Genomic DNA, 422008 nt, shown 5'->3' on the forward strand with positions numbered 1-422008 from the left:
ACAAAAACTAATTTTCCACATTTTCCTTGTGGAAATAAATATTAAATTCAATTCAATTCAAAATATAATATTATTACAGATCTAAGAGATTGCAGTACTCACATATTATATTACGAAAAGAAAAAGTTTCTGAAAAATTACTCCTTTATTGAAACCGACATACTTACAAACATCAAACAGAGTAACTTTGATGTAGGTTAAATGATATGATGTGTGGCAGTGTAGTAATTGTACGCAATGCCACGCACTTGAAACGTTAGCGAATATGTGTGTGCGATGTGTTCGCCTATATTGTTATGTTGTAGGATATGTTTGGCAAAATATGTATCTTCTATTTAGATCTTTCATTCTCTGTTGATTGAATTAGATGCTGTTCCCACAAAAGAAAATTGTCTAATTTTACCCCCTAGTCGTTATGCTGGAGTTTTTGAATTCGCCAGACTTTAATTAGCTTGTCCATTTGATATTTTTATGAATTAAACAGCAAGTGAACAAAGTCATATTTCAGTGAATATTGAGGAGAGATATTGCCGCTACTGCCAACCAAGACAGCAACGCACATTATTTTCATGTAATGGGTTAAAAACCGAAAAAGTTCCTGAAAACCACCTGTTTTTCCTCCAGATGTACTATTGCTGTCTTGATCCATATGCTCACATCGACTCGATGTATTTTTCAATCTAATTTACTTAAATGAAAAAACTTGTTAATTATGTGAAAACACTGGTGACGATAATCTAGTTCGCCTATATAATTCAATTAATATTTGATCATAGTACGTAAATCATTCTGTTAAAAACGTGTTTTATCCATACTTGAGTCTTCTCTAATTGGAATCCGGAACTCATGAAAAGCCAAAAGGTTATGGGCCTAGGAACGCAAGAAAATAGACAACGAAAAGATTCTCGTTTCTTCTGTTGGAATCGGATTCTGTTCAATTTCTGTTTTTAATGAAAAATGTATGTTTGTTCTAGCCATTGATAATGCGATCCGCGAAATATTTGGTGAATAAATAATTCTAATCGAAGCTGAGCTACATCGACTTTTCTTATTGGAAAGTAACAGAAAACTGGAAAAATTCAACAGCTCATTGGGTGATTACTAACTCATTCAAGAAAAAACACGAAGAAAACATTAACAATCACTTACTGAAGTTCGAAAAAGCTGTTCGTCAGTTGAAGGCTGTTGGAGTGAAACCGGAAGAGATGGATTTAATCTGCCAATTGTTGGTTACTTTACCGAGTTCGTTTGATCCATTGGTCACAGCATTGGAGACGAACACATTGAAATTAATTGCGGCTTGCAAACTTTCGGTGCCCTGTACTTTTAATTCTAGATTCTAGATTTTTAGAAATTTATTTGGAGGCATTCCTCGACTATTTAAGTATATTAATTTGAATGTATTAAACCCTGCAACGCTGACGATGGATTTTGTGAAAAGACGATTGATCGATGAATATAACAAAAGGCAGTGCAAGAATACGAAATCATTTGGAAATTCGAATTCACAAGATCAAGTAGCAATGAGCACCATCCAATGTTACAACTGCAGGAAAAATGGTCACAAACGATACAACTGCCCCAATACTACAAGGTACCGAAATGAACGGCAAGTAAATATTGCAGAAGAAGAAAAAGACGATGAAGAAAACGGAAGCAGAACAAGTTTATAAGATCCTAATGTAATACGGCAATGAATATGGCATGAACACGGACAAGATTATAGTAATTGTGATCAAAGGAATTTAAATCGGATATTAGATCTGGAAGTGAGATCGGGGATTAGATCTGGAAGTGAGATCGGGGACTAGATCTGGAAGTGAGATCGGAGATTAGATCTGGAAGTGAGATCGGGGAGTAGATCTGGAAATGAGATCACACCTTTGATTGTTGAGCTATGAATTAATGGAATTAAGGGGGTGTGTTAGATTATGTGAAAACACTGGTGACGATAATCTAGTTCGCCTATATAATTCAATTAATATTTGTTCATAGTACGTAAATCATTCTGTTAAAAACGTGTTTTATCCATACTTGAGTCTTCTCTAATTGGAATCCGGAAATCTTGAAAAGCCAAAACGAAGGACCTAGATTAACTATTTTTCTGTTGATATTGGTTTTGTCGCAGCGATATCTTTCAGTGAAATATTCAATTGTTATCTATCGGTAGAGTTGACATAGAATTGAGAAAGAGACTGATGTAGTAACCCCTTTCCTGAGCTTCAGAGCTTCTTCGTGAATTTTTGAGGTTTTCGTGATCTATTTCATTCACGAAAATCGTAAAATTTCGTGAATATTTGAGAAACAAACACAATTATTATAATCAATTTTTTGATTACAGGATCTGTTCGTATTGCGTCGCTCAGCTATGTGTAAAATGTGAGTTATGTTTTTTCACTTTCATAAAATGGACTACACTCCTCAACAAAATATTTTTATTTTCATTTAAAAAAAAAGCTTTGGGTTTCCGATGAAACAATACCCTACAAAGTTCGGTTACACTTTAACATATGATACTAATGAGCAACTTAATAAATGGTCTTCTGCAAAAATGTATTTTCCCAGGCCATTGAAAATGTACGAGTTCATTGCATTTTGCAAATAAATAAAAATAAAAAACCAAGTTCAGCTGGATCCATTCACAAGTGCTTTTTGTTATGCAAATAAAAGATTACGCAAAAAATTTTTATTCCATTTATTGAACTCCGGCAACAAAAATCGAATTGTAACGTTAATACTCGCATATATGATCGAATCATCACAAGGAAACTCTGTCCACAATAATAAAACTTTTATTATGTTAATCAGCCAATCAAATTGTGAATAAATTATTTGATTTGTCTATGCGATTCTCATGAATTAATTAAGTTAAAAGTTGGAATTCATATTATGTTATATCGTGTCTCTTGCCCGGTCTTATCATTCTCATTCCGCATTTCAAACAGACAGAAATTAGTTTCCTGTTGATATTAATGACAATAAGTCTGTGATTTTCATTAATTCTTTACATTTAGAGGAAATGGAAAAATACAAAAGAATTTTTTGAAAAAACTTCCTTTCGGAGTTTTTGTTTTTTTATTTTTATTTTTTATCTCTTCAAAGACAACAAACAAAAGACTAGTTTATTAATTCGATATTAAAAAAATATTATTCAATGTTACAGATGAACCACTTTGATATGCCATGCCACTTAAATTATATATACACATCCGATAACTCAATCCGTTCCTCATGACGACAGTGCATTCAAGGAAGACATAACGTCATCATCAAATTATAAAGAAGTCATTATACGGATAACGAGAAAATCTGTAGGCTTCTGCACATCAAACTATAATGTCAGTTGCTGGAGAATTTTATCGTTTCAGCATGAAAACAGTTTCAATTAGAACGGGGATTTACGCGCTTTAATCAGTATAAAGTGAGGAATGAAGAATTGATTTTGTTACATTAAAACAATCACAGCGCGGTACTGGTTTTTACTAATGAGGAAATTCGTGAACAGGTAACAGGTTCTCGTTACATTATTTAGATAAGATACTTGCTTCTGTTAGAAAGCGTGCTTTTGTTCACTGAACTATGCAAAACCGAAATTGTTTCGATTAGTCCTTTTTGGGGAACTTTACACCGTTTTACACACACCATTATGGTCATTATTTCACCTAATCAGAAGCGCCAAAGGAACCCCACATTGAGTTTTAACTTTTTATAGTTTACTTTGGATTAGATTTACTCGTTCCATATTTGTGTAAAATATGTGTAAAAGTTTGATTATTTTGATGGCGAAGTTCTGGCGGTTCCTGAGCATCTCAGAAGCCACAAAAACACCGTTTCCCCTAATAGCTAATTGTCTTAATCTAATGGCACCAAACATGCATGGGTGTTGTATCGATGCTATTTCCGACGTTCCGACTAATGACGATGTCTTCCAGTTTTCGCTATAAGTTAATCAATACGATCGAAATCTTAATCTCAAAATAATAAAGAAAAAATCGCTAAGCAGTGTTCGGTTCGCTCGATATGATAAACCGTAAATTGCATATTCTACATAATACAATCAGTGTACGTATACATGGGAAACAATTAAAAGTAATAACTAATAACATAATGTTTCGGTATAATTTTATATCTTTTAAACACCATCTGGTACAGGGCGTTAAATGCATACATTAATATACAATCTAAAATAGTGTCAATTTATGCCAAAATACCAGTGACATTATCTTTCATACGACCCCAAATTATACGATTATATATTTATAATAACAAGGGGGTGCTAAAACAACATTGTACTACGTACAAAGCGTGCACCATATATGGCTGTAGTTGGATGAGTTGGATGTGTATACCGCACGCATTTGTACGTTAGTATAGTATAGAGTTTCAATATGTTACAAAATTTTGCTAAGGATTCTGATTTTGTGTATATATATGTTCCGCATATGAAATAACAAAATGATATGTAATACAATCACCCTAAAAACGAGAGAAAGAGAATTGTGTGTATCATTGAAAACAATAACTAATCCCATCGCATAATGTTATCTGAGTTATCTTATGTTTGCAAGGCTAGTGTAATAAACTTGAATGATTTTTTTTTAAATTTTATTACAGTGGATTGCGTTTAAACATTTAAAGATTTTGATTTGTTTTCTTTTCCTTATGTTTTTTATTATAGCATCAAAAATACACTTTGTGTTTATAAATCATTTACGAAACAAAACGATGCGCGGTGTCTTTTGGTAGTATTATATAGCGAGGGAAAGGTACTTTCTTGAGTACTCTGCTGATCATCTGTAGATGTCTATCTGATTTAAGAATTTTATGTCGATTTTCCGTCGTAATTTTAATCGCATACATATAGAAAAATTACAACAAGCAATTGAAAGTTTGGTTGGAGGTGGTGGGAAATGGATACCCATTTCAATTGGACCAGTCAGGGCCAATTTGTTGGGAAATAATTTTATTAAATTTGCCTAAATTTCCCAAAATTTGACAACAAAAACTTGGGCAAACATTTGAAAAGTTTAGAAAATTTTAGCATTTTAAGGAAATTTATTTCCCAAAAAAGCCCTGTTACCAACAAGCCATTTCAAGGATATTTATGGGTTCTCACATAGATCAACTGAAACATAGAATCAATCCGAAAATATAGTTGAAAAGTAGTAGAAAGTACGTTTTAAATGTACAATTTACCGATGAGTAAGCCATTGGTCTTATCGTGTTTTTGGGAGTTTTATCCGTACATCGATGTACACTTGATGCGTACACTGCTGTACGATTAATCCGTACTTATCAGGTGACAGTTGTGATTTCTATATTTGACACGTGAGACGCCTACGACACTGTATATCCTCAAACAAGGTTATTTTGATGTGGTTAGCCAATGCTTAGATTTGTTAAGCAAAAACTAATTGCTGGCAGAAGACTGCCAAAACGATTCATAGTGTCATGTCAGTTTACAGTATAAACGTTCCTTTTTATAGATTTGGCCGACCTCGATCGGTAATTATATGTTTGATTAGTTGGGAAAAATTCAATTGCAGAATAAAATTTTAATAAAATTTAAAAAAAATCGGCAAACATTTTGATAATTAGAAACTGAAACTTAAAAAACACAACCATGTTACTGGTTCAATCAATGGTTCAACCGTACTTTGCTTTTCAACCGTATAAGCTGTTCGAAATTACATTCACTCTTCTCAGCAGCCCATCAGTTCAGCTATTACGTCTGAGCCTGGCAAGTAAGAGGTACCGAGTTCAAATCCAGTGCAAATTTTTTTATTTTTTTTATTTTTGCTTGTTTTCCCGTCAAAAGCCATAAAAGCAGATGATGTGATATGATTGTATCATTACGAGTCATCAAGATCGTCAATTAAGTTGCATTTATTCTTAAACTAGCACTGTAACCCGGGCTTCGCCCGGGATATACTGACAATCTTAACCACACTGACATACTAAATTCAAGTGACACTCCAAGTACACTGACATTCCTGAGACCATGCTGAGCCTCAAAACATCACTGACACTCTTAACCATACTGACATTCCCAACCACAATGCTTTCAGCATACTAAAACTCCCACTCTTTAACATATAACCACAATGACAAGACAGTCCTAGTCACACTGCACTCCTAACACCTTACTAAAACTATCAACCACACTAACGCTCCCAATAACACTGGCATTCCCAACCTAACTAAAACTACACTGACACTCCTAACCACGCAGAACCTCTTAATCCCACATTGACAAAATGTTCTATCACTTTTATTTAATTTTAGTAATTCTTTAGAAATCATAATTCCGAATGAATCTTAGTTCCGGGTAATTCCTGGGGAATCTGAATTTCTATTTAAAGTTAACATAGGTGAACTTAAGTAAAGCTAGGTGAATCTGAGTGAAGCTAGGTGAGTCTAAGAAAGCTAGGTCAATCTAAGTGATCGCCAAGAACCCAGTTTCAATATCAATATAATGAGTTCTAATTATGCTTATCCTTATTTTTACACCCATTATCACACCAACACCCCTTATCACATTCATATCTCCAATGACACTGACACAACTCATCATACTGTTACCATTTTGCAACTCAAACCCTTAATCTAACTGACATCGCTGGTCTATTTTTGAAGAATGGTGTTTTTACTCACCGGCTAAGATCACAGTTCACGGATTTTATCGACTGGAATCGGTATACGTTTATCTAAGTTTTCAATTTCATGAGTAAACGTTTCTCAATTAAATGATCCTTTGGTGATTTTACAAAAAAAAAAGATTCAGTTGAGCAGACGCACCCAAAACAGACCAGAAAGTAATTAACAGGCTTCTGTCATTAGAAAACACATTAGCCAACTGCCTTCTCTCCGTTTTTCAGGGTAAACTTTCCAAGCAAGATGAAAACGTTGTTACACAATTTTCTCAGGTTAATCTTGAATATAGATGGAGCTATTGGTGTGAGAGACATTGAATATGTGTTTTTCTAGCATATTTAGTCTTAAACAAGATTTACAACCACGAATCACAACTTCTCATGAAATATGATTGTGGGTAGCCAAACGCTCCTTAAAGAAGATAACCCAGTGACCGTAAGACGCTGTACACACAGATCCACACGGATCTCCTCGGTCGAAAGTTAAGGTACGTGACAATTGGACTGTGTATAGCTAATCAGATCATACTCTAAGTGGCCTAGCCAAACCTTCGTTACAGAGGTCAATCGAATGGCCTTTGCAGGGGGTAGCCGAACGCTCGTCCTAGATGTTAGCCCAGTGGCCGTTGGACTGTGGGTAGAAAAGCCCTCGTTCTAGAGGTCAGCGAGCAGCTGTTACACGGGGGGTAGCCAAACCCTCGTCCTAGATCTTAACCCAGTGGCCGTTGGACGGTGGGTAGCCAAACCCTCGTCCTAGAGGTTAGCCGAGCAGCCGTTCGACGGTGGATAGCCAAACCCTCGTCCTAGAGGTCAGCCGAGCAGCCGTTATACGGGGGGTAGCCAAACCTTCGTCTTAGAAGTTAGCCCGGTGGCCGTTGGACGGTGGGTAGCCAAACCATTGTCCTAGAGGTCAGCCGAGCAACCGTTAGACGGCGGGTAGACAAACAATCGTCGTAGATGTTAGCCCAGTGGCCGTTGGACGGTGGGTAGCCAAACGCTCGTTCTAGAGGTCAGCCGAGCACCCGTTGGACGGCGGGTAGACAAACCATCGTCCTAGAGGTCAGCCTTGTGAGCGTTGGACGAAGGGGTAGCCAGGTGAAGCCAGGTGAAGCTAGGTGAAGCTAGGTGAAGCTAGGTGAAGCTAGGTGAAGCTAGGTGAAGCTAGGTGAAGCTAGGTGAAGCTAGGTGAAGCTAGGTGAAGCTAGGTGAAGCTAGGTGAAGCTAGGTGAAGCTAGGTGAACCAAGGTGTAACGACTCTTCGGTTTTATTATATAGATAAACATTTAAACGTCATTGCCTGTCTGACATTTTAACGTTTTAAATGTACATAGTGTACGGATAAGTAAACCATTGGTATTATCATGTTTTTGGGCGATTGAAACGTAGAACTTTTTTTGGGTGTTATTTAACAGATACACAGTTAAAATGACTGCAACACGCGAGCTCTACGGCTTAAGTGTAGTAATATTTTCTTCTCAAAAACATGAGTTGGTTTTATATTTACTTGACGACAGCCGCTGTCGGACAGCGAAACTTTACATCAAGCCTTTGAGTAAAATATCGCAGTTGTCAATGGTGGAAATCGATTCCTCTCTGTCTACTGATCTTGTCTTCGTCTCTGATCGGTAAACTTCACACATGAAATGCATTTATCATTCCCAAAATTCCCACGCTAAAAATATCTTAAAATTAGAAAGAAAATTTTGATAAACTTACTTGTGATATTTGCAGACAAAAAGCACATTTCGCAAAATAAATCTACAGACGATTATCAAAAAAAAAAATCCTTCTGCATGTCATTCATTTCATGCATGGGATATAGACAATCGCCTATAATATAGGTCCTACAAAAATGACGACAACATTTATTTTGTTTTCATTTTAAAAATAATGCACACGTTTCAGTGTAAATATGAACGAATCTTCATTCAATAATTTCAATTGCTAATATTTACCAATGCAATCAAAACGAGACAATCCAACCACAATAAATGCAACACCGAAAAATCCATAAATTATGAAAAACTTTACACACAATGCCACATAATAATGTTTTTGCCCGAAAAAGGTAGTGCAAAAGATAAATTACGCAAAAACAAACATAAACATTATTGTCTCTTCCTTTTGTGTCCTGAATCTATTTGATCAATGAAGTAAATGTATAACTTTTGGTGATTCAAAACGCCCCTCTTTGTTCTCCTTTTATATGTTTTTTTTTGTCACATATCATTTCATATGAAATATATTCGGAGTATAGTTCAGACGAACACAACAACAAAAAAGTTACTTTACACGCTATAGTTCAGATTTATATTATCATTCAAAATTGTTTATTTTGTCATTTCTCGGCAATTTATATTATGTATTTTGCCACCCCATGTGCTGCGATGAAGTTTATTTTTATAGAGTTTTTACCGATTTTTCAACAAAAAAAAAACTTTTGCTACGAAATATTTTTGTTTTTTGTGTTTATATGCGAAAAATGCGAGATTACACTTTTAATACGCGAAAATGGTTAGCTGTTCCCTATTAACTATGTTCCATTCTTTGTCAGACTATTTTTTCCACTAAATTGAATTTACAGCTTAATAACGGCAATCACATATGCATATTTCTCACTCATATCGACCTTCAGAAAGCCAGACAGGATACCATAAAATTCTATATTTTATTTGTTCACAGGTACCGATTTATTGGAAGCTTATGACTTTGATTTGATTTTCAGAATAATTTACAAAGTTCAATCGGAGAATTGTCGTCATTAACATGTTTAGATGCGTTCATCGAAGAACTAACGCATCTCACATTAATGTCTGGTGATGTTCTTTATTGAAATTAATTTTTCTTCACTTGAAATTTGCATAGATGTTTACCGATTATATATTCATTAATTGATTTGTACCTGATCCCAAGTTAAATAGATTCTCTTGAAACCGACATAATCACTACGTTTTCTTAGAACAGTTTGCTCTGCAAAAAACCGGGTTTTCAAACTGAAGATTGCAAATTAAATAGGATGGAGGAAATGTGTCTGCCACAATCGATTCCAATAATAATCTCCAACCCCATGAAACCTCCTTCCAGTCGTTTACCACAAGAAAAATGCTACATTTCATACGTAGAACATAATCTGCGAATAAGTCCAACATTTAATCTTGTCGTTCTTAATTGAGTCATCTAATAATTAAATTGTTATAGTTTTTGGAATAAATCCTCGGTTTTGTTCAAAATTACTTTATTAACCAAATATTTCGGTCACGTTTTTAGTGACCATTATCAATGGCATTCCTAATGAGTTTGCTGCATTACAAATACATTGTCAATGAATGAACGTAAAAATTTGCGTAAGTACACATGGCGGTAAAAATTCTACCTCGTCAACCTGAGTTCTTACAACAGTAAAATATCACCATCTCGGCAATATCACAGACCGTCTTTAAATTAATTACACACCAACAGAACACTTGCAAATTAAACGATCAAACAATCATTCTCGTCAATAACATTGGATCACCATCACCAATGTTCGCTCGGCTAATAATTAAATCATCGATGCAATAAGACACCGAAATTTTTGGAAACTGGTCAGTTTTCAAACATTGAGACCTTTATTGCTTATTGATACTACAATCAGCATTGTTAAATTTAAGTTGAAAAAATACGGCTCTCGCTACTCTAACTCAACATGTATGGCAAATTGTGTCTCAACCTTTGAAAAAGTACTAACCATTACATGTTAGTTTGCCCCTTGCGAAAATGATCCATTTATAAAAAGTTGATAATCAACGTTCGCATGGGGTAGATATGAACTCGAATACATTGAATGCTGCTACGTAATTTATTAATTCGGAAACAACCTTGTGATACTCGCAAACTCACTCTAGTCCTTTTGAGCAACTTGCTTCAGTACCTGTCTTTTCAGCTCTTCGGCTCGGATATCTACACTTGTAGAAAAGACAGATCGGATAGAGTAGAGACCTTCAATATTATTAATTCGGTCAGTAAGTAAACCATATTTTTAAAGTTAAAAATCTGAGACACACAAGTTCTTAATAGACAATGTTTTAAAGCGAAGTACAGATATTAACTGAACGACGAATGATATTTTCATGCAAATTTATTGCCTGACACAGTTTATTCTCAGTCTTAAGTAGCAAATTATATTACCTGTGGCAGCCAGTGGTGTCTTGGTTGTCCCTTCCTTTTTCCCAACCTGACAGAGTTTTCGTTGAAATAAATCTTTTCATCAACAAACCATGTCCACATCGATAATTACGAAAGATTTTTTTATTTCTACCACAATAGGAAACCATATAAAAGATGAATAATCGATTTTTATCAAATTAACCGCATTAAAACACTCTTATGTGCAATTGGATTGGGTTATTGATATTGACCCTTCTCATCTATTTCCTATAAAAGCTCCACTTTACCATTTATGTCGCAGTTCACTCGTTAGAATGTTACTTAAAGGTGTTCCAATAACAGCGCTGTTATTATTCGTGTCAATTGGCAGAGGTGACGATGGATTCAAAGCTGAGACGAGGCAGTTTCCTTTTTCTGCACTCATCGTTGCAAATTACAACAATTCAATAATAAATAATCTCGGTGAATGGGATTGCAGCGGCGCTATAATCAGCGATAAATTTGTGATCACAGCTGGACTTTGTGTTGAAGGAATTCAAAAGTTTAGAATCAAACTTGGTGAGAAAGGCGAAGTACGTGACAATGAAGATGAATATATCTACGACCACATCATTCATACAAAACCAATTTACTCCATAAATCATATAGTGGCCCTGATCGCGTTGAATCCAATATGCAATTTCACTCCCGCAATTCAACCAGTACGCATACCAGTCAATCCAGCTAACGTAAATAATTGGTTGATTGTAGCCGGATGGAATGCAAATAATGAAAACGATTTAGAGCTTCAATGGTTGCCTATGCGAGTCATAAGCGATGCAGACTGTAAGGCTGTATACCCTGCGATCGATATGAGTACTGTGATATGTGCTCGAACGGACGAGGTCAATGGTAAACATCGCAGTTTATGTGGGTCTCTCGGTTCTGTTCTCGTAGCTGAGAATAATACGCTACTAGGAATTTCCATCTGGCAGATTTTCTCACCTTGTCAAGATGGACCACAAATATTTGCGAGAATTAAATGGTTTAATCCTTGGATTAGCGCAGCCTTTGAAATAACCCGCGGTTAGTCAACTAGATTATAGTCTGTTTTTGACCGTTTGAGAAATCAAAAAATAGAAAATTTGGACAATATAGTAAAATCGAAGAACTCACGAAGTGGGCGAAAAGGTGAATGAAATAATAATTCAGGAATAGATGCAATTAATCACGGCAGAGTAAAATAAACCAGGCAGGAGCGGTTCATTTTCGAAACGTCAAATAAGGGACCTAATATGACTGTATGAAAATGAACTCAAATGAACACTGACATAAATTTAAAAAAATTATTCGCAAAAAATATAGGGCTACTAGATTATTCAGGTCTCTAGTCAAATCAGCGCTCCTGCCTGGTTAACTTTACTCTGTCGTGAATTAATCAGTCACTCGATGAATCTAATAAGTCAATTATTGTCTAAATGTAAAATTGTTTTTAAAAAAATGTCGGATGAAAAGCTTAATCGGAAATTGTTGATCTAATAGACCATAAATTCGAAAATGCTCATTGGAGCAGGAACGTAAAGATTTTTCGTTTAACTGTTTCCCACATCCTACTCCCTTTGTATTTTTTTTCTCCGGAAGACATTTTGAACAATTTTAATTGGCGATGACAAGCATGTAAGTTCGGTCGAATATTTCCCAAACCATTAATAAACAGAAAATGATGTTGCGATTACATTTTTGGCTTCAAATATCACCCGAGTCATAGCACTCTCAAGCGCCTAAGCTGACTTTGACGTAACTCAAATGCTTGACAGTGCTATGTCTGAGTTAAATGAAAATCTTTTACTTCATTAGTTCTGACTTATGTTTTGTCGTCGGTCTATAGCAGTTAACTAGATTTTATTTCAACACCACTTTGTTGAAATTCTTCTAGCAGTCAAAGTCAAAAGTAAAACATTTGGAACCAAAAAAGAAAATTCGATATTTTAACTAACTGAGAAACTGATCACAGTCAGTTATGTCTCACGAAAAAAAAAAAAAATCACAGTCAGTTGGGCAGATGCTCCCAACGACATATACAGCAAATTGCTACCATTGTAAAACCTTCTGTGGCTGTCTAAAACTAGTCTTTTCCTTGGGACAGCGCCAGTGACCAGGTTATTTACGTATATGGGTAACGCTTTCAGATGTCAGATGTCTAGGAAATACAGAGGCTACGAAAACAAGAAAAAAGGTTTTTGTTTATGAATCGTGAATCACCGAAAACATTTTAGAAGATGGGAAAGTCGTGGGACGCCTGAAATACCCTCAAAAGTGCCGTTCCCATTCTACTGATTCATAAATTACATGCAATTGTAATCCCATTGTAATTCTCGACGAGAATAAAATTAGACAAATTTCCGAAACTTGAAGGTTTCCATCAAAATTTCCATTGGCCTAATACACTTCGATGTGCGTATATAACGGGAAATGATCTCCAAGAACAGCATGTACCCGTTTGTTTCCTTTATGCCAACGTCATGATTTGATTTGTATCAAGTCATTGCGGAAACGGAATGAATTTGCTAAATTAACAAAAGCGAGGACGTGATGAGTAAACTTTTTTCTTCAAATAATTCTGTTGTTCAAAACAATTAGCAATGATTCGATCCTACCTGTAGAACTGTTATACACGCTCAGAGCTTTTTTTTTCGTACAAAAAACGATAATGCAGTTTTGCTCTGCATGCCGATATGAGATACGAAACATACGAAATGTCATCTGTTTTCATATCAAAGGGGAATTAAATTGATGAATTCAATAATTTCGTGCGAATTATAACGTGACATAAGCGAATAAACTCAATTTATGATGGAAATGGAATGAACGACGACCGTAATCGAATTCGAAGCGGAATTTTGAGCATAGAGTTCTGCTTTGTAGTGGGATTCGCAGTTTGTTGACAGTAGTTGACACATGGACTTGGATTCTGTTTGCTAACAACTAACAAACCAAACTAAGTCCGCGGTATACAAATAACAGAAAATTGTATTTTCCCAACATTTCGTGTGTCCGGGTAATTGACCAGGGAAAATATTTGTAAGAAAATGGCTGCAACAAGAGAACGGCGTGGAAATGCCGGCAGTAAAATGTCCAAACTATTGGACGAAGAGGAAGAAGATGATTTCTACAAAACATCGTACGGTGGTTTTGAGGAAACGGAAAACGATCGCGACTACATGTAATTTGTGAAATGTTTGGCTGAGTCTAGCAGTGCCGATCTAACCAGTAATTTTCGATAATATTTCAGACAGAAGAACGACGACGAGGACGATATAGTGGACTCCGATTTCAGCATTGACGAAAATGATGAGCCGGTGTCCGACAACGAAGAAGAAACAAATAAACGGCGGAAAACAACTAATAAGCGAGCGTACAAGGAACCACCTCCGAAAAAGCCAAACCAGACCAAGGACCCGAAAGCAAAAGTGAAAGTGAAGAAGAGCATCACAAAGCGACTGAAAAGCAAGCGGTCAACATACACCGTTCTGGATTCCGGCAAAATATCACTAAGAAAATCGACAGCACTTAAATCGGCCGCCACAGAACATCGAATCAAAGCGAGAACAGAGGCTGCCAAAAAGAAACCGAAATCAAGCAAGTCCGACGACTGGATTCCGACACAAGAGGAACTGTTAGAGGAGGCGCTAATCACAGAAGAAGAGAATCTGGCATCGTTGGAGAAGTTTAAGCAAATGGAAATCGAGAAGAAGAAAACCCGTCCAACGAAACGAATATTTACAGGACCGACAATTCGGTACCACTCGTTGTCCATGCCTTTGATCGAAGTATTACCGAAACGTACACGAGAAAGTAATCGGGCGGTCGCTGCCGCTTCTACTGAAGAGTCGACTACAAAGACTGAGGATAATGAGTAATTTGGCTGGTCCACAAAATTGAACGTTGAATTGAATTCGAGTTTTCTTTTCTGTGAATTTCAGAGGACCCAGGAAGTCAATAGCTGTTTCGACTGGACCTCGATGTGAACGCACCTTTATCACATTCGAAAATGACATCAACGAAAGTGCATTCAATTCCATATTCACTCCGGCCAAGAAGCGTCGTAATGGCAACTACATTTGCTCCATAACCAAACTGCCAGCTCGGTATTTAGATCCAATAACTCGGCTTCCGTACAGAAACAAGGAAGCATTTAAGGTCATTCGTGAAGCATATTATCAGTATCTAGAGGCGTGGGCCGATCCAAAACTCGTCGATCTGGATAAATGGCTGGCTTTTCGAGCGAAGGTACGTCATATTAACGGCAAACAATTTCGAAAATTTATTTTAATTTTTGGTCTTGGAATTTGCAGATTAAAGAACAGCGACTCAAATCGAAGAAATTGAACCATGCGCAGAGTGTCTGATTTTTTATTAAATTTTAATTTTATTAAAATCCGAAGAATCACGAGCGTCTTTGATTTTTCTTGATTTTACAGACGGCATTGACGGCATGCAAATGGCTGCAGTGAAACTCGGGGTAAAGTAGCAATCTTCTAACCATATTATACTTATGTACTTAGAGCCTTTGCTAACCCAAGGTTTTGGCTGACTCCACTTATTTTCTTTTACTCCACATGTTCCTGGAATTAGTGTGTTTTCCAGGTAAAATAAAGTTTTGTACCTTCGGAATATTGAATGTAAGACTTTTCCAATTAGCGGCCCCCAATCAACAAATATCTTCGACTAACCAGTCTATCCATCACTTTTGTGGCCGTCTTTTCGTTCTACGTCCTTCAAATTTCCTAGCAAAAATTCGTAAGACATGCAAACAATTACAGTGCCTTTCAGTCAGAGGACTTCGAAGGAAAAAATTTCTATTTAATCCATTTGCTAAGTTTAGAAAAGGAAAACTGGAAGAGCTCACATTGAGTAACTGTTCGCTTGGTAGTGATATTCACTTCTTTGATAAGTACAGTACCTTGAAGGTTTTAAATATGTTCGGATGCTATGGCATTAGTTCCATTGCCATTGAACGTTGCTTCAAAAATATTCAAGGAATTACAAGTTTTACTTGCAATGACAACCTCTTTACTTTACTTGCTTTTCTTGCCCAATTTAGAGAGACTAAGTCTTACTTATGAAAGCGGACACGAGAGATTTAATATGTTGTCAAAATTGCCGTCACTGCGTTGTTTGACAATGTGTTGTGATGAAGACAATATAAACGATGTGCTGGTCGACATTGGTAAGAGTAATCGATTGGAAGAACTGGATCTGCGCGGTATTGACATAGATGAAGAAACGTTCCCTCTAATCAAGTCACTTCCAAATTTAAAAATATTGTCTGTAATCTCGGCAAGTGCAGATACTACATTTCCAGAGTCTAAGGATTTTCCGTCTAATCTCAAGACACTCACATTGGAAGGCTTTCAGATCGCTAACGGTAATATAGCGTCACTAGTGAAAAGTCTTAGGCATCTCGAAAATTTGTTTCTAAGGAGTTGCGAGCTGCTGCATCACGATTTGTGGCTCAGCGATTTTGATTTGATGACTAATGTAATAATTGAGGTTCTAACTGAAGGCAACCTTACATGTCGAAGTTTAAATGTGACGATAGAGGCTGAATATGCAGATGCACCAAACGTAAGCAATTTTAAACAAGGAGGAAAAAATAAAAGTTTTCTAAACTGAAATCATTTATCTTATTTACAGACAACTAAATCAATCGGAAGTATACGGATCACCAACGATGTGCAAGATACAAGTTTGTTCAAAATAACATATCCTGGAATGTACTGCGGGTTACCTGAATGTGAGGTTCGCTGTGGATCATTTAGTGATTAAAGTATTTTACTTTACTAGTGAGGTAATGTGGCCTTTCCCTCACTAGTGAAGACCCTTTCCCTCGCTCGTAAAGTAAAACGCCATACTTTACACGTGAAATAATTTGATATCTCGTGTCACGATGAGTAAAAGTACCTCGGGCTGAAGCCCTCGGATACTTTTACTCATCTGGATACGAGATATCAAATTACTTCACTGGTATAGTAATGTACTATAATTACACAGCACCCCACGGAAACGATTCGTTACTTGATGACATATGCGACTATATTTTTGTTTCCGCTGGGCTTCGCGAGTGAACGCTCCAGTGATTGTTTGGACACTATTGTTTTTACTGGTTGGTCTAATAAAAATGTCCCACCAAGAACCTAATCTATAGTTCTTCATTGAATATTATTTGTAACTTCGTATGTGAGAATTTAGCGAAAAAATTAAAACAAAATCTTTAGTTGAATGATTGAACAGTGTTCCTTTATTGTGTTGAAATGAAAAAGGTTATAAGAGTCTTCAACAATTTGTGAGACTGAAAAATAAGGATTTAGTTCCCGAACAAGACAGAGAACTAAAGAAACCAAAAAAGAAAAACAAGAAATTCTTACAAGCGAAGTTTCAGTGTCGAATGTTCAAGATTGTGAATCACCTTCTTGAGATTGTCGCACTGTTTATACTGTGGTCTCCTTTGACTGTGAAATTTCAAGAAAAAAATTTCTGGATTTTAACGATTTTTCGAATTTTTGAGAAATTCGAATTCGAATTGATCCATCCGCGTTAATAATTCGAAGTCGGAAAAACGTACATCGTGGCCACCGAGAAAAACGGATTATCAAAAGCGGATGAACTCCCAACCGAATTTTCGAGTTTGAATTTCGAACAGCTCTAAAAGATGGATGCCGCGGGCACGCAGCTGACACAGACAAAACGAAATCTTTTCTTGGAGTAATTGACACGTGCCCGCGGCATTCATTTTTCAAAGCTGTTCGAAATTCGAACTGAATACTCTATACAGCCGGCGACTTCGGACCCCGGAGAATCTGGGGACCACCATTCTTTTAAAAAATGAGAGTATGTTCAACAAAGCGTTTTAATATTCATTATAGAAAACTTAAAATTTACTAAAAAAATGCCTCAACCAATCAACAAGTACACTTCTTCAGTTTATCCAACATTGTTTTTCGGTACCGTCTAAAATCCTGATGCGTTTCAATGTACCGTTTACATTCTTCCATCAGTCTCAACAAATACTCGACCAACACATCATCATCTTTCGCTTCTATGGCATCATCTAAACGCTTCTCCCAAATGTACGCTGGCATCAATTCTTTCAGCTCGTCATAGCTGTCCTCTGTTCGGCTGTCTTTGTCGTTTAGCTGCTTATCAGCTAGTTCGTAGCATTTTAGTGTCTGTAGGGCTAACGATGCTTTGTTCGTTTCGAGGAAGTGACGAAATATCTCTTTCGCCTTTTCATTGCTGACTAGTGTGGATACGTTGATGAATCTGACGGAAGTAAACATTTTTCGGTTATTTTCAATCCGTTATGTGAATACGTTTGAAATGAACATACCGTTTGACTTCATCTTCGGTGACGTTGTAACGACCCGAGAAACATCGTAGTATTCGATTCGTTGGGCATTTTGGTGATGATGGACGTTTCTGTTGACAAAAGAGAGCGTAACTATAAACAAAATGGTAAAATTGGATTGTTTTTAGATTTTATACTTACTTCAGCTTCAGCCATATTCTGAGTGGCGCTAAAAAGCAAATTCTAATTGAATCTGGAATTAAAAACAAAGATTTCCATTAGCTTTTCGATTTTTTAAAGTGGAACATTACTGGAGGTTCAAATTTCTCTCAATAGATGGGACAACTACTTAACAATAAGTGGAAAGACCATCCTAAAACTGTTTGTTCTTTTGATGTCGAGTCAACAAGTGCAAAATTTTATTTACTTTCATGGTCTCAAAATAGACTCTGTATTTCTTTCGTACAGACAGGAATCATGTTTCCTTTGTGTGAGTTAAAATTAATACACAACCCATGAAAGGGTAAACTCATACGTATGAATAAATTTGGATGTTTTTCGATGTCAATACCAAGAAGAGTTACGGTATAACGGGAAAAGTGTTGAGTAGAAACTTTCGGTAAAGGATTTTTTTTCGAAAGGAGTGAACTCTGCTGTTTCGGTTTAAAAAAACAGTAGAATAGTCCTGTCTAGCTGACTCACTTAAAAATGCTGTTCCATACCTGACATTATATTTCGCGAAAATGTGAGAAGATCTCTTTCGAATCTGATAATAAAGGCTAGGACACTGATGTTAATCAACAAATCATACTAATTTGACTAATGTTTGATGAATGTACCAATAAAACATCTTAAAATAGAACTTATAGCCACAATTCATGGAGGGATTCTTTTGAATTTCAACTGACCGAAATCGGCGCTATTTATTCCGAGACTTATTTATATATGCCTAGTTAGTGCCTATGCCCCAAAACCAGTCTCACATATTTTTGATCTTCCATACCTGACTGGTTGTAAGTGGCCAAAAGTCGAAAAATTAGGTTTCGTAGTCCGGATTTCATTTTCTTAAGGTGGTGAGGACACGGGCGTGTATGGGTTCGTTGGAAATCTGAGGTCGAATACTTCTGGGGCAAATATTACCTTCATAAAATTTGGTGATAAACGGCAGAAAATATGACTTCCGGAAAATTTCTCAAAATCGATGTAACCTCGGTGAACTTTGATGAGTGCTGTGACCTCACTAATGCAATTAGTTGATTAAATTATTACTTGTTATAAATGTGGAGGACCTCAGCCTTACAGCGATACGCATATTTAGTAGTTTGGCAGAGTGAAACACACAGTTTTCATCTGTTACGTAGTGACGTGCCAAACTACTAAATATGGGTATCGGTGGAAAGCTGAGGTACTCCACATTCATAATAAGTAATCATTTAATCAAATAATTGCATTAGTGAAGTTAATCATCAGCTTTCCAACGAATCCACACACTCCCGTGTCCTCGCCACATTACGGAAATGAAATCCGGACTATGAAATTCCATTTTTCGACATTTGGCCACTTACTACCAGCCAGGTATGGAAGATCAAAAATATCTGAGCCTAACTAGGCACCAAGGCCTTACTAGACATACATATAAAAGTCCCGAAATTCAAAAGAATCCCTCATGATGAATTGTAAACAGATGGCGTCTTAAGGATTTTTCAGCTTGTGGAACAATAGTATGTACAATAGCTAGGATAAAAAGAAGGAAAATAGAATTTTCGTGTGAATTTTGTTGATACTAGGCGAAGTCGAGGTTAACAAACGCACGAAAACAAGACGTAATTGATTTTACATGCTGAGGGCTTCGAAAGAAGTGTTTGAAACAAGAAAAGTACGGTTTTCGTCGTATATAGCCCGTAAAAGTCGAACTTCAAGCACTACTAAATTAATTAGTAGTAAAAGTCTCGTTTTCGTTTTCGACTACTCCTCGGACCAACAAAATTCACACAAAAACTCTACTTTTCATCTTTTTATCCGTAGTCATGTAGATTACTAGTTTTCAATTATTTTTCAGGCCTTTTTCATGTACTGTGTACTCACCATAAACAATAATCGAAAGGTTGTATTGTATCTGAAAGGCATACCGACCATCACTAGATTTATGCAAATATGCATCATCTGGGTCTTAAGCTATGTAACCACTGTGTATTCTATGAATAAATCTACCATACTTGACGATACAGAATCAATTTGTCGATTTTATTGTTTTCCCATTTTCAATTTCATGCGTCTGGCATCCCTAATACTGTATTTGGAGGTCAAAAATGTAAAAAAAGGTTCTCTGTTTTCCGTATTGGAATGGTGTTTGTATTGGTGTTTATTCCCTTCGACAGAGATTTATCCTGTGATTGTATATGATCGAGTATATGTTTTATGTTATATATAAATGCATATAGTGTGCTCTATGTGCCTTAACACTAAATTGACGATGTAGAACGTTTTTGGTTTTGAAAAGGAAAACATCTGCATCAGCAAACAAAGAATTAAAGTGCTCGTTTGAGTTTAAAAAAATTTATAGTTTTGTGAACAATTTCGAATCAAAGTGGAAGCTGCTCTAATAAGTGAAAATACTCGCTAAAGTATTTAGTGTCTACTCAAGTTACATTGATATCAATCAATTTCGAAAGAATTCAATCAATTTCTCAAGATCGTGAAATCCAAACAACATTCAAAATGGTTGACTCGTCTTGTTGTGGATGCATATCATTGAAGCGCGGTTCCATTATCATTGGAACGTTTACTGCTCTACTCTCCGCTGCCCTATTCATTGTTGGCCTAATATTATGGTTCGGTTATAACGGCAAAAGAACTGTATTGGGAGACGATCAACTTATGCAATTCATGCTGTGCATTTCCCTGACTGTGACTATTGCGTCAATATTCTTGCTATGTGGAATCCGCTACGACAAGATAAAATTCATCAAAGCGTGGCTAATTGCTGATGGTGGCCTAATCTTCTATGCTATTGAACGAGCCTTTCACCTATCGGAACTCGAGAACCTTTCATTCCTGGCATTCATTGGAGCATTTCTGGCATTGTCGTGCTTGTGTTACATTTGGACCGTAGTCGATGCGTACTATGTGGCATTGATCAAAAAACAATTCAACAAAGATGCTGAAGATTCTGAAGTTACAACACCAGTCGTCGATACACCAGTATGTAAAGACAACTTGTACACCGAACTAACAACCAAATGAAGCGCATAAAAAACATCGAAATGAAAATACCGGGAAATGCACTACACCCTTGACTACAACACCACTACATCTACAGCCGTTTGTAATTATGTAATACGACAACCATACAGATTTTGTGACACATTTTGCTTCGTTCATTTTATTAAAAGAAATTTAACTGACTTTGGCTGTTTATTTATTTTGATCTACAAAATAGTTGGTTCTGCAGAATAATTTTGGTATTTTGTTCGCGGAAGTGTGAAGGAAGTTCTTGTTCTTCATAGAAAGGATTTCTATTTGGTAGGTTACAACATTTGTACTGGCAGTACCAGTCACTACATTTTCATTTAAACTGGAGTCTGAGTTTTCCAACGATTTTTGGCGGAAACATTATGGGGCGGTAGGTGTATGAAAAGTAGTAAAAGATGTCAAAGTTGAAATATGAATTTTTGGCCACCAGGCGGAATTCAATCAGATTTTCATCAGAGAGCGAATTTTGGCTTGGGTCTGAAATCGCTTTATTATTGCGTTGATCACATTTGCAGACATATTTAAGAGGGAAACAAAATTCTGTTGGGAAATATCATTTACTTAGCGAGCATAGATCTAAAGAATTTGATCTGTAGTTTCAATAAATTCATTGAAGACGTCTTTTTGTAAAGTGAAACATTATCAGAAATAATATGTCAGACGGTCTTACGAAGAGCTAAGTTTGATCGCTTGTTTCTTTAATTCACATTTTCACAGCCCGAAAATAATGACACAAAATCGAGTATTAATTTTGGGATTCGTTTAAACAAACCTACCTTTTCGTTCTGACCTAACGATATTTACTTTTACGAAGAATTACGGTAATTCAATTAACCGAAAAAATTCTTTTCGCATCGAGATTAAACTCCAAATATTATAATTACATCAATTACAACCATTCTCTATTTTATGTTGTCTGTAGGTATAATGCGAATCCACAGATCTTAAATCATAAATCATTAGAGGTTTTTTTTACGTTCGCGTTACTTAAAGTCATCATCGAAACAAAGGGTCATAAGCGAAAAACATTTTTTTAAATTGAAAATGGTGCTGGTTACGAACAATCCATTAACCGAACGAAAATAACTGAACAATAAACAGTCGCTGAAATAAATGGTACATACCTTGAAACGATTTATTATTCGATCTGAAACATTATTTCGGTAAGTTTGAATTTTAATACGAAAAAAAAAGTCTCAAGATTATGCCTAACAGTCAGACCAATTCAAAAACCGGAATTATTTTTGTGTGTTTGCTCTGCAACATAATTTGGTTACGACTTTTCTATAAATTAATTATTTGAATAGTTTTTTCTGTGTGTGTTCAATTCACTTTTTTTTTAATTTAGCGCTCTACTTCGATGAACCATTGCTTTGTATCGGTATTTTACGCTTGAGTAGAGTTCCTTTCGATGGCAAGAAATTACAGCCAAGACTCTAAGGTAAATATTGGTGTGGATATTATGACAGGATTTTATTGACCATGATTCGCATGACTACACAAACCGTCTTTTTTTCCTTCAATGAATTTAGTCGTACAATGAATAAATAATTTTCGAGAGTATAATTATGGGCTATTACAACTAGGCCTCTAGAAAAATTGTGTTAATACAAAAGGTAGGTAAGTCACACGTTTTTGTGTATCGTCTTCATTTTATGTGATGCTATTGTTGGCAGGCTAACAACGAATGTCGGCACAATTAAACATGCGATCGAAATCGCATTCCTTCAATCATATCAATCAAATGGTAAATATATTGTTTCGGCAATGTTTTCATTATTAAGAAATAGAGAATTTACATTACGGCTTTTTTTCTTCGTATTTTTGCCCTACCTAGAATACAGTTGAAGGCATCCAAACAACTGTTTTAGTCGCTCTCAATCAGCTGGTTTTTAATTTGTGTGCACGAACGATTTTGCACGGTTGTCAGGAATCATACAACGAAAGAGGACATTTTACAATGAGGTCAATCTAAATGTAGAATCAAATTGTCGTGTAATTCAATTTAATCTCTACAAAACCAAAGAAAGGATCGCTGGCATACAATGAGCGCGATGAGCACAAAACAGTGTCTGCATATTGTAGCTTTTCTGGTATATGGTACTGGAACATCTAAAAGTGCTTAGTGTCAAATTTAAAACATTTCCGTCCTAAACATGTAGGCTCACCTACGATACACTTTCTGAGATTTACGAAGAGATATGAAAGAATGGTGAAACATTTATCATGTACAGTACATTCCCTTCATGATAGCTCGATGGAGATTCTCTTCTTCCTGGTTTTAGTTTTCTAAAGCGCCAGACAGCCTAAGATGAAGTGCACGTGCAAATAACTTTATAGGTGGAAAATGCTACAGTGAAGGACTGTGCACTTGCATTGCGAAGTAAATTCAGCCTTCAAGTGGTAAAGGAATCAGAAACTATAATTAGCAAACGCCTTGGAACATACCGTTGAAAACGTTCAGAAAATGTAAATGGAAAGGCGAATGACTAAATGTTCTTAACTGACAAATTTATCTCCGATTACATCTTTGCTTCGTAAGTGCGTTGCTATTTCTCTTACTCATCGAAACTACCTCATTTTTAAAATACACAATTTGAATTGTGCTGTCTAATGTGCCGAATGTATGAATGGCACATTGAGACAGAATAAAAATAATGTTTTTCCTCCTGAATTCTGTGCTTGTATAATTATTGGTTTGATGTTCGTCGAAGATACAACACCTTGCCATTCTGTTACAAACATTTTAGAGGTTTGTTCATAGCTAATTGAATCTCCATACATATGACCATTGAATTGTTATTAAAATAAAAGTACACACAAAAATGCGTGTTTAAGTGTTCGATAAGCAATCCATGGTATGTAAAACACACCGACAAGTAATTGCTCGTTTTTAGTTTTATAAATGGTCTAGACAAAAAATGATGTTTCGATTCCAAATGAAACGAAATAGTTCCGGACTGTCCATCAAAAATGAGCTGAAACTGGCGAAAGTGAAACTTTATATATTTTCAAGGACTCTTCGAATTATATGATCACTAACTTCAGATAAGTCTTATAGAAGATTCAGGACATGTACTGCCAGAGGTCAGAGAATGGGTTTAATGAAATTGATCTTAAACGAATTCGATGAGGTATAATCGGGAGAACCCACCTGACACAAAAAAGATGTCTTACTTATCCAAAAATCTTATTAATCCAAGAATGGAAATAAATATTCCGGACCCTACGAACTGAAAAAGTTTTGAGATTCTAATCGGGATCGACCTAGCATATGAAATACAAAATAGATAATGAATTGACCTTTAACTAGTCAAATCAACCTCATAGAGAAAGAGAGAGAACAATTCGTTTTTGATATAAGCCAATGTTTCACAAGAAAATTTTCAGGAGCTATTTACCCCTCGCCCACATATACACGTACTGCACAGTTTTTGTACAGTGTACTGATTTAGTGAGAGGAACTGATTACGCAAATGTATGACATTTTCGGTGATTTACTTACTTGTTTACTAGCTTTTGATTAATTTGTTCGTAGATAAGAAGAACTTCACATGCGGCGACTATGGTTATATCCATTCCAACAATTAAACAATTACTATAAACAGCAGCCCACACCTGGCTATGATTTACCGGATGAAACCGTTTTTGTTTTAGATTATATTCGTGGAAAGCGATAGTTTAAATTTAGCTGAATTTCAACTGTTCAAATACGAATTATTTTCCTTAGTCATTCAACGACTAAAAATATTGTCATCGCACTGCACATTATTCGAATAACTAGTTGTCACACGCTTTGATAACGAAAAATCGATTTTCGTCGAAGAAACCAAGCAAAACACCTCGTTTTGTGCATTCACTAGAATTTTGATAAATTTCACTGACAATGTAAGTTACGTCACTCCCGAACAATGGTTCATGTAAAAATGCTCAAAAAAAATGTTAATTTTTTTATGTTTCCGTGAATAACAAGCGACTCTTGTCTTGGCATGTAAACGTACGAATAATACTCATCGAAAAACTATAGTGAATTACACACAATTCGCTTGTTAAGAAGGGAAGGTATACGATCGTTATGTTCGTATTCCAAATGGCTTTTGTTGCTATTATATTATGATGATAGGCACATGTATTCTTGATTTCGAATATAAAAATGTTTTAATGCGAAGAAGAAGAGTTGCGTTATTTTGGAATTGAATTCAGACAAGGCAGCAGATGTATTGTTACACTCTTAGTTTTCTTTAACACACGGTAATTAAATGGTCGGTTTTTTTGTAGAGTATATATGAAACACACACAATCCGTGAAGGCACCACCGCGGTGAACGTAATGTAATATTTTGATGAAAACTTAGATTTGAGAATATTAATTTGTACGGAGACGCACACTCAGTGCGGTTATTTTTGATTTTGTTTCAATCATTTTTCTTTTTTGTCGTATTTTGGAAAGTGTTATTTTTAGCAAACGTGAAATATGTTCTATTCTCCTCAGTCTTTCTTCGTGATATTACCGTTACAGAGCGCGCATGCCCTTCCATTCATCATCGATATAAATATCGCATTTTGTGTGCGACATATATGCAAACCAATGAGAGTGAATGGAGTATAAAGCTACCCGCAATAATTCACTTTCACTTACACCACTTTATGCGACACACCGGGCAAAATAATAAACAAATACAACCATTGCAATGTGTTGTGTTATCATTGAATGAAAGACAATTAAACGTTTTCTGTGTATTGATTGATAAGAAATTGCATTTGAGTGCCCATTATTATACTAAGGCAGTTAATCATTTGTTAACTTTGAAATTTATGACACTCATGCAAAGAAGTCTTCGAGTTACTGATATATTTCTGCTTTTAGACTTTTTTATATGAACTGGAAGAGCTTTTTTCTAGTTTTTTTAGGGGTTGTCATCAAGGGCGGACTGTCTCAAAAAGCCCTTCACTGACTACATACTAAACATTTGAAAAATTCGCAAAATCTAAGAATTTTCAAACAAAATTCCAAAAGTTCCTCAGGGAATCGACCGAATTTACAGTGTAACTAGTCCAGGCCGTCATCTACGCTACAAAATAGGAATAAAAGATAATCAAATGGAACATTATTTATGGGCACTGAATATGAAGAAATGGTACATTATTGTCTCGCAGGGACATTTTTGGCAGAAATGCAGTATACGGAAGCAGCTAGGATCGGCGATTTTTTGATTGGGAATGGTAGGTGGAGGTTTCCTGCAGTATACGGAAGCAGCTAGGATCGGCGATTTTTTGATTGGGAATAGTTTGTGGAGGTCCACTGACACCATTTCAGGCAAAATTTGGGCGCGGAAAGCAATTTTATTTTTTTCATTTTCCTTGTACAAAAATAATTTTCTTTGAGTCAAATAGATTTTCCTTATACAAAATGACAAAATTAAAATTGCTTTCCGCGCCCAAATTTCGCCTGAAATGGTGCCAGGAAACCTCCACCAATCATTCCCAATCCAAAAATCGCCGATCCTAGCTGCTTCCGTATACTGCATTTTAGCCATTTATTCTACTTCCTATACAGATGAACTGAACACTCTCAATGTGGATGAATGTAAAATATTGGCAAAGATTAGAATTCAAAAGTATAGACCAGAAAATTAAATTATTTTGTGCTAATTACGTATCAGTTGTATGCTTTAAATAATAAAAAAAAAATGCCAACGACACGCGGTGTTCCCAAGCGGTCACCCATCTAAGTACTAACCGCGCCCAATGATGCTTAACTTCAGTGATCGGACGAGAACTGGTGTATTCATCATGGTATGGCCGTTGCCGAATGAATATGTACGGTTTGTTGAAGCATTGGTGTTTCGCTTACTATACACACAATTTTATAAATAGCAGACAAACACATACGATGAATGTTTTACAATGACTTTCAATTGGCAAGGGTTTTGTTGAAAAATAAATAATTAAATTAAGTGGAAAGTAGTAGAGATAATACCTGTGAAATTGCACCGAATTATGTTTATTATGACGACTGATGACTGTATTATGTTTCGGTAACATTTTACTCATTTTCAATAACTAGTTTACCATAAAACTATATTAATACGCACCTTCCTCAACTTAGTACTAATTTTGTTTGGTAGAGACTCGTTCGATCGTTTCCACACACTGTCCGTGTAAAAAAATCCAGAAAATAGTATCAACTGTGAGGTCAACTAAAATAAGCAAATAAGTCAACTCTGCATGTTTTTAACCATTTTCCTTGATGACTGAAAAGGCTCTGGTATGAAAAGTAGAATCGTGCTGACTGGAAAAGCTCTGGTTTCAAAAGTAGAGTCTTCCGAGCCGGTAGAAGTGGACTCAGTGAATTCTAGATAAATGTATCGTACTAGGTGTCTTGCGCCACTTCACATGACCAATTTTCGTTTTACAACCCTTATTTTAGTGCGTCGATGACCTGTCGATAGATCTCAACCGGTGCAAGAAAATCCTTACGAATTCTTCGTCTTTAGTGTTGGGGGCAGGGCCTAATATTGAGAAATATTTCGCTTAATTTCACCAAACGTCACTAAAAAGTTCACAAAATTTAGTAGATTGTTTAGTGAAATTTGGTGAAATATATTCTCAATATTAGGCCCTGCTTGAGGAGGGCATCGACTGTAACACATATTGAAATTTATCTGCACCAGTCAATTCCTCATCCTCATGAATTGTCAACAAAACGATTATTTTTTGATAATTTGAAACGACGCGTCGCAACACCAACCACTAATTGATGTTCCTCGTTTCTTAAATTAAATACGTTCTCGTCTATTTTCATTTAGGTATAAGTTAACTCGGTTCTGATGCATCTTCTCCTTGCATAAGCTCTAATCAGTAATGCTCTCGACCGACAATATTTCATTTTTTTGGACTGATCGACCTCTTGTACCTTGTTCTGTAAGTCCGTCAATCTTTCATATATTGTCTTTAGTTTGACAATGTTGAAGTTGATGTTGATGTTTTCTTCAATCCATATTACTTTCGCTTCGTTTATTGCTCGTGTAATCAATCCACGACTTTTTCGCTTTCATGGGTCATGAATGTGAATAAAAACATTGCAAAGACAAAGCTGTTACGGCTATGTGTTAACTTTATTTTATAAACATTGCTCCTAAAACGTATAATATATTTCTATCAGTCTAACACTTCCTTAAATAACATGAACAGAGACTCGTCTGTGTTAAAATTATTCCTTCCATTCTGTTCATTCCATTTCCAGTTTAACTCTTTGTTTTGTTTCTTGTTTCTTCGTACAGAATCGAATTTATTTCTAATGCCAATGAAAAGTAAACGCTAGGACATTTACGATTTTTATAGGCCACTCATATAACATCAACGTGCGGTGTAAATTTCTTCAATTTTTTTTTTTTAAATATAATCCTAAAACAATCGCAAATTTATTACCATTTTGTCTGGCCTCTCGAATTCAAAGTATTTTGAAGCTTTACTGCTACCTACAACATACGCCTAGAGAATGTTTTTCTTATTAAAAATTTTCTTTGTTGACATCAAATTTCACTACCTAGAACACGCTTTGCATATACTAATTTTCTAAGTTCTTCCTACACTGTTTGCTCAATTTTTGTTTCTTTGGCTTTTCGCATTTTCTTTAAGCTACTTTCAAATTAAGGTGTCCTCATCCTGCGCTTCGAATAACATTATCAATGAATGCTGCGATGACGATCGAGCTAACGGAGCTGTGCCAGACAATGATCCGTCCGGAGACAGAAGACTGGTTTGAAAGCTGTAATTGTCGCGATAGCCACTGGTTGATGATGTTTGCGAAACCGAATCCCATGACACATCGGTCAGCAAAGGTGGTTTGGCCACTGGAATCTCTTGTGAATTATCAGTTGAATGAGACAGTGTCTGTAATGTAATCAATTTGGCTTAGAACTAACACTCAAAAACGATAGTTTTGGTCGATTCAACTCACCTCGCCATGATTTTGACGTCCACGTCGAATCCGGAATGTTTTTCGGCTCTGGGCCTTCGATCGCTGTAATCTGGATGGTCGTTGAGCTTCACTGGAACTGTCATCAACCGGACTCTCTGGTGATAGGGGAGTCGTGGATGTTTCACCGGATGAATGACGCACTTCGACGGATCTGAATTCGACGGATGACACAAATCGAAGTCGTGGCTGTTGAATTTTCCAATTTTGTTGCTGCAATGAAGTTGAATGACTCAAGAATTGTGATTGATTCAAGCTTTGATTTGACGATCCACCGGCTACAATTGTCGATGAGCCGGTTTGTTGCAGACTTTGTGTCGGTGTCGGACACTCGCCACTGTGACTATCACTGGGCTCTTTGTTTGTAGTTGTCGAACTGCTGGACAACGATTCACCGCGTGGTGGATGTAGAGCTTGTTGAGATAGTGTATCACTGGGCGTGCCGATTAACGTTCCCGATCGCGAGTCCAACTGAATCGAAGACGCATGAGATGAAGGCTGTTGTTGTGCGCCAGCTCCGGTAAATAGTGATATTAGTGATGGGCGTTGCTGATGTTTGGGAATTTCTGCAGCAGGAAGAGTTACTTGAGACACTTCCCTTTTAGTAGGCTCTGGGACTTCTTTTTCTGTAAAAAAAAAACATTTCGAGTTAAATTAAGTACGGTCGATGTTAACTCCCTACAACTTCTTAACATACCATAGCGTCTCTCCTCTAATTCATCTCTGAGATCACGTAGTTCTCTCGCTAATTCTAAAAGTAATGCTCCTCGAGATTTGATGCTATTCGGAGCCGGCATGCCTCGCATACGTTCACGAATAAGGAATTGCATATGTCGTTCGTGATCGCCGATCGGTGGTTGAGAGATCTGTTTTGATATGACAGTATAACAGTGATAACGGAACGGATTGGAAAGTATTGTAGTCTTACCTTGTGAAGAATGAATGGCATCAGTACGATGTACAACGGAGTGCGATGTGTCACAGTAAATTCGAGAAAACTCCATAGCTCGGGAGCAGCTTCATTGCGACGTCCTAAATCTCTCATTATTCGGACAATTCTGGGCCATTCCTTTGCCATGCGTGTTTCGAAACAAATGCACAATATTCTCAGCGCTGGAAATGATGAAATCATAAACATTTGTGAAAAAAACGATCCATGGTCACTACTCACATAAAAATGTTGCTTGGTAAAGAGAACCAGAAATTCTTGCTGGTCGCTTGGCATCTCGACTTCCTGTAAATGTTAGACTTCCTGCTCGAAGATCGCCACCGGTGCGATTGACCTGTGTGCCTGTCTGACCAGTTCTACCCGCTATGGGACTCATTGCATTCAAAGTTGCAGACACCAAGAATCCAATATCCGCTTGCTTCAACTCACCCATATCAGCAACTAAATTGACGGGAAAATCATATCACCGAATGTATCCACGTTACGTATCAAAAGTGAACACTTACCACCCTTACCGCTGCACACTTTCAAACACAACGGAATCAGTAAATGCATTAGAAATCCTTCAGCTTTTTCTTGTGACGGAAATTCAGAGCTTCCACCACAAATGTGTTCCAACGAAAACGATTCCACGGTACTAACCACTTGCAATGCCACCAAACGTACGACAGTCGAACAGAAAAAGGCCGGAGGATTCTGAGACATTAACGCGTTGGCGGCACTAGAAACACCTTCCGGAGTGGAACCCGGCTCATTGACAATGAGATTTTGTGCCGTGCTGATCAGTGTTTTAATTTGTGTCCAATGTAGTACATACGGATGACGAATGATGGTTTCATGGATGCCTTTAAGTAGGCCTCCGGCTGCTTCCCAATCTGTGTTACGCTGTGAAAAATGTCGTCGTTTCAGTAAAATGTTTCACACACAAAATGGAATTCAATTGCTCTTACTCGTATCGACGGCTTCTTGGATATTTTCAAGAAAACTTTGTCGAGTCGTCGAAGAATTGTCACTAGTGCAGCACGTAGAGCATCGTCTGCCCACTCAGCACGTGGAAGAATACATTGCATATATCTTTGCAGACCTCTGCATGCCATCGACTCCGGATCGTATGGTGAGACTTTTAACAACGAGTGAGCAATATCGGCCAATCGTACGTGACACTTTACGTCCAATAATTCGACACTTTTCGCATCGCCTGGATACTTTTTAGCCAATTCACCCAGTCGAGTCGATGCTCGACTAATAAATTCACCAACAACAGATAACAATACGTCTCGCGGTCGACGATATTCGGCCCTGATCATCTGAAATTTGGAAGAAAATGTTTAGCTTTGAACTTCCACTTATCAAGTGAGTGAACTAACTTCTGAATCTTCTGCATTATCCATCATGGTTTTGTTGCGTCCCATGTCGCTAACATAACGAGAGTGTGAGTCATCTTCAAAGTCTAGGCCAGGCGAGCACGGTGGCCCACGGCTGCAATTTCTCTGGCTAGATCCTTTGTGTTCTGGACTATTTCGATACGGTCCGTTATAGCTCCTACAGTAACAGCAGATGATTAACATACATCCTCCGAATACCAACTAATATGATCTTACTTGGACAGTCCCTCCGAGTTGTGAACCATGGTTCTAACAGCGACAGCCAATTGCAAAATAATTTCACGTTCCGACTTGCTTTCGCACTGAATGTACGTGGGCAATTGAATTTGTTGCATATAACAGGGTAGTATCGCCTCCAAAATAATCAACATCTGATATCCTCGAGTACTTTCAGCCGAGTAAGACACAACCATCACGCACAGCGTTATACAATCGAGGACAGTGACCATTTCGTCTTCGTCGTGATAGCAAAAATCGATTGCCTTCAATGGTTTCGGTTCTTTGACCAATTCGGCAATATTTAACGGATCGGGGGATGGTGTTTCTAAGCTGAGCAACAAATTGAACAAGCAACTGGACTGAACCTGAACGTAAAACGAAAAATTGTCATTTGCTTTAATATTTGAGGTTTGAAGTGAAATGACGGTCTGCTGTACCTTATGCGCTTCGCCATAAGTGCCTTCTTCGTCCGTGTCAAGAATGGCAGACACACTTCCAAACATTTGCATGATGAACGGCTTTCGATTCATCAAATAGAATTGCTTGACCGCATACTCGATAGTCGTTGTGACCAATTTATTGGTTTGATGCAGCGAATAGACTTGAAGGAGTGTCGGCATTATCATGAAGTATCTAGGTTTGTTCAGAAATGTAACATCAGCGCGTACTCGAATATATGCTGGGTTAAAGAACTTACCCGTTGGTAGAGAAAATATTTTTGAAATTAAATGCTGCATTGATGAACGTCGCCATCACGTATCTCATAATGCATGCGTCTGATTTTGAAATTGGAGAAAAATAACCCTACAGAAACGGGAAAGTGGAAAAAATTACTCCAACGACTTACCTGTTGAATGTAAAATAGCCGCTCCAGACAGCACATTCAAAAACAATTGAATATCCGCCGAGTAGGCGAAATTTCCAGCCATCGCTTCGAACATCCGAGCTATTAAACGCACCCACATAAATTTATGCAGCACATCCAACCCAAGGATCTCCTTCCCGAATTCTCCTCCTTTGCACAGATCCAAATCCGCCTCCAACGCTTTCCGCGGAAACGATGGCAATTTCATCAGTTCTTCGTGCAAGAACACAACACGCTGTACGACCATGTCAACATTTTTTAGAATAGCCCATGTCAGATGCACTTTGCCGATTTCGACGAATTTCTTGATCAGTTCCTGTTTCTGCAGAGCGTTGAACGCTTCGTCGGTACGCATTTCGATGAGTCGCAATTGCGGATATTGGGAACGTTTGAAGAAATACAGATCGCGAACGTACCAATTTGGGTTGAGGATTTTCTCTGTAAAATGGTGAAATGATATCAGTTCAGGGATGGGACATCGAGTTGTAGTTTATTGAATATTTGATGGAATTTGCGGCATAAAATATCTCCTCGTGTCAAAATGAAATTATTAACGTTCCCGTTTCATTGTACAATACAAATAGACATGTTCAATTGAATGCACCTCTTCATTATACACCACTGCACGCTAATTTCATTGGACAGTTAGGCATAAAAGTATGGCAAGTTGTACCAACTAAGCTTTTATTTGGAACGAATTGCTCAAGTTTCAAATGAGATTTAATATGAAATGTGGTATGGGAAAGGTAACTTACGACTTTTGTAGTCGACAAGGAAGTGTTGGCTGTGAAACTTTTCTTCGATTCCGAAAAAGTCCAACGATTCGCGAAGTAGTTGACAGAATTGAGTGTCCTCTTGGACGGGAAACTGTGATGGGATTCCGCCTTCATCTGGAAACGAAAATTGTGCTTTGATGGAAAGTTCCTTAAATGATTGAATCACATTTACCTTCCGGTCCATGAACGATAATCTTCTTAGCCGATGGAACATTGGCCGTAAGAAGTATCGATGCATCACATTGTTCCTTGCGCAAAATCTGCTTCAAATCCTTGAACATAATTCCGTGTACGCTGTGAACGACCATCCATAGGACGCTTAAAGCAGCTCCAACCAACTGATTGTAAGAGTTGCAGTAAGTGGAAATTTTGCTGCATTGCAAATCAAAAACGTTTTACCTGTTGACTGCATTCATGTGACGATCGAACGTAGAACATCACATATCCAATGATGTAATTGTAGAGAGCAAACGCTGCCTGCTGTGGCAATCTTGGCACGAAACGTATTAAATGTCTCAGCAACTTAAACATTTGATCCTGACGATCTCTAGTCAGACGCTCTAAAACGTAGCGCAAGAATAGAGCAGAATCCTCTACCAAGCACACCCAAATAACCTACCGAGATACATTACAGTCAATTGGGACATAATGTTGAGTCTGAGACCTGTACCTGATAAGCAATTTCATAAACCGCACATCCATCCGAACTAACAGCAGCATCGTCCAAACAGGCAACAATTTGCATCACCGAGTAGCACAGTACCGATGGAAACAGTGAATGAGCCGCATGTAAATGTGGCTGAGCAGTTCGTCCGCCATCATTTTCTTCCTCCTCGGCATGATCTTCGCCGGGAACATGATCGAGTCCCGGTTCGTGAGACGCTTGCTGTGTTATCGGTATGGTCGTCAAAAGAAAACTCTGTCGCTCAGCGCGCTGTTTGTCCTCCTGTTGCTGTATAGCATGTCGAATAGCCTCGGTTTGTTGTTTTTTACGCGTTTTAGTCGCCGTAACCAAAGACCTCTGAAACGTTTTGGGTTTCTATCGTAAAAAATAGCCAGAGAGAGGAAGAAAAACGTTTTCGTTTGAAAAGTATTTTAAGCATTAGCGGTTTAATTGGTGATTCTGGTCGTGCAGAAAACTAAATGCAGTGCTGCTAAAGCTATAGACGGGGACTGTTCGGAAACGATTTTTTTTTTTACAAAATTTATCTGAGAAAAATCATGAAAATATTTCCAGAAAAGTCACCGCGTCAATTGAAATTTGGACCCATACAATTTGCAATTCGTCTCATTTGTTGCAAGAGATTCAAATTAAGTCAACATTTTACCTCGCATTTTTGTCAATGACTTTATATGAATGGAAAATGAAATTCGCTGGTAAATCTACAATGACGTACACAAAATGTTGCGCATCATACCGTCTTTCAATACGAAAATCATTGTTCAAACTCACTGTCACTGCGCGGTGTATAGGTTCAATACAATCAAATATAACACACAACAATGAAATCATTCCGATTGTTTTTGTTTACTAGTGAACGGTGTTTACTTACATGTCTTTCCTGATTCAAAGTGACTTCCATGTCTTTGGTTTTCTGTCTGGGACACCATGGTGGATCCACAACCGGTAAACTTTCGATACCAATTTTTGGCGATGGCAATGTGAATTCAATGCCCGGCGGAGGCACTTTAAACGAAACGTGAGCACCTTCTTCCATTCGGGGCCAAACTTGAAAGCGACACTTCCACAGTACTTGGTACCGTAAAATTGCACCGATCCGAACGTCTGGGTCTTTATGCTTCAATGCTCTCTGCATAATATCCGAAGCGAAATTCGGAGCCCGTACCGATGCTATGACAAATAAAGCGGCCGAGTTGGCTGCTGTTTCCTACATCGATACGAGGTGAACACAGTTTAGCATTTCATCGAAAATGGATTCATTGATTGGGCAAGCTTACCTGATCAGTTTCCAGTAACAATTCCCAGGCAATCGGAATCACTTCGGTGAAAAATTCTTCGTTCAATGTCGCAGCACCTTTAATCAATGCTGCCATCGGAATGTGAAACATATTCCGTACATGATTTTTGATGTACTTATACACTGCCGTGTTTTCCTTTTTCGACGATGGAGTCGACATTCCATGGTTCGGCAAGCCCAGATCAGGTTCGTCATGTAAAATTCTGTCCATACAACGAATACCGATTCAATGTTGCGCCCAAAACTTTCAAGGTGATTTTTGTTTACCTTTCTTTTTTCGCCAAACTTTCCTTTCGTTTCGGAGACGTTTGTATGGAACTCTGGTCGGACACCTTACGGCTTCGAGATCGGTCTCTTCGTCTATCACCTCGATTATTGCCAGCCAGTCCATCCTGATTTGCAATAACTCCAAATTCTTCACCGTACACCTTTAGCGAAATGTTTCGATTTTAAAATACGATTGCACCGTAAACAACACATGACAGATTGTGATAGAGTCTTTCGCAACATTAATATGCAAACAAAAGTTTGAATTTGAACTGTTTAAGTGCTCGGTGTGTTCTTCTGAACCATTTCTTCACTTGTAGTTTTAATAAAAAAAAGTGCCTCCTGTGAGGATTGAACTCACGACCCCTGGTTTACGAGACCAGTGCTCTACCACTGAGCTAAAGAGGCTGACTGCTAACGTGCTGCAAAAAGCCATGTAGGTATGTCAACCATTCTTTTGCTTTGTTTTTGTAATAATATTGAATGCGTTAAATAACGCAATGACATCCAGACCGCATATAGGGTAGATTGTACAGTCGTTGGAATGTGACGGTATTATTGAATATTGTGTCGATGTTTGCATTTTTATTCAAAGATTTTCCGTTTCTTCGAATGATTAAATAAATTCAGACAAGGGGATGGCTTGTCACGGTCATGTTGTAGGGGATGTGGGTGAACGTTGTTTCTTACATTAAATTTTGTTCAATTATTTAGGACGATTAATGTAACACAATTTTCTCGACAGAATTTTTTGTTTGTTAGCCGACCAACTTTCTTGTTCGTGTTTTAAGGGTGGTTGTAAGTAACCAATAAAGTGTAGCAAAAACTGTCTACTACAATGTATTTGAAATAGTCACTTAGTTGCGCTAAATGTTGAAATTTTGTTAACCATGTTGCTTCCCGAGTCAAAAAACAATAAATTTCTTTAAATTGCAGGCCAACTTTACGAGGATTTTCTCCGGAACATACACTGCGAAAGTGAATTTTGATTACATCACAGTGCAATGGCTAAATGAAGAGGATGCTTCTCTGGTAACTTTATTATATGTCCGTAGACGGATGTGACAGAATAGGTTCTCATCATTAATGAAAAAACGGTTGCCTAGAGTACATGTGGTACATCATCTTAAATTCTTCCTTGCAAACATTTGAGCCTAGTTGTTTTTGGTGGTCAGCAAGTGTTTCAAAGAAGTTAAAATTGAATTCATATCAACCAGACTGCGAACTAAGCTAAGTTAAACTGTTACCCAATGCACGGAATGGAATAAAACTTTGACATTTAAGTGATTTGAGTGCTTAAGATGTTCTTAAATGTAAAAGGAATCGACTTGGAATGGGAGTATTTTTACACAATGAACGAAAAACAAACTCAAGTCGCACACCGACACAACAAAAGTGGTAACAAGTGGTCACAGACAATTGAAAAATTCATCTCACCTTTCGAACAGCTTTTATAAGTCTTGTGGATGCCCTCATGTGACGTCGATAACAGTACGGATGGCAAAAATTCTGGTGTGTGCAATAATAGTTGAACGAATTCATTAGTTGGAGAACGGGGCGCATCCATGGCAGATTTTTTCCCGTGTCATCGGTTTCATTTGAATCGCTAGGTGATTCGGGCGGTTGCTCGTCGCTGTTAAAAATTGGTCGTTACACTGGTAAAATATGTAAGTTAAGCCAAATTACACGACTACCTTAAAATTCCAGGAGATTCTTCTCCACCACTAGCTGCACCCGGTTCAGACGTATCACTTCGATCGGAAAGGGATGACACTTTTCTTCTCGATTGAATGGAATCAGTTCTGCGTACTAGATTAATATAAACAATCAATGGAAACTGGGAACAAGGAAAAACGTTTAGCGTTATAATTTACAGTCGGCCTCGATATCCTTCCCATCCTTCGTTCCACGTCTTAGTTTTAATGAGCGACGTTTGAATGACCCGCCAGTCGGAGCTCCCGATGTACCACGTCTCAGAAGAAATGGACGAACAGGTACAACAGGTCTACGTTGTTGAATTCCTAAAGTTTTTTCTAGGATTTTAAAATTTTACGTTTTATTATCGATGCGGAAAACATCAGAAAGTAATCTACCAGAAGTTGGAGTATTATTTTCCTCTCCTGGTACGGTTAGCGTCGTGTTGCTGCTACCTTCCGACTCATTATCCGGCTCATGTAAAACAAACGAAATTTTTCGTTCCGTTTGTCCTTGATTGTAAGAAAGAAAAATTATTATTTTTAACACATCAATTGACTCGGAAAACAATAAAAAAAAACAATTACCCGCATCACCACCGGCGATCGACTGTAGGCTCTGAGCAGAGGTCTGAGAATGTCCCATCGAACTCAAAGCCATGCTCCATCTGCGATTTGCTTCGCTATAAAAATTTCTGGTAATATTACATAATTCCAGCGTTAGAACATCAAAAGCTCCACATAAACGAAAAACGTAGCGAATTCTAGCCAACAATTAACTTACCGATAGACTTTCTCCCACGGTGCCGGTTTCTCTTTGGTGGATAATTTAGATGCCTTTGGCAGTGTCTGATAAGTTTCTCTTAAAAAGGCCGTTATTTCAAATAAAAGTACGCATGCAACTAGTTTCAAGGCCGGTGGACAATCATTTCCGTGTGGATTCACGCAGGCTGTGATGTGTGTTTATTGTGTAAGTGAAAATAATCGGTTTAGTGTCGAAATGTATCGAAATCAAATGAATTGATGGTATGTACAGTTTGAGAATCGGTTAATTTTTCAGAGTCTTGACCGAAGAATGAAAACGAAATAAATTTTTAACAAAATCGCTTTGAAATAAATGCAAAACAGGTGACGAGCCAATTATTACTCCAACTCCAGACACACATATTCCAATTATACAATTTTGTGGTGGAGTCTCCAGAGAAACGTTTTTTTTAATTAATCATGACGAAGAATCATCAAAAAGAATTTTTAGACAAAAAAAGGCCATCCACAATTTCGCACTCTTACCTTCGTCCAGAAAATCTTCCTCTTCATCTTGAGATAAAAGTTCCTTTTGCCTTTCGCCGTCCGATAATGTGTTGTTGACTTGATCGAACATGATCTTTTCAGCTGCTATCATTTCATCTAAACGAGCACCGATAACCTCTGCCCACTGTACGGTAAGTAAAAAAAGAATTAAAACAAAATCAGCTACAACACCTATTTTTCAACTATAGAAACCAATGAAAATCACTAGTTTTGCCTTGCTCAAAGGTTCATGTCATTATGCCTTCAGTTACCAATTTTTTTTTTAGAAAGTTGAGTTTGGATTGTTTTTAGAAATCCATACAATACAGAGAATTGTTGTTGAGAAAGGGGTTCATGAATTCAATGACAGAGAGAGAATTATAAATCTTTTAAAATATAAACGAAATTATTACCTTGATGCATAGTGAGAATCTCGTTAAGGTTGAAGATAGTTTATTTCTATTAAGTAAAAAAGCAGGACCAGAATTTTATGAATTGCTAGTGTTGCATTACATTAAATGAGATCTTAATTCCGAATGAATCGTGTTTCAGTAGTTGAGTATGTATTTTAACTGTCTTAAAACTGATAAATTATAGAACGAAGGTACACATGACTAATACTTCAATGTTCTCCAAGTTACTGGAATTAGGTAAACAACTACAGAAAATCCTCATTTTGTGACCGAAAAACGAAAGTGGCTGACCATATCATTATTTAAAATGTTATTCTGTAACATTGGAATAATTTATGACAAAGCACACACTTTATGCTCAGTGGTGATTGTACTGCGAAAAAGTTTAAGGTAGGGCAATATAGAGTGAAATAGCATTGTGTCCTCATTATGTTCTTTAGCTACTGATGATAGCGTCAAATTGATGTCGAAATTGATTTGGCGATAATAAATTCATCAAACTGAGCGAATCCGAGTTTTCATAAAAACAAAGAAATTTGCAACTAATTTTCGTCAGAAAAATCTAGACAAATTTTATTAGTTTTTTGAGGGTTGGGAAAGAAATCTGAAAATCGATTTAAAACCCAGAATACCATTTGTGCTCGAAAAACTTAACAAAAATTGAAAATTCTTAGAAAATTGAATCTGGACCAAGGTTTATATTAGCCGTTTATAAAATGTTAGAATGTGAAATAATTAGGAGAGGGATTATTTTATCAAACTTAAAAATAAACAACTTCATTTGCAAGAATTGGTATCAATTAGGATTCGTTTGTTGAACATTATCTTTGAAAATATTCATATTGGCTCTATCGCTGTTTCACTATCAGCGCCCCCTATGACACAGAAGCACTGGATGTTTTCAAACATAATTTTCATATAATGATTAATGGAAATCTGAACTCTATTCAGTAAGTTGGAACACTTGAAATGATTTTTTTTTTGAACTTTTCCCTGTTGTTTCCTATGCAAATGGAGAACGGGTTATTTTTGGATGAATCTGTTCGAAAAGTCTGCTGAAAATTTAAAAAATCTTCAGACGGTCTAGAAATCGTTAAAATTCTAAACTTCAACAGACATCATTTGCAGATTGTCACAATATGTCTTTTATTGAAAAACCTAATTGCTTTCCGAACGTGTCTTATTCTTTCTTTAGAATTAAAAATTAGATTCTCTTCAAAAGATAATTGCAACTTGCCACTGACACTACATAAATGGATCACTTATTCAATCTCTTTATCTTCCATACTCTTCGATGGATATTTTATTCACTGATTTAAACATCTAATATAAACGGAGAGTACGACACTGTCAACGTTACCCTATGTAGAATTTCGTATGTCAAGTTCACTCACACATGTAATTCCCATGGCAAATTATTTTCGTCATTTTCCATCTGTATTTTAATTACGTGAATTTTTAAATGTTTGCAATCAAACAATATTTAAACAATGTACCATTGCGGTCTGTATTAAATTAATAAAATTGAAAATTCGCATGACTACCCTCAACAACATGAAAATTTTTCGACAGAACAACGCGTACGATTGGGGTTGAATGATTTCAATATCGACGATGAAATCAGGTGAACGAGGTGATAAGATTGGTTTCACGACTGGCATTACAATAATACTTGATACTGATAATAGGAAAGGTAGTTATTAGACCATTTACCTCGGTAAAAGAATGAAATAAAAAAAAATTAACCGACGAGGATGGGATTCGAACCCACGCGTGCATAGCACATTGGATTAGCAGTCCAACGCCTTAGACCACTCGGCCACCTCGTCATGTCATATTGCATGTTGTATCGACAGCAAATGCAGAAAGATTTTACGAAACTTTCACTGAGTTTCATGACATTGGGTTTTATAAGTACGCCAAATAGCTTTCCATGTTGTTTGTATAATATACGTATTGTAAACAAATTAGTTTTTCCTTCCTTGTGAGGTTGAACATGGTATGTTAAACGACAATTTTTTTATATTTCTATTGTGGAAACACATTATTAAGCGAATGCGTACGACCCATTAGCGATTTGATTTATTTGGAAAGCCCAGAACTGAGGCCAAACATTTACGAACTTTTCTCTCAGTTTAAGTATTTTAGTCTTTGTTGAGTATTGCACTCTACGTTGAGTATTTTCCGCTTTACAATACATTTAAATGGTGTGTATGGCATGAAATACGCTCGAAACAACAGTATACGTAGCCGAGTGGAGTATTGTGCTGGATTGCGAATCAAATGTGTTATGCATGCGTGGGTTCAAACCCCATCCTGGTCAGGAGATTTTTTTTGTTTGTTTTTGTAAATGAAATTTGTACCTGATAGAACATTTTACCGGCTGCTCGTTGTAGGTTGTGACTGCGACGGGCACCGGATGCCAGAGGAACTCTGGAACCGATATGAACACCAGACGGACGAAATGGTGGAATATTTTGCTTCATCCAGCTTGGCCATTGACCGCGATTGCATTGATGTACGAAGTGGGCACATTCGAGTAGTAAGGCTGCTCTTGCTACAAGAGGTGCTTGAGGCTGTGTGGAGTGGGAAAGTTTCATTAGTACGACAAAAGGATTGTTGGAATAACATAGCGATTCATACTGGTCAAAACATTTTAACCTAGAGATCTTAGAAAATTAATTACTTTAGCTACAATGGTTCTTAAATCCTAGATTTTGGATTGATATACTAAGTTTCCCAGAAAGAGCATCCAAACGATTCACAATTTGAGCAACACCATATTGTGTAGTCGGTTGTGTGTGTGACAAACGGAAGACACAAGCCTCTTTAGCTCAGTGGCAGAGCACTGGTCTTGTAAACCAGGGGTCGTGAGTTCAATCCTCACAGGAGGCAGTCACTTTTTTTTAAAGGAATTATTGGTCAAGCGAGCATCATCAATTTACAAAAAAACAAAAACAAATAAATATTAGCAGTGGTCTCAGATGAGTTGTATCTCATCAATAAAAGTTCTCGTCCATATTAAAATAATATGTGTGCGCGCAGAAGTTTATCATTTATTGATCACCGTAAAATGTAGATGATAATACGATTCTTTTTCTTCTACGTTTGATATAAAGTTCCATTGCTAAAAAAAAAACATTGAAAATGCCACATAGACCACTACACGTACTATGGTAAAAGAGAGAGATTGAAAATGATGATTGTGAATGACGTCAACAAATACGTAAGAAAATTCACAATTCAGTGGATTTAGTGTGTAGTCGGTTGGGTGTGTAACGAACGGAAGAAACAAGCCTCTTTAGCTCAGTGGCAGAGCACTGGTCTTGTAAACCAGGGGTCGTGAGTTCAATCCTCACAGGAGGCAGTCACTTTTTTTTTTTTTTGCTTTATCTTGTTTTCAATTATTTTCTTCAGTAGATGAACGGTGTAAGTTAGTAAACGATTGAGATTCTTTAAGACTTTGATGTGATTGTGATACATTAGTGGAGGAGATGGTTGATGTAAATAATGTGTAATATTGGATTCATTGACTTCATTACTCTTTTTCGGTTCGAGGTTAATGCAGGTTCTGGAGGCATTTGTCAGGTTTTTCGTCTCTTTAAAATCTTTTAATTTTAATTTTATTTTTTGCTACTTTACGTATTTCTTATCTTAAGTTTATGATCTTGTGTCTGTTTAGTGTCTTATGTGATAGCCAAGATTGTTGATGTTCGCATAAAATAAATGAAATGTGAGAATATCATAGGGCACATTGAAATAATTAAACAATGGAGCAAACCGAAGGACAGAGATTTGCTTCAATCTGGGTTAGAAATAATGTTTTTAATCTTGGTGTGAACTTGCACACTGTAACCTACGATATTTTAGCGTGACAATATGTGAGGACTTAGTAAGACAAAATACGAACCAAATCCAAAATAGCAGCAACGAGTTGAGCATCCGGAACAGTACCAGGATTACATACTTCCAGCAAGAAAGAAAATCGATGCATGCCTTCACGGACCGGTTTCAGCGGAACCAATCTCCTTTCCTTCAACACAACAACTTCAGACTCTCTTGGTCCCTCACCATAATCGTATGAACTTCGCCGACTGAAGTCTAGAATTGAAATTAATTTTTGCAGAGCTCTTCACACACAAAAAATTAAAAGAATAGACATACAACTTCCAGCCACCTCTTCAGTGCCAGTAACTTTCTTCTTCCCCTTTCCGATTCCAATTCTACCAAGTCGTCTTTCGACACGCCTTCTAGCTCTCAATAACGACCTTCCCAGCCCTTCGCCGGCTCTTCGTCCTTGAATCTTTAACGATCCATGCCGTATAAACGATGCAGCTAACTCAGGACCAACGCCCGATTCTAGATCAATGGAACAACGCTCTTTAGACGATCCCTTAAACCATCGTACGATTCCGCTTAAACGTCCAACCGAATTTCGTTCGGAACTCGATGTGGAATCGGACAGTAGGGCCCGTTCACTGTGACGCGGTGTCAACGTTGGCCGAATAGTGGCACCTTTCCGACGAAGATTACTTAACGGACTCTGGCTCACTCGATACTGATCTTCGATACCTTCTGCTTCCAATAAACTCTGGTTGAACATAGAACACTGGGTCAGTTTGGCTCTACGACATAGAATTGAAATCGATCACTTACGGCACAAGTGGAGGAAGTGCTGCGTTTCTTAAAAAATAATTTTCGTTGACTTCTGGTTTCTTCCTGGTTATAGCTGGTCGTTTCGTAATTAGTTTGAACATGTCTAGGAGAACGTCACAATGTCACTTTGAAATCGAAAATCAAAATTGTGATTCTTAGTACCTGATTACTCGGGTTGTTTGCATGTTGGCCGCCTTTTTATGAGGTCTTGGTGTAACTGCCATAATGCCACTGAGACAAGTCAAACGAAATGGTCCACCATGGGCTCCTTTTACATAAGTAACCAGCTGTCGAACGTCACAATACAATGCGATATTCTCTTGGCTTTTCAACTCTTTAAACGATTCAACAAATCGACTAATCAACGTCTTAAACACAGCAGCGATAACTTGACTTTCTGCTCCACTGTTCACTCCGACACCAAAGTTGGTTGAATAAATTTTCGTATATTTAAATGCTTCTGAATGGGAAGGACAATGTTGAATTAAAATCGACGACAAACAATGAATATTAAGGAAGCAACTCACTCAATGGCGACAGCAATGAACTCGGATCAACACAAAATCCAACAAATGCATGGAAAAATTCAATTAGTTCATGCAGTTGCGTTGTTTTAACCATAGTTCGAAGATACTTCCGCGACGCTGACGATGCTTGACGAAGCATTCGTGAAAGAATAGTCTGTACTTGGGTTCGTAGAAACTCAGCGGGTGGACCACGGATTCCTAAACGAGATTTGATGAATATGACCGATTGACATTTGTGATGATTTTAGAGGTAAAAACTACCATCGTTGCATCCGTGTGGACATCCTAAATGTAACAGCGTCCTCTTTAGAGTACCCATACAGAGATTATGGGCATGTTCGCCCAATTTCATTACACCCAAATCCATCAACAATTCACAGATATTCAATCCAGTTTCCAACACTCTCAACGAACAAATATTGGAATCTCGCTTGAACACCGTGTACACAGCCAATAGCACAATTTCGAAATCGATTCCACCCTCACGTGTTATATAAAACGATGACCCAGGCGCTTCACTTTCATCAGCTCCACTGTAATCGATGTGTGAATCTGTTTGTGATCTCAGCATTTGACTACGAAAGCAGATACCACTGCCCGTATTGCTAAGTGCATCCAATTGTGAATCGTACGATCCCTATCATGGAAAACAAATTCCAGTCAATGGAGAGAGTAAAGAATTGGGATCTAATTCAAATATTTACTTGTCGACGCATATATTCCGGTGACGGAGTTGGTGTATGCTCAGTCACGGTTATAATCGGATTTCGAGCGTAGAACGTCGTTTTCGGTTCAGATGATTGCGATTCACGAATGACTCGTGGAGGTTCCACATACCTGCAAAATCTTGAATATGTTGAACAGATTCCAATTAATACAACAATGACACAGATGTGCATACACATTATGATACAGGTGACGGGATACACAACACACACAATTACTGGTGATGTTTGTTTTTTGTTTTGGTTGCAGGGTTTAACGCCACTTAAAATATTAAAAATTCTCCGGGTTGATGTTCCCAACGAAAAAGAAAATATTAAAAAAAAATGTGATGGCAGTACCAACGAAAAACCAACAATAGAAATCTTTCATTGATATTGTACAGCGAAGCGTATACATTGTGTCGATGTGCTATTGGTGCTGTTTAGTGAAATATGTGCGCTACTGATAAAAATTCGATTTTCGTGATAACGTGAATTTCAAATGAAAACAAATAATTTTGGGTGACAGGTGAGAGATGATACATTTTTACATGTCAACTAGGAACGTTTTTGTAACTAGCTAAATAAATGGCATAATTCACAACGAAAATTAAAATTAATTACGGAGAACGGAAATCATTTCAAAATATTTTAAAGCTGAAAAAAGCTGTTGGGAGTACCAGGCTTATTATGAGAAACAAACTATTCAGCATAATGAAAACTGTAATTTAAACTTCTGAGAACTCTATGGCTTTGTCCTTTGGGACTCACTCTCTATGAACTATACTTTCTGAGAAGCGGGTGAAGCATTACACTCAATTTAAATAATTATCTACCTAGCTACGTAATAGTAGATTGCATACTTGATCCGACATTTTTGATTTGACGAGTTGGAGATTCGTAGCCAGAGTCGAAAACGAGTTATATTAATCAGTCAAGACATAGCACTGTCAAGCACTGAAGCTGACTTTGACATCACTCGGCCGAACACACATCTGTTGACCACTTAAAAAAAATGTTTGATAGCCATTGCATAAAAAAGAATAGCCAACTTTGATCAGTTCAGTCCGCTATTTGAGTGACGTCGAAGTCAGCTTCGCCTTCGTTGCTAGACAGTTCGTTGGTCAGGTCAGGTATTTTACGTGTGACAGCAATGCAAATGTAGCTTTCATAATATGAAATATGAATTTACATTGCTTCATCATGTAAGGTACAGTGGGTACGTGCTTCCAAATTTTTATGTTGACGACAGAGAGATGCTAATATGACGACTGGGTCGTTTCGACGGATAGAGGGAATATGTAGAATGACAGTTGGGTTTTTGAGAGAGAATTCAATACATTTTCTCTCAACCCATTTCAAAATCATTCGACATATAGGTTTGTTTCAAGGTCATTTCGAAATGTCAAATTTCATCCACAGAAGGCCACTTAACCTCAACTTTCAGGTTGACGAAAATTTAAACGAAAAATGTACAAAGAAATTTGTTGACGTTTAGGTTATGTTCATCTCTGTGGATGAAATCGTCGTCGTTCGTGTTGGCAAAGTTCGGGTTCACAGTTATTTGGAGCAAACCTATTCCCTCTATCCGTTGAAAGGACCCAGCATCTCTCTGGTTGACGAACCATTTTAAAACTGCCAAATACGATCCGCTGTTGTAGTACGAACCCTCTATTGTCTTTTCTTTTGTTCAAATTCAGAAGGGGCTCAATTTTGGTAATTTTACCCTATCACTCGCGAATCCACATGAAATGAAAATTTTGGCAAATGTCGAATATCATATGAATCACTTCAATAACTGCAGGAATTGGGTCACTTCTAAAAAATGGTTTGACCATTGATTGCCTACCAATTAATTTATTGAACAATGAAGTTACGACTGAAAATCAATTATATCTTATGGAGAAGCTTTTGGTTTCAGTATTGAGATTTTATAACGTTCAATTATAACGTGCCGGGGCGTGATGCGTAGGTAAATAATAGTATTGTGTTTCACAGGGTAATCATGCGAGAAATAGTAAGTTACAATGGATGCTGCGAAAGTTACTCATTAAGTGAGGTATTTAACAATTTTGTGATAAAAGCAAACTAGTGAGTCTCTGAACAACAAGCTACGGTGACTGTATTTTTGACAAGTGTAGAGTTTGTATATCCGAGCCGAGTGCTCAAAAACACACGGCTGAGTTTGTGAGTATCATACAATTATTTCTGAATTAATGAGTACCGTAATTATCTAATGTATTCTGGTTTACTGCCTACCCGTATCGAAAGTTGACTATTACAAATAAATTCACGAATGATGAAACGAAAATATCCATCATTTAATGGATCATTTTCACACGGTGCAAATTGCTATGTAATCGTCTACTTTCGTATAGGACATGCAGTAAAATATATGTTGCATGTACGAGACATACATGAGCACTCAAAACAGGACAAAATGTTAAAACCGAAATCGGTATCGATTTTTGATTGGATAGCGTCTGCTTACCACTTACAGTGATTGAATCAGCTGGCAAAACAGAAGCAAACCTGGACGCATATTCGGTTGACCTTACTATAATTTTAAAATTGATTGGAGATCGACTTCCGATTCCGATTTATCAAATATTTGTCCAGCTTTACGCTCTTACTAATTAAGAAAGCAGACGTTTTCACATTGTTAAAATGTATTAAATAGGCAGGGTGGCAATGTGCAATGCCTTCATTCACTCATTGACTGAATGGAATACAATTTTGAAATTAATAAGCATCGGAAGCATATAGCAGAGAAGAGAGAGAGAGGGAGACATAATAGAATGAATGTTGATAGTTACTTACCCGCTATCAAGAAGACAGCTGGTTTTGAGGAGTAAAAATATAGTTGAAATAAAAAGTATTTGTATGAGATGTAGATAGGGAACGGTAATACGAACATTTAAGTAATTTTAGAAAAAAAAACGACCGTAGAAATCGTCAAACAATTAGTGCCAAACATTATTCGAAAACAGTCAAGGAATCAACAAAATTCATCTGTTTTTTAAAGTTCAGGCTCACCTCAGGCTTGGCATACTTTTTCCTTTCACCAAATTCGATTTTGGTTCTCTTGATAACAGTGTCAGTGGTACCTCCCCAGTATCCAGACTTCGATGGCTCTCCTAATTAATTAAAATGTGACAAAAGTGTTGACCATATTCACGTCACCATATCAATCATACCGAATTTTCCAGCGGCTTGCAGTGTGTAACAGGCTCATGTTCCATGCCAATTTTTTCCAGTGTTCTTTCCGATTTGGAAAACATTCTCGTTTCAATTAAGTTCCTCAGATCAGCCATTTTAACACGACGTTTTTTCTCGCTCGCTCGCCTTCCCGTCGATACACTGTCATCGCTACGGGGTTGGCAAAATGGAAGGTCGGCTGGCGTTTCTGTTGGTATGAAAATATCAGCAACTACTGATTCCATTACAGTTTTACGTTCGTTTTTATTTACCTGTTACCAACGCCGAAACCGGTTGATCGGGTATTTCAATAAAATCTTTAGTTATTGAACTGCCAGTGGGACTGTCCCGACTGTTCGTGCCTGGACCTTGATATACTGATATCTCAATGTGTGGTATGGGTAATGAATTTGAACGGCGCCTCGGCTGTGGCTGTGCTGGTATAGCTTCTTCGCTCATTTCGCGCAGTCTGAAAACATTCATTGATTTGATAGATTTGTGAGAAAAAACGTTGACAAATAATGTTTCTCTACCGGCTGTACAGGTAATGCAGGCACCAATACACGCCATCTTCTTGCCAATGCGATATAAAGAGACACCGAAGAACGGCAACATCCAGAAATGTTGCAGCACAGACGTCATATTTGCTGTGAGGTTGCGATTTGTAACTTTCATCCATGGAATCCTTTTCGGTGGATGTGCTAATTTTTGGCGTTGTATCTTTAGTTTTGTGCGCTGCTTTTGATTCCGGATCAATGTGATCGAAATTGAATTTGTTAGTCGTATTGTTTATTGACTTTTCGTGAATATCTTTGATGTTGAACGGTTTCTGTCCGCTAGATTGTTGAAGCAGACTGGCATCGGCCTGCGGAAATGACAATTAATGTTCTTAAAACTCTTTCAGTTTAATTGCATACAATACTAACCGTGTAAAATGACGAGTACGACGATGTCGGCAATCGAAATATGACGACGCGTTCTTCTTCCACACTTGACACTTCTTCGGGAATAGTTTCCGGAAACACGCAATCTTTTGGCGATGAGACCCATGAACCCTGTTTGAAATACGATTCGTTTTTGCAATGGAAAAGTAGTAAGTCAAATTTCATTAGCTTACATCGTCATCATGTTTCATAGCTTCTGATAGCGACGTGCTTTGCGGAGAGTCGTTGCTAAGCGGCGTATTTTCTGATTGTTTTCCTAAGGGATTAATATAGTCTGTTTCGACAAGAAATTCGTTGGCTTGATTAATGTGTAAAACAGAAATTTCGAAAATAATGAACAAAAGTGTCAGATCAATTGTAGAAAACGGTAACCTAATTCCAACTATTCTTTCTCTCCAATCCTGAAGTAAATTATTTCCTTAAATTTTCAACCTTTTTTCCTAATTATTCATAGAAAATGTCAATTAGGGACATTAAATCTAGCGAAATAATTTACTTCAAAATAGGTTCTCTAACTCCATCAAGCCAAACTTCTCATTTGAAAATTTTTACAAATAAAAACGTGATCGTTGCCTTACGTGTATTGTTACTAAAAACTTCGATCGAGCCCCGTGGACTTGTCGGACTGAGTAACTGACGAGCTTTCGGCTTAACTGGTGCCGTGAAGCACGGAGCTCCCGGAGCTTTATACTCCCACATTCCTTGCCACAAACGAATACCATTCTCCAAGCGATAGTTTTGAAAGTCTGACTCTTTTAGGTGATGTGCTATCGGAGCAAATAAATAGACGAACAACTGTTGATCCAGAGAAAATATAGAGATAAATGCTCGGAGGCTGGTTAGCGTTGGTAAATGGTTTGTAAATTTTACCGAAATCGTAGGTATTGAAAATAAGTAAGGCGCACGTTTGTCATTGTTTCGCTTGATATTGTCCATATCTTCATCGGCACATTCCTCGGCTGCAAACAACAAAATCCAGTGAAGTGTGTATAGTAGTTTCGTTTCTGCCGCACCCAGTGTTTGCAGATCTTTCACACTAGAGAGTAAATGTTTTTTTTGTTGGTCAAATATTAGGCTCGGTTTGCACAGCAATGCAAAGCACAAGTAATGCGAAAAATCCAAGATTTTATATGAGGAGGTTACACCGATCGCCATTTTTCCACTGGGCTCGTATCGCAAAGAAAAAACAAGGCGGCTATCGGTAACTCTAATTGCATTTCCGTAATGTAAATTGCGTACAATTTTTTAGGAAAATTACAGCAATGTTCAGTGGATTTCTGCGATCACAGTCCTAGGTATCGGCGTAACCTTAACCTCCTCATATAAAACCTTGGAAAAATCTACATAAGATACGAAAAACTGCCGTACCGATTGTGAAGTAAAGCTGCTGCACAATGCATCACATGCGGTAATGCCGCTTGTACTAATCGCCAGCGTCCTATTGACTCCAATGCCGATGTGAATGGAATAGATAAGCCGAAATGGATGTTCTGGACCAGGACTTTTTCGAACGATTTGCATGCCTCCTTGAGTTCCTAGGTTATTAAAATAACTCATTGTAATTTGAACGGTTGTTATTCTCACGCATGTAACGCCAAAGCGTTCTTCTTTCATTGATAAGAAAAATACGGTCACAGCTGGGAAAAATCAAAAAAATAAATAATTTGCCCTAGGGTCGAAAGTGGCTTATTACACACCTAGGTAAAACAAGAAATTTGGTTTAGGTTTCAAAAGCATGTAAAATCCATTACATAACTCGGGATAAAAGTAGACAAGTTTCGTTTTAGCGTGTTTATTGACCTCAGCTTCGCCTCGGATCAACAAAATTCACACGAAAACTCTACTTTTCATCTTTTTATCCCTAGTTATGTTATAGTATTTTACATGACTGGGGATAAAAAGATGAAAAGTAGAGTTTTCGTGTGAATTTTGTTGATCCGAGGCGAAGCCGAGGTAAATAAACACACGAAAACGAGACTTTTCACTTTTTATACCAAGTTATGTAATGGATTTTACATGCTAAGGGCGTCGAAAGAAGTGCTTGAAACATGAAAAGTACGGTTTTCGACGCATGTAGCATGTAATAGTACATTACTATACCAGTGAAGTAATCTGATATCTCGTATCCAGATGAGTAAAAGTATCCGAGGGCTTCAGCCCGGATAGAGTGAATATGTCGAATGATTTTGAATTTGGTTCAGAGAAAAACTATTGAATTCTCTCTCAAAAAACCATCTGTGATTCGGCATATCCTCCCTCTACCAGCTGTTATTCGACATATTCCCTCTATCAGTCGAAACGACGTCCCAGTCGTCATATTAGCATATCCCTGCGAATAATATGAAATCTTCGTTCAACGTGGTACTCCTTCTTTTGTTACCAACTCTGAGTTGTAACCTTGAAAATTGTTTATTAAGTAAAAGATCTTAGCAAATCGATGGATAATTTTGAGTAACAGTTTTTAAGCTATTCAAATTTAAAACGTAACTTTTGAAGTGTTTCAATAAATTTATAAACACAGGAAAATGATATAACGGGTGGCGCTGCGCTGATCCCTAATTAGTTTGTTGTTGGTTTGTGTAAAATACTTTCAAAATCGGTTATGCCTCTACGATCGTGATCACTTTGTATTGATCTTCGAGCACAAAGTTTGTTGTGTTACTATCGATGTGTTGTGTATCCTATCGCACTATAATGTATCAAAGATTAAGTATCGGCTTGCGGCTACTTCGTAAGTCTTCAAAATATTCAAATGCAGTTCTGTGCTAAATAAATGATGGAATTTGTTTATGTACTGTCCGTTTGACAAGAGGATCGCCACGGTTCAGCAGGGGGTTTTGAACATTTGTTTTTTACACGTTGGCACACGTGCTCTTGTCAGATTCAAGATTCTTTTTACGAAGGTTACGCTGATTATACTTTGTGAAAAAGGCCAATACCTTGCAAATATGTCAAATCTTGGACAGAATTTGACACTGCAATATCTGCAACATGAAAAAACTAAATGTTCGAAACCCCCTGAAACCCCGTGCTTCCACCTACGTAATATACACAAACTAGGTGAGCCAATCTTAATTTATTTTAAAAAAATCCTGATTTTGTTGATTCATTTTTGTGGATTTTGAAGAGCAATCCGAAGACAAATTCTACTATTGGCTTTTTAAGTGCTTTGATTCTTAATTGTAATATGTATACTCCAAGCGTGCCGTTGTTGGTTCTCTTTTGTTCTTCTCGTATTTTACATAGGAACTGAAGCTCAAGTGTAATAGATTTTCTATAAAACTTCACGGCTATGGCATTTCATGGATATTTTACCAGAGTGAAGTTGTATCAACTGAAAATAGAGCGCAAAAATGAAGTACTGAAAAAGTTACGGCACCTCCACAGGGCAATCGAGGTTTCCTAAAAATGTAACAGAAGATGTAAGATTTTTAGTGAGGCCGAGATGAGGTTTCCTCGTCACACAACATTAGATTCGTTTTTGTGACAAAGTATTTCGGGAAATTAATTTTTGGGTTTGTTACAGGAACTTTGGAACAGCAAATATCATAGAGTATAACTCCATGGCAAATATAGTGTTAAAGGTAATATGTTCCTTATTTTTAGTGCAGTGTGTATAGGGAAATGCTGTTTCGAAACAAAAGCTTAAATGGAATAGATTTTTGTATACTTCTATTACATGTGTGGTTAGTATATTATGTACATTACGTCATAAAATTACAGATAAATGATAACAGGTGGCGCAGCACTGATCCCACAGGGGTAAAATTACTAATCTATCTTCCTGTGAACCTGTGAACCAACTTCTCTGCCTTGACATTTTATGGATATTTATGTACAAGATTTTACTGATTAAAGTTACTTTGATCGATGGATGTACTAGACCCGATAATAATGCTGGTCATATGCTAGCTGTCTGTAACAGGTTACGAAAAATGTTTTTAAACAATGGGAGCCATATTGCTTTGTGTAATTGTATTTTTCGATCAACTACACCAATAATGGACAAACTCTTTCACTTTCTCAGCCATACTTCATTTCGATACAAAAACTGAAGACAATCTCCCACTACCTGCTCATAATACCTATGAATGGAACTCAGTTCAAAGAGTGCCGGTTTAATATTTCATCGTTATATTAGAATCGGCTTCCTCTTGTACACTAGCTTCTTGTAGTGTTGAAACTATATTTATATTTCTGTTTTCTATTTATACCCTTGAAATTTACGTAAACGTGTTGCATTGCGAAAAAAGAGTCTGAGCTCGTGTTCTATTTATAATCGAATTCGGTGGAAATGTTTTATTATTCCGAAATTTTACGTATTATTCCTCGACAACATACAGAACAGAATAATGTCGATTGAGTATTAGACTGCATCCCGTACAACGGATCAAGAATACTTTATATTAATCTCAGGAAATCATATATAAAATTGTCAGAACTTTAAATTAACGATTTATTTTGACTCACTAAAATATAATGTAAAATATTGAAAGCAAAATACTCACATGATGGCCAGGTGCATGTTGGCAAAACTATTATCGCATTGTATTGGGTAAAGCATAATAAATTAGACAAATACATCACATTTATTGACGGGAAGTAATTTATATACAAAAAACAAAAATGTTAGAAAATCAAAAGAAAATTGAAAACTTTTCGGTTTTCTGCTTTAATGTCACGTTAATTTTCTGTGTGTCTGATTTGAAAAATAAGGAAACATCTACTACGTTAATCGATGTGTTGAACAAATAAAGGCTTTGTTATTTACAGCATTTTATTGTTTAGTTGATTAATTGGACATGACAAAGCATTTTTTGTTTCTTGCTACTCTTTAATAACACATAGCTATATACCAAGTACCATTCCTTTCTTCAATGTTCATTCGACGTGTATGACTTTTGTGGACCGAGCGAAGCCTGCCCAAAGCTTTGTAAAGCATAAAAAAGTCAAAGGTTGAGAAGTCTTATTTGACTAGAAACTTGTGTTTTCCGAATAACGTTCGAATTTCTCAAAGATGTTTTGCTCAATGAACAACAGTGTTTTTGGTATGGAAGCGCAGAATATCATTCTCAATGTAGTGCGTAGTTAGGATAGGGTATCGTTGTTTTCGTACACTGTACATTGTGCAGAATAGAGGTTTTTAAGGTTCGCGGCAGAGATGAAGACAAAATTTTCTAAAGATTAAGTAAATCTGATTACTGGTGTCTAGTGCGAACAAACGTTTTATATCTTTCGAGGTACACGTAACGTGTTTTCACTTGGAAGTATTGCCTGTAGAACGTGACAATATATAATACGAAGACATTTTGAATAAAAACTAAATGAGAGCTGGTCGATATTTATTATAAACTCGAAAGTTCCGTGACCAATCCGAACCCTTACATCCTCGAAAATATTTTAGGCTTGATTTTAAAGTCTCTTAAACTTTAGTTGTAGCCGAGTAGTTAAGTGAACGGCAAAGGTATCTCTCATTCGAAATTTGAGGTTCGATTTAATTTTAAACTGTTCTAATCCTTGACCTTTTTTCTACAAAAACTTGAAGTTAATTTCTTAGAGAAAAAATTAGTTACTATCGCTACTAGCCAAGGCAGCCTTGTACCAGCACTTTCAAGCTGAAATCTATTTAAAAATTCTATAGATTCAATTTGATGGATTTTTTTTGAATCGAGCCCACCCTAGAAGTGAGGTTATTACCTTTCAGTAAATTCTTTAGTTTTTAAACATTTCATATATTTCATCCTGCAAGCTGCACCTCATAATGTCAACTCTTCAAAATTACTGGTACGCATCAACGTAGTATTTTCTTCCTACTTATTTTGACCGATTACGATCGACATAATAATAAGAATTTAATTTTTTTTTGTCGATGAAAATCACCGGTTAAGACGTTTCAACTACTTTTAACTGATTCAACAGATGGCTCTTGAGATATGGCATCACAGTCTTCTACATCTAACGGATCCTTAAATTGAACAAACATACAGTAACTGCACTATGTACTGCTTTTAAAATTGGATTCAAATACACCGATGAAATTGTAGTTCCTCTTCTCCACTTAGGGATGAAAATTTGTTTCTCTGTGTGAATATTTATGGAATTGTACTTTCCATAAATTGTAAAAGTTTTGAAAATGCAAAAAGTAATTGCCCTTCTTCGGAATCGAATCAACGCATGTATTGATAACGTTTTACAAATTCTTTTGCATGAAAAAGCTATTGGAAACTGGACTGAATTGGTAACAATGCTCATCTTGCTATTCATCTAAAAACAGGCTTCTTGCCTCAAAGACTACATATTCTCAATTTATTTTCTGTTCATAGCCCCTTGTTTATCTGCGCTCAACGATCAATGTAAGAAGAACTTTTATTTTTAAAGAAAAAATTGTTGTGCTATTTTGATGGTTTGTATAGCATGTGTCATTATAGAATAGTTTCACGAAAATTACGTCGACTTTTGTATTAATATTTTTCTGTTATTTTTAAACGATCAAATAATAAATATCAAACTGAGGATACGTACCATACATGTTGCCTCGTGAAGTTTCCCTAATTTAGGTCGTATGAACGGTGCTATTTGACCCCATAGGAATGTCTGCACCGGAACGGGCAGTCCCAGATCTTGAAGGCCATCATCGAGTGGTCCCAAATCAATCGAACCTAGCTGGTTTAGTACCATAATTCAAACCGCAGTCACATTAATGACAATGGAACATTCGATTCGCGTATCTGCGGAAAGCAATGAATGAAGAACTTTACTTCTTGCTTTGTTGTTGTAATAGGTACTAGATAACGTTCATTCAAACAACACACTCATCAAAACAGAAAAGGTAAGTATAGCAGCTGAGCTGAACACTTTGATTAAAAATCCGATTTCTGCTTAATAAGCAGTGCTTATATTGCTATCTTGCTATTAAGTTTTCTAAACAATTTTTGAATTGTTAAGCTGACGTACCATAACAACGGAATCACAGATATGTTAGATGGTTTTGAAGTAACTTGGTCAGTCTTTGTGGCCAAAATTAAATTAGAAAAAATTGAAGTCTAAACACATCACAATTCGTTTATTGAATTCCAGTAACCAAATCAATATTTCCAGATAGCTTAGGACCTTAAAACTGACTTCCTGATCCATACATTTTCCTGTGATTCGTTTGAGAAAGGTCCCATTTCCCTGCAACCAAGTTCCCTGCTCCTTCCAGAGCCCTCAATAAATGACATTTACGGTTTTCAAGACTTCCCGTCAACGATTTTCATATACCACAAATATGTTGTGTCGCCTTCCCTCTTAAAGTTGTCGTCATTAGTGGACGGTGAATTACGTAAATAATAGTTATGGAAGACGGAATTAGATGTATTCCCTTATCGCATTTAATTGATTTTTATATGAATTTCACATGCACAGCGAAGCACAAAACATAAATGAATATACGACAATCGTCCCTCGCAGAAACTGGATTTATTTACTAAGCAGAATTCCATTAAAACTTTCTCCTACTACGACCGAATTTTAAATTTCTGATTCAATACTTTCTTCGAACACATTTTCCAAGATTTTTCTTAATTTAAAAAAATGGAAAAGTGCAGGAAAGTTTCGGAAAATTCGGAAATGGCTTTCGTTGAAATAGTTCCTGCCGAATGACTTCAATTTAACGGATAATATCAACTAACGATCGAATCAACAAATTTTCATCTGTGCGGCGTGAATAACCTTATTTTCTCCACTCAAATGCGCGAGAAAATGGCGTTTTGTTGACGCTCTTCCTGATGACAGTCCAGGTGTAAAATTTTTGATTTTCACCTCTTATCTCTTGTCTTCTTTGCAACATGGTGATGTGTTTGTTTCGAGTATAAAACGGTTATTCACGCCACGCACAAACGACAAATTATGTATTCACCTCGGGGATAAATAAGAAATCCCAAATCGAGCGAACTTTTGCTCTTGTTAACAAATACCATTTCAAAGGTGGTTTCGTTGGGCTAGAGTCTACAATAAAAGTGATGCATGGAAGGTGCCGGCCTCTGAACATCCATACATCATTTCGACCTACAACTTTTAAGTCTATGTTTGAAGCGCATTTTGATTCGTTAGTTATTAGCTCGCTTCTCTGAGGATATTTAGCCAAAAACCATACGATTTGGCTTTGATTTGTATATTTTCATTGCTATCAATCTCTGCACACTTCATATTAAAAAATATGGTTGGAACAATATAGCAATGAGTCGGTTACTCTGCTCAATAAGAAATTGTTTATCAAAACTGCGAGTAATAAATTATTTTCACAATCATATCACAGCACAATCAATCAATACAGAAAATAACGAGGTAGTACTGATAAGAGTAGAGTACCAAAACAACTTTGTTTATTGAAAGTACATGAGATAAAGGACTGACTACATTAAGAACTGTGATTTGGCAAAAAGCAGTGAAAATTGGGCCAAAAATAAATGGAACGTGGAAGTGGCATTCACCCTACTAACATAATATTTATAAACAAAAATGTTGTGTTGTTACTTGAACGGCACATTTATGTATATATTGACATGTCGCGCCTATCAAACCCTTCCAATGTTTAGATCCGCTAAAAGCGTTCTCTCCTATCAAAATGACCTAAATCGAAATAAATGTTGGAAATAGTATCGATGAAATGTCATGTGAAAATAAACGACTAATTGGAAATGGTATATATGTACACATGGTGTACACTGTCGGATCTTATCAGCTGTCCACCACAGCTGTAGACCCAGCATAATTCCTAGCAATATTATGAATTTTGTGTTAAACGACACATTATCATGAAGAAATTCTAAGGAACGTCCAAATAAGCACAGGAAGTTTTATTTGAAAATTCGGGCTCGAATCTTTCCCAACATATTATTATGAACGTGTTCCCGAACACAACATACAAAAAAAATCTCTATATAACAATATATCGACCAACGCCCTCCATCTTTTAAAGATGAAAATCTCGTTTTTCGTTCTTTCAATGAACATATTCATTTCACATCCATCAAAATTCCACCACTTTCTTGTCCACACAAATTAATTCTAGAAACACTCTGCAAATTGACCGATTAAATATGATTTTACCCTTTTTCTTTCAATTATATTGACCGTTTATAATTTACTTTCTATTTTTGTATTTAATTTTCCGCGATTTTTATCGACACGCAAACATTCCCCCGTCATATAATGACTAGCTAGGTGGATGATGGCGACTGAATGGAAACGATTCTCGAATGAGCAAAAGTGTGTTGAAGATTTTCCACAATCGTTTCGCATAGAGTGGATATATATGGTTTATACGTAGAGCAAAATGGGGAAAAAAGTACGTTGTATATCGGTACTGGGGGATGATGTTGAGAAATAATCGATTTTCGGGGAGATTTTTCTCGAATTCAGACGATTCGGAATGATGGTGTACGGAGACTGCGTCAAATTGGTAACATATGATAAACACGTGCTGTTTTTGGGGTTTTATAAAATTGGAGCAATGTGCGTTCATTCAGTTTTAGGGTGAGCACGTGCTTCAGTTGCTAACGATTTTTTTACTGATTCGCGAATTGAGAGATAACAGTGATGGAGAGTTACTTCGTGTATTTTGTAATTTTACCTGTTGCTATGTCTCGAACTGGATTTTAATTGTTAACTTTCAAATACAATTATTTGCGGGGTAATTGTTCGAGGGTAAAAAAAAGATTTTGCAAAGTTTTTTTCTATTTCAATTACACAGATGTCCGAGCTAAGATTTAAATCTTTTTCGGAGTTAAAAAAAAGGGGCTGAACATTTCCCGAGTTTAATTGAAATCCTCTCAGAAATTGTTCGTAATTCAATTTTCATTCATGGATTTAAAATCGGAAGTCCCGCTATGAGTAAGCTTCACCAAATGAGTTCAGACAATCTTCCGGAGCATATTCAGCCGAAAGTATTGGAAAGGAAATACTCAGATTTGGTCAACAATATTTTTGGCGACATAGGATACCTTTGACGATAGGCTTAAGGATATGAACAGTTCCAACTGAATAGTTATAGTTACAGAGAGAACTGAATTTTGATTTTTAATTTCTCTACCGATGAATTATTGAATTGGTTTCCGTTACATTAGCTCATTAGCCAGGGACTATTTTTGAGAAAACATTTTCTTAAATTTTCACACATTTTTCATAAAATATTAGATTCTTTTTCAAAAATAGTCACTGTAACCTGTAATACATTCGTTGGGCATTTCAATAATTACGTTAGCATTATAGCCGAGTCTATTACATCTTTCAGTCGAAATATTTTCGAAAGATTGAAACAAAATCTGTTGCTTCATTAGATTTAACATACATTTTACTATAAAAGACAGCAATAGCCTGAGCTTCTGGCATATTTTTTGTCGTCGTTTTCGTTAACAAATGCACATGCCAATTGTTGAAATATGTGAAAACACAGATTGATCAAGCATAGATTATCAAGTTTCCAAGTAAAGGTCACATGGTCTGACTCTGACCAACGTATTCATATAATTGAATAAATGATTTGAGTGCAAGAGCCGTGCAAGCCCTAAAATATTTTAGCCATCTTCACCAGATTTACCCTATTCCCTATTCACATTAGCCATCCTCATTGTTCAATCAAGCATTGACTCGTTTTCGTCAATTCTATTAGGCATGTTCGATAATTCATTCGATTGATAAAATATCAATTATTTCCCAAAAATTGATTGTCGATATTTTCAAAAAGTCAATATCAATCGAATATTTTATCTATAATCGATATATATCGACTGAAAATCGATAAATGTCGACTGACAATTCGATAAATAGCGACTGATATCGACATTCGATTGATATTGTACTGATTATTTGGAAATTTTATCATCGATTGACGATATTTTTCAGTGAACCTGCCTAAATGCAATGAATTCTACGCACTTAAAGTCCTACTAAACGTTTCCTATTGTTTTCATGTTAATTCTGGAAATGTGGTAAACTAGTGTCTAATCCGGTTGCTCCCTGCAAGAATACTCACCCAATTGGCCTGTCCATTCAAAGTATAGTTATTTTTGAGACAATCGTATGATGTATAAGACAATATCGATAGACAAAACCATACCAATAATATGCGTCAACAGTTCTGGTATTTAGTTCACGCCGACATAAATATCAACATGATTTCGGATTTTCGGAATGACGACGGTGTGCTTTTTTTTAGGATCATCAAAGTGAATGACAGTTTGTCATCAAATTGAACGCATTAATTTTTATCGATTTTAGATTTAATTGCCGATTCTGATGCCAAGAAAAGAAAACAGTTTTCGTTCAGAATGAAATCGTTTCATTGGGATAATCATCGGTGTGGTTTACTGACGGTATTGTCATAATAATTCCAATCACAAGGCCAAAACACTGCCACATGAAACTCGAATATTCATTTAAAAAAAAAAGTTTTTGCAAATTCGGCCAAGTTTATTTGTTTTATTATCAAATTACATTTCATAAATATTTATATCACCTTCATCCCTAGTCTATTCTACCTTCTCAACATTACGTTACACACAAATTAAAACAACATGATAAATAACGTTATTTTTAGAGTCTCTATTGCATGGGTTATACACAGAAATGTGTAAGAGGAATTCAAAAATATAAAAAAAATTTAAAGAAAAAAAAATTATCTACACAAATTTGCGGCGGTTATGTGTTGGCTCAGACATACACATCGATATGAAACATTGATCAAGAAGACTTTCCTGTAAGATAAACTTGTAAGGAATTCGAATCTGTGTCATGTGTAAAAATAGCCACTAGCTTATTGTTAACAATCGTTTCACTCCAGAGTTAGTCAAAATTCGCTGAGAAAATCTTCGTATGTGTCAGTTTGGTGGAACTGGTGGGAATATTTTCAACAGGCCTGTACTCAGTTAATAAACGATAACATGCAGATGAACATTGCTTGCATTTATCTTTTCATGTCCCTTGACCATTGGCTGTCTTATAGACCTTGTCACATTTCCATCAAGCAAATATCGACATGATATTAAGTAAATTTTACACTGAGGAAAACCAACGAAAGAGGAAACAACATTTCACAATTTAACACAATTCACAATCTTCAAGCTATTATATTGAAGCTTGTGGATGATTTAAGACTTCTCAATTAAACGTAATCGATACGTTAGCAGTTAGTACTTCTCGATTGTTTTGGTAGCATTTTTAGGGCTACAATCTATATGGATTTATGACTGCAAACTACAAATTACGGAAAATTACTGTGATCGCAGATTGAGGTGTTGTAACTGTTTCTGATTTATTGCTCCAGTAACTAAATGTATTGAATTGAATCAGTAGACCACGACAAAAATAAGCAAACAGATTTTTCTAGAGTTGTTATTAATTGTTCAACTATTGAAGTAAAAGATTTTACTTTAAACATGATAACACGAACTAACCAAAGACATACCAGATTTGTGAGTGGATGTCGTTATTGGATTCACAGTAATGTCTCGGCGGTATGAGAGAAACCAAACCAACTAAAAAGTCGTCAAATCTCAACATTCTAGAAATTTGAGAAAAATGTTAAAAATAAAACTGGCCCAGAACTGTGAATTTAAAAATAAAAAATTTTCAAACGGAAAACAAAACACCGATTCGTGCCTGCTTATTCGATATATATATCGTTTAGGGTAAACAGAATTTTCATTTCTACTTTTTCGATTCAACAATTGTATTCAGTTGAGTTCATTGCTGTCCACCAGATCACTATAATCATAAAAATGGTGAGTGGAGCTAAAAAAAATTAATTTTTTTTTTCTGTGAAAAGTGTTTTTGAAAATTTTCTTTTTCAACTTAAATACAAATGATGGAAAATATCGAAAGTTGTGAACAATTTTACAAAGTGAATTTAAATTCACACAACGAATTAAACGATACTAAGTGCACAGAATTTTTGTGATTTTTGTGATATCTGGAAAATTAGAAGATCTCCAGATTATCCTTTTCGATTGATCTGACGTAATGGAATTGTTACTGTGATGTAATTGCTGATGATATTTCTTTGGAGATTTATGTTCTCAATTGTTCACCACTTCAATTTCGATTATTTAATCGACGATGGAAATCCTGTGGTTTTTAATTATTTTTTTCGGTTGGATATTCTAAAAATCGAAACGAAACTTTACATGTACGAGCATTAGAATGTTCGGTTTTCCGAAAGAAGGACCGTCTTGTGAACCATATTATAAAAGGAATATTTTTGGACGTAAATTTATTGAAAGGAAACTCAAATCATTCTTTTGATGTGGATCATTGGTGAATAAAATGGAAATTTACTCCGAATGCTAAAGTTGTGATTTTGTTAACCGACGTGATTCCATCTGAAAATTCTTTCAAAAACATATCCTTATCCAAAAAAAAAAGAAACGCTAACAAAAATTTGAATTTTTCAGGCCGGAGATTTAAGTAGAAGCGATATTGAAAGTAAGTAAAAGAAATGGTGACAAAAAAACTAATAAAAAATTCCAATCCTTCCAAATAATTACATAAAAAAAACACCTCAACACAAAAACATAAGGAAAAAGTTCCATTCACACAAGAAAATTCGTAAAATATTTCTGAAAATAGTTCGCATTAGATCGCGTCAAATAAGGCGAACTTGGCCACCCATCAAATGTTCGGTTAATTCTAATTTAAGACACCGTTTCCCACATACATAATCGAAATTCGTGTGTGCTGCTACAAAAATAGATTTTTCGGTGGATCACATTTCAAACATTAATATGTACAATCAGTAGAGTCTTGTACATATTATGTGGCATGTGTGTGTATATATTTGGATGCCTGTATACAATGTATTTAATTGCAGTGATGTGTTTTCAACGAGCATTTACGCGATAATTTCAATATTGAGAAAATGTTCCGGAACAACGATGTTTACATTGTGTTCCAGGTAATACAGCAAATAAATTGTGATTTATAATTTATACAAGGAGTCTGTTTAACGTCTGAGGGAACAAACATTGAGCACATTATGGACGATGAGTTTGTTTCTTTTTTTATGTTTTAGTTTCACCATTTAAATGCAATCGCGCTTTTTCATATGATGGAAATTAGCCACAAAACTGTGAAGACTAAACAGAGTGATTAAAATTAGTTGTTGATACAACAGGAGCCAGAAAACAATATAAAAGTTTATTGGTTTTTGATCTTGACATCAAAAGGATAGTGTTATGGCACACAATTGTTGAGATAAATGATGTAGTGAGTTCACATCGTTCAAAATTAAAAATAGGATTTTAAAGACTCGATTTTCGCGTCCTTTTAGTTGTTAAACTAGAGAGTGAGTGAGTGGCTTACAGATGCTCTTTTTAAAATCATCTGTTATCAACACAGTCACATGAATTAAGGGATAAACTCTGCCACAAGCTATTATTTATAACAAAATGTTTACTTGAACCGATGAAGTAAACGATTCTTCTCAAAACATCAAATTATTAAACAACAGAAGTAACAGATTTGATGATTGTGTCAGTATAAGCTTGTAGCTTGTAACGATTAATGATTAACAAAGAATCGCCGCCGTCGGTTTAATGTATATTTTTGCGGTATTTTCGTATACATTACCTACATTGTGGATGGAACATTTTTTTTTTAATTCTACATGTGTTCCCACGCGTAGAATTTGCAGAGACCTTCTATTAATACAACCACAAATTTTAATCACGCTAAAACAAAGTCAATCCATTCTCACGGTTTTCTTTAAAATTATTTTTAGAGGCTGAATTCGCCTTCAGCGTTTACGATCATGATGGCAGCGGCAAAATCGATGCTCAGGATATCGGTGATGTTCTCCGTGCCCTCAACACAAACCCAACCTTAGCACTTATCGAGAAAATGGGTGGCAAGAAGAAGCGTGGTGAACAATTGTTGAGCCTCGAAGAATTCCTTCCCATTTACGGTCAAGTGAAAAAGGAAAAGGAACAAGGTTGCTACGAAGATTTCCTTGAATGTTTGAAATTGTACGACAAGAATGAAGATGGCACCATGTTGTTGGCTGAATTGCACCATACACTTTTGGCTTTGGGTAAGTGGGGGATTGCATTTTTTTTTGTTTTATACATTTCGGACTGTCATTTAAATCGAATTTTTGTTTGGAAATACAGGTGAAGTTTTGACAGAAGAACAAGTCGTTGAAGTATTCAAAGACTGTATGGGTGCTGAAGACGAAGATGGTAACATCAAATATGCACGTAAGTACCTGTTGTGTTATTTATATCACATGAGTAAGTTCTCGTCGTCTTTTAAAAAAATATGTTGAAAAAAAAATGTCAAAGAAAATAAACCGAGAGGTAAACGACCGGAGAAAATTATGTTACCCTATGGGAATTCACAAGGCAGTCAGTTCCATGCACAAAATCAAACAAAAAATTATCGTGAACTGACAAAAAAGTTTCGAAAAACTCACCTGTCGCAGGTAACTTCATCTACAGGTAATCTACATTATCTGCCGCAGCTGCATTTTTTGTATGGGGCGCTACAGCTGTGGCAGCTATTGTAGATTACCTGGATACAAAGTTACCTGCAACAGCTGAGTTTTTCGAAACTTTTTTGTCAGTGTGTCACAACTGTTTTGGAAGTCGTTTACCCCTTGAGTTTCTACTCCAAGTAGCACACTGAACAAGTTTCATTCATAATTAAAAAGTATTTCAATTCAAATTAAAGTAAATTTAGGCTTACACTTGTAATTATCAAATGAATTAAAACATTTGCCCACAATGAAAAACATATTTTTTTTCTGTTGAACAAATTATTTTTGCTAAAAACCATTTTTATAAAAGTATAAATTCCCAACAAAAAAAATTGACGTTACAGTATCTAACATTCTTGTTTCACTTTGTTTTCATATTCGGAAAAAAAATTATCTATGTGTGTGTGTCCAACCCTTGTTGTAATACACAAAAACTATTTGTACCCAACATCCGTTAACCAAAAAACCAGCATTCCTCCAACAAATGATGGTCATGGCACCTTTGTTACCTCAATAAACATCTTCTTCATTTATCACAATTTCAAAGTGATAGCAAATTATGTAAGTACATCTGGAAATTTTGATTCATTAAACGGCTTAGTTGAAAAACGCCTCGCTCGCCTTTACGACAACTTTTGAATGCTTAATCGAATGCAACGCTTCGTTCACTTTTTTTCTTAAAGAAATCACTTAATGTCATATTTTTGGTCGACACATTCGTTAAACCGATCTTTTACCACGAAACCATGATGGCTCATTTTTGTGCAAATGTACAAGAATGAAGATTTTGAGTTATCATGGCTTAATGGTAAAAATATGTCGCTAAATTCTATCAGCAAATAATCAGCCATCTTCTATCTAATACCTATTTCCTTACTGTTTTGCAGATTGTGATTTTTTGAGGAGCTCAATTTTATCATCTAATTTCATGATAACTCATTGAATCGAGGAAAATTTAATAGAAACCGAATCGAAATATAAGAGATAATTGAAATGGAGCTCCACGGAATACCCTATTTATATTTTACTTGAAATATAACCTAACTTTCTCAGACTTTACGTCACTAGCAGGGGAACAAACACTCACGAGAGTGAGTTTTCCTTCTGAGCTGAATGAAAACAATTTATAATCATGCGTACATCATTTTACATATCTTTCATGAAATCTGCCTCATTTTCCTTCCTTGGACTAAAATACAAGCAAGTCAATCAATTCATTCATTTATCGAATCTGTATTCCAAACTTTTTTATTTGTCCCCAATTCTCATTTCCACCTATGTTGAGTTTTCAATGTAAAACAATGATGTATTTTTGTGTTAGTCGTATTTATGTGCTATGCTAAATTATTTTTATGTTTAAATATGAATTGAAATAAATTAAATGAAACATTATTTACTTGCAGCATATCTCGAAAAAATGTGTGGAGTGGAACCAGTGACTTAAAATCTATATAAAAAACTTTCTTTTCAAAACAAAAAAAAAACTTCATAATTTTGACTACTTAATTTTCAAACAAAGAACGAAAGGACAACAGCTACTTACCATCCAGCCATTCGCACACATTTCATAATTACATCAACTTTTTTTTACCATCAGAAAAAACGAGAAATTTTTTATTTTGATTTGCGATCAACTTCAACAGAATTTTATGATTTTATTAATTAATTTATAATGTCACTCAGACGGCCATTTTTTTGGTTGAAAGTGAAGAGGCAAGAAAATCGCTCCACTCAAAATAATAAAATGTTGTTGTGTCTAGAACATCATTCGCAATAATAAAAAATGTACATTTCATTAATAATTATAATTATAATTGAATATAATTGTAAAAGAACAATAAAAAAATGTAAAAAAATGTATTGTCAATTTTACTGTTCAGAATCCTTACCATTATATCTGACGATGAAATTTTAGTAATGGAAGTGGAAGCCAAGCTCACTTTTTCATTAATAATTTCTATTGGCGGACCATTAATATTAAACAATCGGCGACGCCTCGGATCAATAAAATTCACACGCAGGCGGCATAAGTTAGAAATATCATCACTGAATTGCATTAAAAACTTAAAAAAGATATGCAAGTTTTTAAGAGGGTAAGTATGTCATGTATGTATAGGCTGTGTTTTCGTAGTCAGTTTTCAGGTACAGTAATAAAACGGATTAGGATGAGAAATTGCAAAATTAGGGTAAAATTGTGAGTTTCTGGTGTTCTTGTTTGTTTTCTTTACTACAGTATTAAAAAATCTTAAGTTTTAACTGAAATGGTGAACATGTGGTGCTCGCAAATATTGTTTGTACATCAATTTCAAGGCTTGGAATTTTCCATATCCCATTAAAAAAAAACAGCAAACAAATTAGTCTTTCTTCAAATATATAAGTATGTTGACCCCTTTTCTTAACATGTATTAATGGCTGACCTTAACAATATCATACGTCAGTACAAAAGTCTTCGAAAAGTCATTAAATAGTCAAAAGTTCTTCTAACAAAGGCAGTAAGCAATTATCTGACTACTGTGCGAAATGGAAGACTAGACCGGTAATCACACCAGAGCCTCGTTTTTTTAAATTAAAGGACCTGAAAGGTATTATCGAACTGGAAATAAATCTGTTAAAAGAGACCTTACTGTTCAACAGTAACTGTCCCTTAGATACCTTTACCACTGAATAGGAGATCATAACAAATAGAAACAAATGCTTCAGAGAGTAGAAACATCAGTTTCCTGCCAGTTTTTTAATTCTTTCTTTCTATCATTTTCAACGTTCAGAATGGAACTAGTTGAATGACTCAAAGACTTTAAAATTTTACTCATCAATCGTCCTATCAGTGATCCTGTGTACTGTCTAGCGTGAGATATTTCGTTTTGTCGTCGTTAACATTCAGTCCAATTGGTTTCGATTCCATCTCAATTTCGACAAACATTTCTTCGACCGCAACGGTTGCCCTTCCTATTAGATCCATCTGGAGAAGAAGTTTAGTTGGAAGAGGAATTACGCAGACTGTTTATCTCCACTTTTACTTCCTAAAAATTAGCCAACCCGTTAGATAGTATGTTTCCAAGACAACCAGGTTGAATATATATTTCCGTTCAAGATCAAAATAGTGGTCATGTTTACAATGTTCATACAATTTATTGGATAAATTTAAGATACATTCATAAATCGTCATCGATTCGAAGAAAATTTGTTATTACAGTAAATTATAAAAAGCCTTACATGTCTAGACACTTATATCTACTTGAATCGATTCGAAATAAAATTGAAAATGAGTTGAAGTTATCAAAATGCAAAAAAGATCTTAAACCAGTCTGGTATAATTTAAGTAGAACTGTCTAATGATCGAATCAGTCTATAGAAATTACATTTCTCAATATATTACTTACGTATCAATTTAATTAAAGGGCATTTTGAAAGTATGAAGCTTAATGTTACAGGTGATTCCAGTTGTATAGCTTCCCATCCGTCACCACAGCAATTTTTGATGTCGACATCAGAGGTTGAGCAATGAAAGGTGAAGCTCTTAAGTGTTCCAATATCCAGCATGTAGTTCATAACATAATCGATGGGAAAGTGGACAAAATCATCCATTACAATCTCCTTCAACGATGTCAACGATTTCAACGATTTAGATTTGCTCAAAAAACCGTTTTCTAGGTCTCTCAACACTGTGCTTAAGCTATTAACAAACTTTAACTTTTCTATTGATTTATGCCGTTTGAAGAAGTTGTAGTAATTGTTGATACATAAGCCATCAAAATATTCAAATGTCACCGTTTTGAGTTCATCGAACTTAAATGGAACCTTTCTAGGACTCGGTATGTCGGATCCGAAATCCTGAATCGTGAAATCTTCAACGTTTGGCAAATAAATTGTTTCCATTTGATGATAAACTGAGCGTGGAGCGCGAACTTTCAAACATCGAATTTGTTTATTCATTTGGATGATACTTCTGAAAAATGGTGCATCTGAGCACCATGACTGGTCCAAAGTAATTTCCAAATTTTGTAAATGAGGATAACGTTCACATATATTATTTGCATATGAATTGTACCATTCTAAGCTTAAACTTTGCATTTTCGGGAAAAGTTGATTCAACGAAAGCATATCAAGATGACCCATATGTAGTTTGACAGTTTCAGCTTTGGAAAAAGGCTTAGAACACAACTTATCAAATTCCTCGTTGAATGGCAAAATCGTTACTTTTTTCACAGTATCAGCACAATAACGATTTAAATACGAGATGACCTTTGCGTAGAATGGGTTGAATCGGTTAATATCGTCTGTGAACCACTGATACTCAAAAAACTAGATCAGAGATGCTTTCTCCAAAACACCGTAATACTTGAAGGATTGTTTTCGATGTTGTCAATATGATCTCATTGTCATTTTTATCGTAATCATTTATCGATCCTGCATATCTGCAACCACTGCGTAAAATTTTAATCGTATTCTTCGAATATTTACGGATGAACACGTACTTGGCAGCTTCTCTAAATTGATCATTGACATGTGCAGCGCTGAGAAGATCTTTCAACTCGAGATGGTCAAACGCATGCACCAAACAGTCGTGGCCAATGCGAGTAATTTTATCTGAAGACCGCAAACGACGCTTCGCTTGTTGGATTCCATGTGTCGAACGTTTCCGTTTCTTGTTTAGTTCCATTTATTCGGCAGAAAATAAATATCGGAAGAAATAACACTTACTAATTTACAAAGTTTATGAAGTGTAGGTAAAATGTCTCTATCAAGTACCTTACAGTAGCACGACAAATAAACTAATGACTTTTGTCAAAAAAAAAATGGCAGATCGAATTGAAGTAAGCAAACAATATGGCCGCCACTCTATTGGAAAATTACAAGAACGAATCGTTAAGTTGGGAGGTTGTTCCTTTCTTGTAAACCGCCGGTGTCGTAGCAACTGCAACCAAGCAGTAGAACAGATTTTCTAAGAAAGACCTACGTATGCAACCCTACTATGTTGGCATTATAAAAAATGATGGTTGCCGGTGTACTATATTTCGGACGCACATGCTTTAGTCGTTGACAGTATTTTGGTTTCGATAATTAAATGTTTCATCGATTTGGTTATTGACAAATTTTCATTAAAGAATAATATTTGACAATTTTTTGTGCGAATTTCTATAGGGCGTTCCATTTCGGAGATAGTTCACTTTTATGCCGTGGGAAATCATACAAAAAATGAGTTACGTGTTCACTTTCGGTATTTTTTATATGAAGATGCCGTGGGACAAACTTGAACCATCTCCGAAATGGAACACTCTATAAATCTGTTTGAAACGTCCTACTTATCTACATTTTCAATTTTTGCCACATTAGAGGCTCTCATTAAATTTATACTTGTGGAAGTTCGAAAAATGTTGTTTATTTTGTGGCATATCATCTTAGAGAGGCTAAATATCCGTTGAAAAAATCTGTTCTGGTGCTTGGTTCAGTGCTATGCCGATGTACAAGATTTTTAAACACATTAATATGGCCGTAGTTGTATGTTTTGTTATTTTGCACTCTGAAGTTAATGGCGATCCGTCAGTTTTTCTCGGTCCTAACGATGTGATGTAACAGTAGATAACAGCAGACCGAGCAGACTCTATTTAGGCGTATGCGATTCGAAGGCAATAGTATTTTACAAGACATAAAAACATGAAAAGTAAATTTTTCGTGTGAATTTTATTGATCCGAGGCGTCGCCGATTGTTTAATATTAATTGAATATAATTGTAAAAGAACAATAAAAAATGTAAAAAAATGTATTGTCAATTTTACTGTTCAGAATCCTTACCATTATATCTGACGATGAAATTTTAGTAATGGAAGTGGAAGCCAAGCTCACTTTTTCATTAATAATTTCTATTGGCGGACCATTAATATTAAACAATCGGCGACGCCTCGGATCAATAAAATTCACACGAAAAATTTACTTTTCATGTTTTTATGTCTTGTAAAATACTATTGCCTTCGAATCGCATACGCCTAAATAGAGTCTGCTCGGTCTGCTGTTATCTACTGTTACATCACATCGTTAGGACCGAGAAAAACTGACGGATCGCCATTAACTTCAGAGTGCAAAATAACAAAACATACAACTACGGCCATATTAATGTGTTTAAAAATCTTGTACATCGGCATAGCACTGAACCAAGCACCAGAACAGATTTTTTCAACGGATATTTAGCCTCTCTAAGATGATATGCCACAAAATAAACAACATTTTTCGAACTTCCACAAGTATAAATTTAATGAGAGCCTCTAATGTGGCAAAAATTGAAAATGTAGATAAGTAGGACGTTTCAAACAGATTTATAGAGTGTTCCATTTCGGAGATGGTTCAAGTTTGTCCCACGGCATCTTCATATAAAAAATACCGAAAGTGAACACGTAACTCATTTTTTGTATGATTTCCCACGGCATAAAAGTGAACTATCTCCGAAATGGAACGCCCTATAAAAATTCGCACAAAAAATTGTCAAATATTATTCTTTAATGAAAATTTGTCAATAACCAAATCGATGAAACATTTAATTATCGAAACCAAAATACTGTCAACGACTAAAGCATGTGCGTCCGAAATATAGTACACCGGCAACCATCATTTTTTATAATGCCAACATAGTAGGGTTGCATACGTAGGTCTTTCTTAGAAAATCTGTTCTACTGCTTGGTTGCAGTTGCTACGACACCGGCGGTTTACAAGAAAGGAACAACATCCCAACCTAACGATTCGTTCTTGTAATTTTCCAATAGAGTGGCGGCCATATTGTTTGCTTACTTCAATTCGATCTGCCATTTTTTTTTTGACAAAAGTCATTAGTTTATTTGTCGTGCTACTGTAAGGTACTTGATAGAGACATTTTACCTACACTTCATAAACTTTGTAAATTAGTAAGTGTTATTTCTTCCGATATTTATTTTCTGCCGAATAAATGGAACTAAACAAGAAACGGAAACGTTCGACACATGGAATCCAACAAGCGAAGCGTCGTTTGCGGTCTTCAGATAAAATTACTCGCATTGGCCACGACTGTTTGGTGCATGCGTTTGACCATCTCGAGTTGAAAGATCTTCTCAGCGCTGCACATGTCAATGATCAATTTAGAGAAGCTGCCAAGTACGTGTTCATCCGTAAATATTCGAAGAATACGATTAAAATTTTACGCAATGGTTGCAGATTTGGAGGATCGATAAATGATTACGATAAAAATGACAATGAGATCATATTGACAACATCGAAAACAATCCTTCAAGTATTACGGTGTTTTGGAGAAAGCATCTCTGATCTAGTTTTTGAGTATCAGTGGTTCACAGACGATATTAACCGATTCAACCCATTCTACGCAAAGGTCATCTCGTATTTAAATCGTTATTGTGCTGATACTGTGAAAAAAGTAACGATTTTGCCATTCAACGAGGAATTTGATAAGTTGTGTTCTAAGCCTTTTTCCAAAGCTGAAACTGTCAAACTACATATGGGTCATCTTGATATGCTTTCGTTGAATCAACTTTTCCCGAAAATGCAAAGTTTAAGCTTAGAATGGTACAATTCATATGCAAATAATATATGTGAACGTTATCCTCATTTACAAAATTTGGAAATTACTTTGGACCAGTCATGGTGCTCAGATGCACCATTTTTCAGAAGTATCATCCAAATGAATAAACAAATTCGATGTTTGAAAGTTCGCGCTCCACGCTCAGTTTATCATCAAATGGAAACAATTTATTTGCCAAACGTTGAAGATTTCACGATTCAGGATTTCGGATCCGACATACCGAGTCCTAGAAAGGTTCCATTTAAGTTCGATGAACTCAAAACGGTGACATTTGAATATTTTGATGGCTTATGTATCAACAATTACTACAACTTCTTCAAACGGCATAAATCAATAGAAAAGTTAAAGTTTGTTAATAGCTTAAGCACAGTGTTGAGAGACCTAGAAAACGGTTTTTTGAGCAAATCTAAATCGTTGAAATCGTTGACATCGTTGAAGGAGATTGTAATGGATGATTTTGTCCACTTTCCCATCGATTATGTTATGAACTACATGCTGGATATTGGAACACTTAAGAGCTTCACCTTTCATTGCTCAACCTCTGATGTCGACATCAAAAATTGCTGTGGTGACGGATGGGAAGCTATACAACTGGAATCACCTGTAACATTAAGCTTCATACTTTCAAAATGCCCTTTAATTAAATTGATACGTAAGTAATATATTGAGAAATGTAATTTCTATAGACTGATTCGATCATTAGACAGTTCTACTTAAATTATACCAGACTGGTTTAAGATCTTTTTTGCATTTTGATAACTTCAACTCATTTTCAATTTTATTTCGAATCGATTCAAGTAGATATAAGTGTCTAGACATGTAAGGCTTTTTATAATTTACTGTAATAACAAATTTTCTTATAACTATAAGCGAATCGATGACGATTTATGAATGTATCTTAAATTTATCCAATAAATTGTATGAACATTGTAAACATGACCACTATTTTGATCTTGAACGGAAATATATATTCAACCTGGTTGTCTTGGAAACATACTATCTAACGGGTTGGCTAATTTTTAGGAAGTAAAAGTGGAGATAAACAGTCTGCGTAATTCCTCTTCCAACTAAACTTCTTCTCCAGATGGATCTAATAGGAAGGGCAACCGTTGCGGTCGAAGAAATGTTTGTCGAAATTGAGATGGAATGAAAACCAATTGGACTGAATGTTAACGACGACAAAACGAAATATCTCACGCTAGACAGTACACAGGATCACTGATAGGACGATTGATGAGTAAAATTTTAAAGTCTTTGAGTCATTCAACTAGTTCCATTCTGAACGTTGAAAATGATAGAAAGAAAGAATTAAAAAACTGGCAGGAAACTGATGTTTCTACTCTCTGAAGCATTTGTTTCTATTTGTTATGATCTCCTATTCAGTGGTAAAGGTATCTAAGGGACAGTTAATGTTGAACAGTAAGGTCTCTTTTAACAGATTTATTTCCAGTTCGATAATACCTTTCAGGTCCTTTAATTAAAAAAAACGAGGCTCTGGTGTGATTACCGGTCTAGTCTTCCATTTCGCACAGTAGTCAGATAATTGCTTACTGCCTTTGTTAGAAGAACTTTTGACTATTTAATGACTTTTCGAAGACTTTTGTACTGACGTATGATATTGTTAAGGTCAGACATTAATACATGGTAAGAAAAGGGGTCAACATACTTATATATTTGAAGAAAGACTAATTTGTTTGCTGTTTTTTTTTTAATGGGATATGGAAAATTCCAAGCCTTGAAATTGATGTACAAACAATATTTGCGAGCACCACATGTTCACCATTTCAGTTAAAACTTAAGATTTTTTAATACTGTAGTAAAGAAAACAAACAAGAACACCAGAAACTCACAATTTTACCCTAATTTTGCAATTTCTCATCCTAATCCGTTTTATTACTGTACCTGAAAATTGACTACTACCCTAATTTTGCAATTTCTCATCCTAATCCGTTTTATTACTGTACCTGAAAATTGACTACGAAAACACAGCCTATACATGACATACCCTCTTAAAAACTTGCATATCTTTTTTAAGTTTTTAATGCAATTCAGTGATGATATTTCTAACTTATGCCGCCTGCGTGCAATGTCGTATGAACGTATTTTATCGCACTAGTGCGATAAATGACTTGCAAGGGGTTTTATCGCACTAGTGAAATAAAAGCCACGTGTTACTGAAGTCACAATAAGATTATCTTCGGTATTTATGCGATTTCCTTCATTGCATAAAACGTTGTATGTAACACGAATCGTATGCTGGTATATTATCGCACACGGTGTCTTGCCAACCTCGTCTTCGTCTCGGATTGGCAATCTGACATCTAATGCGATAATATACCTCCATACGGTTCTTGTTACATAAATAACTATTATGTGTTTAATCCTTTTGTATAAACCCGGCATGCAATTTTTTGATGCACTGGAGAGTTTATTTTCTCTGCCGTGGTTCTTCACTGAAATTGCTGTCAGAAAATGAAGACATTAAAATTGAATCCATTCAAAAACTTACGAGCTGCAGGCTGTAAAGTTAAGATTTTTTCGGTGACCGAACTGGAAAGCGTGACCATCGAACAACTCAAGTCTTTTTAAGCAGTATTTTCACAGATGCCGTTCTCTCAACATACAATGTTTTGCTCACATAGCCATGAAACACACCCCGTTGAGTGTGTTTTACTATTCTTATTTGGTTTGACTCTTAGCTAAACTTTTTATCGTTGCCACAATTTGAATGCGCATGTCGGTACATTTTGTGTTCATTTTTTCTCTATTGTATAGCAAACTAGAGAACCGATTCAGTTGTATATCAATCTTCTGACGGGCGTTATCTTGTATTTTGCTGAGCGATCTAGAGTGCTCAAAATTGTGTGATAAAGAAATAAAATTTAAAATTACTTTAAATATCCGAATCGGTTGTGCAGTCGAATTAATTAATGGTTGAGAGATACATTTGTGCGTATCATCAATAGTTGAAATAGGAAAGAAAATTCGAACTTAATTGCATAATAAAAGTTAAGATTAATTGAGATATTGTCCTTAGGACAGATTGTTGTTCGATTGAATTGAGAAGGTGTTGCATTGTTAAATTAAGAGGAAATTACATTTAATATCGTCGCAAGACGTAAAAAAACGTTTGGTATTTCTCACTGAAATACTTCTGTACACCGACAAATTAAAAATAAATTTCCTGTGCTTTGCAAAAAGCTCGTCGAGAAAAAATGGATAACATCATGTCGGAGATGTCGTCGGAAAATGTAACTGAGAAAAATTTGGTCGAGTCGGCTTCTTTACAACAGATTAGTAATACAGGTATGCCGCAAATTTGCATATTTTTTCCTATTCGATAACATTTTTCGATGGAATATGAAATTATTGAGTTGGCTGTTTGTTAAAAAAAAGAAAAACAAAAGAATAGTTGAGAGGGTAATATAAATATTTGCACATTTGGTTCCTTGTAATAGGAAGCTGCGCGTGAGAGAAAGCTTTCGAAGTCAATGAACAAAAAAATCTCGATTATAGTTTTCCGTGCGGTAGGGTTATTGACCGGTTTTCACTTTGAATACACTTTTTTAATTGTAGCCGTAAATGAGGTAAAATTCGTGCGTGTAAAAAGTTCACATCCGATATTAAAATGGAATTATAGATGAGACAAGAACATCTTTCGATAAAAAGAACTTTTTTATGCGTTTCCTGAGAGCTTTCGAGAGTATCGTTTAGAAATTTTGTTGATGATTTACGTTCATGTATTTACGACTTCAAGGTTTTCTTGGCTACTCATCAAAAGTAGGCATCAATGTTTAAGGTTTAATTTAACGATAGAACTCCTGAATAAATATTAGGACGCGTCAAACTTAACAGAAAACTAAAACTAATTATTCACTCATTTGCTGAAAATGCTGGTTCAAGCATTTGGTAACACCAAAATTAAAATTATTGAAGTAGAAAATGTTTAACTGAAAAATTACTTCAAACTTTGGGAAAGCAACGTATTTCGTGCAGTACTACAGCACAGCTGTAGAATCTAACCATCAAAAATCTTTCATTTCAATTAGGCGCCCCTTACGACTGGTAGGATAATATTCTTTACACGTAATTGCATCAGAATTTATTCTGTAACAGGACTCATTACTCGTTCGAATTAGTACTCCGTTTGCTGTTATGTGAAGGTAGTTATCGGAATCATCAGATGAAGCTCTGTTCATTAGTGACGTTGCCTGGTCTTGTCCTGTTTGGCTTACAATTCAAAGTCGAACAATACTTTTGTAGAATCAATTGTTCATTGGATAAGTAAGGTCTAGTAGATAGCTAGAGCTTTCTTTCAAAGGCAATCATTGTGTGAGTATTTTGTGTGTGTGTGTTACTTTGACTTGGGCATCTTTACCATTTCTGAAGACACTAATCTGGTGTTTATTCTTAAATTATTATCGTTAATTAAATGTTTATTTACTTTCGTCATTAAACATCATCAAATGTAGATAAGAACATAATTCAATTTTACTGTTCTTCTGTAGGATGAATGAAATCGTTTTTCTCCGAAAAAATGTCGTTTCTCAATTAGCCATTTTCGCACTTTTATTGAATTCGTTTCGCTTTAAATTTGAAATTATAGTGGCAGTAATAGACCGATGACCACTTACTGTAGCTTAAATGAAAGTGTCACGAAAAAATTAATAAATTTTCATTTCATTTTTGTGTATGAACCAAAAAACTTTTTTTTAAGACTTTATTAAAAATGGCCAATTTTAGCTGAAACCATTTCATTCCAATTGAGAATGTGATTTACCCAATTAATTGAAACAATCGAATGAAGTCACCTTCTCATTTTGTGGATGTGGTTAATAAATAGATATATGATCCAGATAGATATACGTTTCTTGCACCAGATGGTATGCTGTGTGATGTAATTGTATACATATCAATTTATTTGCATTATTACTTTACGGTTGATCGTTAATCGCTAATTTGAGTGACAAGGGATTTCAACTTCAACTATTCATTACTGAAATTTTTTAATTTTTTACAAAGGATGGACTAAGGATTTTCTACGTTTGTCCGTCATTGCTCATAAAACTAGGTATAGAACAGCTGAGATTTTGACCATCGTGAATTAACGCAAAATACCAACACATTTCTATGAGACAAATATGGAGTGGGCTTTTTGAATGATTATTCAAGTTAATAATCATACAGAAATTCAAGTCGGATCAACAAATTTCATCATTTGTCCCATATAATGCACTCCCGCTAGTTCCATCAAATAAATTGTCTGTAAGTACTTCCGAATTATTTTAGTGGGTTTAAAGTCAGATTACCATCGAATCGGGTTACAACCACGTCAAAACAAATACCTCATAATCAGGTACACAATCTACTATTTCCATCTGTTCCATCAATTCAAAGTTTTTTTTTTTTTTTAACGAAAGTATCGATTCAATTCAATTAGACAATTGATTCCTGCGCTGCGTAATGATTCTCACTGTAGCAACTGCATAATATCCATCAAGTTAATGGCGAACATGTGGAATCAAGTTGTAAATCTCATTTTTCTGATGTTTTTAAAGTATAATAAATAAACAAATTTTCTTAAAAACCACTGACTGGCATATCAAAACAAACATAATATTATTATGTCAAGTCAACCTCAGTGAGATATAGAGATGTACTCTCTGCACACACGTTACTTTATACATATTATATTTGTTATGTATTATTATGTCGATTACACTTTGTGTGTGCCGGTACACGTAATAATTCGCTGCTGTGGAAATGAGTATGACCTTTGGTGTTTATTTTTAAGTCCACTCTCATTTCAACGTATAATGTGGTGAACGATATAAATGATAAAAATAGATTAAAACAAAATATATCGCTCATTTATATGTGTGACAATTTTAATTGCCTTGCCCCAAAAATTGTAGAATTTTCACTTTTTTTCATGCACTAGATTTGAAAGTCTCCATACGTATTGAAGCAGAGAGCTGTTACCTTTGTCAAGGAACAAACAGAGAAAAATTAAAAACTTTTTCGCTTATATTGCACGGTCTACCGGTCTACACACAGTTTGTTGCGAAAAATTCAACAAAAAAATATTAAAATTTCAATGAGTAAAATAAAATGAACGAGGACACAGTTCTCTGTCGCTGTTTTGTTCTATTAAATAAAATGTAAGAAAAATTCCTTCGTTGTGCTACGTTCTAGAGATAAGAGACTTTAACGTTTGCCTAGCCTATAATCGAAATTTTAAAGAAAATTGCTTCCTTTGAATGTTTCGTCGATGTGCAGATTATTTTCTGCCGGCGTAGACAGTGTTCTGTTGAAACACAAATCTATCGGCACTAGACAAGTTAATCTAATCAGACATATTGCTCTTTTATTGACGAGAAAGCATTATTTTTACTTCCTTTTAGGCGAGTGAATGATTTGTACTTTTGAATGTGGACGATTTAGATATGTGAGTGAGTGCTGATGACATTTTACATTGAATCAATATTCTTTATCGTCGGTCGATATTTATCAAGCATTGAAACTGGATAAATATCGCGTTAATCAATGATTCACCCAAACAGACACGAAATTGGATAAACAATACAACCAAAGTTGGTCGATTTGAATAGAACCAAAATAGAATCAAAACGATGCCTTCATGTAGGTATTTAGTTCTCGAGAATTTAAATGAGCATAATTCGGAAAACCCCTTTTTTTGAAATTTAAATTGTTAGATTTGCTAAAAAAAAAACAAAATCAAATAAATTTTGTAAAAATAAGCCCTGCGGAAAAGCCCCCTAAATATGAACCATCAGAACGGTTCACACAGAGCAAAGTACAATTTATAAAATTTTTCAATTTTATTTAATATCAAACTCAACTTGTTTACCTTTGTAAAGCCAATTACAAATGAGGCTATCTTTCATACATTGTGTGAATGTCATTAATTGGGAACAAATTTATGCATCACAATCATTCATACCACGATCAACGAATATTAATTTTTCTCAAGAAAAGCACACAGCGCTGTTTGAATTCGAATATTTTAGACGAGTAACATCACCGCGCGACGTAATCTATATGGGAGTGTATGTTTTATGTCGATGTGTAAATCTACATCATTCGTCACTGGTACTCTTGATAAATTAATCGATCGGTGGACTTTGCAACATTTGCTAAGACGTCATTAGTTTTTCGAATGTGATTGTATGCCAAAATCAATATTTTTCCTTATTATTGGAAACACCCAAATTCCTAATATTTCACCAAGATCAAAACTAAGAACCTCAAAAACACACGCAGCTAACATACAGACACCGATAGTATTTTACCTGTGAAGCAATAAATTGTAACACAACAACGCAATAGCAGTGCGAATTTGCTCGCCATAACAGAATTTAATTTCAATCTGTTGTTATTGTTGTTCAACTGATAAAATGTTGTAGCCTTAATGAGTAACACGTTATCAAGCAGGTATCTTGAAAGAGTTTATCAGTTTGTTGTTAAATAGATACAATTAGCAGGTTTCCTTTGAAATGCAAATGAGTGCCTCAAGTGGAAGTACACTGTCCTAAGTATGGTCTGTATGTTTGGCCCTTTAACGTTACAATTTAGAATAAAATGCTAAGACGAAGAAAAAGATTTTCTTCATACGAAAATAGCTCTCGACCTTAAACGCAAAACATTTCCGAAAATATTAATTTCTGATATAGGTAAAGTAAAAGTTCGGTGGAAGCAACGTGAACAATTTAACAAAATACTATGTCAAGCTCAAAACAAATTTAATTAAAAGTTTTTAACGTTTTCCTTCCTCGTATATGCAAAGTTATTGCATGTCTGAACAATATTTTTTGCAAAATATCGAAAAAGATATCTTGTAAATTATAAACTGGGAATTTTTTTAGTTCTATACGCGAAGACTAGGTAGTGCGGTCTATTCAATTATCTACTCTCACGAACAATTTAGATAAGCTTTTGCGTTCGCAAAAACACCGAGAAGTGTCCGACTAGACTGTACAATTTTGAAAGGACTGCCCTTTGTGATGAAACTGGAAGTTGAGAATTCAAGATAAGTCAGGTTCAAGGTTCTTTACGCGACCTCTATCCTTATAGTATTATGGGATGTGGAATGTGAGTAAAAACGAGGTAGAAAAGTTATGAGACTCAGGTCCAAGGCAGGGAGAATTTTCTGAAAATTTTCTAAAGAATATGTAGATCCATGTGCCATCATGGCTTCGCGGTTAAAAATTGATTTTAAAAATGTGTAGTCCAAAAGCTGTCATTTAAGTGGTATTCTTTTCGGAATATTAGCTGAATTTTTCGGTAGATACAACTGCAACTTTTTGTCGGTTTTTCTACTGTATTTTAGTACACATTTTCAACAGAAGTACAATTTTGTCATTACATTCGTAGAATTCTAAAAAATTTCAATCAGAGATATTCGTTTGTTCGCTCTTCTAAAATTCTTTGGAATTTCGTAGCGATCTTAAAAATCTGTAAGTGCCGTTCTCCAGATGTTCAAAATGAAACTTTTGTAAAAGAGGCATCAAGATCTATTCCAACAGTTCAAGTTCAAAATATAAGTGACTAGCTAAGAGAAAAGAAAATAAGGGATCTGATTGGCTCGGTTGGTTTTCCAGCTTTACAATACAAGAAAATAAATATTTAAAGTTTTTTAATTAAAATGCTTGGTTTATGATAATTAATAAAATTTTATTCCAGCTAAAACTGCAATATTTAGTCAAACAAAAATACGATAAACTTCATTCTTCACTGACATGTTGCACGCAATTTAGTAAGATATTTTGAATGCCATGCATTTTTCACCCATTTCTTTGCCCGTTACTAATTTTTCGTCTATGGTAATAAATACAAAACAAAAATTCATCCATCGATCAAACTGTTTGCGTTTTGTAAATGGACGAGAGAGTGTAATAAGAAAAAAAAACCCGCAACACTGGATCTCCCATTTATTTGGATAAAAACATTTGTCCAAAAATCTAGCCAATCTTTTACATTATACGTCGCGTTTTTTCTTCGTCTTTATCCATTCATGTTTAAGCAAATGTGCGATCGATTTTATGATTTTATTATGTGTTACATTGTTACATTAAAAATAGGTTTATAAGCGAATTTTGATTGAAATGGTACGAAAAATCGGATATAAAACTTTGCCACACATAAACTATAAATGTTATACAATTTGTAAGAAAAATAGCACGGTAAAATTTGTGTATATATCGATGATATCATCATCATCGATTAAATTACCCCTATTTATTGTGAAATTTGGGTTGGGTTGTCTGTCACGTTTGTCACGCCGGGTTACCATTGTTTGAATTTATTTTGTTTTTGTTTTTTCCTTCTTTGAAGGTTATTTTCCGAATTCATAGGAAAATAATTCACAAAGACTTGACCGAGGACCGATCATTAGCCTCAGCATAGCAATTGAACAAGTTCATTTTGAAGAAGCCTGAAGCCACTCGCTAAGAGACAGTTTAAAGACTGATTTGGGTGAACTAAGAGAAAGAATAATTTATTCCAGGGCCATACCAAAATTAAAAAGACGGGTGCGTACGTAGACCTTGAAGACAACATAGGCATTTCCTTAAATTAGTTATCTCATACCCTTCTACACATACTTCGTACTGTTACCTTGTCTTACATGATATGCATTCTCTAGAGCTTTCTTCGTCGAAGGTCGGATGATTCTAAATTTGTCTTCGGGCAAAGAGCAGTATAAATACGAAGTTTAACATGAATTTGCTGAATTGTCAAGGATTTCCTTCAATTTTTAAGGATTTTCTTTTAAAGTTTTGTGGGTTTTCGTGGAATGTAAAGGATTTTTCTATAATTGACAGAGGATTTTCTAAATTTTTCACCACTCGTTCGATATATTTAAATTCTCCCCAGTTTTTGATTGCTTAAGGTCCAATAACATCAAGTCAGATGGATCATGATCATAAGTGCAAAATTTTATGCATAACAATTATTGGTGGTTCTGCAAATTCTTCGACATTTTCATTCAAAGAACCGTCGTTAGATTTACCACTGACTGGAAAATTTTGTTTAGCAAACAATTAATTCGCTTAGACGCAGTTTAATACCCCTTATTAATTTTGATGTCCATTTTAAATCATCGGTGAGTTCTATGTCACTGGGTGAATTTTCACCAAACAGAGAGTTTAATCTCTTAGAAGAGTTCCAACTTATTAAGGTTTCAAAAATTACTTTATACACTCATCATCGATTCATCGATATAATATAGTGTAGATGCAGAATATTATATCGATGCAACTCATATGCCCATTTTAAATCATCGGAGAGTTCTACGTCACTGGTGAATTTTCACCAAACAGAGAGTTTAATCTCTTAGAAGAGTTCCAGCTTATTAAGGTTTCAAAAATTACTTTATACACTCATCATCGATTTATCGATATAAAATAGTGTAGATGCAGTATATTATATCGATGCAACTCATATGTGTTGGTTTTCTAGTTGTAATTGTAATAATCTAGTAACCGGAGATTCGTTTTAGTATGCGCTGAGTTTTAGTTTTGTTCAGTCTAATTACTTATTCTATTGGAATGGACGCTTTCAACAAAGTCTACTATATTTTGTATTCCACTGGTTTATTTGCTACTCCCTGGAACATGGAAATCTAACAGGTTATGGGCCCAGAAGACGCATTGTAGGACAGCGAGGAATTTGTTCGGAATCGAAAATTATTGAAAATCAAAATTACGGAAGTGGTTGGTGGTGACATGATACTGATCAGGACCGGACAATCGGAAGTAGTACAATTAGAAGTGGTCCAATTGGAAGTGGTACAACTTATATTAACACATTCGCAACGGCACACGATTATAAATCAGAATTGGCTGGAAATTGTGCACGATTTGGACATAATGAATCGTGGAAATCGAAAACGGAATGTGAATGCAGTGAATGTCAGTGGTGTTGGGAGTGGTGCAAGCCATAGTCCAGCTGATATGCGTGCAGAAACGGGAATTTTATGAATGCGTGAAAGCTGTGTGGTAGAAGGAATTGACCACCTGGAGATGAAAAGTTGCGGTAGAAGGAATTGACCGCGGGGAATGGAAGAATGCGGTAGAAGGAATTGACCGCGGGGAATAGAAGGATGCGGTAGCAGGAATTGACCGCGGGGATTGGATATAATTTATACTGACACAAATTTGTATTGGAATTTGGTACTGCTAACGAGGAAAACGATTGGAATCTGATTGGTGGAATAATAGCAATTAATAACAGCGATAATGGCCTTGAATTTGGAAAATGGCAATAGTGGTATCAGAACATGCTAAAGGAGGTGTTGATGATTTTGATATCGTTGATACGAAGAAGGCTCTAGATTATTACAATTAAGGAGGTGTGTTGGTTTTCTAGTTGTAATTGAAATAATCTAGTAACCGGAGATTCGTTTTAGTATGCGCTGAGTTTTAGTTTTGTTCAGTCTAATTACTTATTCTATTGGAATGGACGCTTTCAATAAAGTCTACTATATTTTGTATTCCACTGGTTTATTTGCTACTCCCTGGAACATGGAAATCTAACAATATGCCCATCGAGAAACTAGAAATTGTCTGTCCGTGTTTCTACATTCTTCCTATAATTAAATTAAAAGTGATGTGACAATGTTAATCAGTCTTCGCATTCGACTTAGTATTATTAAGTAACCACCATTCCCGCAGTATTAATGCAGTGTGCATAAAATGTACGATACACTTTCTGGAATTTCTTTTATTCAATAAACTAAAGACCTGCTTCAATTATGTATAGCAAAAAAAAAGTCGCCTGCAACATTTTCATTAACAAGCAAATATGGAATAAACTTCTTTCACATTTTATTTATACAAAAGTATGTAATCACAGGTTGTACGTTATAATATGGATGTGACAAGTATTTATACAGTTTGGCTTCACTTATACACTTATTTACTTATTTCAATGAGCTGTTATTTATGGTAATAATGAAGTAAAAGTCTCAATTTTGAATTATAGATTTTTATTTAAATCGATTACCAGTAAATGTGTACATCGTGTTTGATATTTAAAGGTTAGATAGATGAATCCACATATTGACTGACTTGCCATGCATGTTTAGACAAAATGTGTTTAGCATTAAAAAGAGCAATCAACTCACCTTTTTTGAAAAAACATTTTTTTGTGCTGAAGATCTGTAATTTTATCTACAATCAGCCCCCAAAATGGTCTAATTCCAGAAAGAAAATTATTCAGAAAATTACTAACGCTCACACATCAGTTCATTGTTACAGTTTCTTCAACACATGAAGTTAAAGGTGACATGCGAAGCAAACATAACTTTTGTCCGCTGCCGGTGGGTAAAGTGAAATCTAATTTATGCTTTTGGATCAAACTATACCTTAATATTTTATAAAACCGAAAATATGTGATATTTGTATAACCAGATTTATATTAATTGAGGCTAAGGGTGGGAGAGCTTTCTTTTCGAATAAATGGTTTAATAAGCTAAAGTGTAATGTGGAACAGTTATGATCGATAAGGGTAAAACGTAGTTTAATAGCTGAACACACTGAAATAGAAATGGAAATGAACGACGGGTCAACCACCCCTTAAAGTGAGTTTCATGGCTGTGAGTCCATGTAGTAACAGCAGATGTTTCACACTTTTAAGAAAGTCATCACAAATAGAGTGAATTTGTTCTCGCATTTCGTTCGTCAAGCGAACCAGTGGGTTTCGACTTTTATTTTAATAAGCTTACACACTTGGTTTGGTTTATTTTATACCCTCTGAAACCCCGTGTTTCCAGCTAAATTAAATGTCCAGAATTGAACACAATCTAAGGGAGCTAAAGCCTTAATCTATGGTAATCTAAATTTTCAATTGTTAAAGGCAAGCAAGAGTTACGCTGATCATGATGAATAGTGATTTTAATTAGGACGCGGAATAAATAAAATGGTTCCAACTTTCTGAAATACAGTACTAGAATTCAAAAATTGTGCCAAAATTGCACAACTTAATTTCCAGCTGTTTAATGTACAGTTTGATGATAATAGATTATGATTGGATCGTTTGGTATGTGATTGTACCGAACCCAGTACGTAGGGAGCACGGGTCTTCTGCTCGCAATCTGTAACTAATTATTGAATCTTTTACTACGTTCGTTTTATTTATTCGTTTGTTTTCACATAAGATATCATCCCTTGCGTTGTGCTCGCCCAAATACATTATTTTACTGATAATTAAAGATGTTAATAATCCACAACTTATTCACAAATGACGTCACGTTGTACTGTATCGAAGTAATGAATCATCTTCAATATATGTCGTGTTCTAAAATTAAACGAGGAAAGAAATAGAAACTTTGAACTCGATACACTGTTCATCCTCTTATCCCCAATCCCCATACAAAAAATCAAGAAAATAAATACGGACGGCCCAGGATATTTCCGAAAATACTACTACCACTACTACTACCATGTTCTTCTGTCTGTTATCTGGGTTGTTCAATATTCTCATTAAAAATGCACACATTGTGCTTGAAGTTTGAACTAGTAAAACGGACTGTCGGATTTTTTTTTTTTTTTTTTCACAAAACACATAACACAAACCAACTGACGAACTTAAACACGTTTCACGCAAGACTTAGTCTGTCCTAAATCGAGTAAGTTTTACTTACGATTGCCATGTGGCCCATTGATCTTCAAAAATAAAATTACCATTTTTCAGTTGTAAAAAGAGTTGTAAATATGACAAAAAATTAAGTCACCTGGCAAACTGGTACAAATATACAAACGTATATATTCCACGCGCTTACTTATAAATTGTAATAAAATCAAAGATGCAAAGGTATAACGGAAAGGAACATGAACGTCGAAGCTATGATTAGCGTTGCGTGAATGAATATTTCATAAATAATTAGCTAATAAATGATGGGCGCGTTGCTCCTATTTTCAAATAATATACAAAATTCAACGTAAATTTGGGCAGGTTAACAACAATCAGAAATAATTTGTAAAAAAATATGAATAATACAAAAGGTATTAAAAGTTCAACGTGTAATTGTTTGTAACGGCAAAACGACATTAAAAGTAAGAATTTGGAAATAACTTTTGAATAACGTAGTATCGTCTACCGACATTGACTATTATTTTGTATCCACACAAAATTTTATTCACAGTTCAGTTTACCTTATCGTTTATCAGAAAGTGCATACGACGGTTATTAGCCATAGATGACAAAAATTTCTGTCAATCGCTTTGTTTTAACAATCAACAGGTTATGGGCATAATATTTGAAAATTTTAAAACTAATGAAATTCGTTGAATTCGAGCTGGTATCACAACAATGGTTTCAGATTACCTCTCAGGTGTACCACGGGCACGCACGAGTCTAACAAACAATCGTTTAGTAATTATGATTTGTCAATAACAAACGACGGTTCATATTTATTTTGAGGTAACGTGTTTGAATGTAAATCAATAGACTATTGACATTTGACATGACGTCAAGAAAAATTAAAACAATCGGTTCGAAAAGGCGCAAGTCGAATATTATTTTTGAATTTTCATAGGAATCGTTTTACTTCAAAAATTTGATTAGTTTCATCTACAATTGTTCTTCTTCTTCTGTGTTTTTAGGAGGTTAGGAGCCATTGAAATGGCTGGTAACGAAATTGTCAATTGTTTAACTATTTTAAATGGCAAGCCATCTGTTATCGATAACTACAGCAACAAATGACTGATGAACTTTCTCAGATATTCTCAGAACCCATGTTGAAACTATTGAAGTAAAAGATTTTGCATTAATCACTGCTATGAGATAGTTCAAACATCTAAAGTAGCAGATTTTATGAAGATAATGACGGATTTGTTGTTTGTTAAAAGTCATGGGGATATGAACATGAGGTATGTACCAAAGAAATACAAAATGCCCCCGCACGGCTTCGGTTCAACATATTTAATTTAAATTCCTGTTGGATCACAAAAGTTCCAATGAATTCCCTTTTAAGAATTTAAGAGGATTTCCGACAATTTTTCAGTATTTCGATTCAGATTTGATGTCAAATATTCAGCGAATCAGAATCACCAAATTTAGTGATTATATCCCAATACGCTTGAAGGGGGGTTGCTCACTTTGACTAACTCAGTAATTAGTTAAATCTTGTTAACCTGTCACAGACAGCAAGCATATTAACAGTTTTACAGTTTTTAACACACACTCAAAACACCCTCACCCGTTCTATTAAATAGAATAGCAAAATACTCTCTCTTTGAATTCGTACGAGTCGTACAATTCGTTTATGACTTCGATTTTTATTTCACTATTATCGACGGAACAAAGAAACAAACAAACTATGTTGACCTTAAAACACTTCACACCATAATAGTATTCGTTATTTCGTCAGGCATATCGGATGGTAAGACACTCCATAAAATATCGTCTTTCTCATCCCACATTTATACCTTTTTATTTACTGATTATAAAAGCAATGGCTAAGTTTATAAAAATATATCGCAACTACACTCAACATAACAATCCGTTTATTTGATAAATTAAAACGATGTTTGCTTTGCGGTTAACCCAGAAATCAAGTAGAAGTAATCAAAAACCCAAATGTGTTGTTTAAGTAAAAATTTATTCATTCGTTCGCGTTACTCTGTCTGATTGTGGCTGTGGGCTTATGGCCTAGCTTGAATCCAATAGATATCATTTAAACGTTCAGAAATTGCATATTGAAAGTTCAACAAAAGGTTATCATACGTGCGAGAATGTGGTGCTATTTTGCAAGGCACCAAAAATTATGCCAAAAATTTCTTTAGAAAAATCAGAGGTAAGCCGACTAACAAAGAAAACACGTTAACGAAAAAGAAAAACATCTGAGTCACGATAGAAAATGCAAGTAAAAATCGATATTCTGCGTTTACTTCTTTTCACTCATTCGTTCTAATTCATCTCTACGTGCTTAATAATAAGTTTACAAAATGATATCACGACACTCGCAATTCTGGAGCATGCTCATTCACCATAAAATCAACACCAAAAAAGCTCGGCTTTGCTTTAATGTTGTTGGCGACCACTTTTAGTTTTTCACTTAGGGATTTCATTGTTAAACTTAACATCAACCGATTATCCTATTAATTTTTTAACACAGAAGTGTGCTTTACATTCTTTTGTGTTTTTCAGCTCAAATCGTTCGACTATGTTTCATAAAATTAAAGCATTTTAAATGTAGTCTTTCGTCCAAAACCATGATTTGAAATTTTACACACATTAAACCTCCCCCTTCTCTGAATTTCATATTAATTTAGGTTTTAGAAGAGAAAGGTTGAAGTATTTGATAAAAGCTTTTACTCATTGAAAGAAATATATCAGTCAATGACATCTATGATCACAGCCAACGTACTAAACAAATTTCTTTTCTTTTCAGGTTCGTATCATGACTAGCGTGTAATTGATGAATGGTAACAAAGGTAAATCGATAGAGGTCGATACACAGTTTGCACAGAACTAGGTTTGATGGCATTTTATGATTAGTGGAAATATTTTTGTATTTATAAGCGATCTATAAGCAAACACCAATTAAAAGTGTTTTTCAAAACTACATTCCAAAAGTCTCGAAAAACAAGAATGCATCATCGACACTGACGGTTGATTTTCCAAACATTAGACATTTGTTATTTCCTATGTGCTTACTGAAGCTTTCCATTGGAAAGCTCAACATCGAGAAAAAACCTTTCTGAAGCTTAATGAACACCTGACTGACTGTTATGTTTGTACAAAAAAGTTGCATTAGTTTTACTCATTTTGAACTTTCATTTTGAACTTTAATTTCGTCTTTTTTCAAGAACTAACTTATTGTCATAATTTTAACTCAGCCTAAACCTAACCTCCGATTAAACGAAATGTTGATTGTACTGAATGGTTCTAACTCTAATCAGAATATGATTAGCCAAATCGAGTCTCACGACTTTAAAAAAACGAACTCCAGGTCTACTCGACCTGTGCAAATATCTGCTGGTCTAGTCAACTGGCTGTTGCTAATCATTTCTCTTTCAGATGGACCATTGAGTACATCCAGTCAGTCAAATTAAACAACGCAAACGAACTTAACAGTCGCCGCTGTACTCCTCAACCACGTTATAAGCATATCGTCATTATTAATGAATTTATTTAAATTATTTTAATTGTTTATGCCTATGCCATTGATGAAATAAATAAATAACACATAAACTTATAACAAAACATATAGTCCACATGTAACACGATTGTAAAATGGCATAATTTCGTGACTATAAACTCAACGTTTAGTTACAACATTTCGTCAGTTTAATCAGTAGTGCTTATGTAGACATTTTGCAGGACGAATTATAATAATTTCATAATTCATCGAGATTCTATGAGAGTCTTTTAATTTGTATTTTATGAAGATAGTGAAACTGGACAGTGATAGTACTTTTCGCTAACGATTCAACATACAGTGCAGTCGCAAGTTAGGTTACTATTTACAAAGAACCCTACCGTTTGTATAATAATAATAAACAATAAACCTGAAACCCGATTTGGGTTCCGTATACCCGATACATGCAACATTTATATAATAATCAACTATGATGAGTAAATGTAGAGTGTTTGTGGGGTTGTAAAAAAATATCAGTTCTTGTAGCATAAAAAACTATTATTTTTCATAAAACAGACGGTTAAAGTTAAAGTATAACTAGAGTATCAACTATTCTGCCAATCTCTGATAATTTCGAACGTTTTCATTTTTCTTCACCTTTTCTTCTGATTATTATTTCATTTATTTCCAAAAAATGTAACACCGCCTCCCATACGCTGAATGAATTCTAGGCGGTTGAAATTGTTAAGAAATGGAAGAGAATGGTGCTTTATACCATTCACACAACAGAATACAAGCTTACACACCGACTGTTTGTAAAGTTTACCGAGAGTACCGAAGGAAATTCTTTCCCAAACAGCAAATCGGTAGAGTACCGAACGGGCAACTTATGTGCTGCCTTCAATGTGCTCTTTTGCAACACTTGGAGCTCATCAAAAAGCGACTTACGGGCTGATCACCGAATCCCAATACAGTAAGTCAAATGACAGTACACAGTGGGAAGATAGATAAGATGAGTCTCAAGACTTCTTCGGAAGAAAACGCAGCGAATGGCAAGCGTAACGCCCCATTATAATCGAATCTATTACTTTTTTCGTTGAAGGCATCGCGCAGTGCTTCATGCAAAATTTTCTCATTCATTGGTTGAACATTTTTAAATTTACCTAAGTCAAAATTCAAAACGACAAATCTTAATCGGTAACGAGCAACGTTAGATTAATTCCATTCACGGCATTTTGATATCATAGAGCTTTAAAACTTAACTTTCATTTCATTTTTTCATCTATCTACTTGCAGTCCACTTCGTTATCTATAATCTATACTGGATACTAGCAGAGTATGTACCCCCGCTTTGCTTTAGATTTCAGTAATGACAAAATCAAAATCAAAATGTCATAATAATAGAAAATACTCAATTCCTCTCAAAATTAAATTTTCGCTACAAAGTTTGAGCGTGTCTTTACGAACTTTGCCTCAGACCCGCCTGCAAACGTATATGCAAAATTCGTAAAGGAAAAACATCTTTTGCAACTACAACAAAATGTTTTTCCTCAGTAATCGGTATTCCAAGTTTCAAGTCTCTTGTACTACATATGTGCGCCGGTAAATTTTTGCTCATCGGCTCGGCGTAAACACGGCGGAAAAGGGTATCGATGGCTTGATTCCCAGATCAGTTCAGTCCATTTTATTGATTTTGATTGTTTGCGGAGCAAAATAACGTCATTAAGTATTAAGTTATATTTTTGTCGGCGCCAGTGACCACTCATATATTTCTAGGACATTTCGTCTGGGCTTTCATAGACAAACAAACGAAATATATATGAACGAACGCGGATAAACCCGAAAATTCTCTGTCCACCTAAATAATCGTAATACTCCTCGGAAAACTAATACTTAAAAATCCAGTAAAATTATTAAAACTTAAATAATCGGTGTATGAAAATCTTTGAAAACTTTCTCAAAATTATGAAGAATCCTCCGAGGGTTTCATTTTTAAATGTTTGCCGAAATTTACAAATATCCGACCTCCGGAGTCCGAATATTAATTCATCCAGAATTCTGGACTTTTTATTAGAGTAAATTGAGTGGATTGAAAAAAATTCTACAAAGCAAGCGATGACCTAAAAAAAATGGTTATTAAATTAGTGTTCAATAGCATCACCAAAAAAAGAAACAACTGCCGCTCACTTGGTTTTCATCTCATAAAGTATTAAACAATCGAGCGTTCAGAAACTTTCACTATAAGCGCAAACAATTGGAAGAGCAGAGCATCTGCTGAGAAATTTTACACCGAAATATCATCCACTATAGGAGAGTAGTAACCACTACCACTGTTAGCAGGAATATTATATTTTATAAACAAAAGAAAAGCGCAAACTCAAAGCATGCGCTACCATTTAGGTGGACGAACTCATCATCGAATTGACATCAGTCTAGTTACCTGCTTTAAAGGTACAACTTGCGTTTAGTTTTTGATCTGACACAGATTTGTATCAACCCAACAGGTAAAAAGGCACAAACTCTTAATTGCACTGGATTTAAAATCAAACTCAATTTTGATTAAATCCACACAAGCTGAGGCCATTTGTTAGCTTTGTTTTGCTTTTTAGAAATTGTGGCAATTCGTAAACGAGCTATTGTTTTCACAAGTGTTTATGAATGGTTGCCTATCTTCCGCTGAAAATAATTTCGTAAAAGTTGTTTTGACTAACAACAAAAGTTGCACCTTCTTTTCGGTGGATTATTTCCCACTTAGTTACAAAAACGGAAAGCATTGGTTCATTTTGAGTGTATTGATTTTCCGTTAACATTATCATTCTTTTAAAATATTCAGTTTTCGATTTGGAGTTTTCAAATCGTATAACAAATCATTACAACCAACTGAGTGGAATATTTGTATTATAAAATCTACCATTCGAAAGATAGATGGAAAAGAAAGCATTTCATTCGTCGCTTTTAATGTTCGAAAAATCGATGTATTTTATACGTAACTACAAAATATAAAATAAAACGAAAATGCCAAGTTATCTAATAAAACGAAAAAAATATCATGAAGTGAAATTTAATGAAAAAAAAAGTTATTTGCAGTAAAATGACAAGCAAATTATTAAATTTGAGATTGATGTGAAGTAGGATATTCGATATTGTTAAATGTTGTTGAAGACAGTGATTATTTCGAGAGAAAAAAAAAATTGTGAAACGATTCGGTGCCAAAAACAACAACAGTTATATCTTTTTCGAAGGAGCATTGTTAGCTTAAGTATATTCATCGGTTCAAGTTTTCTATCAAGGAAATTCAATTACCGCTATGTATTTTTCTTGTCAGCATATTAAGCGTGATGAATTTCATGTTTTCTCTGATGTATATACGTAATACCATGCACGTGCTTTTATGGATATATGGATATATAGGAACGTATTCCGCTATCTGTAAAAACCTATGAAAGAATATTTTGCAAAAGGAGTGAGTATGCAGGTTCTGTATGTATGCGGAAGATATAAGTTGCAAGGCAGACGTTACAAGCAATTATGAAAAACACGCAAATTAGGTAAATAATGTTAAGTGCAATTTAAAAGTTGGCATAACTTTCAAGTAAATATTTAATTTCAATTAAAGTAAAATTGTTTAACATAGAGTCAGTACTGTTTGGTTTGGGAAACCTCAATGTTTGAGTTAAATTTCATTGATTTCGATGGAAGAGAATGCGTTTTGGATGATTTGATGCGCTACTTTATTGGCAAAAAAGATACCAGATTATTCTTTCGCTGCAAAGCTTGGCGTTAAAATATTGTTTGTTGCCCATGATTCTATTAGGGAAAATGAAATCTAGAAAAATGCTGACGAAATCCTTATGCTCTAGCTGTTCTACACATTTCCAAGACAAAACTTTTACTAAAGAATTTTCCGCATCTTATCTATCAATCTGTTAGTAACGAGCACTGTAATGTTGGCTTTGTGAAATCACCAATTGTCATTACAAACTTTTGGAAACGGCCGGCCGTTTCTTCCTGAAAACGACCACGTTTAGCTAGTGGCCTCTTATATTTAGCCGATTACATGCTAAATCAAATGAAGTAATAGACTAGATAATAGTTAATCAAAAATGGGTAACGCATTTAATAGGCATGTCAACTACATTTAGACTAGAGTCTACATTTGGGCGTTTCGTATTTTATTTTTGCTGATATCTTTTTATCAGAATACTTTTCTTAAAATGTAAGATGACAATAATCATTACAAATGTGCTAGATTTGTTTGTGGCTTTTATTGTCACCTTACATTTTTCAAAAACGATTTTTGTATAAAGATATCAGCAAAAATACAGTAAGCTTTTTAACAAAGCATCCATTCGTCGTAATGAATTTTACTACAATATACTTACTTCCTCTTGTAAAGTCAACACGCTATCAGTGTCACACTGATTTGGAACATTGTTTCACCAATTGCAAGAATCATTTTCGTTTTTTCCAATCAATGTTATTCATATTGTCAATTGTAAATAACATACGAAAGCTATGGTAAATCTAATAGAATACTTAACACAAATCGACTAAACACTAAAACCTGTACCCTAAATTTGTGAGAAAAAATAATATATTTTCGATGAAAAATTCGTATCCGCATCCGTTCTGGAAAAAGTGGGACCGTTGTTTTGTGACAAGAAGTGTTGGCTTTGAGTAAGAATGTTAAATGTTTGTGGTGATGTAGCCTACTACAAGAACACTCAGTATTTATGACTATTATCATGAATGTTCTGTTTTCTCGTAGTAAGTTATACTTAATCCAGAAAGGACACCAATAGAAAGTTATCATCGAAAATATATTATTTTTACGCATAAATTTAGGCTACAAATTAACATTGTGTCAATTAATCTTAAGAGCAATATTCACATGGCAAATTTGTAGCCTACATTTGGGCACAAAAATGTTACATTTTTGACGATAATTTTGCCCTCGCATCTTTTTTGGAAAAAGTCAAAGCAATACAACACTTTGTCAAGGAAAAAGTAAAAACATCGTTTGGTGTTGAAATGTGTTAGCTTTGATGTGTTAGTGGTGATGTAACATAAGTCCGAGGAAACTCAAAATTTGTGTCAATTTTCGTGAACTATAGAGTTTTCTCTTACTTAGGTTACATCATCACAAACCTTTCAATTTTTTATTAAAACCTAACGCATGTCAACACCAAACGATGCTTTTACTTTTTTCAAAAAGGACGCGAGGACAAAATTATCGTCAAAAATGTAACATTTTTGTGCCCAAATGTAGGTCACAAATTTGCCAAGTGAAGATTGCTCTTAAAAGGCATCGGTGCTTTGCTGAAAAGCATACATTTGGGCGTTTTTTACATACTGGATTTTAGTTTACTTTTGATGATATCTTTCCACCACAATCCTTTTAAAAAAATATAGTACCGCAATAACGACCACGAATGTGTGCTTTCAACATAAAAGAGATTTGACTGTAGCAGTTTGAACAGCTCTGAAAAAACTGAACAGTTTATGAAAATTTTGTTATGAGGTTCCGAGCGTACGCTGAAATTGTAGCCTACATTTGTGCGTTTCGAAATTTTTGATTGCTGATATCTTTTTACGAGAGACCTTTTTAAAAAATGTACGACCACATTTTCGAGTAAAAATATGTCAGCTTTGAATAAAAAATAAAATTGTCTGTGAAAGTTTCATGTGCTTTGAGAAAACTGTACCGATGCCCCAAATTTGCATCAAAGGTACTTTTTTCTCAAAGCACATGAAACTTTCACAGACAATTTTATTTTTTATTCAAAGCTGACATATTTTTACTCGAAAATGTGGTCGTACATTTTTCAAAAAGGGCTCTCGTAAAAAGATATCAGCGACCAAAAATTTCGAAACGCACAAATGTAGGCTACAATTTCAGCGTACGCTCGGAAGCTCTTAAACTACTCACTTTTCTCAGAGCTGGTCAAACGATTACAACCAAAACTAATTTTTATTTAAAGCTAAGGCATTCTTTGTCGTTATTGAGGTCGTCTATCCCACAAATGTAGGCAACAATTTTAGCTAAGTACCGATGCCTCTTAAAGTAATTTCTTTAAAATTAACGAAAAATGAGCTACACTAAATTTTTTAATTCAATATTAAAGTAGTTGAAAAAATATCTTTTGTAAATTGAAGTAGTTGCAAACGTTGTTATTACAAAAGTCACGAAACAAAGTGGTTTGTTAAATTTTTTGCTTTATTAAAATGTTTTATAGATGAAAGAACAACAAATCTACTACATTTTATGTTTAAAGGATCGGTCTGAGTTTCAATATAAAATCTCTTACTTCATTTCTTGTAGCATTCATTTTACTATTTAAAAGACAACACCAGTGATAGACCACTGCTTATTTCTGTTGTCGTTAGGGAGATGACTATTGTTTTATAGTAGAGCATTAACCCCACTCTAAACATGCCTCATTTACTATCATATATTTCCTTGTAGACGACTCATTTTGATGTAAAAGATTATTAAGCATGTTCGTTTCGGTTCATTTTAATTTTACACTAAAAATGTCTAACGATCATAACTCTATCATAAACGCATCACGAATTATTTATCAATATTTTTTTATTAATAGAACTCTGCAGGTGTCTATTACCGAATGAGGTTTATTGGTAATTTGTATATTCCATTTAGACCGGTTCGCTTCTGCTTACCTCAACTTTTATGTATACACATTCGGCTAATCATTAAATGATTAACGACCCTTACGCTTATTAAAGCCTATTTTTATAATAAAAAAAACGAGAAATTAATCACTTGATGGACTTTATACAGGGCGTAATAGAAGTTTTATATCGATTTTATACTGACCACAACATCATAAAAATTACGATGCACCGCAGTGTCATTTCATGGGATTTGCCCACTCGAATAAAGATCGATAAACGATAGAACTGAAAAAAAACGACCATTAATTTCATTAAAAGACAGTATTGAAACGCAAAAAAACAGCAACAACAACAATAAAAATTGATTTCTAGCACCGCACATACCATAGTACAATCAATTTCACTTGGTAATGAAAGGCGAAATCATAATGTTCTATAGAGGGATAAACTTCACAAAAGAAAACTAATGATTTCCTTTGTAGTGTTCGTTTGCAGGTTCTTATGCAAATTCAAGACACCATCAATTTATGATAAATAAATTTAACTTAACGTTGTATTAGGTGATAGAAGGTAGTTATGAAATTGATTATAACGATCGAAAATTGTTCAGGCCTTTAACAGAGTTTTAAGGGGTTTTCAGTCAGAAACTTTTCTTATGACTTTAAATGGAAAATCGAAAAACGGTTTAAGCGCTTCGTTGTAGTTTTCATTTTTTTTGCATTTCTTTATTAATTCTATCCGACGACGATGATATACATTGTTTATTCGGCATTTTCATGTTTTATAAAAATTTGTATATTTGTCTACAAAATATTATGCAAATAGGTTTTCTAGGTTTTCGTCTCTTCGTTAGGGGTGAAAGACTATTTTTGGAAAATGTTGCATGTCTACCTCTTATAGACATTTATTTCTCCTGAATGTGTATATATTTTCTCTGTATATATCCAAACATTAATTGCGTTTTGGATTTTTTTTTATTATATTTGTTCTATTGATGTGCGTTTTTTGATCGTTTATGGGTTGTATGTGAAATCTATAAAGTCGTATAAAACATGCATATCTAGCGAAAAAATGGAGGCAAAATCAAAAAAAAATAATATCAAAACGAAAATTTCCTTTTCGAATTATAAATAAATTCATGTTAAGTAGGTTAACCAGGAACCAAGTTTTGAACGTTCCATTGATTTAGGTCAATACGTTTTAGCGGATGTCTACTAAATACTAGGTAGACGAACTCAAATATATTACTTGAAGTCATAAAATTCAATAAAGTTACACTACAAACGTAGGGTGAGTGAGCTGAAACATATAAATCGCTTTAACTTGGAATGGGCAGAATCCTGAGATTTTCCTAGACCACAAATGTCAGCCCTTCCAAGTGAATAAGATGAACAAACTTGAGCAATGCAGTCAACTGTTATCAACAACAAAGACAGAACTTAGCTGTTACATCCGATTAGTGTGTTTTAAACAGGCAAATGTTTGGTTTAATAATGAACTGAGAGACTTTGTAGTAAAAGAAATAGTAGATTCCAAGGTTCTGAAAGAACCGATTACATAACTCACGTTGACGGCTCGTACCGAGATTCAGTACTCGGTTCAGTGGATTCTTTCCTCATCAACACACAAAATGTTATCTTTTAAGTGTGATTTACATTAAGGTCATAGGTTCGAAAACTCTCTTAAAACTCAAGCTTATTGAAAACGGACTTGAAGAAGAATAAACTGAGACTTTGAGATACAGAATCTTTATCCCTCAGATCGTTCATTTCTTCCGATAATTTAATTGATTTTCATCAAAAATTCTATGGGACATACTATTGATATCAGCAATGTATATCACGTCTGCACGCCAAAAAAGACAAAATTAAAATGATTTTTCGTGAAAAATATTTTGTGTTTTACACGTGTATTCAATGTGTTCTTTCCTGTTGACTGCTGACTATTGAAGATTGACATGCAAGCTGTTCATACCAAAACATCTTACAACCTTGAAGACTGATAAACTTTAAACTAACTTATTTTACAATAATAATTTCCAGCGAATAACTTGACAAAACAACTTTCGAAAACAATCGTTAGGCATTACGACACCATGCCGTAGTGAGGATAATTGAAATTCGGTTGCGAATCACATGAAATGACTTTGAAAATTGTTTCTAAGGTGACAAATTTCAAATTACATGAATTTTAAGAATAGATTGAATTCAATGAAAGAAAAAAAAAGTTTTTCGTGAAAATACACTGCACGGCGCATAAGTGGTAAATCGAAATTCACGCCTGGCTAAAATATTTTTCGATTAGGTGAATTGTTTTGTACTTTCACCAAATTAGCATAAGCATAAGTTATTAACAACATTTTTCCTGAACGACTGTGGAAATACGCGACGAGGTCGCGATATTTCAACACTAGTTAGGAAAAGAATTATCTTAGTCAGCAAAGACTTTCGCTTGGCATGAATTTATAATGCCCCTGATGTTATGTGTTATGTGAAAATGTGTGTAACTATTTAGTTTCGCTTCTGACGACGAATGAAATGCTAAGTAAAGACAAAGACAAAAAGCGCGAAATATTTTTACGTTAAAACTAATCTACACAATGCTAAATTGTGGCCTAAATTTGTGCGCAAAAATATAGTACATTTCGTACCTAGGACTAAAAGTCTTTTTTAGCGTGTGAGAAGTTCCCAGCAAGAGCCGAAGGCAAGGTCTGGAATCGACTTTTAGTCCGTGGTACGAATAGTATTTTTCATATTGGCCTTCATCACACTTTTCGGGTCCTAGGTATGAAAATATATTTTCAATCGAGTGGTGAATCACTTCCATTTAATCCATAAAATCCATTAAATTCATTTAATCCATTTAATCCAATTTTTATTCCATTTAATCCATTCAATACCATTTAATACATTTAATCCATTTAATCTAAAAGTGACTCACCCCTCGTTTTCAATGAAAACTTCGTTTCCGCGTCCTTTCTGGAAAAAGTGTTGGTTTTGAGTAAAAATAATAAATGTTTGGGGTGGTGTAACCTATTACGAGAAAACTCAATAGTTCAATAAAATTGCCACAAATTCTGAGTTTTCTCTGCGCTAAATCACCACAAACATTAATTTATCATTGATACCCAAAGCCAACACTTATTCAGACAAATTGTCCGACTTTTTCCAGAAAGGACGAGCATACAAAGTTGTCAACGCACAAATTTAGGCTACAATTTAGCGTTGCGTCGAATATGTACAACACCGGTATCGACTACAAAGTTCCCACTCGTCAAAATAAAAATGTCTGATCAAATACGTCATCTACGTATAACTAGTAACGTTTGAACGAATTACCCACCACCAGATGACAATTGACTTTTCATGAAAAAAAAATCGAGTTTTTTAAGATACTTAAATATCAAAAACTAAAATCTTGAGCATATCTCGAGTTTATTCATATTATCCATTTACTGATCAGAACAATCTTCGGAAGTTCGATTTTCATTTTTTTTTATTCCTTCCGTACAAATTATTACCGAATCCCGCAACTCCCTCAGGCAAAAATACAATTTTAGATTCGGTGAATCCCGAAGGGACTTTTGTGTATAAAAATTTACACTTCTTGCACTTCTTGAACTTCATGGATCAAATGAACTGAATGAAGAAGTGCGTCATACCTCCCCTCGATAAATGACTTACTTTTAGAACAACAATCTATCGTAGAAGGGGAAACAATCCAAAAAAATATTTACTAAAACAATCCGCTTTTAAGAAAAATTAGCGACACACTACAAAACACTAACTAGTGCGCATAATTACACTGCTGTCAGCTTGCCTGCAATAACTTTTTGTGTAAAATCTTTTCTCATAACCCAAATCAATTATTATAGGAGGAGACTTCGATTTTTTTTTGCAATTAAAAAGAAATACTGAAAAGCTCCACCAATCAAGTAAAACAACGAAAACTTTTGACTAAAGTGTAATTATGGAGTCTGATACGGTAAGCTTTTCTTTTTCTTGCTGGTGAAATAGTATAGCCTTGTAATGAAGTGTATGCGAGGTATGTGAACAAAAGTTTTATTGCATTAAAAGCAAAATAAATACCACGACCAAACTATCAAAACAAAAACCAAAATATTATTAACCCATCATTCATTTACGAAATAACCGAATACCTTTCCATTTCTTATGTTTTCAAATTATTATTTTTTATTTGCACATTTTACTAGAATCATAATCGGCCTGACGATACTGATTTCGGTTGATACGTGCACGACATGTGCACATAAAAAGAAGATACTTGTACCGACATGTGAAAAGGAAAAATAAAATTAGACCCTAAACGAGAACCATATAGATGATAAGTGGGAAATGGTTTTATACGGAAAATCGAATACAGTTCTAACATTGATTTGATTGAGGAGTGGAGAATTTATTCTTCGTCGAAGGATTGACAAACAAAAAAGAAGTTGACAGATTGTTTAACATAAATAATAAAAACATATGAAACAATCGAGCATAGGTTGCCATTGCTATGACTACAGAGTAAACAATTCAATTAAAACTTTGATCTGATTTCGGTTAAACGAGCATGTATTCCAATGACGAATATACCCCGAGGTTCTTTTACATATTATGTTCTTTTGAACTCAATTCCTTAAATTTAAATCTAACGTATTTCGGAATATCTTCATTTTCTAATGTCATATGAAGTTACAGTTGTTTGTTCTTCTTCTGTAACTTACAATAGCTTCCATGTCTACATGCAATTTGTATGGTTCAATATTATGGGATGATTGCATTTTTGTTGATAATCCATTGACAAAAAATGTGTACAAATGCAAAACAAATCGCTATAAGTAAATAATGTAAACGACAGTCCCAGCGACTTGAACATACTTTCACCATTTATCATAAATGTAGATGGTTAACGTAGGTAATAAATGATGATATCAATTTGATAGATACGAAATCCAGCTCCCCGACCACAATTACCACAACAACAACCTCAGCCAGGAATCGTGCAACGACCGCTTGGCGTTATTAACAATGCAAATACTAATCCTAATCCACCTCCTCCAATACGGCCACTTCCACCGAATGGTCAACAACAAAATATAGTTCGTGGGCCACCGCCTCCACAGTTACAGAGAACTGACAGTCGACAGTTTATGCCATCACAGCCTCAAGTTCAACAGCAACGTTTTCCTCCACCAACCCAACAAGGCGCAGCTCCTAATCAAATGAACCCACAAGTGGGACAACCACCACAACAGCAACGACCCCAAGGACCAACAAACCCGCAACAATTTCAACAGCAACGACCACAAAACCCAATCCCGAATCCGAATATGGCAAATCGTGGTCCGGCTCCACAACAAATACAAAGTCAACAACAGCCACAAATGCCACAAAACAGACCCCCCATTCCCAATACTCAACCACAATCACAACCATATCAACCGAATCAGCAACCTATTCCGCAGTCGAATCCCATACAGGCGAATTCTCAGCAACCGGTTCAACGGCCTCCTTTTATTCGTCCGCAGCAGGCTCCCACTAACTTCAGCACACAACAAAATAATCAACCACTACCGCCGAATAACCAACCGCAGTCACAAAACATGCAACCACAACAACCTGTTAACATTCAACCAAATATGCCTTACCGTCAACCTTTGCCTCAAGCAGTACCACAACAACGTCCTGTTGGTCCGAACATAACTCCTGCACGGCCACCATATGGACAGCCGCAAACTCAAAATCAGCCTCAGTCACAGCAGCAGCAGCAGCAACCACCACCACCGAATCAATTGCGATCACAAAATTCTCTTGAAAGAATCCAAAGACCGCCTGATGCATCGGAAATCGTGTCGGCACGAAACGAGCCATCACGTCCGAACAGTGTTTTATCGAATAAATCTGACGAGGAGTATCGATCCTCAGCACCAAAACCTTCTGTACCATCAGTTCCCAGCTCATATCAACAACATCCACCACTACAAAGAAATGACAGTCGCAATTCCATTCCATCACGACCACAGTCTTCACTGGAACATCAATCAAAATCGCCTTCACCCGACTATTTAGTAAAACCGGTGGACGCCAAGCCAGGTGAAAATAACTTACCAAAGATTCCTGAAAATGTTAATCGAAATGCATATGAATCCCAAAACGTCCGGGATACTGGCCGGGAAATTCGAGATTCTGTTAATGTTCCAAGACCACCATCGGTCACATTCAAAGAGGACATAAAGAAATATCCGATTGAAAGTAGGACAAACGAGCCAATCAAATCACCGATTTCGTTAAATTCCATTATAAGTTCGGATGGTGCCGTTTCACCGGGTTACAAAGCAAGGGATACGGAGAGAACCACAACACCAACATCGGAAAAATTTCGGGCAATGCCTGGCTTATCTCAGGAACGTCCTATGGGATATGTGAATGGAAGCGATACCATGAGATTGAAATCGTCATTGAAATATAGTAAGAGATTGAATTTTCCATTTTTTTTTCTTTTGAAACAAATAAAAAAAATGCCAAGATCACTTACACCATGAAAATATCGATTTACCTTAGTTACAGATTTTTTTGATAATTAACTGAGCTTTACTAAGTGTCTTTTTCCATTTTAGAAGGAGATAATGACAGTGGAGTTGATGAAACAACACAAGGAAATGTAAGTACTTTAGTTTTAATCTTTAAGTAAAATTTCATATTGTTTGGAATGCAATTTCAAGCTAAATCAAGCGTAATCAATGTTTTCAATAATTCAATAACTTCGATATTGATTTGACGTGTTGTACCAACGCACTTCAAGCTAAAAGTGGTCCTCTTAATAGGTACTGAAACTTGACAGTGCTCCATACAAAATTTCACACTGTAAAAAGAGTGGGTATAAAATTTCATACAAAATTCATTCAGTACTCTATTTGTCAGTTGTCAATCGAAGCACTTTTGCTTGCAGTGCGTTCGTTGTGCTAAAGTAAGAATCTAACATAACCCTTATACACACGACAGGAATATATTCTAAACATTTTTACGAGTTTCATACAAAATCGGTCGATTTGACAGGGACCCAATTACATAAGTAGGAATTTGATTTTGGTGCAAAACGCTAATTAATCCAAATGCATGAAACGAATACGTAAACTATTGTAACGAGATTTACGTCCCTCTTTTGAATGTGCTCCTGCCTAGTTTACTTTACTCCACCGTGATTTGCATCCATATCAAAATATTGGAGAAAACAAAATTACGAGGAATGAGCGTTGAACTATCGATAATCACCTCAGACTCCAAAACTGGTTAAAACTCATCTGTTATCGAGAGAAACCTAAACAATGAATGACGACCTCCGTGGTCGAGATTTAATATGTTCTTAAACGAATGAAGTAAAAGATTTTGTATCAAACATTAGACAATACTTCTAGCAAAAGAAGTAATAGATTTAGTCATCATATTACACGCTTGTCATTTCTAAATGTTAAACTTGTAGAAACTGCGAGTCTACGTTGATATAGTTACTATTACTATCTTCCATTTTCTACATAGTTCGGAGATTTTCATTTTTTTTGTCGAGTTGTGATATTTCACTGTGATCTGGGAGAGTCAAAAAGTAATTTCTCTGAATCATTCAGTTTCAACTCAAATTGTTTGTTGGCTAAAAATTATGTTGCCTTGTAATGGGAATAAACATGGCCAAAAATTGTTGGTCGAAATATCTCAAAGTAAGCGAGAGACACTTGACATAAACTTTTCATTTGTCAAGGAATTTCATATCATCGGCATCATGACTATGCGAAGTTTCAGTAAGATTTATGTGTAAGCGAAATGTTCTTCAATTTTGCTGAAAATGTCAGTTCAATACAGTTTACCATGTTGAAAGTTTTAATTCGCAGGTGTGAAAATTTCCACCGTAATGTTCGTTATTTTCACCTCCGGTCAGAGACCATCGGTTATTGTCGTTGTAGTCAATAGTAGCATTTATATAAGGTTAAATTGTGACAATAACCGGGAAATTGTAAAACTTCTATATTCCGTCGAGTGTCAATGAACCACATGCATTTTTAAAATGTCCTTTTCGAAAAGTTTGTCCTTTTAAATAATGAACCGCTAATGGTGCTCTCGTCATTATTAAGTTTCGTTTTTTGGTACGTGTATTTTTAATAAGCTGATCGAAATAACTTGCAATATACATGACGAAAACATCAACCAATATTTCATGCTACATCTGCTCAATAGCTCATTTTTCAACTTTTCTATCTAATGTCTTTCTCCTAATTTAAAATAAAAACGAACAACCTCTAAACACCAGATTAAAAATTCTCGCCTGTCTTTTGTCAATTAATCATTCAAATATCACACAAACTTATTTAGGTACGCTAAATGTCGCAAATCTATAACCATATTCAGCCGTTTCAATAAAGAAACATATAAATATAAAATGCCTTCCAACACAATAAAAAGAAGCAAACATCTCTCGGTACATATTATAGAGAAGTGTATAAACATCATCAACTAGTTTTTTTTTTCTTCGTATAATGCGAAAAACTATCAAGGAAACAAAATCGATTCAAATTTATCTTTTAATATTTCACGGTAGAAGAAACATTGTCTGATTTTATGTATTTCTTTCGGAGGAATTAGTATCAAATTGGCATTTGGAATACGAACAGTACAATCGGCGGAAAATAAGTAGCAAAAAACAAAAGGAAATAAGTTAGAAATAGGCTTTGTGGTTGTGCGTTATGAAATCATAATTTAAAATAAAAAGTTTATGACGATGATGAGCTCATACGAATAAGTACAATCGAAAGTAAAGTGAACAAAAAACCGGATTGATTAACGTAAAAAAACATTTGATTTGTTTTGGTTTGTTTTAGGAGAGAAACGAACCGGGATCATTAAATTCTCCATCAAAAATACCAGAATTATCACGTCCAGCTAGTGCTACACCCTCTTCAAAGGGACAAGGAAAAACTACTCGCAGTGGTTCCCGATCGAGAATATTAAAGACACCTGAATCGCCACTCGAACCAGTGAAGAAAGGTGAGCATTAATTAAAATTTCGTACACGAGTGTGAACCGATGTTAACAAAAAAAAACTGTTTTGTCGTGATTACAGTACCAATGAATAAAATTCAAGTGGGAAATGCGCCATCGCCAAACCTTAAGCAGGTTCGATCAAAAATCGGCTCACTGGAGAATGCATCACACAAGCCCGGTGGTGGAAATATTAAAATAGAAACGAAGAAGCTCGAATTCAAGGTGACACCCAGAATTGAAGCGAAGAACGAGAAATATATACCGAAGGGTGGTGAGAAGAAGGTAAGTTATCAAGGCTTTAGATTAAACGAATAAGTGAGTGAAACAAGCCGTTATTGTTGGGAATTTGTTGAAATTACGGAAAATTGCCGAAATTTACCGAAGATCTATTTCGGAAAATTTCGGTACACTTTCCGTCAATTTCGGTAAGCTTTTGGTAAATTTCAGCAACTTTCAGTAAGTTCAGTAAATAAAATTCCCAATAATTGGCCCTGAGTGAAACGGCTTTTAGCCACTGTTGTGAGAGATTGATAAAAAAGCTCATTATTCGGAACTAAAGTTCTTTTTCGTCAATTATTTCATTCCGATTATCACTAGAAAGCGCACAACACTTTGGCATTTATCTCAAAATTCGTGGACAGTAGTTCATTCCATTGTTAGACGCTTAAAATGTTATTCCGCTCAATTCGATTCATTGTTCCATTTAATTTAGCTGCACAGTAAATTTCACTGTTATGATTATTTAACATCCTCAATTAGCCTAGACATACGAAAAAAAAATTAATATGAAATAAGCAATGTGATAATCACCGTAGCACTAGAGACGACCGACATACTATAATATGATGTCACTGTCAATATAATGTTTCGTAAATTGATTATCAAAACTGTTTATCGAACAACGAAACTGATTTTTATTTTGATGATGAGATTTTACATTGTTCTCAGTACAACTGATATAATACCCATCATTTGAGAACTGATGAACACTTAAAATATAGAATGTAAATGGAGCGGTTTCAAATGCATAGATATATGTTATATAGACAACATGAACCATCGAACTATGAAATGAGGTATTATGTTTGCCAGTTAAATTATTAAATGTCGCAATAAATTATTTATTTTTATTTCGGTTTAAGCAGCGAGTCACCACAGTATAATATTATGTGTAGTGTTCATGTAACGTATGGTATGTACATACGTAACGGGGGAGTGTAGTGTAATAAGAGAAGAGCCAATGAACAAACGCAATCGATCGCAAAGACATTTTCAAAGGAATAGAAAAAAAATATGTTTTTTAGTCAACCGAAATATTGAATATGCTGAGATTGAGGCATAATATGCTTAATTTATACACACAATGTGTATAACCTTAGGCATGCATATGTATAGGCAGATGTACATAAATTGGCTAAATATAGAAAAGAAGAAGTTTTTGTATTGATATAACACTGCTCACATTTAATTCGATTTGCAAAGCAGAGGCTATAGCATAGGATCATTTTTGCCGTGAACGATTCAGCGAAACGAATGGTAACGGAGCCAAAATACTGTCAAAATTGTTGGGGTTTCAGAAGATGTTTTGTCTTGCATCTTATTGCAACATTTTTTTTGCATTTCTTAAATGTGTCTCAAATCTCGATACAACTTACGATTCAGGTAAGTATTCACACTTTGACTGGTGACTGATGTCATACCAGAAAATGATGTCTTACTGGAAACAATGTTACTGGAAAACATTGAGTAAAGACATTTCTCTAATCTTTCTCTTTTACGTGCCCACTTCACTTACCCCACTCAGTCTCTCAGTTAAAAGTTTGTTAAAACCCACCCCTTACTTCTCGTAACGTTTTACCTGAATTCAGAGACCATCTGTTGCTTTGCTTTTCTATGTACAGATTACTGAACTCTAAAAATTTATTCCGACCATCGTCTCTAAGCTTTCGATTTCATTCTTGAGAAAGGTACTGCACGAACCTGATGTTCATTGCACCTAATTTATCAAAACATGTAATGTGGAAAGCCTTAACCTCGGCCACAGGATTTATTCCGCCACCACCCTTCTTAAACGTACTGTACATCCCCAACTACAGTTCGTACAACGTTTTGAATATTATTCGAAATCCATAAAATATTCATACTAAAACCGGCATAGATACAAACAAACAAATAAAAAAGAAAATCGTTTTCAGATTACACACACGAAACTCCAATGGAATGCAAAGTCAAAGATAGGCTCACTGGAAAATGCCAACCACAAGCCAGGCGGTGGCGATAAGAAAATCGAATCGGTGAAAACGGAATTTAAGGATAAAGCAAAACCGAAAGTGGGGTCAAAGGATAATGTTAAACACGTTCCTGGCGGCGGTGACGTTAAGGTAATGAATTTCATTTCAAACATTTTCCGATTGATTTCATACGTTTAAAGCTAGGGATGCGAATTTAATTTTGTCATGACATACAGTACGGCTTTACTTAAAAAGAAAAACTTAACCGTTGGGCTGTTGACTTTGATTATTTATTTATTTTTAATCTCTAAGCATACGCATGAGGTAATATTTAGTTAATTGGAATGACAATGGAATGGGAATGAAATATTTTATTATATTAACAAAAATTAACATTTGAGCTAATTTGATTGATATTCGATTCATTGAACGTTTACATCTCTGTGGTGGGTCGCATCCTGTCATACAACATTTAAATGTCTTTACATCATTTTTGAGTAAATTAAATTTATTTTCGTTGTTTTAATTTCCTCCTCTGCATTATCCATTTAAACGAATTCATGTTTATGTTTTAAATCGTTTCTTTATTTCTATTTGAATCAAATTTAAGTCATCATTTGATGAGGAATCGCTATATCAAACACCAAGAGTAAGTATAATGGCGGTGTGTTTCGTTACTATGTTGAACAAAAACCTAAATCACACCATTCAAACAAGAGCATTTATATAATTAGTATATGTACTGGCACCTAGGCAGTCCACAGTGACGTTTATATTATTGACACTTTATATACATATCACTTGGCTTGTACTTATTGTAAATAATGCATTCAAGCCGGAAATTGGAAGAATTGTGATTTTAGCAGAGAATTCTGTGTCGATTTGGAAACGAGTGGTTTTTTAAAAAAATTGAAAATTATGGGGAAACAACTAACTAAAATTACATGTTTCTACGTCGACATAAAGTTTTACTTCAAAAGCTCAACCTCTAGAGGTCATATTTCGTATTTCGTAAACTTTTAACATTTAACATAAGTTTGGACTGAATATGAAAAGTTTAAGAAATGGACATACGAACTTTACGGAGCATTATGGTGTCCCCTGTTATAATGAATAAATTTGGAATTTCAATGTTTGCTATGACCAAGGGAAAACTATCAGGACTACCACTGTCATTGTCATTGTGTTAATTTTAGTTTACGGACTGAGCAACATTGCAATTACCATCCAATTAATTCATTCCACATGCATTACCAACGACATGTAAGTATGTATTGTATATGAACTATAATGTGAATATCACATGTGGAATGAACAATGTCAATTGGATTGTAATCGTAATCGTTGAAAATGTTACTCGTTTATTTTCCTTCAATTGTAGTTGAAACAATTGTAATACAAAAGTGGATCACATACCTAGAATCTTGTTCCTTACTTGTCCCTTACCTCGAATTTTGCTCATATCATACGTTCTCAACTTCTACTTCACCTCAGGATGACTAACGCATTAGAATAGCTATTTTCCTGCATAAAATTAGATTTTAATGGACCAATTTTGTAAAGTTGTTTGTGGAATCTTATGTCTTTGGGGCAGATTTAAGGAGAGGATTTACAATACAGAAGTTTTTACTATCTCTCGGTGTTTTGTCGTCGTCAATCCGCCGTTATCATTTTCAACGGGGAGAATACAACAATCTTCAAATCTAAATTTCTTTTCAGTAAAAGTTAGAATAGGTCATTCAACAGAATTGCGACAAATGGTTTGTTGCAAACCAAAGGAATATCAAAACGTTGTAAATGTCTATCAAGCTTTAATTGTCCACGAGAGCACAACAACCAAGCATCTTAGGTGCATTACAATAATTGAGCACTTGTATGTTTGTTTGTATTCTATACTGACTTCAGTGCCGTGTTTATAATCTTTAAATATTTCAGCTATCCTAGCTATCTTAGGCGAACTTTATTTGAAAACACGAGAAAATATATTTTGTGAAATATACGCAACTTCATATTACTAATACCAACGCTCGTTTTCTCAATTTTTTTTTTAGATCCAAACTCAAAAGCTTGAAATAAAGGCTTCAAGTAAAATTGGTTCTTTGGATAATGTCAAGCATAAGCCAGGTGGTGGTGATAAAAAAATCTTTGACGACAAAGACTACTTGAAAAATGTTGAACATCCGATTCCACCATTGCAGCCGTCTCAGGTAATGATTGATTGAACATAATATTATTATTCTCGATTCTATCCCGACTCACCTAAAATAAATATTTATACAAAAAATACTTCCAACAAAATTATTTCGAAATTTATTAGTAAAAAAAAAAGAAAATTTCAAAAGACAATCAACCTATTATTCCTTTATTTTGCGAATTAATAATGCTTCAGAGAGTATTGACATGATAGACCAAAGATTACACACGCTTATTCAATTGCTGATTAAATCGATTCACTTGAATGAAAGAGCTTTGTTTTGATTCAGCTTTTTTTGGAAGCAGTTTAGTGATCAATTTAATTAGACAGACACGTAAAAGTAAAATAACAACAACCACACCAACAACAATAATATTATAACGTTTGACCTTTGATTTGTTTTAGGAGTACGTTTACACATTTTACTAAGATTGTTTCATTTGAGACAACAAAAGTTGAAAATATTTCGCTGAAGCACATTTAATTTTTCTTTTTAATTTCAAGAATCGTAAGTTCACAACTGTTTGGATTTTGTGTAAAACAAGCGGGAATCTAACGTTTTTTTTTGTTTCTCTTAATTTTTGATTTGATAAGTTTTGGTTTTCATTTTTGTTATTAACGTTGGAGTTAATTGATATTAACATTGTCCCAAATAATTACTATTTCTGCCTATTCGATCTGTTCAAACACTTATAAGTGACAAATCGGTCAAATTCTATGACTCATAGGTTTGCTAAACCATTAAGAAGACCGGCTGATTTTAAAACAAATCTTTTCGCAGACGATAATCTATTACTTCTTTTGATCGAAATATTTTCACCGGATTGATATAAAATATTTTACTTCGTTAGTTTGAGCATGTAAATTTCTATATAAAGACGAAATAAGCCAGATATCCTTCCTTATTTTTGTCGACTGTTGATGACAGATGAAATAGCCGTCTTGAAAGGTGTTAACTCTCATACTCAAATTTAGTGAGAACAATGATGTAACGGAGAATACTCGACATGCATGTACATGAAAAATTATTTCTTTTTCAAAAAAGTATGCCTTAAGTACATTGTACAAACTGACCTACACAATCACAGTTTGAAAGGTTTTCCAATACCAAATGATTCGTTTCGACTGCCATAACGTGAATGAATGAAGGCAGCGATCCCAAATGACAAACAGATTGAAAGACCAATCGAAAATTTAAATTGTGTGCTACAATGGTCTATTCAATAAATATTGCTTTCTTTATATATCTCACTCCAATCAATGGCTTAATCCACGAATTTCTCCCCTTCGTTTCGTGAGGAGGCTCTATAATGATCAACAGATCCAATTGTTGCCTTCCTAATGCTCTAAACAGAAACTCACACAACAAATGTATTTCGTGTCGGATGGTCTAATAATAAAGTATAGATTTCAGAACCAGGAGAGGGATTACGACATCAGTTTTCTTTTTTCTAATCAATCAAAACTCTACCGATAGAGAACGATTCACTATCTCATTGAAAGATGTCGCTGCAACAAAACCAATGTCATCAGAAAAATAATTAATTTTTTACTCGACGGATTTTAGTCATGTGCTACACGATGGCATTTTACATCTTGTAGCACATGACCTCAGGACTCTGGAACAGCAATTATTTTTTAAATCGGTCCTATATCGGCTTGGCGATAAGAGTTTTAAAACAATATGTGATGAAACGGCAGCAAACGTTTTTTCAAACCCTTATCCCCAAGTCGATATAGGGCCGATTGAAAAACTGATTACTGCACCGGAGTCCTGAGATCATGTGATACACGATGGAATTTTATTTGACTAAAATCCGTCGCCATTCGTTTTGTTGCAGCGACATCTTTCAATGAGATAATGAATCGTTCTCTATCGGTAGAGTTTTGATTGAATAGAGAAAAGAGACCTGATGTCGTAATCCCTCTCCAGGGTTTCAGTTAAGATAACTGAATTTTAAAGATCAAGGTGTAGCGCATTTGGTCGTGTTATTTAACGGTCGATTCTAACACATACCACACGATCAAGTTGAAAATTTGTCGAATAATACTCTAATTTAAATTTCCAATTATTCTTGATGATAATTGTAAAAAAACAAGTAGATTATCTCATGTCTTACCTTCCGTTTGAACTTACCCCACTATTGGTAAATTTGTTTCTTTTTTTATCGAATTGTTTGTAAATATTTCCATTCGCAAAATAATCACTTACGCGAAGATAGTATCTTACGACGGTCCCTTTCCATGCGTGCTTGCTGCATGTTTCTTGGCACATATGGCATAATAATGTCTCATGCAAATTAATCATCTAATTAATTATATCTATACAATTTATGAAAACAACAACGATTGTTTAAGTATTGTACGAAAAATGATATCGAAAAAGTAGCTTTAATAGCGAATTAACAATCCCTTCGTGATTGAGCATCATCAGTAAAATGAATAAATTGTAAGAATTTCTTGATGAATATAATTCCATCAAATTATCACCTAATGAGCAATGAAAAAGGTTTACTGTTTTACGGTATCAAGGTTCATCCAAATTAACTATGGAAACAGAAGAGAAGACAGAAGCGACGTTCCTAATAAAGGGAAGGATATCTTTCAGTGAAAATGTTTTTATAAAAACTAGATTAACGCAGCGATTGAGTTGATGTGAATTCTTTTCATTATTTCTTATTTTATTACTTTCGCTTAATTGTATTAATAAATTAATTCCACAGAGCCCAATTCCGGAAACCGGAGCCGATGAAAACTTGAATCAACAATGTTAAATATACATTTTTCCCCCATACCTCTACTTTTATAATCATTGAATGATGTATTCACACACACCTTTGAATATAAATATATTTAAAAAAAAATTGTGAAAGCATCTAGCAAATATATATAATGACTAGTGCTTTCCCTGTAACAAAAATTTGAAGTATAAAAGAAAAATCCACCATTAGATTAATATAGGCTCTTAAAAAAAACCGGTGTTGCTAATCAAAAAGAAGAAGTTTTGAACTTTTATGCTGGATGATTATTATTATCTATACAAATAGAGGAAGAGAGAATTCTTGTGATCATAACTTTAAACGAGGCTAACGCTGTTACACGAACCGATGACTAAAATGCTACAATGTAACTTTATGTTAAACACTCAACATTGACCTCAACCAGTTCCATTAAAAAAACAAACAAACCAAATCAACTAAAGTAGTGACGTCGTTTAAAGATATGTTCATTCGATTTATATTTTTCGTAAAAATTAAAAAATTTCAGAAATCTTTTCGACGAGAAAATAAAATTAACAAAATTCCATTTGAATTTATTGGTGAGACTATTAGAGAGACGCGTTTAAGCGGATGACTATTAAGAACGTGAATAAAGTTAGAATCGTAGAAATTAACTAAATTTAAATCAAAAAAGATTTTTTTTTACAAATTTGACACTTTTGTACCGTTGGTGTGTTTTAGGAAGTAACAGTAAGTGTAGGGAGTAAATAGGATTTTATAGGTCAGATACAGACAAACTGAATTTCTAGCAGGAAGCCAATTTTCTTATGTCTTAGCAATGTCTTATATCGGTCAGTTTTTCATAAAGAAAATTCCCATCTTTAGACATTAATAGTGGACGATTTTGCATAGTTTTCAATTCATATATTGCCACAGTTACGATTTAAATGATCGCAGTAGTACTTTCCTCATTAAACTCGTTTTCCGAAAATGTTTGGAAATTTCTTTCGACCTAATTTTCGAACTTCAAAATTTGTGGGTCACACAGCCCTGATATTTTTTGATAGAATTACAAAGATTAAAACTAAAGTCATCTTTGCAAACTATAGAGGAATAAAATAATAAATCCTAACAACATGTATACATCATACGATGAGCAATTTTAATGTCTAACGAGAACATTGACAATGATTGAGATTTAAACTGATATTATTTCGATGATCAAGTGATTGACAGAAATTATTGGATTTGAAAGGACCATGCCAAAAGAAAAAGGAATCTAAATCCATTAAACGTTTACGTATCAAATGGTTGAAGCATAGTGATTGTTCATTCGCTGATCGTCTCTTCAGATTGGAACAGAAACAAGCATGAATGTGAATTACAATTGCAGCAGAGTCATAGACTCAAATCTTTCTAATACGAAAATAGTTTCATCTCATAACATTTTATAAACGGCAAGCATATTGTCACATAATCATTAATAATATGTTCCTTCGTTTGATTTAATCTTTTACTTCGGAAGCTGAAGCATCCATTATGCTATAAAACAGAACAGCCCGTAAAGAGAATCGCTCGTTCTTGTCATTTTTGTCGATAGCAGATGACTAGCGGTTAATAAATGGTTCTTCTAAATTTTCTTAAAATTTACATTTATCGACAATTTTATTGATAAAAATTAAACTTGTGAATGAAGTCATATTGATGCAATAAAAATTAAAATGCTTCATATCAAAGTTGGATGCATTCCTTTCTCTTAAAAAATCTGATTGGATGATATCAATCTGATCGCTAAATTCACATTGATACTGAACGAAATGTCAGAAGTCTAACAAATCAAAATTATCTGATTGGACAAATGAACTTGGACCTGGTATTCGCACTATTATTAACAATTTTTTAACCTAAAAAATATACATTTTTTAATTCATCCAGCATAGATGAATCGAAAAGGCTCTATGCAACCGAATCGACATATAAATAATAAAAAAATGAACATTCCAACTAAATGGAGAAAAGAAAGTTCTAAAACTATAATACAAGAATATCTAATATTGTATAATATCTTACTCCATTATTATATGATAATATTAATGCAAACTATGAAAACCTAGTCACTAAATTTTTTTCTTTTGATAATAACATGCATGATTCCCCAGATTTATTTGGAACATTCATTTACAGCTGGTGTCAGTCATTTTTGTGTCGAAGTTTATTTAAGCCTGGCCTGCTCAGCTGGTACGTTTTCATGTGCATGCTAAGACAAGTCACTGAACGGTCTTATAACTACCAACAACATATGAATATGTACCAGCTGATGCATGCACAAAATTGAATGTCATCGACTGTACAAAGAAATGATTTCTTTTTCTAAAGATTTTTTTTTATTATTTAGTTTAAGCATGAGTTTACATTTGGGTTGAATATAAAAACATAAAAATATTTCTATGAATTTTGCAATTTATTTTTAAATTAAAAATTTCTTTTTTTCTCTCTCACCTTTATTATCATTTGTAGAGATTCACTGTTGCAGTACAGTAAGCTTCACGTAAAAAAATTAATGATTTTAATCGTAAAATATTTACTAAAAAACAAAAAAAAATATTTTTAAAAAAATCACCAAATTCAAGTATAAATTTGAAGTAAAAAAAATAATTGAAAATTGTCATCTATATTGATTGTTACACATTTTAATCATTTATTGTACTTGATCATTGAAACAAAAGAAGTAAATTGAAAATGTACGGCTTTTTAGAGATAATATCACGTATTTTTGAGTATAGAATTAATCAAGAAAAATCTTTAAAAAAATAATTTGAGAAAAAAAAAAACCAACCAACCAATGAGAACAAACATAAAAGAGCACGTAAAAATCTATTTTGTAGGGAATGTTTTATCAACAGCAAAATATTAATGGTAGAGTAAGGTTATCATGTTGACAACAAAAAAACAAATTTCAAAAAACCAAAAAATAAGCAGAAATTATCTTTAAAAAAAATAATTTTCCTTTGACATTCATTTTGACAGAGTTAATTTCTATGCATGTGTGTACAAAGGCAGATTTGTGAAGGGTATTATCTAAAAAGAAAAGGAATTTGTGTTTGGAACGGTCAATAATTTGTAATTCGTATTATCATCGTATGCGAGGGGTGGAAAAACAGAAAAGAAAAACAGCTTAGATGTGAGAGAAACGATAACCTAATATAATCACTACAAAACATCTTGAATTTGCGTTTATCCACTCCTCGGTCGTATGTATTTGTACATCCAGTCACGCAAAAGTATGCATTAATTATACAATAATATTTACCATTAATAAAGTAATTTGTTTTGTAATTGTAAAATTATTTACTTTTATTTACTCTTGTTTTCGCATCAGCTTCAGGTAAAAAAGACCAACACGTCTGAAGTCACGTAATTTTAGGACATTTTTGCACACTTCACCGTTTCAGCTTGAAGGAACTTTTTTTTATAAACGAGATATTGATATTGATACTCTTATCTGTACAGATTGATCCGACGCGTGCAAATAGGGTAAACTCTCACCTTAGATATTATTTTCATTTACGTAAACATAAGTCACGGTGTGCATGAACCAAATTTAATCAAAAAATGTTGCAAATCTGATTCCTCTTCGTATTACACTTTTTTTGGTCATAACAAACAACTTTTGCTCGAAGGTTAGAGTGGCGCAGCGGGCGCTTTTCGAAATAATGTAAAAAATTAGTGTTTCATTGATTTCCATACATTTATAAGAGGTTCCTCATATATGGAATCTGTTGAATGAATATTGTTTGTTTGCTTTTGGCTCATGCAATAACTCCCCAAGTGTCTAAATAAACATGTGGACAGAGGTGAATAATCTACTATTTATTTGTGTCCACAAACAATATTCAATTAACAGATTGCATACATGAGGAGATTTAATTTCCCCTCGTAAAAATGTATGGAAATCGGTGAAACACACCTAATTTTTTTACATCATTTCGAAGAGCGCCCGCTGCGCCACTCTACTCTTCGAACAAAAGTTGTTTGTTGTGACCCAAAAAAGTAAAATACGAAGAGAAATCAAAGGTGCAAAAGTCTTTGATTAAATTTGATTCAAGCACACCGTGAAGTGTGTGGTTCAAAAACAGAAATAATTTGCAGATACGTTAGTTACTATAATTAAAATATGAAATCATTGCATTTCATCTTATAAATTCGCTGTTTGCATTAAAGCAATTTACCTATTAGATACGACTTAACCTTCCCGGGGCGATGTTCCAACCGTTTGAGCCAACAACGCATTTTTCCTTTTCAATTTTTTTGTAGAGTCACATTTGTCGATCTATATAGTAATTATCAGGGGTCCAAAGTCTCAGAAATTGATAATTTTAAAGCGGTCTCTTTCTAAAAATAATTCTATGGTCGAAATAGAACGTTTAAAAATAAAATAAAAATATTTCTTTCAAATGATTGCAGCCAGAACGACGCAAGGTTCGTATTTTCGATCGAGCTAAAATCTCCTATTTCTCCCAGAGTTGAGCACAACGTTTTTCATGCGTGCATGTTGTGTTTTGCATTTTTCTCCACGAAACGAAAATATCGATTGGCTGCTATACCATTTTCGGAAACACAAACAAAGTGACATTTCGAATCAGAAAAGTTCTATTTTCTCCCCCAAGTGAGAAAAGTGCTGCACTTTTGTCACTAGAAATGTCATTCGACCAGTCATAAAAGTCGTCATGATTTATTGAGGGGAGAAAATAAGGCAAAACACAACGCGCGCATGAAAACTAACTCGCCCTCCGTATGCATATGACAATAAAGGAAAATCAAGAAGTGCTAGATTTCGTCAGATTCGTCCTCATTATGAAAGTACGTAATCTATAATTAGTCACAAATAAATGTCTCGTTGATCTCTAGTTATAGTCAATTTTTACTGTGTTTGCATAGGCAAAGTTGGGAAAATAGAGATTAGAAATGTGATTGGTCACAAAAAATGTCAGACTGATAGCAAATAGGAGTCGAGAAGTTATTAATGCGAGCAGTAAAGTGCAAACAAATGTCAAAGAATGAAACGATTCTGTTGGAGTCCGAATCCACTATCTGTTTGTAGCTGAACGGGCGACAATTAGATATTATGTTTTTTGTGCTATTGTAAATGAGTTTAAAATTCAAAAATAACCATTTAAAGCTCAAAGCTTAAAAACATCCAAACGCGTTACAATTGAACTATAAGTTCTTCGAACTTGTAGCTCATTTAAGACTCAACACCAACACTTTCATAATATTTTTGTTCTTAAGCATATAGCGTAAGCTTTCTAATCTCCGTTTTATTTTAAATCTTTCTTTCTATTTTAGCGTTTAATTTGATTCATCTTCACCATCATATCACTAAAAAAACCATTTCCATATTCATTTTCACCCTTTTCGTCATCTCAGTTCAACAACACGTATTTTGGTTACAAATTGGTAATGAAATCGGCTAAACATTAAAGCAAATTGGCGCCAAAACAAAAGTTAACTACAGAACACCAGCACGACTTAAATGAATCTAACAAAAACAATTACAATTTTACTTCAGCCTAAAAACAAAATATTTTAATTTAATTTTGTGCCCGCCCAATTGTTTGGAAAAGTAGTAAAAAAAATGCATTAAATTTTAAAAAGCAAAAAAAATAAGTTTTGTTCTTGTGGACACTTAAACTGCAATAAACTGCAATAACTGTAAGTCAACATTTGATTTTAATTAAATTTTTATTTGCAAACAAAATGCAAGATTTTAATTTATATAATTCATTTCAAGTAAAATCCATGATAAAACAATGGACCATCAGCCATTTTCATTCACTCGATGAATCTTAGTGATTTTTTCATAAATAAAAAAAATTTCTTTCTCTTTCCACCATACTATTTTCGCAGCAACAATGGCCATTTTCATCGTCATTAACGTCGTCCATGTCTCTACCAGCTGAATGCATTGTGTTGTCCGTTACGTCTGCATCGCCCAGACGTAAAGTGCGACGACTTAGCTCTGGTTCTACCAAAAATGGAAGGGCATGGCATCCACGACCGTTTAAATTATATTAAGAACATCAATTTCTCCATAGAATTCATTTTTTAGCACAAATAAACCCATTGAAGTGTAGAACAATTTGTCACCAAATTTAAAATTATTTAAGGAAAAAAGGAAGAAAAAAAATGAAAAACAAGTCACTAATACGCTAGTGTATGTACTATATTGTCATATTTATCCATTAGTGGCTGCACGATTTGTCAATCGATCAAAACATAATGAAAAATATAGTTCCTGTAATTATGATCAAAAAATCAAATAAAAACCACAAATCGGTAGAAATGTGGTTAATTTAGGAAATGTTCTTTGTTTTATAAATTAAAATTGGGTAAACGAACAGTTTAAAATGTGGTACGTATGATGCAACCTTCTAATGGACACGTTAATAAAATTACCCGCAGTTTTGTCTATTCGGTATCGATAAATCATCTAATAAAACCATTAGCTATTCGTCACCCCTGAGGGAAAAGAGTCATTACTTCAATAGTAAAGTAATAGTTACATTACGTCCGAGGTTTCAAAATTTTATTTTGACGAGTGGGGACGTTATGGCCCGACCCGAAGCGGACGGCTGTATTCCCACATGTCAAATTGTAAATTTGGAACCTCGTACGTACAGTGCTTTACGTGCTTCTGGTCGGTAAATGCGAAAAATGTACTCAAAAAATTTCATTTACCGACAAATGTACCAAGAATGTACGCAATCTACTATCTTTCCCATCAGGCATTAACGGCACCTGTGCTCGACAACAAAAGAAAACGCTGAGTTCTGATGTTTTCTGATATAGTAAAATGTATGTCACAATTAATGACGTAATAGATTATGTATTGAACATCTGATGACGTTTCAAATAAGTGAATTAATTTTCGTCGAAGAAATATTTGGGATCGATGAACGTCGACTCTGTGTTTTTTCTTCTTCTTTATTGCGATAGTCTAAAACGACAATAGTTTTTAGCTACGCATTTGAAAATCTTTTGAAGTACCCAATCTTCATTTATTTCGAACTTGCCCGTTGTGAATGGTTTTGTTATTTCTCCAAAATGCGATAAAGATTTATTAAAATAAGGTCAATGACCTGATTTACCGATTTCTTGTAACAGACATCAGCTAATTTTATTAACCTGCTCAAAAGTATCGTACATTCGTACCCAAATAACGTCATACCACGAAGTTAGCAGAGATACAAATGAAACGTTAGCAAAAGTTAAAACTCTTGCAGAATCGGACTCGTTCCGGAACGGTCACAATTTAAGGAGTGAAACGGAAAATACATACAATTTGCACCTCTATTCATAGAAATATTTGCATTCCACAAAAATTCGTTTCGTTCCACAAAAAGTCATTGATTGACCGGTATTTACAATTTTCCACAATTGTATGTGCTTTTGAAAGAGTTCTGCACTTGATTTGATATCATTTCTTTAAATGTTTGATAGAATGAGACAAATTAATAAAATATTATTTGCTAGATTATTGTGATTTCTCTGGTTTGACAATGCTGACAGTCAATTCAGCATGTGATAACATCGATGTTACCGAACGCATGCATGTTATAAACGTTAATTCTCAAGTGGAATTGGATAATTAGAAGTTATAATTCTTTCATGTTCATAATAACATTAGAAAAGTTCTTTAAATATTGAACCTGTAGATAAGTAGATGGCGGCGTCAGGAAAATAAAGTTTTTCTGTAAAACGTTTTGATCTACAAAAATGTTACGAAATGAATGAATTCTGTGTCTACAAAACGCTCGGTCGCCAGAACTTCCCCAGGAATTCATAAAGATATTTTTGTAATAATTTTATCAGGACTGTAAAGAGCATATTTCTTATTAAAAATTTGAATTTGAATTGAATCATTCAATATTGGAGTAGTGAAAACATTTTTTCCTTTGTAGCATTACGTAAAATAAGTGTATTTATTTGAAGCTTTCAGAATTCTTGTATTATGATTACAATTCCTGTATGAATGTACAAAACTATAACCATTGCACTGTAATTTGATTATAAATAAAAACTTCAATGTGAAAAAAAAACAAGTTTTCTTCTTCAAATGAAATCAAATGACGAATCAGAGCTGTCTAATATTAGAAATCTAAATTAGTCAGCCTCTGGAGGATCTGTGGAGAAACTTCGAACCAAGAAAGCCCCGAAATGCAAGATTGGGGGAGGTAAGGTAACTTTGTTTGACACTCACTTCTTATAGCATAGACTGTGCAACTATTTTCTTGGTAGTAAAAAAATTAAAATAAAATTAGGAAAAGTATTTCATTGAATTTGTTGATCGAGGTGTTACATTAAGATATCAGGTTCAAATTATCTTTATCCATTACACCGACTAGATTAGATGTTATGGAAGGTTCCTCAAAAGAGAATCAGCAAACCCACATCAAAGATCATTTGTATCCAGCTTCCTGTCCTCGCTTTTATTGTCGGGAAAATTTTCCAATTTTCACTAGGACATCATTAAAGCGTTTTCTATCTACAGATGACATATCAACATCTTGGAGTTCATAATACCGAATGCCGGTGAGCGGACAGTCCTACCGCAAGAACAGATCGATGACTGGTGCTCTCAGATTCTGTATCATGTTGGATTTTGTTTCTCTGTCGTGTGTTAAATGGTTTGTTTTGATTTTTGGTTGTATGCGGCAACAGTTATGCTAAAATTTATCGACGTTTCACTGTTGCCGCATACAACCAAAAATCAAAACAAACCACGATCCTGTATCAAACCATGGTGATACTTTAAAAAACAGAAGTGATGTTAGTAAACAGATCCTATTTTATGAGAAAATAATTTCGAAAGTTTTAATACTGATTTTCAAACATTTCCTTGAAGTTATTTGAATTCCATTAACCCAAGAACTCGCAAGAAAATTTGTAAATTATTTCAATTTCGATAAACGCTGGTTGAAACGTATAGATATTGATGGTAAATTTCTCGAATCTCCTTCCGCTTATCCCATCACAGTCATTGCAATTAAATAGTTATTTACATCTTCTTCTTCTTTTTTTGCCTGTTGGATGTAGGCCTCTCCAACTTCTTTCCATTTCGTACGATCCATTGCCATTTGCTGCCAGTTTGTACCTGCAATATTCTTAATTCCGTTTGTCCATCTCTCTGGTGGTCTACCTATAGCTCGTCTTTTATATGATCGCCAGTTCATGATCTTTTTGGTCCAACGTTCGTCTGTCCTTCTTGCAATATGTCCCGCCCAGCTCCATTTCAGAGATTCTATTCTTTCAATGACATCAACGACCCTGGTTTGTTGTCGAATCCATTGATTCGTCATTCTGTCTGTGAGTGCTATTCCAAGCATACTCCGTTCCATGGCTCTTTGCATCACTTGGATTAAACCACGAAATTATTCTCGTGGTATACAAATTCACACATATACTGTGATTGAGTGGTCTGTGATGCACACAATTTTACACTCGTCATACCATGAAATACACAAACAACAAAACCAAATATAATACACACCGTTCAAGGTTGAACTTGAATGAAAAGAACAAGAATGAGAATAAAAACGAAACCGAAAATACGCGATATAAAGCCGAACGAGTTGATCGTTCGATGTGCATCACACTACTCGTTGATACGGAGAGTAAGCTTCGCCTTCGTATCGAATTTCTCTCTTTGACGAATAACACAAACAAACACCACCATTAAGTAAAACATCGCCTGGATCCCCAGACCTGTTTGCAAGGTCTGCCGCGAGAGAACTAAAAAAGTGTGGTTTTCGATAACTTTTGACGCGTGATATTCAGTGTTTTCATGGTTTGGTGAGTGTAAAATTTTATGTGTGGGCCCGTTGGTTGGACGTCCTATAGTTTTATTTGTTCCACATCTAATCGTTCCAGATCGTTAACAAAAAAAAACGTAAAGACAATCGCTTTTAACGACTTTGGGAATGAGAAAAAGTAAAGAGAGTCTTCATGTCTCCAGACTCCTGTCATGTAAAACGGTGAACTGCGATTCCAGCTTGGAATGAATGGAACGAACAAAACGTATGAAGAAGAGCAAAAATTTAGGTTTTGGACCATCTCAATCTCAGTCACATTTTCGATTCTGTATGTCTGAAAATTTAATTAAACAAGCTTGCCTGAATATCGACTAACAGTTTTTCAGTTTGTTATCTCTTCTTCGGTTCAGTAAAAAAAGTTCTCTCGTTATAATTGTTTTAATAACATCGGAAATGGAAAGGGATATTTGCAATCTTTTAATTTATATCAAAACAACACCGCACGTTTAGTACGCCAAAAAAAATTATTTATTTAAAATACAGTTTTTGTTTGTTAATTTCTAACAATTTAAAATGGAACTGTTAATTTTTGTCATTTACTCAAAACGAAAATGCTTAAAAATAGAAAAGAAAATTTAAAAAAAACTCGTCCATCCTATTGTCGATACATTTTTATCAAAATCATGGAATAATACAAAATTAAATTAATTCGAAAGAAAAAATTCATTATCTGACTAGATTAACCTAAAAAATATAATTGTTAGTCGTTGAGAATTAATAAAAAAAAAATCTAAAAAAAAACTTTTTTTTTGCTGTGCATACTCGAAATAGAAAGAACTTAAAAAAACAGTTGAACTCGATGGATTCATATACGTTAAATCGTGATATCTTCATCTTAATTAATATCAATTCTTTTACATTGAAGTGGATTTTCACTTAAAAATGCTTTCTAAAATACTTATGTACATTACAACAGAACTAATGAAATTATAATATAGCACAAAAAGCACATCACTGGGCATCGGTGTATTCTATCTCAGTCCATCTAAGCCAACTGTCGCTGTGAGTGTTTGAACTAAAATCTGGTATCGAACGATACAGTTTTACAATTTTATTACAAAAAGTCGCCGCCAACACATCATTATAAGCAAGTGCATATATACGACCCATTAGGGTTTTGTTTTGTTTGGAAAACCTAGGACTACAAACGCATCGAAATGGTATGGAGTTCTTGAAAGAGACGCAGATAATAATCTCATTTTGAGAATGTGATCTATTTGAACCACTAAACTAGTTGTTTAAGGTTGAAATAACTTGTCTGTGTCGGGGTCTGTGTTTATTGGTAAAACTCAGTACCTTTAGACCGTCAGTCCACGGTTTTCCCACCCAGCTATTGGGCTCTTAATTCCTGTTAGTCATTTCTTAAATTTAACTCTGCACATCTTTCTCTACATGCAACGTAATCTATATCAACAAAAACTGGCCTGTTTCAATTTTAACACCTTCGTAGCAATTAATTTTCTGATAAAAAAGATTTATGGATAGTGCCACTATCACAGTGGATACGAACAATGACACAGAGTGGGTGTGTAGCATAAAATTCTCATGTACACGACGTTTCGTTGGCATCTAAGTCTCAAATATAGGTTTTATATCGCCACGGACAAAAGTTTAGTCACAAAACTGAAGAATGTAGCATTTTGATTAGGTAACTGATGGTCAACGAGTCATTGACAAGTTGTTGACCATTATTGACCTTCCTCACATCGTTGTTAGTGGCTAAATAATGTAGAAAATAATGTCTTCCATACACTGCCATCATTGGTTCTTTTGACCATACAGATATAATTTTGATATGACACGATTAATGTAAATAGAATCAGAAATAGCCAATTACTGACTGCTATGGTTAACATTCCATTTCCCATCCTTATGACATACATTTTCGGAACTCAATAGAATTCGTTCGGTCCTATCAGACAGGACAAACTTTCCACTTGCATATTTACACAAGGGTCTTTTTAAGCTTTTCTACGGCAAAAGTGTTTGTTACATGAAATCAGGAATGTCATCCCCCTACACGAATGCAATATAAAATTGGTCCATCAAATTGTTTTTTCAGTCTACTGATTTGAGAGAAACTTTTGTTTTGATTTTGTTTAGCTTAACAAGACAACAAAGAATGTTGTCGAATATAGTGGAGTGGCTAATTTAGTTATTCTACAATTTACCTATCCTATCACATTCTATGCAATGTGTTGCGAAACAGGTGAAGTAAAGCGAAAGAACTTCTTCTCGAATAAAATCTTTTTTAAGCAACGAAAAATGTCGTTTCTCCATAGCTACTCAAATGTTATTTCAATGGGAAGTAACAATGAATTTGAAATGTTTTCAATTATCTTTGTCTATGAATGAATTCCATGCGTTTACTTCGGTTGCCATTGACGTGTGGGTATATTATATAACCGGTAAATTCAACGAGGAATATACGTTTCATTAGATCGAGATGACTATGCAATTAAGTTGTTTGCGGTTTGCAATTTAAAACGAATTGAAAATAAGTCTAAAGTTTATAGATCTGATGAAACCGAACACGAATGCGACGCTATAATATTGATCAGAACCAGATTGGAAAATTAATAGGAAAACGTAACAAGTAGTCTGAGTGAACTGGTCGCTGTTTGTACGGGTTACCCCGGATATCGAGCAGTAAGAGGTGTAAAATAGGTGGACAAAATAATGATCACATTCGCTGTTTTAAAATCAAGTTTCTCTATAAAAGAAATAAATGCGGACCACCTCGAAATGCGCTTATTAACAATGCGACTAATTTTGTTATTCTTGGGCCAAGTCCAATATAAATTATATTGACTTTTCAAGGTCAAACAGCCTTAATAATCAGAATAAGGAATTAAGGAGTTTACACCGGTAAGTGATTTTTTTAAATAAACTTCAGTTGATGAATCGTTGGAAGATATAAGCCTTTTGGAAACGGCTGATCATCTATTATCGACAACAACGACAAAAAAGTCTCACGGTTAATGCAGTCTAATATAATAAAATGTACATTAGAACGAATGAAGTAAAAGATTTTGTATTAGTCGCTAGTAACTGAAGCAAATGAAGTAATAGATTTAATGATATTATCGTGACATGCCGTATCTAAATGAGTTTTCAAAAAAAAAACCGGTGATGAATGACGATGTACGACAGACTGTCTTTTTTGTTCGCGTGTGTTTGAAAAGAATGTAAATGCATCGAACAATCTCATGCTCTTTGAATTCTGTGTACAGTTTTTACAATTAAAAAATCATGACCAATCCGATGCATCAAAATATCAGCATGAAAATGATTTTTAATTTTTGTAAATTTGTTCTCAGTCCCCATCCTATATTTTATCAGTTCAACCGTTAAATGTAAATTTCGGTTTAACTTGACTTTTTTTTGTGTAAATTGCAAGATATTGAGAAAAAGATAAAAAGAAGAGATTGCGTAAAATATATACTATAGAGAGAGAGAGAGAGCAGGTCATTTGGGGGTGGTGGGGATAAATTGACACGTTTCTTAGTTTTTGTTTTTATCAAAATTATCTAAATCTAAATTTTTGTTAGTTCGTTCCATTTTCGAAAGATCATTTTAAAATAACTTGATGGCACCTTAACATTTTTAATGGATGAGCATGTGGATTCCTCTCTTTTTTTTACTTTTTCGAATTGACTGTTTAAGGTGAGAAATTGGAGAATAACAAACCGATGTCACATCGGCGATGTGGATTCCCATATGAGCGGTGCAGAACTAAGAGACCTCACGCCATCCGGGTCAAGTAAGTCTTACTATGATTTAGGCTTCGTTCGGATTTTACGTTTGTCAAATATAACAATTGAGCCGATGTAGGCTCTCTCATAAATTAAAGGCAAAAACGTTCTTCTGTTCATAAGATATGATGATATGAAACTACACAAAACACATACATTACAAGTCGTTGTTATGTGCAGCGCAAATGACTTGAAATGTTGGTACTCTGTTACCATGGCTAAAGCTTCAATAAAAAATTTCAAAATGGAAAGGTTGATGCATTGAACATCAACAAGAGATATCTCGGTAAAATAGTGCAACCAGTTATATAGGACGAAGCCGGAAAATTACTCATTTCACTCTACAGAAATTCTTTGGGAATTGTAATTACGAAAAATTCTAAAAACTCCGACAAATGTTGAAGCTGCGAAAAAATCTAATTTTTTTTCAGATTTTTTCGGAGAATATTTCTGAATTTTCAGAATTTTTCGGAAATTAAATTTCCAAAAGAAACCATGGAATGAGTTTCTTTTGGAAATTTAATTTAATGACCAAATATTTCATCACATATGTCTTACGTTTTATGGATGTAGATGTAGTGAACTTCTAGCAATCTACATTTATTGTAAAGATTGCAATTTAAGCTGAGCACTGTTTTATATGAGAGTAAGTTATTGATAAAACTAAAATCCCTGGTCATCGAAATGAGCGTATTGTTTTTGACACGAGTTGACAATTCGGTTGGTATGTTCTCAAAGTTCGCTCACCTTAAACACTCTCAAAGCACGGTGATATTGTTTAAATTGAAGAACTTCGACTTCTAACAAGAATTTCTAACAGAAAATAGTAAAAAATCGAAAAACAAAGAGATAGTTGATTTCTCGTCTCTGTTTATAATCAAGCTGAAGCAGTCAATTCTTGTGAGCAGTGAAATTCTTTGGTATAATTTTCTTTAACATATAAAAATGATGTACGATGCCTTATTGGTTATGATACTTAATTGAGAAAAAAAACTTAATGAGAGACGAACCAAAAAAAAAAAAATTGTAGAAAAATATAAAAAACGACCAAAAACAAAAAATTATTTTCGGTTATTTCATGTTTTTTTGTTGTTTGGTTTCTTCTTTTTGTTGTCATCATTTTGAGTATAAAAAAGTGGTTTCGTTATTTTGGTGTTACGCGACAAAAATACAATTTTGCCCATTTTGTCACTATTATAAGTCTTGATTATAACTCTTTCTGTTCTTTTCCCATTGCGTTCATAATTTTTCTTTTTTCATTTTGTTTTTTTTGTTTTGTTTTGTTTTGTTAGAATAACCACAGTATATCTTTTATAGTTAGAACTGACCTTATTGTTTAAATACAAATTTCTATTTAGAACCGAGATGTATAAATTGTTGATCGATTACATTACGATACACTTTCGCTGTCGTCGTTTCAGGGGTTCCGGCCTAAGTACGGCTCTGACTGCTTCATCGAAAACCTATTTTTTCATTATTAATTGAAAGGATTAGACAAACAATTTCAGATTTTCAGAGCATGCACTAACCTGTTTAAGGCCACGTTGTGTTAACGCAGAACATTCCATGTATTTAACGGCCCTAATTTTGTTAGCTTCGTTTTTTTTATGATAAAGAAAAAAGATGATTTCGGTTACAATTACGACGACTTTGTGTTATGATAAGAAATTTTTGTCTTACCTAATTTCTGTCCTTGTTCTCTTTTTAATGCCAATAAACCTTGCTCGGCTAACGCACTCAATGTTTCACGATCATCACGCAAATCAATTTTAGTGCCTGAAACGGTGAAGAATATTTATTTTGAATCCAAATGTTGTGAGTTTTCCAGTAGTGCTATGAATACCAAGTAAGAATGGAATAGGACGGGGACGTGGGTCAGAAATCTTGCAAGTGTTCTCCAAACAAATTTAATGTACTCCCTTGCAAATTGACATAAAATTGGTTCCCAACTTTACGACAATAATTTAGTGTTCTCCAAATATTGCAAAATTCAAAATGTTCTGCTAGCATTGCTAGGCAGGCTCCTATGTAAAATTTCTTACTCATCAACAGGGACATTGATTTGGCCGGAAACTTTTCTCTGGTGCCAGACAATCAAAAGCTTAGAAGCGAATGTTTGTGTAAAGCTATGTGTAAATAGCTCGACCGCGGTCAAATATCAGTATTATCTCTGGTCAGGTAAATTTCGAACTCAAAACTGCCCTGAACTGAACTCAGTTTAAATCATACCTTTGAGAGGTCAGGCTTCACGTAGCCTGTATTTTTCATACAAATTTTCCGGCCATCTGTCAGGTGTCAAATCAGGTCAGGTCAAAGTTGATTGATTCAGGTTCAGATCAAAATAGGTTCAGGTAAATCTGATCCGTCCCGAAACCTACCTTTATGAAGACCATTCCGATAAATTTGTCTCCTTAATAAAGGTTTTGATGAGGCGAGGCGGTACGAATCGCTTTATCTCACCAAAGTGAAAATGTAAAGGCGAAATGACGAAAATTATATGTGCCGACGAATAGCTTCATACTGAGTAAATGCACGATTTCATTGTAAACTTGAAATCGACGTTGACATCGAAACGCTATTCTACAAAATACATTAACCGACTGCGACTTTGAAATTTCTTAACCGGTAATTCCGAATATCAACGACGACAAACGTCGAAACAAAAACGAGACGGACAATGGAAAAAGTTTTCTCTGATGGCTAAGTTTAGTTGTGCCAGGCATTTGCTGACGACAATATTTTTCGAAGACTCGTTGAAAACATTTTTATTCGAGGCGGAGATTATACACAAAGTTGTGCCGGAAACAGCCGGCATATTTTTTAACATCAAGTCTGCGACTTTGACATAAGGAACGTATTTCGTTTAAGCTTTTTTTGAACTAGTCCACTCATATAAAGAAAACTGATCTTACATTCTTACATGGTTTTACTACTATGAGTGAACCAGCTGAAACGAAATGCGTCACTTATTTCAAAGTCAATGGCTGTAAGTGTTTGATGCTAGTGGAAAGTGAAGACACTTGCTTCTACATTTTCTGAGAAATTTCTTGACGTTCTACGTTGTGCTCCAAAAAAACTGTTTTGAAAATTCTTGTTTTAGTGCGAAATGAGCATTCTTGAACTCACCCGCTGGTGCACAAACATACACTGCAACAGAATATAACATAGCAAAGACACAGTGTGTTACTTCTCTGTGATTTGTTTTGAGAAAATTCGACTCTGTAATTCAACAGTCGTTACAGGCGCAGTATATAACGATAAATGTCTTGTTAATCAAAGTCCAATGGAAGATTGCTTGATGAATTACGGATATCGTTGAATCATTTCCGATGAATAAGCGAAAAAATGATCTGAAAATGATTCGAATCGCACGAATTGTATCGAGCAAAAAAATCCGGACACGGGTAAAGACGGGACAGAACCATCACTTGGAAGATTAAAATTCATTATATTGACAAAATAGATTCTTCTTCAATTCTTCTTTCCCTCATCACGATATGTGCACCAGAGTATTCGTCGCTTATAAACACAAAAAATATTTTTCGACCAAAAACTAAATTTTTGGTTGTTTCCAGGATCGTTCAATGTTAAGTTTTACTTTACTTTACTCACCGACTAGAATAATTGGTGCATCAGGGCAATGATGTTTTATTTCAGGATACCATTTCGATGTAACGTTTTCGAATGAGGAAGGGCTGAAATGGAAATGCGAAATTAGTCAGTCAGTTTAGTCAAAGACATCCTACACGAATTGCGTTACCCACCTTGCTACACTAAAACATATAAGGAAGACATCCGTTTGTGGATATGACAATGGTCTAAGTCTATCATAATCTTCTTGACCAGCAGTATCCCATAGACCTAATGAGACTTGAATACCGTCCACCACCATTGGTGCTGAATAATTGTCGAATCTACGAAAATGGAATATTTCAATCGAATTGTCAATTTCTCTAGCGTTTAATAGTTTGCTTACACCGTCGGCACATATTCACCCGGAAAACTGTCTGTTGTGTATGATATCAGCATACAAGTTTTTCCGACCGTTCCGTCACCAACTACAACGCATTTAATAGGCCGGCCAGAAGACATCTAAAAGAGTATTTATTTCAATTAAAAATAAAGAAATCGTAAAGCAGTCATTATGTCTTCGCAGCCCGTCTCTCAGATATTACTTTTGTGTGTATCGTCTTTGTCGGTGTCGATTTACAATTACACACTTTCGGCAATTACAAAAATAAACCGACCGACCGCTCACTTAATATAATGTGTGCGATGTATAAGCAGCACTAATAAATTCGTGTCTGTGGGATTCGAATTGACACACAAAGCACTACGCACCGTTTCTTCAACAAAATAATATCAAAGCCGTCAATTACGAATCAGAATTCATTTTTAGTTAAATGTATCAGGAAAACTACAATCATTAGTCACACTACACAAGAATACCAGATAGATCGGCGGTCGAGGTTGCAATTAAAATCAATTAAAGGAAAAAAAATGTAATTTCTGTCATAACTTCGAAGAAAAGATATCTCGTCACAACACCGAAATTTAAGTGGAAAACTATTTTTGTTAAAATTTGTCATTCCAAACTGCGACACCAACAACACACAGGGAAAAAGAGGATTTCCGAGTGCACCAATGTATTAAAAACGAAAATTTTTACGACAACGCCTGTGAATTAAATACCTTCTTTTTTTGTGTTTGTTCCCTCAATCGTTCAAAACAATGAAATAAATTTCGAAAATTTTACCTTTAATTAAATGAATTTACTGCTTTAAATCGCTTGCACAATGAAAATAAAACTACACTCAGCGGTTTGTTACACAGATTGGTTGAGCATTAATTAAATATTTTGGTAAATTTATCGGCTTTAATAGCAGACCGAATAGTTTTGTGTTTTCTGTAATGCTGAGCCGCCTTTCGTTGACATTTTGTCAAACGAATTGTGGTATTACCAGATGAATGGGTTACAGTTCATTGGCTTGATTTTGTGGAAATGTTTCAGCGCGAATATTTGAAATTTATTGGGTTTCGTATTCGATAAGAAAATAGTAACTATTTGAGGCCATTCAGCGTATCTCAGAATGTGTGATTAGTATTTCAAGGTATCAGTGATTATGCATGACATTATGAACTTAGCCTAACTGGCGCAGCCCGTAATGCGATTATTTCCTTGTCCACTGTCAACGACAACAATCCCCCATTCGTTGGTAATTCTGGATTATATATTGGTAATTCTGTCGTATCATCATTATATAAACAGATTAGATTAGAACATGTGGGTGGAGCCAGAGACTCCTGTATCTCCTACCGCCGATGGGTCTGAATTATTGAAAATTGTTGTTACTAATTTTGTCAGTAATTCATTACCAATAATAGGCACTGCCTTGGGTGGATATTTTTCATATGTTCATTACTTACTTAAGAATTTATGCGTCAGATGATAAGCTCTGGTCTAAATGTTATTGAAGCAGGGCACTTGGAATAAGATATGTTCAGATGTTTCAACCTCAGCACATTGATTGCAACGAGGAATCCTGTAATATGCACATAACTACGTCGTTTTTTCCAACCGTTTAGCAAACAGAGCTACACAATAGTTAGAACAGGGACTGATTAGAATTGTCATTTATTGAAATTCTGTTTTACAGAATAAGAGGGTATATCAGAGAAGTCAACGGGATGGTAAATTGATAGTACATTAGTTATTAGAAGCTATTCCTACTCGTTAAAATAAAAATTTGGAAGCTCGTACGTATTGTGCTTTATGTGATTAAGAGGTTCCGAGCGTACGCTGAAATTGTAGCCTACATTTCTGCGTTTCGAAATTTTTGATCGCTGATATCTTTTAACGGGAGCCCTTTTTGAAAAATGTACGACCACATTTTCGAGTAAAAATATGTCAGCTTTGAATAAAAAATAAAATTGTCTGTGAAAGTTTCATGTGCTTTGAGAAAACTGTACCGATGCCCCAAATTTGCATCAAAGGTACACTTTACTCGAAAATGTGGTCGTACATTTTTCAAAAAGGGCTCCCGTTAAAAGATATCAGCGATCAAAAATTTCGAAACGCAGAAATGTAGGCTACAATTTCAGCGTACGCTCGGAAGCTCTTAAGCAATGTAAATGCATATTTCATGCATGAGGAAAGCGATATATCTACAAAACAAACAGAACTCTCGAACTGTGTATTTGTATATGAAATATTGACAATGGCACGAGAATGGATACAGTTTTCATTTTGACTATATAAAATCAAAGTCAAAGAACGACCAATAGTGTGTTTGTGTTGTAATAAAGTTAACCTTTTAGAAACGCGTTTAAGTCTTTCATTCTTCATTACTTCTTCTCTTTTTCTTGTGTTTAAACTTTAAAGGGTGGTTTAAAGAAATATTTTACTCTATTCATTTTTGCATAAGACCAACATCAACCAGGGGTCATCGCTCCTTTTTTTGTTGCTAAATGAGAGCAGATCACTAGTCGTTTATGAAGGGTTTAGAAAACAATCGTTGCATAATTTATGAATGACCCCTGAGGAAACCGACACAAAATGTTTTTTTTTTTTTTTAAATATCAGGCTTATTTTAACGGAGGTACTCTATCCCTTTGTTTATATAGGCAGCATAGTATAGCAACTGCAGTTTTATTATAATATTGTACATTGCGTAGAGAGTACAGAGTTAAATGGTAACATAAAAATAAGAAAAATCTACCTAGTCAATTGTAGACAAAATTAATTTTCAATTTTTCTGACAAAAACGACTTCAATATTAACAGCCTTGAAAATATCTCTGCTAAACAATTACAACATTTAATTCGCAAACGTTCCAACGATTATTCCGCATTATAATGAAAATCCCTAACGTTATTTCGTTAAACTCATTTAATTGTTGAGATTCGTAGACAGATCGACCAATTAAATGAAATTTATGGTTCCAGACTGAGTTATGGACATGTAATAGGATCGGGATATGGTCAGTAGACACATGTTGTTTTCTCACCTAAATTCTTTTGAACATTTTTATAGTCGTGAAAGACTTTCTACAAATTAAAAGGAAAAACAAAATCTGTCGAAAGAGAAGAAAAAAAAAACTCACGATGGACCATGGATTTCACTGCTGTGTTGCATAGTATATCTCTAGTAGTATTATCAAGTGAAATAATTCATTTGAATTGAATGTGGTTCATTAATGCACTGAAATGTTAGGGAAAGTAAAAATGTGTTCATCCTGTATGTAACCATAATTCAATTCTTATATGTAGCGCATTATATATAAAGTGAAGATAAATAACAAAATGAAATACGTGCATACCCATATCAGTCGTACGGAGAGCGGTTTCAAATTTCAGCGAAGGTCCTGTTACTAATCGATTTTGCGGAATTAATTAGCCATGATCAGTGACAATTTTTACAATATTTTCGTTTTCAACAAACGGTTGGAGAGACGACATTTCTACACGATCAATATAATCAGGAACGATATTATCGTTCAAACAATTAAAATATCGTTGCTCGACAGAACTTTTCGTACCTTTAATGTCTGTCAAACCTTAAATGTGTCGTTTATATAATATAAAACCACCACACAAATGTAGAACATGGCCGCAAGAAATTGAGGAGTCTGCTCGTTAAAGGTGTTCATAATAGCCTATTTTAAGAATGCATGTTGGGAAAAAATAAAATTAAATGTGATTAAGAGCGCTTACCCTTTGGCAAATTTTTAGCCTACATTTGTGCGCAAAAATATTCGTTTTTTGATGATTTCTCAAAACTAATATCTAACTAATATCAAAACATTGCAAAATGTGTAATTTACACATTTTGCAATGTTTCTCCAAGTGGGATAAGTTATCAACCACAAACCAATTGTTCCTTTAAAAGTAACACATTTTTGCATGCTTTAATGGTTTTACCTTTTCAAAAAAAAAGAAATTAGTTTTGAGAAATCATCAAAAAACGAATATTTTTGCGCACAAATGTCAGCTAAAAATTTGCCAAGGGGTGAGCGCTCTTAAGAGTAACGAGAGAAGAAAAAAGTGTTAAAAGAAGGAAAAATTATTGAACAAAAAGTTCATGGGACAGCATCCCTAATCAGAATGTTCCAACGTTAAAAAGCCTCTTTTGAATTTAGTTCCAGTCTGCAATCAACTACTGAACGTTACAGGTGAGATTATTTAATTGAAATTGAATACTTTATCGTCAACGTTAGTGAGATATTTCAGATAATTTGCAGAATCATAGCAAATCATAGAAATTTTCACCGAAAATTATAGTCACCAAATTATCTAACCACAATTTGGTGACTCATACGTGAAAGAAAATTATAGTTCTGAGCAGTTGAAATCATCTAGAATATCTAGTCATTAGACAATGCAACGAAACTATACGTTATGTGTGTACAAACAAACGAAACTATATGTTGTCAGCTTGTCAGTTTTTACATTTTTCTCAGTAATTAATTTCTAATTTTTTTTCGATTATTTGAATGACTTGCAAGAAAAAAAAAGCTGTGGGGAAAGGCGTACACTATCAAATCGGATGAACATACAATTTACTGCAATATGTAAAATATTTTTTCAGATTTTTTTTTTATATAAAAGCTGTTGCTAATGAAAAACATTTTCAATTTAGAATCTGTCTGACTAAGGTGCTTTTGTGTCAGTGGAAAAACTATGATTTTCGTTTTAATTTTACTCGGTTTCCTAACGCGTACGATCTCTACGCACAAAACTGATACGGTAACGATAACACGAAAATATTCTTCTTTTTTTCTCAAGTGAATGAACTTTTTCTCTATTAATTTCCCCAGTTTCCCCCCATGAATAAAGTTAGGAAACACTACGACATCGATCGCATTGCGAAAGTATGCTACGAAAAAAGCGGTGTGGATAAGAGTGAATTACATCAATTTGAAGTGACTAAAGATCTGCAACACATTCCGAATAGTCAAGCACTCAAAGTATACCTTCGTTGTTTCGCAGAACTTAGTGAGGCTGTGGCTCCAGATTCTAATAAAGTGCTTCTTCCAAAATTTATGAAATATTTCGATGATTTGACGCCAGCAGAGCAACTCATTTACGTGAATATGGGTAAGGGGTGTCTCAACCGTGTAGCTAAAATTACGGATCCACTGGAATATTCGTACAAAATTGCGATTTGTGGAAAGCGAAATGACAATGAGGTAAAATCGGAAATCGAACAGTTTGAGTGATTTCTATAAATTGTTTTTGATCTTTGTTTCAGCATTTTCATATATTCTATTGATCGTGAGTGGCGTCACCTACAAGCCGTATTTTATATTGTTTCGATTGAATGTATATTCACGTACTTTTGTTGTGTTATATTTTTATATTATTGAACAAGTAAATATTTGAACATGTTTTGAAGTGCTGAATTTTCAGAAATGGGACTCTAGATTATCCTTTAGCAGATTGACGGCTTGTAGCCATTGGCTACCTAATGTTTGTTACAGCCGGATATCTCTGTATTTTATACAAAATGTGTGTTAAGACTAGTTATGACCCACAAGAATTGAGTAAATTGTGTGTTTTCTACGAATTTCATGCCGCAGTTGGATAAATTTCTGTGAAGTACGACTCAATTCTATGGCTATGTCTAGTTAGTGAAGCTGCATTGGAAGCTTATTGGTGCTAGCTTTCTGACGAAAACTTGAAAGTGAAAAATATCTGGGTGTTAATTCTAAATAATTATGATTTGATTTCATTATAGTTGAAAAACCTCTATAAGTTGACCACCTTCACAGACTAGCGGTGTAATGGGGATATTAGGACTACAAAGCCTAATATAATATTTTCATGTTTGGAAGTCATTATGAAAATTTCCTTGTCTCCATGGATTCCCTGAACAAAATACTTTCAAATTACTAATTTCACGTGGTCAACTTACAGATTTCAATATCAATTCTCTATCTGGTAGCTTTAATTTTGAACTTCTTGTCAAATCCGTCATGTTCTACGTGATTTATAGTTATTTAATGCGTAGATTTAGAGCTTTGTTCAGTTAACGTGTGTGTAAGTGGAGTAGGGCCTATTCACGAAAAATAGTTGCGTCACTTTCTGCAATTTTTTTAAATTCAATTTCTAATGAAGATGAAGACTCAATAGCTGCGTTAAGGTGGTGAGGTACCTAATATAATGCCGATCAATCAGAACATTTTAGGAAGAATATTCTGACTTTAGGGTTGAAAAAATATTACGGGCATACGGGCGTAGGATTCTAATTAAAAGCTCGTAAACTACATCAAGAATTTGCTCGTTTCTTAACAAGACTTAAACAAAGAAATTCTTTTACATGTTTTTGATTTCCCTAGTTATTTTTTCATGATTGAGAGTAAGGTTTGTAAGTAGCCCGAGCCGAAGGCAAGGTCTATAATCTTTCATGGCAAAATAACAATCTCCAAACAGTTACGTAAGATATTTTACTTGCGAAGTCCTGTGAAAATGAAAATTATCGCAAGTGTCAACGATGTGTCGCAGGGTGCTGCAAGTAAAATCCATTACGAAACTCGGGATGAAAACGAAAATTCGGTTTTCATATGTTCATTGACCTCGGCGTCTGGACTTATTAACTTTGAACCTTGTCATTTCCATCTTCTCTCAGTTAACATCTAAAGGTTGAATCGCACTTAAGCCTTTTCATTTTTTGCCTGGTAATAAACGTTGAAAAAGCGTAGGTGGCGCTGTCCGCTTTACATTTTGACATTACTTCAACTTGTCACGGATATATCGACGGCGCACATTAATATTCCAATATGTTATCAGTCGTTAGTATAATATAATCGGTTTATCAAAAAAATAAAACTTTTTGTTTGAAAAAAAAATTTCTTTACCTAAGCGATAACAGCTGAAACATTTACTTACATTTTCAACGAAATAATTTCATTTCCGCATTCAATTTACTAATGAAATGCCAAAAATTTTTATATTTACCAGCATCTCTACGTCTGGCTTTGTGCACATTTACACATACACGTATAAATGTACGTACGTATATTATACACGGTTATTTTCACAACTTTGTATAATCTTAATTTATTAGAAATTTCTCCCAAATGAAATAGAATTGTTTAAATATTGACGCCCTGTACATGACGAAAACGAGCTGGAACTCTAAATTCTGAAAGAGTTTGAATTTTTAAAATGTTGAAAGTTTAGAATTTTGCGATGCATCAGCATTTCCAAAAGAAAAAAAATTCAAATTTCTGTTGATAAGGAAATTTTTTGGGAGAAAAACAGTACATTTTCCTCTGTTTGGGAAGAAGTTTGAAACATACTTAATTCATGACAGCTTATTGATATATAGCATCGATGGTGGTGCATATATAAATGTGTCTTCAACACAATTGTTGATTATGTATACACAACGTTTTGGATAACTATGTACGGAATTTTACCATATATACACACGTATAACCCATACACATGGAATGTAACTAGGTAAAGCAAATAAAAGTTTGAGCTTGCAAAAATTGAAAAGCAAATGAATCACTTTATCAAGCAGAAAATTTATTATACAAGAAAAGTTTGTCTAAAAACTTAGATCTATAGAAGATATTTAGAAATAAATTACTGAAATGGAGTTTTCTAATAAATTTTCAATATTCTTAAGGTGACTGAGTGTATGGAAACTGTAATTTCGATATCTTTATTTCAGTTTTTCCTTCTCCCGGAATCGTCCAAAAACTTTCCCGCAAAACGATGCTCTTTTAGTTTTTCCATTTTTCTGATTTACCATTTTTCTGCTAGCAGGTTTGTTCGCATAACTTTTATTTCATTTTCATTTTTGGCCATTAGGTATAAATGGATAGAATTTTATGCCATTGAGATTAAGATACTGTATGATTGATTGACCATTCATGGAAGATGAGGGATTCTATACAAAATTCCACATGCTTAGCTTATCTACACGTATCTAAATTAGGGTAAATTCGTATGTATTTGTTGATTTGTTTAGCAATATATGGTTCGCACCGAACGAATCTTACCGAATAATACACACTCTGCGAGAAGAGGAAAGACAATTTCTATTTTGTATTAGAATTTAGACGATTGTCGCTTTAAAATCTAACTAGACGACACTACAAAAGTGATTCAGTAGTTGTGTGCGTTCCTCATTCAAAATTAAACAAATTCGAATAAAAATAATACCAAAAAATTAATTTCATCACAAACAACCTTGACGGTGTGACTGCTCGCACATTTCGTTTTTTATTTTCAATAAGCTGACGAATTTCAGGAAGAAAATTGGTTCTGCGACATGCTGAATGTATCGTAGACCCCAATGTATACTTCGCACCGGACGAAAAATATTTTCCTTTACTAGGGAGGAAAAATGGACTTTCCGTCCCTAGGAAAAAGTCTTTCCCTCCTTCGTAAAGGAAAATGTCATACTACACTGCAGTAAAAGTGTCCGAGGGCTTTAGCCCGAAATCAAATTCCTGGCCTTTGCAAGTAATAGCAAATTTCGTACCTAGGACTAAAAGTCTTTCTTAGTGTGTGAGAAGTTCTGGATTCGAATACTCTAAAAAAGACTTTTAGTAAGTGGTACGAATAATATTTTCATATCCGACGGAGAAAAAGTGCGACGAAGTCCTAGGTCCTCGGTCCTAGATATGAAAAAAAAACCTTACGTAATTGTTTGGAGATTGTTACTTTGCCACGAGGGATTATAGCGCTTGCCTTCGGCTCGGGCTGCAAACCTCCCACTTGGCAAAGTAAAAATCTTCAAACAAGGACGTGATGTACTATTCAATGCACAGTGATGTAATAAGCCATTTTCGACCCTAGGGAAATCAAAAGCTCTTTGTATTTAAAACTCATTCATTCGTGGACCACAAAAGTTAACCAAGACGACCATACCGACAACCGACTTCGGAAGTTTGCGTCTGGCCAGTGAGGCTATCGAAGTGATCCGAACAACGGACTTGAATGAGTATATGCAGAACAAACTTACCACTTTCGAAATTAGACAGCCACCATTCCCACCTTTTCGCCGGAAAATTCTATATAAATGTTCGTCTGAATCAGTTTCCATTTACGTCTAATGATACGGAATTGAGTGGTACGATATGGAATATTACCGTCACAAAGAAAGATGATCAGTTAAGTGTGTATTTGAACTACAAAATATGCTCGCGACAACCCGAATTGGTCATGGAACATGAAATGTTCGATAAAACTACTTTCATTTAATGCAAACGTCGACCCAATCATCAAGACGATTGAAAAGAAATTCATTTTGGGACTGAGTCATTGGGAATTTACCAATTTCATAACTTGGGATTCACTGGTAAATCCGGTAACCGATTACGTACAATCGGATCATGCCTACACGTTAGTAAGCAGGCGTGACGCAAGTCCACACTACAAAAAATGTAATACAATATGCATGGAAATTGATTTAGAAGTCGAACCGCCGACACCGCTTTGGGACATAAGAGCCACCCATTCGACGAACATGTTGTGTTCCATTTGTTTGCAAGACATGCAGTCGCCGGCGGCAACAATATGCGGTCACATATTTTGTATGGTTTGCATCAGGAAATCAGTCGAACAAAACAAAAAATGTCCATGCTGCAACGAAGCTGCAGATTCAGAAGAAATTCGTCAGATTTTCTCTTAACTGGACTTTTAACTGCCATGAAAATTGTCGTTAACAACGATTAAATGTGAAAAATTGTGAAACAAAATAAAATTTTGATGCAAAATAATCCCTGGCTTCTTGAGACAACATTTATTACGAGATACGAAGTTAGAGAGAGCGAATTTTGCCTAAGTCTTGTCTGGCGCGTTGATCTAATTGAAAATTTATTCAGAAATTCGTGTAAACATTTTCTTCGTGGAATAACTTACAACGGTAATTATGCCTTCGGCTAGGGTTGCAACACAACAAACCAACCAAAATCATTTTCCCCGAGTTACGTAAATAACTATTATTGAGTCCTGTAAAATGACACGGGTCGAATGAGCACCATAAATCACGTTTAATCAATTCAATAACAAAGATCATTAATATGCACAGTTTAGGCTTATTGTTCTATAATCTGAAAAGTTTCTTAGTTCGGGCACAAACAGGTCCTGATATGTGGGAACTAACTGATTTCATCAACGACCGGTTTGAATTTGCGTCTTCTTTCGAAAGATATCTTTCCATCAGAATCAGAACACAAATGAAAATAGTTGAAAAGGAAAGGGTGATTCACATTTTACACCTTTAGAAGTATTCGATGCTACAAGTTATTTATTTTAAGACAGTCGCAATTGCTCAATGGTAGAATATACTTTCTAGACGTTTAAAGTAGTTTTCAACTTAACCTGAGTAATTCTTATTATTTCTAAAAGTGGTAACCTTTGCAGTGAACGTATTATTAGAAGAGTACGGCCGTATTGAACATTTCCATATACTTAAAACACGGTGAAATCAAGTAGTCCTTAAATTTTCGATGATGACGCTACCTCTTCTCAGAAAAGTTGTAGTCATATTTGAATGATACGGCCATACCCTTCTAATGAACGTTCACTTTATATTAGAACATCTACGAAGACAATAGTATTTTACATGCTACATGTGTTGAAACCCACACTTTTTATGTTTCAAGCACTTCTTTCGAAGCCCTCATGTAAAATCGTTACATAACTCGGGATAAAAATGAAAAGTCTCGTTTTCGTGTGTTTATGGCTTCGCTTCGGGTCAGCAAAATTCAAACGAAAATTCTACTTTTCATCTTTTATCCAAAATCATGTAAAATGTCTTTTCATGCGCGCATTGGGTTTTGCCCGTTTTGCCCCTCAATAGGCGACAAGAAAATGGCGTTTTCCTGACGACTGGTCGAATGACATTTCTAGTGAGAAAATTACAGCACTTTCTCTCCCGTGTGGAGAAAATTGAACTTTGCTCACTCGAACTGTTCCTTTGTCAATGTTTTCGAAAATAGCATAAGCAAATCGATGTTTTCGTTCCGTGAAGAAAAACAGCAAAACACAACATGCACGCGTGAAACACTTTGTGTTAACCTCTAGTGAAAACATGAAATTCCTAATGAAGCGAAATTTCTCCACTGGGTAACAAATAACTATTTAACAATATGTTTCTTTATCTAACGAAGTGAGATAGTTCAGGTGCAGCGGTGTTTTTAACAGGATTATATCAAGCAAAGTAACAGTAAAAGTGCTTTCCGTCTGGTGGTACTGATAAAATTCGAAAATTAACTTAAAACTGAATCACCAATAATTTTCCAACCGCTCATTCGACTGATATCTGAGTTTTTTTTAAGTTCAAAAACATCCTATTATTAACCTCGACGAGTCTAAAAACGTTGAATCGTTTAGTCACCGATGTCTCTTTGTATCGTTATCAATTAGTATTCGTTAACGACTTATTAGTAACTGCTTCATTAATTAGATTCTAGACGATGTGAGTATAATTGTTTATTTGATTGATATTATGGTGGTTCTTTTTTTGTACAAACGACACGATGCAATGGTTATTCACGTAGCACTTGTGAGGAATATTAATATCCTTCGGCTTCCGAAAAATCCGAAAAAATGACTAAATACAACGCACTTCAAGAATGAATGGTTTCATAGCACTGATCCTAGCATGAACATTGAATTGACAAGTGTCAAATTTGTAGGCTTTAGTGATGAGAGCTACCGCTTAGGATTGTTTGTATGCCTCTGAATAGTTTTTATTTTCTTTCTTGGATCAGTACTGTGGTAGTACTCTAAAAACTGAAACATGACAGAGTGTCACACAACTTTTTGAAACACTGTGAAAAACCATTTCATACAAAAAAGTACTCTATTTTGCATTCGAAGAGAAAGACGCTTTAACATAAATTAAACGGTAGGTAGATGGCAATAGTGGATTTAGTGGATAGAACAATTTGAATCAGTCGGTCATTTTTTAAATTCACTTTCCCAAACACAAATTCACAAAAGAAATTTTCGCTTCAGAGAATAAGAGACCAGAGAATCTTTGAGAATGACTTTCTCCGATTTCGTAGAATTTCGTGAAATTATTGTTTGTTTTCCCGTATAACGTTTCACTAAATAATTGACTGCTATTTGATGAAAACCATTAAATGCAAACAACAATTCAAAAATTCACAGCCCACGCCCACACTTTACATTGCAGTCGTTGTGTTGACTGTTCTCATATAACGAAATGAGTGCAATAAAATCTCGTATTGCCTTACTCATGTTTCCCTGTCATCCGATTAACTTTTATTACAAACATTATTCCCAAAAATAAAATTAGAATTATTCAAACCGAGGTGATTTGAACCCGGTACCTTAAGCATACCAGTCACATATTCTACAGACTCAACTGTTCAATCATATTTCTTATCACATTCAATTTTGAAGCGTGCATACTCACAACGCGTATATTTTTTTTGTGCGTATATACATTCAACGTATGCCTGTTTGTGTGTTGACTATTTCGATAATATTTTTTTTTTTAAAGACGTAGAATTTCTATATTTTCAATGTTCTTGCCTAACAAAATGCTAATTTCTCACAATTTGTTGGTGGTAAAATGTTTGCTGTGAAAGTAGTGGATAAATGGCCGTTCTGGGCACCAGATGTGAACATCCCAGTTACGAGCCGAAGGCGAAGGTGGTATGCTGTCAGCAGTCAGCCTCTTTAGCTCAGTGGTAGAGCACTGGTCTCGTAAACCAGGGGTCGTGAGTTCAATCCTCACAGGAGGCAGTTTTTTTTTTATTTAATACTCAGGCGGGGGATTCGTCCGTAATCAGCTAAAATTAATGTAACATGACCGTTTGAAGTAAAAACAAGACTTGATAATGTAAATAGCAGTCGAAAATATAGTTGTCAAATAAAATTTTCTGGTGCAATCTAAATGGAATTTATTAGTTCAAGCTCAAATTCATTTTCCTATCATTAAGTTAAAAACATCAACAAAATCGACTCTTATATTGTGAAGTAAAAAGTTAAATGGTACAAACGTCACATGATTTGAAACTGGATGACTGAAGCTAATTAATATTTCATTCCTGAATAGAGTCATGGGTTTCTAACAGGATTTTTCTTCTCTGTTAAAAGTGGAAGAATTCATAGCTCAGAGAATTATTTAACTAACTTCCAAAAAAAAGTGTGAGTAGATGATGGAAAATATACACCCGTGTCCAGTGCCGCCTTTTCCATATGAACATTTTAAACAAGTGCCCATGGCGCTAGACTGAACCCGTGTTAAGAGATTACTCTACCCGTGCCACCTCAATAATTTTCTCTAATGTTCTAAAACCACTGTTATACGCTTGCGGTTACCTAAAGTACATCATAACAATCAGCTTCTACATTCATTCATCTGCAATACACCCACCAATAGTAATTTACGAGTCCAGTTTGTGTGTGAATTTTGGGGATACGAGGAAAAGTTCGTGACTCTTCATTTTTACTTTAATTTAATATGCTGAAGGCATAAGAGCAAGAAATTTACGGACAGTGCAGTTTTCGAAGTCTCAATCATCAGTATAGAATTGTATAGCTTCGATATTTACTGTTGGACGGTTGCTCTTTTTTTGATTTCGGACGGTTTTAGAATAATAACCTCCGTCAATGTAAAATCGAATATTTCAACTCAATCCATTTTATATAAATAAAATGAATGCAAAATAATGCTAAAGAAAAAAAAATCAGTCCACATAGGTCACACATATACATCATCATACATTTGGAATATACCAAAGTCACGTGTATGGGACGGCTAATTCAAACTTTCGATTTGTTTATAAACATACAATCCAACAAAATACGCATCTAAAATGACATCGCACCGAATGAATTTCAAAATAAACGGAATGACATCATGAGAGGAGATATAATACAAAGTGAATTTGTTTATAAAAATTTTTTTGCACTCAACTGCGCATTTATTTAGCGCATTCATATATATGTCGCTTACCAATCCGGTTTTTCGCTGATAAATTCAGTTGAGTACACGAAAATCATCATCTCTCTGTTTTGTGCATCTCGTTGAGAATGGAAACCTCTGGTGGAACCCGTCTATCACATCACTTTGTATTGTAGGTCATACTTTCAATTTGCTACTCTTACTTTGCAATTACTCTTATCAGTGAGTATATTGGGGAAGATATTTTATGTTTTGTGCGCATGGAATTTTAGGACAGTCTTCGTATGGTATAGTTGATTATGAAAAAAAAAAAATATTTTGCTGCTTTAAAAAAATAATTTTTGTTTGTTTTCCATGTGATTGTTCATAGAAAATTCCAAGAGAAACTCTGTTTGTAAATTTAGTGTGATTTCAGCTGGCCATCTACGAGGTCATACACCAATTTCGTTGAGGAAATGATTATATTTTCTGTTTCGAATATTTGCCTAGTCCCGATTTTTGAACTAGTTGCGACAGAATTGTTTATATTTTTTTTATAAATTTTTCTTTTTGCGTCATGACATGTTGTATAGCAATATTTAATTGATATATACATATAAAATGCTGCACTTGACGTCGTAATATATACGTACATATACGGGAGTTCAATAATAAAATACACATATACGACCGATAACCTTTTTTTCATCAATAAGACGATGAGTAAACAAGCCCTATTTTGAGATTTATTTTTATCAATTCAATAATTTTCCACATCTCACATTTATTATATTATATCATGGAAGTGTAAAAATTTCGCTAAACGAATACATTATCAGCAACAACCGACAACAACAAAATGAGTAAATAACTAAACTAAGAAAATCGCCAGAAAAATGGTACTTAAAGGTCACCACAAAATGTATACAAAATATGTCGTGACGATGATTTTTAATTAGTCCTGTCACAAATACACGATAAACATTATGGATAACCATTCTTATGACACGGGCAAAAAAACAACACGTCTTCTAAATTATCATTGCAAAATCAAAATTAATTCTTTACCACATAAAAAAGTGCATCCATCCAGCGGCCCCGAAGCATAAACGATTCGATTTGGTGGTTGAGCATGGAAAAACGGATGTGTTTTCGGGGTGGAGCGATGTAACGAAGAAATGACAACAATTTAATTCGTTTTTCAACCTCATAAGACGGTCTATTGTAGGAGGGAATTCTTATCAAATATTTGATAAAAATTTTCTCTCTTATTGTGATGTTTTCGATGGTTTTTTTTTTTTTTTCTTTTGCTTTTTCTCGTATCCTTGAATGATTTTGAACAAAATTACTATAATTATACTGGCAGTCAATATCCAATCCAGTTATCGACCTATCTATCTGCTACATTTCTTTAGTTTCATTACTAAACATTTAATAAATTTGTCAACACGCAACTATCTAAGCACGAAATATTAGAGGGAATAATGCGATGGAAATTTTTTGTTGACATAAATAAAATTGTCTTATCAAACATGCTGTTTGTATCAATTAGATTTGCATAAAAATAACTTGTCGTCTGCAAACTGCCTTGTCTGTAATTACAGGAAGACAGAAGAAAACCTAAACGGAATGTGGTTTGGATGGATATAATATACGTCTGGCCTAAAAAGTGTCATTGCTGTTTAAATTATTTATCAAGAATATCATTTGTTTTGGTATGGAATCTATTACTTCATTTGATTTACGTATTTTCAATGGATTGATTTCAAATCTTTTACTTCATTTTTATGAACATTCGTTTTGCTATATTACACCGTTTTGGTTATGTTGGTTATTACTCAATTCGATATCGATTATCGATAACAGATGATAGCAGGTTATAATAAAAAAAATTGTGTAATATGATCTATCAAATGTCCTCAAGTTTGATTGTTTTGAATGATTTTATAACATCTGATTACGTCACAGATTCATAGTATTGAAATTCAACCAACAAACACCAGCTGTGGAGTGGAGCTGCCGAGCTGCCGAAAGAGTTTATTTTTCATGGTTTTAAGTGTATTCCACGATCTCATTGCAAGCCGTAGACTCAGCCAATTCAAAAAAAAATTATTTTGGTTCACTTTATCTACTAAAACATTCGATAGAGTTGACAGCGTTAAGTAGGAAATCGCTAAAAAATCTTCCACCAAATAATCTTCGAGTACCTCGAACCACTTTCCAAAAAAAATCCAATGTCATGTTTTGAGGATATTCAATTAAGATTTATTTCAATTTAAAATTTACATTCACAATTTTATTAACGCGAGCCAATATATGAAGATAAAATAAAGTTTTATCTTATCCATACAATTCCTTATCAGTCGAATGAACATGCAAAAATAGATTATTTCTAATGTGCTCGACTTCATATCACACTGTAATAAGATATTTATTTTTAGTTTGCAAATATCTCAGAGAAATTGTTCTGTGATATATAAATGTGAAATATTTTGCCTTACAAATTTACATTCAACTCAGGCAATGAGACATAGGTGGCGGACGTTAGTTATCCTATCCACACAAAGTGCATAAGCATACAATGCACTACCAGTCCAGCGATAACAGTGCCTTCGGGTGGATTCAAATGAAACTCTTTCTTCTTTCAATATTCCACTTATGCGATTTCATGCGTTCGTTCAGTGCGGTGCGGAGCTTTATATTCACCACTCTCTATTAACCTCAGTTCCTTGCATTATCACCACAATTATTAGTATATTTCAACATACCCCAATACACACACGAGGTGTGTGCACGCGCGGGCGAAGCCCAAGCGAAAACACACATCGAGTGTGTATTGGGGTATTTTGAAAGATATTTTTCTGTAATAGTGAGAGTGTGTTGGTGCATTCCTTCCCAACCGTTACTTTCCTTCTCGACCGTTTACTTTCCCTACCGACCGATTCATATCATAGCTCACCAATACACTCTCACGTATACAGAAAAATCATTTTTCTGCTTGAAGACTGAAATTCGACGGATTTCGACACGCATTCTACGATCGAAAAGTTCAATTTTTCTGTACTTCTCAGAGAGAGGTATTTGCGGCCAAGAAAGTCCTTTCTCGGACGCTCTCTCCGGCCCAATTTTCATATATATTTTACATTCTACATGCGTCGAAAACCGTACTTTTCATATTTCAAGCACTTCTTTCGATGCCCTTCGATGCCATTCGACGCATGTAAAATCCATTACAAAACTCGGGATAAAAATTGAAAAGTCTCGTTTTCGTGTGTTTATTGACCTCGGTTTCGCCTCGGATCAACAGAATTCACACGGAAACTCTACTTTTCATCTTTTTATCCCTAGTCATGTAATAGTACATTACTATGCAAGGGAAGTAAAGTGATATCTCGTATCCAGATGAGAAAAAGTATCCGAGGGCGGCAGCCCGAGGTACTTTTACTCATCGTGATACGAGATATCACTTTATTTTCCGTGTGTAGTATATACATGTAATAGCCTTATTACATGCACCAGCATAGTAAAATACTCTTTCCGGCCGCGATCAAGTTTGCATGCTTTGTTGTTGAAATGGTTGTAGAGAGATTTCTATGTTAATGGTGTTGTAGTTTCGTCTCATTTCAGTTTTGAGCACAAAAATCGTCATTTGTGACTCATGATGAAAGCTGAATTTTTCAAACAAAAATTCAATTTTTCATCACACGTAACAAAATGTACTATTAGATGATTCATTTAAGGGTTACGAAATCGAAATCTTTGTCTTCGTTTGAGTTTTTTTGTATTATTCTGAATTTCAGTATTTTAATTTAACATTTAATTCTACATTTCAATGCAACTATATTTCAATAAGAAAAAATTGTTGGGAATTAGAATCTAGAATGTGAAATGTTAAAGAAGAAAACTTGCAATGTAAGTAAAGGCAATTCCTAGTAATCTTTATTTTCTACACGACATTCTATACTACAGGGTTGAACGTGTAATTTGTAATTGGATGAGTCATAACATAACAAACCTAACTTTTCTCTGCAAGCTGGTCCACAAATATTAAACAATCACATCTATCGTGATGATTATCGTTTCCGTGATGATGTAATGTAGTTTCAATGCGTAAAATAATCAAAGGTAATATGCTCCCACATCCACTGAAAAAAATATGTCATCTGGAGCTGGAAGCTTCGTCTAAAAATACACTTTTACGTACGTACTTGCGTATAAAGCAAGGAGGGTCTAGTGTGTAAAGAAATCAACTAAACAACAAAAATGGATGGACCTACATCTTTTGAAAAATTGTGCGAATCGATTTCATAAACATGTAAATCGAGCTTACGATAGAAATAAATTAGAAGACATTCATGCCTTGTTAAAATTATTCAGCAAACCACTTGACATGGAAAAAAAATTCCCTTCTAGGCTTCAAGGAGCATCCTTTAGTGTTTCTGCACTATCAATTACACCAAGAAATGGAGAGTCATTGAAAATCATTGAAAGTCCCACATAAACCAGGTTAAGGCATTACACTACACATGGCTAAATATTTACATCGCCCTCACATGGAGGGGCTAACATTTGGGATTTAGAAAAATGTCAGGATTTCGCCCATTTCAAGTTAATGCAGGTTAAGACGCTATAATAAATGTTGACATTGTCATGCAAAGCGTCTTAACCTTGTCTTAAGAAAATCCTCTGGAAAATCACCTCAAACTTTATGTTAATCTTATAGAAACGGCTAGATTAAGGTGAGCTATGGCTCGAGGAGGTAATCACTCTCATATAATCCCATATAATCCTTGTCATAAAATCAGTGATTTACCCCTCGCTATGGCTATGGTTCTCTTGTTTAGCGTAGTGTGTGATAAAAATATTCTGCCATAATTTGCATAAGACCCTTAGTGAAAATTTTAAACAAAAGAATTCTTTTCACTAACGGTCTGCAAATTACTGCAGTTTGGAAGTGATAAATTTTGTATCGGACTTTATACCATACTTTACACAAATGAAGTAACAGATTTTGTTATTTTGTTGTGAGTGATTTTGTCGTTTCGATAAAGATTAAATCATCTCATTTTACATTTTCGCTCTGCCGTATTATTCCTTATTTAGGGAGAAATATTCAACTATGGACTGTGAAAAATTGAATCAGCGAATTTTTTTTTGCAATATGCAACACTTTGTTTCAATCAATCCTTCATTCGTTCAGATTATTCACTTGAATACCCAATACAGCGTACAACAATTACATTTATATATTTACTCAAATTTTTAAAAACGTAAAAATATGACAAAAATGTTACCAAGACTCCAATTATTGAAAGTATATAATATTGTGGAATGAGCTGAACAGATAGACAAATAAAAAAATGTGGTTGCGAATGAAACTCATTTAATGTAGTCCAACAGAACCAACGGCATACAAAATCGTAAACCCATAATCTGACATAGGTGGTCCGTCTCATTCAGAACTTGTGGCACCAGTTGGAATTTTTCGATTTTCGAAATAAAATATTGAATTGATAGAAATTCAGTTTTCTTTAATTAAAGGAGAAAAATTCTCCACTGACATCCAAATTTGCAAAAATACTATTTGAGGTAACATCTCGCAGCGCCCATTCTAAGTGACCTTAAAGTGCATAGTAGTTTATATTAAAATATTACTGCTAATAGGTTTAGAAAAGGTGTTGAGACCACTTTGAGTAAAAAAACTAAAAGACGAGGATGGGTTTCGAACCCACACGTGCAGTTATTAGATTTGGACGGTATAGAGCAGGGCCTATTTTAAGGAATTTAATTTTCAAAAATTTCCAAAATTTCACAAAAATTCTTAAAATTTCCAAATTTTGTTTTCTGTTAGATCTCATTCCGAAGTAATCAGTTAAGCTCAAAGACATGAAAAACAACTAAAAAAGGCAGTAAAAACAACATTTACGATGCAATCTGTTGTGTTTTTAGATGAAATGACGAAAAGTGAAGGAAAAATTTGAGAATTTTTGGAAATTTAATTTCTTTAAAATAGGCCCTGGTACAGGGCATACGTGGAGAAATCAGATGGTCCATCAATTCTGATGGTATGAATTCGGAGATCGAAGCACTGGATGGTGAAATTCTTGAAAGACAGTTGAAAGACAATTCGAAATGGACATGAATTGGACGAATGTTGTTATAGGTATGTACCAGCTGGTGGCTGATAACGTTGAGCTCCTATTGTATCCTATTCATGAAGCATCTGGAATTGGGGTAACTATGTTTAACATGAAATTGGTTATCATATCAACTATTTAACTTTAATGTTATAGTTAGAACTATAAGATAAGTGCTATACGATCGAATAAGCACAAAATACAATATTAAGCTCGGAGAGGAGAATAACCACTGAACTTTCTCGATATTATTTCGAAATTCGAATATGCATTAAGATTAACGAAAGAAAATTCAAAAGTTTTATTAGTTTTATTATTGTGAGGTACACAAATCGCATTTCACTGTGATTTTTACTGAAACGTTCTGTCTTGATAAAGCTTGTAAAAAATGGGACATTTATCAATAGAACATTAATTGGCTTGACAAAGAAAGAGCTTGAATCTGGTGATACATAATCACCGAATAAAATACATTATATTACTAATAAACGTGTTAAGCTGTTTGTTGTAATACAAAACTTATGTGAAACCCAGTGAGACCTAGTAATTAATACGTGAAGAAAGAGAGAAAGAGAAATATTGATGAAGATCCAATTCACGTTATTTTACGATTTCTATGAAAAGTCTTAATAAGCATTGTACAACATCCAGTGTCATGTGACGAGGTGGCCGAGTGGTCTAAGGCGTTGGACTGCTAATCCAATGTGCTATGCACGCGTGGGTTCGAATCCCATCCTCGTCGGTTAAATTTTTTTATTCAATATTTTCGGGAGGAAAATGGTATAATAACTTCCACTATTAACAGTATCAAGTATTGTTGCAATGCCACTCGTACATAATAACCACTCGTCATGCGATACAGTGCATGTTGTATCAGCAGCAAATGCGGAAAGATTTAAAAATCACTTTACAGTTGATGGTCTCAGATTTCACTAAAAAGACCTAACTTCAATCTACGTGTTAGATGAATGTATAAAGCCAGTATCCGTCTTATCATCGAATAAAACGAAAAATATAAACAAACTCTCAACAGAATTAATTATTCTTATTATACTCTTATTAGAAATCGTAAAGTTTACAACTCGAATTCACTAATATTTCTCTCTTTCTCCACGTTAGAGACTAGGTCTCACTACGTTTCATATTGCTTTTTATTAAAACAAGTATATTTACATGACAAAGTCACTTAATGGGTTAGGAAATTTACAATTAATTAATTAATTAATTGCAAAATTAATCGATATTGTCCTTTGAAGATTTCTCTTCTGAATTAATTTGAAATTTTAATGCATTGTAAACAGTAACACAAAAAAACGCATCTCATTTCCACAGCTGGTTAGGTCAGTTTTTTTCCCATTTAAAAATGAAAATATTCTACAGAAGAAAAAAAAATTAGATCTCCAGCGCAAACGTCTTATTCCCACAATTATATTGCGAGAACCTCTATATCTACTCTCGTCTTTTCAACTACAACGCATAACATCGTTCTATTCTCAACAATATTCAACCAGTGAAGAAGTAAAATTTCTTCTGATAATCTTTTTTTTTCTACTTACATTCTGTTTTATCACGTGTATTCGATTGATGCCAAAAAAGTGGGGACAACGAATCATTTTTGCTCCAAGCCAAACCCCACTTTTCTGTATAAAAGTTTTTATAACAGAGTCTCGCGTATTCGTGTGTAACATACACTTCGTTTGGAACACACACTCTGGGTATAATATTATATGCTCTCTGTTTTCATTTCGCCAAGTCGAATGTCGCCGATTCGAAATATTATCGTTTAGTTGTACGTCAACATCCGGCTCGCAAACAAGTTCAGATTGCATAAATTTGAATTATTAAATCGCCACGAGGTCGCAGCACGAAATGATTATTACTTTCGTATAGAAAGAATTTTTTTTGATGTCGTTTTCGTTATTTATTTTATTTTATTTTTTGATTTAAAATAAAAAAAAGAGGAAAAAATTCTTAAAATTTTTTTTATATTGGTGTACATAACGAAAAAAAAACTGATTATATAGATAATATAGAAGATAAATATATGTCTATCGTGTGATATACGTTCATTGTAGTGACATTGTTAAACATACTCGTTTTAATTTTTTGATTTTGTTCTTAAGTCACAAAGTGTTGTCTTAACTGAACCCCATCGAGGGTTATAGGTCTGTCTTAAGAAAAGCAAAAAAAAAAAAAATCAAAGAGGAAACAAAAAACTCTGTAACAGTGTTGTGAATTTATTTTTTGGAGAAATAAAAAAATTAAAATAAAAAAGCTAATTGTGCGCTATAAATATTACATATATATACATATTCCACATACACTTTCGAATATAATTAACATTTCTATTAGAGCAAGTTTTTTTTTATCTGTGCTACGTTTGTGTGAAGAATATAAATGGTGATTATTTATAACATACTGTAATCATCGAGCATACCGAGTATGAAAATTTCTGCGGTATGTGTTGCCAAGTTAGTCTTTTTTTTAAGAGTGTTGTTGATTACTTAAGAAATAAATTTGAATGTAGAATATAATACACATATATATAAAGAGACTTGTATGCTTCAAGCAGCAACGTATACGAGAGGTTTTTTTCTGTTGTTGTTGTAGTTGTTGTTGTAAATATTAACGCAAATATATGATAAATATTTCCAATATTGACGTTCAGTTCACGAATATTCTAAGATAAATTTTTTTCGTCTTTCTTTAAAAAAAAAACGAGAAGAAGAAGTTAAATTTGCAGAGAAAAAAAACTTCTTTTTATCCGAGAATTTGCAATAAACATCTTACGCGTAATTTTTCTTTTTATTTTGTTTTGACTACCGTAATTAAATGAGGGATCTCGGGCCGTTAATAATTTGATAATATTGTATCAACACAGAACATATAATTATCTTCACGTATAATATAATGCACCATACGATGTGTGTACCTATAAATGTGTATCAGTTCAGCAAGTAATTAATTTCGATTTTTCTTTTTTGAAAAAAAAAAAGTTCAATTAACTTTCAAGGTTAATGCATTATATATACTGCATATCCTACAAAGCCGAAAAATATCTTATCATAACTTGCCACAAAAAAAATGATATCAACGATAACATCTGAAATGTTCGAATACCTAACTCCACACTATTGTGTAACACAGACTATTCTTCTCATTTGGGATTTATAGAAAATGTTTTTTTTTTTAAATTAGGTTTTGAAATCATAATACCCGATAAATAAATATAAACTACTACACACAGCCGATGCTAATGATGCACGTAGTGATGACTGAGGTTTAAAATTTAGTCATATGTAGATTTTCGTTAGTTCTATCACAATTTTACTGAGCACATCGTATCACCATCAATGGAGTTCTAATCGTATAATACATTTGATAAACGTTACATTACAGACCACACTTGGCAAAATTAGTCGTCTAAAGTGGTGTACTTTCGCGCCAAAATTTTAACAGGAATTTCGTCTGTTCCAAATGGATATCTGTGTTTTCAACGAAAAATCAAAAATACGGTACGTTCGTGTACGAGTACTTCAACGAGACTTTTACAAACTTTGCGTGATGCAATTGTATCTGCTGAATATACATAAAGTCACGTCAAAGACTTAAATGAACCCTAATGTTCGTTCGAGCCTTAAAATTCACTTGAACGATCATAAGATGGCATAATGATGCCGATTGTTCTTAATCAGAAGCTCTAATCATTTTTTGCAAATCCGGTTTGTATATTTAATGTCGAATACTTGCAACAAATAAAATTTACGCTGCACAACAGGATCAAAGGTGAACATGTAGAGTGTCAAGTGTCAAAGTAATTCAGTTTTACGTTTCTAATTAGTATTAGATAGTGAAGACAAAAGTTCTTAGATAGAAATTTGGGTAATCATGAAGCAGTGACATGTGCATATTAGAGTGCAACATCCCAGTTTTTAGTTTTAAATTTTCTAATTTAGGATCAGTAATTTCTAGAGATTTGCCATATCAAAAGAAAAACTACATAAGGCTGAGTAAATGTCTCATTAGGGGCATTAATTTCCAATATTATTGAGAAATAAAATAAAATTTTGGAAATGGGACACATACAAAATCATTGAATCTATCATTTATGTAACTAGTCCTGGTGTTTGTTTCGAAATCTATTACTTCAATATTTTGAATTAACGAAAATTAACCCATTTAATGAAAATCGATAATCAAAACGACGGCAAAACGAATTAAATATTTTTTATCACACATTTCGCTGTATAAGAGACCGAGGGCATAGTTTTTTTGCAGTCGCTTTCGATAGCAGATGTAGGAAAAACCAAAAATTCTTGTCTAGGAAATTTACCTTTTTGTAGCTCACCAAAAGTGAAAGGTCAACGAATAAATTACAACCACAACATGTCTCCACACCAGGTTCATTACTCCTTTTGATCTAAATATTTTAAACATATTGATACATAATGTTTCACTTCACTTGTTTTAGTTTACATTTTGTAATATAAGGCTACATTGGTCAGAGCTCATAGCTTACATTTGTCGTAGCTGAGATCGTAGCTGAAGCTATAACAATGGATACAGGCGTCTATAAAGGATCACACAATTTTCTTACCGAATTCTTTCCCTGTGCTCCTGTTACGTTTGTAGAACTCTACACTTTTGTTGAACAGTTTCAATAACAAATTAGCACGTTTCAGAAACAAATAGGTGATATAGGCGACACAACTCAAGAAACAATGATAATTGATAAGATTTGCATAGAAATACTACCATTACGATTAAAATGGCAATAATGTGGACTAATTAACTAGCAAATAATCACTAAAATTCCCAAATTATTTGGAGAAAGAGTCGAAAATCTCTTCTAAACAGAACAATTTGTTGCCGAATGCCGGCAGCGGTTGCCTATGGGGTGTATTATTGACATTTAGCACTACGATGTTAGAACAAATGTTATTCCTCTTACTTTCAACTTCTCATTTAATTACTAAGTTAGAGTAAATAAAGTGGAAGCTATCGCTTCGCAAAAATTTCATTTCAAAAATCCAATTAAAATTTAGTTCGTCACTCACTTTCTTTCAATAAATATGCAAGGCTTTTTCGCAAATCATTCAGTAAACATTCGTCATAACGTGCTGTATCCTTTTCTGTACGGAACATATATATTCCGACCGAGATATTTACTCTCTGTCTGTCCGGATGTTTGAAAAATATCAATAAAATTGTTTACAATGAAAATTATCGTAATGGGACATAGCACTTTAATCAGTTCGACGCTAAGCAATATACGCTCTATGTCTCTAGCAACAGACCATTCCGCCATAGAGGTACCATTTTCCTATGTGAAGTCTTTTTATTGACACTAGGCGACAGCCTGGACTGGAAAATAAAACACTTACATCTATCGAATATCAGGATAAGACAGTTTTCTTAACTAGCGTTCCCACATTCAGGTTTGTCGGAGACCGAAGTAACATTATGTTGCCTGATGATTTTTAGGTAGATGTCTTTACTGAATTTTAAAAATTACAGAACTGGTGTTGAAAAGTCGATTTTTCGTACAAATAAGAGTTCAATGAATATACTGAAACATGATATTTCATCTGCAAAGAAACTGTGAATCCATTCTTATCAATTCAAATCTGATTATAAAAATCACAGAAAGACCAGGTCCCCAACCATAGTTTTTTCTCAATTCAGTTACAAACAGGTAACTTTTTATATGGTGATACAATTCCACTTTTGTACGAAAAACCACGGTAAAAGAATCTATCAATTTAAATCAACATCAGTGTCCCCCGTCCCGTCATCAAAGCTATATTGATCAGTCATACCATTACGTTCTACAATGCTAGACACATTTTATTGAACAAAAATGAATTGTTTACGCGTAAGTACTTATTCCGAGAAATATTCAAATACATTTTTGTTTACAAATAAAAATTTACGTCACAAGAAGTTCATGTTTTTCATTTAATAAAAAAGGTGATTTCTCTTTAACAAAAAATGTTGTACGACACATTGTATATCAGTCTCATTTTGCAATTTAATTTCATAACACGAGTATTTAAATTCGTAAACTAGTATACCTCTGGCTTACATTTACTTACCGTTTAAATGACCTATTTATAATCGATTGATTTCTTCAAATAGTAGATTACTATAACTGGGAAGTAACAAGTTATCTCGTATCCAAGTGAGTAAAAGTATCCAAGGTCGGCAGCCCGATGTACTTTTACTCACCGTGATACAAGATAACTAGTTACTTCCCAGTTATAGTATGCTGTTTTACCTTACGAGGTTGGTAAAGGCTTTGCCCTAGGGCAGAAATGGCCTTATTACTTTCCTAGTAAGGTAAACACTTTTACTGATGGCTGTGTCATCTCTTTAGAATCCAATGACAAAAATTACCGATGAGCTCTGGACAGGTGTAGTATAGAAAAATGTTGAAACTAATGAAGTAAAAGATTTGTGTATCCATCTGTAGTGTGGCTGTAGTTTTGACTGTATCAGGGTCGTCAACCCGAGGCAAAGACAAGATACAGTGGTAATAGTATATTACTTCCGAGGTTCCAAGTTGTGTATTTGATGAGTGTGGTGTTACAGCCCGACCCGAAGGGGAGGGCTGTATTCCCCACTTGTCAAATAACAACTTGGAACCTCGTAAGTACAATGCTTTACGTGATTAGGCAATGTAAATGAAAATGAAACATGCCGTAACACGTAAAATTTTTTGAAAACGCTGTCAGCAAGCAATATATTTAAAAAAAAATGAAGATGCTATGCAGTTATGCTATTTAGAATGTAAGTTAAACGTCCTTGAAACTCGTTCATCTCAACAACTACAGCCCTAAAATAGTTGTCATATTCATAACTAGTAACAACTGGTTTGGATTCAACTGGTCAACATTTTAACGTTTCTTTGATTTGTGTTTGTCGAGCTGTTCTCTTTAAACACGTGTGGGAGTGACGAGTACCAACCGATAACCGGAGATCGTGCTAATATTATATTAAAGAGGCCAGCTGTTGCTAGCTATGCATAAGAAAACTAACTCAACACTGAAAGTGAGAAATAGTTTATTGAAGTATATAGAACTAGCCTATTTAGCTCGTTTCGATTGACAGTAGACTCACAAAGCTGTGCAAATTAATATACTGAAAGTTTAATCTGCATCTAATTCACTGTTGAGAAACGAACTTAAAAGATTATGTTGTATTGGTTGAATTAATAATTTGAAAGAATGTTAAAACGTAACACACAATTTGCGTGTAAAAGGTGCGTATACGTTCTAAGAAAAAAAAAATGAAAACAAAAAATTAACCAGATATATTTTTGAGCATGAAAAATTCATTTTAATTTGCACCACGCACCATTGACAAGGCCAACTAATAGGAGCTCTCTGAACATAGTAAAAATGCTGTTTATCTACACACTTTTATTACGATGTGTGAATATGATATTTACACTGTATATTCACACACATGTGAATTAATTAAAAGAGATACCTAAAAGAAAAATCAAATAGTTGAAACAATTTGACAACCCTGGATAAAATATTCCGTTCATATAAGTCTCATTCGGTTTTTTTTTTCTTCTTCATTATTCTGTTTGTTGAATTCATGTGCATGTGTGTACTGGATGAGTTGATATAAACTGCGTTAAAGTGCGTGTGCTGAACTTCTTCAATTTTTTTTTTTTCGTACGAAAATCCACACTAACGCATTATTTTTAATAATAAATTTTTGCCGAAAACACATCCAAAGAAATTGTAGGTATATGTTACAAACATGTAACATGGAAACGAGAGAGAAATAGAGAGAATTGTAAGAGTATTATTAGCTGTATAGCCGTGTCACGTGATTATTTTTTAGTATATTTTAGTATAGTATTTCGAATACTAATGAAACTTAATCTTCCATTTATGAATTTTTAAAATACGAGATCGGGGATTTAAATCAATTAGATGGGCAGAAAGCTAACTGCGATTAATTTAAAGAGTGTGTTCGGAACAGAAAGAGGTCAACTCACTGATAATGGAAAATAACATTACTGGTCGTTTCGAATTTTTATGATTAGACTTATTCGATTATTTACATATATCAAAATGTTGTTTAGATAAGGGCCTTTTTGGTTGTACGAAGAGGCAGTTAGGCGATTTAATTTAAAACAATAAACTCAAATGAAACGAAATTTCGAAATTTTTAATGTTTGATGACAGTATCAACAATTAAAGAATTTTTCTTTTACAATAAACGTGAAACAGGGCCGCAGTTGGGTGGGAGCGAGTTCGTCACAATATTATCTGTGAAAGACGGTCCAAAAATAACCACAGACAACTTTTTTTATCATATTTTACGTTAGATTACGTTCGATCTACGTTAGAATCGATTAGACTATTTCCTTTGAATTCAGGCAATAAAACTATTTTAATAACGTTTTTTTGATTCATTTTTTTCCTGATTCTTCAACCCACAAATGTTATCCATGCAATTACCGCAAAGGTCTAAACTTAGGTCAATGTTACGCAAAATGTGCAAAATCTTTCAGAAACAGGCATGTAGATTAAACGAAATTTCAGAAACAGCTAGATATCTGTTATTAACAACTATGCGTTGAGCTCTGGTTAGAAGTCTCTATTAAGTAAAATGTGTGAAGTAAACAAATGAAGTAAAAGATTTGCATAAAAAACGTTTCGCCATACGTTTGCCGTTCTATGATTAAACGAATACGATCCTAGATCCTCCACAGTGTTAAGACGTAATAGTGAGATAAATAAAGAATCTACTTCTTGATTTGTTCGAAGTATCTTCCACAAATGAATAGTGAATTGGGATCTTATGTACTCTGCCTTAATGTGTAGGCATTCTGTAAGTTGGATTTATATTGTCTCAGATGAAAGCTACAGTTATGTGTGAAACTTCAAAGTGTCAAAATAAATTTTTTAGACAGAGTTGCATAATCTACTGTTACTTCCCAAGTTTTTACATTCTGTTATTCTGTTATAAGACAACGTTAGGTCATTACTTCGTTTTTGTCAATTTGTTTAAATCAATTTTCTTAATCGTTGTTTTAGAGGACATTAAAGCTAAGTTAAGGTTTTTCAAATTTGGCTAAACAGGTCAAATGACATGGTTTAAATTTGATTAACAGCAAAATTAAAAAGAAAAAGAAATTAAATTTGTTAACGCTAAAAAAGTAGCGCCAAACAATGTTGCACATAAAACTGCAGCGCAAACAAAAGGTAGAATCAATTCCTTTCAGAAACTTTTTTCTATTGAAAAAGTTCCGTCTACTCCAATATCTATTGCCACCACACTTTTTTTACCAAAATTGATAAACTTTTTGTTTTGCAAGGTGCAGTCTTATACGACTGTATACAGTCTACACCTTGGTGTTGGTGTCTTATTTAGGCTACAAGTCTTTGACATGTTGACTTCATAAGGGGCTCATGGTTGTTGTAGGTGCGTTGTACGGCTGAGTTATACCAAAATGTCATAAATAAATGTAACTAGCTGACCACTCTGTCATAGCCTCTTAGGTCGCGAGTAGTGGTTACCCCGTCTACTCGATCTCAGTTTTCCAATGAATCCAAGTTAACCCATACGCCTACTATATAGACAAATCCATGTTTTCGACTAATCTCAGCTCACCCTCTGCGTACGCATGGACTGACGTCCCTGACATATCAATTTATTCCTATTATATAGTAAATAAATAACAAATAATTCTGATTCTACTTATATTTATTTTTCATTTTGTAAATAAATTACGCACTAACAAAGTGCCGTTCACCGTTCAACAATTGAGCGAGGTGTAGCGTAATTCTTACGAGGTATAATGTTGAAAACCATGTTTAGGAAGAAGATTTACAAAAAAAAAAAAAAAAACGAACACTCAACTCTGTATTAATAAATAAATTTTCAGATAACCATTCAATGCCATCGACGAATAACTTCCTATTTTATTTTGAACGAACATCATTATTGTAAATTATTCACTGTTTAACCTAATTAATTTTATTTTAATTCATATTTTTTTCCCTTTTTCTTCTTCAAATAAATTCCATGATTACGATGATTAAAATAAATAAAAATTGGTTAATTGCAGATTGAATCGTTTGAAAGTATAATCCAAAAAACCGAGTCTCGAAGTGCATTTTAGTAATTCAAATGAAATCAACGTTAAGCAGCGCTAAGATAAGAAAGGAAGCCTCGCTTGTGATTTAAATAATTGTGATTTAATGTAGTTGAACCAATATCTCGTCTCAATAAAGAGATTAAACAAAAAAGAACGTAATAGTGAATAAAACATTTTCGAGCAATTTGAACGAATTCTTAAGTGCGTAACATCGACAAAAAGAGAATATAAAATAACAATAGCGTTTACAGTGTGATTTGAGAAGAGAATAAACAATCTAAAAAGACGATAAATTCAATTTAAAATAAAAAAAAAAAACAATTTGAATTGTAAAAATGGATTCATTCAACTCGCCATGGCCATCTCCACCGCGGGGGATTGATGGACTCTCGAACGATGGCCTTCAAATGGATATGGTGACTGACTTACAAGAAACATTCGAACCACAAACCAGAGCTCGATCCAATACCTGGCCGCTACCACGACCTGATAACTTTGTCGAACCAACCGATGACTCGGGTAGTACAAAATGCAGTAACCAACAGCTGGCAACATGTAAGTTACTCACCATTTAAATATCGTTTACATGCTTTCGGGTCAAAAATCGTTTTTTCTTAAATCGAATTTAATGAACTTTCGATGGCCTAACATGTGAAATCTATTACAAAACATGTTTATGACCACGGATTAGTCTGGGATCAACAAGAATCACACGAGAACTCGACTTTATCCCTTGTGTTGTATATGACGATTTAGAACGGTTATCTAAAAGACAAAAATAATAGTAGGTTACATTGGATGCTGCGAAAGTAATTCATTACATGAGATAACAAGTTTGTGATTTTGCTTTTATTGCAAAATTGTTACCTCATGTGATGAAATTCGTGGCAGCATCCAATGTGTTCTGGTTTACTACATGCCTCATACGAAAGTTGATTTCAACATAGGAAAATGAAACAAATTCAACGAAAATAGTCCACATGTAATGAATAATTTTCAGAAGAAGCAAATTGCTATGTAATGGTCAATTTTCGCATAGGGCAGGAAGTAACTGTTTTTGCATAAACCATCTCTGAAAATTACTTTTTTCTTCTCTGATCATCAGAATGTGTTCATCAACTACAGAAAAAAACTACGATCAGAGCCAAATGAAGATAAAACAAAAGTTCGACCCGACTGTCTTTAAAATTCCAAAAAACTCATGAATCTAGTTCTTTATCTGTTATCAACCAGAATATGTAATCCATAATTAACCCACAAAATAAAAGAAATTGTGTCGGTTTCCATATATCTAAAATTAAGTTGTTCAATTTCGGGTTAATGATTGTCCCCAACTCGATGAGAGTAATAATTATCTTATTGTTTCAAGAAATTTTAACTGTGAACTTTGCACTGTAAATATGAATCACGTTAGTGATTCCAGTGGTATTGTGAGAATTATTTTATTATTCAACATTTTAAGATTTCGTGCTTTTGTTGTAGGAAGAAGCAATGTGCAACTGAAACTAGAACGAATTTTATTTGAGAATGAACTTTTGCGTTTTTATAATTGTATATACTGAAATTTGACTAAGTGAGCCTGTGCAATTTTCAAAGCGGAATACTTTTTTTTAGGTTATTTCAAACTTATCTAAATTTCATGAAAATTCTTTTAAGAATTGGCTCTAATCATAGATATAATGTTTATTATCCAAATGTTGAAAAATTACTGAAATTGAGTGGTTACATCATGCATGACAAACTTCACAGATTGCTCTAGCTCACACATTTTCTGATATGATTTTTCAATCGTTTTGCACGTGTCTATTTTTCAAGGATCTTTCGCCAAATCTTTAAATTCTGATCAAAACAGAAGGGACTAGGGCTTTTTTTAGGAATTTTAATTCGGAGAAATTTGAAAATTCCGAAAAATTCTGAATTGTTTTCGTTCATTTTCGGAATTTTCATATTAAGAAATCTCAAAAATAGGTCCTGAGAACAAGAGAGTATATTTAGACATTTGACCATTAATTTGACTGTTCACGCGTTAAACAAATAGTGACTTAAACAAAGAGCTTGCGCGAAAGAAAATATCCGCCGTGTCATAACAGTCGATAAGCTTTCTTCCATTAACCGCAAATGTCTGACCACAAATTCTTTCAGCCGGTGTGCAAGCAGTTACATCGCCCGGTGTCAATTCACAAAAAAAGAACTCATCACGTCGTAATGCGTGGGGAAATTTATCGTATGCAGATTTGATTACACAAGCAATCAGTTCGGCAGTGGATAGCAGATTGACATTAAGTCAAATATACGAATGGATGGTACAAAATGTACCGTATTTTAAAGACAAGGGAGATTCAAACAGCAGTGCTGGATGGAAGGTAAGTTTTTTTTCTCTATCTCTCTCTATTTCTCTTTTTATATGATTGTATATTGAATGAACACGCAGTTAATTCTATGTCATTTACTTAATGATATATATATGAGATGGACTCTTAATTATTTAAATTTAAATATTAATTGCGCCTAATAAAAATTCAATTTCAATTTAAATAGTTCGCTTTAGGTATGAGAATTTCAATTATATTTTACACTTGTAACATAACCACTCCATTATTATTAATGTTATTATTATTATTATTTAACATACATTCGCTCCACATTATATATTATAAGTGAATCACATAATATACAACATCTGATATAGATATATTTATAGTAGTGAGTATAAGTGCGACTTGGCAAATTAACCTCATTTCCTTGAGTTGTGATTATTTATATTGGGCCACTTAGTACAACAGAAAAAAAAATTGTTCCATTGAAAATTTTAATAGATAGAAATGAGATTACTTCTTCAAAAAATTTATTTATTGAATTTTATCGGTAGGTACCTTCCATATTGTGATAATAAGAAGAAATATAAATTTTTCTCGGATTTTTTTTTTCGTCTTTCTTCTAAATACTGAGTTGAAGTAAGAGATCAACTGCATTATAATAGCCTTTTTGCATGCTAGCATAAAGGGAAAAAATGGTTTATATTGTATGCAAGCAGCAAAAATATCGTACACACAATCCCATTTCCAAACGGAATAAATGTGCGACGCTTTCCTCTACATGTAGTAGATCTTGTACTTGATTCTCTGATACCACAATAAAGCGATTCTTTTTTTCTTCTTTTTCTTTTCATTTTTTTTTTAAATCTTGCCAACTTAAGCGTACTCGATTGTACATTTATGTATGATTTATACGCCTCTTTCTAATCTGTGAAACCAGTTTATCATATCGTTGTGGTGTTAGTTGTATTATAGTTGTTTTTAAATATATACCTTGTACTTTATACGCTTTTATTAAATGATTTTTTTGTGAAAAAGAACATGAAAAGAGGAAAAAATGTAGTTGCTTGGTACTTGTATCGCGGCTTTCTTTCTTTATTTGGGACCGAGTTGTTACGTAAGATGACTAGTTTTTGTTTCAAATCTGGTATTGAAATACTTTTAGACGTATACGTATATAGTCGTTCGGTTCGATCACATTTAGATAAGGCAACCTTATACGGACAATTAATATTTAAAGCGGCATTCCCTTAGGGTTAATTATATGGCGAAGACACGCCGGAATACATTCATTTTTATTAAATGTCCTTTTGACATTGAAAAAAGAACAAAAATGCCACTAAGTAATATTAATTTGTGTCGATCAGTTTGCATAGCTAGAGCGCTTTAGATGGTGTCTGAATATTGCGTCATCGCAATAACTGCTCCGACTTGTATTGCAATTGGTAATATTGATTTGGAATAGATTTTCTTCCATTCGAAAACTACATTTAATGTGTGCAAATCGAACTAATCAGCAAATTAATCATTAAATCATAGTCTAAGACGTATCGGTGTCACTCGTACTTCAAAACGATTTAGCGTTACGAACGGCAAAGTCTAGACATGATGTGGCCTTGACATGTAAGTGGATTAGTAAATGTCTGAGCAAAATTTTTATTAATAATTTTCACATAGATTTGCTGAGAGATTTGCATAATAATTATTTTTTATGCAATTCAGAGGCGGAAATGAGCTATTTCTTGCCTCTTTTAAATACCGTATTGCGATAGTTTGTTGCATTGAAAAAATGAAAGCAAAAAAATGATTTATTTTTTCTCAATTCAGTGACGAAAAGTAAGAATTGTGTCGCCTTTACTGAGGAAAACGTTGTATGCAATTCGGTGGAAGATGACAATTACATATCTTGTGCAAAGCGAAGCATTCATCACTCTGTAGCAAAAATACATATTTCTTCAGCTCAAAGCCTTTCACTCTTGCTGTCCAGAGAGTTGATGAGAGATGGCGTTCCGCAACGCCATCTCCTATCATGTCACTGATGCATTCATATAAATTACAAATGAGTGAAGAAGGGATTTGTGTTTTGTTCAGAAGTACATTGCATATACCGTTGTGATGTCGGCTTCATCTCAGATTGACAATGCCATAAAATGTCTTTCTAAGGAATTCTTGTTACTTAAATAACTACTTCTCCAACATTATGATTCCCATTGTAAGAAATTATGAACGCACAAAACGCCGTGTGCTTCTTTGCTCTCGATATAATTAGTGTTGCTACCAATATGTGCGAGGATAATTTTTCTATGTCCATGTGAGCGCTCAAAATCCACTTTAATGATACAGTTCGAGATGTGTAACCTTCAACTAATAATTGAATTATTAGGTATTTTTACACCCATAACAATTAGAGATCATAATTATAATTTTTCACTCGGAAGCACAGTTATAGAATAATTGACAAACCTCCGTATAAGCACGTCCGCAATTCAACGAAGTTATAAATTTTTTTATTTTTGTACCGTGTTATATAATTTACTCATTCGATAGACCCGTTTCCCTTCTGGATTGAATTAATATTGAATTTAACATGGTGTGATCTAGGAACTATACCTTTGTATCGGCTTGGAGCCGTTTTCTGGTTCCTTTACATACGAGAAAAGAACGTTTTTGAGACAAGTATATGTTGCTGACAACCTCGCTGACAACAAAGAATAAAACGATTGTTCCTGGACTGCGTGATTTTATATACCGAAATCCATGTAAAATGAAACTAAGTAAAAGATTTGGCGTCAATGTCATAAAAAATGTGTTACATCAAAGGAAGTTGCAGACACGATTATTGCTTGCTGTCTGTAAGCGGTTTAAACGATCTATCTCTGAAATCTCTTAAATTCTTCTACAATAAGTCTTTTTTTTTCATTGCCTTTCATCTCCGTTTAGACTGTTCAATGTTCCCTTTCGAATACTCTCAGCGGTAAAAGATCGACAATAAGACACATCAAACAGCAATTATTTTTGGACGTACATACGTCAATAAAGCAACAAGTTTTGCACCATTTGCGAGACAATTTGATCTTTAAAGCACATTGAGGTCTATTAAACCTAATATTGAAGTCTTTTGGTTAATTTAATGCAAACTGATATGCACCATGATTGATAGTCAATTATTTTCAACATGTCGCAATCATTTTCTCATCTGTAACAACTGTGCAACTGAAAGCGTCATAGAAGAGCATCCCATACTATATGATGGAGAGTATATTAAATATAATTCTAATTTATTTATTCGAATTCAAATTTATGCACCATGTCGTTCGACGCGTACGTATATACATACATATATGTCATCGCGTACATTTTATTGAACATATCGAATAATAATTTACAATTCAAAAAGATAAAAAAAAATGTCCGACAAATTGAACGAAAATTTAATATTTAATTTGGTCGTGTGGATTTTTTGATAGGTTTTGATGACATTAGAAGCATGCAAGTCAAGGTTACGGGTTTTTCCACTTTTTTTTTCTAATTCTCACTACAGCACGTGATGAAGAATTTCTGGGATTTCTTTGCTTCATTTCATGAACTGTGAAGTGAAGCAAAGAAATCCCAGAAATTCGTCATTGCAGTTTTTTACTTGTATCTTATCGGCGAGTATGTTCCATCTTTCGTACAGATATTCCAAATTATTTCCTCAAAAGACGGACACAGTAAAAACATTTCAATGGTCTGAATGAAACTGGCGAAAGATCTGGCGCCTAACTTTCACGGATTGTCAAGATATAAGGTTGTTATAGGTTACAAGCGTTAATTGTTGCACGTTTCGTTTTTACAATATTTATTAGACAGGTTACTTCCTAACGTACCGCGGCACCAATACTGTTTAAGGACAATATTGTCTTCGTCGTTCATTCAAATCAATAAATTGCACATAACACACACTCGCTTCTCTCAATTCATAATTTTACAATTAAACCAGTAAAGCCAAAAAAACTGATTGAGTTGTAATTGGACCATTTCTTCCCCAGCATTTTGTTGGCAATTTTCGCATGAAATAGATTTCGATCCGAGAGTTACTTGCATAAAATTGTATTCAATCAATTTTTTTTTGTAAAGGAGATTTCAATCGTTTTATAAAGTCCGACACATTTTAACATCTAAGTCAATGTGAAAGTATTGCATTGACACAGTTTTACCGATTCATAATACTAAAAACCGAACCAATAACATAAAATCACTAATAAAACGGCATAAGCATCAGATTTTGAATGGAAACTCCTTGTGCAGATGGTAAAAAGTAAATGTTATGCATGAAAATATCCTATATCAGTCATATATCAATCTCAGTTTGACTTATTGCTTTTCGAAACCGGATATTGAATCAAATATAAAATATATAAAATTTGATATATACACGAGAGATGCACAAACGAACGAGAGAAAAAAAAAACTTATAAGAATCAAGTCCAAATGTCACCTTTACCATTTGTCTTCTGATGTATGTATTACCATTGAGAGTATAGAAATGGTTTATTATTTTATTTTTTTCAATATATTTTTTTGCTCGGATTATTATTAAGTTGGCATGTATTTTATATTACGTAAAGTAAATATATGTGTACTTGCCTATACATGGCGTCCTTATGTTAAATAACAGTATTGGTTTAGAAAGCATTGCCATTCTTATATGTAATACATGGTGATATTTAGGTATGAGATGTTCCGGTGAAATGTTGTCTCTTGATGATCGGCTTCGAATAGTTAATTAAAATCTGAGTTACGATCATAGCCACTGTTAAGTTTGTAATGCCAGTCAGAGATGGTGCATACTGCTTCCAGACTTGTTTATGCTTTCAGTGATTTTTATCAGTGCTTTTATCTTTAATATCTTCATCTCCATTATTCTTGCCTGATTTTACGCAAATCTTGTTTTATCATTTTTCGATACGACCCAAGTACTTCTAGAATTTCTGTCCTACTTTTGGTGACTCTGTGTACTAGTGATTAGCTGATTGTATTTTAGAATATTCTCTATTGATGACATACACGAAAGTAACGTTTACAAAGACCGAAAATCGTACTTTTCATCGACGATGTCGTTTTCACCCTGTACTCCCTGTAAAGTCGTTTTATTTCACTGGCTTAATTTTTTTTACTCTTGTATGGTTGCATCCTTCGACTTCAACTCTACTTGTTAAAATAAAACCTACTATTACACATCTCCCCAGTGGTGCAGAAGACTTTCTCAAAACGTTTGAATAAAATTGCAAAAAATTGACCGAATAATTGACAATTTTCCTTATGTCAAGACTTATTGGATACAAATGAAAAGTCACGTTTACGTGTGATCATTGACCTCGGCTTCTCATCAGATCAACAAATTTCAAACTATTACTCGATTTATCGACTTTTCTTCCCTAGTTACGTAAACATCTGTTCCTACCAATTTAAATGATTTATCTTTGTCTAAGATTTCTGTTGTAAATAACAAATTACGTCAGGCCTTCATCATCACATTACAGATTTAATAATCTGTATTCAAATCGAATCAAAAATTCATATCAAACTTGATCATCGATCTACATTTTCAAACGCGGAAATTTCCTTGACAACAGAAGTTTTCCGATTAGCAAATCCCATTTATTTCGCCTCTACACCAGATACGTTATCAAACAACGAGCTCTCGACTTAAAGAAATTTTACTTTTCCACATTGAGGCACATCTTTCGACAGAAAAAAATGCATTGCATTGCCGACACTACATTGAAAAGCCACAGCTCATTTCAAATACAAATACACGGCGACGTCGAGTATTTCTGCTGCGTAGTTGAATCGATTTGTAAATTATGTCTGTTTTGCATCTGTATCGGTATTTAAAACTTATTTTCGCTTCATACATTAAATATATATATTGTGACGCTGATAGTATACTTGACTGAATACTTACCTCGATACTGACTTGAAAGAATAATTTGAATGAAAAACGGAGAGCTAGAACGTCTGAACTAATGGATAATTCATTTGTACAGAACGAAAATTAATCTCACTCTATGCTGATCGGTTTGGAAAATTTTTAATTTCACACAAATTCAGCATTTGTGGAACATATTGCACAATGGGCTTTAATCGATAAATATTCTGAATGAACCTATGTGAGGTATTCATTGAGAATGTCTCGTAATTTGTAGCTCGTTTCACCAGCCAATAGTTTCACACTACTTTCCCACATAAAAAATTCCACTTTCGTATCAAAGATGTTATTCTACTGCTATTCCTCACCGTTTCCCTGATTTCTCTCAGTTTGTATGCTATTTCAAATAGCAAATGAGAGATCTCAGAGAAACCAATATGGGATTTTTTGCGTGTGCAAAACAGTAACTTTACGCATTTACTACAGAACATGAAATACTCTACAGTCTACAACCTTATGGTTTGAAAAAAAAAATACATGAAGATCTATTACGCGATTACACCACTGTAGCAGATGTTTAAATATCAATTTCTAACAACAGTCAGCAACTGTATTGTGGCTAATGAAATCTTATATTGGAAATGATTACGTTAAAACTAATAAAGTAAAAGAATTGGTTTCATTATGTTATACTTGAATCAATGGAAGTAAGAGATTTGATAGTTACACTTGTGATATGCTCGTTGTCTGAGAGTCTATGAAAAAGATGCTATCATCATCTCAAATCTCTCATATTTTAAGATCGTTTCGTTCACTTCTGACTGATGGATTTCAGTTACCTTCAATTTGAACCTTCAATTAATCGATAATTCAAAAAACAAAAACAAAAATTAATCGAAATTGACAATGAATCTTTCTGAAATTCGTTATTGGGATAACCGTTACTATTTATTTTGAATATTTTTATTTTTAACAAAATTTTCTAATTTAGTCAATATCAGTTTTTTTTGTCGTCATCAGCTGTACAAATCTTTCGAGCTACATATCAGACTTGTACTAATAAAAAACTGAAAGAGAAAAAAATTAATAACAAAACCCACTTGCGTATACAGAACTGTTTACAAAATGTGTTCTGTTGTTAGTGTCTGCTACCTGAAATAAGTTCAGTAACCAAGTTTGTGACATGTACAATGAACGTAGTCTGAGAAAAATTCTTTTAAACAAAAATTGTAACAAAGATAGTTTTCCGGCTTCGTTTGGTTGTTTGGTTATCAGCGACTAACGATAAAATTCAGTTAGGCTTCAGATTCAAACGAATCTAATTTCTAACAAAGATTACTTTCAGGCTTCGTTCGGTTTCCACTTTCAAATGAATAAACTCACTCAGTCTGTTAACCAATAATGAATTCCTTGTACACTTAAATTCCATTTCTATTTAGACGCATATAAATTTAAAGACAAAAAAAAATATTCCGAGCATATACATTTGTCTACATTACTCTATTCAAATTTAGACCCATCCAATCAACCCACTCCTCATCATCTGACACTGTTAAATTATGCAGAACAATTTACTTTATTTGTTGTTTCAAATATACAAAAAAAAAATCGCAAAAAATTGTATGTTCTGTGTAACTGAGAGTCAAAAAAAAAAAATCAAGCATCAAATACCATATACACATACCACTCATTCAATCACACAAATTGAAAAGACCGAGTGAAAGAACAAAATAAAAAAAAATCATATCTCCTCTTCGAAATAACCGCGATGAAGAGACACGATGCTTAAAATGCGAATTTGTCAGAGGCAACACAGAAAAAAAATTGTATTCCACACATATCCTATATATGATGGCATATGTTATGTACACAACTTTTTTTTCTCCATTCGGATATCATTTGAAAAGTCTGTACCTCTCTGTGTGTGAGAATTTTTACAATAAAAGTCACATATCAAACGAACCTAAAATAATGTGGAATGGAAGAGATATCTAAATCAACATAGCCTGGAAAACTCTCCCTTATTACACATGCCAATTCGAATATATTGTCTAGCTGTGGGCGAAATTATTCATTTTATTTTGCAGAAAATCAAAACGGTTGGAATAAAATCAAAATGGTCATAATTCAAATATATATTACATGAAAGTGGTACGCTCATATTGTGTATAATATGTTTGATTGGCAAATAACATTAATATTTAATAGATTGAGTTTGCCATGTATGCCGATTCATGTATCTCACCCAAGGTGGATATATAGAATACCTGCGGCGATCGGTAGTACACTGCTAAATGCTAGGAAGTCAACGAACGAAGAATGACTTTTTTAATTTAACTATTTCGGGGAGATTTTTTATTGGTTTAGATTTCAATTATTGTGCTTTGTATTGTCACGTTTGCCAGTGAATATGTTCATTTACGATTGCCCATCAAAATGCGGATATTATTTACATCATTTGATTGAAAACAATTCGTTGAATTCATATATGTACACTTCCCAAAGCCAGAAATAAAATCAGATTGCCGGTCCTGAAATCAGAATTTATTTTTCAGATCTCATTTGCATCACGATGCAATTTTCATCCAGTTATAGTTATTAATGCAACCGGGTGATAAATGCTTTTTTTGGCACTGCTGTGTGTGTATATAATGAGTCCGCATGCACAAAATGGACCTTTATGACATCGAGTGCAAAGTACTTTATTTGGCTCTAGATGCGTTATTATGACACGAGGCCACAGACATCTAAAGTTTGCAAATTTTGCATATTATGATGCTGAGTGGCATAAATTACTATTTCTAAATAAAGCCAACGAAATTTTTACTTTTCGTCACTGAGTTAAGAAAAAAATATTTCGGTCAATGGACCATTACGATTGACTTTTTGTAGCAATGCTACGATTTCCCCGGTGAAAAATCAGATTTTTTTGTAAGAAACACCTTTCAATGGTTCATGAATTTGGTCAATAAAATTTATTAAAAAATCAAATATTTCGTGAAAAGCAGCAGCATAGTTGCAAGGGTTATGCAGTTAAACGTTCCCATTGAACACGTTTGATTTACACGTTCCCAACGATAATGCATCTAAAAAAAAATTGTCGCACTACGATTTCAAAGTAACTGAAGATTTTTGCGTATTCGAATATTGTCACATTATTATTTTTTGTGTGGAACGCAATAAAATTCTCGTTCGTCACTTTATTTGTCTTCATTTAAAAATTCAAATTTTTCGACAAGAATTACCGAATGAAAACAATGTTTTACTGTTGAAAAATGCAAACACCTTCGAAGAATTTATTACGTCTGCGTCATTGCGGTTGAATAATATTTAGTTTTCTCACTATTAACTATAACATAGTATAAACGATTGACCTACCTCAATGTGAAGTTCGTAATAAAACAACACGTTCCACTTATAAGTACGCGGAGAATTTTTAACACTTTTTTTATCGTCCGGTTTACATTATTACATACTTAATATCATACACACATTACATTGTAATAATTCCAAAAGGTTCAACAGTTTTTTTTTTCTTCTTTTTCTTTACTATTACATTATAATGCACATAAAAACATTAAACTTGTGTGGTTTTTAGTTCAATTTTATGCTATATAAATGCAGCGACGACGTTATATGATATGATTCTGTATTGAAACTCATAAAACCTTTAATGCAACAGCTTCGACAAACAAAACAAACCGACAGCAAAATGCTGCACAATGCAAAGCTATAAAATTTGTTTTTCATTTCACTTTCGTTTACATAGTTCGTTTTAATTGAGTGTAAACAAACAAACAATCCGAGTATACCATGAGGTGTGTGTGGTGTTCATGTTGAACTTGACTCTTGAAAATGAAGTGATGTGCAGTGCAATGTGTTCTACTCACATAGCTTGCAGGAATTTTGCAATGGCACAAAGGAAATGTCTATGGTGGAGTATTAATGATTTAACTCTCACTTCTATGTTCTAATTGTCGCCGGAAAAAGAGAGTGTTACTGGTCTTCTTAATGAATGTTACATACTAATGAAAGTATTGTCCGTAATATGTTTCGGAAATGGGTCGTTTCAAACGGTTTATTAACTGTTATGGAACAGCAACGGTAAAAGTAAGCGGGTTGACCTATGAATGATATGGTCTAATGGTTCAACAGAAGAAGTAAAAGATTTTGTGTTAATCACTATACTATAATTGAAACAAAAGATGTAACAGAGTGTTTATTGACATCTGCTACGCCTAGGATCAACAAAATTCACACCAACACTCTCTTTTTTATCCCTAGTCATGTAAAATGCTATTTAATGAGCTTGACGAAATCATCTACGACCAATACTTATCACGACGCAAATTACAAATTTCTCGGACATAGATGCTCAGCTTTGCTATACGTTTTTGCATAAACTACAACAAAGTGCAGACAGGCTTACACAATCTTCACATTCATTCATGAATCAAAGCTTTAAGTTGTGCCTTAACTTTAAGCACTCTACGGAGTCCATAGAACGTTTCAAAAGTTCTGTTCGTAAAAGTCCTCCTTGTAAAAAATCTTTACAATTTTCTAGAGTTCGGTTTCGGTTTTGTACGAAAGGTTGCATCATTTCTATTGATCTCTCCGATTAAGTTTTCATTACCGTTACACACTGTCAGCTTTTGTGTTGTCTTTTTCCTAGAAACCTAATGTAAATAAAATCCCATTGTTATTAGTAGCATAGAAAAACGTATGGAGCAGTAATTTTTGAAACGAGTTTTTTTTTAAGAGCTCACCCAGCTCTGTATCTCCTTTAAATAAAAAAGAATTTAAATTGTCACCGAAAGTCATTAATATTCTTTCGGAAAATTCCACAGTTCGATCAAATTAATTCAATCAATCAATTGTTCTTAATCAATGTTGGAGCTAACTAATACTCTTTCTCTAATAGCACATTTAGCATATATATACGATGTGTTGCTTGTATTATATGTATTTTTGATATATATAGAAATGTAGTACGGTACAGTAGCCAATATCAACTGGTATCAACGAAAGATGGTACATAGAACGAAACAATGACATTAACATTTGTTGGACTTCACGCCACGACGCCCATATTCCAATAATCAAAGATTATTTTGCTTTACATTGTTAAAGCGACCACTAACTGTGTCTACGGTGTTACTGTACTTTACTGAAGTCTCGCTTGTATACACGTTTGCTACACACAGTAGACGAAAATTGGGTGTATTATACTATAGTGTGTGTATGGTGAAAGTAGACCGGTTTTTCACTAATTATTCAATTATTTTCCACTTTTTTCTAGGACGACCGATTACTTCTATTGCATTCTCCTCATTATTTTCATTAATAAGAAATTTTCGTTGCTATAAATAAGCACCCTGTGCTTTGGAATGAGTGCTATAATAAACTTACAATCACATAAACAGCTTTTACAAATTGATACTCAACCATCAAGTTGAGCAACATTAAATTTACAGTTCCGAATTAGGGAAATACCCAGATTGTTAGACCTGGAAAAATAATTCACCTTTTCAGTCACATAATTCGATGAACACATTGAAAATAATTGCGGCTTGCCAACTTTCGGCACCCTGGACTTTACTTAAATAGTCGAGGAATGTCTCCAAATAAATTTCTAAAAATCCAAAACTGAATTCTAGATTTTTAGAAATTTATTTGGAGGCATTCCACGACTATTTAAGTAAAGTCCGGGGTGCCAAAAGTTGACAAGCCACAATTATTTTGAATGTGTTAAAGTGTCTTCAACACGAGTATGTAATAACTAAATCAAACATAGTATAAACTTCTCACGTCAGCCCAATTCGGCACTGCCTTAATTCAGAATGATTCTGCTCTGCGTATATAAAAAGTTGTTCGAATTGATAGTACAATGTCGAAATTTGTAGGAAAAATCTCACCATAGCTACAGTTCGTTAAAATTAGCCTCCCCCATGATTAACAGCAGTTGAGCTATGTCACAAATTCATGTAACGTTCGACGGTATGCTTGTGCAGTTCGAGCGTGTACAAAAAAAAATCGTCTTGCAGTTCTTTTTTCAGAGGTAAATTGGTTGCTGATGATGAGCATTCGCTTTCAGAAACGTTGGGTGTTTTGAACACCTCGCGAAGCATGTGATCGATTTTGCTGGTTTGTGGTTTGTTTTAATGTGGCAGATGCTTTTGTTTGCAATGTTATGCGAGAGTTATGCTCATATAATAGACGAATGAGTTTAGTATCCTTATGTATCAGATATAAATGCGAAAATGTACCACCGATTGCAAGTTTGGAAGAGTCAATTTTCTCGCGAAATCAAAACTCTTTAGTACTCAGTGAGTTAAAAAAAAGAAGATTGCAACCTCTTCATCAGACTCAAGATGTTTAAATCTATAAAATTGAAAACGAAAGATATGCAAACCGGCAATAAAAACGCTCTCATTTCAATGGCTCATCTCTGCGAATATATGCAGAGATTGGCTTATAATTCAAACACTAATCTCACACCATCATTTCGTAAGCGTGCATTCAAAGTTAACGTTTGCAATCTACAATATGGATTAACATATTTACTGGGCATCTCTAATAGATATTAATTAGCGACTGGTGTCGTAGACACATTGAATACAGGGAGCATTTTTTTTTTGTTCGTTTCAAGCAATTCTTTTACCTACTGCTGGGATAAGCATTTCTGACATTAGTCATTTACAAAAAAAAGAGCATTTTTTCGCTTCCCTATGCAATTCACCATTGTTCGACAAGGATTTTCCATGTTGTATACATAAAACTGAACTCATATATTATTCACAACACAAATGGTTTAAGTGTATGCTTTTAATCTTTTTCGTAGTTTAGGTTCGCTCTTCGTGACTCGTTCATTTAATTTGACTTAATTAAAATTTATTTAGGAAAATGTTCTACAATTTGCTTGGTTCTTTTAATAATGATATCAATTAAAGTTGTAATTTTGTGTTTTTTTTTTCTCTTTCGTTGGATTGGTTATATTAATTGGATAATTGTTAATGTTATGAGGTTTTATTGAAGTACATGTCAGCGGGACTGTGTTGTATGAAAAAAATGTAACTGTTTAAGGTGAGAGTAATCAATATTTTTACATAAAACACACGCATAAAACATTCCATCAAACAATCGTCTAATCGAATCAAATTAAAAAAAAACACCTCAACAATGCTGAAGACAACGAATTCCAATTCAATATGAATTTTTTCGTTGAAAATTTTCCATTACAAATTTTTTTAATATTTTGTGTAATCAGTAGCAGTGAAAATTCAACTCTAGACGTTATTCAATATGATTATAAATTTCAAAATTAATGATATCATTTTATGAACGGGCACATTATATATGAAATTGTAGATCAAGTAATAGGATTTTACGTTATCTACGTCAGTTCCATCGTTATCATTTTATATTTATTTATAGTTTAGAAAATGTATACTACAGAATACACACAATTCTTATAAATAAAAATAATAATCAAGTTCTTAATTTAAACGTACTTACTAGGTCACATTCATTTCACATCACATACTAGCTAACATGGGCTCTCTTTCGTTGCATTGAATGCAATATCTCTCATTTTAAAATAACTTTTTTTTTCCTTTGATATTTCCATTTTCTTACAGCCGGTGTTGTTACAAATTCATAATATTATAATTACATTTTCCATATAAAATTTATTGAAACAACGACAACGTATTAATGACCCCCTATCAACACAGGTCTAAATTTCAAATCGAAATATATGATGAAGAATTAAAAAAAAAGAATCGTTAAACAAAATTATGTGTCGAGGTCTATGCACAGGGAGGTCAAACAAATAATGATAAAGAGTACAAATATATACATAAAGTTTATCGGTTTAAAATTTACTTTTTCAAGTTAGCTTTGGACGTTTGTAGTTGTGAACTGTTTCTATTTTTACTGAACGCTTGTTCGGCAAAGTCAACCTTCAGATGGTATTATGTGGAACTCTTAACATTAGGGACCAAGGCATCGGCAAACCGTAAAGGAAACTTATTGTTTGACGCAAATCACATGTCCTTCGGATTTGTCTCACTTTCTCCTGCTTCTTGTCAATTTAATGAATCAACTCATTGACAACTCCCATTGGCCTGGAGTAAATAAAATTAGATGGCGCGTAGTAAAGAAGTAAACAGCAATAGTTTGGTAAACATTGGTAGGAATTGTTTGTAAACATTTGTTGAAAAAACAACTCGAGGCCATAAACATCGAAATTTTGACTCAGAGAAAAACAACGATCCCTTCTCATTCAGATTAAATTCCGAAACCCTTTTCATCAACCAGTTCTGTAATAGAGTATTTAATTGCAACTGGTGACAGTGTCCCCCATGTAGAGCTTGCGTAATTTGTGAATGGTCCCTTATAAACCCACAACTAGAAATGTCCATTCGAAGTCGATACAAAATTGAATGTAGCTCACTCATCTTCTATTTATAGACAAAACCACCAAGGAACATTCACATTTCAAAGCCTATAAAAAGGGTTGTATGTTTTGACTATATTTGTTTCTAACTAAAATACTTGCACTCATTATGCGACCACGCACAATGCACTTGTATGCGTAGCGCATTCGCTGTAACGGCGTTCAACTCGAGTACAATTAAACTCACTGCATTGATAGTTTCCTAAAATGCATTCCCGTAGCACCATGTAGCAGTGGGCTTTCAACTATATTGCACGAATATTCCACGAGTTCATTTCGAAAATAAATCTCTTTCTACCCTCAACGTTTCGTTTTACAACGAAATTTTATCCACAAAATTTCTGCATAACATCCGATTATTTCTACTTTCGTCCACAACAATAAGATATCTGATATTTTAACAATTCGGCTACTGTCTCTTACCACATTAAATTAGAAAAAAACTAGAGATTTTCCTGTAAAATCCATTTCTGGTAATCCGAATTTCACGCATAACAAACAACCCCTACTTTATCTAAAATGTCTTGGCTACACGTGTACCGAACATATATATATATATATATATATTTGTATACAACATTATACATGTCAATGCAATACACCAGACAGATTTTATTATTATTATGCATGAATACAGACGGTCACTGGGAAAAGTTATTACCAATGATCAAAAGGTTTCATATTGCTACTTTCGATATTGGTAATGTTTGTACATTATCATTGGTTGTTTGATATGTGAAAAGGGTTAAAAGGGTTTTTGGTCGATGATTCTCTATATTTTTTTTCAACTCGACAATTATGTGAAAGAAGTTTGAGCGATTTACACACACATAATCCCTTTAGATGATGATGATCAATGTATATGGGACACCACATCATGATCATGATTAAGTAATTTGATTTGATTGTTGGATGTTCTCGAGATTTTTACTTTTATTCAAAGAAAATTAAAATTTTCCGACAAAATTTAATGTGTCAAAAAAAAGTGCTCAACAGAAATAATACGTCGTCATATAAATTAATGAATCGATTCATTTCACCCGTCCAAACGATTTCACAGCCACACAATTCTTAGACATATCAATTGAATCCCTTTTTTACGCCTTTTCACTTTGTATTTCATATAATTTTCCCCCCTTGTATTACGAGAATATAAGACTTGGTATCACAAGAAAATATGCACATACAACATACACATCCACATAACATACCTTCATACATACAGATATACAGATTTCACATACATTTATGCTATACGTAATCACCCACTTTGAGAGCAACAAGTGGATAAAATTGGAAAAGGATGTTTCGATGTCAAGCTGGAAAACGCTTTCGGGTGTATATGCTTTACTTTAAGGGTATGCGAAGGGTCTTATTAAAAGATTGGTGACAGAAACAATGTTGATACTTAAAGAAGAAGAAGGAGGATATCAAAGGGTGTAGAAACAAATTGTAGAACAATAAAATCATTGGAAAATGTTAGATGTTAAATAAGGATGATCGTGTTTTATCATACGGCACCTTTGATGGGTGGTGGTGATATAGGTGTTGATTTGATTTTACCACAAAGTTTTTTCTTCACCGATGACAGTGATATGGGAGTTCTGTTTTGTTTACTTTTCTGTAATTATGAAGCTAGCGGCTTTTCATAATCTACGTCCTTCTTATTTTTTCATGTGGGGTTTTCGTATTTTTGGTTACATTTAAAAAAAAGAACCCAAAGAGGTACATTAGAATTAGTAGTCCATTCGCTTTGATCATTTGTCTAGTCTTGGTAACTTGTGTTAATTTTTTTTTTTTTGGCCAAAGAGGAAGTAATGCCTTAAAAAGCATTAACTCACAGTACTCCCGAAACAAAGATCTGATTATTCCAACGGGATAGCAGATGTGCTAATGCCAAATAGCATCAGTAGACACAACCATGCTGTCATATAACGAGTTAGAAGTTATAACCAAAAAATTTTTAGGTATCACTCAAGTATTGTCAGTCGAAGTGTGCGTTTTGCATATTAATTTTCAAACAAAAGAAATCACGCCCATAAGGAACGTAGTGCATATACCTTCTTATATTTTACTGACTCATGCTCGTTATCCTAATAAGAACCACAGCTTTCTTATCTGCTCATGATGCATTTGGTTGCAATTAGTATCAGACAGGAAAAAAATATATTTCTAAATTCAGATTTGTTTGGCAGTGGTTTTGATGATAAATAGGGCGGTTGTGATGACTGATCATTGACCCAAAACTTAATTTTTTTTAAATTGAAATCTTTACATTTAACCTGTTACAGACGGCAAGTACTATGACCAGTATTATTATCGGGTATATTAATTCCATCGATCAAAGTATTTTTAATCGGTTGATTTCAAATCTTGTACTTCAATTTTTGTTTTTAATGTGCCTGTGTCGTTCTTATCAATAACAGATGACCCATTGGGACAAGTGGGTTAGCCTGTAGAGGCGTCACATTTTTTTCATAGTACTTCATTCTCTGCAGAGATACTTCACATTTGTCATTACAGAACAAATGTCGCAATATGAGGTTGGTTCACATGAAAATAAGCGCAGTGACAACAGTAATTTTATGAAAAAAATAGGTTGGGTTTTCCTTGACCGTGGAAACAATTAATAAGGGTTTGGGTTTTCCTTGATTTTCCGTCCGGTCCGGAAAATCAAGGAAAACCCAAACCCTTAGTAATTTTATGACAGAATGTACTAAAATATGGGAAAACTCTATTACATTTCTTCTTAGTTTCTTAAGATCATTCGCCCAAAGGTCGTATGTCTCAGGTTAATAATAACGGTTTCGAAAGTCAAATATTCCAAAGATTATAATCAAAACCCAAATCGAACTCTGACAATGAAATATAACATCCCAATGGTTAAAGGATTTCAATGAGAAGATCATAAAATGTCAATATGTTGGCTAATTCCATCTGTTGTCCACATTACAGTACCTTCGACTTTGTAGTATTAAAGCTCCATCAGGCATTACACATCACTTTTCATATAATACCTATGTATTGTGTCACATTAAATGTGGACAACAATTTTTATTCTTTTGCTGGAATAGGCCATATATAGAAAAAATGAATTTCCGTAGTGACAATCTTTGCAGATTTGTCTTCGTAGAATAAATTGTTTTTCACCAATAGATGAGACTTTTCTTAATACGATTACACCGCAAAGCCAATTTTTTTCTTCGTCACAAAACCAACACAGAATTTTGTATGTTTCAGAATTCAAGTTCAACCATTCCAGATTGAGAAACTAAAATGTTTCCACTAATAAAATGTAAAGACACCCACATTGATGTTACCTTGAACGAATATTACCTAAAATAACTTTAATAATCCGCTATGTATCACAGCTAATTTCGGCATCAATTCCAAATACAACAATCCCTATATAGAACTGTGATAGAAAGCATTATGAAAAGTAATATCAATTAGGCTTATTTAGTCTCTGATAATGCTCCCTATTATCTTCACTTACCGGATGAAATTAATACTCTGGCAAAATGAATGCAAAATTAAAGAAGCTGTTGCGATACATCTCGACTGGATGAACCGGTCATTCTCATTATTGAGAGATGATACTATAATTAAATATAAACGGATTTGTATAGCAAAGATCGCTGTTTGTATAGAGCTGAAAAAGTAAATTAATCTTTTTTCAATTCTAATCTCACGAGTACCCTTCAACAGTTCATGCAGTTGTCGAGTGAGTGTCTGATCGTACATCTGCATTACGTTAGGTTTTATGCTTAGAAACAATGAATTTCTAATGTTGACAATGAAACTATTTTGCCGTTTTTAGGTATTCATCCGAACATGATCCCAATACTACTTAGAGTTAGTATTGTATAACACATCACCTCATCACATCACAGAATCGAAGCGCACCTTGACCATATTCGAAGCCATTTATAAAGTTTGCTAACTGAATTCTGACTCATCTTGGAGTGAATATGAACGAAATTTGTAAAAAAAAAGTCTCAACTTTTTATCCACTCACAGGCTTTCTTAACTCAAGCCAGGCGCATTCCCCATGCAATTATAGACTTCTTAATATATACACTTTCACCCACTCACAAAGCATCGATGTGTTAAAAATTATCGTCGATGTTTCCATATTTTTCCTGTTTTCCTAATACATTTTTAGGATTGTTAAACCCCTAGCTCTAGCACCCATATTAGTTGACATTAATACATGACCATTTATGGTTACTAAAATACATGCCATTTTTATATCGCATATCTAAACAAAGGTATCAGAGAAGAAGAAAAAAAAAGTGCCGAAAGCTAGAACATATACTCGTATCTTTAAGGTTTTTATGTCAAGAGACCTATATTACATGTATATCACACCATGCCGTTCATTTTCGACAATATATGTGATATATGTACACCTTCCAATGGCAATTCTTTCTGTGGAATCTTTCCCACTTCGAAATGGATATATTAAAAAAAAATGTAATGCGACGAAAAGTGTAACATCAATATATACCTACTTAATACACACCCCAGGGGTGTAATTGATACTTTAAGGATCATTTATTTATTCTTCCTGATAATGAAGACAATGGGTAAATGATGTCGTATGAAGCATGAAGGCTGAATTGAAGTGAATTTTATTGTGTCGACTAGTTAAAGGAAATTCTATATCTAATAAGGAATAAAATATCTTGTGTACATGTGTATACGTGATACCAATGTGTACGGGAAAGTAAAAAAAAAAATGGTGTACATGGAAACATTCTATTTTATATTTGAACAAGTATTGCAACACCAAATGGTAATAAAAAGGAGAGCGACTCTGACATAAATGTTTTCTTTCTTCCATTTCGTCGAAGCTTTATAGGGGTAATATTATTCAAAAATATGTTCTTCTCTACCTAGAACCACTAATTAGAGGCAAATTAAAGTTCACTTTAAGACTTGAGATAAGACATGGCAGATTTTGTTGGAAACAGCGTAAAATCTGCCCTGCCCTTATATTCCTATAAATTATTTGCTACAACATTTTAACGGATCATTATCGGTTCCCGTGTCAGACAATTCCGCATGGAATTTATCTATAGGATAACGATTAGTTTGTGTTCATACGTCTAGCCTACATTTAGGCAAGATACCAATTAATCACCGAACTATCCTCAGCGAGTATTTTCATACTTCGAGGCGTTCCTCGAAGTCACTTGGAAGAAATGTCATTTAGCATTTAGAAAAATGTCAGGATTTGACTCATTCCAAGTTAACGTCTTGGTCGATGATCCAGACTGCAACTGTTACTGGCCGTTACAGCCGTTATTGAGGTCACTAAACGAATAAATTAATAAGAAGGGGTAAAAATTTTAGCAACCAACTTTGTCTCAATGGAATCTAGATTGTGTGCCACATTTTTGTAAGTGGCGGAACAGTTGTGGTAGACATTATAGATTACCTGGAAACAAAGTTACCTTCTACAGGTGAAATTTTATCGCAAATTGCTAAAAGCAGAAAACACCTTCTATCAGTTACTCAGTTCTATCTTGAAACATTTAATTATGTTTGCTGAGACTTTGTTTTATTTTCAAGCATCTAATCAGTATTACTTTATATACCGTGTCTTACTGACACAGTGCCTATTGTTAAAAAACTTCACCGCAAATCTGAAAGACGTCTTTTTCTTCAGAAACAATTTCAATAACATCCAACAATTACCACGAAAATTGGCAACACTTACCAATCATCCTTTTTATACGCCACCCAACAATGTATCAATGCATTTAGCTGTTGTTAACATCATTCAAGCTTAGAATCAATAGTTTATTGTTGATATAATGCACACAATGACTCTTCAAGCACACAATGCGAAAGACATATATAAATGTATAAAGTTAGAGAGGGAAACAGAGAGTGAGCGAATGGCTTGGGTATAATTGGAAATTAAACGTCGCACTTATTTTTATCAACTTTGTGTTTACAAACAAATTTTATGACTAGAGACTCTTTTCGCGAATCAAAAACGTAATATAGAAATTTTTTGGCATACATTGTATGTGTATAGTGCGTTCGAGCCTCGTGCCGCACACACTTAAATTGTACGCGCAGAGTGCTTTTCGTTCAGTCGTATATTACATATCATAGTAAATATCTACATACTTAATGATTATAACAAACAAATGAACTACTTGTAATATGTTATATATAGCTAAAAAGCTTGCGAACAATTTTTACATGAGTAGGAAAATGCACACGGGTCTTTCTGTCTGTATATACAACTGTCCGATACAGATAAAATTCCATATATACCAAAGTGAAAAAAAAACACACAAAAACTGTAGTGTGATACATAAAAATGATGGCGACTCCGACTTTATGATCATTAAATTAAAATATCTAGAGGTACTGTATACAACATAGGTTACTTTTTTCAGTAAGTGTGAGAGAACTAAATTTAGATCGTTGGTTAAGTCACTGAGTTGTATTCGTTTGTATATATAAAACGCGGAAAAATCCCACATCGATGAAGAAGAAGAGACGAAGTAGAAAAAAAACTTGTATAACAAAACGACTTCAGAATTTTTATTTAATAATATTATGTGAATTGGATGATGTGTGGAGAATGTGACTATATATTGTGCAAAACTATAACTGGTATATTATATACTTGGTAGCTAACACGTCGACCTTCCTGATTAAAATTTATAATTCTTATAACGATAGAAGCACGTAAGAAGTACTAATTGTTATGTAATTAATTCGACTGGGATATTAGATTCGTTACGACGACGATACACTATCCACAAATTCTTTCACAAGTTTTATTACAATTTTATGCCTTTTATCAAGACATGGCAAATAGGAAAGTTTTTTTTTTTTGCAATTTATTGCGGGTGTCATTGATATTTAAATAGACATCTGTATGGGTTGACAGTAGCTAAAAAGTAGTAATGAAAAAGGTATATCAAAAGATATGGTCAATGTAATGTTTTTGTAACAGAAATAGAAAATAAAACGGCAGCGTCACAGTTGGAAAATACATATTGCTCCGTCACATATTGCCGTCACATTGTATACGTACGTGTATTTCAGATTAGAGAACATTTCTAATAGAACGTAAAATATATTCAGAATTCGAATTATAAAGTCGAGTTGCTTGCAATTGAACACTTGACTGTATTAACACAAATAATTTTCCTTAAATAGGACTAACAGCTTCTACACTTAATAGACCAACGTTCCGTTTATAAAATATGTCAAGCACCGAGTGGGTGCAGAGAACTGTGACTGAATAGGACAAGAGACAAAAGGGATTATTGGCGAATTATGTAGCTCCGATACACTTCTAAACGTCGTTTCTGAGGTCATATCAATCGTTCGCTTATCGCTTGATTTTGTTTCTATTATTTGAAATAATAATTTCGGATCAGCTGTATGATACTGTGTAGACGCAAGTTCAGGCGAGAAATGAAATTGATTTTTTTTTTACTTTCCTTGATTTCCACATTTTCCACATATTTTCCTGGTAAGTGGTTCTGGCTTCTGTAACAACACGGAAAGACAACTCTTTGTGAAACAGTGAAATATTTTATGAGCGGATGCACTCACGTAACAAACACAATAGCTATTTTCATAACATGTGCCTGAATGGAAATTTCACGTAATAGATGTGGCCTGCGGCCTCGTTTCATAATTATACATTTAGAGCCTAATGAAGTGCTTTTCACTTGTCATGAACAATCACTATGTAGAACAGTGGAATCAACGTTTTATAAACGTTACTTTTACACACTAGTGTGTAAATATTTAGGAAAATCCATTTACGTACCATATCTATCTTACTACTAATGTTTTTTTCGCATATATATACCATAGTGAATGTGGAATTATGTTACAAAATTACAACATTAATTCGCTCAGTTTTAAATAGCTACAGTTTGTTCATGTCATTTTTACACAGTTTTAGATATGTCAGAGTTTTAAATGTACCCAGACAATTAAGTTCTTCTAAAATTATGAATTTTTGGCGCAAAATCTAAAATTTCTATCGCGAATTCAAATATTGCGCAATTTGGGAAGAACTTAATTGACTGGGTACATTAAAAACTCTGACATATCAACAATCTTTAGAAACTGTGTAAAAATGAAATGAACAAACTGTAAAAACAGAAGAAGAAAAAATTATAGAAAGGAGGCATGCGGCAAGAATATGGGGAAATTTTAAAAATTCAAATTGCCTGACGCCACATCGTCATCAACATAACACTAAAGAATACGGAACTGGTTTTCCACAGACTTTTTACTCTTCGCTAAATGACAGTTGGTTCGTGTTTTTGTTTGTGTTGAAGCAATAAAAATGAGAATCTTAATCAAGAAGTATAATAACACTAAAAATCTCGTACATATTATAGACAGAGACGCACTATTAAATCCGATACTTTGACTGATAAATAAAAATTATGATTGACTAAAATTGGTTATTTCCTAATAAGAACTGACCTTAATCGATTAAATTTAAATGAGTAATGGTAAACTACCTGTTTGACGATAATTCTTTGAAAACTGACAGATATTATAGTCGAATGTTTAACAAAAAAAATGTTAAAAATAGAAACACAAAAAATTCAATTTTATTTTATACACGAACACGACCAGTATTTAGTATTTAAAAAAAAAATGGTTTTATCAAACATCTGTTTCATACCAATAAAGTACCTTGGAATATTGTCATTGATATATTCTTGACTATAGGCTGTCACATTATTAGTTTATATGGTCTGAAAGAAGCGAATTTACAAAATTTATTGGCAAACCTATTGATGTCGCAATATAACCAGGCTGGTAACCAGAATCCAAATTTAAATATTTATTTAAATGTTGCTGATGAGAAAAAATTGATGTTAATATTGCATCGTGTATAGATGTAATTGGCATAACAAGTTAATAGTTATTTCTTCTTCTTCTTCTCGTATTCATCAGAATATTCCGCTCCAAATCTAATATAGGCGAGAGAATCAAAACTGTTTAAATAAATTGGTCTAAAAATAGATGGAATATTGTCTAAAATTAATATTAACTAATTCAGTTCGGTATGCCCTTGACTATAGAGTATAGAACGGAATTACAGACAGACATTTTTTTTTTAATTTCAGCTAGACAATGTGTTGATGAGAAACTGACTGATAATATTTACAATCGAATGTATAGATATGCAAGATGTGTAAATTAAATTTTAAATATTTGACTTTTTTGTCACTGAGGGTAATGTCAAATTAACAATCTAACCTAAATAAGTTTGCGAATATTTTAATATAAAGTTATCGTATCGCTAATGTTTGACACCTAGACGCTAAGTGGATGAACGTTTCTCTACAGAGCAACTTAAATCAACATCAATAAATGCCATTTGAAATAAATATTTGTCGAAAAAATGAGTCTGCGGAAAATGGAAAATTTGTATCTATGTTGTATCGTTGATGTTGTATAGGTATACATATAAATTAAACGTTACATGTGCTAGACAACCCTTTGCATTATTTTCGCACAATAAAAGAGAGTGTGTCATTCTGCAAACACTGAACCGAACGCGATCAGAATACTAAAAATACTTCGTTTGCGGATTGGACACAGAGGAAAATCCAAGGTTTACATTGACATCATTCATGACATTGTTTCATTCGTTAGTTTCATTGTTTCATTAGAACAATGTTCAATTGAGGTGCTTTCCTGGCGGAAGCAATGCATAATTGGTTTTGTCCATTGGCCAACTGGCATTCTCGATAAATGTCCTATCTAGTTTTCCGCTTCAGATAGTCAGAGTTTCCGCCCCATAATCGAGCACTAGATGACACTCAAAACTGCTTTCCCACTTTTTCTTGAATTTTCCCACATTTTCCTTAATTTTCCCAAAAATATTTTTGGGATAATTTGGACAAATGTGAGAAAAATAGGGATAAGGTTTTCCAAAAGTAGGCACTGCTTACATATTCCTATTTAAAGTGGTACTATATTAACTGAGACTTTCCAAATTCAGCCCAACCGATTCCAATTCTTTGTCTGAACTTAACTGTCTGTTACCAACTACTTCATTTCGATGAACTATGGTCTTCCAATGCAAGAAAAGGATATGACCAGAAGCTAACCCCAAAAAAATACAAATAAATGAAAACGACTTATGCCTCGCTGACTTTCCTCTGTGTACATCTTCATCACAAACCTTTTTTCCGTTCCAAACATTTCGAACGTGTGGCGATGCATACACATTTGAGTTGTACGAATCAAAAACAATAATATTAGAATAATTGCATTATAAACTTAATTACTAATCAATTATGCAAAAACATCACCAACAATAGTATGTAATTAGCGGCACTTCAACCTATAATATTTGCCATAAGTGAATGCACATTGTAAATCGTGCAGATGAATGGAAGTTTATATGTGAAAAAGCTTTTTCAATTCTATAGATATTTTATAACGTTATTGACTCTGATATATAAATATCATCACCATCTCTATGATATGAGTTGAATTTTTAATTTTTACGAAATGCAGCTAGTTCATTACAATAGGTATAATAGGCGCAAATTTATGCTAGTTAGAAGAGTTTTGAGGAAACTCCAAAATGTATATAAATTTAATGTTTAACCTTTTACAGACGATGAGTAAATCATCAGTTGTATACAGTAATTAACCAGTCCGTCTTTTCTTTCGATCTAAATATTTTCAAAATGAATCTTTTACTTCATACATCATTCCTAACTCATAGGTCTCTATGTCATGTCATGTTTTTCTCGAGCATTGTAAATGAAACTGCCGTATTGGCAATTTATATCTATGAGCTCTACGCCATGCTCTATGCAATCTACTGACACTCGGACAAAAAAGAGTTATGCATCATTATAGCATTATAGGTAACGAAAAAGCAGATGAACTGGCCAAACAAGGGGCACAAACTGCTATCGAACTTATCCCTGAACCATTAATAGGAATTCCGCCATCAATTATTAAGCGCGAAATAAACAGATACAAATACATGAAATCTACTAAGTACTGGCATGAACAAGAAGGATGCAAACAATCGAAGAATAATGTTACACTGCGTAAGAACCACTCCAAGTTTCTTCTTAACCTTAGCAGAACTAGGCTGAAAGTTTATGTAGGAGTCATGACGGGTCACTTTGATTTTAACAAGCATCTTACGAATATAGGAAAACGACTGGACTCAGGATGTGATCTATGTGGAGCACACATTGATTCAGCCGACCACTACCTATGCCAATGCCCAGCATTTATCCAGTCCAGGTACAAATGTCTTGGCAATTTTACACTTAGAATCGGTACCATTAAATCACTACACCCCAAGGATGTCCTAAGCTACATATGTAGTTCGGGAAGATTCCGGGAAAAGTACGGAGTGTGGTATTCTGGCATAATGACGATACATGGGTGGCACAATGGGTCCACAAGAGGCCTACGTGCATATCTGTTTAAGCAATTGAACAGATGCCCTGTTTAATAAATAAATAAATATGCATCATTGTATTGTCAACCGTTTGCAAAGGGTTTCGTATGTTGAGTATTAGGATAGACTTCTATGAAGGCTCTTCAAATTTCAGACATTTTAGCAGGAGTCTTCTCGAATTAATCTATTATCTGACTAAACAAACGGACTATTGCTTGGTTTTAGTCCAATAAAGAACGATTGCTACAACGAATGACCTTGATATCTCGATTTAAAAGTGAGATTTTGCGGTCAGGATCAGGAAATCTGTCCGATAACTTTGCTTTTTTTGCACATCAATCACAAACAAAGAACCTCACAAGGGACCACGACCAGGCCACCATTGTTGTCAACAATTGCTATTAAAGCAAAAAAGAAAATTAAAAGACAACGAATAATAAATTGACGATGTGAACTAATGAAAAACCGTAAGCCAGTATATTTTGCTCACAAATCACATGTTAAATAAATGTGACGGTCAATTTATCAAGAAATTACAACGTTATGATATTTACGATGCTAATAAATAATTTCGTTCGAAGAAAGAACAAAAAAAAAAGTTCAACTGAATGAACAATAGTCGAATCGTTTGCAATCACGAATTACATTAAAAATGAGAATGAGAACCCGAAAGTCTTCCTCGTTCGCATTTTTATCGGTACATTGATTTACCAATAAATAAATCAAACATGTACTACATTCCGAACACAGAATTAAATGCGATCGTCTTCCACGCCTTTACGTTTTTGTTATTATCTCTCCCTATTCTTCGTTTCATCGTTATTCAATTCCGTAAGTTACTCCTGTCTCGAGAATGTCTTCGTATCGCTGTAATACATCTTCAGATCTTCTCCCAGCTCTGTGTAACTTCATTTATAGAAAAGTAAACGTTTTCGATAGAAGAATACAAAAAAAAAACAGTTACATATAAACACAACGAGATGACTAAGATAGCAAAGATGAGCACTATTGTACAAACGATACACATACTGAGAAGAAGAAGAAAAAAAACCTAAACGAAAAGCTATTCGAAATACGGAACAATTTATTTCAATCTGGTGAGTTACAACACACGACAGTCTAACCCAATAAAATATATACTAAATTCCTTCTACTGAGCTAATTTTTTTAGATTGAATTTATTTATAGCATTGGAGTGGCATGTATATCGCTTTTGTAGGTTTTTGTGTAGAAAAACTCTGTATTACATCCAAAAGACAAGTTAGTTTTCATATGGGGTTGCATAGTTTTAATGGTTCCATGTTATTAACCTATCAACAAATTGATCAGCGAACTAAAAGTCATTTGGGAATATCTAAACGAGGAGTAGTGAACAGTGACGTAGAAATCATGGAAATGCATCGGTCAGACCATCACTATATATTCACCAGAGACGGTGATATTGAACGTTCTCTTTGGCACATATCTAACAGAATGGTCTGAATACAATCTAAATTCCACTCAAAAATTACCCATCAATCTTTAAGTTGGTCTAGCGGTTCTGACAGTCATCCATTTAGGTCATTTTGACGATTTATTTTAGAAACAGTGGTTAGAACCATACGTCCGTATAGAGCTCATTCAAAATAATATTTTAAAATATTATGACATCTCCAGACTCCTGTTCCGGAATACCTCGCACAGTGGGACTTTCGAAAAGCAAACCAATCAGAATTTTTTTTTCTTCATTTGATTTGTGTCCTCGTAAGTAATTTTGCAATGCATTCCCATTCTATATCGGAAGCAGCAATGAGTCGCGAGGTCATGTGTTGGAAACTTTATCCACTTTACTTATCTAGTCAGATGAACAATTTGTTTTTTGAGGAATCAAAGGGTTTTGAGGCTATCATCGCATCTCTCAGCACATAGAGGAACCATTCACAAAGAATCATTAATTCTAATTACACTTGATGACATTCAAGAAGCTTACTAAACTTGTTTGTAGAGAAAAGCAGCTGGTTTGTATTCGTATGTACACATTAAATAAAACTGTTATGCTGTTCTGATAGTTGTGAATAGCATATATTATTACGTATATTAAGCAGCTGGCTCAAAATGTTGTAGCAAGTTTCACAGAGTTCAGAAATATTCTTAAACTATTTTGCATTTACCGTTTTCCGGTAATTTCAAAAAGTGGATGGCCATATAATATTTTGAAATCAATATCTACTAAAACAAAAATATTGATATCGAAAGAGCCAAGAGCACTAATATACCAAAATGTATGAATGCAATTCCTCTGTGCTGGTATTTCAAACGTAAAAAATAATAATAAAACACCGAACCGATGTATACAATTCGATGGTTGACTCAGTTAACTATCACAAATAACTGCAATAGTGTATATAGTGGAGCTGTTGCCAATTTTCATGAGACAATTTATTTTTATTCATTCATATTGGATTAAGCTATTCGGCAGTGACATAAAAAAATATGTCTAATTATGTTTGGTGAAACGTAAATATTATATGCAAGTTATGCGTAATACGATAGATAAACGCTTTAAAAACACTAGCAGATGGTTTAATCAATAGGACTTAATTTACGATTTTTGTTTTCTGTTTCTGTTTCCAACGAAAACCCATTGATATATTTTATCATGACAATTGATTGAGATTTTCAAAATGGTTAATTTAGAACAAATTTATCTGACCGCGCATGGTTAAATGCGCATGGCTAAACTAATATTTCCAACGAAATAAATTCACTAACAAACTTGTTGCGTAAGAGTGTGTAAATTAATCATTTAGGTTTTACCTTTGTATTATATGCGGTTAAAGTGTGGTTGTGGCCGTATATGATATGCTTGTAATGTACTATAATACATTTACGTATGCTGTAATAGAATTATAAAAAAATTGGAAAAACTCATCATCCGATAATTATTGTCAGTCATATAACCCAGTATGTTTTAATTAATAAAAATATAATGTACCTTGGCCTCCATTAACCTTGGCGTTAAAATGAATGAGGAAATATTTGAGGAATAATTATGCGTGTGCGATTATACGTATAAAATACGATCAGTGTATATGCGGACACATCACACACGTACATAAATGTAAGATGGTAACATTCTTTAAGTTGAGAGCAATGAACAATTTTTAGAATTGCTAGCTATTGAAATAACGTGCGTTGATTAAATTACGAATGCTAGATTTTATTTTATGTAGAAGCAAATTCAACGTTCAAAATCTTGTTAGAATTGTGTGTTATGTTATTAGAATTCCTCTTCTAACAATGTAGGAAAAAGTATCAGATGGTGTCGGTTGGAGGTGCTTTCACTTACCGTCATACTGGTGATATGCGTTATTAGCTGGTGTGTCATTATGATACATTTTGTAACTATCACCCCAAACTTTGACTGGTAGCAAAATTCGGAGAATGACAAAATGACAATTTGTGATTTTCTTAACAAACGTCAATAAAAAGAATTGTTGCAAAATCTTTTACCTCATAAATGTACGAGCCTTTCCATGCAAAAACTTGGTTCCAAAAGGTTTTCACCTGCCAGAAATAGAATCTTGTCCAGTAAAAGTCTTCTATTTTTTCTCGATTGAGTTTATATTTCTCATTTAATCAATTTTTGATAGTTGCATGCAGCTAAAGATTATGTCTGTCTTTCCACAAAATTAAAACAATGATCTGGTTTGAGTTGTAGAACGATGTTCGTTGAAGCCAATAGAACACATGTAAAATGAAAATATTTTACATACAATAACGGTGCGATCGAAGGTAGTGGATTTTCATAGATATACTTATGTACTAGTACGTAAAAGTGACGTTTATAACACATTTTTGTCATACATAAAATATTGTTCCTAACTAGTGCCCTATTGCGCCTTGGGTTCACAATTTTCACATCTTTTCGGGCACATTTCAACAACTCGCTGTTTTACTCACTTGGAGCGATTTACTGATGTTCACATGCTTAATCGCATCCCGCAGGGCCTTCATAAAGTTTTACGAATTCAGACTGACTTTTATAGCGAAAGATGTTCATACTGTATAAGTATCTACCAAAACGAACTACGAAAATTCACATTGTTTTGCATTATTCCGTATTTAATATTCGAGTATTTATAACTATACAAGTGGTTGTAAAGTGCAAAAATTACATTTTTTTTTTGTTATTTATATTCGTATTTTAGTTCATCGAGGTCACCTTTGTTAAGATTACTTTTATTTGTTTTTATCTTTTTATTTAAAATCCATTTCTTTTTCATTTCAGGTAAGTTTCGTAACAATATTGCACGGAGAATTCATTTTAAGAAAAGTTCACTTGAATGTTGAATGAAAGGAGTAAGTACGTTACAAAGAACCCAATCGTTTCATTTACTGTCTTTCTAAATAAAATGAATTTGTTTACATTAATATTACTCATCACAGTATTAAGTTTATCAGTTATCGATGCAATATAGCATTGATGATTACGCAACGATTACAAATTAAAAGTCGTGTATGCATTTTGTATTTACGCAATTTGTATCCAGTAAATAGAACTACATGCAAGTAGATTAAAATTATATAGCAGATACGGAAGCCGTTTCAATCATCGCTAGCGACAAAACAGAAAACGATATTCTCTGTGAAAAATTAATTAGAAACCATTTTTAGGCTGTTCCAAAATTTACTCTACTTCAAATTCGATTTTGACGAGAGGCAATATTATTTCCACTAACCATTGCCCCGGCATATTTTTCCGGCTTTCATATCTGTTGCGAAGTTATTTTGCGCAGAATATTTAACACTTATGGCTATACATTATTTATTTTGATGATCCATATTTACGCATCGCTTAAATTTTGTTTAATTGAAATGAATTTATTTAAGGCTCGGAACAGGTCAGGTTCAGGTCAGGTCAGGTCAGGAGAAAAAATACCTGAGGGAATCAGGTCAGGTTCAGGTAATTTCCAAACCTGACCTGACCTGAACCTGACCTAATATGAATAATACCTGATCTGACCTGACCTGACCCGAATTTGATAAAAAACTAATTTGAATGTTATGGGCGTTTTCAGCTTAGATTTGAGTCAGGAAGCATTGTTTTGGAGATAATACTAAACGAACTGATTAGCCAGTTTATTGTTATTGTTTTCTTCGCGATTTATTGAAGAAATAAGTCGAACATTTTAAACGGTAGAAATCATCAAGGGCCCTCTCCATAGAACAAACTGACAAATTAAAATGAAAAATCATATATTTAAATGTGTGTGTGACAGCCTCGTGTACAGACAGTAAAAAGGGACTCTTAATGTCAAAAGTGAAGGGACCTATAATGTCAAAATAAAGCAAAGTTGACGTTTTCGTGTTAGTAGTGTGTGTGATATAATTTTCCAATGAATTTCGGGTCATAATTCCTCTAGGTAGTCTACCTCTATGGAAATCATAAAAAACAATAATTCATTATTTTCGTAAGAGGAACAAAATTTAAGGTTTGTTACCACGATTTAACGTACATAACCGTGTGTATAGTTTTGTGTGTGAGAGAGCATCTGGTGGGGTTAATAACGTCAACAGCTCCAAAGAAGACTACTTCAACAAAGACCGATCCGGACTGAACCACGAAAAAATCGCGGACCATACTCTTTAAAGAGGGAAGTGTTCCAGAATGGGCCTTCCAATACTGCCCTACAAAGCATAAAAACCTTAAGTCTTTTGTTATAACAAAAGACTGAAGGTTTTTATGCTTTGTAGGGCAGAGTAGTCCAAAACATTAATGTCCTTGTTCTCCAAGGACAATTTACATGACGTTTGTCAGAACAAAACAGTAGTCCCACAAAACAATGAAATATTGAGGCATATCATTTGACTGAAAAAATAAATGATTTGGGATTTATTGTAGTAATGGTGTAGACTTGCCTCTTAAAAGTACCCTAAATCAACATCAGGCACGTGTTTAAAATAGCCTTCATTGCTTGACTGTTTTTCAAAATGTTTTTTTTTGTTTTTAATTTATAAATACTTAGCAGGATAGAACTTTTATATAATTTCGCAATAATTTATAAAATTATCAGAAATGTAAAAAAATAAAAAAAATCAGGTCAGGTCAGGTTTTTTCAGGTCAGGTCGAAACAGGTTAAAGATCACTTCAGGTCGGGTCAGGTCAGGTAATTAAATTTCAGGTCAGGTCAGGTTAACAGATATTTCAGGTCAGGTTTCAGGTTGACCTGACCTGTTCCGAGCCTTAAATTTATTAACTGGATAATTTAGGGTACTTGCATCATAGATTGCATTTTATTGCAATGTAGTGCAATTTACGTTAGGTATAATTTAATGTGTTTACGAATAAGTGAATCTATACGCATAAAATGTAAAACGAATGTGTATTATTATGTTTGTTACAGAGTGGCTCCTTCGTTATAACATTTGATTTAATCTTGTTTAAGTCATCGCGAATATTTAGTTCAAAAGGTTTCATGAAGTGTGTGTAATTGATTTTTGGTATTTTTGGTTTTTGAAAATGTTTTATTAGCTAACATTTTTGCTTGTGGAATTTAATTAATCTCAACAAAACATTGAACTCCGATCATGGATTCAAAATTAAATTTCTATGAAATCTCACAAAATGTTCCAGAATGAGAATCTTCAGAAATTGTTATAAAAGGGTACATGGGGCACAGGCAGGTCTACATGAACCTGACCTGGAAATAGCTGAACCTGTTTTGATCTGATCATAAAATGACTCTCGGTTGACTAATTCTGAGCTATATTTTTGAATGAACTAAAAGATGTCCTAGTCCGGCGCGAGATTCATAGCAACCGTCTTCCTCCGTCTAATTTTTTTTTAAATTAGGTTTCTGATCCTATTGGAATTAATTTCTTAGTAAGAAAACTACTGAGACTTTTTAACATCGAAACTCCCAACTTCGCGTGTTTTGAGATTTGATAATCAGTTGAGTGGAATTTCAGTCCACCCGTTTTAAATTCCTTTGAGCCTTTTACATGATTGAACATTGAATGAACATTTCTGGAAGATTCTAGTTTTCTGGAAGTCATATCTACGAATTGTAGCCTCTTAATGTTTTGCAAATAATGGCAATCTAGTCAGTAAATCTGTTACTTCATTCATGTGAAGTAATTCACACAAAATCACAGAAATCGTTTCTATCGTAATGTAGTTTTTGGTGCAAAATCTTTTACTTCACTTGTATTAACATATTATAATATACCTCCTCGGCGCTGATTATTTGATCGTTGTCGTTAATAGATGACTATCGATGTTGCTGAACGGTTGTACAGCAATATTCATCATAATATACAACTAAATACTCGTTGATATTCCACTTACTGTGCATCCAGTGAATCTTTCGTCGACTGAATTGATTTGGTCGACATTTACAGGTCTTTTACAATGCATACGTTTATTGTGTGAAGGCAGTTACGTTTATTTATGGTTGTGTGGACATAAAATGTCGCTTGCAAGACGAAGCAAAAATGTAATATTCTGTTTAACCCACTCTCATTTTCATTTTTACGGTCACACCAATTTTGCGTAAAAAAATGTGTGTAAAGAAATTTGTGAACTAAATATCTTACAAATTTTCGGTTCTCATTACTGTATTTCTGCGTTTATCACTCAGCTACTCAACACTATAAAAATATTTCGAGTTGAAATCTGTTAAATATAATAATCAGATAAATCGTGCGATCGTGCCACATTTGTTCATAGTATATTTTTCATTCTAATCGTCATATACACTTTATATAGGTATGGATACCAATGTATACGTCATGACATATATGGGTTTTTGCTAGTAAAAGAAATTAGTGTAGTTTCTACATGTAAATGAAATTCATAGAAAAATATAACGCATAAGTATACATTGTTGGACTTTATCATAGAAATCAGTCTAAACCTTCTGTCCGTTCCCATCGAATACTCAAATGCTGGTACTACTCAATTATAATGGCGCGAATTGTCGTGTACGATTATTATCGCCACAATTCTTTTTTCCTTGAATGTATTTTCCACGCGATTTTTTTTATTAAATTTGTTTCATATTTCCGAAGTATATTTTTTCTGTTGATAAATGGGTTGTGGAAAAAAAAATGTTTGGAACATTGTTTGACATGATGTGTTTTGTGTGTTTGAGGAAAGGGAAGGAGATTGTGCTAACTTCTTGTGATTGTAAAATTTTTGTCATAAATATTAAAATCATTCTAATAATGAGATATAGTTTTGCCTATATGGTTTTTCAGAAGTAACGGAACAATATTGAAATAATTAGAACTCTAATTAAATTTCCGAGTAAGGTTCGTTTAAGTGGATAGGTCGAAGAACATAGAGGATTACCAAAACAATTCATTGATACAAAAATCTCGAGTAGCAAATAATCTTCAGTTGATCTTTTATAAACGACTATCCCAACGTCATGTAACCAATGAATCTGGTAAAATGTTTTCTAGTATTTTATGCAGATTCTTCTACTTCACTTGTTTAAAAATACATTTTGTTATAAAATGGTACATCAGCCAGAATGCAGATCATACTTTGGTCATAGCGGTCGATAACAGATGATTACAGTGTCTTAAGTGATGCGTACATAATGAATGGCTCCTTACTTAAATTATTGATTTTTCATCAAATTTAGGCAATTTTCAGTAATTAAAATTCCCAATAGAAAATGACAATAAGATAATGAGAAAACACCTTGCTGCAATAGCATTTGCAAATGTTCTTACTTTACCAATACCGCAGCGATTTCGGCCAATTTATAGCGATTAAATGGCAAGAATCACATAATATAATTATGGTTCAAAACCACGAATGAAAGGCGTAAATGTGGAGAAATGGTTTAAAACATCGTTCGAATGTTACTATCAAAAGTTAATCTATTGAACATTGAATGAATGATTTTCTTGTTCCACTCGGATTCGAGTCAAATTTTACTGTTTATATTGTTGTAGAACCGTCTGATACGTTAAAAGAGTACTCGGGACGAAAACATTTTGTCATGCCAAATGTACGTTCAATGAACTACGTCATTGTGATGTAGATTTTCACGTCAAAGTATTGAACTCTATTTCATTGACCAATTAAAATTGTGCCATAAAGAGCCTAAAAATTCCTCGGAATGCATAAAAAGGAATTAAAATTCCGACCTACATTATAATCATGTCGAACATAAAGATTTCAGAAGAGAAAAAATAATTATTGCTCACAATTATTACTACCAGCGAATCGCCCACCAATAAAAAGTTACGTAAAAATAATGAAAGACATGAAAGTGATTGTCGATTTTAATCCAATTAATTAACACCAATAGCATCGAATTACATTAATCGTCCGCAAACTTCCCCTTCACTTTTATTATTTCATGCCAACTTCCATTTATAATGTTTATACAATAAATTGAAGCTCTCGTATTTATTTTATACTTTTTTTTTCTTCATTTTATTTTCTCTCTTCGTGTACCAGTGACTCAAAAAAGTTATGGTATAAGATATCTAATATAAGCCCAAAATTTATGTTACCCATTCACTTTGTACATTCAATATCGAAAATGTAGAAAAATACTCGTGTGTGTGCTCCACAAAACTATACCCTTACATCCAGTTATCGAACAGTTATTACATAAAATAAATAAATACAAAATACACGACTCGTATCTCCTCTCTTTACCATAAAAATACCAGTTAGTGTATCGTTTCATCTATATAATAAGCCCATCCACATCCAAATTGCAGCGCAATCCAACTCCCCTCAACCCATTCCCAGTTTTCATATCATCAAGTTATAGGTATAAGAGACACATAGATTATGAATGTTAGAAAACTCGAAAGAAAAGCCACCCAAAAATTATTCCATGTTGTAGTTTTCTATTCACCATATTATAAGTGCTGAGGCTTCTGCCTTCTGAAAAGAAAGTAGAGAGATGGGTGAGGAAAGGAAGAAAAAAAAACTTATCTCCACAGAAAAATTTAACAATGTAATATTACGGGCTATTGATAATATTCTCATATACTTTCTTTACGACAAAAGTTTTCTTTTTGTGATGTTTCGAATGAGAGAAATGGTTTATTTAAGGAAAATCATTTTTCTTTAACTTGGCTGCTTGTAGTGTTTGTTCAGTGTATTGTATTGTCGATGGGGGCGATGGGAATGGGCATATTAGGCATATAAACTATATATTGTGAATGAAGAATTATTTTAATAGATTATTGTAGTTTTTCTTTGTCTTTTTTTTACTACTGCCACTACTACTACAACTACCACTTGTCATGAAAGAAGTAATAATAATGATTATGGAGATTCAGTTTAATTAGATAAGTCATAAGTGAGAAAGAGAGAGAGGGAGAGAGAGAGAGAGAGATCCAGTTAAGTTGATGTGTGGTAGACTGATGAAAGTGGGTATCCAAATATAAATGAATGTTGATTAAAGTGCTTTGGGAAATTTGTTTGCTCTAGGCGGAATTAACGATATTTTATGATGTGTGATTACGGAACGTTTTCATTTTTCTGATTCAATGTTTTTCTTATTCGATCCTATTTTCATAAAAATAAAAACGAAAGAAAAATGTTCTTGTTCTTCTTCTCCTTTTTTTGTTGTTGTTTTATGAACCATTGCATAGATTACGTTAGGTATAGCCGTTCTGGTAGACAGGAAATTTCGTTTATTGCAAAGTTGTCTAGTTTTTATTATTACTTTCGGGTTGCTTTTTGAGCTTCCCAAGTGATCATTGTCATTATTATGTTAATGTCGAGATTAGGTTAATGATTACGCATATGATATAGAGAGAGGAAAAGAAAAACTAAGAAAAGTCATAAAAGTTTCCCTAAAAATAATTTCAAAAAAAAATCCAATAAAATTTTCTTCTAATCTGCTCTATAAAAAAGTCGTTTTAGTTTTCTCAGAGTTAAACTATTCCACGTTATTGTGATTGTGATATCTAAATTGTGAGTCGTAAATTATTTTGGAATCGAGGGGTTGTTGAGCACATATCCCCAGTATTATTATACACAGAGCCAGAGCATTTGTGCAATTTGTAATTTTGCTTTGCGGCAAATTTCATCAGAAAATTATCTTTTAAGTTTTATTGATATTCGAATAAAAATTCGGGATAGTCGACTTAATTCGCTTTGTTTCTCTGTGATTGCTTTTAAATCAATGATTTTCGAAATATTGTCATAGATATGTACTTTGCCAAAATGGTTTTCAACCGTTTCGTAGAAGTATCCACCACAAATTTAGAGTAAATTTTTCTCGTATTATTTAATTCGGCAGCACATTAAAATTGTCAGAATGACACACCATTAAATGCGATATATCAAAATATTATACGGAAATATCAAAATTACATTGTGTATTCCAACAAAATCATATACCGATTACATTAAAGTTTTAGTTATTTTTATACATTTTATAGGAAGGTCAATAGTTTTTGATTAATTGATACTCTTATATCATCACGACTTTTTTTAAAATTTATTAGCTTGAAATAAAAAAGTATTCAGATACTCGGATTGATGCAGACCAGTACAGTAGAGAATTAAAAAAAATTGTGCTAAATTGAAATCCATTGTGGCATTTCATTCTGTGACCGAATTATTTCGGTGATTGATGTGGCATTTTTTTTTGTTTAATTATTTAACTTTTTTTATAGCGCAGATCATGCCGATTATTTTTCTCGATTTCCGGAGTTTTTCTCCTCATGCAAAAAATCGAGAAAAATTGTTGGAAATATTTCTCTGAAATTATACCGTCAATATCATACAACTATATATCTATATCTTGTATATTGTTCACGGTATCTACGAAGTTCTAACCACTGAGATAATAAATATAAATAGCCTTTCACAAACGGCCTATGTACCACTTCAATAGTTATTAAATCTGTTACTTTTATTTTTAAAACTATTTTCTAGAGTCTGATACAAAATCTTTTACTTCATTTGATTTAACATACATTTTTCCAATATAAGAAAACACCAGCCTGAGCACTTGCTTATGTCATCGTTATGTCGATGACAGATGACTTCATCCACTAGTTCGTTGTTGAAGTCTCCTACGATGTGTCGGTTCTATTTTCTTCACAAAGCAAATGAGAAAATAGTCATTTTCTCAGCTCAGATGAAACTTCGGATGCCCTTGTTGTGGAAAAGTAAATATAAAGTAAATTCAAATTAAAATGATCGATTCTGGGTGTATCATCACAATGTAGTTTTACATACCGACAATTGGAACTGTTTGTAAGGTTTTTTATCTGTAAACAATTCCAATGCACAGATAAATATTTTGAACGTTAAACAAAATGCTCGCAAGCTCGGTATTAAGTCATATACTTGTATTCCTGCCTTTAACATCAGGAAAAAAGTTGGAAATTTCACTTTCTTGTAGTTCTCGATATTCTCTGGACTCAAACAACTCTTGAAATGAAATTTCACACCTTTTCCTTAGGTTTCAAAAATATGTTCAGTCTTTTTCTAATAGGCTAGGCTAGGATCGAATGATCTTTCTAATAAGCTATGATCGTATGATTCTATGAAAAGAAGATTATGGTGGAGCCCATCCTCTTTTTTGTTGTTGTAGATTTTCCTTACTACCTACACTGTCTTACCTATCAATATGAAATTAAAAATTAAACTGAATATTTGAAAAGAAAATTGAAAATAAGTCTCACAGAAAGCAGTCAGTTCATACCACAAAACGTCTTTATTATGCGATTAACGAACCACTCGACCGAAAACATTTTCTTCACCATAATTTTGAGTAAAATGCAACTGCAGTGGTACAGCATCCACATTATTCTGTTTTAGATTTGTTTATAAATTCGAATCATTTGTTATGGTCAAAGAGGGATACAGAATAGAATAATTTCTCCATTTTATACATCCGTTTCTATACAAAATGTTTATTATAAAACATAATAATTTATTGGTTCTTTTAATTTGAATTTAACGTTTGACAGTTGTTTAGTCTACACGGAGTTAGATTTTGGTATATCTTCGAACGGAACGGAAACCTGAATTATATTGTTATCTCGAAATTGTATGATTAGACTTAAGGAAACGTATACAATAATAAGCAAGAATTATTATTCGAATGGGAAACAGTTTTTAATTAATTGCAAAATGCGTTTCGAAAGAGAAAGAGCAAGCGCATATATATTTGCTTAACGCACTCTCGGTTTTTGCTTTCGAGCCGAGATAATTTCGGCTGGTCCATTTAAATTCGCAGAGTTTTTGTTTTAGCACGTGTGTTCAATTTCAGATACGTTTTAGGGATTATAAATATCTGAATGTTAAGATGAATGGCTTTCCTAGCATCATCTCTAAATTATAAAAGAAGGACTCGACGAAATCAATTACATTTTAAATTAATTCTGAGACATCGTCTTTGGCTCAGAGCAGGTCTAATTAACTCAAACCACTTGTCAAAGTCAGTGGCTTTCCGTTAGAAATGTCTTTGTTACAGCAGGGTATTTAAAATTATAACTCTGAGCAGATGATCTCCAGATTGAACCTAAAGTTGGCAAGTTTGAAGATTTATTCTGAAATACTTTCTTTCTCTGCTGCTCATGTACAAAGAAAAGACATTAACATCAATTAAAAATTGATCTTTTTTTGTAGTTTGGACTTTTGTGTCTCATACGATGTGAACTTAGGAAAACCTTCAAACCTTCAGAAGCCGTACAACATGAATGTGACAACGGTGTTGTGATTCTTCTATAAATACGAAGTAAAATGTTATCCATATTTGTTGAAGTTGTTAGACCAAAAGATGAACTGGTCATCATTAAGTTGGTTAACATCGAATGCTAAATGCATTCATCACATTCACAAAGAATCCATGCCATTAGACAGGCAGCAATGTCGTACGAAATTAAGGTTCGTTGGACTACTGATTCGATCTATGAGAAAATTGATATAGTGTGTCAAGTACCACTGTCGCCATGGCCTGATGAGAAATGGTATTTTTGAACTGCATATTAACGCAAGATGTCGAAAGACATATTTTATTTTCTCACAGATAGAAACAGTGGTCAAACGTACCTTACTTTTTTTTGTAATAATTGGAAATCGACATAAATTCGCAGCTCTGCGAATACCTCTAGGTTTCATTGAGATACAGAGATACTATAGCAGATACGTGGGTGCATGGGGCTTGTGTTTATATTGAACAATTGTATGAACAAGTATCGTGAAAATAGAGCAGACACTATTCATAACGTCATCTCTGATCAGATGACAACTTCCATCATAGTTTGCTATTTCAATTCATTCCACTATGTAACGATTAGAATGAATGAATTGTATTGACATCGCCTATATTGTAATAATTCGCTCGATGTAGTTCATTTCAAATCAAAACACAAAATAATTGAATAATTGAATAACAAAAAAAAAACAAGGATCAAGGAACGGAATGCCACGGAAATGTTTCAAATGTATCGGTAATTGTGTTAATTTTATCAAAAACCTCTTAATGTGTGTAAATTAGTCTTGTTTTGGTCCTTAAACAAACACGAAATCCTCTTGAAGGTAATATGAATATAAAAATAAGTTTCTACCTAAAAATGAGAGATCCTTCGTCCTCGTCAACCTTACGTTCTCTTAGCCCGTAATTTTTTTTTGTGAACTCAGTCGATATTAAAAGAAAAGAAATTTTTAATGGAAAATATATATAAAGAAAATCAACAACTACCTCTACACCCATACCCAACATGTTTAATATTAAAAATTTAATACATTCCACTTCAGTATTGTGCAATGTGATTATGTGTTGAAAATATAATTTCATTAATATCCAAGTTCCCCTTCCGTTAAAGCCCTCAGAATAATTTCACGTTATAGGCAGCTTTTTAATCGCATTTGCAATAGATTAATCACTTGACCATATAGCTGGAAAAAATGCGAGATTGATAGGTGAAATTATGTGAGGCAAAAATATTTCGGTTATATGGCTTTTGCTACTATCGTGCATACACACCTATTTGCATGCCACAGATTTATCTAACTATCCATACGTAATGAATTTTAACATCACTAGACCATCAGTTTTTGCATTCAATTATCCCCTATTTAGCAGGATTTTTTTTTGAAAAAAAAAAATTTCAAATTTAATTATTACAGCCATCGGATCAATCATTTTAATATTGATTTTATATATCACCAGCCATCAACGGTTGGTGTATCGACTTTGACACAATTTTTTCTTCTTCTCTTCTACTCTCCCTTCACGTGTGCAATGATCAATTCTCAAGCGACTTAGTTTAACATTATATCCCATTCAAAATATATATTTCGAGTGAATTAGATGTGTGATTTACACTCCCATGAATAAATATAACTTTTTTTTTTGCCCTCATATACAATACAAATATATCCCAGAATTCCTTTTCAAACTGGACTTTAAGAACCTCTAAATCCTATAAATGTAAATGATTGTTTTCTATATTTATGTTATATATATAGACGTTATTTCATTACACATACGACATACGTGGTAATTGAGACAGATCGTTTTCCGTTTTGCTATGTGATGTTTTTCTTTTTGTTTAGTTTTCGCATATTTGTTGAAGTTATGTGTGTCTTTTGGAAACCTACTATTTAAGTACTCGGGTATACATATAAATATATGTACTGCACACTCCGGCTAACTTACGATATGCTTTTGAAAGTAAACCATTGTAATGGTGTAAGGAAAGTAGCGGTAACATAAGTTTATGGAAGAGATTGAGTTTTCCGACTTGCACTCTAAAATATTTCGATTTATTGCTGCACTGGGCAGATTTAACTCATGCAGTGCAATTTACCGGAAATTGTAGCACAGTCTTGACAGGACATCAGAGTCACCGATAATGGTCCGAAGATTTAAGAAAATATTTAAATCCTCAGGAACTGAAAGACCATGGAAATATCACGAAGTTTTCACCTGCTGGTGTGAAACCTTTATTGAAGCTCGTCATAATTTAGATTTCCCAGAACTCACTTATTCCCCCTCAAAGCACAAGATAATTTAAATTGCATGCCATTGTCTAGCTAAACTGGTATTACTTCCTCTCTGCTACAGTCTCTAGGCATAATAACTCTTATATCTAGACGATGCAACAGTGATGGTATCAAAGGTACTGTCCAGGTATTGTTATTATCTCAACCTAATCCATTTGGAGTCCACTTTCAATGTTCTAAGGATTTCATAAGGATTTCCTGAGTATTGGGATTTGTTAAATGTCCACAATGAGCCTGCTTACCAATGCCTATTGACAATTTGGTGAATCTTTAAGTGGAATTTAGTAAAATAGTTTCAATATTAGGCCCTGCTCTGCAAATTTGCATAAAAAACTTAGTGAAAATTTAAAAAAAAATCTTTTGTTTAAATTTTTCACTAAGTCCCTCTTCCCTCATGCAAATTACGGCAATACAGCTGACAGAAGAAATAAAGAGACCTCTAAACTCCTCGACCATGCATTGAGCAATTAAACTGATAACATAACAAGATTGAAATCGGTTGCTGAGCTGGTGTACTACGCTCAAAAATAAGCCTACCAATCTGTAATGACAATATCCTAATTGTACTCTCTACGGTAGAGACTCTATCCCTTGTGCAGCTATAAAATTGAATTTATTTGAAAACAAATGAGTCGTTGCAATCGAAAGAAAAGAAATTTTCGTTTTTTTGGCACAAAAATTAAAATCTTTTTTGAAGCTTATGTTTTAAGAAATATTTTCGGTTCGGAATAAATTTAAATAAAAATACATAATTTAACAAAGTCTTATTCAAATTTCTTCACGTATGTGCAATCATGTATAACTGAATTGTTACTCCACAAACCCAAAATGCTATACGTACACTGACACAAAGCTATAGATATAGATACCCACACACATTTAACTATTATAAGCCGATATACGTACAAATGTATAAATCGAGAAAATCGAGGGGAAGAAAAATGATCCATTAATCTAAAACCCAACGTCTAGGTTGGCGCCTACTGTCTTCGTCGAACAAAAGGGTGGAAAGGTACCAATCTCACTCTAGAATTTTTCCTTTACTCCACATTCCACGTTTCTTTCCATACAGCTCAAATGGTATATATATGAGTATCCAAAGATACGTTCTATGTAGATACATATATACATGCACCACCATCCCCAATAGACACCTCACTCCATTGCACCCACGAAAAAGTTTGACTTGGAAATCGACAAAAATTTTAGTTGAGTTGAATCGCATGTATATAAACACGCTAAGGCTATGTGTGTACACACTGTGTTGTCATATCAGCTGTTATAATATAAACGACTGGATAGAGGTTTATGAAAATGTGATGTGGTGAATCTGCCGGCGGATTTAGTTTGTTCTCTTTGGATTCGTGTGTTTGGAATTTTTTTTTATGTTGAGATATTCATTCGCTCGTTTTGTTGGACGCACACTCAAGAGGACACGATACACATATATAAATATAGGACTAGAAGTTTAGCTCCTGTATTACTACCACTTCTTTTATGATTTGCTGGAGATATTTGAATCAGATTTGGCCAAAATTATTTGCATAAAACATCTCTCGGTTCAAATCGTTTTTATAGTTTTGTTGCTGGTGTATAATCTGTATTAGGGTTAGAACTTGTCTATGGTGGAAGTATTTTTTTTTATTTGGCGTTACATCATATAATATCTGGTTCAAATTCAAAGTGTGTGACGATTTAGTAATTTATTTTTTGTTGTTGTGGGTGTATGTTCTTGCTTCACTTTAGTATAATATCGTTTGTAAGTTACTCCCGAAATTCTTAGATTTAACTTCAGTTCTGATAATATGACGTTGGGTTATTTATATTCGAATATTGAGTCGAAAATGTGAAAAGACATTTGAGAAAACGGTTATTGCTTCAAATTGTATAAATAAATAACGCATAATCGTACAAATATTATTGGATTTATATGTTGTCTAATATGAAAATTCGTCGTTCTCATATTTGATGGGGGTTTTATAATACTGAACATTCGAAAAAGAGTTGAGTTCCGAACACACTATTGCTTAGAAAACCGGAAATTCAGACCGTATAAATTTCGCATTAAGATCGTTGTTTTATGCTAATGAAAAAGCGCACAACTAACGGCATTAAGTGGAAATTTGAAAGAAATTATGTTTCAAAAATTGAAATGCCAATAACTATATAAAGTAATGATAATGTTGTTTCATTGAGGAAAAAAAAATCCGAGTAATAAAATGGGGAAAAACTTAAAACATTTTAAAGAAAAATAATGAATAAATATTTTTATTCCGATCTTTTCCGATGGAAGACAGGGAAAACTTTTCTCAAAATATAAATATTTATTTGTGGTAAACCCACAAGTGACCATTGTACAGAGAATAGAAGAAACTAGAGAAAAAAAAATCTGATTTTTTTTGCTGTTGAACCAGAATTGGCGATTTGTATAAACTTTGCAGTTTCAAAACGACCAAAAATATAACTCACACATGTACAATGTTGCTAAGTGTATCCTGTCGAGTACACTTAAAGGATAAGTATAACAGATTGTTACAAAACTTGCTTCGGTTTATACATTACAACCATTGAGATAAAGTGAACTTATGGATGTTAAAATGTTTCAAGAAAAATCCTTTTGTGAAAAGTTTTTGGAAAATTCATTTGAAATCTTGGTAATGGTTGAAATGATATTGGTGTAGAAGTCGAAGGATGTGGAAATTTTCTCTCTGATGGTCTGTGGTGAATATTATTGGCGACAAATTATTGCGTTTGATATGAAACAAATAGTTTACTTTTTCCAAACCAACAATGTAATGTTTGGCTGGCGCAAAAATTTTTCCGTCCAAAAATTTGTGATTCGCTATTGATTGTATGTTTGACTGAAAATTTGTTATTGCAATTCATTCCCAACCGAACACACACACACACACACAAAAGAAAAAAATCAGAAGACATTCGGTAATGGAATTTCTTTCGTACATTTTTTGGTAAAAGTTGTAGCGAAACGGTACTATCAGACATGAATGAAATGAGATTGCAATCACAAACAATATGAATGCTTCAGCCGTTTACAACAAACTTGTTTTTGAAGTTTGTAAGCATGAATATAGAAAAACGTTTTGCCGGTTGTTTACTAGCCGGTTTGAATATGGCATACCATTCCCAGATCGAGTCAGAAGCCTTTCGAGACGGTATAATGCACATGAATTGTGAATCTATTACAACTTTTATCGATACTAAGTCTTATCAATAGCACAACAGACTCAGTGGTACCGGTGTTCATAGTTCTTTGCTATCCAAATCACCACCGCAACCGCATATTAAATAATGTAAACATTAGTAAAGATTTGTGAATCTAACCGGTAAAAAATTTATATAAAATTTAACTGTAAACGGTACATTTACCGATAAAAATGTATGTGAAATTTACCGGTAATTCCATACAAATTTTTTACCGGTTGATATTCACTAGTGAAGATATTGGGTCTACTTACGCCTATTTTTGAGCTTCTGAATCTACCCGTATATAACAAGTTCAAAGCTTCGTGTGCGTCCGTTACTGTTTTTCAGCGTTTACAGTACAATCGAATGCGCCAATTAATCATATGTTGACAACAACGATTTAAAAGGATTGCATTACCAGCTCAAAACAAAAATGATTGAAGTCCCATTGGCATAACGCAAATGAATGTCGTCGTACATGCCAGGACTAATTTACATCCAAAAGCTGACAGATTTACGTTTGTATTCATAACTCATTTTTTTTTCAATCTCCACTGTAAACATAAACAATTTCAATGCTTGTTGTGCGGTAAAAATCAACAATTACATCTTTTTCATCTTCATCTTCATCTTCACAAAGTATTTGAGATTTTTATTTCTTTCTTTCGGGTTTTAATCCGAAACCTTCGTAACAAATGGTAACCATAACCGATTTTTAAAAAGGAAAACAAATTCTTTGACAATTTTCTTTCGTTTTTTTTTTGTTGATATTTTGTGCTCACCACCAAATCTTATCTGGCCTTAGTTGAAAATCATCTTAAGTATCCAACCCGTAACAAAAAATCATCCATTACGTTAAAACACGAAACTCACCGCACAAAACACATCACATTTAATTCTTCAATGGTAACCTTAGTGAACATTATGTGTAGACGGGAAAAAATTCCCACAAGGTGTCGTTTTACATAAGATATGGGATTTCTCTTTAAACCAATAAACCAATAAAAGTATAGAGGAAAAGGAAAAATTCGTTAGATGTACTTCATTGTTGTCTGTGTGGACAAAGAGATAAATAAATACAGAAATACAGAGCTTTTCTTTATACGGGTTTTTCGTCTTTTTATTCAGATCAGTTTTCTTTTTACCGTTATTTCGTTTGAACTTTGTCATGGTCAGTTTACTTATACAATAACGTTACCAAATGTAGTCAAAAAGATTTTTTTTCATAAATTTCTACATGAAACGTGATAAATAAACCGAATAACTTGAAGACACTGTCACACAATTGCTATCGATGGAGGTGAGGTTTGAATTGTTAACATAATTCCAAATAGGTTTTTTTTTTGAATTACTTAATGTGGCAGTAAATTTGTTGGGGTGACTAAATAAATTAAAATTGGATATCTAAACATATAGAAACCAACCGAACATATGAACAGTATAAGTACGTTGGGTACAATCTTTCAGAAATTATTCTGATGACTTAAGAAAATAAACCTCGTCATAAGGTAAAGTAAAAACCTGTTATGGTAACATACCGGAATGGCATATTTCTACGTAGCGTCAGTGTGATAATGTTACAAACCAGTGTATCATTGATTGTGGTTAATGTGTATGGTTCTGTGTAAGTAGCAATCGGTTGATTTTTCTTAACTTATAATGTATCGTCTCTTGTATCATTTAATTATCAAAAGCTATCGAGACAGTATTACTGTATGAAGTTGGCTGAATAACTAACAGGAGAAGATGCTTTGATCACATTAAGTGTAGCTTTGGGCATAGATCAAACACACTGACTTGCATATGTATAGACAGCTATGGCAACACAAATAAGCGACGACCTCTGATGTAGACTAGATGGACCATACGGTCCAGGGCGCTAGAAAAGAGTGTGATCTAAATTCATGAAAACAATTTTTTGAAAGTCCTAACTAAAGATGGTCCAAGGCGCTCAGAAAGTTACAAATGGCACAAATGGCTGTCATATATTAAATCTTATTTTAAAGTCCATCAAGAATGAAATTTATCTAGTTATTTGCAAAGGTGTTGTGACTGTGATGTGCAGTTGAGAGAGATTATGTTCAATTTGCGCAAATCAAGAATCGTCATGTCGTTATTTTAAGTCATATCTTACACTTATCTACTCATGTACCCGGACACTGTTGAATAGTCAAGGGGTATAATCTTCTACAAATGACAAGCGTTTCATCGGATAATTTGTTTTAATCTACACTTTTGGTATATGAACGCATATCAGCTAAAGATCTCTAGCGCTTTCTTTTGTCACAAAATTTCCCTTGTGTCTTCGGCCTAATTGAAAAAATTGTATGTGATAAGCATTACGTAACTCATGCAGACAGGAACTGTTCTGATGAATCTTGTGCACACTTACACATCGTTAGTATAGTACGTTAACTGAGAGTCAGTTCGTGTCGACTTGTGTTTAAAATCGGAATCTGAGTGGAATAAATTATTGAGTCAGTCACCTCGCTTGTAACTCGAAAGGTCATTTGAAGCTGTTGCTGTTTCAATAGGCGTTTTTTTTCTAGACCTCAATCATCTAACGTTATCAGGTAATGTTAACCGGAATGCAATATACCATTTTACTAAATTCAATTATTTTCAATCACTCTCTAACGTCAGCAAGCATTAACGGTTCATCTTTCAAAATGCAAGATTATGAAGAGCCAACAAAATGATATAAAACGATTATTATATTTTGGGGCGTCTTAATACGGATTCATTTTCTCTGATTAATCACAAAACAACGTAGTACAACACGACAAAAAAAGAGATGGTTTGTATATTTTCTATTAAAAGGGATCTGTTCTGTACGACGACATGCTGAAAATTAATCCTTTAATGTTTGTCTTCAAAAGTAAAAATTATTGCCAAGAAGCTTCTTTAGAGACCACTTACACAAAGATGTGTATAGACGTTCCACAATTTTATGTATAGTTCGAATATGAATCGACCAAAAAGACAATCAAATTTTCCTTTTTCCCCTAGAAGAACCAAAGAGAAAAAAAACGACGCATAATATATGTAGGCATTCTAAAACAATATTCAAAATTCAAAACTTTTAAATTAAATCATACCAAAAGCCGACTTCCCAGCCAATTTTATCTGTCTACGCTTTCATACTTTTTATACATTTTAAATGCTTAACTTCTTCATCAAAAAAGTTGATGAAATTCTTTTCCCTTTTTAGTTTCTGCGGGTGGGTTTTTATTCTTTACTAGTCCGTTTATGTATGGTAATGCATATATATACCACGTCTACCGTTTTTATATTATTATATGAGAGGGAGAAAATGTGTTTGAATCGAACAAATCAACTTTCTTTTGGTTTATTAAAAAAGTCACCAAAGATTTGAAATTTGAAATGAGACAACAGTTAAAATTGTGTGTGTGTGGTGAGTGATTTAAGATTTAAATTTTTTTTTGTAATCAAATAATTCGAAAAAGTTCTATTTTTGATGTTTGGGTATAAGCGAGAGAGAAAGAGAGAGGCTTTGTTTGAAGGGTGGTTAAGTTATTGCTCAATAAATTAAATTTATATTGAATCATTACACAGCATAAAGTTTTTCTTTGATTTGATGGTGTGAATAATTTTAAAACTTTATTCTTTGAATGTTTGAATCGAAAAAAAAGTAACCGAAAAAAATCATAATAAATTCAATCAATAAACTTTTAAATAAAATATATATATTTGTACGGGGACTGCAGACTCTAAAGCATTAATTAATACTTTGCTCAGACATTCTACAAATGAAAAATTAAAATGTCTTAATTTATTACATCAACTAGACCTACAAAAGCTAGCCGGTTAACCTTACGAATATTTGCAATTCGAACATTTCAGCGGCGCCAAATGCCCATACGTTTTAAAAAAACTTCCTGCCTTGTCTCACTTTGCCAAAACTTTTGATTTTATTTATAGGTTGTAGCTATACGTCTATATAGCTATCACAGAAATATTTCTTTTTTTTTTTATAAATGTAAAGAAGAAGAAAAAAAAAATAACGAGAGTGTATCCATCAATGTGTAAGTAGAGTTCATTAAATTAAAATTTCAAACGAATGATTGCTTTTTCGTCTGAGAAATATATGGTTTTGACTTCTCAGTTTTTGTGTGTACTGTAAATCAGAAATGACTCAGCTGTTTTATAACATCATTGTGACTGTGTACGACTTAAGAATGTATATATAATTATACAACATCAGGTGAGTGATGTTAACGCACATTCAGACATTATGTTAAAATTCTTTTGCATATAAAGAATCTGCGATATATTGAGTCAGGGCAGGCAACATAAGAATGACGAGCCTGTCTTATTGCCTCGTTCTGGTGATGTTTTTTCGTCTAACATTAACTCGACAAATATTAGTCTCCTAGAATATTATTTATGATAATTACACAGGTGTACAGATTCGGTCTTTTAAAGTGGAACAGTCTCTTATTTCTATGTGTCGTTTTCTGTGCTGAATGTCACGATGTACAATTTTAAAAAGAGATTCTAATTATTCGATCCAATCTATTTCATACCATGTGAAATGAACACAATTAATTGTAATGAAGTTGTTAGATCTTCTATTTCTTCCTTGTGGTAATTTAAAAAAAAAAATCTGTCATCTCTACGGAGTGCTTCTAATACTTTGAGAAGGACTAAAAATCTTAATCGACTTCCGAGACAATATATAGCAAGGAGCGGGCGCATGGTAAGATTCTTGTATCGTATTAAGAAATTTAAACTGCGTCTTATACAAGTGAAACGCAAATTTTTTGTTGTTGTTTCAATTGTCATTCATTTAACATTACTTTAACCTACCTTCTCAGCCACTAAAACGGACACAAGATAATATCTTATAAAATATCTCTGTAGCCAAATATAAATTTAATACGTGGACTATAATGTCCACTGGACATTCGCCGATGAAATATCATACGGTTGTAAAAACATTGAAATTATTACAGAAAAAATCATAATTACTAATTGACAATAAGCTCTTTTGACCGTAACCAGCATGGTCAATTGGTATTTAAACCGCCTCTCTTGTGTTGCATACACACATAAAAATAACATTCAATGTATAAATCAAATCGGCAGCATTTTTATGAATATATAGTCAGAAAATTAGCGATTACAATTTCAGAAATATATTTTTATAGCACGTTGTATATCAATCTTAAAAAAGTACCTTGCCGACCTTGACTACAGCTTGTTCGATATAATTATTCAGGTTTTTTTACTGGTATTAAAATTTTGTAATTTATTGTAATTAGAATTAATTTGACGTTTATTCACATAGAGTGGAAATAATGTTCGCTTTTGTATGTGGATTAAATTGAATTAGGCTTACACGATGCGCGACTTTCAATAATTGATTCTCTTGTGGCTTGTTTCGTTCGCCGGTGACAAACTTTAATATTTTATGGAATGTGCCAAATAAATCGTTTTTTTTTTCACACCGGTTTTTGGTGTCGGTTTCAATTGCTATATTATATTCGCTTTATAACTGTACGTCAGGCACATTATTTTCTCTGCGTTTTAGTTAGAGAAGAGAAGATACAAGTTACTCTTAAACGGATTCTGTTAGTGTTTTTCATACAAATTCTGACTTGGAAGAACCAGAATACTTTTACACGCTGCATCCCGAAACTGGATTTCCTTCACGAACACTTGAGATATAAATCTATTTTGGGTGGTATTCTCGAGTAAAATAAGATAAAACTACCAAATACGACCACCTCCTGTAATACGCTCATTTGGAGAAAATACAATTGAGGGCTCGTATTAAAGCAGGGGCTCGTATTTGGCTATTTTACCCTATACTACGTAATGGTTCGGAAATTTTCGTTTTGACTTATGTGTTCACATTCCTCGCCTTCGTTCTAAATGCAAACGCCACATTCGTCAAAAAACCAGTAGTAAAGTTAACTATTTCTTATGCTTTGTACAGTTCGTAATATGTCAAATACACGACGAATAATGGTTTACCACTAATGTTAAGTACAGTTTGCCTTATGTTGGTTTCGTTTCATATGTTCACTTTTACCATAAAAGTTCCACTGTTTACCTTTTATATGAACTCTTTCATGAAGATATTAGCGTTAATTATCACAAGAGATTCTCGAGTGTGTCAGTTGAGTTGAATATTTTGTTGTCAATTCATTGCTTTTGGCTTGTGTGATATCAATGATCCATGAAACTATTGACTGCTTGACACTTACACAAATGTTAGGTAAAATATTTATTAAATTAAAAAAAAGCAAGACGAGCCCGATATTGAATGAAATATTTTCTTTTTTATTGTTCAAACTATCTACTAATAATTGTCCATTTTATTTACTTTCCCTAGTTAACATTATTCGTTTAGTCTAATGAGGTAATAACGACGCATATGTATTTAAGTACGCAGAAAAGACATATTGGAAATTCATTTCATGAAGGACACAGGTCATCAGAATTCATCATTTCAATTTTTTTTCTGCTTGGCTTTTTGCTAAAAATATTAACTTAAAATGTATTTATGGACGGGTACGCTGAGATCTTTTTTTTCTGCACATTCTTCATAGTTGAAATATTTTTGAATATAACATGTGCGCGAATTTTATGCTACTCACTATGAGAGGCAAAAAAAGTAGTTTAAGTGTGGTATATTCGGTGTTATAATAAATAAGATACACGAGAATGCTATAAATCTGCATGAGAGATAAATCCATAATTTATTTATAAGCAAATCAAGTTTTACTCGTATACAACAAATGATGCAGAGAAAGTATTTTTTTTCTCCGTTTTATGGCAATTGTTAATTACGTAATTTAAGTTCATGTTTTGTGGAGTTTCGTACGCATCTAGCTAATTGGTTTTTTGGCTTGGATCCACATCAATATTATATCGACACGGTTTCTTTCAACGGTTTTACTGATCTTGTGCTAATTGATAATTATGCTTTGATTGATATAGAAAAGAATAAATTTGTACATGGAATGCATCCTTCAAAACTAAATTCTCTTTACTTTCCATAACATCGAAAATTTCTAACATCGATACCATGCGGTAGCAAGAAAATTTAATTTATCGAAAGTTTCAAGGTCTGCACATTATTACACCTTGGATTTTGAATTGAATTGAATCCAATTGAATTAATCAAAGTCCATCAACTAATTAGTTTTAACATTCTATTTGCCGTAATAAGACAACATCGATTTCATCGCATTGCTCAATTCTGTAATCGTTTTCTATCGACGACACCAAAGTCGTTTCTGAGAATTGAAACAATCCTTTCGGTACAATTATTGTGCTGTGTTATTTTTCTTACGGTGACAAATTCATTTATCTCATTAGTTTTTACTTCTTCAGCGTTCACGTTTCTCGTCTATATCAGATGACTATTGAATATCCATTTGAACCAATTAGAATTCAGAACAATAAGAATACCGATTAACAACAAAGTTATAGGCCTAATTCGTAATCGTAAATGGGAATGTAAGATTGCTATAGGATTAATTAGGTCAAAAGCAAGACAACACGAAAACTGAATTTGTTTCCAATATATATCATTACAACTCCTTTGGTTTATAAGGGCGTCTGTGGTGGTCGCAATCCCCAGATCAGAAAATTAAATTTTATTATTATTTCACCTCAAAAATGAAATTTACCGAAAAGTGCACTGGTCAGTTCTCTGCAGTGCCTATATTCGCGAAAATATTTTCACGAATTTTCTCAAATTTTCAGGAATTTCACAAATTTTCGAGAATTTTCGCAAAAAGTTTTTTGTGAAAATTTGGGAAAATCGCGAAAATTTGAGAAAATTCGTGAAAATATTTTCGCGAATATAGGCACTCTGTTCTCTGTATCCGCCACTGCTTTCTTAGTCGGTCATAAATTATTTAATTCCAATAAAAATTCTGTAATTTGAACTATTTTTAATAGTTGATGGTAGGTCTAGGACTTCATTAGTTTTAACAATAACGCATAAGACGACGCAAGCTTATTGGCCAAACCAAAATCTTGTACGTAGATCGGCGAAACATTATAGTGAACTGAGGCAACCATTATATTTGCAAAAACACATCGATCTGTTTGACAATTAATACATCGGATGATGCATCCTTCTCTTGATCCTTCTAAGTTTCTATTTCATAAACATCTCATAACTTCCTTAAATTTATCCTATGGTTCATTGAAAGAACATTTTTTTATTTCAACTCTAAAGATTATGGTAATAATACAAAAATGAAGCATTTGATTAGGATAGAATCAAAATGCAGCCATAAAATACCGTTTTTATTGCAATGTGAACGTTGTCGACTTTATATGCTTCAAATTGTCATACATTACGGAATCGTTTTTGTGTTCGATTTGTGAGGACTCGTGCATTTACTTCCTCTATTATATTTCTTTTGTTTCGTTAATTTTATTTATTGTGGAATATTCATACCAAGTAATGCATAAAATTCCCAGCTTCATCCATATTCAGTTTCCCAAGTCCTTAAATAAGTAATTAATGGTTTATGCTCGTCATGTCATATATCTGTTATACACACACTCAAAAAGCCATTTTGACATGTATATAAAAATTATATACCCATAACGTTTTTTATGGTTTCATTCTCTTCGTCAAATGAAGCATTAACGCATTGCCTCATATCGCCAAAGCCCTGAAAAGGCGCACACACAAAAAAAAACTGTACAATTTGTCATTTCTTTTGCCGGGCCTGTCAACGCTGTCTTACATTATCACGAAATAAGTGGAAAAAATCAATCGACAATTTTCTTTCATACTATGGTGTATGCTGTGTGTTGTTGCTGGTTAGTTGTTGTTGTTCTGTATTCCTTTTGCTTTTGTGGCATTTTACTACGATCATCATGTTAGCGAATGAAAGAGAGATTGTGTATAAAACCATAATTTTTGTGGGTTAATTTTATTCGTAAGTGGGTAGTAGCATTCAAACATTATAAGATGAGACATCGACTCAAGACAATGCTCATAAAAATGTCCTGACTCCTGAATTCTTATTTGGTTTAAAAATATCACTTCCTGTTTTATAGAAACTATAGCATTTTTCGCCAATACAAACCGACAATATATATTTCGTTAATCGTTATCAATAAAATTTTATTGCAGTCCCTGTAGTTCGAAATAGAATTTACATCATTTTCTTTCATATCATGTTCTTGCGATGGATGGGGAAGTGGATAAGACACACATAATAGGGATGACAGTTTTTTTTTTGCTTCTTCTCTGCTCTCTCTTTTGCCTTCGTCTTATAGTCGACGGCATCTTTAAGGGTGATAGTGTATTGAAGAGACCAATAAAATCAATTAATCTTTTCCATGAAACGATAGAATGTTAAAGTTAAAATACACTACACATTCGACGATAAAGTGAAAATGAAAAGAAAGAAGAAAAAAATGCGAGGAAAATTCAGGGAAAAAAGACCGAGAGACGTTATAAATAAAATGGTGAACGCTTATATGCAAAAAAGGGGATTTATTTTTTGTTTCTGAAAAGATGTAAGGAAAATTGGCATTGTGCATTGTGAGAAATATTGAAAAATGTGATTTTCATGTCACTTAACAGTGATATACTAATCTCAAACTTTACTTCATCCAAGCGTCGTCGCTTGATGATATTACGAGTATTACACCTAGTCTTAATCTTTTCGAAATGGCAATCGTTTCACACACAAAATTATTCCATTTGTCACTGTATCTCTTCAAAGCTTATGCAAAATCTATCGCTTCAATATTTTTCGCTATAAGAACACCATCCATAGTTCATCACTTATTCTTGTCAATGTCTTCAATAGCATATGTCTACAAGCCAGGAACTATTATTAGCCTGTTAGGAAGAGTCGTCTTGGTCGCACGTGAGCTAAGTATAGTTTGACTACAGGATATCATAGAGGGGCTAAAGTTTCCGAACAATTTTTTTTTCGTGGACTGCATAAACTGGTAAAAACCGGTTTCTCCAAGGTAGATTCAATACCTAAATACATTCCGATAAATTTATCTCATAAAAATATAAGAGCAAAACCCTTTTCAGTGATCTGATACTTTGTGACTCTTCCTAGGACTCCTAAATCTTCCTACATGCGTCCTGAACTGGAATTCTTTGAACACTCTCCTGGTCTTGAGAAGTTTTAGGTCTCTAGACGTTAGTTGCTCAAATTTCATCACTCATGAAGGTCCACCTTCTTCCCAACGTCAGAACTAGAGAATGACAAGAAATTCCTTCAGATTTTTTACCGTATTCTGGATTTAGAACAAGTTTGAGTTAGTTAAGTTAAGTTATTCAAATTCTACTACTCCTTAGGGGGTATTTCTAGAACTCTAGGACAACAATCAGTTCCATAAGTTAATTTTGGACTTCTTCTGGATTTAAGCCAAGTTCGAGGGCTTTAGATATCAGGTTATCTAAATTTTAGATTTTCTGTCTGTGTTTGCTAAAGAATTTCCTACTGTCTACTAAAGACACATAGGATCGAGTACTTAAATGATCAGTATGAATATTTTTAGAAACAAAGTTTATACGATGTATCATGTATCGTCAACTATTTAATTATTCAAATCGAAACCATCGCCAAATAGTCAACCTTCCACACTAATGCTATTCATTCACAAAACGAAAACATAAGAAAATTGAGTCAATCTAATTACGAAGTTAATTCTATTCACATTTCTGACAATAAAAAAATCTACCGAAAATTCTCGGAAAATCATTTCTACATAGAATTTATACCAGAACAAAATTCACAGATTTTAATAATTGCAGTGGTTTTGTTGTGGTGTTATACTTATAGTATTACAATACAAACCTTCGCTGTTACAGTTTTTTTTTGTAATTTTGAATGAAGGAAGTTGAGAATGATAAATGAATTCTAAAATTTTCAAAGTTTTTTTTTCAGAAAATATTACGTTGAAATGTACAGTTTTTGGCACAATTTTCGGTTATAATTAACTTTACTACAGTCGTTGCGCTATTAATGCTCCGTATAACACATTGCACAAAGTGCTATGGAATGAATTTAATTTAATTAAAATTGCTACTCATCTGACTAAACGATGTCAAATTGTCTTAGTAACTTCTCCGCATCTCACCCATAATATCTTAAATCTTGACATTTCGTCATCTAACTACATCAATGGTAAATTTTTGAAATTAATTCTAAAAAAAAAATCCACAAAACTATAAATATAATATGGCCTCATAACATAAATCAAATCACCCATTTTTTCTGCTGTGACTGAAGACATTTTACTACACATTTACACATTTATCATAAAACGTTTTTCCTTGCTGTATGCACATTAATACGAAACATATCAAAAGAGTGAAATTTATACGGCGTCACTGAAGACTGGTCACGCATAAAAATATCAACGTCAAATTTGAAATAAAAAAATATAAAAATCGAGGAAAAAAGCGGTGTGAATAAAGAATGGATGCCGTAGAGACAAAACGTCTAATAAAAATGATTATGAAATGGTTAATTTGAAGATCACTGGAATTTTCCCATTTATAGTGGCGCCTATTAATCATCCCATTTTAATTCAATCAAACCAATTTTCAATTGTTCAATTGAGATGAAATATTGGACGAACATGTTGAATCATTTGAGTGGCCGTAATATTATAATCGTTCCAATTAATCGGTTATTGGTACCACAGATTCATAACTTCGTAATGGTTGCAAGTCTTTAACTTTCGCGATCATATAAATTGTATTCGGCTGTGACGCAAAGAAGTGTAATGAAGTAAATCCTTAATTGGACGCATTTCGAACAGATGTTATCGCTAGCCGCTATAATTTTATAATAAAAAAGATCATGTTTTATCCAAGTTACGCAAACTACATTGGTCCGAGTTAAGAAGTACCATTCGTTGATTGTTCGTATAGCAAAAAATAATGATTCGAAGAAACGATACCAAATAGAAGTCAAATAGAATCGAACAAGAAATGAAATTGTACGTTTAGCACATTTAACTCGCATAACTGACGAACAGGGATTAGTGCAAGTATATACTAGGCACTCGAGTAAACGCAGGAGTTCGAAAAATATGGGAAAATTGGAAAGACGTAACTTGAAAGAATGTTTTTCCAAAAATACGCCCTGGCTTACAGCTATCGAAATCGATGAACTATGGCTGGTGTTTTGATGTGGTAAAATTATTGAAGTAATAGATTTTGCACCCAGATCGATTATGCTTAGCGGACATTCACAAAGTATGTATGCTTCTGAGAGGGGATAGGGTTAGACAAAACGTGCGCTACGCTTTTAAAAATTCCATAAATTTTTACGTGCAACTAACTTCTTGCACAATATATTTCTTTCTAATTCTGCAACGGAAGTAGTGCTAGAAAAATCGATTGACGAACAAGGCGTAATTTGCATGAGGGACTTAGTGAAAAAATGAAACAAAAGAATACTTTTGTTTTAATTTCAACTATGTCTCTTATGCAAATTACGCAGCACTATCCACTCGCCCGTATCCCATTGGACTTGCTGTAGAGTCTACAGTGTAGACTTCCGACTGAATGAAATACCAAACTTGCTAGCAGACATATCATAAACATCTCTGTCGACCCTTATCTGTCAAAGAATGTAGCCTTCCCGTCATTTACTAGATTCATCACCAATGGAGATTGTGTGACAAAAAGGCAACCGAATTTATGCTAAAAAAACACTTTCACTTATTTTGCTTGCATTTTGTAACATTATCATGAATCATCTCTCGTTTAAGGTGTTGTTAAAGACATCACTTTGAACAATCGAAAAAAAACTTTTTTTTTATCTTTTGAGTATATTATTTATCGGCGATACAGACACACATCTTATTATAATTGTGTGCTTAAAGTGATAAGTTATGGCGAACGCTTAAAATATTACCTTAAATTTCACGTTTCGGTTGCTGTATTTAAGTCGTAAAATTATGTGTTTTTTTAAACAATGTTTCCAAAATGAACGAAAATTTTCGTTTTGTTGTTGCAGAGATTATGTGAAATAATTATCCAAGCATTGAAACGAGTAAAAATAGAGAGAAAAAAATTTATAAAATTTTTAAATTCCACAATACGTGACCATATATTCCATACGTCATACCTTTGCGTATCTAAAACATTGTAAAATTTAATAATTTGCCTCTTCCGTCTTAACAAAAAAAAAAGCGAGAACAATATAAAAATATTATAAAATTTTAATTCGCAGGTGTCAAATTTATTACAGATCCACCAACTGTAAAATTACTTTTAAAAAAAATTCTTACAAAAAAAAACGATTCAATGTCAATGCTAAAAATAAACTGAATCGTGTAAATGGAATTGAGATAGGTTAGGTGTGGTTACTGGTTCCGATATATTCAGATTAACATTAGCGTGATAGATGGTTTTCGTCTACAATCGGTTTTGGCAAATTTATTTTAAATGTTCGGTGTGGTATTGAATTTTTAAAGTTGATAGTAAATTTATCACCACCTGTGGATTTGGAGGCATAATTAAGTTTTATTCATCAATTTTACAAGGATAATAATTGTTAAACAATACGGTATTGAACGATTTCCGATATGGAAACCCCATTTCATGTGTATCAATAGTTGCGAATGGTGGTTCAGATAATGATTTCCAATTGTCGGCAAATGCATCCAATAAAAAATGTTGGCCTCATATAATTACTGGTTATGATTAAATAGCTTGGAAACATGTATTTGTATGACGGTGGTAATACGGTTATCGGAGCGTGTGCAATTGACTTGTTCGTCTTATCAATTCAACGTTTCAATCGTGATTGAAAGTTCTTTTGATGACAAATGAAGAAATGGGCGAACTGCGGACCAGCAGACATTTCTCTTCTCATTGTATTAATAGTCGTACCTGCCTTCATTTTACTTTAATTTTTTTTTACTTCCTTTCCCTCCTTTATGTGCAGACTGCATCGATTGTGCACGATTACCTATTACAGCATTTCAGTTAATAAAAAATCCGAGCAATTATTCGAGCTATTTCCCTCTTGATAGTCTATCTAATCTTCAAATATGATTTCAAAGTCCGACCGAGTGGAAAAGTCGCTGCGCTTGTCATTAAACTTTTTTTGTATTCAAATTGTTAGGCTAAGTTATGTTTGGGAAGAAAGTATTTTCAAAATCGCCATTTGCGGAGGAATAGGTAAATGGAACTACGTTTTCCAATTTATTATCTCGTGCTAGAAAGCAGAATTCACTACGTACATATTCATGGTCATGACTAGTCAACACCTCAGAACCAAAATTTTAAAATTTAAATGAGTTACGTTGCCTACAGTTATTTTCCAAAAGACGACTTATAAATCAAGTTATCAATTACAAAATGAAAAAAAAAATGAAGGAAAAAAACGAAACCTTTTCGGTCATGATTAGTATGAACTTTCATGAGGTATAAACCGAACAAATTGATGAGATGCGGCACAGTATTTTTCCATTATTGAATCGCATTTTTTTTATCTTAATGCATTAAATATCTCGTCTTCATCATTATCATATTGTCTATTAATTTAATTTGATCAGTTGCTACAATTTTTTTTTTAAATATTTTAATAAGTCGACAAAATTATAACGACAAAAGAATTTTAAATAAGAAAGGTAAATGATTCGGAGAAAAAATGTGAATCACATTTACCTACCGATTCGAGGTAATTTACTTAAAATTTGCATACACTTTTGCGAAAAATAAGTAGAAATGTTTGAGGTTTTTCTTTAGTTGTAGGTTTCATATGTTTCACATGCAAATGTGTACAGACTCGACTCAGAAATTTTGAGGATTTCATCTTTTCTTGTTTCGATCTACACTCTTTTCGTGCAAATGCGTATGTAAAATGTAGGTGGAACCATAACACTTCAGTGCTCCAAGGTAGAGGTGAATGGGCCTTGGTTTATTCAAGATACAAGATACACCATGGCTATTCGTATGAAAATATTTCAAAATATAAAATACAAACCTGCTTAACCCATTAAAAACAGTCGTAATACTAGAATCGTGCATTATACCAAAGAACATTCTGTAGAGCCATTAAAAGCAACTAATTTTGGCGACAAATGTCCGGTCGTGGGCCGATTAGTTGCTAAGGTATTTTTGCAAAGGAATCGAACAAAGTGCTATGCGCTGGACTGCAAGAAAAGCTACTTCAAATTGAATAGGTCCGACGGACGTGACATCAGCGTTCGCTTTATACATTTTCGAAATTTTCATCATTGAATATTTTGGGAAAACCGCTTCCTAAATCTTTTCAAATTTTCACATGTTTTCATTCTTTTTTCTAGATTTTCCAAATAATTTTGGGAAAATTGGGAGAATTATGGAAAATTTTGTATAGAATTTGTAACATGACTGGAACAAAAATTTCCGTCAATGAATTTCAAAATTTTCCAGGAAAACGTTCAATTAAAAAAAAACGAAATTTTGGGAAAACTGGAAAAATAATGGAAAATCCATAATCGGGTTGAGGATGCGCCAAACATCCATTTAGACAAATTGAACTTTTACCCCCTACCTACAGTACATAAAAAAAAACAAGAAATCCTTCAAATGAAGCAATTACACAATTCAAACGCTCATCGTTTGCTTGTCTATACACTACGTCTATCTGGTAAATGGGTTGTAGACTGACAATCATATCGAGTTTTATTTAACTTGAATGATATAATATTTCGACTGATTCCTTCTCGGAATTAAATCATTTTCACTCTTGACATAAAATGAAATTCATCCTATTTATTATTGCAAAATAATCCAATTTGCATAACACAAAATATTGTAAAATTCAATAACACTTCATAGACACATATAATCTCCTATTCGCCTAGCCATTTATCCATCGCACAATAGAATATGATATTCGGAACAACTCATTAAATGCTATGATAATCTTCCTAAAAATGTGTGCACATAAAAATTCTGAATAAAATAAACATTTCATCTATCCAGATATATAAAGTAATAAAAATGAATGAATTACACTTCTTATACGCGAGTATATAATTCAAAATACGACGAAAAAAAAGTGTATGCCATATATGTAACGTGATAATATATTACGCGTGGGTTGGCTGACACCAAAATCTCAACTTTTATCCGAATTATATCTTCTCGTGTATTCAATTGTATCTTAATAGTTCGCATTGTCTATAACCGTCGAAAGTGCTGTTCATATTTATATATGTGTCGCCTCTATTTATAAATATAAAAATGCGAATCATATCTTCCTATATTTCTATATTTTTCTCAAGCACCACCATACCAGATATGTATATGGACATATATACACAAGACATCTATCTATATGGCGATGACTTTTTCGACGGATAGTATCATTGAATACGGCACTAAATTGTCGCGGTATATGTGACGTAACACACCGTTGTGGCGCGTCTTTTCAATGTATATACCCTTTTTTTCTTATTCTCACATTCTGCTGCACATATATACAAAATACCTCGTTCCGTATAACTGGATATACAATTGAACAGCATATAACATCTTTTAAGATTTAAGGGTTGATGAAATTTCCCAATGAAAGTGGCTCTTAATTCAATTGGATTAATTACTTTACTTAGTCGACATTAAGATCCGAATCTCCATACACACATGTAAAACAATTCCCATCCTAATAATGAATTATATTTTGTGAATCGTTCGTTTCGTTTCGCCTAAATGGAAAATTAAAATTTATCGCAACCCTATTCTAACTGAAGTGAATATATAGTCGGATACACCACCACTCATCACTTATGAAACATCCATATTATACACCAAAGTACATTTCTCTTTTTGGGGTTATGCTCGCTGTACTTTCAATATATATGTAGGAAAACACGGCGCCAATGTGTCGACAAAACGGTGAAAATGTAGCCCCCACAATCATTGCTTCGTATACATGGTACAGGAGTTACTATAAAACTCTCGTTTCTTGGGTATCAATTTTATATAACATATAAACGGATGCTGAGTATGCTGATTTAACAGAATTATTAGAAGAAAATGTTGATTGTGGAAAAATGTAAGTTTTCTATCTTAATAATATTCAATTCAATGCTGCTGTAGGAATGATATGTCTTACGTCGATTTGAGGTGAAATAAATATTATTTCGTATATATACAGTTCGGTATATTATTACGATTGTATTTATTTGGAATTGGTATGCAACATTTCTTTTCACTAATTGTATTTTCTTCTTCGCTTCAAATTTACTATAACATACTATGTTTGGTCACACTGTGTCGCTTTTTCTTTGAACATGGACCGTTTAGAAACGGCTAGTCATCCGATATCGATAACAACAACAAAAGTACCTGATGACCTTTGGCTAGTGGTTAGTAATAGTAGATGATGCGTTTCCATCAGTGCTTTAAATAAATGAATAAATATAGATTTTATGACCTACCAAAGTTAGATTCAACATTAAGGTTGCGTCATTTGAGCGCAATAACCACTAACACCACAAACACTTCAGAGACGATTTTCAATACCTTTTCTTTTTCGGATAGTAGCTGTTTCAGAGCTACATGTACGCGCGTGTCTTAAAGACCCGTCTAAAGACCATAAAGACGTATGAACATTTTTGATTGTTTGTGTGGATCAGCTGAAAAACAGCTGTAGCAAACTTATGCTGAAATTTCGCTTCCTTTGACTGTAATTCTAATTTTGTGACGCTTTGAATTGTAGATTTTTTTTAAATAAATTTCAATAACTTGATGTTCACTTCTAGTAGGTATTTTACATGATAATGCTGACGTTCTCTAATATTTAAAGTTGGCGGGTAATGCAAGTATTAGTGAATTTCGAGAGAAATTACAGCTAGTCCTTGTGAAAGTTTTGTCTTATCGATTAGTCTGGTACTTTCAGGTAGTGATTTGATGACCGGACGTTTCCAAAATAGTCTTTCAACGCTTGTGTTCCTACTAGTCTCCAGCTTATGAAGTTTGCTCTGATTAGTAGCTTCGGTTTATAGTTTCATATTCATTCAATAGATTGGTTTGTAGGGTGATAGCAGATAGCTTAACGACAGAGTTTGGTTGTTGTTTATACTTACATAGTGTAAATAGGTTTCAAGGACAAAGTTGTTAATTCTGCTCATTAGTCATTTGAAATGGCATGACTCATTTCAGATAGGTTTGTAGTATGTCTCACGCAGTACAACTTTTGCACAGGATCAGATAGATCAAATAAAACAAAATTCCAAAATAATAAAAATCCAACATATTCGTCCTTCCAAAAAAAACAACGGTTTGTGTCTATTTCTACGTTATAATAAAATTTCGCCGACCGAATATTGTTACTATCTTGTCTACAAAAAATCAGCAATTTCCAAGGACTAAGTAGTGAATAATGCATCCCAATTTTCAATAAAAAAAATTAACCAAAATATTCAACATCTTCGGGGTTTTATTACCGTCTTAAGTGTTTAAGCTTTTTATGTCCTTGCTGTGTACTTTTTTTACATAATTTATTTACAAATTTTGTTTTATTGATGCCGAAACAGAAAACATGAATGAATGCATGACCCTTACATCGTTTTGACATTCGATTACATAAGATGTGTCCAGTCAAGCATGAAGAAATCTTACCGTTTATTCAATGATACAAAAAGTGTATATCGTTGATGCTATAATACAATTCTTAAGGGCGCTTCGCTGGTTGTAAATATAAAAATATATTTATTCAGTAAAAGTGGGTGCACAGATTCCATATTCCATTGGGAGGGTGATATAATGTTTCTTGTTAATATTATAATTCGAAGCAATGTCTCCATTTGCGTTGGAAATATTTGGACTTAAGGTTATGATTTAGGAAGTTCGAATTTTGTAGCAAATTCTTTTGCAGGAGATCTTTAATAAAGAGAGTTTCGTGTGGAATGATGCGTAAAATTTAGGTTTTTTTTCTCGATCTATTGTCACAACAATAAGGATATTAGGAACCATTTCTTTTAAATCGTCATAAATACAAAAAGGTTTTGGCTCAAGATCATAACACCCGTAAAGTTATACCCTTCACGCTGTGAGTCAGAGTCTGTGACACGAAAATGGATGTTTTCATATGAATACCCATCCTTTTGAAGTACGACATACTATATGAACGACCCCTACTCAACCCTTCACAAACGACATTGTATTTCGAGATATGTTTGTTTAATCTGTTACTTTAATTTTTGAAAATATCGTACAAAATCTATTACTTCATTAGTTTTGGTATATCGTTCGCTATTAAAACAGAAGACTGACAAGAGTTCATCGCTTTCTCTCGTCGAGGTTATCAATAGCAGATTCTCGTTGTCAAGTGAGATACGTAATTTTGTCGATTTCAGTTTTGTCTCCTTCCAAAAGGACTCACTTCTCTCAATTAGGTCTGCATTTTTAGTAATTGTTTTTGTCAAATGTAAGGTTAAATCTGCAACAAGGTCGTAAAATTAACATCTCACGAACCCTGACTTTACTACTTATTGAACAACAATTGATCGTGTAAATAGCAAACGAACTCAATTAATGTTTGATTCGTATTTACACATTAATATTTTGGACAATGTCTTGTATATATACACATCGAAAATGAAATTTCCATTTATCATACGGTAGTTAAGGCATTCGGAATGCCTGCCGATTCAAATGTATAAAAAAAATCTATGTATGCGATGTATATTCCAAATGGTCACACTTTTCATAGAGAAAAATCCGATTCAATTGAGTTTTGAATTCAATGAAATGATATTAAGCGTGTCGTTATTGGTAATATGTGTATGAAATGTATCGAAGTGTTTAATTTGACCCAAATAACCATATGTACCAACTGGTTCATTTCATATTATCATACATATATATGATGAACATTGTAGCACGTTTTTTATTATTGAAATTTCGAATTGGCAATATTTTATTGATGTCTGATATCTAGAAATGCTTGTCCATTTATCCGTTATTAATTCCTTTCAGTTCAGTTTTCCAGAACATGTAATCACTTGATGGTCTAAGGCATTTTTCAAATTTTTTTGCGACGATTTTTTAAAGAGAAATATCACGACAATTACAACTCTTTATGTGAAACGTTCTTAACGTTTTGTGCTGTTATTGCTCTTCTCAGTCGCCATTAAATTATCCTTAAAAGTTGAGCTAATGCGCTTGAAATAGAGCAGAAGATAATCAATAGCTATTTCCAAGCCCGTTTTAACGATTTAAGTAATTTTGCTTGTTGTAGCCCGAACCGAGTCGGAGAGCAGGTACATTTAAAAATTTTAAAGTATAAAGGAACGAAATTATGGAAAGATTTGGCCCAAGGACACGTCAATATAGGAATTTTACATACAACATTTCGACCAGAGAACACTTCTTGTTCGCTTCGAATTCCGAAAGTATGTGTTTAATTACACTTGTACAAAACCACTTAAAAACATGTCTCGGTGTAGCATTCAGTGACACTTGAGAAATAAGGACTATAAACAAACATCGGTGGTGGTGACTATAAGCTTAAGATAAGATGCAACGAAGCAGTGAAGGAATTGATTCGACATTTTTATTTATTTTATGGTCACACGACAATGAATGTTGGAATTCGTTAGACCTGAACCGAAAAACTGTATCATGTATGTATGATTGTTCAAGAAAAGAAATAAGTTGTATAATGATAGTTGTATGCATCTAAGCTTACTATTGTATGCATTGTATGCGCTAAAACATTCACCTGCCTTGAGGATTATAACTGCGATTAATTCGAATGTCGATGTTATTCCCGCCGGATTGAAATGATTAATTTAAAATTATGGATTGTTCTTTGTTCATAGTTCTGACGAGGTCAGTATCGATGAGTTTTTTTTTACTTTAATCAAGCATCCAGTCATTTACTTCCATTAAATTAAATATTTTCAACAGATTGATATAAGATCTTTAACCATTTTCAACATACATTTGGCAGTATCATAAGTCGAAACGACTATGGCAATTTCATAATACAATCAATTCAAACATTTCACATCCGCCATTCTTCACCGAACCGGATGTACAATCATCCGAAATACTTTTGTCTTTCGTCGCCCTTTTTCCGAAATTGCCATATAATAATTCAGTTGCCGAAAAACGAATAAAATGTTCAAAACCTTCTCTCAACCATCTATGACGAAAAAGTTCTACGACCAGAAGAAGAAGGAGGAAGAAAAAAAAACATTGAAGAAGAAAATTGTGTCCCATAAAACTAGTGTACTTTATTTTTATACAAAATAATATATATAAGGGAACACTGACATCGTTTTCGGTTATAAAAGTGCGAGATGATATGCAAACGGATAAAATCCATTTCGATGAAGCATATAGCGTGGCGGTTTTTTTTCCGGGGGATTCTATAAACTTAGTACATTCGAAAATCGTTTTGAACTATAAAATTATGTATGGAATTCGTATTATTATGGGTTTGAAGATTTTAAATTTTCTCCATTTGTGATGGTCGTTTGATATGGCGTTTGAAGTGCTTTTCGGATATTTTTTTTTCTTTTTCCTTGCGTCGAATTTTATTTATAATAATAATAAAATTATACAATTTTTGACTGAGTAATACTTGGATTTACTGTAATACATTAGAATATAATTTACTACTTGCATGATATTGACTCACATTTCTCGTATATAGGAATAAATACAAGGATGTGATGTGAATGGTGGTGGATATTTTCATGTTCATTTTAAGTTGAATAAAATTTGTTAGTCAATTTTTTGATTATCCCAGATAAGTACATTCCATATTATTTGTCATAACTTCTATTTACTAAAGCAAACCACGATAAATGCGATAGTACATTGGCCGCAAACACACACCGCACCGTACTCCATTAAAGGCAATGAAAAATAAAGTATCAAAAATGATGAACAAAAACTTTTCAAATATGTGAGTTTTACAACCCACTGATAACCATAAAAATTACAAAATGAACAGAGAACTTTCTCGTCCAGAACATTGCGCATAAAATTCGGTCGACGTATTATTATACACGTCCGTCGTCACCGACAATGAAAATAATGTTGTCAAAATCGTAAAAATCATTGCGAAAAATCAAATTGAATGATTTAATTTCGTTAAGTAGAGTAATCAATTATGGTTTGAAGTTTAATTGTACATAAATTACAGATTTTCTAGTTAACGATGGGGCGAAAGGAAAGTTTATCCGTCAGGCTATGCTGTCAGACTCACTGGTTCGATCAAGCTTTCTTTGATGTTCCGATTTTCGATAATGTTTCCTCAGATTAGTTCTTTTCAAAGATTTAATAATAAGTAATTTAGTAAGGCATTGCAGGAAATAATTTCTTTCAGTGGATTCAGCAATCCGAGCATGAAGAGGGTACTAAAACTTGACAGTGTAAATCACTGTAAAGAACCATTTCATACAAAATAGTACTCTATTTGGCAGCAGTCGACTATAATCACTTTTGCTTGAAGTGCGTTGGTTTGACATATACGATTTTTCAGAAATATTTTACCACCTCAATGCCTGTAGATGTGAAATAGCTTAATTTAACAAAATAGAACTAGAAAAATTAGAGAATATAAGTAAAAAATTTGCTAAGCAAAATTGTGGGCCAAAGAAAATCGAAAAATTTCCTGTTTCAACACCTAAGCCGATTTTTTTGTTAAAAAATAAATTTAATCCTGCGCCAGACATTAGGTAACGAACTTTCGCTGCTGTGGAAAAAAATTTGCTGACTGGAACATGAGTCATTATTTTATTGGCATGAGCGATAAAACTCATTTCCCCGGACTTAGTGAGTAATAGTATGTTGTGTTACAAGTATTGTAATGAGATTTTTTCAGTACTAGTGTGCTGAAAAAATCTCATTACAATACGTGTAACACATCATGCTTTGTGCCAACCGAGAATTGAAATAGACAAGAGCACAAAAAATCACATTTTTCATTGTAAAATACTATTGTGCCACCGAGAATTGAAATACGACTCTTTTCAGCACTCATTTTAGTGTTGTAAAGTGACTTATTTCAGCACCCGTTTGATGTGATATTACAACACTCAAAGCAGTGTTGATATGGAATTTGTATGAGCTGTTACAGCATTCGTTTGAGAAAATGCAAAGCAATGTGATCGATCAAATTTGAAGAGTGATTGTTTACAATGAAAAATGTGATTTTTTGTGCTCTTGTCTATTTCAATTCTCGGTTGGCACAAAGCTCGTAAGGCAAACTTGGATCTAGTGCTGAAAAAATCAACATTACAATACTTGTAACACAACATACTATTGTTAAAAGTTACGACGCAGTAATGACCTGCTTTCGCTGGGTGCAGAAACAAATGAAAGTTATTTCCATTTTCTCTGCAAAACAATTAGATTTTTACTACATTTTTTTTGTTCTGCGGTGCATAGCTGCCGGTGTGTCTAGTATAGGCCTTACAATGTAAAACATGTAAACCGCCGTTGCTTAAATGACGCAATGTCGTCCACATACATATACATAATTTAATTGTATGAATGTGTTGCCTTATAGTTTCCGTGACATTTACATTTTCCTTACCGTGTATACAACACAGAAATCATTTCTGTAATTTGAAATCCAATCTGTTAAAAAATTGAACACATTAAGCATTAAAACGAAAAGATTTACAAATTAGATCAAACGTAATGGTATCACATTCAATATTTATAAGTACATATACGTAGACATTCATATACAAACTGCTTCATTATTAAGAAATAAAATATTCATGTTTGGATGAACTCAGAGGGTACAGCTATCATGTCTCGGGAAAATTCACTTTATTGTAATTGTATTATTATATGGCCTTAGCTTAAGTTTATTCAAATTATCATAATAGTCCTGACAAAAATCGGAACCATTTTTGTTCTGATTTTAGTTTTACCAGTGGTGATCCGTCACTCAGCTCATTAGTCGAGTTTTATTGAGTGATTGTCAATCAGATAAAAAGAGTTTAAATTAAGCAAAATTAACTTTGAAATGTGAATGGTAGAAGCTGAAGATATTCATTTGATGAAGACGTATTTCTAATGCAAGATATGCAAGATTCATATTAGTGTTTTGAGAATTGAAGCAACGCTAGGCGGAAATACACAAGGACAAGACATTATTATTTGTCACATCGGTCATATCACATTTCATTCTATCATACGAGCAATTAAGCAGGGCTACACATTAAACAATAACGATGCTGTTAAGTTTTAGATTCTTGAATTAGGGGTTAGTGGCAATCCATAAATATCGTACGCTTTTTCAGCGTTTTTAATCCCTCTTCCCCTGTCATCATACAAATCAAATAAATTTTGTGGGAACCGTACGAAATCACTGACACCTCTCCCCTAAATATCTCACGCAATTTATGGATAGCCCCTACATATCCTACTATAGCTCAATTTCAGAGCCATTTCAGCTACCAAGGGTAGATGAGTTTCATTTAAGGGGATTTTTTTTTGCACAGATATCAGATGAAATAAAAAAATCACTCAGGCTAGTCACCAGAAAGTCACTCGAAAATAGTATCAAGTACTGTTGCATGTAAAAAAAATTATTTGAGAACATTTTCTATGACTAATTTTTTGCTGGCACAAAGATCCAATTCCCCCTCCGTCCATCTGATCAAACCGGTTCTGGTGGATTCACGCTAATGGATAACATAAGCCATCATTTAGCTGCATGTTTTAAACGGAAAATCATGTTTAACAACTTGGGCAATAAATATGCAACGAAAATTTCTATGCGAATAAATTTGAAAAGTTTAATCATTTTTGACTCTAATTCATTTCCGCGTAACTGGTCAGAGCTGGAAAATAGAAATAAAAAAAAAGTTGCAAGGGAAGAAAACTAAAAGGAAAGTTTTCCAACAAAAGTGTTCCATCAAAAGGCAGCGAAAAACTTTCCGTGAAGTATTCTTTTTTGCCCTTAATTCAGAAAAAAAAAAACTGTTGTACGTTATCATTGATCCGAAAATTTATTTTCAGTTAAATTTTTGGAATGGAATCCATTAGAAAATTATACATTCAAAATAATTCAACGAATGGAGTCAGCAAAAATTGTCTTCCTCAAATAAAATAAATGTAAAAAGCTTTGCACATATTTTCACGTATTATCGGGAAAATTAGATGGTTTCGAATACGTTTTGTCTGCATCATTTAATTTAACTTTTGTCATGTGCATTTACAAACATTTAAATGGTAGATTATACACCAGAAACATAAAGAGTAGCAAGTGTGCTTCATAACTATACAAAATGAAATTTCATATGACTACCATAAACATTAGACGTATTTCCCCTCATCGAAAAAAGCTTTAAACTATTCGATGTGTGTATATACACACACAAAAAAATGAATGGAATTCCGCATTTGAATACAGAAAAGACACCCTCAAGTGTCCATTGAAACCATATAAATCACTTGACGATGGATAATAAAAACATTAAGCACCCAACTTCTTCTATTCTTTTTTCATAGGATTTTTTCCTCAGAACTTTTCTTTTTTTTTCTTTCCTTTTGGCATTTTATTCAGTTTCCATGAATCTGGATATATATGCTTTGCTCATACAATATCTATTTGTATATACGTATGACGGATATATGTATACATCTACTGACATCGTTAAGCGGAATGATGCAAAAAGATCATAAAATGGGTTATGATTTTACGTACATATAACTCAAAAAACGTTATGTTTGAATTGGATGGAATAAGAGACAGAGTAGTGTATGCAATGGGTTTTCGCTTGAATTATAATGACTTGCATATTGTATGAATATGTTTGCATCTGATTTGCTAATAAGTTCGAGCGCGAAATTTCAGTGAAAATATTTTCGTTGATAATAATTTTTAACTTTTTTTTTCATTCATTTTCAGAATTCCATACGACATAATTTGTCGCTGCATAATCGCTTTATGAGAGTACAAAATGAAGGAACAGGAAAGTCGTCATGGTGGATGCTGAATCCAGATGCAAAGCCAGGTAAGAATTTTGTATGATATTGATTGACGGCAATGATTAAAAAAAACCATTACCCTTCCACACAATGGCAAACGTTGCTCTGCTACTGCTTGCACAAAAATGCATCAGGGTACTTATAAATTTAAAACCTCCACGGCGAGCTTGAATGATTTAAAAAAAAATTGTTTTCAACATACGAACATTTGGTTCTCATGGTGTTGTCTGAACGGAGAAAGAAATTGATTTTCAAAATTTTTAAATTAAACACTATTTAATAAGAACCCCACTTTGTACGACAATCTCAATTAAATTCGTTTGAATTGTTGTAGCTTTATGGTTAACTCCAATCAGCTATCCGTAAATGATTCCGATATTGTCTTAGAATTATCGCATTATTTAAAAAAAAAATGCAATCACAAACGGAGTTATAAATATCACTACGCTTAGTGCTTCCAATTTGAATCGTTAGCAGATTGCGAGAGAGAGAGAGAGACGTCCAGAAAATGTTAGTGGTCTTTGTCTGACCAAATGAAAATTTCTTTGAATAAAATTTCTCAATAGAAGATACTCTCATCCAGGTCACGCCGTATCAGAGTGCGCTGTTTATTTCTTAATTAATTTGTGCATCCACTGAAGCGCACTTACGGCGTAAGTTCAAATTCTGATGGAATGAAACTATTAAATTTTTCCCTCGACCGGCATATCCAAATTTTCAGCTTTTTAATACCCTTACATGATTACAACTAACAAAAAATATATAAAAAAATCGGTTGCAAACAGGAAAATCAGTTCGACGTCGTGCTGCATCAATGGAAACATCCAAATATGAGAAACGACGAGGACGGGCCAAAAAACGTGTTGAAGCTTTAAGAAATGCTGGATTATCAGGTAACGTTTTATTAAATTACCGTGCTCAATCAGTACGGCAATAAGTGAATAATTTTCTACGCTTTAAATAACAAGTTTGATTACACAATGTTCCTCAAAAATTTTTTTTTTGCTTTTTCAATCCACAATAGGAATCGGCGGCATTAATGATGTTACACCGTCACCGAGCAGTAGTGTCAGTGAAGGATTAGATCTATTTCCAGACAGTCCGCTTCATAGGTATCCATCTTTTTCATCTTTACATTAATTAATTAGAATTTTTTGCAACCAGCTAGAGTAGCTTTTCCATAAAAGTATAGTTTTGTGAAAATTAAATTAGTTTTTTTTCTTCTTACTTTCGAAACGATGCTTTTCATGTTGTTTTCTTCATTAAATTTCATCCGTTGCAAGTCTACGTTACATTTTATGTTTTATTTTTAATAATTTTGTTTTTTTAATTTAATTTTAACTTACGTCAAATCAAGTGGTGGTTTTCAATTATCACCTGATTTTCGACAACGTGCTTCGTCGAATGCCAGTTCTTGTGGACGTTTAAGTCCTATACCGGCTATTGTTGGAGTTGAACCAGATTGGAGTTTTACATCCAATCAACCCGATTTTACACAAAATGATACACAATCTTCAGCCGCTTTAGATCAATTAGCTGGATCGTTAGCGGATGAGTTAACGTTACAAAATGAATATCTGCAAGGGTCAGTATTTCTGATTGTTTTCTGTTTTTATTTCTTAGTTTTTTATCATTTCGAATTTTTATTTTATTTTTTAACTTTAAAATTTTTGGTTGAGCAATTATGCAATCGCTTTAAGTGTTTCTAAATTAAGAGTGCGTTAGGATTGAGATGCATGGTATCTACAGTATTTTTTACGTTGCGTTGTAGAGTTATTTTTTCAATACGATTGCAAAGTGTGTAATTTGGTACTTTAATATATAATATTGTGGGTATTACGTAGACGGTAGTCGTACCATAAACGGTCAACTGACTGAAACTGTGAACGAGACCAAGTGATTTCAGAACAAGTAATCGGCAATTTAGTGCTCCAAGCATTAACTTTGGTTCGGCAAACGTCAAGGACCCATAGAACTTAGTGACATATTTTTGGCCGAGACAATATTCAAATCTATTTTTTACCATGAAGCCATGTTGGCTCATTTTTATATAAATGTACGTACAATAATGTAGATAATGGTGTCTTCTAATTTGTTTTTACATTTACACAAAAATGAGCCATACAACATGTAATCTATCTATACATATAAGAAAGGCAGAGGACATAAATACTAACGTATGAATAGTATAGGGAAGGAATTTGATTTTTCGTATCCAGATCGTATCGGGCTAAAGCCCTCGGACTTTTTTACTCATTGTGATACGGAATATAAAATTATTTCTCGAGTGTAGTATGACGTTTTCCTTTACGAAGGAGGGAAAGACTATTCCATAGTGACCTTCCTAGTAAAGGAAAATTTATACTTTGTCATTTGCTATGGAGAGAGACGACTAAAATAAGCAATGCACTCTTACTTTTGTCGTTTTTGTGAAAACAAATGAAGTAAAATACTTTGTATCAATCTGTAAAAATTACTTAAATTGAAAGAAGTAACAGATTCGATAAAAGTTTTTCTGTGTATAATGTATAATGACGTCAGCCATAGTATGCATAAAATGGCATCATTCAAAATATGGAGATGTAACATCTTAAACTGACGATTTATTTACAGTGTTGTTCTATCAAAATTTGGAAGTTTGAATAAGCACTAAAAATTCCCATGCTGATAATAAGAATTCATGTAAAAGATCTCCCACACCCGTTTTAACACTTTCCCCTTACACAATAAAATAATCAAAATTTCTCTTCGACCAACCGATCGTACGGATGGAGTAGATTCAGCAATGCATCCGTAATGCACAGCCAACCGCCACCGCCGTATCAACCACCACAACCCTATTCAATTCACGCAACCATTGCACAATCTTATGGGGCTCAACAGAACCATTGTCCAATTCATCGAAGGCAACCATGTACTTGTCTTCACAATGCTCGCGAGGTAACTAAATCGAACAACGAACCGCGTCTGTGTCGCGGCTATTTCATTCTATTAATCAAATTTTCAATGAATTTCTATATTAAACAGAGCATGTCGCCGGCATCGGGTACAGGTATGTCGCCATCATATCCTCACAGTGAACCATCGCCCGATCCAATGGGCAGCTACAATCCTTCATTAATAAACACATGTATTGCACAACGGCCGCAATCTGATAGTTCGCCAACTACACACAATAACAACAACAATACAAGCTTAGGTGGGCGTGATCCGTCCGTAAGCCTGGCAAAAATTTAATTTATTTAACCGATGAACATTTAAAATTCAGATTTCGATGATATGCCGAGCACCTTAATGGGACAGTTTATGGAAGCGTTGAATAATCCAACAAATTTAGAAGACTTAGGATTTAACATTGATGGCTTCCAAGGTGGTCTTGAGTGCAATGTCGATGAAGTATGAATGATTTTTCCACCGTTCGATATGGAAAACCGATTTCTTACGCAAATCTTTTCGCAGGTCATCCAACAAGAACTCAATATCGATGGATTCCTAGACATAAATATACCAATTTCAAATCAAAATAATTCCGGATCTCATTTGAATAATACGTCGCATACAACTCAAACTAGTTCCGTAGGTTCGATAGGATTATCTCAAACCCAGACCACATCGTCTTTAGCTAAAGTGCAACAATATCCTCAGTCGTCAGTACAGACACCACCGTCTTGGGTGCATTGATTTGTCGTCGATGGATAAAATGGTAAGTTCACTCATTTTATGTTTGTGTTGTAAACGAGCACGAGTCTAAGCTACTTTTCACATGATATCTGAACGAATCAGTCTACTGTTTGAAATTTACTGCATTCACCGCCTACCGTCTTGACTGTGTCCATCTCTGGTATTTTACGAAACATTTCCACTGCAGATGATTTATTAAGTGTTAAGCGGACCTGCAAGCTATTTTACCGGTAACCAACGATTTCAAAATGAATCTTCACTCATACGATTCCAACCGATCTTTTCAGCAAATGTTTGATTTTCAGTGAATAAAAAAAAACTTGGGATCTAGGATATCAGGGATTTTCTCTTCAAATTCATGTACGGTACCTACTTTCTACGATCAATTTAACGGCATAATTTGTAGCACTTAACTTGATACTCTATTGTTCTCTTGACATCGGTGGAGGTGATAGAAATTGATGACAACAAATCTTCCACAATCTTACCTTAATCTAAAATTATTAAATTCTTAATTGATATAGAAGTTATTGTACCGCACACACACACACCCATCCACACTCACACACAATAATCCCTTTGTACCAATTCATTATTAATTTATCAATAGAACTACAAAATTTATCGTAAAGAAGTAAATGAACCCTATTAACTAATATAAGAAGCTGAGAAACCGGAAATTTCACAAAATCTTGTCTAAAACCACCGACACCTTAAAACGTGTAGATACTTCAATCCAGTAAATGTTCACTCTCTCCCAAATTTCGTGCAAACAACAATGTGAATATATTCTACGAATTTGATTCTAATTATTGAAAATCATTTCATCACATGCCATTGAACTGTGTAAATCTAGACCCGAATTCCGACATATAAATTATTTTGATGTACACACATCTTCAACACTCCCAACAAAACATTTAAATCTCCTTTTATGTGTCACATCGTATTGCATATATGTTATGTGCTAGTATCCATATAAATGTTCCCAACAAAATAATAATGTAATATGGAACATATATCTACCGATTCGATTCCAAATGTGTGTCTATTCTATACGACATCTGTATGTATATATATAACTCCGTTAGCTCGTTCAGACGAAATATGCTACAAATTATGTTTCGAAGACATTCCGCCAATGTATCGAACGCTCGAATACGAAGATTTTAAATGTAACTAAGGGCAACTATTCCTACTTACGTAGTCAAACATGTTGAACTGTGAATTTCACGCAAGATATAATCACATAATTAATATTTTCACAAAATTTTCTCGTATATAGTCCAGACAACATTCCAGGGGGTAAGTTGGAAATATTTTTTTTTTGTAACTTGTCTCATTATCGGACGTAACAACAAGCATTACTGGTTCATTTCCACGTAAATTTTTTGACGCTCCTTACTCCAGTCGATCTCAATCGGTTTTTTTAAACTTTCCAGTATTTTATTTCGGCTTCTTTCAGTCGCTACAATTTTTTCCGTTTATAAACTGCATATGAGTCGAGTAACGCATATTAAGACAGTAGTAGAGTGAAGAAAGATACAGTGTTTCTGAGCTTTACATACATTGAGGTCATAGAGTGAAGTCGATGAATAATGTAGGGTTTCAATTTAAAGATGATACAGTGCTCTCTTTAGCATTAACGACTTACGTCCACAGGTTAGCTTAGGTGCTAGAGAGAGTATTGCTGATGGGTGGCTTTTGAATCAATGACTTTCTATGTAGCACATACTAAACAAGACGCAGATACCAGTCATGGTCAATTGAACAAATGCCTGAAAGGATTCAGCCTGAAAATTTTTCAAGAAAAATCGTAATCTAAACCTTGAACAAAATTTAATCCATGAAATAGCGTAAACCTCTGCTGGCCAGAACAGACTTTTGAACATTAACTAATTTAACGACAAAACAGACGTTGACTGGACTATTGATTTTCTTTATACCAGTGACTGTGATGATTTCGATTCACCGAATAAGTTGTACAGTATATAATAGTAAACGTAATGAATAAGATTTGTAATACATGTCTCTCATCTTCCAATTGTCAATATAATGTTAATAATAAGCCACATACTGATTATTGGATAAAGATTATTCTGATACCCAATTTTCAATCCTTAACTTATAATGACTGCCATCATTCGATAGCGGATTATTGAGCTTTAAACTTTAATTAATTATTAAAAGTTTTATTTCTTTTTTGTCTCCTCTTAAGTTACTCTGACTGAATAAAAATCCATTTATACACAACGTAGCGGGATGGATGGAAAATGTTTTTCACGATTTTTTTTTCTTCCCTATATATATTATGTGTCTTGCACCTTCTTACACGGCTTGTGATGTTAAATATCTTTTCCATTCGGTGGAATTATTTCTATACTAATTTTGACTAATCGTCTGTTTGCTCACTTGACTGATTTTTGTTTGAAAAAATTGCGAGAAAATCAATCAATAAATATTACACACAATTTAAACTTTGGTATTTGGAAGCTTGATGGTAAATGATTGTGGGATATTTAATTAGATATGCAAAATGTTATACAGGTTTTTAATGGAAGAGTCCAGCGAAGGGTATTATTTGTTGTACACATACATTGACAACGAATATTTAGTAGTATTGTTGAATACTTTTGATTTTAAGAAAAGTTCCCCAAGGCAGTTCGTTATATTACTAAGGTTCTGCAGTCAATCATCTGTTATCAACATCGACGACAAAACGAAGCTACGATATGTGGCTAGTGCTGTCTCTTAACAAGGCAAAAACCGTTAAGACAGAGTAAAAGATTCTGTATCACAATCATAGAACAGATACGCTTGTTCTTTGTAAAAGATTCGAAATTTGCAAACCTTCATAAGCGTGAACGTCCAATTTAGAGCCGAATTTTTTAAGCAAAGATTTGAAATTCGGTTTTTATGTGTCGTAAATGTGCCATTTTTGAAACCCTTTCAAATCACTAGGCAATAATTCGACACTTTTCGAATATGCACAGATGGTGGCAAATTACATTGGTTAGGTCTTGGTGCCCTGAGTACGAAAGATATCAATAACGTCTGTGGTTCGACTGCAGCGCAGCTGTATCACAAAAAAAAATTAAAAGTAATGGGACGGAACAGTTCTTGGTGCCACAGGAATCAAGGGTGGGTGCCGTGAGTTCAAATAACTGCTCCACAGGATATTGTACTGAGGTTGTGAATACCTTTAAGACTGTTATTATTATTTTTCTGTGGCTGTCTAATTGGCCAGATTCTAGGAGTCATCATTGTATAAACGAACTCAAAATCACTTGTTCCATGGAACCGACAAATTGTTTCAAAACAGTATTTCCCACGTGTCACAGCCTAGTGTTTTTCTTATTCCCTTGACTGAAAGTCAGGGTCTTATGAAAGAAAATACCCTTAAATGTCCGTAACGCTAAGTTCACTTTGATATTTTGAAAATGTTCTACATTGGCAAAAAACGTTAAATACAGAAAACGTCCATACACTTGTGGACTCGATAACTCGAGTAATTCTTTACCGATTTACAAAATTTTGGTTTTAATCGACGGAGAATGAAAATCTTGAGGTTAAGTTCGTAGATGGGCAATATTGGGATAATGAGATGGGAGTAATTCTCAAGAGAATTTTATTCCTTGTTACCGCGATAACTTCCCTAATTCTTATCAGATTTTCAAATTTTTTGTATTATTCGACGAAGATTGAAATTCTTGAGGTTGAGTTTGCAGATGGATAATGTTAGAACAACAAGATGGGAGAAATTCTACACAGACGCTTTTCCTTGTGGACTCGATAGCTCGAGTAATTCTTTACCGATTTGCAAAATTTTGGTTTTAATCGACGGAGAATGAAAATCATGAGGTTAAGTTCGTAGATGGGCAATATTGGAGTAATGAGATGGGAGTAATTCTCAAGAGATTTTTTGACTTGTTACCGCGATAACTTCCATAATTCTTATCCGATTTTCAAAGATTTTGTCTTAATCGACGAAGATTGAAAATCTTGAGGCTGAGTTTGCAGATGGATAATGTTCGAACAACGAGATGGGAGAAATTCTACACAGACGCTTTCTCTTGTTACCGGCGCGATAACTTGAGTAATTTTTACCCGATTTTAAAAATTTTTGTTTTAATTGACAGAGAATGATATTGGAGTAGTGAGTTTGGAGTAATTGTAAACATAACTTGTTTACCACGACATTTTTTGCAACGGATTTCCAGAAAAATTTCTTATTTGACGAGTAGTGAAATTCTGGATTTCTGGTCTAATTAAGAAGTACTTCCCAAAAGAGTTTTTGCTTGCTTGAGAAACCGATAGCTCGAGTAATTCTCAGAGGCTTCAAAAATCAATTTCGACCAGTAGCGTAATTCATGTGGTTAAACTCGAACATTGGAATTTAATTGGACTAGTAATCTGGGATATACGACAATTTTTGCGTGAAATCCGTATTCTTAAAAGATTTTTTTTCGTTCCTAAAATGTTTGAACGAGTGTGAACTTTGTGGCCAGAGCGAAGCGAGGGCCGTAATTCACACGAGTTATATTTTTTCAAGAGGTAGGCAGGAAATACGCCAAATTATACTCAGACGCTTTTCCTTGTTATCGTGATAACTTAAGTAATTTTTACCCGATTTTAAGTTCGTAGATGGATAATATTGGAGTAGTGAGGTTGGAGTATAATTGTAAACACAACTTGTTACCGGCGACATTTTTGCAACGGATTTCCAGAAAAAAAGATTATTCGACGAGTAAGTGAATCTGGATTTCTGGTCGAACAATCTAGAAGTCTAGAACAATCTTGCTTGCTTGATAACACGATAACTCGAGTAATTCTCAGAGGCTTCGAAAATCGCAGATTTGAAAATATTAAGTGTTTTCGACCAGTATCGTAATTCATGTGGTTAAATTCGAACATTGGACTTTATTGGACTGGTAATCTGCGATATACGACAATTTTTGCGTGAAATCGCGTTCTTAAAAGAAATTTTGTGATCTCAAAAACACCACCTCATTTAAAAATGGTTAGAAAACTAAGGCTGGAATTATAGAAAAAAAAACAGTCAAGGGACCTGACCCACCCAAGAGGTGGGGCCTAGTTAATTTCATTTGATTTGTTGTCTAGAACAAGTTTTTTTTTTCTTCTTCTTTGTTGATGTTTTATGAAGGGCAACGAATCCATGTATAATTAAATTTTAAACATACTTTTACTACGAGATAACGACGTAGGGACTCTAACAAAAATGAATCAAATTACTTTCGTAAAATATGTTACAAACATCTTTAGCACCGTGGGCAATTTCAATCAACATACCTTTTTCCCACGAACGAAAGTTAATGATAACAAACAATTTCGCAATTTTTAAATAGATTTACGCATAAAATTTTTCGAATGAATTTTTTTTTCTCGTTTTAATTTTAATTTTACGCTACGTTGTTTGACCGCTGGCTCAGTACACAGATTAATGGTCGGTGACGTCGTAGACTCTATTACGAAACATCCATTCACAAAGGACACCTACACGGAGCGGAGAGGGTCTCGTTAAATGTAATACCATGCTAAAAATATTCACAATATTTCAGGCGAATGGTGGGGAGTGGTCAACAATAACAATATCGTGCGACGTACCTTTTTAGATGACGTCGAAATAAAATGTCGCTTTCATCAGCCGAAAACTTGTCATTATGATCGAGAAAAGAAACTTTCTTTACCATCAGTAACGGGTAATGACGCGACATTTATGATAGCTGGATAGAAATCCACTTATCAAATGATGGATTATGAGATAGTCCCCATATTTTGGTGGTCAATATTGTCGCTGCCTTAGAGCATCGCACTCCTTGTAGTAGAATATACAGATGGCAAAATACGGATTATTTACATGGCTAGTGTTCTTGTATGTTACACGTTACAACTAGTGAAGTAAAAGATTTTGTATCGAATACTGGGCGATATTTTAAACTTAAGAGCTACATCTGCAATGATTGTATAATACGCTCGTTTGTTCTTTATTTTCGACATGGCAAATTTTCATGTTCGAAGTTTCCACTTGCGATGATGTATCATTGCACTGTGCTTTATGTGAAAGTTCACCTGCTCAACCAACTCCCCAAATCCCCAGACCGACAACAGTATCTATTAATCAATTTTCATTCAATCAATTTTTGTGTTTCATCGCAATGTACCATCGTGTTTTAATGCGGTTGTCGAGGCGGTTGTCATCGTATATCCATGTGCTGCATACATTGACTTTTACCAGCGAGTTCATTGTTCAACCGCAATCTTTATACTGAAAATGAAAATTTCAAGACGAAGTATCAGCTATTCCATCATAAATACTAATTCCTTTCCTATATAATAGAGTTCCTAACAAAAATTTAACACTTAATGTATCACGTAACGTCTCGAAAGAAAACGTTAACTCCGAGTTTAACTAACCACCCAATTTATATGGAAAAAATGTCAATCATTCACCATTTTAACCGCAGAAAATTAAATTTTAAAAATCATATTTAATGTAATTTGTTGATAGCAAAAGCACGACCCTGTTGTGTATTTGACGCCTTCAAATTTAAACAGTACTCTTCTGTGTAATATGCCGCATAAAGAAAATTGATTGTTCCCTTATTGGCATATCAACATAAGAAGTGCGATGAAGCTTTTCAAAAAAAAAACTCCGCTATGAATGTAAGATGTAAGTCAGAGGCAGCAGAGTTCATGGAGGATGAGAAGTCATTTTACCACAAAGACCCCGATACCTTAAGACATTTTTAAAGTCTTTCAATAATTTTTTTTTGTATGTTAATATATACGTGCTTTAGGGGTGTATTACAATGTATTTTACTTTTCATAAATTATATGAATATGTTCAGAAATTTCTATTCAGATTTTGTGTAGTATATGGTTAAGTGAATTTTTACCTTATCACAATGTGCGAAAGAAATTTTTTAGATGAAAAATTCTTTAGAACGTAGAGTGTGAGAGGGCTTCCAAAAAAGAAATTGAATGAATTTCACATAATAACCTTGGCTTTTAATTAGGTATATCATGCTCGATTCTATGAAACGTTTTCACTTCTAAAACTTCCTCCCTTTTTTTCTCCAAATGTATTTGAGTATTCAGTAAATTTCTATTGTATTTGCTTGTATACAATTTACAATGGCAATGGTGTGTGTATGGGAAAACGGACTAATTTTATTTTGTCGGAATCTAATATTATAACGATTGTTGTATACCCGACAGGTATGTGATTGGTATCGACGTTTTTATTTTAAATTTTAAACACATTTTTGTTTGACTCTAAACAGCTTTAATCAGTTCCAATCAAGTAGTTATTTATACGAAAAGTGTGAATAAAAAGGAGAAATGTTTTCATGTTAAAGTTGATCCAAGACGAGACCGAGATCCGGTAATCGATTGAAAACTTTTTTTTATTCTTTCTCCCGAGGCCGAGCTGTGAATAAAAGTGTCATTGGAAAGGTAATGACATGTGCTTCCGGGACAAATAGGGTCTTATTGGGTTTAAAGTTCATCAACACTGAGATATGTGCTACTGTAGCTTTCAACCGAAAAAAGACTGAAAACTCGCACTTTTCTTACAGAAATTTCTTGAACGGCTCAGGTCGTTTGGAGTGTCTTTACAAAGGTAATTTTATGTTGTTTCTGGGAAAATAGGGTCTTATTGGGGGATTGGAATACGATGAAATATGATAAGTTGAAATGTTTAAGTGTTTCGTGTACCTCGAGAAATTTCTGTAAGTAAATTGTGAGTTTTCATTCTTTTACGGTTGAAAACTTCAACTGCACATACTTCAGTTTCGATGAATTTTGAACCCAATAAAACCCCATTTGCCCGGAAGTACATGCTATTGCCTTTCTAATGACACCCCACACGACCCTGTACGGCTCGTGTAAATTTCTGTAAGAAAAGTGTATGTTTTCCGTTTTTGATCACCGCCAACCAGCCACACAAGCTTCGGGTCTGTGTAAAAAATTCTACTGGAAAATGCGTCCGATTTCGGTCGACTGTTTTTCAAAAGAATCCCTCTTATTGGCATGTCTGCCCTAATTTACATGAGAAAGTTAGTTTTTTATGCGAATTATTTGTTATAATTTTTTCTCGTTGCAGTTCTTATGAAATTTCAAAAAAAAAATCGTTTGAAAGCGTGAGACACTAAAGGTCGTTATAATTTGTCTTTACCTTAACTCTGTGTAATAGTAATTTATGCAACTAGTTGCGAAAAGTGGTAGTTTTTGTCACTAGATGTGATGTTATCAAACGAGCGAAGCGACGTTTTCTGCAACAAGCTGCGAAAGATGAACTTTTGAAATGCAAAACATAACTCTGCCTTTAACATACATTCTACTGTATCAACGAAATATTGTATGAACGATCAAGTAGACCACATTTATGTACGCTTCAAAAATTGGTTCACTGCGATTATATATCTCAATGGCCGAATGGTTAGAGGTAAGCATTGGGTTTTTGGTGTCGGTGGTTCGAAATTTGGTCAGGGCAGAATTGTTATTTACGTTTAATGGTTCAGATGTTCAGAAGGAGTCGTGAAAAGTAAATCCGTTTCACCACTAGTGACGAAAAGCACACAACTAGTGGTGAAAAGTAAAACATAGAAAACCTGAGAAAAAAAGCCCATTAAATCGCCACCCAAATCACGCATGAAAAAGTTCAGTTTTCGCAGCGCAATTGCATATTTAACTATTTCGTCAGTTACAAATTAGAATTATATTAGAAAAAAAAAATCGACACAGAATTCAGTGTCGACGAAAAGCACTGGTCGATGTCTTCTAAATTGTAGTCGAAGTAAAAGTATTCTGTTGAGAATACTTCAATCAAGAAAAGTAACAGATTTGATAAACTAGAAACGATGATATAATATGCTAAATGCTTGCTGTCTGAGTAAGGTTAACGGATATTTTCTTTCATTTATTTAGTAAAACATTTGTTGATTCAGTTACAGGCCTACGAAATCTATGAAAAAGTTCTTTTATTTTATTTTATTTCATTTCTTTTTGATTTTTTCCATCGTAACACCATAACCAATTAAAATGTTTTCTATATTACTCAAGTGTGGACAAATCCAAAATTTACGTTGAAGATAAAGGCAACATTAATTTCCTTTTATTTGTTAACATCCCTCTTTTAATTCCATATACATTATGTACATACTTCAATGTATAAATAAAGAAATAATTTTCTTATTTTATGTGAAGATCAACTTTAAAACCTCCTGACATTACTAATCTGTTCAAACTTTCAACAATAACACAATAGTTATTTACGTAACAAGGGAGACAGCGTTTTTTATTGCGCGCGCGTGTTGTCATACACCCGCGCCTACAAAACACTTTCCTTCGAGTTTCGTATGAGGTTTTATATCGAAAGAATTGTTTGAATTATTTCTTTTTTTTGAATATAGGACGAGACTCATTTATTTACATAGTCATTTTAAGACGGTGATCTTAAAATTATTATATTCATCGATTGAAACCCAATTTCTGCCATCAAAGCATCGACCAACAGAAAATCAGCTGTTCAAAGCTAGGCAGAGGCTAGTACATAAGACAAGAGATTCGGCCACTGGAAAAACTCAATATGATGTGACGTTTGACGACGTTGACAGAATTGATCGTGCTACAAAAAACGTTAAATTCATGCACGATGACTCAGACATTTTCCAATGAATAAAAAAAAAGTAAATTGAAAAAGTAAGCTGCTGCAATAAAAGCAAACTGAACATTATCATTAAAGATTAATAATTGAAACACTGGACTATTGTCCTTCTTCTTTTTCCTCGCAAAAATTAAAAGAGGAAGAAGAAGGACTATGAATGATCAACTGCGTAAACATTTTTAGTTTGTTGTTGAGCTTATACACTTGAATTTCAAACGAAAAGTTGAAGTAAATCACATCAACCAAGGGACCTGACCTACCCAAATGATCTGACACGAAAAACGTATAGAAACCGGAAGATTTTCAATCGATGTTCCCACTCCACAGATTAATTTTACGAATGTTGGTGAAGTGATAAGAAGCCACTTTGGCATTGCCGGACATTTAATTGAAATACCGCAATTTATCAACCGAATAACGACTAAAACATCAATTAGCACAACCCAATCTAGGTCAAACCACAAAAACTGCTTTCGATGGACCAATTTTCTTCCAAAGTAATTCAATTTAAAGCAATTAATCAAAAGGAAAATATAAATTTGATGAAATTGTTGCATTTAGAGATAGTAGCAACGGTCTCCATCTCGACTATGTCGTGTTCGTGTCCCTATAAAATTATCCCAATAACAACTCATAAATTTGGTTGAAGCGTTAAACTAGGCTGCCTTTTTCTTTTGTGCCACGTTAGACCTAGATGGATGGAAGACATTTTTCTCAACCATAAATTGATCGAATTATTATTTTCATAAACGTCAGCTAGCGAATATGTATGCAGTGTAGTGTGTAATAAATAACAAATAAAAAGAAAAATTTCAAAACTGTTATGAAGGAGGAAAATTCACTCGGCAAAAGACTTAAAAGACTTTTCTTCAATTTTTATTTTTATGTATACACCGAGACTTTGTCCAGACTCCCCCGACCCAATGCTGGCTGTTATTTTATTAGATCTACACATAGTATTTATTTGACTTATATATTTCTTGTCATATAAAGATAGTAGCATTTTATAAACACGGCTCAACAACCGCTTTATTCAAGGCTTTATTTAATATTCCTTCGAAAGAGGAGTAGCAATACCAACCAATTTCTTTTTCTCTGTGTCATGATTTTGAATTGCACACTCACATTTTCTGCAATGCCACAAACAATTTCCATGTATATTGCAACCGTACCGTTTGCAGAATAAATCTTACAATAAATTGTTTGCTTGTTTTCATGTACAACCACACAAAGAAGCCATCAATCGAAACATGAAATAACGACATTGCTCGGTTATTATTATGTGTATAGTTGGAACTTGAAAAGTCTACTTATCGATATGAGCATTATATATGGTATTCCTTCGTTTTTTTTTCACATTTGCTAGTCATTTTGAGAAGCAAAATCTCACAATCGATATGTATACGTTTCACCAATTTAACGTTCGTGTGTTATTAGCGTTTGCTCATTTGAAAAATATAAATTGAATTTTTAACGATGTACCACACATTGATCATCGATGCGTGTTAAATTGAATACAGTTCGCTTCTTGTTACTAATCAATCAATATGGTCTATGTTTTCGGAATGATGCAGTTCCATGATTCTTTACTATTATCCATGACAAATTTGTTGAATATATTTCTTTGAAACAGTTCTTCAACGAAAGGTTCCAGTTTCTATTTAGTGTACAAATTGCTATTCATTTGAGATTTATTAAAAATGTTCTACTTTAAAGTCGACAGAAGACATATCAGATTCGAGCCAAAATTATCCCGGTGACATAGGAAATATATTTCAGGCTAAATCTCCAAGTAGGTCAACTTTTTGATTGATTGATTGATTGCTTTATCTTGAGTCTAATCTGCCAGGATTAACCTGAAGATCACCTTTTCAGAATTGAATACGTTACATAACTGGCGTGCGGAAAGCCAACTTCAAAGTCAGTGGCATATTATTGAGCCTTGGGCAGTAAAATTTACTAACTTTAGCTAAAACATTTTTCCTGAAATTTTCAGTAAAATCTTTTTCGGTAAATTCGTGGTAAATTTCGGTAAATTTCGGTAAATTATAGGTAAATTTTGGTAAATTTTAGGTAAATTTCGGTAAATAAGTGATACATTTTGGAAAATCGAAAGTTTTCAATAATTTCAATGAATAAAATTCCCAATAATAGGTCTTGCACAAGTCGATCGAGTTAGTTTTGCATCACACAATACATACAAAAACAAGGCATCAGAACAGTCGGAGCGTTTGCTGCGACTTAGCCCCGTACAACCCGTAATCCTATTTCGTCCGCAACCATAATACGTCCGTAGCCCTAATAAGCCCGGAACCCTAATACGTCTACAACCCTCTAATGCGTCTGTTACCAAAATGCAAGTCAAGTTGGGCATTGTCAAATTTACTGAATTTGTTCATTTTTAAAATTGCGCATAGCGCAATTACGAAAGTCCGTACGAAGGACCTTTCAAATAAAACCAACAATTTACGACATTATTTTAGAAACCCAAAATTTTTTGCCAACTTTAGCAAAATCGGATGAGATTTACTCGATTTATGTGCAAAAAACACTTAGGGCCGAGTAGCGGCCTTAGTCCAAGGGCCCAAATTTGAAACTTTTTTCGTCACGTTCTTTTCGGTATTCAATTACCTTCCATAAAAAACTAAAACTAGCAAAATCGGATGAGATTTACTCGATTTATGTGCAAAAAACACTTAGGGGCGAGTAACGACCTTTGAGCCCTCCCAACAAGCCCACGTTGCATCTTACCCAATAACAATGTTCAGCAACTTGGTTCTACTCGATACCTTTCATCTGATATATCACAAGCAGCTATTGCGTGCGTATTTCGGTAGATATCGTCGAAAGACTGAAAAACACTTATAGGGCCCTAGCTCTGGAGGGGCCGACCCTGCCATGCCCATTTTCGAACTTGACCTTACTTTTGTCGATACCAATCGGGGAAAAAAAGAATTTTGAAAAAAGGTTGTGATTTACTCAAGCTAGAGGGGTCACGGACGGACGGACTTTTTTTTATTGCGGATTCGTCATCTATGAACATAACCAAATGATTTGCCCTTACTGTCTGCTTCCAATTCGACGTGTTACAAACGGCATATTAATCTTATAAGCCCCCAGTTCTTCGTACGGGGCTAAAAACGGACAAATAGAGATAAAGTGGACATTAAGAGTAACCAGACCGATTAAATCAACAGAGTTTTCAGCAGAATTGTTTATTTAATTATCTCTTTCGACATATCTAATTGGTCCTTCTCCAAGAAATCCATCTCCACTCTGTTTTGTAAGCATCCAAAATGAAACTTTAGATACATTCGAAATGCATATTCTTAGTGCTTTCAATACCATTTGGTCCACAATCAAACTCTTCTTGATGCTAAAAAAAATCGTTTTCGAAAATGCCACATCCATCTCCATCGCACATATCCGCAGCGTAAAATGTTTCGTCTAAAAATTATTCATTTTTAAAAAATCATTTAAGCGAAGTAATGGTTGTTTTATTGTGCCTACATTTTCCTGTCATCCTAATTTTAATGCCTTCGAGACATTTGAATTTTAAATAATCATCATATGATTTTTATACTATAGGGTAAAAAGGCAAAACACAACGTCGGTTGGTTTGTGAAGGGTGGGAGAGAAGAAGCAGCGAGATAAACGTGATTTTTTTAACATAAAAGATTTGAATCATTCAAACATGTAAATTTTTTCTCTCTTCTCCTTATAGTTGCTAATTCGATAACAGCTCAGGGGTATGTCTTAAATTCTAAACATTTTTTTTGGCTGTGTGTAAACGGCAAATACAATATTGTAGCATGTGACGCACCCGGACTGAATATATTAAATTGGTTAATAGAGTGAAACAATTGAAATTTTACGGATACTTAATTTAGATGTGCTTTAAGGAATATGAGTATTAAGCACAAAACGTCTTCGCCGTTCAAACATTATTTTTTTTTCTTCTGCTTCTTGTCGGCTCTTCCTTATGTGCATAATTATCTGCTCCTCTGTATAAACTGTTAAGTATCTATTCCATCTAGTCTTAGATAATAACATTATGTTGGGGGCAGAATATGCTAGAAGGTAAGTTTATTACCTTTGATCTTTCTAGATATCTCATTTTATACAATGGTGCAAGCGAACATTTCGTTACTTTGAATAATTTTTTTTTTTTGAACTAAAATATGAATGTATGAAAATTTTATTTTTCTTTATCTAATTTTTCTTTTATTTATTATTTTTTCTTCTTAAAGAAGACTGTCTCTTTTGTATCTGATATACTGTGTAGCAAACACCATGCTCTATATACATACAATGTAACATTCAACGCTACTTTATGGCCTTTGAAAATTTAATTTACTTGTTGCTTTTTGTTGTGTGTTGGTTTTAATATTTCCATTCGCCCATTCGTAATATATCGTGTGTACATGTATATATAACTTCCACTTAGCGCACAGAAGAGCATTTATAAATAATTAAGAGTTTGATACGTTTTGTAAGGTATATTTGGTACGATGTTACTCGAGGATGAGTGTAGTACATCATGTAAAAACGAAAGGAAATTAAGATTATTTTCCTTTGTACGTTGTAAAAAAGAAAATAATTCCATTGCAACGCAGACCAGCGATTTAAATTATGTATTCGAGTTTCTTTATGAACATTTTAATTGGAGTGTAACATATATACACATCTCAGTCCATCACATTTTCTCACGCACTAATAGTACAGCTAAGGCGATATACTTCAAAATCATTTATGAAAGAAACGCGCCCCAATTTTAATTTGTTAGCTCTACAACATTTTTTCGTTTATAACATTTGATTTCCTGACTCCCACATGAAGCTCAAAGCTGCGTTTCCGAATTTTTTAGGAATTGTAAGTGGGACATTTATGAGGATAAACAGAGACACATTTCAATAGTGTATGGTGCGAATTATATCTAACTTAGATCGAGTCTTATCTATTATAATTGTGTTTCGCATGAATTTTTTTTGTTGAAAATATCGAATATCAGTTTTTGGACCAAGAGGAGGATATGGTTTTTTATGTAGTTATATGTCACAAAATCCAAGGTCCAAGGTCCAAGGTCGACCTAAATTTTAGTGTTCAGCTGTTCAGATGTTCAGCATGGAATGGATATCAGTAGGTTTTATTGAAATATAAATTGGTGATTGTCGTCTGGTTGAATGAAAAACAAAATTTACTTGCCAATCTAGCAACAGCTGGTTTTGTATATTATTTTTTAAGTAAATTTATTCATTCCTTAGACTATGCCGTGCGGAATACAATATATAATCCAACGCAACCAATTAATAGTTGGACGCTCTGAAAAGTTTGTAAAAAAACTTCTGTTCAGAATAATAGTTCGCGAAAGGATAGCGTTAAGCGATATTTTTTTTTTTTTTGAAAGGCTCTGGACAGTTGTCAATGTGGCTAAAATGCTACAACAAGTAAAAAGATGTTTGAAGAAAAGTTGTCATAAAGTTGATTTTATGCGAAACTGACAAAGTTTTCTTCATAAGACTGTAAGTCTACTGGACTGCTGGAGGGACTACAGATTTATTTTGCTTTACAATTCTCAATCATAAATCTGTATCAGTTTTATCACATTCTTCAGTATAGATATGGAAAAAGCACAATAGACATTAACTTATGTGACTTTGAGTTTGCTTGGTCGAGACACATTGTAGAATTCAAGAAAATTTGGGGAAAATAGTCCCTGCTTATTATATTCTTAGAATTCTAACGACAGTAATCAGTTCATCGTAAACAATTTAAGAATAAATTTCTACGATTTTTGACGAGATTATGGAATAAATATTCCCGTTAATATAGTTCTACAATCAAATGTCACTCTATTGATTAATGTTTTTTCCTATCTAAATTTGAAGATCACTTTTAACACACAGGCCAAATGAACAAGCTATGTTTCCAATAAAAATTACTTTCATTTACAAAATATGCCCTCCTGACACCCCATTTTTTAACCGTCCATTTAGCACAATGATTCCGTTAAATTATTCGGCAAACATAGCATCTACAACACACCATCTACTTGACACGATGATGGTATGGTATATACATATAATTATATACACGAAAAACACTCGCAAGCAAAATAAAAAAAGAAAGTCATTTATTAAACAATCGCACAAAATAAATACGAATCCATAGAAAAAGGAAAATACAAGTTAATCGTACACCTTTAACATCTCTCACCTCACTATTTAACTAGCAACAAAACTCAAGGTTGAACTCTTACACATAAAATATTTCAAGCAGCCCACTGCCTCAAAATCCCCTCAGGAAAGCGCACGAGAAAGGAAAAAAAAACGATATGAAAATAGAAGGGGTTTGGGACAAACACACAATATTGTGTGCTCTCTACCACGGTTTGGTGTGTACATGTTCTATTATACGGTTCGAATGCAACAAGTGGCGGTTTGCTATTCCGTAGTAAGTTAAACTCCATAAGCTTTTTCTTCACTGTTGTTTTATTATCTGGGTACGTGAATCTATATTTTTGTGTATTTGGTGTAACGTTATATTATTATGTGTCTGTCACTGTTGTAGGGGTTTCTTTTCTCCCTACGTATCTTCGTTTGGATTTTGTTTTTTGTTATAAGTTCTTCAATTTAGTACGAGAATTCAGACTTGTTATTTCGTTGGACAACAAAATAAGAAGAATGAAACGGTCTTTATAGCGGTCAATTCACACAATCTGACGAAACTTTTTATCCCTAAATGGTGATTCCGTTCTGGAGTTTTTTGTTGTTTAAGACCCAATTGGTATGTCGTCTACTTATTTCCAAATGCGTAGCTACCTGACGGGTAGGAAGCAGTGTGTGTCTCTGGGTGGAGAGAAGAGTGATTTTAGAGAAATTGATATCGGAATACCCCAAGGTAGTGTCCTCGGTCCCTTGCTCTTCCTTATATACATAAATGACATTTTCCGTCTTCCCACCCACGGCGTAGCCGCCCTCTTTGCTGATGATACAGGTGTGTTCTGCTCAGGTGATACTGTTGAAACGAATGTTGAGCGTTTGAAAAGTGATGCGAAACTGATCAAGGACTTTCTCGACGAGAACAGGTTGTCCCTTAATGTAAAAAAGACTAAGTGTATGCACTTCCGACGCGCTGAACGCTTACTTGCAGATTCGGTGACCCTGGAAGACCAGGTCATTGAGAGAGTAAGTGTGTTTAAGTACCTGGGTGTCTTGCTGGACGACAAGTTGACTTGGAATTCCCAAGTTACGGAAATGTGTCGCAGGCTGTCGTCTGTCTGTGGTGTTTTGTGTAAGCTCAAAAGGCTGCTACCGAGGGCAGTGCTCATGAAGGTTTATTTTGCTCTTGCGCACCCTATAATTTGTTACCTGCCGGGAGCGTGGGGCACTGCGTGTAAGAAGTCTATCGAACAGCTACAAGTTCTGCAGAAGCGTTGTCTGAAGCATGTGAATAGACTTCCCTTGCGTCATCCGACTGTCGACCTGTTTCGGAGATACTGTCCGAGAGTCCTTAATGTAGACAGTATTGTTAAGTATAGCGTTTGCAGCTTTGTGTATAAGGCCATCGGTAAACAGTCCTTCTGTAACATACCCTTCCAAGGGGCCTCACATTGCTACAATACGAGAGGAAAGCACCTGCTCAGAGCATCGGCTACTAGGACGAAGAGCGGTGAAAGGGCGATTTCTGCTCTAGGGTGTAGACTGTACAATTCCTTACCGAATGAGGTTAAGTTTGCTCAGCCGAATTGCTTTCAAGCTCGCCTGAAGGGTTGGCTTCTAGAGAATCAATACTGATATTTCTGTGACATTTGACTGGGATAGTGTCGATGAGTTGATGGATCATCGGGGTTTTTTTTCATTGGATGCTGGATTTTTGGTGCGTGAAGGATGCCTCTGCCTCCTGCTCCCCCACGGCAATGCCTCCTAGGCTTACTCCAGCTTGTCTCCCCATTCCTTTCTGATTTATTATCGTATTAAATTTTTCATTTAATTCTATATTTTTGATTTCCATGCTGTATTTCAAGTAAATTTTTCCATCCTTATTTTTAGGCCAGCTATTGTAAATTGCAGGTCAAGTTTCATGCTATATTTCAAGGACAATATTTTTTTTATATAATTTTAATTGGTTACTCCTTTAAAGTGTCTCACAGTGGAGAACCGCAATGCGATTTGTTATACTAATTTCATGATGTAGAAATGTTTGAATAAAACTAAAACTAAGCTTCGATTTTCAAACACATTAAATTCAAACAACTGGTCTTGCGAAACAGTTTATCAATTAAGTCACTTTAAGTCGCCTAACATCTTATACCCTCCTTACCGAACCACGGTTTTCGTTCACAGCAATTGCTATTGTAGTTGTCTACCAAACTTTAAAAAAATTATGATTTTTTCTTTGAAAATGTCCTTTAAGTGCAGATGCAGAACATGTATGTGATACATACCACAATTCCGCTGTAACAAGGACAAACAGCAAGCGTCTTACTGCTGTCAATAGTATTTTACATAACTAGGTATGAAAAGTAGAGTTTTAGTGTGAATTTCGTTGATCCGAGGCGAAGCCGAAGGCATTAAACACACGAAAACGAGACTTTTCATTTTTATCCCGAGCTATGTAATGGATTTTACATGCTGAGGGCGTCGAAAGACGTGCTTCAAACATGAAAAGTACGTTTCTCGACGTATGTAGCGTGTAAACTACTTTACTCAATACAATGTTTCCCTAGAGTGATAAATGGGACATTTTTTCAAGCTGTCAAACTTTGGTTTACTTTGTTACTCTATAGCGTACGTATCTTTGGGAGAATGATAAAAAATGCATACGAGAGACCCTTGGACGAGGGGCACATTCACCTTCGTAATCTACCGTCTAGTATTTGATAATCTGAAAGTCTTTTACTTCATTGATTGTAACAAAAACTTTAGAATTTAACACAGACATTTTTTGCTAATTCTTGTCTTTTTCTTTGTCTTTGATCATTTATGAAGGAGTTCTAACTGGCCATTTAGATAGCGACGTTTGGGCAACGTATAATGTCAAAATTGACAGAATTCTTTTGTTCTAGTGTCAATTTTGACACTATACGTCGCTCTCTAAATGGTCGGTAAGGACACATATGTACTTATATTTAGGACGATGCAGTTTTGTAGGACTCGTGCAAATGAAATCCACTTACATTTGAAAATCATTTTCATCAATATGATCCTTTTACTTGTCTGTTCGTGGTGATTGAATACTTTTTGCAAGCAATTCGAACACATATGAGTTTCTTGTTGAAAAAAGGCAAAGCTCAGAAAGCTATAAACTCGTGTCTCGTCAATGTTCAATTAACGGAATGTGAATCCATATCAAATAAATCAATTTACATAAAACGGTACAAACATAATGTAAACATTTTTGGTTAACAAATTTCTTTTCTTTTATTTTTCAGACTCAGCTGATTATCCCGAGTCGTTTCATAAATAAATAAATTTTTTTGTAAAACTTTGAAAATTTTATTTTTTTAAATTAATTTTTCTTTTTTGTTTCGTTTAATTCTTTTTGCTAAAAGCTTATAAATGTAAACTTTTACTATAAATATAAGTAGATTGTTGTGCTAAACAAAAAATAGTTTAAAAAAAAGTTAATAAATACTAAAAAAAACATTATATGTATATCTAATTGGCAACGGTGTTTTCCCTCGAATTGTCTTTCTAAAACAAATTGTTTACATTCTAAAAAAACAATTTCAAGTACTAAAACTAAACTATATCTTGAAGTAAATTTTAAAGAAATAATTTAAAATAAAACACACACCTCAGGTTAAATACAGATTTTAAATTTTTTAATGTCGATTAGATACACTTAACGAATTTTCAACTTGATCCAACTTTGTATCAATTTTATTTTGAGTTGGTTTACACACTAAATACGCACCTTATACAGCCATAAAAAAGGATTCATTTTATAAAATTAATATCTTAATTGGACTACGAATATGTATTTCTTTCTTTCTATAACTTTTTGTTTATCTAAGTTATTACATTTTATGTCATTCAGTACTACGCTGATATGTAGTCTACATTTGGGCGTCAGTCGAAATAATCTCTTTAAAACGTACAGTTTGTTCACCTTAACACAATTTTAGATAAAAAAAGCGAACAGTTTGAACACAGTTCCTCGGTTTCCTTAGTGTCAATGTATACGACAAACGGTTACACTCTTCCTTAATAACAACATACTTTGCAAGATAATTGCGATTTTACTTTTTTTATGAAAAGGATAACTGTCTCGCGTATTAAAAATAGACTACATTCCACCGCAGTAGTGATTGCTGTTAATTTTTTATCAGGTATTATGAGCAGTGTTCAGTTCATATTAAAATATGGATCTTAGTGTAAGAAGTAAACAATCTGGCTAAATATCCATCTCAAAAATATGAAAAAACCACATAGGCGTCTCGACACCTATGCCATATTATGCCTCTACTCGACGCGAAAAACATTATTTTAATGTCTTTCATTTTGAAGATCTGGTAGATCGGATGGGTGTAGTGTATATCTCCGTCCAGACACATTGCGAAAAGTCTAAATTGATGTTTGAATGATGCCATTGGTGGTAAATGAAAAATGTCATTTTAGGATACATTTTTATTATTGAATGGACTGTAGTGTCAGACAGATCAAATTTTCATATGTTCAACCTGTCTCAAGCTACACTATTTTCAACAAAAATAATATCCTTGAAATTGTTTCATCTAGACTACAATTTAGACTTTATGCAACATCTGACGGTTGGGATGTACATTCAAAACTAAAGGCCATTGATCACATGTTTTTCGTACCAGGTAGTGTGATAATACGGCAAAGGGTTCGAACCTTGATGGCCTTATGAGATACTTATATGCACCTAGGCTTCTCGGTCTGACAATGATATTCGTTGAGTGTAACAAATTTTTGCTTTAATTTCGTAATTTATGATTTCCATCGTTTTTAGTTAAATGACGAAAACTAATTTCAATATTTTATTTTCTCAGAAATGTTGCCAAAACATTGCGTTCCACGGCGGTAATATTGTGATGAGTTATTTATCGGGGAACCATAAAACAAATTTTAATTGTAAAGAAAAATGAATTCGTATTAAAAGAGAATTGATAAGGATTGGCAAGACAATTTGTTGTTGTTGTTTATTTTACAAACAAAAAATAGTTATTTATCCTGCAAGTGTCGCATCTTCATCACACTAGATGTCAGAGTGTCGATCCGAGGCGAAGCCGAAGTTGACAGGACATCCTGTGCGATAATATACCATCGTACGACACTTTATAGATACAGCGTTTTTCGCAATTCAAGATGGAAATGGACATCTGTTTCTATGCGAAACATAAATACCGAGATTTTTATCGGAATACAATCTAAATACGATTACAATATCTATTTAAAACATGGTTCTAGTTAACACTGATTTAAGTTGTGATCAAGTCTAGCCAGAATTTAATGTTTGCTCCCTCTCTGACTGAATGACGGATTTTGTGTGTTAAAAAAATAGTTTCTCGCACATATTTCTTGGATGAAATAATAGTTATTTATGACATCAAGTGCGAAGTACTTTATTAGACTCTAGATGTGTAATTATGACACGAGACCGCAGGGCGTGCGTCATAATACACATCGTGAACCTAATAAAGTACTTCGCACCGAGATTCGTACAATGTTTTATTCAACAGATGGATTTAAAGTTCGCAGTTTTCGAACATTATGATCTTGAGTTGCATAAAATACAGGTAATGTCAACCAAATCTATGTGGGAGTTCCACATATACAGTGCTTATATTTGATTATACGTATGAAGACGTACTAGTAGTTTACTCGTATAAGTGAATCAGCTGGTAAAACAGTGGAAGCGTACACTAACTGTACAAAAAAGGTCAAAAAGAGTTCATTTCCTTCATTGAATTGCGAAAACATATTTTCTTTCTTTTTCATCATTTAGCGGTGGATAAAACTTAAAGTGAATTATTAAAAATATATTTCTAAACAAACATATAAATGAATAAAAGAAAAAAAAATATTTCCTAAGTTAAAATTAGATGAATTCAAATCTTTTTAACTTTAAAAGAAAAATCATTTTTGTAAATATTTAAACAATGAAAAGATTAATCGATGAAAATTAGAATTAATGAAAAATTAATATAATTGAAATGCTACTGTTAAGAAAAAAAAAGTAAATGTGTAAATGAAAAAAAGTAAAAAAAAAAGAAAATTTGAAAAAAAAACTGTTAGTTTCAAGAGACATTAATAATTAATATATTAAAATTCAAAATATTAAATATATTTACGTGCCATTAATAATTTGTAATAATTTGAGTTAATTTTTATTTAACAATTTTTAATTAAAATTAAATTCACTAGATAAATAATTAAAAAAAAGGATAAACAAAGTAAAATGAAATGAAATTACAATTATTTTTCACTCAGTTTTTACAGATTAAATAATAATATTAAATGCATAAGGTTAACTCTAAATCAGAAACAAAATAGTCTTAATTGATTCAATTTTGGTGCCATTATTCCATAGTGGCTGGCTAAGTCTCTGGTATAAGATCATTTTTCAGTGACCCAATATCCAAATATGGCGGGAGTTGTTCGGCTTGATTTAGTGACTACACGAAAGTTTTCCTTCTTTTCGAGAATGATATTTCGAAATGCGGTTGCTTAGTGGAAAATACACGTGATTTGTCCGACCGATGTTGTTACTTTGCTGGTCTGTTGAGCTATACATTTACAGAAACTGACACAAATGTTTGTTTTTTGAGTTAATTGTGGCTAACATATTCCACAAGCATCCATTGTGGGACAAGCTTTGATTTTTGGGTAAAATAATGAGAAACTCATAACGAGCATATGTAGGAAACATACGAACGAGTTAAATATTTCGAGTGATAGAGATAAAGTGTTTATCTCCCTTAACCAACATATTTTGAATGAATGACTGATTCCGATACACCAGTTTTTTTAAATTCTAAAATACAGTCGGCGACCTTAAAATAAGTATTTCATTTCAGCCATTTTACAGCTGATCCACTCATGCAAACAAATATGATTTGATGTCTCTAAACGGTTTTAACATTACCACGTGTAGGCGTGTACACTGTTCACCCGTATAAACAAGCATTAGCACAATTGTTTGTATGAGTGGATCAGCTGAAAAACAGTTGAAATAAAATGCATCGCCGATTTCATGGTTCCAATATTTTAATCCTACGGACCATCTAAACATCTTTTGATCTGAGTTTTTAATTGTACATGAAATCATGAAAATCAAAACTTGCTTGCAACATCTAGTTCTTCATTTGTTAAGTAAAACTTGCAATCCACAAATCTTGACCACGTATTGAATATTGTGACGATTTTCACCTTTCTTCAATTGTAACTTCAGTAATACTCGAAATGTATTCACCGTTTTACATGTTTAAAAACTAATTTAAACCCAACATTCACACAATTCCGCAACGTCGTTTTTTTTTCAATCGTCGAACATACATTCTAACTTGAAGGAGCTCATGAATAAATCAAAAGAAAATTTCAGTGCTCATTTGAATTGGATCGAATTTTTCTTGGATAGAAAACAAATGGCGCAGAGTAATCATATGACCTCATTAGGTAATTCCAATCTATTTTCAACGTGTATAACGATGTACGTTTTGCTGGTATTTTTTTCGAAATGTATACTCAAATTGCCTGAGTCACATATGTTTATGAATGAAAACCTATGTTTCCCTAAAATGCCTAATGCCATGGTACACGACCAACATTCACCCCCTCACTTTCTTAGTCACCCAACCAATACGAACAACTTCCTCTCGATGTACTGGTGTCACATTTGAACATACTCAGAAACTTAGCCAACAAATGGACTACAATTATTGTAAGTGATTGTACTACGAAATTGATTTGAAAAATATATATATAGGAACTATAGTAGAAATTAAACTATTATGAAGCAGAAGAAAAAAAAACTTAGTGATTACGTTAATAATGGTAAAACAAAAAAAAAGTTAAATGACGCGCACGTATTTGTTTTGTTAATAAGTTGGGTTGTAAAAATATTACGAAAGAAAAAAATGCATTCAATGAGAAATAAAAGAAATTGAAAAAAAAATCATTTTTCAATTACCATTCGGAAACACGACAACCTAAAGCCCGTCCATACTGTAGCTGTTCTTTACATAAAGGATAGCTTTCCGTCTGAAGTGCAATTGCGGGTTATGATTTTAGAAGCATTACTATGAATGGAAAGATGGAGAGGCAGATAATTTTCCGCCGTCAAATTGATCGTGTCTGTTTCATTTGACTTGTGATATGACTCAACTCAACTTTTCGGCATAATTCACATATTTTAATGTCGCAAATTTCCAAGCTTTGCGCTGTTACCAGCTCCTGTCGCCAATAATCACACCCATCAATAAATGAGCTCTATCTCTAGTCCTTACTCCACTCTCCACTCTACATACCCACTCATGGTAATCACTCTCGGTACTCACTCTTGGTACTCCCTCTTGGTAACCGCTCCTTGGTGATTATTTGTCACTAAACAAATCAAATAATCGTACAAAAAGAGTGGTCTACACCTCGATTAAAACAAATGATGGGAACATTTTATTTAAACTCGGCAAATTATAAACTTAACATCAAATCGCTTCACATATCCTGCTACTGGTCTAATGATATGCTTCCGCTAAAGGTTAGATCTCGCTGAATAATTTGAGTACCCAAGACAAATGTGTAAGACTACAAAAAGGAATCGGTTGTGAAATTGTTATTGAGTTCTTACGAATTTCTACATCGTGCAACACTTCAGCACTAATATGGTGAAGATAGTTTTCAGTAGAATTCCGGCAAAAGTGCTGCAATTACTTAAAATCGACTGTTAAAAGAAAAGATACTATCGAACGCATAGATTGGGATATAATACCACAGAGAGTGGATAAACATAAAAAATAATCGATATTTTTAGCCACTCTGAATTGGGAAATCATTACATCGTGCCTAATGATGTAGATTGATTGGCCTAATGTACATAAGTCCAAACCCACTGTCATGAGTTTAAATCGACAGTGTTACTTCATGAACAGTTTATAGTATAGAAGAAAATTGAGCCTAAAATAGTGATTCCAATTATACTAATTGATTACGTCATCAATGGAAACGGGATAACAAACATCAGCAAACATCAAATGTTTGAAGGAAGACTATTCGATGTTGCAGGACAATTTTAATAGCGAATAGTTATAACAATCAAGCAATAACAGATAAACACACAAGTCAGTCGTATTGGACTGAAAATAAATTTATTTGCCATGTTATTGTAAACAATTCACATTTATTCGCCCAATTATTTCTCAAATCAGACGATATTGGTCCCAATGACGTTCCGATGCAGCCGCTTCAGAAAAAAAATGTAAAATTGTAATGGGAACGGGACAGTTATTGGTGCAGCAGGTATCTAGGGTGGCGTGATTTCAAACAACCACTCCAAAGTTCTTCACTGCCTATCGTTAGTACAATATCGGAGGAAGATAAAAACTACTCATACATGTCTCCTTCGATATTGTACCAACGATGGATAGTGGATATTTGTACTCACGGCACAATAGATACCCACAGCACCAAAAACTGCACTGTTCGTATAAATTTTTAAATTTTTTGTGAAACGGCTGCAGTGGAACCACAAGCCGTCATTGGGACCAACGGATGCGTGTATTGTACTGTACTGAGTGAACTGAGACCTAAATATCACACTGTATGCGTATATTGTACTGAGTGAACAGAGACCTAAATATCACACTATACCACGATTGCACCTATTGTATACAATGCATCAGACCCAGATCGTTAACTAGTGAATCAAGACAATTCATGTAAGTTCGAAATGTCCACCGCTATAAAATCCAGTTTCGTAGAAGAATATTCCTTTTATTAAAAAAAAAACTTTCGTACAAAGAGCTTATAAAACCACTCCATAATAAAACTGGTTTAAAATGGTGATGACCTCATTATAATCATCATCCAATCAAAGACTTAAGTACACCAGTCGTTACACGTTTTAGTGGATACGCGCCAGCTACAAACCAAAAAGAAAAGCGTTAATGCTTTCCGCTTCCCTGGTCTTTTTTAATTAAAATAAAATTCTCACCTAAAATTAATTTATCTCCGTTCCAAGTGAACAGGTAACGATACTCTCTAACTGATGTCACTACATAAAGCCTTAAACAATCCACCTGTCTTGTGTCAAAAGGATCTTTAGGTTGAGGCGCTGCAAGAATATTTTTAGAATTTTAAAATGAAAACTTCACCGACGATTCACATTACTTATATCAATAAACGGTATCCTGACTCCATTTTCCACAGTTGTCAATATTTTGTGAAATTTCCTGTCTGGCGTGATAAATGATTGAAGCATCATTAAACTCGATGAATTACCTCGATCTGAGGCGCTAAATTCTTTAAGTAAAAAAATTGCTGCTGATAGAGCACAATAGTCTCGATTCAAATGTATTGATTACTCATTTCAGTGGCGCCACTGGACTCGTAATAAATACTACTCGTTCTTCCATCTTGTAGAGTGAAGCTAATGTATGGTGAATTCGAATTGTCGTGAGTCCCCTTTGCTACGGCTTTAACAAATTATTTAAATTTGAAATAATCATGAACAAGTTAATAGGATTACTTAACTGCAACAAGATCTATTTTAAGGAGTGTGGTTCCAAAAATTCTAACTACAAAAATTCTGTAACGTCACTTCCTTAAAATTGGCTCAGTTGCTCGGAGTGAGTAATCAGACAAATAAAAAAAAAATGCAATACGGATGCATCATTTGTACTGCAATCTTTTTAAAATCCGCATTCAATCTTACCCGTCAATTCACCGGGAGTGATGTAATAGATTCGGCCACTGGGAGAATAAAATGTCAGAAATGACGACTTTGCGAATTCGCCGTTCACTTCTACTTCGTTTAAAAGTTGTTCAGGTTGTTCAGCTAACTTGGTCGAATCGTCCTCGTCAACTAAAATTGATTTTGATTTACATCAAATAACGAATGCGGATCGCACTAACATTACCTCGGTCATATAATGCTTTCCCTTCGTTTGAAAATATGAAATGGACATGTTTTGTGTAGTACTTGTGTGACACAATGAACGTTATCCGAAAGTCCGAAGGTGTGGTTGGTGTGGAATCTGTAATTTTTGTTAGATTCAGTCAGGAATGGCCTCATTTGATGCGACATGTAAATCTACCCAGAATCGGAATCTCCACACCACTTTCGTTTTTATGATCGATTCGGTAAGTTTTCTCGTCAGGGCCAACGAAAGATAGGAGTTGTATGATAGGCTCAAAAATATTTACGTCTACGTCACTATTCCTTTCCACAATACGGGCCGCATATTGTGAACCATCTTGTTTAAAGTATATGTCATACACCTTACCACTGGGCTCAGTAAATGCGATGTAAGATTGATCAATTTTGTCCGATGTGTCCCGATCAATAGCTGAAGATGAAATTCAACAAATTTGTATGATACAGGGGAAGCAAGTGAGAATGTAGGACTTGAGACACCTGGATAGAATCGTAGACAGAATATTTCCGAAGTGAAAGATATAAAGTTGACTTCGTGGCTAAATAGACACTTTGAAATGAATTTTAAAAAAATCATGAAGCAAAGACAATTCCGTAGTTTCAAGTTTGCTCTATCTTTCTCTCTATCTATCTCTTGTAGGTCAAATTACGTCCATTTAGCCATGAATCATTTTACGATATATATCTTCAACTACGCTCCTGCCTCCATTTCCACTCAGGATCATACATAATAGAAATTACCTATATTTAGCTTATTTGTGATTAGATATCCTGTTCCACTAGGTGTGTTGAAGTTAGCAAATAATAAGCTCAGATCTTTTAGCTGTCCAGCATCCATTTCAGCAAGTTGAATTGAATGACCCGGTGGCATTTTAAAGGGTTCCAACGCTTAAAGTTGTGTTATTTTCAACAAATCAACTTAAAATTATGGTTCCGGACTTACTAATATCCATTGCAGTATCACCATTCTGTGAAAAAATGTATTTATGTTCCCATTTCGAGAATGGTCCCAAAGTTTTAATCCATAGGTTGTCCAGCTCTTTTTCTGGATGATCTTTAAACACGAAATGAATTTAAGTAACCAGACAGCTGACGACTTCACAAATAATTGTACCTGAATCGATGGTGATGTTAGAAGGTCCGTACGTTAACGTATAGATTTGCATATCGGGACCCACAAAGGAATGCAAACTGTGCCGAATAAAATCGGATCTATCAACGTACTGAACTTGTTTTTCAACTAAAAAAAAATCCAACCCGACGATCATAAATTGTTCGCTAATTGAATACAAAATTATTTTTTTTAAATATTTACCGATACGAGGAATGTAGAGAAGATCTTGGTGTTCGAAAAAAATATCATAAATTTTAAAGGTCACCCACACAAAACTTATGTACGGTGAGGTCACATCTGCGATTTCTTGCCCTTCTATCGATTCCGAACGTTCAAGCGCTAAAAAGTTGCATTTGTTAGTTTAAGCCAATTAGGTTAACAATAACAACTGCAGTTCCTTACATAGTTCACCACTTTCAAAATCAATCAAGTAATTTTTGCCACCAGGCGAACAGAATTTTAGAAAATTATTTGAACGCCACCATTCTTCGCCGCCATAAGTTTCATAACCGTATAAACTACCCGATGTTAATGCTGATCCACAGATTAAATAGAGAAATATTCCAGCAACGATCATCTTCGTTGCGTGTTTTTAATTAAACTGATGTTTAATGTCTTAAAATTTATTTTGTTGAATTGATCAGTGGCTTTTTGTGTATGTAGAAGAGTCGCGACTTCAAAAATATTATCAACAAAAACGAGTTTTTTGATACAAAACAGCGAAACCAATGGACTGATTAAAGCGTTATATAAATGTGTACTAGTGTGGTGTGGTGGTTGTATATTAAGAGTGATATCGCAAAAATTCAAACCGATTTTTGGGTAAATTGAATCAAAGGTTCATCGGTTCAGCAAGTGATTGTGCGTTTAAAGCATGTCAGGGTATCGGCAAAGTTGTTTTTTTTTTGTATGAAGTCGAGATAGAAGTAGTTTTTACTTTCATTCATAATTTCCGAAGGTGCAGCTTCTCCGGCTTAAAAAAAATTCTTCAATTAAGAGTTCTTACCAAAACATTACAACCTGACAATGCTTTCGCTTTTCGATTCTTCACCCCGAAAATAGACAACTAATCCAAGAAATAGAACATACCAATTTCTTAGGATTGAACGAATACCAAACGGGCGATAGCTTGCCCGGATTTTCAAGTCGGTTCAAGTTTTCGCGATATTACTCTTAAGATGACTCGATAACTGCGGGCAGATGAATGAACTTATCTCACTGCTCTAAGCTTTATACTAAGATACATTTAAAAGGTGATTTTCATGTTGCAAATGGTGCATACCTTAAGTTCCTGACATCATGCTGTACAGTGAAAGAGTACAGTCTTTTACGATTCAAAATTGCCTGTTCCAAATAGTATAGCACTACTTACATCTTTTATTATGTAAAATTATGAGAAAGAAGATCCTTGGAATCTTTTACTTCTTTTGATCAACGTATTCTATGCAGACTGATATAAAATCTGGTACTTTAATGCTAGTATCGTACAGTTTATCATAAAATACAGCAATAGTCTATCGTATATTATTATCGTCGCTGTTGATAACAGATGACTGTCTGCAGAAGAACAAAACCAAAAAATATTATTAGACTACGATGATTATTCGCATCTTAGTCTTGAAATTTTAGGGCGTGTTTTCTGAAATTATCGTAGTTTAATGTGTCAATTTAGTGAAGATTTTAAGAGGAATTGCGAGGAATCTCTTTGTTTTAGCAATTTTACAAATTCGGAAACGTCGAATTTTTTGTAATTGAAAAATCGAATTCTGCTTTTATCTAAATCAGTCAAAAACATTTAAGGTCATTGTGCATACTTCCAAGACAACTGATATTTATTTATTTATTTACACAATCGCTAAACCGAACAGGTGTACATACGTTATTTTGCACCAGCTGGTCCCATTTGGAATTGTATTGGACCAGCTGGTGCAAAATAACGTATGCACACCAGTTCGGTTTAGCGATTGTAGAACAAAAAACAGACTTTCTCAGCCCAATATCATATTAAGAGTGATATCGCGAAATCTTCGAACAATTTGTATGGAGGACAAATTCAACGTATCTGGATTTTTGTCGAGTATGGTACCCATCGAATCCTTGCTTCATTACGAGTTCAACGAGGTATATCTCGCCTCTCTCGGAATTGTCGTTTTCGTGGTAGAGTTGTTTGAAAAATCGGTGGTTTTCAGGTGGAGATGGTAATAAAGAGTCGACTTCGTTCAACTTTTTGGGGATTGTAGTGCTAGACTAGACCGATCACTTAAGCTACCAAATACGTCGGGCTGTTGGCTGTACTGGCTTCAGTGACTGTATTGAGAAAAAATTTCTCTGACTACTAACGGGTGCGCGCATCAGCAAACCTAACGGTTTAGGGTTAGAAGGCTTAGGCTCGGTACTTCCTAAAAATATAAAAACTTGTGCTGGAGGGACTACTGGCAATAGGAGATAGGACAATTTCTAAAATGTCACCTATTATTCCAAAAAAATTTCGACCGAAACGGAAAAACAATATTTTTCTTTTTAATTCTCCATTTATAGAAAAAGAAAACGAGAATTTTTGGTAAAATGTGACCATCGGGTACTTCGGTGACTCGCTCTCATGTGAATTTAGTTTTCTTGGTACAGCAAACCGTTCCATAATGTAGCCCAGTGTCCTAGGAGCATTTATCACACGCATCCAACCAACCACAAACTTGGCATGAAAAAAACCTCAGTTAACGCTTCTTGGCTCATGCCAAACCAACTTCGACTTTTAGTCTCTAAATTGAGCTTTTCATTTGACCATGCCTTTCACACTTTGTAGCAACAGATTTAAAGAAATTCTTATTATCGAAAGAACGATAAAATTGTTTCGAAGCTGCAACGTTCGTATGTATACATCAACATCAACCACACAAAAATGTTGAATTATGTGGCGAATGTGAGAAAGTTAAATCAAAATTACGCAAACTTTCGCTATAAGAAACAGCAATAATTCCTTGGTTGTATAGAAGACAGAAACACTAATATGTCAAATGCGTACGAAAAAAGAACATGCGAAAGAACATCAACATCTGATGTCAAACAATAAAAAAGAAAATGTTTTGAATTAGTGCGAAGGAAGGTTCATTTTCTTGTAATGAAATTACCTTTAAATTACCGGGCAAAGCACGGCGTTCTCTTTTCTGTACAATGAACATTCATCGGGATTTTGAAGTGGTGCGTTACGGAAGTTAATTGGGGGTATATCATTTTGTTGTTTTAAACTTCTTCTTCTTTTTAAATGAAAAGTTCCGCAGTTACCTGTGTATATACAAATGGAGTAATTTATTTTGGTGTTGTTCGCTAAAAATGAATCAAAACATTCTGTTTATTTTACACTCTAGATGAATTGCAACCGTATAATATGTGACTGTAATATTTTACGACTCAAATAGAGAATTATATGCATGAAATGGTCCTAGTACTAATCATTCTCACAAGTCAATACACTGACGGAATTTTGAAAACCATCACATTTTCTGTTTCTGTGTTTTACTTTCTAAGTTTCTGTTTTCTCCAAACAAGAGATGTGTGGGTTTTCAAAATTCCTTGAGTGTAACTGTACTTCTAAAATCAACGTTTTGACATAATCTGTTTTGCCATTTTTTCAAATTCGTCACATGCAATCAGTGAATATTTACTCTACACGCAAAAAAAGGAAATTTCGGATGTACGTTCAAGATGTACAAAATCTACATTTTAGACGTACATTCTACGTACTAGACGTAGTGATGTACGCTTAAAACGAAAAATGTACAGATAATACGTTAAATGTACTGATAACTCAACCATTGGTCTCATCGTCGAAATGTACGTTTTAGCCGTAGCATGATTTACGTTTAAGACGTAGGATGGTGTACATGTAAGACGTACAATAATATTATGTTTGGTGTTGATGTCAAAAGTTATATCTGAATTGTTTCACAAATTATTTAAAAGAACAATTCGATTTAAATATTCATTTCAATTAATTGTTGTATTGTCGTATTGCTCGTTTGGTTTCTAAGCTGTTGGATTGCTTTGAAACGACCAATGTTTTAAAAAAATTCGACGTAAAGATGTAACGCGATTTTAACGTTCATTTTAATATTACCGCGGAAAATCAATTTCTTGCCAATAGAACCATGAGAGTTCATCCAAGAAAAAGAGGTTCTTATAATGCGTAGGAAATGGAATTCTATTATTTAATTTTATCACGCGTATTTAATTTTGAACTCTGGCCTTTGATGAGACCATTATACTTTCACAAGTTTCTGATCGGATTCGGAGTTGCCATTGCCAGTCAACAAGCCCAAATCCGACATCTAAAAAAAGTGATGATTGAATTCCGACTTGACAAATGGATGCGTTGCGGCTAAAAAATCGGATCTATTTTTGATTAAAACCTTCAATCTCTTGGAGCCTAAAAAAATATAATTACTGCAACAACATCCGACCTTAACAACTCTAACTTACTCGAAAATTTCAGAACAAGAATACATATTTGGATTCGGTCTCACCAGTCATTATATTGGCTTAAAAGTACTCAGATTTTCTAGCTCAATAGGTTTGTTCCAAATAACTGTAAACGCGAACTTTGACAACCCGAACCACGACGATTTCATCCATAGACGACATAACCTTGGCTTTTCGCTGAAATTTTAAGGCCCCGTATATATAGTGACAGCTCATTTTTCATGAGCAATTGTTTAGGTTCTGTTGTCTATGGATGAAATTTGACAATTCGTATGGCCTTGGAACAGATGTATAGCTACAATTGCATAATAAAATGTACAAATCTACCGAGAATCCTATGATCATGTGTTCTAGATGAACTGTACATTATATTTTTAAAGGAACATGTGGCGAAAATTTCATAAATTATCAATAATAATTATTTTTTAAAGTTTGAAAACTCGACTTCTTTTGGGAGCCTGAAATTTAATGTTTAATCATCAGAAAATATTTGCCTGAATGTTGCTAAACTCAACTCAATTTAAGTTTGCAATTGGTTAGCATTCTACAATTTTAATTGTTCCACAGCGTTCCACATGTTGTCAACAAAAGAAGCGTAAAGAGTGTCGTTTCACTCACAAACGTGTGGAATTGAAGAAGCGTAAAGGCAAACGCTACTTCTATGTGGTGGAACACGCGTGGAACAAATAAAACGAAAGAAACAAACGAAACCCACCAAAATTGCATTCTTATGATGAGATCAGTTTACTGCGTCTAAACTACATCCTTTTTCTACTATGCTTAAAAGGAAATGACAAACAAAAGAACTCTTCAAAGTAAACTGTTCGTAACTCAACAACTAGTTAGCTCAGTGCGAAAGTCACTGACTCAAGATCGAGAGGTCCCCAGTTCAATTCACGCCAGTGACAATGTTTTTTTTTTTTTTCATTCGCGTTTGAGAAACCCAGCACTTTGTTTTATATAAAGTAATCGATCTCACATCTGTAAAGTGGGCAAAGGACGAAATATAGTAACATTATTTCTAGAAAAATTAAAAAAAAAGCGAAATTTCCAATATACGTTTTATTCGTACATTGTACTGATAACTCAACCATTGGTCTCATCGTCGAAATGTACGTTTTATCCGTACGACTTTTTTTTTGCGTGTACAGGCAATCGAATCTCTCGAATCAAATTATTTCCAATCGATTGAAACAAAATCTTCTACTTCGTTTTTTAACCATAAATTTGGCTATTCTAGAGACGACATTAGATAAAGCTATTATTACTGTCGTCGTTGTTTCTTTGATTATGTCTATGAAACAGTTGGAGGCAGTGAAATTTCAGCCCTTAAACTTAAACTGAACGCCAACAATCAAAACTGTTTATACGTCGACTGTAGGGATATACAAATTGAAATTGAAAAGTTATATTTTTGGGGAGTGGTCTCTACTGTATAGGTTTGTTTAGGGTTGCCATTTTTGAAAATTCGAAAAGAGGACATTTTGTACGAAAAAAGAGGACAAAAAGAGGACGCCCGTTAATTCGAAAAAGAGGACGAAAAGAGGACAAATATAGAGTCTTAGCTCTTTTATTATTCTATGTGGACCAATAGATATTCAAATAATTAGTGAGAAAAGTTAAAATTAAAATTTCATTTGGTTTGAGGCGAATCCGAGGTTTCAGTACCTACCATTTGTAAACATGACCTTTTTTTCCTTTTTTTATAAAAACCTTCATATTCTTCCTTATTTTCCAGAAAAGTGATTCTTTTACTTTTTTGCTAACTTTACTTGAACTGTAAGCTACAAACATGCACTTATCTCAGAAGAAATTCATAAGTTTTTTTCGATACTCCATTTTTTTTTCGAAGTAAAAATCTAAAAAATAAGAAACGTGTTTCTTAATAATTTACAAATCTAGGCCTGTTCTAGGCACATTTTCTGAAATCTGACTGTTTCTGACCAATGTAGGAAAATTTTCTAAAACCTTTCCGTTTCTCACGAATTTCCTACAATCTGCCTATTTCACACCAATTTAGTTGCATTTTTAAATTGCTGCTAGAATATGACTCGATTTCAACTTAATTTCGTTTTTTTAATACTCCTGGTTTACTCCTTATTTTATGCATATAAAAACATACAAATTCCCAATCATAATGCTAAAACTTCCTTAATTCCTAAATATGGAGTCGAATTTTTGACTGCGAGGACTAGTCAACTATATCATTCGAACGCTGTAGAAACTATGTAGCTTTAGAAATAGCTGCGCAGCGAAATTTTTTCCGTAAAATTTGACCACATCTGTTAAGTTTTGCTAAAATTTAACAATATTTTAGAAAAAAGAGGACAAAAGCATAACCTCAATAATATCTCAGTGTAAATCGCGAAGGCGACGTTGCTCTATTATGAAATATCACGTAAGCGACGTTGCTATGGATGAAATTGTCGTTGTTCGGGTTGTCAAAGTTCGTGTTTACAGTTACTTGGAACAAACCTATAGATCTCTGCGGTTTGCGAAACTGATGACAGCACAGCTCAGTGCAGTGGATTACTTTGACGATTTTGTGTGCAAACTATTCATAGCCAACCTCGCAAAAGCGGAAAATGATTATAAATTCCAGCAAATGCAGCAACAAATTTTAGACATTTTTTCGAGCAATTCAACGCTTTTATTTTCCTTGACTTCAAATATAAACATTTCACGGTTACTAAAAGTCTTTAATTCAATTTTCCATTAGCATTTTCTATGTTAACTGTTTTCTTAATTTTTTTTTCCAAAACTTCCCCTCTTTGCGAAGTTGGCTGTGTTTAGTTTGCACACAATCATACGATCGCACTGCCAGTCGTCAACCGAAGAGATCTGTAAGAAACTATTTCTTAAATCTATCGAACAGAAACTGATCAGAATAGCAAAGGTAATGAATATTGTGGCTGGACTGAATTTCTTTAAGTAGGCCATTAGCGAAAATATAAACGATCCAAGCTGTAGTTATGGCTTGAAATAGGAAACTAGGCTTCACATTATACGTGAATGTCAAAGATATTGTCTTATCGGATGTTGCCATCCATAGCGCATTGGGGTTGCTTTCGATGGCATCGTTCTTTCAGTTCTCATAGACACCCGGGTGATTTTGTAGACCTTCATTGGCAAGGCACTGGCATTGGATTTATGTACCGTTAGCGATTGGTCTGCACTTACAGCAAAACGATTGTATTCTGCTGACAAATTGCATATGGTAGTGAATTATTGTTGAAGCCAGTTGAGGATTTATGGTTAAAACCGATGGTACTGATGAGGAATGTTTTATAAATATCATTTAGTTATGGCATGTTTCAATGTATAGAGATTAAAAGTTTCGGTCCACAACAAAACAGGACACAAAACATAAATCTACACTCATCGACACTTTCTAACGAACAATGAATTTTGGCATTGCGATAACTTAAAAAATTTACTGCTATTTCTGTATTGTTGTGAGAATGAAAGAAGTATATCTCAGTTTTCATCCAAAAATTAATTCTTTAGCTCTATAATTAGATGAAATAATTCCTTTAACTGTTATGACAGTCCCTGGACTGTTAACTTGTCATCTGTTATCGACAACGACAGCAAAAATAAACAACAAGCTCTGACTGATGAGGTATTAGCAAAAAGCATGTTCAAAACAAATGAAGTAAAAGATTTCTGAAAGTCAATCTATGTAAATCTTCGATCAAATGAAGACTTCATTAGTAATAGTTTAAACAGTAAAACTGTTAATATGCTTGCCGTCTGTGACAGGCTAAAAGTGCCAGAGTGACTAACGTCAGAAAGTCTGGAAGTTGGAAGTTCACATGATCTATTTTGTGAAATGTATTAAGTGTGGGCAAAAAAAGGGAAAATACGGAAATGCCTATACCGCTTGATTGCAGGGTAACTCAGAATATTCTGAACCGATTTTCAAAATTTTTGTTCCGATCGACGAAAAATGACATTGATTATGTCGATTTCATACATTGTCTGACTAATAACAACTAATAACAAAAGGCAGATTTTATAACTCATTTAAGTCTTAACTAATGTAACTAAGCCTCACATATTGGGTGGATTTTTTGACATACAATTCAAAATTAAAAATGCGACCATTTCTTGCAATATTCTGTGGTATTATCCCATAACCTATGGCTTCGATTTCAGTTTTAGCTCATTGCAGAGTGTTTGGTCTTATTAAGTTAATTAAGTTTGAAAATAGAGTTTTAAAGTTCTAAAAGAATATCTTTTGATAACTACGCCCTATGGACTACCTGCTACAGAAGGTTTCCATTGCGATTCAACGAAGAAATTCTAGTTGCATTTTAGGGACCTTGGGACGTAATAGAATTGATGATTTTTATTTATTGTAAATATTTGTTTTTTGAAAAGATCGTTTTTTTTACCCGTTGCACTTTGCAGCCTTTTTTTCGCTTTTAAGGCAAATGACAGGACAGTTTCCCGAAAATGTATGGAAAATTTTATCACAAAAATTCACAAAAAAATTCGAAGAAACTCACCTCTAATGCTTTCTATTGTATTCGGGCATAGTCTCTTTAGGTTGCCAAGGCATATTTAAACACTAAAACACTTTTTACTCGACGGAAAAACAAAAAGTTTTTTTTTTGTTTTGTCGCGACAAAAACACAGAAAATATTTCGACACAACTGTGACACTCCGCTACTATAAGTACTAGAATGAATGTTTGCTGTAAAATATTTTCATTCAAAAAAGTGTCGGACATATTATAAAAATCATGAAACAGTTGCCAAAGGGTAGCGTATACATTTAATAATGCTCATCGACCATTTTTTAAAGCTTTACGAGAGCTCATTCTTTCAACGATGGGAGAGCATTTATTAAAAATTTACCCTCTCGTAAGACTCCGCTGAGCGTAAATAAATGTTCGTTCCTCTTTAGTAAGCTAAGAAGACTTCGCGAAGTCTAATTATGCCACCTCTTTGAATAAAAATATCGGCTGAGTTCTAATAATTCTCCGCTCAGCTCTAATAATTCTTCGCTGAGCTCTAATAATTCTCCGCTAGGCTTCAGGAAGTGTCCGTTAGGCCTAAGCAAGTTGCAGGAAGGCTTAATGGAGCGAATCGGACACTCAGCGGAGATCTACCACAGCTACGTGCAGTTTTATTAAATCATAGCGAACACTTATTAGGTATCCGCTGATGCTTATTGAGTGTTCGCTTAGCTTCATTGCCTTACTACAACGTGCTAAGGTCTGACGGACTCTTACTGAAGCCTAGCGGATTTTTATTAGAGCTCATTAGAGGTTTGCCAAAGCTCAGCGGAGAATTATTAGACCTCAGCGGAGAATTATTCGACATATTTTTATTCAAAGAGGTGGCATAATTAGACTCAGCGAAGCCTTGTTATCTTACTAAAGAAGTGGTAGAGGTTACAGTTTTAATACAAGTCTACCATCGTTGAAATGTCCGACACTTTTTTGAATGACGATATTTTACCGCTGAAGTGAACACAGCAAACATTCATTCTAGTATTTATAATAGCAGAGTGTCACAGTTGTGTCGAAATATTTTCTGTGTTTTTGTCGCGACTTTTTGTTTTTGCATCGATTTAAAAAGTGTTCAGTGTCCAAAGATGCCTTGGCGACCTAAAGTAGGGTTGCCATTCGTCCTCTTTTTAGAGGACATGTCCTCTTTTTTCGTCTAATTCTTCTTTTTTGTAAAAATTCTAAGAACATCACTTTTTTCACACAACGTCCTCTTTTGTCCTCTTTTTTCTAAAATATTGTTAAATTTTAGCAAAACATAACAGATGTGGTCAAATTTTACGGCAAAAATTTCGCTGCGCAGCTATTTCTAAAGCTACATAGTTTCTACAGCGTTCGAATGATATAGTTGACTAGTCCTCGCAGTCAAAAATTCGACTCCATATTTAGGAATTAAGGAAGTTTTAGCATTATGATTGGGAATTTGTATGTTTTTATATGCATAAAATAAGGAGTAAACCAGGAGTATTAAAAAAACGAAATTAAGTTGAAATCGAGTCATATTCTAGCAGCAATTTAAAAATGCAACTAAATTGGTGTGAAATAGGCAGATTGTAGGAAATTCGTGAGAAACGGAAAGGTTTTAGAAAATTTTCCTACATTGGTCAGAAACAGTCAGATTTCAGAAAATGTGCCTAGAACAGGCCTAGATTTGTAAATTATTAAGAAACACGTTTCTTATTTTTTAGATTTTTACTTCGAAAAAAAAATGGAGTATCGAAAAAAACTTATGAATTTCTTCTGAGATAAGTGCATGTTTGTAGCTTACAGTTCAAGTAAAGTTAGCAAAAAAGTAAAAGAATCACTTTTCTGGAAAATAAGGAAGAATATGAAGGTTTTTATAAAAAAAGGAAAAAAAGGTCATGTTTACAAATGGTAGGTACTGAAACCTCGGATTCGCCTCAAACCAAATGAAATTTTAATTTTAACTTTTCTCACTAATTATTTGAATATCTATTGGTCCACATAGAATAATAAAAGAGCTAAGACTCTATATTTGTCCTCTTTTCGTCCTCTTTTTCGAATTAAAGGGCGTCCTCTTTTTGTCCTCTTTTTTCGTACAAAATGTCCTCTTTTCGAATTTTCAAAAATGGCAACCCTACCTAAAGAGACTATGCCCGAATACAATGGAAAGCATAAGAGGTGAGTTTCTTTGAATTTTTTCGGTGAATTTTTGTGATAAAATTTTCCACACATTTTCGGAAAACTGTCCCGTCATTTTCTTATGACGGGCCTTAATAAAGAAAATTTTGATAACTTCATCAGTCAAGTGACCTGACCCAGCTATTAGAACGGGCTTATTTATATTATATAAAACAAAAATTGATCCTAACAACGATGTTAGAAAATCAGGAAACTTGTTCTAAATTATTAATTTGTTATAAATATTTAAATTTTTGTCACAAAATATTTTATATAATTTTTAATTTATTTGTCTCAAATATTAAAAAGTTGTGTGAAAAATATTTATATATTCAAACTAAATTTTCACCATTAAATTTGGTTTGAATAATTGTTTTTTTTTTCGTGCCCCATTCAGAACACCGGAAGTTGTGCTAGAAATGTTTTTCATATAAATACAAACAAATACCGCCACCTCACTCAACCATTCCTTAACACATTCAAAATAATTGCGGCTTGTCAACTTTCGGCACCCTGGACTTTACTTAAATAGTCGTCGAATACCTCCAAATAAATTTCTAAAAATCTAGAATTCAGTTTTGGATTTTTAGAAATATATTTGGAGGCATTCCTCGACTATTTAAGTCCAGGGTGCCGAAAGTTGGCAAGCAGCAATTAATTTCAATGTGTTAATACGTAGTATTAAGAAATTCGTAAGACTCGCGGATAATTCTACAATTCCAATTCATCCACCTCTGCCACTTCAAGTACAAAAGCTCATTAGGTATCTCAATGCTTTTTTCAGCTTTTTATTCTAAATACTTTCACTTGGCGTCTTTATATAGACACATAGATGGCTGCTCAAATAAATATTCTGAAACCAAGAAGTCTGTAAAAGCTTTTCTCTAAAAGCTGTCGACATACAAACACGTGTTAGATGGCGGTAAAAAACGACATAGAAATTAGCATAGCATTGAACCGAACAATTTTCTTGTCATTCATGCCCAGTATTTAGTTTCAATCTCGATGAATTGAAATCTTTATTTTATGGTTAAAGATCTTTTTATTTAAATTTTATTATTTTATGAGAAGAAAGTTTTGTCGTAGTTCGACAATTGAAGAAGTTTGTTGTTATGTTATTGATGTAAGAAGTTCTTACTAAGAATAATTCTTATCTAATCTATTACTTCATTTGACTAGAACATTTTCAGGAGATTGAACATACTTACTTCATTTTTTGGACATGTTTTTGGCATTAATCTCGTTAAGTTTATTCATGAAGTCGCTATGGATAACAGTTGTTCGTTAAAGAACGATTACGTAAAAACTAGAAACTCACAGTTGTTGTTTACCACATTGTGACAAACCGCAACTGAATTTTGTTTTGGTTACCTTTCAGGCTATATTCTTTTTCTCCGCATTATTCGTACAACTCTTTGCATCACAACCCTGTGTAAAAATACTAGAGCTTTTCCTATTTTACGAAACTACTACGAGATGGCTGCTCATCAATAATTTTTTACAGCACCCACCAATTGAAAATGATCATTCTCTGTTTCTAAGCGACTGTATATCAGAAGTTAGAGAAGTTATATTCCCAGACGAATGCTGTCCCCAATGTGTTAAAAATGAGTGGTGGGTAAATAAAAATTTGACTGCACAGCTAACGACAACAGGCTCATTCGTAAATTGAGTTAGACGTGAGTTGCATGAGTTAAGTGGATGAGATGTAGTAGGCAATTTGAAAATTCTAGGGTACTGACACACAATTTTCCAGCGCCATTACGACTAAATTTTGAAAACTTATTTTCATTTCTTCTGCAAAAAAAAATAATTTCTTGTAGAACTGTAGAGCACACCCAGAACGGTAATGGTTTTTTTTATCAACTGTTGTTCGACCAAGAAAATGTACTGTCCCTAATACATCAATAATGATCACACCAAAATTGTGAAATCTCCTACTTCATTCGTGTAATATAATTGCAAGTTTTTGACACAAAACTTCAATATTTTTATAATACATTCACCTTCGGGTCGGGCTGTAACACCCCACTTATCAAATACACAACTTGGACCTCGGAAGTAATATACTATTAATTATGGTTGTCGAGAACAGATGACTATCTGGCTAGTTCAATAAAGTCCGAAGACTAGTTATTTTTATGGAACAATTTCAGGTCAATTGTCAGCTTTCGAGTTGATCTTTCATAGTCACGCAAAAATAGGTCATTTTTGAATCAAAACCTTAGATCTTGAGGTATAACAGAAAATGACCCATTATGGCGTGACCATCGACCACTTCTTTGAAAATCTCTACAATCTTGAGTTTTTCTCTACAAAAACAATAGTTTTCTGTAAACGCTTAATTTAACTCTCAGGCAGACAATAGCCACTTTGCAGACGAAATGTACCTGATGGAGCTTTTTATCTTCTAAAATTCTTTTGTATAGATGACGCTCGTAGAAACATTTAATGTGCTACAGAACCATTGAAGCTTGTCGGTTGTTACAGCAACATCTCCACCGAAATACACGATAATTTAAATACTATATCAACGACTTTAGATCATTCACTTACATAAAATTGATAGAATAATTCTCGTAGCTCGTACACAACCACTTTCTTCGAACTACGCTACGATAAAACGAAACTTCTCAGTTTCGTTAAAAATATTAATTTACAACCATCCATCCAACCCTGTACCGAAAACGAAACGATTGTCTAAAACGATGAGTTCTCGTACCAGCCACCAGCATCTCTCGCATCGTATCATCCCCTGAATTGTTGCACGAATCGCATAACATTGCAAACAACTCAGTTGAGTTTCTCTCGCCGGGTCGGAAAGGTGTTTCTAAGGCACATTGAATTTGATTATAGAAGAAGAAAAAAAAATTGCTAGAAGAAAATCCTTTTTTTTGAAATAAAATCCAAACATAAGCACAAAACGGGAAAATAGATTTTTCTTGTTTGAATTTGTGTTTGATTACCAACTCGAAGCGAAAACCGTAAAAAAAATCAAATTAAAATTTTATTATTGTCCGTTCATTTGAAAGGTATTTACCATTAAAAAAAACTCACTTCATATATGACGAGTATTTTGTTTGTTCTTTTAAGATAAGCAAGTAAATGTTATGATATAACTAGTGCTAAAGGATATCTGCTTCAATAAATCATGATAAGTAAGTCTCTCTCTCATACATAAACGAATTATGCAAATGGGTTTTTGTGAGAAAGCTTTTCCATTTCCATTTGATTCTCGGTGTGTGCCGTGTGTGTGTGTGTTTTTCATCTGCTATTAAAAGACTATGTCAAAGTTTTTGTACACATTTAAAGTGGTGTTTAAATTCACTCAAATCTTGTCAAATATTACCAGTCATTGTGTGCCAATGCTTTGAGGCACATCTCTTATTAATGATTACAGTATATGATCCGAGTGTAACATTTAATTTGGTGTAAAGCCAAACTCAATTATACACAACGTACAGTTTACTATAAGAAATCCACTATGAGAGTGCTATGAAAAGCTTACGACTAATATAAATTTATTAAGCTGTTAGTACGCGCGATATATAAAAAAACAGCACGATATAGACACCACTCTACGAGATGTGGTGTGGCAAAGCACAACACAAGGAAGTAGAAGAAGAAGAAGACAAGAAAAAAAAATTTAAAGGAAAAACGACAATCACGACTTCAACAAGTTGACACTGTTACTGACGGTTATATTGGAAAAAGTTCATGTCTATACATACATTGGCGTATATATTACTAGATGCTTCAAGCTCTGATTTTCGTGGATGCTATTCGTTTAATACAATATCATGTGTATCATTTTGTACGTTTATATTCGATGGAGTATTACAATCGATTCAAAATTTATTGCATTCGATGATAACATGTAAGCGAAAGTAACATTAAATTTCATGTGGTTTTCTATCAATAATGCCAGATCACATTAATAGCATTCTATCCATGCTGTAACGTCGTCTTATGTGAATGTAAATTAAATCTAAAAAAGCAATTAAAATGTAATTTGATTCCGAAAACCCCGGTGATAAGGGATTTTGAAATGGAAATCAATTTTTTTTTTACTCTCGCTATCTCGCTGTCTTTATCCTTCTTTTAGCTTGACTGCCAATTATTAGCTATTAACTCGGTAGCGAAATTGGTGTGTAAATAAGATTAATTTTTTTTTGATTCAATTGGAAATTTATCATACTTTTGGTGTCCCTCTATTAATTGTACGGGGTTGGTATACATGTAAAATTGCGAATTTTGCTTCGTCTTTGTTTTGATCAATAAATATCCCGTTGTAATTAACACACAACCTCAACGCCAGTTAAATATTACCTCGGTTGTTGGCTGTTGTGAACTCACACACAACACGTGAACGGCTGTAGATTATGGTCAGTTTTTTTCCTATCTTTATGGGTATGGACAAAATGTGTAAAATGCATATATTAAACATTGATAATGGCTAATTGACCGCACTTTTGCCTTCCATGTGCTGCATAATAACGATATCGAACACCATTAAAATAGAAAATGTAAAATCGATGCTTCTATACCCCGACTATAATGTGAATATTGATATTGGAAATTTTTATCATTTTTTTACTCTCTTACTCGTAAGAATACACTTCATTGCCTCGGGGGTAGTAAAATATATATATGTTTGGCATGTAAAGCGATCAGAATTTTCCGAACGGAAATATGTTGAAGCATTCCTCGAGACTTAACATCAATTTGAGCAAATCGGTCTATATTTTGCGGCAGTGTGCAGTGTATTGATAATATTCATTTAAATGTAAGGGTTATGTCACTAGACTTGACAAGAACCTACTAATTTTTTTTAAATCAGATTCAAGTGCGTCAAAGTGAAGTCGTCCTTCTGTGATTCTTTTCCATTGCTTCGTCCTCAAAATTATTGCTGTCTTATTCCTGTATGTGGTCTTAAGATTCAATTCGCCGAAACTTCAAACAGCTTATATGGAATCGGGATTCAAGCCGACGGCGATTCAAACGAGCTATAGCTACAAACGAATCGTCGTTCCATTCTGAAAATTTCGTGGATAAACTTTTTTCTCGAAAAAGTTTTGTTTGGGCCCTTAGAAAAATTGTCGCGAAAATCATTTTTTAACAATAGCTCCCTCCAACATGTGAGTTGTGAATAAAGTCAAATTGTGTACGTTTGTGAAGGTCGATGAGGGGAATATTGTTGGCCAACAAACGCCGATGTCCGGAATTTGATGGGTTCAGATACATTGTGAAAAATCAACTTCATTTCTATCTGTGACGGTGAGTGTGGTCTTGTGGGGTGTCAATGGATAGGACGGGAAGGAAACTAAAGAAACTCCAGGTTGCAGGTTCCAATTTGCAGCAGCTCACCATTGACCTTTATAACACACACATTTTGACTTTATAACACACACATTTTGACTTTATAACATATATATATTTAATAAATTTGAAGAACGCGTCGACATCCATATATGACGTCATACTATTTCAGTGCTGCCACCAGAACCAAATCATAATTGAGTCGAAAATTATGCAAGTCTATAAATATATGTCCCCAATTTTTTCAAAATTTTCAAATCATGATTGATTGAATTCTACTGGAAACGCCGAAATAGTATGACGTCATTTCAGGGCCTATTTTTGGAATTTTTTTCTAAAATTTCCAAAAATGGCCAAAAATTTCCAAAAACTGTGAACGTCCAAAACCACCACCATTTCCACCATTTCGAACGGTTTTGGCAACTGTTGAATCAGCCTTGCGTTTTAACTGACACTCGATTATTTCTTGACACTATCAGGTTTCAAATGAAGACGATCATGATTAATTTGAAAGATGAGAGCGTCAATAATCAAACATAAATCATTGAGAGCCGGCTAAAACATAAGGCTGAGCTCCGGAGTTGCCAAAACAGTTCGAAATTATGGAAAAATTCGGTTTTTGGACGTTCGCAGTTTTTGGAAATTTTTGGCAATTTTTTTGGAAATGTTGAAAAAAATTTCCTAAAAAATTTCCCAAAAATTGGCCCTGCGACATTTATATAATCTCACTAGTACGATGTACTAGTTATGACAACATTATACAGAGTACATCGCTTAATTTTCTGATCGTATATCCAAATGCTATGACTAACGTTTTACTCTTATGTATACATGTTGTAAATCAGGTGAGTCTTATCTACTAAAATTGTCAGTAAATGAAATTCTCAATTATAGGCCAGTCGTAAATACGTCTCTAGATCAAAGCAAGTAATCGATTCGCAACTTCTCATCTGTTAAATGATATCCTCGATCATCTCATGACCTTTGACAATTAAAGGTTCCTGTTTCGCAACCAGGTGGTATAGACGATAGAGTAATATATTTGTTACAAACGACGTTACATATGTTAGATCTGAAGATACTAATGTTAGTAAGACTTATCTAGAATATCTTGCATCAATGAGTTGGAAATATCTATTTTAAATATAGAAAAGCATAATTCATCATCAAAGCTGTCATTAATTGAGGGCGTGTGTATCATGAATAAATCGTTTTAAAATGAAAAGACAATTTTCTAAGAAACTTTTAAATAATTCGATTCCAAGTCACCTTCGCATCGTTGCGTCGTTTGATATATGCTTAAAAATGAGTTTGATTATACTGAATCGTGTCGCATCATCAGTAAAATCATACTAGTAGCGATTTTAGGCTTCACTTGATTACCATATCTACCGCGAACAATGTTCAATTTGACTGTTGCTACTCCCAAAGCTTCTCACTCCATGCAGTCTCATTCAACACAAAACTAGCTCACCATTTTAACTTAATCATTGCACGTGAATGAGTAATGTGTTAAATGCGTTTATAAGCAGAAATGTTGAAGTTATTATATCTCTTAACTTTTATAACCTCATCTAAGAAAAAAGCCAACAAGAGATAGAAAATTTAATTTCGAGACTACATAATTTCATGGCGTCTATGTACAACATTCTAGAGCGACAGAGAGAGTAAGGCCACATCAATTTTATTTCTAGAAAATAATGAAAAGCCACTGATATTTTCGAATGTAATAAAACGGAATTATATCCGTCGTGTGATATATACATAAAAGCCAAGGTACGAAGACATTCATTTAATCCAACGACTGTGTCGTACTGGATGGAGGTATTGTATAGGCTCACGTACAATATACTGAAATTGTTTCCTGGAGAATTTTCCGTTTTGTTTCTTTCTATTTTTTTTGTGTGTTTCGCTAAAACGAAAAAGTCTGCAAATTATTTTCTTGGGTTTTTGTTTGTTTGCTCTCCTACTCTGAACATTTATCTAATGTAAGATAATGTTTGCTTTAACAACAGAACAAAAAATCCCCGGCACCCAGACTTATACATCCGACAGGAACCTTGTCTTAATTTTTTTTAAAGTTTATCTAAAAATCTTTGTTCTACGTTTTTCGTTCACCACTACTCAATAAATATAAACTGTAGGTAGTGGTTACAATTCAAACGAACGAAAAATCCTATAATTACTAGCAAGTCGGACTTCGGTTGTTTATGTTTTCTGTATTCGAAGTTAGTTTGTTTAAAGATTGTTTGGTTTTAAAATTAAATTAATTGGAGTACGTGAACAGAATGTACCATGAACTCGTTAAATGGGGCATAGGCAAGCTCATTAAAAGTCTCTAAAGTTCAGGAAGGTTCATCGTTGTTCCAGGTTTTTTTTAGTACAATTTATACGAATATAATAATGATTTAACGAAGAGGATCAAATTTTTCCATTTATATTAAAAAAGAATTGCAAATTGTTGTTGGCGTCGGTATCGACACTAAAATCATAATAAAAACTTCGGTAAAGTTAAGTAATTCAACTACACTATGACTGAAGAAAACTTTCTTATTGTTAGCAACGTAATGCTAAATTTCAAATATAAATGGGTTTAAAAGTTTAACATCGCATTCGATAAAAGCGACTTTTAATACAGAAATAAAATTGTTAATTAAGGTAAGCAACAGCATATTGTACGTAATGGTTGTAAAGGGTGAGAGGGTAAAGGAGTTGACTAAAAATTTGATGGAACTGGTCGAGAGGGTGAAAGAAATAGTAAATTGTGTACTAGTTTGGCGATTCTTTATTTTGACGTGTGTTTTTTCCAAAAGTTCCAAAAAATCAAAATTTCAGTGAAAAAATTTCGCAGTTTTTCCATAATTTTTCTGAATTTCCAGAATAAAAATTCCTGCCCGAGGGCGGATGATGCACAAGTCAAAAAAAAAATCTTTTTATCTCTACGTAGTATATTTTACTGGAGACGAGTAAAAGGCTACTGCCACTTTTTTGCCCACGGTCGGAAAAGTAAAGTTTTTAGGACAGTAAAGAAATTACATATTTAAGATCTTGAATGGCGAATTTTAAAAACTGTCCGCTCACCTGAAAATTACTCCGATTGGAAACTCTTTTAATGTTTTACAAACGGATGTTCCGAAATAAACGTTATGATGTGTAAAATATAGTCCAGGCCCATGTATCAAAAAAATGGCTCCGCTCGCAAAAAATGTACTGAAAAAGTCGGTTTTAAAAAAAGAATATTATTCGTTCCACAACTCTTCATCCCAATCATGTATTATGACTGAAAATCTCGAAAAACGTAAAGCGAGCGGATTGACACAATGGACCCGCCTAGTAGGCACTTTTATGGAGAAAAAGTAATAAATCCGCTGCATTCGTCACCAGTCCAATACATGGTCGAAAATTTAATATGCCCCATTCATTGTAAAGAAGATTTGAGTACATTCTGATGGAACATTATTCCTTCTAAAATAGCATTCCTATTCTAAAACATAATAACAAATTCAAAAACCATAAGTTCATTTGCTCTAATCCTAACTAAGTGCCAATGCAAGTTTAAGGTGTGTTTCACTGTGGATCAATACTACAGCATCAAGCATAAATACTACGGCTGATATGGGTATGCATTAGACTTCTACACGTTACCTTATTACGTATCGTAATATGGTGTTCTTGTTGTGGATTTGTTAACCAAAGCGGGAGGTTATTTTAATGTAAATATGCACACATTTACAGCAAGCCCGTATTTGTTCACACACACAAAAAAAAAAACTAATTCAAAAGCTCATCTTGATAACATTATTTATACGTGTTGAGCTAAAGGTACTTTTCAAAATTTTGCTACTTCATGTTGCTCACTGAACCAACCCACTTGAATGTGCGAAACCGTATGGAGTATTTTATATTACTTTCCTTTCCTTTCCATTCAAATTGACCCTCTATCCGTAGCGATGATGTTTAGTCGCCCGATTCTTTTGCACGATATGAGGCAAACCATTTTGGTACACTTCAGGCTCCGCTCTGTATGATTGTACGGCTGGGTATTTCGATTATAAATGTTCCGGGTATGTACTGCAAGTGTATGGATACACATGGCAATACTATTATTGGACGAGAATAAAATTTTGTTCGTTTTTGAAATGGGAAAAGTTTTTAACAAAAGTCTTGATTCTATGAGCGGTGTTTTACGTATCCGGTGTTCAGATATGAATACATTACGTTACTGTATGCATTGCTCAAATGGACTTGAGTCACATGTTTGTAAAGTGCGATAAAACGGATAACTGTACTTAATGTGATCGATACGAAAGTTTTATGTTTATTAAGTACACCTTCTCCCCTGAATGACCGTCGTACATTCGTACAGTGAATGTTTGAGTAAATTGAAAAGTTTTTCTTTCAACTTTTTAAAGCGAAATTACGTGGTTAAATGGTTCAGCTAGAACTTGTTTACAAATAATAAATTCTCTAGTTTCGTTTTGCTTTCCAAAAAAAAGTGTAGAATGTATGTGAGTGTAAGAACTATTCGGCTGAATTCTTAATCTTTGAGCTATACCAACCTTTCCAGTTAGATCTAACTTTTCTAGTCTTGTTACTACTCCTCCTCCTCCAAAGCTCTGACTACTTCTTTCTAATTACTTTATGGTCCTATGAAACAGCTGAACGTCTAGAGAAATCTGCAATCGGCAATATTACTCTAAAATACTGAGTTGCAAATGCAGGGACTCATCTGTTGAATTACGTTATGTTAATGCAACTGAGTCTTAGACATTTACTTGCACACATTACACATTTCACCTACCTATCCAAAATGTAACATGGGGAGGCACTCACAAAAAGGAACTGTAATCGAATCGAAAACGATAAAAATCAAGCAAGATATGAAATGAAGGTCTCGACACATACAATTCTTTTCATATGCATCGACTTCGACTATCTTTTACCTGATATGTAAGTAAGAAATGAAAGTTTTTTTCTTCTTCATTTCATGCCATGTCTGAAAGTCATATGTAGAATTGCAAGAGAAATATGTCGAAAAGGATATTGTATATTTTATGAATTTCTTTTATTGTTACAAAGATGGAAATGTATTGAGTTTCAGTAAAGGGACGTGTGTTATATAAGAATTGGTTATTGGTTTGTCGAATACAATCAAACTAAATGTTTAGTTTCTTGGGGTTTTCTGACATAGATCCAAGTTTTCCAATTATGCGATATTCGGAATGAAATATTTCATCAATTTTTTCATGGGAGAAAATTTTTTCAATACTCTCTCAACTTTACATACAAAACGAACTACGTATATCATTTCATGTTTGCCGCGAGACGAGGCGCTGCCCATCAACTTCGTGATAATAATTTACATAGATTCGTACAAAAATCGTGAAAATTCTAGTGGATTTTCCGAAACTCTGTTTCACAAAATCCAAATTTGTTTATTCAGATGAATGCGATCGATCAGCACAAAACCTCTGCATAAATTTTACGTTTTATTTCCGCTGCATATACGTAAAGCAGTGAAAATATTTTCGCTTATTGCCATTATCAAATAAAAACAGATTCCCCGTGTATTACTCGTGGAAAATGCAATCGCAAGCGCTTAAATTTGCCTATTTATGCTGACAACAGATAAAACCATATTTTAATAGTGTTCCGGTTTGTCAGTTCAAAATGGTATATATCATTTCCAACCAGTAAATTATAATGAATCGAAATAAACGTTATAAATGACAAGAACCCAGAGCTGTTATGTAATTTACTTACCTGTGTGACAATGATGATGACGTTGATGCATTGGCTTCATCATAGAAATAATACGACATTTCAATGAAAGACATTGACACACGTTGCTTCATAAAGGTATCGAATTCATGCAGGCTCGAGCTTCGAATACACTACACAGTCAATGGTAATTGATATCTTTTTTAATTATTTATTGATGTGTGTGGAGCGTCGAGTGGAATGCAACGTCAGAGGGAAACAATTCGTCAAACAGTAGATGTGGAAATGTGAATGGAAAATCTATGGAAACAGTTGGGTACTTGAGTTACTTTTGTTGATCATTAAGATGAAACTGTCGACAGATGAAGAAAATGAAGTGTGCTATTGAAGCTGCTTGAAAGTTGTGTAGATGATAAATGCAGTACGTGAGTAATCTCATAAAATTTAAAATAATTGAGAGTTGGGACAAGTTGGTTGTCGATACTTTTGTGATTCATTCAAGAAGCATTTATATACAAATGTTAAAAGTTTCCTATGTGCAGAATAAGCAACAGCTGAATATCACCAGCTGGTGTACACACAGTGCATTTCTACGTTAACGTCATCTATGCGCGCACAAAACACGTTTGATTGAAGTAAACAAATTGTTCAGAATGTGTTGAAATGCTGAAAGTTTCAACGTCTCGAAAGGGTTTTAAGGGTAAACTGCTGAAAGAGAGCAGGGAAATCTTGCAAAAGTCGAAAATTTTCTGCAGATGAAGAACATATTCAAAGTTTAGAAGTTTGATGGGTGCTTATTTTTGAAATCCATAGTCTTCACATTGAAACTTTTGAAAGAAAATTATCAGATACATTCCTTGATCAATCTCGAAATTGATTCGGTATTTCCCATTTCTAACGAAAAACTTTTCTAAATAAAGTGCTGGTATTGAATCTCTTGCCAGTCATTCCACTTTTTCTCACTTTTTCCAACTTTTTCGACGTTATGAAAAAGTGACGCACTATTTGCCTAACTTTCCACTTTTTCCAACTATTTCCGTTTTTCCTCACTTTTTTCCGAAAATTCCACCAAAATCGACGAAAAACATTATAAACGATGAAACCGAAAAGAGTTGTCATGTATCAGACTTTATCTAAGAAATGGCGTATCAACTAAACCGTGAGAAATGTAACCTAGAAAGGTCTTAACCCATATTCAAAAAATTCACATAGACAGCCTGTGCCTTCAATGGTCTAAAAATCTGCCCTGCGTGAAATGGGAATCATTGCCGATAGATACGGGTGAAGTGGTTGGCCTTTTCAGGAAAAACGCATGTATTGAACAAATTTAACTGACGTCTATTAGATTTTACGTAAAGTAGAAGGTGTCTGCGTTTCGAACTCGTTTTCGACAGTACTACAGTACCACATATGTTGCAGTAGTGACCAGATGCAGATAGATACCTTGATTTAGTGCATTTAGTCGTCAGACCATCGCTACTAGAGAACAATGAAAATGTAAACATATGAGATCCTACCGTGACAAGACACCTTCTACTTTCAAACTTAACGTTAAACCTAATAAACAATCAATAACAATCATTAGCAATGGTTTCCTCCTCATCAAAGTTGCGTCAAAATTCCTGATTTTTATATAAGTTAAAATTCTTTCAAAAGTCTTTGCCCTAAAAGTATTTGACTTTAGATTTACAATGAGACCATGGCCATGGTCACTCAAACCTAGCGGAAATGCTGTACATACGCGCAAACCCAATATATCCACAGGCGACACTTTGAGTAAAATTTTTAGAGAGTGGTTGCGAGGCATTCTAGGCACATATAATCGATGACATATACGCTTCCGATTTTCCGAAGTCGAAATCCAAAAGAATCAAGTGAAATTTTGCATTTTACAACTAAAGACGGTTGACAAAAAACATTAGTCGCTGCCAAAAACTCACTTTTTGCCAACTTTTTTTTTGTAAAAAACCAACTATTTTTAGCAAATCTAAGAAATTTAACCACAAAGATCATTGAAAACTTAAAATCTAACATTCCGACAACAACACTTTAAAGCACTAGTTCGAAAAAAACTGTATGTAAATCCTTTTTTTATCGTAAAAATTGCTCATTCATTTCACCATTGGTTTTCAATACCAATCTCTCATTTCTGTATTTTCATAGTGAAAGTATAACGAAATAGAAAATAGCGAGAATAGCGAGAGATTTTTAAGACGATGGATTATTAAGATGTTCTGCACTGTAACCGAAATTGCATACGGAAAGATGGCATTTCGATATCAAAGTACAAACAATTCTTTATCAGAGCGAACAAATATATAGCCTAACGTTTCAACGAAATGCAGATTCTGCTCTCTAAAAAAACGTTCCACATTTTTTTGATTGAAATAAAATTCTTCAAAATCTTTATGGTATGAATTCCACATTTTAATTTCACAGTCTCAAAAGAAATATAATATAAAACAGATAAATATATTTAACATTTAAAAAAAATATTTTTAATGAAATTCTTTTTTCCATCAATTCTATCAATTATGTTTTCCACTCTTTTTTATAGAAATCCGTCCGTTCATTGTGTGCAAAGCATTTTATTATTTTTTATTTTAAATCAACAAAAATTGATTTAAATTTTGAAAAATAAAATCGTTAAAATAAAATTTCCATCTAAAATCGAAAAGCAGAGCAAACCAACCGAACGAAATATGCAAGGTAAATAAATAAATAAAAAAAGAACGAACCGACTGAATGTGTTGATGATGTGTGTTTTCAGCTTTTGAAATTAAAAATGTTTAGTTTTTATTGCCTCCAAAAGAATGTACATATAAAATAGTATATCGATGTGTGTTTGCCTGTTTTGGCTTGTCCTGTGTGTGTTCGACCGTTTAGCCTTTTAAACATTCATTTGACTAGAACAATTTTATAAATTCAGATGAACTCACTTGGTGTTAATAGTGATGATGTGCACGACCCCGCCCCCGCTATATAAAAGAATAAATGAATGAGCAATTGATGAAGACAAAAAGAAATTCTAAACAACGATCCTTGATCCATTGTTGTGGATCAATTATTTCAAATATTGATACCTGACCCAATTTCTGTAACCCAAACTTAGCTTACTTCGCCTAGTTTTTACTATTAGTGGACTTTGTTTGTTTCCATCATTTTACTCGTTTACAACATGCATTCAGGCACCATTTTTCGGAAAACATTTTCCGATAATTTCCCGAATTTTCCGACATTTTTCCGCGTATTCCCAAAAAATGGGCTTTATGAAAATTAAAGAAAATATGGAAAAATCTAGGAAAGTTCATTTAAATATGGGAAATTTTTCGCCAAAAAGTATCCCTGCATGCATTCCACCATATATCAGTAGCATCCATCATTTCATTACTTCCACTCAACACGAACGAGTAAGAGAAACGACTCTCTTTATGTTTCTACTTTTCAAATCATAGAGAACGATGTGGGCCAGGCTTTTCACTCGCATGTACGTGTGGAACAGAAGAAATGGAAAAGAGCCTAGCGAGCAAATTTAATATTTGGTTTTATTAGATGAATACAATGGGTCCATTTTAACAACTGATTACGAATAGAACGCATACTAGCGGAATAACTGAGCACTAAGCATAACGACACAGAACAATAAATTCAAAACAATCTCTTTGCGACATTCCATTTATTTCATAAATACTACAGGCGACGCATTTATCCATTTTGTTCGAGGTATAATTCTGTTGTGCCCTTAAAAACATTGCTCATAAAAGTGGAAAACTCATGCTAGTGTGCATAATTGACTAGATTCTCCTTCGTTTATTCAGAATATATGTGACTATCAATTCAAATCGAAAAATTATTATTGATATTATACCCCATATATTTGCTGGTTTAACTTCAATTTATCAAAATGAATTTATAATAAAAATATATTTCTTCTCCTTTTTTGTATCTTTTTCCATGTGTCATAATAGAAAGTTTGAGCGTACAACGCAAAACTTTTTCAAATACAATTTATCATTTTGTGTATGTGGTATAAAAGGACAGAATGATAGCAAAAATTAAGTTGAACAACTAGTACACTTTATCCAATATGTAGTTACGGTGATTTGAATAAATGGAGCTATAACTTTATAGTCGTTTTAGTATCATCATCAATGCCACTTAGTTTGCTAGCGTATTATGTCGAGTGCAACATCACAAGGGAGTAACTTCTATATCTCTAGAACTACTCAACAGATTTAAAAAAAATACCTGAAAGCTCTTTGTGATTTTTTGGACCATATATAAAATCAATCCTTCGTTTCGGAAGATATGGTCACAAAACCAAAAATTTCTACGAGCTTTGAGAACACCTGATGGCCGTAACTTGAGTAGAACTAATCTTTTTCTTAACCAAAACAATCCCTGATAATATATATAACGATATTTCGTAAATAATTACATTAATCAAACATAATTACATAGGTTTTCAATTGTGGAATGTGGATATTGGTTATACAAAAAGGTTTTTCAGAAAACCTGTGTTAAGTTATCAAGCTTAACGATCAAGTTGATTTCAACTGCAACTTTATCCTTTGTCGTCACTTGACAGCGTATAAGAATTTCATGTATCTCACAAATTGTCGATAAATTCTAAACCGAAATTCTCTAATATACGGCACCGTTGTCGTTGTCATCTATAGCGAAGCGATTCATGTGTCTATATTCATGTGTCGTTAAAAAATAAATCAATATGATATCTTGTCGAACAGAATCTACTAGATAAATTGATTCGACGTACTCGTTCATATTTGAACATATGAGAAGAGAGATTATGTTAAATAAAATATAAATTGGATCATTCACGACAACAGCCAATATATAATCCAGAACCGAACACACTATCTTCATCATGTGTATTCCATCATCATAATATTTGTGTGTAAACAGTTTTTAACACTTAGCTGATGTAATACTAATTTACTGGCTTGTGAACGATTTCCTGTTAAACATTAAGTACACAAAATAAACCTGTTTAAGCCCTCGAACTCGAACCTGTGTATCCATGCTTTTAATAACGTGAATAACGTTCATTTTACCACCATTTGTGTTACAGAACACGCACTCTTGAAGCAGAAAAATGATAAATCTTATGACAGATTTTCATGTTTGAATTCAGGTCGATGTTATTTTCTGCTTGACAACTTTCCCACACATAATTTTCATCGTGTAGGATATTATTGTGACACATAGCCAGTTGGATGGTAAATGTCCGTAGTTTGATTAATTACCAACATATAGCAAAAGAATGAAATAAACAAAGCTGATCCAAATCCACTCGTAAATCTAATACATTAACTGTTTTAGTTGCATGCTTGTTTTAGTCCAATTTGCAATGAAAAATCCTTCCACATTTTCCTCTCTCTCTTTTTTTTGAAATCGAAACGAAAATTTATGACATTGTGTTGAGTAGATCGATTGATTGATTGTAATATACAATAATAAAACTATCACCGAACAGCACTTGTACGCGTATAGTCTTAAGTAAACTTCTAACAGCCAGATGAGAAGGTAGAACACGTTTCTGGAAATACTTTTCCGATATAAAATAATATAATTACTGTTGCAAGAGTACGATTTTATTGCAAATAGATAGAATTCGAACAGAATCAATTGTATGTATTGACTATTTGGATGGTGTATCTGACGGGAATTGGTAATTAGTTGTATAGTTAACGAGCATCACAAGTCGAAGGTTCTGATATCAAATGAAAATCAACCATGCACAAATGAAATGTTCCGTTCGTAAGGCTTGTCACGTAGCTTGGAGGAGGTAGAGTTCCGTGATAAGGGGGAGGCGCATTATTAACGTAGAGTAGTGTCGTTGTCGTGCCTTTTCCCACGCCGTCTGCACTCGTTATGAAGAAAATGAAGAGTGACAAGCTTCTCCACGGATTACGAAATTCACACGAAAACTGGACTGTTCAAAGTTTTCAGCGTAGTTAAGTAATAGAACTTATCAGTGGGTCGACAAGGGGTAACATTCGAAAGCCAGCCTTACTTACTGTAAGGAATTGTAATTTTTCAATTTTTATTTTGAGTTTCCCAGTGTTTAAATTGGTTCAAATTGGTTTTCTTACACACTTGCGAGCACATGTGATAAGGACTGGCCGGACTGCCGTATTCAATTATGAAACTTTGACGTTTTAAACACTGATAAATGTCAAAAAACCAAAATTTGTTTGGCGGGTTTTAGAATTTTAGTCACTGTACAGTGTACACATCTCGTGTATAGTTTACCAATCCGAAGCGAAACGGATACAAAGTCGCATTCGACTGAATTGTCAACGACTTTCTAATTTCTTTTTAGAGGATATTGTAAACATTTGGCAAGCATGATTTAAACAACGAAGGAGGGACACGTTTACATCGTCAGGTCCAATAAGTAATTTTGTAGGACAATTTATAAAAGCATGGTGAACCAAGTCTCCTCAAATCCTAAAATTTATTTAAAAATCTTCTCAACAAACAAACGTTGTTATAGCGTAGAAAGGCAGGGCTTTATGTGTAAAAATTAGATTAGTTAAATTAAAAGACAAAAAAAAATCGTCTAGAGACTAATGTCACCAATAGATCTAATTTTCGAATTTCAATTTCCCTTGAAGGTATTTGGTACAACAATAACGATAACAATAGGGACTGGGTACGAATTGCTGGTCGATAGTACCCATTATACCCTTCAAAAGGGTTAAGAACATCATTCAAGAAACCAACCACATCCCAACAGCAGCAACCTCAAAATCAAATACAACAACAAAAATCGGCAACCAGTGGTTCAACGCCATCGTCAAATAAATTGCAAGATAAGATGGTCGGAAAACGTGATATCAAACGTGGATCACTCCAGCGCACATCAGAAGGCGGTGGTGAGTATTCCATTTATTTTTTTTTTTCAATTCAATTTTCCGATATATAAACTAACAGCAAAAATTTTGGAACTGTAAGACTTAACAAAGTTGTAATTCATTGCCAATAATGGTTACATGCTTGCCCAACTGTTTCAACCATGTCTGTTCAAGGGCAACATCCAATTATATCGGGTGATTTTGTCATTTAGGTGGATAGAAGTTCGTTTGAAAGCATTTTTGTGTTCTTCGTTTGTCTTTCTGGTTTCTGCCACACCATTCGTATAATACCGCATTCAACTCCACATTAATGTAATGGATAGCTATGTTATTTTGCACCAACATGGTTGAAACCTCTTTCAATCATTCACGGCTGATCTGTAGTGTTTTTTTTTGATCATTTAAATTGACCTTTCACGCAAACCAATCGGTTGAAAGTATACTTATAAAGTCTATAGACCCTATAGGTCTGAAAGTCAGATTCGGTACTCGCTGTCTGCACAGAGAAAAAAGTCGGATTAAATGTTTAATCTACGGAAAGATTACGAATATTTTAAATACTTTGAAAGATTTCGTTTCAATCTTTTTTCAAAGATTACAAAAATTAAATCTTTCGATAGATTGCGTTTCGGGTTAAAATGGCTAAAATTGATAGTAGCAATAATATTTTCCATACGCTTATGATACTTTACAATAGTTTTGCCAGGCTCAACTTCCTTATCGTTGCTCATACAGATTTATGATAATAGTTAATTAAATAATTGGAAAAATGAAAAAAAAAAATGTTGCCTTCGATTAGGATTTGAACTCGTTTACTATGATGGTTACCTCAGTTGGTACAAAGGTTTCGTTCAGAAGATTATTTTTTAATCTTTGAAAGAGTAAAATCTCCGCAACAACGGTTCGAAAATAATCTTGCTAAGATTAAGAACCCAATAGCTCAGTGGTAAAGTACAGGACTGGAGATACGGAGATACCGAGGTGAACGAGTTCAAATCCTGATCATAGTAAGTAAAAAAAAACATTTAATTTCAATTAAACAAATAAAATTTCCAATTTCGGAATAAATACAATAAAAATAAGTCTGACTCCAATATTCAAATAAATTTTGGAAAAAAAATTTTAATTTCAAAATAAAAAAAATTGAAATCTCTTGGAAGATTTCGATCTAATCCATCGACAGATTATTTTCGAAAGATTAAATGCAAGTAATCTTTGGAAAAATTAGATTTCAATCCAAAAATAAATTTGGTCCTATATGTAATCCGAAAAAGATTTAAATCTAATCCAGGATTTTTGTCTGTGTGTGAATGGTATTTTAGAATATTCGTATAGCTTGCGAATAATTTGTAAGGTATGAGTGACGAGCGTGTCGACAATACTAGAACTATACCTACTATTCGAAGTATTTATCGCAACTCAAAGTTTAATATACTCTACTCAATACTCGGTCTAATTAAACCAACACTTCGGTAAAGCATATGCGTATGTGTTTTACAGAATAACAGTTTCACTGATATTAAATAATTTTATTGAGTGAAGCTGGAAAACAGAAACAAATGACCGACGCTGGGATCATGGAACAGTGTGAACGTTAATTTCTGTTGTTATTTCGTCTGTTTTTTCGGAAAGGATTGGTGATGGAAAATATCGACTTTGCTAATCTTGGCCCATTTTTGAAGGAAAACGATCGGGCTGAAGTTGTGCTAGTAAAAATGTATTCTTACAAGTCATATTACATAAAACGTTATGCTACCACAGTTGTGTAAAATATGTTCTGTGACTTACGACAGATTTTTGGATACTACGAATGTATGTATTCCTAACCTTGAGTTGTATGAATTTTGGTGGGATCAACATCATTCAGTACTCGTGACTATGTTCCATAACTTTAAGTGGAATGTACTTTTGGTCCGTTGAGAAAAGCTCAGCACCACTATTTCTATGCCCACACTACCAGTATACACTGTGAAAAATACTATTTATCTCTCCGATTTTTTATCAGTCATTACAAATTCTTTGATTTAAATTAAAATCTGAGGAAAATTTTTCTTTCTTTTGTTTCAATTGTCGAATTTGAAGTATCTTATAAAATCCATTATTTCTTCGATAGGCATTTTATATTTGACAATTTATACGAACAAGGAAATTCATTTTATTGCGTATTGATTCAATTTAAATATTTTTCTGATTCCTTTCCGATTCGTTCTTCTTCTATTAATATTTGATTTCAGCATATTGCGGTATTGTTCTTATTGTTTTCGTTTTGTTTTTATCCAATCAAAATAGAATTTCGATTTTTACGTTCACATTTTCAATTATTTTCCAAATTTTGTATCCGGTTTAAGTTCATAGGCTAACGTTTTGAGTAATGGGACTTACCTTAGGTGTCACTTCCTTATGCATCAACTAATTTGTAATTTCAAATTGTTTTGAAATTTCTCCACTAGAAGCACAAGATCCGTAAGTCGAAAGCGGGGTCTTTTTTGCTGCTTTCATATCGTCGTCGTAACGGTTGTAGTGCTCCAAGATGTAGGTTCCCACAGTCATTCGGCTGTTCAAATATAGAAGTCCACGACTAGAATTCTTAGGACAATAAAGAAAACAAAACGTTCTCTAAACCGTGTGTTTGGGCTTTGTAGTCGCATCGCTGACCATTCGTTTATTATACAATGTGTACATCATGATCAAGAACTATTAGAGAACTAACACGTTAGAGCGTTTATTCGTTTAAATTTCCTAGTTTTAGTTGCAATTTATGACAACTCAAAGTTAATTGATTTTTCGATTTTCGTAGTCTCAATTTTATTAAAAAATGGGAAATGTCATAGCTCTTGACATTCTGGTACGCACGTAGACTCTCGAAATGTAGCCAATCTAAAATTGCACATAAATACAATCAAACCAAGCCGAAGCGGAATTTAATCGAAACCCCGACAAAAGCCAATGATTTCTACGATCGTGCTAGTATCTCCAGAGCTATGGTGATTAGATAGAGTTTCTTTCTCAGTAATAAAAGTTAGACAAATTAAAAGTTAGACAAATGATATGTACCAATAACCCATCTCGTTAAACTGATATGATCTTTTAACATTCTAAACAAATTAGCGACTACGAAAATAATTATGTTGATCCATTTCGCTGTAACATTGGTTGATTACAAAAATAGTAGAGTGTCTGAAAGGAAACAAATAAAAAATAACTGAAACATATTCGTAAAAATTGGAAAATTTTCATTGGGACATCGGCGTGTGCTACATCATATTGTGAACCAATATTCTATTAGTCAAGGATTATAAATAGAGTATTTAACATTGATGATACGAACTGGTCGCAATAGATTACTCCATCTTATCGAAATCACAAATATTAAATTTGAAATAACAAATTACACGCCAGGCACATGGGTTGGAAACAACACTTTCCATAACTCATGTCCTAATTTTGTGATAATGCTAAAACCGTATGAAGGAGTTGTGATTGTTTGTGAGGATCAGCTGAAGAACAGCTGAAGAAAACTCATGCTGAAATTTCACTGTCCCTAACTGTATAAGTGAATAGTCTTGCTTTGGTGTGCTTATTGATCTCGATCACACCAAAACTTTACTTTTAAACTTTTTATTGTTATAGTAATGAATTTTCTTCACAAAGTCCCTGATTTCAATTTCAATTACAAAGCACCTTCATTCGGGACTGGGGCGATTTTTTTATAGGCAAACTTTTTATTTAGACAGTAGAGCCCTCTCTGTCTAAGATTAAATTAACAATAAAAATTAGGAAAATAAACTAGCGATACAATTTGCATCCAGACTCAGCGCACTAATGATAATGGTATCAGATTGAGTAGAAAAAGTTATATTATTTACATCCTCAGTACTCCCATTTATTTAGCGTATGGTTTAACACTCTTATTGCACAGTAACTTTAAAGTGAAGTCAGAAGGTATACAAACAAAAAACATTAAAAAAGTAGATTGAATCACAGATCCAGTTCGTCTAACCAACGCAAAGCTTGGTCATTCACGTCGAGAAAATCGGTTGTTGCAGGGTACTTGCAATAGCAAATGTTTCATTGTTTGTAGATGGTGACCACAACGACAGCCGGGGCTGTTGACGAGCTTCCATTTGTAGAGCATGTCATTCTCAGTACTTCTAGAAACAGTCAGTTAAATGGATGAAATCCCACAAAAAGGTTTTACGAATGCCAAACCAAGCACATCTATATAATACCCTTCTTTTGCAATAAATTTTATCACAATTGGTATTATTTATGCACTAAGTAACCAAAGTCCGTCTTTTTGTCCTCTGATAAAAATAGAATGCATTTCAGATAATCAATCATTCCTTAATGGACATTTAAACCAACTTCTTGTTTGTTATTTTACGCTAATTGTACTTAACGATGTGTACATCATTATCTTCTGCAAAGGATAAATAACTCATAATCGTCCAATGTAACAATATACCATTGTATGGAACGCTAAACGAGTTCATAATTAAGTTAATAAAAGCTAAAAACAAATTAAAAAAAAGAAAACTTCCATAATTTTTGTTTTACATTTTTTTATTAAATTTTTCCTTTTTTGTTGTTTTTATATCTTACTCACATAGTTACACTTTGTGATACGATCGTGTATATAGTTCATGCACAACAACAACAACAAAAAATGGTTCCAATAAGAAAAAGTTTATCGTAAAAAGCTATACTTTCAAAAATAAAATAGAACTTGAGACAAAAAATGGACTTACTACATTATAAAAAAATACATTAAAACTAAAAATACTTATGCTCTTTTACAGGATATATTTCTCGCTTCGATGAATTAATTTGCGAACTAAATAATCTAAATGGTGCTCTGAAACTTAAACATCAGTAATATTGTATATCAATGCTAACAACCACAAACTTCGGCCAATAGTTGTAGAATCGAAACGTGTCAAAATAACAGAGGCTAAACTACAAGACCTACAGTCATGAACACCTAAAATCGCCGCCATGTTATCAATATCTTATTTGTTTAGTCCATTTCGTTCCACAAATTCATATACACATTGTGACTCATACTTCCACACATGCGAAAGTGTGGAACAAGATGGACCAAAGAGAGATTGATGACATGGTGGCACTTTCAGGTGTTCATGGCTGTATGATAAAATGGTGTACACGAGAAGATTTTTTATCGAAAAGGTCCATCATTTTTCATTGGAGTTCTATTTTAGACATACAGTGCTTCCGACAACATAGCATGTGTTTAATGAGACAGCAAACAGTTACACCATTCAGTTATGTAGTTGCATCACTTATCGGTTAAAAATTTCAATTATTCAATTTTTAAACCCACAAATTGAAAATTTTCCTTTGTGAAAAAGATCCAGCTTTCCTACATTTTTTAAGTTGCAATAAGGCAGTGTGTATACGTACAGTTGACGTGTATTAAATACAATTTTAGAAATAATTCATCTAATGAGTCATACAATAATGACGTCCACTTGTTTTTCGATCCACCAGAAATTTCCTTGTGCCTCATTCCCTCGAATCCCCCTACCACCTAAATGCACACGTCATTATTGCACGATACATTTTCTTTTTGTTCGAAAGATAATCCAATTTTCCATACTTAAATCGGTAAAATAGTAGTGAGAGAGGTATGTTTTGTGAAGTGACTATTTAGCCTGAGAGGAAATGGAAATAGTTATTTTCTTCGGCAAATTGTCACGTAATGACAAATATCTCTTTTCCTTCCGTGTTTAAAAGAGAACTCTGTAATTGTTAGTGTTTGGGGGTGAATAACGATAATACATTGAGGTCATTTGCTTCATCTGTTTTGCTTAAAATTAGGCCGAACGAAGATAAAATTGGTTTAAAATATTAGAAACGGTAGATAGTTATCCAGAATCGAGTCATCTAAGTTTATCGTTTAAATCTATTGCTCGCATTTTCTTTGTTATTCATTCCATTCTACTTTAATCACAACTGACAAGTAAGTCGATGTAACCAGCAATAAGAAATATTTCCAGTAACACTAACGAAACGAAAACACAACATTTAAATGGTGAACTTAAAGAACCCATTCCTCGATAAGTGTCGTGCTACACTTCCTCTTTTTTACACTAAACGTAAGTGATAATTGTCTGGGAATTTGATTCAGGCGTTTTCCAGCTGCTTTACTCATACGAACAAAACTGGTTAAATACATCTTTATACGATTTAAGCACTACCACGTGCGTGCGCGTAACTATTCCACCCTTATAAAGACTTATAAGTAGTTGTATTTGTATACGTCGACCAGATGGAAAATAGCTGACCTCCACTGTAGCTAAATAAATGATTGTACCTGACAAGGCAATACTGAAGCATATGTGATAAGCTTGAAAAAGTAGTGTTAATAACATGACATTGTGGAAGTTGACGCTTCGAAACTAACGTACGAAAAGTTGAATGTATTTTCCGGTTGAAAAACGAAAAAGAAAAAAAAAACAGAAAATTGCAACCCAGATCACGTTTTTAGCACGACAAATGAGTTTTTCATCCACAGTAGTAAACACTTAATATGTACCGAATTTAGTAGGGTAGAGTCTTTATAATTTACGTGCTGATAATAGGACTATATTTCTACTGCATTTGGGTCAGTGTTTCGCTATTATTGTTTTTTTAATTTCATTTTACATTCTATTTTTATCAATTCAAAAGACAACCAGGTGTCATTTTCATAATCTATATTAGGGTGGGTCGATTTTACCAACTTTAAAATCTACATCCAGCCGCTTGTCTAGCTGAAAAATACTGAACTTGTGGAATCACTACTTTTTCGTTTGCGCACACTTTTGAGTATCCCAAGTGCATTTGAAAATCTGATTTGTCCTACGAACTTTAGTCATCCATGGGATAGGGATTCTCAAAAGTGTGCGGAAATGATGCCACACGTTTAGTTTCTTCCAGCAATTGGATGTGGATTTTTAAGTTGGAAACATCCACCCGCCCTAATCTATATCCAAGTAGTGTATCGATCTAAAGCTATATTTTATACAAAAAAAAAAACAATAACCATACATTCAGTGGACGATGCATGGCAAATGTTTACACCATAAATTTAAATTCAATTAAAATATCGATCAGCCTCATTCAAAGCTGCATCTAAAATATCGTCCCCGCATGGATTCAAATCCCAGAAGGCACCTTGACAGCCAATTCGTTCAAAGCACGCGTATCTTATGTTAATGTCTCGCCGTGTGCAACAATTCACTATGCCCCATACACAGCGCGACGGACCCAACTGGGCTACGGGTGCATCAATTTGTTGTGGCTGTTGTTGAGCGAATGCTGGTCGATTCGATTGAGTTTGACCATCGTCCGAACTCCATATGGGTGCGCCGACACTTGGGCCAACGGTGAAAGCACTGCCACCTAAAGATTTTTTTTGGGGGGAAGAGAATAATATGTACAATACCAACCAACACATAAATGTTATACCGGAATAAAATAAAAAGAAAAAAAAAATAGAAGAAAAAATATCGTTATTTATACAAGAAAGGAATTGATGGGTTTATGTGTGATATTCAATAAGGGTTTTATAGTGTTTGGATAGAAGGCTTATGTTATATTATGGTTTCATATGTTACATAAGGAAAATTAGAAAGGAAGATGATGAAAAAAGGCTAAAGTAAAAGCTTAATATCATTTACGGTTATGTATTGTTGAATTTTATAGAGTCGAGCATTTTGCTATTCTGTCTATACTGTACCCATCGCGTGGATTGGTGTTAATCGATTGACTCCTATATTTTTTTTCTCTCGCCCTGTTCATCTATATACCTAGACCTACACTACACACTTGTGTACAACAGTGTTCACAGTCGAGAGCAAATGTGTTCGCTCAAAAATATATTTATTTTCGGTTATTGTTTTTTTTTTGTTCTTCTTGTTCATCCTTTGGCGTATGGTATGTGAGATAGGGCGATGGGAGGGTTGTACATGACGGCAAGAGAGTGTTGGGATTAGAAAGAATTTTGCAATTAGCGATATTTATTGAATTAATTTAGTCGAAATAAAGATAAATTGTTACTTTTTTGTGTATTTATTGGTGGCAATTAGTAGAATGCCAAATCATTCTCCGGATAGAGTGTATAAGCGAGACGACGACGGCCCGTATATATTTCTGTATATATGTATGGGGCCATTTTTGCCAAGTTTCCAACAAAATGAATTTATTACCGTCGTGTCATTGTGTTCTCAAGAGCATTATTGGCATGTATATTAGGTTTTGAATTAGAATAACTTGTTGCTTAACATTGAATGAGAGTGCTTGTTTTTATAGGTTCGTTTATATTATATTTGCTTTTGGGTGATTGGTGGAATACGTCGACTTTTTGTTGGGGAGTTCGGTTGAAAAGTTTTTTTAGGCTATTTAGGACTTGTTGTATGTACACATGTAATTATCAGTAGCAGAGCACAATGATTAGAGACGGTCAAGGTCAATTACAGCTTTCAGAATCTATTAAAGACGGCAAGATTGTTTAACTACTTTTCTCAGATAAGCTTATCTCTGTAAAACATGGGATTGGGTACATTTCAGTAAAACGTATTTTGATTCTAAATCAATAATTGTTCTTCGCCATATCCTGACAATGTGACGATGTGATTTTAGATAATTTTCAAGCCAGTCTTTACATTAGATTATATAAATGGAAGCCTTTGACACCAGGAACAATTTTTGGGAAAACCGTTTCCTATGTTTTCTTGAATTTTTCAATATTTTGCTAGATTTTCTCATATTTTTAGGAAAAATTTGGAAAAATGTAGGAAAGTTCAGGACAACTTAGGAGAAAATGGGAAAATTTTGGGGAAATTTGAGAAAATGTTTTTCCAAAAACAGTCACTGACTGACATCCACTAACAACCCAGTCATTTACAACTACCCTTGAAAAAACTATTTATTTAATTTTCCAATACGTGATATTGACCTGTTCCGAGCCTTGAACCCTGTAGGTAGACTCTACTTTCTGAACCAGCTTCAACCTTGTAGTTGAGCTATCCGATTAGCTACGAGTCTGTAAATGTTGTCTTAAAGGCATTGACATTCTATTAGCAAAACTTTTTATTTCATCAGTCTTCCGATCCCACCACTTGATTATCGTAAATAATTTTTCACAATTGACATCGTAGTATTGGAAAACTTTACCATATCCAAACATGCAGTTTGTCCTTGTTCATCTCATTCTTCTTGTTTCTCAGACAGATTTTTGGTGCTTGTTACCTATAACCCATCACTTAATTTCACCCCCACCATTAGAGTATATAATGTGACGAAATAAATAGTTCCGAAAAAAAACTTTCAGAGACAGAAGTTACAAGAAAAAGTCTACTCGACATCGAAATACACGCTAGATACCACTTTAATGATAAAGTTTTCGTCTCATAAATTTACTGCCTATAACTTCCATTGTGTTTGCATTGGTACAAAAACTTTTGTAAACTTTCTTCCGACTCATATTACAGAACAGTACGAAGCATAAACCATTTATTAATGAAATATCAACAAGATTTACTGGAAATTAGTTTTGATAGGATGTTCAGTACTAATAATGAGCGTAACATTTATTATGATGTTCGTAAGCAAGTGCTAGTTTAGTTTGTGAACATGTAATGCTAAATATGACCGTTTTCGTCTGTTGATTAAATGATGATCTGTGTGGAATACGTTTTTAGCTATGTCCCTGGTGTAATTCAAGTTAAACATCAAACGATTATGTAATGAATTAGCTGAAAAATATAAATATGTCATACTTACCGATTAACAGATTCTCATTTGGTTTGTTAGACCGAGAGAGAAAATTCTTGAAACTTATCTAAATTTCTTTAAATCTGTCGACAAATTCGACAAATTTTATTCAATTTTTGTTTTAGTAATTTCCCGATGATCCCGCTTATAGGCTCGGTCTACAAACTTCTGACATGAATTTGATCTGAAAATACCCGAACCTTTTTGACCTGGTAATTTGACAATGAAATCAGGCCAGGTGAGATTTTTTTTAAATTTTTTGACCAGACTTGATCAGAACTTTCAAAATAAAATCATTTGAATTTCTGATCACAACACTGAAAGACAAGACTGAATCTCGTTGACAAAGAATTTTACAAATTTTCTTAGGCGTTTTTAATGGAATTTCAAAAATTTTCTTATTACGATTTGAGATTCTCTTTCTTTATGAATTTCAATTAACCTTTTTCGTTTTGTCGATTTTCTGATCAAATGATTTTCGAAAAAAAAAATCCGATTGACAAATGATTTTCCCCAAAATGTTTCGCATTCAATTCTGCTTGTGGGATATTTTTCAATTTCTAGACAGAAGCAGTACGGACCGCAATTGCGTGGACTTAAGCATTTTCTCTCTACTTGTTATTTCTACGCATTGAAGCATGATGTGAGGTACGACCCAAATATAGAGGACCTAATACTGGGGTAGATACATAACCATCTTTTCCGGCCTTGTCTTATATATACAATGTTGGGACTTATTGCGAAAAAGGATTTCAAAAAGTCTTTCACCAGCTTTCCTTTTTCCTTACCTCCTACGTCAATGTTTCAATGACTATTTTTTCTTAAATATCGTTTACACTCAGGCTACCGAGACGAATTAGAAATGCTAACTAAACAGATACACGAATCAGATATCATTCCTCTGTATAAACAAATATAAAATAGTTTCGCAATTAATTAAAGAAAATTTTAAGATAAAGGAAAGTAAATAATTTTGATCGAGTTTAAAAGAATCTAAAGTTTCAACGAAATTTAAACCTTCATTTGAACCATTTGTATAGCGTTCACAGTGTTTTATGCGAGTAAACACCTCATATGCGCGCACATAAGCGTAGACGGTTCAAATACTAATACTCGTTTTGAAAGTTTCTTCTTTTTTTCTTCTTCAAAATCGATCAAATTAATTTGATTTTCTTTTATTTCAAAAGTTTCCTATTTCATTAGCCTCTCTATAATTATGTTGTGTAGCTTCATTCGAATAAACAAATCTTTGTGAAAACTCACATCACAAAAGCGCAGTGAATATTATTGAGACAATTTCTCTGAAGCAATTATTGCACACGGGTAGAAAGTGTGAATCGCTCGTTTAGTTAAAGCTCGATTTGAATTTCTCCAATTGCCAAAATGGCATAAACAAAAGATAATAGCACACGCCAAATAATGACAATTTCACAGGACGGTAGCAGAATAATGTAGAGGGAAAAAGCGGAAAATGCTTAGATTCTACGGAAATGCAAGAACATGGATGATAATAAAACTACTGAATGGAGAGCATATCCATCCAATTTTCTCATTCATAAAACATAAGCTACTGTACATACCTTGTCGATTCGATCCTAAAGTTGGAATACGCGACGGTCGTGCAAGGTCCAATGCATTTTGTGAGTCACTGTTGTGAATCAGGCTTGGCTGTGGACGTCTAGTCGTTGCAGGTGGCGTTCCTAAAAGCGCAAAAATTCATAAATTTAACGGAATTAATTAGAGTACACGTGTTTTAACGACATTTAACTGTTTGGTAATTATGGAAATAAAGGAGTCAATTTATTCATTTAATTATCGCAAAAGGAATTCTGCGAAATTTCTCAGGAGGTTTACCGTTCCGTTCGCATAAAGTTATTTCTTGATGGGAAAAATATTTTCAAGATATTCAAATGTTTGTGCTCATACAGGAAAACAAGAAGCACCAATGAGGCTTGGAACCGTATTGTCACAAGCTAATTTATTTTAGACAATTTCATTTCAAACACCAATTATTTGTGTACATTAGGGGTGTGTATCTCGCCGTGCTGAACCCGTCAGTATTTCTATAAAGCACATACAGACAATGTCTATTAGACATATCCAGTTCTGTTGAAGTGAGTGATACTGAAATAGCAAAACACATCATGGATGGTGATATTCCAAGACTTTGATTCTTTCGGTTTTTGAAGCAAAAATTTAAATTTTTCACAAATTTTTTAATCCAAAACAAGAGGGACGAAAATAGATGTTTTTTTCTTCCTCGAACTGTCATCAGAGTTCATCATTTTCTCATGGTCTTTTGATTGGAGAAAATAATGTTAATCACACCGCACATATGAAAATGCATATCTCTCGTTTCGGTGGGCTTTTGACTCCCTCCGGTGTATTATAGTTTACCTCGACATGCACAAGGTATTTATTTACAGTGCGTACATACAAAACTATTATAATGAATTAGTTAACGGAAAAGTTTAATCGGCTTAAAACTTTTTTTAATAACACACAGCCGGCTCCAAAGAATACTAGTTTTTCTATATACAGGCCTGTAACAGTTGCAGGATTTTCAGTGTCTGGTAGTTAATTTTATGCACTACCTTAACATTTGCTTCAGTGGCTTTGCTTTCTTAATACAACAGCTTTTTGTAGCACAAAAATTTTGAACATCAGGGGTATTTTTGTCTGACTTCCGTCTTAAAGTTGACATAAAATATTCACGAAAATAAATTTTCCATTATAACGAATCAAATCAACTCATTGCCATAGAGCAGGTGCTGAGAACACATATTCGCGACGACTTACCGTTATCTTGAAAATGAGAGATGTGCGTAAAGATAAAACGGAGATAAACAAAAGTTCACAGAACAATGAGAACTTTGAATTTACTTTTAACGAAAATACAACTTATACAGAAAGCATTGTAAGTGTTTGCGTTGTTTCAATTAGGAAATTGGATTGCCAAACTTGCAAGGCAAAAAAAAAGTGTGGTAGAGCATCCCCAACGTTGTTATTTTTAGTTCTGTTTCAAACTGGAAAAAACCTGCCAAGTTTAAAACACAAATTGGCAACAAAAAATTTTGGTTCAAATTTGAATTTGACAGATGATTTTATACAACTGCACGTTTTGGATGCTGTTAAGAAGCATTGTTTACCGTTTCAAAACGTGTACTCACTTTTACCGTTTTCCTGGAATTCGAAAATCGTCAATTTGAACATTAAACATGTTAAACATTAAATTTCAAGTCCGGATTCAAATTTTATATACTTTGAGTCCAAGACATAATTTCGTAACTACGTTTTCAAATCTGAATGACGAATCCTTCGAACAGGAAGCCATATATACACTCATATCCATATCTATCGCATAGCAACGCACATTTATAGGTATATAATTATTCAATAAATGACAGCTTTGCTACAATATTATCATTCATCGGAAAACTTGAAGCAGCCAGTTTACATGCCTCTTTTGCCATACATAATGAATAACACACATCAAGCGAAATTTTAACATCTTAGTTTACCGCACACCATTATGTTATGTTCGGTAGAACCTATAAATTCCGTATAATATACACTCGAAATGTTATATAACAATATACAGACAGACCATATCATATTTCCACATTTGTGTGTAATCGATAATTTACCTTGCTGATTAGTTCCTTGAGTACTTTGAGGACGTTGAGGACGTTCAGGTCTGGGTATATCGCGTTCTTGATCACTGTTGTGTATTAAAGGAGGTGAAGGACGTTTCGTTGGTGGTTGTACTGAATTGTCTGAAACAATGATAAGATTAGATATTACGCCCAGAATATATTTTTGTTGTTGGAGAGGAATTTCGCATTTCATGTGTAACCGAAACATCCGTAAACTTTGGTGACACTTTGAAGGCGGTGGCAGCAAAATTTTCTAGTGACTCCTCCATCGACTTCGACAAAAAACGTTTTGGGGAATAAAACCGGAAAAATTCAATTAGTCGTTCACATTTTGGTGCCAGTCGCCTAAGTGATTGTCCGAACCTATTCTTTCAGAACATTGGATGAACTGCCCATGGGTCGACAGCGATCAAGGTCAATTTTTTCCTCCTTTGCTAACTCACTTAATTGTCGAATTTCTCAGGAAATATTTTGAAACAAAAGACGCGAAAAATTATGGAAACATATTTCTAAGAAATAGGTCCGCTCAATCCGCTCCACTAAAATATATTTTCGGAGTACATAGCCCCTCGTTTAATTTTTGAGATTCAATTCTATGAGCGGCTGTTTGCCGACACGATATTTTCCCCAAATCTTGAGCGTAATAAACGAATCTGCCACAATTCAACCTTTTCAAAAAAGTATTAATTCGTCAATCAAACTGTCAAACTTGCGACATTTTTGCGTATTGTGTGCATGATAACTTACAAACGCCATTCATCTGGAAAATCGCATTAATTACCGACACACCAGTTCCATTTACATGAGAGTCAGAGTCGAGATAAGATAATAAAATTTCGCATAAAATTGTATAAAACATGACGAAAAGTTGTTGCTTCCGAATGAAAATTCCTCAATATCCAAAAGCTAAATATGCTTCATTCATGCCAAACCGACAAATTAATTTATTTTGTTAATGATAATTTTGAACATTCCTCCCATCAAAACATTTATTACTCGACGCTTCCTTTCCTTTTGTCTTTATCCTTTAACAGAGTATATATGTATGCACATAGCTTGAAAGCAAAATGACAAAAAAAGTGGTACGTCTAACTTCGAGTGGAACATACATATATCCTCAAGATCTTCATTAACATGAAATATATTCAATACCATCGTCACAGAGCAAAGAACGGCAAATATTTCATTAAATTTAATGCTTATAGAATAGAAAATTTACAGAAAATATTTCACAGATGCGAAAAGACAATAGATAGGAAAAACCCCTTTTAACCGCATACATACACAAGAGTGGTTTCTGTACGTTAAAACGCGCGCCTTTGTGATTAAAATCACTGATTCTTCACATATTTTTTGCGAAAGCTTTCAATTTTATCAAATTCACGTACACATAAGTTCTGAATTAACAATTGAAGAAGGAACTTTGCCGAGTCATTCGATGGAAATAACTGGCAAAATAATTTATTGTAAGTACATGCAAAACATGCGAGCGCTGAATTTGTGCTCTAACTTGTACTGGAACAATACATCAGTCTACTGCAAATACGCGCTCCTAATTGTTCACTTTAAAATCTGATTAAAATTTCTACACTAAAGAATGTATTAACATCAGCTCAACTCGCTAAATCAAAAGCTTGACATTTTTATTGAAGGAAAATGATGGAGAGTTGACCTAATTTTGATAAACTTCAACATTTGACTTGGTTTATTTTCCGCTATTTTGACTTTTCGAGTCTAAAAAGTATGGTTCTATTGGTACACAGTTCAAGTTGTTGTTTTTTCTTCATAATTTCTTGTTCTTTTCAATTGAATTTCCACTTTTCACGATGATCTGAAACGGAAATGCATTTTCTTCCAATATAATACAAATGCAATGCAATCGAGGCGAGATTTAACTGAATTTCAAATAGGACAAGATCCGCTTTAGTGGTTTTTGTTGTTTTAAATCCATCTCTCGTTCTTCTTTTTATTGCCTCTTTATCCACTGCTGCATGTAGACTTTCTCCCATGTAATTTTACCCAATCCAATGTGTTGGCATGATTTTTCCGCGATTCGTGTAATGCCATTAGTGCATCGTTCATATGGCCTATGCACTGGTCTCGTAACTTTTCGATGTCATCTAATAATTTATTTTGCCCGTCATCTGTCATTTATGCTATGTTGTCTGTCCTGTTTGAGCGACAATATTCGTTTCATTACATCCGTGACTCTTTCTATCGGTGAATCCATTCATTTGTCAGTCCGTTTCTGGATGCTTTTCGCTTCATAAATTTTCAATTCCTTATATTTGACGCAAAAAAACGCAAAAATTTACATAATGTTATACTGTCTCAGACTGCAATAATATGAGCAGTTTTAGCAAAGGATCTACTACTTCATTTGATCTAAATTATTTTCAAGAGATTGATTTCAGATCCTTTCAATGCATTTTTCGGAAATGGTTTTTGCTACATAAGACCGCATTAGAGTCAAAGCTTGTCGTTTATTTGTGCAGCCATTGTCAATAACAGATGATTGCAAATCCTTAGTGATTTACAGACTCAATAAAGCCGTTAGTTCATTAATGTGTACACTTTTTATTGGTCCAGTTGAATTTGCCAGCGTCTTTGCTGCATTGATATCGGCTACGCGTGTGCTGGGGATTACCAGATGGACAAATGATCAAATTTAAATAAAGTTTCCGGGAGGATGCACGCAATGGGATGAAAGGGATAAATTATTGTTTATCGACATGTGATCGACATGCCACAGTAGGGCTTCAGAATGTTCTATATTTACATAAGAAAACTATCATAGATTGTCTAAAAACAACACCTCCATTTGAAGAAATCATTCTTCAACTTCATGTCAGGCAGGTGAACTGAATAATTTTGCGATTGGTACACCATCTTCAATGAAATAAGTGTAAATAAAAATAGGCCCTGGTGTATTAGCTGGTACACCGGTGTTGTGTTTCCAATTTTTCGAAAATTTTCCTTCAATTTTTAGAAAGAAAAAAAAAGATTCAAATCTCCGCAAAACGTAGAACACGTAAATTTATGACGCTTATTCATCATACTACACACACCGCAAAGTTTTCATTTTGTTCTATCACTTTAAAGCAAGCTTTCATTTTCAATATTTATGTAAGCAATTACTTTCTCACGACAGTGAATGTACCACCTGCTGTGCAAGAATTTTAATTTAATAATAGAGTAATTACATAACATTTTAGTACGCCAACAGTGATGTTCAGTTTATATTTAATAAATTTGTATTTGTACGAAATGTTGTATGTATATAATATGCCCTGCTCACTTGAGGTTCATGTTCTGTAATTTATATGGAATTAAAATTTCATTTATTCATTCTAACTGTACAATTATTTTGATCGTTTTCACAGAGTTTTAAAGTGGTTAAACTGAAGCGTTTCAATAAAATTTCAATTGTGTGGTAGTTTAGTTGTGACAATTATTTATACAGACACGAAAAAATTATTCTGCAGTTACATTATTCGTATATATACGAGTTAACGTGCATCAATTCATCGCCGGATTATAGTGTATACAATGTCTCGGAAAGGATTATATCTGAAAATTGTTTTGCTGAATGTGGAATGTACTTCGTAAAATTCTAAGAGTAACTTTTATAGCCGATAGAAAGTTGAAAAATTTTTGTAATGAGCGGTTTCGACTTTGTATGGACGCTGTTTATATTACGAAACCGCTTGTTAAAAAAGTTTGAAATTTTGTTCTGGCTGATGCATTTTTTCTGTTAGCTCTACTTTAAAACACTTAACTGTATAGTGCCAGTGATAACGTCCGATAGTTTTCAGAAACTGTGGGGAAACAGTTATTTGCTAACGTAGAGGAAAAACTTTCGAAATTTTACGTTGCGTTTACCTCGGAAAAAGGTTGGAAATTGCATTTTCTCGGGTCACTTGTGGCCCTCGCCACGCTTCGGCCAGAAACAAAACCATCGAAATGCAATTTCCATCTTTTTTTCCATCGATCAACAAATAACTATTTTACAACAGAGGTGAGCTGAGGTAAGAAAATTGCCAATTCCTGACCTACGTGGTGTAAAGTGACTTTTTGGTATCCCTTTCCAAAAAGTTTATTTTCGGTGTTATTTTACGTCTTGATACGGGTTTTGTATAAGCTTAGACACGCATAAGCTGTAACTGTAAGTGTGGGCAAACTAGTAAAGCAGCAATTCGGTTAATATTGGCTGTTGTAGAAAATTCGAGAAAACGTTAAGAATTTTCTTTCCAACTAATGTCTGTTTTGCCATGCTGTATTATCTTGATTGCACTACACTGCACACTTGTCATTGAAAACGAGTTTTTTTTCTCCTCCACAAAAACAGTGTGTGATAAAAAGCACATATTTCATTTCACCTCATTTGTCAATTAATTTCAAAAATAGGTGGGTATCGCGACATTATAAACCATTAGAAAAAACTTGATTTTTTTTTCTAAAATCCAATTTGCTCGGTTAGAGTCGATTCATATTTATTAATGTCTGATTAGTGCAAGGATTAATGGAAATTGTTTTCTGTCATTAATTTGTTTAATTTGAAGTGAGATGACAAATTAAATGAGGCAGATAAAGAGGAATGCATTGAAACGAAAATAATGTAATCAGCAAAACTGGATTTTATTGACGTCCTATCAAAGTTTCAGATTTACTGAAATGTATATAGTTGCAAGACGAGTGATATATACTTATGCATCGAGTTTACGACCACATGCTACATGTTCAATGTCAATATGCCCAAAGTATATAAACACTGTGTTTATATACTTTGAATATGCCGATTATAGTTTTCGATTTTATAATTGAAGGTGGTAGCCCGGTAGCATTTTCATCCACACGTAACATTACAATAAAATTTATTTCTTGTCAAGGGGTGCGAAAGTTGATTTACCCTCATCCTCGGTGCGAAAGTAGCTATTTTCACTGCAAGCCATGAAAAAATATCTTCAGAGAGACAACACTCATCAGATGGATACCAAAATTCGATTTATTTCATTCGCAGTAATATAAAACTTAGTGTACTCGTGTCCAAAGTCGGATATCCTGGTTACGTGGTCGGACCTCTTTAGAATACTTTACTACTTCGACATTCCAAGGAAATTCTCGGCGTCTTTCTGTCCACTGCAATACACTACCACAACAAGACATTAAATAACGATGTTATACCATCTAGCCATATATATGACTCGTTTCGTTTTTGTAATCCGAGCTATAAATTGCTTTCGAGTGTTCGGGCGACGAATAAGAATTTGTGAAAAGACTTTCTTTCTTTTTCATTTTTGATAGAAAGTAGAGACGCATCGATCGAGTCCACGGATTCACAATAGGCTTTTGCATTCGAATATTGAAATAGTTTCTCCGGGAAAATTTTTATGCATTTCTACGACTTGCATAAGTTTGAACTACCGTGAAAACTATAAATAAGAACATCGCTATGTCTAAGACACGACCAATGTTTTTTTCGACTACGAAATACTGTACTGACGTAACAACTCGTCAAATCGATTTGTTCTAATACTTGGCTATCTCTAAACTTTGTCTATTGAAAATGATTTTAGTTTCAATATCTCCACTTCGTTTACACTTCGTTTATTGTTACATTTCTTTAAAGTTTATTTTGATTTGACTGAAGTAGATTTTTATCGTCACGTCTTTTGCTCTTCGTTCTATTACGATAGTCAGTGCCGCCTCTTCCATACGGACACTTTGTGCAAGTGCCCGTCACGCTCAAATAAATTGACGCCGTGGTCTACAAAAAAAAGTTTGTTTGAGTCACTTAAGACATGAACGTTTGTGGCGCAAATTTAAAAATTGCTCATGGGGCAAAAAAAGCTAAGTGCGGTACTGTTTATATTATAGTACGCATTATCTAGAAATTTTTGACATGCGTTTGTGGAATTTTTTGATCCACGTCGTAGGCACACGATGATAATGCTTCTAGTGAATATGATAATTATAATGCGGATCCGTATACTAACATTAACATATTGTCGGTATTGATTCTTGGTGGTGCAACTGCACTGAGTAGGTCTTTTCTAAGCCGACATTCATACAATATTTCAACTTTTGAAATCATATATAATTTGGCAATTAAAGTAAAAAAAACTGTTTTTACGACCCTCTAGCATGGCTTTACTTTTGGCCTGTTTACAGCGAAAATAAAAAAAATTATCGAACAAATAAAAGATACTCGTTATCTGGAATTACACGATGATTCCAATGCACCATAGCTTTGACTTGAAAATGACAAGCTACTGACAAAAATACAGCTTTTAAAATCCAAAGTATTCTGTTTCAACGTAGTTGTTCATTGTCTCCTTACTTTGACTGTGATGAGATTCAACGATTTTCTTCAATTGAACAACAGCACATTGTTTTGCCGAAGCAAACGAGCTTCGTTTCAGAAAGCTCTTCTTTGCTCCCCCGCTTTTTATTAAAACGACTATCAATCGTCTCGTTACCAGCAACTTACTCTTCTACGGAAGTATGGTATGGGATCAGGAAATATTCTCAAGTTTTTTCTTTTCAAATACTTAGAAAGAAAAAATTTCGTAAAAGATCACAATGTTTTTAAGAAGAAAAATAAACTGAACGAAACTTTGCAATGGTATTTTCTCGTACAATTCAATACAATCCATACAATCACTGCATGAAACGGAAACCAAATGAAATCGAAATAAAAATTGCAATCGCTCTTACCTTTGCCAATATTCGAAATGCTATTCTGATTAACTTGCGGTACATCATCGACGTCCCAAACTGGTTCACCGAATCGATTATCCAAACTCACTGGACTATCGGTGGATGGTGCAGCTGGTTCCTCGGTGGCTTGTGGATTTTGCGGCGGATCGGGAATATTATGATATGGACCAGGTACAATGCTACTAAATGTCATTTCGATTTTGGAAGGATAAAAAGTTGCTCGTGAATAAATTTGCACAACAAAAAAATGGGGAAAATGCTCTTACATTGAAAAAGGTATGACCGGTCTCGGATAAGCGTATCCAGCTGACGGTGGCGGAGCAACAGGCAAATAAAAATTATTTAAATGAGGACTACCGTAAAATCTATTATTCCATGGATTATTCGGATTCAGGTCGTTATATACGGCTGTACCAAATATAAAAGGATTTATCGGCTGCTGTCGTTCCCGTGAGATGTAAAAGGTTAGCGGTGCCGTTTGATGGTGGCCTTGATCCCAAACTATATTTGTATATATATCGGTTTGATATTAAGCATAAGAAGAAATGAAAATATATTCAAATAATTTATACCACGAAATATATAATATTGAGAGAAGAAGTTGTAACATATAAAGCATGCGACACACACCGTTCGATACACAAAGCGAATGCTAAAGCTTTTCCGAATGTGACTATACAACAAAAAAAAGGAAACGTTTTATAGAGACATTAAATCCGTATAAGTTTACGGGAGCAGAGGAAAAAAAGGTGCTCGATATGGATATGACTGACGGCTTTTTCGATATAATATAAGTAACAACAAATGAAAAATCCAACAATTTCCAGAATAAGTCGATCGTATTATAAATCCGGGGAGTTAAAAAAGAAAACATAAAGTAGCGTTGGATGAAAAATCCTTTTGTATATTATATAAATAACATGTTGGGAGGGTCGACGTCGGAGAGTTATTTGTATGCAAAGAAATAAATTATAATTTCTTTGTTAATTTACCTAGAAAATTGAATTAAAAAAGTTCGTTTCTTCCTTTGATGAAAATAGAGAGCGAATGGGAAAAAAATGAGAAATTTGCTTTCGGAAAATGAATTTCCAAAGAGGGTTATGTGTACACAGAAAAAAAAACGATATTATTTATTTATCCTTCTTGCAGCCAAAACACGATCTATATAAATAATACACGCACACAATATCTATAAGACGAGGAGCGATGAAAGACGTGGAAAAATAAATAAATAAATAAAAATATAAAAACGTACCAGCGTGTCTCTTTTCATTCTGTATCAACCGTTCACTATCGTCTTTGATGTCCCTTTTATACCGATTCTTATGAATCATCGTTTCCGATAAATTCTCATTTTCCTCATCAGACAACTCATCATATCCAGTCAAATCATCGCCGTCATTTGTAGTCCCATCAAAACCAAATCGGTAATCATTGCTGTCGTCATCAGCATCAAAATCAATTTCATCTTCAGCCGGCAAATAATCGAAATATTTCTTTTCGTAAATATCATTTTTCGGTTTATCTATCGGCTTCAGTACGATTTCTTGGAGTAAATCATTGTAGTCTTGTTCTGTTATTGGTTTTTTATGTGAACGGATTTTTTTCCGAAAATCTTTAGCTGCTGCTTTTGTTATGTACGATTCGTGATAGGCGGCGAACAGTTGCGGATGGAGTTCTATATGTGTATAAAAATAGAAATAAAAATCAAAAAGTAACATGTAGACAACGAAATACATCAAATTATAATTCTTAATCCACATGAAACAATAGAAACAACCGAATTATAAATCCAATTAAAAATAATGCACACAAATCAAGGTCTGGTTAGAGGTTAGCATTTTTAATTCAACTTGTCTTTTGATCAACTGTATTCAACTTCTAATTAACTGACAAAGGAATAAAATAAATTTTTTTAAAGCATTTAAAAATCATAAATCTCAACATTCTTAGCATTTATTTTGTAATTTACCACCGGATTCACGACCTTCAAATTTATGTGCCGTATCGACGATTGTGCAATGTATATAATATAGACAAACTAAAGCAACTTAGTCGAGATGTGTGTGCAGAATCTTACTTTGTAATCAGCCATGCTCAAAGTAATGTGAATGTTCCTAAGATAATATTGTCGAAGCATTAATTAGAAATAAATAAATCATAGTCTCTCTTTATCCTCTTACAATAATTATTATTTTGGATCTATAAGTCTGACGAATAACTTATGCTTGGATGGCAATGGTATACGCGAGCAATTAATTAAAATTAATAGAAAGAAGGTTGCGCAATAGCAATAAAGGGGTCGTTCATAAGTTTCATAAGTTATACAGTATATCAGGGAGTGGGGGGGTATGAAGGATTGTAGATTTTATTTGTGGAAATTCGTGGTTGTCTTGAAAATCCATTTATTTTTGCGTTACGGCATTTATGAACCACTCCTAAGTGGAATCATTTAATTACCCCAGCAATTTCTATATTGTCTGCTAAACATTTGCGAAAAATATTTTCGAAATTTTTCGTTGCACGGAACGGAAATTAGGTCAACGGAAGAAGTGCACTTCATTATGCATTATGTATACTATCAAACAAAACTAGATTCGGCTCCGTGAATTTGTTTTCTATTATTTCTAGTCATATATAAAAAAAAACACTGAAATCAAGTCGCGTTTAAGACGATGGAAAATTATGAGACGCAAAGCTTTACTTTAATAAAGGCGGTGTATCTCCCAAGGGAGAAACAACTTTGAAAAACGCTGTACCATCAGTTTGTGATTTTGTATCAAACCGAGAGTCAATCCGAATCAATGACTTCGACTTTACATGTATTTGTATAGTTTTCCCTATATTCAATATTCAATATTGAAGGTAGAAACCAACGTGTAGTTTTGACTCTCCAACTTTTGTAAATCCAAATAGTTCGAAGGATGGAAACTAATTATTTTTGACGAGATCCAGATTGTTTTGTTCTGGAGATTAGTAATTAAAACGATTTTTTCTTAAGGTAATGAATATGTCCAATTTTCTTACTATGCTCGTTTTCATGGGGTGACTCATATTTAGATGTTTTACTACCTTATGTCTTCACATACTTTTTTCCCTATGGTCGAAGGTGGCTTATTACAACTCTAACAATAAATTTGTATTATGTTTCAAAACCATGAAAATCCATTACATAACTAGGGATAAAAGCTGAAAATTCTCGTTTTTGTGTGCATTCACATCGGCTTCTCCTCGGATCAACATACACACAAGGAATTTTGAAAACCGACACATGTTCTGTTTCAGTGCTTTACTTGAGTTTCTGATTCATCCATATAAAAATACATGCAAAAATCACAAAAAACCAGTATACCACGAAACCGAAAATGTGTCGGTTTTCAAAATTCCGCGACTGTAATTCACACGAAAACTACTTTTCAACTTTTTATCACTTGTTATGTAAAATCCATTACATAACTCGGGATAAAAATAAAAAATATTGTTTTTGTGTGTTTATAACCCCAACTTCGCTTCCGATCAAAAAAAATTGACAGGAAAACTTTCCTTTTCAACTTTTTATCCCTTGTTATGTGAATAACTATTTCAGTTCTTATAGATCACATTTAGATCACGAGAATTAAAAGATTAAATAATTATACTGATGATATGCTAGCTGTACGAGCGGCAGCTCAATATTGTAAACTGAACATTGTATTTGCTCTTCTATCGTGTTCAATACCTAGAACTCATATGAGATAGATCGTTTCATTACACTAGCCGTCTGTGAAACGTCTATGAAGAAGTGCATAATATTATCCGTCTATTTAATGCACAAGAGTGGGAACTACACCACATTTGTGTCGATTATTTATTAAAATGTGCCAATCTCATCTTTATAGTTTCCAGTCCACGATCGCACATAATCTGCCGTGAATATTCATAAACTAATTAGACGGCATAAAAATCCATCTAACAGCAAATAAAAATCCATTAATTTGTTCACATTCGGCATCAATAAAATGTATTATTCAGCACAGCCATGAATATCGAATCCACACAATGAATTTTCAAGGTAATCAAAAGTAACATTTGCAAAACAACATCCGGTTCCATTCTCATACAAATGCCTAAATCAAAATTATCCAAAGTAATCCTTAAATTTTATGATTCATATAACTTACGACTCAATTCCCATCAAAATAAACATAAAACCTTAATACATACATTCATTTATAAATCAGTAGACTAAAACCATACATATATACATATACCCAAGCCACCACATATCCTCATATTTTAACTCATGTATATAAACGAGAAAAAAAAAATGAAATAAAGAAAACAGCAGCTACATAGCACTCACATATAGATATGACAAACCCATAAAATTCTATTTACCTTCATTTTCAGCCTTTTCTGATTTCCATTCGCTATTTGAATGTTCAATGTTATGAGATGAAATCAACTGTTTCCGGAGTTCGCCTGATGCGTCCACACCGTTTCCTTTCCCATCATTTTTGCAGGAAATCAAAGGAACAGTACAGAATAAAATAAAATTTACAAATAAAATGAAATTATTTCTAAAAATAGGATGGCAACGATTTGTTGTGATGATAGTAGCGGTTGAGGCTGTCATTTTCTGTGGTGTTTTTTTTTTGTTTCGTTTTTTGTGTTGTTTTTAATTCTTTTTCCTGGTTGTGCGTTCTGTAAGGAAAACAAAAATTCAAATTAATTTCGGCAGTTCACCAGTTTTCGCTGGATTTGAATATTTTTTCCGATTTTTGTTTTCGTTATGCTATAATTGAGGACATAAATCACTTCGCTGCTATACATTTTATATGGTTTAAGTACAACAAGTTGGTGATGATGCGAAAAGGGATATAGGGGTGCAATTAGCAGAAACAGGAATAAATTAGCAGGCACTTATATACGGTTGCTTTGTCGACTCGGAAAATGACGTCAATATATACATTTGGAACGCATTTATATACGGGAGCGAGTTCAATTAAGTTAAAATTAATTAATTTGATTATTCAAATGAAAGATTGGAATTGTCAAACATCAATCCGCACAAATTGAATAATAAATGAAAGTTCTAATCAAATTGTTTCCGCACGAAAATGTAACTATATCCAATGACATAGTAGTAGTTATAGTGCGGCTCTACTCTTCACCGTACAATTGTATACCATGGTGTATATATGGTAAGAAATATGACCTTCCCAGTAACATTGGCTTTTTATGCAAATGTATTTTCACACACAAAAAAAGTCTAGACTCGTATTACACAACTGTGTTGCTCTAGCTTTGTGTTCAATTGCTCCAATGTAACTATAGTAACTGATTTCGACTTTTAAATTTTATTTTGTCGTTCCAAGGTGCAAAAATGGATATTTTCGCATCTACAAAAATCAGAAAAGGGATTTCTGATACCTTTGACAAGAAAATTTTTATGCTCAAGTCGAGTGAAAAGTTATTTTCCGTCTGTGTGATTGAATATTCCCTCACCTCCAATTTCACACATGTCATGAAATAAATTTCTCACTAGTTGCGTAAGCATCAATTCAATTTCCACTTTTATGATTTTCTCACTCAATACATTCACTCTACGACTCTATCTGACACAACAAACGATTTAGTCGTGTATTTATTAGATTCGACCTGGAATATCTGGTGGTTTATGTTGTTAGTTGGGCAGGAAATCGACAGTTGATTTTTTTTTTGTTGATATTTCATCACTCGCTTATTTACTGACAAATCAGGTGTAATGGTATATAAATGTAGAAAAGGCTATCAATCGCCATAATGATGTTACTTGCACAGAGGAGAAAATTTTGGATGGATTAGAATTGTTTTCCCATTGACTCTTAGGGGGACAAAATACAGATAAAATTTGACGACTTAAAGTTAAACTAATCAGTCTTACGAAAGCGTTTATTTCGTGATATTCCGTTATTCGCTGTATGGGGTTTGGTAAATGTTCTCAAAGGAAAATATGGAAACGATAAATCAAATTATTGTTTCATCAGCCTTTGTGCATAAGATTGAATGTATGAATCTATATGTTTGATAGTATTGACGATTTATTTTTGTTAGAATGTTACACTCAACAACCCCAAAACCCAAAAACCAATCTATTCAAACACAGTGTAGATGGTAACCTTTTATCCCATAAACTATATACCGTTGCTGTTCAAACAAACCGCAAAGTTAATAAAAATTAATTTGTCCGAAGAAACTTTTACAAATGAAAATATTTTGAGCATCAGGAAATAAACTTAGATTTGTCTATTCGCCCTAATATATATGTGTGATAACCTTGCATAACCTTGTCGTACGTTATGGATGTTATGTGACCCTACCAGTGATTCAGGCTTCAACCGAAAACTAACGTCAAAAACTGATTTTCTTCCTACTTTCGAAAACAATTGACGATGTGACTCCAGAGAAAAATTTAGTTGTTTCTCGCACTAGAGTTGAGGTTTCAATACGAGACGAAGACGAGTGTAACAACAAGCTATAGTTAAACTAAATAGACTCAACCGTACACAACGAGGATTGTGTGTACGTTTGCATTGAAGCTACTTAGTATTGCAGAAGAGTCAAGAGAGAGAACCAAGCCCAAAGACTAGAAGACAAACCAATTTTCCTGTTGAAACTTTAAATCAACAAAACATAATTTTAATTTTTCTCTCCTGCCTTCTCCTAGGTGGAGGGCTGAATTTCCACTTTAATAAAAATTGGGAAGTATGTACGTTTATCGTACAAACATCGTACAGCAATTTGCGTGATGAAGTGATGACACAATGTAACTGCGAATTTAATATGAGCGAAGCAACATTGCTGGAACACGTCAAAAATATTATTTTTAACATAAAAGACTTTTAAAGTCAACACACCTGACTCGTGATGAAAACGTAGTACTTTCTGAAACAGTTATTCATCTACCAAGCATAATATGACGGTATTTTACCGCATCTGATATCGGTTTTGCCTCAGGTTGTCAGGATGTACTGAGTAAAAATACAATCACACGACACGTTGTTGACACATCTTCATCTCTAATGCCAAAAAGTACCCAATTTTCGATACAGTTTGTTCATCTTCAAAAAACACAATTTCAGATTTATCTAAGCTTTGAAAATCATCGATGTTCCCAGTCAATTAAGTGATTCCCAGTATATGATATTTTGGCGCAAATTTTGAATTCGCTGAGTGATTTTTCAAATTTGGTGCCACAATATCATAGCCTGGAAACACTTTATTGATCGATAACTTTCAAAACTCTAAAAAATCTCAAATATGTTCCGAACAACAGCCCTGTAGCAGTGCTGTGTCCGAACTATAAAAAAATCACTGTACTCACGAAAAATACCGCTTTCGTATTTTTAAGTCTCAAAACGTTTGCTTTGGATTGTTCATTTTGAAAATTTTAAAACATTAAAAAAAATTCGTCTGTATGAACCACATCGAACATTACAATTAGGTAAACAGCTGTGCTTTGAATAAAATTTACATTTTTCATTAAATTTTATAGAAACTATCCAAATTTTTTGTATAACTTCCTCTCTGAATCTGAAAAGCAACAACAGCGAAATGAAATATGATGTCCCCATATGCAGAGATATAAATTTAAATAACAAAAAATTTGGCAAGAAAAAAAACGTACAGGTCTCACATTTAAAAATCCAATTTAACTTTCCGCCATTGGTTACCTTTAACTGCGGTGATTTTATTTATAATTTTCTTTTTCTCTCTTATTTATCTTCTGTCTTCTCTACGACTAAATCTGGTAATTTCTCGAAAGGAATTGTATTTTAATTCTACTATAATCCTGAAGCTTTCAATTTTTTGTGTCTAGTACCACCTTCCATCTCAATATGATCTGGTCTGTTCGTGATCAGCACTGGTTTCGGTGGTAAACTGGCGCACATCTCTTTCCCTTATTTAAAAACAAAATCATGACAGAAAAACGTGCTATAACTTTTTGAAAATATTTTCACGTACACGAAGTGATATTATAATATGTTGTGAATTGAATATCATATGCATATTATCGGTATAATTTTCAAGATTTCATGTCATTCACTTCCTTTCTTTCTTCAATTTTTCGCGAATAAAGAGAAAAGATTTTTCCGAGAATTTTTCACATATATATTTTCACCCTTGTTTTTTATGTATTTTTAAATTTAATTTTCAATTTAACTCAATGAATTTGTTAATATCTTTGAACAATTTGGATATAGCCAACTGGCTTTGATGTTGCCATAATGTGTTCCATAAAGATGTTGATATGTTTCAAACTACCGGTTTAAAGATTCAACATTTAATTTAAAAGAAATAATTCCACGTAGAAGCAAAGCATTTGACAAAAAAAAAGAATAAAAAATTTCATTTCGGATTACTTCAATTTATTTCGTTGGAAACGTGAAACGTATAACAGTTGTGTAATCCAACATTTACTTGTAAACATTTCAATAAAACTTTATTAATTTTTTGATGTGGGAGGACAACTCAATTTTTAGGAGCATTCACAGTTAGTTTGATTGCAATTCACAAAAAATAAGGAAAGAGAATAGTGAAAAAGTCGGAAATTTCATATCGAGGGTGTTGTTTACAAGTCACCCGAGAAAATGAAATATCCTACATTTTTCCCGATGTTAATATTTCACAACAACGAGTTGAGCTATGATCAGATGCATAAAGTACGGTCTTATGTCAGAGCACAGTACTCACTACAGGCCCTAACCGTCTTGCTTAATTATTTGGTGTTTTGATGAGTGGGAACTTCCCACTGGAAAGTAAACAAAGCCGGCTGCGAGCCTCGAGGCAAACGCTTTATAGTTATTTACGTATCGATTGAGTAGGCAGAAAGATTCACGTATTAAGTTTTGTATGCTTGCTAAGAGGACCGAAAGTAAAGCTGTCGATTCGCGGGGCGAAAGCTTTCGCTTTCGCCCCTTAAATTGACATTTGCTTACTTTCGGTCCTCTTAGCAAGCATACAAAACTTAATACGTAACTCTTTCGCCCTCCTCAATCGATACGTAATAGTTATTTATTCATGCTTCGGGGCCGAAAATGAGGGCAATTTTTCGAATTTTCTCGGGTTTCCGGCCCTCTGCATGAAAACTCACATGTGCACCTGTTTGGGACGGTTGATTTAAGGCACTTTCGCTTGTAGACCTCACTTCGTTCAGCCTACAATCCGCGAAATTGCCTTAAATCAATCGTCCAAAACAGGTACACAAATGACTATTGTATGCTTGCTAAGAGTACCGAAAGTAAAGAAATGTCAATTCAAAAAGCTTTCACTTTCGCCCCGCGAATCGACAGCTTTACTTTCGGTCCTCTAAGCAAACATACAAAAGTAATTTTTTTCGATTTAAATAGTTTAGAGACCCCACTAAGTTAGTGACACTAACAGCCCTTTTTACTGTTAATACCAAGTGCAGTCTGGACCACCGACTTAAGAAGGAAAGTGAGTTGCTAATTGATGTCTCGCCTAAATGTAGGCTAGACATATGATCACAAATTTATCGTATTTGGGTTACGTCATACGAGTCATTCAGTGTGTACAACACTGCTTTAGGACGTTATTAATGCGATATAATCGCTAGAAAAATTGCATGTCTTACACGGGAATCGAACCTAGATCATTTGGGTGGAAGGACAGTACGTAACCACCATCCCGTTAATGATGCAAGCATGAAAAAGGGGATGGACGTAATCTACTAAATATTTCTGCGTTCGTATCAAATAAAATAATGAAAATTTCACGTCAATTTCACGTATATTGAATTAACGGATGCTATGCTTTTAACAGCACCTGAAATGCACGAATAATTGCGTAAATAAAATAGCATTTTCACCTATTTTCGTTGCTGTACTTTTAGCATGTACTTTTTCCCACATTTTAATTTAATTGAAATTTGCGACAATTTTGTGGAATTTGCGATAAATACCGAAAGGGTTGATTGTAAATTCTTGGAAGTGCCGCGATAACTTGAATTTATAAACGATAAAATCATCCATAGCCTGAAACAATGTAATCTATTTCCACTTTGTGGTTTAGAGTCGGTGGAATTCTTAGAATAACTTTATCTGTTAGTCAAAAGGAACGAAATTGTATTGAGTTTCGGTCATAGAGGTAATAATTGGGCCGTTACAATTTAAATGTAAAGAAAGTTTCTTTGCGTTTGGATAGAGGAATCCCTTAAATAACAATACAATAGAATATGCCAAGTTGACTACTAAAATGAAGATATTAAATTTCTCTCAAGTGCACGTGTACAAATGCGAATGTTTTCGACATGAATAATTTGCATTCTTCAAGAAAAAATTACATAAATTTCAATTTTAACATTTCCATACAGATATCACACTCGTGAAAGTTTCGAAATTTCCATTTCAGATTTTTCTAGACAGACATATCGCCAGTATTGTTTTAAGGACATTAAAAACTAATACGCTAACCCTTCACAAAGCTCCCGAACGAAGCATTTTTCAAATTTTCTAGTGCTTTGTTCTAGGTGACTTTGATGAATGTAACTTAATTCTGATATTTGTGTAGTCGACCTTTGTGAAAACACATACGCTAAATAAATAGGTGACATGAAAGTAGCTCTTTCGAATTGTAGCTTGCTTATTAGATCTACGCAGAGTTTTCATGTATCTTAACAACCCATGTGTGAAATAAATGAAAAGAAATGAAACAATTATTTATTGCTAGTCCATGTGAAAGTTGACAATTACCTAGCGGATTGCCCCCTGCGAAATGATCCACTACATGAAAAAGATTTTCGGCTCATTTTTGGTGAATTCTTGTGATAAAAACCAGAATACATAAAATCCTGCCTCGTTAATTCGAAAACATTTTTGTAATGAAAGCATACTCATTCGTGTGATTTTTTAGCCACTTGCTGCAGTAACTGTTTTTCAATAAGTTTAGGTTTATGACTCGCCTCGCTTTCGGTTCCGACATACAAACTCTACACTTGTCTAAAAGACAGTTACCGAAGCTTGTTGCTCTAAAAAAACACGCTTGTGAGCTTTTATCACACAACTGTCATGGTATGAATTACTTTAGTAGCATCCAATGTAATCTACAATTACGTGGCTTAAGATCGAAAATTAAGTTTTTAATTAACTAAAAAACCAACGTAAATAATCCTCTAATTTTCAATCGAGCAGATGACGGAAATGATGGTTCTTGAGTGGGCTAAACTGAGGCGAAGGCGAGTTCGGTAAACGCACAAGAAATATCATATGTCCCATTCAGCAATGTGCTAATGTTTGATGTGAAACATTAATCCCCCATTAGTATGTCATAAAAAGACAACACTGTGATGAATCAGCCCGTGTGCTATCTGCACATTGTTCTGCAAAATTACTATTACTGTCTAACAAGCACAAAAACAAACAAATTTAGATATTTTTTTTAGATGGAAATAAACCTTTTAACATTTTTCATTTCAGCTTAAAAAACAAAGAGCTTGCAATTTTCCGTAAAATCTGTAAAACAATCATCTCTGTTTGAACATTTAATTTTGGGTCAGTGTTGACGTTTCTAACAAAAAGAAATGTAAGAAAGGAACGGAAAATATCATAAAGTTGATATTTTACATTATTTTTCTCCACAAAGACTAAACGAAATGCAAATCTGAGGGTAAAAAGACCAAGCGAAAAACGTATAAACAGAACATGATTATCCGACGTAAGTACATTTCAAGTGTACATATGAAAATGTTTGTAAATATTTCTCTATTTCTCAAAATATATCCACAAAACGTTTAATGTTATGCGGGATTTTAGCATTTTTTTATAGCCCCTCTAGTTCAACTATAATACATAGGAATGGATTTAGATTTTATTTAAACCCCTGAAATATAATATTTTTCACATAGAGATAGACACACACAGAGATAGAGGGAGAAAGACTACCTGCCAAATGTAATGTTAAATACACCTCAAATTTCCTTTATGTTGTTATGGATGTACCTTAATTATAAACACCCAAAAATAGCAATTCTATCAAAAATTGTTTGATAAAGCGGAACGTGATGTGGTGGTGTGTTGGTTACATTATTTACTTATATTGATCTATTTGCATAATATAGCCAATTTTCAATTTAAAATATAAACTCGCCAAAATAAACATCGACATTGATGCCACTTTTTTCGCAAAACACATTCGCTCCTAAATGTATTCGCAAATCAAAAACCCATTTTAAAGGGGTTTTATGCACGTTAATATATTACATAAATGTTATTGATATTGAGAGTGAAAATGGTACAAGTTTTATGTGTTGCCGATAAAATGTATGTTCCGGTGCAAGTTAAATGGAAAGTCATGCATTTTATGTTTAGTTATTTATTAGACTTTATGTAGATAGCCAAATGGCCATTAAGTTTCTTAGGACAATAGGCGCGAGGTAAAAAATCCCAAAAGTTGTCTAAGGAAGAAAATTCCCATAAAAGGCACCGGTACTTAGCTAAAATTGTAGCCTACATTTGTGTGCCTCATATTATCTTTCCATGAGCAGTTTAGCGAAATTTTCAAAAACTGCTCACGTTTCTCAGAGCCAGTCAAACTGCTACAACTAAATGTATTTTCTGTTGAAAGCTACCACATTCGTGGTCGGAATTGCGGTTGTACATTTTTCAAAAAGGATTCTGATGGAAAGATATCATCAAAAGTAAACTAAAAGCCAGTATTTAAAAACCGCCCTGATGTATGCTTTTCAGCACACCGATACCTCTTAATTGAGAAACACGATGACTCTCGTTTAGAAGTTCGTAAGTAGCAACTTACATTAAATAGACCTCTGTGTGTCACCTCTTATACTCTGTTATCATGCTTGCTATAATAAAACTGTTTACCGAACGGATAACAATTTTTTTTACTCCGACAAGAGCACAAGAGGAATAGTTATTTACTCAACTAGAAATAAAATTATTTTCCATGTCACGTCACATATGAAAGGGCGGATAAAAAGGGATTTTCGACGTACAAAATGAAATTTTTTCAGCCAGCCAGTGTGAGGTTTATACCAGTGTAGAACTTGTAGCTACAGCTGCAATCATACCGTTCAATAATATGTTGTTGCCTGATTTATATACATCTTTTGGTATCAAAAACATTTTTCATTCAGTCGGACCAAAAATGTCACATTCTCTCACCAGATAGAGCACCAAAACAACAACTTTTACCATATATGAATGAGAGATATATACGACATATAGAAGAAAAACATAGGCTAAAATTTTATGTGTTGGTAGTACCGAATTTGAGCTAGTTCGCTGTCGAAATTGTATGAGACGATGGTGTAGCGATGCGCTGAAGCGCTGTAGGAGCTACAAAGTCTCATACATTTTGACAGCTAACTAGCTCAAATTCGGTACTACCAACACAGGTTTTTTTGTTCCACTTACTTTGATTGATGAAGTAAGAAATATGAGTTATATCACAGTAATCACTGTGATCCGCTGTGATCGCAGTGCATAACCCAGTAAAGAAAATAGTCAATTCAAGTTTGTTGTTGTGGTTTGATTGGAATGTGACGTTTTGGTCAGCCTGAATGAAAAACAGTATATGTCACACGGAACAAAAAAGTGTTTGTTTTTGACCTTGTTTCTGGGTTAAAAACACACCTTTTTGTTCCTAGTAACATAATATAATATTTCCTCATACGTAAAAGAGTCTCTTTCGCTCCTAAGTCATGGAAAGATGTTTAATCAATTTAAACTCCGAATCAGTTAGTAAGAGAGTAACATAATGCAAACATCAGTATCTACGTACATACACAGCATGTCGATTCATTCATCTGTTTACTAGCAAACTTTATCATAAAAAACAAATATTAGTAATGACTATCATGACGTGTTACTCTATACTCATTTGAATGCTACATTTTTTTTTAATTTTGACTATCAAGATAAGGTGTTTTCTAAGTCTTGTCTCACTTAACAATTATTTGTTTTAGTTTTTTTTCCTAAGCACCTGATAAAAAATATGAATGATGTCGTATTCTATTGTAGTCGTTATAGCAATTAAGGTGAATATTTAGTCCAAGGTTGTGTGGATGCAAATTAAGGTAGAAAAAACCCGACGAAACAATTATTTTAAGTTTTGCACATTTTGCATCTAAGCCGACGACAGTTTTTTGTTGTTGTTGTTTTGTTGTGAATATTCTCTTATTTTAGATCATCGTAATTCTATTCAATCAGATCAGATAATCATACCGAGTTACAGATAATTTCAATTCAAATTTAAATGAAAATTGCCGATCTGCGGTCCAACAATTTATGATTTTCTGAATATTTTACTGTAGAAAATACCTTGCCCGTGGTACACTATGAGTTAAAAAAAATTTCTTCGAGATGCTGAAGTGCGTTTGGACATTTCTCTTTTCTCGAGCTACTGTGGGCAGTATGTCATTAAATCGTATCTAGTGGTAGATAAGCTTTTGAGTTTTCGAGCATTTGTTGAAAACCTTTGAGGTTTTCACTACTTCGATGCTCTTGTAACGTAAAGAGTGAGGTGTGCAACATGTGAAAACATGAACATTTCTTGACTGTTGCAATACCTAAATTTCTCACCAGCTTTATTACAGTGTTATCGCACCAGACATCTCACTTTCGAATCGCACTACGTGAAGCAGAGTTTGAACAAACATGCCATGGGCGATAAACAGTCAACATATCATTGGCGTTGCATTCAAAGTTCTATGCAATTCCAACATATAATCGTAATTCCAATGTCAAACATTATCCGTCCTTAAATGAATTTTCACATGATAACATGCATTCGTTTCGTATTGACTCTGATAATCGCCAAACGTTATCTGTCTATTAAAGGCTAATTTAGGCTAAAGTATCCAGACCAAGTATTACGTTTTGCGTCGAAAAGGTTGAAATGTCTGTACATAATTGCACTCGCTAGTGCCTTTTCTACGCGCCTCTAAAGTCCAACAGTATCGTTGTTGATAACTTGGTAACTTATGTTACCAACGGAAAAAAATTAGTGCGCCAACAGCAGTCTTAGCTTACCCGAGCAAAAAAAAAATCGACGAAAAAGTATTTGAAAATATATGACTATTTCCTTGTGAACGGTGAAGTACTTGGATACCCTTTTTTCGATTTTTTCCCATACAAAATCAGTATATGAAAGTATTTGAAAATTCAGTATACCGTCATACACTTTCAAATACTTATTTATCATATCACCACATTCTTGTTTATACTCATGACGCTCTGGTGACATTTGTAGGAAATGTGCTTCTAATAAAATATGACAATTTCGATTTTGATTACTCATCTTCACTTACTCACAATCTATATTGACTTTAAAGAATGAGAAAATTAATGAAACACGGTTTTTCTTATCAGTTGCACATTTCTCTGTTAATATCCGTTTTCGTCAAACAATCCCCAATACCTAACGAGACAAAGCCCTACACACATACCTAACAAGAGAAAGACCTACAGATACGCCTCACAAGAAAAACGACAACGGAATTAACAGTATAATGTGAACTGATAAGAAGATGTTTCAATAATTTTTTGAACATTGGTCTCACACGGTGGGGCTGAACCAAATTTAAATAAAAAGGTCGGATAACCTCAATTTTTTTTTCATGAAATGTTAGCGTAGATAATTGAGTGTAATATACATAAAAAATAAAAAAATTCACCGAGCCGTTTTTCAGAAAGTACTTTTCAACTGTTTGTAGACTGTCTCATGCATATGTAGAACGTTTTTTTGATATGCTAAGCTAACGTAAGTATAGCCAGTGCTCTCAGCTTTCGATTGATACCATACTTGCCATATAAGTTTGGAAAAATTAGCAGCTTCTGTCCCTACTGTGTGGTATAAAAAATGGAGAGTAAGAGACATTTTTATTTTGTACAATTGAAGAAAAACCTTATTTTTGTTATTATTTCATCTTTTTTCTGTTAAATAATTAAAAAAACGAAGAAAAACTAAAAATATAATTTTGCTCCAAAAATCACTCATTTTTTATACCACACAGTAGAGAAAAAAAAAAAAAAAAAAAAAAAAGTTGAAAAGTACTTTCTGAAAAACGGCTCGGTGATTTTTTTTACTTTTTATGTATATTATCTACACTCAACCCATGCTAACATTTCATGAAAAAAAAGTTGAGGTTATCCCACCTTTTTATTTAAATTTGGTCCAGCCCCACCGTGCTCACATGATACCTCACAAGGATGTTGCCTCGACGAGAATTCATGGCAGACTGACTTTTAGTATGCAATAATATACATAAGAGTACGAGTAAATACTGTTCGCAGTATATGAACATTTACTTTTATGTACTTGGACGGTACCAGTATATAAAAGTAAATGTTCATATACTGTAAGGGTAAGCAGTATTTAATTATACCCTTACCTGGAACAGACATTATATAAAAGTTTATGATCATATGCTTAAAAACCAGTGTATGCATATATACTTTTTGGCTTATTTTTTTTTTTTGCTCGGGGACATTTTAAATCTATCCAGAACAAGGTTCGTGCTTCTGAATTTTATCTAAATAAAAATGTTTGACTTTCACAAAAAAAAACGAGAAAGAGAACACACTTGAGGGACTATTCTCTTTTCAATTCTATTTAATTAGTTAAAAAAAAACTTCCGCTGAACCCAATGTAAAACTATACTGCAAATATTTGCTCTACGAAAACGATTGCCGAACGTTTAATGGAATTGTCGATATACTCCACTAAATGTTACCATACCAACAGATTACTCTGTGCGCACCGTTATTATTTTATATTAAATGAAATTAAATAAAAATTACGTAAATATTGTTTAAGCCCACAAACAATAAGCCTTTCATTCGAACTTGATTATAATGGCTTGAATAAGCATGGAATACGATTGGGGTTATGAGGATTGGATAATAATAATAATCAGCAGTACTCTCATTCCAACAACATTTCCACCACATCGGTGCAATGTTTTCAGAAAGTTTTGATTATTGTGTTAGATTCTTTTTTTGTTGCTCAGCAATTTATTGTATAAAATTCTCACTAGTTATTGCTCGTCCCGATTACAACAATTATACAAAATCAAAACTTTTACCCTGGTCAACATAACTTTTTCAGCGTTACATTTTTCTACGCAAACACCACACACCCACTTAACCACCCAGTCAAACCACATTTCAATAGAAATATATTTTTTTTTTTAAATGACATGAAAGAGTTAACGTGATGATGGAAATATCTCGGATTCTGTGGCAATTGAAAATAGCTCTTCTGCGATATATTTTTTGTTCGCAAGCAACTTCAAAAATGCTGCCGTGTTTTTTTTTTTGTTGATGTAATAATACACTTGACCATACTTTCAATTCTGTACAAATAGCAAAATTGGAAATTTCGAAAATTCGAAGAATATATTGGGGAAGATTGAAACAGATGAACAGGTGAGGTGTTTAAGTGACTTGACTTACTCGTTATGTTGTTGAGTAATGTAAAATTTTTAACGGTAAATTAAGTTACGGACAGGCTGATCTCACCACACTGAGAAATGGTTAGTCATCTATTTCCGATGACGATGAGAATAAGTAAGCGATGAGCTCTGGAGGGAATACATAGCAAATCGTATATTACAGGTAATCCTGACGAAAGAACCAACAAATGATACGCCTTCTCGAGAAAAATATCAAAATTAGTTTCCCAAACCAACAGAACCCTTGTATATAAGTTGTCGGTTCAACAATAAATTCAACTTCGAAAAAAAAGAAAAAAAAGTTAAACTCATTGTATAATATGCCAGTCCAATCTACGATATCAGATCGTTGTCTGAGCGAAAATTTACACTTTTATAAGTACAGTATACCTACGAAAATGTTGAATACACGCGTGTATGGTACGAGTACCACAAAATAAAGTGAATAGGTTCTCAGTCTTCAGCAAAGAAAAAAAAATTAACGAAATCGATGAACTGAAGCACCCTTGAGTGCATTCTTATCCAGATGAAGTTTACATTCGAGCTCACCCTTTACAACCGTCATCGTCATGCCACACATTTTAGTTTGTAAACACACTCTACAGCATACACACACTTAGCTTGCAATTAATTTCGTTTTCAGTGAATATAGAAGTTGCACCTACTGAACTACACACATCACATTTTGATAGCGCCCAAAAAGTAACAATTATTGTCTTTCGTTTAATTTGATATTTACTCAAGATAATTAAAATTTGTGTCATTAATGTTTTCACCCATCCAACGAAACGAAAATTCAAGCAAGCAATTAACTTTCGCACACAGAGCGGTAAATGGGTGTACTTAATCATCGTTATATGTTATATGTTCAGTAAGTGAACTTCAGTTGGAATAATATCGTGCGTTTAATATTACATCACACGCACAAACAGTTAATAAATGGGAATAAAAGATGTAAATACAGACGAGTAAAATTCTAATATTTGAATTGACAACACGTTTCGGAGCGACAAACCAAAAATAAAAAATTGTCACACCAAAAGTGGTTCCGTGTAAATTCTGAAAGTCGTCTTTCATCCCGAAAAGCCGAAAATAAAATTTGTAACAGAAAAATGTTTAACCTTGAATTTGGATCAAATAAATTTGGATGCTGACAGCGAACGGCATGCAAAACGTAAAATTTATGTGTATAAAACAAAGCTTGACACTCGTCACAATATATATACTACACACACGAGCGACGAAAATAAAATCTTAATAAATACACAAAAAAAAAATTACTTTTCGGAATCAATTTCGTCTCTTTATTTCAACTGCCACTTTTGATACTAACATGACAAAAAGGCATTACAAACTAAATTTTTTTCTTCAATGAAAATCTATATATAAGTACGTTATTTTTGCTGTTTATTTTATACAATACAAGGAGTACTTTATGTTTCGCATATCGCATATATATACCTTTATGGCACGGCATATGTATGCATAATACTCAAAAAAAAGAACATATACAATACGATCACCATCTGCTTTGAGAGGAAAAGTAAAGCTAAGATAGGTAAAGTAAAGCTTACTTCGCGAATGAATGAAACGAAATATTTTACATCGTCATTTTTTTTCGTGTATGTATTCACATCCAAGCCAATAACACAAACTAAATGATGTCATCGGAAAACCTTTGGGAGAAAAGATAACAAATTTATTCTCCTTACAATTTGTTTACTTGTCAGAAATTAGTAATTGGTGATTGCTATCTTTTGTATAAAAATATCGAGGAAAAAAAATTGTTTATTCGTAAAATGTTATTTTTTTCTGTTCTTCTTCACCAATATTTACCGACAATTAACATGCATATACGGTTGATAAAATCGTGAAATTGATATTGAATGACGTTTTTTTTTGTTGATAAGAACTCATAAGGATTTCGAAGATTTCCAACGAATGATGAATCGTTTTTACACAGAAAAAACATTAGGATTCTCGATTCTCAATGAATTTTTGAACATTGATATAATGACGCATCCATCACATTTTGCAGATGTTCTAGAACCTCGTGTATCGATGAAATTACTCATTGTTTTGATGCAAACTAATGGGAAATTTAGAAACGAAACCTTTGTGTTGTTTATAAATTGGTTTTTTGTTTAATTGAATAAATGCTGAACTTTGACTTGGTGTTATGTTACACGTCAGAATCAGAATCCTACAGTTTGTGGTAGCTTAAAACTTTTTCAGTGGCGCTGACGATGCTTTGCATTGTGTTTTCAATTGCTGAGCTACTATTTAAATCGAAAAGTTTATAATTGGCTCGACAATTGGTTAAAAATTGGTATGTTTTGTACTAAGTGGAATTTTTTAGTACTAGATTAACATGTTACCGACGGCTGTCATCTGTTATCGACAACGACAGCAAGAATAAACGACAAGCTCTGACTGATGAGGTCCTATATAGCAAAAATCATGTTCAATACAAATGAAGTATAAGATTTCTGAAATCAATTTCTGAAAATTTTCGATTAAATGAAGTAATAGATCAGATAATAAAACTGTTAATATGCTTGTCGTCTGTGACAGGTTAAGCTTGTACTAAGAAGTAGTTGCTGTGCAAAATCATTCCACTTTAGATGCCTACGTTGCACGAAACGTAGTATGAGACTCGGTGCAAAGTTTTCTTTATTAGGTACTAGATTTGTAATTGTCCTAAGAGGCCGCAGGGCATGATTGACAATACACATTGTGTTTACTTTGCACTCGATGTTTTGTATTTCTCAACTGAGTGACGAAATGTGAAGCTTTGTGTAAAAATGTTGTATGTAGCTCGGTAATAAATGCTTTGTAGGCACACTGTGTGTAATGTCACACTTGGCCTGAAACCTCTAGTGATAATCTACACATCTAGTACGAAAATAGTAATTTATGCAACTAGTTGTGAAAAGAGGTTGTTTTCGTCACTATATGTGACAAGCAAAGCGAGTTTGATAACTACATCGTGTGACGAAGACTTCCTCGTTTCGCAACGTGTTGCATACAACGTTTTATGCAACCAGCTGCGAAAAGTGAACTTTCGAAATTCAAACTTACAAATTTTTGTTACAACAAAATTCTAAATTTTTTAAATAACTTTAATCATAGAAGCCCGGCCTGTCAAGTAATCATTCACAGTCATTATGTAAATAGAAAATACGGTTTCGCGTTACTTGTGTATTAATTCGAACAATTTTGGTGAAAATTTGATTTTTTTCCGAGTAATCTCTGCATTCAATTCGGTTCGGTTGAGTTGAAATTCTTAAAATGTTGCTTAAAATGATGTTTCAACACATTATATTTACTTGGCTGCATATTAGTGAAGAAATGTAGTTCCTTTTCGTCACTAGTGATGAAAAGTAAAGCCATCAGTAAACCAGCGAAAAAAAGACCATGCATACGTCACCCAAATCAGGCATGAGAAAGTTCACTTTTCGCAGCGCCGTTACATAAAAAGCATTTACTATTTAAGGCGAATTACTATTATGCCACCGAGTAATAAGGGTTTTTTAGCTTAATTTATACAAATAAAGTTACTGCGCTGCGCACCCCTTAGATACTTTCGATTTGCCCAAAAGCCATAATAGAGCCCTTTTTGTATCAACTTATTTTCGTTTTTTTTTGGTTATTACTATTGCGCCACACAATGCGAGACCACCGAAAATTAAAGCATTTTGTACAGTAGATCTATAAGTATGCTATTCGTTGAGTAGAGTGAGAAAGTTTCAATTCGCATAACATTATATAAAACTTATTTGATTTTATGGTTCAGTGAAACACGTCTGATGGACCTGATCATTATTGAAATCACATTATGTGTACGAAATTCTATCAAAATTTAGTTCTCATTTCATGTAGGACGCAAATCGATTGAAATTAACTCAAGTTTGAATCTATCAAGAACGTAGTTAGGCCATCAGAACTGAAATATTGCTCCAATAAAACACACCAATTAGTATGGCTGTTCTGTACGTTTCGATGTGAGAGTAACTGATTAAAAGGGTCGAAAACAATATTAGAAGATTTTTTGTGGGCAATTTACGAAGCTATTAAGTACGGAGAAAAAGTATCTCATTTTCGTGTTATATTTTCCCTCAGCGACGACGGCACATAAACGATAAATGTATTACGTTGATTAGTCTCCTACTGAGTTCATAAGTGTTATGATATGATTCATAGTTGAACTAAAATCTTACACTAAAATGTGTAGTTTTCAAGAGACTGGCAATAAATCGTGTACATAATATTGTTAAAGGAGCACACACACACTATGTGTTCAATGCATAAAGAGCTAGAGGGTCGTCTATAGATGATAGTACATCAAACTCGACAACTCTGCTTCAAAGGATGGTATATTAGTAACTTAGTTATTTTTCCGTTTTTGCTTATTCCCTTGACTGAAAGTCAGGGTCTTATGAAAGAAAATACCCTTAAATGTCCGTAACGCTAAGTTCACTTTGATATTTTGAAAATATTCTACATTGGCAAAAAACGTTAAATACAGAAAACGTCCGTACACTTGTGGACACGATAACTCGAGTAATTCTTTACCGATTTGCAAAATTTTGGTTTTAATCGACGGAGAATGAAAATCATGAGGTTAAGTTCGTAGATGGGCTATATTGGAGTAATGAGATGGGAGTAATTCTCAAGAGAATTTTATTCCTTGTTACCGCGATAACTTTCCTAATTCTTGTCAGATTTTCAAATTTTTTGTGTTATTCGACGAAGATTGAAATTCTTGAGGTTGAGTTTGCAGATGGATAATGTTAGAACAACGAGATGTGAGAAATTATACACAGACGCTTTTCCTTGTGGACTCGATAACTCGAGTAATTCTTTACCAATTTTCAAAATTTTGGTTTTAATCGACGGAGAATGAAAATTATGAGGTTAAGTTCGTAGATGGGCTATATTGGAGTAATGAGATGGGAGTAATTCTCAAGAGATTTTTTTACTTGTTACCGCGATAACTTCCATTATTCTTATCCGATTTTCAAAGATTTTGTCTTAATCGACGAAGATTGAAACTCTTGAGGCTGAGTTTGCAGATGGATAATGTTCGAACAACGAGATGGGAGAAATTCTACACAGACGCCTTTTCTTGTTACCGCGCGATAACTTGAGTAATTTTTACCCGATTTTCAATTTTTTTGTTTTAATTGACAGAGAATGATATTGGAGTAGTGAGTTTGGAGTAATTGTAAACATAAATTGTTACACCACGACATTTTTGCAACGGATTTCCAAAAAAATTTCTTATTTGACGAGTAGTGAAATTCTGGATTTCTGGTCTAACAATTTAGAAGTACTTCCCAAAGCAAAAAGCTTGCTTTCTTGATGTAATTCATGTGGTTAAACTCGAACATTGGAATTTAATTGGACTAGTAATCTGGGATAAACGACAATTTTTGCGTGAAATCGTATTCTTCAAAGAATTTTTTTCGTTGCTAAAATGTTTGAACGAGTGTGAACTTTGCGGCCAGAGCGAAGCGAGGGCCGTAATTCACACGAGTTTAATTTTTTCACGAGGTAGACAAGAAATACGCCACCTTTTCAGCGCTTTTAGTAGACTATATAGGAGACTCATATTAGGAGTTAAACGTACCTCGCTGGACCTGCAACTCTTAGCTCTTTTTGTTTCTTCAGAAAATTAAATAAATATGAGTAAAATGAAGCATGTGATGACATCACCTTTTCATGTGACTTTAATTTTGTGATCTCAAAAAAACCACCTAATTTAAAAATGGTTAGAAAACTAAGACTGGAATTGTAGAGAAAAAAAACAGTCAAGGGACCTGACCCACCCAAGAGGTGGGGCCTAGTATATTCGGACGAGAAATCAATTTCAAATTTGAATTCAAAGCAATTTTTTAGGGAGCATTCAATGATATGATTAATTTCCTGCATGTCCAAGTTTACAGTCTCATTGTAAATTTTAATAAATTTCTATTAGGTCAGCTTCTTTGGACATCTTAGGCCAACACAATAAACCTAATTTGCTGTTCCATTCGTATATTCTAATTCTAACCATATTTTGTTAACTTTTTATAAACGACAAGCCCGTTGCCATATAACACTCAAACTGCTACTTCTTTTGTTTAATGTTTCTTATCAAGTCCTTTGCTGCTTTAGTTAAGCCCTGATACTATCGGCTATAAATAAAACACACGCTAAAACTAATCGCATTAGCGTCGATACCAGATGATAAGTCTTTTTAAGAATTGTGATTTTGGCGGAAATTAACATTAAAATTAAAAAATCAGGGTGACAATGCCTAAAATACATTTATAACCGAGTTGCCTACAACGTTTTTCTTTATAAAGTCTACTTTTCGTCACCGAGTTGGGCAAAAATGTATTATGTGAGGGGAGAGACTACACTTTGAAATAAAACATCTTCTCATTATTTCGGTCTTTCATGACCTAAAATTTTTCACTTATTTTCGCTCACTCTTCGACTTAAAGCCAGATTCAACGTATCTACTAATTCCGATTCAAACAAAACAAGATTCTTCGCACTGAATAAATTTATAAATTCATTGAAAGCATTGAAATTCAAGTATGAATTGCTAATTACAAATCCTTTTCATATACATGTACGTTACAATTTCAATTTTCAATACAGAGACATCTTTCCTTTAATTCACTCATCGTCCTAAACATACAAAAGAAGCTAACTTCAAGGTCTTTGGTCGTAGGGTAACTAACATAAATTCATTATAAATTCACTTGTAACGAGTCGGAAAAGGTCAACCCAAGAGAGACAAAGATAAAAGTTGTTGGTATTTTATAGTGGTAAAATTAAAATTAATCAGACTCATAGGAATATGAGTCAAAGAGCACTTATGCTTTTAAATTTAAATGAATCAATCACGACTTTGATTAAATTAAAACAAATCTTTTTTTTTTTAAACAAAAAGGCATTAGTACCTGTTGGTGGAACTAAAAAATCGTATCGGTTTTATCGAGTATGAGTTGCATACCACAACTTCGTTTTGTGATTTATATGCCGTGCACATATGAAGTGATATGATAGGATATTTTAAATTATTAATAATTTTGCATTTATTTGTTCGTGTACGCCGGCTTTAAATATAATTTAAGCCATAATCCTATCAACTGGAATAACCCGGAATAATCACCACCAACAGCACAAATACATTTTTTATCGCTTTTGTTTACTCCATGAAGCCACTTTGATAATTAATTTTAATTACTTTTGATTGAAGTCAATCAATTAAACTTTATATCTAATGTGAATTAACAAAATACAAAACTTTTTTTTTTTATTTATATCAATTTCCACATAAACCGTCAACATTGAATGGCATAAATTTTCATAAAATAAAATCGTATATAATTCGCAGCATCATCAAATGAATTTTAAGTCGCACCGTGTTTATTATTCTAGCAGAGATATATACTCAATTCAATAGCAATGAGTTAAATGAAATAATAAAAAAAACGAACCGAAACTTGAACTTTTTTCGTAGAGTCCATAAATTCACATAATAAATAAACTATAAATGAAATAGAAATAAACAAAGCGCAGGCAGTGTGTCTGAGTTATGTTGGATATGCATGGAATTCCAAAAGATATTTTCTATTCTGTATTTGTTTAATTCGAACATGCAACAAATTCATTTATATCTGTTAATGTATATAGCTGGATACGTACATCTATTTCGGTGGTGTTGTTTTTTTGTTCTGTTGGTTTTTTGGTTTCCATCCAACATTGTAGGTTGTTGTTTTAAAGAGATTTCAATCTACATTAAGTTTTCCGTTCGTTTATTCAACAGGGTTGTAAATATAACGTGCACGTGCACCCATAGAAATATGAAAATCTACCTACGATTATAATTAATTGTGGGTTAATTTCAGATTATTTGTGGATTCCGGTTGAACAGATGAAGAACATTGTGTCAGTTTTAAGTGTTCTCTGATTGTATTCGCTTGATAACTTTTTGGAGTCGATAAATAGGTTTCAATCGTTTCATAAAATTAATTTCTAAGATCGAAATTGCGTAACACAGTATCAGGAATAGGGGACTACCGAAGCGTTACAACCTATGGGAAACGTGTAAAGTGAGTGGGAGTAGTTCACACTTTAGGATTTAGTGTTACGTAATTTATTACCAGTTCCGTTAAAATCTAACGAAGATTTTATTAAGAAGAATAGTAACGTAGTATGGGATGTGTTGTGAAATTTTCGTTGTAATTATTTAAAACTTACCGAACGACTACTAGCAGCCCAATTTGTGCTGCCATCCAATCGTTAGTTTAAGTAAATTATTTTATTGCATGATCCTTGCGAAAGTTGCCCATTACATAGCAGTTTGGCTCTGCGGAAATGGTCAATTGCATGAAGAATATTTTCGCTTAATTTTTGTGTGAATTTCTTTGTGATATTCAACTTTCGCATGGAGCAGGCCATTACAAAGATTATGTTCGGATGTTGATTAATTCGGATACTCGCAAACTCATATGTGTGTTGTAAATGTTTCGGTTACTGTTTTTCGACAAGAACACAGGCTTCTCTGAATGCAAATTAGCCTGTATTTCGATTAAATTCTTAAAGTTTAAATTCAGTCCCACCGGTTGGGATATGAATTCGGTTAAGATTTTTCGGTTCGAATAGAGTATATTTTGCATACAAAAATAAGAAAATTATTGAAAAATCGATCTGGTTTTCAATATCAATCAACCCAATACTCTAACAATTTAAAGTAATCTCGAAATTTCGTATAATAAATAAGCAGTTCTTACCATGAGCAAACAAATGTTTCACAATTCCACATTCAAAACGATTAGTTTTATTGACCTTACCTCTTATAGACAATCAAGTTGATTATTACACTAATCTGAATGATCATTTTAATAAATTTTCATAAATTCGCCCACCATTTTTTTTGTTCATTCCTAAAAAACTCGAGCTTGTTTAGAAAATTGCTTTTTGATTAAATTTAATGTAAGATATATCTTCAAACACTTTCAATGAATGAACGCTCATTCAGTTAATTTTAGCACCGATGGGAAAACGAAATAGCAAAGCATTAACACTCTTTTGAGTTTTTAATGCCATGAATTTGGCTTTAAATATACAAATTTACAAATGGCGTGTTTTTTTGTGTGCAACAAGTTCCGGAAGCAAAATGTTTACAACTGCGCTACTAAACTTTTTCATTATCGCTCGTAAACGTTAAAAAAAAAGAAGAAATTAATGAAAGATTTCCATTTTAACGAACATTCAACCCATTGAAGATTTTTTTTGCTTCGTTTTATTATCAAACTGTACTGGAACGAACGGAAAGCTGATTTTAAAAATTTTATGTAATGCAGTAACCTGATTTCATTTTTAACTTTTATGCAACTCAGCATCAAAATTTGCAAACTTTAGATGCCTCTCTGTTGCATAAATCGTTGTAAGAATCTCGAGTGCAAAATACTTTATTAGGCTCCCGATGTGTAATCCTAACAAGTACTTTGCACTCGATGTCATAAATAACCATTAAGTTCATCGTTACACTATTACAAATCTTTATTATTATCTTTGCATGCCGGTTTTTTCTGTGCACTTTTAGTGGTCTTGACATACATGGTTTTTAGAAGAACGAACATATTTTTCTCCTAATGTACAACGAAGAAACATATCTTCTTCTTCACGTATGCAAAGTTTACATAGATATCACTCCTCATTCATTTGTTAGAAAATTTTCCTTACTACCAAAGACAATAAGCTTGCTAATGTCACAGCTTTAATTAAGTACGATGAGTTATGTGCCCGCATGCGGTATAATATGCCTGTATGTGGTAATGTATGAGCTGCGGGAAGCGAGCTGTGTGTAATCCCATAAATTTCAACAGTTGTCAATTTTGATCAAGTTACTTGAGGAGCTTTTGTGTGTTTTGTGCAAGTCGTTACGATGATATTTAATTATATAAAATCAAAGTGTTTCATAGAAAGTCACGTAATTTCTGTAAATTTGAAACTACCTAAACTTTGATGAAAGTATGTAGCAATAAGTACTCGTAAGCCACTATGCCAGTATGAATAGTTGACGATTTTAAACAAATTAAAAACAATTTTGTCTAATATCGATGTCAACGTTTTTGTTGTTCTAAAGCATTAAATTTAATGAAAAAATTGCTTCTCGTCATGGTTCCACAGTGCTGAATACTCTTCTGGTACAAATTTTTTAGCATCGCACTGCTAAATTAGGCTGTTTTATGGCCAACAGACATTTTAATGTCATAATTATCTGCGTTTTAATTGTATGGTGCGGCGGTAAAAAAAATGTACATTAAACCAATTAAACATGTCAAGCAAAGGAAGTGTACACTTAGTACCACTGTCTTTGTAATGTCGATCATCGCCGCAAAGAATTGCGAGCTGGATGAAATTTCTGCAAAACAAATTTCTCTGTGCACGAAAGAATGTCATTCGTAACTGCATATCGGATCAAATATGAAAATGAAATACAATTTTGTCGCCTAGAAACCTATGTGAGACAAGCTGAATCGACAGATAATAATAAATTCTTTTACGGATCAAAGATATGAACATATTGCGACATCGACACACTTCGGAATAAAATGTAAAAATGTAAAAATTATTCTGCATTTCAATTCGTCATTTCGAATGCGATTATAGTCATCGGATGTATATGACAACAATAGTTTTGTATGTTGTAAACAACACATTGTTGCACAATAATTCCACTTAAGTTTATTCATAGCCGTTCCTCGTGAACATTAACCTATTTAATTATTATTATGAGCAAGAATCGAAGAATATTTTAATAGATTTTACATTGAGAGCAAGAGCACTTGCAGTAAAAATATTATCGGAAAGTATACTTCATTTCATATTATAGCCAATGCGAATGGATCGATTTTTAGTCATATTAATATTTATAGATAGATTGGGCACTGAGTTTTTACGTCCGTAAGTGTAAGTGAAGTCGTGCTATGCTCTGTTGCGTACAAAGTTTCTAAATTCCGTGTGAAGAACTTTAGAAATTGAAGAGCTGATACGTCATCATTGAAAACCATTTGAGGAAATCCTAAATAAACCCGCATAATGAAGTGCGTACGTACCTAGTACGAAATCTTTTCATATTTATGCCAAGTATTTATCATAAAATCTACTTAAGAATGTACTAAGTAATTGCGAAAACTTGAAAATTGAAACGATTTTCAAGGAAAAAAATCTTGTGATAGAAGCAATTTCTCTATAAAGCTCTATAACTACACCTATCATTCTACGGAATAGTAAGCAGTACTGACGGATTAGGATATGAGCACTTAAACACTTCAACTTCTAATAGAACTATGAATATTAGACATAGTTCATATTAGATTCTTGCAAACATCCATAAGACTCAAAACACATAGAACTACCTTTCTAATGACGCCTCACACGAACATTTATCTTTTTTGTACTTCGAGTAATTTCCATATGAAAAGTGTATGCTTTCAGTTTTTTTTTCGGTTGAAAACTTCAACTGCTAATATCTCATCGTAGATACGTCCAAACCCTATAAGACCTTGTTTTTCATAACATGCAGTTACTTTTCTAATGACACCCCACACAACCGTGTAAGTTTCATATCGGTTTTTGATCACCTATCAGTAGCGACTACAAGGTTGGAGGTTAGATTGTTTGAAAATGGAAAAAAAGCATTCGATTTCGGTAGGCTGGGTTTGGAAAGAATCACTCAATTTTTTCGGAGATAATGTTTTCATCAGGACTATTTGAAAATCTAGGTCAACTTGACGAAGACCTTGTGAATTTCGCTATTTTGACCCACTGAATCGACACTGGGAAATGTAAAATAACAAAAGGTTAAACTCTGAGCGTTAATTTAATAGTAATTAAAATTCTAACCAATTCGAAGATTCAGCTCCACGTAAATCACACATAACACCTTTCCCAACCAAATGACTCATAAATTTTGTCTTCGTAACACATTTTAATGAAATTATTTAATTTTAAACAAGCCTACACCTTTCGAAAAGGTCAAAATTTATGACTTAATCTGCTGTATATAGTACACCAACCGCAATATAGAAAATACTCGATATACAAAACCATAAATAAGAATATTAATGTGCAAAAACCCCTAAACTTATGATTTTCGGCTTGTGGTTTTGTTTCATGTTTGGATATAAAAAAAAGCGAAATTATGAGTGTTTTTCATGATCTCAACCTCGTAGCCTTACCAAGAGTTTTTTTTTGTTGTCGTTATTATTCAATGATGAGAACACATAAAAAATTTGTGCATGAATCATGATACGTAATTGTTCATCATCCAATAATTGTATTTGATTCGAGTAATATTTTGATTTTATCGCAAATTAAAACAAAAGTTACGCGACAACAACTTCGAAAATAATTAAAACAACGAGACTAAGTCCCTGCATAAAAATAAAAAAAATGAAATCGGTCGGCAGAAGATGGAAAATGTTTGTATCGTTAAGAGCAGCTGGAATATCGGTCTCATCCAATCATGTCTTCTGAACACGTGACTGGATGTGTTGACCTTCGGTCTGTTTAAAAGAAACCACGTGAATCTTATTGAAAAATTAATTCAACAGAAAAATCGACTTCCATTCAAAATAAACAAGAAAATATTTGGTTTATCTGATTAAAAAAAAAATCCGTCTCTCTACGCTATACGAAATAAAATGTGATTTGTAATTGAATAGAAATCTCAGCTGAATTAAACTCGAAAAAGAATTCAGTAAGTACTCACATTATTGTGTAAGAAGGAAAAAAAAACAGATTTTTTCAAATATTGCCGCCGTCAGCTAAAATACATTTTCTTGTGAAATTAAATTAGCGATTTTTTTTAAAATTTATTTTTGAAGCCTAACACTTCTATTAAAAAAGGAAATTAAATTATTTTCAATTTTATCGAACAAGGGCGGTTAAATGAATCAAATAATTTCGCTTCTATTAAATAAATTGAAACCAATAATTCGTACATACATCTGGTTCGAATGGTTTGTACGATTCGAACTGATTACTCCCTTTGAACTGATAATGACAAAATTCACCACCATTCTACGTTATATTTTTCACATACATCTATACATATATGAATGCAGCAACACGTACTAATTATTCATTCAGATAGTTCTGATAGCACACAATTCGATTTTAGACTTCAAACAATTACTTACTCAGAATCGCTTGTAAGATGAAAAACTGCATGGCAAAATGTTTCATGTTTCAAGAAACGAATGAAATTTGAAAGTATCATTATCGTTTGCGCTAAAATTATTCACCATCTGTTTGTACATCATCGGTACATTGCGCTTATACCTTATCAGTTTATATAGCATCATACTTAATTACATATCAACCTTCTCTTTTGAGACCGCTTTTGTTGATTGATAATATCAGGTTACATTATTGTTAGTTTTGTGTAGGGAAGTATCAACAACAACGTTGAGAAGAAATAATTTATTTCACCAAACACTACACTTACTGTTTTCACATACGCATGTGAACTTATGACCGTTTCTTTCAAACCTACACAAGCCGCATACAGCACACTATAGAAGAAATGAAATCTTAACCTATCATCTGTTATCGACAAGGACTACATGGAATGAAATAACAAGCTTTGGCGAATGCGGTTATATATAGCCAAAAACGCGCTAAAATAAATGAAGTAAAAGATTCGAAATCAATACCCTCATAGTATTTAGATCGAATGAAGTAATAGACCTGATAGTAAAACTGCTGACAGTGCAGTCAAACATGATCGTGGTAAATTCCGGACAACGATGGTGGCTCCACTACTTTGCATATTTTGAAGGAACATTTTCGTTATCTTCTGCATTTATGTCGCGTCGTTCGTAGACTCTTTATTACAGTAACAAAGATTTTCGTCTTATTAAATGTTCGTAATCTATTTACACGCACATGCACTAGCTTAAAAAGCTTTCGAGCACCCGGTTTCCATTTCATGTTTATAATGCCTGAAGGCATTATGTTCTATAGCTATCAAGTTAAAAATGGGAATTTATTTGATTTTATATGCGGCAATCATGAGCATACATGTTTTGTTTTAAGAAATATGAAGATTTATCACGGAAGTTGGATCCAAAATGGGCTATGGTGAATGCAAAAATTACGACAAAAATAACTTGCTCAGGCGAGTGCATTAGTATTCAGTTCAAATTATCTATACTGTTCAAGTATCAGAGTTTTGAAATTTGGATTTTAAAGTGTGGAAATCTATCTATAAGAAGACAAAAATTTTATCAACGCTCAGTTATTACATCACTTTTTTTTTCTTCAAAGTTATACCTGTCGCAATGAAATCACCTTACTGGCCATGAAACCACAGCACGTTTTTAATTATTTTTTTTTTTTTTAATTCTTATCTTCTTAGTGTTTGATCTGAACAACCGGAAACAAATTTACGCATACTTTGTATACCTCACCTAGCAGTATTAAGAAAATGATACACAAATATCGAGAATATTTTTTGTTGCTAGAAATGAATGTTTGGCTGCGCTAAAGTTTCTCAAAACAAAATCCAATTAAAACTAATTCTGCTCTTTCATAAAGCATAATGTAATTTATACTTCAGTTATTTATAGCTTTTGAAATTGCATTCATCAGTGATATGAATAAAATCTCGTGTATAAACTTAAACAAACTTCAATATAAAAAGCTTATTAATGTCCAGTTTGTGTCAACGACAACAAAAAATATGATAAAAGAAAGGAAATTGTATCACAAATAAGCATTTTTTTTATGTGTCACTATAAAGAGGACACATATATGATATACACATTGCTTTGACCCGTAATAGATGTGTCAGCATTAGAACGAAGGCATTGCTATTTATGGCCAAGAGGACCATATCAAATATAAACAGGAAACGAAGCGACGTGACGACTCAATTTTTTTTCCCCTATATGACTCATTGAACCTGATTTATTAAATTTAAAATATCATGAACAAGGCGTCTGACAAATATAAAATTTTTGTCTGAACGTGTCAATTTTTGTGATAGAATCTCTCGTCTGAATTTTACACTTTGAAAGCACATAAAGTGCACCATTCGTGGTATTTTCTTGATTTGTAAAATTTAGATCGAAGTCACATATCTGACTTCATACTTATTCAACTAAGAAATATTACCAAATGTCATGTACTTTAACTGTTCACAAGATTCAGCTGCCTGTGAGCGATTCAGATTGGTTTCAGTTTGTCAAGTGGTCGTTTCCATTTCAATTGAAAGTATTGGCGAGTAATGCTAGAACGGAAAAGTGCACGACAGGGCTAAGATTTTTTTTTATTTCAACTGAACCAGAAAATTTCGATTTTGGATTCAACCCGAACCGGAACATACCTGAAAGTGAAAGTTCAGGTTCGGGTCAGACTCGCGACTAACCAATTCAGGTTTCAGTTGGGTTCTGGTTGAATTCGAAATCGAAAATTTCAGTTTCAGCTGACGTTTGGGTCGAACATGAAATCGAAATCTTACTTAGGGTTACTGTCAGGCCGAATCCAACCCGTTCCGAACAGTATAAATGGGACCTAATGTAAAGTGCTTGCCATTGAAAATGGTACCATACAGAGCAAAAAACTTACTGAGCACCAGTAATAATAATAATTTACAAAACCGTACACAATCCTTGGGGACATGCCAGACGAAAATATTAAAGAATCGTAAGAAACTTTTTAACTCTGCTAACAAGAAATGTAATTGTGGGATGAGACACATAAAGTTTCAGTTTCGATTTGCATTGAAATAAAACTTTTGAAATTAGAAATGATGCAGCGCCACATCAATTTACTTACAAATTACACAGTTACAACGACACTATGTTATCCAATTTTATGTAATTTTACGACAGTCAACTCTGATTTAAGATAACAAAAAGCCGGATCAAACCTTGTGGAATTAACGTATCGATTAGAATGAGGTAATCGGTCGAACGAGATTTCAGGTCATATCAGATTCTAGGCGAGATAAAATGCAAGCAGACTTTTACGGTCTGTTCACCGTTTTTCATTTATATTGCAACGAACTAAAGGGACTATTTTATTAGATTTTCTATTCAAATCTTTTCTCAATTTTCCCAAATTTAAAATTTGTTAGAGTAAAATCTCTCAATTACGGATAACTTACCGTCGTTGTATCTAGTGTTTCTTTTTCGACATGATAACAATTTTATTGAAAATTTGTAAATAATGGGCCCTGCCTTTTCTTTTTTTTTTTTGAAAATAGAAATGGGAGAACATCCAATTTCAATTTGGTATAAAATTTAAATTTCCTTCGGCAAATTCAATTTTTGCACTAAATTGGAATTCACATTGTATTATCGTCAATTTGAAACTGAAAAAAAGAAGAAAAAAGGCATAACATCCACAAAATAACTCAACTGTAACACTCTTTTGTTTTGATCGAACTGGTCGTTTGCCGGTCGGTAAAGGTAGACTGCAGCTTTTATCAGAAAATTCATTTTGTAAATTTTCCAAAATTGTTTGTTATCTATGGATTAGGATACCATAGTAACCTTGGGTGTAAAGGAATTACTATAAATACATTCGACCGAAAGACTATTACAACTTAATTCCACTTGGTATACATATACCGAACCCTATTTTATTCTACACCCGTAAAAGTCATTAGTAAAATGAGAATTTATTTCGGTGATAAAGAGAAAGTTTAAACGTGTCCACAACACACAGAGACCTGTTACAAAACACAAAAAGTACACAGCAATAATGTCTGCGTATTGTTTCGGATTTCGGTGATATTCCTCGTCATACTTAGTTAGAGATACTTTTGTGATGTAACATAATGTTCATAGAGTTCTCCATAAATCATGTACACACAACCAGGACCACATTATAATAGACACATCTCTCTGCGAGCATTGTATTATACGTACTCAATTCGTTGATGAAAAACATAGAACATGAAAAGAAGCTAGGAGGGAAAAAAAAGAAATAAAAGGCATGCAAATGACGTTAAAAAGTAAATTTTTATGTTGAAGTGGAAATATAGCATGGAATAGAAAATGTGAAAATATAAATATAACTTTTCGTATATAAGTGAAGTGTACACACAGAAGCATGGAATTGTAAAATTAAATTTGATTGTACGTTACGTATATTAACAACGAAAGAGATATGAAAATGTGCAATTGTTAAAACAGGAAGAAAAAAAGCGTTTTAATTACACAAACATTAAATGCCTGATTATTTAAAAGATTTCTTTTAGTGTGTTTGTGTTTTCTGTGCATTTGAGTATCATTTTCAAAACTTTTTTTTTTCACTCCACCTCCCCCCTTTCATTTTCCTGTTAGTTGAACTTTAAAAACTTTATTGTGTTCAGCATAAAAGTATGCACTCGGTACACCATGTAAATTCATTCTTTTTTTTTATATTTCACTTTTTGTTTTAATTCTTCTTGAAAAAGTTTTAAATCCAATAAGCTTACGGAAATCTCTCTACCCGAGATGATTCATTGTAAAATTATATGCATGATTTTACGTTCTTAAAAAACCGCGACCAACCTTTTATTTGCAATTAAGCTTACTATTGTTTCAAAGGCGTAGTTCACTGGAAATCCGCTTTCACTGCGGTTATTCTGTCAACGAGCTTAATACTCATTATTGATACTGACACCATTTGACAAGGTGAGTTCATGTTATTCAGGTAATATTAGGAACAATCAGTTTTGAGTTTATTTAGCCACCAGTTAGCTAAGTTTTGAGTTTTTGATAGCGTGAAAAATTTATATTTAAGTTAACAGCACGGAAGTAGAGCAAATGAAAAAATATGTTCTCTGTTTAGACGCAACCATGAGAAGGATTACGACATCAGTTCTCTTTTCTCTATTCAATCAAAACGATCAAAACTCTACCGATAGAGAACGATTCACTATCTCATCGAAAGATGTCGCTGCAACAAAACCAACGTCATCAGAAAAATAATTAATTTTTTGCTCGACGGATTTTAGTCAAATAAAATGCCATCGTGTAGCACATGACCTCAGGACTCTGTTACAGCAATTATTTTTTAAATCGGTCCTATATCGGCCAAGCCGATATAGGCGAATTGAAAAACTGATTACTGTTTCGGAGTCTAAAATCCGTCGAGCAAAAAATTATTTATTTTTCTGATGACATTGGTTTTGTTGCAGCGACATCTTTCAATGAGATAGTGAATCGTTCTCTATCGGTAGAGTAGTGATTGAATAGAGAAGAGAGAACTGATGTCGTAATCCCTCTCCATGTTGAACAGTTAGTTTGAATTCCATGGTTTCACAAATTTTAAATTATTTGCATTTTATTGAGTTCGATTCGTCATTCAGTTCTCCGTTTTGTTTTCTCGATACTCGGATGGGTGAACAGGTAAAGAAATTCCACATAGTTTATATGACAACATTCCCTTTAATCTAAAACTTAAAATTACTCAAATTATCACTAAAAAAAAGTGTTTCCCGCCGAAAATAGGTTGAGTATCGAAAACATGACAAAACATTCGTATTCCGTAGAATTGAAAGTCGAATCGAACGAGCTGTAACTCAATAATATCGGCAGGTCTTGTTTGGAACCTGTGTGGAATATTCGCGAAGTGGCCTTTAAACAAAATTAAATGAATGTATACGATAAGTTGAAACCACACTAAAATGTGTTTTGATTCTATCTCCCGTTTTCTTATAGACATGTCACAAAATGTAAGATAAGTTCTCAAATCATCTGGTATCGACTGCGACTGCAAAATAAGCGATTAGTTCCGAGCGATGATCTCAAGGCAAAGCTTACCTTAAAATTAGTTAAGTAAGAGATCAAACACAAAGCATAACTTTAAACGAATGAATTAGCAGAATCAATCTATAGATGAAACTGATTCATTTTAATTTATCTCTATCTATCCAATAATTTGTATCTTCCGTGAGTTTGGCTCGAAATTCAACGTAGGTAGACACGGTCAATTTAACGTATTTGCCAAGTCTCTGTTCGCAATTGGGACAACGAATCAGAATCAACGAGCGCCATGGTCATTACAAAACAATACAACAATAAATTGTCCATTCAGATAAATTTAAAGATAAAATTACTTGAATCGTGTCTGCAGTAAGAATGTTCGTAAAAACGACATCTGCGTGTGTGAATCTTGGCTTAATAATTTTCATAGGTCAATGATAACATATTTTTGCATTCCTTGATCATTCATTCATCTCAACACCTTCATAATTGTAATACGAGGTCTTCAGATGAGAGAAATAAGAAGAAGAAAAAAAAACTCAGCGGACGAATTTGTGTGAATTTTTGAATAAACAGTCCGTAACTCTACAATCGTATTATTTATGTTGAGACGAGCGTGGAACAAACTGTGATTATTACCTTGTAAATAATGATCAATAAATATAATTTGTTGTACAAAATTGAATTCGGTTCAGGTGTTGCGCAACAAAATTTTACAAATAAATAAATTTCCTTTTCCATCGCAAAAATTCCATATCGATTTACACCAAAATACAGAATGAAATAACACCAATAAAAAGAAACAGAATGTAAAATGATCAGAAGTGTTTCGTTATAATGTTCATTACGATTGCATGCCATTTTCTATCAGTGCGGCTGTGGATTATAAATAATAATTTTTCCCAAGGATTACCCTCAACGCGTTTCATTTGTTGCGATGAAACTTTAATTATAAGCGATTGTAGTTATATCTATGGATTTTGCTAATAAAAAGCGGAAAATGTAAATGTAGGAAAACAAATAAACAAACACAAAACCGAACCAAATTTTCGTAGATGTAGAATTGAAAAAACAATTATTTGCACAACGGGTTGAAGGACGATTGAACACAAAACACACCAAACCTTTTGCTTTAACACAAGTGTACAGTCGGTTAGAATGGTTAACAGAAACACGTGAATGGCAAACAGAATATTTCGCTCAGAATATTTCTCTTTAGAATTAGGATGTTGATTCAATATTATTGAGCGAGTGATTATATGGAAAATGAGCAATGCAAGTTTTACACACAATTTCGAACAGATTTATGTTTGTGGTGGACTTTATCCACTTGAATTCCATCTCACAAAATGGACTCTTGTTAAAGGTTTTAAACACTTCCTGAATGCTTGTTCGTCCACAAATTATAAAAAGTTAGAACAGAAAGCCTTGATAAAGAAAAGTATGATACGACTTTTAGTAGAAGTGGTAAATGCGATACTCGGTATTCTTGAACAAATGTGTTGTTCAATGTTTATGAACACAAAAACAACTTATCGCTACAACTAGTTTCGATTAATTTAATTAGGTTATTTTGGTCTATCAACAAAATAAATAGATTCCATTCACTTGCGAATGCTTTGATCAAACCACTTTTTTCTATGACAGACTATTTCTATCTACTTCTCAATGCCAAACAAGGTGCACAGTAAAAAAAAACTCTCTGCGGTCACACTAACCTAACCAGATATTTGAACTAACTAGACCTTTCTAAAACGTTAAGCATATGACCATTATCGACCAATCGAGTCTATTACTTCTTCTGATTCAAGGATTTGCAACAGATTGATACAAAATCTTTTACTTCGTTGAATTTAACATGCATTGCTGTATATTTGACTGAGTCGCTCAATGTTTGCTTTTCTAATCGCAGCCGATAACAGATGACATCAGGCAAAAGGATGGGTATCGTTGAATAACGATGCAAATATTCAAGCATATCATAAAACATTTACATGACTTGTAACAAGCCACGAGGGGCCGTTCATTCTGAGCATCTAGGAAAAATCCATACTGATTACTACATGCCTTTAATGGGATGATTCAAGTGTCCCTGGTGCCCTGTACGTGCACACAGGAAACAATGAAAATTTGTAATCATATTACAATATTCATTTCACACCGAAAAGGTTCCAGAATGTGTCATGATCAGAAACAATTCATTATGTGGAAATTAGTTAGTCTATAAATCGTTTAACACATCCAATTAGTTTTTATCTGTTTAAATGCACAAAACTGAATTTGAAATGTATGTTAAAGCTTTTCCCACGCCGACAGTGAATAATTATTGCTCGTGTTTTGTTATAATAATCACATTATTACCGTAATTGATGACTTTTTAATACCGATCAATCCGTCACAATCCGTGACATTTTTTATATTTGAATTAGAAAATTATTGTAAAATTGATATTTAAATGAGTTCATATGTGGTGGAGTGTGACCGACCATACTAATCTCAATAGTGGCTCAGAGAATTGAAACCACTAAAAAAATGGCTGTTCTATATGATTTTGAACTCAATTATACACCACATTAATAATTCATAAAGATAATACGTTCTGATAATTTTACTATTTAATCCACCCGACACAAGAACAAAATATTGCCTCACCATCTGTTCTACTTAAAAAGAGAATTATTAAAAAACATTTTTTTTTTATTTTGGCATAACCAAAACACGTGTGTATATAATTGTAGTGCGTTTGAAAGTTCGACGTACAACTCAATAAATAATTTTATTTTTAGAAATAAAAAACAAAAAAAAAACATTTTATCAAACAAATTTTCATCGAAAAAGAAAAGATTAAAAAAATATATCTGAAAATAATACAACTCAGTTACGGTACAATTGAGCGTTGTTTGATGTTTAAAACATGTATATTTCAAAGGCAACGACTGAAAGTAATTTGCAAATAAATTCTCGTTACTAAATATTTGAGTTGTATGTCAACAAACTACATATGCCTGGTATGCGTGATCTTTTTTTCAGTTTTAACAGAAAAAAATACTTCCCTGAAAAACAATTGAACTGAATTACTAAAATCGGCACAATCTAGTCATCGACAACGACTGCAAAAGTAAGCGATGTCCTCTGGGTTATATATTGTAAAACCTTAAAACAAATGAAGTAAAAGATTATGTATCCAGAACTAGACGTCATTTTATGTAACAGAAGTAGTAGGTTTGATTAATATAGAGCGACACGCTTATCGCTTCTAAAACGATTAGATTGATCCATCATTGTGAGACTCTAACTATTTACGATAGTAAATGCATCTTTATCAATTTCGTTATGAATCAAACGTAGCATATCCGACGAGTGGAAAGGTACATAGTATACCTAAAGCCACGCGTCCTCAATGAACATCCCCCACATTATAAAAACATTTGGCAGATCAGAGGTGTATACTCGCACTCTCAATGAGTGTTAATTGATATCGTCAAGTGATATAAAATTCATTAAAACTAGTATCGCATTTGAAGATTGGTTTTTCCGCAGCATAAAATTTGTTATTCCGATTAGCGTAAGCAATTTTTTTTCTGCTATAGTTGTACCAGTTTCTGTTGATATTTCATTTCAAAATAGCAACAACGTGTAATCGACCGGAATAATTCATTTTTGTTTATATGTGGGGGCACCGATAAATCATTTATATGTAACCCGTAAAAACGCACTAACCCCAGGTCCGATAAATGCATTAAATCTGTGACGCGAAATTTGGTGATGATAAATGCAAACATTCCGACACGAGGGTACGACGTCTGCGAAAATTGGAATGAGCATTTGTCACAAAACTGAAAATAAAAACACTATCCCATCAATATGTGACAGCCACCCCGTAAGCAAATGCACGAAAGTTGAATTTGTAACAAAAAAAAAATTTAATTGGTTTTCAAAATATTGTCATGTTTTGGTCTCCGGGCCATATTCCAGCATTATAACTGAAACGAAAATTGAACAATTTAAAATTTTGCCTTCCAGCCATTAATTCGATAATATAAATTGTTTTGATTGCGAATGTCGTAGGAGCAAAAACTACATGTCGGTTTAGTAATAACAATAATAAACAAATCAGTCTAAGTTCTGGGTTTTTCCGTTCATGAAAAATGCATGGTATTTGTGATACAGTTCATTCATTTGAGAAACGTGTTGTTTGTTTTCTTAACGTTTTTTTTTCTTCTTATTAATTGTTTTGTTGTTTAATGAGTGCACTTAAGGCACAAGTTGAGTGAGATGAATTTATTACAGACGCAGTAGTTTGGTTGTAGGAAAGGGGGCAGCGTAATGCAATTTGGTGGAATACGTTCACTTCATCCAATGCACTAAAATGAGGCACCAGAGAAAATATTTTATGACCGGCTCTTTCGAAGTAGTGGTCAAACTTTTCTCATACACAATTAGTTTTTTCTGTAAGAAATTTTAGTTCTACTTCTCCGTACTTTGCTTCTGCTAATCATCATGCTTTGACAATAAAGTAATCAGCTGAAATAATAGCGAACAGCGATTCCAAAACAAATTCCTATGAAAAAGCCGACGACCCGGTAGTGCAATGTCTGCCTATTGCATGGATAGTTTCTATTATTTCCTTATACTTAAGACTAATAAAGTCGTAAGAGTAGAACGACCCAATGTATTTCTTTAATGAACATAAGCCATAATTTCCCAATGGGCGCCCAATGCATCTGGGAAATGTTTCTATTGTGAACTAGTCAACACATTATTTGACAATATAAATAGTAGTAGTGAGTGAAAATTCTAGCATATATTCGAAACCGTTTGCATCTTTAACTTGGCTAAATTTGAATTTCCTTGAGCGCTCAGAATGTTATTTTCCTTCGTAGTCTACTGGCATAATATTTTCTTCCAGCTCCATTTATAATACACTTCTATTACGGGTCATCCGACCCCATGTATAGGTATATATACTTTCAGTGGAAGATAAACAAACTTCCTCAAATATAATATGATCATGCCATAATACGGTCGACTCCCTTATGAAATTCAACATTCAACAATAAATTTTTAAAGAGAAATTGAACAATGCTTGTGTATCAATCATATCCAACGAAAATGAAATCACTAAATGATTTGCTTTCAACATATTTCCATAAGAGTGGAAATGTTATCGACCGTTTTTTTTTATTTCATAGAATTGTTTCTATACAACGTTCAATCAGCCTGAAGGAAATTGTTTACAAATTGTGTAATAAGAACTTGTTACTCGCAAGTGAACGAATAAAAATCCATTTTATAGAAAAATAGGTTTCTGATATTTTATGAGTGAGGTAAAAAAGGCTTCATAGTATTGAAGATGAACGTTTGATTAAGTACTAGCAAATAGTATCGATATATGCAGGATTTTGATATGAAGAGAAGCTATTCATTATTGGAAAATCCGTCTTAATAATATACTCAACAGATCTTACTTAGCAAAATAGTACTCTATTTGGCAATTGTAACTCGTAGCATTTTTACTTGAAGTGCGTTGCGCTGCGTCAAAATATTATTTTCTTAAGGGCTTCCTTTATCCAAGCCGCATACTAAGATAACAACAACACCTTCCAAATCAGAAAACATGACGGTATTCACATTTCCATCAGTGTAATCAAACACTTAACAAAACAGAATTGAGAGGTACAGTCACCCCAAAGTAGCTCTTAGCATTCGTTTATGTTCCAAATCGTCCCACCTCAATATTGATCAACATTGCAAACTTAACGTACATGTGTATATACACACTGTTAACGGGGACAATTGACATGTGAGATAAATTGGATTGACACGGAATAAAGTGATGAATAGCTTTTTTGTGGTCACATAAAAACATACATTCCATCTCGCATTCCATAGATTTATCTGTTACATCGGCGACTGCTATATATTCTGTCAGTTTTGTCTGTATGAAAAATACTTCGTGTCAAATTCAAGATAAAATTTAAGGTAGGTCATTCATTCAAATACGTGAGCCAATGAATAAGATTTGGTTGTAAAAAACATATAATGACCGAGTGCAATGACGAATACTAAGTAGTAGAACAGCTTTTTTGGAGTAAAATTTTTAACAAAAGCAAAATTGAAACAATGACAATAGAGTTTAAAATAAATTGAAATAAACAATGAGATGTAGCTGGACATTATTACTTCTACAGACAGAAATGGCGTGTACGAAAAACACCTAATGTCTTTACGCATTCGATGGAACAGAATTTATTAGTTTCTTAAACAAAAAAACTGTCTAAATAGCAAATGCAGCAAACTTTGCCGATTCCGTTTCTAAAACAAATAATAAAATTTCTGTTGCTACTTGTTTTATCAGTTGTATGTATAACGCGTCATCTATTTATTATTTAAAATGTGCAATTACTCGTTTTCTAAATATGTAACTTGAGTTCTCAGCTCATTGTGCTCAGACGTAAAATTTAGTAAATCGCTGTGAAGCAGCCAGATAAACTTATGCTGAAAAATGTTTTTGTTAAAAAGAAGAAGAAAAAACTTCGAAAGACAATAACTTTTATAGAATTTATATGTATTGCCAGCAACAAAATTCAATGTCGACGACTTTGCTTGTTGTTTGATTGAAACTGGAACTGGATGCATAATATTCCAATAATGTAAACGATTTTAATTTAGTTTGGTCAAACAAAGAATGACTATATATTGCCTTCAATCACATCCTATAAACCTACACTGTATTTGAATATGATGATGAGTTCTTGTACAGCATTCAAAGGATTTTGTACACATCAATGAAGACAATTTGATGAACAAAGGCTCTTAACTACAACGCACAATTTCAATGGAGTTTCAGCATCTTAGTCGAATTTATTGGTTTGTGGGCTATCTTTTCAGACAATATGCAGAAGACCTTTGAACACAGATATTTGGTATTGTGGCATGCACTTGGTTCAATACTATAAATTAGGCGAACACATCGTCAGAAACAATTAATGTGTTCGAAATATGGATCGGTTTTTTGTTTCGAAATTGTTTGTTTTTGTGCTTCACTACCAATTTTCACTAATTAATTACTTCCTGTTTATTAGTAATTTTGTGTATATTCGTTGAGAAGAATGCTCAAAACAAACGAGGCATTGAAAACGTGTTTTGGTCCTATTTTTCATGACGAAATTTTCGAAACTGTCAAATGAAGTTAGAACTTTTTCTATTCAAAATCGCGATTGCTGCATCTGTCAATGAAAACTAGGACCAAAACACGTTTTCAATGCCTGGTTTGTTTTGAGCATTAAGGCGGTATCCTCTCTATAATATTTTAACTTGCAGGTGGTCCGAATGGTGACATTTCAGAACAAGATGAAAGGACACTAAATTAATCATGAAATACACGCGGCTCTCCTAGGAATATGATTTTTGTTTGTATTGAATTCTGGTATGCATTAAAAAATTCATTTAATAACGCATTTAGTAGACCAGTTCAATAATCTACTATTATTGAATGTCTTAAAAAATTGAAAAGTCGAGTTTTTGTATGAAGTCTTGAACCTGACATTTTAATTTATCCCGAGTCTCAATCAATTCTTCCGTTTTCCCTAGATGTGTAATAGGCCACTTACGACAAACCAATTTCATAACAGGTATTCAGTCACAGACAGTATGAGCTTCTACATTATCACCAATATGCGCGACACTGAATGCTATTGAGTGAGTCATTGAATTTCAATTGAGCACAAGAAAGTTGTGCAGATGTGTTACTATAATCGGCTTTCAATTTACACTATTTAATGAATTATGTAACTTCTTCGTTCCATTCTAAAAAACAAAAACAAAACAGAATGCAAGTGAATTTCTAAAGAAAAAGAAACTTTATTACATATCATTATACAGGCGAAGAAAAATAGATTTCGGTTTCTTCGACTGTAACCAATAAATCATACATAAGAAACGATAAAAAAAAATTAAAATGAAAAGTAACAACTATTGAAGTAAATGAACTTCGTCCAGCTTGGTACTCTTCAAGATGCTAGAAATGACACATAGGGTCTTATTGGAGTTTGCAAGCGATTGAATCGAAGATGCTACCAAACTTCCGTAAGCTCTACTTTCCCTGAAAGTATATGCAACTACCTTTCTAACGACACCCCAGACGACCATGGACGTTTCGTATACCTCGAGAAATTTCTGTAAAAAAAGTGTAAGTTTTCAGTCTTTTCTCGGTTGAAAACTTCAACTACATGTATCTCAGTGTGGATGAATTTTAACCCCAATAAGTCTTACTTGCCCCGGAAGTATATGCAATTACCTTTCTAAAGACACCCCACACGACCATGTTCGGCACGTGTAACTGGAGAAATTTTTGAAAGAAAAGTGCAAGTTTTCGGTTTTTGATGACCTCTTACTAGCCACACAAGCTTCGAAGAATTTTTTTGAAAGTGGTTTTGGCTTCTGGGGTCGAATACCTTACTGGGCACATGTAAATAATTCCAGTAGAAAATGCGTCCGATGTCGGTCTTCTGTTTTTCAGAAGAATCCCTCTAAGCATCTTTCAGCACATTTTGTTATTGGAAAAAAGTGGCGTTACCATAATCCAGGCCGTCATTAGACCATGCCTGTTTGATACTTTTATTTAATCATTAAATTTAAATGAAGCTTCAAAGAGAAAATTAGAATTCAGACGTACGTGCCTAAAGTACGCCTGGGACCTGGGTGCTAGAAGCATCTATCTAAAATTACATTCCAAATTCAAAATGAAATTATTTATCAAAGTTTGAAAGTTCCTCTTTTAAACTTGCATCATTACTATTGCAGTTGGTCATTATCGTCTCAGCTAACAAATAGAATATCTTCCCATAAATTCAATAACTTTTGCGAAATTATTTTAAACTATTTGGCCCTCAGCAAGGCATAACGAACCGGTATATAATTTACGTTATGAACAAATCATTTTTGTTTTGTTTTTAATTTCATCGAAATATTAGTTCGACTACGCCATTGGTGACTGCAATATGTTCTGAAGAAAAAAAAATATCGCATGCGGTTACACCTTCTTGCTCATTAGCCATTCTACGGTCATAGTCTTCATTTTCAATTGATTGATATCTACCGCTAGCAGACATATCGCCTAGCCATATCGTCTGAGAAACATCGACTTTTATAGTTTGTAAATACTTACATTTCTTACTGCGAATTCAACGACACTGTTAAGGCTAGTCTTAAACGAAGGTCGTGTTGTCTTACAACACAACTAATATAATCCATAAGCAATAACAAAAATTGTCGATTTACACAAACAAAAATTCTATCGAGTTTCCATATATACTACTCTTTGTCGACTATGCATTCTTTATAAAACTGAACGTAGTGTCCCATAGGACAACGACTTGGAAATCTATAATATAAAGTTGAATGTTTGTTTGTTGGTTTGTTTGTCAGGCGGTCAGGCAAAAGGTCCTAGAGACTTAAAACTTGGCATACTCGCTACTGAGGAAAAGATAGAAGAACGCGCTATTTTTGATCATTTCATGTATTATTATTGCCCCGTGATTTTTGTTGTCAGTTTGCGTCGCGGTGTTCTTTAACAGAGGAAAGACTTGAACATTTTTGAGGCGTAAAAATATTTCTGGAAATTTTTACTTTTGACGAGTGAACAGTTTATGGGAAAAATTCATTTTTGACGGATCTGAATATTTTCAAATTATAGTTCCGAGCGAAGCCGGGGTTACTCCTCTAGTATAATAAATAAAAAAATATTAATAACAATAAGCATTTCAAGCCGAAAATATAATATACCACCATTGTGCTGTAACATGAACTAGATCATGAACTGGGTCTTGGAAGGTCGCATGTGAGTACACTAGGTATGATGTGTATAAAATAAATATGAAATTGTAACAAGTTTATCATTATTATTGTTTTCAAGTCGGATAAAATTTTTGTAAATTCAATATCTCGTTTGTTATTTTTACTTTCAACATCAACAACAGAAAGCATTTTATAAAAATGTCTTTCAGTTCACTTTAAAAAGACCCATTTATATTTATATTGACAATTATTTTTACGACGTCTAGTTCATTTTGCGGAGCTCGAAACCGGCAGATTATATTATAAGTAATTTGTCCGTGATGTCACCAATAATTTTATGAATGTCAAATATTTGGCATTCGTTATATTCGGTATATTGGAACCAACCGCGAATAATATCAGCTAAATTATATTCAACTATACTATACACTTCTATCCATCTATGTATGTTTACCATAAAGTTGTTGAGTGATCGTTAGATGAGATAGTTGGTAGGAGATTGAAAATAACTTTAGAGAAGAAGAAAACAAAATAAATTTCGTTGACCTTTGCGATGCGCTTCACATTCAATCTAAAATACATAAAAACAATAATGTGTAGCTCGATGTTTAGCATGAAGTGATGCAAGTACATTAATCCATGTGATTGAATTGAATCTTTTGTTTGTTTGTTTGTGTGGCTTGAACAAGTTTAGTTACTTAATTGAAGTGATATCAAATGTATATCCGCTTTTCACATTAGTTTTTGTAACTGAAAAAGGTCATCAAAAAATACACAAAAGGTAAAATGAGAAACAACAATGAGTTCACCTCATTCACCTTGCTGAAAAAAAAATGTTTTTTTAGACAATGAATCGGAGAGTTTGCTTTGTGCAATGTTGAGTTAGTTTCAACTTTTTTTAAACATTGTCTTATGAATTAAATTCCATGAAATATACTGAAGCACGGACTATTTTTCGTAGAATCAACGCACTACAAGCATTAGTGATCATCTGCCAAATAGAGTACAATTTTGTGTGAAAAACTTTTCCAATTTTTTTTGCAGTGCCAAAATTTGTATGAAATACTGTCCAGGTTCAGTACTCAATTTAAAGAACCACTCATGCTTACAGAACGTTATTAGAATACATTTTCTTGAATTTTCGCAAATTGATTTTCTTCTAAGAATTTTTCTTCAAAATCTCATTCAGTACGACGAGCCCTTTTGGGAACGGATGTCAAACTGTTATCGTTTTCGACGACAAAAAAGCGACGAGCTCCAATTTGAGTTATCATATCTATCAAGGAATAAGTTACAACAAATGAAGTAAAAGACTTTGCATCAAACGATACGCTTTACTTTAAACATAAGAAGTTATAGATCACGATGTCATTATTGTTAGTAAAACGTTAATCAAATATTTCTTAAAATTGGTCGTAGAGCGTTTGATTATTCCGAGCCAGAATTTGAATTTATAGTCTTATACTCAAATTTATAGATAACTCAAAACTTTAACTAACAAATATCGAGATCTCAGATGCATTTGACGGTACAATTTTGCAAGAATAATTGAAATGTCTGAACATTATACGAAACAATTTGCGTACAGCATAGAATGTCTTCAATAATCCTTTAAAAAGCAAAATAAAAAAAAAACAACGTTTTTACCGACTAGCTTAAAATAAGTCTGTGTAGAAATGCTACTACAGACACAAGGCGCAGTTTTCATAACAGAGAAAAGAAAACAATAAATCAGAATAAAATGAGATACTTTTCGTACACTCTTCAACGAGAAAATCTTAAAGCCAGCAATCACTTCACACATACTTCATCGTCGGTATAATTCATGCAAATTTTATCAATCAATTTACCATTTAATTAATTCAAGAGACTCATTCACTTCGAGTACGGTTAACACATTGAATGATATGGTGTATAGCATACCTGACTTCATAAAATACAATATCATCATCACATTGATGCATATTATAAACATCAAAAGTGTGAAATGATATTAAGTGAGCTTTTATACGTGGAGACTGGTATGACCTTACCATCACCAAAGCGTCGAGCAAATATTTTCTTTTCCTCACTCCTTAATTCTATATTGATTAGTTAAGCAATGTAATAATAATAATAAAAAAAAGATTAAAATAAATAAATTAGATAATAACCTTATTTCAATCACGGATCAAATTCATAACAGTCACCGAGTCATCATCCAATGGATAGGCCACAAAAAAAAATATTTAAAAATAAAATTTGCAAATTATGTGGTTTAAAATCACAATAAATCACTTCGAATCGTTCGGTCAATAAATTGTGACGACGACGGACGTTCTTTTATTTTGATAAATCACTAAATTAATTGATTAAACGTTTAAAACAGAATGGACTTATCAGATGATCGGAAAGACGTTTTGTTCAGTTAAAATGTTCATGTAATATTCTGACTATATAAATCGTTCACAAAGCAAAAACACGAATTAAAATTTTAATCGTGACTGAAATTAGCATCGATTATACCGAATCTTCGATGAACTGAATAAACCAGTAACAACAATAAAAAAAAAACCTTTGCAAGCCTTTTCAACGTAAAATCCACCTTTTTTTATTTTAGTTCACAATAAATTTCCGACTCTCGTTCAATTTAATTTAAACTCGATCGATCGATCGACTAATAAATGTATGCTACCGAACACGAGGAGCACCAAAAAAAATCTGGCTTAAACACACACGTCTTTCCTAAGATACTCAAATTCGTTAACTGTTAGCGATGATGTTTATATTGTAAAACTTCTCTTTCAATTTTTTTTTTCTTCGAACGACACACAGCGACGACGAGTAGATTGAAACCGTACAACTTTTATATATATCTACTCTTACTAGTTTTTAGTTTACATCGGTTTTAAAAACTTTAACATTCATATCGGTTAGTTGGTGTATTGTGTATTACTCGGCGATTACATCTGTGTACGGATGAGTTAAAATTCGTTTTATGTACCAAAATTCACTCGTATTAAATTACTTCTTATCGACATGAAAATAAAAGATAAACATTGAGGCTGGAAGCTGACCAATTTTTTTTATTTGTTCTGTTCATTTGAAAGATGAGGAGATTAGGAACGAAAATTTTAATAAATGATGAGGCTAGAGTTTTAAGCGTATGTGTCCAATCGTTGTATTTGGAATGAAAGTTTGTTTCTGTTGCAGAAAGACATAGAATAGAAGGAACAGTCAGAGTCTTACTGGAAATTGATTCAAGAATTTTGATTAGCGACTATACTGACAAATGCTGTTGCAGCCGAGAAAATATACGGGTGAAGTAAATGTTTTCTTCTTCGATTTAAACAGTTCTACAGTCACTAAGGAGCAATCATTATTTGTGGTGAGACTGAAATGCTGCTTAACGAACTATGAAATGTCGGTAGCTGAGACTCACTAAAATAAACGATAAGATGCTAAGATAAGATGTTCGTTTTGAAGTGTTCGTTTCCATAAAAGAAAGTCTCCAGTGGTACACTCGCGGAATTTTGAAAATCGACACATTTTCTGTTTCGTGATCTACTGGTTTTTTTTTTGTGAATTTTGCAATGGATTTTGATATGGAGAAATCAGAAACTGAAGCAAAACACATAAACAGAAAATTTGTAGCAGTAATCGCCTACATTTATTCTATTTGCCGTAAATAAGGTGGATATTGAACTGTATATATATAGTTTAAGCACACGCAATCACTACTTAATTTGTTCGCTAAACTTCAACGTGTTAAAGAATGATGCTCTTCAGAGGTTGTTTTACTGAACAAATCATAGAACTAAATGAGCCCGACAGACTCTACCATCACAGTGCGTAATTCATTTGTTCGAATTTGTCATAAAACCAACGATTCAGAATGATTCATAGTTTAAATTGCACTAAGAGCACAACAACAGCATCCATAGTGTGTGTAAATATGGAAGAGGAAAGTACAAATAAATCCATTGCGTAAAAACGACATTAAACCGTTGTGTCGTGGTGTTATTTGCTGTCTGGTTTATGTCCGCATAATTGTTCTGTCATTCACTCGAATAGATGATGAGACAAATGTAATTAAATTTATTGAAAATGTAAAAGCAATTTTAATTACACATTTTATGATGTCTGCTCAATTGGTGCGGTTTGAATAAATAAATTTCTTTCACAACAATGACCATGATAGTCGAAACATAATCGAATTCGCAAAACCTAGTCAGCTGTTATAAACAATAATCTATGTCTGGAGATCTGGAGTTGTTTTATGTAGAGAAGTGTGTTCTAAATTCAATGAAGTAATAGATGTTGTATAGCCTTGGTCGAAAATACTTTGAACAAGGGCAGTTGCAGATCGAGTGGTTACAGCAAAGGCTTAAACATTATACAGCAGCATCTCAACCACCTTGTAATTATTGTTTTACTAGAAACACCCAAAAGACATCCATGATAAGGGAGATTGGAGATGGGTTATAATCAATATTTCATTTGTCGAGACGAAGCGGCTGGTAAACATCAAGAAAGTGGAAAGTAAATAGAAGGAGAGAGGCAGATTCACTGGTATAATGGGAAAAAATAATTTTCTCAGGTATAATGCAGGAAAATAAATCCATTTCTGTCTTCCCTCTTCAGCATTGGTTGCGTGCCATAAAGAATAATTCGTTTGAAGAACTGTACGCTCTAGGCCTATTTTTTGACAATTAAAATTGTTAAAATGCGTGCAACGAATTTTCAAGAATTTTTATTAAAATTGGCCCTGTGTTAGCACTGGAACAATTAATTTACATTGAAGTAATATTGATGATTAAAAATCTATTTTATCATTTCGAACAGATTTATTGATTCGCCGTTGCGAAATGATAAACATCAATAAACTGCCTCTATATTTTCGATATTCATCAGTTAGTTTTCGTTCTTCTTGAATTCTTCAATGTCACTAGTTATCAACGTTTTGTTTTGTTTATTCGCCGTGGGTGCAAAATGGTTGGAAATTTTGAATGAAAAGAAAAATAATTTCCAATGCAATGTCTCTCCCCGTAGCCTGATGATGATCCAAACGCGGATCGAAATATAGCGATTTAACATAGAAAAACAACAAATCTTTTGAATTACACGTAACGCCGACTCCAACCGATAAAAAAATCCAACCACTAGTTATCAACATCATGAATTTTATCATTGACGGAATTAAAGAAGACTTGACACAATTCTTTAATATTGTTACTAATTATCGAAATATAATCGGAGTTTTTTGAAAAGTTTCAAGGTCGTCCATTAATATTCGTGACTTAGGCCAGAGAATGTGGCCCTTGTTCTGTCCACTCAGGGATAATGAACTCCTTTAAGCCGGTGCAAAGCGTCAATAAATAAAATCATTATCCATGGGGTCAATTACGTTCCATTGGAACAATTGGCCCCCGTAGAATCGTCGAATTTAGTCATCAATAAAATAACTGAAATTTCGTGACGGCTTTTACGGAACTTTTCAAGTATTGCAGCTATTCAGTGAGATTTAGTGATGACCTTAACGGTCAGAATTGGTCAAATTATCTTTTGGTGAATCTATTTAACTTCCATTCATATTTTTAAATATTACCTGAAGGTTCGCATTGTCAAATTGTTTCTACTTTTATAAGAGATAATGCATTTTAGGCGTTTAAAAGGAGCGATCGTAAATATCTCGGTACATTGTCTGAAACATTTGCACTTGTTTCTTTAATTAGGTAAATTCTTTTGTGTTACGATGTATGTAGGAGTAGGAAGCGTAAGAGCATTTGCTGTCCACCTGCTACGTTATTATTACAACTTAATGTCAACACAACTAAGACTTGTTCGTTTAACAAGATGTTTTTTTTTCTTCATTTTTTTTTATTTTAATTGTTAAAAACACGTTTTTTTGTACATGCTAGATACCGGTTTGATCAGGCTTAAAGAGATTACAACCTCTTCTAAACACCATCGAACAATGTTTCTTTTGCTTTGATAATTTGTTTATAGTGAATAATGTCCGGTAAATTGAAACACAAATTTTTTTTGAATGTTTTCATTGTCTTGAATTAATATTAATATCAACATCGCTGGTGATTTTTTCTTGCTAAACGAACAACAAAATATCAAGAAGAGAACAAGCGATCGTATGGACAAGCTAATAATAGATACCCATTATTACAGTAATTGATCAATTGGCTACTAACTTCGAAAAAAATAAATATTTTTTTGCTTACTGTTTTCACATACAAAAAAAAATCTATAACTTGATTGATTGATTCAACTCTATTTTTGAATTTGTCATGTCATCGTCATGCAACTAATATGTTTTGGAACGGTTCGATAGTTGATGATTGGGTGTTTATAACAACTTAATTATAATTAAATTATTGAATTTATGTATTTCCGCGATTTGTTTTGAATTTCAAAGCCGAATTACAATAACAACAACAACGAAACACAATTGATGAAGCACACAAAACCAATCGCGAGTACGCGATAATCCTCGGATGTTTATTCTGAAATGAAATTTATTTAGTTCAACTCAAATTCAGATGAGATAACAGTTTTTTTGAGCTAGATAAATCCGCATCCAGTGAGGGAATCTGGATGGGAAAATGTGTATAATATTCAGTGTCTCACAAAAAAAAAACATGTCCTCGTGAGCGGAAGTATATTGTATCCGGAACAGGGAGGTGCAGGAATCATGAATATTGTGTGAAAAACTAAACTATATTCGGTACCTAATGTTGGATTTTTTTTGGCAATTTGCTTTAGTTGTTAGTTACTAATGAAACGTTCGCCACATCTCTTCGTTCAATCTCCTTTTTCATGACCCTAGAAACTAGTTATATCGGAGATGTGACAAAATGTGAAACACATTTGTTTCACAGATGTGGTAACATATGTGGCACATCTGTGGAACGAATGTGAAACAAATGTTGGCACATTTGCCGTTGCTACCGCACATTTGACAGAATGCTTCTCACATTCGCTTATGTTACACCTGAATGTGCCCAGATATGCATTGAAACCACACAGACAGGTTGTTTTTATGTGGACATATGAGTGACACAAGTGGGCAAATCTACGTTTTTCGGGCAAATTTGCGATATGTGACTGGCAAATGTGCATAAGTTCACATTAACCGTCATCAGACCTGTGTAAAGGTCACATAGATTTTGTTTATTTTCTCAAACTAGGCATGACCTAAAAGCACTTGACCTCAGCTTTCCAACGAACTCACTCTCAACTACATCGCTCATATTTAGCGGCCATAAAAAACACCCTTTTTCCACCTTCGGAGATCTTCCACCAGCAACCAGGTGTAGCTCGATCCTATCTGAAGCCTGTTTTTAGGTCTCCTGGCAAAGACCTTTCAAACTATGTGTATATCCATCCCAGACGCAATCGGTCCGATTTTGATATGTGGATTTTCAAAAGAATCCCTCCATTCTATGCATATAGAGATCTAAACAACCAAATGGCAAATGTGACGAAATTCGAGTCTCAGTCCCAGAAAATGGAAAATTCGGGTAAATTTCAACCGATTTTTTGAGACACTAATTTATTGTGAAACGTATTACAAGTTTTTTCAAATTTGTTAGAGTTTTTTGAAAGTTTTCAATTTAAGACATTTCTGTAAGTCTTACGTTTCCCGCACCTCCCAAGAATGTTCAATGAATACCATAACATCCCAATATAAGAAAACAATAGGATGTCATTTGTTAATGTTATTTTACTACCGGTAATTTGTTGTGTTGAATAGTGGTCTGCGGCTATACATTAACAATTTTCATATTTTATCGAAAATATATCAATTTTCTGTTGGACTTTGTCTCCCCATATAATAATTGTCCACGTTATTTACATATAAATCCAACACTGTACCACAAAACACGTTCTGATTATTTGAGACTTAATTATGCGTATACTGATAATGTTTATTTGGGCAATTAAACATGAACGAACACCAACGATGATAATATTGTTAAACATTAGTTTGTCGTAACATTCGTCAAAGTATCAGGCACTTAATAACGATGTGAAGAAGGGCATTGATTTGTACAGTTTGAAGAAATAAATTGTTGTCCCATTCATTGGATTTTAAGTGAAATTCCAGTTGATTTATATAACAATTGGACTAAATTGTAAAAGCAATATTCTATATACCTTTTGGTACTTTATACAGTGTCACCAAAGAAATTATCAATTCCAGATGCCAGGGGACGCATCTTACGATCACGATTATTTTAAATCATTTGAAAGTACATCGTTTCATTCATTAGTTTCGATTCTAAAGACCGATTTATCGATTTTAATGGCTTCATTGTATATCTTCAAATTGCTGACATATCAATTACTGCATTAAGAATAATGATTTGACCTTTTAAAATTGCGACTGTCTCATTTCCATTTCCTTTTTCCTTTTGTCAAATGGCAGACTGCACCATTTTAGAAGACACATTGAATTCGATGTAGGGTTATAAACCTTGACCAAACTCAAACAATTTGAAACGAAAAAGAGTTTCATCATGGAAATGCATCGGCAATTATTTACATCTATTCAGCTTTTGACCGAACTCGAGATGTCATTAAAATTGTTTTTCCTTCTTCATTTTCAGCAAATAAAATTAAAATAAAATTTGCGGTATCTACAAATGCAGCTCTAAGTTTTTACAAGTGGATTAAAGATTTAAACTGGGTTGATATGGATTTAATTTTGTTCAAACGGGTTCTTTCAGAATTCCAGGCACGAGCGATTACGCCTAACATGTATGATATGAGGGATTTCTTTTGAAAAAAAAAACTACCGAAATCGGATGCATTTTCTAGTGGACTTTTTTATATGTGCCTAAAAAGGTATTCGTTCCTAGAAGCCAAAGACACTTCAAAAACACGCACTGTTCTTATGGAAATTTCTTAAAGTACGTGGAATGTAAAAGGTCGTGTGGTGTGTCATTTCAGGCAAATATGGTCTTATTGGGTTCAAAATGCATCCACACTTTGATATGAGCAGTTGAAAAAATTGGTAAAAATTGGACTATTTCGGTGAAATTCTAGATGTTCCGAAACTATATCCGAAACGCAACGAAAACATCAAAAAACTGTTTTCTCCTGATCGCTACGATGGTGTCACGACGGAAGTACTGTTCATAAATTTGAGACAGAATTCCACTACTCAAATAATTTTGGGCATAGGAACGATTAGGCTAGAAGTTCACCGAAATAGTCATATTTTTACCCATTCACAATGCTTTAAATAAGGTACTAATGTAATTTAAACTGAAAATGCTCCCTCCTTCATTTGTTCGCACAATTTCGAATGAAGAACTACCAAGATAATTCCATATATTCGGTTCTGTTAAGAAGGTGTTGATTAAGTCAACTATATTTTTAGAAAACAGTTTCTCAACTGCCACATCTCATCAGGCGATAACCACTTTCTTCCAAGTATGTATCTAGCACGCTTAATTTCTTAATTATTTTCCAAGTGAAAGTCGCAAAAATATCTTCCCATGAGCGATGATTGTATACCGACGATGTAGCTGCAGCAATAACTTCCAAAATTAAATTATTCACAGTTGCCTCGTCGTATTCCGTTTTATATTTTGATACATAAAAAGCTATGCATTTTTACTCAACAAGTTACAACAATACAAGTTTTTGCCCAGACAGACAGTTAAACCACTCATGAATAAAAAATATACGGATTTTCCCATAATATAGTGATAAATACGTCATAATTTATTCAAACATTTCGTTTCATTTAAATTTTGCGTACCGAAGCAAATAAAAAAGAAACCACCAGAAGAAGATGAAGCACATCAAGTTGTAACAATTTCTATCTAAAAATGTTTTCAGCGGATATGGGCCACAAAAAAAAATATTCTGAACGACACCGAAAACAGTTTATCAAAGGAGCAGGTGCAAAGTAATATTCAAATTAACGTTTAAATGGAATTAACTGGAATTCTTTTCTCTTTCTAAACAAAATTAAAATATTAATTAAAATTACAACCATCAAATAATCTCGCCGAACGTTCACTTATATTATACGCATTCAGTTGAATAGTGACGACCTCCATTTGGGTAATAATAAAAAAAAAACTCATTTTTATCCAAATAAAAGTGCTTGGTACAATATTTTAATAAAAACACAAAAAAGTTTGAATTGTATAATGCTAACTTTCAAATTTATATTTCAGTATTTCGGTTCTAATTTATTCATAGTCACGAGAAGGGACGACTCTCCCATGCTAAAAGTATAAATATTCACTTTGTACAATACGAAATTTCCTGTGTATGTTGTATATATATACTAGTAGTTACAGATCTATATGCGTCGTATCCATCCTCCTAATATACATTTGTAGTTTAGCAACAATGTGGGAAATGAATGATAGATTACGCAAAAAAATTAAAATGCACCGGAATATGCGAATTATGAAACAATTCAAATTTCCACATTGTGTAGATTATATCGAAAAATTGTGGTAAATTAATTAATTGACTGGATTCGGTATTTCGGAAAAAATGTTTAATGTTTTCCCCATCATATTATCATAAACTTTGACCATGGTTCGAATCCGGTGCTATTGATTCGTAAAATCAAATTACGTCAAGCATGAATTCCTCACATATTAATTTTACGGAATGCAATATGTGTTATATAAACAGATGAGAGAAATATCGAGATCAGAATAATTTTCGGGATTAATTAGGACTATTTCGTCAGAGATTATTTTTGGATTTTCCTCAATTTTTGTAAAAAAAAATCCTGATAATAAATTAGTAATAACTGTTGCTCCTCAAAAAGATATTTGTCCTCAAGGTAAAACATACCCTATAAATGCTGTTCCTAAAGGGCAAAAGAAGAAAATCCCAGAAAATCTCAAAACATAACACAAACACAAAAGTCACTAACCCGTAGTGTAGTCGATAATGTCATTTTCCTTATAAACTCTCTAAAAAGATTATGAAAGTATTCGAATTGAATCTATAATCATGGGCAAGAATACTTTTCGGCAGAGTTTTAAGCACTTGGTGTCTGGTAAAGATCGACTGGAAGCTCTAAGCGTCCCTGACGCTTGGCATGACATCTATTTATCGTTCATAGTTGAGTTGAAGTTTCTATAGTCTGTAGGATTGACTTTTTTGAATACAGTGACTTACATTCTAAAACCTGCCAAGTTGATGCATTTCAACTTTTTAAGGTTCCCAGTGTTCAAATTGTCAGACGTTTTAATCACTGAGTAATGTCAGAATTATTGGAAAACTTTCTTTGATTGGCTGGTTTTGGAATGTTAGGCTCTGTAAATCATAATTTCTTCCTCTTATTGTTATTTGACCAAAGATTTTGATGACAGAAAGCAAAGCATTAAACGTATGTATTTGTGTCACGATCGTTTCAGCCAATAGAAAATCCTTGTCTCCATTTCGACCTTTTAACGAAATAAAATTGTAGCGCAAATATATCAAATACCGCGCATGCGATTTCGTTTCCTGAAACGTTTTTCTAGGGGTAATATGAATCCTGAATTTTTAGCGACACTTTGGCCACTTCTTCTGTAAAGCCAAGCCCTGCAACTTTGTTTACTATGCGATTGCGATTGCGATTTAATCTTATTCATTCCTCATCCTGATCATGTATTAATCTATGCGTACGCATGTGTATCTGTAGTAACGTTGATATCAAACGATGGGAGGTGTAACTCCATAACGGTAAGCTTGCGTATTTTTTATAATTTTTTTTTTTTCAGCTGTACAGTTTGATCAAAGCAGTTATCGAATATTACAAATAAGCTACTTAAGTTTCTCCTCATTTTACAGAAAAATTGATAACTGATTTGATCACTAGATTGTCCTAATTTATAGATAGTCTCTACTGTACTACAAGTTTATAGACTAAAGTTCAAGTAGCTGTGATGATTTTGAATTTATTTTGGAAATTAAAATTTTGAATCTCGTTCCATCACGTTCATCAATTAAGTCATTATAATTCAAATAATCGCACACTTTCGGTGTTAAGTGTATTGAGTACTTCTATCTGTCTTCATTTGGGATAAAACGTAGCATAATTATAAAGAATGAGAAGATAATTTCCACAAGAATTTGTAATAAAAATTTAGCCACACAATGGTTTTGTTTGCATTTGATGTTGACGGAGATATAAAAAAATAATCAACAAGCAAACAAGATTGAAACTCAAGCAGTTGTACACTCTCATTTACGGAAATTCCACCCAGCATACATTGTGAATCTCACAGCAATATACTACACCGTACTTTATGCAAAACTTTCAATCACGTAATGCTTGTCTCTTGTGTATATCTACCATCTATACTATCTGTGGTGCTTGTGGAAATACTGAGAACAAAAAATTGCGGTGTACACGAAAAAAAAGAATTTAGACGACATGAAAAGTTGACCCTCTCTTCCACTAGGGGAGCCAAAAAAAAAAATTGTCGATGAAGTTGGCGGACCTTTATGACCTCCTGATAGAAAATGTATATGGGGCCGATGCGATCCGAGTTGGTTTAGTGGTCGCGCAAGGACGAAATATGTGCAAAAACACTGAAATTTCCCATACATTTTTCCCATTACTTTCTATGGAGAAAATTATTTAGCGATAATATCAAACTTTTTTGGTCCGGATAACTTATATTAGGCGCGAGAGCAACAAAAATGCATTATTTTCTTTTTTTAGAATTTTTATATCGTCTGTAAATACCTAACAATATTGGAGACAAATATCCACAGATAATTTCCAAGTGATACAAAGTCAGGCGAAGTCACTCTATATATAAGTTAAGTGTTAGGTGTCGTTGTAAAGGTAATGACTGTGGCTTTCTAACGAGCCCACAATAAGTTTCAAGTTGGCGCCTTGTCGTAACAGTCATTTGAAAATTGCCCGAGTTCACGACCCTGACATTTTTGCACCAAAATCGATTTCTGTACAGCTTAAAAAAATTGTTTTCGAAAAAATTTCTTTTTGCAATGAAAGCCTATGTCATAAGCTCTCGTTAGATGTGAATATATCCGATACACATCCCATAAATGTTTGGAAAAACCCAAAAACTGGGTGAACAGATTGGGCTACTTTGACTGACTTGGGACTGGGAGATGCGAATGCACTCACAAAACATTAAATAGGCCTCTTCGGCCTATTCTGGAATGAAATAAACCAACTCACCTTAACAAGTTACCTCAGCATCTGTTAGTTACAAATTTTTTTCATCAATTTTCGTGTTTTTCCACATAATTCGTCCTTGAGTGACCCCCAAACCAAGTCGGATCGCATCGGGCCAATACACATTTTTTATCAGGAGGTCATAAAGGTTTGTTTTCCTTGGGGTCCGCCAACTTCATCGACACCTTTATTTTTCCATACGATTTTGAACCCCCCCTATTCCACACGAACAAAAACGTTTTCAAATTAAACGGAATGAAAACCGCTTGAACATAAAAGGTCATATGACAGCAATTCGCTCAACTTGAATAGTATAATATCATTGTTTGCCTAATATTTGAATTTTAATGTCAAGCTTTTGTGCCTGTTTCGTACATGAAATAAAATATTCCGCCGCCAAATTGTTGAACGTTTTTAAAACAAAATGTATAAAGTTGCCCTTAGTTATGCATGCATACATACATTTAGGAGTTATTTAATTTGTAGTTAATGAAATGAAACGTTACTAACTACATAAGATAAATATGTCTGGTGTAGCCAAACATTTATCTAGGTTTATAAAGAAATGTGGCATTGGGCTTATTTTGTCGTCAGGTAGCATTGCGAATTCGAATACCTGAGTATGGTGGAAAATTGTATACGTGGAAATGAAGTGTAGATCTTATCAATCATTTCCCTGGAAATGTAGACAGACATAAACTCGAAATTAGAGAATGATTTTCGTATATGGCGAACTCCATGACCTGTCTCGTGATGAAAGTAGGCTAGATTCAAATCTATAGGATTTTTATTAGGGCGAATCTGAATCGAATTCAGAAGAATTCAAGATGTTCGAAAAAAAAGGTTTAAAAAAAGGCTCTGGTCGCAAAACTTTGCACCTGTTCGAATTTCATTATTTCAGAAGTTTCAGAAATTTACAAGCAAACGTCCCATTTTTAGCCTCCTAATTTTGTAAACAATGTGTGTGCGGATAGCTGCCTTGACAGTATTAGGTTGGACTTGAAGGGCGATAGTGGACATTGCTCATTGCTCATTAAAATTCAGCGTCACTCAATCTCTTCGCCGGATGTGCCCATTCCCAGGATGGGAATAAAGTCAGACTCAGATATTGCGTGTCGCCTCGAATTTTTCCATCACTTTCTCGTATTTTTTCTAAAAAGATGATATATTCTAGGGCCTGCGTTGCTGTCACGGCATTTTTATTTATTAGGCCCTGTCTGGAGGAATGTGCGGATTGGAATCAAGACCCTATGTGGTTACCACAGCGGTTGAAGCAATTAAAAAGATTTGTGAAAAGAAATAGTTTCTGAAAATTCACTTTACATACAAACATCATTCCTCTTTCAAATGCAAAGTTCACTCAAAATAAATGGAATTTTTTTAAATGTTTTTCTTTGATCAGATCTGTATTCATAAAAGCATTTGGAGGTAAAATGTGTGTGGAACTAAAAAAAAGAGGATTCGAATGGCTTGAACCGTAACTGTAGTTTTTCCTCAGACTGTATACAATTCTGTAAATTCGATTAGTCGAATAACTCTGTAAAAGACATGACCTTTTGTAAATAAAAACTATGAAATTCTAACTTTAACAAACCTATCCGATGTTTGCGCTAGTGATGAAACAATAGAATCCCCGAATGAATTCAAAATTAGAAAATGATAACAGAAAGTGCATTAACTGCCACTAACATTATGAAACTTTATACATTGCAGGCAGTACAAATTTGGTGGGAAAGTTCACTCAGAGTGTTCGTCGCATAGTTCAAGATGTTAAAGACGAGCCACCGGCCAGTGGTATGACCAGAGATGAAGTTATCGAAACAAATGAACGATTACGGGCCGTTCGTATTCGACTGGAAGAATCGTATGACACCGCCAAAAAATCATTAGTTACGTTGATGAATAAATATGGCGATTCGAAAACCCACCGAAACATATTCAATCGTTATCCATTATTGAAAATTATGATAAAGGTAAATGGACTTTCCATCTACGACAAATGCGAAATATTTCGGCATTGCATTAAAATGGAATTAATTGCGAATGTCCCGTGCCTTTTTCTTTTAGGACGTAATCAAATTAGAAACTCAGTACTGGACCCTTGTCGATATTCCGAAGCAAGAGAAACAGGAAACGGTACCCTCCTATGTGATGCGAGCTTGTTCGATTATGGAAAAGACACAAAAATCCGGTGAAGGTGTTAAAACGTCGGCGCGTCTAGCTGAAGAGGCAGCCGAACGAAAGGACCGTATGGAACGATTAGAAAGTAATTTATAAAATTGAAAAGCGGACTCGCAAATTTTTTTACAAATTTTTCAAAGTTTGTCATCGATCAATTGTTGGTGAATCTGCTATACCTATGTTGGTTAGCATGTGTTAGGACTTCATTTTGTTCACGTACTAATTTCGGAGCACTTAGCATTTGCCTCTCTTTATACCAAACTTAGTAGTTAGATGATTATTATGTACTGACTCAGTACTATACCGTTGTTGATGCGAAACATTATTTTTCATCGTGGTTGCAATGCTCGTAAATGAAGTACTTTAAATGGAGGATGGAAGTTTTAACAAGTTTTATCAAGTAAAACATTATTCCAAGCTAGTCTCATGTCCCAAGGAAATTATTGTTCTATAGCAGGGCCGTAAAATGCACCGATTTTTCTAGATTCAATCAGTTAGGGCCGGTCGTTTCTGATTTACCCGATTTTTTTTTACAACACAACAAAAAATGTAATCAAATAATTTTAGGGGGCGATCAGTATCTTTTGTCACAAGACGATAAGACGTGTCAAATAGACTGTACTTACGTACATATAGAGTGTTTATTGTTTTAAAAGATGGATCAATTTTAACTGGTTAACTGGTTAAAACGAACTGGTCTCAAAGTCACTGTCACACGTCATTTTGAAATCACATACAAATCGAAACTGGCCTTAGTATCAGTGTACTCATTGATAAATTTTTGACAGCTGTTCCCGTGACAACCATAGTTAGATATATACAGTTTATTGCTCCACCTGAATGCACCAGCTGCTTCATAAATCCACATTGCTTGTTTAATAAACAATCAAAACACAAGCTAAACAGTGTTTTTACTACATAGAGACGTGTTGTATGCGCACATAGCTGACGTCAACATAGCGTTTGTATGTTGTTTTCAAGCCTGAGAATTTAATTCTGGAATAATAGCTTTGATACATTCATCAAACCTCATTGATCAATAACAATCGAACGTAGCGTTATTGTTCGGATTAATCGGTAGATTTTGCAATGGACATGATGGATTAGTTTCTGGTATGACACATAAATAATAAAACGAATTCGATATCCGTTGACGGTAAATCCTATCAACAATTGATATGATAGACGTAAAAGTGGTTAGCGAATCACTTTTACCCATTGCATTGGAAAAATAATCACCAACATTGATCGACACGAAATGTCCATGTCTTTTGTAAAAGAATTCGAAGAGTTCGCTCATTGACTAGAATTAAAGCAACAATTTGAATAATCAACAGCAATGACCACGGTTATAATTGAACAAGAGAATACCCAAATGATAAACGACCTGTATCGGCTGCTAAAAAAGTACTCTGGTTTGCGTAATCTAATTCGAGAGTTGAAGGTAAGCGACAGACAAGTGAAATTGAATTTGTTAAAAAATATTTAACCCCAACAGAACGAATCAGTTGATCCACTTTCCCATCCTCTCTCTCACTCTCTCTCTCTCTCTCTCAGTCCTAATTTTATACACAGCCCATAATCAATCAATCAATTTATCCCCCTCTCCCGGTTTTTATTTATATTTTGCTATGCATACATCGCAAGCATTCGACTATTTATATATACATTAACATGCATATAATACACATTTTCCAGTCAGAGTATGGTGATTCAAAATTGTATCCAATATTTCCACGATACACAATGCTAAAGGATATGATAAAGGACATTATGCACAATCCCGATTACATGGAAGTTTGTCACGAAGTTGATAACTGAAATAAAATTCGCCAGGACAGTGTTATCGTCTACATCATCATCACCATCAACAACAACACCAACGCCATTGTCAACACCTTATATGCGAGTATATACATGACGTTTTTACTATTAAATTTTTGAATAATTGAAAATTGTTTTCTCGTACACTCGGAATGCTTCCACATTCTTTCTATTAAATTTCTCTTTTTTTTTTCGTCGGAGTTTATGAAAATCTGATATTCAATAATATTTTTTTGAAAAGAAGGAACTTCGGTATATAGCCAAACCATTTTGATATTAAATATATTAAATGTGCTGAGTCTGATGCTGCTGTTGAATGAATGTATTGAAAACTTTTATTGTTGTTGTCGTAGAGAGTGTATTTAAATTCGACTGCAAATTGTTCTTTTGTTTCATATTTATCCGAGAATATTTTTTCTGTTAGTAAAACGCTACTGGTTAGCGTCAAATTTAAATACATTCTGGTCGCATTTATTTCTACAAAAATTTCAATATTTCATGAACAAGCTAAAATCTGAACTGGGGACCGGCCAATCTTAAGAATTTCCTTCTACTCCATCAATTCGACTTTTCTGTTTACAAATAGTTGCACAATACGATTCGCCCACTCCCACCCATCTTTATTGTTACATGCTTCTTTACACGCGATGCGTTCATCATTTGTTGTTGTATTCTTCTCCACCGAGTGACCTCATCTACGTCAAAAACCCTCTAGGATAAATGGGATGACTCCAAAAAGAGTCAAGTAGCAAAAGCTGTTGTGCAAAATCATATAACAACTCTCTTAGATTGATTCTTTAATGATACCCACCCAATCTCTAGATTGGACACTACAGCGTATTTTTATCTTGTTTTGTATTCTTCCTTTGCCATCCGTCTTAATTTCAGTAGTTCGTTGTTATCTGCACAATTTCTCAAAATTTAGTTTCTACCAACTGATAATTGAGTCTCAGCTTAGTACAGGGTATTGGGTACACACACATAGAGAAAAAACCAACTGAAAATAAACATCGCGGTGGCTATGAACTGAACATTGTATCTCCCTGATTCCGTACAATGAATGTGTAGATGTCCAGTGTTTTCTCTCTCCGTGATATATATCAGCTGAATGTAGGCAATTATTTTGCATAACCCCAAACACAAATAATTTAGATTTAAAACCAGCAAATAAGTTCGAACTAAACGTATAAGGATATTAGTAATTATGTTCAGAAATTGAACAATGGGAAAGGCGTTCACTTTCACTAAATCGCCTTTCGCTTTGTTCACTTTCAGTTTTATATTTTTGTGCTCTAAAATTTATACTTTTTATGATAAGAAAATGTACAGTTGATTAAAAATGTAACCTAGGACATACATTTGGTTTTGTGGATTTGTACGTATTATAGCGGCAATTTAAACTGCAAATAACGCGCAAAATCCTTGACCATGGCTAATTTTACAATTAGATTTATGAATGTTACTTCAAGCGGAAAATCATAGAATGACTGAATTTCACAAATGATTTACACTGACGAACACCTGAACGTAAGGACGTGTTATCAATCTCTTATTTCTACTCTCTTCTGTCATTTCTCCATAACGAAAGCATAGCAAAATGAGAAAAGTGAGAAAAAGAGAGCAATAACAGAAATGTATCAGGATAAAAAGGCACTTCCGGGTGTTCAGTGGTGTAATTGATTTATTGTGATTTAATTTCAGCAATTTTCTGCCCAAAATAACATTCCTAATGTATAAAAGTCGAAAAGCCTTGTCATACGCCATAGAGCCAAAAGGTAATCTACCTGATGTAACACACAAAGGCTCGGAACAGGGCAACCTGAACATGACCCAAAAATACCTGAATCCGTTTTGACCTGAAAGTTTCAAGGCTGAGAGGCGACTTTTCTACTCGGTCAATATCGCCCTATGGACGATATTATCATTTTCTGAACGATATCGTTTTTTGGACGATAATATTTTTTCCAACAATTTTTTGAAAGAAAATTTTAGAAATATCTAAAAGTTGTAAAAAATTGTAGGAATTTTTTCGAAAATTTTAGATACAGTTTTCTATAAAACAGTCTTTGCCTGAAACTGATATCATTTCTCAGCTAGCTTCAACCTTAAACACTGAAATTTCAGGCAAACCTGGAACCGACCTGATCAGGTTTAGATAAATCAGATTTAGATAAATCAGATTCTGGTCAGGTCATTTTGTCTTTATGTCACGTAAACTTTCAGATTGGGTTGTTTTTTTCGGCTATTCCGAGCTATTTCCGTTTCATAATTTTAAAAGAATTTAAAAGGTACACATCATTTAACACCAAAGAATGAAGGAACAGTAAATTTAATAATAAAAATAGTCTAATGTGTGCGTAAACAGCAAACAAATTGATAAATAAACTATTTTCATCATTAACTGTAAATCATATAAAGATCGATAAAAAAAAATAAAAAAAAATTAATAAAAAAAAATATTTAAATAAAAGGAACGTAGTTAATCACAAAAATAAATTTCTTAAATTCGTAAATTTATAACAAAGTAAGTAAAATACAAATGAAAAAAAAAACTAATAAAATTGTAGAATTAAAATTACAGAAAATGTTAGCACGCTAAACCCAAATACCGATTCAGGAGATTAATGTTGAACGCGCACCCACCCAAACATACACACACAGTGACATTACAAAACCTTTTTCAGCGATACATTTTTTATAGGAAAGTCTAGCAGTTGATTTAGCTTCGAATGAGTTTCGGAAAATTTCGTTTTCTGTCGCGAAACTTGAATTTGTCAACGATCAAATGGATTTCGGTTGAAAGAGAACTTCGTGCAGATTCAAACAGATTTTCAACGTCTTGTGTGTGTTCAACATAAGGCTCCTAAAACATTTCTGAAACAATATGACCACAATTTACAGCAAAAATAAACATTAGGATAGCATAGATGTACCCCTTGAAATCTTTATTTTTGCTGTTGGTATGACCCTTCCTAATATAAGTATGTAATCAATGGTTGAAAGTTAAGGCTTTATTCGCCTTGATTGTCAATTTCGAATGATTTACTGAACTATTAATATTTTTGGGTGATGTCGATTTGTATCGACGATTATTTATGAAAGATTAATCAGTGTACATAAAAATCACTAAAAATCTGTAGAGTCCTGCCGTACAAAGTTAAAAAGCATTGGTAAAGAATTTAATTTTGTCACAATTGGTTAAAAGTTAGCGAAAAAGAATTTAAAAAAAGCTTTCTAACTTTTACAGCAGAGTCAGTCTTCAGCATAAATCACCAAACGAAAGTCATATATTAAACCGAAATTTCGTTTCGCGAAGTATTTATTTTATCGAGTAAGAATTTTGGCAGATTCAAGTTTTCTTAGGCCTGTTTTTTATGAACGATTTGTTGTTATGAGCTATCCAGCCAAAAATCATTAAAGTTTTGGAGCCTTCCAATTTATAAATTCTAGGAAAATAAATTTCAGTCGTCTCTGCAATTTGAGCATAAAGATGTCACCAAAAACGTGAACTTGTCCATTGAACGGTCATTGTAAAATGCATTTAAGTTCAATTTTTTTTCTTCATAATAATAATCGTACTGAACAGATCAAAGGATTTTGCAGAGAACGGATGAAATATTTCTAGTGAGTTTGCACCCGGTGATGAGTGTGTTTCCAAACTTATTTCCACCATAAATATCATTGTTATCTACATGCATTAAGCACAATATACTATTCAAGTTGCATATAAAAATATTGCCAACAGATCGGAACAGAAACGGGTCAATTTAGAAACCAAATTCCACTGAAAATAAACTTTGGTTGAAATATAGTAAAAAAAAAAACAAATACAAAGTTTTAGCAGCAATTTAAATCGTGCTCTGCACGCATTTTGATTTTTTTTACTCATTACGAGTCTGCAGTGCACCACTTGAATGGGCTGTTGGAAGGATTTGATTTTTTGCATTACTAACATTCGATTACAGCCGAAGTGCTAACTGTCTGTAGTAGTGAGTCTTTAAAGATTCAGTTACCACGAGGATTACACCCAGCCAGACAAATAGAAGTAGGTCATGTACTAGAACAATAATATATGAATCTGTTACGTCGCTTCTTCTTCTAAGACCTTTTACTTCATATCTATAAACATACAAAAACACATATGAACAAGAGCTTCTCGTTGTCGGTTACTTGGGAGAAATAAGAGTATTTTTTACGTGCAGTTGCAGGTATGAAAACGGTAACTTTTATTTGGCCAATCCAACAATCGACCATTTCAAAATTTATCACTAAAGAAAATAATTTTATCAATTAGTAAAATTACTGAAAAAATACATATTTGAATCAAAGAAGTCTCAACTATTTACGTCAAAAGGTGGATCCAAGACTGTTCGCTTAGTGCCAAATATTCATCGAGGAACTTTTCTCTTAGCTAGATTACTTGGCTTATTAGACAATCTTAACCATGTAGTATAGTCTTATTTTTGGAGACCAAAGCTTTAACATAGAACGAATAAGGATACAAGTATTGAAATGTTACCACTCTAGTACACTTGACTGTGGATTAAAACCTTGTTACCCTCCACATCATAACAGTGTACAATGTACCAGTTTTAGCTGAAGCTTTTAATCCTATTTATTTATTTTAGAAGCGACAAACGCGATAAAATTGTTAATCTGTAAAGTATGGACTAGTGTTCAACATAGAATCTTTTACTTCATTTGTTTAACCGATTTTGCTATATAACAAAGAACATGATTCATATTCGCAATTTTTCCTAGTCACTGATGATAGATGATTAGTCGTTCCTAAAATGTTAAGTCATTAAGTTTTGCTTGATGTAAATATAGTTGTGAAGATGTGAAGTATCGACAATTTTCAATTACCAATTTTCTTGTCGGACGTCTTCTAAAATGAAATCAAAATAAAATTATCGAGTCAGGTTTTTGACAATTGAAATTTAATTTTCAAAAACCAGACTCGATAATTTTATTTTGCTTTTATCTTATGAGAAAGTGAAACTCTTTTTAATGTTAAATTTTGCAAAAGTAAGTCTTCGACGTCCACTTGCACTTCGAACATGGAACATTTGTCGATATTTTACAAGAATGATCTGAATAAATAGATAAACAGCGACATGTTTCAATGACAAAATTAAACTCTAACATGACAGGCACGTCTAGTTATTATTTTTTTTTTGACAACATCCTGCAATTCTTCCCTGTTGCAATATTTCTTGGTATTTGTCAGACCAGGGCAATTGACCGAGTCTTATATTTCTATCGACTTCTAGAGTGTACAATTAGAGGCAGTGACATTTCAGCATGAATTTGCTTCAGCTGTTTTTCAGATAATCCACGCATGCAATCAAAACTGTTTATAAGGTTGATAAGGTTTATAAGGTATTGGTAAATCCGTATGAACAGTTTTGATTGTTTGTGTGGATCAGCTGAAAAACAGCTGAAGCAAATTCATGCTAAAATTTCACTACATCTCACTGTAATCGAATTCTTAATAAACTTGTCACAAGATACGTGAACTTGCCCATATAAGTTAAACATTTATAGCTCGAATATGCATCATTCCTTGCAAAGTTAGTGTAACTAGTACTATTTAAGCAAAATAAATCTGACACAATGCTATTAAAGATTATCGCTAGAGTTTCTAATAAATAAAAGTGAGAACCGGCTGGGGGAGTTTGAAAGTTTACAGTGATTGAAACTGGTTGTTGTTGGACGAACAATTGAATTAGACCTGATGCATTAAATCAAAGTTCTGAAAGAACGTTGCATTAAATAGGTCGAGGAGCAAACAAAATTGAGGTGGCTCCTTACTCTAATTTTTCTCATCAAATAATCATAGTTACCTGTGTTCAAAGGAAAATTGTTTTTTTTTGTAACGATATTGTAAGATTTTTATTAAGGAATTTTATCGGTAAAATAGAGTCACCATTTAAATTAAAATTTCCAAAACCAAGTAAAAGGAATTCAAATAGCATATTAAATCAAAAAAATTGAAAAAGTAAAGTAATATTTAAATTGATTAAAATATATCTAAAACAGACTAACACAGAAAAAAAAACGTTGCGTATAAAGGCTAAAAGCTTTAAATGTTTGTGATGATAAAAATTTTATTTAAATTAATAAACTATTTACAAGTACACATTAAGTATAACCGTTAAGCATGTAAAACAAAATAAAGAATAGGAGAAACAAAAAAAAATCAGAAAATAGATTAATTCCTAATAGATAGACATCAAAGATGCTATAGTAGTTAAAATAATTTCTATTCTAATTTCAGTGCTGTCTAAATAGCATCAATACAAGCAACACTAAAGGACAAATTTCTCCTATTATCATTATTTATCAAAAGAACTAGCGATTTGTAAAGAAAAGCCATCACCCCCTTCCATACTTGACTTTTTATTTATAGACCAATGGACTTGAAACTCGGCCACAATTTTGGTTCGTTATAAAGGCCACTACCTCTCATGCACCATTTGGACCACCTGACGTACCTAGCCACTTAAAAAAAAAATCGAACAAAATTTTCGACCTGATCGTTATTATCCACAGAGCGTTTGTTACTTGTATTGAGGGTATTTAGTGTGATCAAATAATTCATTAAAAAAAAGTTAATTACGGCCATGCTTAAGCCTGAGAACACATCGTCAATTCGAAAAATCATATTCCTATTTTTCACAGTCGTTCAACGATCGTATTCTTGTCGCTTGGAACATTATGCAACCAGAGTGCGGTTGAATGGATTTTTAATAAAATTTTAATGTTTTTTTCGGGTATTATTAATCAACTCGGAAACGTTCTGAGAGTTCGTTCAAATTGTTTTCAAAATTTTTTTTGTAGCAGACATGCCCTCTTATCATTATGACTACCATTAATACGAAATGTATACCACCTATCAATCTGCAGTGAGACGACGTTCCGAAAATAGCGAGGAAAGTCGTCATTTTTAAACTGATGAGTCTTCACCATCTTTCCTTACATCAGTTGCCTTGGTGCCCTGTCTTCTAGTGCACCGAATGGTGCGGTGGTTGATTAATAATACCCGAAAAATATCAAAATTACATTTAAACTTTATTAAAACTCCATCCAACTGTACTGTGAAGAACAATAGGAACCCGTTTCTTAGGATTGACAGTAAATGTTCTTGCTTTAAGTTTTGAATTAAACTTTTTTCGTAATGTGCCAATGCCATCAGCCATACTTTTTTTTATCAAAAAGCATCAGAGATGAAAGTTGTTTGTGGGATAAAAAGAAAATGTTTTTAAAAAAGTATTTAAGATTGAACGTTAACCAAAAAATCAATAATATCATTAAATACAAATAAAATTACAATGTTTAATATATTTATAAACTGTAGGGATTAAAGTAATAATAAACAAGAATGAACAAAAAGAAGTAGTAAAACAAAATCAAGAACAAATACTTATCAAAACTTACCGATGATGATATCATTTAAACAAAACTCTATTATGTTATGTACTGTCTCTGTAAATGTACATCAACTATACTACTAAGCGAACTCTGAAGAAAAGATAAAACTGAAAATTTCACTAAATCAGCTATTTATGTACCACATATGGATTCAAAAGTCCTAACTGTTTAAAATATAAATATTTTTGAGAATATTCGACGTAACAAAAAAAAATTAAAATAACTTCAATAAAATAATATGTTCTATGTAATGGAATATGTTTGTAAATGTAAAATCAGATTTAACAAATAAATGCAAAATAATAAAAACTATCGGATGAGACGTTTTTATTCTATTTTATTTTTGATTTCCTTTAGAGGTTAGCAGGCCGTTTTCTCAAGCAAACCTGTAGCCTGACCCGACTGCATTTGGCTTGTGTCGGATTTTATAAAATCACTTCGGGTTGGACCGGGTTTAGACATGAATTAGAAAATCAAAACACAAAATCCGAGTTAACCCATCACAATTTAAATGACTTTAGATATGACTGTTTAATGTAAGTAAAAACCTTTTTCACGTCTGTAGTGTGAATAACCTTATTTTCTCCACTCAAATGCAGTTAGGACTTAAACTTTTAGTTTTTATCTCATCGTGTAATCATGGAGAACCCTCCTGTATGTGTGTGTTTCTTCTAATTAAAAAAATGTACCTACTGGTAGTTTTATACTCAACGAATTTTATTTTGGGCAAACAAAATGTAGTGCATGACTCCTGTAAAGTAATTAGTTTTTCAATCAGACCAATATAAAATCGAGAGATAAGAGTTTAAAAATATGATCATCGTGACCAAAATCCGGAGAGTCAAATTTAATTTTAATTTAATTTATTTTCGATAAAAATAAACTAGTCCTACATTTATTCATTCAATAAACACTGGCATTACAACAATGTATGCCGTTAGACACAGTATACTGTACAGATTGGTCATCGTTTTCATTAGTTTTAAATTGATGCCTAAGATCGGGAGGAGAATTACGGATGTCATTCTCAACCGGATGGATCTCTTTCTCAACACAATCGCAGTCAACCGTTTTTCCACATTCATATTGCTTTTCTCTACCTAAGGCAATAAAATTTTTGACGGACTTAGTGCAAAATTTAGACAAAGAATTCTTTTGTTTAAATTTTGCACTAAGTTCGACATGCGAATTACGGCAGAAGTGTGATTGTGCAAATGTAAGTGTGATAGTACATGAATCGCATAGCTTCAGTATGGATTAACAATTCAAAGTTAATATTATAATTTGACAAGCAAGGGTAAAAAAGGGTATGAATAAATAAACAAAGAATGAAAATCAGCTCAAACCGTTGTTCGATCGTGGAACTAAGCATTAATTCAAGTCCACAGACGCGTTAGTAAGTATGCTTTCAATGAACGACTATTAAACAATGTTCATTCAGCTAGGTCGAGTATTTCATAGACAATCGGTGGATGGCTTCAATGAAAGTAAATAGATAGGTATGGCCAAACGTTCAAATTTGTTCTAGCCGGAGCACATACGGATTTGCATGGCGCCACCTCAAACGAACTCATTTCTAGTGCAAATTTCCACTAGAAATGAGTTCGTTTGAGGTGGCGCCATGCAAATCCGTATGTGCTCCGGCTAGAACAAATTTGCATGGCGCCACCTCAAACGAACTCATTTCTAGTGCAAATTTCCACTAGAAATGAGTTCGTTTGAGGTGGCGCCATGCAAATCCGTATGTGCACCGACTTGTATGGACTGGCCATACCTACTTATCTACTTTCATTGGATGGCTTTAAGTGAGACTTGAGATTTGTACGATATTCGACGGTTCGGCGGTTTTTTTGTATTTAAATGTTTGAATTTTATACTGGGACAATAATTATAGATAGAGTCAAGTTCTAAATATGCGCGCGAACAGTCGAATGAGAGGAGAGAGGATAAACGAGTGAAGTGAAATTGTTGTACAGCTCGGATGTAGAATGATGGGTTTCGATCTCTTTTTGTGTAAGTGGTTTTAACGGGAAAAAGTATTATTTGAATGTGTCGACATTTGTGCGACATTGGTTAAGCCGTTAAGCCTTAGATAAGTGGAGGCGATTTTTTTGGGAATTTTCTTCGTATGCATATTGATGAGTTGATTTGAATATCTATGAAGGGTGAGGTAGAGTTTTCGCCTCATGAATTTCTATTATTGTTTTTATGCGATAATTTATGTGGTCAAGAGGTTATTTAATTGTTTTGTCTATTTTGTTTATCGCTTTTCGGTAATAAAGAATTTGATTTTTTCTTTGAAATTATTTGGAGACTTATTATTTTTTTATCATTTTTCTGGAATGAGGGAATGATATTATCGAAACTGTAAGCGTGTGTCATCTGTTGACATAATTTAGTTTTTTTTTTTCTAATGTATGAAATAATGGTTTTAGTATAAGTATAGCAATTTTATTGAAATTTGTGTAACAATATCCTGGATCATTTTGAATTGTGGCAATAGAAGCTGTATCTCACTGGAATTTCTCTACAGTTTGAAGAAATTATTGACAAAAACAATGAAACGTAAGGGTGACAAAACACCACCTTGTGGACTCCGATTTTCACATCAATTAGTTTATTAAGTCCATACTATTAACACACTATTAACTCCATATCACACCGTGAACTGTTTCCTCCCGCTGAGATAACTTCTAATCATATCTAGAGCATTACCTGTCACCCCGGCATATTCCGAATCGGCGAGAAGCAACTTATAGACAACCGTGTCAAACGCTTGAAACGGGTCGCTAAACAAGCCAGACACGACGTTCTTCTGATCAATCTCCTTGTTGATCATTCTGATCAGCTATAAAAAAGTGTATTGTAAAATTACAGTACAGCTTTCGAAAAACAGTATGTCGTAAAATCCAGGAATATTTTACTTGGTTTTGCTGATGGAAATTATCTCGCACACATCTGGCTCTGAAGTTTCTATAGAATTAAGCTATAAGTAATATTGTGCTGAGCATACAGTTTATTTCAAAAAACACGGTAAATGTTGAAACATTATAAACTCATTAACGAGACTTACAAAAAGTTAACCAAAATTGAAACGCCGGAGTAATAAAAATTTATTTCGATACCTGCTTGTGTAACCTTTCTTAGCTTTGCTTCGTCGCTTTTCTTATTTCTTTCGGCTGATGAAGAGGGTACTTTTGAGTGTATGTGTGTTGTGTAATGTGTATAGTAAATATTTAGTGCGAGTAAAGCAGTAGTATTGGTGAGCGTTTTGACCGTAAGTCAGAAAGTTCAGTGAGACTATTCAATCGTGAATTTGTTTTCGAAGTGAATGGACCTGTTCAACAGAATTATTTTCTGAGTATTTTGAAAAATTTAGAATAACAATGTTTTTACAAGTGAAAAATTTTCATAGATCATTTTGAATCAAAAGTTAAATTTAAGACAAATACAAAAGTGAAAGACTGATCTTCGATACAAACAAAAAAGTGAGGCGAATTAATTAGCAGCAAAACAAATTTGCAAACAAAAAGGATAATTAGCATCATGGAGTCAAACAAGTTGAAAAATGTAAGTAAACAAACAAATTTAAAAATTTTGATTCCTGTAAATGCTTATGAAAAGATAGCGAAAGATTTTATCGGTCTCTAGAAGAAAAGACTTTTCTTAAAGTATTTGTCTCTTCCATTGATTATTATAGAATCCTTCAATTTTTTTTTATTCTTAGCGAGACAGTGAATTTTATACAAATGATCCAAATGATTGGTATGAAAGTTTCCCTAACATCGATCAATTTGAACAGAAAATCCACTATGTTTATCAGATAATTCTGAAACCTGTTCAAACAACGGAAAAGAAAAAAAAAATTATACGAGAAATTGTCTTTCAAATTTTGCAAGTTTTGCGAAAAATGCGTTATATAGAAGAATTTCGCAGACGCGTTTTTAGTCCGATATATGTAAGTTAAGTAACTGTGATTTGCATCATTTGCGGTATTGCGTCATTTTCGTGGCCAACATTTTCTTTTTATTTAACATCAAAATGGGTTTTTAACATAATCAGGCTAGCCGTATTCCTCGTTGTATTCACGCCGTAAACGCGGTCGAAATTCAAAATGCAAAGTGCGTAGGTCTTTCCAACATAGCGTCATTTTCATATAATGAAGCGTTGAAATGTATTTTTCGGTTCACTTTTTCATCGAATCGTTCACTTAAAATTCAAATTTTAGGCAAACTTACGGCGTGAATTGCAATGTTGATATTTGAAATGTGTCAACATTTCCACAGCGAATTTCCACCGTCTTTCTTTTGAAGAGTCCACTATCTTGCTCTCGTGGATCGTGCAGATTCAAATCTCGATATGGGCTTGGGATTTTCTCTTTGAGACAAGTAACTTCATCTTGTTCAGCCAATGTTTCTGATGACATGAGTAGCTTCGTCGCACCACGAATATCGCTATTAGAAATTTTAGCTTCCACAATTTTATGCAACGGAAGCTTCTTTTGCGTGATGGTGCCATTTCGCGCTATTGGCTCTTGAATTAAATATTCAAGTTTTTGACATTGAGTTTTATCAACCTTCTTAAAGATTCAGATTTAGACTTTCCTTTGAGGACCTGTCAAGCACCAAATACGAAAAAAAAATCAATTTTTCACACGAGTTGACATTATTTTTCGAAACGTATCAATCAATTATTTTGGATAATTCATTTGCAGCTATAAATCTTGCTTCCTTCTGTATTTGTTTGAACGTACTTGTACAAATGACCTATTCTATTTTTAAACGCAGATGTATTCATGACACGTCTCCGCCCCTAAACGAACATTCATCGATATTTTGAAGGTATTATCATCTAAGAGGGTTCTAGCCGCAGGACATATAGCCACAAATCAGACTCAGGTTCTTACGAAGCTTCTAATATTACCGTTTGTTTATTTGATTGAAAATCCACGATGTTAATGTCGTCTCTATTTCTATATGACGATAAACGATTGCCACATTATAAAAGGCAACTTCCACGAGGGATATAGTGGTTTCATTCAGAATTCAATGACCAAAGTTGATTTTACAGATGGATTGAAGGCATTTATTCGGATATTCGTTCAATTTGACATTGCAAATGCTCTCGATCTTTGTAATCTTTGTTTTACATCATCTTGCTTCAAAATTGTAAAATTTAATATTGAGAACCTTATGATGGCACATTTTTGGCCAAATGGAGAAAAATGTAGAAGCCAGCATGAAAAAAATTGAGAACTTGGAAATATAATTTTTGTTTTATGCGCCAAAGAAGTTTTGAACAATGGACCTCTTGCTTATGAAGTAAGCGTTCTACGAACCAAACCACAGGACTGAACAAAATTTTATTTCCAATTTCGAACCGTTCTTTACATATACACAACCATACCTCCATGTTTGTGCGAGTAACGATGAATCACTTCAATCTATTATCATCACAAGATGGATGTCACATCACTTATATAGTTGGAATTGGACCGAATGTCAGTGTCTTCGGATTAATTTGTGTCACCGTACCAAATCAAGTTTGAAAACACAGTCGACATGTTTCCATGCCATGGATGTGTGTCAGTGACTTCATATTCGTACAATTGTAAAGAATATGTTAAACGGACCTTGCTGAGATTTAATCTCTTGCAAATTTTTCTGAATGTTGTTTTGCTTCGGAATTCCACCGAAAGATGTCGGATTCAATTTTTATGCATGAAGACTGTAAAGAACTACAGATTTGGTTCGTAGAACGCTTGCTTCATAAACACAAATTTTATTTCCAAGTTCTCAATTTTCTCATATCGTCTTTACAGTCTTCATGCATAATAATTGATTCTGACACCTTTCGGTAAAAGTCCGAAGCAATACAACATTTAGAATAATTTTTATTTCAAATATTTTTTGGGAAAAGTAGGAAAATGCAAGTACAGTCAGAGGCAGTGAATGTTCAGCATGAATTTGCTTCAGCCGTTTTTTAGATGATCTACACATACAATCAAAATTGTTTGAACGGTTAAAGCTGCTGCACGCACAAGCGTGAAAGTGGTTAAACCGTATAAAGAGTTTTGATTGTTTGTGTGGATCGCTCTTTTCCACATTGTTGGAATTTTTCCGTTTCGATGGATTTGTGTAAACAACCGAGCTAGCCATTGTCTAGGTGAATCAGGTGAAAAGCAGCAGAAGCAAATTCATGCTGACATTTCACTGCATCTAACTGTAAATATGTGACAATATTTTCCCAAAAATATTTCCTGAACCATGTAACAGATTTTTATATAAATTTTCCAACCGTAGTTTGTGAGTAAAGCTGAGTGACATTTCTTTTTTTGTTATTTTAGATTGTACCCTTTAACATCGAGATCGTGAGCATCGATCCGGATCACTCCTATTCATCAGAATCCGAATATGAAGATAGCGACTATAGTGACAGTGGAAGCGAAACTGAAAGCAGGAACTACGCAGACGATAAAGGTCAAGGAGAGCTAAACATTAGCAAAAATCCTGAAGTTCGTCCCACCTCCGAGCCACAGTCATCAGAATCGCAATTAGTCACGGACTCAGCTCAAATAAAGTCGTATACATCAAGATTCGATGAGAGGAATGCGAATGACACAACATCTACAACAGACGTGACCACACCAAAAGTGCCCACATCAAAAGCGCCCACATCAAAAGTGCCCACACCAAAAGTGCCCACACCAAAAGTACCCACACCAAAAGTACCCACACCAAAAGTGTCCACACCAGAACTGCCAACACCAGAACTACCAACACCAGAACTACCAACAACAGAACTACCAACAACAGAACTACCAACACCAGAACTACCAACACCAGAACTACCAACACCAGAACTACCAACACCAGAAATATCAACACCAGAAATATCAACACCAGAAATATCAACACCAGAAATATCAACACCAGAAATATCAACCCCAGAACTACCAACACCAGAAGTACCCACGCTAGAAGTGTCCACACCAGAATTGCCCACTACATCAGAAGAGTTGGATTCTGAGCCATTAGAGGAACCTGTCGAAATGATTGACGGTTTGTTCGACTTTGTAACATTCAACACCGACACTGATGTTGTATTAAAGGAAGTGGAACAAGATGGCAAAGATTTTGACTTAGAGGCGTACGTCACCGACCAGAGCGAATCACCGACTTCAGCCTCACAAGAAAGCGGCGCATCATCCGCTTCATCTTCACCGGGGAACAGTGTATCACCGATCTTGCCACCACAGGAAATAGAGTCAAACAATACAAAGGTCAATACGCCAGTGAGCAATATTGGTTTTGGAAAAGGTCAAGGAAAAAACTTTGCAGCGCTTATGAAATGCTACAACAAGGATAAACCACTGTTCCAAAAATCAAAAGAAGATACAGAAAATACAAAGAAGTCGTTGGCTAAATCGCTTAAAGATAATGAATTGAAAGCGCCCAAAGACGTGAAAATGGCCGAAGAAAAGGACCTGAAACCAAACAAAGAAAAGGACCTGAAACCGGTAAAACTTGAAGATTATAAACCAGTCAAAGAAAAACAAGCGAGACTAGTCAAAAAGAAGGACGTGAAACCGATCAAAATAGAAAACGCCGAGCCAACTAAAGAAAAACTATTCAAAGTGAAGGATCTGCAACCGGCGAATGAACAAGGCATGAAATTATTGAAAGAGGAAAAAGTGAAATCAGACAGAGAAAATAAGTTGAAACCAGTTAAAGTCGAAGTGAAACCTTGCAAAGAAAATAAAGAGCGAATTGGCGAAAAAATTACTAAAAAGATGGGAAACCATTCCAGTGAACAGAAAGTTCACAGTTCTGCTCAAACTTCAACAAACAATGCTCAAGATACAAGTGACAAACTAGATGATTTTGCAAAAGCCATTGTGGCTTCAATGGTTGTAGCGCACAGAAAACCGAATCTAGAAAAACGGCGCAATTCAGAAATGAGAAAACGACTTTGTCATTTTCAAGAACATTCGCTTAAATTTCAAAAATATTTGAGTGACCAAAGAGAACCACCTAAAATGAACGTGCTTCATCCGACTACAAACGCTATCAACATGAACTCGAAGACGCCATCGCAGCTACAACAAAGCACTGGAAACACCAGTAGTGTAGCGTTAAAGACGCGTCCGCAGCAACAACAAAAAATAAAGACTGAAAACTGTGCACAGATCGTAAACGCTAACACGGTAGAATTGAAAGCGACACCGTACCAAAATGTTAAGATCGAAAACTGTTCACCAACTGGAAATTCCAACAATGCAGATTGGAAGACACAACAACAACAGCAAAATATTAAAAGCGAAAACTGTGCACCAACTGATCATACAGAAACTCCAGCCGGTGCACGAAAAATCAGCATCCAAGAGTATCTCAACCGGAAAAGATCCTACCATTCTTCCAATAATGGTTCGGACGTTGGCAATGATTCGAATATTCCTACAAAGAAAAGAATCTCTATAAATGAATATATGAAACGTAAGGTTGTGGCATGAAGGTTCACATCAGTTATTGTAAATACCTTGTAAGTGTTTTATTTTCTTACTTAATTTTTGGGGGTTCTATTATAGGGAGGGTGAAATTTCATAAATAGGTATTAATCATTGTTTTTCATAATGGTATTCTCTTTATTACAGATTACACTTCAGCAAACATCGCGCCGGTTACGAAATCGGAAATAAAAACGAAAATATGATTTCAGAATTTAAGCAAAGCACTTCTAGCATGAGTGGTCCTCAAATAGAGTACTGAAACTATAATCATCCAGACTTTAGCACTGTAAAAAAAACATGGAAAATTTTATCATACAAAGTAGTACTCTATTTGGTAGCTGGCATTTGAAACACTTTTGCCTGAAGTGCGTTGATTTAAGACAATAAAAATACGACATGCAGTTGTAAATTTATTTTAAATAGAATAAATTATTACTTGAAAGAATATACGAATGTTTTTTTTTTCTTTTCTTTTTTTGACCTCAGGCTTACAGCCAATGACAAGTTCAATCTGGACGATCGGTGGTATATACCAGTTCATCTGCATACTGCATAGTATGTAACTGCGTTTACTAGATTACAGCGCCATAAAGGTAGCCTCTCAGTCATCTGTTTTGCCTCCGTGTACGTAACAGTTGTCATTTCAAACCATATGCTCTATTGCATGAAATGCCAAGTGTCATGTACACGGAGACAAAACAGAATGAAAACTGATGACTGTGAATTCAGGCTAAAAATTTTATTCATATCATATCTGGCTATAACGAAAACTGAAAATAAAGGCAGTAACAGTGTCTCGTCTTTTGACAATAAAACTTGTAACCGAAAAGATTTTTTACTTTATAAATTCCTTAAACATGTGATATGCGCCATTTTCCACACGAGTTCCACAGGAGGTATTAAGTTTGCCATTAAGTATTGTTCACCGATTGTAAATTAATTTGTTTTGATTGGTGTCACATTGCAACAGTTAGTTTTTATTGAAAAACAGAAAATGGTTCAGTGTTGGAATTAACAGAGTCCTAAACACAAAACAAGACAGATTCTCCGAAATAATTTTAAAGTCAAATTAAGTTCCTGAAATACACTTAAAAAAATTTACTTATTATCACATTTTCGTTTTCAACAGATTCTACATAATTTCTAGATCCACATATTTGACAGCCTTGATATTGAATGGTTTTTTGGTGTGTATCCCAGTAAACTGGTCGTTACATGTGTGCGACAAAAATTTCGACTGGGAAAAAATTCAAATATTTCAATAAATATTTCATCAAAATTCCCCGATGCCAAAATTGTTCGTAATGCATTGGTCAATGCAAAGTTGTTACATAATATGTAATACATATGTGTAATAGTTATTTGTGTATATGTTTTGGACGATTGATTTCAGGTAATTTCGCGAGTTGTGGCCTAAACGAAGTGAGCTAAAATCAATCGTCCAATACAGATACTCAAAAAAAATTCATGTAAGGTACCGAAAACCCGAGAAAAATCTCAAAACTCCTTCATTTTCGGTCCCGAATTGTAGCCCGAACGAAGTGAGGGCGACAAGCGAAAATGCCTAAAATAAATCGTCCACAACAGATGCGTATACAACTTTTCATGCTGAGTGTCTAAATTACGAGGAAAAATTCCGTAATTTTTGCCCAAGACATGAAAAAAACATTGAGTTGTCCATGACAAATTTGGGTTGCTAGGAATCTCGTGCCGCGTCATTCACAATAATTATCATTTTGACACATTTTGTATAAGGAAGATTGTGAATGACGCGGCGCGAGATTCCTCAACATCCAAATTTGATGTCGAAAATTTCTTCTTTCTGACTGACTTGATCTAAAAAAAGTCGTTCTATTTTGCAAAGGAAATCGATCTAGTCAGAGTAAATCGAGTAAATGTAAACCCGAACACTGACACCGTTATCCATAGAGAACCCTAACCTGAACTCTGTGAAAAAAATTGAAATTGAGCTGCCATTTTATTTTGTGTTTGATCCGGACCAACAAAAACGTTAAATTTTATATATTTATACATGTATTGGTGTAAAATTATACGAAATGAGTATTTTACACAAACTGATGTTGGGACTACATTTCGTCGTACAAATTTCTTCTCTAGGTATAATTACACTAAGGTCTATAATTTTAATTTTAAGTGAACGATTTGATGAAAAGGTGAACCGAAAAATACAATTGAACGCTTGCGGCGTAAGTGTTTAAGATTTGAAGAACCATTTGTTTCTAATTTCAAACGTACTCATTTTCACTGCATATATTTTCAAGTTAAGTTCTCTGTGGATGATTTTTGACATTTCGAATAACCTTGCACTTGATCTATATTTGTATTTATCGTATTATCGTATATGGCTATCATCTTGATCTATAAAGTCGTGATGATGACGTGGTACTAGATCGAAACATTACAACAATAAATCCAAAAATGTGATAATTCCTTATTTTTTATAACTGTTCGAAAGAAACTCTGTTTAAGAAAATTTGAGAGGGTTCAACTTATTGATCGGCCTTACTTTACTGTTGTGAATGTAAATGTTAAAATTACGGCGCTTAAATCATCATGGCGAATCGACTTACCGTTTAGTTGAGTATTATTTTGAACAAGTTAGGTAAATTATTAATATTATCGCCAGACTAACTTTAGTAATAATATATTTCAATGTAACGGTAACGTTTATTTTCTCAAAAAAATACATTATCCTGTATAGATCCAAAATTTCGTTAAAAATTTGACATTATTGACAACTTTTTGATAATGGAAACGTGTTCTCTCGTTCCTTACATGTCAAGCCAATCTGGCAATCGATATCCTCGTCGCATGAATAGTTTAATGGTTGCACACGAGAGCCAGGGCGACATCTCCTTTGAATACAACGCTTTCCGGTGGCACAGACCAGTCTCAAGCCGTTGGAATATCCACAAGGAGCATTGTAATTTACCACACATTCTTTCTCAACAATCTGCACTGTGTACCAAGCTATATCCATGACCATATTGGATGAATTTTCACACTCGCATTTTCCCGAACTGCATTTTAGGAATACGGGAGTCATGCCGGAATGTGAAAATTCGCAATCGCTGTCGCTTACACAGTTTCTAGAAAATGATCGCACATATTTAGAACTGCCCGTAGTTTCAGCATTTAAACCGACAATCACGACAGAAAAAATAGCAAAGAATGTCGTGCTAAAGTAATACATTCTAAGTGATAATTTATGAATTTCTCTTCCGTTTTTTTTTTTCAACTGTAAAACACAGTGTGCCACCCAACCGAACTGGCAAATATTATTGCAAAAACTGAGAGCAAAGCAACGAAAACAATTCTATTTAACCAGTTGCTTCAGAATAAAATTTGCGTTTCATTAAAAGTAGAGTAAATAACAATACCAGCCGAGTGGCGAAATGAGATAGTAACAGGCTAAAAATGTTTCACAATGACATGTAAATTTGCTCCCAATATTCAACCGGAGATTATTCGAACAACTGAAGGTCGTTTGTTGTACACGAACAATACGAACAACTCGATCAAAGTTTTGACTTGGGGGACTTGTTGGTTATCAAGACTTCCCATGCAATTTTTATTCGGACCGACTGAAATATCCGCATCCATATCGAACCTTAAAAAAATCGCTACAGTGTTCGTTAATTGCAGATATTTGTTGTGATCAAAACACGACAGAGTAAAGAGCAGACGACGAAAATTCACAGGATGGACATGAATCCCGTTATAATCGTTGATTTCGTATTCGTTTCATGCATTTGTATTAGTTAGCGTTTTGCACCAAAATCGAAGGCCTACTTATGAATTTAGGTCCCTCGTCAAAATCAACTGTCTGGGTTACATTACTCTGCCGTGGATCAAAATAATTCATCAAAATTCTAATCATGGTCATGCTTGCTGTTTAGGAAATTTAACTCGCACGTCGCGTCACCATAAATACAGACAAATTGTTACGAATCTTGTGAAGTAAAAGATACAATGGTTTCAACTTTAACAAGTGCGTTGTTTATTTGCATTTTCTGCGCACAAATGTCGATTCATTTGAAATTCTAGAGTGTTTGCGTTGAGAGTAATGTTGGAAAGCAAAAGAAACTTGAATAAGAGTACGATTTTTAGCAATGTCCATTTTCGGAGTGAACGTTATAACATGTCAAGGGGTCGTGACAACAAAATACTGTTTTCCTCCTACTTCGTAGTAGGTAGAAAACCTCATTTATTTGACCTCATACAGAAACACAATTGATTCCAGTGAATATAGTCTTCTTGTAAAACAGAAATGTGTGTTCATTTACAGTTAATATTTGGTCACTCAAGATGTACTTGTTATAGGTTTGTTCCAAGATCAAATGAATTGTCAAATTTCTGTCAAATTTGATCCAAATGGACATAACCTAATAAAAATTATATAAAAAATGAGCTACCGTTTTTTATTCGAAAAGAGCGCAGAATAAATTAGATTTTGCAAAGATGAGATCGCCATACTATGAAAAATGTATAGAAATTTAGGAAATAAATTAGAAGGCTATGACGATGGCCTTTATTCGTTTCATTATTCGTGAAAATTTGTGACTTGGTTGCAAAGTCTTTAAATCTTTGCGATAAAATTTTTATTATTTTCCTCTGAAAATGTCTTCATTAAATAATGTACAGTTCAAAGACGTAAATAAAAATATTGTGAAATATTGTGAAATCTTGTGTGAAATGGTTGATACATACACGAAAAGTATGAGTGAAACATTGGTAAAGGGAAGACTTACCGAAGGTCAGTCTTCTGGATATCTGGAATTGTTTCAGCTCCACAACGAGCACATATTCAAATGAAGAAATAATGGCAAACAAAGGCCTAAGTGCTTATCATGTCTTCGAAAGTGGCTGGGTACGTAAAATTGTTTCCCGCCGTTTATCGAACAGCAAAATTGTTGTCGTGGGAATAGTAGAGCACTCCCAGAGAATCAACGAAGCACCACTACAGCCGTGGGTGCTCTGTCATTCAGGCGGAATGATTATTGCTGCCCACTGCAATTGCAAATCTGGATTAGGGGAAGCATGTTCACACATCGGAGCAATACTATATGCTGTAGAAATATTTGTCCGAACCCACGACAATCACAGTAAAACCGATTTTCCTTGTCAATGGAACCATCCTGGAGTGTCGACTATTGAACGGTTTCTACCATTGGCCGAAATGAGTTTTGCGAAAAAAGAGAGATTTCCTCAATCAATTGAATGTCCAGAAGAATTTTCGAAAGAGGATATTTATGAGTTGTTGAAAGAGAATAAGGAAAAGTCGAATATCGTCTCACCATTAACACTTGTGTCTCCCGGCTTAAATGCGGAATTCATTAAACAACGCACTCATCGGAAGAAGCTGAAAGTGAGTTATATGATATGATATTATTTCCAGGGACAAATACACAAGCGATTATGACAAAATTATCCGTCTCAGCCTCATCAACATATTCTACAACTCCGAATTTCAAGGAAAGGAACTTCAAGAGGTCCTGAAAATAGCTCAATCCATTGTCGTACCTGCCGAATGTATAAATATGGTCGAGACACTAACAGTAAAGCAGAAAGACTGTTGGCTGTGGGAAAAACATCGTGTAGGGAGAGTAACAGGTTCGGTCTTTAAATCGGTTTGTCGTACCAGCTTGAAGAAACTAGCGAAGTCGACTATAATGAAAATATGCTATTCCGAAAAATCTCGAGTCACTTCAAAAGCAATAAAATACGGAAACGATATGAAGCCGATTGCCAGGAAAATGTTTATACAAAGCATGGAGAAAGCTCATCAAAACTTTTCCTGCTCTGAAAGTGGACTCGTTATCGATCCTCTATGTAATTTCTTTGCTGCCAGTCCTGATGGTACGTGTAAGTGTGACTGTCATGGAAATTATTTAGCTAAGACTGTTATTGTACCTGAACTGATGAACAGTTTCTATACGAAAACCTATGGTTAATCAATTACGATTTTTTGTATCAATTAAAACAATTTTTAAAAAAGAGTTTCACAATTTATTTAGCTGGAATTATGGATGGACATAAATTACACAAGGCGCTGCACACTGTAATTTTGTTGTCTATAATTGGAACATTGTCCGTCGAAGATACAGGTTTCGACAACATAGACACTGGGATCACTCGATAAAGTATTAAATAGTTTCGTCTCAACAAGCCAATGCATCGCTCCACATGGATTCGGACGTTAGCAATTTTTCGAGTGGCCTCCACAGCTAAGGGATGCAATTGTTTTTGATTGGACACAAATACTGGAATTTCCAGGTCGACACAACGAATTTTGAACACATCATGCATGTTGAATCCTTTGTCGGCAAGCACCAAGTCGTTTGGTTCCAATATATCAAGAAATTGAGAGGAAGTCGTAACAAGCATGTCGTTAGCTCTTCCTCCGAATCCTTAAGAAACGAACTCGAACATTCCTTGTGGCGTAACTTACACCAAGTACTTTAGAGTGTAATAATGTTTGTATTCAGACCAGCACTGAATACGTGTGTCGAAATGATATGGGGCTTCGATGAACAATTCAACGCAGTCAATGATGTGTGCCACTTGATCTCCGAAATTGGTTTTAAAACATTCTGGCATTGTATTCATGACTTCTTCTCTGGGCGGGCGATATATCATTCCTTTCATCTTGAAGTTAATGCACGAGTAAAAAGCACGACTCGCTGTTTGCTTGGAGACTTGAAATCGATATGCCAGATCGCTGAATTGGAGCCCGAGTCGTAGTTTCATCAACGTTAAAATTATGATCTGTGATGCCGTCAATGAATGCTTTGTGATCAACGAACGGAGTCAGCTTCGTAATAAGTGTTTCGAGTAAAGAGAAGTTTGGCAGACCAGTGTAGTATAACGGTTGCTAGGAATCTCGCGCCGCGTCATTCACAATAATTCTCATTTTGACACATTTTGTATAAGGAAGATGTCACTTTGTGAGTTATTATGAATGACGCGGCGCGAGATTCCCTAACACCAGTATAACGTCTTCTTGTTGTCATCCTTGAAGAAGTTCAGATCAATTTCGAAATGCTTAAGTTTTTCATTTAAATTTTCCACTACTTTGAACAATCCATGGATAATACTCTTCAATTCGTCAATTTTGTCATTTTTTAAAATTTCGTCAAGAATCCGGTTCAAATTATTCATTTCAAGTTCAATTGTTTCGCTTATGGTTTTTATGTCGGCTGTTTCGACGTTTATTGCGTCCTCGTCAAATTCCAGCTCGACAGGACCGTTTCCTCGTGAAACAGCGGGTACAACATTGAAGTCATCATCGAAGTCAGAATTCTTCCCCACTGCATGCTGTTTGTTGTCATTTCCATTTCCGATTGTCATCAATACGGTTTCTATTATCGCCAAAGTCACAATTCTTCTCCATTGCATGCTTTTCGTTGTCATTTCCGTCCATTAATTTCCGATTGTCATAAATACGGTTTCTCTTATCGCCAAAGTCACAATTCTTCTCCGTTGTTGCTACGGGCTGTCCATAATCTTCAAAACCATTCGAAATGTTGAGCCACGGCATCCAGTCAGGATTCAGTGCGTCATCGTCGTCAGCCTTGCCTGGAAATACCACTTGTACCGCACGGCATAAATTACCATTTTTAAAATGTGCAGAGCAAACTCTCTTCGAGGTAATATTTGTTATAGAGAGAGAGAAGAAGAACGAACGGACGCGCTTAAGATAGCTCCGTATTTAAATAAGATTTTCCTACAGTAAAATAGTGAAACGGTGAAATAAAAACCCTGTCAGTGTTTCTATAAAGGCCCAGGACTCCATCTGGGGTGTAGTGATAATGAAGCACACAGCAAATCTACCAAAATTAAAGAAAAAAAGCATAGCTGAGGGCAACCAAAATGGCGCCCCATCTCATGTACGAATTGTAAATTGGGCAATTTGTAAGCAACGTTGTGTAAATCAAAATCACAACCACAGGAGTAATTTCGTTGAAATTACTCTCTCGCCTAACGGCTCTCTGGGATCGATTATATCGAACTCTCTAGATTTACGATTGCCATCTGGCTCTAAATATTGCTCAACGAGCTCTCTCTTCAAACTAAACACATCAAGCACGACATCACACACACATTATAGGACCATTCAGCACGATCTGTCGCAACACATTAGAAGTACACAGTGTATAGAGAAGCATACAATCAATGCAACTACAGTCACTACAATATTGACCGAGAAGAGCATAACAACATTCGACTGTAAACCGATTATCGGCAACTCTCGCGGAAATAATTTGCTCCCAAAATTAAACGACTACGTAAAGCTCTTACCGTCATCTCATACCGGCAAAATCAACGCCATTCGATCATTATTTCCCGAACATTCCGGATCTTTCAATAACTGCAAACCGACGCTGTCATACAACAGTAATTTATCAGAATCGTGCTTGGTGAATCGTACCTACCTAACAGGATTATCGGTGTCGGTGTATTCTGGGCGTACAACTTGGTACACAGTAAAAAACTGCTTTATTCGCTGGATAAAGGAAACCGCAATCGAAAACCGCGTGCTCAACAGGATATTTTCCATCTGGACTTCTACGTCTATACTAAGCAGTGCCCACATTAGGGTTAAGGTAAAAACAAGTTCACCAACAGCAACTAACAATATAACTGATCCCGTGTATAATTATAAGCAGACAGCTATCAAAGGAACAACGAATCTTGCAAACGGAACGAAGCTCGGAACTGTAGATTCCAACCCATTCTATCAACACGATAGCTACCGGTCTCGACAAGAAAAACAATTAGCCAGCACAAGGAACGATTCACGTTCATCGGGCAGACTTCTACGCCACGCAAACATAATCTCGTGCCGGAAGATATTCGCACATAAATACAACGATCAGGTAAAAGCTTACAGCGTGCAATACATCGGTACTCCTAACCTCAACTATTATTATGTTGTAGCAATAGCACGGGCACACCGTCATAGTGGTTCAGTAGTACAATCGGCCAACCTAAGCGACGACTCACATTCAGCGAGAAGTCATCAACACTGCAGCAGCTCGATTCAACCATTATTTGCACTCGAGCACAACGATCGGGTAAAAATTTCAATCACACAGTGCAGCAGAGCTCATAACCTCAACTACGGTTACTTCATAGCAATAGTACGCGCACAGAATCACAGCTATCTAGTAGCTCAACTGGAACAAAACAACTTCTTAGTAGTGCGCATCGATTCCAATTCTCCGGTAAGGCAAGGGCGCCCGCACCATACTAAGGTCTCAAAGAAGGTAATGCATCGCGCAGCATTCGGCCTGAAACTATTCAATTCAACACTTAAGGATAAGGACATTCAACCCAATCTGGAGGACAGCACTAAGAGCGACGTAGACGAGCCAATCGAAGTTGATCCTATCGACGAGGAAACTGTAGAAAGCGCTCTAGGAAACATCGATTCGGTGCTACAAATTACGGTATCAGATAAAGACATCAACGACATCAGTGCCATAGCAGCTAGCATAGAGATCAACGAGGAGGAGCAGATACGCGCTAAAAGGTCACGAGAATCCAGCACCACGTCGTCTACAGGGGGCACACAACCACCAACGAAAAAGATAAGGAGAGTCATTATGAGCCCGCCTGTGGCTGAGGAACTGCCAGCAAAACCAGCTAAGCACGTTGTCAAGTTGGTACCAGACATGGATGAAGCTCACCTGTTCTCTAAGGCGCACGGCAAGATCATACACAACAGTGTCAAAAATCAACTGAAAAAGGTCGACGATCCGGAAGTCAAATTTGATTATTGTGATTTCGAGAGAGGACACTACAAGTTCGTCTGTCCCAATCAAACTGCAAAGGAATGGGCACTAATGGTTGTTCCCATCTTGAAGGACCTCTGGAAGGACGCTAAAATAAAAGCAATCGACTGCGGAGCCGTTCCGCGTCTAATTCGAGCTACGACTATCGTTGAGAATCCGGCCCCAGAGACTTTGGATTTCTTCGACGACATTGAGCTGAAGAATGATAGCATCGACACAAACCACTGGCGTCCATTCAACAAGAAAAAGATCCAAGGTGATAGAACAATCATCTTCTTCGGAATCGACGAAAAATCAGTCAAGGATCTAAAAGCCATCGGTTTCAAGCCGTACTTTGGGAGTAGTCGCATACGAATCTCCATAGAAGAGAGCAAAAACAGCAAATAATGGCTTCAGTGCGCAAATTTACTACGATGTTGGGCTATTCAAAATGTAACAAATCTCTAAGTACTTCCATAAATAAACTTTCATCAACAAGCAAATTGAGTTTCTTTTGGCACCAAGCAGAAACCACCTCACCACGTAAGTCTGTGAGCTCCAAGCCCCACTCTAAAGATCTCATCGAACAGGAATTCCATTTTGACCATGGATAAAGAGCTAGATTTTTATCAGATTAATCTACATAGAGCGTACGCGCCCACATCAGAACTGAATACACTAGTCAGTAACAAAACATCCTTCATTGCTTTAGTACAGGAACCAACAGTTAGATTAGGTAAAATAACTGGCTTAAACAGGAGAATAGGTAATGTCATCCATTCAGGGGGTAACAGTAGACCTAGAGCTGCGATATACTGCTCCAAAAACTTAACAATGCACCCAATGTACAATTTGAGCACACCAGACCAGGCGGTGGCAATGCTAACTGTTAAAGTGAATTGCAGTGACAAGAATATAATAATCTGTTCAAGCTACTTTCCATACGAAGCCGCAGACGGTCCTCCTAGCCCTGAATTCATCGTCCTGGTAGAGTACTGTAAATCCAACAATATACAAATGCTTGCGAGCATAGATGCTAACGCTCACCACTTTGCATGGGGAAGCACGAATATAAACATACGGGGAGGAAACCTGTTTGACTTCATTCTAACAACAGACTTGAGAATTGTGAACATAGGGAACGAACCAACATTCAGGAACAAACTAAGGCAAGAAGTACTCGATATTTCTCTATGCTCAGAAAACCTTTTTCCACACATTACTGACTGGCATGTCTCTGATCATATTCTCACATCTGATCACAGATGCATCACATTCAAAATGTCTTTAGATCCAATACCTCCTCTCCTATTTAGGAACCCAGCTTCCACAAATTGGACTTTATTCAGAAACATACTCTTAGAATCATTAGACGATGGAAATAATCACTCCTCCCCAATCTTAACAGAGCAAGAACTAGATGAAGATGCACTTTACCTACAAAATATCTTAGTTAACGCATATGAAAAATCATGCCCGATTCTAAAACACAAGGCAGGCAACTCAGTACCTTACTACTCTACGGCAGACAAAAAACAGAGACAGAAAGTTCGGAGGCTTTTCAACAACTGTAAAATAACAGGTGACTTTCACCCTTACTACAAGGAATTAGGTATCTATAACAAAAATCTGAGAAGCAGAGAAAGAGCTGGCTGGCAAAATCAATGCAGCGCTATCAACAAGGTACACGATGCTTCAAAGTTACTAAAAATAATATCCAAGGACCCCACACAAATGGCGGGCTCTTTACTATTGCCAAACGGAGAATACACTAAGAACCACGAGGAGACGTATAAGCATCTGCTAGACTTCCACTTCCCAAACTGCAAGGAAACCAATGAAGACGAGCACAGCAGAATCACACACTCATTCGATGGGGAAGCAAACCCAGATTTGATTAACAGAATGGTAACAATAGACCGCATTGACTGGGCCATGAAAACTTTCATACCGTTGAAATCACCAGGTCCAGACAACATTTTTCCAGCTATGATGCAAAACAGCAACACGGGCGTCTTACATCTCATGAATAGATTATTCAAAGCATCACTAGGGCTAAAATACATACCTAGAAGCTGGAGGAGAGTAAAAGTAATCTTCATACAAAAGCCAGGCAAAAGTAATTACTCATTAGCCGAAAACTACAGACCAATAAGCTTGTCGTCATTTATGTTGAAAACTCTCGAAAAAATAATAGACAGGTACCTTAGAGACGAGCCTTTAAGACAATTTAAAATACACCCAAAACAACATGCCTACCAGAGCGGAAAGTCTACCGAAAATGCTCTACAAAATATCGTTCAAAGCATAGAGCTATCATTAGCCTATGGTGAATTCGCACTAGGATGCTTTATAGATATATCTGGCGCTTTCAACTACCTAACGTATTTGGCCATAAAAAATGCTTGCTACAAACACAACATAGATCCGGGTATCATAGGGTGGATCCTAGCTATGTTACACAGTAGATTAATCTTTGTCCACTTCGGCACATCAATAATTATAACGACAGTATCTAAAGGTTGCCCACAAGGAGGAGTTCTACCACCACTGCTATGGTGTCTAGTACTGAATGAACTTCTAACCATTCTCAGCGACAGGAACTTCCAAACAGAGGGTTTCTCAGACGATTTAGCAATTCTACTTAGAGGAAAATTCATCAGCGTCCTGTGTGATTTACTTCAAACGGCTCTCGATATTGTTAGTGAATGGTGCGATGGAAACGAACTAACTATTAACCCGAGTAAGACAAAGATGATATTATTCACTAATAAAAGGAAAACAGAAGTTATGAATATACCACTAATTAAAGGAACACCAATACTTCTGGTCAACTCGGTAAGATATCTGGGTATTACCCTGGACAGCAAGCTGTCCTGGAATGACAATCTGGATGAACGAATACAAAAAGCCACTATCTCTCTGTGGCAATGTAGGAGAGCGTACGGCAAATCATGGGGTCTCTCTCCCAAAGTAATGTTCTGGATTTACACGACAGTCATCAGACCAATCTTAACATACGGATGCTTCCTTTGGAATCACATATGTAAATATCAACAAGTACGCTACAAACTAGATAAATTCCAGAGAATGGCCTGCAAAGCAATAACAGGATCTTGGAGATCAACTCCAACAGCTGCCATGGAGGCACTTTTGAACCTCACTCCATTGCACATTTTTATAGAAACCGAAGCCATTATTACAATGAGCAGGCTAACCAAGCAACAAGACAATCAGTTCAAGAACACCAACCATTCAAGCATATGGTTCAACACGATTATTGACGAACCTGATCTATTAATGCCCTCAGACAAAATCATAACAAAGCACAAATTTGACAGAAGGTTCAACATCCAGATCCCATCAAGGGAGGACTGGTTCAATGGGAAATTACCACCAAAAGGAATTGTCTTCTACACAGACGGCTCACTGATCTCGAAATCGGCAGGAGCCGGAGTATACTGCAATCACCCTAAGATCAAAAATTCTATTCCACTAGGAAAATGCTCGTCAATATTTCTAGCTGAGATAAGAGCAATCATGGAGGGCTGTCACGCTCTCATCGATAACAATATTACTGGCCAAGACGTATCTATTTGCTCGGACAGTCAGGCGGCACTAAAGGCGCTAGCATCAATCAGCTTTAAGTCAGCAGTAACGCTAGAATGCTGGGAAACTTTGAACAGTGCTACCACTATCAACCACATCAACCTAATATGGGTGCCAGGTCACCAAGGTATTGAAGGTAACGAAATCGCAGACGAGCTAGCCAGAATTGCGGCTCTAAGCACACCAATTGGACCAGAACCAATAATGGGCACGCCCCACTCATACAGTAAAAGTATAATTAAAATAATAAGGACAAAAAGATCCAAAAATTATTGGGACAGCATTACAAGCTGCAGACAATCCAAAAACTGCATCAACATATGCGACAGAAACTCAAAGTTTCTACTAAACGTAAGCAGAACAAGACTGAAAATCTTCACCGGCGTAACAACTGGACACTACGGATTTAACAAACACCTCACAACTATAGGAAAACGAACGGATCCAGGGTGTGATCTGTGTGGCCATCACACTGACACAGCCGAACATTACCTCTGCCATTGCCCAGCTTTCATCATGAAAAGGCGAAAGCACTTAGGCAACTACATCATCAGGTATAACCTGATCAAAAACATTCACCCAAGGGACATCCTAAACTACATTACTAGTACAGGAAGGTTCCAATAACCAGCAACTGCACTAATAAGTCATAGCCAGCACAATGGGCCCAAACAGAGGCCCCCGTGCGTGTTCTACCACGGTAGAACGGCTACTTAAAAAAAAAAAAAAAAAAAAAAAAAAATATTTGTTATAGTTATCGAAGACTTGTTTTTCAATGCGCGAATCCACTCCAACCTTTGACGAAGTATCAGGCGTTTCTTTGTGTCTAACGTAATGCAAGTAGATATAAATAATAATACAACAAATAATTTCAATAATTTCACCTTTTAAAACATAGGAAATCTGTATAACTTCACAGTTTTATTATTATAAAAATTGTTGAAACATCCATTCACGCAACACAGCGACATTTTTTAACCGTCACAACAAAATAATACGGCAGCTCGAATTTCGATAAAAAAGCTAAGGTTATGTCGATTTGGATCAAAGTCGTCGTTTTTCGGTTGATAAACTTCGTGTTTACAGTTATTTGGAACAAACCTATTGTGTCTTCGGTTGTGGCGTGACTCACGTCAACCGTTGTCAGCCAGATCTGTCATAATCAGAAAATGTGGTTTTCCTTTTCTCAATGCATCAAATTGATAGTCTTCGGTCCACCGATATTTCTCCTAAATTGCTTCGTCTGTTAGCGAAATCGTCAGCCTCTCGGTTTCCACAAATCCCCACATGACTGGGTATCCACTGCACGACAAATTCCTTCACGGCCCACTCTTTGATTTCCTCTTTGATTTCCTCTTTGATGAGGTGTACCAGATAATTGTCCTGCAAACCTTGAAAAATCCATTTGTACACGTTGAGTGAATCTGTCAAGATCACAATTTTCTCCCGCTGTATCCTTCCTACTTGCGTTATTGACAGGGCGGCATGTCTCCTCACTATTTTCACTTTTCAGACTATTTTTGAGAGGAGTGATAGTAAGTTACTTTTTTCGCATTTCCTCACTTTTCTCACTATTTCTAACTATTTCAGACGAAAGCGGATAACTAAAGGAAAATTTTCATTACATTTAATACTGAAGTTACAAAATCAGTATCAATCAGTAACTTTAGGATCTAAAATTTCGCCTGCGGCGCAAAATCTACTGGATTTTTTCGGATGAACAGGTTTTCGTTATTTCGATTTTTACTAAGCGTATCCTTATCCTTAAAATTTATTGGCTTTTATCAAAATGCTAACATTATATGCACGGCATAGTAAAACCAGGCAGGAGCGCTTGATTTAGTAAAATAATTTTTTTTTATCAGCATTTGAACGTGAATACAGTTAAATTTAGTTTAAATTTAGATCGCAGATCGCAGGTAAAACATTTCCTAGTAAAATATAATAAAATTAAGAACTGACGTCAGTGTTCATTCAAATTCATTTTCGTAATGTATGGATAGGTCCAGCTGACATCAGCAAAATGAGCTGTTCCTGCCTGGTTTCATAAAGCCAAATGGAATTAGTCATTGATCGTTGGTGAGGTGTCGCTGGTGGTTGAATATAGGGTACCAGTTTATTTTTGAAATACATAAGATTATATTTTCAATATTTCTCAATTGTTGACAGTTACTTTACACAATATTTGTAGTTGTGTTAGTGTAATTTCAGCGGCCTCCCTTCATTTCAGCCATGTTGAATCAGCGATACAAAATTATTCATTCACGAGCCAAAATATTTTTTCGAATATCGTTGGTAATTCTTACCAGAAACGCTTCCGATCGCAATATTCCTTTGTTTTGGTTCATCTGTAATTACTGAGGTATGTCGTCCGTCGCAAACAACAATATCCAATTTATTTATTTCGCAATATTTTTTTTTTTGTTTACATTTTGCTCATATTTGGAAAAAGTTGGATCACGACAAGTGGACCGCCAGCAGCTTTCAGTGGGTTTTGAACTTTTGTTTTTGACACGTTGTCACACTTACAGTTGTCAAATTCAAGATTTTCATACGAAGGTCACTCAGATTGCTTGGTGAAAAAGGACTCTACCTCGCACAAATTCAATTTCTTGGCACTACACTTTCTGCAACATAATAGTTATTTGTGTATCTGTTTGGGACGATTGTTTTTAGGCAATTTCGCGAGTTGTAGCCCGAACGAAGTGAGGGCTACATGCGAAAGTGCCTAAAATCAATCGTCCAAAACAGATACTCAAAAAAAGTTTCATGTAAGGGGTCGAAAACCCGAGAAAAATCTCGAAACTCCCTCATTTTCGGCCCCGACACATGAAAAAAAAATCAAAACCCACTGAAACACCGTGTTTTCACCTACGTAGTAAACACAAACTTGTCGAGCCAGTCTCACTCTATAGACTTATGTTAGTCCTAATTTTTAAAGTTGACATGAACCACTGACCAAACTTCTACCTGATATACAAATTTTAATTCATTCCTTAAAAAATTAAAAATAACATTTACTTTACTAGGGAGGTAATGTGGCCTTCCCCTCAGGCTGAAGCCCTCGAATACAGTAATACCTAGTACAGTATCTACTAATTCATTGTATGATATAAAAATGAAAAAGATTGAAATCAGACAGTTTCTTTAGAGGTTTGAAGCCACTGACCAATAATAAACGAAACCGAGTGGTAAACGGTTTTTTATGCACTAAATGTGTCGATTTTGACTCGAGACCGAGGGGGACTGATATTACTGTCACACTACACTACACTACACTACAGTCACTCGTTTTTAGCCACTTTTCAGTTACTTTTTTAATTCAAAATAATAGTGAATTTACCAACTATTTTCGGAAAAATCGCTCACTTATTCACTCTTTTCGCAAGAAAAATCACATGCCGCTCTGGTTATTGCTTTCAGGATCTCGACCAATTCGGCATTTGATCTGAAATCTGTCGTCCAGCCTTTCGCATGCCCGATTTCTTCTTTGGTCCGTTATTCCTACCCAAACTTTCTCGTTCTTTTGTTTCGATGCATCCGCGTAAATATGATGGAACTCCTGATACTCTTCAACCAGCATTCTATCGACCATGTGTTTCCACTGTCTATCGCTAAGCCATTTTTTATTAAGATTGTCTTCTCCTCTTATCGTCATTTTCACCTTCAAGTTTTAAGGTAGATAACATTTCCTCGTATTACGGACGTCCTCTACCAATTCGGACCATTCAACCCCGCTCTTTTCTAGATACGTGAGATTACATGTGTCATTCTGGTTCTTTATCTCTTGTTGTTGTTGTATTGAGAGATCCGAGGCAAATTCTCAGACCTTTGTTGTAGGCGACCGAGATCTTGTTGATCGACTTCTGATTGGCTCCTACGTAAACCGAACACCCATAGTCCATCTTTCCCCTTATTACTGCGCTCAATATTGTGAGTAACGTCTTGGGATGTCCACCCCATTTACTGCCAGCCACCATCTTCAGGATATTCAGCCTTTTCTCTACTGAAACCAGCAACTCCTTTATGTGCTTTTGGAAATTTAACTTCTCATCCAGATAAACACTGAATATTTCACTGAAGATACAAATTTAACTTCACCATTGTATTAAACCGAATGCCTTGTGACTTCGCTCCGCTGATCCACATCCCCAGACTCCATTGTGAAAATGCCGCTTCTATATAACAAGAAAACGGTCGGGCCTAGGATGTCTCCCATGGGTATTCCCTTATTAGAAATCGCTGTACTGTCTCCTCTGGTCTCCTCCTACTTTTACTTCTACCTTTATCTCTCTGTTTTGATAGCAATTGACTGACAACCGTGTTACCTCGTTAGGCATGTCTGATTGTTGGCAATCTTACAGAACGTCTCCAGATCGACGTTACTAAATGCGTCTTCAATATCCGAGGATACGCTCATCACGTGAAACCCCTCATTGAGCTTTCTCTTGACCACTGACAGCAGATGGTTTATGCAGTCTATCAATGATTTTCCTTTGATATCCGTACAAAATCCCATTATTCAACGCCTTGTCTTTAATCATCGCCTCCATCCTCACCTTTACCATTGAATTAATCACTTTGAGGTACACCTACAATAAGGCTGAGGATCTCTACCCGGTTTTGGTAATAAAACTATCAGGATTCTCTTCATAGCAAAATGTACTTTGTACTTCACAAGAGGTCACAGCCGTACCCAAATGTGGACGTTGGACTACAAAAAAAATTCAAAATTCTTCGTGTAAGCAAGCGGTGAAGCAGGCATTCTAAGAAGTAAGTGTTTACAAAGAACCATAGAACACGATGGCGGTGGACGGTGACGATGACTTCTACCATTCGTGACACCATACCATAAACCTAGCGCACTCACTCTTCCAGGAAGCCACAATTTCTGTGCAAGTATACTACGAGAAAAATTCTCTAGACTCCACTTTTCATAGCTTATTTGTATTATTTGTTTGTGACATTTGGTATAAAATAAAAGATTGTGCAATTGATAAACTAAGGAATTTTTATTATTTGATCGAACTATTTACATACACTGAGAAGCCTCAACTTCTTAATTGAAACTAAATATTTTCTACTAATATTTAAAGCTGAATCTGAGGAAAACGACCGTCCATTCCAGGATACGATATCTCGAACATATTTTGATTTTTTACGTAGTTGGTGATGCGTAGACTTTCGGCTGATTTGATTGTCTGCAAATAAGATAAAAAATTCGATTTTAGAAAACTTTGGTCAAATTATTTCTCCTTATTTAAAATTGCTTACCTTGGGTGACTGGTCACAATCAACGTATATTGCAACATTTAGAGTTCGGTGCATACGCTTGCCACTTAGATCATCGATTACCAAATCTGCCATCCAATCAAAATCGCTAACCCAAAAATCGTTGCGCAACAGTTCGCAATTCTTTAGAAGCATGTCTTCGAGATTTATAAGTTGTTCCACCACCGGCGCGATATTGCCATTAGCGATGCGAAAACCTTCCAATTTTAGTTTCTTGAGATTCGTAGGCCAATCATTGGATGCTGGAAAAGAACAAGAATTAGTTGACGTGGTAATTGACAATAGTTTTAAATTCTGAAGTGATTTGATAAGCGGAAACGTTCGTTCATTTATGTCCACATCGACGAGTGCCAGTTCTTCCAAACGATTACTCTTCCCCAAATCGGCCAGCACATCGTTTATATTATCGTGATCACAAAGCAGTGTCAAACAACGCAGTGACGGCAATTGCGACAGCATATCAAGTGTCATATGTGAGTGGTTATAGCGCAAACTGAGCCTCTCCAGAGTGGGTAACAGTGTCAGCATCTGTGGAACTTGAAAAAACTGATCATTGCAAGTAAAACTGATTAATCGATTGATTTTAAAGCACCGTTGGATGGCAAAGACATTCATGTCTTCACAATTGAATATATTGAAACTCTTCAAGTTTCTGTAACCATCAAAGAAGGAAATTTCATTTGCAAGCGAGCACTCATTCAGTGTAAGCTCTTCCAATTTTCCATTGCCAAAGTTAGCAAATGGATTACATTGAAATTTTTCCATGTCAAATCCGTTGAGTGTAAGGCACCGCAATTGTTTGCAAGCACGATGGATTTTTATCAGATCACGCGGTGTATATCTGGCCTTGTTTAGCGTTAAAATCAGCGCCGTTGCGGTTCGTCCTGCATAACTCAGGATGCGGTTTACAGGCTTCTGGAAATCCAAAGCAAATTTGTTGAATCTTCTCTCGCATATCCATTTGGCAACTGGTCGTAGTCCATGGTAGGCCTCTGCTAAGTTGATGCACTCCTCGAATCCAACATGCTTAAACAATTCGTACGAGCAATCGTAGTTCAAAGGAAACGTTTCGGCAGTTGAGTTATTTTCCACTTCCATCATTTGATTTTTGGCCATCTTCACACTTTCTTTTCAAATATTTTTTTGTAAATTTTTAATAGACAAGCTCGATAGAGACCTTCACTTGACAAACTCTTCAACAAGACTGATGTGTCGCTCTTGGCAACACCTGATTTTATAGCAAGTTGTCAGGTAGCAGGCAGGTGTACTGTAATAAAACGGATTAAGACGGGTTGGGTAGTTACTTCTAATTATATGAAATAAAAAAGGTATACGTGAAAAATTCTCCGTAGCATCCATAATATAATAGAAATTGTTTTTTTTTCCTAACTATAGTGAATATTGTTTGTTTTGTATTAGTACAGTAAACATAAGCCGGATAGATAAAAAAAACGGGAAGTTGACTGAAGTAATGAAGCCAGTTTTTTGTAAATCAGTTTAATGGCTTGGAATTTTCCATTTAATTCTTTAAAGTAAAAATGACAAAATCCCTTAACCCTTAGATATTACCTTGACTTCCATTTTCTGGCGCTATACCCTTGACTTGACTTTCAGTCAAGGGAATATCAAAAGGTTAGAGGATTTTGTGTGTTCATTTACAGTCAATATTTGGTCACTCAAGATGTACTTGTTATTGTGCCTTCGGTTGTAGCGTGATTCAAGTGAACCGTTGTCAGCCAGATCTGTCATACTCAGAAAATGTGGTTTTCCTTTTCTCAATGCATCAAATTGATAGTTTAATGCTTTTCCCGAAATCGGACTCTGGACATCCACAAATGTTAATTTCATTTCCGATATTTCTCCTAAATTGCTTCCTCCGACTCCGGACTCCGACTTCACTATACCCAGCGAGCGATGTATTTCAATCACTATGCATCCTAGATTACGCTAGGCCAACCAGGTAAGTGGAAAAGGACAATCACACAAGGAGCTGACCCTCAATTGGCGTACAGTCCGACTAACTACAACATTTAGGTTCAGAGTACACATTCAAAAGATCTCCTGAGAGATTCACCAATACATTATAAGTTATCCGATCCTCTGATAGATTCACCAATATATTAAAAGTCATCCGATCTCCTGAGAGATTCACCAACAGTATTTTCAACGATTGTTGCTGAATTGTAAATGTTTAATTAGCAATGCGATAATATATACAAACTGAATCAATTCTCCTCGTCTTCTTCCGAGATTGTTCCATCATATATGGCCTGTTCTATTTCATTCATGTTGAATTCATCGTTGGCCATAGCATCAAGTAAGTGATTCGTTCCTGTTTTCATTGATTCTTGGCGCAGTGTATCTTCCCATATGAAGCATGGACGGCCGACTTTGAATTTCCGATTGATTTTGAACCGTCGTGCCACTCGTAAAATGTGGTTGTTTGGTCTTCGTTCAATATGTCGGTGATAACGAAGGCGATGCACCATGACTCGCTTGACTATCGTTTTATTTCGCATTATCGCTCTTGGTTGTACAATCGAGGGCTTGTCACTAGCTGTATCGGAGAGGATTCGTAGGATTTGCCGTTCCATATTGGTTAATGAAATCCTGTTGCGGCGCGTCATTGCTGATGCCTTTAACCCATACGTTGCCACTGGTGCTATGATGCTTTCATATATTTTCTGGATCAATGAAATTGGAAGACTGTGTTCACGTAGAAACGGAAGTAACGAGTGGGCGATTTTATATGCCATTTTGATTCTTTCTCGTACTATCGTAGGTCGATTGAGGTCGTCAGTGAGATACACCCCCAGATACTTCAGTTTGTTCACTCTGGCGATATTAAATTGGCCTACTGGCAATGATGATGGATAATCCGTCTCGTGGTTGTTAGGGTCCCTGAACTCGCACTTTTGTGGGTTGATACTGAGGCCAGTTTCGTGTGCAACTTCCGAAAATTCCTTGATGAATTCGTGAAGATCCTGCATATTGTCTGCCAGCAGTAACAGATCGTCGGCATATGCTAGCAGGAATGGAAGTGATAAGTTAGAGCCACTAAGGTCATAGGTACCTAACGCTTCTGCCACAGTCTCCAGAATTGCATGAAGGACTAGGACAAATAAATTTGGTGAACCCTGCTTTACTCCAATTGTCTTCCGTTGTCTGGTTGTGGATCGTCCTCCTAAATTTCTCCTATTTCTCCTAAATTGCTTTCTGTTAGCGAAATCGTCAGCCTCTTCGTTTCCACTAATCCCCACATGACTGGGTATCCACTGCACGACAAATTCCTTCACGGCCCACTCTTTGATTTCCTCTTTGATGAGGATTACCAGATAATTGTCCTGCAAACCTTTAAAAATCAAATTTGTATACGTTGTATCCTTCCTACTTGCGTTATTGCTTTCAGGATCGGGACCAATTCGGCATTTGATCTGAAATCTGTCGTCCAGCCGTTCGCATACCCGATTTCTTCTTTGGTCCGTTATTCCAACCTAAACTTTCAAGTTCTTTTGTCTCGAGGCATCCGCGTAAATATCATGGAACTCAACTCCCATGTGTTTCCACTGTTTGTCGCTCAGCCATTTTTTATTAAGATTGTCTTCTCCTCTCACCGTCATTTTCACCTTCAAGTTCTAAGATAGATAACATTTCCTCGTATTACAGACGTCCTCTACGTCCTCTTTGCTAGATACGTGAGATTACATGTGTCATTCTAGTTCTTTATCTCTTCGAATCTTCTTTTCAATCGTAGTTCCTTTCTGTATATACGCAGAACTTCTTTGTCTGCGATGTATTTTCTCTTAATCTCTAACGGAATGGCTCCTATTTCTAGTTGTATGGCAGAAGATTGTTGTTGTATTGAGAGATCCGAGGCAAATTCTCAGACCTTTGTTGTAGGCGACCGAGATCTTGTTGATCCACTTCTGATTGGCTCCTACGTAAACCGAACACCCATAGTCCATCTTTCCCCTTATTACTGCGCTCAATATTGTGAGTAACGTCTTGGGATGTCCACCCCATTTACTGCCAGCCACCATCTTCAGGATATTCAGCCTTTTCTCTACTGAAACCAGCAACTCCTTTATGTGCTTTTGGAAATTTAACTTCTCATCCAGATAAACACTGAATATTTCACTGAAGATACAAATTTAACTTCACCATTGTATTAAACCGAATGCCTTGTGACTTCGCTCCGCTGATCCACATCCCCAGACTCCATTGTGAAAATGCCGCTTCTATATAACAAGAAAACGGTCGGGCCTAGGATGTCTCCCATGGGTATTCCCTTATTAGAAATCGCTGTACTGTCTCCTCTGGTCTCCTCCTACTTTTACTTCTACCTTTATCTCTCTGTTTTGATAGCAATTGACTGACAACCGTGTTACCTCGTTAGGCATGTCTGATTGTTGGCAATCTTACAGAACGTCTCCAGATCGACGTTACTAAATGCGTCTTCAATATCCGAGAATACGCTCATCACGTGAAACCCCTCATTGAGCTTTCTCTTGACCACTGACAGCAGATGGTTTATGCAGTCCATCAATGATTTTCCTTTGATATCCGTACAAAATCCCATTTATCAACGCCTTGTCTTTAATCATCGCCTCCATCCTCACCTGTACCATTGAATTAATCACTTTGAGGTACACCTACAATAAGGCTGAGGATCTCTACCCGGTTTTGGTAATAAAACTATCAGGATTCTCTTCATAGCAAAATGTACTTTGTACTTCACAAGAGGTCACAGTCGTACCCAAATGTGGACGTTGGACTACAAAAAAAAATCAAAATTCTTCGTGTAAGCAAGCGGTGAAGCAGGCATTCTAAGAAGTAAGTGTTTACAAAGAACCATAGAACACGATGGCGGTGGACGGTGACGATGACTTCTACCATTCGTGACACCATACCATAAACCTAGCGCACTCACTCTTCCAGGAAGCCACAATTTCTGTGCAAGTATACTACGAGAAAAATTCTCTAGACTCCACTTTTCATAGCTTATTTGTATTATTTGTTTGTGACATTTGGTATAAAATAAAAGATTGTGCAATTGATAAACTAAGGAATTTTTATTATTTGATCGAACTATTTACATACACTGAGAAGCCTCAACTTCTTAATTAAAACTAAATATTTTCTACTAATATTTAAAGCTGAATCTGAGGAAAACGACCGTCCATTCCAGGATACGATATCTCGAACATATTTTGATTTTTTACGTAGTTGGTGATGCGTAGACTTTCGGCTGATTTGATTGTCTGCAAATAAGATAAAAAATTCGATTTTAGAAAACTTTGGTCAAATTATTTCTCCTTATTTAAAATTGCTTACCTTGGGTGACTGGTCACAATCAACGTATATTGCAACATTTAGAGTTCGGTGCATACGCTTGCCACTTAGATCATCGATTACCAAATCTGCCATCCAATCAAAATCGCTAACCCAAAAATCGTTGCGCAACAGTTCGCAATTCTTTAGAAGCATGTCTTCGAGATTTATAAGTTGTTCCACCACCGGCGCGATATTGCCATTAGCGATGCGAAAACCTTCCAATTTTAGTTTCTTGAGATTCGTAGGCCAATCATTGGATGCTGGAAAAGAACAAGAATTAGTTGACGTGGTAATTGACAATAGTTTTAAATTCTGAAGTGATTTGATAAGCGGAAACGTTCGTTCATTTATGTCCACATCGACGAGTGCCAGTTCTTCCAAACGATTACTCTTCCCCAAATCGGCCAGCACATCGTTTATATTATCGTGATCACAAAGCAGTGTCAAACAACGCAGTGACGGCAATTGCGACAGCATATCAAGTGTCATATGTGAGTGGTTATAGCGCAAACTGAGCCTCTCCAGAGTGGGTAACAGTGTCAGCATCTGTGGAACTTGAAAAAACTGATCATTGCAAGTAAAACTGATTAATCGATTGATTTTAAAGCACCGTTGGATGGCAAAGACATTCATGTCTTCACAATTGAATATATTGAAACTCTTCAAGTTTCTGTAACCATCAAAGAAGGAAATTTCATTTGCAAGCGAGCACTCATTCAGTGTAAGCTCTTCCAATTTTCCATTGCCAAAGTTAGCAAATGGATTACATTGAAATTTTTCCATGTCAAATCCGTTGAGTGTAAGGCACCGCAATTGTTTGCAAGCACGATGGATTTTTATCAGATCACGCGGTGTATATCTGGCCTTGTTTAGCGTTAAAATCAGCGCCGTTGCGGTTCGTCCTGCATAACTCAGGATGCGGTTTACAGGCTTCTGGAAATCCAAAGCAAATTTGTTGAATCTTCTCTCGCATATCCATTTGGCAACTGGTCGTAGTCCATGGTAGGCCTCTGCTAAGTTGATGCACTCCTCGAATCCAACATGCTTAAACAATTCGTACGAGCAATCGTAGTTCAAAGGAAACGTTTCGGCAGTTGAGTTATTTTCCACTTCCATCATTTGATTTTTGGCCATCTTCACACTTTCTTTTCAAATATTTTTTTGTAAATTTTTAATAGACAAGCTCGATAGAGACCTTCACTTGACAAACTCTTCAACAAGACTGATGTGTCGCTCTTGGCAACACCTGATTTTATAGCAAGTTGTCAGGTAGCAGGCAGGTGTACTGTAATAAAACGGATTAAGACGGGTTGGGTAGTTACTTCTAATTATATGAAATAAAAAAGGTATACGTGAAAAATTCTCCGTAGCATCCATAATATAATAGAAATTGTTTTTTTTTTTCCTAACTATAGTGAATATTGTTTGTTTTGTATTAGTACAGTAAACATAAGCCGGATAGATAAAAAAAACGGGAAGTTGACTGAAGTAATGAAGCCAGTTTTTTGTAAATCAGTTTAATGGCTTGGAATTTTCCATTTAATTCTTTAAAGTAAAAATGACAAAATCCCTTAACCCTTAGATATTACCTTGACTTCCATTTTCTGGCGCTATACCCTTGACTTGACTTTCAGTCAAGGGAATATCAAAAGGTTAGAGGATTTTGTGTGTTCATTTACAGTCAATATTTGGTCACTCAAGATGTACTTGTTATTGTGCCTTCGGTTGTAGCGTGATTCAAGTGAACCGTTGTCAGCCAGATCTGTCATACTCAGAAAATGTGGTTTTCCTTTTCTCAATGCATCAAATTGATAGTTTAATGCTTTTCCCGAAATCGGACTCTGGACATCCACAAATGTTAATTTCATTTCCGATATTTCTCCTAAATTGCTTCCTCCGACTCCGACTCCGACTTCACTATACCCAGCGAGCGATGTATTTCAATCACTATGCATCCTAGATTACGCTAGGCCAACCAGGTAAGTGGAAAAGGACAATCACACAAGGAGCTGACCCTCAATTGGCGTACAGTCCGACTAACTACAACATTTAGGTTCAGAGTACACATTCAAAAGATCTCCTGAGAGATTCACCAATACATTATAAGTTATCCGATCCTCTGATAGATTCACCAATATATTAAAAGTCATCCGATCTCCTGAGAGATTCACCAACAGTATTTTCAACGATTGTTGCTGAATTGTAAATGTTTAATTAGCAATGCGATAATATATACAAACTGAATCAATTCTCCTCGTCTTCTTCCGAGATTGTTCCATCATATATGGCCTGTTCTATTTCATTCATGTTGAATTCATCGTTGGCCATAGCATCAAGTAAGTGATTCGTTCCTGTTTTCATTGATTCTTGGCGCAGTGTATCTTCCCATATGAAGCATGGACGGCCGACTTTGAATTTCCGATTGATTTTGAACCGTCGTGCCACTCGTAAAATGTGGTTGTTTGGTCTTCGTTCAATATGTCGGTGATAACGAAGGCGATGCACCATGACTCGCTTGACTATCGTTTTATTTCGCATTATCGCTCTTGGTTGTACAATCGAGGGCTTGTCACTAGCTGTATGGGAGAGGATTCGTAGGATTTGCCGTTCCATATTGGTTAATGAAATCCTGTTGCGGCGCGTCATTGCTGATGCCTTTAACCCATACGTTGCCACTGGTGCTATGGTGCTTTCATATATTTTCTGGATCAATGAAATTGGAAGACTGTGTTCACGTAGAAACGGAAGTAACGAGTGGGTGATTTTATATGCCATTTTGATTCTTTCTCGTACTATCGTAGGTCGATTGAGGTCGTCAGTGAGATACACCCCCAGATACTTCAGTTTGTTCACTCTGGCGATATTAAATTGGCCTACTGGCAATGATGATGGATAATCCGTCTCGTGGTTGTTAGGGTCCCTGAACTCGCACTTTTGTGGGTTGATACTGAGGCCAGTTTCGTGTGCAACTTCCGAAAATTCCTTGATGAATTCGTGAAGATCCTGCATATTGTCTGCCAGCAGTAACAGATCGTCGGCATATGCTAGCAGGAATGGAAGTGATAAGTTAGAGCCACTGAGGTCATAGGTACCTAACGCTTCTGCCACAGTCTCCAGAATTGCATGAAGGACTAGGACAAATAAATTTGGTGAACCCTGCTTTACTCCAATTGTCTTCCGTTGTCTGGTTGTGGATCGTCCTCCTAAATTTCTCCTATTTCTCCTAAATTGCTTCCTGTTAGCGAAATCGTCAGCCTCTTCGTTTCCACTAATCCCCACATGACTGGGTATCCACTGCACGACAAATTCCTTCACGGCCCACTCTTTGATTTCCTCTTTGATGAGGATTACCAGATAATTGTCCTGCAAACCTTTAAAAATCAAATTTGTATACGTTGTATCCTTCCTACTTGCGTTATTGCTTTCAGGATCGGGACCAATTCGGCATTTGATCTGAAATCTGTCGTCCAGCCGTTCGCATACCCGATTTCTTCTTTGGTCCATTATTCCAACCTAAACTTTCAAGTTCTTTTGTCTCGAGGCATCCGCGTAAATATCATGGAACTCAACTATCATCCTATCGACCATGTGTTTCCACTGTTTGTCGCTCAGCCATTTTTTATTAAGATTGTCTTCTCCTCTCACCGTCATTTTCACCTTCAAGTTCTGAGATAGATAACATTTCCTCGTATTACAGACGTCCTCTACGTCCTCTTTGCTAGATACGTGAGATTACATGTGTCATTCTAGTTCTTTATCTCTTCGAATCTTCTTTTCAATCGTAGTTCCTTTCTGTATATACGCAGAACTTCTTTGTCTGCGATGTATTTTCTCTTAATCTCTAACGGAATGGCTCCTATTTCTAGTTGTATGGCAGAAGATTGTTTTTGTATTGAGAGATCCGAGGCAAATTCTCAGACCTTTGTTGTAGGCGACCGAGATCTTGTTGATCCACTTCTGATTGGCTCCTACGTAAACCGAACACCCATAGTCCATCTTTCCCCTTATTACTGCGCTCAATATTGTGAGTAACGTCTTGGGATGTCCACCATATTTACTGCCAGCCACCATCTTCAGGATATTCAGCCTTTTCTCTACTGAAACCAGCAACTCCTTTATGTGCTTTTGGAAATTTAACTTCTCATCCAGATAAACACTGAATATTTCACTGAAGATTCAAATTTAACTTCATCGTTGTATTAAACCGAATGCCTTGTGACATCGCTCCGCTGATCCACATCCCCACCTCACCCTTTACCATCACCTTGAGGTACACCTACAATAAATATGTTATGGCTATTTAACAGCTGAGGATCTCTACCCGGTTTTGGTAATAGAACCAGGGCCTATTTTTTAGAATATTTTAAAGAATTTCTAGAATTTTAAGAATATTGTAGAAAATTTTAGAATTTTTAGAAAATTGTAGAAAATTTTAGAAATTTCTAGAAGTTTTAGAAAAATGTAGAAATTTCTAGAATTTTTAGAAAATTTTAGAAAATTCTAGAAAGTTTTAGAAATATCTAGAAATTTCTAGAATATTGAAGAAAATTTCGAGAAAACGTCTGAAAATAAATGGATAATAACGTGGATTATATTTTGCTCGTTATATTTATTGTAATTTGGACGACTTTTTCATATATACTTAAATGAAATATTCTTAAAAATCACTTTCATATTCTCGAACAGAATAGAAAGGGTGCTACGCAATGGTAACGACGGTCATAGTCTTGAATTTAACTTTCATGTCGTTTCCAGCCATTGAAAT

At 34.2% G+C, this 422008-nt stretch overlaps 16 protein-coding genes, 2 long non-coding RNA genes and 7 other non-coding genes across 43 annotated transcripts; 14 read left to right on the top strand and 11 right to left on the bottom strand.

Annotated features, from left to right (window-relative positions):
• The first annotated feature begins 11081 nt into the window (after positions 1-11081).
• LOC119084994 (trypsin-2-like) lies at positions 11082-11957 on the top strand. The gene has a single exon (XM_037195165.1). The coding sequence runs from the start codon at positions 11114-11116 to the stop codon at positions 11867-11869; it is 756 nt and encodes a 251-aa protein (XP_037051060.1). The 5' UTR covers positions 11082-11113; the 3' UTR covers positions 11870-11957.
• A 1561-nt stretch (positions 11958-13518) lies between these two features.
• LOC119084986 (vacuolar protein sorting-associated protein 72 homolog) lies at positions 13519-15231 on the top strand. The gene is made up of 4 exons (XM_037195155.1): positions 13519-14001; positions 14071-14694; positions 14762-15068; positions 15134-15231. The coding sequence occupies exons 1-4, from the start codon at positions 13868-13870 to the stop codon at positions 15185-15187; spliced, it is 1119 nt and encodes a 372-aa protein (XP_037051050.1). The 5' UTR covers positions 13519-13867; the 3' UTR covers positions 15188-15231.
• A 731-nt stretch (positions 15232-15962) lies between these two features.
• LOC119085671 lies at positions 15963-16612 on the top strand. The gene is made up of 2 exons (XM_037196120.1): positions 15963-16406; positions 16476-16612. The coding sequence occupies exons 1-2, from the start codon at positions 15963-15965 to the stop codon at positions 16605-16607; spliced, it is 576 nt and encodes a 191-aa protein (XP_037052015.1). The 3' UTR covers positions 16608-16612.
• Positions 16613-17670: 1058 nt separating this feature from the next.
• Positions 17671-27536, bottom strand: LOC119085002. Of its 2 annotated transcripts, none has more exons than XM_037195188.1 (4): positions 27473-27536; positions 18328-18379; positions 18169-18257; positions 17671-18101 (listed from the first exon to the last, which is right to left on the bottom strand). In XM_037195188.1, the coding sequence occupies exons 2-4, from the start codon at positions 18340-18342 to the stop codon at positions 17741-17743; spliced, it is 465 nt and encodes a 154-aa protein (XP_037051083.1). In that variant the 5' UTR covers positions 18343-18379; positions 27473-27536; the 3' UTR covers positions 17671-17740. The 2 variants fall into 2 exon arrangements, with proteins under 2 accessions (XP_037051083.1, XP_037051073.1); XM_037195178.1 differs by lacking the exon at positions 27473-27536 and adding an exon at positions 24884-25901.
• Positions 27069-27187, bottom strand: LOC119085790. The gene has a single exon (XR_005089347.1). It is a non-coding gene; the product is annotated as a 5S ribosomal RNA (ribosomal RNA).
• A 1108-nt stretch (positions 27537-28644) lies between the features above and the next one.
• Positions 28645-58450, bottom strand: LOC119085014 (protein unc-80 homolog). Of its 4 annotated transcripts, none has more exons than XM_037195213.1 (47): positions 58315-58450; positions 55747-55952; positions 53733-53759; positions 50593-50759; positions 50095-50260; positions 49815-50019; positions 49398-49480; positions 49207-49335; positions 48814-49145; positions 48553-48749; positions 48280-48488; positions 48119-48219; positions 47903-47920; positions 45083-45224; positions 44640-45015; positions 44379-44576; positions 44014-44311; positions 43852-43954; positions 43360-43786; positions 43106-43296; positions 41559-41771; positions 38783-38927; positions 38277-38442; positions 38081-38175; positions 37892-38005; positions 37673-37831; positions 37493-37607; positions 37236-37431; positions 35799-35959; positions 35512-35734; positions 35106-35441; positions 34223-34573; positions 33952-34167; positions 33725-33890; positions 33532-33666; positions 32759-33214; positions 32609-32687; positions 32349-32544; positions 31909-32276; positions 31675-31849; positions 31258-31614; positions 30814-31192; positions 30530-30748; positions 30287-30471; positions 30056-30224; positions 29341-29984; positions 28645-29273 (listed from the first exon to the last, which is right to left on the bottom strand). In XM_037195213.1, the coding sequence occupies exons 2-47, from the start codon at positions 55900-55902 to the stop codon at positions 29025-29027; spliced, it is 9792 nt and encodes a 3263-aa protein (XP_037051108.1). In that variant the 5' UTR covers positions 55903-55952; positions 58315-58450; the 3' UTR covers positions 28645-29024. The 4 variants fall into 4 exon arrangements, with proteins under 4 accessions (XP_037051108.1, XP_037051116.1, XP_037051098.1 ...); XM_037195203.1 differs by having other exon boundaries at positions 29025-29273; positions 38081-38187; positions 49398-49498; positions 49803-50019; XM_037195196.1 differs by having other exon boundaries at positions 29025-29273; positions 34223-34591; positions 38081-38187; positions 49398-49498; positions 49803-50019.
• Trnat-cgu lies at positions 36135-36206 on the bottom strand. Its single transcript has one exon. It is a non-coding gene; the product is annotated as a tRNA-Thr (tRNA).
• Positions 40942-41024, bottom strand: Trnas-gcu. Its single transcript has one exon. It is a non-coding gene; the product is annotated as a tRNA-Ser (tRNA).
• Positions 42019-42090, top strand: Trnat-ugu. The gene has a single exon. It is a non-coding gene; the product is annotated as a tRNA-Thr (tRNA).
• On the top strand, positions 42491-42562 carry Trnat-ugu. The gene has a single exon. It is a non-coding gene; the product is annotated as a tRNA-Thr (tRNA).
• Positions 58451-61835: 3385 nt separating the features above from the next.
• LOC119085035 (myosin light chain alkali) lies at positions 61836-66335 on the top strand. 2 transcript variants are annotated; one of them, XM_037195233.1, is made up of 6 exons: positions 61838-61985; positions 62655-62685; positions 63980-64288; positions 64368-64454; positions 65203-65293; positions 66136-66206. In XM_037195233.1, exons 1-5 carry the CDS (start codon positions 61983-61985, stop codon positions 65247-65249), a joined length of 477 nt encoding a protein of 158 aa, XP_037051128.1. In that variant the 5' UTR covers positions 61838-61982; the 3' UTR covers positions 65250-65293; positions 66136-66206. The 2 variants fall into 2 exon arrangements, with proteins under 2 accessions (XP_037051138.1, XP_037051128.1); XM_037195243.1 differs by lacking the exon at positions 65203-65293 and having other exon boundaries at positions 61836-61985; positions 66136-66335.
• An 8762-nt stretch (positions 66336-75097) lies between these two features.
• Positions 75098-120152, top strand: LOC119085043 (bromodomain-containing protein 4). 6 transcript variants are annotated; one of them, XR_005089220.1, is made up of 11 exons: positions 91838-91901; positions 99908-100017; positions 100982-102506; positions 102656-102699; positions 104906-105071; positions 105148-105350; positions 107264-107449; positions 107910-107948; positions 109351-109506; positions 109899-110001; positions 114731-115434. XR_005089220.1 is itself a non-coding variant. In XM_037195257.1 (10 exons), the coding sequence occupies exons 2-10, from the start codon at positions 100003-100005 to the stop codon at positions 118286-118288; spliced, it is 2502 nt and encodes an 833-aa protein (XP_037051152.1). In that variant the 5' UTR covers positions 91838-91901; positions 99908-100002; the 3' UTR covers positions 118289-120152. The 6 variants fall into 6 exon arrangements, 5 of the variants coding, with proteins under 5 accessions (XP_037051177.1, XP_037051188.1, XP_037051152.1 ...); XM_037195257.1 differs by lacking the exons at positions 109899-110001; positions 114731-115434 and adding an exon at positions 118121-120152; XM_037195270.1 differs by lacking the exon at positions 109899-110001 and having other exon boundaries at positions 91846-91901; positions 112217-115434.
• Positions 120153-126919: 6767 nt separating this feature from the next.
• Positions 126920-130782, bottom strand: LOC119085062 (ras-related C3 botulinum toxin substrate 1). Of its 2 annotated transcripts, none has more exons than XM_037195305.1 (7): positions 130597-130782; positions 129817-129932; positions 129605-129754; positions 129453-129535; positions 127521-127616; positions 127370-127434; positions 126920-127303 (listed from the first exon to the last, which is right to left on the bottom strand). In XM_037195305.1, exons 2-7 carry the CDS (start codon positions 129930-129932, stop codon positions 127226-127228), a joined length of 588 nt encoding a protein of 195 aa, XP_037051200.1. In that variant the 5' UTR covers positions 130597-130782; the 3' UTR covers positions 126920-127225. The 2 variants fall into 2 exon arrangements, with proteins under 2 accessions (XP_037051200.1, XP_037051206.1); XM_037195311.1 differs by lacking the exon at positions 130597-130782 and adding an exon at positions 130182-130349.
• Positions 130783-134431: 3649 nt separating this feature from the next.
• On the top strand, positions 134432-135230 carry LOC119085078. The gene is made up of 3 exons (XM_037195322.1): positions 134432-134585; positions 134657-135028; positions 135091-135230. Exons 1-3 carry the CDS (start codon positions 134520-134522, stop codon positions 135109-135111), a joined length of 459 nt encoding a protein of 152 aa, XP_037051217.1. The 5' UTR covers positions 134432-134519; the 3' UTR covers positions 135112-135230.
• A 7275-nt stretch (positions 135231-142505) lies between these two features.
• On the top strand, positions 142506-142577 carry Trnat-cgu. The gene has a single exon. It is a non-coding gene; the product is annotated as a tRNA-Thr (tRNA).
• Positions 142578-150517: 7940 nt separating this feature from the next.
• On the top strand, positions 150518-150600 carry Trnas-gcu. Its single transcript has one exon. It is a non-coding gene; the product is annotated as a tRNA-Ser (tRNA).
• An 860-nt stretch (positions 150601-151460) lies between these two features.
• Positions 151461-256401, top strand: LOC119085087 (forkhead box protein O). Its single transcript, XM_037195333.1, has 12 exons — positions 151461-152315; positions 159952-160536; positions 162124-162344; positions 233181-233286; positions 234046-234153; positions 234285-234372; positions 234618-234845; positions 236038-236200; positions 236288-236459; positions 236529-236656; positions 236720-236963; positions 256063-256401. The coding sequence occupies exons 2-11, from the start codon at positions 160317-160319 to the stop codon at positions 236939-236941; spliced, it is 1656 nt and encodes a 551-aa protein (XP_037051228.1). The 5' UTR covers positions 151461-152315; positions 159952-160316; the 3' UTR covers positions 236942-236963; positions 256063-256401.
• Positions 256402-257792: 1391 nt separating this feature from the next.
• Positions 257793-277852, bottom strand: LOC119085104. Its single transcript, XR_005089231.1, has 3 exons — positions 277841-277852; positions 262159-262161; positions 257793-257930 (listed from the first exon to the last, which is right to left on the bottom strand). It is a non-coding gene; the product is annotated as an uncharacterized LOC119085104 (long non-coding RNA).
• Positions 262565-265520, bottom strand: LOC119085097. Its single transcript, XM_037195345.1, has 12 exons — positions 265264-265520; positions 265063-265200; positions 264862-264987; positions 264691-264801; positions 264489-264635; positions 263908-264159; positions 263731-263847; positions 263526-263675; positions 263176-263286; positions 262982-263113; positions 262806-262925; positions 262565-262733 (listed from the first exon to the last, which is right to left on the bottom strand). Exons 1-12 carry the CDS (start codon positions 265436-265438, stop codon positions 262675-262677), a joined length of 1638 nt encoding a protein of 545 aa, XP_037051240.1. The 5' UTR covers positions 265439-265520; the 3' UTR covers positions 262565-262674.
• Positions 277853-278808: 956 nt separating the features above from the next.
• On the top strand, positions 278809-379801 carry LOC119085137. 4 transcript variants are annotated; one of them, XM_037195427.1, is made up of 7 exons: positions 278809-279153; positions 289593-289744; positions 293677-293937; positions 374977-375236; positions 375331-375529; positions 376782-376888; positions 377143-379801. In XM_037195427.1, the coding sequence occupies exons 3-7, from the start codon at positions 293880-293882 to the stop codon at positions 377263-377265; spliced, it is 747 nt and encodes a 248-aa protein (XP_037051322.1). In that variant the 5' UTR covers positions 278809-279153; positions 289593-289744; positions 293677-293879; the 3' UTR covers positions 377266-379801. The 4 variants fall into 4 exon arrangements, with proteins under 4 accessions (XP_037051322.1, XP_037051333.1, XP_037051315.1 ...); XM_037195438.1 differs by lacking the exon at positions 289593-289744 and adding an exon at positions 325526-325763; XM_037195420.1 differs by lacking the exon at positions 289593-289744 and having other exon boundaries at positions 278809-279027; positions 279089-279153.
• On the bottom strand, positions 296517-363047 carry LOC119085108. Of its 5 annotated transcripts, none has more exons than XM_037195400.1 (8): positions 362246-363047; positions 318447-318752; positions 315325-315747; positions 314336-314570; positions 314067-314251; positions 307341-307469; positions 305274-305393; positions 296517-297093 (listed from the first exon to the last, which is right to left on the bottom strand). In XM_037195400.1, the coding sequence occupies exons 2-8, from the start codon at positions 318682-318684 to the stop codon at positions 297074-297076; spliced, it is 1350 nt and encodes a 449-aa protein (XP_037051295.1). In that variant the 5' UTR covers positions 318685-318752; positions 362246-363047; the 3' UTR covers positions 296517-297073. The 5 variants fall into 5 exon arrangements, with proteins under 5 accessions (XP_037051295.1, XP_037051286.1, XP_037051269.1 ...); XM_037195391.1 differs by lacking the exon at positions 362246-363047 and adding an exon at positions 332643-332872; XM_037195374.1 differs by lacking the exon at positions 296517-297093 and adding an exon at positions 300898-301320 and having other exon boundaries at positions 362246-362849.
• An 11509-nt stretch (positions 379802-391310) lies between the features above and the next one.
• LOC119085672 (proteoglycan 4-like) lies at positions 391311-393214 on the top strand. The gene is made up of 3 exons (XM_037196121.1): positions 391311-391339; positions 391401-391414; positions 391458-393214. Exons 1-3 carry the CDS (start codon positions 391311-391313, stop codon positions 393212-393214), a joined length of 1800 nt encoding a protein of 599 aa, XP_037052016.1.
• A 4724-nt stretch (positions 393215-397938) lies between these two features.
• LOC119085154 lies at positions 397939-407347 on the top strand. Its single transcript, XR_005089243.1, has 3 exons — positions 397939-397949; positions 404096-404102; positions 407271-407347. It is a non-coding gene; the product is annotated as an uncharacterized LOC119085154 (long non-coding RNA).
• Positions 407348-411610: 4263 nt separating this feature from the next.
• On the bottom strand, positions 411611-413121 carry LOC119085159. Its single transcript, XM_037195458.1, has 2 exons — positions 411892-413121; positions 411611-411818 (listed from the first exon to the last, which is right to left on the bottom strand). The coding sequence occupies exons 1-2, from the start codon at positions 413023-413025 to the stop codon at positions 411708-411710; spliced, it is 1245 nt and encodes a 414-aa protein (XP_037051353.1). The 5' UTR covers positions 413026-413121; the 3' UTR covers positions 411611-411707.
• Positions 413122-417059: 3938 nt separating this feature from the next.
• Positions 417060-418473, bottom strand: LOC119085674. Its single transcript, XM_037196122.1, has 2 exons — positions 417244-418473; positions 417060-417170 (listed from the first exon to the last, which is right to left on the bottom strand). The coding sequence occupies exons 1-2, from the start codon at positions 418375-418377 to the stop codon at positions 417060-417062; spliced, it is 1245 nt and encodes a 414-aa protein (XP_037052017.1). The 5' UTR covers positions 418378-418473.
• Between the last annotated feature and the right edge of the window lie 3535 nt (positions 418474-422008).

The sequence above is a fragment of the Bradysia coprophila genome, chromosome X (genome assembly GCF_014529535.1).
Source record: "Bradysia coprophila strain Holo2 chromosome X, BU_Bcop_v1, whole genome shotgun sequence".
NCBI lineage: Eukaryota > Metazoa > Arthropoda > Insecta > Diptera > Sciaridae > Bradysia > Bradysia coprophila.

Bases quoted from the DNA above. Each gene is read 5' to 3' on its own strand.
- LOC119084994 (XM_037195165.1), top strand. From the start codon at position 11,114: ATGTTACTTAAAGGTGTTCCAATAACAGCGCTGTTATTATTCGTGTCA.
- LOC119084986 (XM_037195155.1), top strand. From the start codon at position 13,868: ATGGCTGCAACAAGAGAACGGCGTGGAAATGCCGGCAGTAAAATGTCC. The intron at 14,695-14,761 runs GTAATTTGGCTG...TGTGAATTTCAG, and splicing joins ACAAAGACTGAGGATAATGA to AGGACCCAGGAAGTCAATAG. The intron at 15,069-15,133 runs GTACGTCATATT...TGGAATTTGCAG, and splicing joins GGCTGGCTTTTCGAGCGAAG to ATTAAAGAACAGCGACTCAA.
- LOC119085671 (XM_037196120.1), top strand. From the start codon at position 15,963: ATGTGTTGTGATGAAGACAATATAAACGATGTGCTGGTCGACATTGGT. The intron at 16,407-16,475 runs GTAAGCAATTTT...TCTTATTTACAG, and splicing joins AATATGCAGATGCACCAAAC to ACAACTAAATCAATCGGAAG.
- LOC119085002 (XM_037195188.1), bottom strand. The intron at 18,102-18,168 runs GTATGTTCATTT...TACTTCCGTCAG, and splicing joins ACCGAAGATGAAGTCAAACG to ATTCATCAACGTATCCACAC.
- LOC119085014 (XM_037195196.1), bottom strand. From the start codon at position 55,902: ATGGTACTAAACCAGCTAGGTTCGATTGATTTGGGACCACTCGATGAT. The intron at 38,188-38,276 runs GTAAGTTAATTG...TAATATTACCAG, and splicing joins CCGTGGGAGAAAGTCTATCG to AAATTTTTATAGCGAAGCAA. The intron at 32,277-32,348 runs GTACAGCAGACC...TTTTACGTTCAG, and splicing joins CTTATGGCGAAGCGCATAAG to GTTCAGTCCAGTTGCTTGTT.
- LOC119085035 (XM_037195233.1), top strand. The intron at 62,686-63,979 runs GTAAGTAAAAGA...AATTATTTTTAG, and splicing joins AAGTAGAAGCGATATTGAAA to AGGCTGAATTCGCCTTCAGC. The intron at 64,455-65,202 runs GTAAGTACCTGT...CCAAAAAACCAG, and splicing joins TGGTAACATCAAATATGCAC to CATTCCTCCAACAAATGATG.
- LOC119085043 (XM_037195257.1), top strand. The intron at 107,450-107,909 runs GTAATGAATTTC...ATCAAATTTAAG, and splicing joins CTGGCGGCGGTGACGTTAAG to TCATCATTTGATGAGGAATC. The intron at 109,507-118,120 runs GTAATGATTGAT...CTATTTTCGCAG, and splicing joins CACCATTGCAGCCGTCTCAG to CAACAATGGCCATTTTCATC.
- LOC119085062 (XM_037195305.1), bottom strand. From the start codon at position 129,932: ATGTCTTCTGGCCGGCCTATTAAATGCGTTGTAGTTGGTGACGGAACG. The intron at 129,755-129,816 runs GTAAGCAAACTA...CCATTTTCGTAG, and splicing joins GGTGAATATGTGCCGACGGT to ATTCGACAATTATTCAGCAC. The intron at 127,435-127,520 runs GTAAGACAAAAA...AAAAAAACGAAG, and splicing joins AGAACAAGGACAGAAATTAG to CTAACAAAATTAGGGCCGTT.
- LOC119085078 (XM_037195322.1), top strand. From the start codon at position 134,520: ATGATTTTCGTTTTAATTTTACTCGGTTTCCTAACGCGTACGATCTCT. The intron at 134,586-134,656 runs GTAACGATAACA...TAATTTCCCCAG, and splicing joins CTACGCACAAAACTGATACG to TTTCCCCCCATGAATAAAGT. The intron at 135,029-135,090 runs GTAAAATCGGAA...TCTTTGTTTCAG, and splicing joins GAAAGCGAAATGACAATGAG to CATTTTCATATATTCTATTG.
- LOC119085087 (XM_037195333.1), top strand. From the start codon at position 160,317: ATGGATTCATTCAACTCGCCATGGCCATCTCCACCGCGGGGGATTGAT. The intron at 160,537-162,123 runs GTAAGTTACTCA...AAATTCTTTCAG, and splicing joins TAACCAACAGCTGGCAACAT to CCGGTGTGCAAGCAGTTACA. The intron at 236,657-236,719 runs GTATGAATGATT...ATCTTTTCGCAG, and splicing joins TTGAGTGCAATGTCGATGAA to GTCATCCAACAAGAACTCAA.
- LOC119085097 (XM_037195345.1), bottom strand. From the start codon at position 265,438: ATGATCGTTGCTGGAATATTTCTCTATTTAATCTGTGGATCAGCATTA. The intron at 263,848-263,907 runs GTAGATTTACAT...CAAAAATTACAG, and splicing joins TGTGGAGATTCCGATTCTGG to ATTCCACACCAACCACACCT. The intron at 263,287-263,525 runs GTAAGATTGAAT...AATTTGTTAAAG, and splicing joins CACTCCCGGTGAATTGACGG to CCGTAGCAAAGGGGACTCAC.
- LOC119085137 (XM_037195427.1), top strand. From the start codon at position 293,880: ATGGTCGGAAAACGTGATATCAAACGTGGATCACTCCAGCGCACATCA. The intron at 375,237-375,330 runs GTAAATGGACTT...TTTTTCTTTTAG, and splicing joins TATTGAAAATTATGATAAAG to GACGTAATCAAATTAGAAAC. The intron at 376,889-377,142 runs GTAAGCGACAGA...CACATTTTCCAG, and splicing joins ATCTAATTCGAGAGTTGAAG to TCAGAGTATGGTGATTCAAA.
- LOC119085108 (XM_037195374.1), bottom strand. From the start codon at position 318,684: ATGACAGCCTCAACCGCTACTATCATCACAACAAATCGTTGCCATCCT. The intron at 315,748-318,446 runs GTAAATAGAATT...ATACACATATAG, and splicing joins AGAAAAGGCTGAAAATGAAG to AACTCCATCCGCAACTGTTC. The intron at 314,571-315,324 runs GTACGTTTTTAT...ATACAAATATAG, and splicing joins GAATGAAAAGAGACACGCTG to TTTGGGATCAAGGCCACCAT.
- LOC119085672 (XM_037196121.1), top strand. From the start codon at position 391,311: ATGCGAATGACACAACATCTACAACAGAC.
- LOC119085159 (XM_037195458.1), bottom strand. From the start codon at position 413,025: ATGGCCAAAAATCAAATGATGGAAGTGGAAAATAACTCAACTGCCGAA. The intron at 411,819-411,891 runs GTAAGCAATTTT...TCTTATTTGCAG, and splicing joins ATTGTGACCAGTCACCCAAG to ACAATCAAATCAGCCGAAAG.
- LOC119085674 (XM_037196122.1), bottom strand. From the start codon at position 418,377: ATGGCCAAAAATCAAATGATGGAAGTGGAAAATAACTCAACTGCCGAA. The intron at 417,171-417,243 runs GTAAGCAATTTT...TCTTATTTGCAG, and splicing joins ATTGTGACCAGTCACCCAAG to ACAATCAAATCAGCCGAAAG.